General features: G+C 45.5%; 1 protein-coding gene and 1 long non-coding RNA gene across 3 annotated transcripts; one reads left to right on the forward strand and one right to left on the reverse strand.

The window, feature by feature from the left end:
- Positions 1-78,984: 78,984 nt before the first annotated feature.
- Positions 78,985-317,357, reverse strand: ENTPD2 (ectonucleoside triphosphate diphosphohydrolase 2). 2 transcript variants are annotated; one of them, XM_030207024.1, is made up of 10 exons: positions 317,131-317,357; positions 227,783-227,900; positions 196,711-196,861; positions 196,369-196,528; positions 142,947-143,174; positions 121,319-121,588; positions 116,916-117,035; positions 115,126-115,260; positions 82,543-82,790; positions 82,130-82,140 (listed from the first exon to the last, which is right to left on the reverse strand). In XM_030207024.1, exons 1-9 carry the CDS (start codon positions 317,245-317,247, stop codon positions 82,587-82,589), a joined length of 1,503 nt encoding a protein of 500 aa, XP_030062884.1. In that variant the 5' UTR covers positions 317,248-317,357; the 3' UTR covers positions 82,130-82,140; positions 82,543-82,586. The 2 variants fall into 2 exon arrangements, with proteins under 2 accessions (XP_030062883.1, XP_030062884.1); XM_030207023.1 differs by having other exon boundaries at positions 78,985-82,790; positions 317,131-317,356.
- A 139,194-nt stretch (positions 317,358-456,551) lies between these two features.
- Positions 456,552-480,325, forward strand: LOC115472430. Its single transcript, XR_003942521.1, has 3 exons — positions 456,552-456,562; positions 465,944-465,950; positions 480,207-480,325. It is a non-coding gene; the product is annotated as an uncharacterized LOC115472430 (long non-coding RNA).
- Positions 480,326-576,716: the final 96,391 nt, after the last annotated feature.

A 576,716-nucleotide genomic window follows, 5' to 3' on the forward strand; every position in this document is an offset into this window, starting at 1 on the left:
TCTTGCGTACCACTCTGGAATGGAGCGACCACTCGTGCGGTTGCATGACTCTGCTCAGTCTGTCGGCCAGACTGTTGTTTACACCTGCCAGGTATGTGGCTTGGAGAAGCATGCCGAACTGGCAAGCCTAACGCCACATCCCGACAGCTTCCTGACACAGGGGGCGAGATCCGGTGCCCCCCTGCTTGTTGATGTAATACATTGCAACCTGATTGTCTGTCCGAATTTGGATAATTTGACAGGACAGCCGATCTCTGAAAGCCTTCAGTGCGTTCCAGACCGCTCGGAGCTCCAGGAGGTTGATCTGAAGATCTTTTTCCTGGAGGGACCACAGTCCCTGGGTGTGAAGCCCATCGACATGAGCTCCCCACCCCAGGTGGGATGCATCCGTCGTTAGCACTTTCGTGGGCTGTGGAATTTGGAATGGGCGTCCCAGGGTCAAATTGGTCCGAATGGTCCACCAGTGCAGTGAAGTGCGGCAACTGATGGAGAGGTGGATGACATCTTCTAGATTCCCGGTGGCCTGGCACCACTGGGAAGCTAGGGTCCATTGAGCAGATCTCATGTGAAGACGAGCCATGGGAGTCACATGAACTGTAGAGGCCATATGACCTAGGAGTCTCAACATCTGCCAAGCTGTGACCTGCTGAGACGCTCTGGTCTGGGAAGCGAGGGACAGGAGGTTGTGGGCCCTCGCTTTGGGAAGAAAGGCCTGAGCCGTCTGAGAATTCAGCAGAGCTCCTATAAATTCCAGAGATTGGACCGGCTGGAGATGGGACTTTGGGTAATTTATCACAAACCCCAGCAGCTCCAGGAGGTGAATAGTGCACTGCATGGACCGGAGAGCTCCTGCCTCCGAGGTGTTCTTGACCAGCCAATCGTCGAGATATGGGAACACTTGCACTCCCAGCTTGCGTAGATACGCCGCGACCACCACGAGGCACTTTGTGAACACCCGTGGGGCAGAGGCGAGCCCAAAGGGCAGCACACAATACTGAAAGTGCCGCGTGCCCAGGCGGAATCTGAGATACTGTCTGTGAGCTGGCAGTATCGGGATGTGAGTGTATGCGTCCTTTAAATCCAGGGAACATAGCCAATCGTTTTTCTGAATCATTGGTAGAAGGGTGCCCAAGGAAAGCATCCTGAACTTCTCTTTGACCAGGTATTTGTTCAGGCCTCTCAGGTCTAGGATGGGGCGCATCCCCCCTGTTTTCTTTTCCACAAGGAAGTACCTGGAATAGAATCCCTGCCCTTTCTGCCCGGGTGGCACGGGCTCGACTGCATTGGCGCTGAGAAGGGCGGAGAGTTCCTCTGCAAGTACCTGCTTGTGCTGGGAGCTGAAGGATTGGGCTCCCGGAGGACAATTTGGTGGAGGGGAGGCCAAATGCAGGGCTTATCCGCACCGCACTATTTGGAGAACCCACTGGTCAGAGGTTATTAGAGGCCACCTTTGGTGAAAAAGTTTTAACCTCCCCCCGACTGGCAGATCGTCCGGCACGGACACTTTGATGGCGGCTATGTTCCCATGGATCCAGTCAAAAACCCGTCCCCGGTTTTTGCTGTGGAGGTGCCGGGGGCTGCTTAGGCGCACGCTGTTGACGGGAACGAGCGCGCTGGGACTGTCCCTGTGCCTGAGGAGGCCTTCGGGCCGGCTGGGTGTACCTACGCTTGTTGTAGGCGTAGGGCACAGCCTGCCTGGCCCGGGAAAAACGTCCACCTGCTGAGGTGGATGCTGAAGGCGCCCGGTGGGAGAGTTTGTCGAGGGCGGTTTCCTGCTGATGTAGTTGGTCCACCAACTGCTCGACCTTCTCACCAAAAATATTATCCCCCCGGCAAGGGACATCGGCCAGCCTCTGCTGGGTGCGGTTGTCCAGGTCAGAGGCACGCAGCCATGAGAGCCTGCGCATCACTATACCTTGGGCCGCAGCACGAGATGCCACATCACAGGTGTCATATATACCTCTGCTCAGTGTGCTGCTGCGGCTAGGAAAGCGAATAGAATGTTGGGTGTTATTAGGAAGGGTATGGAGTCCAGGTGTGCGGATGTTATAATGCCGTTGTATCGCTCCATGGTGCGACCGCACCTGGAGTATTGTGTTCAGTACTGGTCTCCGTATCTCAAAAAAGATATAGTAGAATTGGAAAAGGTACAGCGAAGGGCGACGAAAATGATAGTGGGGATGGGACGACTTTCCTATGAAGAGAGGCTGAGAAGGCTAGGGCTTTTTAGCTTGGAGAAGAGACGGCTGAGGGGAGATATGATAGAAGTGTATAAAATAATGAGTGGAATGGATCGGGTGGATGTGAAGCGACTGTTCACGCTATCCAAAAATACTAGGACTAGAGGGCATGAGTTGAAGCTACAGTGTGGTAAATTTAAAACGAATTGGAGAAAAATTTTCTTCACCCAACGTGTAATTAGACTCTGGAATTCGTTGCCAGAGAACGTGGTACGGGCGGTTAGCTTGACGGAGTTTAAAAAGGGGTTAGATAGCTTCCTAAAGGACAAGTCCATAGACCGCTATTAAATGGACTTGGAAAAATTCCGCATTTTTAGGTATAACTTGTCTGGAATGTTTTTACGTTTGGGGAGCGTGCCAGGTGCCCTTGACCTGGATTGGCCACTGTCGGTGACAGGATGCTGGGCTAGATGGACCTTTGGTCTTTCCCAGTATGGCACTACTTATGTACTTATGTACTTATGTACCCCTGGACAGGAACTTTCTGCACGCCTTCAGCTGCCTTACCACCTCCTGAAAAGGCCTGGACTGCTCCGGGGGGAGCTTGTTGACCAGGTCAGCCAGTTGCTTCACATTATTTCGCATGTGTATGCTCGTGTAGAGCTGGTATGACTGGATGCAGGTCACGAGCATTGAAGATTGGTAGGCCTTCCTCCCAAACGAGTCCAGAGTGTGAGACTCCCGCCCCGGGGGCGCCGAGGTGGTATCCCTCGAACTCCGTGCCCTCTTGAGAGCAGAGTCCACGACCGCCGAGTCATGAGGCAATTGAGGCCGCATTAACTCTGGGTCTGAGTGGATCCTGTATTGGGACTCCGCTTTCTTGGGGATGGTGGGATTAGATAAAGGTCTCAACCAGTTCCGAAGCAGTGTCTCTTTGAGGACATTGTGCAACGGTACCGTGGAGGACTCTCTAGGTGGTGATGGATAGTCGAGGACCTCGAGCATCTCAGCCCTCGGCTCATCCACAGAGACCACGGGGAAGGGAATGCAAATCGACATGTCCCTGACAAAGGAGGCAAAGGAGAGGCTCTCAGGTGGCGAGAGTTTTCTCTCTGGTGAAGGAGTGGGGTCGGAGGGAAGGCCCACAGACTCCTCTGAGGAGAAATATCTGGGGTCCTCCTCCTCCCCCCACGAGGCCTCTTCCTCGGTGTCGGACATGAGCTCCTGTAGCTCAGACCTCAACCGGGCCCGGCTCGACTTCGAGGCACCGAGTCCTCGGTGGTGTCGTCGAGCGGTGGACTCCCGCGCCGGCGGGGATGAAGCTCCCTCCATTGACGTCGACGGAGACTCCACCTGCGTGGCGGTCGAGACCGGCGCCGCAAGCGGTGTCGGCGTCGAAGGCCTCGGCACCAGGCTAGAGCATGACGGCGCCTCCATCAACGGCGCTGAGGGCGCAAGCACCCCCGGCGCCGGCACAGTCTGGCGCATCAGCCCTTCCAGGATCCCCGGAAGGATGGCTCGGAGGCACTCGTCCAGGCCCGCTGTCGGGAAAGGCGAGGGGGCCGGTAGAGGTGTCGGTGCCGGAAGCTGTTCGGGTCCAGGAGACGGCACTGAAGTGCTGGCGCCCTGACATAACGATACCTCTACCACAGAGGGGGACCGCTCCTGCCGGCGCTGCCGCTTCCTCGGCGTCGAATCGTCTCTGGAGCCGGGAGCCACATGCGCCGTGGGCGACCGATGACGGTGCTTTTTTGTCTTTTTCCGGTGCCCGTCATCGGCGCTCGGCGGTACTGAAGAGGAGGAGGTAGATCCCCCTCGGCCTCGAGGCATCGGGTCCGACAGGGTTCGGTCCCGAGGGCCCTGGTTAGAGGGAGTGACCGGGGCCGACGGGGCCGTCTCCGGAAGACCGGCGGGCCGACGGGACCTGTGCTCCTGGGGTCGGTGATTTCGTGGACATCGGTACCGAAGATCCGGCCGTCGATACCGATGCCGTCGAAGTCGACGTCGAGAGGCCGGCGCAAGTTCCAAAAAGACGGTCCCATAGAACTTGCCTCGCCACCTGTGTCCGTTTCCGTAAACCGAGACACAAGGTGCACGTCTTGGTATCGTGCTCCGGCCCGAGGCACTGGAGGCACCAAGCGTGAGTGTCGGTCCGCGAGATATGCCAGCCGCACCGACCACACTTCTTAAATCCACTCGGGACCTTCGAGGACATCGACGGAAAAATCGCGTCAGCGAAGTCAAAGTCGTCGATGGTGGCGGTAAAATTCACACCTCGAAAAATAAATCGACCGCGCGGCCACAAGGCCGCAACGAGACGCCCCCGCTAAAAAGACGAGGGAAAACAAAGTTCTTCTCGTTTTTTTTTTTTAAACAAAAATAAAACAGAGAAGCGACAAAGAAAACACAACGAAGAAAAATCTCGCGGCAAAAGCGCGATCCGGTTTCCGGGGCTGACAGAGAGAGAGACGAACGCGGCTCTCTCCAGTGCGGAAAAGAAAAGACTGAGCGGGAACGGTCGCGCACGGGCGGGAAGACGGCCGCGCATGTGCGGTGGGCGTACCCTGCGTGCGGACCGCCCGCAAAGTTTTGTTCCGGTTGGTGGGGGCTGCCGTGGACATCAACCCAGTCGTGAGAACAAGCAGCCTGCTTGTCCTCGGAGAAATGATATTTCAGTTTAGATAATACAGCAAACTGGTAGAAATCAATCACAATAATCCACAAACAATTATCATATGAGAGGGTAAAACCAGGCCGCAAAGAGTGTTTCCACAGTTATTACTTCTCTAACTACGAATGATTCTGTCAGTTTTATACCCTTTCTAATCACATGCTATTTCATCAAAGATACAGATGTCTCATATGTCTTGTGCAATTAGTAACTTTATATTAATATCTGCGCTTATTTACTGAAACATAATCATTTTTTTACAGTAATTTGGCCTATCATAATTACCATAAAGGTCATTCTCACTTGCGACATAAAATTTTCCAGTAACCTAATTCTGCTTTATTCCTTATCACCTGCTCAGCTACCCAAAAATTCCTTTAACATCAGCAAAGCCATAAACCAATTTTCAGTAAAACCATATTTCTGTTCCTTAGCATTCTGCACGCACTTCCTTAAAAGCTTCTGTTGCAAGCTTTTAGGAGAACAGCTGTCACGCTACTAACTAGCTTCTTAATAACTGTACTTTTGACCTTTTATTGAGGCCTAGCTCAACACACAACTTATGCAGGCTGCAGTTCAGTCTGCTCTATGGGTCATGTCCAGCATATCCCACATATTAACAGCTCCCCCCTTGAAGGCAGGCATATGCCGGGCCTTCACAGATGCTGGACATCTGAGACTCCAATGAGGAGCATAGTGTTTTCAGCCTGTAAGGAAAGGTGAGCTTTCAGTTGTAATGGCTAGTGTCCATCATAGGTCTTTATGTAGGTCTTTATGCAGGAAGCATAAAGGAAATATGATTTCAGTAGGATATTCAAAATATTTATCCTGCAGTGCTATGAGTCCCCCATTATGTATGGTTACAGGTAAACATGTGCAAGTGACAAGACGTAGGCAATGAATTACACTTTCAAGAATATTGTCATTAAGAGTATTAGTATCATCAATAGTAACAATATTAGTATCAACATCATCAATAGGATCAATATCATCATTCCTTTCATGTTCAAGATCAGCATACATTTCAGATTTCTCTGGAGCAACACGAATAATTCTTTCCTACATAACATATTGTCCCATGGGATCTTTTTTACTTATGGCTGTTTCAACAACACGTTCCACTAATCTTCTACTACAAGGTATGATACAGCAGCCACATAGAATAAAAACAGCAACGATCACAATTATTGCAGTTAAGGCAGAAAGTATAATATGTTTCCATTTTCCAAACATATTCTCAAACCATCCAGTCCAGGTTGTATCAATACCAGAGTTTCTCAGCTAATTCATTAGCTAGTGCAGTAAGTCCTTCTAAAGCCTTTGTAATACTTCCATCAGGGGTTGTATTGTTGGGAATAAATGTACAACAGTCTCCACTTCCAATCATTACGCAAACTCCACCTTCCTTTGCAAGTATCATATCAAGGGCCAATCGATTTTCCCAAGCCATCCGGCTGGTAGCATCCAATTGTTCTGCAATACCCTTGACAGCATCTCTTGTATAGTTGATAAATCTTTGTTGGTTATAATAAATGTAATTGATCCTGTCAACATTCTTACTTATGCAAACTGCTGGAAATAAGGCTTCAAAACCAGCAGCAATTTGGTTGTGGGCCTTGAATTCATCAGGGACCCCCCTTGGCACACCAATAGCATCAAGAAATACTTTAGTATCAAAAGAACCATGTGGAGAAGCTCTCTTAGATCTGGTTAAACCTTCGTCGGTATGCATAGCAGCAATGGTAAATGGTATTACCGAACAATAGCACATTGTCCTTCCCAATCACGGGGTAGAATAGAATATGATGTTCTATTTCCACAGTACCACCAAACATCAGCTCTAGCAGAAGTAAAATCAGAAAAGTTCATGGAGCCACTAGCAGTTAAGCTAGTATTACAGGAAGTAAAGTGTCCGGAAACATTAGTGCAAGAGACTTACAAGAAGCATTAGTAGTCTTTTCACCATGGAGTAAATATAATATACACATGGCACTAATGTAATCATTCCAGAAGTTCAATGGAAAAGGTACCACTACAGGTTGAGGGCGAGAAGCAGTACAAACATAGCAATTAGACATGTGTAAAGAATTAGTGGTATATTTTACCCAATCTAGCCATAAATTTGAGTCAGAATAGCCGGTTTCAATGGTAAATGTATCTCTAAGACTGGTAATGTTATGGACCTGAACAGATATTTTAATCTCTGGAATTTGTGGCAATAAAGGATTAACCAATTTAGGTAAGGTAGTCTTTTTAGGAGAGCGGACAAGGACACGGAAACGACCAACAGGATCTGAGTTGGTAGCTTCTATGCCTATTCCATAGGTACGATTTATAGAAAGTTCCACTCCTCTAAAAACAATCAAAAGAGGGTTACATCTTCCGTAGAGGTTTATTCCAGACAGGATGACTACTTGTAGGATAGTTTGGGCCTGTATACCACCATACATCAGACCATGAATGACATGGGCTATTGGAGTAAACAGCAGAATCTAAATGGGCATAAGTGCACAGGTAAACATGGTATTTAGAATATGATTTTTGCCAATATAAATCTCCACAGTCAGCAACTGTACAGACATCAAACTGGATTGTAACAGATCTATTACTTGGAATCAGTGGGAAAGTGGACTTGACTTGATAGTTGCCTTTAAGATAGAACTGATCCATGCCACAATTTGCAGAATACGGTCCAGACCTTTGCCATTCAAGCAGAATTGAAACACTGGGAACAAGCAGGTTGCTCCATTGGTCCACATGGTCTTTGGACGCACCCTGCTGGCCAATTATGTATATCACACCAGCAATTATTCTTGCTTCTTCATTCACTGCACTATCCCCTACACCTTAGTGCACCCACTCTGTATGATCAATTGTCTTCTAAACTGTGGGCTCCTCAGATGCTCTCCATTTGTCATGATGCTGTTAAAGCCTGTTACAAATTTTTCTTAAATACTCCCAAAAGAGGTTATACTGTCCCTGTGGGTCATTTACCTACTGTGACAGGCCCTGGAATTCACTGGTACTGTGACTTCACAGAAATGATCACACCCGTAAAAGGTACGGGGACCAGTTGCAAGCTGTTATCACCTCTCTGTCTGCTATTTCTAATGATCTGTCAGCCAGAAAGGGGGGTACAGAACCAGATCATGACAAACTCAAATCTTTGAAGATAGGAGATTTTGTATATAGAAAATATTATACACACAAAACCTGGAAGGATCCTATTTATATTGGTCCTGTCTTGTGAGTTGCTGTGTTGGGGGTGGAAAAGGGTGGGTCAGGTGCAGCACTAAACAGCAGTCTCTGACAAAACAAGGGTCCAGGCTCTGCTGTGCTGTCTCAGTCTGAGCCCTCTCTGGGCAGAGGACAGAGGTTAGCTGAGCTCCCACAAGTTATTTCAGAGCCAGATTCAGTTGGAGCAGTGAGGTCCTCTGACAAACACAAGGAGGATATTTCTCTGCTTGGGAGGGGGGGAGGGGACGGGACAGAGAGCTGACAGCTTTGGAGCCAGACTAAGATGAGCAGCAGAGATTAGATACTCAGCAGAGCTTGATTGCTTGCAAAGTGACGCCCTTGAAGGCGGACGCCCTCCTGCAGTGCTTACCCTGCTTACCGGGTTTGATCGGCCCTGTGTGCTTCTTTAATTCATGCTAATGAAATAGGCACTGGCACTTTTGTAACAGCAGAAGAAGACCTATTTCATGGGTATGTGAGATATAAGATTGAACAGGCAACACTTCTTTTGCCCAAACGCCATCTTGACGAGTTAGTCATATACTGGCTGATGTCCTTTCGGCTCCTTAGTGAACCATGGGAACCCCGATATTTCTTTAGGAAACGGGGAACACGGCCAATTGAACTTTTTGAACTCTTTCGATTGCCAGGAGGATCTCCTGTTGCTAACATAGGAGCCATACCTGTTACTCACATTTTTACATTATGAATATTTCCCCGGGTTCCCTTGACTCCTACGACATCCCTGATTTGGATTGGGACCCTGGTCCAGACAATAATGATATGTGGAACCCTTTTATCAGATACTATATTCTTTGTGAACCTTAATTGACAGCTGGAGTACCGGTCCAGGTACCCATACTTTAGAGGTATTCGAAGTTTATGGGATTGCCCAGATTAAACTCAAGGAAGGGGACATACCACTGTCCCATCCAAATAATGGGGAATTGGTTCATTTTTGGGGAATTTCCTATAATATATTGGACAGAGGATGGCATCCTTGGATTTTTATTAGAAAAAGAGGAAACAGATCTGTAGAAATGTTTCAACTTATTTACACACAAACTTGTTGGGGAGCTATTCCTTTACCTTATTAATGTTTTATTTCAGATCAAGGCCTCGCTCCTACAAGACACCTTTCCTATTTTCTTAGGCACTTACCCCCTGATATTCAGTGCTATTTACCTGGCCAGAACTGCTGATGACCAGTTAAATAGCATTTAACCGGCTATCCACCAGTATTTAGCAGGGGATAACCGGCTATCCACTGCTGAATATCCCCAGTTAATGGCTAGCAGATAGCTGGTTATATCACCTGACATAACCAACTATCAACCGATGTTTAAAGCTGGTTGAGTGGCTATATTTGGCCACATGAAAACGTGGGATATCTTCAGCTGTTTAAAGATAACCAGCTAAGTTTGAATATCGACGTAGCTGGTTATCTTTAAACCAGCCAAACATAAACCAGATATTCAGTGTTGGTCACCGGAAACAGCCTGGCATGAAATATCCAGGATCAGCACAGACCGTGGGAGTTAGGCAATTTAACTCCCGTGGTCTGAATATCTGCCCCTTACTTTTTACTTTTACTTGAGTAATTTTTTAATGTGATGTTCATTGTACTTTTTACTCAAAATATGCATTTATCTTTACTTTTACTAAAGTATTTTGACCTAATACTTTAAACAACACAGTTCAGTTGCAGCTTGCTTTCTCCTCAACCTGCTGATTAACCTGTGCTGTAATATTTATATAAAGATTGCCCCCTCAACATCCAGGGTTTCCTTCCATTGCTTCTACCCCCTCTTTCTGTGCTCCATTAATGTTACCTGGGGTGAAAATGGGGCAGGAATGATTCCTGGCCATTCATGCTGCACTGGTGCCGTACTCCAAAATGTAAAATAACATGCATTAAAAAAAATATCCCCCACTAAAAACATAATTTTAAAAAATGTTTAAAAAAAAAAACACAACAGGAATAAAATCTTGCCTACAGTCATTGGTTATAAGATATATACCGGTTTTCTACTGGACATTCAGTGCTGTTGATCATAAATTTCACAGCTATCACTCATGTCAATATTAGAACTAGCCAAGGATTGCAATGAGATCACATGTTATACTTAACTATATTCCTGGTACTTGCCGTTATTATACAACATATAAAAACCCCCAAAGGCAAGTAAGACTCTCTACATAGTCCTAATTTTGGTATAGAGTAAAACACTTCAGAAACTCGGTCACAGCTGATGTCTGGTTGATTAGCACAGCTGATCGGTTCGCTCAGAGTGTGCTAAATCTTAATGCACTCGCTGGCGAGTATCGTCATTAGTCTAAAAAACCTCTGATGACTATCTTAAATACAGTTATTATTCTAGGAAGTGCAATAGTACAATACTAGTGCTTAGCTGTGGTCTGTATCGAGACTATTGAGAACGCCCACGCCCAACAGCGAGCTCCTGTTTTGCTCAACGCTTCATAAGGAGCTGGACCTCACATCTTCTCACAGCAAACTGTAAAGATATAAATAGTTAATGAACGAGAGGAAAGTTCTTGGAACAATATTTCTTATGGTTCACGTTCCTACCTTCTAGTACCACCGGATTTTCCGTGTGAAACAATTATTTAAAAAATGGCGGTGGGAGAGGATCATGTGATACCGTGAGGAGCGTCGGACGTAAGTGCCTGGAGCTGCTCAGGGACCTGACCCTCTATCTTCTTTAATCGGTGCAATTACAGTGAATTTTGTGACTAAACCCACCTAGCCCAGTTGACTAATCGTCTATGGACAAATTTGTAAAGGTAACCGCCACGATGACTTCCAAATCCGCTAAAAAGGCTCGGAATGAGCCAAGCCACCTGAAGACAAGATGGCGGAGCAGCTACAGGCCCCGCAACTTTCTTGTACAGAGACAGTGATAGCGGACTTAACTGCATCCGTAGGCAACGCTCTAGACCCACGGCTGGTACAAATCTCAGAACAGATCTCGGGCATATCCCAGCTGACCGCAGACTTGGCCCGCCGCACTGGAGAAATAGAGGTCCACGTGTCAGAGCTGGAGGACGAAGCGAGAGAGGAGAAAGACAAGTTGATGTGACTGACGGCAACGGTGCAAGCTCAGCAATTGAAACATGATGACCTGGAGAACCGGTCTCGTAGGAGTAACCTGCGCTTTGTAGGGATCCCGGAGTCGGTCCCCGAAAAAAATCTACGAAGCGAGTTGGAGCGGTGGCTGGGGTCAGTGATGATGCTGGCGGGACAAGCTGAACTGTGAAGTTGGCACATGCACACCATCTGGGAGTGAAAAGAGCGGGTGAACAGAGGCCTCGTATCGTAATTGCGAAATTTCACAACTCTGCACAAAAGGATTTGCTCCTACAACATTATCGAGTACACAGGGAGGAACTCCGATATGAGGAAATGCCCGTGCGGGTGTTTCAAGATTATTTGGCAGAACTTTCAGCGAAGTGCCGGCTCTTCTCCCCGGTGTGCTCTCGCCTTGTGGAACAGAATTACAAATTCCAATTGAGATGCCTCGCGCTACTGAAGATTTTAGTTAATGGCCAGTGGCGTTCCCATGAGACCCCGGAGAGCGTGCTCAAATGGTTACAAGGAGAACTTGCGAGTTCTCCCTCTTCATCTTCCAAAAGTCCAGGCTGAAGAATCCCAGGGTGTATGGAAACATTGAAGCAATGGAGGAGGGCAACGCTAGATTTGCCTTGGACTACTCGCTCATGTGGAAGTCGGGTTTGTCTGTATAGCGGTTTTGTCATTAAGCAGTTAATGGAGTTCTGTTTTTGTTATGATATTTTGGGGGGAAACAGAGGGCAATGTACTTGCAGATTCAACATTTTAGGTGGTGTTGTGGTCATATGGCCTGGAGTGGCATAGGGTGGGAGGATTGTGAGAATCCCCGGTGCGAATAGTTTGAAATGTATGGAGTGAGGCAGGCATGTGGGGCGGATGGGGAGTTCTATGGTTGTATGATGCAGATGTTAGTGTAACACTGGACAAATGGATGAGTGGATTGTGGAGTGTGTGCTAGACTGCGTGCGAGATTGGCCTATGCGTCGGAGGGGACAACTTTGATTGGTTGGGGAGTTTTCAGAGAGGGAGGGCCCGGATAAGCATTGGTAAAGTGATCTCTTGGGTCGAGGAGGCTCATGCAGAGGGTTGGTGATATTCCTGTGGGAGGGAGAGGGTTGGGGAAAGGGGGGGGGGGGGGAGGGATAGGGAGGATAAGGGACATGGGATCCGTGGCCTTGGCGGGCTAAAATTGCTAGTGGGAACAGGGGGGAGGGATGGGGTTTGCTCTACACTGCGTGAAAGATCTACTCATGTGCTGGTATTTATGTCTGCGTTGCTGCCGCTGTTGGGGAGAGTCTGCCCCTGGGTGAGGGCTGGGCACCCAGGGACTGGTGAAGTATCTTGGATTAACATTTGGTGTATGTGGGAAATCAGGGATCATGGCTAAGCTTCAAGCGCCCAGATTCGTGTCGTGGAATGTGTCCAGCATTTCATCCCCTATTAAACGGACAAAACTTTTGTCTACCCTACAACATCACAAACTGGCTATAGCATGCCTTCAAGAAATTAAGTTGACGGAGATTGAACATCTAAAATTGAAACAAAGGTGGGTGGGGGATTGTCACTTTGCATCTTCTGGGGGTAAGAAAGGGGGAGTAGCAGTACTGATTCATAAAAACTTACAGTGCAAGTCTAGGGTGATAGTCACAGATCGGGAAGGCCGCTACATCCTCCTACATTTGAATGTAATGGACCAAGAAGTGTTTCTTCTAAACGTTTATGGGCCTAACATATATGACCATTCTTTTTCCCAACATTTGGTACGATTGGGGATACAACATGCCACAGCCCCGTGGATTGTCATGGGGGACTTTAACCAGGTTATGGATGGCAGTCAGGATCGATCTAACCCCAGTGCAGGACCTTCATTGGGTAGGGGGAAGGAGATATCACTTCTATGCAATGCTTTGAATTTGGTGGATTTGTGGAGATTGGGAAACCCCTCAGTACGAGATTATACTCACATGTCCAGAGCGCATGGTACTTGGTCCCGCCTTGACTATATTTTGCTATCATCCTCCTTGTACCCGCAACTATTACAAGCAGAGATTGGCCCTATGGAGGTCTCAGATCACACCTTAATTTGGGCGGACCTAGATTTAGGGATGGCCTGTCTCCACCAGCGAGTGTGGAGATTCCCTGCGTATCTTAAAGAGGATGAGAAGTTTCCAGATTATCTCCAACAGAGGTGGGAATTTTTTGAGGCCACAAACGGGGGGCATGAGCAGGAAGCACAATTATATTGGGAGACTTCAAAGGTGGTGTTACGGGGTGATATTATAGCTTTCATGTGTGCACGTTCCCAGAAGCTAGCACGGGGAATAATTCAGTTGGAAAAGCAATATCAAGTAGCAAAGCAGGCACACTTGGCAGCACCGTCTGCCAGGACTTGAGACGAGATGTGGGCCTCCTTGACAGCGTTGAATGCCATGATACATGAGCGGACCAAGAAACAATTTCTCAATCGAGTGTATTCATTCCATAAGTTTGGGAATAAATCAGGAAGGCTATTGGCGCGCCTTACTAAGTAGTGGGGAGGTAATAGATTCATTCCCTGTTTAAAGGCTCCGGATGGTACGCAGACGAAGAGCATGACGGAGGTGGTTCAGATCTTGCCAGAGCACTACACGAAACTATATGCTACACCTGAACCGCGTTCAGGACCTTCTGTGGGCGATTATCTAGCAGACTCAGGGTGGCTGCGACTGGATCCGGAAGTAGTAGTCAAGTTGAGCGCCCCGATACAGGCCAAGGAACTCCAGGCGGTAGTCAAATCACTCAAACGGGGCTCTGCTCCAGGACCAGACGACTTTGGGGCTGAATATTACCAACTTTTATTTCCCCAGGTTTGTGGCCCGCTACTGGCTTTTCTAGAAGACTCAATTGCGCAAGGGGAGTTTCCGAGGCATTCCAATGAAGCGCTGATTACACTAATTCCCAAGGAAGGTAGGCCCCCAGAACAGCCCGGCTCTTAAGGCCGATATCGCTAATAAATGTGGATTTGAAGATCTTGGCCAAAGTTCTAGCAGACCGTCTGGCCCCTTTTGTGTCAATTCTGGTCGGAGAAGGGCAAGTGGGATTTGTGCAGGGGCAACACTCGTGTCTCAATGTCCGTAAAATCTGCTTAGCAATTGCACAGAGCCACTTCACTGAGGAATGCATGTTGTTGGTGAGTTTAGACGCGGAGAAAGCATTTGATAAGGTGCGATGGGACTATCTATTCTCTGTGCTGAACTATGTGGGATTACAGGGTTGGTGTTTGCGGGCGATATGGGCCTTGTATACTCATCCGCTTGCTTCTTTGGTGGTCAATGGCCTGCGCTCTGCATCCTTCCCGGTGGATGGCGGTACTCGTCAGGGGTGTCCCTTATCGCCTATTTTATTTCTTTTGTACCTAGAACCACTGTTACGGACTATACAGCGAGATCCCGACATTTCAGGGGTGCAACTACAGAAGAGAGAGGTAAAGACGTTGGCATTCGCGGACGACGTACTAGTGACATTGACGAAACCTCAACACTCGTTGCCTCATTTACTCGGGGCTTTACTGGAATTCGGATACTACTCTGGGTTTTCCTTGAATGCACATAAGTCGGTAGCGTTACCCATTCAGGCACAGATTAAAGATTTGTGGAAGGGAGAATTCCCTCTTTCTTGGGCAGAAGGGCCATTGAAATACTTGGGAGTATGGATACCAGCTAGATGCTATATATGATCTTAATGTGACACCGTTGATACATCACACCAAAAAACTCTTGAGAATGTGGCGGTCGTATCCGTTATCTATTATGGGCCAAATAGCACTGTATAATATGGTGTTGGTGCCCAAGTGGATATATGCTTTTCAGATGGTACCGATATTACTTACTCGTAAAGATGAAGGGCTGTTGACGCAAGAGGTGACTCGTTATATTTGGGGCGATAAACGACCCAGGGTGGCCGCGGCAAAACTTTATTTACCCAAGACACAGGGAGGCCTACGGCTACTGAACCTTAAATTTTTGTCAGTGGCAAGTAATATGCACTATCTCTTGGATTGGTTCAGAACCACGAATCATTTTACTTGTACGGAGGTGGAAGTGAACTTAGTATCTCCTTACCATTTTAGTTTCTGGCTCCATGTGCCTGAGCGAGAGTTATGCACTCCTACAGATTTTGCACCAATTCTCACGCCATTGAGGAAGACTTGGCGTTGGTTATGCTGCCATTATGTCCTCTCTGCAGTAAGTTCCCCATTGTTGCCAATCCGAGGTAATACTCACTTCCCCCCTGGCACAACCTCCGCAACTTTTGCAAATTGGGCTTCCCATGGGATACAGTACTTACACCAGTTGTACTCAGAAGAAGGGGCGCTGAAGTCCTTTGGGGACTTAGCATCAGAATATGGGGTAACTAGAGGGGATTTCTTTGCCTTATATCAATTACGCCATTATTTATTTATTGCGTTTGTATCCCATATTTTCCCACCTATTTGCAGGCTCAATGTGGCTTACAGAGTTTTGTTATGTCATAGTCATTACAAGATGTCAGATTGGTAGTGTACAGAGTTTTGTTATGGCATATTCATTATAGGTAAGTCAGGGTTAAGTAAGTGAAAAGATAAGGAAGGTTTTAGGAAGGATAGTATAGAAGGTGGACTGTCAAAGCTGGTGGATTCATAGGTATTTTGTAGGTTACAGTATGGGTTCTCTTTGTATGCCTTGTTGAAGTTGCCTTGTTGTGGTCCCTTCCCCCCGCCTCCTTGAGTGTGGAGGTTTGGGAGCGGCTGTTGTCGGTCTTAGCACTGGATGCACAGTTGGCAGTCCCCCTGAAATATTTCCACATGGTACTTAGAGAACATCTTGGGGAAAACGATTATGGTAGATTGGCACAACAATGGAATAAGGAGTTGGCAGGGGCCCTTCAGCCTGACCATTTACATAGTAACATAGTAGATGACGGCAGAAAAAGACCTGCACGGTCCATCCAGTCTGCCCAACAAGACAACTCATGTGTGCTACTTTTTGTGTATACCCTACTTTGATTTGTACCTATGCTCTTCAGGGCACAGACCATATAAGTCTGCCCAGCACTATCCCCGCCTCCCAACCACCAGCCCCGCCTCCCAACCACCGGCTCTGGCACAGACCGTATAAGTCTGCCCAGCACTATCCCTGCCTCCCACCACCGGCTCTGGCACAGACCGTATAAGTCTGCCCAGCACTATCCCTGCCTCCCAACCTCCAGTCCCGCCTCCCACCACTGGCTCTGGCACAGACCGTATAAGTCTACCCCGCACTATCCTTTCCTTCAGCATCGCTTCCATTACTTTTCCAATAACTGAAGTGAGGCTTACCGGCCTGTAGTTTCCAGCTACTTCCCTATCACCACTTTTGTGAAGAGGGACCACCTCCGCCATTCTCCAATCCCTCGGAACCTCTCCCGTCTCCAAGGATTTATTAAATAAATCTTTAAGAGGACCTGCCAGAACCTCTCTGAGCTCCCTTAATATCCTGGGGTGGATCCCGTCCGGTCCCATGGCTTTGTCCACCTTTAGCTTTACAAGTTGTTCATACACACTCTCTTCTGTAAATGATGCTGTATCCACTCCATTTTCATTTGTACTTTTTCCAGTCCATCGCGGTCCTGCTCCAGGATTTTCTTCTGTGAAAACAGAACAAAAGTATCTATTTAGCAAATTTGCTTTTTCTTCATCACTATCTACATAGCGGTTCGCAGTATCTTTTAGTCTCACAATTCCCTTTTTAGTCATTCTCCTTTCACTAATATACCTGAAGAAATTTTTGTCACCCCTCCTTACATTTCTAGCCATTTGTTCTTCCGCTTGCGCTTTTGCCAGACGTATCTCTCTCTTGGCTTCTTTCAGTTTCCTCCGGTATTCCTTCCCGTGTTCCTGTTCTTGAGTTTTTGTGTATTTCTGGAACGCCAACTCTTTAGCCTTTATTTTCTCAGCCACTTGTTTGGAGAACCATATCGGTTTCCTTTTTCTCTTGCTTTTATTTACTTTCCTTACATAAAGGTTTGTGGCCCTATTTATAGCTTCTTTCAGCCTGGACCACTGTCCTTCCACTTCTTGTACTTCCTCCCAGCCCATCAGCTCCTTCCTCAGGTATTCCCCCATTTTAGTAAAGTCAGCACGCTTGAAATCCAGGACTTTGAGTTTTGAGTGGCTGCCCTCCACTACAGCAGTCATATCAAACCAAACCGTTTGATGGTCACTGCTGCCCAGGTGGGCACCCACTCGGACATTTGACACACTGTCCCCATTTGTGAGCACCAGATCCGGCGTCGCTTCCTCCCTCGTGGGAAGGCATGCATTCTGAATATTCCAAAAGTAACAGAAAGTGTGACGTTGAGGGAGACTTCCTATAAGTTTTTTACAAGGATGTTCATTTCCCCACACAGGGCATGGAGAGCAGCTATGAGGGGAGATGATAAATGCTTGAAGTGCGGCCATGCTCCAGCAGATCTAGGCCACATGTTTGGAGCAGTCCAAGAGTAGTAGAATTTTGGAGACAGCTTTGTGGTTTTGTGTCCAACCTCTGGGGAGTTATTTGGCATAGAAGACCGATGCTGTTGTTTGATAAATTTCATTTTTCACAGTCTCCTCCAAAGGGGTTGAAGGCCTTTCTAAGGAAAGCAGTCATAATAGGGAAGAAAACCATCCTTCATTCATGGATAACTCCTGACAACCCGGCTCTCTCCCAGTGGCGATCTAGGATGATTTTCCTCTGTTCAATGGAACGTAGAGAGGTGGGTGACCTAGCCTCACGCAGAGGTATGACTTTTGTCATATGTGGTCCCCCTTTTGGGACTCCCTGACAGCGGTGGCACGCAGTAGAATATTAAACTTTTAGCAGTGACTGGGTAGAGGAAGGGATGGTATCGGGGGGGGGCATGGGGGGGGCGTAATGATTTTGTTTCAGATGGGTTTTGCTTGCTTGATGTTGTATACTGTCTGGTCTTTTTGGCCTTACAAGTTTTCCAATTGAGAGAGGATGTTACTTTGTAGTGTCAATGTCTAACCATTTTTTATTAGCACACAGCAAGCATCGGACTCATTTCTAAATATGACTGTATAAATCAAGATGGCGGGCACTGTTAGATGAGGGGTTGAGGGGGGTGGGGATCTTGGGGGGGTTAATAGTAGAAAACATATGATGCAGATGGAATTGATTGTCTGAATGTCGTTTGTACTGTATTCATTCTTATCTTCATCAATAAAAATGATTTAAACATAAAAATGGCGGTGGGAATTTAACCAGACTTCCTGCTTACCATCCGCCATGCACTTCCTAGAATAATAACTGTATTTAAGATAGTCATCAGAGGTTTTTTAGACTAATGACGATACTCACCAGCATGTGCATTAAGATTTAACACACTCTGTGAACCGGTCAGCTGTGCTAATCAATCAGACATTAGCTGTGACCGAGTCTCTGAAGTCTTTTCCTCTATACCTAAATTAGGACTAAGTAGAGAGTCTTACTTGCCTTTGGGGTTTTTTAAATGAGATCACATGGAAATGTCATTCATTGTACTGCAATATGATTAAAAGGTGTGTGTGTGTGTGTGTGTGTGTGTGTGTGTGTGTGTGTGTACATGTTGTCAACTTGTGCCTGCATTCACTGAGACTCATTAAGGTATTTGCCTATGGATTGTTCAGTGCAATCCATAGGCTTAATTCCTATATAGAACATAAGCTGCATATAGGTGTATGTAACAGGGAGAAAGACTTTGAGGAGACAAACCATCTTTTTTCCCATTCCCTTCCTCTATAACACTTCCTCTGATAATAGCCAAGCCATGCTTTATAAGTTATCAGATTATCCATTTTTCTAGTAGCTTTTGCGTGTGTTAGATACAGCACAGCCCCACATTTGAACTTCTGTGCAGCACTGCTCTTTTAACATTGTAGCAATCAATACAACCATGTGGGGCATGCGCTAGGACGGCCCTAGTTAGATGCTCAGGTTTGTTCACAGACCTGTAACTTGGATGAGTTTAGTCAGCTAGACAGAGAATTTCTGCTACCCGGTGGGGCTTCAATCTCATTGCAACACTACCTGAAATCAATGGATATACTTAGAAGTTCTTGTACAGCTTCAACAGCCAGGCAAGTCTTAGAGTTGCATATATTTCAAACAATTTCCAGCTGATAATTGAATTTTTAGTTCATTATTTGGTGTGTTACTAGGCAGATCCTGCAATTTAAGAGCTTTACTTTTGAATCTTGGGCCAAATACTCCTCCCATACACTCAGGCATTAGAATAGTCTACCAGAAAGTTCTGAGTTCTACTAGCTTCCCCTAACTCTGGGGCTCTTTTACTAAAGGGTTGGTATGTGGCAACAAGCATGCCATGCACCAGACCAAAACTACTGCTGGGCTACCACGGGAGTCTGGTAGTTCCCATCTCAAGTGTGCACCATTTCCAGTGCTAAAAATATTTCAATTTTGTAGTTCCAGTGTTTACCCAGCAATAATTGGGCAGTGCCGAGTTAGCTCAGGAGCCCAACTGTCACCTCAATGGGTGGCAGTAAGTGCTCCCCCCCTAAAATGGCTGCGCTATAAGTGGTTCACTTACTGCACGGCCATTTCTTTTTGAGACAAAAAGATAGCCTTTTATCCACTACAGTAAAAGGGGGCCTCAGTGTGTATCAAAACATGTGCTATGCTAGTGCAGGAAACTTTTCCCACAGCTTAGTAGAAGGACCTCTCTAAGTCTTTTGGTGGAGCACCCGCTTAGATGAACTCTTACCATAGGCGGTCGGTGACCCAACTGTTTGGGAAGGCTAAAGGGGGTGGGGTTATGGTTGGGGCCAGGGGTGGAGCTTAAATCCATAATTGTCTGATAACACAAAGAAAAAATAAATAAATAAAAATAAAAGTCACAATACCTTTTATTAAATTTAGATATGTATATGTCAAAGAATAAAGTGGTTGCTCAAAGCATATTCTAAGCACAATCGCTCAACTGCAAAACACTATGCACAACTTTGTGCAAAAACATACTCAGAACCTTACTGTACCATAAATATTACACTGGGCAGAACCTAATACACCAATATACCACCCATACGGAAAATGCAGACCGTCAACAATATGAAACAAGGGATCATATCATCACAATTCTCATGAAGAGCCACAAAACACCCTAATTCATGTTTAAAGTGGGATAAAATGCCATAAATAAGTAAATAAATATAAACTTTTAATGTTGAGCACCTGATTCTCAAAATGGACATATTCCAAACACTATAATGAAAATAAAATGATCTTTTCTACCTTTGTTGTCTGGTGACTTTTTCTTATCATGCTGGTCCAGTATCCAATTCTGCTGCTATCTGTCCTCAGTGCAGGTCAGGAAGTCATTCTCTTTAAATATCTCCCTGGCAACCCAAAATGATGTGCTCAAAAAAAATCATTGATTGTGATTGATATAGTAACACCCTACACAGATGTAGAGGAGTATTACAATAGAGGGCCACTGTCAAACCAGGACAGTCATAGAGAGGAGCTTTAGCTTGATGAAAAGCTGCTTCCAGGGGAGGGGGGAGGGGTATAGCCCAGCCAACATATATCAAATAGTCATGGTAGTATGAGCATGCTCTATAATGTGGCAAAATGCGCAGACTACCCCTTCCTGAGGCAGAGGAAGTTCAAGAGCAGACAAAGGAGAATGTCAAACCACCTATACAGAAAGAGCTAGCCCATCTCTACCAGCTTGCCAGACAGCAAGCAACAAACTCATACAGAGGCATTTCCAATGAAGTTATGTGCATGTATTTCTCCCCAATGGTAAACTGACTACTCTTCCCCCCTTCCCTTTCCCCATCTCCTACAATTCTTCATATTTCTACCCTCTACCCTCTGCAAACCCTGGTTCAGTCAACTCAGCACCTACCTCAGTCTGTCTCCTCTCTCCAGAAAAATCCAATGCGCTGCGCCTACGTGCCACTGTCAATTTTTTCTGGCAGGAAGTGGGAGGGAACATCACCAGAGACACTCTCCTGCTTATAATCGAACGAGAAAAACGCCCAACTTCCAACCTAAATCAGGAGATGGACGTTTATCTCACAAAAACGAATAACGCGGTATAATCAAAAGCCAAACTTGGACGTTTTCAACTGCACTCCATTGCGGAAGCGTACAAAGTTGACGGGGGCGTGTCGGAGGCGTGGTGAAGGCGGGACTTGGGGCATGGTTATCACCCGAACAGAGATGGGCACCTTTCGCCGATAATGGAAAAAAGTATGCGTTTGTAGCTAGAATTTAGGGCACTTTTCCTGGACCCTGTTTTTTCACGAATAAGGCCCCAAAAAGTGCCCTAAATGACCAGATTACCACCGGAGGGAATCGGGGATGACCTCCCCTGACTCCCCCAGTAGTCACTAACCCCCTCCCACCACAAAAAATGATGTTTCACAACTTTTTATTTTCACCCTCAAATGTCATACCCACTGGCAGCAGTATGCAGGTCCCTGGAGCAGTTGTTAGGGGTGCAGTGGACTTCAGGCAGGTGTACCCAGGCCCATCCCCCCCCCACCTGTTACAATTGTGCTGCTTAATGCTTAGTCGTCCAACCCCCCCAAACCCACTGTACCCACATGTAGGTGCCCCCCTTCACCCCTTAGGGCTATAGTAATGGTGTAGATTGGTGGGTAGTGGGTTTTGAGGGGGATTTGGGGGGCTCAACACACAAGGGAAGGGTGCTATGCACCTGGGAGCTCTTTAACTTTTTTTTTTTTTTTTGTAAAAGTGCCCCCTAGGGTGCCCGGTTGGTGTCCTGGCATGTGAGGGGGACCAGTGCACTACGAATCCTGGCCCCTCTCACGAACAAATGCCTTGGATTTATTCGTTTTTGAGCTGGGCGCTTTCATTTTCCATTATCGCTGAAAAACAAAAACGCCCAGCTCACAAATTGTCGAATAAAACATGGACGTCTATTTTTTTCGAAAATACGGTTTGGTCCGCCCCTTCACGGACCCATTCTCGGAGATAAACGCCCATGGAGATAGACGTTTTCGTTCGATTATGCCCCTCTCTGTCTCTCTTCTTGTTCTTCCCTATGTGAGGCCCCTCCCGCGCATTCCCGCCTATGCGAAGGGACGGGAGCGAGCGCTCATAGGGAAGGCTCAGCTGACTTCTGCGTCCTGACTGGCTGCCTCAGGGCGAGGGTGAGGCAAAGAAGCACTGCAGCAGAGCCAGAGGCACAGGACCGTCTGCGGCGCGCTGGTATGAGAGCCCGAGCGCGGTAAGCCCCGGGCGGGCGGAACTCGACAACTGCTGGGCCTGGGCTGATGATGGGATGGGCCGGGCATGTGGTCGCGTCATCGGCGTCGGTCCAAATCAGATCCTGGCTGCGACTGCCTGGGCTGAGGCGGGCGGAACTGGGTCTGGTCGTGTGGTGTGGGCGTCGCCGTCGTGTGGGCGTCACGTGATGTCATCAGGATCCAATCATTCGGCTGCTCCCCAAGCCTCTGTTACCGGGCGCCTATCTGCAAATGGTTGAATTGAAATTCTGGAGATGTAGAAATGAAAGAATCAAGCTAAGAAAAAAGTAAGTTAATATTTAGAAGCTGCTTTCCTTCAGTTTCTATGCAGTTTCAGCTCAATCAAGACTCTTCATTTGCAGTTACCCCAGGTTTCCTCTCATTTTATACCCATTCTTCTCATTTAACCAAGTTTGGCAAGAACGAACATTTTTTACACATCAGGGCATACAAAAAAAGACTTCTTCCATTTTTCTGCACAAACTCCACTCCTTCCCCTGCACCTCAGCTGTCCAAAACCAGGAGATGATGTTCAGCTTGCTCCTGTCCCTGGTTGCTAGCAGTGGTAGCAGAAACTTAAGAAACATAAGTGTTGCCAATACTGGGACAGACTGAAGGTCCATCAAGCCCAGTATCCTGTTTCTAATGGTGGCAATCCAACAGTGGCCAATCACAAGTACCTGGTAAGATCCTAAAACAGTGAAAAAGATTTTGTGCTGCTTATTTTACAAGTAAGCAGTGAATTTTCCAAAGTCCATCTTAATAATGGCTTATAGGCTTTTCTTCTAGGAAATGATCCAAGCTTTTTTGTTTTAAGCCATGCTAAGCTAGCGGCTTTTACCACATTCTTTGGCAATCAATTCCAGAGTTTAATTACATATTGAGTGAAGAAATATTTTCTCCAGTTTGTTTTAAATTTACTACTTAGTAGCTTCATTGCATGCCCATAGTTCTAGTATTTTTGGAAAGAGTAAAAAAAAAAGATTCATGCCTACCTGTTCCACTCCACTCAGTATTTTATAGATCTCTATCTTATCTCCCCTCAGCCATTTCTTCTCCAAGCTAGAGCCCCAACTACTTTAGCCTTTCCTCATAGGGAAGTCATCCCATCCCTTTATCATTTTTGTTGCCCTTTTCTGTACCTTCTCTAATTCCACTATATCTTGTATGAGATGCAGTGACCAGAATTGCACACAGTATTTGAGGTGCAGTCGCACCATGGAGTGATGCAAAAGAATGATAACTTTCTCATTTTTTGTTTTCCATTCCATTCCTAATAATTGCTAACATTCTGTTTGCTTTCTTAGCTGCTGTTGCTGCACACTGAATAGAGGGTTTCAATGTGTCATCAAGACACCTAGATCCTTTTCCTGAGCAGTGATTCATAATGTGGAACCTTGCATCAAGTAGCATTTGCTCACATTAAACATCATCTGCCATTTGGATGTCCAGTATCCCAGTCTCGTAAGGTCCTCTTGCAATTTTTCAAAATCCTATTGTGATTTAACAACTTTGAATAACTGTGTCATCAACAAATGTAATTACCTCACTAGTTATTCCCATCTCTAGATCATTTATAAATATGTTAAAACGCAGCAGTCCTAGCACAGAGCCCTGGGAGCTGCACTATCTACCCTTCTTCATTGAGAATACTGACCATTTAACCCTACTCTCTCTTTTCTATCTTTTTTTTTATGTTTCAACTTTTTTATTGATGGAACAATCTGGCATATACAACCGAGTAACTTCAAAATCAATTATAAAATACAAGTGCTATGCATCTATACAAGGTGAATAATGTTTACCATCAAGATTTTGTTTCGTTTTCTCCCCCCCATCTCCCCCTTCCCTTTCCCCTCCCTCATGTCCAAAATGCGATTTAGACTAGGCAATGCTTATTTTTATTTAAAAAAAGAAAAAAGTCATCATGGTGTGTTTTCAATAGTTCTCAGTTCTCCTGACTCTTATTTTGGTCGTATCCTTTAGTTCGTCTCTGCATAGAACCACTGTTTGCAGGTAGGCATCCATTATCCCGGGAGGGAGCCCTTGTTCTTGTGGTCCCCTCACGGCTGAGCCATCAGTACTCTCGAGCATTGCCCAAATGCCCACCAGATCTTAATTATTAATAATACAGTACATTTGGAAACATGTATATTAATTATTCCCTTTTTATAATGATACAAGATCTCACCAATCCCTCCTCCCTCCCCCTTGCCAACCTTTGTTCGGGAGGAGATTTACTCTCTATGTAAATAACCGTAACTGTGTCACAACATGTTGATCAATAGACTTCTGCCCCTTGGGCTAAGCCCTTGTAAATAAAGTCCCCATATTTGCATGAGACATTTTTTCCGTTTTGGATTACCTTTTGCCTCTCTGGCTTCCCATGTGGCCATCTCATGTATTTGGTTCCGCCAGTGCCAATAGGCAGGTGGATCGGGAGATACCCATTTTTGCAATATAGTCTTACGTGCTATCAGGCAGACCTTACGGCACCAAAGCCTAGGCCCTTTCGCCAATGCCGCAAACGCTGGTTGCGTGTCCAGCACGTAATGTTCCCATGCCCCCCTTACCGGTGTCTGTGTCGTGGTAGTTAGAAAACATTGAATTCGTCTCCAAAACATACGGACTCCCGGGCAATCCCAAAAGGCATGAAATAACGTGGGGGCTTCTTGGTCACATTTGACACATTTCACATTCCTCCCGGTGGTTATGTGTCCCCATTGCTTTCCTGACATATATGCCCTCATTACCACTCTATATCCACTCTCCCTAAGCCTTTCGTCTATGGTGAGCATCGGAATGCGTCTCAGTGTGGCCCCTACATCCCACCTCCCTAATGACCCTCCCGATTCATGTTCCCATTTTTGTTTAATATAGTCCAAGTTTTTTATGGGAGCGTTTTTCTCCATTGCTCGGCTTATAGAAGATACTGTCATTCCTATTGCTTCCAGTGCCAGGAAGAAGGCTTGTATCTGACCTCCTATTTTTGATTGGAGTGTTGATTGGTTAAGGCTAGAAATATAATGTTTAGCTTGTACAAACGCAAAATAGTCCCCCCATGTATTCCCTATCTTATTTTTCAGGTCTTCGAATTTCATGATATCTCCATCCCTTCCTAGCAGATGTTCCACTTTTGTGATTCCCTGTGCCTCCCATCGAAGGAAGGCTGAGTTAGTTTGTCCGGGCTCAAAACTCGGGTTCCCTCTAAATGTTAAGAGTTCTGATGTTCCTGGTATTCCTCCCAGGGTCCTAACTAGCTCTTTCCATGCCTTACGCATGGATTGTAGCAAATGGCAACGTTTAAACTGGGCTGGAATTTGTCCCTGTTCTAAGTGTAATAATGTGATAACATCATATGGAGCGAAATATTCCTGTTCTATTTTCAATGGTGTGAAGACATTTGAGTGGCCTACCCAGTCTCCTATATGTCTGAGGAGACAAGCTTGGTTGTACAAGGCAAGGTCTGGCACTCCCAATCCTCCCCTATTCCATCTCCCTCTCATCACTGCGGCCTTTATTTGGGGTTTCTTTCTCGCCCAACAGAACCTGCTAAAGGCCCTGTTAATGTTCATTAATTCTTTGCGTGTCAGTTGAAGGGGGAGTGTCTGCAGGAGATACAACCACTTTGGGAATATTACCATACGTATTAAATTTATCCTGCCAACTAATGATAACGGGAGGCCCTCCCATCTATCTAGTCGATGTCTTGTCCCCTCTAACAGGGTGTGTACGTTTAAGTCATGCAGTGTTTCTAACTCCATGGTCAGTTGAATCCCCAAGTATTTAAAAGATCCTTCTGCCCAGCTTAAAGGGAACCCCTGACCCCATAGGGCCCTCACTTCCTCTGAGGAGGCCAAGGCTTCTGACTTAGTCAGATTCAGTTTTAGACCTGCATAGTCCCCATATTCTTCCAAGATCTCCATCAGAGCCGTGAACGATGACTTAGGTTTTGTAAGCATTACTAAGAGATCATCTGCAAAGGCTGCTATTTTGAATTCGGCCTGGCCTATGTGCATACCCTGTATCGTTTGACTAGCCTCGATGTCTCTGATCAATGGGTCAAGCGATAAGACAAATAGCAATGGGGATAATGGGCATCCTTGTCGGGTTCCTCTATATATCTGAAACTCCTCTGATTCCAATCCGTTGACCTGTATCTTAGCTTTTGGTCTATGATAGAGGGCCCGAATCCCTGACATAAAGCGACCATCAAACCCATATTTTTTTAATGTGGCGAACAGGAATGCCCAGTGTACTTTGTCGAACGCCTTTTCGGCGTCAAAACTTATTAGGAGGGATGGTGTATCTGTATGCTTCCTCCTTTCTAGAGCCCCTATGATTTTCCGCAAGTTCTTCGCTATTACCCTGCCCTCCACAAATCCCGTTTGGGCTTCATGAATTAGTTTCGGCAGGACCTGTTTCATGCGGTTGGCCAGGATTTTTGCTAGCAATTTTATTTCCACATTCAATAGGGAAATTGGGCGATATGACTCTACACATTGCGGATCCATACCGGGCTTGGGCAGCACCACTATGAGGCTTATTTTCAAAGCACTTAGCCTCCCAAAGTTCCATAGAAACCTATGGAACTTAGCCTCCCAAAGTGCTTTGAAAATATGCCTCAATATGTGCTAAAGATAGGCCTTCCGGGGGTTGTTCCTTGTCAACTATGCTATTGAAATATTTAGTTAATGTCGGAGCAATGTGTTCCCCTAGGATCTTATAAAATTCTATGCGGAGCCCATCAGGACCAGGCGCTTTAAGCAATTGTCCTTGTTTTATACCCAGCATTACTTCTGCCTCCGTGATTGGTTCATTCAATTTATCTTTATCCCTCTGGCTGAGGGCCGGCAGGTCCAAATTGTCTAAATAGAGAGACTCTGATAGCCCCCTGTCCTCCGGCATCATGTATAGATTATCATAAAATTTAGCAAACGCCTCACATATCTTTTCTGCTGTACGTTCCATTTTCCCTTGTTCCCCTCTCACTTGTAGGACCTGTCTTGTGCTCCCTCTCGGGTTGGCTAATCTTGCTAATAGACGCCCTGCTTTATTCCCAAATCTGTGTAAGTGAAATTTATAATATGCTTGAGACTTCGAAGCCCGCTGGTGCAACAATGTGTTTAATGTGACTTGGGTTTCCATAAGATTAGCTCGATGTGATTCTGTGTGTGTCCGGCCATAGGCCTGCCGAGCCTTGCATATCAATTTACTTAGTCTTATAATTTCCCTATTTCTCGCTGATCTAAGGTGGTGATGGTAACTAATTATTTCGCCTCGCAACACAGCTTTCGCTGCATCCCAAAATAAAATTGGGTTCTCTATGTGTTGCCGGTTCGTTGCTATATAATCTTCCCAACTCTCCTTTAACTTGGTCTTAAATTTCTCGTCACCAGTCAGTTCTAGCGGAAACTGCCAGGAGCCCCCTTTGTGTCTTCGTTCCTCCCATTCCCATTCCATACTCACCCACGCATGATCTGAGATCGTGTAAGGTCCTATATGCGTATCCTTTACCTTTCCTAGCATGTTTTCAGTGATTAATATATAATCTATTCTGGCTTGGGATGCATGGGCTCTCGCGTGGTGAGTATAATCTCTTTCAGTGGGATGTAACACCCTCCACACATCTATCAAGTGCAGCGTCTGTCCTAATCTTTTCAAGCCCTTATTAGACGCCGCCGAATCACTTCTTTTACCCTGGGTGCTATCAATCGAGGCATCCCATACCGTATTAAAGTCTCCCCCTACCAACATCTGTTCCCCTCGATATGAGAGTAAATGTTGTAGTATTTGGTTGTAAAAGTGCTTGTCAAATTGATTAGGGGCGTAGATGTTGCCTACTAACAGCTTTTGTCCCGATATCTCCACTTCCACGAGCACATAACGGCCTCTTGCGTCCGTCACCATGGGGCGTACCGCTGTGGTCAGCCCTTTACGAATTAATATCGCTACCCCTCCTTTTTTCCCTTGTGCTCCCGCTGAGACGCATTCCTCCACCCACCATGTCCTGAGTTTTGCATGTTCCTCCTGGCTAAGGTGTGTTTCTTGCAGCAAGGCAATATCTATATTATTTCTCTGTAACTGTTGCAAGATTTTTGTTCTCTTTATGGGTGAGTGTATACCCCCCACGTTCCAAGTAACGAGCCTAACCATAATCTATAGGGCCTACTATGCTCTGTAATGTAACTCTCTTTTCATGTTGTCCTGTCAGGAGGGCACCCCAGCCTATGCCCCCCCAATCCCACTCTCGACATTTGCCTTGTCTCTGTTTCAGTGTTCTTCCCCTCCCCCTAACGCATTGGTTGGCTTTGTTCCCTTTTATCCCTCCCACCCAAATCTCTACTCCTTCCCCTACCCATCCCCCCACCCCATTCTTCTGACCCCTCCCCCCTTGTTCCATGTTTCCCAATATAGGAACCGATCACATTTGTCGCCTCCCAACCTCCCTCCCCTTCATGATCTCATCCGTTATATACTCTGGACTTTTAAAGCCCATCCAATTCGTTTTCTAACCCCCTTAGCAATCGACCCTCGACAAACAATATAATCCCCTAATACAGATTCCTTATACTTCTCAGATTATGTCTCCCCTCATATGATAGTACATATTAAGATCATTTATACCATCAATCGGGCTTTGGTGTGGGCAGGCCCCGATCAATATAAATTTTTCAGGTTCCACCTCCAGTCATAGGTATTACACCTCCTATCTGTCTTAAATCTCTAGGTTTGTCCTTTATATTCTTGAGGTCTGTCCCTGTAATGTAAGTTATGCGGGTATGAACCCCTCCAGTTAGTCAGAATCCCTATGCCCTATACAACTTTAACAAACATTAACCTCAACTGTTCAAACGATCTGTTATCTAGTCAAACCTGTCAAAACTGTGGCTGATGTCCATGAGGTCTCTCTCTAGTTAACAAACGTTAACATCCGCTGTTGAGATGATCTGTTATCTAATCAAACCTTGCGAAACTGTGGCTGATGTCCAAAAGATCTTTCTCTAGTTAAGAGACAGCGTAGCACCCCGTCCTCTCCTCTGATTCATGCCGGGGTGTCTCTCCCAGTGCTTCCCATGTCTTCTGCCTCGATCTGGGCCACAAATTTCTTCGCCTCCTCCACTGCATCAAATACATGCGTTGATCCTTTATACACGATCTTCAACTGCGCTGGGTACATCAGGTTGAATCTAATCTTCTGATTAAACAATGCTGTACACACCGGGGAGAAGGCGCGGCGTCTCCCCGCCACCCCCGCCGAATAATCTTGAAAACATAGTATTCTTTTCTGTTCATATATCAGCACATTGTCTTTCCTGGAGGCTTGCAAAATATATTGTTTGTGTTGAAAATTCAAAACCCGCAAAATGAGTACTCTGGGTTTATTGGTGTTGTCTGTACGAGGTCCCAGACGGTGAGCCCTCTCTACTCTCAAGGGGCCCATGTGCGCAGGGAAGGCCACTCTTGCAGTAAGCCAGCGTTCCAGCTCCATAATTAAGTCCCTGCCACCCATGGCCTCTGGAAGTCCCACCAGACGCAGATTGTTGCGTCTAGAACGATTCTCCAGTTCTTCTACTTTTTGTTCTAGCGCTTCAACACGTCCTCTGGACGTTTTTTGTTCGGCCTCCACCTCCTGTAATTTATCCTCCACCACGCTCGTTCGAGTTTGACAGGCCACGCATTCTCTCGCCAAGTCCTCCATTCGCGAGTGCAGCTTCTCCAATTTGGAGTCGATGGGGGCTAATCTGCGTTCTAATAGCTCCTCCATAACGGCGGACATCTCCGCCGTTATCTCCGCCACCCACGCTGAAGAAACTGCTGTGCTGGATTTTTCCGGCGAGGACGCCATTTTGGGGTCTGGTTGTTTTTGCCGCAACTTCTCTTTTTGAGCAGTTTTCGCAGCCATCCCCGGCGTATGCTGTCCGATACTCACTCGCTGGAGTTTAATCTATGCTCCGATGTATTGTAGCACGCACTCTGGGTCCGTGATTGTCCAGCTCAACGGGGAAGGAGGATCGGGGTCGGAGAGCTCTTCAGGTACGTCTGCTCTCCGCCATGGTGTCACGTGATCCCGGTATCATACTTATCTGAAAGTGATACTGTTGAAGGGATGAGATTCTGTAAATAAAAAACAACAAAGCAGTGGAATCAAATGCATTTATTGGAACAATACCCGACGTGGCCACGTTTCGCCCTCAGGCTGCGTCAGGGGTACAAACTATCAAAAGTGTATGTAAATACAGTGGGGGAAATAAGTATTTGATCCCTTGCTGATTTTGTAAGTGTGCCCACTGACAAAGACATGAGCAGCCCATAATTGAAGGGTAGGTTATTGGTAACAGTGAGAGATAGCACATCACAAATTAAATCCGGAAAATCACATTGTGGAAAGTATATGAATTTATTTGCATTCTGCAGAGGGAAATAAGTATTTGATCCCTCTGGCAAACAAGACCTAATACTTGGTGGCAAAACCCTTGTTGGCAAGCACAGCGGTCAGACGTCTTCTGTAGTTGATGATGAGGTTTGCACACATGTCAGGAGGAATTTTGGTCCACTCCTCTTTGCAGATCATCTCTAAATCATTAAGAGTTCTGGGCTGTCGCTTGGCAACTCGCAGCTTCAGCTCCCTCCATAAGTTTTCAATGGGATTAAGGTCTGGTGACTGGCTAGGCCACTCCATGACCCTAATGTGCTTCTTCCTGAGCCACTCCTTTGTTGCCTTGGCTGTATGTTTTGGGTCATTGTCGTGCTGGAAGACCCAGCCACGACCCATTTTTAAGGCCCTGGCGGAGGGAAGGAGGTTGTCACTCAGAATTGTACGGTACATGGCCCCATCCATTCTCCCATTGATGCGGTGAAGTAGTCCTGTGCCCTTAGCAGAGAAACACCCCCAAAACATAACATTTCCACCTCCATGCTTGACAGTGGGGACGGTGTTCTTTGGGTCATAGGCAGCATTTCTCTTCCTCCAAACACGGCGAGTTGAGTTCATGCCAAAGAGCTCAATTTTTGTCTCATCTGACCACAGCACCTTCTCCCAATCACTCTCGGCATCATCCAGGTGTTCACTGGCAAACTTCAGACGGGCCGTCACATGTGCCTTCCGGAGCAGGGGGACCTTGCGGGCACTGCAGGATTGCAATCCGTTATGTCGTAATGTGTTACCAATGGTTTTCGTGGTGACAGTGGTCCCAGCTGCCTTGAGATCATTGACAAGTTCCCCCCTTGTAGTTGTAGGCTGATTTCTAACCTTCCTCATGATCAAGGATACCCCACGAGGTGAGATTTTGCGTGGAGCCCCAGATCTTTGTCGATTGACAGTCATTTTGTACTTCTTCCATTTTCTTACTATGGCACCAACAGTTGTCTCCTTCTCGCCCAGCGTCTTACTGATGGTTTTGTAGCCCATTCCAGCCTTGTGCAGATGTATGATCTTGTCCCTGACATCCTTAGACAGCTCCTTGCTCTTGGCCATTTTGTAGAGGTTAGAGTCTGACTGATTCACTGAGTCTGTGGACAGGTGTCTTTCATACAGGTGACCATTGCCGACAGCTGTCTGTCATGCAGGTAACGAGTTGATTTGGAGCATCTACCTGGTCTGTAGGGGCCAGATCTCTTACTGGTTGGTGGGGGATCAAATACTTATTTCCCTCTGCAGAATGCAAATAAATTCATATACTTTCCACAATGTGATTTTCCGGATTTAATTTGTGATGTGCTATCTCTCACTGTTACCAATAACCTACCCTTCAATTATGGGCTGCTCATGTCTTTGTCAGTGGGCACACTTACAAAATCAGCAAGGGATCAAATACTTATTTCCCCCACTGTATATCATACACACTAGTAGTTCCAAAAATCTAGTTCCATTTATCTGCTACTTCCAACTCTCTTTTCTATCTTTTAACTAATTTTTAATCCACAATAGAACATTACCTCCTATCCCATGACTTTCTAATTTCTTCAGGAGTCTTTCAAGAGGTACTTTGACAAATGCCTTTTGAAAATCCAGATACATAATATTGACTGGCTCACCTTTACCACATGTTTATTCACCCCTTTAAAGAAATGTAGTAGGTTGGTGAGGCAAGATTTCCCTTTACTAAATTCATGTTGGCTTTGCATCATTAATCCATGCTTATGTATATGCTCTGTAATTTTGTTCTTTATAATAGTGTACCATTTTGCCCAGCACTGACATCAGAATCACCAGTCTATAATTTCCTGGATCATCTCTGGATTCCTTTTTAAAAATTGGTGTCATATTGGCCAACCTCCAATCTTCCAGTACCATGCTTGATTTGAAAGATAAATTACGTATTACTAACAATAGTTCTGCAAGTTCATTTTTCAGTTCTATCAGTACTCTGGAATGTATACCATCCAATCCAGGTGATTTGTTACTCTTCAATTTGTCAAATTGCCCCAATACATCTTCCAGGTTTACAGAGATTTGTTTTAGTTCGCTGACTCATCAGTATCTATATCAATATCAGTAGAAGTCTTAAAAACACTATTTCCCCAAAATGGGTTCTGCATGGTGTACAATTAAAAGCATAAAAAAATAAAATACAATAAACAATCTAATGTACAGAAAATTCAACAGAATACATAAAGAAAACATTCAGAATGAAAAATTATGCTTCTTTAAACAGCCAAAGTTTGACTTTTTTTTGAAATGCCCAATAACTTCGCTCCAGTCTTTGATGAAGAGGAAAAGCATTCCAAAGAGACACATCACTGATAGAAAATAAAGGCCACACTGTAAAAAAAGACATTGTAAGGGAAGGAGGATGAAGAATCAATTTATCTTGTAACCAAGATGAATATCTATTTAAAAGGACAAAAATATGTTGACCAGTAATTCAGAAGTGGTACTATAAAGTGTTTGATAAAACAAGTAAGCCACTTTCAAGTTGATTTGTTTGTTAACTGAAAGCCAATGAAGTTTAGTAATATAACCTTATATACAGTACTACTAAATTTACTGAGTTGAAAATCAGCCTAGCAGCAATATCATTAGATAAGCTACATGAAGAAGGTATGGAAGGGCATAATCGAACGCGAACGTCTATCTCCATGGGCGTCTATGTCTGAAAACAGGTTTGTGAAGAGGTGGGACAGACCGTATTTTCGAAAAAATGGACGTTTTTCAGCTGGGCGTTTGTTTTTTTTAGCGATAATAGAAACTAAAAACGCCCAGCTCAAAAACATCCTAATCTGAGCCGTTTGGTCGTGGGAGGGGCCACGATTCGTAGTACACTCGCCCCCCTGACATGCCAGGACACCAACTGGGCACCCTAGAGGTCCGTGCGGTGGATTTCAGACAACGCTCCCACATGCATAGCTCCCTTACCACGGGTGCTGAGCACCCAACCCCCCTCCCCCAAAACCCACTACCCACAAATGTACAACACTACCATAGCTCTTAGGGGTGAAGGGGGCACCTACATGTGGGTACAGTGGATTTTGGAGACCTCCCATTTACCAGCACAAGTGTTACAGGTAGGGGGGATGGGCCTGGGTCCACCTGGCTGAAGTGCACTGCGGTACCCACTAAAAGTGCTCCAGGGACCTGCATACACGCAGGCCTCTAGGACTTGTTGCTGCTATATAACATTGGCACACCAGTTGACACCTGAAGGCTAATCTCTCCAAAAACGTCCTTTATTGGAATAAGCATGCTTACTCACAGTTAACTGCAGATCAGAGGTTGTGCCCCACTGGCAACGAGTCTCCCTGGTACTGAGATTAGCAGTAGGTCAGAGCTGGCAGAATGCTGTACAATGACCTCTTTCAGCCACATTCAAGGTAAGAACTAAGTTCTGTAACGTGGCTAACACGTGAAAGGGATCTAAAGCTGCCTTACAAAAATGGACACTACCTCATGGACTACTGGAAACAAAACAGGGCACACTGTGACCCAGTAAGCAGGGGGAAAAGCACCTTGGGAGTAGAGCCTACCAACTACCAACATCGTGAGCATTTGCCACAAGCTAGTGGAATCACGGAGCCCAATACCCTACACCCACCACAATGCATTGCTGATGTGACTCTGCAGTGCGCATAACAGAAAAGGTGTCACACCCACCCGAGAGCCACATCAGAACCAGGGAAAGGCTGTCACAGGATAGAACACATTCTGCTGTCATGGAGGTGGGTACGGCATTTGAGGCTGGCATAGAGGCTGGAAAATTTTTTTTTAAGTGGGGGTTTTTTGGTGGGAGGGGGTTAGTGACCACTGGGGGAGTCTGGAGAGGTCATCCCTGATTCCCTCCAGTGGTCATCTGGTCAGTTGGGGCACTTTTTTGGGAGTTGTTCGTGAAAAAAAAGGGTCCACAAAAAGTGACCAAAAATCGCGGTAAAAATGCCTTTTTTTTTTTCGATTATCAGCTAAAGTCGCCCATCTCTCCTCGGCCGATAACCACGCCCTAGTTCTGCCTTCATCATGCCTCCGACACGCCCCGTCAACTTTACCCGTTTCCGCAATAGATTGCAGTTGGAAACGCCCAAAATCGGCTTTCGATTATACCAATTTGTTTGCCCACGGGAGAAAGACGCCCATCTCCCGATTTGGGTTGCAATATAGGCGTTTTTCTCTTTCGATTAAAAACAGGATAGTCACTCCTGGGTTCCTAAACCAAAGTATCTTTGTTTTGTTGGAGTTTAATTTTAATGTTCAAAGACTAATCCTGAATCTTATTCATGCCCAATAACATAGTATCCACAAGATCTGAGGACTTAACAGGAACCGGTAACAACAATAGAATGTCATCAGCATAAGAGAGGAGCAATTCCCCTAGCCCTAGTTCAACTTTGCCCAATGAGGACCTGAAAAAATAAACTGCATCAGAGACAGGGGGAGACCTCTGAGGGACCCCACAGCCAGAAGCCAGGGGTTTGAAAGTAAATTATTTTGCCTTTCACTATATCTACGGTTACCAAGAAATTCCTGAAAACACTTGAGAATACTGCCTATAATGCCCATTTCTTCCAGTCGTTCTAGCAACAAAATATGGTTAACTGCATCAAAAGCAACAAAAATATCAATTAGAACAAAGCTTTTGTTCACTTGCACATAATTGTTCCTTTACAAATGAAGTTAAAACAATCAAAGGAGTTTCTGTACTATGGGCCAATCTAAACCCAAATTGTGTGGAGTGTAGGCAAGAAAACATATATAAATAGGTAGAAAATTAATGACCTACCCAGGATTGATTCTACCATTTTGGTAATCAGAGGAATGCTGACAACAGGGCGATAGCTAGAGGGAGAATATGGGTCAAGTCCCACTAAGGAGTGAGGATAATCTGTCCCATTTCATTAAATAGAGAACCAGACTGTAACAACTCATTAATCCCGGAAGTAAACCACTGCAAAACAGCCTAAAGTACTGAAGAAAATAATGAAACAGGGCAACTATCAAGTATGCACTGTGTGTGAGAATTTTTTCAATACTGCTACTAATCATTTCTATAGTGCTACTAGATGTATAAAGCATTGTACACATTATATGCAGGTACCTTCCTCTGTTCCAAGAGGGCTCACAATGGAGGGTTAAGTGACTTGCCCAAGGGCATGAGGAGCTACAGTGAGAATTGAACCCAGGTCACCAGGATCAAAGCCTGCTGCACTAACCATTAGGCTATTCCTCCTCCAATGTACCTCCATAGTAGGAATGGGTAGAAAGGTAGCCCAAATTTGATCCCCAAATACTGGTTCTTCCAAAGCCGCTATTACCCAACAAGGGCCAGACTTTACCTTTTCCAGAATCCTGCAAATCTGAGATACCTTGTCAGAAAAAAGTCAGCCAGATCTTGAGCTGACTGAGAACATTGAGAGATAGAGTGAAAAATTGGTGGAATAGTCAAACTGTTGACAAGAACAAAGTTTTTTGCTCACAGGTCCCAAACCTACTAATTTAATATAATAAGTCTTCCTGGCATCTATAACTTTGCTTTTGTAATACCTAAAAGCTGTTTTCCATAAAGTTTTGTCTTCAGAAGCCATACTTTTATGCCATCATCTCTCAAGACATCGGCAATTTTGTTTCAGAGCCCTAAGATCTTCAGAAAATGAAGGTGAATACCATTTCTGGCACTGGTATCTCTCACATCTTCCTTGCTGAAGACTGAAGCCAAAAATTAATTTTATTCTCCGCTATGGCCTTGTCTTCCCTGAATGCCCCATTACCTCTCAGTCATCTAGTGGTCCAACTGATTCTTTTACCATCTTCTTTCTTCTAATATTCCTAAAAAAAAGTTTTTCCATGTGTTTTTGCCTCCAGTGCATTCTTGTTTTCAAAGTCTCTCTTTGCCTTCCTTATCAGCACTTTTTTATTTGACTTGCAATTTCTTGTGCTGTTTCATATTATTTTCAGTTGGATCCTTCTTTCATTTTCTGAAGAATTTTCTTTTAACTTTAATAGATTCTTTCACTTCACTTTTGAACCATGCCGACTGTCGTTTGGCCTTCCTTCCTCCTTTTATAATACAAAGAATTCATTCAGTTTCTCTGCTATGACCTTGTCCTCCCTGAGAAGCATTATATGTTAACGAGGGCCTTGAATCGAATAGACTAAAAATTCTGCTTGACATAAAACACATCTTGGAATCCCTATGGATAGAAATTCCATGTATAAAGGGGAAAAGGCTAGTGATAGCAGTATACTACCGTCCACCTGGCCAGAATAAACAGACATGTGCAAACATTACCAAAAATTAGGAAGGCTAACAAACTGGGTAACATAATAATAATGGGTGATTTCAATTACCCTGATATTGACTGGGTAAATGTAACATCAGGGCATGCTAGGGAGGTAAAATTCCTTGATGAAATCAAGGACTGCTTTATGAAACAGCTGGTTCAGGAACCAACAAGAGGGAGAACTATTCTAGACCTAGTCCTTAGTGGAGTGCATGATCTGGTGCAGACGGCAATGGTCCTGGGGCCACTTGATAACTGTGATCATAACATGTTCAGATTTGATACAAGCTCTGAAGTATACACAGGAAATCCAATACATTAGCATTCAACATTCAAAGGGAGACTATGACAAAATGAGGAGAATGCTTCTGTCTGTACAGAAGATGATGTAAGAGATCTGCCTGCACCGGAAATGGTTTTCAAGTGTAATAATGCAGAGGAACTGAAAGAAATCTCGGTGAACCTGGAAGATGTGCTGAGCCAAATTGACAAATTAAAGAGTAGTAAATCACCTGGACCATATGGCATAAATCCAAGGGTACGCAAAGAACTCAAGCATAAAATTGCTGATCTGCTGTTAATAATATGTAACCTGTTGTTAAAATCATCTCTAGTACCTGAAGATTGGAAGGTGACCAATGTGACGTTGATTTTTAAAAAGGAAATTACAGACTGGTATGCCTGACGTCAGTGCCGGGCAAAATAGTGGAAACTATTATAAAGAATAAAATTAAAGAACACATAGACAAACATGGTTTAATGGGACAGAGTCAGCATGGGTTCAGCCAAGGGAAGTCAGGCTTCACCAATTTGCTTTGCTTCTTTGAAGGTGAGAATAAGCATGTGGATAAAGGTGAGCCGGTTGACGCAGATTTCCAGAAAGCTTTTGATAAAGTTCCTCATGAGAGACTCCTGAGAAAATTAAAGTCATGGGATAGGAGACAAGGTTCTGGTGTGGATTAGGAATTGTTTATTGTACAGAAAACAGAGGGTAGAGTTAAATGGTCATTTCTCTCAATGGAGGAGAGTGAACAGTGGAGTGCCGCAGGGATCATCAGTACTGGGACTGCTGCTATTTAACATATTTATAAATTATATGGAAATCAGAACGATGAGTGAGGTAAATAAATTTGCAGATGACCAGTCTATAGTTTCCCTGATCACCCCTAGAACCCTTTTTAAAAAGCGTCACATTGGCCACCATCCAATCCTCAGGTACTATGGATGATTTTAACTACAGATTACATGTTACTAACAACAGTAGTTCTCAACCCAGTCTGATTTTCAGGATATTCACAATGAGTATACATGAGAATGATTTTCATAGCAAGGGAGTAGTGTATGCAAAACCATCTCATGCATATTCGTTGTGGATATACTAAAAATCTGAATAGCTGGATGTACCTTGAGGACTGGTGTCACAATCACAGGAATGGTGAGCTCTTGGACCGTAGCCAGAGCTGTGGCAGACAAGACCTCTGGACTGGCACAAGGCTGGAACCAAAGCAAGATAGGACTAGGCTAGATTGAGCAAGGCAAAACTAGACAGGGCAGGACTAGGCGAGGCTAACTAGGACAAGGCACGAGGGACAAGGCAAGGCAGACAAGACAGGGACCGGATCCATACGAAGCAAGGAAGACAAGGCAGTGTGGCTAGAACTGGAACCCAGACAGGACAAAGCAAGACACGGAACTAGACTAAAACTGGGTCCAGACAGCCAAGACAAGGAAAGAACTAGATCTTGACACAACAAGGGACAGCACAAGACTAAGCACTGCTAGACAGGATCAGGACTGGACCCAGACAGGGCAAGGAAAGCAAGGCAAGGGGGCTAGGAACTCTGACAGGACAAGGCATGACTAGGCTAGAACTGGGCCCAGACAGGCATGACAAGGGCAAGGCAAGAATTGGATCCAGAAGAGACAAGGCAACAAGCAAGACAGAAAAGGCTAGAACAAGGTAAGGCACGAAGGAAGCCAGACAGGACTAAACAGAGCAGGTATAAGAGTCCAAGGCAAGGCAAAGTCCAGAGACAAGGCAGGGCTTGGAACTTGACAGGAACTCAGAAACAAGAAAGGGCTTGGAGCTTTCAAAACTGTCAAAAATTGAGGCCTCTGCCGACATGGCCAGGTTTTGATTGCTTCATCAAGATTTCTGACATTGGCCACTAAGTGGCACTGTCATACAGTGATTAGGATCCCTCCACACCTGGGATTGTGAATAGTATGTCCACAGCATCTCCAGAACCAGCTCAGGAGCAGCAGAAATGAAAAGGGTCTTCTGTATGGCACTGTGTGCAGCACTAGCACTAAGTCACCAGATTAGCCAACCAGGTGCTAATTTATTTATTAGGATTTATTTACCACCTTTTTGAAGGAATTCACTCAAGGCGGTGTTTGAAGTGTGTTGCTGCTTTACAGAGAACAGAGTGATTTAACAGAGTGATTTTTTTGGAGCTAGTTTAGAAAACAAATGGAGGTCAAAAGGAAGCCATGCAGGAATCCACTGTATAGTGTTGCCCCTTAGTGATAGGACAGTAACAGGATCCTGCAGGCTGGTTCAGTGGTGAGGATGCAGCACTTTGGACTAGCTGGAGAAGGATTCCCCTTAAGGCTCTGGCAAGCAGATGACCAAAAGCCCTGCGCTGTTCCAAACAGCGCTCTAAAATAGCGCTGGAACAGCGTGGGGCTTTACCGCACCGATGATCAGAGATAATTGCATGCAAATTTAAGCACGCAATTATCTCTGATCATGGGGTAGAAGTGCAGGAGAATTGTGCCTGAGCATGCACTCAGCACAATCCTCTCGCACTTGACAAGTCTGGGCTGTCAAAAGCCCAAACCTGTCAAACACAGGGGCTGGAGGTCCATGGGACCACCAGGCCCCAACTACCCCTGCCCCGAGCAATGGGGGCTGAAAGTCCAGCGGACTTCCGGTCCCCCCCCCCACAGGTTCAGGGAGGGCTGGAGATCCAGTGGGTATCCAGCCCCCCCTAACTCTCTCAACAAAAGGTCCCTGGTGGCCTAGTGGCGACCAACCAACCCCCTCCCCCCAGCGACAGGGGGGCTGGGCGTCCGCTGGACCTCTGGTGCCCCCCCAACGATCCCCCCCCAGGTTCAGGAAGGGCTGGAGATCCGGCGGGTCTCCAGCCTCCCCTAGTCCCCCAGCAAGGGGTCCACCAGTCCCCTCTACCCCCCTACCTTGTGTGTTGGAGGAGGGAGGGTAGCTTGCCTCCCTCCTCTTCCTGCGACACTGCAAAATGGCGGCACCCAGCCCTGTCCAGTGTGAGGGGGGGATTGTTGGGGGGACCAGAGGTCCAGCGGACCTCCAGCCCCCCTGTCGCTTGGGGGGGGGGTTGGTTGGTTGGTCGCTGCTAGGCCACCAGGGACCTTTTGCTGGGGAGTTAGGGGGGGCTGGAGACCCACTGGATCTCCAGCCCTCCCTGAACCTGGGGGGGATCATCAGGGGGGAACAGAGGTCCAGCAGACCTCCAGCCCCCCTGTCGCTGGGGGGGGGGGGGGGGTTGGTTGGTCGCCACTAGGCCACCAGGGACCTTTTGCTGGGGGAGTTGAAGACCCACTGGATCTCCAGCCCTCCCTGAACCTGGGGGGGAATCGTCGGGGGGGACCAGAGGTCTGCCGGACCTTCAGCCTCCTGTTGCTGGCAGGTTTGCTGTTGGGGGGGAATGCATGCTGGACAGGGCTCACCATTCCTCTCCAATGATCTGCAAACCCTAACGCCAGTTCAGAGCTGGCATAGGTTTTGCCGCGGCCAGCGAGCCATTCTTTGGCGCACTGGCCGCTGATCATTGGGGATGAATATGTTTAGCTCTGTTTAGCATGCATTTGCATGCTAATTGCATTCAGAGCCCTCGAGCGCGTTGTTTCACGTGCTCAAGGGCTCTGATCATGGGGCGTTAGCAAACACCAGCGCTAGTATGGTACTAACAGCCTCTAGCACCGGTGTTTGCTTCTGATCATCCCTCAGTGGGATAGGAAGACAGTTGCCTATATAACTACAATGAGAGATTGATAACCTCAGCACCAGATACTTCAAGCCATGCATCAATACAGTATGAACTGTGCCCTGATTTTACCAAGTCCTACATCAGCAAAAACGGCATTTCTTATGGATTGGTTGCTCAATAATATGCACCTCAAGTCAGGCTGAGCCACTTTGGAGCTTGGGCATGATATCAGGACCACAGAACCGATGTCCTTGGACTGTTTGGAGCCCGATACTGAGGAATTGCAAATTTGCTGACACAAAGTGAACATTACTACTACTACTACTACTACTATTTAGCATTTCTATAGCGCTACAAGGCGTACGCAGCGCTGCACAAACATAGAAGAAAGTCCCTGCTCAAAGACCTTACAATCTAATAGACAAAAAAAAAAGTAAGCAAATCAAATCAATTAATGTGTACAGGAAGGAGGAGAGGAGGGTAGGTGGAGGCGAGTGGTTACAAGTGGTTCCGAGTCAAAAGCAATGTTAAAGAGGTAGGCTTTCAGTCTAGATTTAAAGGTGGCCAAGGATGGGGCAAGACGTAGTGGCTCAGGAAGTTTATTCCAGGCGTAGGGTGCAGCGAGACAGAAGGCGCGAAGTCTGGAGTTGGCAGTAGTGGAGAAGGGAACAGAAAAGAAGGATTTATCCATGGAGCGGAGTGCACGGGAAGGGGTGTAGGGAAGGACGAGTGTGGAAAGATACTAGGGAGCAGCAGAGTGAGTACATTTATAGGTTAGTAGAAGAAGTTTGAACAGGATGTGAAAACGGATAGGGAGTCAGTGAAGCGACTTGAGGAGAGGGGTAGTATGAGTAAAGCGACCCTGGCGAAGACGAGACGGGCAGCAGAGTTTTGAACCGATTGGAGAGGGGAGAGGTGACTAAGTGGGAGGCCAGCAAGAAGCAGATTGCAGTAGTCTAAATGAGAGGTGACAAGGGTGTGGATGAGGGTTTTGGTAGAGTGCGCGGAAAGAAAGAGTAATTCCAGTAATTTTCCAGGCCAGAAGGTCCAGAAAATTGAGAGGAGCTTGCTTATCTTCAAGAGCTTTGCTTCCACCATAAGAACATACAAATAGCCATACTGGGTCACCCCAATGGTCCATCTAGCCCAGTATCTTGTTTCCAACAGTGGCCAATGCAGGCCACAAATACCTGGCAGAAACCAATTAAGAGTGGCCTAATGGTTAGTGCAGCGGGCTTTGATCCTGGAAACCTGGATTTGATTCCCACAGCAGCTCCTTGTGACCTTGGGCAAGTCACTTAACCCTCCATTGCCACAGGTACAAAAACTTAGATTGTGATCCTTCTAGGGACAAAGAAAGTACATGCATATAATGTGTACAGCACTACGTACATCTAGTTTCGCTATAAAGCGAATGCTACATACCTGTAGAAGGTATTCTCCGAGGACAGCAGGCTGATTGTTCTCACTGATGGGTGACGTCCACGGCAGCCCCTCCAATCGGAAACTTCACTAGCAAAGGCCTTTGCTAGTCCTCGCGCGCCCATGCGCACTGGGCATGCGCGGCCGTCTTCCCGCCCGAACCAGCTCATGTTCGCCAGTCTCATATGTAGCAAGACAAAGACAAGGGAAGACACAACTCCAAAGGGGAGGCGGGCGGATTTGTGAGAACAATCAGCCTGCTGTCCTCGGAGAATACCTTCTACAGGTATGTAGCATTCGCTTTCTCCGAGGACAAGCAGGCTGCTTGTTCTCACTGATGGGGTATCCCTAGCCCCCAGGCTCACTCAAAACAACAAACATGGTCAATTGGGCCTCGCAACGGCGAGGACATAACTGAGATTGACCTAACAACTTATCCAACTAACTGAGAGTGTAGCCTGGAACAGAATAAACATGGGCCTAGGGGGGTGGAGTTGGATTCTAAACCCCGAACAGATTCTGAAGCACTGACTGCCCGAACCGACTGTCGCGTCGGGTATCCTGCTGCAGGCAGTAATGAGATGTGAATGTGTGGACAGATGACCACGTTGCAGCTTTGCAAATCTCTTCAATAGTGGCTGACTTCAAGTGGGCTACCGACGCTGCCATGGCTCTAACATTATGAGCCGTGACATGACCCTCAAGAGCCAGCCCAGCCTGGGCATAAGTGAAGGAAATGCAATCTGCTAGCCAATTGGATATGGTGCGTTTCCCCACAGCCACTCCCCTCCTGTTGGGATCAAAAGAAACAAACAATTGGGCGGACTGTCTGTTGGGCTGTGTCCGCTCCAGATAGAAGGCCAATGCTCTCTTGCAGTCCAATGTGTGCAGCTGACGTTCAGCAGGGCAGGAATGAGGACGGGGAAAGAATGTTGGCAAGACAATTGACTGGTTCAGATGGAACTCCGACACAACCTTTGGCAAGAACTTAGGGTGAGTGCGGAGGACTACTCTGTTATGATGAAATTTGGTGTAAGGGGCCTGGGCTACCAGGGCCTGAAGCTCACTGACTCTACGAGCTGAAGTAACTGCCACCAAGAAAATGACCTTCCAGGTCAAGTACTTCAGATGGCAGGAGTTCAGTGGCTCAAAAGGAGGTTTCATCAGCTGGGTGAGAACGACATTGAGATCCCATGACACTGTAGGAGGTTTGACAGGGGGCTTTGACAAAAGCAAACCTCTCATGAAGCGAACAACTAAAGGCTGTCCTGAGATCGGCTTACCTTGCACACGGTAATGGTATGCACTGATTGCACTAAGGTGAACCCTTACAGAGTTGGTCTTGAGACCAGACTCAGACAAGTGCAGAAGGTATTCAAGCAGGGTCTGTGTAGGACAAGAGCGAGGATCTAGGGCCTTGCTGTCACACCAGACGGCAAACCTCCTCCATAGAAAGAAGTAACTCCTCTTAGTGGAATCTTTCCTGGAAGCAAGCAAGATGCGGGAGACACTCTCTGACAGACCCAAAGAGGCAAAGTCTACGCTCTCAACATCCAGGCCGTGAGAGCCAGAGACTGGAGGCTGCGATGCAGAAGCGCCCCTTCGTCCTGTGTGATGAGGGTCGGAAAACACTCCAATCTCCACGGTTCTTCGGAGGATAACTCCAGAAGAAGAGGGAACCAGATCTGACGCGGCCAAAAAGGAGCGATCAGAATTACGGTGCCTCGGTCTTGCTTGAGTTTCAACAAAGTCTTCCCGACCAGAGGTATGGGAGGATAAGCATACAGCAGACCTTCCCCCCAGTCCAGGAGGAAGGCATCCGATGCCAGTCTGCCGTGGGCCTGAAGCCTGGAACAGAACTGAGGGACTTTGTGGTTGGCTCGAGATGCAAAGAGATCTACCAAGGGGGTGCCCCACACCTGGAAGATCTGTCACACTACCCGGGAATTGAGCGACCACTCATGAGGTTGCATAATCCTTCTCAACCTGTTGGCCAGACTGTTGTTTACGCCTGCCAGATAAGTGGCTTGGAGCACCATGCCGTGACGGTGAGCCCAGAGCCACATGCTGACTGCTTCCTGACACAGGGGGCGAGATCCGGTGCCCCCCTGCTTGTTGATGTAATACATGGCAACCTGGTTGTCTGTCTGAATTTGGATAATTTGGTGGGACAGCCGATCTCTGAAAGCCTTCAGAGCGTTCCAGACCGCTCGTAACTCCAGGAGATTGATCTGCAGATCGCTTTCCTGGAGGGACCAGCTTCCCTGGGTGTGAAGCCCATCGACATGAGCTCCCCACCCCAGGAGAGACGCATCCGTAGTCAGCACTTTTTGTGGCTGAGGAATTTGGAAAGGACGTCCCAGAGTCAAATTGGACCAAATCGTCCACCAATACAGGGATTTGAGAAAACTCGTGGACAGGTGGATGACGTCTTCTAGATCCCCAGCAGCCTGAAACCACTGGGAAGCTAGGGTCCATTGAGCAGATTGCATGTGAAGGCGGGCCATGGGAGTCACATGAACTGTGGAGGCCATGTGGCCCAGCAATCTCAACATCTGCCGAGCTGTGATCTGCTGGGACGCTCGCACCCGCGAGACGAGGGACAACAAGTTGTTGGCTCTCGTCTCTGGGAGATAGGCACGAGCCGTCCGCGAATCCAGCAGAGCTCCTATGAATTCTAGTCTCTGCACTGGGAGAAGGTGGGACTTTGGATAATTTATCACAAACCCCAGTAGCTCCAGGAGGCGAATAGTCATCTGCATGGACTGTAGAGCTCCTGCCTCGGATGTGTTCTTCACCAGCCAATCGTCGAGATAAGGGAACACATGCACTCCCAGTCTGCGAAGCGCCGCTGCTACTACAGCCAGGCACTTCGTGAACACTCTGGGCGCAGAGGCGAGCCCAAAGGGTAGCACACAGTACTGGAAGTGACGTGTGCCCAGCTGAAATCGTAGATAGTGCCTGTGAGCTGGCAGTATCGGGATGTACGTGTAGGCGTCCTTCAAGTCCAGGGAGCATAGCCAATCGTTTTCCTGAATCATGGGGAGAAGGGTGCCCAGGGAAAGCATCCTGAACTTTTCCTTTACCAGATATTTGTTCAGGGCCCTTAGGTCTAGTATGGGACGCATCCCCCTGTTTTCTTTTCCACAAGGAAGTACCTGGAATAGAATCCCAGCCCTTCTTGCCCGGATGGCACGGGCTCGACCACATTGGCGCTGCGAAGGGCGGAGAGTTCCTCTGCAAGTACCTGCTTGTGCTGGAAGCTGTAAGACTGAGCTCCCGGTGGGAAATTTGGAGGCTTGGAGGCCAAATTGAGGGCGTATCCTTACCGGACTATTTGAAGAACCCACTGATCGGAGGTTATGAGAGGCCACCTTTGGTGAAAAACTTTCAACCTCCCCCCGACCAGCAGATCGCCCGGCACTGACACGTTGATGTCGGCTATGTTGGATTATTTGTAGTAAATAATTAGCAGATCTTAGTACACACAGCTTCAGCTTTAGAAATGTTAATTTCTTTCTTCATCTCTCTCTCATTCACCCCTGAATAATTCACTGCTGAGTCACTTTAAAGTTGAAGTAACAAAACATCTGTTTACTCACAGTTTGTAGTTAGATTATAATCAGACAGGCTTATATATACATATTACTATACATTTGTATTATCAGCTCCTTCCATGTGCTTAGATGGTAATGGATGCTCACACCACCATAGATCCTCTCAGGTTAGGAGAGATCATGAGCTCCATGTGCTCCATGTGCTGCATGTGCTGCATCTAACCCCCACAGGAAGTTGCATAGCTGTGTGACCTCTCTAAGTAATTCACATCAGAGGTCACAGAGTAATCACAGAGAAATAATAGGTGACAGGCAATGCATGTAAAAATACAATACATTCCAACAAACCCCTTCTCATGCATAACTGTCATGCAATTATTTATTCATACAAAGTCCAAGCTTTATACGCAGATTCACAAAATGTTCTCTGGGTAATGGTTTGGTCATGATGTCAGCTGTCATCTCACTGGTGTGACAATAGTGTAGACTGATGACCCCTTCTTTCGCCAACTCTCGCACGTTGTGGTATTTCGTTGCGATGTGCTTGGTGCGTGACTGAACCTTGTCATTCTGTGACATTCGGATGCAGCTCTGATTATCTTCCATTATCTGGATTGGTCTCTTTTCAGCTATTCCAAAATCCAGCAAAAGTTTTTCAATCCACATCAGTTCTCTGCACGCTTCCGATACGGCCACGTATTCAGCTTCTGTAGAAGACAGACTCACAATACTTTGTTTATGACTGGCCCATGAAATTTGTACATTTCCATACATAAACACATATCCACTTGTGGATTTATAATCAGAATGATCCCCTGCCCAATCTGAATCACAGTAACATATTAGTTTTGGATTACTATTGGCTGAAATCTTTAATTTACAATCAATGGTACCCTTTAAATACCTTACCATCCTTTTAACTGCAGTCCAATCTGATTTGGTAGGTGAGCTGACCCTTCTGCTCAAAATTCCTACTGCATTTGCTATATCAGCCCTGTATGTGGTAGCTAGATATAAAAGCTTACCTATGGCTGATCTATATTGGATGTTATCTGGTAAAGGTTCTCTTACTGTTTCATCCTTCAGAAAATCAGTGATCATGGGAGTGCTTACAACTTGGGCATCTTGCATACCTAAACTTTCAATAAGCTCATTTATTTTCTGCTTCTGGCTTAGAAGATAAGAACCATCATTTTGTTTCTCAATTTCTATACCAAGATAGTATGACACATTACCAAGTTCTTTTATCTCAACATTGAGGTTTAAACATTTTACAATGTCCTTGTACTCTTGCTCACTTTTGCTTGCAATGAGCAGATCATCAACAAAAGCTAAAATGTATGCATATTGTCCATTTGTGCACCTAGTGTACAAACATTTATCTGCTTCACCTTGCTTAAATCCTAAATTTGTCAATATTTCATGCAATTTTTCATTCCAACATTCTGCACTTTGCTTTAATCCATAAAGACCTTTGTTTAATTTACACACTAGCTGTCTTTGTTTTGTATTTATGAAACCTGTTGGTTGTTCCATGTACAAATCTTCAGTTATTTCTCCATGAAGAAACGCTGTTTTCACATCAATGTGGTTGACTTGCATGCCTTTTGAGACTGCAATGCTCAGAAGTGTTCTTATTGTCGTGTGTTTCACTACAGGTGCAAACACTTCATCAAAATCTTCTCCATATTTTTGAAGATATCCCTTTGCCACTAATCTGGCTTTATACCTTTCCACTTTTCCTTGTGCATTCCTTTTTAACTTGAATACCCATTTGCATCCTATAGCTTTCTTGCCAGGAGGTAATTTTGTAAGAATCCAAGTATTATTTTTATCCAATGCATCAATTTCTTCTTGTGCAGCTTTATGCCATTCAGCAGCTTCTTCTGCTGGCATTTTCTCAATCTCATCCCATGTTAAGGGCTCTTGAGCTTCTGCTGACTTTGTTAGGTAAGACAGTCTTGGGGGTGGAACACCTTTGTTTTCCCTGGATGAGCGTCTGACAACAGGTTGGTCTGACCTTTCCGCATCCTCTAAATCTGAGAGTCCTTCTCCAATTGATTCCCCTTCTCCAACTGTACTGTCTTCTTCAATGATCCTTTCTGTGTCTGCTTCCTCTGTCTGTTCCTCGTTAGATACAGGTGAGTTGCTTTCAGACATCTGCCTTGGTATGGCATTTATATACACTGGCATGTCTATTATGGTTCTAGTTTCATATTCTGGATGATAAGGCTCATCTGGGATAATCCAGCCTTTATCAACCCTTTTGTTTTCATCAAAATATGTAACATGTCTTATGCCAACAATGCCAGTTTTCAGATTCAAAATTCTATATCCTTTGTGTCCTGGAGCATAGCCAACTAAAATGCCCCTTTCTGTTGTGGAATCCAGCTTATGCCTTCTTTGCTTTGGTATATGAGCATATGCTGTACTTCCAAATGTTCTTATGTGTGACAGGTTTGGCTTCCTACCATGCCATGTCTCATGTGGTGTGCGCTCAGCGCCTTTAGTTGGCATTCTGTTTTGTAGGTACACTGCTGTGAGAATGGCTTCCCCCCATAGTCTTTTAGGGAGATTGCTATCTGACAGCATACATCTGGTCATTTCCACAAGTGACCTAAATTTTCTCTCTGCAACAGAATTTTGCTCTGGTGTATAAGCTACTGTTGTGATATGTTGAATGCCTTCTTGTTCTAGAAATGTGCGCATGCTTTGCGAAGTGAACTCACCACCATTGTCGGTCTGAAGAACCTTTGGTTTTCTTTCAAATTTATTGCTCACCATGGCTACGTATTTCTTCAGCATGTCTGTGACTTGACTTTTTTCTTTCAGCAAATAGGCCACACAATATCTAGAGAAATCATCCAAGAATATTAGCACAAATCTGTTATTTCCCAATGATGGGATATTAAACGGTCCACATAAGTCACTGTGTATTAAGTCCAGCACTTTATTACTCCTATTTCCTGTGTATGCAGGAAATGAGGGTCTCACTCCTTTTTTGAGTAACACAGTCTATGCATTTCTCCATTTTACCAGCATCTGCACTTATCTGAATGCCGGTGGCCAGTTGCTTACTGTAAAGATCCTGGATCACCTTAGAATCACGATGTCCCAGGCGGCGGTGCCAGATTTCCAGACTACATTTACCATCATTCTTCCTTACTTGCGCCATATGTGAGGCTTCACCTGAAATGCTCAGTTTATAAACATCATTATGCATAAAAGCTTCAGCATACACTTCATCATTTTTAGAGATTGTGCACTTACTGTTTTCAAAATGAATCACAAATCCCTTCTTATCTAATGTAGATACACTAAGCATATTGCAAACTGCTTGGGGAATATACAAGACATCACTTACAGGAATTTCTTTAACTTCATTAGACACTTTGCATTTTAAGAATCCAATACCTTTTGCTTGGATCTTAGCAGTCCCTGCGTTTGCAGTTTTAAGAATACCTTCCTCTGGACACATTTCCTGAAAGAAATCTTTACAATTGGTTAAATGGCATGTGCTCCCCGAATCCAAAATCCAAGTACTTTCATTTGAATTATTATTTACCATAGTCAAAGATTTTTCTGCCATTAGAAAGCCCTTGTGTTTATCTTTGTCCTTCATACATTTCCTGGTTTGAAAATTCTTTAGTTCCATTGGCTTAGGTGAGCTAGAGGGAGTGTTTTGTGTTTCCTTACACCATTTAGATACATGTCCCTCCTTTCCACATGAGTAGCAAATCAGCTTGCCCTTGGGTGGAGTTTTCCCATAGCTCCGCCTTCCTCTGTTCTTTGCCAAGAAATTTGTTTCATTTCTCTCTGACTTGCTTTGAGAACACATCTCCTCAGAATCATTTATTATGCATTCCTGCCTTAGTTTTGATGTTGCCTGTTCAAAAGATTGCCCTTCAATGGCCTCATTTACAGACCTAAAAACATCAAACTTCTTTGATAGTGAGGTAAAAGAAATGCTCTTTTCAATGCATCACACATGGGAATTCCAGAAAGTTCTAGCTTTTGAAATGAAGACATAAGATGCATAATGTGATCATTACATTTACTTTTATCCCTTAATTTGGTTTCATTCAATTCTGCCAACCAAATTGGTTGCTGCTTTGCATATGTAGTTGCATACATAGTTCTCAGTTTATATAAAATGTCCTTTGGTGTATCTTTTCCCTCCACTAATATGGCTTGTTTCTCTGAGAGAGCTTCCAAAAGCATGCACTTCACATAATAGTTTGCATTGTCCCATTCAGCCATATTTTCAGCTGTTCTGTCTTGGTCTAAGCATATATTTAATCCTTTTGCTCGAAGGAGACATATGAATCTTAGTTCCCACTGCTGATAATTAAACTCAGTTAATCTAGGCACCTTGAGAGAATAGAAAAATGGTGAATTTCTTCCCTCAGCCATTTTCTTAGCCTTCTGTCTGCTGTGTGGGGGGAGAGAGAGACAGACTGAATCTTTCCTTTAAAACTTAAGAGAAAAATGTGGCCTTTTTTTTCTGCCTGGTAATATTTCTCTTCTTTTTCAATTCCTGGACCCTGGGCCCATAACCCTTTTGTTGGATTATTTGTAGTAAATAATTAGCAGATCTTAGTACACACAGCTTCAGTTTTAGAAATGTTAATTTCTTTCTTCATCTCTCTCTCATTCACCCCTGAATAATTCACTGCTGAGTCACTTTAAAGTTGAAGTAACAAAACATCTGTTTACTCACAGTTTGTAGTTTGATTATAATCAGACAGGCTTATATATACATATTACTATATATTTGTATTATCAGCTCCTTCCATGTGCTTAGATGGTAATGGATGCTCACACCACCATAGATCCTCTCAGGTTAGGAGAGATCATGAGCTCCATGTGCTCCATGTGCTGCATGTGCTGCATCTAACCCCCACAGGAAGTTGCATAGCTGTGTGACCTCTCTAAGTAATTCACATCAGAGGTCACAGAGTAATCACAGAGAAATAATAGGTGACAGGCAATGCATGTAAAAATACAATACATTCCAACAGGCTATGCTCTGCTGGAGCCAGTCAAAAGCTTGTCCCTTGCTTTTGCTGGGGAGCCGAGAGACCTTGCTGAGGCGCACGCTGCTGACGAGAGCGAGCGCGCTGGGGCTTAGCCTGGGCCGCAGGCTGTCGAGAAGGAGGATTGTACCTACGCTTACCAGAAGAGTAGGGAACAGTCTTCCTTCCCCCATAAAAACGTCTACCTGTGGAGGTAGAAGCTGAAGGCTGCCGGCGGGAGAACTTGTCAAAAGCGGTATCCCGCTGGTGGAGCTGCTCTACCACCTGTTCGACCTTCTCTCCAAAAATATTGTCCGCACGGCAAGGCGAGTCCGCAATCCGCTGCTGGATCCTATTCTCCAGGTCGGAGGCACGCAGCCATGAGAGTCTGCGCATCACCACACCTTGAGCAGCGGCCCTGGACGCAACATCAAAGGTATCATATACCCCTCTGGCCAGGAATTTTCTGCACGCCTTCAGCTGCCTGACCACCTCCTGAAATGGCTTGGCTTACTCAGGAGGGAGCTTGTCCACCAAGCCCACCAACTGCCGCACATTGTTCCGCATGTGTATGCTGGTGTAGAGCTGGTAAGACTGAATTTTGGCCACGAGCATAGAGGAATGGTAGGCCTTCCTCCCAAAGGAGTCTAAGGTTCTAGAGTCCTTGCCCAGGGGCGCCGAAGCATGCTCCCTAGAACTCTTAGCCTTCTTTAGGGCCAAATCCACAACTCCAGAGTCGTGAGGCAACTGAGTGCGCATCAGCTCTGGGTCCCCATGGATCCGGTACTGGGACTCGATCTTCTTGGGAATGTGGGGATTACTTAGAGGCTTGGTCCAGTTCGCCAGCAATGTCTTTTTTAGGACATGATGCATGGGTACTGTGGACGCTTCCTTAGGTGGAGAAGGATAGTCCAGGAGCTCAAACATTTCAGCCCTGGGCTCGTCCTCCACAACCACCGGGAAGGGGATGGCCGTAGACATCTTCCGGACAAAGGCCACAAACGACAGACTCTCGGGAGGAGAAAGCTGCCTTTCAGGGGAGGGAGTAGGATCAGAAGGAAGGCCATCAGACTCCTCGTCAGAGAAATATCTGATGTCCTCCTCCTCCTCCCACGAGGCCTCACCATCGGTATCAGACACAAGTTCATGAACCTGTGTCTGAAGCCGTGCCCGGCTCGACTCCGTGGAAACACGGCCACGGTGTGAGCGTCGAGAGGTAGACTCCCTCGCCCGCACCGGCGAAGCTCCCTCCGCCGACTGGGAGCCTTCCTGGGAGGCGACCGCAGTCGGTACCGCAAGCGGCACCGATGTCGGAGACCTCACCCCGGGCAAGGGGCCAGCCGGCGCCTCACTCGACGGTACCGGTGGCGCAAGCACCCCCGGTACCGGAGGGGAAGGGCGCAACAGCTCTCCCAGGATCTCTGGGAGAACGGCCCGGAGACTCTCGTGCAGGGCAGCTGTGGAGAAAGACATGGAAGCCGATGCAGGTGTCGAAGTCAGAGTCTGTTCCGGGCATGGAGGCTGTTCCGAGCTGTCCAAGGCGGGGCGCATCGACACCTCCTGAACAGAGGGTGAGCGGTCCTCCCGGTGCCGATGCCTACTGGGTGCCGACTCCCTCGGCGACCCAGAGCTCTCGGTACCGACGCGGGAAGGAGACCGGTGTCGATGATTCTTTGACTTTTTCAAACGAAGCATGTCACCAGAGCTTCCCGGTACCGACAAGGAGGACGTAGAATCCAGCCGTCGCTTCCTCGGGGCCGAGGCCGAAGAAGGTCGGTCTCGGGGGGGCTGTACCGCAGGAGCCCTCAGGGTAGGGGGAGACCCACCCGAAGGCTCACCGCCACCAGCAGGGGAATGGACAGCCCTCACCTGCACTCCAGTCGAAGCACCACCGTCCGACGACATCAGCACTAGTGGAGGTCCCGGTACCACCGACGCTGACGTAGCCTTCCGATGTCTCGGCCCCGACGATGCAGAGGGTCGATGCCTTGATGCAATCGATACAGTCGCGGCCGAGGGCGGAGGTCTTGACGCTGTCGACGTCGATGCACTCGATACTCCCTGTGCCGATGCCGACGAACAGCCCGAGAACAACACGTTCCACTGGGCCAATCTCGCTACCTGAGTCCTTTTTTGTAAAAGGGCGCAAAGACTACAGGCCTGCGGGCGGTGCCCAGCCCCCAGACACTGAAGACACGACGCGTGCCTATCAGTGAGCGAGATTACCTGGGCGCACTGGGTGCACTTCTTGAAGCCGCTGGGAGACTTCGATGGCATGGGCTGAAAAATCACGCGGCAAAATCAAAACTCGTAATTGCGGTAAGGCACCAAAAAGGGAGGGAGAAAAAACTCGACCCGAGGCCTCAAAAGGGCCTACCCCGAAAACGAAAGAAAACTTAACGGGGCAAAAACTGGAAATACAGGAAGGGGAAAAAGACCGAAAGGCCCTTCTCCGAAATCCCTTTTTTTTTTTTTTTAGAAGCGAAAGTCAAAAGACGCGCGAGGGTCAACTTAAGGGGCGTAAACGGCGCAAACACGACTGTACCGAGCGCGGACAAAAGAAGACTGGCGAACACGAGCCGGTTCGGGCGGGAAGACGGCCGCGCATGCGCGGTGCGCAGGGGCGCGCGAGGACTAGCAAAGGCCTTTGCCAGTGAAGTTTCCGATTGGAGGGGCTGCCGTGGACGTCACCCATCAGTGAGAACAAGCAGCCTGCTTGTCCTCGGAGAATAGTATAGTAATAGTAGTTGCTACCAATCCCAGGGCAAGAAGTTGCTTTCCTCATGTCTATCTCAATAACGGACTATGGACTTTTCTTCCAGGAACTTGTCCAAACCTTTTTTTTGTAACAATAATTTTTATTCAATTTCTACAGTTTAGTACAAACACATCCGAGAAATTGGTACACATTAATAATCCATTCCCTCCGCCCCACTCCACCCCCTGCTGTGTGAAGAGGCATCCCTGTTGAAACCCTATGTCCACTCAGTTTAAAATCCTACTGCGGGCTAAAGTGTGGATCAAAATTGTTCCCAACATCTTTGAAATCTCTGTTCTTTAGTTGAAGATGTGTCTTTGATACTGAAGCGCTCCAGAGAGAGTAGGGTAAGCATTTGTGACCTCCAGTTCTGAAGTGTCGGAGGAGTAGCTTCCCTCCAATGGAGCAGAACAGACTTCTTTCCTAGTATCACTCCTCAACAGAGAAAATCCTGGAGTCCAGGGACTTTCGGCACAGACAAACCATAGTCTTTAAACATCACCAGTGGAAATAATTGAAAGGTCCGGCTCCACTGTGTCTGAATCTCCTGCCTTATTGCTTTCCAAAATTTGATCAGCAACATTTAGGATAAGCTGCTGTGTTCGCAAATGTTGCTCGCCAAGTTCGTTGAGGGGGGATGTAGAGAACAAATTTATATTGCAACTCCCACATGATTGCACTTGTCAACCAACAAAGAGGTTTTTTTTCCCTGTGATGAGTTCTCCAAGTTTCGCTGACCACTGGGCTGCCAAGCTGTCAAAGTCGAAATCCTCCTTGGAATACTTCAGATATCTTTGATGATAAGTCAGAGATACTCGATTTTGTGACTTAAGTTTTAAAGACTCATTCAAAGTGTCTTGCTCATCCCCACTTAGCTCCGTCCAAGGCAGACTGCTCACATAGTGATGCAATTGAAGGTATGCAAAGTAATCCAACTTTGGCAGCGAGTATCGATTACTTATATCTTCAAATGATTGCAGATGACTTTCGTTCGTAATTAATTGAAACAAATGTCGCACTCCCATAGTTCTCCAACACACAAAAATTGGGAATCAGTGCCTGGAGAAAAGTTAGGATTGCTATGGAGATATGGGAGAGATATGGGGTTACTGTAGCAGAAAAGTGATGCCTCCTATACAGCCATCTCCATGCCGCCCTCACTACATTCACAAATATGTTTCAATGTAAGTTAGCTGGGGCATGCCCTGGGACAGTGTACATTTACCAACTAAAGTGAGTGTTTGAATGCATATTGGTTTCCAAAAAGGCCACGGAAAAGTCCCCTGTGCCCCGGTACCAGTCATTTAAATGTCTCATAATGCAAGCCACATTCAGATACCTCATAATTAGTAAACCCAATCCTCTATGCAGCCTGGTCTTCTGCAACACCAATATAAGCAGCCTTTGCACATCTTACATAAGTATTGCCATACTGCCATCCTGTTTCTGACAGTGGCCAATCCAGGTCACAAATACCTGGCAAGATCCCGAAAAAGTTCAATACATTTAGTGCTGCTTACCCCTCAGTCATCTAGTGGTCCAACTGATTATTTTGCCGGCTTCCTGCTTTTAATATATCTAAAAAAAAATTTTCTATGTGCTTTTGCCTCCAACGCAATCTTTTTTTCAAAGTCCTTCCTTGCCAGAGGTAGTCCTCTAGGATTTGCGTTAGAGCATATTCCTCCTTCCCTCTCAAATACAATGGCAACATCTGTAACACATACAACCATTTTGGAGCCAGAACCATATTATACAAAGCAATGCATCCCATGAGTGATAATGGGTATGCTTGCCACAATTCCAATGTGTGTTTAGTAGTAGACAGCTATGGTTTGATATTAATAGCACATAGGGCTGTCAGATCATTCAGAATGAGCACCTCTAAATATTTAATATGACTTTCCACCCAACTAAAGGGGAACTCGCCCTGCCACGAGTGACACAGCTCTGGTGTAGAGGGAATGACTTGGGATTTGGTCATATTAAATTTGAAGCCAGAGACATGCCCATACTGTTCCAAATGGGTAAGGAGGTATGGAATTGACATCTGTGGTTGTGTGATTGTCAACCTTATGCTGTCTGCAAAGGCTAGCACTTTAAATTGCCTCCCTCGAATCTCCACCTCCCCAGGCACTCCGCCCTTTGAAGCCCACAGAGAAAGGGCTCCAAAGTTAAAATGAAGAGCAAAGGAGACAAAGGGCAGCCCTGTTGAGTTCCATGATGGATGGGGAAGGCCTCAATAACAGCCCCTTTTACTAGGAAAGCCACTCTTGGGTTAGTATACATCACTTCCACTGCTCTCAAGAATCACCAAGTGATTCCAACGTAGGACAAAATAGCAAATAAGAATGGCCAAGAAACCCTAAAAAAGGCTCACTGTGCATCTAAGCTGGTCATCAACATGGGTATATATTGCCACTGGCTATAAGAAAGTTATAAGCAATTTCCTAATGTTGAGCACTGACTGCCTGCCCCTCACAAAACCAACTTGATCTGTGTGTATGACCTCAGGGAGACAACGCCAGTCTGGAGACCAAAATCAGGGAGAGGATTTTTATGTCCACATTGATAAGTCAAATAGGACAGTAACTCCCTGGGTCATTTCCTGATCTGTCAGGTTTGGGTATAAGACTTATCAATTCTGTATTCTTGTATGGGGAGAAGTGCAAGGCCTCTACTACAGCTTCAAAATAACTAATTAATGGTCCCTCCAGCTGTGGTTGTAGTAGCTTGTAATACTCTCCTATGTAGCCATGTGGGTCAAGTGCCGACAACCTCTTTAGGGTTTTTATTGTTATCTGCACTTCTTTGGCTGAAGTAGGTTCATTGAGTGCTTCTCTAGCCTCTTGAGTGAACTTAGGCATGCCTAATTTCTTAAGATAATCACAAATGTGGTTAGTGTTTTCTATTGAAGTGGAATCCTTAGCATATATACCTCTAAAGTGAACCACAAACACCTCCGCTATCTCCTCCTTCTCAGAGACTACCTCCCCTGTTGGGGTCTGAATTGAGGGGATCTATCTCTGGCCTTCCCAAGCTTGCAATATCCTGGCAAGTAATCTACCAGCTCTGTTCCCAAATCTGTGGAATGTATGTGCTCGATGTTGCAGCCACTTATGCATGCACTCATGAATAAATGAATTCAGTGCAATTCTTGTGGCCTGCATAGCTTCAAATATTGAAGGCATTGGATGGGCAATGTATATTCAACAAGCTGCTTTTAGCATACATTCCAAGTCAATTATTTCTTGCACTAATCACTTTTTCCTAGCGCTCACAAATGCAATTATGGCACCTCTCATCACTGCCTTTCCCACGGGCCAAAAGAACTCTGGATCGGAAACATACAAGTGATTATTATTTTCATTGTCCATTGATCTCTTAAATAGGCTAGAAACTCAGGAAAAGAAAACAGGTATGAAGGAAATCTCCATCCCTGTTTTTGAAAAATGTGTTCCCTCTAGGTCTATCCAAATCAGCGTGTGATGTGACAAGGCAAGCCCCAGAGATTCCCCAGTGAAGCAGTTGAGCCCAGAACTACAGGTCCCAGAAGTCCTTGCAAGAATGAGAGACGAGAGTAGTCCTAAAAAGGTGGAATGGATTCCCAGCCCCAGCAGGGGGAGCAATGGCTCGAGGCAGGGTGAGCCTGTTACTCCCTTCCCCGCTAGAGGGAGAGGGAAGGATGAAGCTCAGTTTCCCTGGCTTCGCCATCAGTATATAATTCCCCCCAGCTGTGAGAAGGGCAGAGCAGATTTCCTGGAGGCTCTCAATCACCATGAGAGAGGGGAGACGAATGGAGAGGTTCCATGGAGTATGTGGAGGAAGGAAGTAGCCTGCCACTAGAGCTGCCCAAGGGAGAGGAGCCAGCTACCATGGAGTGGGAGAATTCAAAGGTTGCCCTGCCCAACACTTGAAGGCAGTGGAGGAGGCCACAGCGGGCGTGGTGCTGAGAGGTGGGAGAAACTGCCAACCTTGCTCCTTACAGGGCTCCCTCTGTGCTGTGAAAAGGCAGGTGATTTGTGGTATTCATTTGGTTTGATGTGCAAAGACTGTCCATGAACATTTGTTCTGAACTGTTGTGCTATATTAGAAGTGTGCTGAACTCTTACTAAACCCTTCTGAAGGAGGGGAAAGGGAAAGCTAATGCCCTAATAGAAGACCTGAGGTCTTGAGGAGCTGAGCATTTGCTGAGAGATTTTGAGACCTAGACTGTACCTTTTTCCTTTTGGGACTGTACCTTTTTCTTTTTAAGACTATATTAAGAGGGCTGTACCTTTTTATTGTGAAGAATATAATTTATGATTTTTGGTATGAAATTGCCTTGATAATAAAATACTTTGGCCCTGAGTCCCAGTATAAGCAGTATTCTGTCCTGGAACCCTGGGAGCCCTGCAGGCTTGCTGGCTCCACCCAAGAGGAGGAAGTGGACCCCCCCCCCCCCCCTTGGGGCCTATGACAGCTTTTGTTACTTGAGCAATCCACTACTCACCAATATATAGTCTAAGTGTGACAGGGTGTGATGGGCCTGCAAAGTGTGTGTGTAGTCTCTTTCATCTGGGTGAAAGAGCCTCCAAGGATCCAACAATCCCAATTTCCGACTAAATAAAGCCAGCTCCCCTGTTCCTCCCCCAATACTAGCAAAGTACCCTGAATATCTAAGAGTGTGTCCATTACCCCATTGAAATCTCCTGCAATTATCAATGGCATGTTTGCATATTTCTGACAGATTTGTAACAGTTGTTTATAAAAGGAGCGATTATGGGGAGCTGGCATGTAAAGGCTCACCAAAATCAATTCTCTACCTTGCAAATTAAGATGTACTCCCACATAATGACCATGGACATCTTGGAAAATTTGCTTTGCTGTGCATTTAACTGTCTTTCTCACTAAAATAGCTACACCCTCTTTGTGGCCCTCCAATGGAGAAAACAAAATACATCTCCCACCCACTGGCACTTTAATTTCTGATGCTCCTTGTAGGACAAGCTGGTCTCTTGGAGAGAAACCACATCTGCCTTATGTCTATTTAGGGCTCCTGGAATTTTTGCCCGCTTAATGGGTGATCCTATGCCACAGTCATTCCACGAAACAATGTGTATTGCCTGGTGTCATGTTACACCCTTTACATGATACAAGTGGTTGTTGAATTCCTTGCATTAAATTTTAACTGCCAGACCCTTGACTATTCTTCCAACATCCTTTCTCATGGTTTTTACTTCCTCCAGGGTATCCACTCTATTTGCTATCTTCGTGTCATCTGCAAAAGGGCAAGCTTTTCCTTCTAACCCTTCAGTAATGTCTCTCACAAATATATTACACAGAATTGGCCCCAGCACCTACCCTTGAGGCACTCCACTGCTCACCTTCCTTTCCTCCGAGTGAATTCCATTTACTTCTATCCTCTGTTGCCTGTCGGTCAACCAGTTTCCAATCCAGTTCACAACTTTGGGTCCTAAGTTCAGCCCCCTCAGTTTATTCATGAGTCTTCCGTGAGGGACCACATCTAAAAGTAGATTACATCTAGCGAATGTCCTTCATCCAGTTCTTTGGTCACCCAGTCAAAGAAGTCAATCAGATTTGTTTGGCAGGATTTTCCTTCAGTAAAGCCATGTTACCTTGGATCCTGTAACCCTTTGGCTTCCAGAAAGTTAACCATCTTTTCCTTCAGAAATGGCAGTGTTAATGTTGAGGACTGTTAGAAGATTTATCCAGCAGTGATCTATGTGTTGAGAACTGGTGTGGCTGAGCTGGAGAACTATACAGGTTTAGCTGCAGGAAAGGTATTGTTTGTAAGTATGGATGTATTACTTGTGTGCATGGATCAGAGCTCTGTAGAATGGTTGTGGAGTGAGAGATTGATGATTATTATTATTTTCTTGGTTTAAAAAAAAAGGATTAGAAGTCTGTGTCTTTGAAAAGAGAGTTTATTTTTGCAATGTTTGAAGATGTGGCATGTAGGGCTTGGAACCTTCACGTGCATGAGCCTGGTAGAACGTGTGATGTCACCAGGAAAAATTCAGTTGTAGGAGACACTTGGAAAACCTGAAGAGAGACAGAAGCAAGTGTGGCTACAGTCTGAGTTTTAGATAAAATTAAGAGGAAAAAAGGTCATAGGTCTCTAGTTTCAGGATTTTTAGTAGTTTGGGAAGCTGAGGGGCATTTTCGAAAGGGACGTCCAAGTTTTGATGAGGATGTCCTCGCAAAATGTTCTGATCCAGGGGCGGAGAAACCCATATTTTCGAAACAAGATGGATGTCCATCTTTTGTTTCAATAATACGGTCAGGGATGTCCAAATCCTTAGATTTGGTCGTCCCTAAACTTAGTCGTTTTTGATTTTTGGCGATAATCAAAACCAAGGATGTCCATGTCAGAAACGACCAAATGCAAGCCATTTGGTTGTGGGAGGAGCCATCATTTCTAGTGCACTGGTCCCCCTGACATGCCAGGACACCAACCGAGCACCCTAGGGGGCACTGCAGAGGACTTCATAAATTGCTCCCAGGTACATAGCTCCCTTACCTTGTGTGCTGAGCCCCCCAAAACCCACTACTCACAACTGTACACCTCTACCATAGCCCTTACGGGTGAAGGGGAGCACCTAGTTGTGGGTACAGTGGGTTTCTGGTGGGTTTTGGAGGGCTTACTGTTTCTTCCACAAACGTAACAGGTGGGGGGGTATGGGCCTGGGTCCGCCTGCCTGAAGTGCACTGCACCCACTAAAACTGCTCCAGGGACCTGCATACTGCTGTGATGGAGCTGAGTATGACATCTGAGGCTGGCAATCAATATTTTGAAAGATATATTTTTTGAGGGTGGGAGGGGGTTAGTGACCACTGGGGGAGTAAGGGGAGGTTATCCCCGATTCTGTCCGGTGGTCATCTGGTCATTTCGGGCACCTTTTTGTGCCTTGGTCGTAAGAAAAACATGACCAGGTAAAGTCGTCTAAGTGTTCGTCAGGGACATCTTTGTTTCTTTTGATTATGGGTCGAGGGCACCCAAGTGTTAGGCACGCCCAAGTCCCGCCTTCACTACGCCTCCGATACGCCCCCTTGAACTTTCGCCGTCCCTATGACGGAAAGCAGTTGGGGACATCTAAAATCGGCTTTCGATTATACCGATTTGGACAACCCTGTGAGGACGTCCATCTTCATTTATGTCGAAAGATGGGCGTCCTTCTCTTTCAAAAATGAGCCCATAAGGGTACTGTTTTAGTGAGAAAGGGGAAAGAAAACTTCTCTTTGCAGGGGATGAGAAAAACGTTGGAAACTAGAAAATTATTCCAGTTGATGTCAGAGCTCTGAAAAGAGTTTGAAGAACTGGGGATTTCAGAGAAACAATATTCTCCTGAAGGATATGACAGGTGATTATTAAAGAAAGTTTATTAATTTCATGATTCATTTTTAAAAGAAACTGGTGTTTAGAGAGGCTGGGTTTAAAGAAAAGAGAGCCTTTTAAAAACCTGATTCAGGGAAGAGTAACTTCAGGGCAAAACTGTTTTATTTTTAAATTAATTTCTGATTATTTTCCTGAGTTTCTTGGGAGAAAGGGAAAATCAGAGCTGAGAAACAGTTTAGAATGTTTAGTGCTGCACTGGAACTAAAGAGGCAGCTTGGAATTTGAGCAGTGCTGGAAGCTGCTTAGAGACTGACAAAATCTGAGACTTGCCATGTTGTAGAATCTATGATTTCTTAAGCAGAAAAAGGGTTTGTGTGCTGCACTGTTGTGATTAGCATTGCTGAGAGTGAACTGTTCTGTGCATTAAATGACTTTATGGGATTTTGGGACATTAGCGTAGGGACAAATTATTTTTTATTTTCTGAATTTGTCAGTATTCATGGCTTTTCTACCAAAGAAGATACTGATTCAGCTGCACACACAGGGAGTCAGGGTCTTCCTTCTTTGATTTTGTTGAGAAGGTTAGTAGGTCCTGAGGATACCCTAAAGAAGAGATTCCAAGGACAGGATCTGGAGACTGGACCAGCTGCTGAGAACCTAAGGTACCCACCGCAAGAAAGCGCTAGAGCCGGTGAAGTTTTAAAAAAATATATTTTTATTTTTTTTGGTGTGCACACTCAGTTTTCTTTTTAAATGCAAATGTCAATGTTGGTGGCATTTTAAATGGACATTGGGCCAGGGCAGAGCAATACTCATGTAAAAAACTGAAGTAGCACATTCCTGCCAGAAATAGAAAGGCTGCTTAAGATAATTTAATTTTGAAGACTCTCGTTGAAGTAAAGCTATTTATCAGAGTTCAAAGGGTCTGTAAAGAAAAGTTTTAGTAATACATACATGCAAACCTAGAAAAAAATTAAAAGAATAATTTAAAAAGTACTTACCTGATGTTTTGATCAGATGATCTGCAAGAGAAAGAACAATTGTTGACTTAAATAAATACTGCACTTTAGAAAACTCAGTTGGGTTTTAAATGTCTTTGAGTTTTAGGAATTTTAAGATGACTTTTAAAATGTAAAAATGCACTTTAATTAATGGTTTTAGCTCACTATTTTAAAGCTGTTTAGGATATTTATTTTTTTAAACATTTATGTGCAATAAAAACTTGACGTACCTGTAAAGCCTGTAGAAGCCTTTTATTGCCTGTTGCTTGCATGGAGGTCTCACTCACTCTGGTAAATCAACACTGGTTGATATTTTTAGCGGCAGTAGTGACAGGGGTGGAAGTGTTTCTTTTCAGGGGAACCATCTTACCCCTGGTGCTGTGACCAATAGCAAGTTTTGTTATTGTTTTGAAACTAAGCAGCGCTGAAACCTAGGGGGCGCTACACTCTCATGAAAGAGGTACAAGAACTAAGAGAGGAGGTGGCAAGACTAAGAAGCATCTGTGACAACCAGAAATTCATCCCAGAGACGCATGTTGAAACAGTGGGGATCTCCAGCAAAGGGACAGACGATCTTGTGCAGAAAGAGGACAGCTGTATACAGGTCACCAGATCCTGCAAATTCTACCCCCTAACTCCATCTTCTGTACAACTGAAGAAGCAGTTCACAGCTCTGGAGGCTGAAGAAATTAAAACATCTCAGGAACAGGAGGAAACAACAATCAAACATTCCAAAGCCGCTGGATCAGTGGCCAATAAGAAGCGAAAGGTAGTGGTGGTTGGTTATTCTCTCTTGTGGGGTACTGAGGCGCCCATCTGCAGACCACACAGAGGTGTGCTGTCTGCCCGATTCCAAGATTCAAAATGTAGCTTAAAGATTGCCTAGATTCCTTAAGCCTACTGACAACTATCCTATGCTGGCTCATCCATGTTGGCACAAATGATATCAAACATGAATTCATGGCTCTGGGCCATAAGGTGAAGCACCTACCTGTTCAGGTGGTGTTCTCATCGATCCTTCCTGTTGAAGGTAAAGGCCGACTGAGGGAAGCTCGCATCCTGGAGCTAAATGTGTGGCTGGTGCCAATGTGAGTGCTTTGGTTTCCTGGACCTCAGGATGATTTTCCACGAGCTACTGAGAGGTGATGGTGTTCATCTTTGAAGGAAGCGACAAAGTGTCTTCAATACCGGACTGGCTTTAAACTAAAGAGGGCTTTAAACTAAATTTGCTGGAGATGGGTGAGAAAAGCCCCATAGTCATTATTAACCCTTCTTGAGAAAAACCAATACAGAGCAAAGTCTTTTGGGAAAAAAAAAAGTCATAAACCTGAAATGTAGAGATGGAGTAACAAAAGCCATAAAGAAATCAGAGAATGAAACTGTAAATCCACAAGACTGTGCCTCTCAGTGCTCTCACACCTGAAAAATTAGCACTAGAGCTTCTAGAAGTTATAGGAGTGGAGAAGCCATTCCAGCAAGTCCGCTATGGGCTGTATTGCTCTTACATGTTTTCTGCTCTTTCCAGGGTGTCCACTCAGTTATAAATCTTGGTATCATCCTCAAAAAGGGAAATCTTACCTTCTAACCCTTCAGCAAAGTTGCTTACAAATATATTGAACAGAATCATTGTCAGCACCGATCCTTGAGGCACTCCACTACTCACCTTACTTTCTTCTGAGAGAATTCCATTAACCACCATCCTCTGGCATCTGTCTGTCAACCAATTCCTAATCCAGTTCAGCACTTTGGGTCCTAACTTCAGCCTGTCAAGTTTAATCATGAGTCTCCTATGAGGAATTGTGTCAAAGGCTTTGCTGAAATCTATGTAGCTCATGGCCTCGATCCAATTTTTTGGTCACCCAGTCAAAGAATTCAATCATATTCAGTTGGCACGATTTACCTTGGTAAAACCATGCTGTCTCGGATCTTGTAACCTATTGGCTTCCAGGAAATTCACTATCCTTTCCTTCAGCATCGCTTCCATTACTTTTCTAATAACCAAAGTGAGGCTAACCACATCCACTCTTCTCCAATCCCTTGGATCCTCTCCTGTCTCCGAGGATTAAACAAATCTTTAAGAGGACCCACCAGAACCTCTATGAGCTCCCTCAATATCTTGGGATGGATCCCATCCAGTCCCATGGCTTTGTCCACCTTCAAAATTTCAAGCTGTTCATAAGCACCCTCTTCCAATAACAGTGCTATATTCATTTCATGCTCGTATGCACCTTTGCCAGCCAATCATGGTCCTTCCCCGGATTTTCTTCCATGAATACAGAAGTATTTGTTAAGAACATTGCTTTTTCCTTTTCATTCTCCACATAGTAACATAGTAAATGATGGCAGAAAAAGACCTGCATGGTCCATCCAGTCTGCTACTTTTTGTGTATACCCTACTTTGATTTGTACCTGTCCTCTTCAGGCACAGACCGTATAAGTCTGCCCAGCACTATCCTCGCCTCCCACCACCGGCTGGCTCTGCCACCCAATCTCGGCTAAGCTCCTTAGGATCCATTCCTTCTGAATAGGATTCCTTTATGTTTATCCCACGCGTGTTTGAATTCTGTTACCGTTTTCATTTCCATGGTGGTTCACAGCATATTTCAGTCTCAAAATTCCATTTATAGCCTTCTTCCTTTCACTAATATACTTGAAAAAAATGCTTGTCTCCCCTCCTTACATTTCTAGCCATTTGTTCTTCCGCTTGCACTTTTGCCCTATGTGTATATCTCTTGTTTGTTTGTTTTTTTATTTAGTTTCATCTGGTATTCCTCTCTGTGTTCCTCTTCTTGAGTTTTTCTATATTTCATGAATGCCAACTCTTTTGCCTTTATTTTCTCAGCTACTTGCTTGGAGAACCATATCAGTTTCCTTTTTTTTGTTGTTTTTATTTACTCTCCTCACATAAAGGTCAGTAGCCTTATTTATAGCTCCTTTCAGCCTGGACCATTGTCTTTTCACTTCTCATATGTCATCCCAGCCCATCAGCTCTGTCTTCAGGTATACCATTTTACAAAAATCAGCATGTTTGAAATCCAGGACTTTTGTTTGTGGTCCTTGCATTCCTACTACATTTCAGTGGCAATCTCCTCTTCTGTTTAGTTTTGTGTTTATAATTTGTACCAAAGGTTTTAACCACTCCCCTAGCTCCTGAAAAGCTCTTTGTACCACAAGTGGGGTATTATTGGCCAGGTCATTTGTTCCCAGGTGGATAACAACATCAGTGTTAGACTCCTGCTGCATTCTTTTGTTACTAACAAGATCAATTACCTTAATTCAGTATGTTACGGGGTTACCCATAGGCAACTTCATCTTCTACAAAATATGGCAGAAAGGCTAAGAGCCTTTTCCTGGTTAAACCACACTGAGCAGGCTGAAGGGGATATGCAGTGGCACTGCCTGATTATCTCATCCGACTTTCCAGCTAGCGTTAGGGCAATTCATTGGTGGAGCCAGCCTTAACCAGTTAGTGGTGATATTTAATTCACTAGCCAGTTAAGCAAGAGGACAGGGGCGGCCCAAGGTAAGATGCTGCCGCCCCCTCCTCCTGGGCTGAGATACAACTGCCTGCCCCCCTCCCCAGGCCTAGATGCCACCACTCCTCCCATTCCTCCATTTTGTTCTGGAGTTTATCTTATTTTCTTCATGTGCCAAAAGCCACTAGCAGCAGGCACAATTCCCATGCGCTGCCCTACTGCTGGCACCGGCCTCTTCTCTACTGCAGCCGCCTCTAAGGAAACAGGAAGTTATATCAGATAAGATGTGGGTACCGGCGGCAGGGCATAGCATAGAAATTGTGCCTGCTGCCGCTGGCTTTTGGAGCCTGAAGAAAAGAAGGCAAATTCTGGAACAGGGTGGAGGAAGGAAGGGGGAGATGCCACTCCCCAAAAGAGTGCCGCCTGAGGCATAGCCTAATGGTCAGGCCGTCCCTAAAGAGGATAAACTTAATAAGGCTGGCCTAATTTTATCCACTGAGCTACCCAAGCACCAGTATGAATGTTGGCCAGTGCCCAGGTTCTGGTGCTGATAGTGGCTTAAAATTTGCTGACTGCTACTGGCTGGATATCAGCCAAATTAGTTTTAATTGAGAAGAGAGGGATCAGGGTTGGTGGTTTGATTTTTATTTTTTATTTATTTTTATTTATTACATTGGTAATTATTTTATTGTACTGACTTTGATGTTTACTTAATGAAAGGTGCTATAATAAATGTTGATAAATATTCTTAACAAAAATTTTATTTATTATTTTTATTTATTATTAGGATTTATTTACCGCCTTTTTGAGGGAGTTCACTCAAGGCGGTGATTACAAGAAAAATTGGAATGCAGAGTCAGTTCTGTTGTTGTTGGGTATTTTTTGGGTCTCTGTTAGTGTCTGCCTGTTTTGCTGTGAGAAGTTGCTAGACGCCGACCGAAACTGCCTTTTTCAATTTCAGCCAAAGTTGAAACTGCCACTGACACTGTCTGAAAGCTTTTGACTGAAATCTAAACTGCAGTTGAAATTCATCACCTGGTTTCAGCCAACGCTGAAAGCTAAACCTCAGGTTTGGTTATGAATGTGAACCAGTGAGGGCCGCTGGGCATAGTCAGAACTTGCAGTCTGTTTCCCTCTGCTAAACCCACAGTATCCAAGCCAGAATATTTTTTAAATAATGAAAGACCAACAATCTTTGACTGCGGAGATAGGGGATAAACTTACTGAACTGTTGGGTCTGGAGGCCCAACAAAGAGTACCGTTGAGATACTTTCACTCTTTTATAAGAGAATCTTTACCGAACTTTGACTTTTCCAAAATAATTGAACAATGGAATGCAGAACTGGGACTTAATCTACAGGAGGAGCACTTACACAGACAGTTGGTATCGGTGACTAAGTTTACAGAGAACGTAGCCTGGCAGGAATTGCAGCTAAAATTTTTGCTGAGGCTGTATATCTCACCGTATAGGGCCTGGAGAGCAACCATAGCAGACGTGGATTCCTGTCCAAAGTGTGGGGTTTCCGGAGCACACCTGGGGCACATGTTCTGGACGTGTCCCGGGGTGCAAAAATTTTGGAAGGACGTGGGACTACAAGTATCTAACTGTTGGTGCACAAGATGGAAGATAGCTCCAGGACAATTATTTGAGTCTTTTGCCAGTGCAGGGTGTATGCCAGCGAAAATGAAAGCCTTTTTAAAGCGCACTGTGCTGATGAGTAAGAGAACAATACTACAACTGTGGAGAAATGCAGAAAGCCCCTCCCTGGCACAGTGGCGTATAGTAATGATTCAAATGTACTCATTGGAGAAAAGGAAAATAAAAGACTTGGAGGCTCATTTTCAAAGCACTTAGCCTCCCAAAGTTCCATAGAAACCTATGGAACTTAGCCTCCCAAAGTGCTTTGAAAATATGCCTCAGAGCGTCTGACAAAGGGGACATTTTTTGTGCCACTTGGGCACCCTTTTGGGACACGCTTACCCCTACTGCTCGAAGCCGTATCCTGAACCTATGAGGGGGAGAGGGTAGGGGGGTGATAGGTTGGGTTGGGGGGGGGTGGGTGGGCACGTTCTATGGGAAGGGGGGAGGCATAGGAGGGGAAATAAGTTTAAACCTTGGCAGAATTGTTGTTTGGTTTAGTAATACCAAGGTTGGTAAACGCTGTAACTCTGTGCTAATTCTGTTTCAATAAAAATGAATAAAAAAATAAAAATAATGAAAGACCATATTTTACCCTCAAGCAAAATTGCCTCTACACACATGGACCACAGCTAATGAAAAAGTCACGGTTCTTTTACAGTGGCTGACTTTGCATCACACTTGGAGTGACAGCTGATATCATAACTCCATAGAGAGGCTAATTCCTGAGGAGCTGCTTATCCCAAATTTACAGACTTAAATTTCAGCTAACATTTTGTTTCAAAAGCATTTATTTGGAGCATTCTATTTACCATAAACAAATGTGCAAGATACCTGCATTATTTGTAATTGCAGTACAAAGAATGATGAGTAGCCTCCCCTGCCCCCCAGAACTACATTACAATTCCTGGTGGTCTAATGGTATAGTCAGGGCAGGAGCAATGCTAAAGTCACAGCAGCCATTTTGAGAGCAGAGCCAGAATGGGCAGGAGTAACTGGAGATCATTCCTGCTCCAACTACACCCCCTAGATCACCAGAAATTATAAAATAGGCCCAGGAGGGCCCATAGGAAGGGGGGAGGCACTTAGGGAGGGGTTGTCCAGAGGAGGATCAACTCCTGTTCAGGGAGAGAAAGCAAATGGAACAATGCACAAATTTTCATCTTCCACTGAAAACACAAGGTCATTTTCAGCTAAATATTAAAATAGGCTTCTGGAAGAAACTAAAACTGAGCAGAAAAAGGATTTTGTGCTGATTTTGACTCCTTAGCCAAAATTGAAATTCATTCAGCCTCTAGAAGGTGCCAGGGTTGGTAAGGTGGCTGGATTCTAAAAGGGACACCTTACCTCTCTTCCACTGTCTCTGCATCTCAACCACCAACCATAATGTTAACTAAGGCCCTACAAACACACACCAGCCATTTTATTTTTGACAAATAATTTGTTTAAGTTTGTAGTCAGGGTACAAACCTTTGAACATATTATAAATAGAACAAGTAAGCAAGGTGTATGCCAAAGACTTATATACAGCCTGGCCAACATCATGTTTTACTAAAGAGATTCAGTTGGAAGGGATTGAAGATCTGCCTGTCCCCTCATCTCAGCTGCTCATGGGGCTATTGTTTCACTTTGTCTTGGCCGAGCAGGAGCTGGGCCTTGCTGATCTTATCCTCCTGCTAAAAGTATCATTTTTGATTCTTCGTTAGTATTCAAGTTTCATATTTTCAATGCAGTCTACGCACTGCCTTCTATAAGCAGACTGACAGAAGCTACCAAAAAAGTGCATATTTAATAGATTACATAACCTAGTGGCATAACCAGGGCTAATGTTTTGGTGTGACCTGAGATTATTATGGCTGGGCACTAGGCAGTGCAGATGTTGACACCTCTTCTGGTTCTTTTTTTCATTTACCTATGCTGCTCCTGCTGACTGGACTTTCTTAACCCTCCTTCAACCCCTGCCTTCTCACAGGTCTCCTCCCACTAAGCCATCTCTTCCCCTTCAATCTGTTCAAAATTCTGCTGCACGACATATTCCACCAGTGCCACTCTGCTCATATTAGCCCTCTCCTCTAGTCACTTCATTGGCTCCCTATCGTTTTCACATAGAGTTTAAACTCCTCCTATTGACTTACGAGTGCATTCACTCTGCAGCACCTCTCCACTCTTATCTCTCCCTACACACATTCCTTCCCGGGAACTCTGTTCACTGGGTAAATCTCTCTTATCTGCACCCTTCTCCTCATCTGCTAACTCCAGACATCGTTGCTTTTTTTTTTTAAATTCTTTATTTATAATTTCAAATATATTCATTACAAGAGAATCTTGTTACAGAAAAGCAGACAAGAATTATCTTTAGGATTACATCATCCATAGGAAATAACAACCATATTTAAATGCCTTCTTTAGATCACAAATGGGAAAATTAAAAAAAATGAAGGGGGGGGGGGGCATGTTCAGGAATATTTGGGAAAAAGAAAGAATATAAGGTACAGACTTCACACGCATTTCTATCCTTCTACATTTATCCATTGGCTGTTTACCGTTTAAACTAATGTTTCCTAGAATCTATGAATACTCTTAACTGTTCTGTCTGCTCTTTGAGCAGGGACTGTCTTTCTTCTATGTTTGTGCAGCGCTGCGTATGCCTTGTAGCGCTATAGAAATGCTAAATAGTAGTAGTAGTAGTAATTTTAAACCTTCATATTTTAAGACACATTTGCACGGATAATTCAGGAAAAATGAGGCTCCCAGTTCCTGGGCCTCTTTTCTCATACTCAAAAACAATTTTCCAGTCTCCTGTGTCTGTTTAGTAACATCTTGAAAGATATGCACTTTTTCCATAAAACAATTCATTCATTTTACGAAAGTATCAGACATCGTTGCTTTTATCTTGCTGCACTATATGCCTGGAATAGACTGAGTCAGTACGTCAAGCTCCATCTCTGTCTATCTTCAAATCTAGGCTAAAAGCCCACCTTTTTTTTTTTTTTTTAATTATATTTTTATTAAAGATTTTGCCTTACATAGAATGCAAAAGTAAACACATAATCAAACAAAACCCCCCTTAAAAAAAAAAAAAAAATTCGTTATTAAAAGGCAATACCTGGAGACAAATTGCAGAGTTACACAAGTTCAAGTTCAAGGCGTGCTATGTGGCTCCTGACAAAAAAGGTCTAAACGAGCCCAGGTCTTCAAAACAGACCTAATATTTCGGCGTCTATGAGCCAAAATTGTTTCATATTTTCTGATCACGCATACATAACTCCACCATTCATTATAATTCAGGTACACATTATTTTTCCAATTGGAGACAATTAAATGTAAGGCAACAGCTAGCAGTATGTTATACAATTTCTTATCAGACTCCAAAAGAGGGATAGTAGGACAAGAAGCTCGTAAGATCACAACCTCATACGAGATCGCAGTGGTCTCAGGCAAATGAAAGATACGACACATTTTTGCCCAAATTAATTGCCAGTAAGCTCTGACATTTTTACAGTAGAAAACCATATGTGCCAGTGAGCCATCTCTTTCCTGACAAGACCAGCAGTTGAAGTTGATACTCTTAGTGATTCTGGCCACTCGAGCAGGAGTCCAATAAGCTTTATGAAAGATGAAATATGAGGATTGAGATATTGCTGCTGACTTCGTGGGACGTATGGAGTTAAGCCAGAAGGTAGACCAATCAAATTCAGACGCATCCAAACCAAACTCCGCTTCCCAAGATATCCTCAATGGAGCAACTGTATCAGCATGTAGATTCTGAAGTTTTTTATATAGCAAAGAAGCCTTCTTACGACCTGATGTAATGGTGTGACAAAAGGAGATAAACTCTGAAGGGTTCGAGCTAAGTAAATTGGAGACCTGAAAGGTTGCAAAACATGTAGAGATTTCCTTCCATGTGTCGGAATCTAGCAAAGAAACATTATACAATGCAGACATAGTAGCAGGCGATAACAGGGTACCAGCAATATACAGTTGCGACAGCTGCCATACACCCCTTTCTTGCCATTCCGCTGTTTGAGACTGCACCTTTTTGATGCTGCTTTTAACTCCTAACCCTTACTCGTTCAGTACCCACATTTTATCACTGTCACCTTTAGTAATTCCCTTATTTGTCCTGTTTGTCTGTCCTAATTAGATTGTAAGCTCTGTCAAGCAGGGGCTGTCTCTTCATGTCCAGGGTATAGTGCTGTGTACATCTAATAGTGCTATAGGAATAAGTAGTGGATCACCCCATTCAACAAATCTATGCTTGAAAGCATTCTTGAAATCAGTCACTGCATTCTTTCCCTACTTGTTCCTTTATTTTATGTACTATCTTAATATAATTACTCTTCTTATAACTTCTTTTTATCTAGGCCAATGCACTACTGTTTCAAAAAGATTTTTCCCATCTTGTCGATACCTCCTTAAGCTATGCCCTCCCATTTTAACAAATTAGTATCCTTAAAGTACAGGACTTCTACTTTTGTATACCCTCTCTGCACATTACAAATTAAATGTCAAAGTTATGAATCAGCATAGCAATTAGCAAGATTAAGTTTTGTTATTTCCATGAAAACCATGGCTGTTAATAAAATAAACAGAGGCAATTCCATAACAGGGTGCCAACATTTAGGCACCAGATTTGTGTAAGTGTTATTATAGTGTAAACCACATTAGTGTGCTTAAATGTAGGTGTGCTCATTTATGCTAGGTCTGTGACTGGCATTAATGTGCACACCTAAATGCCACATTTATGCACACAACTTAGTTTTGCTATAAGGAGCCTGTGTAAATGCCAGCCATGCCTATGACAAGCCTATATCTCATCCCTTTGAATGGCTCCCTTGCAGTTACATGCTAAACCATTGTAGAACATAATTACAGAATAGTGATTAGGCACTATACTGCCATTTATGTGTATAAGTGTATTACCTTCATGAGTGGCAGCATGTTATAAATTTAAACATGGAAATTGCACTTAAATTTAGGCAACCTTTACGCAGAATGAGAGAGTGTGAGTATATACAGAAATTTGAGGTAAAAAGCCCACAGCAGTACTAATAGCAGTGGGCTATCTTTTGAGGTTTCTCCTATTCCTGTTTGTGCCAAAACCACTGAGATACTGTATAGACCAGATAGGGACGTGGCAACGCAGACAGATAGCACTCGGGGCAGGCCTTTCTATAAACAACAAGTGTTGACAAAATGTGGGGCTATAACTTTTGTTAGCATTAGCTTACTGGCAGTCAGTTTCTTGGCACTGAACATAGGCTCTTCGTTCAGTGAACATTACACCCTTGGAACTGCTAAAGAAAAGGCCAGGAAACCTTTAATTTGCAGACGAATTGTCCTATATCCTGGCCCTGTAATGCAGGATGTACCGTTTCTATTCCTTTTGCTATTTTTAAAATACATTCCTGCTAGTCTCTTCCCCCCTCTTATTCATAGCCCCTGAAAGAAGCCTCAGGGGATAAGTTACTAAGCTGTGTGAAATATTGCATTTCACGGCAGCAAAATGTAGTAGTTAGTAACTTGTACAGTAAATTTCATTTTGAATTGCTGCAGTCAGGAACATTATATACAGTAGCGTAGCCAGACCTCAGTTATTGGGTGGGCCAGGGAGTGAACCGGCATTTCCTCTCTGTCTGCTACTCGCCCTCACCCGTCCCTACCCCATTAAAAATAAATACCTTGGCTGATGGGGATTCCCGGCCCTGCCAGCTAAAGAATCCCAAGCAGTCTCATCCTCACGGCTGTTATTAGCCCATTTGCAGCCGCTGACATAAGCACTGCTCCACTCCAGGCTCCAGCACATGCTCAGTACAACCAGCATGCCCCATGCATGAGGGTGCCAATTGAACTGAGCATGCATAGAGGAGTGGGGGTGTGCTGGTGTCGGCAGCTGAAAATGTGCTGCTGACTGCTCCAGGAATGAGACTAACAGGGAGGAAACTAGAGAGGACTCAGGTGACAGGGATCCCCACCAGCAACACTAATGATATGAGCTGCCACTGGGTGGGCCCAAAGCCCCTGCCCACCCATGGTTATGCCACTGGTTGTATATACTTGGACACTGCAATGCAAGGCCAGCAAGTAGGCTCCAAGTTGGGCCCACTATCTTTTTAAAAGGGACCAGTGCATGAAAAAGACGTTTTAGCCTCCTCCCCCCCCCCCCCCCGAGATCATTGGGAGTTTCCCTGGTGGCAAGCATGATCCCCAGTTGCTCCTGTCCTGTCCCTTTTGGTGCCTGGCATCATAATGGCACCAAAAATCAGCATATTGGTAGGCTCCCCTTTTCTTCCACTAGAGGCTTTCCAGCCCTTCGGGGGATATTATACTTTTCTCAGACCCCTCTCCCAAATGTCCTTCCTCCTCCCAGATGCTCTTCCATCCTTTTCAGCCCCATTGCTATTTTCCCTTCTTCTTAGTCCTGGCTGTAGACCAGGGGTTGTCAGCCCAGTCCTTGGGACACACCTTCCTTATTGAATATGCATGAGATAGATTGGAGGTAGTACGCACACAGATCTCTCTCATGCATATTCACTAGGGCAGTGGATCCCAAACCTGGTCCTGGAGGCACCCCAGCCACTCAGGTTTTCAGGATATCCACAATGAATATTCATGAGGCTTGCATGCAGTGAAGGCAGTGCATGCAATTCTCTCATGAATATTCATTGTGGGTATCCTGAAAACCTGATTGGCTAGGTGTGTCGAGAGCAAGGTTGAGAACCGCTGCTCTAGACCAATGTTTCCCAAGTCGAGTCCTGGAGTACCCCTTGCCAGTCAGGTTTTCAGGAGATTCACAACGAATATGCATAAGAGATCTGCATATAATGGAGGCAGCATATGCAAATCCAGTTCATGCATATTCATTGTGGATATCCTGTAAACCTGACTGGCAAAGGGTACTCCAGGACCAGACTTGGGAAAACACTGCTCTAGACCTTTAGAAAGACAGCCCAGACCTAGTCCCAATGTTCCTGGTTGCGCTGTCTCTTGCTCGCTCTCAGGCTTCCTAGATTAGCAGCAGAAAAATCATTTAATTTGACATCATCTCCTGCAGCCATGGGGCAGCAGCAGATATCCAACTAAATTCTTCTCTTACTTCCTGGTCAGGAAACAGAAGATTGGAGGCAGAAGACAGCACATCCCTTTGAGTTGGGTAAGGCTTTGGGTCATCTCAGGGTCTGAACCATTTTCAGGGTAGGCATTCGGGGCCTCCCCCCCCCCCAAATAGTTATGATCTAATGATGCTTGAGGAATGGGCTGGAACAGGAGAATGTAAGAACGACCATGCTGGGTCAGACCAACATGCATTAAGCCCTGCATCTCATCTCTGACAGTGCCCAATTTTGAGCTACAATTACCCCGCCGAGCCCAAAAACTAGATCTGTATTTCATAGCTGATTTCCAAGATTGAGCAATAGCTCTCCCATTCTATACAATTGCTAATTTTTATGGAATTTTTCCTCCAGCAGCTTTCCCAAATCTCTTTTGAACCTTGCTACGTTGGTTACCTTGTCTGTATCGTCCACCAACTACAACTTAATTAAGAACTGTGGGGGAAAAAAACAATTTGTTTTAAATTTGCTGGTAATTAATTTCATAGACTGTCCTTGTGTTGTGGTTAACAGGTTAAGGAACTGTTTTCTCAGTTCCACTTTCCTCTTCATGTTACAAGCTTCATCCTTTCTCATTCATTGTTTTCTCTAAGCTGAAAAGCCCTAAGCTGTTTAGGGTATCAAACTCATTTCATTGTTGGGCCACACTGAAAAAAAAAAACAATGGACTTTAAGCAGGCTGACAGGAGAGAAGGTTCAAATTTTTAATACATTTACACATTTAAATATATAAATTTGAGTTTCACTTCATTGAAACCTGTCTAACATTTGTCGTGTATCCGAGTTTTAATTGAGTTACTTCTTTTTGGTTGAAAGGGGTCTTAACAACTGGTTCTAGGAAGGTGGGGGGGAATGTTGGATGAGAGACAGCAGCAGTTGATTTATTCGGCAGGAGAGGCAGAGGGAGGGATCTGGGGGAATCCAGAAAGGAGAAGAGAATGTCAAGATGGAGGGGGGAAAGAGATCCTGGGGTGAGAGACAGTTAAAAAGGATGATCTTTTTATACCCTACACCATCTAATCCACTCACACAGTCCCCACTTTGCTACTTCCCACTTCTGATCCAACCACCCCCTCACAACCAATCCTCTTTTAGTCCCTCATAACTATATCCAGCCCCCAAGACACAGAACTGACAGTGGGGGAGGTGGTATAGCAAATCACTCCCCCTGTACTGTGCATGGTCAGAAGACAGGGCTGTATTGTGCCCCCCCCCCCCCAAAAAAAAACAAACCCAGCCATTTAGCAGTGTCTCAGCTTCCAATCCCCTACCTTATAGCTCACATTGATGCCAACAAGGAAAGGTCTGGCCCTTTTAAAAGGACTGCATTCTTCAGCAGCCTCCCTGGCTGCAGGCATGGATAACAATTTTTTTTTATTTCCTACCGGTGAAATCGTTTGCTGCCAAGAGTAGAGATGCCAAGTCATCCCGGTCCAAGAAGGGATATACTTTGGTCAATCCTGGTTTTGAAGTTACAGCTCAAGGCAGAGTGGGATTTATAGTTCCTGATGATTCTACCCATTTAAATTCATGTTGCAGGCCCCATAATGCATCATGATAGGGCCATCAGAACCCCAGAACTAGACTAACTAGGTAACTTGACAGTTCCAGAAGAGGGTGTTTGAGGTTGACAGAATACAGTCATCCTGGGTTAACCCGATGCTCCAGTATCCTACTTCTTCTAACAGTGGCCAATTGGCAGAATCCCAAAGTGGCAAGATTCCAGGCTACCACTCCCAGGATATGCCCGAGTGTGTTTGGGCAGGCCACCATTGAAGCAATAAGCGTTGTGATCCAATGATGTTAATCTCATGCATTTCAAGATTAACAGCCCCAGACTGCAAGTATAAAAAGTACTAACTTAACAGTAATCTGCTCAAGCATTTTCAGATGGCATTGTGTCCCTTGTAGGATGACTCTACTCAGCAACCTAGCCCCACCTCTTTTCTCCTAATTCCATAACAACCCACTACCAAAAACTGCTTCTGGTGAACCTTGGTAAGAGCCTTGGAAGGGTAGGTACAAGCAAACAGTCCCTAAATGCTTCACATGTAGCCTGGGGATGAGGGAGAAACTTTCTGCTTGGGTCAAAATATGGACTAGATCAGTGGTTCCCAAAGCCCCCCCCAGTCAGATTTTTAGGATATCCACAATGAATATTCATGAGAGATTTGCATGCACTCCTCTCATGCAAATCTCTCATGACTATTCATTGTGGATATTCTAAAAATCTGACTGGCTGGGGGGCCTCCAGGAGCAGGTTTGGGAACCACCGGACAAGATGATCATACAATCTACAAGTTTTCAACAGCCTTCATCTAGGTTTTTAGTTAAGAAATGCAGGGTCGTGCTTTAGGGCTGCACAACTCCATGTCTCTGGTATAAGGGTGAAATTTTGTGCATGAAAACAAGAACAAGGCTCACTGAATATCTGTCAGATGATCGTACAGTGACTAACAAGTAGATAAAGCAACAGCCAAAGATGGATGGTTGGGTAAACAGAAAAAGGAATGGTCAGCCAAAAAAAAGGGGTGTGTGTGGTGATACTACTTCTCTACAAGTCTTTGGTGAAACCTCATTTGGAGTATTTATGTGCTATTCTGGAGACTGCACATTCAGAAGGATATGAATCTTGTAGTCCATGCAGATGGCAGCTACAAAAATGGTCAATGGTCTTTATCGTAAAGCATATCGGGGCAGATCTAACAATCTTAAATATGTATACCATGGAGGAAAAACAAAGTAGGGGAGATTTGACAGTGATTTACATACTCCCAAGAAGTTTATACAGAGAAGGCAGGCCTCTTTCAATGGACTGAGGACTGGTGAAAGAGGATAGACCCAGATGTAGTCTAAATAAATATTTCTTTACATAAAGGATGATGGTTTTGTGAAGATGGTGGAGATGAAGGCAGCAAAGATGCCAAGTTACCCAGTTCCAGGCTGGAGCCTTTTTGCAAGTGCTGGTTTTGAACTAGCATCCCAAAGCAGTGTAGAATTTGTAGTGTCTGATCCTGCCCATTGAAATCAGTGCTGCAAGTCCCATAATTCATCAGGATGGGGTGGCCAGAAATCCAGGAGTGGTCCAAAATCTCCAACCTGGAACTGAGTAACTTGCATCTCTGAAACAGTATTTGAAAAATATTATAGAGCCTGAGCAGTTGGTTTGAATTGGCAGATAAAATAAAATGACATATGGCATGGTCTATGTTACAAGCAGCACATTATGTGTAGCAAAACCCAGATTATTATTACCAACTTGTTGATTTGAAGAGCAAGGCATATCTAATTTTTCCCAACTTTTCTCTCACATTTATCTATTCTTTTAAGCATAGCAGACTTGATTTAAATTGCTTTTGGTATCCTAAAATGGGAGAGGAAAACAATTTTTCCACAGCACAAATACTGATATCCTTGCTGTAATTGGCCAGCTGGCAGAAAAACACCACTAACATTTAAATTCTAGTTACCCATTTCAAAAGATCATTGTAAAGTGTCACGGATTTGATATATTGCCTTTCTCTGAACCTAGTGGGATCACCGTCAGTGTTTTTTTTTTTTTTCTTCCATACCTGGGGCAATAGAAGATTAGATTACTTGTCCGGGATCACAAGGAGCTACAGTGGGAATCAAATCCAATTCACCAGATTCTCAGCCCATTGCCCTAACAATTAAGCAGCTACTCCACTCCCTTTAAAGCAGTTAATTGTAAGAACCTGGGAGTGAAATCTGTTGTATCACTCTGTGGTTGAAACACATCTCTATGACCCAAAACAGCCCAACATGCTGGTGTATTTACAAGACCTTTGTAATGCTATAGGGGGAGATTATTTTTCCATTAGTTGATTGTGTGGTTTCTTTGCTCAAACTTTCATATGGATGTAAGAACCAGCCAAATTCAAGGCCGTGGTCCTGGGATCGGGCTAAGGGAATTCCCAAATAGGCCTCTCACCAGGCCCAAGAAAGGCTGGGTCTCCGAATGAGAAGCAGACAGAAACCTGGTTATTTTCTAAGGTCCTTCCTGGCTCAAGAGGGATTCTTGTCTGAACTCTGTCTACCTGGCTAGGGGACCTTGCCACTGCTGTGCAGATAGGTACTTGAACGTAACTTTACCTAAGACTTCTGACCATATTGGACACTGGGGTCAGCACCTAGCAACTGTGGTGTTGGGTTTGGTGAAGCAGTCATACTTAAAATTGATATCAAGAACTCATCTACTTTAAAAGGAATGACCAAAACAGACAGCATATACTGTATAACTATAGCCAGGTCTAAGTATAGCATTGCCTTGGTATGTTCTCAGATATAACCAAGGGTTGGGGGGGGGGGGGATTCCTAGCTTGAGCTGCAGGTAGACAGCAACATTTTCTGACGGTAGTCCAGCTTGTACAGTTCAGAGCTATTAACTACCTTCACCATGATTGGTGCAGACAGGGCCATATGGCTCTCAACTAACTACAGATGTACAATATATTACTAATCTAGCACTACTCTAGAACTTTATATGCACAGTGAAATAAATGAAACCATTCACACCTCAGTAATGATTATTTTATTAGCACAAAAGATATTTAAAAAAAAAAATGAGAGATCTTCCTCCCCCACTCCTTTTTTTAAATTATTCATATAAAATGGAAGAAAACAGCAAGAGTTAGTATTTAGCAGTGGAGGAGCAAACTAACACACTGAAAGGGAAATAGGAGGAGTAAAGACTTATTTTTATAACTGCACACATACCCTCAAAAATATTCCACATCACTAAAAGTGAACTCGGCCATCTACAGCAGCAAAGCCAGCCAAACCCTGTACAAAGAGGCTAGGCCTCACCCGATAAACTGGCTGAAATGTAAAGGTAGCTTCCAGGTAATTAGCTCGACACCGAGATACACAAGAGCTGTCATGTTTCAGTACATCCTTTTCAGTATATCATTATTAAGCCAAAAGGATGTACTGCATGAAAAGCTAGTTTTCAAATTATACTGGGCACAGGACATCTTTATCTACAGAGAGTGGAATACGGATCAGATGTTTTTTCCTTTCAGGTGCTAGTTTTCATTCTCCTGGGTGTTTGGGGACTTACGGGTGGCTTTGAAGCCATAGGGCTGGAAGCTCATTTTCAAAGGCAAACTGTTCAGGCATTTCCTTTGAAAATGCTGGCCAGCATACACACTGCAAGGGCTTGCTTTGTGTCTGTTCTAGTGGTGACACATGATACATAAAGTGATTGCCTTCAAATGTGGCAGTTGTTTATGAAACAAGATTTAACTGGCAAAGGCAGTATAGTTACTATATGGAATATATATACCTCAACTCATTATCTTTTATGTCTACTTTGCATGTGAATACATTTCATAGATTCCCATCCAATTAAGACCTAAATCACATTTCAAATAGGAAATCTGCACATTTACTTCTCTCCCAAATTAATATCAGATGTTTACTCCCATACTTTTACCTATGCTATTGTTGGGGGAAGGAGGCAATTAAAAAAAATTTTTTTTTTGTTTACACACAGGTGTAAACACACAGTTAACTGCATAAGTAGTTTTGAAAATTGGCCTCACTGTATGCTAAAAACAGCAAAAAATGCAGTGAAGTCCTTGTTTAACTTTCTCACATTGCATTTACCGGTTGTTTTAAGTCTATGCCATGAGAGCTAAAGACAGATGGACATGTGTGTAGCATAAAGCAAAGGGGCCTGTTTACCACACATTAGTAAAGTTCTGTACTTAAGTGTACAATAATTTGTGCAACGAATGCAAACTAAATGCAAAGCCTGTGTGCTGGCTTTGGGGGCACGTTCCTATATAGTTATTGTACAGAAATCTTCTTTACCATTAGTTACGTATTCGCAATTAGCACAGATGCATGTACCACCTCTTATTTCGAAGGTGGTAAGTGCACCTGCACTTGCTGCACTAGTGACCATTAGCATGCAATAGATGCACAGTCCATGTCCATTTCCCACCCCAAACCAGGCTCTGCAGTTAGCAAGCAAATTAGCACAATCTGTCATGCCAATATGGTAATAGTTACTGCACTCATGCACTAATTCACATACTAATTACCTAGCACACTTTAGTAAACAAGCTCCAAAGTCACTGAACTAATTTGATACTATAATGACCAAGTTTGATGGGAAAATTGCTTAATCTAGCCATATTATGAGTGGGTAGAAAGATCCCATATGTTCTCGAGGTAACTGGAATTTTACTACACTATCATACAGAGCTTGTCTGCCCAAACATTTCAGCCTGGTGTCATTTTGTAACAGTAAAATATGTGTTTAAAGCTTATCTGATGCAGTCAGCCATATTAGCCTGACAGCACCTGTGCCCTGGGTGAAACCCCTCATCTCATGAAGCTAAAGAAGATATGTATTCTTGCACAGCACCTCGCTCCTCATCCACTCCCCCCTAATCTCTCAATCCAGAGTTCCTCAATTTGACAGTGGAGTTAGATAACCTTATTAATCCAATCCCTTTACCTTGTGTCCATGGGTTACTTTCACCTATTAACTCTTCTTACCAGTGAGCTCTGACTACATAGAGAACTGTATCTCCTATGTACCCAGTGTAGGATGTCAGAAATTCATCTCCTGCCCAGGGCCAGAATTTTGATAGGTACATGCCTTAGGAAGCATGGGAAACACATGTTTAAAATGACTGGAGATGCTGAATTCAACAACAACAACAACAAAAAAACTCAGATTACCCGTCCCTGGGCACAGTGAAGGAATCCACTCCAACAAGCACTCCTTGCACCCACAGAGCTAGCACCTATCTTAGGGCTCCTACACCACACAAGACAATGCACGAGTTTGGGGCCCTTCCTTTGACATCAGATCAGCACAATCCTCTCTGTTCCATTGGGCACATGAAATGTAAATCCAGCTCTGCCATAAAGGCCAAAGTTACCTGTAGTGATGGTAAAACTAAGCGTCAAGAGTAAGAGACCTGCAGATTCCCTTAGCATCAGTGGATATCAGTAATTTCACAGTGATCTATTCAGTGCCAAGTCACTTCATGTTGAAGATCCAGTTGGTGAAGAAAGTGATGGAAAGTAGGTATAGGGCTAAGCAGACAGCAACCCACAAAATGTTCACCATCAAACAAATGCCCAGAATACTCAGCAACTCACACACCTTGTGTCAAAATATACAGTCAAACACAAAGGAGTATATATAAAAATTTAAGAGACACTAAATCATTTGACCTTCATTGTGCCAACCCATGTGCTTTGGGTTTATTTTTCACCCTCAGCTAAGGTGGCATCATTGTTTTAAATCTGTTAATTTCCTCACCATCTTCCTTCATAGGCTCCAATAGTGGTAAACTCTATCTGTTCTAATGGACCACACAGGTTATTTTTAATTTCCAATTTCTATCGAGAAGCACCATATTACTCTTCTTAGTAATGCAGGATAAAAGGAATTTTTTCCTCAAAGGAAATGTCATTGTCAGCTCCATTCATTATGCAAATGAAAGTGCTCCCTTTTATATAACTATGATCTTCACCTTACAGCGCAGTGTTTAGCCTTAAACTTTTTTTTTTTAATTCAGTTGAGGCATGAGGGCTCTTTCAATAGGTATCTATTTTCTAATAAATGCTGGGAGTCCCGACTCTAATCTATTACTGGTTATTGTAAACTCACCTCTTGCATATAAGCCAGAGTGAGCCATTCTCCTTTTCTCTCAAGTTCAAACATAGTCATTTTTTTCCTGGTAACCAATGAATATTACAAGATGCTTCATGATAAACGAAAATGCCACTGAATACAAATGAACTGACAAGAAGATGATAAAACAGTGGTCAGTAACAAATTCTTCCTAAATGACAGCCGGGAAAAATGCCATCTTCCTCCTTTTTTGACATGATAAAACTGCATAAAATATAATGCAGAAACATATCTTTTATACAGATTACATCCCCATATCTGATTTATAATTAGTGGTCACTTTCCCAAATTTGAAGCATGGAAGACTATTTGCTTCTCCTCAGCAATGCCAATTGGAGGGTAAATGGGAAGAAGCATGGACCTCACTGTACATTTTCTAAATGAACAGATTTGTTCCATAATTATTCATGTACCCACATCTCAGCAGAGGGTATAAGATGGTTGGCTCTTCCTTTCTGTTCTTAGATAGAGCTATGGTCCTTCCCATTACGAAACAGAAAGAACAGCAGCACCAGAGCGATTAGGATGATGGTCACAAAGAGAAGGATGAGAACAACCCAGGAGCCATATTCTGTTCCCTTGCGCAAGATTGGCTCTTCAACAGGTATCATGTTGGTGAGGTTCAGCATGTAACCAAGAGCCCAGCCAATTGAGGTGTCTCCAGCCTAGAAATTCAGGAAAAAAGGAAGGTATTATTAGAAACAGCAGCAGACATCTCCCATATTCAGAATAACCATCCCATGCTATAAGACTACTTTTCTGCTTCATTAAACAAACAAAATCCACCAATATAAAGTTTTCCAATGGCATACAAAAGTCCTAGCCCAGAGGTTGCTTATCAGTTATTTCTGATAAAATCAGTCATCTCTTCATGACCAAGCATGGTAGGGTTTTCATCTCAAGGGCACTGGACTACCTTCAGATCAAAAGACTAACACCTATTACTATTATAAGATACAAATGAGGTACAGAAACAAACTGTTTACTCTTGTCACATGCCAAAAATCATCATCAGTTAGGTAATGGTCTAAAGACAAGCATGCTTTTAAGGTGTTTTATTTGTAATATATTTATTTGCTGCATTTGTACCCCACATTTTCCCACCTATTTGTAGGCTCAATGTGGCTTACATTATATTGCAAAAGGTATAATTATGAACAGAGTAAGAGGTTTGTTCTAATTTAACATATTACTTTGTAAGAAAAAAGGTAGATAGGTTTGTAGAATGATTTACATAACACATAAAAAACAGTAAAATATAATGACCAATAATAATAATATGACTAATATAATCAATTCAGAGGGATCAGTAAGTGGTTAGTTTAGATATAGAATGAATCAAGCCATTAAGGAGGATTCTTATTGTAAGTCTCTTCGAACAAGTGCATTTTCAATAATTTCCTGAAGGCTGGTCAAGTCACGTGTTGTTTTTATAACATTCGGTAGTTTATTCCATGCTTTTGTGCAGAGGTATGTGAAGGTAGATGCGTGTAATGATTTGTATTTGAGTCCTCTACAATTAGGGTAGTTGAGGTTTAGGAAGGTACGTGATGAACTTTTGATGTTTCGTGCCGGTAAGTCAATATTCTATGATGTTCCTGTGGGGAGAGGGGGCAATGTCTCCATACAGTAACTAATCTCCCTCTTAATGATCTTTCCGTACTTGCATTGTGCCAAAGAGAGACTCCTTCTGGAGTTAAGATGTAACAAGAATAATAGACAACTCATCCAGGTGTTCTTAAAAATTCTTTTTTTTTAATGAAGTCTGCATCTCTCCCAAACCACCATGTAAGCCTTTCTGGGAAAGATGTGGGCTTGCATGTACATATAAATAAAAAAAAGAACATAACTGATCTTTTACAGTTGTACTCATTCTTAAAAGAATCAGCTCAGCATGGGGACCACTCATATTTGGAAAAACAAAATATGAAAGTGCAAAACCCCTAAGAAAGTACCTACACTGGCTCCCACTGAAAGAACGTACCACATTCAAGATATGCACGATTGTTCATAAAATCATTCATGGAGACGCCCCGACCTACATGCTAGACCTCGTGGACCTTCCACCCAGAAATGCTAAACGATCTTCCCGCACCTTTCTCAACCTACACTTCCCCAGCTGTAAAGGGATCAAATACAAACTAACACATGCGTCCAGCTTTTCCTACATGAGTACGAAGATGTGGAATGCACTACCAACTCACTTGAAAACGATCAACGAATTAAATAGCTTCCGCAAAGCTTTGAAAACCTCTCTAACAAAGCCTACCTCGAGAACCCATAATTACTTGAACACAACCCTTACACTCCTTTATTCAGAATGTCTCACTGTACAGCTGCATAACCAGATCCTGTTTTCTTTTACCCCTTTGCAACACCAATTGTATTTCTTCCCTGTTATGGCGATGCCATAACAGATCTTTGTAAGCCACATTGAGCCTGCAAATAGGTGGGAAGATGTGGGATACAAGTGCAATAAATAATAATAATCAAGCATAGATGCCACCAATTCAGCCCTGAAATACCAGCAACCAAAATCGAAATAGGCCTACCTGAAAAGATCTGAAAGGAATCAGTTTGGATGCATCCAGAACTGAAATGACAGTAAAGCCATAAACAAAACTGAAATTACTAGAATATTCTCATTGAATACCAAGATCCTGCATGGAAGTTGGACATGTAGCCACAAAAGGGAAGAGGGAGGTTGTCTCTGATCTTGTGTCTACAGGTAAAACATGTACAACACACAGGCTCTATATCTTCTTCAAAACTGATAGAAGAAAGGGAGAACATTGCTAGGAATTAAGAAAGGTATTGAAAATAAGACAAAGAATACTAAAATGCCTCTATCACTCCATGGTGCAACCTCACCTTGAGTACTGTGTGTAATTCTGGTCTCTGTATCTTGAAAAAGACATAGCGGAATTAGAAAAGGTTCAAAGAAGGGCGACCAAAATGATTACAGGGATGGAATTCCTTTCATATGAGAAAAGGCTTAAGAGGTTAGGGCTCTTCAATTTGAAAAAGAGATGGCTTGGGGGGACGCTGTAGAGGTCTACAAAATCCTGAGTTGTGTAGAATTGGTTAACATGAATCAACTGTTTATATTTTCAAAAAGTACTAAGACTGGGGACATTCAATGAAGTTGCATGGTAATATTTTTAAAACAAATAGGAAGAAATGTTTTTTTTCAATTAATGAATAGTTAAAGCTCTGGCACTCATTACCAGAAGATGTATTGACAGTGGTTAGTGTATCTGGGTTTCAAAAAGGTTTGGACAAGTTCCTGGAGGAAAGATCAAGTCTGTTACTGAGACAGAAGTGGGGAAAGAGTGCTGTTCCTGGGATTGGTAGCATGCTTGCTGCTATAGTGGATTCTGCGAGGTACTTGTGACCTGGATTGGGCACTGCTGGAAGCAGAATCCTGGGCTTGATGGACCATCAGTCTGCCCCAGGATGGCTATTCTTATGTTATGTGAGGGTCCCAGGTAACCTCTGCTCTCATGAGCTATAATAAAATTAATTTGAAAAGATAAAGTGTGGACATTCCTTGCAAATAGGACCAGAGAAGGGAGAAAAGGCGCCTATTAGGTGGAAGGGGGGAATATCTGTTCTCCCCAGTATTTCCTACGGCCAACAGGGATGGACTGTAGGGAATCACCAATTCAAACTGATTGTAAAGGGAGATCCAATTTTGGACCCAACGGGTGGTGGGACTAAGGATTTGGAGATTGTTCTCACCCTTGTTGAAGGTGAGAGACCCTTCTCGTGGAAAGGATCGTGGACTAACCCTTGTTTTGGATTGCTATAAAGGGATAGTGAACTAACCCTTGTTTTGGATTACTATAAAGTAATCACAGACTAACCAGTTTTGTAGGATGATCCTGTTTGGATGGTGTAGAAGAGGGAAAAAGAAAAGTCTTCACAATCACTCGGCCCATGTTTATACGTGTGGGTGGTGAATGACGAGACCACATGCAGTATTGGAAAGCCCAAGGACCCTTGCAAAGTGCAGACTCACCTGTACCACTTTTAAGAGTACCTTGGGGATACAGGTTGTAGATAGAAGGCAAGGGTTCTGAGATGGGCTGGTTGGGGCCGAGTATCCAAAAGGAGGGAGGCACACCTGAAGCTTAAAGAGCGGTACTTGGTGTTTTATCTCTTTTTCCCACTTGCAGAAGATAGTGTCGGAAGCCTTCATGAAGTGGGCTGTAGAGCAGATAAAGGTCCAGCAAGAACCAATGGACCTCCAGTTCTCCAGGACCTTGGAACAACAGGTACAACAGCAACAACCTTTACTGCAATTACTGGAAGTGCAGGCACTGGAACTAAGGAACCTTGCATCGAGCCTTCACAGATGAGACCCAATGGGACTCTGAGGAGACTTTCCAATGAAGTATTTGGGATCTCTTGTGTGGACTAGTCTAGAGGGTTGCCCCTTAGGACCAGAGGATGATTCAGAAGCTTTATTGGTCACCTTTGAATGGGTGGCCACAGCCACAAAGTGGCCTCCTGAAAAATGGGCTATTATTTTGACCCCTTACAACTGAGGAGACCTAAGCTGCTTATAAGAGCACTAGATGACACCCAAGCTTTGTACTATAAGGAAGTCAAAGCAGCTATTCAGGACAGGTTGGTAATCACAGCCAAGAATTACTGAAGGAGGATTAGAGCATGTATTTTTCAAAAAAGGGAACTGACCTCGATCTGTTGTACAACTGTTAGATTTAGCCTCCCAGTGGCTACAACTGGAGAAGAAAGCCCCATAGGATTTGGTCAAGACAGTAGTATTAGAGCAATTTCTAACTATTTTACCCTCCCCTACAAAATCTTGGGTTGTTAGACAAGGACCAGGATTGATAAAGGCGGCTACTTTACTTGTAGAAAGATATATGGAAGCAGAAGAAAGGTGAAACGAGAGAAAAGATGAACCCACTCTTAAGAAAACCCCAATGCCCCAGGGTAGGGAAGAGAACAGTTAAACCCTACTATGATAAAAATGCTAGGCAGCGAGAATTTCAGTCCCAAGATCAGGTACTAGTATTGTTACCCACCTCTGCTAACAAACTTTAGGCCAAATGGAAGGGACTGTGGGTCCAGTCAATTATAAAGTCAGCCATAAAGGCAAGAGAAGCCAAATCTCATGTAAATTTACTGAAGCCCTGAACAACATGTGAATGGTTAGTGGTGGAGACTCTGGAAGGAAAAGCTCCCTTATATGGTGTGAAGCCCTGCCCAGCGCATCCCAGGAAGCACTGGGCAGAGCTAGGTGCCATTTTTCAGGCGGTACTGATGGAAGAGAAGGGAGGCCACCTCCCTCCTCCAACTTAAGGTAGGGGAGTGGGTGGGATTCACCCACAGCCCACTGGGCCACCAGGGACATCTGAGGGATGTTTTGGGGGGGCTGGAGACCCAGTGGATCTCCAGCCCTCCCTGAACCTGTCGGGGGGGGGGGGGGGTCAGAGGGCCGCAGTTCCGCTGGACCTCTAGCCCCCTGTTGCTGGGGGGGGGGGGGGTTGGGTACAGTCAGCTCAGGGTTCTTGCCGAGGCTGCTGAACCTGTGTCAGGGGGGGACCGGAGGTCCGCCAAACCTCCAGCCCCCCCCCCATTTCACTTGGCTCAGGCAGGGGTAGTTGGGAGTCTGGTGGTCCCATTGACCTCCAGCCCCCTATGCTTGACAAGTCTAGGCTTTTCACAGCCCAGACCTGTCAAAAAAGTGCGGGAGGAATGCATCTCATCAGGGTAAAAGTGGCACAATCCAACAAAAAGAACACATTGGTATAAAAAAATTGGATTAAACACACATCCAGCCCAGTATGGTGAGTCACTTTTATTCAAATGAGGCTGACATGGCCATGTTTCTGCTTGTGCCTGCATCAGGGGCATAAACAATCTAAAAACATCAACAAAGATACAAATAAACCAACTATTAAAAAAAAACATACCATACTGCACCTGAACCAAATAAATTAATGTATACCTAATCATGTGAACATGAATAAAATGTCTTGTGACAACTGCATGCTTTAAATCATACATAAAGTGTATGAATAAGAATGTAAATGAAAATAATCCAGTACATCATCTGCCGTAAGTGCATAAGTCACACAATTATAAAATTTTTTGGACACTCTGTAACCTTATTTAATCTCCAAATAGTAAAACTGTATCTGACAAATGTATTCCAATAATTCAAAAATAAATAAATATCTATTAAAGATCTTATTTAAAACAATGCAATAAAGCAATACTGCAAATTATAACTGATTATATAAACTAGATTATTTTCATTTATATTTGGTTCAGGTGCAGTATGGTATGTTTTGTCATAGTTGGTTTTTTTGTATCTTTGTTATTGATGTTTTACTTTGATTGTTCTTAGACTACGGTTTTTGCTCCTGATGCAGGCACAAGCTGAAACTTGGCTGCGACAAGCTCATTTGAATGTAAGCGACTTGTTCACCAAACTGCACTGGACTGTGTGTTTCACCCAACTTTTTTATACCTCAAGGTAAAAGTGGTACAATCTTTCTCTGAGCCGTGAAGGAAAGAGAAACAAGATTTTTTTTTTATACACTGCCTGCAAACCACCAAAGCAGTGTACACTCACGTGCAGTAGCCAGTCAGCACATGAGAGAAACAGGACTGTGCAACAAGATGAGTTGAACCTATGTCCTAAAATGAGTGCAAATACTAATAATAATTAAAAAAAAAAAAAAACCTCAAGCAAAGCCTTAAATAAGGTTCTCCAGAACTGCTAAGAACAAATCCTACATCTCCACTATATTGCTTTGGGTCCCAGTTGAAATGTGTGCATACCCTGAAAGCTCTTCCTCAAAAAAAAAATGTTTTTTGTCTGCTCCTTTTAGGCTGCCAGAGTTGAAAAGAGTTTGTAAATGACAAAGGCAAAGGAAAAATGAGCAAACTTCCGCAGAAACAATAAGTCAAAGGAAAGCAGCAGAGGTGGTCCAGGAAAGAAGGAAACAACCAACAGTTCACAAACAGACTTTTATTGAAGAATGATTCTACTTGGTCAATTCCAAAACTTGGCCAAGTAGGGTCATTCTTCAATAAAAGTCTGTTTGTGAACCCTCAGTTATTTCCTTCTTTCTTGGACTGTGTTTGTATATGAAGCAAATTTTAAGGCTTTGTTCCATTATATGTAATAATGTAATTATCTGATTGTTTATAACATGAAAGAACACTTATTTGCAAAGGATAATGTGTACAGTGAAATTTATGGGTACATTAAGTGTTTATTGTTGAATTCAGCCTGGTCTCTGGTATAATTTGGAGCACTTGGGGATTTCTAGAGAGCTTGGAAAGCAGCTACATGTTTGGATACAAGTTCAACACATATTAGCCAGTATCAGTCCCAGAACTGTGATTCCAGGTACAGGTGAATTTACTACCACAAACCCAAACTTCTCATCCCTGAAGGTGCACTGGGGCCTGACTGTTGCAGGGAATAATTGGCAACAGGGCTGAAAAAGGGGGTCTGGGTATACATAGGATTCTTGAATCAATTCAGGGTTCACCTCTTTCCCCTATACTTTTCAATTTATGTGACTTTTTGTACCTCTTTAAAAGCTAAATAACTTATTTCTCTTATGCAGATGATATTACTTTATTGATCCCTTCAATTTCTGCCAATAAAACTCTGGGAATTTGAAATTAAAAAAGTCATGTTAAAGATTGTTTTCTTCAGAAACAATTGACTCTACTAGTTCAAGCCATAATACTTTCTATTTTAGACTATAACCTTTTATATATTGCTGTTCAGAAAATGTTTCTGCTGCTATCAGATTTTGCAAAGTACAGTGGCAAGACTGATTGGAGGCCATCATTTTGAAGCGGTAACTCCTCTTTAACAGAACTCCATTGGCTCTGTTCAAGAGCTCGTATTTTTAAAACATGTACTATTGTTTTTAGACAACATATGATTTAGCTCTTAGTTCCATGGCTTCTTTTTCTTATCTAATTGCTCACGTACTAGGGATTGCAATATTTTACATTTTCCTTCAGTCTGTAAGTATACGCTATGAACATTTTCATAGTGCCTCTTTTTCATATCAGGCTGTCAAATGCTGGAACTTGTTACCATTAATATTAATATGGAGAGGAATTTTAATGCTAATTTGATGAAGTCAAATGGAAGCTCTCTTAAAGCTACGCTAACCCATTGAGCTGACCTGTGATTAATATTCACGTATGGATGAAGGTTCACCTTGTTAAAGAACTATTTCTAACAAAAGCTACTCTATATTGCCAGCAAGGACTTTGTGCCTAGGCACAATATACATGGACTTGTTCCTGGATGGTATTTTGTTCTAGATGGCTATTGTGTGAGCAGGGTAGCATGTATAAGAAGTTAAGATGAACCATGTTTAATTAATGAGAAATTGGTGTGGAAGCTGAATGGTGCAGTGAAAGGTTTTGAGAGATTGAGTTCCTGAGATTGTTGGGTTAATGTAATGTAATGTATTGAAAATAAAGGTATTGTTAAAAACGTTATTAGGAGCATTCGAGTTTGATGACCATTAATATTAAGACACGAATCCTCATAACTGAGATTTAGAAAGATGTTGAAAACTTATTTGTTAGCAAATATTTGAAAACTGATAATTGTTTATTACTTAATTTTGTTTTTACCTTTTTTTAGCATATCAGAGATGCTTGTTCTCTTGTCTTAAATTTTGTGATCTGCACTAAATCCTTGCGGAATATAAGACCTTATATTGTATTGTGTTGTTTTGTATAGCACTGCTGTAGTGTCCCATGGCCAGGGCTACAGTGACAGTGTGTAGGTATATTGAAGAATATAAAAATGGGAGGGAAAGAAACCTAGAGACTCATGGTGTGGGGTCTCAGCCCTGGTTCCAACTGAGCTGGAAATACAAAGAAAACTGGAAGGAATTACCAGAAAAAAATGCTTTTTGTGACAGTTTTTAAAAACTTGCTCCATAAAGAACGAACAGCTCGTTTTCTAAAAGCCTTTCTTTTGCAACAAATGAGGTCATTTTAGAAGCATCTACACAAAGAAATAGCAGCTTTTATACATATAGATAGATTGGCTACAAGTGTACATCGAGACTTTACAAAGCCACCGTTTCCACAACACAGATTTCGTTTGGGTTTGGCTTGGGTGGGTCAAAAATGTATGTATGTACTTATTTGTGTAACATAGTAGATGACGGCAGAAAAAGACCTGCACGGTCCATCCAGTCTGCCCAACAAGATAACTCATATGTGCTACTTTTTGTGTATACCCTACTTTGATTTGTACCTTTCGAAATATCTGAAATGTCTGCATTGGCATTTCCATCTGCTGAGAGGTATGCAGAAGTGCTGGCTATCTTTTTATTTGGACCTGGAGTCTCCACCACTGACTGAAAGCACAATGTGCAAAACCTCTGTGGTGTCTAACACTATATCAAAATCTGAGGAATAGATTATTCCACTCCCCTTCTTATTTGGCTCCTCTTATAGACACAGGTTTCTAAAAATCCCCTACTTAATATGTTGGTGCCAGCATATATTGTAAAAGTGGCACATAAGTATGTTCTACCCCCACATTTGTGTGTGAATATGTTTGCTTACTTTGTATTGTTATTGCTAGTTTGACTTACATGCTACAATATCCTGCTAGTGCATATAATCTCTCTTCTCATAGATCAAATGTTCCATGGGCCCACTGTCTCCAGGCACTGGGAGATCTGCTATGCTCATTCTCTGACCCGTTTATCTGCAGCCCCCTAGCCTTATGGGTATTCTTTGCACCCCTCACTCCAGAGCAGAACTCTCCATCTTGAGTTAGGAGAAGGTTATCCACAGCCTCTCTTCCTCCCTTCTCCACCCCTGGAATACACATCCTCCTTTCACCATAGGTGTTCAATATCCTTCTCCCACTGCATTCAACATTTAACTCTTCAGAAGTTCAATCTCCATTTCATCAGTCTGACAGTCAATTAATTCAGCATGGAGTTACAAAGATTCATCCTACCAGGAGAGAACTCTTATTCCAACTACTTGCAGTGAGTCACTTGATTACTTATTTGTAATGAACAGTTGGAGATCAAGAAAAGCAAGTCTTCCTTTTGGATGCTGGAATGATTTAGCTAACTGTTTAGTAATGCATGAGATGTGTGTTGTGAAAATGGTATAAAAGTATCTAGCTCCTAGTGATGTCATTGTTTTTATCCTTGTGTACATGTCTAAAATTGCTGCTCTTGATAGACATCCCAGAAAATACATGTGTATTTATTAGCATTCATATAGAAGTTTTACAAAAGGCAACATGTCCAGCAGAGCCTTTTGTAAAACACAAGTGGAGAAAAAAAATCGTGCATGTCCCAACCAGGACATCTCAATAGCCTAATCAAAGTGGGCTTTCACTTCTTTAAAGCTTTCTTAAAATCTGAAAAAATTGATTCCTCGTGAAAGATGTAGGCTTAGGACACAAGATCAGCAATACAATGCAGAGATGATCTGTGGGCAGAACAGGCAGTTATGCGGGCATCAGCAACTTTCAGTGCTGGTTCCCGCATAGCTAACTAAACTGGGCTGCCTTTATCTGGTTAGCTATATGGGTGCCGGCACTGAATATCAGTTGGCACCCGCATAACTTCTGGGTCTGTGGCTGATCCTGATATGGCTTGGTATATAATATCTGAGGTAGATTCAGTCCAGTGGCTTTAAAACCACTAACCAACACAGGCTGAATATTAGAGGGAAGTCTCTTATTCACTTTAACCTTCTTGTTGAATAGTGACCTTTAAACAAGTCTAATGATCAAAAATTGAAGACTGGTAGAATTTAATTGTAGAAAATGAAGATACACAGAAGTTCAAAATTAGATTTAAATTCAACAGAGAATGGTATAGGAATGCTAGGCCTTACTAATTGAGCCTTAAAAATAGAGTATCTATAATTTCATTTATCATCATTTATAAACAGCTCTTATTCAGAGTGGGATAAGCATACACAATAAAACGAAAACATCACAATAACAAATCCAAACAAATACTATACATACTATATATTTATAATTGGTTTGAAGGCTGATAAACTTTCTCTGATAACCCGTTTTTTGATAGTATATCCAAACAAATAATATAGATGATGAATAATGAATGATCCTCGGGCATATACTCTTCTTGCTGCAACAAGTGCCAGTGTACATCCTTATGATGCTATACATATTCCCAATTCCTTGGAAAGAAAAATTTAGTAGAGTCTTTACAGAGGACTTCAGTGATTTAACTATCATTCATATTTATAAGCTGCCCATCCAAACATCAGCTTGCAAATCTTTATAAGCAATAGTTTTCTAGCTATTTGTAAACCTGTTAAAACTCTACTGAAATAAAACATTCTCCATTTAATTTCTGATTGCCAAGCTCTGAGATGTTTGATTTTGATTCTAACCATCACTAAAGAAAGAATATCTGAATAGATCTGAAAAAGGATCCATGTGTTCCAATATGCAATAGATTAATTTGCATACAATGGAGTTAGTGCATGCAAATTTATCTCATGCATATTCATTGTAGGTACCCTGAAATCCTAACTGGCTAGGTATGTCCCGAGGACTGGGTTGAGAACCTCTCATATAAAGCTATGATAATTAATTGCTAGAGGTTTTTCTTTTGGGAGGGGGGGAGGGAAGATGTGTAGAACTCTCCAACATTTTCAAAAAAAAAAAACTTCTAGTACCCTTCCCTAGACCTCCATAGCTCATTCTTTCCCACCCTAACATCCACAACCTCAGTTCCCCTACAGAATCCTGATCTGCTATTGCTCCCTCCAGATTTTCTCTCAAATGCTCCATTCCCCATTCCTTGTTTTCTGGGCCATACCGTTCTAAATGAATGGCTGTTATTCCCTCCTACCAGCAGATGGTGGTAGAGAAAAACGGATTTCTTCCAATTAGAGAACAACACAGGGACAAAGTTTGTCCCCGTCCCCATGGGTTCTGTCTCCATCTCCTCCCAATCCCCGTCCCATCCCTGTAGGTTCTGTCCCCGTCCCATAAGCTCTTTCCTCATCTGCAGAAGCCTCAAACATTTATGATTTTATATTAAATCTTTTTATTAAAGCACAGAAAGGAACAATATGCTGTGTAACTGTTGTGTATAAATTACAAACAGAACACAATAATAATAACAACAACTCCATCCCACCCTCTACCCTTCCAACCCCAACAATAGCTGACTTCTACTCCCCAAGGAATCCTAATCCACCCTGTTAAATTGTTCAGGGTTACAAAATACAACCCGCTCTGCATGCCCTAGAGGGGAGAAATATGCCCTATGAAGCACTGTTATGATTTTTTAAATCAGTGGATGAATAAGTCTTCAACAATCTCAGGATTCAGTCTACCTTTCCTGTCTTCCACAGTCCTTCCTGCAATAGATGTCTTCTTAGAAGATGTGCTGGTAGCAGGATGTACAGGATCCCCCATGCAAATTTTGCTAGTTGTGGCCAGCATGATTGCTTGTTTTTCCAAAAAATAAAAATATCCTTGTCTGCATCAAACATAAATAACAGTTCAGTTCAATTAACAGGCTTCAAAGAAGAAAATGACACGGAGACAGTTTGTTCCTGAACCCATGGGCTCTGTCCCCATCCCCACCCCGTCGATCTGTTCACACCCCCAGGGATCTGACCCTGTCCCCATCTCCGCTGTGTCTCTGTCCTCGTCCCCATGTCATTCTCTACTTCCAGTGAACTCACCAGTATAACCTGCTGGCGCTCAGTGTGAAACTCCAGTATTTTCTCTACCTCTAGCAGATGGTAGGTCATTAAAGCTTTGCTTTGGTGCTCCCAGTCCCTGGCCTAGCTCCTTGCTCAGCTGGCCATGGCTGCACAGCAAGGTGGAGCCTAATGACTGCTCTTAGGTTCCCCAGTTTCTAGACTGGACCTGACTGAGCCCACAGTGTGGCTCCACTGCCCCCAGTCACAATTCTTAGCATTTACTGGGACAGGTGTTGACAGCTCTATGGGGCCTTACCAGAGGGGTGTGGGTCCCCATCCCCTCCTTGCCCATACACCCCCTTTTTGAGTGTATTCCCCTGGGCTCCCTGGCAGTTTCAAATTCATGTTTAGCTTTGTTTCCTTAAGGAATAAAGCTAATTGAGTTAAAAAAAAAAAAAAGCACACACAAGTGAGCAATGGCCCCCAGTGGTCAGGCAGGCTTGCATGCGCCGGTCATGTGGCTGGGCATGCCTACCAGCAGACACTGCTCTGCCTGTATGAGCTGGCAGCTGAACACAGCTGCTGGCTCTGTCTGCCCCTCTTGTGATGGACTATTTCAGACTTCAGAAACAGATCCCTGAGGAAGTGGAAAGTGCTGAAGTATTGTAAAGTAGATGTGCTTGTCACAGCGATCACAAAAAAGACCGCCATACCTGTGCAAGGAGATTCAGCCCTCAGGGAGTTCCAAGAGAAGCAAATTTATTTATTTATTTATTATCTCATTTGTACCCCACAGTTTCCCAACAATGTCAGGAACAGCAGTTTAGGTTAGGGTTCACCTTTGAGGTGTCTAGCATAAAGCTGCCATCTGTGGGGGTTACGTGGCCAGAGCTATGCTGCATTGGTTGCTGTACCTGCTGATGTCTGCCGGTGTCCCCAGAGGTCTCAACTGGAGTCAGGCACAGCCTTCCTGGCATACATCCTTTACAATCTGGTGCATCTTTTCTTTAGTGGCCACCTCCGTGCTTAGTTCACCATTGGCTGTGATTGTGCCACTGGACCGCACACACTGCTTCCAAAAAGCTCCTCAGTCAGCTGTCCTTTTGGAGGTGGTTATTTGGAGAGAATCTAGAAATGTTAGTGAAGGATATGGGGGAGCCTCTCCAGCTTCCTGAGCTGAGGCAGAAAAAGTGACTGGCGGTCACTCATAAGAACATAAGTGTAGCCATACTGCGTCAGACCAATGGTCCATCTAGCCCACTATCCTGTTTACAAACAGTAACCAAGCCAGGTCACAAGTATCTGGCAGAAACCCATATCGTGCCAACACTCCATGCTACAAATCCCAGGATAAGCATTTGCTTCCCCATGTCTGTCTCAATAGCAGGCTACAGACTTTTCCTCCAGGAACTTGTCCAAATCTTTTTTAAACCCAGATATGCTAACCGCTATTGCCACATCCTCCAGCAGAGAGTTTCAGAGCATAACTATTCAGTGAGTATTTCCTCCTATTTGTTTTAAAAGTATTTCTATGTAATTTCCTTGAGTGTACTTTTGGAGTGATTAAAATAATCAATTTAATTCTACTCATTCTACACCACTCAGGATCTTGTAGTCCTCAATCACATCGCCCCTCATCCGCTTCTTTTCCAGGCTGAAGAGCCCTAAGCTCTTTAGCCTTGCCTTTTACGAGAAGAGTTCCATTCCCTTTGCCATTTTGGTCGCTCTTCTTCGAACCTCCAAGGAAGCAGGCCTTTTTCAGTGGTTTCGACGCTCAACAGCCCAGGCTTCCGCCGTGGGAAGACTCTTTAAGCCAGGTTTATGTTGTGGCCCCAAAGCATCTAGAGACTCAGGTTCCTCCAGCAGGGATGGAGCTGGCAAGCCTGCCCAATGAGGGCATATTAGGCACCTCAGTGGTTCCAGTAGGGGCAGATTGTTCCCCTTCTGCCATGACTGGGCTCACAGCACCTCCAATCAGTTGGTTCTGGAGATGTTGAGAAGGGTTCCTCCTTGGAGCTGGCCCACACTGACCCAAATACCTTCTTGGTGTCTCCCTGTGGCTCAGAACTAAAGCATCTTCTTGAGCTAGGAGCAGTGTAGCCCATCCTAGTGGTGGAGCAGTGCCTGGGGAATTATTCCATGTATTTTAAGATTCCAAAGAATGGAGGCTCTATTCGACTAATCCTGGATCTCAAAAGGGGAATGCTTGTCTCTGGGTGTAGCACTTTCACATGGATACACTTTGGTCTGTGATTGCTTCAGTTCATCTGGGCAAGTTCTTGATCTCCTTGGACCTCACAGAAGCCTATCTGACCATTCCCCTAGTGGATCACCACAACTGATACCTTCACTTGTGTGTGCTTGAGTGCCACTTTCAGTTTCGGGCCCTTACCTTTAGGTTGGCCACGGCTCTCTGAACCTTTTCCAAGGGGATGGTGATAATGAATCTGCAGTGCCATGGCATTTAGTCCATCCTTATCTAGATGATTGGTTGATTTGAGCCAACTCGAAGGTGGAGCACGAGTTGCTACCTCTCAGGTCATTACCCTCTTGGAGGGTCTATGTTGGGTGGTAAATTGTGTCAGGAGTCAGCTACTCTGTTCCCAAGTCTTGGAGAACCTGGGAGTCCACTTTGACTCGGCACAGGAGATGGTTTCCCTTTCGGAGGACTGAGTGGTCAAGCTTCAGGCCCAGAAGCACATACTAAGTTGTCAGCTTCCAGGGTTTGGGACTATCTGCAGCTCTCAAGCTTTGTGGCTGTGACTCAGGAGGTGGTTCCTTAGGCATTAGCACACATGAGGCCTCTGCAGTCCGGTCTCCCATCTTGATAGGCCCTGTTCTCTCAGGATTTGAGTGCTAGTTGCTACTACCTGCCAAAGGTGAGAGCTAGTCTGGATTGACGGGACAATCCTGTTCACTTCCTGTGGTTTTGCTGGACTCTACCTAGAGTGAGTAGATCATGGTCACCACTGATGCGAGTCTCCTCAGATGGTGAGCATACTGCCTAGTCTTTGCTAGAAGCTTCCTAAGTCCATCAACCACCTACAGACTTGGGCAGTGTGCCTGGCCTTGGTGGAGTTCCTTCCTCTGGTTTGGGGGAAGGCAGTTTGAGTAATGGTGGACACTGCCATGGCGGCAGCAAAAAGGTGGCATCAGGAGCCAGGCTGTGGCATTAGAAGCTGTGAGCTTCTACCATAGAGCAGAGACTCATCTGCAGGCTCTCTTGATGGTCCATATTGCAAGCAAGGACAATGTTCAGGTGGAATTTCTCAGCTGTTTCCTGTTGGAGCTGGGGGTCAATGGCCTTCCAGCTCACTCAGGAATGGTAGGGGTGTTTGACCTGATGGCTTAATGCTCCAATGCTAAGGCAGAGCATTTCGTCAGCTGCAGTTCATCCATGGCCGGTGGAGAAGCCCCTGTATGCCTTCCTTTTCAGTGAAGTGTTTTTGCAGCTTTATTCTGGTAGGTAACACTAGATGCAATGAAGGGCTTTTGTCAGTAGAAAGGCATTTTGTGGCCACATCAACTGGTTCCAAAACTCAAATGATATCAGCCAACAAGTCTTCATTGATATCAGCCAGCAAACAAAACAAATTTCTATTAAAACCTGGCTCAGCACTCAGTGTATAGAGAAAAAAAAAGTTTTGCCACTCACACTGTTCCATCGTGTTATTACAAATGTTGTTACCAGTTGATTGTTAATTTTTGGGGTTTTTTTTTTGCCAATGTCACTAGTTCTTTCAAGGTGTCAATAAGCTGGGCTATCTGAAAAGGCAAACCAGTGCCATACAAACCTGTTTGCCGCAGTCCATGTGACAAAACAAGATTTAGATTATGACATGAACGTCCAATTCACATATTTTCTCAAAAGGCAGCCTTCATATTACTGGCATTGTCTGTAGTGAACAATTGTCTTGATGTTGTACACAAAACTCGTCCAGAATCAACTTCACTGTCAGTTTTATATTTTCTGAGGTATGATTTTCATCCAGTAATTGGGTAGCCAAGATATACGATTCAGTTTGCCAGTTATCAATATACTGTACAGTCACAGTTATGTAGCTGTGGTTGCTTTGTGTGTCCAGAGGTCAGCTGTCACTCCGAACTGTGGCACTAAAGTTAGCTTATCGATGAGTGAGATCATCTCTTTCTCCACAACACCATCAAGATGACAAGAGACAGTTGATCCACAGGGCATGACTTGGTCCAGGTCAACGTTCCCATATTTAGCACCAATGGAGATGAGCTTTGATGCTAAATTCCTAAATCTGTTCCCTTCAGCAAAAGAAAAGGGCCTCACATCTGTCGCACACATGGTGACCATGTCTGCCACTTTAGATTTAGTGTTTGCAGGTACTCTGTAGGTATTACTAGATACAGAAAAGCCTGGTATTGCTGTAATCTTTGTTGCTGGCAGACGATTTGCACAATAGTCCTTGTGAGCCCATAAGCCATTTGTCCTATCACATGATCTCCAAGAGAGAATTGTCTTGCATCTTGAGCAAAGCACAAAAGGTACTTCTTTGTCAACTACCAATATCAATTTAAAGAAATTCAATACTTCACTCTCACCCTTATTTTTCATATATGAAACACGGTTATTGTTCGAATCAATACGTTTTTGAATGTCGGCTTTCTTTTCCATGCCATACGAAAATTACACAGGACTGAAGTACCGGCTCTGTAAACAATACAACACAGAAGAATTAAAATTTAAAAATGTATTGCCTGCTGTACTGAGCAAAATGGCAAAGACACTAAAAGATATGCTTTAGCTGCAGCTCTGATACCAATACAGCCAGGTGATCTGCTCCTCCAGCGCTGCTATGTGCTCGCTCCGCTCCTCAGCTGCTTCTTCCTCTCTGAGTCCTGCTGAATCAGCTGATGATGAATCTTGATAATCTCTCACTACCTTTTGAGCCAGTATATATATTCACTGGAAGCGGACCTGGCTGGAGCCTGCTGTGCTCACTCAGCAGCTTAATGACTCATTCCATTGCTACTCTGCTACTGAAGCACTTACAGAACGCAGCTACAGCCATCTGACTGGTGGACTCGCATGACTGACGTACTCCGCCTTACCAAGTGTGTTCTTCCTGGCGGGCACGCCCACGTGTGTGCATGCGATGCCGCTTCTTCTTTTTCATTCCGGTTAGGACTCTCAAAGTAGAACTTGAGGTGAAGGGTCATCGATTACATATGCACCATTGGCAGCGCTGGACAGAGACAGACCGCTAAAAGCTGCGGTATTAAAGGTATGCCTGTCCCTGCGGGAACACTGCAGGAACTTCATCCATTCCCACGGGAACTCCGCATGCTTACTTCTGTCCCCATGGAGCTCCCACCGGCCTGAGGGGGATTCTCACGGGATCCCTGCGAACCCAAGTCCCATGTAGGTCTTTAGACCAGACTCAAGACTACTATAATGACAAAGTTTAAGTTATGGGATAATGCAACTTTATTTAAATATGTCAGTGTTTCCAAGGTTTCCATAGATGTGTATGTGGTTTATGTTGATGCAGGACAGACTGTTTACTTAGAAATCAGTTATAAAATGCGCTCTATGGAATTATTTAGGAGCCAAGCACTACTCACACCTATATGCCTAGTGCCCCCCATTTAACTCTGGACCCCCCTCAAAAGAAATGTCAGGTCTAGTTACATCCCTGCGTCATAGTTCCCATATTTAAAAAAACATAAGGAAATTGGTGACACTCTATTATACAGATGAGACCATTAAGCAGAGGTTTATGGAATACTATCAAGACCTTAACAAACAAGATATTGTTCTACCTCCCTTCGCCACAGAACTTTATTTATCCTCGATTCGACTGCCTCAGCTGGCAGAGACTGATAGGCTGCAATTGGATGAGCCCATCTCTTTGGAGGAAACTGGATAATCCATAGGCTTAAAAATGGCAAGGCTTCATGTTTGGATGGCTTCTCAGGTCCATTTTAAAATAAGTTTGTTGGGGACTTGGGGCGCTTGTTATAATGGGTGGGGAATAGTTTATTGGAAGACTATACTTTACCCTCCCATGTGGGAGGCTGGGATTGCAGTGTTGAAACCTGGTAAGGATCCCTCAATCTGTGAGTCTCCATTTCATAAAACATGTTAAAACAAACTGACTCGCTCACTGTCTCTGAGAAACACGTACATTCACTATCTCTCTAAGAAGCACACACGTTCACTTTCTCTGACCCTCTCTCTGAGAAACACACACAAACTCTCTTTCTGTCTCTGAGAAACACACACATTAAATATATCTCTGATTGTCTATGAGAAAAATACACACACATTCACTCTCTTTGTATCTCTGAAGAGCACATACACACTGGGGAGTCTAAATAAAAGTGAACCAGAGACAGGATATAGACTATACAGTATGAGTGACATTACAGCTGTGGTAATTATTGATCAAATAGCTTAGAGTTACCATGGTGTCTATTAAAGTGTGCCCCACTATCTATCCACCACATAAACCTCTGGGCAGGGCACCGAGTTCCATTCCTAGCTCAGGTCTTTCATTCCCTAGGTTTATTTAAGAACTCAACCCAAAACAATACACATACGATACAGGATACACAGCACATACTACAGGATCGAGGTTGCTAGGTCTAGGAGTTAAGTGATGTCACACAAAGACATCTAGTTTCCTTGGGAATAATCCCCAAGAACTCTAGGTGTTCTTGTGTGGCATCACCCAACTCCTAGACCTAGCAACCTCGGTCCTGTAGTGTGTGCTCTATCCTGAATCATATGTGTATTGTATTGGGTTGGGTTGGATTGGATTCTTAAATAAACCTGGGAAATGAAAGACCTGAGTCAGCCAGGAATGGAACTAATGGATCTGTCTGTCTGCTTACTTACCAATTACAGCATGATGCCATCGAGTTTGTGTTCCATTCCTTTTTCCCTGGCTCATGAGGGGGGGGGGGGGGGAATAAGAAAGTGGCTCAAATTAGAGCAGCTCTGCAGCTTGGCCGAGAGCCAACCTGGGGTGACCCCAACTGGATTGCATTCTGTGTCGATGCTGTTCACAATAGCAGCAGCAGAAAGATGGCGGCCCAAGAGCCGAAACTCCAGAGGGCAGCTGCATGACCAGATTGCTCACAAGACTCATTCATACAACTGCACTTCTCTGGACTTGGCCACAGTTTCTTCACATGGCTGAGCTGCTACAGAAGTACAGCTGTGATTGGTCAGGGAGCCCTGTCTGGCACCTAAAAGGATGCTTCTGATTGGCCGGACGCTGCAGTTACTCCAGTGTCTGGTCAATCAGGAGTGCTTTTTAGGCATCAGACAGGGGAGGACTGGTTGGTTGCCGTGCAGTGAAGGTAAGAACATTCTCAATCTAACCTCCTTGATAAAGACAAAGCCGACCAAAGAAGCACGGTATGGCATGGCAGCGGGTTGTTTGTTCCGAGGGGGATTCAGTGAGACAGACTGAGAACAGATACATCATGATGCTGATATGCTGTCATGTCAGGGCTACACGGGGCCCCTGGGAGTGCGAGGCCTTGTGCAGCCCCCTGTCACCCCAGTCCTGCCCACTGTAATAAATGTAAACTGCTTTGGTTGTACCACAGAAAGGTAGTATAGCAAATCCATGACCCTTTACCCTTTTGATTAGAAATGTTTTTTCTTTTTTTCAAATTGAACAGTCTATTCCTTCTTCAGTGACTTAGCAACAGTCTCCTAGACAGCCACTGAAGTTTTTACCTCTAGTTGCACATTCTATTTTTTCACAATGACATATCCACAGCAAACTGGGCCTTAATACAATGTTACTAACTAACCGTGTTTGAGTCATCTCTGAACCTGAAGGAGCAAAGCCCTCTTTCCAATGAAGTACCACATCTGCCCAATAGCAGATAAAAATGCAAAAAAAAAAAAAAAAAACCATCAAGGAGAGGTTTAATTTGTTTGTACAGTGCACATTGGATAAGCACATGATCTAACTGCATGCCGTACTTCGGTTCCGTTTTTGGTGCCATCAATTTCTATGGGGACAAACTTCGGTTTAGCGCACCACTGATAAGTGCAAGATTCTCTTACATGCATGGTTTAAGACCGCTCCTCTGCAGGGAAGACTCCACATAAGCGCACGCACGGAATACGGAAGCTGATTGGCGCGTGACAACCAACGAGATTTCAAATTTACCACCCCTTTAGCTGCCACAGGCAGAATAATCGAAAGAATGTTGTTAGAGTGTACACTGGGGTCATCGTCGTCGCCGCGGCAGAACTGTAAGACTAACACTGGCTGAACGAATAGAAGTTCTTAAAAAATTAGAAAACAAACTAAGTCAAGCATCTATTGCTAAAGAATATGGTGCCAATCCCAGTCAAATTTCATGTGTCTTGAAGCAGAAAGACCAGCTTCTGGAAGACTGGCAAAACAATACAAATCCACAACGGAAACGAAAACGGGCGGGAAAAGCTGAGGAGGTAGAAGATGCTCTTTGGTGGTTTTCTTGAGTCAGGAGCAGACAGTTTCCTGTCAGTGGTCCACTGCTTATGGAGAAAGCTAACCAGCTAGCTGAAAGTCTCGGGCTAACTGAATTCAAAGCCACTGTTGGATGGTTGGAAAGATGGAAGGAGAGGAACAAAATAAAATTCAAGAAACAGCATGGTGAGAAACAAGACACTGATGACTTTGGTGCTGAAAATTGGGTTGTTTCAGTTCTTCCTACCATCTTGAACGAGTTTGCACCTCATGACATTTTCAATGCTGATGAAAATGGTCTCTACTGGTGAGCGATTCCTGATAGAACACTTGCATTCAAACATGCCGAAACTACTGGAGGTAAAACGTTGAAGGACCGACTGACGATCCTCCTTTGCTGCAATATGGATGGGAGTGAGAGGTTGGAACCCCTTGTCATTGGAAAGAGCAAACAGCCCCGTTGCTTCATGAAAGTTAAGCGACTTCCTGTGTCATACGAGGCTAACACAAATTCATGGATGACTGGGGAAATTTGGAAGCGGTGGCTAAAGAAGTTAGACACTAGAATGCAGGCACAAAAGCGTTAGATTTTGTTGCTTTGTGATAATTGTGCTGCACACAGGGATGATGTCGGGCTGTCTAATGTCAAGGTGGTCTTCCTGCCACCAAACACTACCTCTCTGATTCAACCTATGGATCAGAGCATAATAGCCAATTTCAAACAACATTATCGGCCTCTTGTGCTACGTCGTCTGATGAGCATTATGGATGACCAGACCGGCAAGGATAAATGTGCTGTTGAACTGGCTCGTAATCTATCACTGTTGCATTCCCTACATATGCAGAAAGAAGCCTGGAATCATGTTACACAGGCAACCATTGTGAACTGCTACAAGTGGGCAAGCTTTGTTAAGGATGTGGAGAGGGACGAAACAGATGCAGCAGTTGCAAATGCGTCAGATGAACCGGTTGACATCCCAGCCGGTGTTACTGAAGAGGAGTTTCATCGCTATGTAGCTGTTGATTACGATCTACAAACAGCTGAAGACTGCACTGATGTCGAGATATACGCCTACACGCAGGCAACAACGGCTGATGATGGAACAGATGATGAAATGAGCAGCGAGGCACATGCTGACGAAATTCAACAACCTCCTCCTGTCACTTTTGCAAGAGCGCTGGAGAGTCTCAACACCGTGCGGGCCTATCTGGAGGCCACTGGATGTCAGTGCTATGACAGTTTTTACCGTCTGCCAGATGCAGTCCATGGAACTCACAGACCCAATAGTGTACAGAGAACTATAACTGATTACTTCAAGTAAGCCTAATGTCAGTTAACGGAGACTGTATACTGTACGTATAATAATAAACAGTACTGTACATATGTTTATCAGATGTCAAGATTCTTTGGGTCACAACGGTTAAGTGCACGCTCCAGTTAACTGCATGCATTTCTTTGGTCCCAGACCCTTGCACTTAAGCGGATTGCACTGTACATTTTTGTATCTCAGCAGCAGCTGTTTCAACCATGCACTTGGATTTTATTTATTACTTGCCTTTTTCCAAATCTGAGCTCAAGGTGAATTATATATTCAGAGATAGCAAAGATACATACCTGTAGCAGGTATTCTCCGAGGACAGCAGGCTGATTGTTCTGACATGTGGGTCGACGTCCGCGTTGGCACAGGAATCGGCATTTTGCAAGCAAAATATTTAAAAAGTTTTGCCAGAGTCTTCTGGCGCACATGCAGCACGAGGACCAATTTTCTGCCCGTTGCGCGAACGCGTTCCTCAGTTAAATCAAAACCATAAAAAGAAACAAATCAACTCCCAAGGGGAGGTGGGCGGGTTTGTGAGAACAATCAGCCTGCTGTCCTCGGAGAATACCTGCTTCAGGTATGTATCTTCGCTTTCTCCGAGGACAAGCAGGCTGCTTGTTCTCACATATGGGGTATCCCTAGCAACCAGGCTCACTCAAAACAATGAACATTGGTCAATTGGGCCTCGCAACGGCGAAGACATAACAGAGATTGACCTGAAACCATAAGCAACTAATACAGTACAGCATGGAACAGAACAAAAATGGGTCTAGGGGGGTGGAGTTGAATTCTAAACCCCGAAAAGATTCTGCAGTACCGACTGCCCAAACCGACTGTCCTGTTGGGTATCCTACTGAAGGCAGTAGTGAGATGTGAATGTGTGGACTGATGACCACGTTGCAGCCTTGCAAATTTCCTCAATGGAGGCTGACTTTAAGTGAACCACTGATGCAGCCATGGCTCTAACATTGTGAGCCGTGACATGGCCCCCCCAGAGTCAGCCCAGCTTGGGCGTAAGTGAAGGAAATGCAATCTGCTAGCCAATTGGAGATTGTGCGTTTTTCAATGATGACTCCCCTCCTGTTGGGATCAAAAGAAAGAAACAACTGGGCGACAGTCTAAAGGGCTTTGTCCACTCCACATAAAAGGCCAATGCTGTCTTGCGGTCCAAGGTGTGCAAACTGCTTTCGCCAGGGCGGGTATGACTGGTTCTGATGGAACTCAGACACCACCTTTGGCAGGAACTTAGGGTGCGTGCGGAGGACTACTCTGTTGTGATGAAATTTGATATAAGGTGCATGTACTACTAAGGTGTAAAGCTCACTGACCCTACGAGCTGAAGTAACAGCCACCAAGAAAACAACCTTCCAGGTCAAGTACTTCAGATGGCAGGAATTAGTGGTTCAAAAGGAGTTTTCATCAGCTGAGTGAGAACAACGTTGAGATCCCATGACACTGGTGGAGGTTTGAAAGGCTTTGACAAATGCAAACCTCTCATGAAGCGAACAACTAAAGGCTGTCCAGAGATAGGCTTACCCTCTACATGCCGATGATAGGCACTAATCGCACTAATATGAACCCTTACTGAGTTGGTTTTGAGGCCAGACTCTGATAAGTGTAGAAGGTATTCAAGCAGGGTCTGTGTAGGACAAGAAAGAGGATCTAGGGCCTTGCTGTCACACCAGACGGCAAATCTCCTCCATTTGAAAGAATAACACTTCTTCATGGAATCTTTTCTGAAAGCAAGCAAGACTTGGGAGACACCCTCAGAAAGACCCAAGGAGGCGAATTCTAAGCTCTCAATATCCAGGCCATGAGAGCCAGAGACCGGAGGTTGGGATGTAGAAGCGACCCCTCGTTCTGAGTGATGAGGGTTGGAAAACAGTCCAATTTCCACGGTTCTTCGGAGGACAACTCCAGAAGAAGAGAGAACCAAATCTGATGCGGCCAGAAGGGTGCAATCAGGATCATGGTTCCGCAGTCTTGCTTGAGTTTCAGCAAAGTCTTCCTACTAGAGGTATGAAAGGATACGCATACAGAAGGCCTGTCCCCCAATGTAGGAGAAAGGCATATGACACTAGTCTGTCGTGGGCCTGAAGTCTGGAACAGAACTGAGGGACCTTGTGATTGATCTGAGTGGCAAAAAGATCCACCGAGGGGGTACCCCATGCTCAGAAGATCTTGCGGACTACGCCCATGTTCAGTGACCATTCGTGAGGTTGCATTATCCTGCTCAACCTGTCAGCCAGACTGTTATTTACGCCTGCCAGATAAGTAGCTTGGAGAAACATGCTATGACGGTGAGCCCAAAGCCACATCTGGACGGCTTCCTGACACAGAGGGCGAGATTCGGAGCCCCCCTGCTTGTTGGTGTAAAACATGGCAACCTGATTGTCTGTCTGAATTAAGATTACTTGGTTGGACAGCCGATCTCTGAAAGCCTTTATAACGTTCCAGATCACTCTTAATTCCAGAAGATTGATCTGCAGACCTCTTTCCTGAAGGGACCAGGCTCCCTGAGTGTGGAGCCCATCTACATGAGCTCCCCACCCCAGGAGAGATGAATCCGTCGTCAGCACTTTCCGTGGCTGAGGGAATGGTCGTCTCATGGTCAAATTAGATCGAATTGTCCACCACTGAAGAGAATTCTGAAAGCCGGTGGACAGTTGGATTACATCCTCTAGATCCCCCGCAGCTTGAAACCACTGGGAAGCTAGGGTCCATTGAGCTGATCTCATATGTAGACGTGCCATGGGCGTGACATGAACTGTGGAGGCCATGTGCCCCAGAAGTCTAAACATCTGCCGAGCCGTGACCTGCTGAGACGCTGGAACCATGGACACCAGGGACAGAAGGTTGTCCGCCCTTGCCTGGGGAATATAAGCTCGAGCTGTCTGAATGTTCAATAGAGCTCCAATGAATTCCAATTTTTGGACTGGGGTGAGATGGGACTTGGGATAATTTATGACGAACCCCAGTAGCCCTAGCACCCGAATAGTCATTCGCATGGACTCCAGAGCACCTGCCTTCGAGGTGCTCTTCACCAGCCAATCATCGAGATAAGGAAACATATGCACTTCCAGTCTGCATAGCGACGCTGCGACTACAGCTAGGTACTGGAATTGCTGTGTTCCCAGTCGAAATCAAAGATATTTCCTGTGAGCTGGAAGTATCAAGATGTGTGTGTAAGCATCCTTTAAGTCCAGAGAGCATAGCCAATCGTTTTCCTGAATCATGGGAAGAAGGGTGCCTAGGCAAACCATCCTGAACTTTTCTCGGACAAGAAATTTGTTCAGGGCACTTAGGTGTAGGATGGGACGCATTCCCCCTGTTTTCTTTTGCACAATGAAGTACCTGGAATAGAATCCCAGCCCTTCTTTCCCTGTAGAAGGGCAGAGAGTTCCTCCAAGTACCTGCTTGTGCTGGGAGCTGTAGGACTGAGCTCCCGGTGGGCAATTTGTAGGCTTGGAGTCCAGATTGAAGGGTGTATCCTAACTGGACAATTTGAAGAACTCACCAGTCGGAGATTATAAGAGGCCACCTTTAGTGAAAAAAACATTAACCTCCCCCCAGCAAGTCGTCCGGTACGGATACGTTTACTGAGGCTATGCTGAACTGGAGCCAGTCAAAAGCCCATCCCCTGCTTTTGCTGGGGAGCCGCAGTGGCCTTAGATGCACGCTGTTGACGAGAACGAGCGCGCTGGGACTGAGCAGGCTGCCGAGAAGCAGGAGTGTACCTACACCTAGCATAGGAATAAGGAGCACTCCTCTTCCCTCCAAAAAACCTCCTAGATGAGGAGGTAGTAGCAGAAGACGCACGTTGGGAGAGAGAATCCAAAGCATCATTGTGATTCTTGAGCTGGTCAACTAGATCCTCTACATTCTCACCAAAAAGGTTATGCCCCTGGCAAGGAACATCCGTCATCCACTGCTGGACCGAATGATCCAGATCAGAGACACGCAGCCATGAGAGTCTGTGCATCACTATACCTTGGGCAGAATCCTGGATGCTACATCAAAAATGTCGAACATACCCCTGGCCAGGAATTTTCGACACGCCTTCTGCTGCCTGACCACCTGGCGAAAAGGCTCGGCCTGCTCCGGAGGGAGTGCATCAACCAAGCTAGATAGTTGCCTCACCGTTCTGAAAGTGGATGCTCGTGAAGAGCTGGTATGTCTGGATTTTGGCAGCGAGCATAGCGGCCTGATACGCCTTCCTCCCAAAAGAGTCCAAGGTTCTAGATTCTCTGCCTTGGGGCGCCGAGGCATAGTCCCTAGTGCTCTTGGCTCTTTTGAGAGTGGAGTCCACCACCATGGAATTGTGAGGTAGCTGAGACCTCATCAATCCAGGTTCGCCGTGGATCCTATATTGGGATTGTTTTTTTCGGGATCACGAGATTAGACAGAGGGAATGACCAGTTTCTAAGGACTTCCTTCAGTACATTATGCAAAGGGAACCTTTGCATTCATTTATTGTTTGGATCTAGCGTTTTACCAGATACATTGAAAGCACTAAGAGAACAACATTGTTCCGTATTTCTGGGCAAGATAAGTGATCATTTTGGATTTTTTGATACATTTTGATATATTTTGATATGGCCATTAAGTTTTAAGGCTAAATTATATATGCACAGACATTGATATAGTAAAATTGAATAAAATTAAAAAAATTAATAATCGAGGGTTTTTAAGTCGATGATGACTTTTTCTATGGGCTACACAACGAATGTTTATGTGTAAACAACAGCCATAGCAGTTGAGACTTTTCCCTCATTGGCAAATTAACATCTGCTTTACAAATATTTACATTATGCAAAGGAGCCATTGCAGCCTCTCTAGGCGGAGAAGGATAATCCAGGATCTCAAGCATCTCAGCCCTGGGCTCATCCTCCATAGGGAAGGGAATAGCCGCAGCCATTTCCCGGACAAAGGAGGTAAAAGATAGGAGACTTTCTCCACCGGAGAGTCTTTCTAGTGGAGGGGAAGGTTCAGAGGGAATCCCATAGGACTTGTCAGAACAAAAGTACCTGGGATCCTCCTCTTTCTCCCACGAACGTTCATCTTCAGTATCAGACAAGACATCCCTCAGAGCAGTCCGAAACTGAGCTTCCCTTGATGCCAAGGAACGTCGTCGTCAAGAAGTCGACGCCCGCCTGGACTCCGGCGAAGCTTCATCCAACGATGTCGAAGGGGAGTTGACCTGGGTGGCAGCCGACACCGATCCCGCAGGCAGCACCGAGGTCGGGGACATCACCACAGGCGAAGGAAGGGCCACATGCCGCTGCAGCAGATAGTACGGACGGCGCCTGCACCCCCGACACCGAAGCAATCCTTCCAGAAGCTCTGGAAGCAGGGCCCTGATGTGCTTGTTGGGAGCCGCCGTCGAACAAGGCTGCAGGGTCGGTAAAGGAGCCTGTGGCAGAATCTGTTGAGGCTCGGGAGCAGGTATTGGGCTGCCAGAAGACCGACACATTGGCACCTCCTGAATAGAGGGGGAGCGATCCTCTCAGCGTCGACGCTTCTTGGGTGCTGATTCCCTCGATGCCCCGGAGCGCCTGGCACCGTGTGTCGAAGGAGAACGATGACGGTGCTTCTTTTTATTTTATTTACGTCAATTTATATACCGTATCTTATTGCAACTGCCTTTGCTAGATGCCTGTCATCGAGACTCCTCGGTACCGAGGAGGATGTGGAATCCTCACGCCTCCTCGGGGCTGGGTCCGATGAAGGTCGGTCCCAGGGGGCCTGCATAACAGGAGGCCTCGAGGCAGGTGGAGACCCACTCGATGCCTCACTGCTCCCAGCGCGAATAGGTCTTTCCGAAGCCACTGTCACGATCATGCACATGTTTCAGACTCTCAGTCATCTCGCCACCTGGTGGCCAGACCTGGTGGCTGCACTGGACTGTCTGTGTGCTGTTTCTCAGGTTCCAGAGGTCAGGCTGGTCCAGTCTGGATCTTCCAGCCTCCCAGATTGTCTTGGGAGTTTTGGAACTTAGCAGCACCCATACCTGGTGAACTCCCTTGTATGTGGCCTTTATTAGCCACCTGGAAGCTTCTGCCTTTGCATCGCCTAAGGTCCTGGTTTGTTGGTGCTTGTTGCACTTCTGCCTACTCTGGTTCCTTGTATTAGCTTCTTGTTTGTTTCTAGTTGGTCTGTGTGTAGTTTAGCTTAGGTTCATTGCTTGTTTCCTTGTCTTGTTTCTTGTTTGTATTTCTGTGTTTAGTTTCTGTTTGTCTGTGTTTCTTGTTCAGTGGCTGCCTGGCAGCTTTCAGTTCTGTCTCTTGTCTGTCAGTGTTTGTTCCGTTTCAGTGGCTGCTTGCAGCTTTCAGTTCCCGCCCTTTAGCTTGTCCATTTCCTGCCTTGTGTGGTATTGTCTGTCTGTGAGTCCTAGCCCAGTTTCCTGCCTTGCTGTCCATGTATATTCCTTTCCCCTCTGACCCTCAGTCCCTGTTCAGCCTAGTTGGTATCCAGTTCCAGCCCTGTCCAGTAAGTCCTGCCGGCCGCCTGCAGCCAGGGGCTCAACTCCTGGGGAAGGGCGGCTAGGTGCAGGTGAAGTCTAGCTGTTCCTGTCTGAGTTCTGTCTTGTCCCTGGTGTGGGGTGGTTTTGCCTGCCACTGCCGCTCCTCGGCAGTGGCCCAAAGGCTCAAAAACCTAGTGTCTGCCTTGAAAACCTAACAGCCATTACCTCTGCTCCAGCTGTCGATGCTTCCCTCGAAGTCGATGTTGACGCCGCCGACCACGGTACCGATGTCGAAGGACCGGACTGAGCCCCAAAAAGCTTTTCTCATTGGGCTTCTCGAGACACTGAGATGGTCCGGTTGCACCGAGTACAACGTTTGAAGCCGCTGGGTGTCTTCGATGACATGGAAGGAAAAACGGCTTCGGCGAAATCAAAAGACGTGATTGTGCCTTTTAAAAGAAAAAAGGGCATAAAAAGAAGGGAACCCAACCGCGCAGCGTTGAAAACAAAGGAAACTTTAAAAGGGCAAAAATAAAGAAACTACTGAAAGTTTTTTTTTTTTTTTTTTTACTGTAGAATTTGTAAAAAAAAGAAAAGAAAAAATAAGGTAAAAAGCCACGAAACGAACAAAGACTCTTTCCCGGGCCTGAGAGGAGAGCAGAAGAAACTCTACCACACCTCAATGCAGAGAAAAGAAAACTGAGGCATGCATTCGCGTGACAGGCTGGAAATCGGTGTGCGCTGCACGCGTGCCAGAAGACTCTGGCAAAACTTTTTTTTATATTTTGCTTGCAAAATGCCGATTCCTGGGCTGACGCGGATGTCAATCCACATGTGAGAACAAGCAGCCTGCTTGTCATCGGAGAAATTAGTTATTTTCCTGGCAAAATTGGCTTACAGTCTAGTTGTACTTCAGATAATAGAGGGTGACGTGATATGTCCAAGGTCACAAAGAGCAATAGAAGAAGAATTTGAACCCTGGCTTCCCAGATTCACGACCCACTTCTCTATTGAGCTACTTCACTTTCTACCAGCAACTCCTTGACCCTGGTTTTAAATGTTTATTAAAACTGCCTACCTGTCTACTGGTAAACCAAAAGAGCAACACTTGTGCTTCTACCTTTAGATTGGGTGGCAGAGCCGGTGGGGGGAGGCGGGGCTAGTGCTAGGCAGACTTCTATGGTCTGTGCCCTGAAAATGGCGGATACAAATCAAAGTCAGGTATACACATAAAGTAGCACATATGAGTTTATCTTGTTGGGCAGACTGGATGGACTGTACAGGTCTTTCTCTGCCGTCATCTACTATGTTACTATGTAGGTGTTCTCACAGTGGGGTTAGGTCATAGGAGGCAAAGCTATGTGTAGTTTTTCCTTTTATTTCGTTATTTTTATTTCATACTTGTTAACAGAACAAATTTTTGCTAGAAACATGCTTTTCTTTTGCACAAGATCCAAGAGGGGAAAATACCTTGGACTTTCTAACAATCTGAGTAGTTTTCAAAACTGTCCTTAAAAGGAAGAAAAAGTCTCCCCTCCCTTCACTTTGCAGACATTGCAATTGCCTTTGGTATAGGTAAACCAGCTCTATGTGGCAGGTCACTTGTACTGCCTCCCTTGAATGTTGTGTGAGAATAGAGTTAAAATCTTTCTATGAAATGCCTTCTGATTGACTATATGAAAGACTTGAGGTAGCTAAATGACTGTGAAGACCTTGATTACACCCAACTTCTTTGGAATTCTGTTGGAGCAGTAGATGTGGAGCAACCCTGTTGCAAATGATGCCCTCAGTGCTGAATCTATTTATAGGAACTCAAGAAAACTTTGTAGATAGGCTGGGCAAATTTCTATGGTCAACCTTTCCAAAGGCAAAGGGAGACTTAACTCCAGCCTGAGGAACAGACAATATACCAATGGATTTGGAAACTAAAAGCAACCAAGAGGGTTGCTAAGTACTCCAACCCTTTTTCTATGGTCAATTTTTCTAAAGGCAAAGGGAGAGTTATGCAAGACTGAACTCTAACCTGAGGAACAGACAGTATACCAATGAATTTGGAAACTAAAAGCAACCAAGAGGGTTGGTAAGTACTCCAACTAGTGGCTTAGCCAGACAACCAATTTTGGGTGGGCCTGAGCACAAAGTGGGTGGGCACAAAACTTTCTCTCTCCCCCCTCTCCCCCAGCACTTCCCAATTCAAAATATAAATACTTTAGCTGATGAGGATCCCCAATCTCTGTCAGCTGGGGACCTCCACCAGAGATGGCCAGAACTCCTCCCCATCAAGCCCAGCAGGCAGTAGCAACTCCTCGAGCCACTGATGCCAGCACCCCATATATGCTTAGTTGTCAGTGGCTCCAGGATGCTGCCCCCATCTGCCAAGCTCGGCAGAAGGCAGCTCCGGCCAGCCCCGGAAGAGATCCCCAGCTGGCAGAGCTTGGGGATCCCCACTAGCCACAGCAAGGGTCAGGGCTGCTGTTAACCATGCTGGTGACCAGGGCAGAAAATAAAGCACCTCCCCCAATTCCCTCTCCTCTCCAATCTCTTCATCTGCCGTTATAGTCACACTGACAGACCCTCACAAATTACAGAACAAGGCATCACAAATTAGAAATAAAAATATGTAGACAAAATTGAACTGGGAACCTCAGCATGCACTGCAACACTGGAGAAAAAAAACCCCAAAAGCTTATTTCCTTTTCTACTTAACACAATAAGAAAAAGACATCCACTATGCACATTTCCCAAAGCTAACATATTCCATTTAAAACATTCAAAATAAAATGATTTTTCTACCTTTATTGTCTGGACATTTTATTTTTCCATCATGTTGGTTCCAATTTCTCTTTCCTGTCTGTCTTCTGCTAATTGTTCACGCGGCTGTCCATTTGTCTTTTTTTCCTGTCATTTCATTTCCTCACTACACCTGCCTCTGAAATATTGATCTTTCCATTTTAGCTTTCCTTTCTTTCTTTTTTCTTTTCTGCCTCTGTACACTCAAATTTCATCCTCTTTCTAAATCTTTTCCTTATTTTTAGTTTTCAGATATCACATTTCCATTTCCTTTCACCCACTAGCTCTCCCATTCCCCATCTCTCTCCTTCCCAGCCTATCATTCTCCTTTCCATCTTCAATCTACACACCATTACCATATTTCTACCCCTGTAATCACTGTTCTCTCATTTATTTCCTTGCCATCTCCATTCCCTGGGCCTCTCCCCCATGCTTTCCACCATTCCCAGTGTCTCCCTCCCTCCACCCTTCCAGCCCAGCATCTGTTCCCTCTTTCTCCCATCCTCACCCTCTAGCCTATCTCCCTATCCCTTTTACCTCCCACCTCTTCCTCTCCTCCATTGTTCAGCATTTTCCCCTTTCTCTTTCCTACCATCCATGCAGCCTTTCCCTCCCTCTCCCCATCCCATCCCACTCATATCCAACAATTCTCCCTCTCTTTCCCCTTGCAGCATCTCTCCATCCCTCCCCCAACATCGAACAATTATTCCTCCACCTCACCTAGCACTACCCTCACTCCCTGATCCCAATAGTGCTCCTGTCTCTCCCTCCCCCCTCCTCCCAGCCACTTGCTGACATGCTGCACCTTTTTCCCCTCTCCTGCCCGCCCGCCAGCCGCCCGCTGCGGTTTTTGTTCTTGCGCACCTCCCACCCACCCGCCGGCGCACTGCCACGGTCCAGCTCTGCATTTCTGCAACGGAGCCACGTCCGTCAGCACGCTTCCTTCCGGCCTCACCTCCGATACTCTTTCTGAAGAGGCGGAGCCAGCGCAAGCACTCGTAGCGTGCAGATGGCCCCATCGCAGCGCGGCTCTAACACCGCTGACGGACGGGGATGACCGCGGAGGGAGCAAAACCTGCCAGCGGGTGGCTGGGAGGACGGAGGAGGGAAAGCTGAAGTTACGATTTGGGCGCCTATGAGGTGCACCGTTGCTGGGTGGGCCTGAGCCCAAAATGGGTGGGACCAGGCCCATCCAGGCCCACCCGTGGCTACGCCCCTGACTCCAACTCCTATCCATTCCCCTCCCCCTGCCCCATTACACCTTATTTCCCTTCATACTGACCTTTTTCTGGAATGCAATATTGGGGAAAGTGTTCTCATCAAACTTGTAGCCATTGATGATTATCAGATAGACAAAGGTAGAAGTTGTACAGTAATCAGGCAGAAACTTGTCCTGGCCCTGTGCTGCCTCCAACAGCTAGGTATACAAAAAGAAGAAGATGAAAATGTGGTTCAGTAAGTGTACTTTTGAATTTTTCAAGTACACAAAATCTCCTTAAAAGTATTCTTAGCATTCAAATATATAGTATAGCCAAAACATTCACATTTAGCCTTGGACTGTATTGTAAAGTTAAACCAACTCTTAATTCCACATTATTATTAAAGAGAGATGCATGTTAAGTAAATTCTTCAAATATAGGTAGACATAGATACATATATACACACACACAATGCTGCCAAAAATTAATTTTGAATGCTTTATAAACACTGGTTCAGTATAAAGGCAATGATTTGCTATTCTATAGAAAGAGCTATGTCACCTTAATCACAGGTTACTGGTATGCTCCTTACCAACACAGAGGAAGACTAATTCAAAAAGAACCTCCCAATTTATTTGCTCTTTTGTTGTGTCAATAACCTTTAAGGATAAGATGGTGATGTATAGAGAGTAAATAGCCAGTTACATTGATTTTGGATTTGTATTCCATGAGTAGTGATATGCCTAAATGAGTTTAGAGTATTTTTGTAGAGCTCATTAGAAGAAAGCTGTTTTAGCATAAACAAAAGAATGGATACAAGATAATCAAAGAATAATTTCAGGTCAGAAATTATAAAATGTATTTAGAATATTTAAATAATTAAATGGTACATATCTATTCCTCCTGCTCCAAAAATGCAGAATGAAAAACACATGAAGAGATCAACAAACAAAAACAGAACCAGAAAACAAAACAAAAAATTAATATTCTTAGGAAGCTGGATTCTTAGTAGTGTTTGATACTTCTTACTGGGCCAGTGTAAGATAACTGAAGTAAATAAAATCCGTTTTATAAGGTAACATACCAACAGGAATGTGAGACACAGCCAAGTATCGTACACTCAAATTGGCTAAGGTGGGGGGGGGGGGGGGTCTTTTACTAAAGATTAGTGCAAGTTATCTGCCACAGGACTCATCTTATTCCTATGGATCCTGATACAGATAACACGTGCTAATCTTTAGTAAAACCCTCTAGTGAAAAAAAAGAACAAAACTATGAGAGCTCAGCGAATGTGAAGCAATAGTGTGAGTTCTCTTTAGAGTGAGTAAGTGTGTTTATATTTATCACGTCCCCAGATCCTTCACATTTACATCTATACATTGATCACATTGCACAAGTACATTCATTTCTACTCTGGTGATTTCTCCAATTTGATGGCTTCACTGAACCAGTCTAAGATTTTATTTATTTATTTAGATTTTGCTCACACCTTTTTCAGTAGTAGCTCAAGGTGAGTTGCATTCAGGTACACTGGATATTTCTCTGTCCCAGGAGGGCTCACAATCTAAGTTTGTACCTGAGGCAATTGGGGGTTAAGTGACTTGCCCAAGATCACAAGGATCATCCAAATACACAGTATAAGAGCTTTAGAGATGATCAAAGAAGGTGAGACAGTAACTACATAGGCTTTAAATTATCATGGCAACCACAGTACTTGGTTTAAAGTTCTGAAAAGGTTCAACACAATGTCAGAAAGAATAAGTGGCCACTAGATTAAATCGAAATCTGCTATTAGATGGATTACCAGCTTCCCTAGTTGTTTATGCCCTAGACAATTTAAGAATGGGCGAGCATGATGATCTGGGAGCCTCACCTCATTCCAGTCCGAGTTACAGATAACAGTGGAAGCATTGCGTAAGTCCTCAGGCGTGGCCAAAGGCATTTTCATTGTGTTTCTAACAAAATCTGCAGTGTAGTAAAACGCAGAAAAGGCCTGATTGGGAGAAATAAGAAGTTTATTGTTACATTTGATATACCACCATTTCTAGACACAATCTAAAAGTAAAAACAGGAAAGGAATACCAAAGAAACAGCTTTTTACTTAACTGGTTAGTGGTCTGAATATCAGTGCTAACTGGTTAAGTATGGCTGTTCCTAATATCTACCCACAGACCATCCCGGCACAGTGCAAGGGTGGTTCATGTTGATATTCAGCAGCACTGTCCAGTTAAGTACTGCTGTACATCAGTGGTTAGGCGGTCACAAGCTATGGTCCAAGTGTTTGCACCTAACTACATATGGCAGAATTAACAAATATTTCTATCCTGTGTTCATAGCTGAAGGACCAGGGGCAGGACCGCAGAAGACAAACACAAATAAGAATGGAGGGATGGTAGTCCCGGAATGATTTTCAAAGGGCTGTGTTTACATAGACATCACATGAAAAATGCCAGTGCCAGCCAGGATGCCACGCCTGTGGGGCAGCACTTTACAAAACCAGAACACTGTACCAGTGATTTCATAGTAAGAATCCTGAAAGGTAACTATAAAACAATACAGGAACGTAAGACCTTTGAAGTCAGAATGATTAAATATTTTGACACCCACCAGACAGGACTTAACAAAGATCTGGGTTTTCTAGCCCATTATAAACCATAAAGTTGTACTGCTCTGTTTGTCTCCCTCCTGTCTCCATGCATCTCTCACCTATCCACCCCCATCCTGTTAGACTGTCACTGAAATGCTTTGATGTTCCCATGCATATCTCCCGGTCTCTCACCTATCCACCCCCATCCTGTTAAACTGTCACTGAAATGCTTTGATGTTTCACTTATATATACTGTCATCTACCAACACTTGCTTATTTCCGATCTGACGAAGAAGGGCAACCTTCGAAAGCTAATCAAGAAATGTATTAAGTTACGTCCAATAAAAAAGGTATCATCTTATTTTCTTTTCCATGTTTTGTTTTATTTCTATTGATTACATATAGACAACTAAAACTGAGTGCCCTAGGTATGGGTCCTAAAGTGAGTGACTGGGTTAGGAACTGGTTGAGTAGAAGGCAACAAGAGGGTAGTGGTAAATGGAGATCATTCTGAGGAAAAGAATGTTATCAATGCTGTGCCACAAGGTTCAGTTCTTGGGCCTGCTTTTTTAAACATTTTTGTAAGCAATATTACTGAAGGGCTGTCGGGTAAGGTTTGCCTCTTTGCGGATGATACCAAAATCAGCAATAGAGTACATAACCCTGATGGTGTGGATAGCATGAGGAAGGACTTAGCGAAGTTAGAGGAATGGTCTGAAATTTGGCAGGTAAGATTTCATGCTAAAAAATGCAGGGTCATGAATTTGGGCTGCAAAACCCAGAAGAAATGGTACAGTTTAAGAGGTGAAGAACTTTTGTGCATGAAAGAGGAGCAGGACTTGAGTGTGATCATATGTGATGGTCTTTAGATGGCCAAACACGTAGAAAAGGTGAAGGCAAAAATTAGAAGGATGCTTGCTTGCATAGGAGAGGAATGGCCAGTAGGAAAAATGAGGTTACAATGCTCTTGTATAAGACTCTGGTGAGACCTCATTTAGAATACTGTGTACAAAAAAAATATAAACCGGATGGCGTTGGTCCAGAGGGCGGCTACTAAAATGGTCAGTGGTCTTGGTCATAAAGCATATGGGGACAGACTTAAAGATCTCAATATGTATACTTTGGAAGTGAGGAGTAAATAAAAGAAGCAAATTGCCAAAAAGCTTTCTTAAAAAGTTGAATTTATTCACCACAAAATCATAAATGTATGAGCCCAACATGGCTGCGTTTCGCAATCCTATAGGGCTGCGTCAGGGGCTTGAATTCACCATGAATTGCTGCTGTTTTAAGTCCAGTAGGTGGAATTGTTTAGACTGCACCACATGGGTTAGCATAGCAAGCCCCTGATGCAGCCCTGTAGGAGGGCGAAACGCGGCCATGTTGGGCTTACAAATTTAAGATTTTGTGGTGGAATAAATTCAACTTTTTATGAAAGCTTTTTGATGATTTGCTTCTTTTTTTGCCTACTTGTTTCCTTGGACCTACTTTGGAAGTAAGGCAGGAGAGGGGAGATAGAATTAAGACATTTAAATACGTATGTGGCATAAATGCACAGGAGGCAAGTCTCTTTCAACTAAAAGGAAGCTCTGGAACGAGGAGGCATGGGATGAAAGTGAAAGGGACAGTTTCAGTAACCTGAGGAAATACTTCTTCACAGAAAAGGGTGAATTTGTGGAATGGCCTCTCGGTGGAAGTGGTGGACACGAAAACAGTATCTAAATTCAACAGAGCTTGGGACAGGTACATAAGATCTCTGAGAGTAGATGGCATGGATGGGCAGACTGGATAAGCCATACAGTCTATCTACTTACATTTTTCTATGTTTCTATGAGTATGTAACCGGTTGTGCTAGTATTATACAAAGAGGTTATCTACTTTCCTTTATAAAATATATGCCAATCAGAGACACTGTTATAGAATTATCCCCTTAAGGGATAATTTTATAATGGCTTACGTATATTCCTCTTATAAAATTCCCTACCATGTGGTAAAAGTAGGTGTGACGACAAGAATGCACATACTCTGCTCAAAATCCGCCCTGAACACACCTATGCTAGAGTTACATAACAGTGTGGCAAAATCGTAATTTACACAAGTACATTTACATTTATGTGCAGGCTCATTTTATTTATTATTTCTGCAGGATTTGTGCTGGTATTTTACAAAGAGACATAAGTGCCTGTCTTGCTTCCCAACATAGGTGAGCTGTTATAAAAACTTACCCTCATGGAGGGTTTGAAATACAGAAGGCCCCTATGTGTATTCTATTTTTTAAAGGCACATCAGGAGTAGTCTAATAGTTAAAGCAGTAGACCGACAACCAGGAATGCCAGGGTTTGATTCCCAATGATGCTCCCTGCGATCTGGGCAAGTTATTTAACCCTCCGTTTTCTCAGGTACAAACAGATTGTAAGTCTTCTAGGGACAGGGGAATACCTGAATATAACTCATCTTGAGCTATCTACTGCAAAAGCATGAGCTAAATACCCTTATAAAAAATAATAAAACAAATCTTGCAGAAATCATAACTTGACTGAATGCATGGACATTATGAAAGCTTGAGAGAAGGTGTAAATGTTAGTATGTACTTTATGTGTGATAAAACACGAGCATGGGGAAACCTGTTTTCCACTACTGCCTGAAAGAAGCAAAGGCAAAGAAAGGGGAGAAGTGGTTTATAATAAAGCTGGAGCCTGAGAACTGCAAAAAGCTTCCCACACCGTATATACACTTTGACCGGGGGGGGGGGGGGGGGGGGGCATTTACACTAAAAACTAACTAGAAAGAAGAACTGAGGAAAGAGCTTTAAGGACTATTTGTCAGCTCAAAGAATTGTCAAGGAGAACTATAACAAGAGTGGAATGGTTACTGTATCTAATAAACAAGTGGTTGATTAAAGTGGTTGTCCCGGTTATTTTGTTTCTCTAAGTTAAGTTGCAGTAAAACTGTCACAGTCTGAAGCAACCTGAACTGTGTGGACTGATTTATTGAATGTGAGAAGAGTGGATTTTGTACCAGCCAGCCTTCTGGCTCTGCTATCCCTGGCTCTACCCTCAACTAGTCCAGATAAAAATGTGTGTGTAGCCCATCTGATGCTCATTTCCAAACAAGAGGTTACACATATTTTTATTAAACACATGCACAAATTGTGACTCTGCCTAAACTCAACCCCTAAGCACTCCCAGTGCTTAATTTATAGACAAAAAGAAAGTGGAACTGTGGATCCAGAGGAGGGGCTAGCAGGAGCAGCAGCAGAAGTGCTGAATTAGGGAGTATATTGATTGACTTCTCTGTTCTGCCCCAGTCTCATTGCCTTCCCCCTCCAGGTTGCCTTGAAGGAAGGGGATGGAACAGAACATCCTGCTCATCTGGAGTTCGAAAAGTGGTGCACTCCAGGCTGTTCCCGCAGAAATTAAGCTCTGAGCATGCTTACTGTACAAGTACATGCTCATTTGTACCATACACATGTTCAGGCTTGACCTAATTTTACAAGACCCATGAATCAGTATTTTACATATGATTTTTTTTTTTAATTTTTATAAATGTACTTCTCTAGGGCAATAACAATGCACAGTACTAGGACCTATCACCTCCTCAGAGGATACCAAAATAATAAAACAGGAAAACAGGACTTTCAGTCAGAGGGTAGCGGGAGGAGCAGTCAAAATCCCATAACCAAAAATACTTACAATAAAGTTTCCTGACACACTGGGCTGAAAAACCTCATCAAACGAGCACTTGGTGAAGTTGCAATTGCCGAACTGGAAGAGACGCTCTACTTGTTCCCTGCACTCAGTACTGCTACTAGTTCCAGTCATGGTGATGATCTGAGAAGGGTTATATGATGATGGTTTCTCCATGGTTGTGCAAGGAGACTCAAAGACATCCTTCAGAGTTAATTTGTTTGAATATCCTCTTGGCCAGCATGGGTTTGATATCTGGGTTGAAGTGGCTTCTGCCTGTCAGTGAAAGAAGCAAACCCAAATTTGTATTTATTGATTTTCTCTTCCCTGGCTATCAGCATTTTCACCATTTATTTATTTGACATTTATAGCCCACATTATCCCAAGCAAGTTCAGGTTCAATGTGGCTCACATAAAACATTAAACTAATTGACATCAAATTCAGATTACATTAAATATACACTCAAAGCTTGTGACAGTACAATGCAGTTAATGAGAATAAAATAGAAGATTTAACAAGAAAGAAAAATCTTAACAATTATCCAGTGAATTATCTTCGGCACTGAGAAATAAACCTACCAAGTAAGTTTTTAACAGTTCACGAAACGTAAGATAGTCATTTATATGACAATCATTTGGGAAGATTATTCCATCTTTTAGTACATTGGTAGGAGAAACCAGCATTATGGATTTTTTTGTATCGTATCTTGTTACAATTTGAGAAGAAGAAAACTAGGAAGTCTCTAGAATATTTAGATGCATTACGTATTGGTAATTCAGTAAGGTTCCGTATATAAGAAGGAGATAGACCATATTTGATTTGATAAGCAAATACACATAGTTTGAACGTTATACGTGCATTTACTGGAACCAGTGTAACTTTAATAATAAAGGAGTTGCTCTGGAGAAACAGGGAACTCTGAGTATAAAGCAAGAAGTTGTGTTCTGGGAACTTTGTAATTTTCTCAGTAGTGAGAATTTTAATCCTGCATAAATGGCATTACAATAGTTAAATTTAGATAGCAGTGATTGAATTAAGGATCTAAAAACTCAGTTTGGATAGTTTGGTCTCAGTCTTTTTAGTTTCCATAGTGAATTGAAGATATTGGATACTATTTTATTTTATTTAAATTTCACATTTTCCCACCTATTTGTAGGCTCAATTTGGCTGGCAAAAAAGGTTAAAGGTTCAAAATGGTAACTGCTGATCAATTATTACTCCTACAATTTTCCTGGTGGTTTCTAAAGGGTAGATTATGTTATCAATGACAAATTTTTTGATTTGTACTGGTTGATGATTTGTTAGTATTAGAAATTTAATTTTTTTCTCTATTAAGTTTCAATTTGAAATTATTGGCCCAGATTTCCATAAAATCTAATCCAGATTTGATTTTTGTTGTAATTTCTGTGATATCCTTGACAAAAGAGATATAAATGGTAACATCATTGTCATACATGAAAGACTGAAATCCATTAGATTCAAGTATGTTACCTAATGGTGCCATCATTATATTGAAAAAAATGGGAGACAAAGGGGAACCCTGAGGAATGCCACAATCGGAAGACCAGGGGGGGGGGGGGGGGAGAGATTATGCCCAACTGTTTTACTTGGTAATATCTTGATATGAGGAAGCCCCTGAACCACTAGGGTACATTTCCACCAATTACAAAATGATTCAGTAGATTTAGCAACATTTCATGGTCAACAGTATCAAAAGCACTTAACATGTCAAACTGTAGAATGACAATTTCTTGCTCTTGCTCATTTCCATCCTGATGTTTGCTACTAAGGTGGTTGCTATATGATGGTCTAAAACCAGACTAAGATGAGTATAAAATAGAGGACTGTAGATAATTCCATGAGCTGAACAACCAGTCCTTCCATTACTTTCACCAATAGTGGTATTGATACCATCGGCCTACAGTTTGAGACTTCGCTCATTCTCATCTCGTCTTCTCATGAATGTGTCCCACATCCCTTCTCCTGTTGCCCTCTGTCCTTGTATGTGCATTCTGCCTCCTCTTCCTTTGTCTCTGCCTGTATGTGTCCTCTTCTCATTCACTCCCTTACTGTATTGGTTGGTTACTACCAAGCTTATTTTCAAAAGTGATCGCCGGCCATTTCCCGACATAAATCGGGAGATGGCCGGCAATTTCTTAAAAGCAGCGAAATCGGTATAATCGAAAACGGCATTCTTGACAGCATCGCCGCTTTCCCGTTGCTGCGCCGGCGAAAGTTCAAGGGGGCGTGTCGGTAGCTTAGCGAAGGCGGGACATGGGCGGGCGTGGCTACCAGATGGCCAGCTTTCGCCGATAATGGAACAAAAAAAAGCGGCGTTAAGCAGTATTTCGCCAGGTTTACTTGGTCCTTTTAGTTTCATGACCAAGCCTCAAACTCACCAGATGACCACCGGAAGGAATCGGGGATGACCTCCCCGTACTCCCCCAGTGGTCACTAATCCCCTCCCACACTAAAACAATAAAAATAAAAACCTTTTTTGCCAGCCTGTATGCCAGCCTCAAATGCCGTACCCACCTCCATGACAGCAGAATGTGTTCTATCCTCTGACAGCCTTTCCCTGGTTGTGATGTGGCTCTCGGGTGAGTGTGACACCTTTTCTGTAAGGTGCACTGCAGAGTCACATCAGCAATGCATTGTGGTGGGTGTAGGGTAGTGGCCTCTACTCCCATGGTGCTTTCCCCCCCTGCTAACTGGGTCAGAGTGTGCCCTGTTTTGTTTCCGGTAGTCCATGAGGTAGTGGCCATTTTTGTCAGCCAGTTTTAGATCCCTTTCATGTGTTACCCACGTTAGAGACCTTAGTTCTTACCTTGAATGTTGCTGAAAGAGGGCATTGTACACCATTCGGCCAGCTCTGACCTACTGCTAATCTCAGTCCCAGGGAGACTCTTTGCCAGTGGGGCACAACCTCTGATCTGCAGTTAACTGTGAGTAAACATGCTTATTCAAATAAAGGACTTTTTCAAAGAGATTAGTCTCCAGGTGTCAACTGGTGTGTCAAGGTTATACAGCAGCAACAAGTCCTAGAGGCTTGCGTGTATGCAGGTCCCTGGAGCACTTTTAGTGGGTACCGCAGTGCACTTCAGCCAGGCGGACCCATGCCCATCCCCCCCTACCTGTAACACTTGTGCTGGTAATGGGAGCCCTCCAAAACCCACTGTACCCACATGTAGTTGCCCCCTTCACCCCTAAGAGCTACGGTAGTGTTGTACATTTGTGGGTAGTGGGTTTGGGGGGTTGGTGGGCTCAGCACCCAAAGTAAGGGAGCTCTACATGTGGGAGCTTTTTCTGAAGTCCACTGCACTGACCCCTAGGGTGCTCAGTTGGTGTCCTGGCATGTCAGGGGGACCAGTGCACTACAAATGCTGGCTCCTCCCACGACCAAATGCCTTGGATGTTGCCGAGTTTGAGATGGCACCCTGGCGAACTCTGGCATTTGGCCGGGCTAAACCGTATTATCGAAAAAAAAGATGGCCGGCCATCTTTTTCGATAATACGGTTCCGGCCAGCTGTTGTGCCGCCGCCAAAATAGATCACCGGCCATCTATTTTGCCAGCGACATTCGATTATGCCCCTCTAGGTCAACTAGTATTTCTAGCAGAACAAGTATTTGCATGAAAAGACAAAATACAGTGTTTCCTGTGTTAGATCTCTCCTGACTCTGATTTCCCTACTTTTCTTTCTATTGGTTGGCTCCAATGCAGGCTTATTCTTAGGGGAATGCTCCACAAAAAAAATTAAAATTCTGTGCAGGGGGTGGAAAGTGAGGTCATTGGGCCGAATGGAAGCATAAGCCTGTGGATCCTCATCCTCAGTAGGAAATCTATGTCCAGGAGCTAATTTCTATTACTTTATTGGCTAAAACAGGGTATATTGTAGATCTACAACACTTCAGCTATAAATCTATATTGGCAAAAAAGGAAGCAGTGGACTTACATGAATTCGTGTATCAAGGACCGGCTCTACCTTGCCGAGAGCAAGAAAACATGCAGGAACCATTCTCCTCCAGTCTGAACAAAGTGACTGAAGAACCAGTTATGGACTTTACTAAATCTAACTTCAAGGAACTATGAGGCTAGTTCAAAGATGTAGCGGCTCTGGGTGCGGAGCTTCAGGCCGACATGATACAGTTGGAAAGCAGCTAGAAGAAACTTAACTCCAATTGGAGGAGCACATGGCCAGTGCAGCCAAGTTCGATCTCAAGGTCGCAGAGCTCACTAAAGAGCAAATGGACACAGGATAAACTGTGGAATAAAAGGAGTAAACTCTGTTTTAGAGGTATACCAGAAAGCCTGGAATATGCCAACTGCGTGGAGATAGTAACCTAGTAACATAGTAGATGACGGCAGAAAAAGACCTGCACGGTCCATCCAGTCTGCCCAACAAGATAAACTCACATGTGCTACTTTTTGTGTATACCTTACCTTGATTTGTACCTGTCCTTTTCAGGGCACAGACCGTATAAGTCTGCCCAGCACTATACCCGCCTCCCAACCACCAGCCCCGCCTCCCACCACCGGCTCTGGCACAGACCGTATAAGTCTGCCCATCACTATCCCCACCTCCAAACCACTAGTCCTGCCTCCCACCACCGGCTCTGGCACAGACCGTATAAGTCTGCCCAGCACCATCTCCGTCTCCCGCCTCCGGCTTTGCCACCCAATCTTGTCTAAGCTCTTTAGGATCCATTCCTTCTGAGCAGGATTCCTTTATGTTTATCCCACGCATGTTTGAATTCCGTTACCGTTTTCATTTCCACCACCTCCCGCGGGAGGGCATTCCAAACATCCACTACTCTTTCCGTGAAAAAATACTTCCTGACATTTTTCTTGAGTCTGCCCCCCTTCAATCTCATTTCATGTCCTCTCGTTCTACTGCCTTCGCATCTCCGGAAAAGGTTAGTTTGCAGATTAATACCTTTCAAATATTTGAACATCTGTATCATATGACCCGTTTCTCCTTTCCTCCAGAGTATACATGTTCAGGTCCGCAAGTCTCTCATCATACGTCTTGTAACGCAAATCCCATACCATTCTCGTAGCTTTTCTTTGCACCGCTTCAATTCTTTTTACATCCTTAACAAGATACGGCCTCCAGAACTGAACACAATACTCCAGGTGGGGCCTCACCAACGACTTATACAGGGGCATCAACACCCCCTTTCTTCTGCTGGTCACACCTCTCTCTCTATACAGCCTAACAACTTTCTAGCTAGGGCCACCGCCTTGTCACACTGTTTTGTCGCCTTCAAATCCTCAGATACTATCACCCCAAGATCCCTCTCCCCATCCGTACCTATCAGACTCTCCCTGCCTAACACATACGTCTCCCGTGGATTTCTACTCCCTAAGTGCATCACTTTGCATTTCTTCGCATTGAATTTTAATTGCCAAACCTTAGACCATTCTTCTAGCTTCCGTAGGTCCTTTTTCATGTTTTTCCACTCCCTCCGGGGTGTCCACTCTGTTACAGATCTTAGTATCATCCGCAAATAGGCAAACTTTACCTTCTAACTCTTCGGCAATGTCACTCACAAATATATTGAACAGAATCGGCCCCAGCACCGATCCTTGAGGCACTCCACTACTCACCTTTCGCTCCTCCGAGCGAATTCCACTCACCACCACCCTCTGGCGTCTGTCCGTCAACCAGTTCCTAATCCACTTCACCACTTCGGGTCCTATCTTCAGCCCATCCAGTTTATTTAAGAGCCTCCTGTGGGGAACCGTGTCAAAAGCTTTGCTGAAATCTAAGTAGATTACGTCCATAGCTCGTCCCTGATTCAATTCTCCTGTCACCCAATCAAAGAATTCAATGAGATTCGTTTGGCACGATTTCCCTTTGGTAAAACCATGTTGTCTTGGATCTTGCAACTTATTGGCTTCCATGAAATTCACTATCCTTTCCTTCAGCATTGCTTCCATTACTTTTCCAATAACCGAAGTGAGGCTTACCGGCCTGTAGTTTCCAGCTTCTTCCCTATCACCACTTTTGTGAAGAGGGACCACATCCGCCGTTCTCCAATCCCTCGGAACCTCTCCCGTCTGCAAGGATATATTAAACAAATCTTTAAGAGGAGCCGCCAGAACCTCTCTGAGCTCCCTCAATATCCTAGGGTGGATTCCATCCTGTCCCATGGCTTTGTCCACCTTTAGCTTTTCAAGTTGTTTATACACACTCTCTTCCGTGAATGGTGCTCTATCCACTTCAATCTCATTTGTACTTTTTCAAGTCCATCGCAGTTCTTCTCCAGGATTTTCTTCTGTGAAAACAGAACAGAAGTATCTATTTAGCAAATTTGCTTTTTCTTCATCATTATCCACATAGCGGTTCGCAGTATCTTTTAGTCTCACAATTCCCTTTTTAGTCATTCTCCTTTCACTAATATACCCGAAGAAAATTTTGCCACCCCTCCTTACATTTCTAGCCATTTGTTCTTCCGTTTGCGCTTTCGCCAGACGTATCTCTCTCTTGGCTTCTTTCAGTTTCATCCGGTATTCCTCCTCGTGTTCCTTTTCTTGAGTTTTTTTGTATTTCTGGAACGCCAACTCTTTAGTCTTTATTTTCTCAGCCACTTGCTTGGAGAACCATATCGGTTTCCTTTTTCTCTTGCTTTTATTTACTTTCCTTACATAAAGGTTCGTGGCCCTATTTATAGCTTCTTTCAGCCTGGACCACTGTCCTTCCACTTCTTGTATTTCCTCCCATCCGCTCCTTCCTCAGGTATTTCCCCATTTTACTAAAGTCAGCATGCTTGAAATCCAGGACTTTGAGTGGCCACCCTCCTCTTCAGCCGTCATATCAAACCAAACCGTTTGATGGTCACTGCTGCCCAGATGATTCAGAAACTTTCCTCTGCACTGTTGGAAAAAGCAGGGACAGTGGTGGCCCAGAAGATATCAAAATTGATCAAAAACATTGGGCACTTGGAAATATATGCCCCAATGCATATGGTGTGCTTCCACAGTTACTCAAAAAGTGTCTCAATTTATCAAGCAGCTAGAAAACAGAATAATTTCCTATGGGACTCATATCCCATTGACATATACCCAGACTTATTGCCCATAACATTGAGAAACAGAAAGGCTTTAAGAGATATCACAGGGAAACTAGGTGGTCATTTCCCTTTGGCCTGGTATTTGCCGCACATGGAAAAATGCACCGAATTACAACTAGAGAATCTGCAATAGCAATTATGAGATCACTTGGGTGGTGGTCCTGTAAGGAGAACCAACAACAATCATCATCTACTTGAGAATCACCTCCAAAATGGCAGAGAACACCAGCAGGAAGGGGTTGTCTGTGCAGCCAACCTTTCCAAGTTCCCAGAGGTCATAGTGGAAGTAAAGTGATATTTGGATCACTGATGCAATATTTTGATGCATTTTCTTAGTCTAATCTTAGCTATTGGACTGACTCTGGGTTGAAGCTATAATGCACAGGACATGTGAATTAGTACATTTTACCCTGTATATTTTATTATTATTTGTTTCATTAATGATGTCTTTTGTAAGCCTTGTTGAAGAGATGTGTCTTCAAAGATTTGCGAAAGCTGGTTAAGTTGTCCGTGGTTTTTAAGGCCATGGGTACTGCGTTCCATATCTGTGTTTTGATAAGCTGTGTTCTGCATCAGTGTTAAGTTTCCTTAGAAGTTATGTTCTGTCCAAGCTGTGGGAGAAGAGGGGAGGTCCTTCATCCAGTTTGTCTTTATCATTACACTTTGTGCGGGTGATGGTTGGGAGATTGCTGGTTGGGGACTGGGGGTGCAGGGGGGAGGGGGATTATGGAGCAGAGATTATGCACAATATATTGTTAAGACATGTTCCAGATTTTAAAGCGCTTATTTTAGAAATTTTGAAATGGCGGATTTTAAGATAATGATGCTCAATGCTCTCCATTTAAGGGTCAGTGCCTTATTACAGGAGTTAAGAGACTCAGCAAAGATTTGCTTAGTGCAGGAGAGACATTTGAAGAGATGAGCTGAGAGACTTACGCTATTTTGCTGACTGCATATTGGCCTCTCACCCAAACAAAAGAGTTAGGGGTGTAGGGATACTAATTACAAAGGAAGCTCAAGTCTAGGTGAAAGAAATTATAGTTGACCCTATGGGACGTCTTGTTGTTATTCATGCTGATAAACAAGGTTGCCCATATAATATTGTGTCAGTGTATGCATCTAATAAGAAGCAGAGGGAGGTTCATCTAGACTTGAAAAACCATTTACTACAATTGGGGGTAGGACAGTGGATTATTGGTAGAGATTTTAATATGAACCTTCACCATCCTTTAGGCAACACATCCCAAGCACAATATCATATGTCCTTTTTGAACAGGTTGAGTCTATTGGATATATGGAGGGACTTTAACCCTCAAATCCACCAATACACATTGTACTTAGTCCTCCACCCCCCCCCCCCCCCAAAAAAAGAGTCTTGTATAGACTATTTATTCTGTGATAAAACTATGTTACCCTGTCTCTCTCTCTCTCTCTCAGTAATTGAATCTATAGTGTGGTCTGATCACGCTCCAGTGTGGCTCAGTTGTAAATTAACTGTAAATTCATACATTACAGTTCTGGAGACTCAATGAAAGTATTCTGGAAGAAAAAGAAGTAATGGCAGACATTTCAATTGATACTAGAATACTTTTTTTTAATAATACCTCTTTGAGCATGCTATGAGATGGCTTGAAAACTTTCATTAGAGGTTACCTTATCAGTGGGACAACAGATTGCACATACAGCGTAATCAGCAGGACAGGCAGCTATGCCAAGAAATAGCACAATGTGAACAAGAAAATCCACTAAGCATTGCAGACTAAATTATCTGAACTGAGAGATCAGTTGAAAAGCCTGTGGGTTGGGAAAGTGTAACATGAATTAGATATAATTAATCAAAAATATTTTGAAAAAGGCAACAAAGCTATCAAACTGGTAGCATTGAGGGTCAAAGCCAAACAAGCTCAAACTCAGATAATATCTACTAGAACAGATGAGAGGGCTTTATGTTAGAGAGCCACATCAGCTGAGACACTGCATTCTTACTTTTTATAAACGAGTATACTCTTCAGAAGTACAAGCTACTTCTCAGGAGATTGAAGCATGCTTAAATCAGGTTCAGTTAAGGAAGTTTCGGGGGGGGGGGGGGGGGGGTACTAGATGCTCAATAACTTGATAATGAAATTGATGTTTATGAAGTTCAGAAAGCCCTCTCGACTCTAAAACCGGAAAGTCACCAGGATTAGAAGGACTAGCTGCACAATTTTATAAGTAATTCTCAAATTCCATTGCTCCAGTTCTGGCCCAAACATTAATTCCATTCTAAAAGGGAGTCCCCTTACCACCATCCATGCTAGAGGCAGATATAACAGTGCTTCCAAAGCCAGGAAAAGCGATATCCTTATTAAATCTAAATGTTAAGTTTTTAATATTACATTTATTTAGAACATTTGTATCCCACAAATTCTCACCAAGGCGGGCTCTATGTGGCTAACAACTTTTATGATTAAAAAACAAAAGAAAACATAGTAAGTCAGGGTGGGGAGCAAACAACAGGAGAGACAAACGAGGAATGGCAGGAAGTTAAATGACAGAGGCAAATGTTTTACCACATAGATAAACCTTAAGGGACTTTTTGAACAGAATGTGGTTGGTAGTCTCCTTAAGTGTAGATGGTAGAGCATTCCAGTAACGAGGATTCACAAAGCAGAAGGAGGAGGCGAAGAGTAATTTGTATCTCAGATTCCTGCAGTTAGGATAGTGGAGATTGAGATAGGTATGAGAAGGCTTTTCGGAATTTCTGGAAGGGAGGTCAATCAGGCTGAGCATATAAACTGGCGCTTCCCCTTATATAATCTTGTGGGTAAGAGCACAGATTTTGAATTCAATACGCTCTTTGATCGGGAGCCAATGGAGCTTCTCTCTAAGGGGTTTTGCTGATTCAAACCGAGATTTACCAAAAATTAATCTCACTGCTGTATTTTGCGCCGACTGAAGCTTCTTGAGGGTGTGTTCTTTGCAGCCGGTGTAAATCCCATTGCAGTAGTCGAAATGGCTCAAGACTAGAGAGTGGATTAGAGTCCGGAAAAGGTCACACGGTAGGAACTGCTTAATGCGTTTAAGTGACCTCATGGAAAGGAACATTCTCTTCACAACAGATGTAACTTGAAGGTCGAGTGACAGGTGGGAATCCAGGCCAACACCAAGCAGCTTCAAGCTATCTGCGATAGGGAGGGAGTAGTCCAGCGCAGTAATCGAGCCTGGGATAGATTCAGTAAACTGTGAGGAGAGAATGAGGCATTGGATTTTTTCCTTGTTAAGCTTGAACTTAAATGTGGTCGCCCAATTGACCATGATGGCAAAACTGCTCTGTATTATGTCTGAGATTTCTGTTAAGGATGATCTGAAGGGAATGTAAATAGTTATATCATCAGCATAGATGTAAGGGTTGAGGCCATGGTTGGATAGGGCCACAGCAAGCTGAGTCAACATAATGTTAAATAGGGTTGGTGATAGGGGGGAGCCTTGTGGAACGCCACAGTAAGATCTTCATGGTGGTGAAATAGAGGAATGGACTTTAACCTGATAGGAGTGAAAGGAGAGAAATCCTCTAAACCATTCTAAAACATTGCCTCCAACACCAAATTCAGCTAATAAAGTAAGGAGGTCATGATCAACCATGTCAAATGCGCTGGACATATCAAATTGTAGAAGATGTTTTTTCCAAATGATATTTCCTTCTTGAAGTTGGAGAGGAGCGTGACCAGCACCGTCTCGGTACTATGTTGTGCCCGGAACCCGGATTGGGAGGCATGGAGAAGAGAGAATTTATCCAAATAATCAGTGAGCTGGACATTGACCATGCTTTCCATAGTCTTGACTAGTAACGGGATTGTTGCAACAGGGCGGTAGTTAGATAGAATGCTAGGTTGGGTCTTCAAGTCCTTAGGATTGGTGTAAGGAGAATGCGACCATGTTCTTTGGGGAAAAGACCTTGCTGGAGCATGAAGTTCAGATAGGAAGCAAGGTCAGCAATAAAACACTCTGGCGCCGATTTTAGTAAGTAATTAGGGTAGCTATCCAATTTACAATGCGTTTTCGAAAATTTGCAGATGGCTTGAGAGACCGTCTCAGTTGTAATCGGTTCAAAGGTAGTCCAATAGCGATCAGCTGGGCACTGGCCCAGGGGCGTAGCCACGGGTGGGCCTGGATGGGCCCAGGCCCACCCACTTTCCCTCCAGGCCTGCCCAGGTGCCCGTTCACATCCTTCTTCACTCGCTGCTCCCAGGCTCTGCTTCGCTGCATCGCTCTGCATTCTTCTTCTCGCCTGTCGCGCGGTGCTGCCATTCATGCAGGCAGCTGCTCTCTCCCCTGCCGCGTCTATCCGGTCCTAACAGGAAGTGCATCAGAGGATCGGATGGACGCAGCGGGGGGGGGGGGGGGGGGGGAGCGCAGCTGCCTGTGTGAATGGCGGCGCTGCCTGCAGCGTGGCGGGCGAGAGGAAGAGTGCAGGGAGCGACGATCATGCGGCGAAGCGGAACCTGGGAAGAGGTGCACACAGCTACATTTGGGGCTCAGCCAAGGTACCGGGCAGGCAGCGGAGCAGAGGGAGAAATCTTTTATAGTGGGAGGAGAGGGAGAAATGCTGCCTGGAGGGAGAGGGGGATAGGGACAAGAGAGATGGGGTGGATGGAGAAGGAGAAATGTTGCATGGAGGGGGAGGGAGAACACAGGGAGAAATGTTGGACACAGGTGAAGAGGAGGGAGAGATGGTGCATGAGGGTGGAGGGAAGGAAGAGAGAGAGAGATAGACAAAGGGGTAGAGGGGGGCAAGAAAGGGAGAAATCTTGTATATGGGGGTGGAGGGGAGGGAGAGATGGTGCAGGGAGAAGAGAGGGAGAAATGTTGGGCATGACAGTGGATGGGAAGAAGAGAGAGATGCTGTATGGGAGGAGGAGAAAGAGATATTGGACCTGGGGCACAGGGGAGGGGGAGACAGAGATGGTGGACAGTGGGAGAGAGACAGAAATGTTGGACATGGTGGAGGAAGGAAGAGAATGCTGCATGGGAAGGAGGAGGAAGACAGATATTGGATCTGGGGTACAAGGGAGGGGGGAAAGAAGGATGTGGACAATGGGAGAGAGGGGGAGATGTAGGACATGGGGTTGGATGAGAGGCAGGGGAGATTCACAGGAGAGGCGAGAGAGGGAGATATTGGATCCAGGAGCAAATGAGAATGATGGAGAGATGCCAGACAATGGGAGTGAGGGAAGAGAGAGAGGGAGAAATGCTGGATCATGGAGGACAGGGAAGGAGAGAAGGGACAGGGAGCTAGAAGGGTGGATGGAGGAAGATGCTGGGAATGGTGGAACCATGTGGGAGATGCTGGAGGGGGGAGGAGGAAGAGGATGGCAAGGAAATGGATGAGAGGATAGTGATTACAGAAGATAGAAATATAGTAATGGGGAGTAGATTAAAGATGAAAGGGAATGGCTGGAGAAGGAGTGAGTTGGGTAATGGGAGAGCTAGTGGGAGAGAGAAGAAGATGACGATCTGATAGGCAGCTGTAAAGTAAAAAGAAGGAGAAAGGCGAGAGAGAGAGAGTAAAATTTGAGTTAACAGAGAGGCAGAAAAAAAAAAAAAAAAAAGAGGAAGAAGCTAAAAAGGAATGATCAGTATGTCGGAGGTAGATGTAGTGAGGGAATAGACAGTAGAGAGGAGAAAAGACAAATGCACAGCAGTCACTTGAAGGAGAATTAGTAGACGCCAGGAAATTAGAAGCAACATAATGGAAAAATAAAATGTCCAGACATCAAAGGTAGAAAAAAGCATTTTATTTTGAATGTTTAAATGGAATATGTTAGATTTGTGAAAAGTGCATAGCAAATGTCTTTGCATTGTGTTCAGTACAAAGGAAATGCATTTTTGTTTTTATTTCTTCAGGGTTGTAGTACATGTTAAGTTTAACTTCTTGGGGTTCTCAATTCAATTTTTGTGTTAATATTTTTATTTCTAACTTATGATCCCTTGTTCTGTTTTTGGTGAGGGTCTGTCAGTGTGATAGTAATGGCAGGTACAGAAATCGGAAGGGAGGCAGGGAAGAGAAGGGATTGGAGAGAGTGCCCTCCTTTATTTTCTGACCTGGGCCAGAGCATGTCTAAAACTGGCCCTTATCCTTGCTTTATAGCTGGTGGGGCTCCCCAAGCATCCCAGCTGAGGACCTCCTCCAAAGGCAGTCAGAACTCCCTTCTACCAAGCTCTGCAGTTGGCAACAGCATCTTTGAGTTAAACACAACTAAGGATGCAAGGGGTGCCAGCTTTGGTCGCTTAGGGATGTTGCTGCTGCCTGCCAAGCTTGGTAAAGAAGTTCTGGCCACTTTCAGAGGAAGTCTTCAGCTGACAGAGTTTGAGGATCCTCATTAGCTAAAGTATTTATATTTTGAGGTGAAGGTAGGGCGAGGCAGAGAAACTTTTGTGCCACCCACTTTGGGCTCAGGCCCACCCAAAATTGGTTTTCTGGCTACGCCACTGCACTGGCCATGTGGTGGCGCAAGGTCAATGAGGAAGTCATCCACACTGGAGGTGCACAGGGGGAGCGATTTGCATAGTAAAAGTATTTTGTCCCTAAAAAAGTTTAACAACCTATTACGTAAGGGGAATACCACTTTCAAACAGAGTACTAAACTTTACATTAAATACAACACTTGTACTCTGAGCTTATCACAAAAACAATCTTTGATTTATTAATACATGATCATGTAGCAATACATCCAATTTGGATTGCCAAAGCTCCCTCCCCAGTTGCACAACCGCTCCAACACGCACTCACATGTATCCAATTTATCCATTCAAATGCTTCATACCACTAATTAACAGATCTCCCTAAACGAAAGCACATATCAACTTGTTCCACAGCATAAAGCAATGTGCAGTCCATAAGTTTTGACAGTTCACCATAAAACTTGTCTTCACACAGGATTGCTTCAATGATGCAAAAAGAAAAAGTGAATATCACCGTATTCACCGCTTTCCAGGTTATCCAGATTTCAAAACCATACAAGTGGCATCCGTATAATGCAAGTTCAACTGGTTTTGATATCTCTCCAGCTTTCATCTGTGCTAGACTCTGTAGCTTAACTGTGGGAGATGCTCTGTAAACCCATCAATTGCCTGCTTTTAAGCATAAACTTGATTCACTCTTGTTCCTCAATGCGTGACTGCATTTCGGTGATCCTTCATCAGGAGGAACTTATTCTCGAAACATATAACATTAATCTGCTAAACTCTTACATGTTAAACCCACATTCAGATATAAAGAAATTATATTGTATTATGTTTTGTGGCTGCTTACCTTCGAGACTGCATTCTAAGCGGGCTGTCCCTGGCACAGCCCCTAAACGTCACCAATTACCTTACGTGCTTAAGAGGATTAAATACTTAGCCAGCTCCACCCATTATATGGAGACCTCCCCAAAATCCATTCCACTTCGAGATTAAGACCCCTAGGGGCCACAGTTCCCCAAATGTAAATAAATCATTGTTCCATATTAAATAGTAGGGTGCTGACATCCCCCCCCCCCCCCCTTTGCGTTGGGGCAACTTGGGCTAGCACTAATCATTTTAAATCCTCCAGTGTGTGTCCCTGTTCGGTCCAATGGGCTACCAATGGAGCTTCCCCTTTCCGGATTCTAAGGTTGCTAGTGTGTTCTGCAAGCCTTTGTTTAAGGTCTCTTAGTGTGTCCAATGTAGTATAATTGACATGGACAAAATATACAGTAGACAACACGTTCACTTTTACAAGAGGTATTATATTTCAAGCGAAATTTACATGTGGATCCAGGAATAATGATCCATTTTGTAGTAACCGAATATTTACAATAGATACAACTGCCACACGGCGCATGGCACCCATCGAACCCTTCAGGCTTTGGTCTTTTAAGTAACTCACCCAGATTGGAATTACGACGATATGCAATTTCGGGTGTTCTTCGAAAAAGGAATGCACAGACAGCACATGCCAATATTTGTGGATGAGGTGCCCTATCTTAGGTGCACTAAATGGAAAAGGTAGCACACACGCTAATGGTGTTCTAGATATTTTCTGCTTAGATGAAAACAGCCAGGCTCTATTCACATGTAGCGCTCTTCTATATGCCTGCTTTACAGTTTTTCTTGGATAGCCTCTTTGCAAAAACCGACACATCATATCCTTAGATTGTTTCTTAAACTCTTCAGTTGTTGAACACAATCGTCTCAGTCTCAGAAATTGTCCGACAAGAACCCCTTTACACAAAGCTTCATGATGGTAACTGGAGTAATGTAAAAGGGTATTCCTGTCGGTCAATTTTCTGAAAATCGTAGTTTCAAAGCAGGTATTGTTCATTTTAACAATCCGGATATCCAAAAAATCAATTTCTTTTTTTGCTACCCGAGACGTAAATTTGATGTGGGGGTCAGCATTGTTGAGGCTATTAATAAAATCATTCAGATCGTTCTCTGATCCTTCCCAGGAACAGTATGACATCATCAATATACCTCTTCCACAGCTTTACTTGATGGTACTGTGGAGAGGTATACATATGTTTCTGCTCAAATTTGGTCATGTATAAGCAGGCAAGGGAAGGCGCTACAGTGGCACCGATAGCTACTCCGCACTTTTGTTTATAAAATTTTTTTTGAGGCAGGAGACTGACCAAGATGGCGTCGGAAGCGGTTGCATCTTCCAAGCTCTGAGCGAGAAGTTTTCTTTTCCTGCAGCTTTTCTTGTAAAAATTACTTCTCAATGCCTAAAAGGAAGGGGAAAATCAGGGGAGGTATCTCCTCAGCCGCTGACACCCTCCTTTGAGACAGGCACAGATCATGGCGTTCGCAACCTCGATTACTAACAGGGACGCTCTGTTGGCCGGAGCAGAGAGGAGCCCCGGCCTGGAAAGTGACGTGTCACTTAGTCCGAGGAGTCCAACTAAGAGGGAGGCGGTCGCAGAAAGTCGCCCAGGAGAGCAGCGAGACAAACCGTCGGGAGTAGCGGCGGAGACTTGCGTGGAGGAGAATCTCCTTCGGTTAGCAACACTGCCCCAGCCGGGAGTTTTACCCCGGAAAGACAACCCTCTCATTGCCTCCAAGGAAGTAGGCGGAAAAAATCTTATCTCAGAGGGTAAAATCTTCGCGATGCAGGAGGTAGAGAAGCATGCGATTCCTGAGACAACCCTACTTGCCTTGGAAAAACCACCGAAGGTAACCTTAGGCTCTCTGTGGTCTGCTGTGGAGTCGCTGCATAAGGTATGTCTTTCCTTTGTTACTAAAACAAACGCTAATACTGAAAAGATAGACTCTCTTTAGACTCAAACTACTCTCCAGGAAGTTAATATCAAAAAATGTGAGACGTCCTTAACCCAAGTAAAGGAACTGGAGACAAAATTACTTTTAAACGCTGACATGGTACAACGTAAAATGGAGAACTTAGAAAATGGGGCAAGGGCCTTAAATCTGAGACTTTTGAATTTCCCATCTATTAAATATTCCCCAAGTAAAGAAATATTCCATAGATTTTTAAAAGAAATTCTCCATTATTCTGAAGATTCATTTCCTCCTTTACAAAAGATTTATTATCTGCCTAATCGAGAGAACACAGCTTCTGATTTGGTGCCTGTAAATGTTTCCTCTGAAAGTTTGGATGTTTCTGCTATTCTCGAGACTTCACAAGAAATAGTAGACTTTTGGGCTACTTTATTGGTTTCGTTTGTTTTTCTACAGGATAAGGAGGCAGTTTTAAGGCTTTTTTTTTTTTTTTAAAGCAAAAAGCCCCAGTTTCTTTTTTGGGAGAAAGGATTCAGATATTCTCGGATGTGTCACAGGACAGAAGAAAGAAATTTCTATCTATGAGACAAGAGACTATATCTTTGGGAATTAAGTTCCAATTAAGATTTTCATGTAAATGTGTTATACGGCTAGATAATATGTATCATTTCTTTGAACCATCTCAATTACTTACATTTATTGATGCAAGGCTCCCCAAATGAAAGCAGAGAATTTTGTCTAAAATGTTGGAATAATAGAATGTAATCATAACTTCCGTGGGCCATCTTTTTTTTGTTTATTATTGTGTTTTCCTTGTAAAAACCTTATCCTCTATTAAGGTATTATAAATCAGCCTCCTCCCAGATTGTGGACTATTGCAGGGCTAACTAACAATGGTTGGGGTATTATCCCCTTAAAGTAATGTTTTCTTGATAATAATGGCAGATTACTTGACAAAGTTCGCTTTGGAAATGTATTGAAAAATTGTATGAATAAAGAAATAAACTAGATAAATTTTATTTTGAAATTCAAAATAATTCTCAGTAATCACCCAGGATAATAATTGATGCATTACTGTACATTTGGCACCCACATTGACAGCCTCAGATAGGTATTCACACGCTACTTGTATAACCTCTTTATGAGGCAAATTAGTATACAAGGCGGTTACATCTAAGCCTACCATGTGAAAATTAGTGTGATCTTCTCAGTCAAAACCTTCTAGCAACTGTATAAATTGGGTAGAATCACGAACATACGACCTTGCATGATTGACAAATTTCTTCAATGTGTTATCTAAATATTTGGACAACGGTTCCAGCACTGAATCCCACGTAGATACTATCGGCCTCCAGGAGGGTCCACTGTGGATTTATGAACTTTAGGTACAAAGTATATATAAGGGGTTTCAGGATTAGGGTGACATAAGAAACATTCCTTCACTGTCATCACTCCATCCAACACTGCCCTATCCATGTATTGCAAAATCATATCTTTCAATTGCTCCATGGGATCTTCAATAATACTTTCATAATATTGAACTTGTTGAAGTTGGCGTAATCCCTCCGATATATATTTATGTGTGTCCATCACCACAGTGGACCCTCCTTTATCTGCCCTCAAGATAGTTAACTGCTTATTATTTGACAATTGGCGAATACAGTTACGTTGGCTATTAGACAGATTATTACCATGACAGTTCTTATGCATCTCTATACGGGATAAATCACGAAGCACTAATTTTTGAAATGCTGCTATGGAGGAGTCTATTGATCCCAGGGGAACCCATCTTGATCTATACCCTGTTCGATTCCAATTTACTTCTTCATCCCTACCAGTCTGAGAAGTACCAAAAAATAAGTGGAGCCTTAGATCTCGAAAAAAATCTAGAGAGACCTTGCCGTGTAGTAAACATGTCATATTTATTAGAAGGGACAAACAACAGTCCTTTATTCAAAATATCATTTTGCTCAGATGTCAATTGAATTGTGGATATATTGATCACATTACTATTTTCTTCGTCTTTTTTAATTTGCCTGTTAGTTTGACTGTGTCTATTTTGGCTTCGGCCGGCCCTTCCTGTGTTTGTTCGGTGATTCGTAAAAAAGAACTGGGTGGTATATTATCCCCCCCTCCTGCATTTTATTAAATGGCATTTCATTTTTCTTAGAATAAACCTTATCCTTTCTACCATTATCTTCTCCTGAAGAGTCACTGGACGACATCTTAAAGTTAACTTTTCTCCCACCCGGTCGCGTCCTCCTCCCGTGGCTACATTTATCCATCTAACTGTATACATAGCCTTTAGTGTAATCGTATTCGTCTCTTTTATACTTGGCAACCTTTAAAGCTTTTTGCTCCATGCGATATTGATCTATTTTCAGGTTATGTTCGTTATATTCTCTCTCAAATATTTGTTTATCCTGCATTAATTTAATGCTATCTAGTTTCTGCTGAAAATCATCCTGGCGTGTTTTAATTTCTTCTTGCAGTGCATCTATAGTGAGTAGCATGAGGTCCAAAGCATATTGTGTAATGACTGAGTTCCATTTAGCCACATATTGATCGTTACCCAGAAACCTGGGTTCTTTATTCATTCGGAATCCCCGCGGGACTCGGGCATGAATATATTCAATTAAAGCGGCAGAATGCAGCTGAGTTCTAATTAATGTTTTGTGTACTCTCATCACCTCATCCCATCCGCAGGCATGTGATTGCTGTGCATCTGAAAACAACCTAACACCCCCCAATAGTTTGGAGATGCGATCTTGAGACAGGTCCAACTAAGACTCCCAATAGGCAGCAGCCATTGCCCCTTAATTAGCAATAACAACCTATTACGTAAGGGGAATACCACTTTCAAACAGAGTACACTAAACTTTACATTAAATACACTTGTACTCTGAGTTTATCACAAAAACAATCTTTGATTTATTAATACATGATCATGTAGCAATACATCCAATTTGGATTGCCAAAGCTCCCTCCCCAGTTGCACAACCGCTCCAACACGCACTCACATGTATCCAATTTATCCATTCAAATGCTTCATACCACTAATTAACAGATCTCCCTAAACGAAAGCACATATCAACTTGTTCCACAGCATAAAGCAATGTGTAGTCCATAAGTTTTGACAGTTCACCATAAAACTTGTCTTCACACAGGATTGCTTCAATGATGCAAAAAGAAAAAGTGAATATCACCGTATTCACCGCTTTCCGGGTTATCCAGATTTCAAAACCATACAAGTGGCATCCGTATAATGTAAGTTCAACTGGTTCTGATATCTCTCCAGCATCTCCCACAGTTAAGCTACAGAGTCTAGCACGGATGAAAGCTGGGATAGAGGCTGGCAATCAATATTTTTAAAGATGTTTTTTGAGGGTGGGAGGGGGTTAGTGACCACTGGGGGAGTAAGGGGAGGTCATCCCCGATTCTCTCCAGTGGTCATTTCGGGCACCTTTTTGTGCCTTGGTTGTAAGAAAAACACGACCAGGTAAAGTCGTCCAAGTGTTTGTCAGGGACGTCCTTGTTTCTTTCGATTATGGGTCGAGGACATCCTAGTGTTAGGCACGCCCAAGTCCCGCCTTCGCTATACCTCCGATACGCCCCTTGAACTTTGGCCGTCCCTGCGATGGAAAGCAGTTGGGGACGTCCAAAATCGGCTTTCAATTATACCGATTTGGATGACCCTGTGAGAAGGACATCCATCTTCTGATTTATGTCAAAAGACGGGCATCCTTCTCTTTCAAAAATGAGCCCAAGAGTAAATCAAATGTTCTCTGGAGGGGGGGGGGGGGGGGGGGTGGTATGCTGATTTCTTTTTAGCAATTAAGAGATCTACATAAACTCCCAAGTACAGAATTTTATGTGAACCTCCAGATTTGCTACTTGTTGCAGTCCTGACCCATAGAGGATTAACTGAGTGCCAAGCCCTCTCCTTGGAAGGAGATTTTGGAACAAGGGGTAGGATTGGCAAATGCTTTACCATTGGTATAGGTGCTCTAAGAGGCTTATTCATTTTTCAACTAAATAATTCTCCTAAATGTTAGAGAGAATGCTAAGACATTGGTACTTCTAAGCACATATGGCGGCTCTGCCCAGTAATACAGCCATTTTGGGAAGGATGGCAGAGTATTTTGCCAACCATTCTAACAATACAAGTATCACTAGACTCAAAGATTTCCTTACTGAATTGTACTCATGATAGAACTGATACGACAAGGTTAAAATCTTATTACCATGTCTGGCTGTTCTTTGAAGGGAGATAGCTAGATGGTAGAACACTAACAGTACCACAGTTGTCAACCATTTGGCAAGCTTACTGCTTAAGCAAACTAAATCAGACACAGACACCAGGAGGCAATGGGAAAAAAAAAGACAGAAACCCTTTCTGCTTTCTGGACTGGTACAATCAAAATTCTACTGAAAATTCTTTTAGGAATTAATATTTTTATTGAAATTTTTGCCAGAGGAAAACTGAATACAACCACCAACACAAAACCACCAAAACAGCAACATCCCTAGATCACAGACAAAGGAAGAGATCGAAATAGACTTTAAATAACCCAATTGGGATAGTAATCTCTATTATGAGTCAGAACACAGCCCTGACTCTGTGCCTTTGATTGCCAATACTGAATGGTATTTTTTTGGCCTTGGCCTTGTAAACTGATGATTTGGGATCTTGAATATGAAGTATATGTTACTGTACATTTTAATTTTCTTTTGGTTAGGGGGATAGGGTTGGAGGATTTGATGTTGCTTTCCTTTGTTATATAAAAACTATTAAATTTATAAAAATTAAAATACATCTACACAAAATTTTGAAAATTCTGCATTTGTCATTTTTTGTGTAGATTTCCTATCATAAGGTCTGACTCCTCCCCAGGTATGAATTTCCCCATCCCCGAGCTTTCTCCCAACTTGAAGCCCTTCCCTTCCCTTCATAGATTCAGCCCCCAGCTTCATCTGCCCTTTTTCAGAGTGGACACCTCTTACAGCACATCACCTTCCCTGTTGTCCTGAGCCCAAACGCCCAGCTGTGCAGTTGAAAGAAACAGTCAGGCCCAAGACAGTAAAAGGAGGAGGATGTGCCCTGATGTGCAGTGGTGTGCCTCCTCTTTCTACTCAATTACTCAAGGGAGGCAGGGGAGAGACACCGAGCAGTTCAGTTGTCTGGTTATTGTTGCTGCTTCTGCTTTCTGATGGTCCTGCCAGTGCCTGCACAGAATTCTGCACAGGTGGAGAATTCTGGGCAAATTTTGTATTGCATGGTTGCACAGGATTCCTCCAGGTGTAAGGATTATGTACTATACCTGAATCACTTTTGAGAGCAGGCGTATAAGCATCTGGTCCCTGCCATAGCAAAGAAAGCTATGGGTGTACACCTTGTACGTCTGTCCATAAAGTCTCAGGACTAACTGGTCATCAGGATTCTCAATATTTTCTGTAGTTTCAAAGGTGATTTGGGTAGAAGCACCTCCCAAATCCATGGCTCCAATTGTTTGTTTCCTGGGTCGGATCCATCTCCCAATCCACCCATACTAGGATAAAACAAAAAGAACATGCAGAAGTCAACCACTGCTAAAACTGTCAATACAGCGAACAGAATCACATCACAAATGTCACATGACTGTCCTGGATTGTCTGCAAATTGTGATACCTTGACTGGGCTCATGGCTTAACAACCCTGGTGCAGGGGCATAAAGGTATTGCTGGGGGTGGTGGGGAATATTGTTAAAAGTCCCCCTGGTGTTACACTGTGAAAATACTAAATCTGGCCACACCACAGGTCATTAGTACCAACAGACTTTGTACAAATAAATGAATAATAAATTTCTCTGCAACAGAGACAAAGTGCTCAACTTAAGCCACACAAGGGGATTTCAAAATGAAATCCCTGTGCTCCAGTGTTGTACCTACCTTAGTGGCCACCCGGGACAGAGCACACTCCCCTCCTCCAAGGGGGTGCGCCAAGGAGGCAATCGGCAGCAGGATTCTCCACAGCCCCGCTCGGGGGTGGGGAGTCTTGTCTTCCCACCCACCTCGAGTTCACATACAGATGGAGGGTCCTGGGGTTTTTTTTTTGGCTCCAGAGTTTGACCCAAATGGTTAAACAAGCCCAGGAGGAAGGCTGGCTCCTTGAACAGCAGTGGGGTCCCAGATGTTCCCCTTTTGGGAGCAAAGTGCCACTGTGGGGGAGGGGGGAAGGAGGGATTGTGATGTCCGTCAGCTCCAGGGTGTCAGTGGAGGATCTGGAGGTCCTCTGACTCTGTCCCTCTCTCAGATTTTGATTTAGACGACGCACCCCCATGGGAAGAGGTGGAGGAGCAGTCCCGTGTGATCCAGTTCTTCTGTGAGGAGTTCTCATCTCATTGATGAGGTTACAGAGACTCTCAGGATGCTCAAATTTTCTGTTATGGACCCCTCTGGAAATCCTGCCTTGGAGGACCTTGCGGGGCCCCCTCAAACACTGTCCCATTCATAAGGCTGTTAACCACATGAAGCTGACAGCGTGCAAGTCCCCAAATGGGGCTCGGGCTCTCGATCACCAGTATTCCTTTACCCCTGAGAAGGAGGAGAAGTACTAGGCATACACGTTGGATGCTTTTGTTATGGCAGTCATTAAGGCGAGTGCTGTCCTTGATCAGGAAGCTTCACAATAAAGAAACGGAGCAACAGTTATGCCTAGCCTTTTCAATAGGAGCATCTAGTGTTCAAGCAGTGTGTGTCATGTGGGCTGGCTGCATCTGCTGCCAGAGTCTGCGGAGGTTACCCAGCTAGAGTCTGGCGCGGCCTTCTTGGCAGATGTCTTGTATGATCTAGACCACCTGACCTCTTGGTCAGCATGTCTGGCTGTGGTAGGCCATCGCTGGCTGTGGCTCTGCCACTGGGTGGCGGATGCCATCTTCAAGAAGCTTCATAGTCAGCTGCCTTTTCGAGGACACTTGCTATTTGAGGAGGACCTGGAGAAACTGATGAAGGACATGGGAAAGGCTAGTCCTCTTCATCTCCCCGAGTTGAGGTCTACGAGCTCTCAGTGATCCCCCGAATTCATGGGTCACCTCAGTGGGGTGGGCCTTTTCTGGCCAGCCCAGTGTGCTCCAATCCAGGCCCCCAGTTCAGGGAGGCCTTGTAGGTTGGGCTTCTTTGGAAAGACGGACATTCAGCCATCAAGGCGGAGCTCAGCGGTCCATCCTGCCCAATGAGAATATGGAGAGGCCCTTGGTGGTGCGAGTGGGCCCATATCACCTTGGACCAGTGAGTTCTGCAAATGGTCAAGAAGGTATACTTCCTGGAGCTCACCTGCCCTATTCTAGATGCCTTCCTCAAGTCACTAGGAGCAAATGCGACAGGCTGTCATCCTTACTCTCAAGCATGCTGGAGCTTGGCACTGAGAGTGCATTCTGGGTTGTTGTTCTACTTTGTGTTCTCCAAGAAGGGCAGTTCTTTCCATCCCATTCTGCACTTGAAGGGAGTAAATGCCTGCCTGCAGGTACAGCATTTTTACATGGAAACCCTCTGGTTCGTGATTGCCCTGATTCGGCTGGGTGAGTTCTTGATGGCCTTGGCCCTCATGGAGGCTTATCTGTGCATTCATCACGGGCATTATCTTTGCTTCTATGCTCTTGGGTGCCATTACCAGTTTTGGGCCTTGTCCTTTAGGCTGGCCACAGTCCCCTGCTCCTTTTTCAAGGTTATGGCGGTAGCTGCTGCTTGTCTGCACTGCCAGGGAATCAGGGTGCATCCTTATATGTACAACTGGCTGATTCAAGTGGACTCAGCAGCGGAGGCCAGCCTGGCCACTTCTCAAGTCATCTCTCAGTTGGAGATCCTAAGCTGGGTCATGAATTGGAGCAAGAGTCACCTGGTCCCCTCACAGGCCCTGGAGTACCTGGAAGTCCACTTTGACACTGCCAGGGGGAAGCTTCCGATCCCCATGCTAAGGGACTACTTGTAGCTCCTGAGCTCCACTGCAGCAATGCTGGTGGTGTCATGAGTGAGGGCTCACGTGGCCTCTGCAGTGCACTTGCGTCTCAGTGGGCTGCAGTCTCTCAGAACTTCCTCCATCCTCTGCCTCTTTCATCCAAGGCAAAAATCGGTGGGATGCCACTAGATCCCCCACAGTGGGTGCTTGTCACCACAAACGTGAGTCTCCTCAGCTGGGGTGCTCATTGCTTTGGCCATGTAGCTCAGGGAACCTGGATCCTTCAGGAGGCAGCTTGGTCCATCAACCATCTGGAAACCCAGGCAGTTTGCCTGGCCCTGATGGAATTCCTGCCACTTCTTCAGGGGAAGGTGGCCAGGGTGATGCTAGACAATGCCACTACGGTGGGTTATATCAACAAACAGGGGGGCACCAGGAGTCAGGCGGTAGCCTTGGAAGCAGTGTGCCTCTGTTGGTGGGTGGGTTGCAGACAAGGACAATGTGCAAGAGTACTTTCTCAGTCACTCTCTCATGAATCCAGGTGAATGGGAGCTGGGGCAACAGGTTTTTCAGCTCATTGTAGACCATTACCTCCCCCCACCCCTGTTCAATGGCCACTGGAGCCAATGCAAAAGCAGAGTATTTCTTCAGTCACTGGAGGGAGCTGACCTCTAGTTCAGCCATGGCCAATGGAGAAACCCCTCTAGTTCTTCCCTCCTTGGCCTCTGATAGGCCACCTGTTGTGCGTCATCCTCATCTGGTCTTGCTAGTAGCTCTGGATAGGCCTTGCTGGCCATGGCATGCAAACCTTATGCGCCTATTGGAGGGCAACCCTCTTCCACTGCCCAGAGGTTGAGGCCTTCTCAGGCAAGGCCTGGTAGAAACGGAATATCCAGAACCTTTCTGGCTTATGGTGTGGCCAGTGAGAGGAAGTGATCAGAAAAGTGTTTTTTTTTCCAGTAGTAGTTTCTATGTTGCTCTGATCTTGACATTCTCCATGGCACTGGCTTATGTCAGGGTGTGGAAGGTTCTTGAAACCTAATCTGCAGGATGGTGTCCATCCCCTTGAAGGGCTCAGGTCAACTGATATTATGGACTTCTTGCAGCAGGGTCTGGCTCCCTGACAGTCCAGGAGGCTACTCTTTCCAGGTTTCAGGATAAGTTGAAGGGCACCTCCCTGGCCTTGCATGAGGAGGTGTCCCATTTTCTGAGAAGTGTGCGTTTGTGCCCCCCAATATGTTCCTTCTTTCCCTCATGAGACCTTAATCTGGTTCTCAGAGTGCTTCCTGAGGCTCCATTTGAGCCTTTGTGCTCGGCCTCCATTATACACAGTCTTTTTTGGTCACCATCACCTCAGCTCGAAGTGTTTCCAAGCTGCAGGGTCTGTAATGTCAGGACCCATCTCTCTCCATTTTGGAGGAATCAGTCTCTCTTTACCTTAGGAAGAAAGGAAAGGGGAATGTGCAGTTTCTCCATTACATGTGAATCAGGAAGTTTGCTTGCTCTCCTTTGTGAAGGAGGGCTCTGTTCCTGAGGACTGGAAGGTCCACAAGCTCAAATATTGTGTTCCATTCTGTCACCACATCTCAAAAAAGATATAGTAGAATTAGAAAAGGTACAGAGAAGAGTGACAAAAATGATAAAGGGGATGGGAAGATTTCCCTATGAGAAAAGGCTGAAGCGGCTAGGGCTCTCCAGCTCAGAGAAAAGACGGCTAAGGGGAGATATGATAGAGGTCTATAAAATACTGAGTGGAGTGGAACAGGTAGACGTGACTTTTGTTTGTTTACTCTTTCCAAAAATACTAGGACTAGGGGGCACGAAAGTAGTAAATTTAAAACAAAGAGAAAATTTTTCTTCACTCAACATGTAATTAAACTCTGGAATTCGTTGCCAGAGAATGTAGTAAAAGCAGTTAGCTTAGCAGGGTTTAAAAAAAGGTTTGGATGGCTTCCTAAAGGAAAAGTCCATAGACCATTATTAAAATGGACTTGGGGAAAACCCACTGCTTACTTCTAGGATAAGCAGCATAAAATGTATTGTACTTTTTTGGGATCTTGCCAGGTACTTGTGACATGGATTGGCCACAGTTAGAAACAGGATGCTGGGCTTGATGGACCTTCGGTCTGTTCAAGTATGGCAATACTTGTGTACTTAAGTTGGACATCTGGAGGATGCTGCTATGGTACCTGAATGAGCTGAACGATTTTTGCCTCTCCAATCACCTCTTTGTTCTTTTCATGGCCCTAGGAGGAGCCAGGTAGCCTCTAAGGCCTCCATTTCGAGGTGGCTCAAGACAGCTATTGAGATCAGCTACATTTGCAAGAATAGCCCGGTGCCTCAGGGCCTGATGGCCCACATCACATGGGCTCAGGCCACTTTCAGGGCAGAGGCCTGGGCGGTGGCTCTTGAAAAGATTTGTAAAGTGGCGATATGATCATGCCACTCATTTGTCAAGCACTACAAATTGGTCACGTCAGCCAGGGTCCATTTGGACTTTGGCAAGGCTGTCATTTGTGGGGCCTTGTCTTCCTCCACATAGTAGATCTGCTTTGGTACACCCCAAGTGTGCAAAACAAAGCAGCAAGATGCTAAGGAAGGAGAAATTATGTCTTACCAGATTTTTTTTCTTTCCTGCAGTCAACTGCACTGTTGTGCAACCCACCCTAAAAAGACTTGGGACTGGGACTCTAGGTGTGATCTGCGCTTTCCCGATATGAGAAGAATCAAATCATACATTCCAATTTACAGCAATATGGGTTCCTGTGAAATTGCTATATCCTATAGTATGAAGGGTCGTGAGTGCCACTCTGTGGTGTTATGCTTGCTTGATCATCTTTGCAGCTACAATGGTTGAAGGGGAATGGGTGAGTTACAAAAAGGGACCTTCTGCTGCTTTTGCAAATGCATACTGGATCTTTCCAAGGAGGAAATATTTTTTGACTCAAAGAATATTTAAGCTCTGGAACTCATTGCCGGAGGATGTGGTAATTGTGGTTAATGTATCTGGGTCTAAAAAAGGGTTGGACAATTTTCTGGAGGAAAAATCTATAATCTGTTATTGAGAAGGACATGGGGGAAGCCACTGCTTGCCCTGGGACTGGTAGCATGGAATGGTGCTACAAATTGGGTTTCTGCCAAGTACTCGTGACCTGGATTGGCCACTGCTGGAAGCAAGATATTGGGCTAGATAGACCATTGGTCTAACCCACTATGATTGTTCTTATGTTAATATCAATGAGGTTACTGGTAAATCTCAGCTGTTTCTCTACCTCCATTCACTAGTAGAGGGGATAACACCCAACTGTGCAGAACACTGTAGCTAACTACAGGAAAGAAAGCCATCAGGCAAGACATAAGTTGTACAGAGATGTGGTGTGTATATGACTGAGGATCCTTTTTGACCTATGTCAACCAAAAATGATGGCAGAGTACTAAAATATTACCAGAAACTGCAGAGAGTCCAGTGTTATCAAGATCAATATGGCTATTACTAGAGCCCCAATACACAGAAGGATGCTTGGGTACATAGGGAGAGGAATAGCCAGCATACCTCCAAGGTATAAAGGCCAGGAGGAGGGCCTCTCAATGGAAAGGAAGCTCTTGAATGAGATGAAGGTGAAAGAGGGCAGACAAGAGTAATTTAAGGATTTTTTTTTAAATGTTTACAGTGGATGCACTTAACAGCCTTCCAGTGGAAGTGGAGACAAAGACAGTATCTGAATTTAAGAAAGCATGGGACAAGCACATAGTATGTCAGAGCGAGGAAGGGATTGTAGAGCTGAGCCCTTGGTATAGATGGGCAGGCTGCAGAGGCTATATGGGCCATTTCTTTCTGCAGTCATGTCTGGTGTTTCTGGGATGCCCTATAATAATAATGCTTCGTGACATTTCTGGATAACATTAAGGTCTCAGACATGCAAATCAAGAATACAAGTTTGTCTTTACCCCAATGTATATTCTCCTTTTCCATTTCAAAAAAGTGCCAGAAGGAAAAATAAAACAATGTTTTTCATCTCATTTCTAATAGTGAGGGTGGAGAAAGATAAGATTTTTTTTTTTTTTTTTTTAGGATTTAAGGAGATTTGATTATTAAGTTTGCTGATGGGATTAACTTGCTTCTCACTAGGATTTTCTTGTTGATTCATATTTTCTCTTTATGGGCCATTTTGGTTAGAATGATGGCATATAAATGCACTTAAATGATATACCTAGTTAATCAAAGAAAAGAAATACATACCCAGCTCTATATTATCTACATGGAGGTACAGGTATTTAGCTACATTAAAAGGGACTTCAAAAACCATAAATGCCTGGTACAAGAGGCCTGAGGAGGTTAAGTCTCCCCACAACTTTGTGGGCTGGTTCAGGGCCATAGGCATCAGAATACGGTAGGGGGTGGAACATATGGGTGGTATCATCAAAATTCCTCTGCAGCTCTAGCCATCAGACCCCTTTTCTTGGCTCCTTCCCTACCATCAGACCCTTTTCTCCTACCTGCCCAATTCTCCTGCATAATAGTAGAAGATGTGGGTTTTTTTTTTAAATTCCTGCTGCTTCATCTCTCCTGTACTGGCTCTGGCACAGGGTTGCCAGGTGGAAAATTTTTTTCCAGCCCGATGGAGCCCAAAAAACAGCCCAAAACCCGCCCAAACACAAACCCCGCCCCTGACACCCCCACCCCCGCGTCATCAACCCCGCCCCCGCCGTCATCAACCCCGCCCCCGCCGTCACCGGCCCCGCCTCCCACGTCACCGGCCCCGCCTCCCCGTCATCGCCCCCGCCTCCCACGTCATCGGCCCCGCCTCCACGTCATCGGCCCCACCTCCCCGTCATCGGCCCCGCCTCCCACGTCACTAACCCCGCCCAAAACGTCATTAACCCCACCCAAAAACGTCATTAACTCCGCCCCCCCGCGGCCGAAAAAACCGCCCTGAAGGCCAAAAACAGCCCAAAAAACCGCAACCCGCCGCGGGCAAAAATTTCCCGCGGCGGGTCGCGGAAAACCGCCCAATTGGGCGGTAAAACCGCCCACCTGGCAACACTGCTCTGGCACCACAAGAGTAGGAATCGAAGAGTATGTACTTCCTGTATGACACAGGAAGTACCCGCTCTCTGATTTCTGAGCATGGCTAACTAATTGATATTGAAAACTGAAGAATCCTAGACTCTTCATAGCTAACATTATCATTAGTACATGTATCTCTTGCTTGCTTCTCTTTCTTTTATTCCAAGGAATGACCAAGTTCTCTGTCTGATTAGGCTGGGGGGGGGGAGGGGTTTATCTAGTTGTAATATTGGGAAAGTATCTGCATTCTGTTTAGCACTGAAGAACTACTGTGTAATTGCTATAGTTTGAAATAGAAATAAACAAGTAAAAAAAAAATCAGCTGGTGGTGGATCTCATTTCCTTATTCATACAAATTGGTTTATTCCTATTATGCAAAATGTTTCTTAAGTCATAGGTGGGACCATGGCAAAAGAATTGTGAAATATGAGTCACATATTATGTACATTAGTTATTTCTGAACTTCAGAAAAAGCAGTATACATAAACCTGTCAATACTCTGCCGGGGCAGTCGGCGTTTTTTAAAATGTTGACCACTATAGGCTGAATTAGTCCTTGATATTCATTGCAGGTACCAGGTCTGAATATCCAGGCTCTGCCTGCACCCAGAATAATGTTATTTGAATATTTTTACTGCTAATTGTTTATTGCCTATGTCCAAGTTAAATTTGCTGTTCACCACCTTGGGTGAATTTCTTCAAAAAGACAGTAAATAAATCTTAAATGAATAAGATAACCAAATAATTCTATTCTGTTCTTATATCCTACCTTATTAGTTTGAAACAATTGTCCAGCTCGTTACACTAGATTAAACATGATTCATAAAACAATTAAACAACATATAATTACAAAATACCACCTCCACAGTGATAATACACAATGTCGTAACTAGAGTTGTACCAAATAGCAGATTTTACTATTCATCCAAATATGAATAATGAAAAATATTTGACCAAATGCAAATACAGATTATGAATAATGGGCATTGAGCTTTAACATAAATAAAAGAAGCAATGTGAAATCAGAGATCAAGTGTTTATTTAAGTAGGATGTAGCAAAGTAGAGCCCCGGACTATTTGAATTCAAATTTAAACCACTATTCGGCCAAATAGCAATAATATATTCAGGTACAGCACCAGTAATAACACTCAGCTGAATGCCGTCCCTTCTATAACTAGGGCATGGGCCAGCAGAATACTACATTTTTTTAATTGTTAAAAACATTTCATTGAATTTGTACATCAAATGCAAACAATTTATACCAAATTTCAAAGGGAAGTACTCCACCAAAAAATATGCACACAATTTGCACCTGCTATTTTTATTTTCATATTTATATTCCACCTATAACTAGGCGGATCACAATAAAATCACTCACAAAGGGAAAAAACATTAAAAACATCACATTCCATCACAAATACACTCTACAAACAAAAACCTATGCTGAAAAATAACATCTACTCACCTATTTAGTAAGTACCAAATTTTAGAAGCTTTACCTACATACTTTAGAAAAAAAAAAGTATACATGCAATTCCAAACCCTGACCCATCTCACTTCCCACATCCCATCCTAAGAATGCTTTTGCTCACTGCTGGTAAAAGTAAGAGGAAAATGGAATTCTGTACATACTATTACAAACTACAGGCAGTTTTATAAGCTCTTACACACAGACTACTATTTTATGCATGGATGTGGCTTTGAAATGTATCTGCAGTCAGGATAATATAGTTATTAGCATAGCCTGTCTAAATACAGATTAGCAGAACAATTCACACGACCTTTAGAGATATTGAAAGAAAGTTTGTGCATGCACTCGGAAAAAGCACCCCATTACTTGAAACACTATCATATTAGAAAGATGACTGCAGTTCAGCTAGATGCAGCGATCCAGATTTCAGAAACAGAAGGATGGAGGAAGAGTAAGAAAAGAAGATAGTACCAAAGGTTGAGACATGCAGATTCCCTCTTCCTCTTGCAAGTGTCTTGATCTGGCTTCAGTATATAACAGTATGATTGTTCTTTAGTGCGTTTGTGAGATTTTCTGTAAGTTATTGGCATTACTTTCCAAATTTTATTTTTATCTTACAAATCAAAGTGATGAACATTATGTGTTTAAAAAAAGCGATTCAGCAAATTTTAATAAATAAACATATAATGAAAATATAACAACTCCACATGAGTTATGTGGAACATGGTTCTTTCAGTTGTATACTGAATGCTGGTCACATTAAACACAAGATGTCAGGGTCACCGTGTCACAGAGGTTTTACCAAGTTATTTTCCTTTGAGTTTGGTGGCAGAAGGATATGATTAAGGCCTATAAGCTTTCTCAATGCAGTAAGAAGCAGCAAATGCATTCTGCTTATTGTCATAATTTGAATAATTCACTTAGCAACATTCAGTTCTGGGGTGGCTGTTATGCTTTGTCTGGCAGTGTTTTTGAGCCAAAGCAAATTTCAATACTGAAGACACATTTCTCCACAGGCTTCCCCCCACCCCCGTGATTCTAACCAATGTGTTTTAGCAGAGGCATAAACTAGGTGGAGTGCAAGGAAAGGGAAAATTAGGTTCTTACCTTGGTAATTTTCTTTCCTTTAGTCACAGCAGATGAATCCATTAACTGATGGGTTGTATCCGCCTACCAGCTGGTGGAGAGAGAGAACACTGAAGAACCACAGTGACCCTTGAACGGCTAGCCCCATCTGCCTTCAGTATTTGAAATTTCCAAAGCAGAGTGAATAAGAAAGGTAACATCACATAAACTTTCCTCACAGCGAACAAATGCCCCAGAACCAGAGCAATAACCACACAAAGGAGGGACGAACTCAACCTCCTGCAACAGAACAGCATGTAGAAACTTTAAGAACTGTTCATCAACTCCTCCTGATGAGATACAATATCTGCATGAAAGAACTTTAGAAAAACACAAAGCCAGACAGGGAGGGATCATGGATTCATCTGCTGTGACTAAAGGAAAGAAAATTACCAAGGTAAGAACCTAATTTTCCCTTCCTTGTCATCAACAGCAGATGAATCCATTAACTGATGGTATGTACAAAAGCACTCCCTACGTAGGGTGGGAACCGGCAACTCTGCAAGCCAGTACCTGCGCTCCAAAATGCGCGTCCTGCTTCGCTGCCACATCTAGCCTATAATGCTGTACAAATGAGAGCTGAGAAGCCCAAGTAGCTGCACGACACATCTTTTGAAGAGAAAGGACACCTGTTTCAGCCCACGAGGAAGAAATTGCTCTCGTGGAACGCGCTTTAAACGCTTCAGGGGAAGCCCGCCCTGAAAGCAGATACGCAGAAAAGATGACGTCTCTGAGCCAACGGGCTATAGCGGCACACACGTCAAGGACCTGTCTACAAGACAAAAAGATGATCAGAAGTCCTGAAGTCATTTGACATCTGTAGATACTGCAACAGAGCCCTGTGGACATCTAAAAGATGTAATTGCCCAAAGAAATCCGGAAAGTCCTCCCTAGAAAAGAAAGGTAGAAAAATGGGCTGGTTCAGGTGAAATGCTGAAACCACCTTAGGCAGGAAGGAAGGCACTGTACTTACAGTCACCCCGGACTCTGAGAACTGCAGAAAAGGATCCCGACAGGAAAGTGCCTGAAGCTCAGATAAGCGTCTAGCCGATGTAATGGCCACCAAAAAGACTGTCTTGAGAGTCACATCCTTCTCCGAAGCCTCGCTTGAGCGGCTCGAAAGGCGAACGCTGGAGAGCCTTCAAACCCAGCCCCAGGTTCCAGGCCGGACAAGGCAACCGCATGGGAGGGCGGAGCCGAAGCGCCCCTCTAAGAAATCGGGCAATGTCCGGATGAGCAGCAAGGGACAAGCCAGAGACCTTCCCACGGTAGCATGCCAACGCTGCCACTTACACCCGAAGGGAATTGTAAGCCAGACCTTTTTGTAAGCCATCCTGCAAAAAGTCCAGGACCAGCGAGACTGTAGCCCGCGCGGGAGTGACCTCTTTCGGAACGCACCACTCCTCAAACTTATGCAATATCCGAGCATAGGCTGTGAAAGTAGACGCTTGCAGGCCTGCAAGAGAGCGGAGATGACCTTGTTAGAGTAGCCCTTATCTCTCAATTGCGCCCTCTCAAGAGCCAGGCCGTAAGACCAAATCGGCAGGGATCCTCCATAGTCACCGGGCCTTGAACCAACAGGTTCGAAACCCGAGATAAAGGAAGTGGAGCCTCCACCAGCATCCAGCGGAGATCCGCATACCACGGACGCCTTGGCCAATTTGGAGCGATGAGAATCACCAATCCTCGGTGTAGTCGAATCCGCAGGAGGGCTCGCCCTATCAAAGGCCAAGGAGGGAACACATATAGGAGGCCCAAGGGCCAGGGTTGAGCCAGTGCATTCAACCCCGCCGAGTGAGGATCTCTCCGTCTGCTGAAAAAGCGAGGCACTTTGGCATTTGCACTTGACGCCATAAGATCCATTCTGGGAGTCTCCCATTTGGCACAATTCTGAAGAAACACTTCTGCCAGTTCCCATTCTGCCGGGTTGATTTGATGCCTACTGAGAAAATCGGCTTGCACGTTGCTCTGACCTCAGGGCCGTGCCAACACGGTAAGCGAGGTAAGCATGGCAGGGGGGCGCTTCCCTCTGGGGGGCGCCGCCGCACCATGCTCACCTCGCTCGCCCTCCCCCAACATCCCTTTTCTTTTTTTTTCCTTTTTAAATGTACCTCCGTAGCGGTTCCGGCAGCGCAGCGTCAGTGAAGGAGGCGGCGCTCCCGACGTCGTTAGCCTTCCCTTCGCTGTGTTCCGCCTTCTTCTGACATCAGGGGACAGAGGAGCATGGATGGGCATGGATTGGGAGGGCAGGGCTCAGGGAAAGAGGGGAATTGCTGGAAAGGGATGAATGGAGGGGGCAGGGGGCAGAGGAGCATGGATGGGCATGGATTGGGAGGGCAGGGCTCAGGGAGAGAGGGGAATTGCTGGAAAGGGATGAATGGAGGGGGCAGGGGACAGAGGAGCATGGATGGGCATGGATGGGAGGTCAGGGCTCAGGGAGAGAGGAGAAATTGCTGGACATAGAGGGGAGAGAAGAGAGATGAAGGAGATGAAATGAGGGAAAAGGAAAAGAGGAGAAAAATTGCACATGGATGAAGAAAATAGGCAGAAGCTGAGGACCAGAAATGAAGAAGGAGGAAAGGAAAGAAATAAATGGAAAGGAAGCCCTGGAAACGGAGTTAAGAGGACAGATAGCCGCAGAATCAGATACTGGGCCAGCATGATCAGAAAAAGAAAGTCACCAGACAACAAAGGTAGAAAAAAAATCATTTTATTTTCATTTTAGTGTTTGGAATATGTCCACTTTGAGAATTTACATCTGCTATCTTATTTTGCAATGTATAACAATTTGTTTCTAAGAATATTGCTGACAATTCCTGTCAGTGTGGCAAGTGGTGAGCGATCATTTTCACGGGGGGGGGGGGGGGGGGGGGGGGCGCGCCGATAGTCTGCAGGGGGGGCGCCAACTGATAGTCTGCAGGGGGGCGCCAGAGACCCTAGGCACAGCCCTGTCTGACCTGTAACGTGAGCTGCTGACAGAAGCTGCAGGTGGAGCTCGGCCCAGTGGCAAATTTGAGCGGCCTCCACGGCCAGGGCCCTGAACTGAGTGCCGCCCTGATGATTGATGTAGGCCACCGCTGTCGTGTTGTCTGACAGAACCCGGACAGCAAGCCCCTTCAGAGTCTTGTGGAAGGCCATCAGAGCCTGGAATATCGCTCTTAGTTCCAAGCGATTGATGGACCACCCCGCCTCCACGGGTGTCCACTGACCCTGAGAATAGCTTCCCTGGCAATGCGCTCCCCAGCCCAAAAGGCTGGCATCCATTATCACCAGGCACCAAGAAGGAAGCGCAAGCGGCATTCCTTGTTGCAGCATCCTGTTGGAGAGCCACCAATCCATACTGTGCCGTCACGTTAGTCTGCGTTGATATTCCTGGAAATCGGAAACCATTGATGGAGCAGGGCAATCTGCAGTGGCCTCATATGCACTCTTGCCCAGGGGACCACCTCTATGGTGGCCGTCATTGACCCCAGCAGCTGGACAAAGTCCCAAGCTCGAGGGCGAGGCATCTGCAGGAGCAGACGGAGCCGAGTCTGAAGCTTGCACCTCCTGTGGTCGGGGAGAAAGACCAACCCCAAGGCCGTATTGAACCAGACCCCCAAATACTCGAAAGACTGAGAGGGGGTCAGGTGACTTTTGGGTAAATTGACCACCCAGCCCAGAGTCTGCAGGACTGTAAGCACGCTGGCTCTGGCAAGACCACTTTTGTCTGCCGAATCCGCTCTGATGAGCCAGTCGTCGAGATAAGGGTGAACTCTGATACCCTCTCGCCTGAGAAAGGCAGCTACCACCACCACTACCTTGGAAAGGGTATGGGGAGCTGTGGCTAGGCCGAACGGCAAGGCCCGAAACTGAAAATGCTGGCCCAACACTGCAAACCGGAGAAACTGCTGGTGCGGGGGCCAAATAGGAATATGCAAGTAAGCTTCCTTGAGGTCCAGAGACGTAAGAAACTCTCCTGGCTGAACCGCCGCAATGACGGAGCGCAGGGTTTCCATGCGAAAGTGTCGCACACTTAGGGCTTCATTGCCTTTTCGTAAGTCGAGGATTGGACTGAAAGACCCGCCTTTCCAAGGGACCACAAAATAAATGGAGTAGCGACCGCAAGTACCGGGATCACCGCTCCGAGGTGCAGCAAGACTTGCAAGGTCTCCTCTACCGCTGCCCGTTTCACGGCAGTGCCGCATCGGGACTCCAAAAACACGTCTCTCACCGAGGCACCAAATTCCAATCGGTAACCTTCTCCGATCAGGTCCAGGACCCACTGATCCAAAGTAATCTTGGCCCACTCCTCAAGAAAGAGGGAAAGACGTCCTCCTACTGCAGGAATAGAGGAGTGGACCGGCGTCCCATCATTGTGGAGGAACGCCCCTGAACTCCTGGCCGCGACCCGGCCGCTGCACAGCGTTTGTCCGAGCGAAAGGAGTTCCTCTGCTGAAAATGGGCACGTTGAGAAAACCCAGCAGAGCGCCCCGGGCGATACCTGCGAGCTTCACGGAAGCGAGGTCTGGAAGAGGAGGGAAACACAGGACCCTTGGAAGACGGCCTCGGCTTATCCTCAGGTAACCGCTGGGGCTTAGAATCCCCTAGGTCTTTAACAATCTTCTCCAAATAACAGGAGGCCCCAAAAGGGTAACCTCACCAGCTTTTGCTTAGAGGCCATGTCCGCCGCCCAATGCCGCAGCTAAAGAAGGCAGCGGGCAGAAACCGCCACAGACATCTGCTTAGCCGAAGCTCTGACCAGATCATAAAGGGCGTCAGCCAAAAATGACAGGGCCGACTCCATCCGCGGGGCAACCTCAGAGAGGGATCCCGCACCTTCTGCGGGCTGATCCACCGCCTGTTGTAACCAGGAAAGACAGCTGCATAGGAACTGCAAATAGACGCCCTTAAGGCAAGGCCCGATATTTCAAAGGACTGCTTCAGAGCGGATTCTAGCCGCCGGTCCTGCATGTCTTTCAAAGCGACCCCTCTCTCTACAGGGAGAGTGGTCTTTTTAGTCACTGCCGTGACCAACGCATCCACTTTAGGCATCCCAAAAAGGGCCAAGTGAACCTCACTCAGAGGGTAAAGCTGACCCATAGCCCTGGCCACTTTCAAAGGCCCATCGGGGTCAGACCATTGAGCTGAAATAAGCTCCTGGATGGAGTCATGCACAGGAAAGGCCCGCATAGGCTTCTTAGTACTCGTCATCCTAAGATTAACAGAGGAGGCATCGCCCTTGGCAGGATCATCAATCGAGAGGGCCTGCAAGGCGTCAGTAAGGAGAGCTGGCAACTTGTCATGGTGGGAAATCCGAACCGCATTAGGATCATCCGAACCCAGTGGCAAACAGGCACCCTCCTCTGGATCCTCCGTCCATGAGGGTTGGCCAGATCCCTCAGACTCACCACAGCCTGACCACAGGGGCGAAAAAGGAGATGCGCCACTTTCAGATGGGGAATTTACCCGTCTATGTTTAGCGTGTTTCCAACGCTCGGGGGAAGAAATAACATCTGTAGCCATCCCCGGGGCATCAACACCCGGAGGGAAACCAAAATGCAACGCAGTGTCAGACACCTGCGACAGAGCTCTTTTCAGCATGAAGGCCTTATGCATCAGAAGCACAAACTCAGGGGAGAAAAAGTCACTCTGGCCCTCTGTCCCCGAATTAGGTGAAACGGAGGTTGGAGCTCCTCTGGCAGCCTCAAAATGAGGCGTCCCCCTGCACTCAGACTCCTCGGCCATCGTGGGGGTTGAGGCATGCGGTGCTTCCAAAATGGAACCCGCTGCCAGCTCCATCAAGCGGGAAGAATCATCGCTCACCATGCTCGTACTAGCTCGAGCGTCTAAGGAGCACGTACTGCAAAGCCCCGCTGCTGACCTGCGCTTACCACAGCGGGAGCAGCGCTTAACTCCTTCAGCAGCCATCGCCTGACTGGACGGAAATATAGCAATAAAATGGCGGCTTCGCGCCAAAACTTACCCCGTTCAGAATGCTGTCCACAGGAACCTCCCCAGAGGAGCTGGGCACCACTCTCACCTCAGAAGACCGAGTCAACGAGCTCTGGTCAAGCTGTACTGAACCAGAATCTCTGGAGAAAGCTTCAGAACAGCCAGACAGTAAAAGCGCACTTTTTTTTTTTTTTTTACCCTGTGAGGAAAGTTGGAGGCAAGCAGAAACAGAGGGACTCCGGGAGGAGGGGGGAATGGATAAGGCAGGGAAAGGGCGAACCTATATACCTTTAAAGTGGGCACCACCAGCCACAACACCCCTGCTCAACTGGCAAAGCACAGGAGCCACCCCAGGCAAAAATCCAGGAGCTGATCAAACTACGTCCACACCTGCTGGGAGATAGAGAAATACTGAAGGCAGATGGGGCTAGCCGTCCGTCCAAGGGTCACTGTGGTTCTTCAGTGTTCTCTATCTCCACCTGCTGGTAGGTGGATACAACCCATCAGTTAATGGATTCATCTGCTGTTGATGACAAGGAAGTGACTGCTCCCCCAAATGTATTTTGAATAAAATGGTGCCTAAGCAGATCAGCCCTTCAGTTTCACACTGACACCTATTTTACAAAAGGTCTGCTCCCCCCAACATCAAAACCTGACTACTCTTCTATGTTTTAGATCAGTTACAACTGGTGGAAGGCTATTCCCTGGAATCTGTTTAGCCTGCCTAGCATTCAGAACCTAAATCCACGCGTATTCTGTACCAAAGTAGGAAACTTAATTGGCTTAACAAGCCTATCAGTGTTACCAGCACTTAAGAAATAATGAGCACTAATAGGCAATAATTAGAATTTATTTATTAGGATTTATCAAGCACCTTTTTGAAGGAATTCACTCAAGGCGGTGTACAGCAAGAATAAGTCAAACATAAGCAATAGATAATTACAGCAGTAAAAATATTCAACAGTACCAGTATGAAATAGTATACTACATTACAATGTTAATGCAATACACAATAAAACATTTAATAGACAGCAAAGGGTGTACACTGTGCCTAAATTTGAATGCACGTAGGCAAAAAAAAAAAAAAGAGCGTGTTATGGGCAGGGAAATGGGTGTTTCAAAACTTACGTGCATTGTTATAGAATATGGTTCTCTATCCTGGGCTGTAACTCTCAATTGCTCATCCTTAGGTTTCAATTCATCTCTCTTTAACCATTCATGTGTCTGATTTTGATCAATGAATGATTCCTGGAGTTTTGTATTTCCTGCTATACTTATGCATTTGCCACTTGTTGTACCTTCCTTGCTGGTCTAATTCCCTGAAGAGTTTTTTTTCTCTTCCTTCCTTCCTTTTTGGATGATTCAGTGGCCATTTGCACGGCTCCCTCCTTTCTTCCTAAAGTGGGTTCTCCATTCCACATGAACCAGGTAGTGTTTTCCTTCCTTTGTGAACGAGGGTTCTTGAGCCTCGACCCGGATGCTGCACAAACTTGACATTCTCAGAGCGTTGCTGCACTTCTTGAAGGAGACAAATGAGTTTTGTCTCTCTGATCACTTCTTTCTTCTCTTCCATAGTTCTCTGAGGGGTCAGGTGGTATCCAAGGCTTCCATTGCAAGATGGATCAAGGCAGCTAGCGAGGCTACCTACATTTGTATGATTCAGTGAGTGCCTCCTAGGTGGAGGACACAGTTGACTTGGGCAGAGGCCCAGGCAGTCTCTCTAGATGATATTTGCAGGGCTCTAATGTCATCGCTCCATTCCTTTGTAAAGCTTTACAGGTTAGACATGCTGACTAGGGCCCACTTGGACTTCGGCAGTCATCCTTCAGGGATCTTTTTCTTTCCAGCCCAGTGAATCTGCTTGGGTATAATCCCACGTATTTAGGATGGTACAGATCCAGATGAAAAGAAAGAAGAAATTATGTATTACCTGATAATTTCCTTTCCTTTAGTGGGGCCATACCTTCCTGAGACCCTCCTTTGGAAGACTAAGGCCTGAGGCTCTTGGGGTGCTCTGCTCTCTCCCTTACAGTTTGAAAAAAAAAAAAAAACAAGGCAATAAAATGTGCATATGCAAGGTAGCGAGTGATTATACTTGCTTGATGATCATTGCAGCTGCAGTGATTGATGGAGTGTGGGTGTGTGTTACAAAGGGACCTTCTGCTGCTTTGGCAGATGGTTACTACAGTTTTCCACTGAGCACCTAGAAGAGATCAGCTTTCTCTACCTCCATTTGCAGGTAGGAGGGGATAACACCCACTTGTTAAGGACAGTATGGTCTGATTAAAAGAACGGAAATTATGAGCTAAGACAATTTCTCCTTAACTGAGCAGTTATAGTACTCTTAATCACCTTGCCCAAGTATGGCAAATTAGATAAAGGTAGAATTCTCAAGGTCAAGTAAGCGCTTCATCAACAAGGGCCTCAGAATTGCCTTTCATCTATATGAACAAATTTGACTAGCTGTGATTTTCATGGATTCACATGGAAAACAGTGTGCTCAAATTATACAGAAACTAAGCTGCAAAGTAAGTATACATAACTGGATACTTTTTCTGTGTGCTACCTATGGAAAAACACTGCATGCTAACAGATCAATTTTCAACCAATGTCGAGAACATCTAGGCAGCCAAATGTCTACTTTTATAGAAATCACACTTTTAGATGAACCTAGATGGCCATGGATATTCAAAAGATCCAAGTGCTAAACTAGGGTAGCATTTTCTGAAATGCTACCTGTTCCACGCGCAGGGCCCAAGAGACAGGCAGAGCTCCGGAGTCTCAATGCGTGGATGACGCGATGGTGCAGGGAGGAGGGTTTTAGATTTGTTAGGAACTGAGCAACATTCTGGGGAAGGGGAAGCCTATTCCAAAAGGATGGGCTCTACCTTAACCAGGGTGGGACTAGGCTGATGGCATTGGCATTTAAAAAGGAGATAGAGCAGCTTTTAAACTAGAAATGGGGGGAAGGCCGACAGTCGTTCAAAAGTGCATGGTTCGGGATAAGGTATCTTTCAAAGATATCACCAAAACAGGGAAGATAGGGTATCCTGATAGTGAGATTGCAAAAGAGACCGTAGTAGATCAGGTGTCCCTAAATAAAAATAAGTCCTGGATTTCAAGCGTGCTGACTTTAGTAAAATGGGGGAATACCTGAGGAAGGAGATGATGGGCTGGGAGGAAGTACAAGAAGTGGAAGGACAGTGGTCCAGGCTGAAAAAAAAGCTATAAATAGGGCCACGAACCTTTATGTAAGGAAAGCAAGAGAAAAAGGAAACCGATATGGTTCTCCAAGCAAGTGGTTGAGAAAATAAAGGCTAAAGAGTTGGCGTTCCAGAAATACAGAAAAACTCAAGAAAAGGAACACGGGGAGGAATACCAGATGAAACTGAAAGAAGCCAAGAGAGAGATACGTCTGGCGAAAGCGCAAGCAGAAGAACAAATGGCTAGAAATGTAAGGAGGGGTGACAAAAATTTCTTCAGGTATATTAGTGAAAGGAGAATAACTAAAAAGGGAATTGTGAGACTAAAAGATACTGCGAACCGCTATGTGGAAAATGATGAAGAAAAAGCAAATTTGCTAAATAGATACTTTTGTTCTGTTTTCACAGAAGAAAATCCTGGAGAAGGACCACGATGGACTGGAAAAACTACAAATGAGAATGAAGTGGATAGAGCACCGTTCACGGAAGAGAGTGTGTATGAACAACTTGAAAAGCTAAAGGTGGACAACGCCATGGGACCGGATGGGATCCACCCCAGGATATTGAGGGAGCTCAGAGAGGTTTTGGCAGGTCCTCTTAAAGATTTAATATATCCTTGCAGACAGGAGAGGTTCCGAGGGATTGGAGAACGGCGGATGTGGTCCCTCTTCACAAAAGTGGTGATAGGGAAGAAGCTGGAAACTACAGGCCGGTAAGCCTCACTTTGGTTATTGGAAAAGTAATGGAAGCGATGCTGAAGGAAAGGATAGTGAATTTCCTGGAAGCCAATAAGTTGCAAGATCCGAGACAACATGGTTTTACCAAAGGGAAATCGTGCCAAACGAATCTTATTGAGTTCTTTGATTGGGTCACAGGAGAATTGAATCAGGGACGAGCTATGGACGTAATCTACTTAGATTTCAGCAAAGCTTTTGACATGGTTCCCCACAGGAGGCTCTTAAATAAACTGGATGGGCTGAAGATAGGACCGAAGTGGTGAACTGGATTAGGAACTGGTTGACGGACAGATGCCAGAGGGTGGTGGTGAATGGAATTCACTCGGAAGGAGCGCCTCAGGGATCGGTGCTGGGGCCGATTCTGTTCAATATATTTGTGAGTGACTTTGCCGAAGAGTTAGAAGGTAAAGTTTGCCTATTTGCGGATGATACTTAGATCTGTAACAGAGTGGACACCGGGAGGGAGTGGAAAACGAAGAAGGATCTGAGGAAGCTAGAAGAATAGTCTAAGGTTTGGCAATTAAAATTCAATGCGAAGAAATGCAAAGTGATGCACTTAGGGAGTAGAAATCCACGGGAGACGTACGTGTTAGGCGGTGAGAGTCTGATAGGTACGGACGGGGAGAGGGACCTTGGGGTGATAGTATTTGAGGATTTGAAGGCGACAAAACAGTGTGACAAGGCGGTGGCCATAGCTAGAAGGTTGTTAGGCTGTATAGAGAGAGGTGTGACCAGCAGAAGAAAGGGGGTGTTGATGCCCCTGTATAAGTCGTTGGTGAGGCCCCACCTGGAGTATTGTGTTCAGTTTTGGAGGCCGTATCTTGCTAAGGATGTAAAAAGAATTGAAGCGGTGCAAAGAAAAGCTACGAGAATGGTATGGGATTTGCGTTACAAGACGTATGAGAGACTTGCTGAACTAAACATGTATACTCTGAAGGAAAGGAGAAACAGGGGTGATATGATACAGACATTCAAATATTTGAAAGGTATTAATCCGCAAATGAACCTTTTCCGGAGATGCGAAGGCAGTAGAATGAGAGGACATGAAATGAGATTGAAGGGGGGCAGACTCAAGAAAAATGTCAAGAAGTATTTTTTCACAGAGAGAGTAGTGGATGCTTGGAATGCCCTCCCGCAGGAGGTGGTGGAAATGAAAACGGTAACGGAATTCAAACATGCATGGGATAAGCATAAAGGAATTCTGTGCGGAAGGAATGAATCTTCAGGAGCTTAGTCGAGATCGGGTGGCGGGGCTGGTGGTTGGGAGGCAGGGATAGTGCTGGGCAGACTTATATGGTCTGTGCCAGAGCCGGTGGTGGGAGACGGGACTGGTGGTTGGGAGGCGGGGATAGTGCTGAGCAGACTTATACGGTCTGTGCCAGAGCCGGTGGTGGGAGGCAGGGATAGTGCTGGACAGACTTATACGGTCTGCGCCCTGAAGAGCACAGGTACAAATCAAAGTAGGGTATACACAAAAAGTAGCACATATGAGTTATCTTGTTGGGCAGACTGGATGGACCGTGCAGGTCTTTTTCTGCCATCATCTACTATGTTACTATGTTACTATGTAAGTCAAAAGATTGCAAATTAGTACTGTCAAGTACTAAGCATGAAGTAAATAGGAGCAACAAACACAGTTTGAAATGTCTATATGCGAATGCCAGGAGCCTAAGAAATAAGATGGGAGAGTTAGAATATATTGCAATAAATGAAAAATTAGATATAATATAATAGGCATCTCTGAGACCTGGTGGAAGGAGGCTAACCAGTGGGACACTGTCATACCCGGGTACAAATTATATCGTGATAGGGTGGATCGAATTGGTGGAGGGGTAGCATTGTATATTAACGAGAGCCTTCAATCAAATAGATTGAAAATTCTGCAGGAAACAAAACACTTCTTGGAATTACTGTGGATTGAAATTCCATGTGTTAAGGGGAAAAGGATAGTAATAGGAGTGTACTACCGTCCGCCTGGCCAGGATGAACAGACGGATGCAGAAATGTTGAAGGAAATTAGGGACACAAACAAACTGGGCAACACAATAATAACGGGTGATTTCAATTACCCCGATATTGACTGGGTAAATGTAACATCGGGACATGCTAGGGAGGTAAAATTCCTTGATGAAATCAAGGACAGCTTTATGGAGCAGCTGATACAGGAACCGACGAGAGAAGGAAAAATTCTAGACCTAGTCCTTAGTGGAGAGCATGATCTGGTGCGGGAGCTAATGGTGCTGGGGCTGTTTGATAACAGTGATCATAATATGATCGGATTTGATATTAGCTTTGAAGTAAGTATACATAGGAAATCAAATACGTTAGCGTTTAACTTTAAAAAAGGAGACTATGATAAAATGAGAAGAACGGTGAAAAGAAAACTTAGAGGAGTGACTGCGAGGGTCAAAAATTTACATCAGGCGTGGATGCTGTTCAAAAACACCATCCTAGAAGCCCAGGCCAAATATATTCCGCGTATTAAAAAAGGAGGACGGAAGACCAAATGACAGCCGGCGTGGTTAAATAGTGAAGTGAAGGAAGTATTAGAGCTAAAAGAAAATCCTTCAGAAAATGGAAGAAAGAACCGACTGAAAATAATAAGAAACGGCATAAGGAATGTCAAGTCAAATGCAAAGTGCTGATAAGGAAAGCTAAGAGGGACTTTGAAAAAAAGATTGTGTTGGAGGCAAACACACATAGTAAAAATATTTTTAGGTATATTAGAAGCAGGAAGCCGGCAAATGAATCGGTTGGACTGCTAGATGATCGAGGAGTAAATGGGGCGATCAGGGAAGACAAAGCAGAGAGATTAAATGAATTCTTTGCTTCGGTCTTCACCAAGGAAGATTTGGGTGGGATACTGGTGCCGCAAATGGTATTCGAAGCTGACGAGTTGGAGAAACTTAATGAATTCTCTGTAAACCTGGAGGATGTAATGGGGCAGTTCTCCAAACTGAAGAGTAGCAAATCTCTTGGACCAGATGGTATTCATCCCAGAGTACTGATAGAACTGAAAAATGAGCTTGCGGAGCTATTGTTAGAAATATGTAATTTATCCTTAAAATCGAGGGTGGTACCAGAAGATTGGAGGGTGGCCAATGTAACGCCGATTTTTAAAAAAGGTTCCAGAGGAGATCTGGGAAATTATAGACCGGTTAGTCTGACGTCGGTGCTGGGCAAAATGGTAGAGACTATTATTAAGAACAAAATTACAGAGCATATTCAAAAGCATGGATTAATGAGACAAAGTCAACATGGATATTTAGTGAAGGGAAATCTTGCCTCACCAATCTACTACATTTCTTTGAAGGGGTGAACAAACATGTGGATAAAGGGGAGCCGGTTGGTATTGTGTATCTGGATTTTTCAGAAGGCGTTTGACAAAGTACCTCATGAAAGACTCCAGAAGAAATTGGAGAGTCATGGGATAGGAGGTAGTGTTCTATTGTGGATTAAAAACTGGTTAAAAGATAAAAAACAGAGAGGAGGGTTAAATGGTCAGTATTCTCAATGGAGAAGGGTAGTGGGGTTCCCCAGGGCTCTGAGCTGGGACCGCTGCTTTTTAACATATTTATAAATGACCTAGAGATGGGAGTAACTAGTGAGGTAATTAAATTTGCTGATGATACAAAGTTATTCAAAGTCGTTAAATCGCGGGAGGATTGTGAAAAATTACAAGAGGACATTACGAGACTGGGAGACTGGGCGTCTAAATGGCAGATGACGTTTAATGTAAGCAAGTGCAAAGTGATGCATGTGGGAAAGAGGAACCCGAATTATAGCTACGTCATGCAGGGTTCCACGTTAGGAGTCATGGACCAAGAAAGGGATCTAGCTGTCGTCGTTGATGATACGTTGAAACCTCCTGCTCAGTGTGCTGCTGCGGCTAAGAAAGCAAATAGAATGTTAGGTGTTATTAGGAAAGGAATGGAAAACAAAAATGAAGATGTTATAATGCCGCTGTATCGCTCCATGGTGCGACTGCACCTCAAATATTGTGTTCAATTCTGGTCGCCGCATCTCAAAAAAGATATAGTGGAATTAGAAAAGGTGCAGAGAAGAGCGACGAAAATGATAAAGGGGATGGGACGACTTCCCTATGAGGAAAGGCTAACGCGGCTAGGGCTCTTCAGCTTGGAGAAAAGGCGGCTGAGGGGAGATATGATAGAGGTCTATAAAATAATGAGTGGAGTTGAACGGGTAGATGTGAAGCGGCTGTTCACACTTTCCAAAAATACTAGGACTAGGGGGTATGCGATGAAGCTACAATGTAGTAAATTTAAAACGAATCGGAGAAAATTTTTCTTCACTTATGTTTCAACATTTTTTATTAGAATATTTGCCATGTCATTATACTTTACAACATATCTTGAAGCATATACATCTCTGTCAACTATGTATAACATCAACTTCTGTCAACATCATTTTATATATCACCCTCCCCTCTTCCCTCCCTCCCTCCCCCTCTTTGTGATTGAGCATACTGATATGTAATTTATTGATCGTAGATTAAAGAATTATGTAATAAAGTGATATCATCTACTTATGTCTCATGTTTTAATGCTATTCCTAATTATTTTATTTATTTTATTTATTTAATTGCATTTATATCCCACATTTTCCCACCTATTTGCGGGCTCAGTGTGGCTTACAATACATTGTAAATAATAAATAATGGAAATACAGTTACGATTATGGTTACATTGTGAATAGTTAAGGAACACAGAGTTGTATCGGTCACCTTTGGGGCGTAGAAACTATAGGATATGACGTTGGGGAATTATTACGGTGATCGAATAATAGCAAGAGAGTGATGGGTAGACAGTTTTTATCTGTGGGTAGATTGTTGAGTGGGAGAGAGTACGGGGAAGTGGAGTACGTGAGGTAATGTCTTGAGGCATTATTATGATGTATATGGGATCTATGTGTTTTGATCCTTGCGGTATGTTTTTTCAAAGAGATAGGTCTTTAATCGTTTGCGGAAGTCTGTCAACTCATAGACCACTCTCAGGCTGCGTGGCAGTGCATTCCAGAGTTTCGTGCTCTTGTAGGTGAAGGTTGATGCATGTAGTGCTTTGTACTTTATGCCTTTGCACTTTGGGAAGTGGAGGTTGAGGAAGGTTCTGGATGATTTATTGGCGTTTCTGGGTGGCGTTTTAATTCCGTTCTGTGTCCTTTCTATCGCTCTAATGTCCAATGTTCCCATCAACATTATATATCCAACCTATCATTATATACTAACATCTCTCCCCCCTCCCTCCCTACTTAGCCTATTTGTATACTGAACCACTACAATTAACACAATTATTGTTACAAAGTGTTGAGAATTCAGCTTCTCCCTCTTTGAGTCATCCCATCCAAGTAACACCCCCAAATTTTAAGGAAATGTATTTTTCGTTTGTGTGTTCCTTTCGCTTCTCTGGCTTCCCAGGTCAGCAGCTGATGTATCTGATTGCGCCAGTGCCAGAAAGTTGGTGGATGTATTGAAGTTCAATGCTGCATTATACATTTTCTTGCCACCAAGCACACTTTACGACAAAACATTATTCTTTCTGCTTTTAATCTAGGATATGTATCTCGTATATCCAGTACTAACATCAGTGGATTCATTTCAATTCTACTGTTCACAGTAGTAGATAAAAATGCAGCTATTTGTCTCCAATACCGTTGTATTAATGGGCAGACCCAGATTGCATGATATAATGTATTATCTGTCCTATTACATTTCAAACAGGTAGCCGTCTGGATTCCCCCCGATCTATACAATTGCACCTGAGTGAAATAAGCTCTATGCAGCATTCGAAATGCGCATTCCCTAAGACCTGCCCCTCCTATTATCCTGGGAATATCTTTTATTTGTGTAATAATATTCCATGTTGTCAGTTCTCTTCACAGACCTACTTCCCACCGTTTCCGAAGCTGCTCTACCTCCCTCCCAGGCACCAACTCCCATAGTTTTAAATGTATATTTGATATGGATGGAGCATTCTCAGAAATTGCCTCATAAAACCTACTAACCCGGTCCCCTAATTTCTTATTGAGCTCTTCTCTGTTAAGAGTGCGTATATAATGATGTAATTGATAATGTGCAAAGTGGTCCTTCCAACTTGCCGTCCTTATGGTTTGTAGCTGTGTTACCTTTTTTATATGCCCATCGTCCCGTATTACATCCTGCAAATTAACTATGCCATTTTGTTCCCAAGTAACAAATGTTTGGTTCTCTATTCCTGGTAAGAACATCGGGTTACCCCTGATTGTCAATAGTTCTGTGACAGATGGGTCTCCCCCCAGTAATTTTCCTAAGAATCTCCACGCGCCTCTGATGGGCAGCAGCAGTACACTATGTCTAATTCTGTTGGGAAGCATATTGTTCTGAGTATGTAGTAACGTTATAGGATTATACGGAGCAAAGTAAGCTTCTTCATATTCAAGTGGAGTATGAGTTTCAGTGGAAAGTAGCCAATCTCTCACCTGCTTTAGCAAGCAAGCCATATTATAATACTTAATGTTGGGAATCCCCATTCCCCCGTTTCCATCCACCCAATAGGAATTGCTGCTGAAGTTTAGCTCGCTTTCCAGCCCAGCAGAAGCGCATCACTAGTTTATAAAAATATTTTATGTCTATTTGTTTAAGTTGCAGTGGCAATGTCTGAAGGGCATACAACCATCTCGGCAGGATCACCATCCTCGTTAGACATATCCTTCCCGCCAATGACACCGTTAGGTTACTCCAGGAGTCTAGTTGTTGCATTGTCTGTTCACGTAACCTGTTAATATTTAACCGATATAAGTCCCTTGTGTTTACGGAAGCAATATACCTAGATATTTAAAATGGTTGTTTGCCCATTTTAAGGGGAAGTCTGCTGGCCAAAGGCTGTGGGCTTCGCAATTTATAGCTAGGGCCTCTGATTTATCCAAATTTAATGTGAACCCCGAGTATTCACCAAACTCTCGAAAGATTTCCAGTAAATTATTCAAGGCATCTCTCGGGCTCGTTAAAATCACTAAGAGGTCATCAGCAAATGCTGCCACTTTAAATTTCTGTTGTTGTATATCCATTCCAGGCACTGCTGTACACTCGTATATGTCTCTAATTAGTGGGTCTAAATATAACGCAAAGAGTAATGGTGGTAACGGGCACCCTTGTCTCGTTCCCCTTCCAATATGAATTTCCTCCGAGAGGTTTCCATTGACCATTACCTGTGCACGAGGATCTTTATACAGTGCTCTCACCACCTGCATAAACTTTCCCTGTAATCCATATTCTTCCATCACTGAATACAAGAAGGGCCATTCCACTTTGTCAAACGCCTTTTCAGCGTTGAAACTAACTATTAAGGCTTGTTCTTTGGTATGTCCCAAGTGTTCCAGCGAAGTCAGAATTAGTCTAATATTCTTTGTTACCGATCTATCCTTCACAAACCCAACCTGAGCTTCATGTATAATCTTAGGCAAAACTCGGCCTAGTCTATTTGCTAAAATTTTTGCGAATATTTTAGCCTCGTGATTGATTAGTGATATGGGTCTATATGATGTTACCAATTGCACATTTCGGTGAGGTTTAGGAAACGCTATTATACGAGCTAGGTTCAAGTGTTCCGGCATTCTACCACTTTCTATCCACTCATTAAACACCTTAGCTAATGTAGGTATTATTGATTCCCCCATTACTTTATAGAATTCTGCTTTATACCCATCAGAGCCTGGTGCTTTACCTATTTTACTATGTCCTATAGCCCATGTAATCTCATCTTCGCTAATTTCCGCATTTAGTTGGCTGCGGTCTTGCTCTGTTAACTTCGGGGTCTTGATATTTTGCATATACATTTCCCCCGGGAGTTCGTCTTGCTCTGTGGACCTATATAATTGTTGGTAGTATGTTTGAAATGCCGTTCTGATCTGTTGGTTGGTATGTATCAGGCTCCCTGTCTCGTTTTTAAGAGCAGTAATGGTTCTGGATGCATATTTAGGGGCAATAACTCGTGCCAAGAATTTACCTCCTTTACTCCCATGCTTATATAGTTGATAGCGATAATAGACTTGGGATTTCACTTCCCTCTCATGAAGTAAAGAGTTGAGGGCGGTTTGTATTTCTAGTATCTCTTGTCTAAGTCGAGGGCAAGGATTCAAACCATATTGTCTATTTGCTCCCCTAAGTTGTTTCTCTAATCTTAATATTTCCCGATCTCTTGAACGTTTGTATTGAGTAGTATAGCTTATGATCGCGCCTCTTAAAACTACTTTTGCGGCTTCCCAATAGTTAGTAGTTTCTGTCACTGATCCCTCATTAAAATGTTTATATTCCGCCCATTTCTCGTGTAGGTGTTCTTTAAACTTCATATCTTTTACGAGATAAGTTGGGAACGTCCATCCCCTTAGCCTCTCTTCATCCTGACCTCCGCTCCAAGTCAAGTATGCCGCCGCATGATCTGAAATGACACATGGTCCTATGTCTGCATCTCTAATTGTTGTGAAGAGTGTGCGCGAAACTAGCAGATAATCTATCCTAGAAGAGGTTCCGTGTGCTCTCGACATGTGTATATTCCCTTGTCCCTGGATGTAACGTCCTCCAAACATCTATGAGATCTAGCGTTGTGCAAAAATCAGGCAGTCCCCTAGTATTTGTTCGTTGAGCGATTCCAGTGGGGTGGGAGCGATCTAATTGAGGGTCCCACGCCATATTGAAATCGCCCCCTAATATTATGGGCACCGGTTCCAATTGCGTAATTTTTGCTACTAGATTTTTGTAGAATTTAAGGTCTAAGACATTTGGTGCATATATACTGCCCAACAGAATTTTTTGTCTATTAATTGTAATAAGGGAGAAAATATATCGTCCCTTTGGGTCTGTTACAATCTTATGTATTTGAGTTGTGATTCCTTTTCTAATAAGAATAGCCACCCCTCTTCGGTGCCCTTCCGCTGCTGCAGAGGCCAAGCACTCCCCCACCCACCATGTATTCAATTTAGCATGTTTGATGTCTGTCAGGTGAGTTTCTTGCATAAATACTATATCAGCATGAATTCGTTGAAGATGTCTCAAAATTTTTGATCTTTTAATGGGTGAGAGAATGCCCCCGACATTCCAAGTTACAACCTTAATTTATGTGCCCGATGTAGCCCATCCATGTCCATATTTGTGTGCTCTTGGTGCCTGAGAGGAGCCAGCCCAGCCTCCAGCTCCCCTCTCCATTACCTAATATCCAGTTATAAAGTCTCTCTCCATTCATATAGCAATTGTAGTGTCAAATTAACTCTTTCTCTCTTTCCCTTTTCCACCCATATACCCTCCCTGAATACCCTTCTCCCCCCCTTTCTGTACCCTCTTTATTCCTTGCGGAATAAGGTCACTTCCAACACCTCTCCTCATTCAAATATAGATCCTATGTTCCAATATGTATTTTTCCCCGTGAAACCCTATCCTTAAAGTCTCTTCTCTATCTAATCTTATCACCTCCCCTTGGTCCCTATGATAATTTGTCCTGTACCTCCTTCGCTTCTCACGCAAACCAAGTGCTTCTATATACTCCCTCCCATGTTCCCCCCCCCCCACCCCACTCTACAAGAGTAAATTAGCCCTTTTTCTGCTCATTATACATACAAACACTTAAACCTTATAAAACAAACCAGAATTATAAACATCATCATAATCAATTCTGCACTTATGTGTAACATTACGTTTCTACTTTGAGATCTGTGGCCTCTGTACGTCCCACTGGCTCAACTGCTGCCAATTTAACGACCATTGGTCTTCTTCTTGTGTATCAATTCGCTCGGTTGGTCATTCAGGTTCCCGTCCAAAGTTCCAATTCCATAATCGGCAACAGTTGTAATCCAATAAACATCGCTTTACCGATCATATCTCTTATTGATTCTTTAAGTTCTCTGTCAGTATTGTATTGTGTTTGATCTCAGTCCCGTATCGTTTCTCAATATTATCTTTCTGTCTGCACTGTTCATGTCAGCAGTTTTGAGCTGTAATTTAAATCAGCTATCAATTCACAGTTTCTTCATCTAGGTCCAATACATTTACTCTGCACGCGCATGGTGAAGTTAGCGCTTCATTTCTCTCCCTCCAACTGTTGTATAAATTCGTTGGCTTCTTCCGCTGTGGCAAAAATCTTGGTATCCGATTCATGATTCACCCTCAGCTTGGCTGGATACAGCAGGGAAAATTGGATCTTTCGCTTCACCAAGTCCGAGCATATCGGGGAGAATTTCTTCCTTGGCGCTGCTACCGCAGCCGAATAGTCCTGAAAACAGAGGACTCTTCGATTGCCGCTGTGGAGTTCTTTGCCACTTCTCATCGCTTGTAAAATAGCATTTTTGTGAGCAAAATTTAGAACTTTACATATAACCACTCATGGCCTACTTTCTGCCGCTTGTCTAAGGCCCAGGCGATGTGCCCGCTCGATTCGGAGCGGTCCCCACGTGTCCTGTAACTGAAGTTCTTTGGCCAGCCAGATTTCTAAATATCCCGCCAGGTCTCGTTCACTTTCATCTTCGGCGAGCCCTATGATTCGGATGTTATTTCGCCTCGATCTGTTTTCGAGGTCTTCAATCTTATCGAAGTATTAATTATTTTTTTCAATCGATTTACTTCTGTTTCTATGTTATTCGTTCGGTCTTCTGTATCACTCACCCTTTGCTGATACTGCGCCATATTTACTTGGATCTGATGCACATTATCATGTAAGGACTCCAGCTTACTGTCCAGCGTGCTCAGTTTTTTTTCCAAGATAGCTTCCAGCGCCTGGGTGACCTCTCCTACAATTTCCACGGCCCATGCGGATCCCACCGCCGATGTTCCTGGGCTCGCCGGAGCCGCCATTTTGTCATCCGGTGGCCGGTTCTTTTCTGTCTCTTTCCTGGTCGTTTTAGCTGCCATATTCTCCAAAAAGCCTCTTTTCGTCAATCACTGTATGTTTGGCAGCTTTTGCTGTTAGTTTTGGGGGTTTATAGCTTGATTGAGGATGGTTATTTTACAAGATTCTTGAGGAGAAGGCAGGAGCAGCGCGATTAGCGTCCTCTCCTGCTCATCGTATCACGTGACCCCCCAAATTTTTCTTCACTTAACGTGTAATTAAACTCTAGAATTCGTTGCCAGAGAATGTGGTAAAGGAGGTTAGCTTAGCGGAGTTTAAAAAAAAAAGGTTTGGACAGCTTCCTAAAGGAAAGTCCATAGACCGTTATTAAATGGACTTGGGGAAAATCCACTATTTCTGGGATAAGCAGTATAAAATGTTTTGCACATGTTTGGGATCTTGCCGAGTATTTGTGACCTGGATTGGTCACTGTTGGAAACAGGATGCTGGGCTCGATGGACCTTTGGTCTTTCCAAGTATGGCAATACTTATATGTACTTATGTAGTTAGGCACCTAGATCAGCTCAGAAGAAATTATTTTTCCTGCTGAGCTCCTGTATTTAAGCAACTAAAAAGTGGGCAGGAAAAGCAGCCTTAGGGCTCAGAAGTGACTTCTACTTCTAACCTAGGCATCTACATGGAGAAGAAATAACAGACCCAAGTTTAGGCACCTTTGTTTTGCGGAATTTATATATTAAATCTTTGAATCGTAAGTACAGCTAAAATTTTATGCCCAGGTCAGACGTTCAGCCTTGTCTGAAAATGGATGGCTACAACTCAACTTGCACCTCTCCCCTCCACGAGCCTTGATGAACTACCTCCTTCCTTCCTTTGAATGGAAGAGGAGAGCCTGCAGAGACTCCTAGACTGCTGAGGATAGGGAGCGTTTTGAGACAGGCTCACATCATTGTACCTACTGATGACAGTGTTGAAGGCAATGAAGAGAAGGCTGGAATAGCAGTGGGCCTTCACCATTACTTCCTAACTCTTGGTAATTTTCTGTAACAATATCACTCTTCGTTGTGGTCACAACCACATACCAGATCTGCAAGAAGTCAAAGACTGAATTACCAACATACATTCTTCCATTTCTTTTTTGTGGTTTTCTAATTTTGGTGCCATGATTGATTTTGATTCTCTCCTCAGTGCTGTTACTGAACCACCATTTGAAAAGTCCCTTGGTTTGTGAATATGTACTAGAACCAGACCCCTTCTTCCATCATCTCCACATTAGTGGGTTCCCAGCTTACATTTATTGCATGCTGGAATCTCACAGTAAACTCAGACCTGGACAAAGGTCTAAAAAAATGTAGGCGGACTGCAGTCACCTTCCAGAAATTAAGGGAGACCTATTGTACATTTGCAATTTGCTCTTAAGCAACATAAGCCAAAATGAAGTACTAATTTGATTGATTAACCTCATTGCGATAACTGTAAGGAACACTATATTTCTCCCCTAATAGGCTTTTGTACCTGAAAATGTATGCAAAAATGTAATATGGAGATACAATCAGCTACCCCCTTCCTCCCAGCTAGTTGGTATCCAGGGTAGATACTCTACTTGCCCAGCTGTTGCAGTATCTGTCCTTTCAATATCCAGAGTATTCTATGCACACAAACAAGGGATTATTCCCTTTCCTAAAATCTCAAACACCTTCAAGGATGACAAAAGCACCTGGATTTTTTTTTTTTTTTTTTACAGTACAAGGAAATAAACACTGCTGAACAGTCCTCAAAAAAGCTCAATATAATGCAATTCAATACCAAAATATTAATTTCACAGGCATCGGGCCCCTCCCAGTCCAAATGAATCAGGCTCACGGACTACCTATAGAGAGAACGACAATAGATTACCTAAACAGCTCACCCTTTTCTAAAGTTTGCACAGAGAACAGAAAATAGAATTAAATACCTTCCCTTTAAGTAAAGAATACGGAATGTACTTCACATAAGCCAAACAAACAGAAACTTGCCTATAACTCCATGAAACATTATACCACAGCATGAATCACAAATATAAAAGCTGATGGCAAATAAAAACCATACAGCCTATCCAGCTTACCCATCCACAACTACTAAGCACTAAAATTTCTTCTTTTCTCTCAGAGATCCTGTAACCCATGTTAAAAAAATTACTGTCTGGGGGAGGGGGGAGGCGGGCCCCCCAAGTTGCCTTCAGGCTGTTGGTGGCTCATAATTTTCATTGGTGGCTAACTACAGGATCTGGTTCGGGTACACATCCGGGGCTTCAATTGTGGCAGATGTGATTAATTGTGCTGCCACAAGGTGGCAGAGCACATAGGAGAATAGCCGGAGGACGGCCTGGCTGCTGGAGCTCTGGCGCATGTGCGATTGCATAATCACAGCACCAGTAGGCCCAACATGAAGCTGGGGCCTCTATTTTTCATTGTGCCCAGCAAGTTCCTGCATAGAGTCAAGGGTAGCTCCCAACGACATTGGGAGTCTATCTGGATTAGATGTGTTAGTGGGACAGCCCAATGACGGTCCTAGGCCCCAAGATGCCTCCTGGGTTGTTTTTTTTTTTTTCCATTTAAATTTTAATTTTGCCCCTCCGAAGGGACACCACCTTGTAGTGCTGGAGGGGCTTCTGTGTTTCAATGACTCAGAGGGCTATGCTGAAGGGTTACCCATATCAGACAGGCCTCTGAGGAGAAACCAAAGAGTGTCCCAAACTGGGAGAGTGGTAAGATGGTGACCTAAAGTTCGTATGCCCAGTGGCCCTCTGAAGTTTTGTTTTCTTTATGTAAATTCCCTCTCTGCAATTGCACTTTCCTTAACTGAGAGGAAGGGAACAACCAGTGGTCAGCCGCTGATGACCGGCGTTTTGTTCCCTGAGCAGCAAGTGTGGGACTGCTGTGCGTCGAACTGCCCACAGATGAAAGGGTTGGCGAGTCCTTTGATTAGCGCCGGCGAAGGAGCGTCGATGCTCTTGGACCTGGAAAAACAACTCCATCGCTCCCGAATTATTCAACCACCATGTCCAAAGGAGTGGAGGAGTGAGTTAGAGGCATATGCTGAAATAGAGGACGTTTACAAAATCACCTTGGAGCTTTTGGCTTCCGTGGAGGTTACATTGAATGCCATCTGGAAGGCGCTTTGGGACCTGACGGCGGTAGTAAATAACTTTGTTTCAGATATAATCTTATTGGAGAGTTACATGGACAATTTGACTGAACCCTTTGAGAGTGAAAAATTGATATAATAAATGAAGTTCTACACAAGCTAGAAGTGATTATGATCCTGAAAATGATAATGGACCAGAAACTTTGAATGATAAGGTGGATGTTATTGTGGATGATTAATGTTGAGATTATTGTTTTCCCCCAGAGTTCCAGGTATGACTCCTAAAGTTTTCCTCAGAAATATTTCCTTAATTATTACTTTGAAAGGAGCGAAGCCTGTGAAAACTGGGATTGCTTTAATCAGTGGGATTTGAATTAGAGACTTAAGTATATGTATTGTTAAATAATTTCTGGTTTTTAAAAGAGAGAGAATGTAATCAGATGTATTATTTCTAACTAAAATCTGGACAATAAGTATGTTCTCAATGAAATGAATTGACTATCCACTGTATTTGGTCTTGAAGAAGCCAACCAGATGATCAATGTGGAATAATGAATTAGATGAGTAATATCTGGGGATAACCAGGTTAATACCATGTTTTCTTTTTTCTGTTTACTGTTCAATTGATCTCCTTGTCTTATCTCACTCTCCCTATTTTTCTTCACTTTGTATTCTAAGAAAGAGAAAGATTGTTTATAATCCATATATCTAGTTGGGATTGTTTTCTTCTTTGTATTAAGGTGCAATCATCTCTGTATTACTGTTTGCAAGTGACCCTTGTAAAATGAAAAATTATAAATGATTTAAATAAATTTTAATTTTGGGGAGCAGTTTTAGGTCCATGGGTGCCGGGTTCCCCGGAGATAAAAAAAACTTTTTTGGAAGTCAGGGTCTTCAGAGGTCTCAGGGTCCCTTTTATTAAAGGGTTGGCGCGTGGCAACAGGCTTGCCCCCATGCCAATCCAGAACTACTGCTGGGCTACTGCAGGAGCCTGGCGGTATTTCCCAAACCCGGTGCCTAGCCAGCAGTAATTGGGCAGCGGTTACTGTCAGGTTACCTTGGGAGCCCTTACTGTCACATGGTTCATCCCCAAAACGAACACACGGTAAGTGGTTCACTAAGACAGCTTTTTACCTGCTGCGGTAAAAGGGGCCTCAGTGCACATTAAAAACACGCAGGCCACCTTTTACTATAGCTTAGAAAAAGGACCCCTCAGAGAGGTGAGATATGGCGGTTTGGGTGCTGGATGGGTTTATTTTGAGGCTAAATGTGGCTATTTTGGTTGCAGAGAAATTGTGTTTCATAAAAATACACGTTTTGGAATTCCATCGATTGTGGCCATAAAATGGGTTTTTAATTATAATTTTTAATGTCTGCATGAGGGAGGTTTACTGTAATTTTGGGGTGAAAAGGTACCCATCCAGAAAAACATTTATTTTTAAAATTTAACATTAGGATGACTGATATGAGTCTGAATAGACTGTGTTATACATTTGGTGACGTTTCACTATAATCTGTTTCCCCATTTAATCTATGGAACATAATGATTCAAAATGGAGACTGGAGTCTGCAAAAACTGTTAGCATGCATGTAGAAGCTAATATTTCAAATCATAGTTTAGCTGGTTGCTGGTTTGAGGAGCAGGAGTAACTATCATTGATGATGTCAATAGTCAGTTGCCTTAGCAACTGTCCCATTGTCATGGTTATGCTCACTGCGGCAGAAGGCCAAAAGAGCAAGGACGGCTGAAAGTACTGTGAATGAGAGGCTATTAAAGCCAAAAATGCATCCTTTAAAAAATGGAAAGCAAATTGTGCATTATTAACCTTTTAGAATTCTTTGAAGGTGTGAAGAAGCATGTGGATAAAACTAAACCAGTTGACAGAGGGGTGTATTTTCAAAGCACTTACAAAGCTACATAAGTAGCCTATAGCTCTTTGTATGTCTAAGTGCTTTGAAAATGAGCCCCCTAGTGTACTTGGATTTTCAGCAAGTGTTCAATTAAGCCCTCAATTAAGAGAATCATGAGCTAGGTGGTGATGTCTTACTATGGATTGCCAACTGGCAGAGCCCGAGTAAGGCATAGGCAAACTAGGCAGGTGACTAGGGCCCACAAGTTTAGGGGGACGCCCTGACAGATGTTCTGAGAATTCATGAAGCTAGGATTGCCAACTGTCTAGATCTTTTTCAGGATTACAGATTTCTAAATTAACTCTCTCGAAGCTCAAAGGATGGCTGAAGTGTCTGGATATTTTTCAGTTTTAGCTGTCTATAGCTCTCCAATTCTCCCCCTTCCAATACCAAGAGTGTAGTAGGATCCAGCCAAGGGGAAAGTTTCTAACCACAGGAAATTTGTTTGGGGGGGTGGTGGAGAGAGATCTGTAAGGGCCTTGGAGACAGCGAATAGCACCACTCAGCGTCTTGGGGTGAGGGCAACTGTTGAGGAAGAATAGCAATTTAAGGAGAATTGTGGTTAAGTATGAGGGGTCTGCTGCTACAGATTATATAACAGCCTTTCATGATAGTGGTGGGCAGACCTGGTGAGGGGTGGCACTGATTGAGGGGCTGATGCACAGTGGCACCCTGAGGCGAAATGGTGAATTTTCCAGCATATGAATTATAAGAATATTTCATGAAGTGTATTTCTCTAGTTTGGCCAGCAGGTGGTATATGTTTTATCTTTAAAGCTGTTACAGAGAAAAGAATGTTCCTTCTTTAGTTTAACACAGAGAAGTAACCTGCAGTGATGTGACCAGCTACTTTTAAAAAAATGTTGTTTTGGGCTCTGATTGGCCTAGGAGCTCAAATTCAGTCTGGAAATACTGGATGAATTTTTCTCCAGTCTCAGTTTGGAAGTAGACAGAGAAAGCGAAAGCTACATACTTGTAGAGGGTATTCTCCGAGGACAGCAGGCTGATATAGAAATACTAGTAAAAAAGCCCCGTTTCTGATGCAAATGAAACGGGGGGCTAGCAAGGTTTTCTTCAGAGTGTGCATGTGGGAGTGTGTGTGTCCCTGCCTTCTGCCCTTTCTCCCTTCCCCTCTGCTCTCTGCCCCCCCCCCCCCCCAGTCCTTCAGTGTTAAGTTTCCTGCTGTGCTGTGTTTGTTTGTGTTACAGAGAGAGTGAAGGCGTCTGCCCTCTCTCCCCTCCCTCCTCCAGTCCTTCACTGTTACAAAGAGAGCGATTTTGTGCTGTGCTGTGTTTTCCTTCACTGTGTTACAGAGAGAGCGAGGGCGGGGCAGACACTCATGGGGAAACCGGATATCTCTCCCCCTTCACACTTCCGGCTGGAGGCTTCATTAGAACATTGGTGCTGCCTTTTATATATAGAGAAGTAGTAGTAGTAATAATATAACTGATCACATGGTCTCAGTAAAGTGGTCTTTCTCCGAGGGCAAGCAGGCTGCTTGTTCTCACTGACGGGTGACGTCAAACGGCAGCCCAGGAACGGAAAATCTTCCCTAGCAACAAAAGTTTGCTAGCCTCGCGCTCCTGTGCGCACCGCGCATGCGCGACTGTCTTCCCGCCCGAACGCGAGCGTGTTCGTCAGTCCAGTATAGAGCTAAGACAAGGGAAGACACAACTCCGAAGGGGAGGTGGGCGGGACTGTGAGAACAAATCAGCCTGCTGTCCTCGGAGAATGCCTTCTACAGGTATGTAGCTTTTGCTTTCTCCGAGGACAAGCAGGCTGCTTGTTCTCACTGATGGGGTATCCCTAGCCCTCAGGCTCACTCAAAACAATAAACATGGTCAATTGGGCCTCGCAACGGCGAGGACATAACTGAGATTGACCTAACATGTTAACAACTAACAGAGAGTGCAACCTGGAACAGAATAAAAATGGGCCTAGGGGGGAGGAGTTGGATTCTAAACTCCAAACAGGTTCTGTAACACTGACTGCCCAAACCGACTGTCGCATCGGGTATCCTGCTGAAGGCAGTAATGAGATGTGAATGTATGGACTGAAGACCACGTCGCAGCCTTGCAAATCTCTTCAATAGTGGCTGATTTCAAGTGGGCCACTGACGAAGCCATGGCTCTAACATTATGAGACGTGACATGACCATCAAGAGTCAGCCCAGACTGGGCGTAAGTGAAGGAAATGCAATCTGCTAGCCATTTAGATATGGTGCGTTTCCCTACAGCCACACCCCTCTTGTTGGGATCAAAAGAAACAAATTGGGCGGACTGTCTGTGGGGGCTTGTCCGCTCCAGATAGAAGGCCAATGCTCTTTTGCAGTCCAATGTGTGCAGTTGACGCTCAGCAGGGCGGGTATGAGGACGGGGAAAGAATGTTGGCAAGACAATTGACTGGTTCAGATGGATCTCCGACACCACCTTTGGCAAGAACTTAGGGTGAGTGCGAAGGACTACTCTGTTATGATGAAATTTGGTATAAGGAGCATGAGCTACTAAGGCTTGAAGCTCACTGACTCTGCGAGCTGAAGTAACAGCCACCAAGAAAATGACCTTCCAGGTCAAGTACTTCAGATGGCAGGAATGCAGAGGCTCGAAAGGAGGTTTCATCTGCTGGGTGAGAACGACGTTGAGATCCCATGACACAACAGGAGGTTTGATAGGGGGCTTTGACAAAGCAAACCTCTCATAAAGCGAACAACTAAAGGCTGTCCAGAAATCGGCTTACCCTCTAAACGGTAATGATAAGCACTGATAGCACTAAGATGAACCCTAACGGAGTTGGTCTTAAGAACAGACTCGGATAAGTGTAGAAGGTATTCAAGCAGGGTCTGTGTAGGACAAGAGCGAGGATCCAGGGCCTTGCTGTCACACCAGACGGTAAACCTCCTCCATAGAAAGAAGTAACTCTTTTTAGTGGAATCTTTCCTGGAAGCAAGCAAGACTCGGGAGACACCCTCCGAGAGGCCCAAGGAGGCAAAGTCTACGCTCTCAACATCCAAGCCGTGAGGGCCAGGGACTTGAGGTTGAGATGCAGAAGCGCCCCCTCGTTCTGAGTGATGAGGGTTGGAAAACACTACAATCTCCACGGTTCTCCAACTCCAGAAGAAGAGGGAAACAAATCTGACGGGGCCAGAAGGGAGCAATCAGAATCATGGTTCCGCGGTCTTGCTTGAGTTTCAGCAAAGTCTTCCCCACCAAAGGTATGGGAGAATACGCGTACAGGAGGCCCTCCTCCCAATGAAGGAGAAAGGCATCCGATGCTAGTCTGCCATGGGCCTGAAGCCTGGAACAGAACTGAGGGACCTTGTGATTGACCTGAGTGGCAAAAAGATCTATCAAGGGGATGCCCCATGCTTGAAAGATCTTGCGCACTACTCTCGAGTTGAGAGACCACTCGTGAGGTTGCATGATCCTGCTCAACCTGTCGGTCAGACTGTTTACGCCTGCCAGATACGTGGCTTGAAGAAACATGCCATTCCGGCGAGCCCAAAGCCACATATGACGGCCTCCTGACACAGTGGGCGAGAACCGGTGCCCCCCTGCTTGTTGATATAATACATGGCAACCTGATTGTCTGTCTGAATTTGAATAATTTGATTGCACAACCGATTCTTGAAAGCCTTTAGAGCGTTCCAGACCGCCCGTAACTCCAGGAGATTGATCTGAAAACCGTTTTCCCGGAGGGACCAACTCCCTTGGGTGTGAAGCCCATCGACATGAGCTCCCCAACCCAGGAGAGATGCATCCGTCGTCAGCACTTTTTGTGGCTGAGGAATTTGGAAGGGATGTCCCAGGGTCAAATTGGATCGAATTGTCCACCAATGCAGGGATTTGAGAAATTTTGTGGACAGTAGGATGACATCCTCTAGATCCCCAGCAGCCTGAAACCACTGGGAAGCTAGGGTCCATTGAGCTGATCTCATGTGGAGACGGGCCATGGGAGTCACATGAACTGTGGAGGCCATGTGGCCCAGCAATCGCAACATCTGCCGAGCTATGATCTGCTGAGATGCCCGTACCCAAGAGACGAGAGCCAAAAGATTGTTGGCCCTCGGCTTGGGAAGGTAGGCATGAGCCATCTGGGAGTCCAGCAGAGCTCCTATGAATTCTAGTCTTTGAACTGGAAGAAGGTGGGACTTTGGATAATTTATCACAAACCCCAGTAGCTCCAGGAGTCGAATAGTCATCTGCATGGACTGTAGAGCTCCTGTCTCTGAGGTGTTCTTCATCAGCCAATCGTCGAGATAAGGGAACACATGCACTCCCAGTCTGCGAAGAGACGCTGCTACTACAGCCAGGCATTTCGTGAACACTCTGGGCACAGAGGCTAGACCAAAGGGTAGCACAGAATACTGAAAATGCTGTGTTCCCAGATGGAATCGCAGATACTGCCTTGTGAGCTGGCAATATCTGGATGTGAGTGTAGGTATCCTTTAAGTCCAGAGAGCATAGCCAATCGTTTTCCTGAATCATGGGAAGAAGGGTGCCCAGGGAAAGCATCCTGAACTTTTCTCGGACCAGATATTTGTTCAGGGCCCTTAAGTCTAGGATGGGACACATCCCCCCTGTTTTCTTTTCCACAAGGAAGTACCCGGAATAGATTCCCAGCCCTCCTTGCCCCGGTGGCACGGGCTCGACCGCATTGGCGCTGAGAAGGGCGGAGAGTTCCTCTGCAAGTACCTGCTTGTGCTGGAAGCTGAAAGATTGAGCTCCGTGTGGGCAATTTGGAGGTTTTGAGTATCCCAGCCGGACTATTTGAAGAACCCACCGATTGGAGGTTACAAGAGGCCACCTTAGGTGAAAAAACTTTAACCTCCCTCCGACCGGCAGATCGTCTGGCACAGACACTTTTATCTCGGCTATGCTCTGCTGGAGCCAGTCAAAAGCCCGTCCCTTGCTTTTGCTGGGGAGCCGCAGGGGCCTGCATCGACTGCATTGAAAAAGACGGTACTGACGGTGCAAGCACCGAAGGTACCGGAAATGGGCGCAACAGCTCCCCCAGAATCTCTGGGAGAACGGCTCGGAGGCTCTCGTTGAGAGTGGCTGTTGAAAAAGGCAAAGGCGCCGGTACAGGAGAAGATGTAAGAACTTGTCTGGAGCGCGGAGGCGGTACCGGGCTGTCCAGAGATGAGTGCACTGACACCTCCTGAATAGAGGGCAAGCGGTCCCTCCGGCATCGGCGCTTCTCGGGTGTCGACTCTTTCGGCGCCCCGGAGCTCTCGGCACTGTGTCGGGACGGTAACCGATGCCGATGCTTCTTGGCCTTAGCTCGAAGCTTGCTACCGGTACCTCCCGGTGCCGAAGAGGAGGACATTGAATCCAAGCAGCTCCTCAGGGCCGGGTCCGAAGAAGGTCGGTCCCGGTGGGCCTGCGCAGCAGGAGTCCTCGAGGCAGGTGGAGACCCACTCGATGGCTCACTGCTACCAGCATGGGGTCTCTGGACAGCCATTACCTGTGCTCCGGAGAACGATGCACCCTCCAATGCCGACATCGATACCTGCGATGACCTCGGTACCACTGGCTCCGTCGACGCCGAAGGACCGGACCGGGCTCCGAACAAGACGTTCCACTGAGCCAAACGCACCGCCTGAGTCCGCTTCAACTGAAGACAGGCGTCAGGTCGATGACTCTCACCTAGGCACCGAAGACACGAAGCGTGTCTGTCAGTAAGGGAGATGGTCTGGCTGCACCGCGTGTACCTTTTGAAGCCGCTGGTAGGCTTCGAGGACATGGGCGGAAAAATCGCGTCGGCGAGGTCGAACGCAATGATGCCTAAAAAAAAGACACCAAAAAAGAGAAAGACCCGCACGGGCGGCCCAAAATGGCCGCGAAACAAAAAAGAAAGTAAACTTAAGGGGAAAAACATTGCGCCTGCATGAGTGGGAAAATGTGGGATATAAGTAACAAATAAATAAATAAATAAATAAAATAAAACTAAGGGTTTTTCTTGGTTTTTTTTTAACAAAATAAAGAAAAGAAAGAAGAGTCAGAGACTCAAAAAAGAAAATCGCCGAAAATGGGCGAAGAAACAAACAAATAGCGCAAGAGGAATCCTGGGCAGAGAAGCGGCAAAGCAGCGTTCACGAACCGTGGAAAAAAGAAGACTGACGAACACGCTCGCGTTCAGGCGGGAAGACGGCCGCGCATGCGCGGTGCGCACGGGAGCGGGAGGTTAGCAAACTTTTGTTGCTAGGGAAGATTTTCCGATCCTGGGCTGCTGTTGGACGTCACCCATCAGTGAGAACAAGCAGCCTGCTTGCCCTCGGAGAAAGACCACTTTACTGAGACCATGTGATCAGTTATATTATTACTACTACTACTACTTATTTCTATATCGCTACTAGATGTACAAAGCGCTATATACTTGAACATGAAGAGACAGTCCCTGCGCGACAGAGCTTACAATTTAATTAGGACAGACAAACAGGACAAATAAGGGATAAGGAAATTACTAAGGTGGGAATGATAAAACATAGGTACTGAACAAGTGAGTAAGGGTTAGGAGTTAAAAGCAGCATCAAAAAGGTGGGCTTTTAGCCTAGATTTGAAGACGGCCACAGATGGAGTTTGACGTACCAGCTCAGGAAGTCTATTCCAAACACAAGGTGCAGCAAGATAAAATGAATGGAATCTGAAGTTAGCTGTGGAGGAGAAGGGTGCAGATCAGAGAGATTTACCCAGTGATTGAAGTTCCCGGGGACGAGCGTAGAGAGAGATAAGAGTGGAGAGGTACTGAGGAGCTGCAGAGTGTAAGTCAATAAGAGGAGTTTGAACTGTATGCGGAAACGGATAGGGAGTAAATGAAGTGACTTGAGGAGAGAGTTAATATGAGCATAGCAACACTGGCAGAATATAAGTCATGCAGCAGAATTTTGAACATATTGAAGGGGAGAGAAATAGCTTAGTGGGATACCTGTGAGAAGCAAGTTGTAATAGTCTAAGTCAGAGGTGATAAGTGTGGATAAGGGTTCTGGTAGTGTGCTCGGAAAGGACGAATTCTGGTGATATTACAGAGAAAGAAACAACAGGTTTTGGCAGTCTATGGAATATGTGCAGAGAAGGAGAGAGAGAGGAGTCAAAGATGACCCCAAGGTTACAAGCTGATGAGACAGGGAGGATGAGAGTGTTATCCACAGAAATAGAGAATGGGGGAAGTGAGCCACTATATTTCCTGTACTTCCCAGGCACTATTCAGGTAGTGATAAAATGTTTAGATAGTTTTATAATTGATCCTTATTCAGTTACCTGTTATTTGTCTGCTATTTTCCATCTGTTTTTATAGTTCACTATTCAATATTTTTATAATAAACCTTTTTTAATTTATTGACTCTGCTTGTTTGGAATGACTAAGAATCCTGGTAGTTTGTGTGTTGAGTCTGTGAGTGCTTTCTAAGAACTGTGGGACAACTGGGAGTGTAGCCCAGTAACCTAGAAATCACCGGGGATAACTTGAGAGCGGAAGACTCGCCTAGAGGTGGTTGGGACCCAGTTGGTGGGAGGAGGGTGCTAGTGTAGAGTACATGCCCAGATGCAGTCAGATCTGAGCTGTGCTGGGGATAGACCCTCTAAGTGGCAGCAGGATTAGCCCCAGGCGAGTGGCTAGGTGTTTTGTGACACACTCCTTAAATACAGGTGCCACGGTAAAAACCACCGAGTTGCAAACAGCGACCAATGCACAAAGGGGATCACGTGCAAATGAGATGCACGGATGTTTGTGATTCCAAGCTGTCAAATGAATTTGAAAGCTTGCTGGCCACTGCCTCCCAACCCTCTCAGTGCCCACCATCCTGCTCCCCTGAATATTTTTAAAATGCTCCCTGGTGGTTCAGTGGACCCCAACTGACCCCCCCATCCCTCCCTGGCACCCACATGCAAAATTGCCCTGGTGGACCAGTGGACCTGACCCCCCCCCCCTCAAACCCCCTCTCTGACCAACAAACACGTACCTGGTGGTCTAGTGACCCGATCCCCTCCTCCCCCCATACCTGAACAAGTTGGAAGCAGGAGCAACACCTCCTCCCTCGGGCCAACCTGGAACAAAATGGCGGAGCCTAGCCCCTTCCAAGTGCATTCTAGGATGCACTGGGCAGGGACAAGGCACCACCATTTTGTTCTGGGTGAGCCCGAGGCAGGAGGTGTTGCTCCTGCCCTCCTGCCTCCATCTTGTTTAGGTACAAGGGGGGGGATCAGGTTACTAGACCACCAGGTACATGTTTGTTGGTCTGGGACGGGGTACAGGAGGGGAGTCAGGTTCAGTCTACTGGGCCACCAGGGTGATTTTGCATAAGGAGACTGGGGGGGGTGGGAATCAGTCAGGGTCCACTTGACCACCATGGATCATTTAAAAAAATATTCAGGGACTTGGCCACCAGAGTAAAAAAGATTCTTGGGGGAGGGGAGGTCCCGGGGGAGGGGTTTGCGTAGGGGTTGGGAGGGGAGTCGCCGGGACGGGAGAGGTAGGGAACACAAGCAGGCAGCCTTTGCAGCTGCCTGCTTGTGCTTCCCTCCTCTCCAACAGCTCCAAAGCAGCCGTAAAATTTGCTCTTTAGAGCTAGGAGCTCTGGAGCTGTGCATTGCTTGGAATACCCAATACAACATGATAGAGCCACGAAAAACCTTGTGTATTACTCCCTAAATTAACATTTGTTTTAGACTGGCTACAACCAATCTAAAGCAAACATTTCCAATACAGTAAGTTTAGTGCATCGGCCCTGAATGAGTGGAACAGAGGATAGCACTAGAGAGTGAGAGGGCAAGTATGTCTATGTGTATTTGAAGAAAAGTAGTATATGTATGTGTCTGAAGAATGTGACGTGTTTGTGAATGAAGAATGAGCGTGCACATGTGTGTGCGCGTAATATATTTCTGTGTCTCTGGTGGGCAGGAATGGAAGAGCCCACTGGTACAAATGAACTTGTGCATGAAGGGAAATTCGCAGCCCAGGAAATTTACCGAACTATTAAGTTAGCTGGCTAAATTCTTTTGAAAACTAATACTGCCTCTACTTGTCTATATCCTTTCACCATTTTACATCTTCCATTTGTGAAGGTTTTTTCACACGTAAAATGTTGTAAGTTTATAGCTCATACACTCTGTTCATAAATCTCACTCTTTGGGGTAGTCCACATTTGGCATCGCTGGCAATTGAGGATAAAAATTACTTGCTCAATGATTCTTAGTCCACTGCTCCAGAATCTCACAGCTGTCAAGGGGGCCTATCCACTCAGCAGGAGATTTTGGGTCCACCCCCAGCTTCGCTGCACCCCGCCCATTTCTCCACCCACACCACCACCCATTTTCTGCCCCAGCACAGCTGATTCACGGCCAGCAGTTACAGGAGTGGTCTCCTCGTCCAGTGGCAGCAAGAAACATCTTCATAAAATGTAATCTCCTGCTGCCCGTGGGGCATAGGATCAGCTGTAGCAGGAGATGATGCTTTATGAAAATGCTTCCTGCTGTCGCTGGACAGTAGGCCACTCAGCAAGATCCCAATTTCTCAGTGGGAAATAGACTCACGAAAGAAGGCAACTTGTCAGGTATGTTACCCATTTGTAGGAGGAAGACTTTCTGGTCAGTCTAGTTTTCAAACTTTTATGCCAATTCAGTGTACTAATTTGTAATCTCTGATTCAACCACAGAAATCAACACTTCAGGCCCCATAATGTACTATGATAGGATTTTCTGAAATCCAGGACTGGCCCAAAATCTCTCACCTGGAACTGGATAACTTGGCAGTTTCTTCTCTAACCATTAAGCTATTCCACTCGAAGCATGTGCTTGCCCAGTCCACATGCTTACTCACAAACTTACCGTTATCAACAGCTACAGTAGGCTCTGCACTTTTCCCTGCTATTTCTGGAGACTTGAATTTTAGGGGGAAGGACATGAATGAAGATCCTGGGGGGGAGAGGAGAGAATGAAGCAAACTGAGGGTCCATGGTAGGGGACCCACAAATATATGTTTGCTTAGGGCCCAATATAGTATTACTCTGGCCCCTGCCAACTGCTTAACGAGAGGAAGCAAAGAGTAGGATCAAATGGTCAGTTTTTCCAGTGTACAGAGGTAAATAGTGGAGATTCATACCTGTGTTGAGACCATTGTTTAACAAACTAATTAATCTGAAAAAGACATTAATCAGTAAATTGATCATATTTGCAGATGACAAGAAAATATTCAAAGTAATAGAAACACAGGCGGATTGTGAGGAACCGCAAAAGGACCTTGTCAGAGTGAAGCAGTGGCACAGCCACAGGTGAGCCTGGGACCACCCAATTTGGGCTTAGGCCCTCCCAAAATTCTGGCATCTTTGTTATAGCTGGTGGGGATTCCCAAGCTATGCCAGTTGGAAGAGGTACCTCTGGTGGCCAGAACAGGTCATTCCCCTACTTCCTGCAGCACTGTCCATGTGCTGCCGCACCATCCCCCCCCCCCCCCCATATGCTCGGTTTTCACTCATGTGTGAAAACTAAGCATGTGCAGGAGGGGAGAGGCAGATGCAGCAACAGCAATAGCATATAGACTTATGCTACCAGCTGCAGCAAGTAGAGGAATGACCTGTTCTGGCCGCCAGAGGACCTCTTCCAACTGGCAGGGCTTGGGGATCCCCACCAGCTCAGATACTTATTTTATTTGTTGCAAGTTACTGGTGTAGGAACAAGGGTAGGGGTGAAGGGGGTTGGAATTGTGTGCCCACCCACTTTGGGCTCAGGCCCACCTAAAATACCACATTTGGCTATGTCTATGCAGTGGAGTGTAGGTAATCAAGATGGAATTTAATGTGGACAAGCGCGTTTATACAATACTAGTTTCAGCGCTAGGAGTCACCATCTAGGAAAAGGATTTTAGAATCATTGTAAAGAAAACCTTGAAATCCAAACCTTAGTGTGCAGTGGCAGTTAAAAACACAACTAGATCATTAGGAATGAAATTGGAATAGAACAGAGAAAAAACAAATTATAATGTCTTTGTATTGATCCCTTCTGCGAATGCACTTTAAATATTGTATGCTGCTCTATTAGCCCCATCTCAGAAGTGATATAATAAAACTAGAAAAGGTATAGAAAAGGGCAGCAAAAAATTAAAAAGGTTATGGAATTTTTGACATGTATGTCCCACATTATCCCAAGCAAGCTCAGGTTCAATGTGGCTTACATTTGAAAATACAGTGAGAATAGTATTCAGAATCATCATGGAAGCAAGTAGTAGCTGGATTTGTCTGAATTTAACAAAGTTGAGATTAGCACATGTACCCAACTGGGCATTTAAAAGTCTGTCCTTTAATGATGGTGCATGTTCAGAAATAATAGCTGTAAGTATAGACAGTTATTCAAACATTATCACAGGCATTTATATACAACTAGTAAAAAAAAGGCCCGTTTCTGACACAAATGAAACGGGCGCTAGCAAGGTTTTCCTCGGAGTGTGTATGTTTGAGAGAGTGTGTGTGAGAGTGACTGTGTGAGAGAGAGTGAATGTGCGAGTGTGTGTGTGTGACAGAGAGAGAGTGAGACTGGTTGCGAGTGTGTGAGAATGAGAGTGTGTGCGACTGCGTATCTGAGACACAGTGAGTGTGAGAGAAAGTGTGTTTCACACAGATACAGTGTGTGTGAGAGTATGTGTGCGATACACAGACTCTCTGTTAGCAGCCACGCATGTCCAGTGACCCTCCTCTCTGCCCTGCCCCCCCCCTCCAGCCACCCATGTCCAGCGACCCTCCTCTCTGCCCTGCCCCCCTCCAACCACCCATGTCCAGCGACTCTCCTCTCTCCCCTGCCCCCCATGTCCAGCGACTCTCCTCTCTCCCCTGCCCCCCATGTCCAGCCACCCAGGTTATCCAGCGAATGCTTCGGGGCAGGCAGGAAAGATCCCCAGTCTTGCCTGCCTGCTGCCTGCGCTGACCCTCCCCCGTTGCCGGATCACTCTTCAAAATGGCCACCGAGACTTCTAGCTGTCTCAGCGGCCATTTTGAAGAGCGATTCGACAGTGGGGGAGGGCAGCACTGGCTGCGGGCAGGCAAGACTGGGGATCTTTCCTGCCTGCCCCGAAGAATTTGCTGGACAACCTAGGTGGCTGGAGGGGGGCAGGGGAGAGCGGCGACCTCGAGGGGAGGGCTGGAGGGGGGAGCAGTGGCTGCAGTGACCATTGGGGGGGTTGAGGGGGGAGCGATGGCGACCTTGGGGGGGCGTGGAGGGGTGAGCGGCAGCGGCGACCTTGGGGGAGGGGCATGGCGGTGAGGGCGGGGCCTCGTGCTGCTGTCGTGCGCTTGGTCAATGCTGCAGTGATGTCAGCCTGGGCTTCGGAGCCTAGCAGACCAACTCTAAAGAAAGCCACGGACACAGGCAGCCAGACGCATAGAACGTTGGAGGTGAGAATTATTAAATAGGAGGAAATGCAAAAGTAAACAAGTTAATTTTTATTTCCTCATTTCCATCTTCCAAAATTCCTGACAGCAGATGTACAGATCTGTAGGACCCAAAGCAGTCCAAAACAAGAAAAGTCAGAACACAGTTTATACCTAATTATTCAACCACCATTAGGATTCACCTTTGAGTTTAAAAAGCAATACCATGTGCATGAAAAGTCCGGATAAAAAATAGCGTTAGAAGTGAAAACACATAGTAACATTTTTTTTAGATACATCAAAAGCAGGAAGCCAGCTAAAGAATCGGTTGGGCTGCTGGATAGTAACATAGTAACATAGTAGATGACGGCAGAAAAAGACCTGCATGGTCCATCCAGTCTGCCCAAGATAAACTCATATGTGTATACCTTACCTTGAATTTGTACCTGTCTTTTTCAGGGCACAGACCGTATAAGTCTGCCCAGCAGTATTTCCCGCCTCCCAACCACCAGTCCCGCCTCCCATCACCGGCTCTGGTACAGACCGTATAAGTCTGCTCTGCCCTCCCCTATCCTAGCCTCCCAACCACCAACCCCTCTTCCCCCCACCTGCTCCGCCACCCAATTTCAGCTAAGCTTCTGAGTATCCATTCCTTCTGCACAGGATTCCTTTATGCATATCCCACGCATGTTTGAATTCCGTTACCGTTTTCATCTCCACCACCTCCCGCGGGAGGGCATTCCAAACGTCCACCACCCTCTCTGTGAAAAAATACTTCCTGACATCTTTCCTGAGTCTGCCCCCCCTTCAATCTCATTTCATGTCCTCTCGTTCTACCGCCTTCCCATGTCCGGATGACAGTGGTGTTAAAGGGGCGATCAGGGAAGACAAAGCCGTAGTGGAAAAATTAAATGAATTCTTTGCTTTGGTCTTCACCGAGGATTTGGGAGGGACACCGGTGCCGGAAAGGGTATTTGAAGCGAGCGAGTCAGAGAAACTAAACGAATTCTCTGTAAACTTGGAGGATGTAATGGGTCAGTTCTGCAAACTGAAGAGTAGTAAATCACCAGGACCGGATGGTATTCATCCAAGAGTATTAACAGAACTGAAAAATGAACTTGTAGAGCTACTGTTAGTAATATGCAATCTATCCCTAAAATCAGGTGAGGTACCGGAAGACTGGAGGATGGCCAATGTAACGCCGATTTTTACAAAAGGTTCCAGAAGAGATCCGGGAAATTATAGACCGGTGAGTCTGACGTTGGTGCCGGGCAAAATGGTAGAGGCTATTATTAAGTATAAAATTACAGAGCATATACAAAAACATTTATTTTTTTTTGTTACATTTGTACCCCGCGCTTTCCCACTCATGGCAGGCTCAACGCGGCTTACATATTGTATACAGGTACTTATTTGTACCTGGGGCAATGGAGGGTTATGTGACTTGCCCAGAGTCACAAGGAGCTGCCTGTGCCTGAAGTGGGAATCGAACTCAGTTCCTCAGCTCCCCAGGACAAAAGTCCACCACCCTAACCACTAGGCCACTCCTCCGAGACAAAGGGCTCATGAGACAAAGTCAGCACGGATTTAGTGAAGGGAGGTCTTGCCTTACCAATCTACTGCATTTTTTTGAGGGGGTGAACAAACACGTGGACAATGGGGAGCCAGTGGATATTGTGTATCTGGATTTTCAGAAGGCGTTCGACAAAGTACCTCATGAAAGACTCCAGAGGAAACTGGAGAGTCATGGGATCGGAGGTAAGGTATTATTGTGGATTAAGAGCTGGTTGTAAGATAGGAAGCAGAGGAGTAGGGTTGAATGGTCAGTATTCTCAATGGAGAGGGGTAGTTAGTGGGGTCCCTCAGGGGTCTGTGCTGGGACCGCTGCTTTTTAATATATTTATAAATGACCTAGAGATGGGAGTAACTAGTTAGGTAATTAAATTCGCAGATGACACAAAGTTAGTCAGGGTCGTCAAGTCGCAGAAGTGTGAAAGATTACAGGAGGACCTCGCGAGATTGGGCATCCAAATGGCAGATGAAGTTCAATGTTGACAAGTGCAAAGTGATGCATGTGGGAAAGAGGAACCCGAATTACAGCTATGTTATGCAAGGTTCCGCGTTAGGAGTTACAGATCTAGAAAGGGATTTGGGAGTCATTGTGGATAAAACTTCTGCTCAGTGTGCTGCGGCGGCTAAGAAGGCACACAGAATGTTGAGTATTATTAGGAAAGGGATGGAAAACAAACACGAGGATGTTATAATGCCGTTGTATCGCTCCATGGTGAGATCGCACCTCAAGTATTGTGTTCAGTTCTGGTCGCCGCACCTCAAAAAAAGATACAAAGGAATTGGAGAAGGTGCAGAGAAGGATGACGAAAATGGTAAAAGGGATGGGACGACTTCCCTATGAGGAAAGGCTAACGGTTAGGGCTCTTCAGCTTGGAGAAGAGGCGGCTGAGGGGTGATATGACAGAAGTCTACAAGATAATGAGTGGAATGGAGCGGACAGATGTGAAGGCTTTGTTTACACTTTCTAACAATAATAGAACCAGGGGACATAAGATGAAGCTAGAATGTGGTAGATTTAAAACACATAGGAGAAAGATTTTCTTTACTCGTCGCGTAGTTAGACTCTGGAACTCGTTGCCGGAGAATGTAGTGACAGCAGTTGGCCTTGCTGAGTTTAAAGGGCGTTTGGACAGATTCCTGAAGGAAAAGTCCTTTGAACATTATTAATTTAAATTTTTGTTTTGTTTTGGGTTTTTGCCAGGATCTTGAGGCCTGGATTGGCCACTGTTGGAGACAGGATGCTCAGCTTGATGGACCCTTGGTCTTTTCCCAGTATGGCGGTGCTTATGTACTTATGTAATCAAAGTTTAAAGCAAATATCCATAATACTTGGTAACAATAATGAAACAGTGACGGAATATTCACATAGGCAGGCAACAGATTTATTTTCCACTGAACATAATTAATTTTGTATGAACTTGGCGGCTAATAGTGTGCTGAACTGAACAATACTGGCCCATTTAGACTGACTCTGGACAGAACGTCTGCATGAAAGAAGCTCTTTCCTCATTACCTCTCTGTAAAACAGTAGTAATAAAAAGCAAGTGCATTTTTACAATATACCACTGCATTCCACAAAACAAAAGGAGCAAGTTCCCACATACCATCTTTTTCTCTTGATATATGCAATACGCACAGGAAAAAAAAGATGTTAAATGCTCCTAAGGTTTCAACCTAATTATGCTTAAATAAAAACCTTTGTACTTATAAATAGTAATTCTGATTGTTGAGCACCTGATTCTCATAACATGTCTGTTTTGGTGGCCCTTTACTAGGTGAAAATATCTCTGCATGAATACAGGGAATCCCTATAACCAGCCCCACCAAATGACACAATGATTACAATTTAGAATTACTATTCTAACCAATAAAACTGATACTTCCTCTGTGTACATCCATATTCTGCATGAGCCAGTATGTTTGAAAATATAAGTGAGATCAAATAAAAATGCTACAAATAATAAACAACAACAACGCGGAAGCAGAAGCTCATAGGTTTGCTTGCTTTGTTTTGAGTGCAGAGAAATGATGGCTGCGCAGGGCAGAGGTAAGGGGAGACTAACCTCCTTGGCTTCAGCATTTTGATAACTCCTTTATGAAGAAAAGCTGAAGAAATTCAGGCTCTTCAGCTTGCAGAGGACAAGACCAAGTTGGGGGATATGATATATGATAGAGATTTCAAAAATCAGCGGGATGGAATAAGAAAGTATAACTTCAAACTGTATGAAGACTAAGGCACACTCAATGAAACTCAAATAAATGGGAGAAAGTATTTTTCAAGCAACAGTCAATCAAGCTGTGAGATCTGTTGCCATCTGAAATAGTTGGACTTAAAAAAAAGGTTTGAACAAATGCCTTGAAGAGAAGGCCATATTCAATTTTTTTTTTTAAATTTCTGATCTGCCTACAACTAGGCGGAATATAGTAAAACATACATAAAAAAAATCAACGCACAGACAAAACTGTTTATACTTGGGCCACTTTGGGGATGTCAACCCCAAGCTTTAATAAACAAGTGTGTCTTCAGACTTTTGTTAAACTATTCCATACTCTTACATAGACTTAAGAATCCAGCTAAATAGAACTCAGAAGTGTACTGCTCATCTCTGGGAGGGAAGTACAAGAAGTTGATCTATTCTTTGTATCTGCCCTTTATTTTCTAATAACTCAGACGGGCCACTATTGAAGACTGGCTGCAGGCCTTGATGGACCTTTGGTCTAACCTAGCGTGGTATATATTATATTCCTATCAGACAGGAATGCAGTTATAAAACTATATGAAAGGATAATGGGCTATATAAAGACAGAAAGGGTCAAGAACATATAAACTGACTGACTGACAGACAAGACAATGGATATGGATTAGATTACTACTCGCTTTTCCAAATTCAAGCTGAAGACAAGTTACTTTCTGTGCCTGGAATGTATTTCCTTTTCCAAGAGGACTTACAATTTGAGTTCTGTACCCAGAGCCGGTGGTGGGAGGCAGGGATAGTGCTGGGCAGACTTATACGATCTGTGCCAGAGCCGGTGGTGGGAGGCAGGGCTGGTGGTTGGGAGGCGGGGATAGTGCTGGGCAGACTTATACGGTCTGTGCCAGAGCCGGTGGTTGGGAGGCGGGGATAGTGCTGGGCAGACTTATACAGTCTGTGCCCTGAAGACCACAGGTACAAATCAAATTAGGGTATACATAAAAAGTAGCACATATGAGTTATCTTGTTGGGCAGACTAGATGGACCGTGCAGGTCTTTTCCTGCCGTCATCTACTATGTTAGTAAAGTACAGTGAATGATACTGTCCAAGATCAGAAGCAGCATTTATCTTCCCTGATTCTCAGTCTACTACCCTAACCACTAGGCTACTCCACAAAACTGAATGAATGGACAGACATGTAGAAGTATAGATGATAGCAGAAAGTTGGATATAATGATAAAGAAAGCAGCATGGTCAGACAAAAGAAACCAACTGGGAGTTCTAAGCTCATACCTTAACAAAGTTCTCCAGGAGATAGTTGGCAGTGACCCAACCAAACAGCCCTTCCTCTTGACCAGAGAGAATGTTCGCTCCCCGAAAATCAAAAGGGTATGACTTCAAGGTGGAGCTCACAGATTCAAGGACAGCATTTGAGGAAGTAGCATTTTCCTCTCTATGAGGGATGAACAACAAAACCAAATTAAGCATTTGAATACAGAGTAATACTGTAAATATACATATAAACCCAGGGTTTAAACAAAGCTCTCAATTGTGTGTTAACATGGCATTGTTAATGCACATAACAGTTGCAGAGCATGTACTTTCTAATGCTTGAACAAAAAAGGTAAAGCTTACTTTAGCAGTCGCATGCCAGCAGTGGCACCCAGGTAGATAGGGGTGATGGAGTGTCTCTCCTCTGGAACATGCTTTTGGGCCTGGTTGAGACATTCTACAAGGCTCTTACCAGCTTCAGGAGGATTGTGTGCATATCCAGAAATTCCAGGACCTGTAAAAAGGAGGAGGGTTCTTTAGCATGCTGTTCCAGTCCTATCTAAACTCCTGGCATTGGTAACTGAATAAACTGCTATCAAGCTCTTTAAAACTATACTTGTTTAAGCATGCTTGTGTTTGTATGTCTGGAAAGGAATGCAGAAGTTGAAAAGATTACATATAATAGGAAGGATGAAAGGCAAAATGTACATTATCCAGAATAAGACTAGGTAATTGTGTAACCTTTACCAGAAATTACTTTTCAAATTTGTAAAGTTTAAAACCAGCCAAACCTTACAACGATATGATCACAAACTTGACAGAATGGCTTCCTTCACCCTAATGTATATCTTTAGTTCCTGCATATAAACTTTTGCTTTTCCATTTTCAGTTTCAAAAGAGGATCATTTTACAGAGGCAATATAGCCAGCTAATAATTACCACTTTACCTGTCGGCTAAGGGGTCCTTTTACTAAGGTGCGCTAACAGATTTAGCGTACGCGCTAAGGCACCCATAGGAATATAATGGTATTTTATCATTTAGCATATGGTAATCAGCACACCTTAGTAAAAGGACCCCTAAATGAATGCACGTGTATCAAAGACATAGCAAAGACATAGTATACGTAGGTCAGGGATGAAAACCACAAGTATATTTTTACTCTGATGTGCATTATTTTCAAGGACACACTCTTGCAGGCAAAGCAAGTGCACATCTTTGAGGTTACCTTTTCCAAAGGGAAAGTTCTTTCTGCAAAGCCCATGGGTAACAGCACCCAAGCACTTTGCATCAACATATAAATGAGCAGCCCAAAAATTATTTCATTACATTTTGTGTGTAATCATCAATGTGGTCTACCGTTAAGACAAATTATTTTACCACAAGTCATGGTATTTTAGTGTAGATTCTCACTGGATAAAATGAGACTTGTAGTAAAATAACCCATCTTAACAGTAGCCCAAATTGATAATTTACCCCACTTAGTGTTTCTAAAACTATGTATGCTCTGTTAGACATCTTTTCACGTTAGAGGCCCTTAGAGTATTGACACATGCTTTCATCATAAATAAACTTGACTACTGCAAAGCACTTCTACAAGGCATTTGCCTCTCTGACATTCGTCACCTACAAATCATGCAGAATATGGCAGTTAAAATTATTAGAAATGCAACCAAAAGCGAGCTTAACACCATACAACTGAAAAGTAAAAAGTCAAAAACAGGGGAAAAGACCTCAGAAAGTGGTGACCTTCCACTCTAAAATTGGAGTGACCGAATCCAGCCATCCAATTTAATATGTCTTGTTCCTTTGAGGAAATCCATTTTTTGGATGACCAAATTCACCAAACAGATGGGGCTTTTGTCACCAAGGTTTTTAAAAAACCCACGGACCGCAATACTTTACTATCATACAATAGTTGCCATCCACGTTCCCTGCGCAAGAACTTGTCTTTTTCTCAGTTCTTGCGCTTCCTTCGGATCTGCACCTCTCTTGAAGATTTCAAACTCCATTCTCACACTCTATTCCAGGATCTGCTTTCCAGAGGTTATCCCCACAAAGTTCTGAAAATGGCCTACTGCAGGGCCTGCTACATGAATCTAGATTTACGGTTTATACCTAAGCCAGTGGAATGCAAAGATCGTAAGATGGTGTGCGTGATGCAGCACACTGAGGGTGGTGAATTGTTGGAAAACATACTACACAGACACTGGGATGCTATGAGATCGCATGCAGTGTTTAGCACCCAAGAATTAATGATTGCATTTTCTCGGGGCAGGAACATCAAGGAAATCATTAGCCCGTCTGAATTACCCCTTGTGCTTCAAGCTGCATCAGATTCCACCAGGATAGGACATTTCAGATGTGGACATTGTAAGACTTGTGACATCACCATAGAGGGCAACATCTGGATCAATCCCGTGGACAAGAAAATCTACCACTCCACTCACTACACGGACTGCAGATCCTGTTGTGTGGTTTATGCACTGTGGTGCCCATATCCAAAATTATACATCAGTAAAACCCCTAGATCATTGAATATCCGCATCAACGAGCATAGACATAGTATTTTACATCAGAGGGTGGGGGCACCTCTGGTGTCCCACTGTCTACAATGCTCGCATTCTCTGGAGGACTTCTCTGTTAGAGTGATAGCTTGACACCCAGACCCCGTGGGGGCGACAACAACAGGAGATTGATACAGTTGGAGCAACATTGGATATTTCGGCTTAAGGCAACAGAACCGCATGGCCTCATTGCGGTTTGATTGGGCTGCGTTCTTCTGATGGAGCACAGCTATTCTGATACAGACAGGATTGTCCTTTTTTGTTCTCTTTTTCCTTTGCATTTTCCATTTTTTATATCTTTTAGTTTTTTATTTTTCACTTGTTTTTTTCATTTTTGATCTCAGTGGGCACCGGAATATTGGATCATGTTTATTATGCGATCCGGTGGCTGTCAGGCACAGCTCGTTTCCTGACAGGTTCCTTAGCACGCATGTGTGAGCATCCGCTGGCACGATGTGTTGGCTGTCATGAATAGCTGTTACCTGACAGGCTCTTTAGTGCGCATGCGTGGGTGTTCAGTATATAACTTGCGCCATTTTTTCCGAGCTTTTGCACTTGAGCATTATAAGATGTAGTACCTGTCTAGGTCAGCTCATGGTGTTTTTTGCTTTTCATTTTTCTCCTTTCTTTTGTTTGGTATGAGAAATAGTAGTAGTAGTAGTATGAGGGGCACCACTGGAAAGTTTTGTAGTGATACTTTATGCAGCTTTCTGTTTCCCTGCAGCACCACTGCTGAGTCCGAACCTGCATTGACAATATTGGTATCCTGTATCCTCTGAAGAAGCCCTTTGGTGAAACGGGTCTGTTTGGTTTGGATGCCTTCTGTGACTACCATATGCAGTCAAGCTCAGTTAGTTAAGTCCAGTCGAACTCTCACATTACTATATTAAGTACAGTCTGGCAGTGGGAAGCACTGGTTGTTTAGATATAATTTCCTTTTTTCTTTTATTCTTGCCATGATTTCTGGCATTTACACAATGCAATAAGAAAAATAAAAAAAAAAAATAAAAAAAAGAGATATAATAAGTTTTGCACAACCATTTTGGTTGGTTGCAGTTTTTTTAACTGATGATTATAAAGAAAAGAACCGTGACCAGGACGATTCAGTCACTCCAGTTTTGGAGTGGAAGGTCACCACTTTGAGGTCTTTTCCCCCGTTTTTGACTTTTTACTTTTCAATTGTCAAAGTTTACGCTCGCTTTTGGTTGCATTTCTGAGGTTGACTTCAAGCGAGCGTCCCCTTTTTTGTGTTTGTTACTTTAGTTAAAATTATTACCAATTCCCTCAAATCTGGATTTGCCCATGCTTTGGTTTTGGCCAAAAATGCCAGTGCATTTTCAACTGAAACCAAAACTCTCCTTCCCCCACTGACAAATACCACCCTCCCACCATCCAAAGCCCCTCCCTGGGCCTACCTTAGAAGCCCTAGTGATCTAGTGGCCTCATCAGGGCAGGAACAATCCCAGTTGCTTCTGTCCATGCCAGCTCCAAAGTCAAAATGGCTGCCGTGACTTCCCACAGCAGGTCACTGTAGCCATTTTGACTATGGGCAGAAAAAACTGAGGCTTGCTCTTGCCCATACCAGTTCTAAACTCAAAATAGCTGCTGCAAGATGGCTGCAGGCAGTCGCGCCACCCATCTTTACTGCAAAGCTGGAATGGGCAGGAGTGATTGGGAATCACTCCTGCACTGAGTTCACTAGACCACTAGGGCTTCTAAGATATGTCCAAGGGAGGGAGGAATTTATGGTCGGGAGGGTGGGTGGCTCTTTAACTGGGCCCGCTTTCTGCCAGAAACTGAGCAGCAAACTTCAGTCGCAGATTCAGTTTCAGTTGCCCCTTATATAACCGTATGTTGCATTTCTAAGTGGTACTTCATAGACGTGTTAATTATTTTTCTGCAGCTCACATGCTTTTTACAGTGCAGAGTGTCGATCTTCCAGGGCATAAAAGTGCCTCCAAACATCCAATTTTTAACTTGAACCACTAATCCCTGTATACTTAGCCATTCCTATGAAATCTTTTGATTTTGCTGGGGCACTGGTGGTTAGTGTGTCAGAAGATACTGGTGTATTAGTAACAGCTCGAACAATACTGTGATTAGTATTTGCATCTTCTTCTCCTCCGACACTAGGCTGCTAATCTCAACTAACACAATCTCAGAACTTTCCATTTCTACTTCTTGGATATCATCTGATTCAAAGATCTTGTTAAAACACAGAAAAGAGTATGTTGCAGTAGCTTTGGCTGCTGCTATTCTTGTACTCTTCTATTACTGCCAGGCTGAACCTTCTTCACGGAGTTGTCAGATGGCGAAAAGTCATGCCCAAAAGTAGCCCAAAGAGTTTTGATACCCAAAATAGCTATATAATAATACTGTCAAAATATCTTTGTTTTTCTTTTTCATATCAAGTAGACTTTAAAATAAATTTGTATAAGCAGAAGATGGCCGCACATTATGTAGCAACGCAGCAGACTGAGTTTTACCTTATTTTGTATTATGCCGAAACGGAGAGGGAAAGCCTCGGTCCGAGCTCCCCCAATGCCTACCTCTACTCCTGTTGGTCCTATGGACAGATTTGCTCGGCCTGCAGGACAAAGTGCACAGGTTAGGAGCGGTACCTTAGGAGACGCCAAGGCTAAGGAGGGCATTATGGCGTCTCCAGGACTCAAAGTCACCTTAAGCCCCAACGAAAGGACTCCACCCTCGCAACCTCAGCGGACGAGCTCTCCCTCCCTGGAATCGAGAGGCCCAGTACCGGAAGGTGAAAGGGAAATCTCTCTGAGTGAAGCTCCTATGGAACAGCAGGTGAGGGAGTCTGAGGATCAGAGTTTACCCCTCAGAAAGTAGCAGTCCGATTTTTTTTGAGGTGGGGGATGCCACAGAGACGGAACAGGTCCTGGAACCAACCTCCGGATTGCCCCCTGGAACTTTGGTAAAGCTGGCAGAGGTAACCCTAAATTCATTGTGGGACCTAATGGCTCAGGATGTCTCAAGCTTTTTTTAAGCAAACTAACCTTATGTTACAGAAATCAGTTGAGACTGAAAAAAAAAGTGGAGAAAAATGCCTCAGATTTAAAGACTCTTGAAAAACGTTGTGAAAAAATAGAACAGGAGGTCTCTAAAGTTGGAAATATTCAAGCTACTATTCCTAAAGATGTATCAAACCTTAGGAATAAGGGGGAGATATATGATAACTATATGCGTAGACATAATTTAAGATTTGTGAACTTTCCAATGGTGAATTTGATTAGTCCACTAGATATGCTCAAAAGATATATGAAAGAGATACTGGAAATACCGGAATCTAATTTTCCTCCACTTATTCAGTCCTACTATATTCCACAGAAAGAGAGAGTTGCACAAGAACAACAACCATCCTTTCTTGAAACATCAATTACAGAGCAGACAACGACAGCAACTTTGGTTGCAGTTGTAGCTCTGCTACCAGACAAGCAGTGGATATTTAGACTTCTTTTCCCCGACACAAAGCGAAATTATTTTTGGGACAAAGTATTATTGTTTCCCAATGTTGCAAGGGATACTCAAAGAAAGAGGAAGCAATTCCTTTTATTAAAACCAGCCATTTTACATCTAGGAGGAACATTTTATTTAAAGTTCCCATGCAAATGCATTGTGAATTATAATTTCCTTAAATATGTGTTCATGGACCCGAGCCAATTGTCAGCATTTGTGGCTTCAAAAAATGCTATTGGAGTTCAATGAGAAAGCTTTGAAATAGCTTTGCTATATGCTTCATTTCCTTGATGTTTTTTCTTTTTCTCCTACTTCAATCTTGGAATCTTATTAATGAGGACTTACGTGTTGTCACTTATTAATGATGATTACCTATCCACTATTTTTCTTTTTTCTTAGAAGATTGTGAAGTTATAACACTTTCCTATTCAAGTGTATTCTTGGAAATGTAATTTGAAATTATTAAATAAAAAAATTTGTATAAGCACTTAGCTTAAGTATCAAGTTCCCAGCAGGAATGTTGAGGGTATTACAAATGTTCTGAGACTTCAGTTACAAAATGCCTTTGCTGCTGCATTCCCATGGTCACACACTCCCTAATGCTCAAAATCCCTCCCTTCATACATTTCCACTCAAGATCCCCTACATCATATAGCCTCCCACCACACCCCCCATGTCACATACCGCCCACACACCCTCCCTACTCTTCTCCCCATATCGTTCCTCTACTCCATTCCCCATCACACATTTCCCTCCTCTTCATTATGCTCTTCTTTCTTCTCTCCCCTCTCTTCTCCTTCTTATGATCCACTCTCCTCATTTTCCCATCAACCCAGCTCCCCCTCCACTCTCCTCACTTCCCCATCGCACCCACCACTTCTACCACCACCACACGCTTTCTCTATCCTCACCTTACCTGCCTGGCCTTGTTGGTGGTATGCCCCGGCCCCCGTCACCATGCTGTCCCATATCAACGACACGCAAAGGCTTCTGTGAATCGCAGTGCAGTCACAGACTGGCTTGGCCCGTTTCCTTCATCCCCTTTTTGGAGAGCTTGCTGCCTGGCCGTAGGAAACTACAGCTCCAAGAAGGCCATTTGGCATCAGTCCGTAATTATCTTGCCTCCTAATCTACCCCATGTGTCTTACATTGAAAACAAAATTATTCTGTCTAGTTATGCCCAAGTGAAACAAAGCAAAACCGCTCACCCTGCTCATGAAACATAGGTACAGCAGCATTCTGACTCGATCGATCCTTGGAAATGATCCTAATTATCTCAATTGTGATTGGTTACTGCAGTAAGGTAAGATCTACGTAAGCACCCTAAAACCTTTCCTTTTCAATATGGATATGGATAGTATTGCCAACAAGAGCCTACAATTTAAATGTCCCAGCTCCATTTTGCCCTCAGTCCCACCCTTACTCGTTCTGGATTCGGTGGCGACTCTGTTCCAGACTCAGATGCCTAAACCCGAACCTTCCCTACTTTCTGTCTCTCTCTTAGTGCTGTGGGCCGGCTGTGCAGGGCTGCCTTGAGGCCAGAGAGCATGGAGACAGCAGCGGGAAAAGCAAGGCTCTCATGGATGGAAGGGGGAAGGGAGACAAGTGTGCCCAATGTGCACAACTCTCACAGCATCAGGCAGCACCTGCAACCATAGCCGCTAGCCAAGTACAACCCATGAGACCCCAGGAGGCAAAAATACTCACCAGGAGGCAAAAGCCCACTCAGGATCTGGCGGCAGTAGTGCACAGTAAGGACTGCTAGGAAGGCGGAAGAGTGGGCAAAGTCCGGCCCGAAACAAGAACTCACAGAATGTCCCCCAGAGCAGCGTGGAAAGCAGCAGCCTGGCCCTTTGCCCCCCAAACTGGAGACCAGACCAGAAGAGAACAGCGCAGCAGGGGGCCAAGCAATTAAAAAGTGGGCTGAACCCTGCCTCCCTTGCCCTCCTATTGGTCAAATTTGAGCAATAGAAGGACAAGGGGAAAAATGAACCAAACCCACAGGCCCAAGAGGTGAAAACTGCCCAAAAAGTCCCTACCCACAACTTTTGAAAAATCCCCGCAAGGGCCCAACTAAATGGTTTTCCCGTGGACATGGCAATTCTGCTTCTACTCTCTTCCAACTTCAGTAACTGCTAACATGCTTACTTCTGGTTAGGGGACTTGTGGTACTACTACTGCCACCTAGTACAGCCGTAGTTTTCCTTTCCTCCTCCTTTGCCCCATCTCACCAGCACTTTTCCCCCCTCTTAAAAAGGGAATGATTTATGTGTTTATGTTCAAGATAAACACATAAAGGGTAAGATAAAGGGTAAGAACAAGAGCAGTATCTGTATCTCTCTCCCTTTACACCCCCACTGACAGGGAGATGCACAAAGGCCCCTGGAAAGAACCACCCGCTATTTCCACCTCAGTAAAAATTCCCAAAGCAAGTCACATGTAAATGAGCTACTCAGAAAAGCAGCGAGCAGCTTGATAGTAGGGAAGCCAGTCAGTCAGCTGAGCATGCGCAGAACAGCCAATCGCCAAATGTGGATGTTCTGTGCATGCTCACAGCAGCGCTTGTATATGGCTTTCATACACGCATAGAAGCTTCGTGTATGAAAGCCGGTGTATCTTTTATTTTTTTCTCAAACTGCTGTGGGGTGTGCTTCCAGGGCTGGAGCAGTGGCTGACGGGCGGACTGTTGTGTTGAGGCTCCAGTGTCTTCCCTGCTGCCGGGAGAGAGAGCGTGAGGAAAAAGTGGCACCCGCCTCCAATCCAACACTTCATGCCACGGTCAGCGATCTCCCTGCTCCAGTGCGTCTAGCCTCTCCCCAGGTCCTTCTCCTCCTACAGGAGTGGCAGAGGACCCTGGAGCAGCTGTGGAGTACTTGAAACAATGAAGAACTGTCAAAAACAACAGCTCCAGACCTCCCGTTAAATTTTCCACAGTAAAGTAGAGGCTGATTCTGTGCATCGCTTTGAATACACATATGAATAATAGCTCATTTAAACAGATTAGCATAGGATTCCTGTTGTCTGCTCCCCTACACAGTAAAAAGTTTGCAGGAACCCATTGTGCATCTCCAGCTGAATATAACATGCTCACTAAACCAACTGGAACCAGTTAAAAAAAAACCCGTTGCTGGCCCGGTAAGCTTTGTGCATCGGGCCCTGAGTGGACTCTACTGTACTGTGTGACTGCCTTCTGGCTCTCCCTGCCCCACAGCTGTACTGGCCTGGCACTGCCACTAGCTGAACCAGAACTACTGAAAGAGATTAAGTCAGATCCAGAAGTCACACTGCAAATAAGTACTCTGCCTGCCTCTTGTGAAATAACTTTTTCAAACTCTGGATTTTTAAAAGAAAGTTCACTCTGCAGTACACCTGTGCTCTGATACTTGTATTCTGCTCTTGATTCCTCCAACAAATGTTTCTGCCTTTTGAAAGAGCTCTTATAAACTGTTGCAGTCCTCCCCCCCCCCCACAAAAAAAAAAAAAACCCTTCCTTTTACACTACACAAATATACAGATTCAGTTTGGAACCATAAACTAAACTATTCCTTCTCTTTAGAAGCAAACATCACTTCAGGCTTTGCAGAATGAATACATGTGGCCATTAATCTGCTGCCCTTTACACTGACAGGATTACTTCCCCCCGCCCCCCATCAAACAGCATGTACTATTTCCAGAAGACAACACAGGATGAATTTTTGGATTTCTCCTGGCCATTTTAGAAGTACTACCTCCACTTGCTTTTGTCTTGTTCACACCATAACAGGAATGAACCTCACCCACAAGCAAAGGTATGATCGCAGTCTCTCTACTTTACTGCTAGTGCTGCCCTTAATATAAGTGTGCCAAAGATAACTCAATTCTAGATTTCAGAGAGTATAATAGGTGTAGTCAACATATCAAAGTACACTTGGAAGTTCTTTTTAATGATGCCACAGATAGGCAATATAATCTTTCTGCCACATTTTCTTGGTCTCAAATTGCATTTTTTGATACATAAGGAAATTCTCTCTCTCTACACGTCACTCGTGTGTGTGTGTTTTGTGACAATTGGGAGTGTAACTTCTTCACTCTCTACAGTTTTTTTTAATGTATCAATCATTTTTATTAAACAAACCACTAAAAATAAATACAAAACAATGTGAACAAAGCATTCAAAATCAACAATGGAACTGTGAAAGAAAGACTAATTTTTCTTTTATTACCTCCCCTCCCACCCTAAGCACACTGGCACCATAAGAAAAATGGAAAACCCCAAAAATCACATATTTAGAAGCCGACTACAGGCCTGCACAGTCAATGTTTGCCAAAAGGGCTCCCAAATCAAACAGAACTTATTCCCACAGGCGTTGGTAAAATCCTGGTTTCTTAGACGCTTCACGTGCATCTTTTAAATTAGGTAGAATCTCCAACATTGCAGAGAGGGTTCCACCATGGCCAACCAATCATACAAGATCACTTTCAGCGCTATCAGGATAGCAATACAAAGAAGGCCCTGCCCCCAGAAGGAACTGCAGAATGAAGGGTGTAAGGGTGTACAGTGAACAGAGGAAGTACACATACAAAAGGCACCCAAATTCTGCTTCCAAAATCTGTTCACTGCCACACAAGTACAAAACATATGCCCTAGGGTTGCAGGAATAGTCTGGCATCTAGGGCAAGTCCCCTCGGGTACAAGACCAGCTCTCGCCACCCGATGAGGCGAAATGAAACTGGAGAGCAAAGTTGTACAAAGTTCACAGTGAGGCACTAATGCAACCTTTTTTGAACTGCAAAAATAAATATTTGTAATAATGAGGAAGAAATCTCCATCTGTAAATCTCCAATCCATGCTCTGGCTAATGCCGATTAATCTAAGTCTGCAATGGTTTCTGTAAAAATTGATGATGAAATGTAAGGGGCACACATTGTTGGGACCCAAAGTATCTGAGATGACTTCTTTTACACCTTCTGTCAAGTCTTCCCAGGGTAAAGAATGAACATAATGTCTTAACTGTAAATATGTAAAAAGGTTCCTACCAGCGAGGTGATACGTTTGTTGTAGTTCAGCAAATGGGTGCATTTTGCCCTCAGTCACCATCTTAAAAAGATACTTAACCCCTCTCCGTGCCCATGTACTATTTATTTATGTTACATTTGTACCCCACATTTTCCTACCTAGTTGCAGGCTCAATTTCGCTTACACAGTACCGTAAAGGCATACACAAGTCAGGTTGAGAACAAATACAAGGTTATGTTGTAGTTGACTAAGGTAGGTGCATATCAGGCACCATGAAGGTTGAAGGGCGGGAAGATTATAAATTGTCCAGTACGGTCATTGGTTGTGTTGCCGGGTGTTGGGATTTTACGTTGGGTCGGCGGGGTAAGTCTTTTTGAAGAGGTTGGTTTTTAATGGATTTCCTGAAATTTAGGTGGTCATGGATTGTTTTCACAGCTTTTGGAAGTTCGTTCCATAGTAGTGCACTTAGGTATGAGAAGCTATAAGCATGGGTTTTTTATATTTAAGTCCTTTGCAGTTTGGGTAGTGGAGGTTTAGGTATGTTCGTGATGATCTGGTTCTGTTCCTGGTTGGTAGATCTACTAGGTCTATCATGTATCCTGGGACTATGCCGTAGATAATTTTATGGACCATGGTGCAGATTTTGAAGATGATCCGTTCTTTGACTGGGAGCCAGTACAACTTTTCTCAGAGGGGTTTAGCATTATCGAATTGTGTTTTACAAAATATCAGCCTGGCTGCTGTGTTTTGGGTGGTCTGGAGTTTTTTTGTGAGTTGTTCTTTGCATCCCGCGTAGATTCCATTGCAGTAATCTGCATGGCTCAGGACCATTGATTGAAATAGGTTTCAAAAAATTTCCCGCGGGAAGAAAGGTTTTATGCGTTTCAGTTTCCACACTGAGTAGAACATTTTCTTTATTACTGAGTTCACTTGGCTCTCGAGAGTAAGGTTGCGGTCGATTGTGACGCTGAATATTTTTAGGCTTTCTGAGATAGGTAGGGTGTGTTCTGGGGTGTTTATGGTTGTTGGTTTATACTTCTTGCGTTGTACTAAAAACTGTGAAACCCTCACCTGGAGGAAAATCTGAAATGATTACAGACAGAAAGGAAGGGAGTAACATGGAGGGAAAACGCAGTTCAATTCCCACTGGTGCCTGATAGTCGGCAGTGGGTTGAGATCCTGGGGAGCAAGGTTCAATTCCCCCTGCAGCTTCGTGTGACCCTGGGCAAGTCACTTAACACTCCATTGCCCCAGGTACAATAAATAACTTAGATTGTGAGCCTATTAGGAACCGTGCAAAGTACCTGTAATAGAAACTGTAAACCACATAGTTGCCTTAGGGATCACTTGCAGTATTATCAAGTGCTTAAAATAAATAAAATATCGCTTACATACCCAGCGCCAAACTGCTGCTCTCTCTGCTTTCAAAACAGGCTGTTTCTTAAAGATTTTCTATTTAGTCAAACCGTACACTAGTTCATTTTTATTAGTTTTAATTTGCAGTGCTCAGTCGTTCTGTAGTGCCTTTTAAACCATAAAATATGGAATAAGACCTCAGCTGCCAAACATCACAGCACATATCCTTCCTTCCTTCCGCTCCTTGCTTTATAAGTATAACGAATCTTGTGCTGACCCAGTAAGATATGCTCTGTCTACTAACAGTCCATAGCAAAATCTTAGATGAAAAAATCTTCACTTGTCTTCACTGAGTAGATGTGTGGACTGAGTTTACTCCATGTCTCCCAGTGAACAGTGTTCTGTGTTTAAAATCTTCTTTTCTTCTCGCTATTCCCGACGTGGGGACCACGTTTCACTCTTGGCGCTTTTTCAAGGGAATTTATTTCCAATCTAATAAATAAGCTACAAGCATACTTCCATTAACACTTGAAATCGTTTTTGTTATATATGCTCTCAAATCATTGTTTAAAGCTTTGCTTAAAAAACTACTTCTCAGCTTACCGGGAGAGATCACTGTATTCGCTCCTCCCTGCTACTGTGAACCGGAAACTGTGTCTCTCTCTCTTATTTATACGTCACTGCTGTCAATTCAATACTCATTCAAAAATGCTTGATCTTAAACTCCACCCATCTTTAAAGGGTCAACCACTCTATTTCTTTATTTAGACCCCTGGGATGTACCGTATCCCAAGTGTAAATAAACCGCTGTTCTTGATGGATTAAAGCAGCCATAATATCTCCACCCCATCGTAATTGTACCTGAGTAAGCACCACAAATTTCAATTCTGACTCTAAATGGCCCGCTGTATGCCAATGTTTTACATTGCCAACTGGTTGTACATGTATGTCAACAGTGAAGAATGCAAAAGAATACCCTGAGGGCATACCAGATTGTCCTGAGGTCCAAGTGGCTGTAATTAGATCATTTCCCTGGGAGTTATAAGTACTGACGTGAACTCCCCAGCACAGGGTTGATGCATCCAAGGACAGAACTGATGGATATGGGCTCTATTTTACGGAAACTGACAGAGAGGTTGGAGGCAATGTCTCCAAAAAAGTCTTAGTTTTGCACAAATCATGACAGTAGTGAACCTCACTGCTAAGCCAGGATATGCAAACTATTATCTTGCTTCATGCCAAAGAAAACCTCCTTTCTTGAATTCAAAAGATATAGCATGTATAGACAACCTATTAAGGTGTGCTTGAAAATTCCTTTTAATCAAGCTTGTGGCACCTAAAACAATGGGAAGTATTTACAATCTTACACTGTGTTGCTTATATTCCCACATATACCCACATTCAAAGCAGTTCACATTCTGTATCTTTTTCCATATTTTCTTGGTCTCTGAATCCATTTCTTGATATTGAGAATCTTCTCTCTCTATACAAATTACAAAATCACTAGGTACTGACAACTCATCAATGCAGTTCTTATGTTTTTCTCCTTATTGTGCCTTCCTGTATAGAAGTTTTCTGCTATCACAACTTTGTAGCCACCTACGAGATGAGCAATCATTTCCAGCTCTGTCTAATAGAATCTACAGATGTGCTGTACCAGTTTTATGTTTGCTGTGAACCATCGTTTCCGTAATCCACTGTCTTAAACTGTATCTATCAATCACTCATCCTTAGGTTTAAGTTCACTTGTCCTTAACCATTTACATGTTTTCATTAACAAATGGTTTCTGGAATACCACTTTGTATTTGCCACTTGTTTTTCCTCATTTGCTGATTTAATTCTTTGAAAACTTTTTCCCTTTTGAAATTTTTGTTGCATCTTTCCCTATATGCACTGATGGATTCTCTTTCATTCATTCTACTTATTAGAACACTTATCCAAGATTAATGATGGAGATGGATTCTTGGATTTTTATTTTCATATTTCAACACCTTTTGTATATATGGATCTGATGATGCTTTTAAGAAAGCCTAGAGGCCTATGATAGTAGCTTGATAGATGTAATTCATTTCTACACGTTCCATTCTCCCTTTGCCTCAAGGAATGTATAGTCTTGGCATACACTGGTTCTGATAAATGACCTCATGGGCATGGAGGCAGGGCCGCCGAGAGGGGGGGGGGCAGGGGGGACAAAAGTCCCCGGGCCCGGGCCTCCAGGGGGGCCCGGCACCGAGTCCGTGGGTGCTCGCCCCTCCGTCCGACTCCTAGGTCCCTCCCTCCCTCCGTCCGACTCCCAGGGCCCGCCCTCCATCCCTCCCTCCGAATTGCAAAAGTGATCTTGTTCTTACTTCTTCGGCGGGGGTTACGGCGAGAGCAGCACGCAGATGCAGTGAAAAGCATGCAGGCTCCCGCTTCAGCCTTCCCTCGTTGTCTGTCTCTCAGCTCTGGTCCCGCCTTTGAGGGCGGGACCAGAGCTGAGAGAGAGACGAGGGAAGGCTGAAGCGGGAGCCTGCACGCTTTTCCCTGCGTTCTCTTCTGCATGCTGCTCTCGCCAACCTCCGACGAAGTAAGAACAAGATCGCTTTTGCAATTCGGAGGGAGGAAGGGAGGGGGGCCTTGGAATTCGGTCGGATGGACGGAAGGAGAGGAGGGCCTTGGATCTCGGAGGGAGGGAGGGAGGGAGTTTAGTAGCGCTATAGAAATGATAAGCAGTAGTAGAGGGGCCTTAGATCTCGGAGGGGGGGGCAGGCCTTGGATCTTGGAGAGGGGGAGAGAGATTGCTGGACAAGAGGGCAGGGGGGAGAGAGAAGAGATCGCTGGACAAGAGGGCAGGGGGACAGAGAAGAGATCGCTGGACAAGAGGGCATTGGGGAGAGAGAAGAGATCGCTGGACAAGAGGGCATTGGGGAGAGATCGCTGGACAAGAGGGCATTGGGGAGAGAGAAGAGATCGCTGGACAAGAGGGCACTGGGGAGAGAGAAGAGATCGCTGGACAAGAGGGCAGGGGGGAGATAGAAGAGATCGCTGGACAGGAGGGCAGGGCAGAGGGGAGAGGAGAACTGCTGATGGACAAGAGGGCAGGGGGAGAGAGAAGAGATTGCTGGACAAGAGGGCATTGGGGAGAGAGAAGAGATCGCTGGACAGGAGGGCAGAGGGGAGAGGAGAACTGCTGAACATGGATGGATGATTGGAGGGCAGGGAAGAGAAGAAATGTTGGACAAGGATGAAGGGAAGGAAAGACAAAGGAAGGAGATGCACACGGATGGAAGGAAAAGGAAGAGAGGAGAAATGCTGGATATGGATGGAGCGGAGGGAAGACAGGAAGTACATGCACATGGATGGAGGGGAGGGGAGTGAGGAGAAATGCTCAATTTAAGGGCTGGATCGGAACACTTTCAGGACAGATGCTGAAACAAGGATAGGGACAGGGCTCCAGATGGTAGACAGGACACATAAGGACACAGGAGGATGGTGAGAGAAAAAATATCAAATGGAAAGAAGACACTGCATAAAACAGAAGATGGGACCAAAGCGAATAGAAAAACTATGATCAGACAACAAAGGTAGAAAAAAGTATTTTATTCAGAATTTATTAATTGGAATATGTCAGCTTTTGGAAATGTGTATCTGTGATATTTTTCATGCAAGTTTCAATTTTTCTAGTATTGCTGCATGCTGAGTCTGACTTCTTGAGGTAACTTTCTAGTTCAGTATTTTGCCTTCATATTTTTTTATTTCTAGTTCCTTGTGTCATATCTGTTGCCATGTGTTTTTCATGTGTGATCAAGGTACAGTATTCTGCTAGTGTGTAGTATTTGCAGCCCTTTTTGTTTTTCATTAGGTTGTGTACTGGTGTTTTAGAGCCCGGTGTAATTATAGTGCTGCCTTTCCACGCATAAGGTTGTAGTACGTCCTGTCCTTGGAATTAGTGCTGTTATGGTTTGGTAAGGTTATGAGTGGGTTTTTGCACAAGTTTGTGTATAGTGTTTTGCAGTGGAGAGATTGTGTTTTGGCTTTACTGAGGTGGCACCAAAACATCAGAAAAGGTGTAGAGCCTAAATCATGACACACTACCTCTTGAAGGATCTACATATAGTGCAAGGGCCCGGCAGTGGGGGGGGGGGGGGGGGGGGGGGGGTCCAGGGGCGGTCTTGTCCCGGGCCCGGCCCACTCTCTCGGCGGCCCTGTATGGAGAAGCTTTCTTGTTCATACATCCAGTTTTTCAAGATCTTTAAAAGGTCACACTACAATTCCAAAGCTATATGAGAATGCAGGAATTTCCAGCTGATTAATCGGTTGTATCTGCATTAAATATTACAGTATTTTTCTTCAATATCAATTTTAGCCTCCTGTAAAGCGAATGCTACATACCTGTAGAAAGTATTCTCCGAGGACAGCAGGCTGATTGTTCTCACTGATGGGTGACGTCCACGGCAGCCCCTCCAATCGGAATCTTCACTAGCAAAAGCCTTTGCTAGCCCTCGCGCGCCGATGCGCATGCACGGCCGTCTTCCCGCCCGAAACCGGCTCATGCCGGCCAATCTCATATGTAGCAAGACAAAGAGAAGGGAAGACACAACTCCAAAGGGGAGGCGGGCGGGTTTGTGAGAACAATCAGCCTGCTGTTCTCGGAGAATACCTTCTACAGGTATGTAGCATTCGCTTTCTCCGAGGACAAGCAGGCTGCTTGTTCTCACTGATGGGGTATCCCTAGCCCCCAGGCTCACTCAAAACAACAACCATGGTCAATTGGGCCTCGCAACGGTGAGGACATAACTGAGATTGACCTAAAAAATTTACCAACTAACTGAGAGTGCAGCCTGGAACAGAACAAACATGGGCCTAGGGGGGTGGAGTTGGATTCTAAACCCCGAACAGATTCTGAAGCACTGACTGCCCGAACCGACTGTCGCGGCGGGTATCCTGCTGCAGGCAGTAATGAGATGTGAATGTGTGGACAGATGACCACGTCGCAGCTTTGCAAATCTCTTCAATAGTGGCTGACTTCAAGTGGGCTACCGACGCTGCCATGGCTCTAACATTATGAGCCGTGACATGACCCTCAAGAGCCAGCCCAGCCTGGGCGTAAGTGAAGGAAATGCAATCTGCTAGCCAATTGGATATGGTGCGTTTTCCCACAGCCACTCCCCTCCTGTTGGGATCAAAAGAAACAAACAATTGGGCGGACTGTCTGTAGGGCTGTGTCCGCTCCAGATAGAAGGCCAATGCTCTCTTGCAGTCCAATGTGTGCAACTGACGTTCAGCAGGGCAGGAATGAGGGCGGGGAAAGAATGTTGGCAAGACAATTGACTGGTTCAGATGGAACTCCGACACAACCTTTGGCAAGAACTTAGGGTGAGTGCGGAGGACTACTCTGTTATGATGAAATTTGGTGTAAGGGGCCTGGGCTACCAGGGCCTGAAGCTCACTGACTCTACGAGCTGAAGTAACTGCCACCAAGAAAATGACCTTCCAGGTCAAGTACTTCAGATGGCAGGAATTCAGTGGCTCAAAAGGAGGTTTCATCAGCTGGGTGAGAACGACATTGAGATCCCATGACACTGTAGGAGGCTTGACAGGGGGCTTTGACAAAAGCAACCTCTCATGAAGCGAACAACTAAAGGCTGTCCCGAGATTGGCTTACCTTCCACACGGTAATGGTATGCACTGATTGCACTAAGGTGAACCCTTACAGAGTTGGTCTTAAGACCAGACTCAGACAAGTGCAGAAGGTATTCAAGCAGGGTCTGTGTAGGACAAGAGCGAGGATCTAGGGCCTTGCTGTCACACCAGACGGCAAACCTCCTCCACAGAAAGAAGTAACTCCTCTTAGTGGAATCTTTCCTGGAAACAAGCAAGATGCGGGAGACACCCTCTGACAGACCTAAAGAGGCAAAGTCTACGCTCTCAACATCCAGGCCGTGAGAGCCAGGGACCGGATGTTGGGATGCAGAAGCGCCCCTTCGTCCTGCGTGATGAGAGTCGGAAAACACTCCAATCTCCACGGTTCTTCGGAGGACCACTCCAGAAGAAGAGGGAACCAGATCTGACGCGGCCAAAAAGGAGCAATCAGAATCATGGCGCCTCGGTCTTGCTTGAGTTTCAACAAAGTCTTCCCCACCAGAGGTATGGGAGGATAAGCATACAGCAGACCCTCCCCCCAGTCCAGGAGGAAGGCATCCGATGCCAGTCTGCTGTGGGCCTGAAGCCTGGAACAGAACTGAGGGACTTTGTGGTTGGCTCGAGATGCGAAGAGATCTACCAAGGGGGTGCCCCACACCTGGAAGATCTGTCGCACTACACGGGAATTGAGCGACCACTCGTGAGGTTGCATAATCCTGCTCAACCTGTCGGCCAGACTGTTGTTTACGCCTGCCAGATATGTGGCTTGGAGCACCATGCCGTGACGGCGAGCCCAGAGCCACATGCTGACGGCTTCCTGACACAAGGGGCGAGATCCGGTGCCCCCCTGCTTGTTGATGTAATACATGGCAACCTGGTTGTCTGTCTGAATTTGGATAATTTGGTGGGACAGCCGATCTCTGAAAGCCTTCAGAGCGTTCCAGATCGCTCGTAACTCCAGAAGATTGATCTGCAGATCGCGTTCCTGGAGGGACCAGCTTCCTTGGGTGTGAAGCCCATCGACATGAGCTCCCCACCCCAGGAGAGACGCATCCGTTGTCAGCACTTTTTGTGGCTGAGGAATTTGGAAAGGACGTCCCAGAGTCAAATTGGACCAAATCGTCCACCAATACAGGGATTTGAGAAAACTCGTGGACAGGTGGATCACGTCTTCTAGATCCCCAGCAGCCTGAAACCACTGGGAAGCTAGGGTCCATTGGGCAGATCTCATGTGAAGGCGGGCCATGGGAGTCACATGAACTGTGGAGGCCATGTGGCCTAGCAATCTCAACATCTGCCGAGCTGTAATCTGCTGTGATGCTCGCACCCATGAGACGAGGGACAACAAGTTGTTGGCTCTCGCCTCTGGGAGATAGGCGCGAGCCGTCCGAGAATCCAGCAGAGCTCCTATGAATTCGAGTTTCTGCACTGGGAGAAGATGGGACTTTGGATAATTTATCACAAACCCCAGTAGCTCCAGGAGGCGAATAGTCATCTGCATGGACTGCAGGGCTCCTGCCTCGGATGTGTTCTTCACCAGCCAATCGTCGAGATATGGGAACACGTGCATCCCCAGCCTGCGAAGTGCCGCTGCTACTACAGCCAAGCACTTTGTGAACACCCTGGGCGCAGAGGCGAGCCCAAAGGGTAGCACACAGTACTGGAAGTGACGTGTGCCCAGCTGAAATCGCAGATACTGTCTGTGAGCTGGCAGTATCGGGATGTGTGTGTAGGCATCCTTTAAGTCCAGAGAGCATAGCCAATCGTTTTCCTGAATCATGGGAAGAAGGGTGCCCAGGGAAAGCATCCTGAACTTTTCTTTGACCAGATATTTGTTCAGGGCCCTTAGGTCTAGGATGGGACGCATCCCCCCTGTTTTCTTTTCCACAAGGAAGTACCTGGAATAGAATCCCAGCCCTTCCTGCCTGGATGGCACGGGCTCGACCGCATTGGCGCTGAGAAGGGCGGAGAGTTCCTCTGCAAGTACCTGCTTGTGCTGGAAGCTGTAAGACTGAGCTCCCGGTGGACAATTTGGAGGTTTTGAGGCCAAATTGAGGGTGTATCCTATTTGAAGAACCCACTGGTCGGAGGTTATGAGAGGCCACCTTTGGTGAAAAGCTTTCAACCTCCCTCCGACTGGCAGGTCGCCCGGCACTGACACTTGGATGTCGGCTATGCTCTGCTGGAGCCAGTCAAAAGCTCGTGAAGAAACGAGTCGAAAACGACGCGTGAGGTCAACTTTCCGGGGCACGAACGGCGAAACACGACCGTACCGAGCGCGGACAAAAGAAGACTGGCCGGCACGAGCCGGTTTCGGGCGGGAAGACGGCCGCGCATGCGCGGTGCGCATCGGCGCGCGAGGGCTAGCAAAGGCTTTTGCTAGTGAAGATTCCGATTGGAGGGGCTGCCGTGGACGTCACCCATCAGTGAGAACAAGCAGCCTGCTTGTTCTCGGAGAATATATTTTATCTTTTATTTACATTTACACGTGTCTATTTTCATAGGTGTACAAATGAGTACCAGCATTTATTCATTAATTAGGTGACTCCTTATAGAACTACTCCTTAGTCTGCAAGTGGCAATAGGTTTGCAAAAGCCATTTACCCAGTTAAAGGGGGAAGTCTGAAAATTGCCCTCTCTCTATGCAACTGAAAGTACATGTCTTGATGATGCATCTACTTCCTTTTGCACAGAGAGGTGGTGCTCTCAGCAGTATGTCAAGGGAGGAGAACATGCGTAGATTGCATTTTCAAATCCATACACATTATTTTCCATGGAAAACACAGCTATTGCTGAAGGTCAGTGATTTATTCTATTTCATGTTATACTGGCATTAGCACACACTACCTGCCACAGGGCCCATAACCAAATACCAGCACCCAACTTCCCCTCTCCCCAATGCACCTATCCCCCTCCTCACAAAAGGCAAGACAACAAAATATGGTCAAAATTGGCCATAGCTTTATCGTAAACATAAAAAGTAGCCAACATGCCCAAACCAGATTACTATATAAACCACCCACCATATTAATAGCTAGTAAGCCAAAATTAACCAATCCACACCATATCCAAGGAAGTGGATTGAAACCTCCCCATTCGTAGTCCATATCATGCAACTAGATGTGGATTACAAAATATTAGGTTCAACACTCATCTGGCACCAGCAATACTTGACAAGGCGGCCCAACTTCCAGATACTATAATCAAACTTCATCTCAACATACAGATGTCAATGGTTTGGGTACCCACCAACTGTGACCATCACTCCGCCTCCAAGGAACAAACTTCCGATCACCACCAATAAGCAATCAAGAAAGAGGGAAGGAGGGACAACACAGTACAGGCTTCACTGCTAGGGATGCCTTCTGTGAGGAGAAAAAACACAGATCTTTGAATACCTCACAAACCTCCTCCCCCTTTCATCCTCCCTGCCCTGCAATCAATTTACACCATCAGAACCAATTTAAAAGACGACAGACCCATCAGCCAGACCACCTAACTACCCCGTAACATAGTTGATGATGGCAGAAAAAGACCGGCATGGTCCATCCAGTCTGCCCAACAAAGACAAACTCATATGTGCTACTTTTTGTGTATACCTTACCTTGATTTGTATCTGCCATTTTTAGATCACAGACCATAGAAGTCTTGCGCCCAGCACTAGCCCCGCCTCCCAACCACCAGCCCCGCCTCCCCCCACTGGCTCTGCCACCCAATCTCAGCTAAGCTTCTAAGGATCCATTCCTTCTGAACAGGATTCCTTTATGCTTATCCCACGCATTTTTGAATTCCATTACTGTTTTCATCTCCACCACCTCCAGCAGGAGGGCATTCCAAGTATCCACCACTCACTCCATGAAAAAATACTTCCTGACATTTTTCTTGAGTCTGCCCCCTTTCAATCTCATTTCACGTCCTCTAGTTCTACCGCCTTCCCATCTACGGAAAAGGTTCGTTTGCGGATAAATACCTTTCAAATATTTGAACGTCTGTATCATATCACCCCTGTTTCTCCTTTCCTCCAGGGTATTCGTGTTCAGGTCAGCAAGTCTCTCCTTATATGTCTTGTAACGCAAATCCTATACCATTCTCGTAGCTTTTCTTTGCACCGCTTCAATTCTCTTTACATCCTTAGCAAGATACGGCCTCCAAAACTGAACACAATACTCCAGGTGGGGCCTCACCAACGACTTATACAGGGGCATTAAAACCTCTTTTCTTCTGCTGGTCACACCTCTCTCTATACAGCCTAGCAACTTTCTAGCTACGGCCACCGCCTTGTCACACTGTTTCGTCACCTTCAGATCCTATCACCCCACGATCCCTCTCCCCGTCCTTACATATCAGACTCTCACCGCCTAACACATACGTCTCCCGTGGATTTCTACTCCCTATGTGCATCACTTTGCATTTTTCGCACTGAATTTTAATTGCCAAACCTTAGACCATTCTTCTAGCTTCCGCAGATCTTTTTTCATGTTTTCCACTCCCTCCGGGGTGTCCACTCTGTTGCAAATCTTGGTGTCATTCGCAAAAAGGCAAACTTTACCTTGTAACCCTTCGGCAATGTCACTTACAAATATACTGAATAGAATCTACCCCAGCACCGATCCCTGAGGCACTCCACTATTCACCTTTCCCTCCTCCGAGCGAACTCCATTTACCACCACCCTCTGGCATCTGCCCGTCAACCAGTTCCTAATCCAGTTCACCACTTCGGGTCCTATCTTCAGCCTGTCTAGTTTATTCAAGAGCCTCCTGTGGGGAACCGTGTCAAAAGCTTTGCTGAAATCTAAGTACGTCCATAGCAAGTCCTTGATTTAATTCTCCGGTCACCCAGTCAAAGAATTCAATGAGATTCGTTTGGCACGATTTCCCTTTGGTAAAACCATGTTGTCTCGGATCTTGCAACTTATTTGCTTCCAGGAAATTCACTATCCTTTCCTTCAGCATCGCTTCCATTACTTTTCCAATAATCGAAGTGAGGCTTACCGACCTGTAGTTTCCAGCTTCTTCCCTATCACCACTTTTGTGAAGAGGGACCACCTCCGCCGTTCTTCAATCCCATGGAACCTCTCCAGTCTCCAAGGATTTATTAAAACTTAAAACCTGTGGAATGTGTTTGCTGTAAAATCTCTCTCTAGGACTGTGTTAAGCCACTTTTCTACACAGCTGGTTGGGACAGGGGGAAGACATGGTTAAGCCAAGGGGAAGACAAGGTTAAGAAATGCACTAGAAATGTGCAAAACCACAGCTGTAGGGTAGGGAAAGCCAGGAATAAAGCCAGCACAATTCTTATCTGTTTGAGTTTCCTTCAGGCAGCAGACAAGCAAAGAGCTCCAGGCTGCCCAGCTCTCTCCACAGAAACAGAAACCACCACACCTAAGTGTTTAAAATGTCTGCTGAAAACCGGGTGGGGTGGGGGAGGGGAACAACTCAGCACACTTTTAGTAAAAGAAAGAGATTTCTAATACTTCCTGGCAGTTTTGAAATCTGAAAATCTAGTTTTCAAATTTACAGATATCAATAAACCAGTTAGAAACACAACAATCAGATCACAACAGTTAGATCACAATATTTGCAGAGCAGAACAGAACCATTCCTGCCTCTTAGATTGCAGCAGCTCAGCTCTTCCAGGACATTTCAGCAGGTAACCCCTAATGCAGCCCTTCAAGACAATCAGTTTAAGCTAATGCATCGGGTGTATATCACAAGGCAGAGGGGAGTGTTATGGGTCTCTGAGAGGACTCAAATTGTCAACAATGTCAGAGTGTTGCAGGTACTTTCTTACACTCATGTCAGTCGATGGTCTCAAATTAAGATATGTGAAATATTTTAAAGTAACTACAAAAAATCATAAATAATTCTTTAAAATATATGTTAAAAATGAAGTCTAATTAAATGAAAGTCTGTTCAGACGAGTGATGAGGAAAGGCGAGCCAGCGGTGCTGCCTTTGTGAAATGAATCACCACCGAGGTCTGCGACTTCTCCTACATGGTGTGAATGTGCAAGATGCTGGGTTATATGGTCTTGATTCTAACTTTCATTACCCCCCATCTATTGAAAACATTGTTGGTTTGCTGGCTTATTAATTGTAGATGAAATAAAGAGCATATACGTGAAGCTAAGTACTTTTTTAAAAATTTCTATTTATAATTTGTCTTCAGTTGTGCTTCATTTTTGTAATAATCTTTTGAGACCTCAGGTGGACTAGATTTTTGAGCAGTAACACAATTTTACACTAAGATTTGTGCCATTTATAAATATTTTTGGACTAATACTTTTGGCATCTTATTTCATTTTTTATACATTGACAGTATTCTTGCCATAAAAGTTCTGATGGTCCCTTTAATGCCATGGAGGAGTTTTCTGCCTGTTTTGATCAAGTAGCGCTGGCTCCCTGCCAGAGTAAGAATACAAAATTCCAATACTTACTTTTCAGGTTTACAACTCAGGCATTCCATGTTATCTGGTAGGACATTTCATTCCCTTTTCTACGTCAAGATCTTTATGATCTCCAGAGGGCAGATTTCTAAATACAACTTGCAAATACAAAATCTGCATTAAAATTTCTAGACTAATAGCCTTCATGAACTTGACATCTATGGGAAAATTAGGTTCTTACCGTGATAATTTTCTTTCCTTTAGTCATAGCAGATGCAGCCATTACAGATGGGTTGTGTCCATCAACCAGCAGAGGGAGATAGAGAGCACACTTTTTTCAGTGCCTCATACCAGCTTGCTCCACTGCCTCTCTTCAGTATTTGAAGCTTCCAAAGCAGTATGGCAAACCGCAATAGGAATAACATAAGCTTTCCTGACAGCAAACGATGGCCCTACCACAAAGGGCACTAACTCAGAATGGAGGGAATGAAACATCCTCCTGGAGGGCAAAAACTCATCCTCCACTGAGACATAACTGGAGGGAATAAATTCATCCTCCAAAACATGAAACTGGAGGGAATTAAGTCATCCTCCTTTAATTGAACAAGAATCCTGAAGACTGTTTTCCGACTTTCTCCCAAGGACGGAATCTCCAGGAATCACGAACAGAACCTGAAATAGATTTACAGCAGATAGCATCAGACATTGAGGGATCATGGCTGCATCTGCTATGACTAAAGGAAAGAAAATTATCACGGTAAGAACCTAATTTTCCCTTCCTTGTCATCAAGCAGATGCAGCCATTACAGATGGGATGTATCAAAGCAATCCCTAGATAGGGTGGGAACAAGCCACACCACGCGCCAGCACTTGCGCTCCAAAATGTGCGTCCTTCCTGGCAGCCACATCCAGTCTGTAATGTCGGGCAAAAGAGAGCTTAGAAGCCCATGTTGCTGCACTACAAATCTCTTGAAGAGAGAGTGCTCCAGTTTCAGCCCAAGAAGAGGAAATTCCTCTAGTGGAATGCGCCTTAAAGGCATCAGGCGGAGGCCGGCCGGCAAGCAAATAAGCTGAAAAGATAGATTCTTTAAGTCAGCGGGCAATAGTGGCTTTAGACGCTGGAGACCCTTTTCGAGGACCTGATAGCAAAACAAACAGATGAACAGAGGTCCTGAAAGAGTTAGTAACTCGCAGATACTGCAGCAGAGTCCTACGCACGTCCAACAGGTGCAATTGCCCAAAAGATTCTGGAAACTCCTCCTCGACAAAGGAGGGCAAGAAAATAGAGTGGTTTAGGTGAAACGCTGAAACCACCTTAGGCAAGAAGGAAGGCACGGTCTGGACCGTGACCCCGGACTCTGAAAACTGCAGAAAAGGGTCTCTACAGGACAGTGCCTGGAGCTCTGACACCCGTCTCGCCGAAGTAATGGCCACTAACAAGACGGCCTTCAGTGTCAAATCTTTCTTTGAAGCACGCCAAAGCGGTTCAAAGGGAGCACCCTGAAGGGCCTTCAGCACTAGCCTCAGGTTCCAAGCTGGACAAGGTGCATGCACGGGAGGACGGAGCCGAAGCACCCCTCTAAGAAACCGTGCCACATCCGGATGAGCAGCTAAAGACACGCCTTCAACCTTGCCACGCAGGAAGGCCAACGCTGCCACTTGCACCCGCAGGGAATTATAGGCCAAGCCTTTTTGTACACCATCCTGCAAAAAGTCCAGAATCAGCGAGACAGGAGCCCGCAGGGGTGTGATCTCTTTGGAAGCACACCAGACTTCAAACTGGCGCCAAATCCTGGCATAAGCCACAGATGTGGAACGCTTGCGGGCTTGCAGGAGAGTGGTAATTACTTTATTGGAATAGCCTTTGTCTCTCAATTGCGCCCTCTCAATCGCCAGGCCATAAGACCAAATCGGCCGGCGTCCTCCATGGTCACCGGACCCTGTGACAACAGGTTGGGAACCAGAGGTAACTGAAGGGGATCCTCTACGAGCATCTGTCGGAGGTCCGCATACCAAGGCCTCCTGGGCCAATCCGGGGCGACGAGAACCACTTCTCCTGGATGCAGCCGAATCCGCAGGAGCACTCGCCCTATCAAGGGCCACGGAGGGAACACATACAGTAGGCCCGGAGGCCAGGGTTGAGCCAAGGCATCTAACCCCGCCGCGCGAGGATCTCTCCGTCTGCTGAAGAAGCACGAGACTTTGGCATTGGAACTTGTCGCCATTAGATCCATCATGGGCTTGCCCCACTTGGCACATATCTGCAGGAACACTTAGTCTGCAAGTTCCCACTCCGCTGGATCGATCTGATGCCTGCTTAGATAATCGGCTTGCACGTTGCTCTGACCTGCAATGTGAGCTGCCGACAGAAACTGTAGATGCAGCTCGGCCCAGTGGCAAATTTGTTCGGCCTGCGCGGCTAGAGCTCTGCACTGAGTGCCGCCTTGTCGATTTATGTAGGCCACTGCTGTCGTGTTGTCCGACATCACTCTGACAGCCAATCCTTCCAGGGTCACTTGAAAGGCCAAAAGCGCCTGAAACACCGCTTTCAACTCTAGGCGGTTGATGGACTACTCCGACTCCTCAGGTGTCCATAGACCCTGGGCATGCTTCCCCTTGCAATGTGCGCCCCAGTCTTTCAAACTGGCATCTGTCACCACTAGGCACCAATCGGGGAGCGCCAGCGGCATTCCTCGCCGCAGCATGCTGTCTGAGAGCCACCACTCCAAGCTGAGTCGGGCTGCAGGGAGCCAAGAGAGTCTGCATTGATAATCCTGAGATACTGGAGACCATCTTTGGAGTAGAGCATACTGTAGAGGTCTCAGGTGCGCTCTCGCCCAGGGCACCAGTTCCATGGTGGCCGTCATCGATCCAAGCAGCTGGACAATGTCCAAAGCTCGCGGGCGGGGCATCCTTAGGAGCAGACGGACCTGATTCTGAAGCTTGCACCGCCTTTGCTCGGGTAGGTACACATACCACGAGGCTGTGTCGATCTTGGCCCCCAAATATTCTAGAGACTGCGAGGGGGTCAGGTGACTTTTGGCCAAATTGACGACCCAGCCCTGAAGTACTGAGACCACTCTGGCTGTTACATGCTGACTCTCTGCAGCAGAGTTTGCTCGAATGAGCCAGTCGTCCAGGTACGGGTGAACCCTAATACACTCTCGCCTTAGAAAGGCAGCTACTACCACCATAACCTTCCAAAAGGTGCGGGGAGCTGTGGCGAGGCCAAAAGGCAAGGCCCGGAACTGGAAATGCTTTCCCATCACCGCAAACCTCAGAAACTTCTGGTGCGGGGGCCAAATTGGAACGTGCAAGTAAGCTTCTTTCAGGTCCAGAGACGTGAGAAACTCTCCTGGCTGTACCGCCGCAATGACGGAGCGCAGGGTTTCCATGTGAAAATGCCGCACTCTCAGGGACTTGTTTAATTCTTTTAAGTCCAGAATAGGGCAAAAAGACCCTCCTTTTCGCGGCACCACAAAGTAGATGGAGTAGCGGTTGCAGCCGTGTTCGGCGGGAGGTACCGGGGACACGGCCCCTAACTGAATCAGACCTTATAAAGTCTCCTCTACCGCTGCCCGTTTGGCTGCAGAACCGCATCGGGACGCCACAAACACGTCTCTTACAGGGGCGTTGAATTCTATTCTTTAACCGTCTCTGATCAGGTCCAAGACCCACTGATCTGAGGAAATGTTGGCCCACTCCTCGGCAAAGAGGGAAAGACGTCCTCCGATGACAGGACTCGAGGAGAGGGCCGGCGCACCATCATTGAGAGGGTCGCCCCTGAACTCCAGGCCTTGAGCCAGTGGCTGTGGAACGTTTGTCCGAGCGAAAGGAGTTCCTCTGCTGAAAACGGGCACGAGAAGTGAACCCAGCAGAACGCCCTGGGCGGTACCTTCGAGCTTCACGGAAGCGAGGTCTGTAAGAGGAGTGCACCACCGCACCCTTAGAGGAAGGCCGAGGCCTATCTTCGGGCAAGCGCTGGGGTTTAGCCTCACCCAGGCCCTTCACAATTTTCTCCAACTCCTCACCAAACAGGAGAAGGCCTTGAAAGGGCAACTTCACCAACCTTTGCTTAGAGGCCATGTCCGCCGCCCAATGCCGTAGCCAAAGAAGACGGCGAGCCACCACTGCTACTGCCATGTGTTTAGCCGAAGCTCTGACAATATCATAAAGGGCATCAGCAAGAAAGGACAAGGCCGACTCCATCCGCGGAGCCACATCTGAAAAGGGCTCCGCTCCATTACCGGGCTGTTCCACTGCCTGTTGCAACCAAGCCAGGCAGGCTCTAGCAGCATAACAACTGCATGCAGATGCCCGAATAGTGAGACCTGCAATTTCAAATGACCGTTTAAGTGCTGATTCCAGTCTACGGTCTTGAATATCCTTCAGGGCAACACCTCCTTCAACAGGGAGGTAGTTCTCTTTGTCACAGCTGTGACTAGGGCATCCACTTTAGGCATAGCAAAGCGAGCCATATGCTCCTCACTCAGAGGGTATAATTGCCCCATAGCCCTGGAAACTTTCAAAGGTCCCTCGGGGTCAGCCCATTGAGCCGAAATAAGCTCTTGGATGGAGTCATGCAAAGGAAAGGCTCGAGCAGGCTTTTTGGTACTAGCCATCCTAGGATTCACAGAGGAGGCTGTGCCACTGGCAGGGTCCTCAATAGAGAGAGCCTGCAGGGCATCAGAAATAAGTGCTGGCAGCTCATCACGGTGGAAAATCCTCACCGCGGAGGGATCATCCAGATCCTGAGTCACTTCTGCACCGGACTCTGGCTCCTCAGACCATGAAGGCCTGCCAGAGTCCTCCGAATCCTCGCAGCCCAACCACGGGGGGGGAAAATGGAGGTGCAGCACTCTCTGAAGGGGAAAGAGCCCTTCTGCGCTTCATATTCTGCCAATGATCAGGGAATAACGCCTCAGAGGGCATACCCAGGCTAGAATCCACCGGGGGGTGGGGGGGCATTAGAAGAGGCCCGTGCCGGGCTTTGTGGGAGAGCTCTTTTAAGCATGTATGCTTTATGCATTAATAAGACAAAATCAGGGGAGAAAAACTCACCCGGGGCTAGTAGCTCCCAGATCAGCCTCACTCCGAGGCCTCCCCCTGGGCTCAGGACTCTCCGTCTCAGCGGAGGTCGCGCCATGTGGCAAATTCAAAATGGCGTCCGCTGCCAGCTCTGAGCGCGAAGAATCGTCGCTCGCCATGCTCGGGCCGGCTCTAACGTCTGTACAGCACGCTTTACAGAGCCCCGCTGCTGATCTGCGCTTGCCACACTTGGAACAGCACTTTACTGTCTCCGCAGCCATCGCCGAAAACGGCGGTAAAATTCAAAATGGCGGTTCGCGCCAAAATCGCCCCGATCGCGGGCCCACCCCAGAGGAGTCAGAAAATACTCTTACCTCACTGGACCGAGTATCACAGCTCCGGTCCCACAGAAAAAGGCAAGGAAAAACCTCTGTTCCAGGGTCTAAGCGCCAAAGCTTTTTTTTTTACTCTGTGAGGAAAGCAGAGATAAATAGAACTCCGGAAGCTCAGGTGAGTGGGAAAGGCAGGGAAAGGGCGAACCTATGTGCCTGCATCCACAGTTGGTGGGGAAGGACAGGGAAAGCTAAGCAATGTGTCCACATCCACGGAGGTATGGGTAAGGCAGGGAAAGGGCGAACTTATGTGCCTTTAAAGTGAAGCTGCTATAGCCTCCAACACCCCTGCTAACAACTGGCAAAAGCACAGGAGCAACCTCCAGGCAGATTTTAGATGGAGCTCGAAGAAGCTGCAGCCACTCTGCTAGGGGAGATAGAGAATACTGAAGAGAGGCAGTGGAGCAAGCTGGTATGAGGCACTGAAAAAAAGTGTGCTCTCTATCTCCCTCTGCTGGTTGATGGACACAACCCATCTGTAATGGCTGCATCTGCTTGATGACAAGGAATTTTGGACTTTATAACCTTTTAAAATACAGAATGAAAATTAGTTTCCAAAATGTAAAAAGTGATTAAGACATATATTTCATAAACAGAGTAGGATGAAGTTAAGCTTGGTTGCAACAGGTCTGCTGTTCTACCCAACCTTGTGTGTCCTCTTTTTTTCTGCTCTTGAAATTATTGGGGTTGATATTCAGTCATTTTCCTACCTTGTCCAGATAATTTCCCAGATACCAGCGTTGAATATTGGCAGCACCTGAATAACTTCCAACGGCCACTCTCTACCCGGATATTCAATGCTGCTATCTGGATACAGTCCGGCACTGAATATATAGGTATAAATTTAAACGCTGTGGTCAGTGTTTGTGACTATAGTATTTCAATAATCTGGGAAAAGTGACTTGCTTCCTGGATGTGTTTACGTCAGTTTTTTTTAAATTTTTAATTTAATTTCTGTTGGTGTTTTGATGTATATAGGTTTACTCATTGTTTATTTTTATTTCAAATATACATTGCTTAGATATACTATATTTATACAGCAGTATAATGTTATGTATTATTAAATAGAAATGTACCTTTTCGTTTTGTTTTATGCTATTTATGACAGTAGATTATCCGTGGGATTGGGTATACAAGTTGCTTTCAGCATATTTAAATGAGGCAGTGGAAGGGTTCACACCTGAACCATTCCAACCTAAACAAATTGATTCAGTTCTAGTTTTACCCCTCTGTATGATGTACAAGACTTAGTTCCTACTTTCTTTGGAAAACCATAATTAAAACTCTGCATAGAATGGAGCAAAACCAGCACTGAATCCGCCTGTTTGTGGTGATCTGCCTAAGGTGACAACAAGGCAGTGTGGCAATTCATATATGGACACTACTGCTATTTTTTTTTAACCATCACTACCACCACAGCAGAAGCATGCTCAATGCACTTCCTTCCCTCTTGGAGCTGGAGACATTTCCCATTGGGTCAATCTGCTGTTCAGAACAGAATTAAAATTATTAGAATAAAGCAATCAAGTCAAGGTTAAGGCACATCACAAAACATTCCTAACTTCCCAGTCTTTGATGAGTAAGTGACACATGGTTGGCAATGCAGGACCTACCATTCACATCACACATGGTGTGCTCACTGACGATCCCCGTGTCATTCTCTTTGTCTGCAGGCCACTTGTACACAAATAGGGCTGTATGCGAGGAGCCTGCATCCAGGACAATTCCATACTGCAAGCAAAGAGGACAGAAGATAAAAATGAGTGCCATAGTCTAGATCACTCAAGCTGCCCATTTCTTTTATTCTCTTGTGAGATTTACTTCAAGATTCCCTTTTCTTATCTTGCATGACTTTTTATGTTTTTATAGCCCGTTTGCTAAGAAGGAGAAAAGAGGTATACCATAAATCTTAAAGACCTAGGCTCCTTTAGCAAAAATCTTCTTTCCTGAAATCCACACCAAGGGTTGGCCTTTAGGCAAGACCAGGTAGTCACCTAGGATGTCAGCTTCTAGTGGGGCAGCAAAGAGCAGCTGCAGGCAAAGAACCTAACAGCAACGTATACTCAGATCCATCAACATGTACTTTTAAATATTAAATTTTATTTTGCTTTTAAAAGTATGTCTAGTTATGCATTTTATAGAATTTCTGTACAAAGATCACAACTTTAGAGTATCATTATCAAAATCTTAGACATTGGAGATGGAAATTGATGGGCTAGGGACCTGAAAAAAAAAATAGGGAAACGATAAAGTTGAAGGTTCACCTAGGGCAGTGGTCCTCAACCTAGTCAGATTTTCAGGATATATACAGTGAATATGCATATGAGAGGTCTGTATGCACTGCTTTCTTGGAATGCAAAGCAATCCCATACATTCATTGTAGATATCCTGAAAACCTGAATGGCTGGGTATGCCCCAAGGACTGAGTTGAGAAGCACTGTATTAGGGCACCCAATACTCTTGCATTGAACCTATCTACACCCACTACTGCTCATATTTGACTCACGTCTTACAGCCTATTTTAAATCAACAAAATCCTATGGGCTTAATGACTCAAATCCAGTTTGGCCTCTAGAAAGCAAAAAGAAGAGAAAACAGAAAACATTTCAGAACAAAATATATTCTAGAAACATTTTGAAAGTCCTTCATGGCCTGAAAATGATATATTTAAAGCAGCTGGACACTGTAAACTCTTGCATTTTACAGCAAGCAATGAAAGACTTCTGTTTTCTCTCTCTCTCTCTTTTTTTTTTAATTTATCATGAATTCTTTAGAAGCTTGCCTCTGGCAAGTTGTTTTGAGCATATTTAAAGAGGCAGTGTTATGGCTGTCATCTTCTCCTAGACCTTTGTTTTTGCCCCACTGTAAGTAGGGGAATCTTTAGAGAATGCAATGGGAAACACTAGAACGGATACACCCATTTGAATTATTGTGGCAAACTTAGGTATGGGTATGATTTTATTTAAACAAAACACTATTTTAACTCAAGCCAATACCCTGAGCATGCTCAATGCACTTCCTCTTCTCCATCCAATTCTAGATGTTGGTGACATCACAAAAAACATTATGTGCAGAGAGGGGTATAATGGAACTCATACTACTAAAATGCAGTGCTTCCCAGCCCTCTCTTGGAGGCACACTACGAGCCATGTTTATGAAATGTTAGTACATGCTAAAAATGTAAGCTTATGCAAACTGCCACCATGACCATGTTATTCCTATGAGTGTGGCGGAAGTTAGCATGCGCTCTTTTATAAACATAGCCCTTAACCAGCTGGATTTTCAGGATTACCACAACGAATATGCATGAGATAGAGAGTCATTGAATGCAAGTCTAATATTTGAAAATGTACCTTATTGTATATGCATTGTGGTATTCCTGAAAACCCACCTGTCTAGGTGTTCTGAGAGAAGAAGCGAAGATACTTACCTGTAGCAGGTATTCTCCGAGGACAGCAGGCTGATTGTGGGTCGATATCCGCGTCGGTCCAGGAATCGGCATTTTGCAAGCAAAATAAAAACAAAGTTTTGCCAAAGCGGACTGCTTTCCCGCCCGTCGCGTGAGCACGTCTAGCCAGTTAAATCAAAAAGCTTAAAAACAAATAAATAACTCCAAAGGGGAGGAGGGCGGGTTTGTGAGAACAATCAGCCTACTGTCCTCGGAGAATACCTGCTACAGGTAAGTATCTTCGCTTTCTCCGAGGACAAGAAGCTGCTTATTCTCACATGTGGGGTATCCCTAGCAACCAGGCTCACTCAAAACAATGAACATTGGTCAATTGGGTCTCACAACGGCAAGAACATAACATAGATTGACCTGAAACCATGAACAACTAACCGAGAGTGCAGCCTGGAACAGAACAAAAATGGGTTGGGGGTGGGTGGAAATGCAATCTGCTAGCCAATTGGAGCTTGTGTGTTTTCCAATGGCGACTCTCCTCCTGTTGAGATCAAAGGAAACAAACTGGGCGAACTTTCTGAAGGGCTTTGTCCGCTCCACGTAAAAGGCCAATGCAGTCCAAGCTATGCAAACTGCTTTCGTCAGGGCGGGTATGATGACGGGGAATGAACGTTGGCAAGACAATAGACTGATTCAGATGGAACTCCGACACCACCTTTGGCAGAAACTTAGGGTGCGTGCGGAGGACTACTCTGTTGTGATGAAACTTGATATAAGGTGCGTGTGCTACCAGGGCCTGAAGCTCACTGACTATGAGCTGAAGTAAGCCACCAAAAAAACGACCTTCCAGGTCAAGTACTTCAGAAGGCAGGAATTCAGTGGCTCAACAGGAGCTTTCATCAGCTGGGTGAGAATGACATTGAGATCCCACGACACTGGTGGAGGTTTAACCGGGGGCTTTGACAAAAGCAAACCTCTCATGAAGCAAACAACTAAAGGCTGTCCAGAGATATGCTTACCCTCTACACGCTGATGATAGACACTAATCGCACTAAGATGAACCCTTACTGAGTTGGTTTTGAGGCCAGACTCTATAGAAGGTTTGGTTTTGAGGCCAGACTCTAGTGTAGAAGGTATTCAAGCAGGGTCTGTGTAGGACAAGAAAGAGGATCTAGGGCCTTGCTGTCACACCAGACGGCAAATCTCCTCCATTTGAAAGAGTAACACCTCTTTGTGGAACCTTTTCTGAAAGCAAGACTCAGGAGACACCTTCTGAAAGACCCAAGGAGGTGAATTCTAAGCTCTCAACATCCAGGTCGTGAGAGCCAGAGACTGGAGGTTGGGATGTAAAAGCGACCCCTCGTTCTGGGTGATGAGGGTTGGAAAACAGTCCATCTCCACGGTTTCTCGGAGGACAACTCCAGAAGAAGATGGAACCAAATCTCTTGCGGCCAGAAGGGTGCAATCAGGATCATGGTTCTGCAGTCTTGCTTGAGCGTCAGCAAAGTCTTCCCCACCAGAGGTATGGAAGGATACGCATACAGAAGGCCTGTCCCCCAATGCAGGAGAAAGGCATCTGACACTAGTCTGACGTGGGCCTGAAGCCTGGAACAGAACTGAGGGACCTTGTGATTGATCTGAGTGGCAAAAATATCCACCGAGGGGGTGCCCCACGCTCAGAAGATCTTGCAGTCTACGCCCATGTTCAGTGACGACTCGTGAGGTTGCATAATTTTGCTCAACCTGTCGGCCAGACTGTTGTTTGCGCCTGCCTGATAAGTGGCTTAGAGAAACATGCCGTGACGGCGTGCCCAAAGCCACATCTGGACGGCTTCCTGACACAGAGGGCGAGATCCGGTGCCCCCCTGCTTATTGGTGTAATACATGGTAACCTGACTGTCTGAATCAAAATGATTTGGTTGGACAGTCGATCTCTGAAAGCCTTTAGAGCATTCCAGATCACTCGCAATTCCAGGAGGTTGAGCTGAAGACCTTTTTCCTGAAAGGACCAAGCTCCTTGAGTGTGAAGCCCATCTACATGAACCACCTACCCCAGGAGCGATGCATCCATTGTCAGCACTTTTTGTGGTAGAGGAATTTGGAATGGACTTCCCAAGGTCAAACTGGATTGAATCGTCCACCACTGAAGGGAATTCTGAAAGTCGGTGGAATTCAAGGGGAGTTACACTCAGGTACACTAGGTATTTTCCTGTCCCCTGAGGGCTTAACAATCTAAACTTGTAGCTGAGGCAATGGAGGGTTAAATGATTTGCCCAAATCACAAGGAGTAGCTGTGGATTTGAACCCTGGCTTCCCTGGTTCTTAGCCCACTGCTCTAACCATTAGACTATGCCTCCACTCTTATACTGAATTTACACCAGTTCTCATCTTCTTAAGTTAAGGATGTCTGGGTAAGTGTAAATTTCTTTTATTACTACAGCTCATCCTGTGATGCAAAAGGACAAGTACATATGTATTTTTGCTGGGGCCAGCAAATCATTCCCCACAATAAAAAACAAAGAATTATTTAAATTCATTTTTATTACTCACTCTGCCAGCCTTTAAAGAAAGGGTAGTTATGTATTTGCATATCTTACTAGACTCTATTTCCTGAAATCCAAGCATTAAAAAATAATTTTGTATGTTAGGCATGAACGGTATGATTTAGAGGCAGAGAAATGAGGTAAATTGGCAAAGTATCTAGGAGGTAGAAGGGGTGGTGGAGTTGAGGGGGGATTAAGTAGGTTTGAGGAACTAAAGAACAACTGGGTCTCAGTGACTAGGGGCTAGAAGTATGGGATGGGAAACTGTAGCATTAAGATGTGGTTTAATGTTCAAGAGCACTAGTTGGGGGAGGAGAAAATAGGGCTAATGTTGCAGTGTAAAAAACTGTCACGTTTTCCAAGCTGGAAACTGGGTTTGTGAGCCCTTGGGCCACTGCCGAGGAGCGGCAGTGGCAGGCAAAACCACCCTCAAACTAGGGGCAGGGCAGAACAGGACTGGAACCCCGGACTGGGGTTGCAGCAGAGGCAAACACGCTGGAACAGGCAGAGCAGGAACTCTAGTCTTCACCTGCACTTAGCCGCTTTTCCCCAGGAGTTGAACCCCTGGGTGCAGGCGGCCAGCAGGGCAGGGGCAGGGGCAGGATACCAACAGGCAACACACAACAGAGAAGGACTAAAAGCTTCCAGTGCAGCCACTAAACAAGAAACACAAACAGATAAGAAATATGATTGAAAGCTGCCAGACAGCCACTAAACAAGAAACACAGAGAACCCAGAACTAGACACAGAAACACAAGAATCAAGACTAAGACAGTACAAGCTAAGCTACACAAAGACTAAACTAGAATCAGGCAGGGAACTAGAACAAGAAACTAAACTAAGCAGAAGTGCCGCAAGCACCAACATACCAGTGCCTTAGGCGATGCAAAGGCAAAGCAGAAAGATTTCAGAATGGCTAATAAGCCCAGCAGCAGCTGAGGGTCAGCTGCCGCAATCACCAGGCAACTACGGGAGCAGTGCAGGTTCAAACAAAAAGAGCAAGTCTGGCAGTCTGGAAGATCCGGACGGGACTCAGCTAAAATCTGGAACGGGTGACAATAACCAGACAGTGCATTGCAGCCACCAGGTGGCGAGAAGAAGGAGAGCACAAAACATGGGCACAACTGTGACAAAAACATTGTTGTATGCTAAAATTTGAACACACGTTTTTTAAAAAATAATTTTGTGAGTTTGAGATTGTGAAGCTGCTTTGATCATCATGGCTGATGTTTAGTTTAGGTTCCAAGTTTACAAGTTTAGTAAAACTTAACATACTATTCAAAATAACTAGGTGGTTTACAATACTAAAACCAAAACAGATAAAATGTGAAAGGAACACCAGTTAATATAGGAAAGAAAAGCTAAAAAGCAAGTAAAGCTTCATAACACACTAGTCATAACATGAACTCCTATACAACAGATCCAGAGTTCTTGGTAGACAATCTCAGAGACAGCAAACTGGGGAAATAAGCCAAATCTCAGGGACCAAAGGCTGCCGAAAATTAAAAAAAAAAAAAAAAAAAAAAAAAAAGCTTTCAATTGCCCTTTAAAAACAGGTAAAGACTCTTCCTGCTTGATATTTATAGGCAACATATTCCAAAGCCTAGGTCCTGAGGCAGAAAATCTTTTCATGAGCACTCTCTAAAAGTAGGAACCATTAGGAAATTAAGGACAATGCATGACCTAGAGAGTCCAAGCAGGAACATAATTGACCAAAAGATTCAAAAGATATCGGTGGACTGCTGATAGGACCTTGTACATCAAGAAAAGCATTTTGAAAGTAATAAATTGGGAGTCAATGCTCCTCATGAAGGAGGTCATGTAACTGAATCTCTGAGAGCCAGTCAGAAGTTTAATAACTACATTTTGGACAATCTGCAAACACTGCAAATCTGAGTGATATATACCATTGTTTAGGATGTTGCAGCAGTCTAATCAATTAATTATAAGAGAGTGAATCAGAACTCACAAAGCTGATTCTATGAAAACGCCATGGACCGAATAGGGCATCCAAAGTTTGAAGAAGCATGACTGGACTACTTGAGAGAGCTGAGCTTGAAAGTTCAAATTCTGATCTAAAACAACTCCCAAGATTTTCACTACAAGTTGAAAAGAGGTACTATTCCCAGCAATTGTCAATGGTAACAGAAGCTGGGGCATTCTCAGCCTAGAGAACAAAACCCCCAGTGTCTTACTGGATTTAATTTGAGCCCGAGAACCCAGCCAGACTGCAAGAAAATCTATTTTAGATGAAAGAAAAGCAATAGCTTGAGGTGAAGTTGATCAAGGAGGACAGAAGGCCTGTATATTATCCGCATAAACAAAGTTTAAGACCAAAAAAACTGACCCAAATATAGGAGCGAGGACAAGAAGACATTAAATAGAATAGGAGCTAGTAATGACCCTTGAGGGATCCCTGAAGGTAGAGAATATGAAGCCGAAGGGATCCCTGCCAACAAACTGCATTTGAATGACCCATCATTAAACCAGGACTGTACCATCAAGGCCAGTATCTTTCAACCGCGAAGAAGCTGGTCATGGCCAATGGTGTCAAATGCCAAAGATCGATCCAAGGAAATAAGCACTACAGACTTATTTTGTGAGAACTGTTGTAAAAGAAAAGTAGTCAGTCCCAAAAGTGACATATCTGTACTCTATCCCTTTCTGAAACTCGTTTAATTAGGATGCAAAACATCTGTTGCAATCAAGAACTCCCCTATATGTCGAAAAACAACAAATTCTGTTAATTTCCCCAAAAAGAGTAAATTGGAAATTGGTGGATAGCTAACTACATCTGATTGTGAAAGCGTATGATCCTAAAAACTTAGAGCAAACCGCTGTTTGTTTCCATAAGGGAAAATTAGATTCTTACCTTGGTAATTTTCTTTCCTTTAGTCATAGCAGATGAATCCATTACGAGTGGGTTGTGTCCATCAACCAGCAGGGGGAGATAAAGAGCACTGAAAAACCATAGTGCCTCATGGCAAGCTAGTTCTATCTGCCTCTTCAGTATTTGAAGCTTCCAAAGCAGGGTTATACCGCAAAGCATATTAACATGAACTTTCCTCACAGCGGATGAACGCCCCAGAACAGGAGCAACAATTCAAAGGAGGGACGAACTCAACCTCCTGTAACAGAACAGAAATCATGAAGACTGTTTTCCAACTTCTCCCAATGAGGGAACATATCTACAGGAAAAACTGAACATAAAATTAACATAATGAACCACTGAGGAAGGGCTCATGGATTCATCTGCTAGGACTAAAGGAAAGAAAATTACCAAGGTAAGAACCTAATTTTCCCTCCCTTGTCATCAAGCAGATGAATCCAATATGAGCGGGATGTATCAAAGCAATCCCTAGATAGGGTTGGAGCAAGCCACACCACGTGCCAGCACTTGTGCTCCAAAATGCGCGTCTCTACTGGCAGCCACATCCAGCCTGTAATGTTGGGCAAGAGAGAGCTTAGAAGCCCATGTCGCTGCACTGCATATCTGTTGGAGAGAGAGTACTCCAGTTTCAGCCCAAGAAGAGGAAATCACTCTTGTGGAATGTGCCTTAAAGGGCTTGAGGCGAAGGCTGGCCAGACAGCAAATATGCTGAAAAATAGCTTCTTTGAGCCAACGGGCTATAGTGGCCAGGGCATCCAACCCCACCGAGCGAGGATCTCTCCGTCTGCTGTAAAAGCATGGTACTTTGGTATTTGCACTTGAGGTCATAAGATCCGCTAGGGGCATCCCCCATTTGGCACACATCTGCAGGAAAACTTCGTCTGCAAGTTCCCACTCCACTGGGTCGATTTGATTCCTCCTTAGATAATCGGCTTGCACGTTGCTCTGACCTGCAATGTGAGCTGCTGACAGAAACTGCAGATGTAGCTCGGCCCAGTGGCATATCTGAGTGGCCTCTGTGGCCAGTGCTTGACACTGAGTGCCGCCTTGTTGATTTATGTAGGCCACTGCTGTCGTGTTGTCCGACAGAACTCTGACAGCCAATCCTTCCAGGGTCAATGGAAAGGCCAGAAGCGCCTGAAATATCGCTTTCAACTCCAAGCGACTGATGGACCACGCCGACTCCTCGGGTGTCCAGAGACCCTGGGCATGCCTTCCCCGGCAATGTGCACCCCAGCCCTTCAGGCTGGCATCTGTTACCACCAGGCACCAATCGGGGAGTGCTAGCGGCATTCCTCGCTGTAGCATGCTGTCTGAGAGCCACCACTCTATACTGAGTCGGGCCACAGGGAGCCACGTGAATCTGCATTGATAATCCTGAGATATTGGAGACCATCTTGAACCAGGGAACACTGCAAAGGTCTCAGGTGCGCTCTCGCCCATGGCACCACTTCTAAGGTGGCCGTCATCGACCCCAACAGCTGGACAATGTCCCAAGCTCGCGGGCGAGGCATCCTCAGGAGCAGACGGACCTGGTTCTGAAGCTTGCACCGCCTTTGCTCGGGTAGGTATACATACCCGAGGCTGTGTTGAACCAGATCCCCAAATATTCTAGAGATTGAGAGGGGGTCAGGTGACTTTTGGCTAAATTGACGACCCAGCCCAGAGATTGCAGTACTGAGACCACTCTTGCTGTAACATGATGACTCTCTTCTGCAGAGTCCGCTCTGATGAGCCAGTCGTCTAGGTACGGGTGAACCCGGATACCCTGTCGCCTAAGAAAGGCAGCTACTACCACCATTACCTTTGAAAAGGTTCGGGGAGCTGTGGCGAGGCCAAAAGGCAAGGCCCGAAACCGGAAATGTTTTCCCATCACCGCAAAATGCAGAAACCTCTGGTGCGGGGGCCAAATTGGTATAGGCAAGTAAGCTTCTTTCAGGTCCAGAGACGTGAAAAACTCTCCTGGCTGTACCGCCGCTATGACGGAAAGCAGGGTTTCCATTTGAAAATGCCGCACTCTCAGAGACTTGTTGACTTCTTTTAAGTCTAGGATTGCGCGACGAACTGCCCACAGATGAAAGAGTTGGCGAGTCCTTTGATTAGCCCTGGCAAAGGAGCGTCGACGCTCTTGGACCTGGAAAAACAACTCCATTGCTCCCGAATTATTCAACCACCATGCCCAAAGGAGTGGAGGAGTGAGTTAGAGGTATATGCTGAAACAGAGGACGTTTACAGCAGAACCCAAATCGGCGGAACCACTCCTAAATACCTTTGAGAAATCAACTTGGAGTTTTTGGCTCCCATGGAGGTTACATTGAATACCATCTGGAAGGCGCTTCGGGACCTAACGGTGGCAGTAAATAATTTTGTTTCAGATATAATTTTATTAGAGAGTTACATGGACAATTCAACTGAACCATTTGAGAGTAAAAAAATTGATATAACAAATGATTCTACATGAGCAAGAAGTGGTTATGATTTTGAAAATGATAATAGACCAGAAATTTTGAATAATAAAATGAATATTATAGATGATTAATATCGAGATTATTGTTTTTACCAGAGTTCCGGGTATGACTCCTAAAGTTTTCCTCAAATTATTACTTTAAAAGGAGTGAAGTCTGTGAAAACTGGGATTACTTTAATCAGTGGGATTTGAATTAGAGACTTAAGTATATGTATTGTTAAATAACTTCTGGTTTTTAAAAGAGAAAGAATGTAATCAGATGTATTATTTCTAACTAATATTGGACAATAAGTATGTTTTCAATGAAATGATTTGACTATACACCGTATTGGCCTTGAAGAAGCCAACCAGATGATCAATGTGGAATAATGAATTAGACGAGTAATATCTGGGGATAATCAGGTTAATACCACAGGGTTTTTTTCTGTTTACTGTTTAATTGATCTCCTTATCTTGTTTCACTCTCCCTATTTAGTGGTCTAAGAAACAGAATAGAATTACCTGACAAATAATTCCTACATATTACTTTCTCTGTATTTCCAGCAAGTTGTTTTATCGCTTGTAAAAAATTTAAATGGTTATAAATAAAAAATTTAAAAAAAAAACCCAATGTTCTCCACCTCCTCACCAAATAGAAGGCCTCGAAAGGGCAACTTCACCAACCTTTGCTTAGAGGCCATGTCAGCCACCCAATGCCGTAGCCACAACTGGCGGCGAGCTGCCACCGCCACAGCCATCTGTTTAGCCGAAGCTCTGACCAGATCATAAAAGGCGTCAGCCAAGAAAGACAAGGCCAACTCCATCTGCGGTGCCACCTCCGCAAGGGGCTCCTCTCCATCTCCGGGCTGTTCCACTGCCTGTTGTAACCAAGCAAGGCAGGCTCGGGCAGCGCAACAGCTGCATGCAGACGCCCCTAAGGATAGGCCTGAATCTCAAAGGACCGCTTTATAGTTGATTCAAGGCGTCGGTCCTGCATGTCCTTCAGGACAACTCCTCCTTCAACCAGGAGGGTAGTTCTCTTTGTCACAGCTGTGACTAGGGTATCCACTTTAGGCACTGCTAGGTGCACCAAATTCTCCTCACTGAGAGGGTATAATTGCCCCATAGACCTGGCAACTTTCAAAGGCCCCCTCGGGGTCAGCCCATTTAGCTGAATTAAGCTCTTGGATGGAGTCATGCAAAGGAAAGGCTCGAGCAGGCTTCTTAGTACTTGTCATCCTCGGATTAGCAGAGGAGAGCTCAGCACTCATAGGATCTTCAATAGAGAGGCAGCTCATCGCGGTGGAAAATCCTCATCGCGGAAGGATCATCCAGATCCAGTGGCAATCCTGCACCTTTCCTCTGGCTCTCCAGACCACGAGGGCCTGCCAGACCCCTCAGACTCCTCACATCCCAACCGGGGGGGGGGGGGGGGGGGGGGGGAACGGGGGTGCGCCACTCTCTGAAGGGGAATCTACCCTTCTGCGCTTGTCCTGCGGCCATCTGTCAGGGGAAAACGCACCTGATGGTAATTCAAGGCCGGGCTCTACTGGAGGGGACACAGGCAGCCGGGCCGATTGAGACCCCTGTGGGAGAGCTCTTTTTAACATAAATGCTTTATGTAGCAGTAAAACAAATTCAGGGGAGAATGGCTCACCCTGGCCTCCCGGTTCCAGTCCAGGGGAAATGGCTCTTCTGAGCAGGGACCGTCCTTAGTTATTAATTTATACAGCGCTGCGTAACCCTAGTAGCGCTCTAGAAATGTTAAGTAGTAGTAGTATATTAGCCTCCATTCGAGGCTCCCCTCCAGGCTCACACCCCTCCTCCTCAGCGGGGGTCGCACCATGCTGTTCGAAAATGGCGCTCGCTGCCAGCTCCACAGAGCGGGAAGAAACCTCGCTCGCCATGCTCGGGCCGGCTCTGACGTCAGAAGAGCACGATTTACAGAGCCCTGCTGCTGATCTGCGCTTGCCACAACGGGAACAGTGCTTTACATCCTCCGCAGCCATCGCAGAAAACGGCGGGAAATTCAAAATTCGCGCACAAATCTCACCGAACGCGGGCCCACCCCGGAGGAGCTTCAAAATGCTCTTACCTCTCTGGATCGAGTCGACAGAGCTCCAATCCGCTGCACAAACTGAAGGAAAGCCTCTTTTCTTGGATCGCAGCGCTATAGCACGAAGCAACTTTTTTTTGTTGTTGTTGTTGACGCTGTGAGGAAAGTTGGAGGCAACAGCGCAAGAGGCAACTTTTTCCACTCTGGAGGATCAGTAGCGTGGGAAAGGCAGTGAAAGGGCGAACCTATGTGCCTGCATCCACAGCGTGGGCAAAGACAGGGAAAGGGCTTGCCTATGTGTCTACATCCACATCGGGGGCCGGGTAAGGCAGGGAAAGGACGTACCTATGTGCCTTTAAAGTGGGCACCATCAGCCACAACACCCCTGCTACAACTGGCAACAGCACAGGAGCCACCCCAGACAGATTTCTGAAGGAGCTTGAACAAGCTGCGTCCACCCTGCTAGGGAGATAGAGAATATTGAAGAGGCAGATGGAGCTAGCTTTCACTGAGGCACTATGGTTTTTCAGTGCTCTCTATCTCCCCCTGCTGGTTGATGGACACAACCCACTCGTAATGGATTCATCTGCTTGATGACAAGGAATTGAGGGACTTGTCCTAAATTCCAAACCCTTAACCACCACAGTATAGATAAAAGGAAGAAAGGTGAAAGCTTTTTAAGAAATACTGCAGGAATAGGATCATAAATTGCAGTAGCAATTTTTACAGCACTAAGAGACAGTCCTAGTGAAGCTTGAGATGGAAGAACAAAAATAGAGAATACCCTCCCTGGATTTTCCTGAGAGGAAACAAAATCCTGAGTATTCAACAAAGAATTTACTGACAAATGAAGCAAAGAAACTTTAGCACAAAAAAAAAATTTCCACCAGTAACAGATAATCGTGCACATTGGTCAGAGTACCTAAAAATCCTACACAATGCAGCAGAATGGGGAGCCTTCAGGATTTGACTGAAAAATATTCCTTCTTTGCCTGCTGTAGGGTCTGCTTATAAAGGCAAGCCAAAGATTTATAATCTCCCAGATTGGACAGTGAATGACCCTTCCACCAACAACATTCTAAATGTCTAAGTTTCTGTCTAAGTGGTACAGGAGGAGTATACCACAAAGGGCGGGTTAGACCAGAGTAGCATAAACAGCCGCTAGAGAAAATAGTTTGCTCCTCCAAAGAAGCTAATTGAAAATTAAAGAAATCCAGAGAATAGCTTAGAAATATTTTCTGAAGTTGAATTCAGTCAAAGTATGACATTTATTTATTTATATCCTTGCATGTTATCAATGACTCCCTCTCCTCTGTTCATCCACCAACCACTTATATTCATACAATCATTAAAGCATTCTTGTGATAGCTTAGGAACCTCAGCTGTGTGCATATTGCCAAGTCAACTTTATGGCAATAAACCTTGCACACAACTCTTCATCGGCTCACCATGATGCCACATTTGTATATATACTTTTCTTCTTTTATATAAATTATTTTAACTCTATGCTTGAATACTCATCTTATTTCAGAAAATTGGACCCAGGGGTTGTTGTTAACGTCCGACATGCATGTTTCGCCCTTCCCCAGGGCTGTCTCAAGGACTGACCCCTTTCGCCATCTTAGCACCAGCTCTACTTAAATAAGCAACTGACCCTGAAATAACCCTGAATAACCCTGAAATCAGTTGCTTATTTAAGTAGAGCTGGTGCTAAGATGGCAAAAGGGGTCAGTCCTTGAGACAGCCCTGGGGAAGGGCGAAACATGCATGTCGGACGTTAACAACAACCCCTGGGTCCAATTTTCTGAAATAAGATGAGTATTCAAGCATAAAGAATTTATATAAAAGAAGAAAAGTATATATAAAAATGTGGCATCATGGTGAGTCGATGAAGAGTTGTGTACAAGGTTTATTGCCATAAAGTTGAGTTGGCAATATGCACAGCTGAGGTTCCTAAGCTATCACAAGAATTCTTTAATGATTGTATGAATATAAGTGGTTGGTGGATGAACAGAGGAGAGGGAGTCATTGATAACATGTAAGGATATAATTTTTGGACTCCCAATAGTGGTTAAAGTAATAAGTAGCCGAAGAGACTTGTATTTATTTATTTATAGCATTTATATCCCACATTTTTCCACCCAAGGCAGGCCCAATGTGGCTTACAGAAATTTACAAAAGTCATACATCAATTCTACAACAGTCAACGGCACTGTAGTGAAAGAGCTGATTTTCGCTCTAACTGAGAGTTAGCCTATATACCCACTAGAGAAAATTTAAAAAGCCAATGATCAGTCTAAGAAGGCAACAGAGAAGAAAGACATCTCAGAAGAATGATACACAGAGTAAAAAACAAAAAACAAATCCAGAGACTGACCCTGAAAATAAATAGGCCCTGGAATAAGTTGTTCAAGGTCCAAGTCAGATGTTACATCTACAAAATCTGGAGACGAGAGAAGCAGAAGAATCTTCCCAGTGGATATTAAAATCTCCTAAAAATCAAAGGAGCTTAAGATGTTAAAGCATGTGAGCTTCAAAACCAAAAGAACAATAATGTCCCACAGATGATTTCAGGAGCAGGAGAGGAGTGGGAACAGAACCAGGCTCTTCAAAAAACAGACTGAGGATGTCCAATTTTGAAGTAAAGCTTACTGAGGGAAGACTCTGCAAGGTACCCTGTTTCGGCACTGGAAGTGCCTTCTTCAGGAGTCTGTATAAATGTAAGAGGAAACATAACAACTCAGCAAAAGAACAATTAATGAAAACACATATAAACAAATATTAGGTGAAGAAGGACAAATTAAAAATGCAATAAAATAACCACTGTATTTAATACAGAGAATACTGTGACACTTAAAATATGGTAGGAGATTTAAAATATATCTTTTAACACTTAAAGTACAGTTAGTAATTTAAAGATAACTGGAGAAACAACTGTAAATATGTAACAATATGGAAAAAATAACAAATGGAAGTGTACAAATATGTGCATCTGTATATATGAATAAAATTGCAGCAGTCTATGTGTATTTAAATAGCACGTATAGAAGGAGGAGGAGAACAGGATAAGAAATAGGAGCCAGCGTCAAAATGATCTCAAAAATGGTTGATGTCCATACTGACCTTGGTACTTTGTCTCAGAGATAATGGACAAAGCGTTCAGGATAGAGTCTCTTGTTGAGCAACATTCTGGTCTAAAAGAAATATTTGAAAATAAAAATTGCATGAATAAAAGAACGGTGACCGTAGCTTGAAAACTGATGTGATCCACAGTGGCGCATTGTATGTGAACCTTCCCCCAGACTCATTCGACCACCTCTTTTTTCCGCTCACAGTTGTTTTCCTTTCCCCATTCTTTATGCCTTGTTACCTCTTACAATCATCAGTGCCATTTTCTACTACACTATCTACAATGCATGCGCCACTTTTTGGTGCCTTTTTCTGGTTTTTTAAAACCCCTTCACATACATTACCTAGTTTTCCACATCAACCTAGTGGCGCCTAGAAGCCATATTTTTTACCTTACTTCAAAGGTCTTTTTCAAGGTACAGACGCTTTAGCTGTTACTTTTTTTTTACTCTTATTTACCATTTCCTCCTCCAGATATTTTTCTTTTCCAGTCCCACTGCATGCTGTCTCTCTTCTCATTTGATTCTCCACATATTATGGCATTTTCACACTATTCCACAGCATCTATAACTACCTTCTGTCTCATTCATACCACCCACTTACCCAACATACTCATCAGTTTTTTGACTCCAGCTCTTTTCTTTGTCAAGCCGTAACAGCTAGTACATTCTAGACCGATTTTGACTAGTGTTTCCACAATCTTTTTCTCTCTGAATAGTCATGACTTCACCATTGTTCCTTTCTGTCTTAGTTTCTCACAACGTTGGGCAGTGTTACTTTACAACCACGATTGAAGCCATCCCTTTTTATTTAATCACAGCCTTTAATTGCTGCTCACCTTTTCACTACATGCCCTGTCTTTGATCTCATTATTTAATTAGCCATGACTGCTTACTATTCACCACTCATGTTCCTACCCACTGCTTTTCCCACATGTATTCTTACCTACTGGAGAGCACTTATGATCCATGTATTTCTTTCTCCTGCACAGTCATTTTTGTATCCTTTCATTTTTTCTATGTACCCTTACCTATGGCTCCTTTTTTCCCATTCCTTACACTCGCACCAAACTTATCTCCTATATACAGTGGGGGAAATAAGTATTTGATCCCTTGCTGATTTTGTAAGTTTGCCCACTGACAAAGACATGAGCAGCCCATAATTGAAGGGTAGGTTATTGGTAACAGTGAGAGATAGCACATCACAAATTAAATCCGGAAAATCACATTGTGGAAAGTATATGAATTTATTTGCATTCTGCAGAGGGAAATAAGTATTTGATCCCTCTGGCAAACAAGACCTAATACTTGGTGGCAAAACCCTTGTTGGCAAGCACAGCGGTCAGACGTCTTCTGTAGTTGATGATGAGGTTTGCACACATGTCAGGAGGAATTTTGGTCCACTCCTCTTTGCAGATCATCTCTAAATCATTAAGAGTTCTGGGCTGTCGCTTGGCAACTCGCAGCTTCAGCTCCCTCCATAAGTTTTCAATGGGATTAAGGTCTGGTGACTGGCTAGGCCACTCCATGACCCTAATGTGCTTCTTCCTGAGCCACTCCTTTGTTGCCTTGGCTGTATGTTTTGGGTCATTGTCGTGCTGGAAGACCCAGCCACGACCCATTTTTAAGGCCCTGGCGGAGGGAAGGAGGTTGTCACTCAGAATTGTACGGTACATGGCCCCATCCATTCTCCCATTGATGCGGTGAAGTAGTCCTGTGCCCTTAGCAGAGAAACACCCCCAAAACATAACATTTCCACCTCCATGCTTGACAGTGGGGACGGTGTTCTTTGGGTCATAGGCAGCATTTCTCTTCCTCCAAACACGGCGAGTTGAGTTCATGCCAAAGAGCTCAATTTTTGTCTCATCTGACCACAGCACCTTCTCCCAATCACTCTCGGCATCATCCAGGTGTTCACTGGCAAACTTCAGACGGGCCGTCACATGTGCCTTCCGGAGCAGGGGGACCTTGCGGGCACTGCAGGATTGCAATCCGTTATGTCGTAATGTGTTACCAATGGTTTTCGTGGTGACAGTGGTCCCAGCTGCCTTGAGATCATTGACAAGTTCCCCCCTTGTAGTTGTAGGCTGATTTCTAACCTTCCTCATGATCAAGGATACCCCACGAGGTGAGATTTTGCGTGGAGCCCCAGATCTTTGTCGATTGACAGTCATTTTGTACTTCTTCCATTTTCTTACTATGGCACCAACAGTTGTCTCCTTCTCGCCCAGCGTCTTACTGATGGTTTTGTAGCCCATTCCAGCCTTGTGCAGGTGTATGATCTTGTCCCTGACATCCTTAGACAGCTCCTTGCTCTTGGCCATTTTGTAGAGGTTAGAGTCTGACTGATTCACTGAGTCTGTGGACAGGTGTCTTTCATACAGGTGACCATTGCCGACAGCTGTCTGTCATGCAGGTAACGAGTTGATTTGGAGCATCTACCTGGTCTGTAGGGGCCAGATCTCTTACTGGTTGGTGGGGGATCAAATACTTATTTCCCTCTGCAGAATGCAAATAAATTCATATACTTTCCACAATGTGATTTTCCGGATTTAATTTGTGATGTGCTATCTCTCACTGTTACCAATACCCTACCCTTCAATTATGGGCTGCTCATGTCTTTGTCAGTGGGCAAACTTACAAAATCAGCAAGGGATCAAATACTTATTTCCCCCACTGTATATACCTCACGATTTTGTCCACACATTCGCACTATTTTCTCTGACATCTGTCAAGATTTCATTTACCCACATAAATAGATGCACCTCCCTACTACTTACTTGTTCTGTTCAAACGCTCATGTTTCCAGTTCAGTCACTCTCTTGCTTTTCTTTCTTCTGCTGTGATCCATTCTTTTGTCTTTCCCATGTTTTGCTCTAGCAGATGAACCCTCCTTAATCTCTGCCACCAGTTAGATTGTTCCTTTTTCAGTCTCCTCCACATGACACTACCGTGTTTCCCCGAAAATAGGACATCCTCCGAAAGTAAGACCTAGTAGAGGTCTTGCTTAAATTTGAAAATATAAGGCATCCCCCGAAAAAAAGACCTAGCAGGGGAGGCCTTATTTTTCAGGGAAACATCGGGGTCACCCCCCCCACCCGAGATCGCCGGCTCCCCCCCTCGATCAGCGGCTCCCCCCGCCCTCAGTCACTCCCGGAACCAACCTCTTAACCGCTTCCTTTCACCTTCGCACTCGCCGCAAGCAGCAGGGCTGGCCACTCCTTCCTTCCGTGTCCCGCCCTCGTCTGACGTTACGTTACGTCAGGCGAGGGCGGGACACGGAAGGAAGGAGTGGCCTGCCCTGCTGCTTGCGGCGAGTGCGAAGATGAATGGTGAAAGGAAGCATTTAAGAGGTTAGTTACTTCCGGGAGCGACTGAGGGCAGGGGGAGCCACCGATCGAGGAGGGGAGCCGGCGATCTCGGGGGGGGGGGGGGGGGAGTGACCCCGATGTTTCCCCGAAAAATAAGGCCTCCCCTGAAAATAAGACCTAGCTGGTCTTGGGGAGCAAAATTTAATATAAGACAGTGTCTTATTTTCAGGGAAACACGGTATGTCCATCACCTTTCAAGCTATGGTCACCGTTCTCTCATTCATGCAATTTTTATTTTCAAATATTTCTTTTAGACCAGAATGTTGCTCAACAAGAGACTCTAACCTGAACGCTTTGTCCATTATCTCTGAGACAAAGTACCAAGGTCAGTATGGACATCAACCATTTTTGAGAACATTTTGACGCTGGCTCCTATTTCTTATCCTGTTCTCCTCCTCCTTCTATACGTGCTATTTAAATACACATAGACTGCTGCAATTTTATTCATATATACAGATGCACATATTTGTACACTTCCATTTGTTATTTTTTCCATATTGTTACATATTTACAGTTTCTCCAGTTATCTTTAAATTACTAACTGTACTTTAAGTGTTAAAAGATATATTTTAAATCTCCTACCATATTTTAAGTGTCACAGTATTCTCTGTATTAAATACAGTGGTTATTTTATTGTATTTTTAATTTGTCCTTCATCACCTAATATTTGTTTTTGTGTGTTTTCATTTATTGTTCTTTTGCTGAGTTGTTATGTTTCCTTACATTTAAATAGACTCCTGAAGAAGGCACTTCCAGTGCCGAAACAGGGTACCTTGCATAGTCTACCCTCAATAAACAACTTCAATATTGGATATCTTCGGTCTGTTTTTTGAAGAGCCTGGTTCTGTTCCCACTCCTCTCCTGCTCCAAAGCATGTGAACCTACCAGCATTAACAAAAATTGCAAAGAAGAAACAGTACATTAAGGAGAAAAACAGACCAGTAACAGAACAGGAAAAGGAAAACTGACTTGAAGAGAAAGAAATCAATTGAGACAATGACAGCTGTGAAATAGTAAACGTGGAGTGATATAGAACCTCTACTCTCCCATCCCGCTTGTCCTGTCTAGAACTAGAAATATAGGTATAACCGCAGGGGCAACCTGAGCAAAGTAGGCTATCTCTGAATCTTGCACTAGGTCTTGGTCAAATACAGAATATCCAAACTATGACATGTAATAAGATACCTCACTAAATCATGCTTTGCGCTTAAGTGATAAGACATTCAACAGACCAAAACGCAAACTACTGAAAGTTGCAAGAGAAGGAAAAGGAGCTACCTTAAAGCATGGCAGAGAGATAATAAATCTGAGCCGCAATGGCAAACTTTGATGACAGAGAGCAGACATATCTGGTCAATGTACTGGGATAACAAATCTCTCTGTCATAGCTGACAAGGCAGCACTAAAATCGGAAGAAAAAATATATATATCCTAAATAAAAAGAACCAAAAATTAACACAAATTGTTTTAACAATAGTAATAGCTGTAAACTCTGGCATTTTTTTAAAATCTATATGTTTATTGAGGAAGTTTTATTAAAGTACAAAACATTCACTAAAAAACAGAATTACACTTAAATCACATTTAGAAAGATCACGTGGTGCGATGCAGGAGTGAGGACTCGTGTGTGCTGAGCTCCTGCTAGTCCCCCGCATCTTTGCCAATTATCTGACCTCATCGGGGATCCGAAGGATTCAATCTTATTGGGCTCGCAGAGCTGATTTCGGTGCTGCGCTTTGGCTGGCAATAGTGACCGGAGAAAGCGGGATGGCGGCGAAACTTCAAAAAAAAGAAAAAAGCAAGGCCGCGGAACCTAAGATGGCGGCCGCACCGCAATCGCCGAGTTCCAGCGTCTGCTCGGCATGGACAGCCGAAATTACGGCGGAAGTAACGGCCGCAGTTGAGGCAGCCCTGGACAAAAAATTGCAAGCAATATATGACAGGGCGGACTCGGCGCACGAACGCCTAGATGGATTTCATCTGGACCTGGACCATGTCCAGCAAAGGATTAGTGATATCGAGGACCGCATGGTGTCTGAGGTGCAGCCGGTGGAAGCACTGCAAAAACGGATATTGGACCTGGAGAATAAAATCGACGATTTGGAGAACCGATCCAGGTGCAATAACCTGCGCCTGATCGGTTTGTCAGAGCAGATCCAAGAGTCGGAGTTGGGCAGTTTCCTAGAAACCTGGATTCCAACCACGCTGAAGTTGAATAATATGCCAGGCCCCCTGAGGATTGAGAGAGCACACAGACTGGGGCCAAGGAGGCAAGGAGCGGCGCGGCCTCGGGCGGTGATTTTGAAAATCCTCAACTATGGGCACAAACAGGCTATTCTACAAGCAGTACGAGCAGGAGGAGAACTTAAACATGACGGTCAGCGAATTCTCTGCTTTCAGGATTATTCCTCGAGGGTGGCAACAGCAAGAAAGGAGTTTGCACCAGTGTGTACACAACTTCATGAGAAGAAGATCAGGTTCGCTCTGGTATATCCTGCAAAGCTGAGAGTACACCATGGAGGTACAGTAAAGTTCTTTGAAAACGTGTCGACAGCTTCTGCTTTCCTCCAAAACCTGATACAGGGAGACACGGATTGAAAGGTACTGTGGAGAGACGGGGTTCAGGCAAATGTTGTTTGAGGCCTGAAACTGGAATAAATGTTTGAAAGAAGACTCTATATTTCAGAGACTCTAATAGTGCCAGCCATGGCTTTGATAAGTTAATAAACAGTCTGCTAAGATTAAAATGTAAACTGTAACTACAATAAGTGTTCAAAAGTATACTGATATGTGAAGGGGAGAGAGGAGTTGAAAGTTTAACGGGGGGTTCCCCTAAAAAGAGGGAAAGGAATCATTTTGATAGGGGCTAGTGCACCTATACGTGATGAGTTCCTTGGAGAACTCGAGGGAGTGGGTGAGGGTACAGATGAGGGGCGGGGGGCTAGGGTGGGGGGGAGGGGGGGGAATTCTGCCTGAGTGAGCGCGGCGCAAGTGACAGGAAGATCTGGGGACTTGTTGCTGGGGAAGACAAGTGTGGGGGAGGGTGGAGGCTGGGACACCTTCTCCCTTATATTGCAATTAACTGGATTATTGGCATGCTTTTACCAGAAAATGGTTAAGGTGGTTTCCTGGAACGTGGGGGGCGTGACCTCCCCGATCAAGCGAAGTAAGATTTTACAAACCTTAAACAGACAAAAAACTCACATAGCAATGCTACAGGAGACACACTTAACTGGACAGGAACACAAAAAACTATGCAAATGGTGGGTGGGAGATTATGTGGAGAGCCCAACGACCAACAGAAAAGCAGGAGTCATCATACTATTCCGCAGGGGGCTCCCTATTGTCAGGAAGAGGGTGGTTACAGACCCGAAAGGTAGATTTGTCATGGTGGAGGTCCAAGTGCATAATCAACCCCTGCTACTGGTGAATGTGTATGCGCCAAATCAATATGATAGACAGTTTTACCAAACCATAGTGAACCGGATACATTCCTTCGACCAGATGCCCATAATTATGGGGGGCGACTTTAATTCGGTGTTTGATCCGCTATTGGACAGTACGGGGACTTCTAGAGTAGGCCCAGTGAATATGAGAAAGGGAGTCCCAAAGCTATGTTCCTTGTTGGATATGGTAGATGCTTGGCGCTTGTTTCACCCGGGGGAGAGGGACTATACCCACCTATCGAGAGCCCATGATACGCTTTCACGCATTGACTATATCCTGGTCTCATCTTGTACAGTCACACAACTGGAACAGGTGGAGATAGGACCGACCCAGGTATCGGACCACGCGTTTGTGTGGATCTCCTTTTCTTGCGGGCAGGAGAGAGCACAGAGAGCCCGATGGCGATTCCCTAGGGAACTTTACTATGATGGGAAGTTCTCTTCTTATCTACAAGCTCAATGGCGTGAGTACACAGAGTTTAATAAAGACACTTATCAAAGGGACCCGGTATTATTTTGGGAAGCAGCCAAAGCTGTGCTGAGAGGCACCATTATCTCCTATTACTCCCACAAGAAAAAAGCTAGGGAGGCAGAGATTCTCAAGTTGGGAAAGATAGTCGGGAAGGCACGACAGAGGTTTGGAGTGAAGCCCTCGAGCATACATAAATCTCAGTTATTAGAAGCTCAGTCTGCTTTAAATCAATTAATACACGCGAAAACAAAAAAATCTAATCAATACTTCCGATACCAATTATACAAGCATGCTAATCGACAAGGGAAGCTGTTGGCCCGGTTAGTGCAACAGGTGGGAGGGTCACGTTTTGTTTCTCAGATAAGGGATGCAAAAGGAGGATTGCAGCATACGTCAGAGGGAGTGAATGAAGTCTTTAGGCAGTTTTATGAGACGCTGTACTCGGCGCCAGATGAGCAGGGACTTCAGGCGGAATGTTATATAGCAGGTCAATCACTTCCTAAAATTGCGGAGAGCCATCAAGATAGCCTCAAGGGGGATATAACAGAGGATGAGGTGAGCTGGGGTATTCGAGATAGCCCTTTGTTTAAGGTGCCTGGGGGGGATGGGCTGTCTGCTGAATTTTACAAAATTCTTGCAGAGGACATAGCACCATGCCTTACGGTGGTGTTTAATCGGTTCATACAGATAGGTGCACTACCAGAATCACTACGAAGGGCCCAAATAGTGGTTTTGTTAAAACCAGGCCGAGACCCCTTGAGTGCAGGATCGTATAGACCTATTTCTTTGTTGCCTTTTGAGACAAAGTTGTTTGCAAAAATTTTGGCAAACAGATTAGCAAAAATTTTGCCACAGGTGGTGGAAGAGTCACAGGTGGGCTTCGTCCGGGGTAGAACAGTAGTACGCAACATGAGGCAAGTTCTGGGGGCCTTAGAAACAATACATCACCAGGAGATTCCAGCTTTAATAATCAGCTTTGACGCCGAAAAGGCTTTTGACCATGTCAAATGGGATTTTCTGTTTGCCATCTTGCGGGCATATGGAATAGAGGGGTTCTTCAATGATGCAATAAAAACATTATACCATGGAGCGACAGCTGAGGTTTGGGTGAATGGAAGGGCCTCGGCCCCGTTTCAGATAGCCCGTGGAACTAGGCAGGGTTGTCCCCTCTCGCCACTTCTCTTCATATTGGTGTTGGATCCCCTTATTAGGGACATCAAGCGGACAGGGGAGGTGAGAGGAGTGCAGATAGGGGAAGAGTCTTTTAAGATTTCAGCCTTTGCGGACGATCTGCTAGTAGTTCTAGAGGATCCCCAGGTTTCGCTGCCCTCATTGATGGAACTTTTTGCGGAGTTTGGGGATTTCTCTGGATTTCGGCTTAATCTAGAGAAATCAGAGGTTATGACCCTTAATATGAGGGAAGACCAGTGGGTGAGATTAAAATGCCCCTTTAAAAGAGCGGGAACGGCCTTTAAATATTTAGGAATCCAACTCACCAAAGACCCTAGACAACTTGGGGAGGCAAATATTGCACACTTGCTAAATAGCACAAGGGAGACTCTTGGGAGATGGGAAGGGTTACCATTGTCTTTGATGGGACGCATCGCGTTGTTTAATATGGTGCTGTTCCCTAAATGGTTATATTTTCTGCAATCAATACCGATTTTCCTTAAGCAAAGGGATGTAAGTGCACTACATAGTATGCTTTCTAAGTTCTTCTGGGCTAAGAAAAGACCGCAGATTAAGTTTGAGTACCTTATAGGACAAGGGAGAGATGGGGGGTTTGGAGTCCCTGATATTAAACTTTATAATATAGCTTGTTTATTACGTCATTTAGGGGATTGGTACCAGCAGACAGAGACATACACTCCGGTGGCCATGGAAAAGGCGTTGTGTAGGCCAAGGCATACTTTCTATATGTTACATGCGAGGGGGAAAGAAGTGGAGGCACAAGCTAGAGCAAGTGTTTTGATAGGACCATTGAGGGCGTTGTGGAGGGACCTGGCTAAGATTTGGGCCTTTGATGGTGGGTGTAGTAGGCTTCTCCCCCTGCAAGGAAATGACGCCTTTCGTCCGGGCACTGAAAATCTTGGATTGAGGGAATGGGGTGAGAGGGGGATTGTATTTTTACATCAGGTACTGGAGCCTGCTGGAGCAATCAAATCCATGGAGGACCTTGGTCTAAATCCTACAGATTGGAGCTCCAGATTTGCTTACGAACAGGTACGACACTATGTAGCTTCTTTGCCTAAGAGGACGCTGGGTGTCGATGTGGCCACCAAGCTGGAAGATCTTTTGGAGGTACCGTCGGGGGACCCTGTATCCATCTCCCTGTTATATAAGCGATTGATAGCTACCCGCCCACAGAGAGATTTAGGAAAAGTGGCTGCTAGGTGGGCAGAAGACACACAGACAAAGGTCTCAACCCAGGATCTTCTGCGGGGGTTGAGAGGGGTGGGGAAATGGACTAGGAGTGTAGAACTTCGGGAATGTCAGTTTAGAGTAATCTACAGAGCATACACATCACAGTCCCGTTTATTCCGGATGGGGTATCTAGAATCGGCTCAGTGTAGGCGATGTGGGGCGAACCAAAGTGATTTTTACCATGCGTTTTGGCAATGTCCTGCAACTGAGGCTTTTTGGAGACGGATATTAAGGTTTTTGGAAGGTGTTGGAGGATCCCGGATCAGGCGTTTGCCAAAATGCATTTTGCTGGGATGCCAAAGTCCAGTGGAGGGGGGTACAGCTTACCAAAATGCACTTGTTCACAAGGCCTCTGTGGTTGGTATGAAATGTATCCTGGTGAATTGGACACTGGAGCGGGCCCCCTCTTTCTGGCAGTGGCGTAATCGTTTGCATGCCTTACTTTTGTTGGAGCTTCAGGATGCTCTGCTTAATTTCAAAACACAAAAACATTTTTATTTAACTTGGACAGGTTATATTAATGTGATGTCTCCCAGAGCACGAAGTTACATTCTTAATAAACTCAGCGCGTTAAAGGATCCTACTTCAGCAACTTGTGTCACTTAAGTAAGAACGAGGTTAATGACTCGGTGGGTTCATAGGTCGCTCAGGCAGAAGGGGATAGGGAGGGGGGAGGGGAGTTATTTTTAGTTCAATGCACTCGTATTAGGTCTTGGTAAGAGATCACCTTGGGGTGGTAGGAGGGAGGGCCATCAGAACACAGGCTCTCCAGCTTGGGCCCCAGGAAAGGGTGCTAACCATATCATTTGGGAACTGCAGGTCCATTGCTGATAATATAGAACATGATCTTCGTAGCACTGGAAGGAGTGTGGTTACTAATATGTTTCTGATAAGAGGTTAGTCCCTCATTGGTTGTTTCTCTTTTATTTTTATGGTGAAGTTGGGGGGGGGAGGGTTGAGGGGGGAGTTGGGAGACCTATTAATAATGTAAAAACTTGATGACAGATAATGTTGTATTGTTTATTTGTGTCAGCTGTTCAGAACTTGAAATGTCTCACAGGTCTTGTATATCCTGGTTGTCATCAATAAAAATGTTGAACCATAAATCACATTTAGAAAAATGTAACAGATACAAGAACTATAAACTTACAACATCGAACTCGCAAGTGTGGTAAGAACAAATCTCCCAGCAGCAAAACCTCAATCAAAGAGAAAGAAGGCAGAGCAAAATATGATATGATGCGTATATCTAGCCCAATGAGGAATCCCTGAAAATAACCACGACCCAACATACTAAGGTGAACTATGCGATCTAAGTCAATAGTGGTTTCCATTGCTCACTGAAGGCTTGGAGTCTGTTCTGAAATTTCACAGTCACCATCTCCAAATCCACAACGTACCAAACTTCTGTCCACCAGTGCTGTACAGTTGGTAACTCCACCTGTTTCCACTTGGCCACAATGACCAAGCTGGTAGTAGCTGGGAGGAAATGTCATTTTTGGACAAAATTTGGAGGCCTGCAGACATTGAGAGTCCCAACATCATCAGGAGTCCTTTCCAAGGGGAGAGTTTCCCCAGTTAACTTGAGGATCTCATTTCTGACAGTAGTCTAAAAAGTTTGTAATTTTGGACACAACCATCATACACTAACTCAGATTAGTTCCTTACCTCTTGTTTAACTATACAACAAACTTGCCTTGAGTTTAACTAACCATCAAATTATTCCAACTGACTCTGTACCACGCACCTTGTTCCCATCATACATCTGCTCTTGGTCCCTCAGCTATATGGTAAGCCATGTTGTAGAAAATCTTCAGCATTTCATCTATGTTAGAAGAAATGTTCTAATGCATGCTTATTAGGTGAATCATTAGTATTATGCTAACATTGTATTATATCTCTGGTATCTGAATTCAATTACTGTTAAATGTATATATTTTTGATATTGTTTCATGATAATTCTATTATTAGGTTTCAATTTACTATTTTCAAGTTTACCTCATTTATTTTATTTGTTTATTCTTGATTATTTTACTATTTTATGCTGTTAAAATTGTAAGTTTTATGTTAAACTGTACACGGGTAAATCTCTTCATAAAGGCGATTAATAAATCCCAATAAATAAAGATCAAAGTCCTCCTACTCCAGACATCCCCTCCAGCATGTGTCCTGGTTTTCCCCCATGTATTTGATACAATTTAAGAGGTGTAATATACAGCCCGTACAAAATTTTATACTGTGTGTCCAAGTATGATGAGCATCTACAGACTTTTGGGACTGTAGACCAGAGCTCTTCCCAAACACCCTCAGGCCAGCCTCCATCTTCCAATTCCCACAGTTGTCTATAGATAGGGAATCTCCTTTGTGTTCCTTTACCTGCAATAATCTTATACAAGGCTGCTACCAGCCCCCTTCATTTATAGCCCTGTTACAAAAACTCTTCTAAAGGTGTGAGACCTCTAAGGAAGTCCCGGCGGTGCACATGGAGATAGTGATCTACCTGAAGAAAAACTCCAGGGCGTCCTATCCTCACTCCCATGTATTTCTTCCCTATCAAAAAACTTTCCTTGTACTATAAAATCTCTTACCCACTTAACCCATTGACCTTCATCCACTAAAATCTCTGGGATTCTGTCTTCCCAGGTTGAAATTCAGTGTCACTCAAAATGTCTTTTATTGGGAAGGTAACAAGTAATTTGGCCATACGAGACCAAACCAGTAAGGTATGGTCTACTAGCTTATGCCCTCTCCAATTATAGGAAAGATGATCTTTCTTCTGAAATAAAAGTGAGTACATATGCTCCACCCCAATAGATCTCCCTTCCATCAGTATCCAATGCTGATCTTCATGCTCCATCAGCCAATAAAGCGAATGCTACATACCTGTAGAAGGTATTCTCCGAAGACAGCAGGCTGATTGTTCTCACTGATGGGTGACGTCCTCGGCAGCCCCTCCAATCGGAATCTTCCTAGCAAAGTCCTTTGCTAGCTCTCGCGCGCACCGCGCGGCCGTCTTCCCGCCCGAAACCGGCTCGAGCCGGCCAGTCCAGTATGTAGCAATACAGTTCAAGGGAAGACACAACTCCAAAGGGGAGGCGGGCGGGTTTGTGAGAACAATCAGCCTGCTGTCCTCGGAGAATACCTTCTACAGGTATGTAGCATTCGCTTTCTCCGAGGACAAGCAGGCTGCTTGTTCTCACTGATGGGGTATCCCTAGCCCCCAGGCTCACTCAAAACAACAACCATGGTCAATTGGGCCTCGCAACGGCGAGGACGTAACTGAGATGGACCTAAAAAAATTTACCAACTAACTGAGAGTGCAGCCTGGAACAGAACAAACAGGGCCCTCGGGGGGTGGAGTTGGATCCTAAAGCCCAAACAGGTTCTGAAGAACTGACTGCCCGAACCGACTGTCGCGTCGGGTATCCTGCTGCAGGCAGTAATGAGATGTGAATGTGTGGACAGATGACCACGTCGCAGCTTTGCAAATTTCTTCAATGGAGGCTGACTTCAAGTGGGCTACCAACGCAGCCATGGCTCTAACATTATGAGCCGTGACATGACCCTCAAGAGCCAGCCCCGCCTGGGCGTAAGTGAAGGAAATGCAATCTGCTAGCCAATTGGATATGGTGCGTTTCCCTACAGCCACTCCCCTCCTATTGGGATCAAAAGAAACAAACAATTGGGCGGACTGTCTGTGGGGCTGTGTCCGCTCCAGATAGAAGGCCAATGCTCTCTTGCAGTCCAATGTGTGCAGCTGACGTTCAGCAGGGCAGGAATGAGGACAGGGAAAGAATGTTGGCAAGACAATTGACTGGTTCAGATGGAACTCCGACACGACCTTTGGCAAGAACTTAGGGTGAGTGCGGAGGACTACTCTGTTATGATGAAATTTGGTGTAAGGGGCCTGGGCTACCAGGGCCTGAAGCTCACTGACTCTACGAGCTGAAGTAACTGCCACCAAGAAAATGACCTTCCAGGTCAAGTACCTCAGATGGCAGGAATTCAGTGGCTCAAAAGGAGGTTTCATCAGCTGGGTGAGAACGACATTGAGATCCCATGACACTGTAGGAGGCTTGACAGGGGGCTTTGACAAAAGCAAACCTCTCATGAAGCGAACAACTAAAGGCTGTCCCGAGATCGGCTTACCTTCCACATGGTAATGGTATGCACTGATTGCGCTAAGGTGAACTCTTACAGAGTTGGTCTTGAGACCAGACTCAGACAAGTGCAGAAGGTATTCAAGCAGGGTCTGTGTAGGACAAGAGCGAGGAGCTAGGGCCTTGCTGTCACACCAGACGGCAAACCTCCTCCACAGAAAGAAGTAACTCCTCTTGGTGGAATCTTTCCTGGAAGCAAGCAAGACGCGGGAGACACCCTCTGACAGACCCAAAGAGGCAAAGTCTACGCTCTCAACATCCAGGCCGTGAGAGCCAGGGACCGGAGGCTGGGATGCAGAAGAGCCCCTTCGTTCTGCGTGATGAGGGTCGGAAAACACTCCAATCTCCACGGTTCTTCGGAGGATAACTCCAGAAGAAGAGGGAACCAGATCTGACGCGGCCAAAAAGGAGCAATCAGAATCATGGTGCCTCGGTCTTGTTTGAGTTTCAACAAAGTCTTCCCCACCAGAGGAATGGGAGGATAAGCATACAGCAGGCCTTCCCCCCAATCCAGGAGGAAGGCATCCGATGCCAGTCTGCCGGGGGCCTGAAGCCTGGAACAGAACTGAGGGACTTTGTGGTTCACTCGAGATGCGAAGAGATCCACCAAGGGGGTGCCCCACGCTTGGAAGATCTGGCGCACCACACTGGAGTTGAGCGACCACTCGTGAGGTTGCATAATCCTGCTCAATCTGTCGGCCAGACTGTTGTTTACGCCTGCCAGATATGTGGCTTGGAGCACCATGCCGAGACGGCGAGCCCAGAGCCACATGCTGACGGCTTCCTGACACAGGGGGCGAGATCCGGTGCCCCCCTGCTTGTTGACATAGTACATGGCAACCTGGTTGTCTGTCTGAATTTGGATAATTTGATGGGACAGCCGATCTCTGAAAGCCTTCAGAGCGTTCCAGATCGCTCGCAACTCCAGGAGATTGATCTGTAGACCGCGTTCCTGGAGGGACCAGCTTCCTTGGGTGTGAAGCCCATCGACATGAGCTCCCCATCCCAGGAGAGACGCATCCGTTGTCAGCACTTTTTGTGGCTGAGGAATTTGGAAAGGACGTCCCAGAGTCAAATTGGACCAGATTGTCCACCAATACAGGGATTCGAGAAAACTCGTGGACAGGTGGATCACGTCTTCTAGACCCCCAGCAGCCTGAAACCACTGGGAGGCTAGGGTCCATTGAGCAGATCTCATGTGAAGACGGGCCATGGGAGTCACATGGACTGTGGAGGCCATGTGGCCCAGCAATCTCAACATCTGCCGAGCTGTGATCTGCTGGGACGCTCGCACCCGCGAGACGAGGGACAACAAGTTGTTGGCCCTCGTCTCTGGGAGATAGGCGCGAGCCGTCCGAGAATCCAGCAGAGCTCCTATGAATTCGAGTTTCTGTACTGGGAGAAGATGGGACTTTGGGTAATTTATCACAAACCCCAGTAGCTCCAGGAGGCGAATAGTCATCTGCATGGACTGCAGGGCTCCTGCCTCGGATGTGTTCTTCACCAGCCAATCGTCGAGATATGGGAACACATGCACCCCCAGCCTGCGAAGTGCCGCTGCTACTACAGCTAGGCACTTTGTGAACACCCTGGGCGCAGAGGCGAGCCCAAAGGGTAGCACACAGTACTGGAAGTGGCGTGTGCCCAACTGAAATCGCAGATACTGTCTGTGAGCTGGCAGTATCGGGATGTGTGTGTAGGCATCCTTTAAGTCCAGAGAGCATAGCCAATCGTTTTGCTGAATCATGGGGAGAAGGGTGCCCAGGGAAAGCATCCTGAACTTTTCTTTTACGAGATATTTGTTCAGGGCCCTTAGGTCTAGGATGGGACGCATCCCCCCTGTTTTCTTTTCCACAAGGAAGTACCTGGAATAGAATCCCAGCCCTTCTTGCCCGGATGGCACGGGCTCGACCGCATTGGCGCTGAGAAGGGCGGAGAGTTCCTCTGCAAGTACCTGCTTGTGCTGGAAGCTGTAAGACTGAGCTCCCGGTGGACAATTTGGAGGTTTGGAGGCCAAATTGAGGGTGTATCCTTGCCGGACTATTTGCAGAACCCACTGATCGGAGGTTATGAGAGGCCACCTTTGGTGAAAAGCTTTCAACCTCCCTCCGACTGGCAGGTCGCCCGACACTGACACTTGGATGTCGGCTATGCTCTGCTGGAGCCAGTCAAAAGCTCGCCCCTTGCTTTTGCTGGGGAGCCGCGGGGCCTTGCTGAGGCGCACGCTGCTGACGAGAGCGAGCGCGCTGGGGCTTAGCCTGGGCCGCAGGCTGTCGGGAAGGAGGATTGTACCTACGCTTACCAGAAGTATAGGGAACAGTCTTCCTTCCCCCGAAAAATCGTCTACCTGTAGAGGTAGAAGCTGAAGGCTGCCGGCGGGAGAACTTGTCGAATGCGGTGTCCCGCTGGTGGAGAGACTCTACCACCTGCTCGACTTTTTCTCCAAAAATGTTGTCCGCACGGCAAGGCGAGTCCGCAATCCGCTGCTGGAGTCTATTCTCCAGGTCGGCGGCACGCAGCCATGAAAGCCTGCGCATCACCACACCTTGAGCAGCGGCCCTGGACGCAACATCAAAAGTGTCATAAACTCCTCTGGCCAGGAATTTTCTGCACGCCTTCAGCTGCCTGACCACCTCCTGAAAAGGCTTGGCTTGCTCAGGGGGAAGAGCATCAACCAAGCCCGCCAACTGTCGCACATTATTCCGCATGTGTATGCTCGTGTAGAGCTGGTAAGACTGAATTTTGGCCACGAGCATAGAGGAATGGTAGGCCTTCCTCCCAAAGGAGTCTAAGGTTCTAGAGTCTTTGCCCGGGGGCGCCGAAGCATGCTCCCTAGAACTCTTAGCCTTCTTTAGGGCCAGATCCACAACTCCAGAGTCGTGAGGCAACTGGGTGCGCATCAGCTCTGGGTCCCCATGGATCCGGTACTGGGACTCGATCTTCTTGGGGATGTGGGGATTAGTTAAAGGCTTGGTCCAGTTCGCCAGCAATGTCTTTTTGAGGACATGGTGCAGGGGAACAGTGGACGCTTCCTTAGGTGGAGAAGGATAGTCCAGGAGCTCAAACATTTCAGCCCTGGGCTCGTCCTCCACAACCACCGGGAAGGGGATGGCCGTAGACATCTCCCGGACAAAGGAAGCAAAAGACAGACTCTCGGGAGGAGAAAGCTGTCTTTCAGGAGAGGGAGTGGGATCAGAAGGTAGACCCTCAGACTCCTCGTCAGAGAAATATCTGGGGTCTTCTTCTTCCTCCCACGAGGCCTCACCCTCGGTGTCAGACACAAGTTCACGGACCTGCGTCTGCAACCGTGCCCGGCTCGACTCCGTGGAGCCACGTCCACGATGGGGGCGTCGAGAGATAGACTCCCTCGCCCGCATCGGCGAAGCTCCCTCCGCCGACGTAGTCGGGGAGCCCTCCTGGGAGGTGGCCACAGTCGGCACCGCACGCGGTACCGACGTCGGGGACCTCACCCCGGGCGATGGGCCAGCCGGCGCCACGCTCGATGGTACCGGAGGCGCAAGCACCGCCGGTACCGGAGGGGTAGGGCGCAACAGCTCTCCCAGAATCTCTGGGAGAACGGCCCGGAGGCTCTCGTTCAGAGCGGCTGCAGAGAAAGGCATGGAGGTCGATGCAGGCGTCGACGTCAGAACCTGTTCCGGGCGTGGAGGCTGTTCCGGGCTGTCCAGAGTGGAGCGCATCGACACCTCCTGAACAGAGGGTGAGCGGTCCTCTCGGTGCCGATGCCTGCTGGGTGCCGACTCCCTCGGCGACCCAGAGCTCTCGGTGCCGACGCGGGGAGGGGACCGGTGTCGATGCTTCTTCGACTTCTTCCGAAGCATGTCACCGGAGCTCCCCGGCACCGACGAGGAGGACGTAGAATCCAGCCGTCGCTTCCTCGGGGCCGAGGCCGAAGGAGGTCGGTCTCGGGGGGGCTGTACCGCAGGAGCCCTCAGGGTAGGAGGAGACCCACCCGAGGGCTCACCGCCACCAGCAGGGGAATGGACAGCCCTCACCTGCACTCCACTCGATGCACCACCGTCCGACGACATCAGGAGACGAGGTCCCGGTACCACAGACGTCGATGCAGCTATCCGATGTCTCGGCGCCGATGCAGAGGGCCGATGCCTCGATGCACTCGATGCACTGGCAGCCAAGGAAGAAGGTCTGGACGCTGATGACGTCGATGCACACGATGACCCCGGTGCCGATGCCGACGAAGAGCCCGAGAACAAAACGTTCCACTGGGCCAATCTCGCTACTTGAGTCCGCCTTTGTAGGAGGGAACACAGACTACAGTTCTGGGGACGGTGCTCGGCCCCCAGACACTGAAGACACGAAGAGTGCCTATCAGTGAGCGAGATTACCCGGGCGCACTGGGTGCACTTTTTGAAGCCGCTGGAAGGCTTCGATGTCATGGGCGGAAAAATCACGCCGGCGAAGTCAAAATCCGAAATGACGAATTTGGAGCACCAAAACTTTAAGGGAGAAAAATCTCGACCGAGGCCGAAAAGAGGCCTACCCCGACAACGAAAGAAAACTTACCGGGGCAAAAACTGGAAATACGGGAAGGGGCAAACGAAACCCAAGGGGGTTTCCGGAGCACTTTCCGAACGAAAAGAAACTTTTCCGAAGAAAAAACACGTCGATTTAGATAACGGACGCGCGAGGTCGACTCTCCGGGGCTCGACACGACAAAAACACAGCCGTACCGAGTGCGGACGAAAGAAGACTGGCCGGCTCGAGTCGGTTTCGGGCGGGAAGACGGCCGCGCATGCGCGGTGCGCGCGAGAGCTAGCAAAGGACTTTGCTAGGAAGATTCCGATTGGAGGGGCTGCCGAGGACGTCACCCATCAGTGAGAACAAGTAGCCTGCTTGTCCTCGGAGAATAAAGATTCACCAAGACATTACATTTCAGCGACCTACTCCCAACAGTGAATCAATCACTCCAACAGGGTAGAATGTCATCTGCAATTAGGCTATAAATATAGCCTAATTCTATGAAAACATCACACAGAAGACTTAATAGGTAGGGTATAAAATAGGACACTGCATAACTTCCCAATGAAGGGTCAGAAGCTTGACTGCAGAAAACAATCATAAGAATGGAAGTAAGGTAAAACCTTGCACACTGTATTTTTCAGAAGACTGTGAGGAGCTAGTCAAACAAAATAGATAAAGCAACAGAAACAGATGGGATTCATCCAATAGTACAGAAGGTACTTAGGGAAATTCTAGCAGCTCTGCTGTCCAATTTTGAGTGGAGGAGTGGCCTAGTGGTTAGGGTGGTGGACTTTGGTCCTGGGGAACTGAGGAACTGAGTTCAATTCCCACTTCAATTCCCAGGCACAGGCAGCTCCTTGTGACTCTGGGCAAGTCACTTAACCCTCCATTGCCCCATATAAGCCGTATTGAGTCTGCCATGAGTGAGAGAGCGCGGGGTACAAATGTAACAAAAAAAAAAACCCTGGTCTACAATTTGGTAGCTAAGATTTAATGCTAAAAAAAAAAATTGTGGGGTCATGCATTTGGACAAAAACCCAAGGGAGCAGTACAGTATAGGGGTTGAAGTACTCTGTGCATGAAAGAAGAGTAAAACCTGGGGTGACCGTATCTGAAGATCTTAAGGTGGTCAAAAGGTAGGAAGGTGACAGCAAAAGCCACATGGATGCATAGGGAGAAGAATAGCCAGCAGGAAAAAGGTGATGATAATGCCTCTGTATAAATCTCTCATGAGACCTCATTTAGAATACCATGTACCATTCTGTCCTTGTCACTGCATTTATATCTTTCCAAAAAAGAAAACAAAAAACTGTTTTATCTGCTCTGCAAATATTGTGATCTGATTGCTGTGTTTCAAACTGGTTTATTGCTATCTGTTAATCTGAGAGCTAAATTTAATAACTGCCAGAAAGTATTAGATCTCTGAGAACAGGCTCTCTCCCCGGTCCCCCTCTGCAATTTGGGGGGGGGGGGGCGCAGAAGGGGACGGGGGAGAGAGCCTGTTAAACATTTACCAGCACACCACTGGTCTAAAGCTTCTGCTGAGAGAGCTGGGCAATTTAACCACGAGGTCTCTGCTTGTCTCCTGCCTGAAGGAAACTCACACAGATAAGACTTGTTCTGGCTTTTTATTTCTGGCTATCCCTACTCAGAGCTGTGGGTTTGGACATTTCTTGTGCATTTCTTAACCTTGACTTCCTCTTATCCCAACCAGCTGTATAGATAATAGGCTTAATACAGTTCTAGAGATAGGTTTTACAGCAAACACATTCCAAAGGTTTTAAATTTAAGCCCACCCACCCCAAGACTGACACTTCCTAATAACTTTCCTAAATACACTACTTATCACAAATTAACTCCACCCTAATTACAACTGTCTCTGAAAAGTAAACCCTTCATTATCACAGGAATCCCCAGTCTTCGGCTCAATATCACGGGCTTAATGCTCTAGATAAAAAGGACCTCTATTAACATATCCATTAGCTGCTATTTTCATTATATATCATATAGGATACCATTTTACCTTCTCTTCCTTAAAATTGTTCATCAAGTTTCTCTCACTGTTGGCAGTACCATATTGGCAGGATAATAAAAAATCATTATTAATCAACTATACCCATAGATCTACCCTCTTTCCTTTCCTGCCTAGCTATGATAGAGAATATGCTTTTCTAACTGCTTCTAGCCCTGTAACATTCTAATTTTGTGGAAAGGTTCTGCCAATCCTAGTTATATTCTAGTTGAATTTGAAAGTTAAATCAACTGGACATTCTTTGATCAGACTGTATCAGTTCTGGTCATACCTTGAGAAAACCTTTTTGATACAGCACTTGGCTGACTCACTGGGACTTATAATCCCACCCACCCCATGGTTTTCCAGTCATACATAGACAAGCCAAAACTCATTAACTTTACTCGTCACACACAGGGGTCATTCCATGCCAAGTGGGCTAAAATTAAAAAAAAGTTCCCACCATCATGTTCTCCAATTTTGTTCAAATTTTATCTGTTGTGCAAGTCAGGTGTTAAACGACGTTTCCCAAAATTTGAGGTCTCTAACTGCAATAGTTGCAGTTCTAGACCCCCTTTTCTGAAAGGTTGTCAGTCCATGAAAGCACAACATTTACCAAAACGCCATTTTGGGGGTCTAATAAAATCCAAACACATTTATAAGAATGGCTAAAAAAATTCAAATCCTGTACAGATTTTTATGCTAATTCCAATGAAATACATTTTAACATTATGGATGCAAAATCCAGTCAAACAAGTTGACTCAAAGTGTGCATCAAAATAGGTCGCGACTCATCAGAACATTTTTGGACCAATATTCAGACCGCCACAACTTCCGTGCAAACAAAGATACGGACTTGAAATTCTGAACAAGCATTATGCTTGTGCTGGACATAATACTGCCAGATTTACAACTAACCAGCGTCTACAACTGCCCTGCAGGATCTCTTCAAAGTTGGCACTGTCAGCGCAAATGGTAAAATGTACCAAAGTTCAAAGCCAATTATTAAAAAAAGAGTCCGCCTGAATCAGCTTGTGAACAGTATCATCTGAAAGAGAAAATTGTGCTCTACAACACTGATATGTTTTTGTTTTGCAATGCCACCATTAAGTAGCCATTTACTCGGGTCAAAGTATGTTATATTTTGTGTGCGCAATGTATTGCATTGGTCCATGATGGCTGAGCCATTACTGGTTATCACATTGAAATCAGCATCCCCATCCATCGCCATAGGGGCCACACCCGATAGCCATGCAGTAATAGCCATGGGTGGGTATCTTTACTGCAGGATCCCAAGCCTGCCTTCTACAGTTACTTCATCATTCTGAAAGCATCATTGATCTGCAAGAGAACGGTTTTAGGGAAACTATATTGCTGACCAGATGATGTCACTGATGGAGCTGGAATAACAGCAATGATAAGTTGTTCTGGGATCCAGCAAGTATCGCGTCTTACTGGCCAATAAAATGAAGTAGCGGGACCATGAGGATGCATAAAGCTTATGAAAGCATCTTTCTGTTCAACTGACGTTTCACAAACGTTTCCAATCCACCATAACAGTGAACAATAAACGATTGGACAATCAACGAATATTATATCAATACTTTTAAGCAACTATTAAGACTCCTCAATTTCCTAGAAATGAAGAAAAATTAGCGCATCAAGCATACTAAATATAACATACTTTGAACCGAGTAAATGGCTACTTAATGGTGGCATTGCAAAACAAAAACGTATCAGTGTTGTAGAGCACAATTTTCTCTTTCAGATGATACTGTTCACAAGCTGATTCAGGCGGACTCTTTTTTAATAATTGGCTTTGAACTTTGGTACATTTTACCATTTGCGCTAACAATGCCAACTTTGAAGAGATCCTGCAGGGCGGTTATAGATGTTGGTTAGTTGCAAATCTGGCAGTATTATGTCCAGCACAAGCATAATGCTTGTTCAAAATTTCAAGTCCGTATCTTTGTTTGCACGGAAGTTGTTGCGGTCTGAATATTGGTCCAAAAATGTTCCGATGAGTCGCGACCTATTTTGATGCACACTTTGAGTCAACTTGTTTGACTGGATTTTGCATCCATAATGTTAAAATGTATTTCATCGAAATTAGCATAAAAAACTGTACAGGATTTGAATTTTTTTAGCCATTCTTATAAATGTGTTTGGATTTTATTAGACCCCAAAAATGGCATTTTGGTAAATGTTGCGTGCTCATGGACTGACAACCTTTCGGAAAAGGGGGTCTAGAACTGCAACTAATGCAGTTAGAGACCTCAAATTTTGGGAAACTTCGTTTAACACCTGACTCGCGCAACAGATAAAATTTGAACAAAATTGGAGACATGATGGTGGGAAGGTTTAGCCCACTTGGCATGGAATGACCCACAGGCAATCTTGCAGACTGTTAACCCCATCATAGTACACCTGCTCATACCCATTTCAAACAGTCAGGATGACTTTTATTCTCTGTAATAATTGTGGTGCTTTAGTTTCAAGGCCAATCATCTGGAGACTTAAGGCTTGTCCTGTCTTCAGCTCGCTAGTTTAAAACAGGAGCTCAGTAAAGCAGGAATTGGATGCACTTAAAGCAGCTTCTAGGACTGCACAAAATCATACCAAATTCTCACCACTATCTCAAAGGATAAAACCACCTAAAAATAGATGGTTCACGGTAGGCTCAAGCAGACTTTGTTATGTGACAGAGAAGCACCTGCCCTTACAAGTGTTGCCCCTACAGAATTCTTTTGCTCCATTACAGCACTGTGATGTTCCTGAAAATAGAACTGAGGCGGAAGAAAAAGCAATGAAGGTGGAACACAAAGAGAAAAGACACCCCCAAATCACTAATGTTGAAACACGTATCCGGAAATGTAGATGGAAAGCGATGACCACAAATGCTTGCAATCTAAGCAATAAAGTTCACGACCTTCAAGCCCTGATGTTGAAGGCAGACTTAGACGTTGTTGCAATCATGGAGACGTGGCTCACTGATTCCCATGCAAACATACCAGGCTATAATCTATTTAGGAAGGATAGAGATGGTCGTAAAGGTGGAGGCGTAGCTCTGTGAGAAATGATATCGCAGCGACTGAAATGACAGGGGCCTGGGGAAATTAAGAAGCGATATGGATCACCTTAAAAAGAGATAGAACCTCTGTCCACGTGGGTGTTGTCTACAGACCTCCGATACAATTGAAGGAATTAGATAAAGATCTGATCACAGATATTCAAAAGTTGGGAAAGAAGAGAGAGGTGCTGCTGCTGGGAGATTTCAATCTGCCGGATGTAGATTGGAAGGTTCCATCTGCGGAATCAAAAAGAAGTAGAGAGATCGTGGATGCTTTCCAAAGTGCTCTGCTCAGACAAATGGTGAGGGAACGACGCTGGATCTGGAGCTCACAAATGGGGATGGTGTGTCAAATATCCGAGTGGGTGCCCACCTGGGTAGCAGTGACCAAACAGTTTGGTTTGATATGACAGCTGAAGTGGAGGGCGGCCACTCAAAACTCAAAGTCCTGGATTTCAAGCATGCTGACTTTAGTAAAATGGGAGAATACCTAAGGAAGGAGCTGATGGGCTGGGAGGACATACGAGAAGTGGAAGGGTAGTGGTCCAGGCTGAAAGAAACTATAAATAGGGCCACAAACCTTTATGTAAGGAGAGAAAAATAAAAGCAAGAGAAAAGGGAAACCGATATGGTTCTCCAAGCAAGTGGCTGAGAAAATAAAGGCTAAAGAGTTGGCGTTCCTGAAATACAGAAAAACTCAAGAGAAGGAACACGGAGAGGAATGCCGGATGAAACTGAAAGAAGCAAAGAGAGAGATATGTCTGGCGAAAGCACAAGCGAAAGAACAAATGGCTAGAAAGGTAAGGAGGGGTGACAAAAATTTCTTCAGGTATATTAGTGAAAGGAGAATGACTAAAAAGGGAATTGTGAGACTGAAAGATGCTGCGAACCGCTATGTAGATAATGATGAAGAAAAGGCAAATTTGCTAAATAGATACTTTTGTTCTGTTTTCACAGAAGAAAATCCTGGAGAAGGACCGCGATTGACTGGCAAAAGTACATATGAGAATGGAGTGGACAGAACACTGTTCACGGAAGAGAGTGTGTATGAACAACTAGGAAATCTAAAGGTGGACAAGGCCATGGGACTGGACGGGATCCACCCCAGGATATTGAGGGAGCTCAGAGAGGTTCTGTCGGGTCCTCTTAAAGATTTAATAAATCCTTGAAGACGGGAGAGGTTCCGTGGGTTTGGAGAACGGCAGAGGTGGTCCGTCTTCACAAAAGTGGTGATAGGGAAGAAGCTGGAAACTACAGGCCGGTAACCCTCATTTTGGTTATTGGAAAAGTAACGGAAGCGATGCTGAAGGAAAGGATAGTGAATTTCCTGGAAGCCAATAAGTTGCAAGGTCCGAGACATAGAATGCTACATACCTGTAGAAGGTATTCTCCGAGGACAGCAGGCTGATTGTTCTCACTGATGGGTGACTTCCACGGCAGCCCCTCCAATCGGAATCTTCACTAGCAAAAGACTTTGCTAGCCCTCGCGCGCCGATGCGCACCGCGCATGCGCGGCCGTCTTCCCGCCCAAAACCGGCTCGTGCCGGCCAGTCTCATATGTAGCAAGACAAAGAGAAGGGAAGACACAACTCCAAAAGGGGAGGCAGGCGGGTTTGTGAGAACAATCAGCCTGCTGTCCTCGGAGAATACCTTCTACAGGTATATAGCATTCGCTTTCTCCGAGGACAAGCAGGCTGCTTGTTCTCACTGATGGGGTATCCCTAGCCCCCAGGCTCACTCAAAACAACAAACATGGTCAATTGGACCTCGCAACGGTGAGGACATAACTGAGATTGACCTAACAATTTTTCCAACTAACTGAGAGTGTAGCCTGGAACAGAAAAAACATGGGCCTAGGGGGGTGGAGTTGGATTCTAAACCCCGAACAGATTCTGAAGCACTGACTGCCCGAACCGACTGTCGCGTCGGGTATCCTGCTGCAGGCAGTAATGAGATGTGAATGTGTGGACAGAAGACCACGTCGCAGCTTTGCAAATCTCTTCAATAGTGGCTGACTTCAAGTGGGCTACCGACGCTGCCATGGCTCTAACATTATGAGCCGTGACATGACCCTCAAGAGCCAGCCCAGCCTGGACGTAAGTGAAGGAAATGCAATCTGCTAGCCAATTGGATATGGTGCGTTTTCCCACAGCCACTCCCCTCCTGTTGGGATCAAAAGAAACAAACAATTGGGCGGACTGTCTGTTGGGCTGTGTCCGCTCCAGATAGAAGGCCAATGCTCTCTTGCAGTCCAACGTGTGCAGCTGACGTTCAGCAGGGCAGGAATGAGGACGGGGAAAAAATGTTGGCAAGACAATTGACTGGTTCAGATGGAACTCCGACACAACCTTTGGCAAGAACTTAGGGTGAGTGCGGAGGACTACTCTGTTATGATGAAATTTGGTGTAAGGGGCCTGGGCTACCAGGGCCTGAAGCTCACTGACTACGAGCTGAAGTAACTGCCACCAAGAAAATGACCTTCCAGGTCAAGTACTTCAGATGGCAGGAGTTCAAGTGCAGAAGGTATTCAAGCAGGGTCTGTGTAGGACAAGAGCGAGGATCTAGGGCCTTGCTGTCACACCAGACGGCAAACCTCCTCCATAGAAAGAAGTAACTCCTCTTAGTGGAATCTTTCCTGGACGCAAGCAAGATGCGGGAGACACCCTCTGACAGACCCAAAGAGGCAAAGTCTACGCTCTCAACATCCAGGCCGTGAGAGCCAGGGACCAGAGGTTGGGATGCAGAAGCGCCCCTTCGTCCTGTGTGATGAGGGTCGGAAAACACTCCAATCTCCACGGTTCTTCGGAGGATAACTCCAGAAGAAGAGGGAACCAGATCTGACGCGGCCAAAAGGGAGCAATCAGAATCATGGTGCCTCGGTCTTGCTTGAGTTTCAACAAAGTCTTCCCGACCAGATGTATGGGAGGATAAGCATACAGCAGACCTTCCCCCCAGTCCAGGAGGAAGGCATCCGATGCCAGTCTGCCGTGGGCCTGAAGCCTGGAACAGAACTGAGGGACCTTGTGGTTGGCTCGAGATGCGAAGAGATCTACCAAGGGGGTGCCCCACAGTTGGAAGATCTGGCGCACCACACGGGAGTTGAGCGACCACTCGTGAGGTTGCATGATCCTGCTCAACCTGTCGGCCAGACTGTTGTTTACACCTGCCAGGTATGTGGCTAGGAGCACCATGCCGTGATGGCGAGCCCAGAGCCACATGCTGACGGCTTCCTGACACAGGGGGCGAGATCCGGTGCCCCCCTGCTTGTTGATGTAATACATGGCAACCTGGTTGTCTGTCTGAATTTGGATAATTTGGTGGGACAGCCGATCTCTGAAAGCCTTCAGAGCGTTCCAGACCGCTCGTAACTCCAGGAGATTGATCTGCAGATCGCGTTCCTGGAGGGACCAGCTTCCTTGGGTGTGAAGCCCATCGACATGAGCTCCCCACCCCAGGAGAGACGCATCCGTAGTCAGCACTTTTTGTGGCTGAGGAATTTGGAAAGGACGTCCCAGAGTCAAATTGGACCAAATCGTCCACCAATACATGGATTTGAGAAAACTCCTGAACAGGTGGATGACGTCTTCTAGATCCCCAGCAGCCTGAAACCACTGGGAAGCTAGGGTCCATTGAGCAGATCTCATGTGAATGCGGGCCATGGGAGTCACATGAACTGTGGAGGCCATGTGGCCCAGCAATCTCAACATCTGCCGAGCTGTGATCTGCTGGGATGCTCGCACCCGCGAGACGAGGGACAACAAGTTGTTGGCTCTCGTCTCTGGGAGATAGGCACGAGCCGTCCGAGAGTCCAGCAGAGCTCCTATGAATTCGAGTCTCTGCACTGGGAGAAGATGGGACTTTGGATAATTTATCACAAACCCCAGTAGCTCCAGGAGGCGAATAGTCATCCGCATGGACTGTAGAGCTCCTGCCTCGGATGTGTTCTTCACCAGCCAATCGTCGAGATAGGGGAACACGTGTACTCCCAGCCTGCGAAGTGCCGCTGCTACCACAGCCAGGCACTTCGTGAACACTCTGGGTGCAGAGGCGAGCCCAAAGGGTAGCACACAGTACTGGAAGTGACGTGTGCCCAGCTGAAATCGCAGATACTGTCTGTGAGCTGGCAGTATCGGGATGTGCGTGTAGGCGTCCTTCAAGTCCAGAGAGCATAGCCAATCGTTTTGCTGAATCATGGGGAGAAGGGTGCCCAGGGAAAGCATCCTGAACTTTTCCTTGACCAGATATTTGTTCAGGGCCCTTAGGTCTAGGATGGGACGCATCCCCCCTGTTTTCTTTTCCACAAGGAAGTACCTGGAATAGAATCCCAGCCCTTCTTGCCCGGATGGCACGGGCTCGACCGCATTGGCGCTGAGAAGGGCGAAGAGTTCCTCTGCAAGTACCTGCTTGTGCTGGAAGCTGTAAGACTGAGCTCCCGGTGGACAATTTGGAGGTTTGGAGGCCAAATTGAGGGTGTATCCTTGCCGGACTATTTGAAGAACCCACTGATCGGAGGTTATGAGAGGCCACCTTTGGTGAAAAACTTTCAACCTCCCTCCGACCGGCAGATCGCCCGGCACTGACACTTGGATGTCGGCTATGCTCTGCTGGAGCCAGTCAAAAGCTCGTCCCTTGCTTTTGCTGGGGAGCCGAGGGGCCTTGCTGAGGCGCACGCTGCTGACGAGAGCGAGCGCGCTGGGGCTTAGCCTGGACCGCAGGCTGTCGAGAAGGAGGATTGTACCTACGCTTGCCAGAAGAGTAGGGAACAGTCTTCCTTCCCCCAAAAAAACGCCTACCTGTGGAGGTAGAAGCTGAAGGCTGCCGGCGGGAGAACTTGTCGAAAGCGGTGTCCCACTGGTGGAGCTGCTCTACCACCTGTTCGACTTTCTCTCCAAAAATGTTATCCGCACGGCAAGGCGAGTCCGCAATCCGCTGCTGGATCCTATTCTCCAGGTCGGAGGCACGCAGCCATGAGATTCTGCGCATCACCACACCTTGAGCAGCGACCCTGGACGCAACATCAAAGGTGTCATACACCCCTCTGGCCAGGAATTTTCTGCACACCTTCAGCTGCCTGACCACCTCCTGAAATGGCTTGGCTTGCTCAGGAGGGAGCTTATCCACCAAGCCCGCCAGCTGCCGCACATTATTCCGCATATGTATGCTCGTGTAGAGCTGGTAAGACTGGATTTTGGCCACGAGCATAGAAGAATGGTAGGCCTTCCTCCCAAAGGAGTCTAAGGTTCTAGAGTCCTTGCCCGGGGGCGCCGAAGCATGCTCCCTAGAACTCTTAGCCTTCTTTAGGGCCAAATCCACAACTCCAGAGTCGTGAGGCAACTGAGTGCGCATCAGCTCTGGGTCCCCATGGATCCGGTACTGGGACTCGATCTTCTTGGGAATGTGGGGATTACTTAATGGCTTGGTCCAGTTCGCCAGCAATGTCTTTTTTAGGACATGATGCATGGGTACTGTGGACGCTTCCTTAGGTGGAGAAGGATAGTCCAGGAGCTCAAACATTTCAGCCCTGGGCTCGTCCTCCACAACCACCGGGAAGGGGATGGCCGTAGACATCTCCCGGACAAAGGCCGCAAAAGACAGACTCTCGGGAGGAGAAAGCTGCCTTTCAGGGGAGGGAGTGGGATCAGAAGGAAGGCCCTCAGACTCCTCGTCAGAGAAATATCTGATGTCCTCCTCCTCTTCCCACGAGGCCTCACCATCGGTATCAGACACAAGTTCACGGACCTGTGTCTGAAGCCGAGCCCGGCTCGACTCCGTGGAACCACGGCCACGGTGTGAGCGTCGAGAGGTAGACTCCCGCGTCCACACCGGCGAAGCTCCCTCCGCCGACGTCGTCGGGGAGCCTTCCTGGGAGGCGACCGCAGTCGGTACTGCACGCGGCACCGATGTCGGAGACCTCACCACAGGCAAGGGGCCAGCCGGCGCCTCACTCGACGGTACCGGTACCGGAGGGGAAGGGCGCAACAGCTCTCCAAGAATCTCTGGGAGAACGGCCCGGAGACTCTCATGCAGAGCGGCTGTGGAGATAGACGTGGAAGCCGATGCAGGTGTCGATGTCAGAGTCTGTTCCGGGCGTGGAGGCTGTTCCGGGCTGTCCATAGTGGAGCGCATCGACACCTCTTGAACAGAGGGTGAGCAGTCCTCTCAGTGCCGATGCCTACTGGGTGCCGACTCCCTCGGCGACCCAGAGCTCTCGGTGCCGATATGGGAAGGGGACCGGTGTCGATGCTTCTTCGACTTTTTGGAACGAAGCATGTCACCGGAGCTTCCCGGCACCGACGAGGAGGACGTAGAATCCAGCCGTCGCTTCCTCGGGGCCGAGGCCGAAGGTCGGTCTCGGGGGGGGGGGGGGCTGTACCGCAGGAGCCCTCAGGGTAGGGGGAGACCCACCCGAAGGCTCACCGCCACCAGCAGGGGAATGGACAGCCCTCACCTGCACTCCAGTCGAAGCACCACCGTCCGACGACATCAGCAGAAGTGGAGGTCCCGGTACCACCGACGCCGACACAGCCTTCCGATGTCTCAGCCCCGATGCAGAGGGTCGATGCCTCGATGCACTCGATGCAGTCGCGGCCGAGGACGGAGGTCTGGACGCTATCGACGTCGATGCACTCGATACTCCCGGTGCCGATGCCGACGAAGAGCCCGAGAACAAAACGTTCCACTGGGCCAATCTCACTACCTGAGTCCGCTTTTGTAAAAGGGCGCACAGACTACAGGCCTGCGGGCGGTGCCCAGCCCCCAGACACTGAAGACACGACGTGTGCCTGTCAGTGAGCGAGATTACCCGGGCGCACTGGGTGCACTTCTTGAAGCCGCTGGGAGACTTCGATGACATGGGCGGAAAAATCACGCCGGCGAAATCAAAACTCGTAATTGCGGTAAGGCACCAAAAAGAGGGGGAGAAAAAATTCGACCCGAGGCCTCAAAAGGTCCTACCCCGAAGACGAAAAGAAACTTAACGGGGCAAAAACTGGAAATAGAGGAAAGGGAAAAAGACCGAAAAGGTCTTCTTCCGAAATCCTTTTTTTTTTTTTTTTGTATCGAAAAGTCAAAAGAGACGCGCGAGGTCAACTTAAGGGGCGCGAACGGCGTAACACGACCATACCGAGCGCGGACAAAAGAAGACTGGCTGGCACGAGCCGGTTTCGGGCGGGAAGACGGCCACGCATGCGCGGTGCGCATCGGCGCGCGAGGGCTAGCAAAGGCTTTTGCTAGTGAAGATTCCAATTGGAGGGGCTGCCGTGGACGTCACCTATCAGTGAGAACAAGCAGCCTGCTTGTCCTCGGAGAAAACATGGTTTTACCAAAGGTAAATCGTGTCAAATGAATCTCAATGAATTCTTTGTCTGGGTGATCGGAGAACTGAATCAAGGACGTGCTATAGTCGTAATCTATTTAGATTTCAGCAAAGCTTTTGACACGGTTCCCCACAGGAGGCTCTTGAATAAACTGGACAGGCTGAACATAGGACCTGACGTGGTGAACTGGATTAGGAACTGGTTGACAGACAGACGCCAGAGGGTGGTGGTTAATGGAATTCGCTCGGATGAGGGAAAGGTGAGTAGTGGAGTGTCTCAGGGATCGGTGCTGGGGTAGATTCTGTTCAATATATTTGTGAGTGACATTGCCGAAGGGTTAGAAGGTAAAGCTTGCCTTTTTGTGGACGATACTAAGATCTGTAACAGAGTGGACAGCCCGGAGGGAGTGGAAAACATGAAAAAGGATCTACAGAAGCTAGAAGAATGGTCTAAGGTTTGGCAACTAAAATTCAATGCGAAGAAATGCAAAGTGATGCACTTAGGGAGTAGAAATCCACGGGAGATGAATGTGTTAGGCGGTGAGAGTCTGATAGGTACGGACGGGGAGAAGGATGTTGGGGTGATAGTATCTGAGGATCTGAAGGCGACGAAACAGTGTGACAGGGCGGTGGCCGTAGCTAGAAGGTTGCTAGGCTGTATAGAGAGAGGTGTGACCAGCAGAAGAAAGGAAGTGTTGATGCCCCTGTATAAGTCGTTGGTGAGGCCCCACCTGGAGTATTGTGTTCAGTTTTGGAGGCCGTATCTTGCTAAGGATGTAAAAAGAATTGAAGAGGTGCAAAGAAAAGCTACGAGAATGGTATGGGATTTGCGTTACAAGACGTATGAGGAGAGACTTGCTGACCTGAACATGTATACCCTGGAGGAAAGGAGAAACAGGGGTGATATGATACAGACGTTCAAATATTTGAAAGGTATTAATCCACAAACGAACCTTTTCCAGAGATGGGAAGCCAGTAGAACTAGAGGACAGGAAATGAGATTTAAGGGGGGCAGACAAGAAAAATGTCAGGAAGTACTTTTTCACGAAGAGAGTGGTGGATGCTTGGAATGCTCTCTCGCGGGAGGTGGTGGAGATGGTAACAGAATTCAAAAACATAAAGGAATCCTGTTCAGAAGGAATGGATCCTCAGAAGTTTAGCAGAGATTGGGTGGCAGAGACGGTGGGGCTAGTGCTGGGCAGACATCTACGGTCTGTGCCTTGAAAATGGCACATACTAATCAAGGCCAGGTATACACAAAAAGTAGCACATATGAGTTATCTTGTTGTGCAGACTGAATGGACCGTGCAGGTCTTTCTCTGCCGTCATCTACTATGTTACTATTCTGGAGACAACCTTCAAAATAGAATGGAGCTGATCGGTGCTCTTCATCATAAACCACAGAGGCACAGATAAAGATCTCAATATGTATACTTTGGAAGAAACAGTATACAAGGTATGGAAAAGTAAATCACAAAAAATATATCAAAATACTACACTTTCCTTGCACTAGAATGATACAGAAAAATCAGTGTGTTATACTGGGATTATAAAATGGAGGAAAAAGAGCCTCACAGAGCTCCTGGACAATATAGCTGTCTATTAGAGCTAAAACGGATCTTAAATTGATCCTCTGTTCATCATTGGCTCTGAAAAAACCTCCAAATTAGTACTACCACAATAGTGACAAATATAATGGTTCCATTCAATTGTTGCCCCACAAAATATTGGAACTAAGTGTAAAATAAACACTTATCTATAACGCTAGAAGACTTCAAACACTCTTCTTAAGGCGCTCCAAGCCAACGTGGCCAGCGTTTCGTAAAAAACTGCTTCAGGGCCTAGATAGCGCTAGTTTTCTAAAAAAAGAGAAAGACATTCTAATTATTCATCACTATGGTAGTAAAACAGTATTCAACTAATTTTGACAAACTTGCCCACTCACATGAAAACCACTGTAGCGGTAGTCTCCTGCATTCGGCATTGCGATTACTACAAAATGGCTCCGATTTATACTCAGTGACGTCAGACGCTGTGCCGTGGAGCAGCCAATCATCAGATAGCAGTACTAGAAGCTTTAAAGGTGTACTGCCATTCGCAACAGTTTTAAAAGAAATGGCACCATTCAACTTTTGAATTGAGCCCTACAGGTTCTAGAGATTGCAAACGATAAATCCACCTCTGCTCAAATTGTAGCGGCAGACGGCGGAGATCTCCCCCTCTCGGAGATCTCTGAATGCATTGCAAAATAACACATTTAAAGTCTTTGAATTCATGTGCTTTTTGTTTACAATGTGTAACCAATGGTGAACCAATCTTTTCAGTATGTATCGCACTTCTATGTTCAATTAAACGTGTGATTAGTGTCCGAGATGTCTGTCCTACATAGATTTTATTGCAAGGACATCTTAAGGTGTATATTACATTCGCAGATGTACATGTTGACAACGATGTTAATTTATATATCTTATGATCAGCTGGATTAACAAAAATCCCGGTTTCATCCATAATGTCACAAAAATTACAGTTGCCACATTTGAAGTGCCCATGGGCATTAGAAGTCTGAAAAAAATCTTCGGTGGAAAGCACTGCTGGGCATAAGGACAGACATCTCGGACACTAATCACACGTTTAATTGAACATAGAAGTGCGATACATACTGAAAAGATTGGTTCACCATTGGTTACACATTGTAAACAAAAAGCACATGAATTCAAAGACTTTAAATGTGTTATTTTGCAATGCATTCAGAGATCTCCGAGAGGGGGAGATCTCCGCCGTCTGCTGCTACAATTTGAGCAGAGGTGGATTTATCGTTTGCAATCTCTAGAACCTGTAGGGCTCAATTCAAAAGTTGAATGGTGCCATTTCTTTTAAAACTGTTGCGAATGGCAGTACACCTTTAAAGCTTCTAGTACTGCTATCTGATGATTGGCTGCTCCACGGCACAGCGTCTGACGTCACTGAGTATAAATCGGAGCCATTTTGTAGTAATCGCAATGCCGAATGCAGGAGACTACCGCTACAGCGGTTTTCATGTGAGTGGGCAAGTTTGTCAAAATTAGTTGAATACTGTTTTACTACCATAGTGATGAATAATTAGAATGTCTTTCTCTTTTTTTAGAAAACTAGCGCTATCTAGGCCCTGAAGCAGTTTTTTACGAAACGCTGGCCACGTTGGCTTGGAGCGCCTTAAGAAGAGTGTTTGAAGTCTTCTAGCGTTATAGATAAGTGTTTATTTTACACTTAGTTCCAATATTTTGTGGGGCAACAATTGAATGGAACCATTATATTTGTCACTATTGTGGTAGTACTAATTTGGAGGTTTTTTCAGAGCCAATGATGAACAGAGGATCAATTTAAGATCCGTTTTAGCTCTAATAGACAGCTATATTGTCCAGGAGCTCTGTGAGGCTCTTTTTCCTCCATTTTATAATCCCAGTATAACACACTGATTTTTCTGTATCATTCTAGTGCAAGGAAAGTGTAGTATTTTGATATACTTTGGAAGAAAGACAGGAGAGGGATAATAGTTATAGTTTACTCACACTCACTATACAGCCTTGACCTGCAAGTTAGCAATCTAAAAAATACCAAGCTTATTGAAAAAAAGGAACTACAAATTTCAACAGAAAAGCGCAAACTTCTATTCACACAAAACATATAGACATTTACATAAGTACATAAGTATTGCCATACTGGGAAAGACCAAAGGTCCATCGAGCCCAGCATCCTGTTTCCAATACCTCCTTGGCATAAATGCACAGGAAGCAGGCAAAAAGAGGTCACAGACTTGAATGGGGACAGACTCAGGAATAATCTAAGAAAATATTTTCTTTATGGAAAGAGCGGTGGATTGATGCATGTGTAGATGAGGACCATATGAACAAAGCATGGGACATGCTCAGAATATCTCTAAGGGAGTGGAAAGGACTGTAGTTGATATGGATGGGCAGAGTAGGCCATTCAGTCTTTATCTCCTGTCATTTTCTATGTCACAATCAGCAATTCCAGAGTTAATTTGGAATCAAACACACTTAAACTTTTAACTTCATCTTGTAATACAAAAAAAAGACAAGGCCGGCTTAACAATTATGCAACACTAGACAGTTGCCCAGGGCAGAAGCGTTTGAGGGTTGGCAAAGAACAGCTAAATTAGGCCTCACAGCCACACAAATTGACTTCACTACACACACATTATATATATATATATATATATATATATATATATATATATACACACACACACACACAAAAAGTTGAGTATCTAAAAGGATGATGCATTTTTTGCAGGATTGTTGCGGGAGGGGTGGTGATGGGATCAAAATCTTGGGAGAAGGGGGCATAAGGCTGACGGATCAACTAGGGCACCCAGTATCCTTGCACCAGCTCCAAATTAAAACCCCATTTCCAAACAACCATCTAAGGTTCAATGGTTTAAGTAAAACACTACTCCAAAATGTTTCTCTTTGCTACATTTAAACAGCAGGCGACATTAAGCATTCAAGAATCCTATTAGTTGCTGCTCATGGTCAAAGAGATGGGCCACAGCCAAGCTGTAAGTCTGCTGCACCAGGCACGGTAATCCACTTACAGCGGCCACCATGCTTGGTACTGTAAGGCACAAAGGCCAGCAACAACTCACTCAGAGGGACAGTTCTTCATTGTGGACATTTTTGGCAGCCTTTCAAATGCATTCTTTTAGTGCAGTGCACATCTATTAAATATTAAGGTTTATTCTTTATTTTCCATCTGAAGCATCTTTCCCTTCCTTGTACAGGAGGGAGGTTTTATTTTAGCTCCATTAATTTTGAAAAAATGAATTTGAATATACCTTCCCATACAGATATCCTATGAAGATTTTTATTTTTGACCCATCATTAAGATATGTTCAATTATTTAATTACAAGACCAAGCAGATTCAAAATACTGGATAAGCCATGTCACGAAAATCTACTGCCACTACAGGGGATATTTTAGGACTTCCAGAGTACAGCAGTTTGAACCATTCCAATGTCTATTTTAAATCAGGACAAGGATTGATCACCAAGGTAGAGGAACTGGAGTACAGCCTTATTCACAATAAAAAAAAAAAAAGTATTTCTCTTCACTCTGACTCCCTTGGTTTTTGGAAGAGTCTTGTTGATCACACTACTCCCCTGTTGTTGATTTAAGTTAGGAACATTTAAGGCATGTTCTTCTACCTTAGGGCACTGTTTACTAAGCTGTGCTGTAGGCGCGCACACTTTTTAGTGCGTGCTAATGATAAACACACCCATAGGAATATAATGGGTGTCTGTCAGTGCGTGCTAAAAAGTGTGCACAACTACATTGCTGCTTAGTAAACAGAGCCCTTACTTCTCCTGTCCTGTTTGGATGTGAATAGTTAAGCTCACAGGTAGGAAAAGCTGTAATTGTTTCAAATACATACCAGCATAAAACAGGTTCCGGTACAGGCAGTACTGCAATGCAACTATAATGGGAAAGACTGCAGCAGCAGGAGCTGCTAACAGTGAGCAAGAGAAAGCATTTCAACACATACAGACCACAGGTGGCAAGTGGGAGTGCTATTAAACTATATCTGGCAAACTGAAGTGGAGAGACAGAGAAAACCTGTGTCACCTTTTATTTTTACAATCCTCTTATTTTTACAAAATATATAATTTTTCCCTAAACATAATGAATATTTTGAGAAGTCCCACTGCAAAGCAGCTGAAGCTTTTCCAGCCTATATTATGCATTCGGTTCCAGTGAAAAGAACTGAACAATGCACAGTAATAGTTTATTCAAATCAGAGTACATACACTACCCTTCTTAAAATCTTTTGTTAAATAACGGCCCTTCCTGGTATGAACCAGCTGTCACTCACAACTTAAACCAACCAAATGATACCCATCCCTCCAGTTCTATCCTATTAGTCATAGGAGCCAACTCTGTGGGTGCCAGTGGGTGCTGAGCATCCCTAATATTGAGAAACTCCTTCATTGTGCCAAAGGAAGGGAAATTTGTATTGTATTTCATATCCCCAACTATTTTGAAAGTATGGGGTACAAGGGAAGAGGAAACTGGTGCACCACACTGGAAACTGCGATTGTGAATAACTGTTGGTCTCTACAGTAACCTAAACTGAAATGCGCCTGTCTTACTGTAGCAATTTTATAATGTAAAATTGTCAATGTGCACTGGAAGAAAGGGATGCTAGGTGTGAACTGGAAAAAAAAAAGTTAACCTTGTATTCTCATCTACCCAAGAAGCTAGAGCACAAAAGAGGAAGACAGCAAAAACTATACATGAAGAAGTGATAGCGATCACACTCTGTGGTTGGAAACTAGCATATTCTTAGCAGTGTTTACAGGAGTAACTGGGCAAAACAGATCAATTGATGGCTTCTCTCTACCATCTTTACTAAACATGGTCAGAACCTCTCTAAGAGTGTTACATCTCCCAACACATTACAGCAGCAGGACAATTCAGCTGATTGAACTTAGCTGCTATGTGATATGCAGAATAAATTAACACTTGGTGGTACTAATATTGTTAACTCTATTTCCATATTAGAACCTTACCTCCGATTCAGCACCACCTTAAGTTACAATCAAGGACCAAGTCACATGGCACAAAACTCTCCCTCTGACTGGGGGAAAAAACTAAAACCAAACCTCTTTCCTTTTCTGGCTCTTAAAAAGAATGGTTTCTAATATAAAAATAACAGAATGCCAGTATTCAGATAGACCAAGCACAGCTCAGTGTTTTCAATATTACAATGGTCCAAACTTTGAAAGGTTGAAAAAAGAAAAAAAAATCTTCACTCCTATCTTCCCCACTGGCATATCGGAAGAATGTGGCAGTTCCTGAACAAAACCATTCTCATATCAAAGCTTGCTTTTGGTGCCCCCCTCTTCCCTGTTAGGTTTAACACTCACAGACTGCCTCAATAATGTGGTGTGGCAATGCAGATGGTCCCCCTTTTTGTCACTCCTTATGAAAGCCTTGGTGAAAATGACTGCATCAGAAAGTTTTGCAGAACATGGATTTGGAAAAAGCTGTATACTTGGATGGAAGGGAAATAGGAAGCATTCCAATCTACCACCTACTCAGAGCATCACTGCATGTTAGAATAAAGTCCCAGGTTTTAAATCTGGCAACACAGAAAAGCGAATATGGGAAAATTAGGTTCTTACCATGATAATTTTCTTTCCTTTAGTCATAGCAGATGAAGCCATTATGTATGGGTTGTGTCCATCAACCAGCAGGGGGCGATAGAGAGCACTCAACTTTTCTCAGTGCCTCATGTGGCCAGCTAGCTCCACTGCCTCTTCAGTATTTGAAGCTTCCAAAGCAGTATGGCAAACCACAATGGGAATAACATGAACTTTCCTCACAGCGAACGATGGATGGCCCCTTAACAAGGGCATGAACTCAAAAAAGGAGGGAATGAACTCATCCTCCTGGAGGGAATAAACTCGTCCTCCACTTTGTATAAACGGAGGGAATACTTGCTGTCAGGATTGCAGGAGGTCAAAATTATTGCTGGACATACTTAGATTAATATGAAATCAGTTTGATAATATTAAACCAGCTTCTCACCTCTGATAAACTCTCCCCCCTTTCCTGCAGGAACCATTGAGGATGAAATGGACCAAATGGTGCTCAGAGATGCCTGATACCCTTTGGTTTCTCAATTACTCTTTATTAACATACCTTTTGTTCCATCTGGGAGCAGGGCTTCAGAGCAACCAAAGCTAGACAGTGAGGCTCCACGACTAGTAACTTCAAACAGGACAACCTGTGAAAGTTGTCACCTTTCCTGACTTCAGAAAGTATCTGGAGTTCTGTAAAGGAAATAACTGGGAAAGAGAAGTTTTTGATCTCTCTCTGCTCCTGTTCCCTCTCAGTTCTTATTAGGTATAAAGCAGAGCTCACTAGGGCTCTCTCTTTCTCTGTCTTTCTCTGTGCAGCACAGCACAGAGCTCAGCTTGGGGTCTACTGCCCCCCCCCCCTCTCTCTGTCCCGGGCACTTCTCTGTGTCCAGGGCACTAGGTCTCCCTCTTTCTTTCTCCCTGCAGCAGAGGGCACGGGACTCTGCTGGACTGTCTTTGTTTCTTCTTCTTCTTTCTCTGCACACCTCCATCTTTAGCCACCAGAGCACCTGGCTCTGCTCCCCCCCTTCTCAGACAGCCCTAGTCCAAGATTTATTTTTCCTCTGAACAAACACCCTATCCTTTCTTTCTCCCTCCCTCTAAACACATACCCCAAGACAGCTTGTACCCTTTTTCCTGTACTAAGTGCTGTGAGCCAATACATATATACAAATATAATATTCTTTATATATCCAAATCTGTGTGGATTGCGTTTTCTTTGGGAACCCACTGCCTCTGTGAAGTGGACCCTGGGACCAACCCTAGACAACGATAGCTGACATCTTGGGGAGCTCGTCTCGGTTTCAAAAAGAGGATCTCCAGCTGGGTAAGACAGACATTGTTTTGCTTTCTGCATGTTTGCATATGTACTTCTAGGCTTGTTAAGGGGGATTGAAAGTTGAAGTAATTTAATGCTGTGTTTGGGGCTGCTCAGAAAAGACTGATAGATCTTCCAACTTTATTGGAAGGGGTACCAAGTGAAACAGTCTCACATTTTTAAACACTACATATCTGTCTTTGGTAATCACTTAATTTCCTGTCACTTTGAACTATTTCTCTACCAGCCAGTCTCTGTCTTGGTGAAAAGTCAGCTTTGCCTGACAGGGAACAGACAGTTGGCATATCTAATTTAACACCTGCCTTGCTTAATCTATATCTCTCCAGCCTCTCTACTCCATAAAGAGGGCCTTCACAAATCCAAGAGCTACACATAGCTAGTTCCATATATGTATATCTATTAAGAAACTAGCCAGGCCCCGGTACCAATTTAAGTATTTTTCAGCAGCCTCAACCATGGACGCTTTTGATCTTAAAGAACTAAAAGTTATGGTACAGACTTATTGTAACAAAAAGGGAGGCCCATTTGAAGGGGAATTCCCAGAAGATTCCTGGTATGATATTCAAAAACAAATGGTACACCATTCCCAAGAGTTCAAAAAGAAAACTAATAAACGGAAATGCCTTTTTATACAAGGCCTGTGTAGGGGACTAATTACTTTGAAACAGCAAAATGCAGACCTGACCACTCAGTGCACTCAGTTAAGCAGGGACCTTGAGGACGCACAAGTGTGCATCTCGATGCAACGGGCACAGGTTGTGCAAGCAACAAATTCCTTCTTACATGTAAATGAACAATTGGACGAGGCTAAAACAGAATTAAAACATTTAAAAAGTAAATGTGCCTCAAAGGACCAGATTAACTCTGTGCACTGGCAGACCCCAAGTATTTCTCCCTCAGCACCGCCAGCCAATGAAACACCCTACAAGCCAGGTTTTCAATTCATAGAACCACAAAATCACACAGAAGTGTGTGTAGTGGATTTGAGAAGTGGGGGCAAATCTAAGACTGAAAACACTGACTTAAGCACTCAAACATGCTTAGATGAGGAAGCCCCAGGCGTAAGCACTAACCTGAGAGACAGGGAGGATTCTGCAGACACAGAAACTGAGTCCAGTACAGACCCCAGAACACCAGTAAACCTGGTACTGTATGACTCATTAAAGGATAGTGACATTGAAAGGATAACACAGAAGGTCGGCCCTATGCCTTTTAATATGAATGAATGGTGCAAATGGGCCACTGATATTCTGATTCACTGGGGCCTAGGAAAATATGAGGAAAACATCTGACTTTGACAGACTTATGCACGTGGCTTTAGGACCCCACTATTTTAAAGTAGGATCTCTCACCCACCCATACCAGTTGTTGAAAAAGGGTCTTGAGCAATTATTTCGCTGTGCTCAAATGTAAGCATTTAGAACACTTGCACCCCTGCCAAATGACACACTAGAACAATTTGCGCACAGATTGTGGGTACTAGAAGCAGCATTTCGAGACCAGGAGGGTTGGCCCAAAATAGAAGATTATGGTCAGACACATCATAAAGAATTTTTGTTGGAAATCCTATCCCCCGAGATTACTAAACATCTCAGATTGTTTGCTGAGGAACCCAAAGAAACTCCTTTTGACACGCTAATGCTTAGGATTGCATCTGTGTGGAAAACTCAGCCATCCCAGGTAATTACTGTGTCAGAAGCAAAGAAATGGCAAGCAGAAGGGCCCTCCCACAGCAATAGGTCAGGAAACACAGGACAGGCCCCATGGAGAGGGCAGAGCAGAGGTAATTTCAGAAATTCCTCAGGCTACATCCCGTTTCATGAACTCAAAGCACAGAGGGACCAGTTGGCACAGCAACAAATTAAATGGGAGCAAGATAAATATACCATGCAGCTAGAATTAGAATAAAAAGTGAATTGATAGCTGCCCAGGATAAGCAAGAAAAAAAGGAATAGGGATGTCCTGATCTTCAGTGTCCAAATATCAAACAATCCGAAGTATTTTGTGCCCAGCCTGACTCTTTTCACTTACCTGAGCATGCACTTCCAGCACCTCAGGAGAGGGGAAAGGAGACAGATTCAGAATATAAATTAAAGTTTGTGGCACCCTTGATTTTGGACAAGTGTGGACGCCCCAATGTGAACAGCAGGATAGGGGGTCAGGATAAATTAGCTTTGATTGACACAGGGGCTGGAATCAGTTTTACAAGCAGGGTTTCTCCCACTTCAGACCAGGAAAATGTGCAAACATATAAAATCCAAGGGGTCAATGACACAGCTACCAACTGTGTGGCTATCCCAGTTAAATGGGGTATCCCAGTGCAGATGCAGAGGGAACATGATGATGAAATTTTGGAAACCAATGCAGCCACTATAGTAAGCACAGAAAAGGAAATAATTGGAATTGATGTCCTCAACCAGTTAAATTTGGTAGTGGATATGGCTAATCTTACCTTGTGGCAATGTATTGGATCTCCAAAAATGTCTACAGTTTTGGTGCACGAAGCAATTCCCATGCATTTGGCCACACAATGCACAAAAGCTGACCAGCAGTATGATCTGAGTGTAATTCCCACAGAGGTTATAGACATCCCTGTCTGGGCCCAAGACAAACTAGAATGTGGCAGAATGTCCACAGAAATCCTGTTAGAAGGGGAGGATCCTCCGCCACAAAAGCAATATCCAGTACCTCATCAGGCAATAGAACCCGTAGCTAAGATTATACAGGTACTGGAAGAGAGGGGCATAATTAGACCGATCTCTTCTACAAGCAACTCTCCAGCATGGCCAATAGTTAAACCAGGAGGCTCCTTTAGACTGACCATAGATTTCCGCGCCCTAAATCAAGTATCCAAATCTGTGGTACCGGTTGTAGCCTCATACCCGGAAATGATCTCTAAATTAAACCCCCAACTGTAAATTTTTTTCTGTCCTAGACATTTCAAATGGGTTTTGGAGCCTGCCCCTGGCCCCAGAATGCCAGTACAAAACAGCATTCCAGTGGCTAAATAAACAGTACGCATGGACGGTGTTACCCCAGGGTTATAATGATTCTCCATCCATTTTCCACAAATACATGCAGGAAGCCCTAGCTCAGGTGTCTTGTAGAGACAATATAATCCAATATGTTGATGACATTCTAATTCAATCTGAAACTGAATCTGACCACTGGGCCCATGTAAGAGAGATTTTAAAAGCTCTTTTGAAAGCAGGACTTAAGGTAAATCCGGCCAAAGCTCAGCTGTGTAAACCACAGGTTTCCTTTCTAGGAGTCACTATTGGCCAGGAAGGGAAATCCATAGATTCTCAGAGAATAGATCTCATACAGAAATTACCTTTGCCTACAGACCAGAAATCCCTCCAATCATTTCTAGGGCTTACAGGGTTCTGCCGTGATTTTATGCACAACTATGCTGAAGTGGCTGCTCCACTATACTCCCTGCTTAAATGTAAAGAATATGTTTGGGAGGCAGAACACACAGAGGCAGTGACTAAACTCAAGCAGACTTTGACTTCTGCTCCTGTCCTTGCTCCCCCAGATCACAAGCAGAATTTTTTCCTATACCCAGTGGTTGGTGAGAACAGTATAGGAGCTGCCCTAACACAGCGCTTAGGAGGGACAGACAGGCCAATTGCTTTCTTTTCCAGAGTTCTCACTTCTCCAGAACTTAAAATGGGAACCTGTGAAAAACATGTTCTAGCTGCATACATTATTGGGGCTCAAACTACTTACATATGTAGCCACCACACCCCCCTTAAATTCATTGTGGAGGGCAAGTTGGCTTGTAGTAGAATTAGGACAGAGAGAATAGTCCATTGGACCCTGATGTTGCAGGCACAGAATGTGAAATTTGAATTACTGAAAGAGCCTAAGGTGCAGGTTGCAGGGATCTTACTGGAGGGACAGCCTCATGACTGTCAGTCTTCACCCAGTACCCCCAATCATTTGATATTTAAAGAACTAGTACTGGATAGAATATCCTCTTTTCTTCCTACAGTATATATTGATGGCAGTAGCCAATGTGAGGGAGGAAGAAGATTAGCAGGTTTTGCAATTGTACAACTGGGCCCAGATAAAGTAATCCTGCAAAGGCAGTACTCCTGTGGGTCAGCCTCAGCACAATACTGTGAACTGGCTGCCTTTGTGGCCTGTTTGCAGCATTATCAAGACTCTCACCCTGAAATACAGATAATCTTAGATTCAGATTATGTATTCAGAAGTGCCATTGCATTGCTGCCATGGTGGTTAAGCCACAACTTTAAATCCACAGATGGGTCCATGGTAAAACATTCAACACTATGGGCTATGGCCCAAGAACTCAGTGAAAAATTTCATAAAGTTCATTTAGTAAAGGTGAAAGCACACAGAAAGAAAGGCCCTTTAGTGAAAGGAAACACTTTAGCGGATTCACTAGCAAAGGAAGCATGTCATGTAGGCCCTATATGGCCCTGGTATGAGATGGTAGCCACGGCCACACGGTCCACGGATTACGATCAGGTGATACCACCAGATTATTTCAGTACACTGCAGGAGAATGACGCAGAGCTTTCCAATCTGAAGCAGCTAGTGTAACAAATCCCAGATAACACTTACCAGCATACACCCTTTCTCAAACTCACTATACAGAAAGACATACTGTGTGTGAAGAAGGAGGAAGGATTGGTTATAGCTATCCCCAGAGCACAAGGGAAAGATTGGATGCATTGGGTTCATGGAGCAGGTCCCATGGGGCACCCTAAAACTGAAGAGATGTTGGCAACTCTAAATATGTTGGTCTGGTGGCCAGAAATGAAACTTGACATACAGGATCATGTGGCCTCCTGTGTGATTTGTGCTTCATTTGGGAGACAACCTAAAAAGAAAAGGGGACAGCTGATGAGAGCGCCACCACGGGGACCATTTGAGAGACTACAGATAGATCATGTGGGCCCTCTCCCTTTAACAGCTAGGAAAAACAGATTTTTACTCACAGTAGTGGACTCTTTTTCCCACTGGGTAGAAGCTTTTCCTGTATCAGATCAAACTGCTAGAACCACAGCTGAGGTCCTAACTATGCAATTTTTCACACATTGGGGAATTCCTAAAACTATTGAATCTGATAATGGTCCTGCTTTTGTTTCTCAGCTAGTCAAGGAATTGTTTGATTTTCTAGGCATAGAACAGCAATTGCACATTTCATACCATCCCCAAGCAGCGGGGCAGGTAGAACGTATGAATCAAACAATTAAAGCACATCTCAGCCCTATGCTGAATCTGACAGGGAAAAATTGGGACCAGGCCCTCCCTTTGGTCCTTATGCGTATCAGAGCCAATGTCTGTAAGTCCACAGGTTTTGCCCCATATGAAGCCTTAATAGGAAGGCCAATGCCTCAATGGGAAAACCTGTTACACCCTTTCCTCCCGGAGGATCAGACTGTAGTTCTTGCAAATGAGTGGATGAAATCCCTGCAAGAACACCTAAAAGAAACCCAGACCACTGTGCTGGCAAACACAGAAAAGTCTAGGGATTATCTGCAGGAGGTGCAAGCCAAAGATTCTGATTTACGACCACTCAAAGTGGGGAGTAAGGTCATGCTCCTAAACCCTAGAGCAAACCTCCCCTTTGGCACAGCAAAGTGGGATGGACCATACTTTTTTTTTTTTTTGTTACATTTGTACCCCGCGCTCTCTCACTCATGGCAGGCTCAATGCAGCTTACATGGGGCAATGGAAGGTTAAGTGACTTGCCCAGAGTCACAAGGAGCTGCCTGTGCCTGAAGTGGGAATCGAACTCAGTTCCTCAGTTCCCCAGGACCAAAGTCCACCACCCTTGGTTACAGATGCACGAGGCCCAAGCCTATATCAGATCCTTAGGCCAGACAACCAGCGATGTTGGAAACACATCACTCAGTTGAAACCTTATGGATAATTAGTGGTTACCAACTTGTTCTCAGATTCCACCTGAATACAGCACAGACGACTGATTCCTGAAAACAGCACAGACTCCTGAAAACAGCACAGACGCTGCCCTCCAAACAAAAGATGTTTGAAGAGTGGTAACTATAATAGCCACTCATAATGTATAGTATCTGTATAGTTGATACAAGCATTCAATAGTGATAATAATACTTAGTAAACATTAGTAAACATTATTTCTGTTGAGGTGTTATATAAGTAAGTTTATAAGTAAGTAAGTTAGTTAGTATACTTTAATAATCAATGTGCTTCTAGTATGGCACATTTTCTGTTTAGTGTGGTATGTGTTCTCCTTTACCCAAGTCTCATTACAGGAACTATCGTCTGAATATGCACAATTGGTTGGACCAATTCCACAGATGGGGTATATCGCTATCAAGAAATACCCCCACCATTCCCTGAAGGAAAAGACCTGGTTATCCTGAGTTTCTGCTCGGTGCAAGACAGACCAGTCTACTATTCCCTGAACATCACGCACGCGAAGTGGACTCCACCAATTTCCACTTCCCTAGATAGAACACAAGAATTGATTGCACCCCCAGATAAATACTTTCTAGGCCCTCCTGCTTTGATTCTATACAATATTTCCTGTCAGGATAAAGGGACTTGGCAGATCACTTATATGTGGATTCAAAGTAATCAACAGCACATTACTGAGACTTCTTTCTTTTTTGATGTACTTTGTTTACCTACCACTCCTCCCCCCACCTCCCCTACCACTCCAGTTCCTCCTATTCTGTACCTCTCAGATATTAATTTGTTCCAGGAGGGGAAACCATTTCAGGTTAAATACGATGCACCCCATGATGTTTTATATGATGTAGAATACCACTTTCTTACTTGGCATGTGTATCCTAAAGTATTTCTAGTCACTACCAAATATCCAAACTGCTCTCAATTTGTTGCCAACCACATACATATGCTTAATACATGGTTGGATATGCAGTCAGCCACACCCCCAGCCAATCCCTCTAGATACAAGTGGGAATTATTGGACACTATTTTAAGGGGCACAGGAACTGTACTGGGAGCCCTTAATACAATTGATATGGAGGTACTCCGGAATAAGATGGGATCCACAGCACAACATGCTTCTGAAGGGTTTACATCACAACATATTATTAATGAGGCTTCAGCTAAACTATCTAATGTAATTGTAGATACATTTGCTCTTATATCACCCATTATAGAACAGAAAATTGTGACTCTAGCACATGAAGAATACAAGTTGGGAAAGAATATTTCATGGGCTATGGCCTGTGATCAAATACAGATCGAGCTTATTACTATCTTAAAAAGGGCCGGTCTTAGCAAGTGCGGGGCCCTATGCAGACCAATTTGGTGGGGCCCCATCCTAGCCCCGCCCCCAGCCCAAGCTAAACTTGTACAGAAAAACTGATTGAAATAATAAGCATAATGCTATTATGACCCCCCCCCCCCCCCCACCAGAAATTATTCAGTTCAAGTCCACTACAATTAGTAGTTCCAATTCTCATATCCCCGGGGGGGTCAGAGGTGCGGACACACAATCTCTCCACTGCAAAACACTATACACAAACTTGTTCAAAAACACACTCATAACCTTACCAAATCATAACAGCACTAATTCCAAGGACAGGACGAGCTACAACCTTATGCATGGAAAGACAGCACTGTAATTACACCAGGCTCTAAAACACCAATACACTACCTCGTGAAAAAAACAAAACAAAAAGGGCTGCAAATGCTACATGCTAGCAGGATACTGCACCTTGATCACGCATGAAAAACACATGACACAACAGATATGAAGGCAAAATACACTGGAAAGTTGCCTCAAGAAGTCAGACTCAGCATGCAGCAATACTAGAAAAATTGAAACTTACATGCAAAATATCACAGATGCACATTTCCAAAAGCTGACATATTCCAATTAATACATTCTGAATAAAATACTTTTTTCTACCTTTGTTGTCTGATCATTTGTTTTTTTCTATTCGCTTTGGTCCCAGTGTCTTCTGTTTTATGCAGTGTCTTCTTTCCATTTGATATTTTTTCTCTCACCATGTCCACCATCCTCCTGTGTCCTTTTGTGTTCTGTCTACCATCTCCATGTGCATCTCCTTCCTTTGTCTTTCCTTCCCTCCATTCCTGCCCAACATTTCTCCTCTCTCCCCTGCCCTCCACGTCCAGCAATTTCTCCTCTCTCCCTGAGCCCTGCCCTCCCATCCATGCTCCTCTCCCCTGCCCCCTCCATTCATCATCCCTATCCAGCAATTCCCCTCTCTCCCTGAGCCCCCTCCCATCCATGCTCCTCTCCCCTGCCCCCTCCATTCCATTCATCATCCCTATCCAGCAATTCCCCTCTCTCCCTGAGCCCTCTCCCATCCATGCTCCTCTCCCCTGCCCCCTCCATTCCATTCATCATCCCTATCCAGCAATTCCCCTCTCTCCCTGAGCCCCCTCCCATCCATGGTCCTCTCCCCTGCCCCCTCAATTCCATTCATCATCCCTATCCAGCAATTCCACTCTCTCCCTGAGCCCCCTCCCATCCATGCTCCTCTCCCCTGCCCCCTCCATTCCATTCATCATCCCAATCCAGCAATTCCCCTCTCTCCCTGAGCCCCCTCCCATCCATGCTCCTCTCCCCTGCCCCCTCCATTCATCATCCCTATCCAGCCATTACCCTCTCTCCCTGAGGCCTGGCATCCATGTCCAGGTCCTCTCTCCCTTACCCTCCCGCTCCCACGTTCAACTGCCTGCCCGCCCTGGCGCCCTCTTTTTCACCCCCCAACCAAGGATGGCTCTTCGTTTTTTTTTTTTTTTTTTTAACTTTACCCGCCTCCATCGCCGGAATCCAAGTGTCACTAAAAGCGCTCCTCCTTTCCCGAGTCTCCCCGACGTCTCTAGCAGAACGCAGCAGAACTGGAGCTCTTCCTGATTCGTTCATTCTCAGTGTCCCGCCCTCGAGGGCGGGACACTGAGAATGAACAAATCAGGAAGAGCTCCAGTTCTGCTAGAGACGTCGGGAGGACTCGGGAGAGGAGGAGCGCTTTCAGTGACGCTCGGATTCCGGCGAGGCGGCGACGGAGGGTAAAGTTAAAAGGAAAATAAAGATCTTTGCGGCGGGAAGAGGTTGACTGAGGCGCGCCACGCGGGGCCCCCCAAGTGCGGGGCCCTAAGCGGCCGCCTCGGCTTAAGACCGGCCCTGATCTTAAAGGAAATTCTAATCACGTCTAAGTTAGGCCACTGGCCACCATCTCTTGTTCAGATGGCTAGCACCAAATTACCAGAATTTGCTATAGCTCACCTTGATTGGTGGACGGTTAGTGTTCCAATCTGTTCACAACAAGGATGCTCTATCTGTACTTTGGTCCCATGGTCAGGACAACATACAGTTATTTACCGGGTGGTTAATATTGGTGTGCAAATTAATAATGTGATAATGTATCCTCTGGACCATCTCACATGGGTGCAGCCCCTGGACAATGACTGGACATCATTCAGACCAATGGACCCTAGCCTGTGCCAGCGGACACCCTTTCATTTCCAGTGTGAACCTCATCAGTTTAAAGAGAGTGACAGCTCCTGCTGGAACAATTCATCCTCCTGTACTCTGACTGCTGAACTTTTGTATTCACCCACTGTCTCACATAGGGTGTACTACCTTGGAGCTGGACACTTTTGTTTTAATCTGTTCTTTCCTCAAAATATTTCTTTTTCTATTGCTCCCCAAGTACATAACATCTGCCTCCCTAAAAAACTTTGCTGTACAGTTCGAACTATTTACAGAACAATACTTGGTGCAGTCATACACCCCTACTTTACTAAACTCCATGCCTATATGGACCATTTGAAAACAACCTCCACAGAAGTGAATCATACCATCACTTATGAGAATGGGCAAATTAGACAAACTGCTCACAATTTGGTACAAGACTCCCATGTCTCAGTATGGGAACTATTCTTTGGATATTCACCTACTGCTGATCATGTCTTTAATGTCTTAATTCACCCTATCATTATTTTAACTAGTGTACAAGTATTGCTATGCATTGTTATGATTTTCATGTGTTGTAAACTTAGACATATGTATAACTCTGTGCAAAGTTTAACCTATAAAATACCCTCACCCCTATAAGGCAGCTATACACACACACACACACTACTTTCCTTCCCATCTGAAATTTTTAATTAATTTATTTATATCTTGCAATACATTCACAAGAATTTCTTGCAATAGAAACATGAGGGTAACACCAATAATACAAAGCAAATACATTTACTAGAAATTAATCCTCTCTTCTTAGACCACTAAAAGAAGGAGGGGAATTCTTAAAGTTGAGAAGAACACTAGAATAATATTTTAAATAAGCAAACAGGCCTGAACGCTAATCCACGGTTAAACTATATTTCTCAAAACTTTCCCTAGGGGTCACTTGACAATTTTCTTTAATTCAACAAAACTTTTCAGCTGGTCCGGATCATAAAATATATATTTGTTACCCTTATATTTTACCAAACATTTACACGGATACGATAATAGGAAACTAGCTCCCAGCAATTTAGTCTCTTCTCTCAATGCAAGAAACTTTTTACGTTTTTCTTGAGCAGCTCTTGTCACGTCCGGGTATATCCACACTCGCGCTCCAAGGAATTCTTTAAGAGCATTTTTAAAGTATAATTTCATAATTGAGTTAACATCCTGCTCAAAAACAAAAGATACTAGCAAAGTAGTGCGAGACTGAACATCACTCATAGACTGTTCCAAAAAAGCTGTCAAGACTTGTAATCCAGGAGGTTGTATAGGTTGATTTTCTGATTTTCTCTTCTGCTCCTCTTTTTGCGGAATTGGGAGATAATATATTTTGTTAATCGGAGGCATCAAATCAGAGGAGTAATTGAGAACTTCAGAAAGGTATTTTTTAAATAGTTCACGTGCACTCACCTCTGGGATTTTTGGAAAATTTATTATTCTCAAATTAAGACGCCTGTTAAAATTTTCAAGCTGGTCTAATTTATTATGTAGAATAATTTTATCCTTAATCAGGCTGTCTGTAGAATTTTTTAACGAGTCAATTTCTTGTTGAAAAACAGTTCTCTGAGAACTCACTTCCTGCCGTATCTTTTCTACAGAGTCATTCAGGAAATCAACTTTTGTTACCAAAGAAGTTGTATCCGAAGCAGCTTTCATAGTAATTGTAGTTAAATGCTGTAACATTGCCCAGATACTTCCCTGGGTTACCTCCGCTGGAGCAAAAAGCTCCCATTGTAAATCTTCTGCAGTCTTTCTGGGTGAGGCTCCATCCACTGAGGTTTCTTCGGCGCCATCTTCGGACGCCGCCAAAACCTCCACCTTCCCCCTGAGGTCTGCAGGACAGGGAGGAGGATTGAGATCCGGGGAGGAAAGTGTGGTGTCATGCTCCAGGGGAATCGTCGCTCCTCCGAACGTTCCCTCAGCAGAGCTCCCTTTCGCCCTCTCCCGTGGAGTACTCGTGGCGAAACCATCGAGGGTCGTCTGGACTGTTTGGGCAGCCGCAGTCACAGATGGTAGGCTTTTGACTACCCCCTTTCTTTTTGTATGCGGCATCTCTAATCGCGGAAACTTTCAAATAAAGGGTAAGTCCAGGGAGCCTCGGTGATCGCTACCGAGTTGCGTCCGCCATCTTGGAACGCCCCGATCCCCATCTGAATTTTTTTTAAACTACTTTCTTCCCAGCATTTACATTTTTAATCTGGCATGGTAATTTGGTTTTTTTTTTTTAACAGTCCCATCATCTACTTTGGAGCCACTCTAGTCTGGCAGGTTAATTTGAGCTTTGTATACCGGGTATCCTGGTACCTGTAGGCCTTAATCTCCCAAATGCCTGCATCCCTTATGCACTGTCCATTCTGCTCTAAAACGGGTAAGGTGGCATATTAAGGACTGCCCAACCTAAGACACGAGGTTTGGACTCATAATGGGATTTAAACATCTCACTACTGTGGAGATATGAATGAGCAGGAACAAATATAATTGGAGGTATGAGAACAGGAATAGTCTGTTACTACAGTGACAGATCGGGTACCCAGGTTTGCTTCCATCTTGCCTCCCTGGAAAAAAAAAGAAAGAAAGAAATAAAGAAAAGAGGTGTGGAGATGTCAGGATTGCAGGAGGTCAAAATTATTGCTGGACATACTTAGATTAATATGAAATCAGTTTGATAATATTAAACCAGCTTCTCACCTCTGATAAACTCTCCCCCCTTTCCTGCAGGAACCATTAAGGATGAAATGGACCAAATGGTGCTCAGAGAGGCCTGATAGCCCTTTGGTTTCTCAATTACTCTTTATTAACATACCTTTTGTTCCATCTGGGAGCAAGCCTTCAGAGCAACCAAAGCTAGACAGTGAGGCTCCACGACTAGTAACTTCAAACAGGACAACCTGTGAAAGTTGTCACCTTTCCTGACTTCAGAAAGTATCTGGAGTTCTGTAAAGGAAATAACTGGGAAAGAGAAGTTTTTGATCTCTCTCTGCTCCTGTTCCCTCTCAGTTCTTATTAGGTATAAAGCAGAGCTCACTAGGGCTCTCTCTCTCTCTCTCTCTCTGTCTTTCTCTGTGCAGCAGAGCACAGAGCTCAGCTTGGGGTCTACTGCCTCCCCCTCTCTCTGTCCCGGGCACTAGGTCTCCCTCTTTCTTTCTCCCTGCAGCACTTGCATCCTCCTGGAGGGAATAAACTCATCCTCCCAAAACATGAACTCGAGGGAATGAACTCATCCTCCTATAACTGTAACAAGAATCCTGAAGACTGTTTTCCGACTCCCCAAGGAAGGAATATAACTTCAGGAAACAAGAACAGCACCTAAAATCAGAATCACTGCAATACAGACAATCATACAGGGAGGGCTCATGGCTTCATCTGCTATGACTAAAGGAAAGAAAATTATCACGGTAAGAACCTAATTTTCCCTTCCTTGTCATCAAGCAGATGAAGCCATTACGTATGGGATGTAACAAAGCAATCCCTAAATAGGGTGGGAACAAGCCACACCACACGCTAGCACCTGTGCTCCAAAACGCGCATCCCTCCTGGCAGCCACATCCAGCCTGTAATGTCGGGCGAAAGAGAGCTTAGAAGCCCATGTTGCAGCACTACAAATCTCATGAAGAGATAGTGCTCCAGTTTCCGCCCAGGAAGAGGAAATCGCTCTTGTGGAATGTGCCTTAAAGGCTTCAGGCGGAGCCTGGCCAGACAGCAGATATGCTGAAAAGATAGCTTCTTTGAGCCAACGGGCAATAGTGGCTTTAGACGCTGAAGACCCTCTGCGAGGACCTGCAAACAGCACAAAAAGATGATCAGAGGTCCTGAAAGAATTTGTAATTTGCAGATACTGCAACAGAGTCCTGCGCACATCCAAAAGGTGCAACTGCCCAAATGAACCTGGAAACTCCTCCTTGACAAAGGAGGGGAAAAAAACAGGCTGGTTTAGGTGAAACGCTGAAACCACCTTAGGCATGAAGGAAGGCACGGTCCTAACCGTGACCCCTGACTCTGAGAATTGCAGAAAAGGGTCTCTACAGGACAGCGCCTGGAGCTCTGACACCCGTCTCGCCGAGGTGATGGCCACTAAAAAGACAGCCTTCAGTGTCAAACCTTTCTCTGAAGTACGCCGAAGCGGTTCAAAGGGAGCCCCCTGAAGGGCCTTCAATACTAACCCCAGGTTCCAAGCTGGACAAGGTGCCCGCACGGAAGGACGGAGCCGAAGCACCCCTCTAAGAAACCATGCCACATCTGGATGAGCAGCTAAGGACACGCCTTCAACCTTGCCATGCAGGGAGGCCAATGCTGCCACTTGCACCCGCAGGGAATTATATGCCAAGCCTTTGTGTACAACATCCTGCAAAAAGTCCAGAATCGGCGAGACAGGAGCCCGCAACGGAGAAAGCGCTCTTGAAACACACCAGACTTCAAACTGGCGCCAAATCCTGACATAAGCCACGGAAGTGGAGCGCTTAGGGGCCTGCAGGAGAGTGGAAATTACCTTATTTGAGTAGCCTTTCTCTCTCAATTGCGCCGTCTCAATCGTCATGCCATAAGACCAAAGCAGCAGGCGTCCTCCATGGCCACCGGACCCTGTGACAACAGGTGCGGAACCAAAGGTAACGGAAAGGGAGCCTCCAACAGCATGTTGGAGGTCCGCATACCAAGGTCTCCTGGGCCAATCCGGGGTGATGAGCACCACTTCTCCTGGATGCAGTCGAATCCGCAGGAGCACTCTCCCTATCAAGGGCCATGGAGGGAAGACATACAGCAAGCCCAGGGGCCAGGGTTGGGCCAAGGTATCCAACCCGGCAGCGTGAGGATCCCTCCGTCTGCTGAAGAAGCACGGGACTTTGGCATAGGAAACTGGTCGCCATAAGATCCATCACTGGCTTGCCCCATTTGGCACATATCTGCAGGAATACATCGTCTGCTAGTTCCCACTCCGCTGGATCGATCTGATGCCTGCTTAGATAGTTGGCTTGCACATTGCTCTGACCTGCAATGTGAGCTGCTGACAGGGAGTGTAGATGCAGCTCGGCCCAGTGGCAAATTTGTTTGGCCTGCGCGGCTAGAGGTCTGCACTGAGTGCCGCCTTGTCGATTTATGTAGGCCACTGCTGTCGTGTTGTCCGACATCACTCTGACAGCCAATCCTTCCAGGATCACTTGAAAGGCCAGAAGAGCCAGAAACACCGCTTTCAACTCGTCGGGCGTCCACAGACCCTGGGCATGCTACCCCTTGCAATGTGCGCCCCAGCCCTTCAGGCTGGCATCCGTCACCACTAGACACCAATTGGGGAGCGACAGCAACATGCTGTCCTAGAGCCACCACTCCATACTGAGGCGGGCTGCAAGGAGCCAAGAAAGTCTGCACTGATAATCCTGAGATACTGGAGACCATCGTTAAAGTAGAGAATACTGTAGAGGTCTCAGGTGCGCTCTCGCCCATGGCACCACTTCCAAGGTGGCCGTCATCGATCCCAACACCTGGACAATGTCCCAAGCTCGCGGGCGGGGCATCCTCAGGAGCAGACGGACCTGATTCTGAAGCTTGCACTGCCTTTGCTCGGGTAGGTACACATACCCCGAGGCTGTGTCAAACCTGGCCCCCAAATATTCGAGACTGCGAGGGGGTCTGGTGACTTTTGGCCAAATTGACGACCCAGCCCAGAGATTGAAGTACTGAGACCACTCTGGCTGTTACATGCTGACTCTCTGCAGCAGAGTTTGCTCGAATGAGCCAGTCGTCCAGGTACGGGTGAACCCTAATACACTGTCGCCTTAGAAAGGCAGCTACTACCACCATAACCTTCGAAAAGGTGCAGGGAGCTGTGGCGAGGCCAAAAGGCAAAGCCTGGAACTAGAAATGCTTTCCCATCACCGCAAACCTCAGAAACCTCTAGTGCGGGGGCCAAATTGGTATGTGCAAGTAAGCTTCTTTCAGGTCCAGAGACGTGAGAAACTCTCCTGGCTGTACCGCAGCAATGATGGAGCGCAGGGTTTCCATGTGGAAATGCCGCACTCTCAGGGACTTGTTTAATTCTTTTAAGTCCAGAATAGGGCGAAAAGACCCTCCTTTTCGCAGCACCACAAAGTAGATGGAGTAGCGGCTGTAGCCGTGTTCGGCGGGAGGTACCGGGGACACGGCCCCTATCTGAATCAGACCTTGCAAAGTCTCCTCTACCGCCGCCCGTTTGGCGGCAGAACCGCATCGGGACTCCACAAACACGTCTCTTACAGGGGCGTCGAATTCTATTCTGTAACCATCTCGATCAGGTCCAAGACCCACTGATCTGAGGAAATGTTGGCCCACTCCTCGGCAAAGAGGGAAAGACGTCCTCTGATGACAGGACTCGAGGAGAGGGCCGGTGCACCATCATTGAGAGGGTCGCCCCTGAACTCCAGTCCTTGAGTCAGTGGCTGTGGAACGTTTGTCCGAGCGAAAGGAGTTCCTCTGCTGAAAACGGGCACGAGAAGTGAACCCAGCAGAACGCCATGGGCGGTACCTTCGAGCTTCACGGAAGCGAGGTCTGTAAGAGGGGTGGACCGCCGCACCCTTAGAGGAAGGCTGAGGCCTATCTTTGGCCAAGTGCTGGGGTTTAGCCTCACCCAGGCCCTTCACAATTTTCTCCAACTCCTCACCAAACAGGAGAAGGCCTTGAAAGGGCAACTTCACCAACCTTTGCTTAGAGGCCATGTCCGCCGCCCAATGCCGTAGCCAAAGAAGAAGGCGAGCCGCCACTGCTACTGCCATGTGTTTAGCCGAAGCTCTGACAAGATCATAAAGGCCGACTCCATCCGCGGAGCCACATCTGAAAAGGGCTCCGCTCCATCACCGGGCTGTTCCACTGCCTGTTGCAACCAAGCCAGGCAGGCTCTAGCAGCATAACAACTGCATGCAGATGCCCGAATAGTGAGACCTGCAATTTCAAATGACCAATTAAGTGCTGATTCCAGTCTACGGTCTTGAATATCCTTCAGGGCAACACCTCCGTCAACAGGGAGGGTAATTCTCTTTGTCACAGCTGTGACTAGGGCATCCACTTTAGGCATAGCAAAGCGAGCCATATGCTCCTCACTCAGAGGGTATAATTGCCCCATAGCCCTGGAAACGTTCAACGGTCCCTCGGGGTCAGGCCATTGAGCTGAAATAAGCTCTTGGATGGAGTCATGCAAAGGAAAGGCTCGAGCAGGCTTTTTGGTACTAGCCATCCTAGGATTCACAGAGGAGGCTGTGCCACTGGCAGGGCCCTCAATAGAAAGAGCCTGCAGGGCATCAGAAATAAGTGCTGGCAGCTCATCACGGTGGAAAATCCTCACCGCGGAGGGATCGTCCAGATCCTGAGTCACTTCTGCACCAGACTCTGGCTCCTCATACCATGAAGGCCTGCCAGAGTCCTCCGAATCCTCGCAGCCCGACCACGGGGGGGAAAATGGAGGTTCAGCACTCTCTGAAGGGGAAAGAGCCCTTCTGCGCTTCATATTCTGCCAATGATCAGGGAATAACGCCTCAGAGGGCATACCCAGGCTAGAATCCACCGGGGGGGTGGGGGGCATTAAAAGAGGCCCCTGCAGGGCTTTGTGGGAGAGCTCTTTTAAGCATGTATGCTTTATGCATTAATAAGACAAAATCAGGGGAGAAAAACTCACCCTGGGCACCCGGATCTCTGCCGGGGCAAGTAGCTCTCATATCAGCCTCAATCCGAGGCCTCTCCCCGGGCTCAGGACTCTCCGTCTCAGCGGAGGTCGCGCCATGTGGTAAATTCAAAATGGCGTCCGCTGCCAGCTCAGAGCGCGAAGAATCATTGCTCGCCATGCTCGGGCCGGCTCTAACGTCTGTACAGCACGATTTACAGAGCCCCGCTGCTGATCTGCGCTTGTCACACTTGGAACAGCACTTTACTGTCTCCGCAACCATCGCCGAAAACGGCGGTAAAATTCAAAATGGCGGTTCGCGCCAAATTGCCCCGATCACGGGCCCACCCCGGAGGAGTCAGAAAACACTCTTACCTCACCGGACCGAGTATCACAGCTCCGGTCCCATAGAAGAATCAAAGGAAAACCTCTGTTCCATTTTTTTTTTTTTTTTTTTTTAACGCTGCGAGGAAAGCAGAGGTAAATAGAACTCCGGAGGCTCAGGTGAGTGGGAAAGGCAGGGAAAGGGCGAACCTATGTGCCTGCATCCACTGTTGGTGGGGAAGGACAGGGAAAGCTAAGCAATGTGTCCACATCCACGGAGGTATGGGTAAGGCAGGGAAAGGGCGAACTTATGTGCCTTTAAAGTGAAGCTGCTATAGCCTCCAACACCCCTGCTAACAACTGGCAAAAGCACAGGAGCAACCTCCAGGCAGATTTTAGATGGAGCTCGAAGAAGCTGCAGCCACTCTGCTAGGGGAGATAGAGAATACTGAAGAGAGGCAGTGGAGCAAGCTGGTATGAGGCACTGAAAAAAGTGTGCTCTCTATCTCCCTCTGCTGGTTGATGGACACAACCCATCTGTAATGGCTGCATCTGCTTGATGACAAGGAAATGTGAAATTTAGCAGGGAATAACTTGGCCTAATGGTTACAGCAATGGGGTGAGGATCAAGGGATGCCAGTTTGAATCCCACTTCTGCCACTTCTGACCATGAGCAAGTCACTTACTCTCTCATTCTACAACTTAGCACTTACATTTCTGTGCTGAGTGCACATATAAGTTATAAAATATATGCACATACACATCTGTTACAGTTACACACATAAGTGCTAGTTGGGTACTAAGTGGTATTCCTCACTTGGCAAGTAAAATGCAAGGGGGCACATAAAGTAAATGGCATATGTTACAATTACACACATAAGTGCCAGTTGGGTACTAAGTGTTATTCCTCGCTTGGCAAGTAAAATGCAAGGGGGCACATACAGTAAATGGCATATTACTACTACTACTTAACATTTCTAGAGCGTTACTAGGGTTACGCAGCGCTGTACAAATTAACGAATAAGGACGGTCCCTGCTCAGAAGAGCTTACAATTAAAGGACGAAATGTCAAGTTGGGGTATATGAGATTTCCTGAGAAGAGATGTAGTGATTAGGTGCCGAACGCGACATTGAAGAGGTGGGCTTTGAGCAATGATTTGAAGATGGGTAGGGAGGGGGCCCGGCGTATGGGCTCAGGCATATGGGTGTATCCAACATTTACACACATAGTTTACTGAGGGGCCGATGTTCAAAGGCTCGCAGTAGTCATAAAAACATAAGCACTGCCATACTAGGACAGACTGAAGGCCAATCAAGCCCAGCATCCTGTTTCCAACAGTGGCCAATCCAGGTTACAAGTATCTGGCAAGATCCTAAAACAGTACAATACATTTTATGCTCCTTATCCTAGAAATAAGCAGTGGATTTTCCCCAAATCCAGTTTAATAATGGCTCATGGGCTTTTCTTTTAGGAAGCTATCCAAACCTATTTTAAACCCCACTAAGTTAACTGCTTTTACCACATTTTCTGGCAATGAATTCCAGAGTTTAATTACATATTGAGTGAAGAAATATTTTCTCTGATTTATTTTAAAATTTACTACTTAGCGGCTTCATTGCATGCCTCCTAGTATTTTTGGAAAGCGTAAACAAGCGATTCACGTCTCCCCTTTCCACTCCATTCATTATTTTATAGACCTCTATCATATCTCCCCTCAGCCATCTTTTCTCCAAGCTGAAGAGCCACAGCCGCTTTAGCCATTCCTCATAGGGAAGTCATCCCATCCCAGTTCTCACTCTACCATAAACTTAGCGCAACAAAAATAGCCGTCGGATACTCAAACTAACGCGCAATTTACAGTGGCATTAAATTGCATAAGTAATCTGAGGCTTAGTGCTAAATACAAGTAACATAGTAGATGACGGCAGAAAAAAACCTGCATGGTCCATCCAGTCTGCCCAACAAGATAAACTCATATGTGCTACTTTTTGTGTACACCTTACCTTAATTTGTACCTGTCCTTTTCAGGGCACAGACCATGTAAGTCTGCCCAGCACTATCCCCGCCTCCCGCCACTGGCTGTGCCACCCAATCTCGGCTAAGCTCCTTAGGATCTATTCCTTCTGAACAGAATTCCTTTATGTTTATCCCACGCGTGCTTGAATTCTGTTACCATTTTCATTTCCACCACCTCCCACGGGAGGGCATTCCAAGCATCCACTACTCTCTCTGTGAAAAAATACTTCCTGACATTTTTCTTGAGTCTGCCCCCCTTCAATCTCATTTCATGTCCTCTCGTTCTACCTCCTTCGCATCTCCGGAAAAGGTTAGTTTGCGGATTAATACTTTTCAAATATTTGAACGTCTGTATGTCAACTTTCCTGTCAGTGCCTGAGTAGCGATTGGCTCAGGCACTGACAGGAAAGTTCCCAAAAGGCAAACAGGCAAGCGATCCGCAAGATCCAGAACTGCGAACAAAAACAGCAGACCAACATGGTGAAGTTTAACAAAATGTATTCAATGCAGACAAAACTAAAACCATAAATAACCTAAGCGCTTAGAAAATGTATTTATGCTTTTAATTTTTCTGCAGTGAATAAATTTTGTTAAAATTCACCATGTTGGTCTGCTCTATTTTTTCACAGACAGGAAAATTGGCATAAAAGGGATGTGTCGACAACACGCTCATTCTTCCTGTCTTGTCTGCTCGCAACCTTGGGGTCAACTTCGACTCTGCCCATATTCAACAGATTGCTAAAACCTGTCGTTTCTTCCTTTATAACATCGCCAGAATTCGCCCTTTCCTTTCTGAACACGCTATCAGAACCCTCATCCACACTCTCATCACCTCTCACTTAGACTACTGCAACTTGCTTCTCACAGGTCTTCTGCTCAGCCATATCTCTCCTCTTCAATCTGTTCAAAACTCTGCCGCACGACTAATATTTTGCCAAAGTCGTTATGCCCATATCAGCCCTCTCCTGAAATTGCTTCACTGGCTCCCTATCCGTTTCCATATACAATTCAAGCTCCTCTTATTGACCTATAAGTGCATTCACTCTGCAGCCCCTCACTACCTCTCCCCCCTCATCTCTTCCTACACTCCTTCCCAGGAACTCTGGTCACTAGGCAAATCTCTCCTAGTTGCACCCTTCTCCTCCATCGCTAACTCCAGACTCCGCTCCTTCTATCTCGCCGTACCTTATGCCTGGAATAGGCTTCCCGAGCCATTACGTCTAGCTCCATCCCTGGCTGCCTTCAAATCCGGGCTAAAGGCCTACCTGTTTGATGCCGTTTTTTTCTCCTGACTTGTCACTTTTATCTTATCCTTGTGTCCTGTCTGTCCTTCCCTTATCCTTATTGATCCTGTCTGTTTGTCCTGATTTAGATTGTAAGCTCTTTTGAGCAGGGACTGTCTTTCTTCATGTTCAATTGTAAAGCGCTGCGTACGACTGGTAGCACTATAGAAGTGATTTATAGTAGTAGTAGTGGTTGAGTTTGACTACACAAAGGGGTACGTATACCCTTAGATGGACACCCGCAAACTGTCTAGGCGATACCGTAGAATGAGGAAAGTGGGATTTGCAAATACCTCCAGTGATTCATCTGGTGAAAACACAAGGGACACCCTACAGTCTGATAATAAACGCTCAGAACAACTATCTGCCTCCTGCAGTACAGAAGAGCCTCATATTGGAGAGCCTTTTTTAGACATCCGCAGCAATCCATCACTTGCAGCCCAGAGTACCACTCTACCAAGGCCAACCAGAAACCAACATGTGGAGGAGTGGCCTAGCGCTTAGGGTGGTGGACTTTGGTCCTGTGGAACTGAGGAACTGAGTTCGATTCCCACTTCAGGCACAGGCAGCTCCTTGTGACTCTGGGCAAGTCACTTAACCCTCCATTGCCCCATGTAAGCCGCATTGAGCCTGCCATGAGTGGGAAAGCACGGGGTACAAATGTAACAAAAAAAAAACATCTGGCACAGAATTACAAAGAATAATATACAATCTATCGTCGAAACCACTAACCAATGTACAAACACAGGTGCTTGAGATGGGGTTGTCTTATGTGCCCACTACTTACTATGATGCCATTAGCATAAGATGCAGTTTGCACAAGTTTTTTAGAAAACTAAAACTTACAGCTTATTTTGATAAACAAACCGCTCTGGATATTACCAACACACAGACAGAAAGAAGAGAGCCAACCTAGATCATTTATGTTGGAACACAGCCTGCCCTCTACATGGTTACCACCAGGACCCCAGGATGCTTTGATTGAATCTTTTTCTCAATTAGTTTTGCATGATTTGTCTGCAATGGAGAAAAGAAAATACTACACAGTATTTAATTTAAACAAAGAACAACGTAATGCTTTGAATGGATTGAGTCAAGATGAGACACTAATTTTAAAAGCTGACAAGGGAGGGGGTGTAGTGGTTCAAAATATCAAATGTTACAGACTGGAAGCCCAAAGACAACTCAGTGATCAGTATTATTGCAGGTTGGACCAGGGCCCTACCAATATCCATCAGGAGGAGATTTACCAAATGCTAATTAAGGCCGCCAATAAAGGCATCATAACGATCAAGGAATTCAAATACCTATTCAACAAGTATCCATCTGTATCTCAAATTTACTTTGTTCCAAAAATTCATAAAACATTACATAATCCACCTGGACACCCCATTGTTGCAAGCAGGGACTCTTTAAATGAACCATTATCACAATATTTGGATTTTTATTTGCAGCCACTCATTGAACGTATACAGTTGTATGTTAGAGACTCTGCTCATTTGATTAACATGTTAAACACACTAGACATGTATGATGAATCTATAACATTGATCTCCATGGATGTGGTGTCGTTATACACAAGGATTCCGCATCTAGAAGCCATACAGCTAGTATCCAATCAGTTATTGCAGCAAGATCTCTCGATGGATAAAATTAATCTCCTAATTGAAATGGCAAGAACCGTTTTGAGGAAGAATTCCTTTCAATTTGAGGGGGATAATTACATTCATAGTAGATGGCAGAAAAAGACCTGCACAGTCCATCCAGTCTGCCCAACAAGATAAACTCATATGGGCTACTTTTTGTGTATACCCTACTTTGATTTGTACCTGTCCTCTTCAGGGCACAGACCGTATAAGTCTGCCCAGCACTATCCCCACCTCCCAACCACCAGCCCCGCCTCCCACCATCGGCTCTGCCACCCAATCTCAGCTAAGCTATGGGGGCGACAGTAGCACCCACCATAGCCTGCTTGTAAATGGCCAACTCTGAATGTATGTACATAACTGCAGATTCAATTCATATATAAAGGTGTGGAAGAGATTTATTGATGATGTCTTCCTTGTGTGGTCAGGAGATAGTGCCACACTACATGAATTTCTGGATTACATCAACAACTGTGATGCATATATATCTTTTGAATCCAAAGTGGGTGGCACTTCCATTGATTATTTGGACATCAACATATCATTTACGGACAGGAAATTTGATACAAAGTTATACAGAAAACCTATAGATATGAATACTACCCTACATTTTAACAGTTTCCATCCTAGACCTGTCAAAATGGGGATTCCAACAGGACAGTTTTTGAGGATTAGGAAACTGTGTGGCACTAAGGACAATTTTAACATCGAAGCACGTCATATGTATGACCAGTTTAGATCCAGAGGATACCCCCCGAAGATCATTAAGACAGCACAAAAGAGAGCATCTAACACGCACTAACAGTGGTTATTAACCTCGCGTAATAAACAAACCTCTTACAAGCATGAAAAGCTTGTGTATTACCGTATTCTAACAGAACCATGTATGTACAACAGATTATAAAAAAGTATTGGCCTATGTTATCCTTATTGCACTTCAATGATCTTCCGCTTTTTGCAAACACCAGGGCGAGTAACATTGGTGAAATACTGAGGTTCAGATCAACTAGTGGCAGCACCTCTAGGGAAGAGCCAACAGGGGGACAGAAACCCTGTTTCAGATGTGTCTACTGTAAATATGTGTGGTAAACGGTTCGTATCATGCACCTCAGGACGGGCAGACCGTTCTATTTGATGTCAAACTACTGATTGTGAGTCGGCTCAAGTAGTTTACTGCATCACATGCCCTTGCGGTAAATGGTATATTGGATACACCATAAGAAAAATTAAACAACACACAGCCGAGCACATTAGCAATCTAAGAATCCAGAAGAAAGAAGCTCCCTTAGTAGAACACTGGATGGCACTACATCATAACATTCTTGATTTAAAATACATAGTGCTAAAACAAATGAGTGTGACATTACTACCACTACTACTATAAATCACTTCTATAGCGCTACCAGTCGTACGCAGCGCTTTACAATTGAACATGAAGAAGACAGTCCCTGCTCAAAAGAGCTTATAATCTAAATCAGGACAAACAGGACCAAAAAGGAGAAGGGAAGGACAGACAGACAGAAGGACACAAGAAGTTACAAGTCAGGAGTCGAAAAGCAGCATCAAACAGGTAGGCCTTTTATTGGTGGCAATATTGCCAAAAAATTAAAACAAAAGGAACAGAGGCTTATATTCCAGTGGGATACGGGTTGCCCCATGAGGTTTAAACCAGGAAATTGAATGGTTACACGAATGCCAGCTGATAGAATACGTCATCTGGGATACATCATTTAAATACAGCGCATGCGCCGGCGTTGTCTTAACGGTTGACCGCGGGAGAAAATGGCGTCTCACCTTTCAGGTAACCCACAGAATTATTACATTGATTGCATATAGAGGCCTACCTCCACTTCCCTATTGCAGCTCATCCCAAGAGATATTTATGTTTCTATGTGCTGGAGTGGCACTTTCTGTTTTGGCCCTTGCCCTTTGGCAGGGCTAAAGCATCCCACACGTTTTCAAAGGTAATGAGGGTGGTGACTGCTTACCTCTGGCATCAGTGTATTTGACTTCATACCCACCAGGATGACTAGATGTTTCAGGCCGACTCAACTTCAGAGGCCAGATTGATTTCCTTTCAGGTCATTTCTCTCCTGAAGACCCTGGGCTGGGTAGTGAACAAGCCCAAGAGCCATCTGGCCCTGTTGTATGTCATCCTCATTTGATCTTGCTGGTAGCGTCAGATTGGCCTCGTGGACCTTAATTGCAGATCTCCGGCATCTGCTGTTGGAGGTTCGGCTTCTGCTACCCAGGGGTCGGCATCTGCTCCAGTGAGAGCCAGTAGAGGTTTAGTTTCACATCCTTTATTGTACCCAAAAGGTCTTTTTAAAGACCTGCACGTTCACTCACAAGCGACTCTATTCTGTGTGCTTTGTCTGCTAACTCCTCCTGACTCCTGAAGAAGGCACTTGCAGTGCCAAAACAGGGTACCTTGTAGAATCTTAATTTAATAAATTATACTTCACATTTTGAATGTCTCTGGTCTGTTGCTTGAAGAGCCTGGTTCCGTTCCCACTCCTCTTTTGCTCCTGAGATTATCCGTGGGACATTGTTGTTCTTTATCCACTCTGGTGGATTTCTTGCTCTCATATGTCAAGGTCTAGCATGTGTTTCAATCCTGATTCTGGGTATGGTCCCTATCTCCCTTGAGGGCTCAGGTTCCCGATGTTTTTTTGTTTTCTGTGGCAGGTCCTGGAACAGGGGCTGGCCTTGAGCTCCCTGAGGGTCAGGGTGGCTGTGTTGTCCAGTTTTTGGGATAAGGGGAAGAGCATTTCCTGGCTTTGCTTAGAGAGGTAGCTCAGTTTCTGCAACCCCCCTTTTTGGCTTTCCTTTCCTTCTTGGACCTCAGTCTGGTCCTCTGGGAACTATCTGAGGCTCTGTTTTAGCCCTTGTGCTTGGCTTCCAGCACTCATTGCCTCTACTTGGAGGGTTACTGAGTTGTAGCACCTGTTGTCGGGATCCCTATCTTTCCTTCTTGAAGGATTCTGTGTCCTTGTGCACGGTACCATTCTTTCTTCCGAAGGTGGTATCTCCGCTCCATGTGAATCAGGAGGTCTGCTTGTCCTCCATGCTGGCGTAGGGATCGTCACCAGATGGTTGGAGGTTTCACAAGCTGAGTGTCCAGAGGATGCTGCTCAAGTACCTCCAGGAGATGAACAAGTTTCATCTTTCGAACCACTTCTTTGTACTTATCCATTGCCCTTGGAATGGACAGGCGGCCTTGAAGGCCTCCATTGCTAGGTGGATTAAGATGGCTATTGAGTTTGCTTACTTCAGCAAGAATTGTCCAGTGCCTCAGGGGCTCAAAGCCCACTGTAGGGCATAGGCTGCTTCCTGGGTGTAGGCCCGGGCAGTATCCCCTGAGGAGATCTGCAGGACGGCAACTTGGTTGTCACTTCATTTTGTTGCTAAGCACTACAGATTTGACATGCTGGCCAATGCCCGCTCGTACTTTGGCAGAGCTGTCATTTGGAGGAGACTTTTCTTTTCCTGCACAGTAGATCTGCTTCAGTACATCCCATTGGTTCAGAACAGTGGAGCTGATGCTAAGAAAGGAGAAATTGTCTTACCTGGTAATTTTCTTTTCTTTAGTTGTTGACACTGTTCTGAAGTCCTGCCCTTGGAAGACCTGGGCCCAGGGTTCTGAATATGCTCTGTGCTTCCTTTCCAGTAAAAAAAAAAAAAAAAAAAAAAAAAAAGACAGAAATTCATTTTGTGGTTGGCAATCATACAGGTTCCTGTGATTATGGCTATATCCTGGTACATGCAGGGTAGCAAATGCCACTCTGTGGTGTTTTGCTCGCTTGGTTTGCTCTGTGATATAGGAATGGTGGAACCAGTTCCGCTGGCGGAGCATAGCCTGGACAGATATAATGGACTATAAGAGGCATTAAGTATGATATCATGATGATTGTAGTGTAGCATGGGAATGTTAGGTGGTTGGACTTAACAGTATATCCAATAACGTTGCAGATTGATATTGGACAACGAAAGTGATGTTCCGATCCATTTAAGTTCTCCTGATGACGCTATAAGTAGTGAAACACCATGTGTGTTGAGAACTAAGAATCGAGGACGAACTATTTGAGAATAAGGAAAGTAAGAAGAGAGAGCCGAACATCGTGGATTTGCAATTCGGATATTTTAATTCACTGCACGATCACGTCAATCCACCCATAGAACTCCGGTTACCCACTGTGAGGTACTTTATACGATTGCGAAGAACAAGTGGCACCAGCTCCAAGCTAAGTACTATTCGATAAAAGTTGTGTCGATTGTGTCTGTCACACCTTAACAACACACTTGATATAAATATAAGGAGAGAGGGAGGGCTGAAGTGCAATGATGTTGTAGTACCATATATTACTGATCAGTCGACTAGCCGGAGTGATATGCGTTTTACTGAGCACTTCATAGATTGCACTTAACACAGCACATATATAGTAGTTAGAGTGTTCCACAGGAAATTAAAAAATATATAAAAAGATAGAGTAAAAAGGGAAAAACAGTTTCTGGTAAATTTAAACATAAATAAAAACATGCCACAAAATGAATAGCCTGGCCCGCACCATGTCCCGCACCCCCGATATTAAAAAAAAATATTCCCAGGTGGTCTAATGGCCCTCAGGCCCCCCTCTCTCCCACCCACATAAAATCCCTAGTAGTGCAATGGACTTCTCCCTCCTCCCAAAGTCCCATTAAAAAAATTCTCCCCGATAGTCTAGTGTCCCCCCACAACACCAATCCCGTACCTAGAAGAAGACAGAAGCAATGCCCACTCACTCCTGCCTCTTGGTGCCGTCATCTGCAAAAAGGCAGCGCCCTGCCCCACACACTGCATCCTGGGATGCACTGGCAAGGTCTGTATCATATAAGGGAGAAGTTCCCTAGTATTATATGGTTAAACAGGCCCTGCCCAGTGCATCCCAGAATGCAAAATGGTAGTACCCAGTGGTGTGCTGGAGCCGGCTCGCAAGAGCCGTTTGTTAAATTTACTGGCATCTTGCAAGCCGGTTGTTGGCCCGTGCGAGCCGGCTCGCCTCCGCTCCCCCGCCCTGCTAATCCATCTTCCGTCTGCCCTCTGCTCCCCGATAGTAGCCCTGTTGGTTTCCTTTCTGCGCTGCCGCCCTGCCTTTAAAAATTTTATTTTCCCTCGAGGCGGCCAGCGTTGAAGCGAAGGCAGCAGGCTCAGCTTGGTTCCTGCCTTCGTTCCGTTCCTTCACATCATGGCTCCGCCCGTGCGCAAACAGGAAATACGTCAGGCAAGGGCGGAGCCATGATGTGAAGGAACGGAACGAAGGCAGGAACCGAGCTGAGCCTGCTGCCTTCGCTTCAATGCTGGCCGCCTCGAGGGAAAATAAATTTTTTTAAAGGCAGGGCGGCGGCAGCGCAGAAAGGAAACCAGCAGGGCTACTATCGGGGAGCAGAGGGCAGATGGAAGATGGACGACCAGGGGAGCAGAGAGAGCTGGAAGATGGCGGAGAGTAGGGCAGGGGGGAGACGAGGATTGCTGGACATGGGTGGGTGGGTGGATGGAGAGGAGGGCGGGGGAGAGGAGGGTTGCTGGACATGGGTGGATGGAGGGGAGAGGAGGGTTGCTGGACATGGGTGGATGGAGGGCAGGGGAGAGAGGAGGGTTGCTGGACATGGGTAGATGGAGGGCAGGGCAGGGGGGAGAGGAGGGTTGCTGGACATGGCTGGATGGAGGGGAGAGGAGGGTTGCTGGACATGGCTGCATGGAGGGGAGAGGAGGGTTGCTGGACATGGGTGGGTGGATGGAGGGCAGGGGACAGCAGGGCTGCTGGACATGGGTGGATGGAGGGCAGGGGAGAGCAGGGCTGCTGGACATGGGTGGGTGGAGGAGAGGGAAGGGAGAGAGAAGAAATGCTGGATATGGGTGAAGGGGAGGGAAGAGTGAGGAATGAGATGAGAAGAGGGAAAAGGAAGAGAGGAGAATAACTGCAAATGGACGGAGAAAATAGGCAGAAGCTGAGGACCAGAAATGAAGAAGAAAGGAGGAAAGAAATAAATGGAAAGGAAGCCCTGGAAACGGAGTTAAGAGGACAGATAGCAGCAGAATCGGATACTGGGCCAGCATGAGCAGAAAAACAGTCACCAGACAACAAAGGTAGAAAAAAACTCATTTTATTTTCATTATAGTGTTTGGAATATGTTCACCTTGAGAATCAGGTGCTCAACATTAACAGTTTATATTTATTTACTTATTTATGGCATTTTATCCCACATTAAACATGAATTAGATTGGAACCTGGGATCATTTAATAGTTTTTTCCTGGAGAGAGTAATGCATCCCCCCCCCCCCCCCCACGGCTATAGCCAGCTCTGCAATTTGGGGGGGGGGGGCGCAGAGGTGGACCGGGGAGAGAGCCTGTTGTTAAAAATTTACCAGCACACCACCGGTAGTACCCCATCCCACATGGTGCCGATGACAGCATCCAGAGGCAGGATCAAGTGGGCATCGCTACTGCCTCCTTCCGGGTATGGGGTAAGGGGGAGGGGGCACTAGACTACCAGGGAGGTTTTTTGTTTTAGGAGACTGGGAGGTGAGGACAAATAACACTACACTACCAGAAATTTGTGTGGGTGGGGCCATGAGACCACCCCAGAAACTTTTTAATGTAATATCTAAGAGAGGGAAACAGGCAGGCAAGAAGCAGTCCGGAGCAGGGTAGTTTGGTTGGAGGGAGAGGAGTGCCAATTGACACTGACTCCTCTCACCCAATCCTTCTATCTGTCCTAGACCTAGCAAAAACATTTTCTGCACTAAATGAGCAAGAGAATGCTTTTTTATTGGGGGTGGGGGGGAGAGGAAGGGGCATGGCTGCAGGGTGCATAATGACTGCACTAACATGCATTTAAATGCATTTTAATAAGGTCATGGTTTCGGTATGAGTTGTAACCCGCCCTGAAGCCATCTAAGCATTCGGTGCACAATAATGTACATGCAAACTCAGTGCTAACCACATTTTAACGCCAGTGATAGTTTTGAGCATCAGCCCTAGAAAACAAAGTTATGCACTAAAATGCCACATTTGGGTATGCACACTTACACCTATTGACATGGTGTGAGCCTACTTTTAAATGTGAGTGCATAGATGTTGATTTACACTAATATTCTATAATGGAATCTGGGTACCAGATTTGAAGTGCCCAGTTACAGGATTGCCCCCTTAATTTCTCATTGACTCAGGTTCAAATTTAGATTATGTTTATTCATTCATTCATGTATTTATATACCGCTTAGAACTAAGCTGTTTATAGTTTAATTTTACAGGTACTGGGACTGTCCTTAGTGGGCTCACAATCTAAGTAGTGCATTGTACTACTGTTGTACCTGGGGCAATGGAGGGCTAAGTGACTTGCCCAGGGTCACATGGAGCTGCAGAAGGAATTGAACCTGGTTCCCCAGGATCTCAATCCACTGCCGACCATCAGGCAACAGCGAGAATCAAACCCAGTTCCTCAGGTCCGCTACACTAAGCATTAGGCCACTCCTACACTGAGGCAGGGACATATACCTTAATTATACTTAACACCACTATACCGTATTGTGTATGTCTCGTAGCACTACAAAAATGATAAGTATTATTATTATTATTATTAGGTTACCCCTTCAGTTCTGTGGTGAATTCCTTCATTAGTCTCTCTTTAAGCTGATGCAGAAAACCTAAATCCTGAAGTCAGAACAGGATGAGGTGAGTGAGTTTGCACTGTTTAACAGAATTGTGTTTGCTGCATTAGTCCACATGAATATGGGAAAATTAGGTTCTTATCTTGGTAACTTTCTTTCCTTTAATCACAGCAGACAAATCCATGAATCCATGCTGGTAGGTGTATACAACCCATCAGTTAATGGATTCATCTGCTGCTGATGACAAGGAAGTACAAGATTCAACAACAAAAGGAAAAACAAAGTCCATTCAGTTCACAAAATTTTACCTCTAAATGCATATAAAATTATATGTTCTAACATGTTTGACTGCATTACTTGAACATCCATTAATTTCTGAAGCCAACTGAAAAAAGTACAAGAAAAAAATATATATTTTTGTTTAACAGTTTTCAGATACTTTCTTTAGGTATGACCTAACACAGGGAGCATAGCTTTAGAAAGCTCGACAGAAATGGATGGCTAATTCAGTAAGAAATCTCACCTACAACTTGGCTGTTGACCCTCATTTCTTTACTTTTATATATATAAACAGTTCTGATCTTGGTAAAGTCCTGTTACTCATGCAGCTATGAGCAACTGAACATGTCTCTCTTATTTAGGCAATATGGGTGGCTCTAAGACCACATTTAGGGCCCTGTTTACTAAGCCTATCTATAAGTGCACTAGCATTTTTAGCATGTGCTAATGCTAGAGACACCCATAGGAATATATGGGTGTCTCTAGCATTAGTGCGCGCTAACAACACTAGCGCACCTTAATACCTTCTATCAGCTATCAACAGTATATAAACAGCAGCGTCTATAACAAAACCATTGTTTATTTTGAATATGGTGCCTTGAGTTATGTGCACAAACCGGCACATGTAGCCAATTTGAGCAACTTAATTTAATAACGAGCTAGTCAGCGCCTATAATTGGAAGGTAACAAGCAATTATCAGCACTAATTGGCAATTAGAATTTACATGCACTACTCACTAAGCGTATTCTATGACAGTCCGCATAAATTCTACAATGCAGATCCCAAAAGGGGGTGTGGCTATGGGAGGATCATGGGCAGGTCGTGGGCATTCCAAAAATTTATTTTCAACACTTTTAACCTGCTTATAAACTAAGCGGTTTCTATAAAACATGATACTAATACACAAAAATAAATAAATAAAATACATCTTCATTAACATACATGACATGAAGTGCTGTCATCACAAATTCCCCAAACCTGCATTGCCTATCAGAATAAAAGCTTGAACAAAAAGCTGTGTTTTTAATAGTTTCTTAAATTGTTGAATACTATTGCTTATGCGCAACTGGCTAGGCAGGGCATTCCACATAATCGTTCCTGCAACTGAAAAAGCTGATGCTCGGTTAGCTGCATAATGTGCAAAAGATACTAAATGCAAATTCAAACATTTAGTAAAACCATATCTTCAATTCAGTCCAGATGAAAAAGTGATAACCTGGCCAAAATACCAAGGCATTTTATCATGAATCTCTTGATCAAGGAGGGTTAAAACTTTATACTGTATTCGATATTTCACAGGCAACCAGTGAAGTTGTTTCAACACTGGTGCTATATGTTCAAATTTACAGATGCCAGCAATCAATCTAGCAGCTGCATTCTCTACTATTTGTAATGCTTTAAGCCTATACTCTGGAACACCCAAATACAGTTACAGTAATCTACTTTTGACAAAACCATCGCCTGAATAACACTCCTAAAATCAACCAGACATAACATAGGTTTCAAACAAAACAACATCCAAAGTTGATGAAAAGCTGACTGAACCTATTCTTCAGGTACTCGGGGATATTTCCTTTAAGAGCATGGAAGATCAAAGTTTTAAATTTAGCCCTGTACTGTACTGGTAGCCAATACCTTACCTGCTATTCCCAACTTCCGTAATCTTGCCAATAATATGGCCCCCATCAACAGAGTCAAAAGCAGATAACACATCCAAAGAAATCGAGCAATAACATTGATTTCTATCCATACCTCTTCTCAAGGTATCAACTGTAGAGATTAATGTCTCCAAACTATGGGCCTTTCTAAATCCATACTGAAATTTGTTCAGACAATTATTCACTTCCACAAAGTCTTCAAGTTGTTGCAAAACTGCCTTCTCCATTACCTTCCCCCCAAAAGGGACAACACAAATAAGGCTATAACTACCTATACAATCAGAATCTAATTTCTCATTTTTTAGCAATGGGTTTATAGTAGCTTGCTTACAAACGACTGGAAGTTCAACCTCTTTTACCTATTCACAATACATGTCAAAGGTAAAGCGATTTTATCCGCCATTTGGCGAATGGCTCCAGTCGATCAAGGATCCAACATTGACCGTGTAGGTGTAACCATAGAAACCATTCTTATCACCTCCTGAACCCTAAAGCTCCTCAAACCTAACCCACTTAGATTCCACAACCTGCAAATTCTGATAATTCTCCTATTTACAAATCACCTACCCTCCTTTCTAGTGCAACCACCTTATCCATCAAAAAATCTGCATAAGCTATAGCATCAGGTCCACTCTTCATATCCATTGACCAAATACTTCATACAACTCCTGTGGTCTATTCAAAGCCTCCTGCACACGCTTCCTAAAATAATCATTCCTCATCCGCTCACACAAATCAAAGTATTCCAGTAATCATAACCCAATCTGCGCCTAAAGTTAGGCATGGGCATTTACACCAGCTTTTGACTGGCGTAACTGGCTACCCCTAAATTCTAGTCGTGCGAATGGATTTATGCATATTCTGTTTACAAAATACTTCTAAGCGTGTTTTCCTTTGGCACCAATTTTTTTAGGTAATATATATAAAATTAGGTCCTTAGGGGGTGCCAGACTGGACAACCACCAGGGACCCAAAATTATGCATCAATTTCTTTTGGGGGGAGGGAGGGGAAGGAGAATTTTATCAATTGGCTTTACTTGTTTTTAACACTTTAATAAATATCTAATCACCCTGTGCCACCCCTCGCCACCCAAGAACCAGAATTAATTTTCACAGCTATTTCATGAATAGGAATGTGAAATTGCAATTGAAAAGGTCCAACTTTAGATCATCAAAATTGAGCCTATAGGGGAGAGGCCACAAATTATAATACATTATGCTAGTTGTGGCTCAGATTATTATTCTGTTTGGTATTACAGAACACTGATAAGGTTTCATTAGTTCCTAACACCTCCCCCTATTTCCATTTCTAGGTGTTCTTTATGATAAGCATAAAACCATCTTGTGTATTCAACAACCTACCCATCTGTGTAATTTTTCTATTATATATATGTAGCAAGTTATGTGTGCAAGTTTATAAACACAGAGGGACACCAGGTGGTATGCTAAGCGCAGGAAGGCCTAGGTGCCAGAATTCTTCAAACACTGCCTGCCAGCCAGCGAAATGTGGCTGGCACAAATCCCCAGGCTTCATCAAACAGAGAGACCAGCCAATGAAGCTGAGGGAAATTCCTTGGCTGTGCTGGATGAGAAAGGGAGAAAAGGAACTGCTCATAGTGGGGGAGTGGGAATCCCAGGTCCTGCCAGCTAAAGAAACATGAGAAAGATCTAAAAAATGGAGTATGGAGTGAAAACATGAGAAGAGCCGATAAATATGAAAAAAGAAAGTGAGGGTGGAAGGGAGAAGTATAAAGGACTGTACTGAAACTGAAGTGAAAGTACAGCTGAAGAAAGCAGAACTGCAGGTGTACACTTGAGAGATTTGCCACCTACAGACTTAAAGAAAAATTACTTTGGCTGACAGGAGTGAAGGCGGAGGCAGGCAAATGAAAAGGTAAGATGTGAATGTATTTCATCCCTGGTGAGTAAGTGCTGCAAGTAATATACACCTTTAGAAATTACTACACCATAGAATACAACTTTCCAATCATGTCAGCACAACATCAAAAGGAATTGCTTGTTATATATACACACACAGATGGATACTCTTATATAACGTTTGTGTATGAGTAATAGATATAAATAAATATGTGCATGCTCGCACACATTAATCATCACAAAACATTTTTTGATGAGGAAATTTTATGCCAGTTTGTAGTTGTTTGAAAACACGTCTCTATACACTATAATTTTGATCTTGTATATGCTTTTATGTCGAGTAACAATTTGTGGGGGCTTCGGGTAAGCAATGTAGGGGAGAAGATGATTTAAAAAGCTAATAAATACATGCACTACAGAGACTACCCAGTGTCCGAGGTAAACGAAGTAAATAACCATCTGCAGACCTGCTCATAACAATGACACACCCCTCAGCTCTCTCCAGGGATTATCATGTTCTAGTTTCCCCTAGGATCCAGACTGTTCTCGTTTCCTCCCTATGTACAAGTTTCTCTGCAGGCTACACTTATCCTTTCAGGGCGGTTTACGTAACATCGTTGTCCTAACTGTATAACTTGCAATCAGCCGTTCTGCAGTTTTTCGCAAACAGGGCTTCAGTTATATTTTAACCGTTTCATGTGTCCACCTCCTGAAAAGTGATCTTCGTTATGGCAGTGAAGATAGCGACCCAGTTTGGAAAGCAAAATATGAGTACGTTCTTATTAAACAAAACCCAGCGCAAGCTATTAGCTGGGGGTGGAGGGCGGACGAAGGAGAACAGCTATTATTGAATAACTCATCTGGCACTTAAACCAAAATCATTACAACACTTCACTTTTCATTATGACTCGTTTCCTTTCCCATACCATATCAGTGTTGAAAGCTTTTTACGGAACCGGTAACAAAATAATAAAAAAAAAATATTGTACAGGAATTTGAGCCGAAACACTTTCACCCATGAGCACCAACAATTTCAAAATAATTAGGGGGTGCTAAACACAATACAAATTACCCCTCTCTGGACACTGAAGGAGCTGACTCCTACATTTGCACCCATTTTTAAAGGAAGAAATATCGCCCGCAGTCCGCACATGTCGTTTACCGGTTCAATGTGTGCAGCATTAAAAAAAAAAAAGTACCCAAAACACAACACTACAGCTCTGCTCATATTTACAAACTTCGCTTTCCAGTCTCAACTGGCCATCTGCAACACCTTCACGGGCAATCTACGAAAAGAGAAACCAGCCAAATATCCCACCGGCGTTCAGTTAGCTAGCGCCGCCCCGAGAATTGACTCGGCAGAGGGTGAATCCAACCTCAGCGGTACACACGAGAGAAGCCCATCTCTCGCCTTCCTTACCTTCAATGCCGGGGGCGCCTTGACGTCTTTGGTCGGGACGGAGAGCAGAATGATGCCTATAATCCCTGCCAAGCAGAGTAGGAGCGGTAACACCACCGCTAACACTTTTCGCACCATGCTGCTTTCCTTCGGGCCGGCAGCGAAGCTGTGGACAGCTGCTTGACGCCTCCGCAGCCCATGCACAGCACGAGGAAGGCGGTGCTCCGTGTGAAGCTCTCCGCCTCCCTGGCAGTCCTCCAACTGCCGAAAGGAGTCGGCAAGCGTCAAAGCAGAATCGCTGGAAGAGGCGCGTGAGAGATAAAAATGAGACGGAGAGCAGCCGAGACGCGCCCATATAGGCTCGGCCAGAAATTAAGGAGGGGACCCCCTCCCCCCCCCCCCAAAAAAAAATCCCCTCTCCTCCTTGCCCTCCTCCATCTCTCCCCACTCACCATTACTTTACACAACTTTAAATGATTTCTTCACCAGCTACAAAACAAGGGTTTACAAAACTGATCTGGATTCTGGGAACTCCAAGGGACAGGTACTGGAGAAATCAAAACAGAAATGCATTTCATTTTGTATTGTACACAATCAGTGGTATCTTCCTTGTGGCTGGTGGGGATCCCTGAAGCCTCATCAGTTGATGGCCAGAACTGCCAAACTCTGCAGCATATGACAGCAGTATTTCAGAGCTGCTGTTCCTCCTACTACATTCACATATGAAAACTGAACATGGGGGGGGGGGGGGGGGGGGGCAGTAGTGGCACCTCCCTCTGGGTGCCAGACTGGAGGAGGAGGTCAGCTCAGGTATTTATATTTTGCATTTGGGTGAGGAGAAAATTTGGTGCCTGCCTATTTGGGGCTCAAGCCCCATCCCCTCCCCTCCCCCATCAGCCCTCTGTCTATATTACTGAGTACAATACAAAAGCATCTTGTGATGTATCCCAAAGATAACAAAGTCCAATTAATAAATTCAAAATAAAACACTTTTTTCTATCTTTCTTGTCTGAACATTTTATTTTTTCAATATCTTGATCACAGTTTCTCCTTTCTGCTTTCTTATCTGTCTACTGCTAAATATCTGCTGTCCATTTTTCTTTTCTCCTCTCTTCTCTCTTGTTCCATTCCCTTGCTATGCCCACCTCTAACATTGATTTTTCCCTTTCAGCTTCTCCCCCCCCCTTTTTTTTCTTTTCTACCTCTGTCCATTCAAATTTCATCCTCTTTCTCATCCTTGTTTTTAATTTTCAGCTACCTATCAATTTTCTGTCTCCTCTCGGTCCCTAGCTCTCCCATTTTCCATCTCACTCCTTTCTCAGCCTCATATTTCCTTCCATCTACTCCCCATTACCACATTTCCACTTCTGTTCTAACTATTCTCAGTTGTCTTCTTGCCACCCCCCCCCCCCCCACACACTTTTGACCTCTCCCACACGGTTCCACCATTTCCAAAATCCTCTGTCCCTCTCTCCACTCTTGTAGCCCACCCCATTCTCATTGCCAAACATCTCCCTGTCCCTTTCTCCCCACCCCATAGCATCTTCCTGCCCCATCTCTCTTCCCTCCTGCACCCCAGGGGTCCATCTCTCCTCCTCTCTCTCCCCCCCCCCCCCCATGGTCCAACATTACTCCCTTTCTTTTCTGTTCTTCTTCTTCCCTCACCCCCTTGATGCAACATTTCTTTTCTCCCCTCCATCCCATTGTTCAGCATCTCTCCCTCTCTTCCACCCCAGACCCAGTATTTCTCCCTCTCTCTTCCCTCCCTTCTATCCATCCCCAAGACCAAATTCTCTCTCTCTCTTTCTTCCAGACTGTCCTCCCATCCAACATCTATCCCTCCCTCCCTACCACCCTCAGGTTCATCTTATTTCCCTTTCTCTTCCTAACTGCCCTTCCATCCAGCATCTCTCCCTCCCTCCCCACCATCCCGAGGTCCACCATTTCTCCCTTTCTCTTCCCTCCCTGTATCCTATTGTCCACCATCTCTCTCTCCATCTCCTCTGTTTCCAGGCCCATCATTGCTTCCCCTTTATCTTCCCCCACCGGTCCAGCATTTTCCCCTCTCTTAGAACCCCTTCCCTTGGTCTACTTTAACAACAGCTGTTCCAGGGGGCTCACTGTGGGCCAGCATGTCTTCTCCATCTCTCCACCCCCATCCATCATTTCCCTCACCTTCCCAGCCTACCTTTAAAATGCATTGTTCTTCGCAGGGGGTTGCTGGTATGGAATCGATTCTGATATCCTTCCCGCAAACTTCTCAGCATTTTCTCTCTGCCATGGTCTGCCTGGGCGCAACAGAAAGTTGTGTCAGAGAGGGGCGGACTGTGGCAGAGGGAAAGCGACATGGAGGCTGCGGGTAGCATATCAAAATCGTTGAAATGCTGGCAACCCCCTGTGAAGAACAATGCATTTTAAAAGTAGTCTGAGAAGGTGAAGGAGATGTCAGACGGGGATGGAGAGAAGGAGAAGACATGCTGGCACACAGGGGGCCCCCTGGAGCTGTGAGGCCCAGGGCACCTGCCCTATTTGCCCCTCCCCTCGCCAGCCCTTGGTTTGGGTCAGGAAAGAGTACCCAGAGTGAGAACCAGTGCTTTTCTCAGAATGAGCACCGAACTCCAGAGCACTTTCTAGAGTCAGACAGCCGTCTATCTTGTTTTCATAAGAATCTGCGATACAGGGAGACATAAGGTAAATTGCCCAACCCCACAAGGAGACAGCAGACTAGGGATGCTCGAGCTCATGCCATTTAACCCCTCTGAAATCGTAATCTAGTGTTGTAGCTCCCATATATATATATTTATGCCAAATGTGTGTTTTAGAACAAACCCCCCTTCCCCTTCCAATAGGTGGGAAAATGTGGGATACAAATGCAACAAATAAATAAATAAATAAATATTGTGTGTGTCCAGGGAGAGTAATTTGTGTTCAGTTTAGCACCCTCAATGATTCTGTAAAATTGACTCCTACGATAATCATTAGGCCATCCCTGTGGTAATACCAGACTGAGGGTTACCCTATTTTTTTGTATTTATTTTTATTTTATTGCATTTGTATCCCACATTTTCCCACCTATTTGCGGGCTCAGTGTGGCTTACAATACATTGTGAAGGATGGAAATACAGTGTGTTACAGTACGATTATGGGTTACATTGAGAGGAGTTATGGGAAGACAAAGTCAAGTCAAAAATCGTTAGGGCGTGGAAACCATGTGATGTTACATTGGGGAAAGATAAGGCAATAGAACAATTTCAAGAGAACATAGGGTATAACATTTTATCTGTGGGTGGAGTTTGAAGTGTGGTGGAAATACGGGGTAAGAGAAATTCAGAAGGGAGTGTATTGATGCATTTCTATTAGTATGTATGGACTTCATGTGTTTTGATCCTTGCAATAAATTTTCTCAAAGAGATGAGTCTTCAGTTGTTTGCGGAAGTCGGTTAATTTGTAGATCATTTTCAGGTTGCGTGGTAGTGTATTCCAGAACTGCATGCTCATATAGGAGAAGGTTGATGCATGCAATACTTTATATTTTACGCCTTTGCAATTAGGGAAGTGGAGATTGAGGAAAGTTCTGGATGATCTTTTAGCGTTTCTGGGTGGCAGGTCTATTAAGTCAGACATGTATGCAGGGGCTTCACCGTGGATGATTTTGTGGACCAAGGTGCATACCTTAAAGGTGATACGTTCCTTGAGTGGGAGCCAGTGTAGTTTCTCACGCAAGGGTTTTGCGCTTTCGTATTTTGGTTTTCCGAAAATGAATCTGGCTGCTGTATTCTGGGCTGTTTGAAGTTTCCTCAGTATTTGTTCTTTGCAGCCTGCGTATAGTGAGTTGCAGTAGTCCAGGTGGCTGAGTACGAGTGATTGCACTAGGCTGCGGAATACGGACCTTGGAAAGAATGATCTTATTCTTTTCAGTTTCCACATTGAGTAGAACATCTTTTTGGTTGTGTTATTCGCGTGAGTCTCCAGTGTTAGGTGGCGGTCAATATTGACTCCAAAGATTTTTAAAGTATTAGAGATTGGCAGATTTAGTTTAGGTGTGTTGATAGCGGTAAATTTATTTGTGTTGTATTGGGAGGTAAGTACGAGGCATTGAGTTTTTTCTGCGTTCAGTTTTAGTCGGAATGCATCTGCCCAGGTATTCATGATGTATAGACTTTGGTTGATTTCGTTGGAGATTTCATTAATGTCTTGTTTGAAAGGAATATATATCGTTACATCATCTGCATATATGTAAGGGTTAAGGTTGTGATTTGATAGAAATTTTGCCAAGGGGATCATCATTAGGTTGAAGATAGTTGGCGAGAGGGGGGATCCCCGCGGTACTCCACATTCAGGTGTCCATGCGGTAGACGTAGTTGAATTTGATGTGACTTGGTATGAGCGCAAGGTTAGGAACCCCTTGAACCAGTTTAGGACATTGTCTCCAATGCCAAAATATTCAAGTATGTGTAATAGGATTCCGTGGTCAACCATATCAAAGGCACTTGACATGTCAAATTGTAAGAGGAGTATATTGGTGCCGGTAGCAATCATTTGTTTGAATTTGGTCATTAGGGTAATTAGTACTGTTTCTGTGCTGTGATTTGACCGGAATCCTGATTGGGCATCATGCAGTATTGAGAACTTGTTGAGATAATTTGTGAGTTGTTTGGTTACCATTCCTTCGGTTATTTTGGTTATTAGTGGTATAGATGCTACTGGTCTGTAGTTAGTTATTTCGCTTGCATTTTTCTTTGTGTCTTTGGGAATTGGAGTGAGTAGAATTTTTCCTTTTTCCTTTGGGAAAAGTCCGTTTTGTAGCATGAAATTCACATGGTTCATTAGGTCTGTTATGAATTGTTGAGGAGCTGCTTTCATGAGGTTGTTTGGGCAGATATCTAGTTTGCAATGGGATTTGGCAAATCTTTTGAGTGTTTTAGAGATGAGGTCCTCTGACAGTGATTCAAATTCAGTCCAGATCCTGTCTGCTGGGTGTATTCCGTCTTCTGGGTCTAGACAGTTTAGGAGTGTGACGTATTCAATAGGGCTGGTGGGAATTTTATTTCGTAATTGTATAATTTTCTCCTTGAAGTGTTTTGCGAGGTTGTCGACCCCTGGTGTATCTTTGCTGTTGTTTGTAACTGGTGTGGTGTCTAGCAATTTATTTACAAGGTAGAAGAGTTTGTGTGTGTCATTGTAGTTTGGTCCAATCAATGTTTTGTAGTGTAGTCTTTTAGTCTGTTTTATGGTATATTTGTATTTCCTCCGAAGTGATTTCCAGGCATTCATTGACCTGCCAGGCAAATCTAGCTCAAGGGACTGTGGCACCTGAGGCAACTTTTTTACACTGGCACCCCCACCCAGTCTGCCGTCAAACTTGTCTTTACTCCTAGAGGTTGCTGGCAGTAGTAGCCATTCGCACACACTACTTATAGAGAGCCTCAGAGACTTTTCTTTGGGGCATGTAGCCCTGCTATAAACAGGAAATTTCATCAGAGAGGGTTGAGACAGCAGCAGAAGGCTCAGGGCCAGTTACAGATAGTGTCTGTGTGAACTGTTGCTGCTGGCAACCTCTAGGAGTAAAGTCAAGTTTGAAGGAGATGGGGGGGGGGGCAGGGGTGAGAGAGAAAGAGAGAGACTGGTACCCAATGGCAAGCAAGGGGGGAGGGTTGAAAAGGGGGAGGGAAGGGAGGGGGAAAGCTGCTGGATAGTGGGGGCCTAGAGGGAACAGTGATTTAGGCACCCTTTTATCATCGTTGCCCTGAGCCAGTCAGTGCCTCACTAGTCCATAGGTTAAGCAGACCCTGCTGCCAGGAGTCCCTTTTCCCCTCATTCTGTAGAAGATCCTCAGATTAGATACATTATGGGGCAATTTGGAACTGCCAAAATGCTTGCTTTTGAAATGCAGTAGCAGTACATGTGGAGTTTGCTCCTGCTTTCCTACAGGTAGAAAGTATATGAGGAGGTTTCAGAGTTTAATTTCCACATGAGTGGAGGAGTGGCCTAGTGGTTAGGGTGGTGGACTTTGGTCCTGGGGAACTGAGGAACTGAGTTCAATTCCCGGCACAGGCAGCTCCTTGTGACTCTGGGCAAGTCACTTAACCCTCCATTGCCCCATGTAAGCCGCATTGAGCCTGCCATGAGTGGGAAAGCGCGGGGTACAAATGTAACAAAAACAAACAAAACAAAACATGTATCTTCCCTTCACCTTAACCCTGTCCCTGCCCCTTTTCAATGTGATCAAAGGTAACAGACATGCTTTTGTCTACACTGAGTAGGCAGTTTCCAAGCAGGGCAGTCTGATGGCATTAATAATTGTTAACAAAGTTAGATGTCTTTGAAAATTGAACTCCAGCTGGATTCTTAGGAGCAATGTTGTGTTACTAATTTCTTAGCAAGAGGGACTTAGTTGGACACACTCACAGTTCATACTGATATTCTTGGGAGCGAACAGCTCTGACATAGGTCCAGTGTAGCTTTGAATTTCTAGGCCATAATATCTCACAAAAGGCCTCATTTACCAAACCACCCTAACGATTCCTGTGTGGCAATGCCGATGATGGTCTTTGTCGGCATTGCTGCACTGGGAATCTCAAGTGGTGTAGTAAAAGAGGCCCAAAGTGCCGCTTTCACTAAAACATACATAATCAGATAACTACAAACAGAAAAAAAAAGGTCAAGGTAAATTAAATACCACCCACTTATAAAACACTCATCAAATAAAAATACTAATACATGATTCTTCTATACTTTCATCACCAAAAAAGCTCTGGACAGTTCACAATTCTATGAACTAATAATATCAAAAGTACAATAAAAAGATAATACATATTTTTTATGTTTAAATCATCTTTATTAATGATCAGAATACACACCAACCGCAGCACCAATTGGCAACTGCTAAAACAAGCATCAACATAGCTAATACATATTTTTTAAATAACCAGGTTTTCAATTGCTTACAAAAACAAATATAGCGAGATTCTAATCTGATTTCTAATGGAAGAGAATTCCATAATTGAAGAGCAGCTGCGGAAAAAAAACCTTTTCATCAGGTTGATAATAAATTAATTGTTGAGCAAAAAGATAGATCAAATTTGTTTGCATGAAGCAATCTGCCTGGTCTAACCGTGGACTGTAAACCTATACATTTGGTCAGATAAATTGTATTATGCCTCTTAAAACAGAGAGAAAAATCAATGTTGAATAAACAAAGCTGAACTCAACTAAATGCAGAAAACCCAGCATAAAGTACCAATTATGAGCTCAATATTCAAAGGATTTATGCTCTTTAATGAGAGTTATACCCCTCTCTGGGTATTTCAATTGCCTTGCTCTCCCCTCCCATTTTCTCTTCTGCCTAGTTTTCTTTTCACCAGTCTATCCTTGGTACAATTGTGATAAAAATACACAAAACCACTCCACTGCCAGATACTGTGATGCATCCACAAAAACCTGCAAACATGCTACTCAAACTACATAGTAAACAGAATCCATAGGGACTCCCCCTGTATTCGTGCAGAGATGTTTTCACCTAGTAAAGGGCCACCAAAACAGACATCAGATGCAGATGTGATTCCATATGCCCCAATGAAAGGAGAGTTTAATTTTACTTCCATTTAATTTCAGTATATTCCATCTTTATAACACCAGGCTTCCCAATCCCAAAGGCAGATTACAGAAACAGTTAAGATGAACAGTTAAGATCAAGAAACATTCTCACTGAAATTTTGCCATCTGTATTGTATAGAACAGCATAGAAAAATGAGCACAAAATACAGATAATTATTACTGTTGTTTCTACCAGCTAGCCTATAATAATTTTTAAGTGTTTTAGTGATGTTCAATTTTTATTTCATGATATTTACATCTAGATATGGGAAGCTTTCAAATAAATTAAAAAGCTGTCAAATAAGTAAAAAAAAAAAAAATCTTTTGCCCTCCACATTCTAAGGCACTGCCTAATGCCTACTCAACTGGAACAGCTTTAGACTTTTTACAGATGGACCTTGCATTTATTTTTAATAATCTTTTGCTATTGCTTTAGCATTTCATTTGCTATTGTTTTGGGGTGAACTAAAGTCAGTATAATAGACTAGACAGGAAGGAATACCTCATCTCCTGTTTTCTTCAACTTCCTGTCTGTCCTGTCTGTGCTGTGTCAGTGCCGCAGAGGTGGAACCCGACCCGTCCAATTCCATGATCCATCCCCCCACCCAATAGCCCACACCACACACACACACTCAGTGAGGCTAAGCAAGCCAAAGAGCACACATAGCACTCGCAGCGGGAATAGTGGTCGGGGTCCCTTACTTTAACAAGAAGAGGCTTAAACAGCTCACATTGATGACATGAGTCAGGCAGAGCCTCAGCCTCACCTCACACTGACACACACAGCCAACAGGCCAAGCGCCGCCATGGAACAGCTGGGCTGCAACAGTGAATGCAGCCTGCACCACACACCGGGCTGGGTGGGCTGTGTGCTGATGAAGACCCTGGGCCTGTCACAGGAGACAGCCAGGAGACTGTGAGTGTGCGGACGGCTCACACAAGTGGCAGGCAAGTGACGCCGATGATCTGATCCGGCACATTCTGGCAGTGGCACTGGCACCGCATGGCGTGCTAGCTGGAAGATGGCGGGTGGCAGCGCAGTGCATGTGTATAGGCAGCGCCACAGGAAAGTGGCGCCACGGCGCATGCACATAGGTGCCTTTTTTTTACAAATCTATTTGGAGGAGTGACCACTCCCCCTGCACCTCCCCTAGCTACGCCACTGCTTCCAACCCTCCAGCAATATCTCTCAAAAATATATTAAACAGAATAGGCCCCAGCACTGACCCCTGAGGAACTCCACTGCTCACCTTTCTTTCCTCTTAGCGGATTCCATTTACCACCAGCCTCTGCCACCTGTCTGTCAACCAATTTCCTATCCAGTTCACCTCTTTTGGTCCTAAGTTCAGCCCTTTCACCTTATTCATGAGTCTTCTGTGAGGGACCGTATCAAAGGCTTTGCTGAAATCCAAGTAGATTACATCTAAAGCACGCCCTTCATGCAGTTCTTTGCTCGCCCAGTCAAAGAAGTCAATAAGATTAATTTGGCAGGATTTTCCTTTGTTAAAGCCATGTTGCCTCGGGTCCTGTAACCTGTTGGCTTCTAGAAAGTTAACTTTCTTTTTTTAAGCAGCGATTCCATTATTTTTCCTACCACCGATGTGAGACTTACCGGTCTGTAGTTTCCGACTTCTTCCCTGTCTCCACTTTTGTGAAGAGGGACCATATCTGCTCTTCTCCAATCCTACGGAACCTCCCCCATCTCCAAGGATTTATTAAACAAATCTTAGGTCCCGCCAGGACCTCTCTGAGCTCCCTCAGTATCTTGAGATGTATCCCATCTGGCCCCATAGCTTTGTCCATCTTCAGATTCTCCAGCTGTTTATAAACTCTTTCTTCCATAAATGGTGTAGTATCCACTCCTTTCCCAGATATTCCCTTGGCAGCCAACCATGGTCCTTCACCAGGATTTTCTTCTGTGAACACCGAAGAGAAATAATTGTTTAGCACGTTCGCTTTATCCTCCTCACTCTCCACATAGCCATTTTCATTAACTTTCAGTCTTGCAATTCCATTCCTATCTTTTCTCCTTTCTCCAATAAACCTGAAAAAGGTCTTGTCACCTCTCTTTACATCTATAGCCATTTTTTCTTCTGCTTGCACTTTCACTAGCCGTATGTCACGGTGGTGACTTTCATTGTCTGTGCCCACCTCGCCCTCTGGTGGCCTGAACCGGTGGCTGCTATGAACTGTCACCCATTCCAGACTTCAGTTCGGTCCGGATTTTCCGGGCTGCCAGACTTGCTTCTCTTGTTTGTGCCTGAACAGCACCCGTAGCTGTCTTGTGATTCCTGCAGCTTGAACTTCAGCAGCTGATGGGCTTTATTAATCACCTGGAAACTTCTGTGTTTGCCTTTGCATCGTCTAAGGTCCCTGATTTGTTGGTGCTTTGTTGCACTTCTGCCTAGTCTGGTTTCTTGTTTGAGTTTCTTGTCTGGTTCTAGTTAGTCTGTGTGTAGGTTAGCTTAGGTTTATTGCTTTTCCCTAGTCTTGTTTCTGGTCTGTATTCCCTGTCTAGTTTCTGTTTGTGTTCTTGCTTAGTGGCTGCTCTGCAGCTTTCAGTCCTGACTCTTGTCTGTCAGTGTTTTTCTGTGGCTGCTTGGCAGCTTTCAGTTCCTGTCCTCTAGCTTGTCCATTTCCTGCCTTGTGTAGTATTGTCTGTCTGTGAGTCCTAGCCCAGTTTCCTGCGTTGCTGCCCATATATTATATATATTCCTTTTCTCTCTGACCCTCAGTCCCTGTTCAGCCTAGTGGGTATCCAGTTCCTGCCCTGTCCGGTAAGTCCTGCCGGCCGCCTGCACCCAGGGGCTCAACTCCTGAGGAACGGCGGTCAAGTGCAGGTGAATTCTAGCTGTTTCTGTCAGAGTTCTGCCTTGTCTCTGGTGTGGGGTGGTTTTGCCTGCCACTGCTGCTCCACGGCAGTGGCCCAAGGGCTCACGAACCTAGTTTCTGCCTTGAAAACCTAACACTGTATTTCCCTCTTTGCTTCTTTGAGTTTAATCCGATAATCTTTTCTGTGATCCTCTTGTTGCGTTCTTTTGTATTTCTTGAACAAAGCCTCTTTTGCTCTTATTTTTTCAGTTACTTGTTTGGAGAACCGTATAGGCTTCCTGCTTCTCTTGTTTTTGTTTACTTTCCTTGCATAAAGATCAGTTGCTATATTTATAGCAGCCTTTAATTTTGACCACTGATTTTCCACTTCTCCTATGCCTTCCCACACCAACAGTTCCTTCTTCGGGTATTCCCCCATTTTATCAAAATCAGTACGTCTGAAATCCAGTACTTTGAGTTTTGTGCATGCACACTCCACCTTTGCCCTTATATCAAAACCATATCATGTGATGATCACTATTACAAAAGTGGGCACCCACCCGGATATTGGAAACACTTCTTCCATTTGAGAGCACTAGATCCAGCATCTACCCTTCCCTCGCGGGTTCCGTCACCATTTGTCTGAGCAAGGCACTTTGACAGGCGTCCACAATTTCCCTACTTCTTTACGATCCTGCAGACGGGACGTTCCAATCCACATCAGACAAGTTGAAATCTCCCAGCTGTAGCACCTCCGCTTTCATACCAACATTTTGAATATCTTCTATCAGATCCTTGTCTAGCTTCTCCATTTGTACCGGAGGTCTGTAGTTAACCCCCATCTTCTCTTTCCAGGACAATCCATAAAGCTTCTTCCTTTCCTCAGGTTCCCTGCATTTCAGCTGCTCTGATATTTAATTTAAGTTTATTCGCATTCATCCATTGTGTCACGCCCGTGAGTCCTTGTGCCCAGGAGGAGCACAGAGACGAGAACGCTCCTGTAATCTCTCCTGAAAGTGGATATCAATGCGGGTGCAGAGGGTGATAAGGGCATCCAAGGTAGTCGGAAGGTCCCGGCCAGCCAATTCGTCCTTGATCCGACCATTCAAACCTTGCCAGAAGATGGCTGTGAGAGCTTCTTGATTCCAACGAACCTCAGCGGCTAAGGTCCGAAAGTGAACAGCATAAGTTCCAACGGAACTAGTACCTTGTTGAATTCGCAGCAAATCCGCTGCGGCAGAGGAGGGCCGCCCAGGTGTTACAAGAAATGATTTACTTGGGGAAAGAGCTCTAGAGCACTCGCTACTGTTTATAATTTAAGAGCAGGTGCTGTATTTGTAAGTTTTAGGATATTAATTTCTCCACCAATCACCAAAGGTGATAATTGCAATAGATTAAATAAATTAAGTATATATAAAAGATACCATGTACTCAGAACACAAAGAGACCGTATTTTTAGCTTCAAAAAGGTTGATTTAATATACAATTGCACACAAGAGGTAGGTTTTAAAAGATCTTTACAGATAATCTGTGCTTAAGTAAGGTAAAGTAGCAGGTCTAGATCAAAAGTTATGTTACTTACAAGTCCTTGTTACATAGTATGAACAGCATGAAGTAAACACATGTTCAGGACAGGAGGGCTTCTGCAGTGAGTGGATCTGAGTTGCTTGCAGTTGAAGAGAATCTGAATCTTGGGGAAACAGCTTTTGCTTTTATATCTTGCAAGCTGCAGGAGGATATGATCACAGAGTCCCAGCACCTGCTTCCTGGTTTGCACTGGATAACTTGCAAGGCATTATGGTATCTTGGTCTCATGTCTTATGACATCACAAGACTTGCTGTCTGGATCTTGCTGACAAATGGTCTTTTGATGTGAAAAGGCTTCCTGCTCAGTCTCTGGAGCAGATACACATTACAAGTCCTTCCTTTCTGCACATGTCTGAAAGCTGATGGGAGAGGCAGGTATACCTTTGACAATCAAATGTCTTGTTTATGGTTTCCCCTCTGAAGTCTTTGTTATCAGTAGCTGGAGTTATGCCTTCTCCAGACTATCTGTCTGCTGGTGGAGATGTCTATGTGATTCTTCAAGTATCCACCTTAGTCATGCTTTTGTTCAGTCTTTTTAGGTGGGAGGGCAGAGAGAGTTTTATTTCTATTTGAAGCACAGTACCCTTTTGTCTCTTAAATGTCTTTTAAATGTTCCCCAAAGGGAGAGGGAAGAGGGCTTTTGGAATGAAAGCCAGTTCTGCTGCAGTGTCAAATATATATATTTTTAAAAGCTGCACATATATTGGTGTATATATATGTATCTGATCCAACACAACATCATGCCACACATTTAATTCTGATGATTGGCTTATACCATAACATTCCCTCTCTTGGTTGCGAGTGACAATAATTTATAATATATTGGAGCGAGGAACCATAAAAATTAAAGGCTAAAAAGAAACTCTAACTCTACCCTAATACAGTAGCATAATTCAAAAGAATAATAGCAAAGATACTGAACTGTTTACATGGGCATGTGTATTGGAAGAGGTGAATCTTTTAATAATGGACATTGAACAGACTGGACCGTGCAGGTATTCTCCTGCCGTCATCTACTATGTCACGTCACTATGAATCTTGGAATATGTCCTTAGCTGGAATATGACTGTTATAAGCAAAAAGACTCATCATTATTACTTTTGTTTACTCATGACTTACATTTAGGCTGCTAGGGTTAAGTTTTCTGTGGTCAGTTTCATTAGGCTTCTAGTCAGTCAGGTGGCAGAGAATGGCTTTGCTCTGGTTTAAAATAGGATTGCAAGTACACTTTATATGACTTCAGCCACAGAAGTGCCATTTTGCTCTATTTCCAGAAACCACCTCTTTTTGTGTCACCTGCTCGGGCATAGGTTGATGCCACATGATATCTTACCCAGAATGCTAGCCAAATCAATAGCATGAGAGTGCGCAATTGACCAATTTATACCATCGCAATGGGGTGGAACAATCTATTCAGTCACTATTCTCAGCATGTGACATTCCAAGGAAAAATACTCTGTGAATGTTTCCCTATATTCTCTATTTCAGAGGCTAACTGATGTATTAATAGCAATAACATCTAAGGGAATAGATGGTAGTTCAGGGGTGTGTATGGATAAATCATTGGAAACATATTGCAGCATTGGTCTGTAATTACTAAAATCACTTACTATGAACAGTACATCATTAGCAGTAATAGAAGGACAGATAGTTCTCATACAGAAACAAGAATGGTAATATGGAACTGCTATACTACTGTTTCATTAGAAATAAGAAATACATATGTATGCAATTATAATAATAATTTCCTAGGTTACTATTACACACAAAACAATTATTCCTATCAATCCTATGCAATAATATTTACTTAATCATTGACCAAATAAGCAAAAACAGAGTCATGGTATAGTGTCATGAAATACCTTTCAGAGAGAAACATTTTTTTTTCAGAGAGAAACGTTTTTTTTCAGAGAGAAACTATTTATGGGTAATGAGTGTGGTAAAAGGTTGCCATATTTATCTGCTTTAGCAGCGTTTAATGTAGCAAATTAATAGACCATACTCATGTGTTTAATGTTGTAAAGAATTTAGAAAAGATATGTTAATTGTGCTTTGCATACAGCCAATATTTCATTCCAGGGAGAGACATTGTGTGTGTACTGGCTGTAATCAGAAACATTCTCTATACTGACTGTATCTGGTAGATCATGTAAAGAGAAACCTTTGCTCATATTTTCAAATATACACATGTGAATATATAACCTTAGATAGCAATTAGTAGAACTTATTATATGTGAGCCATAGCTTGTATAATCTTTTCTGTAGCTTTTCTGCCAGTGAAAATGGTCTCCTTTTCTTTTTTTTAGACAATGTGAACTAATGGAGGGACTGTTAGTAGGGAGGGTCTATGAATGTCTGTGTATAGTTTCTTGGGTACCCCATAACATAAAACAAACATGTAACATGGAGACCACATGACAAACAAACAAAGAGCTCTATTAAGCCTTTAGGTCTCCGATCGTCCATTCCAGATCCAGGATTGAGCTTAACCTGCAAATAAAGCACAAAAGCAACGTACACGGCATTATCTTGGATTGCCAAAGCATTTTCATTCATTTAGAAATAAGCAACAATTAGCAAAATTAATAAAGCACAAAAAGCACCAAAAGCAGCACCTGCTGCATCCATTTGGATTACCACAGCAATTTCATTCATTTACAAATAAGCAACAATTCGCAAAATTATACATGTCACTATCTCGTAAGTAGAACAGGTATAGATCTATTTATTTAAAAATGTAGAAGAGGCATAGATCTATTTTAAAATATAGAACAGGTATCTGAGATAGCCATGTATATATTAATTACTAGCACCACAAAAAGAAAAACACTTTCACATTAATTTTAGCAGGTCACATGGCTGGTTCTGGTGGGGGATCCCTCTCTTGGTTCACAGTTCCGTCTCAGGGTCTTAGATCATGGCATACAAGCTGAATATAGCTAGGCTTTATTTTCTTAAGCTTTAGTTTCCTTTCTATAAAAATAAGCATATCTTGTTAATTCACATTAAAACACAATATTAAGTTTCAGCTCAGGTGGGAGTTACTTATTGGACAGAGGCAATTTTAAAACTTCTTACCCAGTATTTTAGTTTCAACTCCTATGGGAGTCACTCATCAGAAAAAAGACATTTCTAAATCCTTAAACAATATTATCAAAAACAAATTACAACAGAAGCTATCACAGAGAGACATTTTAAATCTGACTTATTGCAAAGAGACATTATTAATTCTTAAACATTCAAAAGAACAATAGAAGCTACATTTTTAAATCCTTAACAGTGTTACAAAAGGTTAATAGCAAAAACCTTTTCTATTTCAGTCACCGCAGAAGCCCACATGAGCGCTCGGGACACCTAGTGTTACTTGGAAAAACAATCAGGTGTACTTCTTTAGCTGAGATATGTGTACCCATTTTGTCTTTCCCTGTGGAAAGCTGATCTGATATACCACTGGGGATATACGGTTGGATACTGTATAAGGGCCATTCCAACCTGCAGAGAGGGCATGGTCCCGTTTTCCCTTAAAGAGCTTATGGTACATTACCTGAGAACCTACTTCAAAGAGGGGGCTGATAGCAGAATGTAGACTTTTAGATTGAGCTGCTTTCTCCAGGGCTTGAGTGACTTTGGCTTGCAGAGTGGTTTTATCCTCTACTAGTTGTTTGATATATTGTACAAAAGTAGGGTCTGTCTCATCATCATTTGGGTCCTGATTGATATAGTCACTAGAAATTAGGAGTGGCATAGTGTGTCCGAATAGTATCTGATAAGGGGTTACATGTGAATTCAGGCGAGATGTACTGCGTATGGATGCTAGTATCAAAGGCAATTTCTGAGCCCAATCTTTACCTGTCGAATTTACAACTTTTCTGAGGGCCTCTTTTATGGTCCTGTTCATTCTCTCTACCTGCCCAGAACTCTGTGGGTGATATGGAACATGAAGCTTGTGTTTTATATTTAGGGCTTGTAATAGGACTGTGACATTCTCACCCACAAATGCTGGTCCACGATCTGAGTCGATGATTTGAGGAGTGCCAAACCTGCAAATTACCTCAGAGAACAGTTTATTAGCAGCAGTCTGTGCAGTATGATTTTTACAAGGAAATGCTTTCACCCAGCCACTAAAAGCATCAACTATAACTAGGAGGTATTTGTATCCCTCTCTGGTCACTGGTAAATTGTCTATGAAATCAATTTGTAACCGGTGCCAGGGTCCTACCCTTCTCTGATGTAAAAGTGGTGTTGGTTTAGTCTGTCCTGCTTTAACTTGTGCACATTGTAGGCAGCCGCCTACCCAATCCTCCACTTCCTTTCTCATTCCTGGCCATGATGCCATGGCTTTAAGGCAACTGAGGGTTCCTTCTACTCCCTCATGCAGATATGAGTGGGCTAAACAAATCAGCTCTTGTCTAAATATTTGATCTGGTATATGCTCAGAAGTATCTTTACCAGATCTAGTGACAGCAGAAATCTGAGAAGCTAACACATCTACCTAATGGTTAAAAGAGGCTTCCAGGGAATGGTGGGGGTCCTGGTGTGCTTTAACATGACGTATCATTAATTTACCTGGATGACACTGTAACCAATTCCCAATCCGTTTCCACAATTGTCCTTGCTGCAAGGGCTTGCCATCAGCAGTGCAGAAACCATTGCGAGACCACTGACTCAGCCACCCTAAACAGGCTTGTACTACATAATCACTGTCGCTGTATATCATTAAAGGATGCGTTATGAGGCACTCATGAGATATATTAGTGTCTATATGTGGACATGTGTGAGTCAATACAGCCTGGACAGCTAATACTTCTGCGTTCTGAGCTGAGGAATGACTATCAGATTTACCTTTTAGGACTTCCTGGTCTATGCTGAGGGCTGCGTACTGAGTATATCGTATACCTTTGTCCCAAAAGGAGGACCCATTCGTAAACCAAATGTTTCTAGGTGGTACTAAAGTCTTAGCCTCCTCTACAGGGGGCGCTGAGGGACATTGCAGAGGAGATTGCTGATTCTCTTGATAAGGGCAAGAGTGATTAGACCCAGTTTCAATCAGTGCATGGGCTAAAAGGCTTGGACTTTTCTGGATTTCAAATTGAACCCTTTTGTTCATTAAAACTAGGGTCCATTGTGCTAGTCTTGTGTTTGAAATGTGTGAGCCAGTAAGGGCACCTGAAATGATATACTTGAGAGGAGTGTGACCTGAGCAAATAGAGATTTGGGCTTCTCCACAGAGATGCTGGAATGTCTGAACTGCCCAAACAGCAGCTAGACATTCTCTTTCACATTCAGTGTACCTGCTCTCCACATCAGTCAGTTTGCGTGATTCATATGCCACAGGGCAAAGTTTTCCTTGTTGATTACACTGGAGAAGGACCGCAGCTAAAGCAGTCTCAGTTGTGGCTAACTTGATGGTAAAGCTTTTAGCAGGGTCTGGATATATTAGTGCTGGAGCCTGTGCTGCAGCAGTTTTCAATCTAGACAGTGCTCTCTCATGCTCTTCAGTCCATTCCCAGTGACTTTTCTTTTTCAGGGAGCCTATACAGGGGGCTTGCAATATCAGAGTACTGATAAATATAGGAGCGGAAGAAGTTGAACCCCCCTAATAGGACTCGCAAGGAATGGACATCGTGGGGAGCTGGTGCTTCCAGCAAGGCACATACCTTACGGGTATCAGCTTGCCTCCCATCGTTTCCCACTATAGTCCCTAGATACTGAACTGACTGTTGGACCAATTGAGCTTTACCCAGATTCACCTTGAAACCTGTTTCCTGAATTAAAGCAAGGACCCTTTCTGTGCGACTCTGAACTTCCTCTCTGTCAGAACCCACAATCAAAATCTCATCCACATATGAATGAACATATTTCCTATCTTGGACCCCTAGCTTTTCTAGCATCTGTGTAACATGGAGGTGGCACAGAGTAGGGGAATTATGAAACCCTTGAGGAAGGCAGGTGAATGTGTATTGCTTGTCCTTAAATGTAAATGCGAATGTGTCTTGGCTTTCTGGATGAAGCTGAATAGCAAAGAAGCAGTTTGCTAAGTCTATTACAGAAAACCACTTACTCTCTGGGGTGATGGAGCTTAAGATATCTAGTGCAGAGGCAACAATAGGGGCTATAGTTTGGTACCTTTGGTTAATCCTTTCGGTAGTCCACTGTGAGGTGCCAGTTTATGCCATCAGCCTTTCTTTACAGGCCAAAGAGCTGAGTTGAAAGGAGATTGGGTTTCTCTAATTACTCCCTGTTTCATGAGATCTGATATAACACCCTGAAGTCAGTGGCGTACCGAGGGGGGGACGGTGGGGGCGGACCGCCCCGGGTGCAAAGCAATGGGGGGGTGTAACTGTGCTCCGCTGCTCTGTCCGGCGTCCGTCAATCAGTTTCGACTTCCTTCCCCTAACGCTGCACCGGCGCGTGCGTCTCCTCCCAGCGTCTCCGCCTCCGAGTCCTCTCTCTCACCCTCCCTCTCCAGTTTCGTAGGAGTCCGAGACAAGTCCCGCCCACCGGTCTTTTGATGTGAAAAGGTTTCCTGCTCAGTCTCTGGAGCAGATACACATTACAAGTCCTTCCTTTCTGCACATGTCTGAAAGCTGATGGGAGGGGCAGGTATACCTTTGACAATCAAATGTCTTGTGTATGGTTTCCCCTCTGAAGTCTTTGTTATCAATAGCTGGAGTTATGCCTTCTCCAGACTATCTGTCTGCTGGTGGAGATGTCTATGTGATTCTTCAAGTATCCACCTTAGTCATGCTTTTGTTCAGTCTTTTTAGGTGGGAGGGCAGAGAGAGTTTTATTTCTCTTTGAAGCACAGTACCCTTTTGTCTCTTAAATGTCTTTTAAATGTTCCCCAAAGGGAGAGGGAAGGGGCTTTTGGAATGAAAGCCAGTTCTGCTGCAGTGTCAAATATATATATTTTTAAAAGCTGCACATATATTGGTGTATATATATGTATCTGATCCAACACAACATCATGCTACACATTTAATTCTGATGATTGGCTTATACCATAACACAGGAACATCAAAAACCATTCTGAACCGGTGAAGGAACTCACCCAAATCTGAGAGAAGTGGATCGCGTTGCTCCCAGAGAGGGGAGGCCCAGGCCAGAGCCAGTCCAGAGAGCAGTGAGATAATATAGGTGATCTTAAGGCTTTCAGAGGGAAAAGACCCGGGCTGCATCTCGAAAAGCATCAAGCAATGGTTCAAAAATCCCCAACATGCAGAGGGGGTACCGTCAAACTGAGGAGGTTCTGGGAGATGCAGTCCCGGGGAGGACGGAGCAGGTCTCAGGGCTGGAGCGGCCAGTTTGACATTGGGCCTGGAGGATGGTCAACTGGGTACACATGTCTTGTAAAGATCCAGACCGCCTGTTCAGCTGCTGCTGAAGAACCTGTGCCAGGTCCACTAGTTTGGGTTTGTCTGGCGAACTCATGGCTTTGGCTTACTGTCATGCCCATGAGTCCTTGTGCCCAGGCGGAGCACAGAGACCAGAACTTGAACCCGCGCTCAGTTGGGCAGCTGGGCAACCCCGAGGCTTCTCCTGTGATGACCGCCGTTCCCCGAGGGTTGAGCCCCCAGGTGCAGGCAGCCAACAGGACTTCCAGATGCAGGCAGGGGTCAGACGGCCGCAGGCAGAGAGAAATCTGGGTTCAAGCAGACAGCAGAGGCCAGCAGCAGCTAGGGAGTGGTTCGGGTTCAGGCAGTGGTCAGGTCAGGCCACAGGCAGAGAGTATCCCGGGGTTCAGGCAGAGGTCAGGTCAGGCAGCAAGCAGAGAGTAATCCGGTGTTCAGGCAGAGGTCAGGTCAGGCAGCAAGCAGAGAGTAATCCGGTGTTCAGGCAGAGGTCAGGAACGAGAAGGAAACAGCTTGAGAAATGATACAGCACCAACTATCACCTACCGAAGCAGAAGCCGAAGCAAAGATGTGGAGTAAAGCTGCTCCTAAAATAGCCCCCACCATCAGGGAATCAGCTGGCAAGAGAAGTCTCCCATTGGCCAGTCTGTCGTGGAGAAGGAGGAGCCTGACTGCAGGGCTCCAATCCAGGAGAGTAGTAGGCAGGGCAAGAGTCTGGCGATCCCCGGGGAGGCAAGCCACGCTGCAAACCACCCCCCACCTGCCCGAGAGGAGCTCCCGGCGCCGCAGACCACCATCCCGGAGAGAGGAGGCCGAGCAGATCTGCCGGAGCGCCAGACCAGCCAAGATGGCCGGCGCTCTGCGTCGCTGGTGCCAGGATGGAGTTCCCGGAGCGCCGAGCCCACAAAGATGGCCGGTGCTCCGTGTCGTGGGAGTGCCCCTCACAAGGTGAGGGGCGTGACACATGTTACATCTTGAAATAACAATCATTAACTAAAAGGGCAAATCAGTAAAGGAAGAAAGCATAGGTAAAACTTCCTGCACATAGTCCAGATATGTATAATAAGAAAAAATTTAAAGAACTAAAAAGCACACCTACAGGCTTATTTTCGAAAGAGAAGACTCCATATTTCGACCCAATCGGGAGATGGGCGCCTTCTCCCGTGGGCGCCCAAATCGGTATAATCGAAAGTCGATTTTGGGCGTCTTCAACTGCAATCTGTCGTGGAAACGGCAAAGTTGATGGGGCGTGTCGGAGGCATGGTGAAGGCGGGACTGGAGTGTGTTTATCGGCCGAGGAGAGATGGGCACCCTCGGCCGATAATCGAAAAAAAGAAAGGCGTTTTTAGCGCGAATTTGGGTCACTTTTTCTGGATCTTTTTTTTCACGAACAAGTCCCAAAAAAGTGCCCCAAATGACCAGATGACCACCGGAGGGAATTGGAGATGACCACCCATGACTCCCCCAGTGGTCACTAACCCCCTCCCACAAAAAAAAAAACAACTTTAACAATTTTTTTTTCCAGCCTGTATGCCAGCCTCAAATGCCATACCCAGCTCCATCACAGCAGTATGCAGGTCCCTGGAGCAGTTGTTAGTGGGTACAGTGGACTTCAGGCAGGTGGACCCAGGCCCATCCCCCCGCTACCTGTTACACTTGTGGTGGTAAATGGGAGTGCTCCAAACCGCCCCCAAAACCCACTGTTCCCACATCTAGGTGCCCCCCTTCAGCCATAAGTGCTATGGTACTGATATAGAGTTGTGGGGAGTGGGTTTTGTGGGGGATTTGGGGGGGCTCAGCACCCATGGGAAGGGAGCTATGGATTGGGAGGTATTTTACTTTTTTTTAAATTGTTACAAGTGCCCCCTAGGGTGCCCGGTTGGTGTCCAGGCATGTGAGGGGGACCAGTGCACTACGAATGCTGGCTCCTCCCACGACCAAATGCCTTGGATTTGTTTATTTTTGAGCTGGGCACCTTCGGTTTCCATTATCGCTGAAAAACGAAATCGCCCAGCTCAATTCCGCACAAATCCGATGCATTTGCCCAGCACAAACCGTATTATCGAAAAAAAAGATGGACGCCCATTTTTTTTCGAAAATACGGTCTGTCCCGCCCCTTCACGTACCCGTTCTCGGAGATAGATGCCCATGGAGATGGGCGTTCACGTTCGATTATGCCCCTCCTAGAGAACTAAGAAAACACATTAAACAGTAGTATGGGCAAAAGTGGAGAACCCCGGGCTACTCTGCAATCTGCCTGCCATAACGGAGACAACTTTGAATACTGTCGAACTTAATATGAGTGTTTCTTCAAAAAAACACTGAAGTACAATCCCAGTTATTCCAGTAGACTCCAATTTCCTTATTAATGTGTTATCATCTACCACATTAAATGCAAAAGATAGATCCAATTGCATTAGTAATGAATTATTACCCTGGTTTAATATCATACGAAATTCAGAAGTGAGGGCAAGTAGACAGGTTTCTGTGCTAAAATATTTTCTACAGCTAGATTGTTGAGATTCTAAGAAATTGAATCCTTCCAAATAAAATCAACTCTTCCTACATATCTATCTCATTACACCTCTGATGTACCAGAAGCTTTTGCAACTAAAAACCCCTTCAGCTGCTTACAAAATTTTTGAATAATCAGTTTCACAAAGCAACTCAACAGGCAGTGAATTCTAAAACAGTGTTGTTTGACTGGAAGGACAGCTGCATGAACTTTGCACCTAAAACAAACTCAAAAATAAAAAATCCTCAACTTAAATTTGATATGTATTGAGACTTTCATAAAGCTTTTGACTCTGCTTCATGTAGGAGGTTTATAAAGAAATCATATAGCCTAAGGTTGGACTCCAAATAGTTATCTGGATTAGAAATTAACTAACTGGTAGAAAGCAGAAGGTAGTGGTGAACAGAAAGTTTATGATAAGAAAAGAGAGGTTATCAGTGGAGGGGCTCAGGATTGATCTTCAGAGTGGTTCTTTTCAATGTGACATTTTAGAGGAGTTAGTGTGAAAAGTTTGTCTTTCTGCAGATTATATTATGGATCTATGCTTCCAATTGAATAGATTAAAATGAGAAGGAATATAAAGGATCTGTCAAGTGCTTCTCAGCCAAAATTAATTGCAGAAGCTTTTAGATCCATTTGTATAGGATGCAATAAACAAAGGAACAGGACAAACAAAGGAATGAGATATTGATGTATACCAAACAAGAAAGATCTGAGGTTGACCATATTTGTTGATCTGAAGATTGTAAAATGTCATGATATGACAATGATTAGAGCCAGTGAAATGCTTGTGTCCATAAGAATTATAATGAATAGAAAAGAGAAGTGTAGGCTACCTTGGTAGCACTTCTGTGCACAGCCATGCACAGGAATCTGGAATGTATTCCCAGCTTGGGTTTTCTGCTACCTGAGTCAGCTGGGGCTGGGTAATGGTGTGGAAGCATTGTCTTGCACACTGGCAACCAATTGGTAGATTTAGGACCCATTATTTTATGGCTCTGGAAGAGTTCTGGTGTATAAACATTGATCAGAGCCACGGCAGTTGAATCCCGGCCTGAGAAGGGTCCATGTTGGCAAGCAGCCAAGCAGATGTGTTTAAATGATACGGTGGTTCCTCCTGAGGAAGAAAACGAAATGCGGTCCTGCATAGAGGAACCGGCGGTTGATTAAGGACCACAGCAAATTTTAGAATGATTAACTCATTCCTCCAACGTAGTGCCTGAAGAGTATTGAAAGCAGACTCATTTGTTCACTGAGGAAAGTATTAGAGACTTTGTATAAAAGTCCATAGACACTGTGAGAAACTGGAAACCGGAAGACCAATGAAAGCAGAGTTATAAGTAGAACATTTGCCTTTAATCCTGCTTAAATTGTTTAAATTTTGTGACATTTATTCGGGGAATGTGAAAAGTGAAATGTAATACGCAGTGCATTAATATCTTAAACAGCAAGTTGTATATATTATAAAAACTTGTAGAGTCATTAAGCAGACACTATAAAGGAGTGAATGAGTATGAAAGAGAGAAGAGAGAAGTGTGTATAATTAGATTTTAAAATACACATGAGCAGATTTGAAGCACATGTGTTTAATAAAGATTTTTTGTATTTAAATAGTCTGGAGCAATTTTTGTGATTTAAAAAACGAATGCTCCGGTAGTATTTTGGAGTCCCTACTTGTATAATATAGTATAAACATAAGGACCAGGACTAATGCAGTAAAGGGAAAGTGGGAGGGGATAGAAAGGATTACAATCCCTGGTTATTGAATAGACTTATGGTACCAGATACCAGTCATGTTTCTGACTGAGATAGAAGCAGAAATATGAGGAGGAAACTAGCAAATCAAAAATTACAACAACAACAAAAAAAAGAAGGAAATGACGCTGCCTCTGTGTGCATCATTTGTGAGGCTTCATTTGGAATATTGGAGTTTGTCCAATTCTAGAAGGCATACCCCCAGCACAGAACTAATACAATGACGCATTACCAACCCCACCCCACCCCACCCCCACATGTTTAACAAAGCTGCGCTAGCGGCTGCCAGTGTGGTAATGCCAACACATCCCATTCAAAGTGAATGGGCTATGTCGGCATTACCGTGCGGCCTTGTAAAAGGGTGGGGGCGGGGAAATGATGCATAGTACCTGTACCATAGAGGATAGAGTGTAAGGATATGGTAAAGACATTCAGGGGTCCTTTTACCAAACTACAGTAAAAAGGGCCCTGCGCTAGTGGTGGGGGTTGTTTTTGCCACATGCTACAGCCTTTTTTAGCGCAACGGGTAAAAAAGGCTAAAAATAGCCATGGCCATGCGGTAAGATTGCTCTTACCGCATGGCCATGCAAGGGGAAGCACTTACTGCCACCTACTGAGGTGACAGTATGGGCTCCCACGCTAACCCAGCAGTAACTGGGTAGCATGTGGCGCTGCCCGATTACAGCTGGGTTAGCGCCACACTAAAAATGACAGCCCTATTTTCTGCAGTGTAGAAAATAGCATGTGCTAGGGTTGGAACTAAGCTTCAGATTAGCGTGTGGTAAACTCACATTGGGTTTACCACCGCCTTCTAAAAAGGCCCCATAGATACCTTACAGGTATAACTAATGTGTAACAGAAGCTCTAAAATTGGGAATCAGCCCACAAAACTGATGCTACTTCTTCCCAGATGGGATCACTCTAGGAAGTTTAAGGCTCGAGATTTAAAGGTAGAGGATTTTACCAAAACCTTTGATATGATTGCATTGTTTATGCACTGTTGTACCTTGCCCAGAGTGTGTTAGCAATTAGGCAAGTAATAGATATGCCTTTGAGAGGCAGCTATGCGTTAAGATGTAGCAGGTTTGAGGGTAGGAGGGCATTACTGCTTGTTATTGGAATCTCCACCCTCTTCTGCCATTCCAATGTAGTTGGTGCTTGGTAGGTTGGGGGGCAGGGTTGGGAGATGTTCACTCTTAGCTTGTTCTCAGTGGAAAGTTTTGCTGCCCTTTTGCAATGTTTCCTATTTTAGCCACGAATCTAAATGGTTGCCAGCCCATATTCTAGAACAAGAAGACCAAAGGGAATAGAATCAGGAGTATGAATAGAAAGTATTCCTTCACAGAAAAGGTGGTGAATGCATGGAACAGCCTCCCAGTGAAGGCAGGAACAGTAACAGAGTTTATAAAGGCATTGGATAATCACAGAGGATCTCTGGGATCTATAGCCTTGCAACAGGATGTTAGCTAGGCAGACTGGATAGGTCATGTGTTCTCATTTGTTATGTTCTCTGTTTCTGTGAAAACCTGTTTGGAAAGTGTTGAATAACTTGAGCCCAGATTGCCTAACAGGCTTATTTTCGAAAGAGAAGGGCGCCCATCTTCCGACACAAATCGGGAGATGGGCGTCCTTCTCTCAGGGTCGCCCAAATTGTCATAATCGAAAGCCGATTTTGGGCGCCCTCAACTGCTTTCCATTGCGAGGACGACCAAAGTTCCCGGGGGCGTTGGAGGCGTAGCGAAGGTGGGACTGGGGCGTGCTTAACACATGGGCGTCCTCAGCCGATAATGGAAAAAAAGAAGGGTGTCCCTGACGAGCACTTGGCCGACTTTACTTGGTCCATTTTTTTTCACGACCAAGCCTCAAAAAGGTGCCCGAACTGACCAGATGACCACCGGAGGGAATCGGGGATGACCTCCCCTTACTCCTCCAGTGGTCACCAACCCCCTCCCACCCTAAAGAAAAACTTTAAAAACTTTTTTTGCCAGCCTCTATGCCAGCCTCAAATGTCATACCCAGCTCCATCACAGCACTATGCAGGTCCCTGGAGCAGTTTCAGTGGGTGCAATGCACTTCAGCCAGGTGGACCCAGGCCCATACCTCCTCCCCCCCCCATCTGTTACACTTGTGGTGGTAAATGGGTGCCTTTCAAAACCCACCCGAAACCCACTGTACCCACATGTAGGTGCCCCCCTTCACCCCTTAGGGCTATGGTAGTGTTGTACAGTTGTGGGGAGTGGGTTTTGGGTGGGGGGATTGGGGGGCTCAGCACCCAAGGTAAGGGAGCTATGCACCTGGGAACAATTTCTGAAATCCACTGCAGTGCCCCCTAGGGTGCCCGGTTGGTGTCCTGGCATGTGAGGGGGACCGGTGCACTACGAATGCTGGCTCCTCCCATGACCAATTGGCTTGGATTTGGTTGTTTCTGAGATGGCGTCCTCAGTTTCCATTATCGCCAAAAGCCGGAGACGACCATCTCTAAGGTCGACCTAAATGTTGAGATTTGGGGTCTCCGACCGTATTATCGAAACGAAAGATGGGCGCCCATCTTGTTTTGATAATACAGGTATCCCTGCCCCTTTGCCGGGACGTCTTTAGAGATGGGTACCCATAGAGATGGTCGCCCCGTTCGATTATGCCCCTCAGGTTTTATTATGGACTAGTAAAACAGGCCCATTTCTGACACAAATGAAACGGGCGCTAGCAAGGTTTTCCTCAGAGTGTGTATGTTTGAGAGAGTATGTGTGAGATTGACTGTGTGTGAGAGAGAGAGAGTGAATGTGTGAGTGTGTGTGTGAGACAGAGAGAAAGTGAGACTGCTGGGTGCGAGTGTGTCTCCTCTGTCCCCCCTCCAGCCACCCAGCGAGTCTCCTCTGTTTCCTGTCCTCCCTCCAGCCACCCAGCGATTCTCCTTTCTTCCCTGCCCCCCCTTCCAGCCACCCAGCGATTCTCCTGTGTCCCCTGCCCCCCTCCAGCCACCCAGCGATTCTCCTCTCTCCCCTGCCCCCCTCCAGTCACCCAGCGATTCTCCTGTGTAATATGCTTTCTATGAATAAGACTAGGTTTTATATATAGATAGCCTTTCTAAAATTATCCTTTAAAAATGTTCCTAAAGGGAAATGGGACTTGATATACTGCCTTTCTGAGGTTTTTGCAACTACATTCAAAGCAGTTTACATATATTCAAGTACTTATTTTGTACCAGGGGCAATGGAGGGTTAGGTGATGTGCCCAGAGTCACAAGGAGCTGCAGTGGGAATTGAACTCAGTTCTCCAGGATCAAGGTCCACTGAACTAACCATTAGGCTACTAGCAGTGGAGGAGATTTGATTTGCTCAAGGTAACAAGGAGCATCAGGAGAGAAACAAATATTTGAACTCTGTATTCCCCAATTCTCAGCTTGCTATTTTACCCACTATACTACTTCTTTAATTTATTTACTTCATTAATGGTTTTATTCAGAAGCTTATACTGTATCACAGTGATGATGTGTTGGAGCATGTTGCTGGATTAATTTTGTATTTGTTATTCTATTGTTCATATTTATGTTTTTTAATTTTTAAAATTCATATTAGCTATTTACAGTGCTTCTTTTGTAGGAAAAAAGGTACCGGTAGTCATTATGGCGGGGGGGGGGGGGGGGGGGGCACCATCTATGGCTCCGCCCCTATGGTAGCCACACCCATAGTAGCCACATCCCTTATACCAGCCATGGCGCATATAAGCAGTATCATTGAAAATACTATACCAGTATAGGCGAAAAAAATAACTTGTGATTTTTTTTTCATTATAAATAATTTCTATAAGCTGTTACAGCTCTAGTATACCCAGTACAAAATAAGACAGCAGATATAAATTCTCAAATTGGACATCTTCCAAACACTAAAATGAAAATAAAATGATTTTTTTCTATCTTTGTTGTCTGGTGACTTTGTTTTTCTGATCATGTTGGTTCTGTAATCCGTTGGGTTGGTCGTGAGCACTTGGGCCCTGGCCGAGGCCAGCAGGGCGCCGACCCAGGCCAAGGGGAGACCGACCCACCACCACACACCCCAGCTACACAATACCCCTAAGCTACCCCTCCCCACAGTCCCTCAGGAAGAAGGGAAATAGGCATACAGGCGGGCCTCGCGGCCGAACCGGAACCCACGCACACAGAGCCACTCGTGCGGGCCTCATGGCCGAACGGGAACCCAGACACACACAGGGAGGAGTGAAAGAACCCAGAGGGCCCCCCGGGCCCCAAGATGCCAGACACGCGCTGAACACCAGCAATAGGGCAGAGGGAGAAACAAAGGACCAGAGCGGACCATGCCTACCCAGGGGACTAGCGCAGGACAGGGGAACTAACACAGCAACCCCCCCCCCCCACCAGGGTAGGAAGCCCCAGGCAGAAGCCAGAGGAACCAGACACAAAAGGAAGGCAAAAGCCTTTGCCTCAAACCCACTGTAGACAGAGGCAAACAGAACACAAAGGGTTAAGCTTGTAGAGCCAGCAGAGAGAGAGTTCCATAAATCAACAAACAATCAGAGAGAACGCTTCCCTTCCCAAGAGGGAGCAGGGCCGATAGAACAAACACACTGGCAGAGGCAGGAACACCATACACACAGTACACAAAGGGTTAAACTCACTGAGCCAGCAGGCCGGGAGACTGGGAAGAGAAATCCTTAAAACAAACAAAAAAGGAGAACGCTCTCATTCAGCCCAGAGCCCCGGAGGCTGAGCAATGCCCAGCCCCCACTAAACAAACGAGCAGCTGACCCTGATTACAGAGCTACGCACACACACACAGCAGCAGCTAACCCAGAGGGAAGGAAAAGAATACGCTTAACACAACACAGATCCCTGTCAGAACCTAGAACATGTTCTGAGAGAAAACTATCAGGCTTTCCAGTTACCACCAAGCGTAAGTAACGCAAAAGCAGAGAAATTCTTCAGCTGCAGGCTAAAGTACTATCCCCTGACGTCAGCACAACCCCTGGCAGCCAATCAGAAGAGACGTCCACCCCTCCCCCTCAGCCAAACTGGCAGAATCATAACAGGTTCCAGTATCTGATTTTGCTGCTCTCTATCTGTTCCCTTAACTCCGTTTCCAATGCTTCCTTTCCATTTATTTATTTGCTTTCCTCCTTTCTTCTTCATTTCTTGCCCTACATCCATAGGTAAAAGCTGGGTCCTCCGCAGATTTGACTGGAGGAGGTATAGAGTGGTTCCAGCTTTTGCCTATTTTATTCATCCATGTGCAGTTTTTCTCCTCTTTTCCCTTTCCCTCATCTCATCAGTATGCATCTCCTTTCTCTTTCCATTCACATCATCCACATCCAGCACTTTTCCTCTCCCCCTCCATCCATGTCCAGCATTTCTCCTCTCTCCTCCCCTCCATCCATGTTCATCTCACGTCCTCTCTCTTCCCTCTCCTCCATCCATGTCCAGCATTTCAACTCTCTCCCCTTCCCTCCATCCATGTCCAGAATTTTTCCTCTCTCCTCTAAATCCATGTGCATCTCCTCCTCTGTCTTCCCTTCCCTCCATCCATGTCCAGCATTTCTCCTCTCCCCCTCCACTCCATCCATGTGCATCTACTTCCTCTGTCTTCCCTCCCCTCCATCCATGTCCAGTATTTCTCTTCTCTCCCTTCCCCTCCAACCGTGTGCATCTCCTTCCTCTGTCTTTCCTTCCCTCCAACATTTCTCCTCTCTTCCCTGCCCTCCACTCCATCCATGTCCAGAATTTCTCCTCTCTCCCCTTCCCTCCATCCATGTGCATCTCTTTCCTGTCTTCCCTCTCCTCCATCCATGTCCAGCATTTCTCCTGCCCTTCCCTCCATCCATCCATGTCCAGCAACTCTGCTCTCTCCCCTGTCCTCCCTTCCCATCCATGTCCAGTGATTCTCTGCTGCTCTCCCCTCCCATCTATGTCCAGCAATTCTCCTTTGCCCTTATCCTCCCCTCCCAACCATGTCCGATTCTCCTCTCTCCCCTGCCCTCCATGTCCAGCAATTTTCCTCTGCCCTCCCCTCCCATCCATGTTCAGCGATTCTCCTCTGCCCTCCTCTCTTTGTCCAGTAACTCACCCCAGTCTCCACCTGCCCACGTCGAGTACCAGTACCAACCCCAGCCCTACCTGCCCGCCCTTAGCTCCCTGACAGCCCTTCTTTCTGTTCCTGCTGCCCCGCGACGCATTTAAATCTTTTATTTTTTTTAACCTGAAGTTGAAGTGCCGGCGGCGGTGTTAGTGAAAGGACCAGGCTCGCTTCCTCCAGCCTTCCCTTCATTCCCTCTCAGTGTCCCGCCTTCCTCTGATGTTGTTTCCTGTTTCTGCGAGGGCGGGACACTGAGAGGGAACAAAGGGAAGGCTGGTGCAGGCGAGCCTGGCTCTTTCACTAACGCCGCCGGTGGTGCTGCAACATCAGGTAAAAAAAATAAAAGATTTAAACGCATCACGGGGTGGAAGGAACAGAAAGCAGGGCTATTGGGGAGCTAAGGGCGGGCAGGTGAGCTGGGTCTAGGAAAAATAGGTGCCGGTACGCCATACCGCCGCGTACCGGCACAAAAAAAGCACTGGCTATTTATATATTCTTTTGTATTTTAATGTATCCTGCTTTTGTATACCTACTACTACTACTAGTACTACTTAACATTTCTAGAGCGCTACAAGGGTTACGCAGCGCTGTACAGATTAAGAAAAGGACAGTCTCTGCTCCAAGGAGCTTACAATCTAATGAGCGAAATGTCAAGTAGGGGCAGGCCAGATTTCCTGAATAGAGGTATGGTGGTTAGGTGCCGAAGGTGACATTGAAGAGGTGGGCTTTTAGAAAGGCTTTGAAGATGGGCAGGGAGGGGGCCTGGCGTATGGGCTCAGGGAGTTTGTTCCAGGCATGGGGTGAGGCGAGGCAGAAAGGGCGGAGCCTGGAGTTGGCGGTGGTGGAGAAGGGTACCGACAGGAGGGTAGTGATCACGCTTCATAACTGATAATAGAAAAGAAGGGGGGAATTACAAGCTAGTAAGCTTTACCTCAATAGTTGAAAAAGTAATGGAGGCATTGTTGAAGGAAGGGATAGTGACTTTCTAGAATCCAATGGGTTGTAGGATCTGAGGCAACATTGTTTTACTAAAGGCAGATTGTGCCAAACAAATCTGATTGATTTCTGTGACTGAGTGACCATAGAACTAGATCAAGGACATGAGCTGGGTGTAGTCTACTTGGATTTCAGCAAAGCCTTTGATACATTTCCTCATAGAGGCTCATGAATAAACTATGCAGCCTGGGGATGGGTCCCAAGGTGGTGAACTGGATTAGAAACTGGCTGACTGACTGATGGATGACAGGATGGTGATAAATGGAATTTACTTGAAAGAAAGAAAGGTGAGTAATAGAGTGCCTCAGAGATTGGTGCTGGGATTGATTCTGTTTCATGTCTTTGTCAGCAATATTGCCAAAGCTTTAGAAGGAAAATTTTGCCATTTTGCTGATGACAGGAAGATTTGCAACACCCTGGAGGAAGTGAATACTATGAAAAGTGATCTACAAAAACTAGAAGCATGGGCTAGAGGTAGGCAGTTCAGCTTTAATGTGAAGAAATGCATTTTGGGTACAAAAATCCAAAGATGCTGTATGCGACAAGAGGAGAAATACTGACATGCAAGGACCAGGATAATGTCTGAGAATCTCAAGGTGGCAAAACAATGTGACAAGGCGGTGACCAAAGCCAGAAGGATGCTATGCTACATAGAAAGAAGCATAACCAGCAGAAGGGAGAAAGTGATAATGCTCCTGTACAAGTCATTGGTGAGGCCCCACTTGGAGTGCTGTGTTCAGTTTTGGAGGCTGCATCTCACTAAGGGTATAAAAAAGATCTGAAGCACTTCAGAGGAAAGCAACAAAAATAGTATGGGGTCTGTGCCAAAAGACATATGATAAGCCACGTGAAGACCTGAAAATGTAAGCTCTAGAGGAAAGAGGGACAATTGAGATACAATATGATGCAAATCTTTAAATACTTAAAAGGTATTAATGAGCAAACAATTTTATTTCAAAGATGAGGAAACTATGGAACTAGAGGTCATGAAATGAAGTGGCAAAGAGGTAAACTCAAGAGCAATATCAGAAAATACTTCTTTGTGGAAAGGGTAGCAGACATAAAATACCCAGAGGATTCCTATATAGCAGCAATAGGATAAGATCAAAGCAAAACAATTTATTTTCACATTTCAAGAAAAGCATAGTGAGATGTAACCTGCACAGAGCAGCAGGTACAACACTAGCCATCTTACTGGGCAAACTAGATGGTCTATACTAGTCTTGATCTGTCATCATTTGCTATGTTATTATGGAGCTAATTTTCAAAAGAGAAAAACGTCCAAAAAGTGTCATAAAGTACCGTTTGTACGGATTTCTTCTCCAAATGTCCAAATCAGTATTTTTGAAACCTGTTTTGCAGACGTCTGTCTATACATTTCATCTGCAGTGTGTCCAAATCACAAGGGGGGGGGGGGGGTGTTAGGGGCATTTCGAACAATGGAACAAAACCAAAATGTCTAGGGTAAAAAAGACTTGTTTTTCTAATGAGTAAGACACAAAAGGTGACCTTTTGTGTAGGATTATTTTATTCTAATTTCTCAACTTTCTGCCTACAGGTTTAGTACTTGACACATCTATTCTCTTCAATTTATTCCTGATTGCTTAATTTGTCCTGTGAATCTGTATTGTGGTATACTTCTCTGTCTTCTAACCCTCCTGCCCCCCCAAGAAAAGACAAACAACAATAAAAATAACAACAACAACAAAAACTCCTTCCTTTCCTGCCTAGCTCTGATAGTAGAGAGAATAGGTTCTTCTAACTGCTTCTTGTCCTACAATCTGCTAACTCTTGCTGTAGCATTCTAACTTTGTGGACAGGTTCTGCCAGTCCTAGGTAAAAAACAAACAAAAAAAAACCAGCCTCAATCTCTCAACTGGTTTTAAATTTGCATTTTACATTGATGGAACTGCTATAATTATTGGGAATATTTAGATTTATAAAAGGAAAATTATATTCTAGCTGAATTTGATTGTTGAATCAAGCTGAATTTTGTTTTATCAGACTGTATTCATTGCTGGCCACACCTAGAGAACTCTTTTTGATACAGCACTTGGCTGACTCACTGGGACTTATAGTCCAACCCTCCCCAGGGTTTCTAGTCATATAGACAAACCAAAAATCTTTAACTTTATTCCTCACTCTTTCATAGGCGATCTTGCAGACTGTTAACCCTAACACAGTACACCTGTTCATACCCATTCCAACCAATCAAGATAACTTTTATTCTCGGTAATAATTGTGGTGCTTTAGTTTCAAGGCAAACCATCTGGAGACTTAAGGCTTGTCCTATCTGTCTTCAGCTTGCTCATTTAAAGCAGGAGCTCAGCAAACTAAAATAGGAATTGGATGCACTTAAAGCAGCTTCTGTCACTGCACAGAATCATACCAACTTTTCACCACTCCCTCAAAGGATCAAACCACTTTAGAACAGATGGTTCACAATAGTCTCAGGCAGACTATGACATGTGGCACAGAAGCATCCACCCTCACATGTTGCCCCTACAAAATTCTTTTGCTCTATTACAGCACTTTGATGCCCCTGAAAATAGAACTAAGGTGGAACAAAAAACAATGAAGGTGCCCAAAGAGAAAAGATACCCCCAAAGGACTAATATTGAAACTCATACCAGGAAACTCTTGCTACTGGCGGATTCCATTATCAGAGGCATTAACTTTGAAACACAGTTCAAGGGACCATGCAAAGTGAAATGCCTTCCAGGTTCCTCAGCTATCAGGAGTACCAAAGAAATAATGACTATAATCAGAGAAAAAACTAATGAGTCAAACACTGATGTTATCCACCTGGGAACAAATTACCTGTCCAGTAATACCACACTTGCAGCGCAGAGAGCTTTTCAGGAGCTGGGGGAGGGGTTAAAACCTTTGGTAAAAACAATAGCTTTTTCTGAAGTACTACCTACCTTTGGAAAGGGAGAGAAAAGATTACGAAGTACTGAAAATTTCAATAGCTGGCTCAAAGCCTGGTGTCATCAAGAAGGTTTTAGTTACATAGGAGGATGGGGCAATACATGGAAAAACAAAAGACTATATTGTAACAATGGGCTGCATCTCACTGTGGCATGGAAAAAATCCTTGGGGAGAAATTTAGACAATATATTTCTAGGCATTTAAACTAGAATGTGGGGGTGGCATATGGAGGAAGGTCACTTCAAGTGGTCACTCCCAGCTAAAGACAAGAGGTGACAGTAGAAAAGATAGCAATGAAAACAACAGTCTTAGCAAGCACGTTCTTATCAACACAGCAGAAACTGAGACTAAACAAAAAACTAAACAGAAGACAAAAATGCCACTGAAATGTAGATAGAAAGCGATGACCACAAATTCTCGCAGTCAAAGCAACAAAGTTAATGATCTGCATGCCCTGATGTTAGAGGCAGACTTAGACATTGTTGCAATCATGGAGACATGGCTCAATGATTCCCATGAATGGGATGTAAACATACCAGGCTATAATCTATTTAGGAAGGATAGAGATGGTCGTAAAGGTGGAGGAGTAGCTCTATATGTGGAAAACAATATCGCAGCAACTGAAATGACAGGGGCCTGGATCACCTTTAAAAAGAGATGATTGAACCTCTGTCCACATGGATGTTGTCTACAGACCTCCAACACAATTGGAGGCACTAGATAAAGATCTGATTCCAGATATCCAAAAGTTGGGAAAGCAAAGAGAGGTGTTGTTGCTGGAAAAGTCCATAGACTGTTATTAAATGGACTTGGGGGAAATCCACTATTTCTGGGATAAGCAGTATAAAATGTTTTGTACATTTTTGGGATCTTGCCAGGTATTTGTGACCTGGATTGGCCACTGTTGGAAACAGGATGCTGGGCTCGATGGACCTTTGGTCTTTCCCAGTATGGCAATACTTATGTACTTATGAGATTTCAATCTGCTGGATGCAGATTGGAAAGTTCCATCTGCGGAATCAGAAAGAAGTAGAGAGATTGTGGATGCTTTTCAAAGTGCTCTGCTCAGACAAATGGTGACAGAACCCATGATGGAGGCAGCGACACAAATGGGGAAAGTCTGTCAAATGTCTGAGTGGGTGCCCACCTGGGCAGCAGTGACCATCAAACAGTCTGGTTTGATATAACAGCTGACTTTAGTAAAATGTGGGAAAAACCTGAGGAAGTTTATGGGCTTGGGAGCAGGGGCATAGTCAGGGAGGGCCTGGGTGGGCCCATGCCCAGCCACTTTCCCTCCAGGCCCGCCCAGCCAACGTCCTTTGATCTAGTGGTGTACCAAGGGCGGGGTGGTCTGCCCCGGGTGTCAGCAGGTGGGGGGGGGGGGTGCTCCGCTGGCACCGCAGTCCCCACCTGCCTACCATCTCCGTCGATGGACAGATGACCCTCTTCTCCTGGCACCCAGCTTTAAAAAACAAACAAACTGTGAAGCGCCTCGCGTCTGCTCTGCTGTAAAGGAAGCAAATCGCCTCGTCGCGTCAGCCCTTCCCTCACTGTGTTCCGCCCTCTGATGTAACTTCCTATTTCCATGAGGGCGGGACACAGTGAGGGAAGGGCTGATGAGGTGGTTTGCTTCCTTTACAGCAGAGCAGAGCAGATGTGAGGCACTTCACAGATTTTTTTTTAAGGCTGGGTGGCAGAAGAGGGTCGTCTGTCCATTGATGGAGCTGGTAGGCAGGTGGGGACTGAGTCGGGGAAGGGGGCTCAGATGGGAGAAGGGGACTGGCTCTGGTGTTCACTCAGATGGGAGAAGGGGACCGGGACTGGGTCTGGGGGAGGGCTCAGATGGGAGGACTTGGTCTGGGTCTGGGGCAGGGTTCAGATGGGAGAAGGGGAAGAGGTCTGGGTGGGGTGGGCTCAGATGGGAGAAGGGGACTGGGTCTGGGAGGGGGGGGGGGCTCAGATGGGAGAAGGGGCCTGGAGCTTGAACTGGGGACTGAGAAGGGGGCAGGAGGGAGAATGGGGCCATGCCTGGGGCAGGTGGGAGAATGGGTCTGGGGCTGAAAAAGGGGGCCCTAATGCAAGGCATGTGGATGAAGGGGATTGAAACTGGGGGCTGAAAAGGAGGGTAGGTGGGATAAGGGGGCTAGTACTGGAACTGGGGGCTGAAAAGGGGACAGGGAGAAGTGGCTGGGGGCTGAAGCTCGGGACTAGTGGGAGAAAAGGGCTGGGGCTGAAACTGGGGACTGGTGGGATAGTGGGGCTGAAACTGGGGGCTGAAAAGGAGGGGCAGGTGGGAGATGTGGGCTGGGGCTGGAACTAGGGGCAGGTGGGATAATGGGTCTGGAACTGGGGGCTGAAAAGAAGGGGCAGAGAGAGGGAGGGCAGACCCTGGATGGATGGGAGAGGGAGGGCAAATGGTGGATTGAAGGGGCAGAGAGAAAGGGCAGACAGTGGATGGAAGGGACGGCAGAGAGAGGGCAGACACTGGATGGCAGAGAGACAGAGAGCGAAGACAGATGCTGGATGGAAGGAAGACGGTGAAAAGAAGATGAGGAAAGCAGAAACCAGAGACAACAAACTGTAAATAAAATATATATTTTTATTTTTTTGCTTTAGGATAAAGTAGTATTGTAGATGTGTTAATAAATGTTTATAAATAGAACATGTAAATAAGATAATCTTTTTATTGGACTCATTTTAATACATTTTGACTAACTTTCAGAGAACAAAACCCCCTTCCTCAGGTCAGGATAGGAAACTGTAACAGCACTATACTGTATTGACCTGAGGAAGGAGGTTTTGGCCTACGAAAGCTAAATGTATTAGACCAATAAAATGGTATTGTTTTATTTTCTATATTTGTTTTATTTCTATTTGTCAATTTGTAAAGTGGTGATTGGTATTTGTTAGTTTTTTTTTCAAATTTACATCTGCTGTCTTTATATTTTGCCCAGTACTAGGGGACATTTTCTGTTTCTGTGGTGTTGCATTGTATGCAGAGGCTGGCATCTTGGGGGTTCAGTTTAATTTTTGTCTAAATAGAAAGTTTATGATTACTTATTCTATAGTGGATTAGGGTGTATCTGTGTTTGTGAAAAAGACATGGCTTTCAGTTGGCATTGACTGTGCAGATCGACGATCTGTACTATTCTGCTTGTTTCATTTTACAATAGGTGAATTGATGTTCCAGTGTTCACTGTAGTGTTTAAGATGCTTTCCTTTTCCTTGTGTGACTTGTAGAAATGACTGCTTATGGTATGCTAGAATTGCTCTATAGGTCCTGAGTGTTTTGTATTATCAGTATGCCTAGTACTGGATTTTGGAGGGGGGTATTAAAAAATTACCAGCCCCGGGTGTCAACTACCCTAGGTATGCCACTGCTTTGATTGCTGTCGCTGCCTTTTCTCCTGCGGCTCCGTGTATGGCCGTCCGGAAGGCAGCGTTCAGTGTTGCCTGCCTGCCCTGAAATTGTTCTCCCCAGGCTCCGCTCCACTGCCTCAGTCTCTGCATTCTTTTTTTCACTCATCGCGCAGCGCTGCCATTCACACAAGCAGCTCCGCTCTCCTCTGCCGCATCCATCTGGCCCTACGTAAATAGGAAGTGCATCAGACAGGGTCGGATGGATGTGGCAGAAGGGAGCGCAGTTGCTTGTGTCATAGCCGCCGAGATGGGGGAGCAGGGGGGACAAAATTCCCTGGGTCCGGGCCTCCACCCACCCGCCCTCCGTCATCGACCATCTGCAACCGGGCCGGGCCCCCTGCATTGAAATCACAGCGCCTCTCACCTCCGTGTGAAAGCGCTGCAGGGCAGCAGATCACCTCCCTTCGGGCCTCCTTCCCTCCCTGTGTCCTGCCCTCGTTTGACGTAACTTCCGCGAGAGCGGGACACAAGAAGGGAAGGAGGGCCATAGGGAGGCAATCTGCTGTCCTGCTGCCTGCAGCGTTTTCACACGGAGGTGAGAGGCACTGTGATTTCAATGCAGGGGGCCCGGCCCGGTGGCGGACAGAGGGGGGGAGTGGCGGCAACCTCGGGGGATGGAGGGGGGAGCAGCGGTGGGGGCGGGGCCCCGGGGCGGCCTTGCCTCGGGCCTGGCCCAGTCTCTTGGCGGCCTTGGCCTGTGTGAATGGAGTTGGGAGCTGGCAACAGAGAAGGACATACTAGCACAGGTAAGTGTGACTTGCCTGATGAATGGAGTTCACAAGGAAAGGTGCAGGGAGAGAGAAGATACATAATGAGGAGCTGCAGAGCAAACACATTTGTAAGTAAGAGAAGCTTGCACCTGTACAGGTCCCTGGTGAGGTCTCACTTGCTCCAGAGGGGAGTGACAAAAATGGTATGGGGTTTCTGCCAAAAAAACTATGAGAAGAGACTTGAAGCCCTGAATTATGCACCCTAGATCTGTGGTTTTCAATGCAGTCCTCAGGGACCACCTGGTGAGCCAAGGTTAAAAAAATGTTCTATATTCTGGGCTTCTGGATGGGGATTGGGAAGGCCAGGGGAGTGGGAGGGAAGGGTAGAACTAATGCCAGACTATGAGTGAAGGAGGGATGGGTAGAGCTGATGCCAAACTCTGGGGGGGGGGGGGGGGGGGGGAGTGGCACAGCTGATGACAATCTCTGTGGAGGGGGGGGGGGGGGAGAGAACAGAGCTGATGCCAAACTATGGGGGAGGGGGAAGGGCAGGTTTGATGCAGGGCTACAGTTCCAGGCTGGAGATTTTGGGACAGTCCTACACTTCTGACCACCCCATTGTTATGGGACTTGCAGCACTGATTTCCATGGGCAGAATCAGGCACTGCAAATCCAATGCTTTTTTTGCAGAAAAAAAGGTGCCACCACCTAATACTCCACCCCTATTATAGCCACACCCACATTTGCCACACCCCTTATACCAGCCATAGCGCATATAAGCAGACATCATTGAAAATATTATACTAGTATAGGAGAAAAAAATAACGTGATTTTTTTTTCATTATAAATAATTTCTGTAAGCTGTTACAGCTCCAGTATACCCAATGCAAAATAAGACAGCAGATGTAAATTCTCAAATTGGACATATTCCAGACACTAAAATAAAAATAAAATGATTTTTTTCTACCTTTGTTGTCTGGTGACTTTGTTTATCTGATCATGCTGGCTCAGTATCTGATTCTGCTGCTATCTGTCCTCTTAACTCCATTTCCAGGGCTTCCTTTCCATTTTTTTAACTTTCCTCCTTTCTTTTTAATTTCTTGCCCTACATCCGTAAGTAAAAGCTGGGTCCTCCGTAGACTTGACTGAGCAGTGGATCCAGCTTCTGCCTATTTTCTACATCCATGTTGTAAAGAGTATGTAGGACAGGCCCCAAAGGAACCCTGGGATAGGCCAGAATACCCCCGTTATAGGCAGGCATTCCCCAGGAAAAAACTAGAAATAAAGAACTACAACTCCCAGCATGCCCCAAGGGAGACCGGGGATAAGAGAAACTATGTGCATTCCCAGGAGTCTCCAGAGGAGGGCCGCAGGGGAAGGAATAAGGCTGATTCTCCAACCTGGTGGAAGAGGTGGTGGAACAGGTGGGTGGAGAAAGAAGAGCCACCAAAGAGCTTTAATGAAAGAAAGGGTGAGCAGCTGGGAGAAGGGCGGGGCGAGGAGAATATGGATTGGGCTCCTGAGGAGAGAGAAGGAGAGAGTGAGCCTTGCCCTATGGAGTTGACTGAACCGGAGAGCACCCTGGAAGAGCCGATGGACTTTTCGGCTCTGGCTCAGCGAAAGCCAAGGAAGTAGCGGGGCCAAGCTGGGTCAAGCGGGAGGAGGTCAGGTAGGAGTATGACTGACCAAGAGGGTGGGACCCTAGGCTTTGAGCCCGCGCAAAGCCATTACTGAACTGTGTTTTGGAAAGCTTGGCTAGAACTGAACGGTGTTTTTGAAAGCCTGGCTAAATTGAGCTGTGTTTTGGAAAGCTTGGCTAGAACTGAACTGTGTTTTTGAAAGCCTAGCTGGACTGAGCTATGTTTTTGAAGCTTGGCTAGAACTGAACTGTGTTTTTGAAAGCCTGGCTAAACTGAGCTGTGTTTTGGAAAGCTTGGCTAGAACTGAACTGTGTTTTTGAAAGCCTAGCTGGACTGAGCTATGTTTTTGAAGCTTGGCTAGAACTGAACTGTGTTTTTGAAAGCCTGGCTAAACTGAGCTGTGTTTTGCAAGCTTGGCTAGAACTGAACTGTGTTTTGAAAGCCTGGCTAAACTGAGCAGTGGGGTAAAGTTTGGCTAAAAGTGAACTGTGTTTGGGGAAAACCCCGCTACTCTGAACAGGGTATTTTTTTTCTTTTTTTTTTTTATTATTTGCTGCTACTCTTCCCCAGGAGGGAGGGAGAGGAAGCAGCTGTGGAAGCCTGGACTGGGCAATTAACCGGCTTGAAAAAGGTGAATGATAACCGTGCTTTGTTTTGTGTTTTGGGGCCACAACCGAGGGAAGGAGGGAAGCCCCTCCTAGGCCATAAAAAAAGTCATTGTTTCTGAGGGGAAAAGGAGCAGTACTGGAAGGTGTTCTTCAGGCTGTGGAGAGCTGCAACCGCTGAGAAAAGAGGATCCACTTTACAATTGGTGTCAGAAGTGGGATCGCGTCGCGGACCTGTCGCTCGAGGAGGCCAAGACCAGCAGGACAGAAAAGCCCGACGGAGGGGCCAACGCTGAGAAAGGCGCAGACCCGTCTGGGGTTCCGGTAAGCGGGGCCTAGATTGGGGGAAATAAAGGGATCCTAGTAAAAGGGGAAACATAAGTAGTGAAACCGCACTTGGAGGTGTCCTCTGTGTTTTTTTCCCACCAGGAGTCGCTGTTCCGGAGCAAAGATGGACCCCAAGGAGATCTTCGCTTGGATGACGATGCAGTTCCAGAAACAGCAAGAACTGACGGGGAAGATGGTGGAAGACTCCTTGACGGCGGCACGAGAGCAGCAACAACCGGTGCTGAATATGCTCCAGGATTTTTTTCAGCGAGGGATCGAGGCTCCCAGGGGTGGTGGAGCCGGAGCGACTGGACAGGGGCCAGGAGGAAGCGGTGCGGTAGGACCTTTATCCCTGAACTCACTTACTTGGGGAAAATTGTCTGAACAGGATAATGTAGATGATTTCCTGACCGCCTTCGAGAGGGTGGCAGTGGCCGCAGGGTGGCCACAAGAGCAGTGGGCCATGCGGTTAGTGCCTTCATTATCTGGGGAGGCTCTAGGAGCCTTTAGAGACTTGGCTCCTGGGGACGCTGCCAACTATGGGAGGTTGAGAGAGGCCATTAAAGACCGGTATGGACTGAGTACCCAGGCTTATAGGCGTAAGTTTCGGTCCACTAAATGGGAAAAGGGGGAAACCCCTAAAGCGCTGGCCACTAGACTGATGGACTTGGTAAAAAAATGGTTGGAACCTGATCGCCACACCACGGGAGAGATTCTTCAAGAATTAGTGGTGGAGCAGTTCCTGCAGGGCCTTCCCAAGGAGATTAGGGCAGGATTGGTCCAAAGGGGCTGTAAGACGGTGGAGGCCGTGACAGCCAGGTTGGAGTGTTATTTGGAAGCCCAACATTGGGGAGAACCCGACCTGGAGGGGGATAAGCCCCGAACTGTGGGAGGCTGGGGTTCCAAAAGTTCCTTCTTTAAGCTAGATCCCCAGGGAGGGAAACCCGATTACGGCTGGGGTGGTAAAAAGCCCGTAGTGCCCTCAGGCCCTGAAAGAAAGGCCCCCTCGTATGAAGGAAAACTCTGTTATAAGTGTGGGAAGACTGGGCACTTCCGGAGGGATTGCCCAGGTCGAGAGGGATGGACCTCGCAGGTTGCCCAAGGGTTTAGGCCTCGGTATACTGCTAAGGTGGAGGTTGAGGGTTTACCGATTGTAGCCATGTTAGACTCCGGGGCAGACCAGTCCATGATCTCCAAGAGGTTATGGGAACAAATAAGAAAGAGGAGGACAGGAGGTAAGGATACCTATGAGGGAGCAGTGGCTATTCAATGTATACATGGGGCCAGTACTCGTTATACCCTCCATAGGGTTCACGTGAAGGGGCCTACAGGGGAGATAGAGATAGCCGTTGCCGTTCTGCCCAGACTGCCACAGGAGATGATTTTGGGAAGGGACTGGCCCCCCTTTACCGAGTGTATTAGTGAAAAAAGAGTGTTGGTCACTACCCACTCTCAGGCTCGGCGAGACCCTGAGACTGAGGAAGAGGGAATAGGAGGTATTTTTCCTTTTCAAGGGGAGGTCTTAGGGGAGCCGGGAAAAGAGAGAAAGGGGAAAGCTTTGAAAAAAAAGGAGCAGAGGGGCAAACGGGAGGCCTTGGAGCAGGCAAGAAAAGAAAGTTATCTGCCAGTGGCCCCGAAAGAATTGAGCGAGCAGTTTCCCCAGTTTCATAGGGAGCAGGCCACGGACCCTACTTTAGAGTATGCCTGGGAACGGGCCCGACAGGGGGAGGGCCAGGAAGCCCCGGGGTTCATGATAGAGAGGGACATTCTATATCGCAGGGTACCCAATTGGGAAAACTCGGAAGCGGGGAGACAGCTAGTAGTCCCCCAAGCTTTCCGTCCCCTAGTAGTAAGGCTCGCGCATGATCACCCTTTGGGGGGGCATAAGGGCTCCCAAGCTACCCTGACTCAGATATTGGGCCGGTTTTATTGGCCAGGAGTTTATGGGGAGGTGGAGAGGTATTGCAAGTCCTGCCCCAACTGTCAGAAGGTGACAGACCGGCTACCGCCTAAGGCTCCGTTAAAACCCCTTGCTAGAGTGGAACAACCGGGGAGGAGAATAGCCATGGATATTATTGGCCCAGTAACAAAATCTCAGAGAGGCTTCCTCTACGTTTTAGTGGTTATGGATATGGCCACTAGGTACCCCTGGGCCATTCCTTTGAGAAGCATATCAGCGAAGGTCATTGCCAGGGAACTGATAATCTTTTGTGAGGTGGGATTCCCCCAAGAAGTTTTGACCGACAGGGGGTCCAACTTTATGTCAAGTACCTTAAGGCAAGTGTGGGAGGCTTTTGGGATACAACATATCCGTACAGCGGCCTACCATCCTCAGACTAATGGGATGGTGGAACGTTTTAATAGAACTTTAAAGGGTATGTTAAAGAAAGCGTTAGGCGAGGATAGGACAGGTTGGGACCAGCTGTTGCCCTTCGTGCTATATGCCTACAGGGAGAAGGTGCAAGACTCCTTAGGTGTTTCGCCTTATGAACTAATGTTTGGCCGGAGGCCCAGGGGAATTTTAGATATATTGCAGGAGCACTGGGTACCCCCGGACACCTCCGATCAGTCAGTGGTCGAATACCTACAGGATCTGAGGACCAGATTAGATAAGTTACAGGAATATTCCCAGGAAAGGCTTGAACAGAGCCAAAATCGGCAAAAGGAATATTATGATAAGGGTACTCGGGAGAGGGAGTTTGTAATAGGAGATAGGGTCCTTATCCTAATCTCGGAGAATCCTCATAAGTTTGCCTCTAGGTGGAAGGGTCCCTGGGTGGTGAGGAGGAGACTTGGGCCTCTTACATATGAGGTGGCGAACGAAAAGGGGCGGGTCCAAACCTTCCACGTTAACCTGATGAAACCCTGGGTAGCAAGGGTAGGCTTTCAGACCCGGGGAGATGAAAAGGAGGGAGAGGAGTTGGGACCGCAAATAAGAGATATTTTCAAGCCCGGTGAACCAGGGGTTAATCCCCGGTTGACACAAGTACAAAAGAAAGAGATAGGAAGGCTCTTGAAAGGGTTTGATGATGTGTTGACGGCCTGCCCTGGAAATACTCACCTAGTGGAGCATGACATCATAACGGAAAGGGGTAAAGTAGTTCGGCAAAAGCCATATAGGCTGTCCCCCATGAAAAGGAGGGAGGTGATAAAACAGGTACAGGAAATGTTAGACTTCGGGGTGATCGAAGAGTCAAATAGCCCCTGGTCAAGCCCAGTGGTGTTAGTACCAAAACCCGAAGGGGAGTGGAGATTCTGCATAGATTTCCGCCAGCTTAATAATATTTCTCAAGCAGATGCATATCCTATGCCCTATATTGAGGAGCTGGTGGACAGGCTAGGATCTGCACAATATCTCACCACCCTGGACTTGACAAAAGGGTACTGGCAGATTCCCCTTACGTCAGGGGCACAAGCTAAGACCGCCTTTAGTACGCCGATAGGCCTGTACCAGTTCAAAAGATTGCCCTTTGGCCTTAATTCAGCAGCTGCAAGCTGCAAGAGGTTGCTGGACAGGGTTCTCCGACCACATCAGGCATATGCCGCCGCATATATGGATGATGTGGTAATACATAGTGGAGACTGGAACACCCATTTAAACCAGGTAAAGGCAGTGCTGCAGGCTTTTAGGGATGCAGGTCTCACCCTGAACCCAAAAAAATGTTATTTTGCGCAGTACAGGGTGAAGTATTTAGGGTATAATGTGGGAAGGGGAGAGGTCTGGCCCTTATTGAATAAGGTTAAAAGCATCCAAGAATTTCCCAGACCAAACACCAAGAAACAATTGCGTAGATTCCTGGGGATGGTAGGGTATTACCGCAGGTTCATCCCTCATTTTTCCGTAATGGCCACTCCCTTGACTGACATGCTGAGAGGGAAGAATCCGGACCACTTGAGGTGGGGAGGGGAGGAGTTGAGGGCATTTGAACAGATGCAGAGGGCCCTGTGCCAGGAACCTGTGCTGAAAGCAGTTGATTTTGAAAAGCCCTTTGTCCTTCAAACAGATGCTTCGGGGAGGGGGTTAGGTGCAGTGCTGTCCAAAGAGCATGAAGGGGAGGAACACCCGGTGCTTTATTTAAGCCGGAAGCTCCTGCCTCATGAGGAACATTACTCCACCATAGAAAAGGAGTGTTTAGCCATACGATGGGCAGTGCAGGAGTGTAGTGTCTATTTAGAAGGGAGAAAATTTAAGTTGGTAACGGACCATGCTCCCCTAAAATGGTTGAATGTAATGAAGAATAATAATGGGAGACTAATGCGATGGTACTTAGCATTGCAGCCTTTCCAATATGCTGTGGAACATCGTCCCGGGCGATGTTTAGGGAATGTTGATGCCCTGTCCCGGGTGGAGGAGGAGGAGGAGAAGGAATGCGGGGGTGGAAATTTAAGGGGGGGGGTATGTAAAGAGTATGTAGGACAGGCCCCAAAGGAACCCTGGGATAGGCCAGAATACCCCCGTTATAGGCAGGCATTCCCCAGGAAAAAACTAGAAATAAAGAACTACAACTCCCAGCATGCCCCAAGGGAGACCGGGGATAAGAGAAACTATGTGCATTCCCAGGAGTCTCCAGAGGAGGGCCGCAGGGGAAGGAATAAGGCTGATTCTCCAACCTGGTGGAAGAGGTGGTGGAACAGGTGGGTGGAGAAAGAAGAGCCACCAAAGAGCTTTAATGAAAGAAAGGGTGAGCAGCTGGGAGAAGGGCGGGGCGAGGAGAATATGGATTGGGCTCCTGAGGAGAGAGAAGGAGAGAGTGAGCCTTGCCCTATGGAGTTGACTGAACCGGAGAGCACCCTGGAAGAGCCGATGGACTTTTCAGCTCTGGCTCAGCGAAAGCCAAGGAAGTAGTGGGGCCAAGCCGGGTCAAGCGGGAGGAGGTCAGGTAGGAGTATGACTGACCAAGAGGGTGGGACCCTAGGCTTTGAGCCCGCGCAAAGCCATTACTGAACTGTGTTTTGGAAAGCTTGGCTAGAACTGAACGGTGTTTTTGAAAGCCTGGCTAAATTGAGCTGTGTTTTGGAAAGCTTGGCTAGAACTGAACTGTGTTTTTGAAAGCCTGGCTAAATTGAGCTGTGTTTTGGAAAGCTTGGCTAGAATTGAACTGTGTTTTTGAAAGCCTGGCTAAACTGAGCTGTGTTTTGAAGCTTGGCTAGAATTGAACTGTGTTTTGAAAGCCTGGCTAAACTGAGCTGTGTTTTGCAAGCTTGGCTAGAACTGAACTGTGTTTTGAAAGCCTGGCTAAACTGAGCAGTGGGGTAAAGTTTGGCTAAAAGTGAACTGTGTTTGGGGAAAACCCCGCTATTCTGAACAGGGTATTTTTTTTCTTTTTTTTTTTTTATTATTTGCTGCTACTCTTCCCCAGGAGGGAGGGAGAGGAAGCAGCTGTGGAAGCCTGGACTGGGCAATTAACCGGCTTGAAAAAGGTGAATGATAACCGTGCTTTGTTTTGTGTTTTGGGGCCACAACCGAGGGAAGGAGGGAAGCCCCTCCTAGGCCATAAAAAAAGTCATTGTTTCTGAGGGGAAAAGGAGCAGTACTGGAAGGTGTTCTTCAGGCTGTGGAGAGCTGCAACCGCTGAGAAAAGAGGATCCACTTTACAATGTGCAATTTTTCTTCTCTCTTCCTTTCCCCTCATCTCATCTCCTTCCTCACTCTTTCCTCGCCTCCATCCATGTCCAGCATTTCTTCTCTCTCCCTTCCCTCTCCTCCATCCACCCATGTCTAGCAGCCCTCCTCTCCCCTGCCCTCCATCTACCCATGTCCAGCGACCCCCCGCCCCCCTGCCATCCACCCATGTCTAGCGATTCTCTCTTCCCCCCTGCCATCCACCAATGTCCAGCAACCCCCTGCCCTCCACCCATGTCCAGCAACCTCCCCTGTCCCCCCTGCCATCCACCAATGTCCAGCAACCCCCTGCCCTCCACCCATGTCCAGCAACCTCCCCTGTCCCCCCTGCCCTCCACCCATGTCCAGCAACCTCCCCTGTCCCCCCTGCCATCCACCCATGTCCAGCAATTCTCTCTTCCCCCTGCCATCCACCCATATCCAGCGACCCTCCTGTCTCCGCTGCCCTCCCCTGCCATCCACCCATGTCTAGCAACCCCCCCGTCCCCTCTTCCATCCACTCATGACCAGTGACCCCCATCCCCCCTGCCATCCACCCATGTCCAGCGATTCTCTGTTCCCCCTGCCCTCCCCTGCCATCCACCCATGTCCAGCAACCCCCCTGTCCCCCCCAGCCATCCACCTATGTCCAGCGACCCCCGTCCTCCTGCCATCCACCCATGTCCAGCGATTCTCTCTTCCCCCTGCCATCCACCCATGTCCAGCGACCCTCCTGTCCCCCCTGCCCTCCCCAGCCATCCGCCCATGTCCAGCAACCCCCCGTCCCCCTGCCATCCACCCATGTCCAGAGATTCTCTCTTCCCCTTGCCATCCACCCATGTCCAGTGACCCTCCTGTCCCCCCTGCCCTCCCTTGCCATCCACCCATGTCCAGCAACCCCTCCATCCCCCCTGCCATCCACCCATGTCCAGCGATCCCTCTGTCCCCCCTGCCATCCACCCATGTCCAGCGATTCTCTCTTCCCCCTGCCATCCACCCATGTCCAGTGACCCTCCTGTCCCCCCTGCCCTCCCCTGCCATCCACCCATGTCTAGCAACCCCCTGTCCCCCCTGCCCTCCACCCATGTCCAGCAACTCTCCTCGTTTCCCTGATCCCCCTCCCTCCAGCCATCCATACCCATCTGAGCCCCCCTCCCTGACCCAGTCCCCACCTGCCTACCAGCTCCATGCCAACAACCCTCTTCTCCTGCCACCTGGCACCGTGACCCAGCCTTTAAAAAAATCTACGAAGCGGCGGAGCGGTGCCTCGCGTCTGCCTGTAAAAGAAGAAAAATCACCTTGTCGGCCGGCCTTCCCTCACTGTGTTCCGCCCTTGCGGAAATAGGAAGTTACGTCAGAGGGCGGGGCACAGTGAGGGAAGGCCGGCCGACGAGGCGATTTTTCTTCTTTTATAGGCAGACGCGAGGCACCGCTCCGCCACTTTGTAGATTTTTTAAAGGCTGGGTCACGGTGCTGGGTGGCAGGAGAAGAGGGTCATCATCACGGAGCTGGTAGGCAGGTGGGGACAGAGTCGGGGAGGGAACCTACAAAAAAGGTGCTGGTACGCTGTACCGGCACTGTGCAAATCCCACACTGATTTGGGTTATAAAGTTTAAATCAGGACTGCACAAAATCTCAAGCCTGGAACTGGGTAATTTGCCATCTCTGTGATTTCTAATTTTTTGTGTATTATTCTGCAATTTGTAAGGGGTGATCTGTGTTCTTGGCATATCTGTAATTTCTGTCTTTTATTCTGCAGTTGGTAAGGGGTGGTTTGTGTTCTGCATGTGACTGATGTAAAAGATTCTGTGTGCATGTAGTTCGTGTGGGGATCTATATGAGTCTGACTTCTCTGGCTTTTTAAATGGGAATGTCAGTTTCAGAATTTACCTGTTTTATGAATACAGCTTAATCAGGCATTTGCATTTGTTACAAAGCAAAGTTTGAAGGCTATATGCTATTGACATGTTTGCCTTATAGCAGTCATATTTGGTCAAGTTTAAGATATGGGATAAAATCACTATATTTAAAAATGTTGGTGTTCCATGAACCAGGTATGTGGTTTATGTTAATGCAGGAGAGCTGTTGCACAAACTGTTTACTTAGAAATCCATCATCACGTGCACTCTAAGGCATTATTAAGGAGTATCCCAAGAAACACTACTCACACCTAGTGCCTACCCATATTAGCTCTGGGCCCACCCAAAATGTCAGGTCTAGCTACACCACTGGCTGGGAGGATATGCATTAAGTGGAAGGGTAGTGGTCTAGGCTGAAAGAAACTATAAACATAACCACAAACCTTTATGTAAGGAGAGTAAATAAAATCAAGAGAAAAAGGAAACCGATATGGTTCTCCAAGCAAGTGGCTGAGAAAATAAAGGCTAAAGAGTTGGCATTCATGAAATATAGAAAAACAAGAAGAGGAACACAGAGAGGAATACCGGATGAAACTGAAAGAAGCTAAGAGAGCAGTGCCCTAGCGAGGGCTAATGACACCCGGACCGGGTCGCCGCTGCGCACCCACCCCCGGGTGCAGCATGGCATGACCCCCCCCTCTGCGGCGCACCCCCCCCCGGAGCGCAACCCCCCCCCCCCGACCGCATTCTTACCTGCGGGAGGGCCAATCCGCCCCGAGTGCACGTCACTCAGAGCTGCGTTGGCCCCGCTGGTTCCCTGCTCTCTCTGCCCTGGAACAGGAATGTTCCGGGGCAGAGGGAGCAGGGAACCAGCGGGGCCGGCACCCCCCAAGCGTGTGCACCCGGGGCGGACCGCCCCTCCCGCCCCCTTCCTACGCCACTGTAAGAGAGATACGTCTGGCGTAACCACAAGCGGAAGAACAAATGGCTAGAAATGAAGGAGGGGCGACAAAAATTTCTTCAGGTATATTAGTGAAAGGAGGAAGACTAAAAATGGAATTGTGAGACTGAAAGATGCTAAGAACTGCTATGTGGAAAATGATGAAGAAAAAGGAAATGTGCTAAATACTTCTGTTTTCACGGAAGAAAATCCTGGCGAAGGGCCACGATTGACTGCGAAAGTACATATGAGAATGGAGTGGATATATCACCATTCACAGAAAAGAGTGTTTATGAACAACTTGAAAATGTAAAGGTGGACAAAGCCATGGGACCGTACGAGATCCATTCCAGGATATTGAGGGAGCTCAGAGAGGTTCTGGTGGGTCCTCTTATTTGTTTAATAAATCCTTGGAGATGGGGGAGGTTCCATAGGATTGGAGAAGAGTGGATGTGGTCCCTCTTCACAAAAGTGGTGACAGAGAAGAAGCTGAAAACTACAGGCCAGCAAGCCTCACTTCAGTTATTGGAAAAGTAATGGGAGTGATGCTGAAGGAAAGGATAGTAAATTTCCTGAATCCAATAAGTTGCAAGATCCGAGACAATCAAAGGTAAATTGTGCCAAACAATTCTCATTGAATTTTTTGAGTGGGTGACCAAAGAATTGAATCAAGGACATGCGATAGATGTAATCTACTAAGATTTCAGCAAAGCCTTTGACATGGTTACTCATAGGAGGCTCTTGAACTTGACAGGCTGAAGATAGGACCCAACGTGGTGAAGTGGATTACGAACTGGTAGATAGACAGACGCCAGAAGATGGTGGTTAATGGAATTCACTCGGAGGAGGGAAAGGTGAGTAGTAGAGTGCCTCAAGGATCAGTGCTGGAGCCGAGTCTGTTCAATATATTTGTGAGTGACATTGCCAAAGGGTTAGAAGGTAAAGTTTGCCTTTCTGCGGATGATACCAAGATTTGAAACAGCGTGGACACCCCGGAGGGAGTGGAAAACATGAAAAAGGATCTGCAGAAGGTAGAAGAATGGTCTAATGCTTGGCAATTAAAATTCAATGCAAAGAAGTGCAAAGTGATGCACTTAGGGAGTAGAAATCCAAGGGAGACGTATATGTTAGACTGTGAGAGTCTGATATGCACAGACAGGAAGATGGACCTTGAGGTGATAGTATCTGAGGATCTGAAGGTGACGAAACAGTGTGACAAGGCGGTGGCTGTAGACAGAAGGATGCTAGGCTTTATAGAGAGAGGTGTAACTAGCAGAAGAAAGGAGGTGTTGATGCACCTTGTGATAAAGTCACCTCCAGGATAGTTGGGTAAGGCAGTTTCAGTTGCAGGCTGAAAACCCTTGGGCAAGGAGGTCCCTAAAGTACTGGCAGTTACGGGCTGAGATTCCTTGGGTGAGAGGAAGTCCCAAAAGTATTGAATTCACTGTGAAGCTGATGAAGGGGAAAACCCTTGGGTAGAAGGAGTCCCTAAAATATTGAACTCTCCTGAAGGTAAAGAGGATAGAAGGTAGAAACTGCTGCTTGGTGACTGAACTGTAAGAGCTGTTTGTCTTGGGAATTGAATTACTGTTTATTGTGCACTGGATAAAGAGCCCAGACTGGAGCCTGTAAGCCTGTATTGAATCCTGGTATGTGCTATGCTGCTGTTGGAACTGTGTACTAGAAACCTGCATGGAATAAAAGTCCTTAAGATTGAAGTTACTGGTGGACATCTATTTCTTCATTGTACCGGGAGCCTGTGGCTGGAGGAGATTGTTCTATCCTTGGCTGCACAAGAGAGGCATCTGGTTACAACCTGTACAAGTCATCAGTGAGGCCCCATCTGGAGTACTGTGTTCAGTTTTGGAGGCCATATCTCACTAAGGATGTAAAAAGACTTGAAGCGGTTCAAAGAAAAGCTACAAAAATGGTATGGGATTTGCATTACAAGATGTATGAGGAGAGACTTGCTGACCTGAGCATTTATACCTTGAATGAAAGAAACAAGGGTGATATAATACAGACATTCAAATAGTTGAAAGGTATTAATCCGCAAACAATCCTTTTCTGGGGATGGGAAGGCAGCAGGACATGAATTGAAGTTGAAGGGGGCAGACTCAGGAAAAATGTCCGGAAATATTTTTTCACACAGCGTGGTGACTTACGAGATTCAAGATGGCCGCTGCTGGAGTCTGATGTACCTGTTGTTTCTCTGAGTCTTCCTAGCTTTGGGGATGCTGAAGAGAAGGGGCCGGCCTTCCTTCACTGCTCCTCAGCGGCAGAACCTTTCCTCTAACCCGGTTACAATTCAGACTTTTTTTCAGAGAACTATGGTGCCAGTGGCGTTGGGGAACAGCCCGTTGGTCCAATCTGGGGTGGATGGAGACCCTGCAACGTTCCCAGGGCTAGAGCTTTTGTTCAGCCCCGATGAAAGAGCTCCTCCCCCTCAACCCTCTGGAAGCAGTACTCCTCTGCTGGCGCCTCTATCCCGATGCCTAGAATCGGAATAGGAGAAGAGAGACGGGAGGTGATGACATCGACTGAGGGAACTCGGTCTGGAGGAGACTGGGGTAACCAGATGGAAGGAGTATTATCAGTTACTCCTGGAACAGTGAAGGAGATTCGAGATGTGAGTGAGGAACATGGCTCCTCTTCTACTAATATCGAGATAACAACGACTGTATTTTCTATATCTATAGATAAACCAACTGAAGGTACGCTGGATAGTCTATGGACATTAATAATAGATTTAGGAAAAGCAATATGTCCACAGATAAAAAAAATTGACTCAAGATTTATCTACCTTAGAGCAGAAGACAAAAGATATTGAACCTAGAGTGGAAACCTTAACGAATCAAAATAAGGAATATGAAAAAGAAGTTAAAAAGACACAATTATATCAAGAATGCATAACTAAGGACTTAATATTCCTTAGAAGAAAAACTGAATCCTTGGAAAATTCGATAAGAAATAATAATCTTAGTTTTTTGAATTTCCCCAAACAATTTGCGACTTCTCCAAGAGATATGTTAAGGAAGTACATTTATTTATTTGTTGCATTTGTATCCCACATTTTCCCACCTATTTGCAGGCTCAATGTGGCTCACATTGATCCGTCATGGCGATCGCCATTCCAGAGTGAAAGACACAAGTGGCATTACACAAAGAATATAAGTCATATGGTAGAATTAAGCAACAGGTATACCCAAATAGTCTTCATAAAAGATATACTGGGAGTAGCTGAAGAAGCTATTCCTTCGTTTTCTCAAATATACTAACTGACAACAAAAATAAAAGGTAATCAAAGTTCTCAAGAATTAGATGTTTCAGCAATTTTGGAAGCTTCTGATAGTGAAATGGTAACACTGTTGACTTTGATTGCAACTGTGGCATTAATTCCAGATAAAAACTGGCTAATGAGACTATTCTTTCAGAATAGAGAAAAAAGTTTTCTTGGACTGAAAATTCTTGTTTTTCCTGATGTTACTAAAGATACTCAGAAGCGAAGACAACAATTTCTTATGATGAAGCCATGGGTACTTCAATTGGGTCGACTTTTTTTTAAAGATATCCTTGTAAATGTGTTGTTAAATATCAGATGAATAAGTACGTTTTTATTTTGATCCTCCTCAACTCACTGCCTTCTTAACAGCTAAGGGAACTACTGGGAGAGGAGGATAATAGCTCTTTTGATAATTAACTGGTATCCATTGGAAATCAGAATCAGCAAATTCCTATATTGTTTCTTAGAAAATTTAAATATCCATATGTGTAACATTTTGAATCTCAATTGTGGACTTGAGCATACTCTGGTGAGATATTTTCTTTAAAAATAATGATGATTTTACATCTTTGATAATGGAAACCAGGTTACTTTTCTGTACAAGTGTTATACTTGATTGCAAAATAAAAATTTCTATTAAAAAAAAGAGAGAGAGAGAGTGGTGGATACTTGGAATGCCCTCCTGTGGGAGGTGGTGGAGATGAAAATGGTAACAGAATTAAAAAACGCGTGGGATAAATATAAAGGAATCCTGTTAAGAAGGAATGGATCCACAGAAGTTTAGCAAAGATTGGGTGGCAACATCGGTCATTGGGAAGCAAAGCTAGTGCTGTGCAGACTTCTATGGTCTATACCAGTGATGGCGAACCTTTTAGAGACCGAGTGCCCAAACAGCAACCCAAAATCGAATTATTTATCGCAAAGTGTCGGTACTCATTATGGGCGGGGTCACCACATTACTCCACCCCTATGATAGCCACACCCCTTACACCAGCCATGGCGCATATAAACAGACATCATTGAAAATATTATACTAGTATAGGAGAAAAAAATAACATGATTTTCTTCCATTATAAATCATTTCTATAAGCTGTTACAGCTCCAGTATACCCAGTGCAAAATAAGACAGCAGATGTAAATTCTCCAATTTGACATATTCCAAACACTAAAATGAAAATAAAATGATTTTTCCTACCTTTGTTGTCTGGTGATTTTGTTTTTCTATCCATATTGGTTCTAGTAGCTGATTCTGCTGCTCTCTATCTGTTCTCTTAACTCCATTTCCAGGGCTTCCTTTCCATTGATTTCTTTACTTTTCTCCTTTCTTCTTCATTTCTTGCCCTCCATCCATGTCCAGCAACCATCCTCTCCCCTCCAGCCACAAATGTCCAGCAACCCTCCTCTCCTCTCCAGCCACAAATGTCCAGCCACCCTCCTCTCCCCCCTGCCCTCCCTCCCAGCACCTGGCAACACCCACCATCAGGCCTCCCTCCCACCCAGCACCCAACACCAGGCCTCCCTCCTACCCAGCACCCACCATCAGGCTTCTCTCCCACCCAGCACCCACCATCAGGCCTCCCTCCCACCCAGCACCCACCATCAGGCTTCCCTCCCACCCAGCACCCAACACCAGGCCTCCTTCCCACCCAGCACCCACCATCAGGCTTCCCTCCCACCCAGCACCCACCATCAGGCCTTCCTCCCACCCAGCACCCAACACCAGGCCTCCCTCCCATCCTCCCTCCCAGCACCAGGAACCCCCCTCCTCCTAAAATTTAAAAAGCGTACCTCCTCGGCTCGGAGTCGGGGTTAAGGCGGCATGCATCCATAGCGGCAGCGAAGTGCGTGTGCTTCGCTCGACGCGCCTTCGGCCTTCCCTGTCTCTCAAGCTCTGCTCCCGCCTATGGGCGGGACCAGAGCTTGAGAGACAGGGAAGGCCGAAGGCGCGTCGAGCGAAGCTACGGACGCACGCCGCCTTAACCCCGACTCCGAGCCGAGGAGGTACGCTTTTTAAATTTTAGGAGGAGGGGGGTTCCTGGTGCTGGGAGGGAGGGAGGACGGGCGGGCGGCCTGTTGCTCGTTGGGTTGGAGGGAGGGCGGGAGGAAGGCCGAACTGGGAGGGAGAGTGGGCGGACCAGTGATGGCGATGGCGCGCGTGCCAAGGGAGAGGGCTCTGCGTGCCCTCTCTGGCACGCGTGCCATAGGTTCGCCATCACTGGTCTATACCCTAAAAATGACAAGGACAAATAAAGGTCAGGTATACATGTAAAGCAGCACATAAGAGTTTATCTTGTTGGGCAGGCTGGATGAGAACTACAGGTCTTTATGTGCCGTCATCTACTATGTTAAATGAGCAGATGGCCACTAGATGGATTCAGGGATAACCCCCTTTCACTCCCCCAGTGGTCACTGACCCCCCACCCCCAAGAAATGTGAATACAAATAGTACTCACCAGCCTCTATGACAGCCTCAGATGTTATAGCCAGGTCCATTAGAGCAGTATGCAGGTCCTCGGAGTAGTGTAGTGGTGGATGCAGTGCACTGAAGACAGGCGGACCCAGGCCCTTACCTCTCCCTACCTGTTACACTTGTGGTGGAAACTGTGAGCCCTCCAAAACTCACCAGAAACCTACTGTACCCACATATAGTTGCCCCCTTCACCTATAAGGGCTATTGTACTTGTGTACAGTTGGGGGTAGTGGGTTTTGGACAGCCCAGCAGACAAGATGAGGGAGCAACGGTGAGATGTGTACCTGGAAGCATTTATATGAAGTCCACAGCTGTGTCCCCTAGAGTGTCCCAATGTTCTCCTGGGATTTCTGGGGGGACAAGTCTGCTAAAAATACTGGCCCCTCCTACATCCCAATGGCTTGATTTTCTATGTTTTTCACTTGTGTATTTTTTTCCAAACATGACCTGAAAAGATAAATGAACAGAAGACAAAACCTTGTTACAAACAGTATTTTGAGGGGAAAGAAAGATAGATGTTTTGCTTTTCAAAAGTGGTTACATTTGCTATTCGGATTTGTGAAGTTTAGCACAAGAAGTCCAAAGTTCGACTTAGATGTCATATCAAAAATACCCCTCCATGCTCTCATACTGCCCCTCCCCCTTCAGTTAAGCTCTAGAACTTGATGCTGGATGATGTGGTAAAAACAGTTAATATAGCAGGGTTTTTAAAAAGTTTGAACAAATTCCTGGAGGAAAAGTCCATAAACCATTATTAAGGTTGACCTGGGATAAGCAGAATGGAAGCAATCTATTTTTGGGATCCTGTCAGGTTTTTGTGACCTGAATTGGCTGCTGTTGGAAACAGGATATTGGGCTTGATGGACCTTTAGTCTGGTCCAGTATGGCAATTCTTATGTTCTTATAGAACTAAAAGAGACGGACAAGTGAAAGGCCATCTGGGACAATTAGGCTTTGGCTCACAACAAAACTGATGTTCTTGAGGCCAGAGAAGGGAGGATGGCAGCCATTAATGTGGTAGTTCTTTGTAGCTAAATGGGGCACTGAGCGAGCTATGCTTGAGGGCATAACATGTAGGAAATACCCCTCCAGGTTTTGGCCCTACAAAAGATTCCTAGCACTGCCCAGGCATGTCGTGCATGGGGGTAGGGGAGGGCATTAGAAAACAGCGAGCAGTAAAAGGGGGAAATGAAACATATAATAGAATGACTAAAGCTAATAGAAAAATATTCATTATTCTTTGTTTGTTGCTATTCCACTATAACCGACAAGCAGAAATAAGCAGTGTACAGGCTAAATCAAAGATTGAGAAAGGAAATGCAAATAGTATAGATAGAAAAGCATTCAAACCAGAAAGAACAGATGAAGGGAAAGAGAGGGGGAAGGGGGAGAAAATGAGACAGGTCTAGATTACAGGAGCACACAGAAAGCTTGTATGAACAATTAAAGAGAAAGGGAGCATGACAAAGAAAGACTAGTGAGAGATATAAAGGGAGGTATGAGAATTGTAAGCTCCTTGAGCAGGGACTGTCCTTCTATATTTGAATTGTACAGCGCTGCGTAACCCTGGTAGCGCTTTAGAAATGTTAAATAGTAGTAGAATGACAATACAATGACGGAATGAACAAAAGAGGATGATGGAGAGCAAGATAAGAGGAAAAGAAATTAGGGAAGGAGCGAGAGAGCTGTCAAAAGAATTCTGACAAAGAAAATGAACAGATGAAATATTAGAATGAAAAGTGCAGCTAGTGTTTTTAGTAACTTTTCACATTGCATCCCTCCCCCTCTGCTTGCACATCTAGGACCAGGAAAACCTCTTCACATCTAGCACTATGGCACAGATGCCAGCATTTGAAAGTTCCCAAGACAGATTTTGGACAAAGAAAAGTGAGTTGTAATCTTGCACTGGAATGTGCTTGACTACACGGGCATTCAGGAAGGACAAAACAGTAACAGTATTACAGTTTCAGAGAACCCCCCCCCCCCCCCCCCCCCCCCCCAAAAAAAAAAGACACTCTCCTAAAGAAGGGAAACTGATGTGATGAGAGAAATACATTTGTGACATCTGTAACCCTGAGTCTGCCAGATCCAGGGAGAAGGGGAGAAGCTGTTGATTTACGTCCAAGAAATTACCACATAATTTAATATGTCCTACATATCTATTCATTAAACAATCCTGGGAAACAACAGCATTCAATGTTCTGGGTCTTATGTTTGGAAACTAACCATCACAATCTCACATAGAGAGGTACATAAAACTATTAAATGTCCTGAAGGTAAACAGTTGAGTGCCAGTGTTAGAACTAAACATGGCTTTGTTTGGAGAGGCTGTCTTCATCAGGAATTTTAATTAAACTGAAAGTTTATTTTGCCCACTGAACTGACAGTACTATAAACAAACTTAGACTCACATCCAAATATGCACATGTTCATATGCATGCACTGATGTGTTATATATACTCCCTCACAATTCACACACAGAAAAACAGTGCATGTTCATAAATACTATATATATTTGTTTCAAAAAAATACAAACTGATACACACCTATACAAAAGTTACTATATAGGGGCTCATTTTAGAAACAGAACAATGTAAAAAAAAGGCAGATTGCAGATTTAAGATATACGTATTTCTCCCAGAAAAAAACGTCTAAAGCACGTAATTAAAAACAAACAAACAACCAAACCACCATCCAGTTTGCTAGTCTCCAAAAAGAAGACGTTCCCAGAGGGGGTGTTTCATGGGCATGACATGGGCGGTTTAATGTGATGAACATTTTTTGTCAATAGCGGATAGCAGAAAGAAAAAATGTCCAGAATTAGACCTGCTTTAAAAGCGTCTAGATTAAGGCTAAACCTGTCTTTATAGTCATGTGTGATTTTTCTGAGTTGGAGCATGGAGAGGTGGAAGTGGTCATTTGTGAGAGATAGTGGAGAGTTGCTGAGTACTTTGTTACCTTTGTGTGTTTGCCCCAGTCTGAAGCTTTTGACCCTAACATTTCCTGTCTCACCTCCTTGCCCACACCTGTTAGACCACCCAGCCACATCCATCCCTTCCTCAGTATCTCACACCTTTCCTTCACCAAACCCTCACTGTCCTCAAAATCCCACACCTCCCATTATACCTATCTACCTGTTTGTCCTCTGTATCTCATTGTTCCTCTGTTTGTCCAGTCCCAGTTTGTCATTGTGCTCTGTTCTGCAGCTGTGTGTGATGTCTGTTTGCTGGTGGAGGAAGAGTGAGTGCTTAGTGTTGTAGCTCAGTGGCGTAGCTACAGGGGGCCACAGGGGTCTGGGCCCCCCAAATTGGCTCTGGGGCCCCCGGTTTGGCTGACGGGGGTCCACGACCCCAACCTCCGCCAGCTGAAGTGTTTTTCTGTCCCGCACAGGTCTCGTACTTGCCTCCTCTCCTGTTTCCAGTCGCATCATGCATGCTCTCCCAAGTCCTGCTGCCTTCCTCTCCCCTGCCTCTGACTTTTTCCTTTAGTCCTGCAGCTAAATCAAACACCTTTCACTGACATTGGAACTTCCCTCTGCCATGGCCCACGCTTATGGAAGAAGGAAGTGATGTCAGAAGGGGCAGGCTGCGGCACAGGGAAATTCCAGTGTCAGCAGTAGACAGCAAATTTTTTTTTTACTAATTATTTCTGTAGTGTGGACATACACAGCACTGTACACATTATATGCAGGTACTTCCTCTGTCCCTAAAGGGCTCACAATCTAAGTTTTTGTACCTGGGGCAATGGAGGATGAATTGACTTGCCCAAGGTCACAAGGAGCTGCAGTGGGAATTGAACCCAGGTTGCCAGGATCAAAGCCCACTGCACTAACCATTAGGCCAATCCTCCTTTGCGAAGGGGGGGAGGTTCGGGGAAGGGCGAACAGAAGGTGGAGGAGATGGGTGTTCCAGTTCCAGAAGAGAGAGAAGAATGTTATTCATTAGGCACATGGGAGGGAAGCACTGGACCCTCCCACAACCCTGGGCCCTCAGGCACTGCCCTGTTGCCTGTATGGTCAGTCCGCCCCTGTTGGACTGTTTGTTAGTGGTGGGAGAGTGAGTGTTCTGGGCAGTTGGTATGTGTCTCGTGACTGTGTGCTGGTGAGGGTGCTGGTGCTGTCTCACCAGGTACAGTAGGAGGAGTGGTGCTTCTGGGGTCAGTGGGTTGCACCTGTGGTGGTGGGACACCTGCATATCAATCATGGATGTGCTGAATGCTTTGGTGGCTCATGCCTTGCTGGAGGTGGATGAAAATTTGGAAGGGAGGCCCTGGAGGAGATATCCCTATCAGAGTCTTCAGGCCACGCACTAGCTTCCTGGACTTCACTGACCAGGAATTCCTTACTAGGTTTCATTTTGACAGGGCTGCCGTACTGCACCTCCATGACCATCTACAACCCCTCCTCCAGTCCCAGACACGCAGGAATAATCTTGTGCCAGTCCACCTGAAGGACACTGCCTCCCTCGCCTTTCTGGCCATTGGCACTTTCCAATCAGTGCAAGCAGTCAATGCAGGTCTCACCCAGCCCACCATCTCCAATTGTCTTGCCCAGTTCCTCCATGCCTTCCTCACCCACACCTCACACTATATTACCTTCCTCACTACTGCCCAGGCACTTCAGAACAACATGGCTCAGTTCTGCGCCATCGACCACTTCCCCTCAATCATAGGCTTCATCAACTGCACACTCATTGAACTCAGACCCCCCCCCCCCCCGCTTCCCCCCCCCCTCCTCGGGCAGAGTGCATATTGTTTGCCCCTTTGGAGCAAAGAGATTGTCATGGCATGCCATGATCTCCATGACAAGGAGCTCAATCTTGCCATTGTTGAAATTGCATTCCTGCTCTGGGGCTTGTTTTTGGATGCCATAGCAATCGTGAGATGTGGAGGTTTGAAAATCTCAAGATGTGCGTTTTTATAGGGCACTGTAGACGTTTCAGATGTGGCCATTTAGACGTTTGGGAGATGGACTTTCTTTTTTTTTTTTTAATAATAACCCACACATGAAAATGTTTTGGGAAGAATAATGATTAAATCTTGTGATTTAGACATCATTTTTGACCCTCAATGTTGCCTTAACATTCCTAAGAGAGAGGTGGCTTCTCATCTGCCTGGAATATTCCACATTTGGGAAACTAAATCATTTGCTCTCCATTCTGTCTCTGCAGCATCAGGCAGCTGAACCCTGGAAGGCATCAGCCAACTATAGTCCCCTTTTGCCAATGTCTCCAGTTAAGTAGAGACTTCTGATTCTACTCTTCCTCTTCTGGTAGGGACCTGGTCTGCCTTATGTATCTGCTAACAAAGGACTTCTTGCTTTTTGCAGGACCTAGCTGCTGGACAAGATAGAGCACTGGTCAGCATGAACACAAGGGACAGCAGTGGACTGTGATACAAACTGTTTTCATGCTATTTACCTGTTTTTATTATTTTAAAACTGAAGCTATGGGATCATGGGGATATGTGAAGGGATGAATGTTGTGGAGACACCCATTTGTGGCTGCCTGCCTGACTGGGGGGGGGGGGGTGGATGCCCTGGGAATGGGTCTGTGCTCCATGTTCTCCACAGGCCTGAGGTTCACTGGGTCCACATCTGGTGGCTTCTCTCCAGCCTTGCACTTCATGTCTTACTTCAGTTGGCTCCTATTGCTTAGTGACAGTTCTCCACATCTCCATTTGTATGATAAACTCTATTGAACTTTGCCCATGTGCTCATCCATTCCCAGGGTTGAGGGGTACCATTTTATTTATGTATTGTCATTCCCTAAAAGGTTTACTCACCCCCACAATCATCTGAATTCCAGCATCTTTTAACCTTCTCCATGTCCTGCCCCTCATGTTGAGTACTACTACTACTACTTATCATTTCTAAAGCGCTACTAGACCTACGCAGTGCTGTACACTTGAACATGAAGAGACAGTCCCTGCTCGACAGAGCTTACAATCTAATTAGGACAGACAAACAGGACAAACAAGAGATAAGGGAATATTAAAGTGAGGATGATAAAATAAGGGTTGTGAATAAGGGTTAAGAGTTAAAAGCTGCATCAAAAAGGTGGGCTTTTAGCTTAGATTTGAAGACTGCCAGAGATGGAGCTTGACGTACCGGCTCAGGAAGTCTATTCCCAGCATATGGTGCAGCAAGATAAAAGGAACGGAGTCTGGAGTTAGCAGTGGAGGAGAAGGGTGCAGATAAGAGAGATTTACCCAGTGAACGGAGTTCCCGGGGAGGAATGTAGGGAGAGATGAGAGTGGAGAGATACTGAGGAGCTGCAGAGTGAATGCACTTATAGGTCAATAAGAGGAGTTTGAACCGTATGTGGAAACGGATAGGAAGCCAGTGAAGTGACTTGAGGAGAGGGCTAATATGAGAGGGCGGGCATAAACCATGCTCTAGATGTGTGTATTGTAGATACATATGGCAAACTAATCAGGTAATCCATCCTATAACCGGACGTCCGTTTTACCTGCTTCAAGAAACAGATTGTAAGTCTACTCAAGTCATTTATGGGATAATTTGCCCGTGCCAAAAGTGGTACATTGGATATACCACTAGAAAAATAAAACTACGCATTGCGGAACATGTAAGTAATCTAAGGATTCAGAAACGGGAGGCCCCCCTAGTGGACCATTGGATTGAGAAACAACACATGATAATGGACTTAAAATACACTGTGTTAAAACAGATAACTACATGTTATGGAGGGAACATAGTTAGAGTTTTAAAACAAAAAGAACAACAGATTATATTCCAGTGGAACACGGTTACCCCTAGGGGTTTAAACTGGGAGATTGAGTGGTTACTAGAGTGACGTCAGAAATATGTCAGGACTTTGAAGGATGTAAACAGGGTGCAGGCGCCGGCGTCTCCATAACGGTTGCATCTTGATTGAGGTTGGCGTTCCACCTCAAAGGTAAGCCTATAAGGAATATAATGTGTATAGCTGATGGAGAAGAAGATATATAAGTTGTAAATCAATAATGAAATATAAAGAATAGAAATGAAAACAAAATGTGAGCAGAAATATAAAAGCGGTATTGCTCTTTTATCACTTTAAGGTATGGAGGAGGAAATGCATTAGTCTTGGAAGGCCTTCAGCTTGGTTCTCTTGAAAAAGCACTTGAGGCGAAACACACGCGGTGTCGAGAACTACAGCAGATGAAACAACGATTGCAACTAAGACTGTGAAAGACTGAAGCTTTTAAATCACGTTTTTGCACTATTATTGGAGGAAGCTGAGGTAGACTGCAGCACGGAATATCCACAGAAGCTCTGCACGCGCCAGAGATCTTCAGCCCCAAGCTAAGTTATTGTGCTTAAAAAGTTTGAGTGAATACTCTTAAATAGATACAGAACCAGCACTAATAGGGGCTAAAAATAATTATGAATATGAGCGTTGAATGGAGAGAGGGAGGGCAGTGCGATGATGCATAATAAATTACACATTGTGCAGCAGACCAGCCAAAGCACGATGGTATATCACTGAGCACTCATATATGCTAGACTAGTATATAGACATATAACCATCTAGTAAAATGTATGGATGATCACAGATATAGAGCACAGCATAGAGAAAACAAAAAAAATTTTCAAAATAATAACGGTTTCCATAGCATTGATATCTACATATAATTGAAACCAGAACAATTTTGTTACCCCAGATAAGGTTTATGTCTTTAAGAATAGGTGACTGTCAGGCTCATTTTCAAGAGATAGATGTCCAAAGAGTGACATGTCAGCATTTGGATGTTTATCTCACAGAAACGTCCAAATCAGTATTATCGAAATCTAAATACCAGAGTGCTATTTTTCCATACTTCATAGCAAGAGTGTACGTTCCTTAATTACCTGCCCCAATGCAACTGAAGCTTTTACTTCCTCAGTGCATGTAAATGGTTTCATCCCTGTGTGGATTCTCTGATGCCATGTGAGGCTTTCTTTCCAACCAAAGCTTTCACCACACTCAGGACATGTAAATGGTTTCATTCCTGTGTGTATTCTCTGGTGCATTGTGAGGTTTACCTTCTGACCAAAGCTTTTACCAGACTCTGTACATGCAAATGGTTTCTCTCCTGTGTGGACTTTCTGATGCACTTTGAAATTTACATTACAACCAAGGCTTTTACCACACTTAGAACATGTGAATGGTTTCACTTTATTGTGGATTTTCTTGTGTATTTTGTACGTTTTGCATTTGGATGTATTTGTTTGAAAATGGACCAAAAAATAAAACATCCAAATCACAAAACATTTTTCCAAACAACATTTTCAAAGGAAACTTTTTTTTTTGTAGAAAATGACCTTTCCTGTTCTGTTCTGTTACAAAAAATGTCCAAATTCAGACTTAGATGTCATATCCAAAAATGCCCCTTGTGCATTTGACTTGCCCAAAGTCACAAGAAGCAGGAGTGGGAATTGAACCCATGTTGCCAGGATTAAAGCCTGCTGCACTAACCATTAAGCCACTCCTCCTCTGTTTTGGATGTCTTTTGTTAAAAAATGGACCAAAAAAAAGGACGTCCAAATCACAGGATGTCCATGGTATTTTTGAACACAAAAGATAGAAGTCCATCTTTTTCGAAAATAACTTACTTTTCTGTTTGGAATTTGGACTTCTTTATAAAACGTCCAAATTTTGATTTAGACGTTTCTTTGGAAAATGCCCGTCCACGTGAGATAAGGATGTATGAGGAAGGAAGGGAGTTTAGTTTCTGTGTATAAGAGTTGAAAAAAGATGTATATGTGTGAGAGGAGGGGGGTTGGGAGAGAGATAGACTGGTAAATTTCATGAGACAGGAAGGAATGAGGCAATAATATCTTCTGGAAGGAGGGGTGAGTAGGGAGAAAAGAATGAGGGAGAGAGGAAAAGAGGATGAAGAAAATTAGAAAGATAATGAGAAAAAAGAAGAGTGAAAAAAGGGTTAAAGGGATGATAGAAGATGGGGAATAGTGCCAGAAGAGAAGAAGAGTGTTTGGAGATAGGAAGAAAGGCAGCAAGTGCAAAGGGGTGGGGGAAGAGTGTGGAATGAATTAGCATGAAGGGAGAAAACCCAAAAGGAGAAACAATGTCTTGAATGTGCATGTGTGAATGGGAAAGAACCTTAGCAGATGGAAGAAGCACCTAGAAAGAGCATAGTAGTAGTAGTAGTAGTAGTAGTAGTAAGAGTGTCTGGAGGAGGAGGGGTAGGGAGGCTGTGTGAAGAATCTAAAGGAGCTAGCTAGGAAGAAGAAACTAAGAAAGCAATGTAAAAAGACAGGGGACTGTGGAAGGGGTGAGAGAATGTGAAAATGGGATGGGGATGAATTGAAGGAGCGAGAACAGGAAGCTGGGTAAGGGCAAAAAAAGAAGAAAGGGTCTAGATGCTAGGAGGGGTTGTGACAAGGTTGGTTCTGGGGCTGGTGAGAGAATGAGTCAGAAGAAGGTAGATGAGGACTTTCAAAGGGTGAGTGCAGAGGATGGAAGTGGGAGACTAGGGAGTGGGTGAAAGACAGAGGGGGGTAATAGGAGGCCAGGAAGAGAGAAAAAGAGAGCAGGCAGTGGGATAGCTGGGATTCTGGGAAGGAGGTGAGAGTGAGCGATAGCTGGTAGGTAAGTGAAAGGTAAAAAGAGGGAGACTGGGAATTGGATGGCAAGAGAAAAGAGTGAGGTGTGAAATCTATAAGTGCAGAAGCAGAGAAAAAATTAAAGGGAAAAATCAATGTCAGATAAGATATATAGAAAGAAGAAAAGGAAAAACACAGGAGGAGAGAGAAGAAACAGAAAAGAGACCCCCGAGAAAGAACCTAGAAAGATCAACACAAGGAAAGTAGAAGAGAGAGACCTGGACCACCTGAGAAAAATAAAATGCCCACTCAGCAAAATAATTTAAAATTTTTAGGGATTGGATTGGAATATATCGCCTTTAGGAAATATTTGTCTTTCCTATTGTATTTTGCAAAGTACAGGAGGAAATGCATTTGCTTCCCTTTTTCTAGTAAAATCTGCTTTTTTTTGAGGGGGGGGGGTGCTTCTATTTCAATATGTATCTGCATGCTTCTGTTTTGAATTAGTAGTAGTTCTTCTTGTGTGTTAGGTGAGAACTTTCCATTTTCTCTATGTGTGATTAAGACGAAGCATTCACTAGTATGTAGTTTCCATGAACAGAGTGGTAGCAGTCTGGTTCGTTGTGTTTTCCCAACAGGTGATATATTTGTAACATAGTAAGTGATGGCAGATAAGGACCTTGAATGGTCCATCCAGTCTGCCTAACAGTCACATTCATTATCAATTCAAGATTTAAATCAACAATGAATGTGATATTATTTAATTGATCCTTGGTGTTTCTGGGACACAGACCATTGAAGTCCGCCTGGCTCTGTCCTTGTGTTCCAACTACTGAAGTTGCCATCAAATCCCACTCCAGCCTATCCAAATCTGTCTTGTCATTTGAGGGACAAAGACCGTAAAAGTCGGCCCGGCACCGTCCTCATGTTCCAAACCACTGGCGTTTCTGTCAAAGCTCTCTCCAGCCCACCCTAAACCAGATCTCCATAATGCAGGACTCAGACCTTACAAGCGAGCCCAGCACCAACCTTAGTTGATGCAGCCAGTTGCCATCTAAGCACCACTTGACATGCAAACATATGCAACCCTTAGTTTTGTTTTTTATATCATTTATTTTCTAATTAGCAATCCTCTATGTTAATCCCATGCCTTTTTGAATTCCACCACAGTTTTTCTTTCAACCACCTCCCTCGGGAGCTCATTCCAGGTATCCACCACCCTCTCCATGAAAAAGAAATTTCTGATATTACTGCTAAGTCTACCACCCCGCAACCTCAATTCATGTCCTCTAGTTTTACCACTTTCCCTTCTCTGGAAAATATTTGTTGCTACATTAATACCTTTCAAGTATTTAATCGTCTGTATCATATCTCCCCTGTTTCTCCTCTCCTCTAGGGTATGCATATTCATGTCTTCCAGTCTCTTCTCATATGTCTTTTGGCACAAGCCCCATTTCATTCTTGTCGCCTTCCTCTGGACCGCTTCAAGTCTTCTTACATCTTTAACAAGATACGGCCTCTAAAACTGAACACAATACTCCAGGTGGGGCCTCACCAACGACTTGTACAGGGGCATCAACACCTCCTTCCTTCTGCTGGTCTCACCTCTCTCTATACAGCCTAGCACAGATCCTTCAGGCACTCCACTACTCACCTTTTCTTCCTCTGAGTGATTTCCATTAACCACCATCATCTGGCGTCTGTCTGTCAACCAGTTCCTAATCCAGTTCACCACTTTTGGTTCTAACTTAAGCCTGTCAAGTTTATTCAAGAGCCTCCTATGAGGAACCGTGTCAAAGACTTTTCTGAAATCTAAGTAGATTGCATCTAGTGCACGTCCTTGATCCAATTCTCTGGTCACCCAGTCAAAGAATTCAATCAGATTCGATTGGCTCGATTTATCGTTGGTAAAACCATGTTGTCTCAGATCTTGTAACCTATTGGCTTCCAGGGAATTCACTATCCTTTACTTCAGCATCACTTCCATTACTTTTCCAGTAACCAAAGTGAGGCTTACCGGCCTGTAGTTTCCAGCTTCTTCTCTGTCACCACTTTTGTGAAGAGGGACCACATCTGCTCATCTCCAAACCCAAGGAACCTCCAAGGATGTATTAAACAAATCTTTAAGAAGACCCATTAGAACCTCTCTGAGCTCCCTCAGTATCCTGGAATGGATTCTGTCCGGTCCCATGGCTTTGCCCACTCAATTTTTCAAGTTGTTGATAAACACTTTCTTCCATGAACGGTGCTATATAGTAACATAGTAGATGATGGCAGATAAAGACCTGTACGGTCCATCCAGTCTGCCCATCAAGATAGACTCATATGTGGTACTTTATATGTATACCTGACCTTGATTTATCCTTGCCATTTTCGGGGCATAGACTGTAGAAGTCATCCCAGTACTTGCCTCGCCTCCCAACCACCGGTGCTGCCACCCAATCTCCACTAAGCTTCTGAGGATCCATTCCTTCTGAACAGGATTCTTTTATGTTTATCCCACGCATTTTTGAATTCCATTACCGTTTTCATCTCCCACGGGGAGGGCATTCCAAGTATCCACCACTCTCTCTGTGAAAAAATACTTCCTGACATTTTTCTTGAGTCTGCCCCCCTTCAACCTCATTTCATGTCCTCTAGTTCTACCGCCTTTCCATCTCCAGAAAAGATTTGTTTGAGGATTAATACCTTTCGAATATTTGAGCGTCTGTATCATATCACCCGTTTCTCCTTTCTTCCAGGGTATATGTCTTGTAACGCAAATCCCATACCATTTTTGTAGCTTTTCTGTGCACTGCCTCAATTCTTTTTACATCCTTAGCCAGATACGGCCTCCAAAACTGAACACAATAATCCAAGTGGGGCCTCACCAATGACTTGTACAGGGGCATTAAAACCTCCTTTCTTCTGCTGGTCACACCTCTCTCTCTAAACAGCCTAGCATCCTACTGGCTACGGCCAACACCTTGTCACACTGTTTCGTTGCCTTCAGATTCTTAGATGCTATCACCCCAAGATCCCTCTCCCTGCCTGTACATATCAGACTCTCACCGCCTAACACATACGTCTCCCATGGATTTTTACTCCCTAAGTCCATCACTTTGCATTTCTTTGCATTGAATTTTAATTGCCAAACATTAGACTATTCTTCTAGCTTCTGCAGATTCTTTTTCACGTTTTTCACTCCCTCCGGGGTGTCCACTCTGTTACAAATCTTGGTATCATCTGCAAAAAGGGCAAACATTTCCTTCTAACCCTTCAACAGTGTCACTCACAAATATATTGAACAGAATCGGCCCCAACACCGATCCCTGAGGCACTCCACTATTCACCTTTCCCTCATCCGAGCAAATTCCATTAACCACCACCCTCTTGCATCTGTCCGTCAACCAGTGCCTAATCCAATTCACCACGTTTGGTCCTATCACGAGGCATAATCAAACAGGGCGCCCAAGTTTTCCTGAGGGCGTCCTCGCAGGACATCCCCGCAAAGGGGCGGGGAAACCCATATTATCGAAACAAGATGGGTGTCCATCTTTCGTTTCGATAATACGGTCGGGGACGCCCAAATCTCAACATTTAGGTCAACCTTAGAGATGGTTGTCCTTAGAGATGGTCGTCCCCGGTTTTCGGTGATAATGGAAACCAAGGATGCCCATCTCAGAAACGACCAAATCCAAGCCCTTTGGTCGTGGGACGAGCCAGCATTCATAGTGCACTGGTCCCCCTCACATGCCAAGACACCAACCGGGCACTCTAGGGGGCACTGCAGTGGACTTCAGAAATTGCTCCCAGGTGCATAGCTCCCTTACCTTGTGTGCTGAGCCCCCCCCCCCCCGCAAACCCACTCCCCAAAAGTGTACAACACCACCATAGCCCTAAGGGGTGAAGGGGGCACCTATATGTGGGTATACTGGGTTTCTGCTGGGTTTTGGAGGGCTCACATTTACTACCACAAGTGTAACAGGTAGGGGGGGATGGGCCTGGATCCGCCTGCCTGAAGTGCACTACACACACTAAAACTGCTCCAGGGACCTGCATACTGCTGTCAGGGAGCTGGGTATGTTATTTGAGGCTGGCATAGAGGCTCGTAAATATATTTTAAAAGTTTTTTTATGGTGGGAGGGGGTTAGTGACCACTGGGGGAGTAAGGAGAGGTCATCCACGATTCCCTCCGATGGTCATCCGGTCATTCGGGCACCTTTTTGAGGCTTGGTTGCAAGAAAAAATGGACCAAGTAAAGTCGGCCAAGTGCTCCTCAGGGACGCCCTTCTTTTTTCCATTATCGGCCGAGGACGCCCATGTGTTAAGCACGCCCCAGTCGAAAGATGGGTGCCCTTCTTTTACGAAAATAAGCCTGATCTTCAGCCTGTCAAGTTTATTCAAGAGCCTCTTGTGAGGAACCGTGTCAAAGGCTTTGCTGAAATCTAAGTAGATTAAATCTATCGCATGTCCTTGATTCAATTCCCTGGTCACCCAGTCAAAGAATTCAATGAGATTCGTTTGACACAATTTACCTTTGGTAAAACCATGTTGTCTTAGTTCTTGCAACTTATTGAATTCCGGGAAATTCATTATCCTTTCCTTCAGCATCGCTTCCATTTACTTTACCGGCCTGTAGTTTCCAGCTTCTTCCCTATCACCACTTTGTGAAGAGGGACCACATCTGCTGTTCTCCAATCCCACGGAACCTCCCCCGTCTCCAAGGATTTATTAAACAAATCTTTAAGAGGACCCGCCAGAACCTGTCTGTGCTCCCTCAATATTCTGGGATGGATCCCATCCAGTCCCATGGCTTTGTCCACCTTTAGATTTTCAAGTTGTTCATAAACACTCTCTTCCGTGAACGGTGCTATATCCGCTTCATTCTCATATTTACTTTTGCCAGTCAATCGTGGTCCTTCTCCAGGATTTTTAGAACAGAAGTATTTGTTTAGCACATTTGCTTTTTCTTCATCATTATCCACATAGCGGTTCACATCTTTCCGTCTCACAATTCCATTTTTAGTCTTCCTCCTTTCACTAATATACCTGAAGAAAATTTTGTCGCCCCCTCCATACATTTCTAGCCATTTGTTCTTCTGCTTGCGCTTTCACCAGACGTATCTCTCTCTCTTGGCTTCTTTCAGTTTCATCCGGTATTCCTCTCCATGTTCTTCTTCTTGAGTTTTTCTGTATTTCATGAATGCCAACCCTTTAGCCTTTATTATCTCAGCTACTTGTTGGAGAACTATATCGGTTTCCTTTTTCTCTTGCTTTCATTTACTCTCCTTACATAAAGGTTTGTAGCCAAATTTATAGCTTCTTTCAGCCTGGACCACTGCCCTTCCACTTCTCGTATGTCCTCATAAGTACATAAGTATTGCCATACTGGGAAAGACCAAAGGTCCATCAAGCCCAGCATCCTGTTTCCAACAGTGGCCAATCCAGATCACAAATACCTGGCAAGATCCCAAAAAGTACAAAACATTTTATACTGCTTATCCCAGAAATAGTGGATATTCCCCAAGTCCATTTAATAATGGTCTATGGACTTTTCCTTTAGGAAGCAGTCCATGCCTTTTTAAAACTCCGCTAAGCTAACTGCCTTTACCACATTCTCTGGCAATGAATTCCAGAGTTTAATTACACGTCGAAAATTTTTCTCAGATTCGTTTTAAATTTACTACATTGTAGCTTCATCGCATGACCCCTAGTCCTAGTATTTTTGGAAAGCGTGAACAGACGCTTCACATCTACCCGTTCAACTCCACTCATTATTTTATAGACCTCTATCATATCTCCCCTCAGCTGCCTTTTCTCCAAGCTGAAGAGCCCTAGCTGCTTTAGCCTTTCCTCATAGGGAATTCATCCCATCCCCTTTATAATTTTTGTCGCCCTTCTCTGCACCTTTTCTAATTCCACTATATCTTTTTTGAGATATGGCGACCAGAATTGAACACAGTATTCAAGGTGCGGTCGCACCATGGAGCGACACAAAGGCATTATAACATCCTCATTTTTGTTTTCCATTCCTTTCCTAATAATACCTAACATTCTATTTGCTTTCTTAGCCACAGCAGCACACTGAGCAGAAGGTTTCAACGTATCATCAACGACGACACCTAGATCCCTTTCTTGGTCCGTGACTCCTAACGTGGAACCTTGCATGACGTAGCTATAATTCGGGTTCCTCTTTCCCACATGCATCACTTTGCACTTGCTCACATTAAACGTCATCTGCCATTTAGATGCCCAGTCTCACAGTCTCGTAAGGTCCTCTTGTAATTTTTCACAATCCTCCCGCGATTTAACGACTTTGAATAACTTTGTGTCATCAGCAAATTGAATTACCTCACTAGTTACTCCCATCTCTAGGTCATTTAGTTTCAATTTGTTTATTAGTTTTTAACATTTAACAAGAATACACTTGTTATTGAAATACAGCCATAGTACATTATTAAGAAAATTAATAGTATTTCTTAATGGAAATAACTCAAAGAAGTAATAAATACTTCACAAAGTAATCTTAATTCTTTACAAACATAATTTTGCTTCCTTAGACCTCATTAATTGGAGGAGGCAAAAAGAGTTAGAGAAGAATATAGCAATAATTCAACAAATATAACAAGTGGCGTAATATTCCCATTAATTTACATTATTACAGCTGTTTTGAATCAAGAAAAGATTTTAGTCTATCAGGTGAATAAAATGTATATTTAACCTGACCCAATCTAATAAGCCATTTACACTGATAGGCAAGGAAACTCATCCCTCCTATCTCAACAGTTCTTGATTTTAATGCCAAAAAGGCTTTCCTTCTCTGTTGTGTCGATTTCATAACATCAGGAAAAATCTGTACTTTAATACCACCAAAACAGGTTCTTAAATTCTTAAAATACTGTTTCATTATGTTATTTAAGTCCTGTTCAAATATTAAGGACACAATCAATGTAGACCTTTCTGTTGTCTCATCCAATATTTGCTCAAGTATAGCTGAGATGTTATCAAGATCTAAATTAGTATGTTGAGCTTCTTGATTTTTCCCAGTCTCTCCTTTAGGAGTAGAAATATAATATACTTTATTAACAGGTGGTATGGCTTCCAAAGACATTTTCAATACTTCATTCAAATATCTTTTAAATAAATCTAGCGGAGTAATCCCTAGGAGTTTGGGAAAGTTCAATAGACGTAAATTTAACCTTCTATTAAAGTTTTCAATTTGTTCCATTTGTCTCCGAAGTTCAACATTATCTTTCACCACATTTATTTTAAATTCTTGGAGAGAGTCTACATTCTTTTGAATATCAGCCACTTTTCCTGCTATTTCTTCTTTTATCAGGTCTACCTTTGAATTTAGCTCTTGAAATTTATTATTAAAGTTACTGACTTCACCTGAGGTTTGTTGTAAAGTCACATCCATCTTATTCAGCTTTGCCCATATCATTTCAAGATTTACCTCCTTTGTTCTCTCTGAGGTTCCTACCTCTGCTCTCGGCGTCTTCCGTAACACTTCCCGACCCTCACTGTGGGTCTCACCCAAAACACTTCCGGTAGGGCGCTGATCCACATCGGGATTCGTCATCGACGCTGGGCAAAGAGGTTTAGTAATCAATGGTGTGGAGAGAGATATTTCCTCTCCCAGAAGGGCCTCCGCTTCCCCAGAAAGCCCCGCTATGGGATCCATATCTCTAATTGCTTGGGAAACCAGCGTGAAAAAATGCTCAAGTCCTGTCTGGGTCGAGGAAGGAGTCGAGGTAGGTGGGGGAACTAACCGCATCAGCCCCTTCCTTTTAGTATGGGGCATTTTATCACCAAGAATTTTTTCTCCCAAGTCGGTTGTCAGAGAAGCTTTTCCACGCTACCTGTTACGCCGCCATCTTGGATCGCCCCTCTAAGTCTTTTATAAATATGTTAAAAAGCAGCGGCCCCAGCACAGACCCCTGGGGAACCCCACTAACTACCCTTCTCCATTGAGAATACTGACCATTTAACCCTACTCTCTGTTTTCTATCTTTTAACCAGTTTTTAATCCACAATAGAACACTACCTCCTATCCCATGACTCTCCAATTTCCTCTGGAGTCTTTCATGAGGTACTTCTGAAAATCCAGATACATGATATCAACCGGCTCACCTTTATCCACGTTTGTTCACCCCATCAGCTCCTTCCTCAGGTATTCCCCCATTTTACTAAAGTCATCATGCTTGAAATCCAGGACTTTGAGTTTTGAGTGGCTGCCCTCCACTTCAGCTATTATATCAAACCAAACTGTTTGATGGTCACTGCTGCCCAGGTGGGCACCCACTCGGACATTTGACACACTTTCCCGATTTGTGAGCACCAGATCCAGCGTCGCTCCCTCTTTCGTGGGTTCCATCACCATTTGTCTGAGGAGAGCACTTTGAAAAGTATCCATGATCTCTCTACTTCTGTCACGATTGTGCCTAGATTCCTGGCTCTCAGTCACCTCGCCCCCCCCCCCCCCCGGTGGTTAAACCTGGTGGCTGCTGTGAACTGATGGCTTACCGTTTCCCATGTTCCAGAAGATATGCTGGACCGGTCCGGATCTTCCAGCCTTCCAGATTGTTTTAGGAGTTTTTTGGAACTAAGCAGTACCGTACCTGGCGAACTCCCTTGTATGCTGCCTTTATTAACCACCTGGGAAGGTCTCTAGTTTGCCTTGCAACAGAGGTCCTCAGAGGAGTTTTCCTTTGGTGAGAGTTTGTTGCAGAGCTGCTGTACTTTCTCCTGATTGTGGCTTTGACCCTGCTTGTCTCCTGGTTTATTCTTCTGTCTGCTGCCCGCCCAGACCCGGCTTGTTTTCTGGTTTATTCCGCTGCTTGCTGCCTGCCTGGAACCCCAGTGTGCTTTCTGGAAGTTTCCTGCTGTTCGCCGCCGGCTGCTGTTTCCTGCAGTTCTGCCTTCCAGCCCTGTCCGGTAAGTCCTGTTGGCCGCCTGCACCCAGGGGCTCAACTCCTGAGGAACGGCGGTCAAGTGCAGGTGAAGTTTGGGCTGAATTCCTGTCTTGTTTGCTCCAGCTTGAGTTGCCTCGGCTGCAGTCTTCGCCTGGTAGTTCCTGTCCTGGGTTTGCTGGTACATCTGGCCTGCCTTGTCTGTGTTTGGGTGATTCTCCTGCCGCTGCCACCCCTCGGCAGTGGCCCAAGGGCTCACTAACCCTGAGATTCTGGGAGAGATGTGACAACTTCTTTCCAATTCTACAGATGAAACTTTCCAATCCACATCCAACAGATTGAAATGTCCCAGCAACAGCACCTCTCTTTCCTTTCCCAACTTATGGATATCTGTGACCAGATCTTTATCTAGTTCCTCCGATTGTGTCGGAGGTCTTTAGACAACACCCATGTGGACTGAGGTTCCATCTTTTTAAGGTGATCCATATCGCTTCTTCCTTTCCCTAGGCCCCTGTCATTTCTGTCACTGCGATATTGTTTCTCACATACAGAGCTACTCCTCTACCTTTACGACCATCTCTATCCATCCTAAATAGATTATAGCCTGGTATGTTTGCATCCCATTCATGGGAATCATTGAGCCATGTCTCCATGATTGCAACAACGTCTAAGTCTGCCTCTAACATCAGGGCTTGCAGGTCATGAACTTTGTTGCTTAGATTGCGAGCATTTGTGGTCATCGCTTTCCCAGTGGCATAGCTAGGTGGGACGCAGGGGGAGCGGTTGCTACCCCAAACAGATTTTTAGAAGAGTTGGCGCCTAAGCACCAAATACCTGCAGTGCTAATGGCTTTCTCTGCCTCCTCCCCCCTCCCGCACGAGTCTTGCACCTACTCCTGTCTCTTCCACCCGCCCGCTCTCTCCCATCCGCGTGGTCGCTCGTTTTTAAAGCCCTGAGGCGTTCTCCCTCTGACACCGGTGATTCACATGGCCAGCCTTCTGCCAGCGTCGGGGCCTCTCCCTCAGACGCGTCCCACCTCTGCGGAAGACAGGAAGTTACATTAGAGGAGGCGGGACGCGCCTGAGGAGAGGCTCCGATGCTGGCAGAAGGCTGGCCATGTGAATCGCCGGTGTCAGAGGGAGAACGCCTCAGGGCTTTAAAAACGAGCGACCATGTGGATGGGAGAGAGTGGGCGGAAGAGACAGGACTAGGTGCAAGAGTCACGCAGGAGGGCAATGAAAATCACCACGGAGAAACATGTAAGACTCGGGGGGGGGGGGGGGGGGGGGGAGCTGGAGAAGGGAGAAAGCTGCCCAAGAAGGTTTAATAGACAGGAGTGGAACTGAGCCTATCTAGTCCGTTGTAAGCAAGGAAGCCAGTTTTGATTAATCTGTGTCTACTCCCCCGCGCAGTTGTCATTGCCGTTCACGTGAAACAAAGCAAGCAAACTTATGAGCTACTGCATCCACCTTGTAATTTTGTATTGTTGGTTCATCTGCAACAAGGCTAAAGCAGTTTCAGTTGGATAGGCAGTGCCTTCAAAGCTGGAGGAGAAAATAAATAATCGAATATCACTAAACAGCTTCAAACATTATTATAGCCGGCAGAAACCGCAATTGATCTCATTTTTCTTCACTGTTCACTGATAGGGACACAGGGGCGCTACTAGAAAGGGGGGTAAGGAGATAGGGACACAGAGAGGGCGCTACTGGAATGGGGGGAGGAGGAGATAGGGACACAAAGAGGCACTACAGGAAGGGGGGAAATGGGAATATGGGGAGAATGGTGAAAAAGGGGTGAGATGGGGAGAATGAGGTAATGCTGGAAAAAGGGGGAAGATGGTGATACAAGGCAATGTTAGAAAAAGGGAGAGATGGAGACACCAGGAGGGCAGATATTAGAAAAGGGGGAGATGAGGAGACCAGGTAGGCTTCTGCTGAAAAAGGGGGGAGATGGGGACACAGAAAGGGCAGATGCTGAACTTGGGGGTAGGATAGGGACAAGGGACACAGAAAGGAGATACTAGACAGGACAAATAGTGATGCAGAGGAAAGAAGGATGGTGCACTTGGAGACAGAAGAAATGTCAGATGGGCAAAAGACACTGTAATGGCAGAAGAAACAGAAAAACAAAAAGGAGACAGTGGGACCAAAGCAAATGAGAAAATAAATTGTTCAAACAGTAGAAAAAGATATTTTATTTTGAATTTGATTTTAGGAATATGACAGTATTTAAAAATGCACATCTCCGATGTCTTCAAATTAGCAACCCTGCAGGGGTCCGAGTGCATTTTCTTAAGTAATTTTGAATGTACTGCAGCAGATATTTTGATGGGTAGAATCAGGGACTGCAAATCCCACATGAATTTGGGATGTCAGTTCACACTAGGACTGGTTGAAAAATCTCCCCTCTGGAGCTCGATCACTTGACAACTCTATGCACAGCTATTTCATAGTGGGGACCAGGGGTGTAGCCACAGGCGGGCCTGGATGGGCCCAGGCCCAGCCACTTTTGCTCCAGGCCCGCCCACCCTAACTAGCTCCAACCCAACAACATCCAAAACTCATTTTACTAACCTGACTGAAGTCGTGACTGCAAAAGAAGCAGAGTACAGCCAGCTCAGCCTTCCCCTTCTCTCTCAGCGTCCCGCCCTTGCGTAAACAGGAAATGAGGGCGGGACCACAGCTGAGAGAGAAGGGGAAGGCTGAGTCGGCTGTACTCTGCTTCTTTTGCAGTCACGACTTCAGTCAGGTTAGTAAAATGAGTTTTAAGCTATGGCTGGGTGGCAGGAAAGCAAGGAGGGCTGTTGAGGGAGAAGAGGTCGGGCAGGGGGGGTTGGAACTGGAACTCAGGGAGGCAGGTGGGGTTTGGGGCGTCACTGGACATGGAGGGGAGGGCAGAGGAGCATTGCTGGACATAGAGGGGAGGGCAGGGGAGAGAGGAGAAATCGCTGGACATGGAGGGGAGGGCAGAGGAGAATCGCTGGACATGGGATGGGAGGGAGGGGAGAGGAGAAATCGCTAGATATGGAGGGGAGGGTAGGGAAGAGAGGAGAATTGCTGGATATGGATGTGGGGAGAGGGCAGGGGAGAGAGGACAGTTGCTGGACATGAATGGATGGAGGGAAGGGCAGGGGAGAGAGGACAGTTGCTGGACATGGATGGGTGAGGGCAGGGGAGAGAGGAGAGTTGCTGGACATGGATGGAGGGGAGGGCAGTGGAGAGAGGAGAGTTGCTGGACATGGATGCAGGGGAGGGCAGGAGAAATGCTGGACATGGATGGAGGGGAGGGATGACAGGAGGAGATGCACATGGATGGAGGGCAGAGAGGAGAAATGCTGGACATGGATGGAGGGGAGGGAAGAGAGGAAGTGAGATGAACATGGATGGTGGGGCGGAGAGAGAGGAAAAATGGATGGAGGAGAGGGAAGAGAGAGAGAGAGGAAGGAGATGCATATGGATGGAGGGGAGTGACAGTGGTGTTCCTGGCCTGGATGGCACCCGGGGCGGAGCGCCGATGCGCCTCCCCCCTGCTAGATGACACCTCCCCCCCTCCGGCGAAATGACCCCCCCCCCGGGTGCACGCCGCTGGGGGGGGGGGGGGTGCCGCGGCGCGCGCCTGCTCCTCCGAGTTCGCTAAACTTCGTTCACTGCAGCTCTCTCTGCCCCGGAACAGGTAGTAACCTGTTCCGGGGCAGAGGGAGCTGCAGCAAACGAACGAAGTTTAGCGAACTCTGAGGAGCAGGTGCGCACCGCGGCACCCCCCAGCGGCGTGCACCCGGGGCGGACCGCCCCTACCGCCCCCCCCCCCCCCCTTGGTACACCACTGGGGAGTGAAGAAAGAGGAAGGAGATGCATACTGACGGAGATGAGGGAAAGGGAAGAGAGGAGAAAAACTACACATGGATGGAGAAAATAGATGCTGGATGGAAAGAGAGAAGAGAGGGGGCAGACGCTGGATGGAAAGGGGAGAGAGGTTGTAGACGCTGGATGGAAAGAGGGAAGAGAGGGGGCAGATGCTGGAAGGAAAGGGGAGAGAGAGGGGGTAGACGCTGGATGGGGGGGGTTAGACTGTTCACTGCCTAGGGGAAAAAAAAGAAGATGTATTTAGTCATTAAATATATCTCTTTTGCCCTGGCCTAGGCAATGAGGAGCCCATCCCCACCCAGTAAGTATGTGTTTTATGTTGATGCAGGGCAGCTGTTGAGTAGAATACTTAGAAATCCATCATAAAGTGCATTCCAAGGCATTATTTTGTAGTATCCCAAGAAACACTATATATATATATATATATATATATATATATATATATATTGTAATCTACTCACTTCAGGTCAGGGAAGGGCTTCTTGCAGTCCAGTTCTCACCTCCGGATCCACTTGAACCTCACACTGTAATCCAACTCAGTTTTAAAGTAAAACACAAATAGAGAAATAAAAAACTCCAACCCACTCGGTTATGAGCTCCTCCTGAGCAAGGTGCTGGCCTGCTTAGTTTCAACAGGACAAAAAAAGTTCAAACTAAAGTCTTTCAGTCTTTTCCAATAGCACTGGAAGAGATCTGCACAATGCAGCCCTAGCAGAGCACCACCCTCTTCACAGTTTGCACCCCTGTGACCACCCACTCTCTGCTGTTTAGTGCTGGAAAAAGGTTACCTTTTAGTTGTTTTCCTCCCAGTCCATATGTGTTGGACCCTCTGAGCAGGGCCATTCAAAAGGGGCCTCTCTCCCTTCTTCCACACAGTCCATGGTCTCTGCCCTCTCCCCCTCACTGCTCACCGTTCTCAGGGAATCCCACTCCTCCCCCCTTTCACAGATGGGAGGTATTCGGTATTGACTATGAACCCAAGGGAATTGGGTTTCATCTTTTATTAGCCCCCTACTGGTGAATGACTTCAATGGCATTTCTTTTCCTGAGCTGTTTCCCTTCCAGTTATTCTTAGGAATCCGCATCGGGATTTCCGGTATACCCTCTTCTTTAGGCCTCCTGGAGAACTCTGGGTAGGGTAGTTCCGGACCTGCCTGCCCTTGGCATTGATCGGTGTGCTTAGCCTTATCACTATATATATATACAGTGGTGGAAATAAGTATTTGATCCCTTGCTGATTTTGTAAGTTTGCCCACTGACAAAGACATGAGCAGCCCATAATTGAAGGGTAGGTTATTGGTAACAGTGAGAGATAGCACATCACAAATTAAATCCGGAAAATCACATTGTGGAAAGTATATGAATTTATTTGCATTCTGCAGAGGGAAATAAGTATTTGATCCCCCACCAACCAGTAAGAGATCTGGCCCCTACAGACCAGGTAGATGCTCCAAATCAACTCGTTACCTGCATGACAGACAGCTGTCGGCAATGGTCACCTGTATGAAAGACACCTGTCCACAGACTCAGTGAATCAGTCAGACTCTAACCTCTACAAAATGGCCAAGAGCAAGGAGCTGTCTAAGGATGTCAGGGACAAGATCATACACCTGCACAAGGCTGGAATGGGCTACAAAACCATCAGTAAGACGCTGGGCGAGAAGGAGACAACTGTTGGTGCCATAGTAAGAAAATGGAAGAAGTACAAAATGACTGTCAATCGACAAAGATCTGGGGCTCCACGCAAAATCTCACCTCGTGGGGTATCCTTGATCATGAGGAAGGTTAGAAATCAGCCTACAACTACAAGGGGGGAACTTGTCAATGATCTCAAGGCAGCTGGGACCACTGTCACCACGAAAACCATTGGTAACACATTACGACATAACGGATTGCAATCCTGCAGTGCCCGCAAGGTCCCCCTGCTCCGGAAGGCACATGTGACGGCCCGTCTGAAGTTTGCCAGTGAACACCTGGATGATGCCGAGAGTGATTGGGAGAAGGTGCTGTGGTCAGATGAGACAAAAATTGAGCTCTTTGGCATGAACTCAACTCGCCGTGTTTGGAGGAAGAGAAATGCTGCCTATGACCCAAAGAACACCGTCCCCACTGTCAAGCATGGAGGTGGAAATGTTATGTTTTGGGGGTGTTTCTCTGCTAAGGGCACAGGACTACTTCACCGCATCAATGGGAGAATGGATGGGGCCATGTACCGTACAATTCTGAGTGACAACCTCCTTCCCTCCGCCAGGGCCTTAAAAATGGGTCGTGGCTGGGTCTTCCAGCACGACAATGACCCAAAACATACAGCCAAGGCAACAAAGGAGTGGCTCAGGAAGAAGCACATTAGGGTCATGGAGTGGCCTAGCCAGTCACCAGACCTTAATCCCATTGAAAACTTATGGAGGGAGCTGAAGCTGCGAGTTGCCAAGCGACAGCCCAGAACTCTTAATGATTTAGAGATGATCTGCAAAGAGGAGTGGACCAAAATTCCTCCTGACATGTGTGCAAACCTCATCATCAACTACAGAAGACGTCTGACCGCTGTGCTTGCCAACAAGGGTTTTGCCACCAAGTATTAGGTCTTGTTTGCCAGAGGGATTAAATACTTATTTCCCTCTGCAGAATGCAAATAAATTCATATACTTTCCACAATGTGATTTTCCGGATTTAATTTGTGATGTGCTATCTCTCACTGTTACCAATAACCTACCCTTCAATTATGGGCTGCTCATGTCTTTGTCAGTGGGCAAACTTACAAAATCAGCAAGGGATCAAATACTTATTTCCACCACTGTATATATAGTGCCCACCCATATTACCTCTGGGCCCAGCCAAAATGTCAGGTCTGGCTACGCCACTGCTACGTCATAACGTTATGATGCGAGGGCGAGACAGTGAGACAGATGGTTACAGGCAGCATGAACCCCATGAACCGCATGGACCCTACGAACCCTTCAGTGCCACGGGAGTCAGCTTCAGAACATTGGAGCTGGAAATTATTATATAGGATAATAAACCATCTACAGAGCCAGAGCTCATTTCCATTCTACGTTCCTTAATTGTTCTGATGATGTGCTGGTGGCAGGAGTTCCAAGCAGGGAGCAGGCAACACATATTAAATTTGGATACACATGGGACCTTTATTGCCAGTAGGTAATAAGAGACAAGCTAAATTCCTTCTCTGTGCTCCATATGTATGTATAAACTTCGTTGATCACTAAAGCCGTTTCCTGGCTCTTGAATAAGTCTAAAAAAAAATCTGCCTCTAATTCTTCTTGTTTTGGACATTTTGTTGGTGGTTCATGGTTGCACCTCAGTTACAGCCTGATCTGTTGTTTATGGCACTGTTCCACCATTCTTTTAAACATTTTTGCAAGTGATATTGCTGAAGGGCTGTCTGGTAAGGTTTTCCTCTTGGTGGATGATACCAAAATCAGTAATAGGGTAGACACCCCTGATTGAGTGATAACATGAGCAAGGGCCTAACGAAGCTTGAAGAATGGTCCAGAAATTTGGAAGCTAAAGTTTAATGCTAAGAAAATGCAGGATCATGCACTTGGGCTGCAAAAACTCGAAGGAATGATACAGTTTAGGGGGGTGAAGAACTTTTGTGCACAAAAGAGGAGTGGTGCTAGGAGGTGATAGTATGTGATGACCTTAAGGTGGCCAAACAGGTAGAAAAGGCGATGGTGAAATAGGGAGTGCATAGCAAGAAAAATAGCAAGTAGGAAAAAGGAGGTGATGCCTCTAAAGAAGACTCTGGTGAGACCTCATTTAGAATATTGTGTACAATTCTGAAGACAGAACTATCAAAAAGATACAACAGCATGGAGTTTGTCCAGAGGGCAGCTACTAAAATGGTCTGTGGTCTTCGTCATAAAGTATATGGAGACAGATTTAAAAATCTCAATATGTACACTATGGAAGAAAGATGGGAGAGGAAAGATATGCTAGTTTTGTTTAAATACCTCCATGACATAAATGCACAGGAAGTGAGTCTCTTTCAATTGAAAGGAAACTTTGGAATGAGGGGGCACAGGATGAGGTTGAAAGGGACAGACTCAGAAGTAACCTGAGGAAATACTTCTTCATGGAAAGGGTGTTGAATTCGTAGAATGGCTTCCCAGTGGAGTTGGTGGAGAGGCAATTGTATCTGAATTCAAGAAAGCATGGAACAAATACATAGGATCTCTAAGGGAGAGGAAGGGCTTGTAGATTATATGTATGGGCAGACTGGATAGGCCATATGGTTTTTATCTGCCTTCATTTTTCTATGGTTCTCTGTTTCGACTCTTAGATCTAAATGACCCTTCAGCCTTGGATACAGCAACGATGCTGCCAAGTTTGACCCTGTAACTGTAAAATAGCAATCCAGATGATCTACAAGATGGTTCTTTAAGGATGCTATCATATAGCTGTCTGAGCTTGCAATTGTCAGATGCCATTTCAACTGATATTTTCTTGGGACTGCCAGATGTAGTGAAAGCTTATAATCTGTTGACAGTTCTTTTGTAGCCCTGTCAAATGGTTCCAATACCATAACAACTTCTGCCAGCAAGGAGTCATCAATTGTGCACAATTTGGTCAGGAACTGCTTGTTTGCACCTGGTTCAGTGGAAATTGCATGCAGCTCCCCCATATTCTCTGCCACAGACTTCATTTGTTTGCTTAATGACTGTAATCACCTCCTTGCACAATGTTATAAAATTGCTTACTTCACTGGGAAGATTATTTGGATCAACTTCAGTTTTTGAAGGCTAGAGTCCATGAGAAAGTACAAGACTGAAATTAGGACCTGTACAATCTATCCAGACATCATCTCAAAATGCTGCTTTCATATTATCTGCATTATCAGTCACATAAACAAGACCAGCTCAGTGGGGAGAGATCATACTCTGCCAAGACACTCAAAACAAAATTGATAAATATTCTCACATTTGTTCATCAATGATTTCCCTCATTGCCACAATTGCTGAACACACGCACCTGTTTTCATCAAACTGAGCTCCTCTTTTGATTTTGTTTTCTTTTAGCTGAGGTGTTGGTGTCAAATTTCTGAGTAGAGATGTGCATGGGGACACACTTGTCCCCATTGAATGACTTTTTTAAATCTCTATCCCCGCAGATTTCTGTAGATTTCTTTAGGTTTCCCTTTATCCCTGTCACCATACCCACCTCTAGTGGGAAAGGCTTCCCCAAGGTTATCTCCTGCTAACTGGGTGATCCCTGGATTTTTGGCAGCATATATTTAGATAGTGCTGCTGAAAATCTGGGGCGACCGCTGTGGCACAATCAGGTTACCCATGCACCGCTGATATTCACAAAAGCTGTACTAAGTTAATCAGGTAGCTATCTGGGTAACACCATTGAATGTTGGTGGTGTCTAAGTAATTCTTGGCAGGCTGACAGCTGCCCAGATATTCAGTGCCAGTACCTGTGTAAATGGGTTGAAAATTGCCCATCCTGTATAAGTGGAGTTCCACATCACATGTGAATTTACTCACCTTGTAGCGGAGGTGTTCAATGGGTAGAGTTAGGTTGGGGGGGAGGGGGAAAGAAAACAAGGGCACATCGTTTTGTATTTTTGAAAGTGGAGGAGGTCAGTGTGGCCTGCACAGCTGAGGAAGGAAAGGAGAAGGAGGAGCAGCAATGAATAAAGTGGGAGAAATCTGCAGAGAAAGGGGCAATGTCTAGAAAGCAGTATATACTAATATCCATAGTATGGGAAATAAGATTCTGGATCTAAAGGCTGTGATAGAAGAGGCTGATTTGGATTTAGTGGCGGTCATGGAGACAAGGTTCACAGAGAACCATGACTTGGATCTAGGTATACTGGGCTATAATCTGTTCAGGAAAGACAGGATAGAAAGAAAGAAAGGGAGGGAGGGAGGGAGGGAGGGGGAGTGGCATTGTATGGTAAAGATCATATTAAAAGAGAAACAAGAAAAGAGGAAAAAACAAAATCCTCATGGATGTGTGTAAATGTAGCATGATGTGATGAATTTTCAGAGTTATTAATTTTGCTGAAAACTGGTGTGCTGGAGCCGGCTCGCACCGGCTCGCAAGAGCCGGTTGTTAAATTTTCTTCCGACTTGTGAGCCGGTTGTTAAAAAGCACGAGCCGGCTCTCCTCCCTCCCTCCGGATCCAGTCCCTCACCGACCTGACTCTGAGGAGTCACCTTTGTCCTTTGAATTCTTTGGGGCAGGCAGTCTTGCCTGCCCGCTGCCAGCGCTGACTCTCCCCTGCTGCCGGTTCGCGCTTTAAAAATGGCCGCCGAGACTTCCAGAGGCGGCTTCGCGAGACTTCTGCTGAAGTCTTGGAGGCCGCCCTTGTAAGTCTCGGCGGCCATTTTGAAGAGCAATCCGGTGGCGGGGGAGAGTCAGCGCTGGCAGCGGGCAGGCAAGACTGCCTGCCTCGAAGAATTCGAAGGACAAGGTAGAGTGACTCAGAGTCAGGTCGGTGAGGGACCGGATCCGGAGGGAGGGAGGAGAATTCGCTGAACAACTCGGGAGGGGGTGGCAGGGGAGAGAAGGGAGTCGCTGGGCATGGGTGGATGGAGGGGAGAGAAGGGTCGCTGGGTATGGGTGCATGCAGGGCAGGGGAGAGGAGGGTCACTGCTGGACATGGCTGGATGGAGGGCAGGGGAAAGGAGGGTCACTGGGTATGGGTGCATGCAGGGCAGGGGAGAGGTGGGTCGCTGGGTATGGGTGCATGCAGGGCAGGGGGAGAGAAGGGTCGCTGGACATGGGTGGATGGAGGGCAGGGGAGAGGAGGTGAGAGAGAAGAAATGCTGGACATGGATGGAGGGGACGAAAGAGTGAGGAAGGAGATGAGATGAGGGAAAAGGAAGAGAGGAGAAAAACTGCACATGGATGAAGAAAATAGGCAGAAGCTGAGGACCAGAAATGAAGAAGAAAGGAGGAAAGGAAAGAAATAAATGGAAAGGAAGCCCTGAAACGGAGTTAAGAGGACAGATAGCAGCAGAATCGGATACTGGGCCAGCATGATCAGAAAAACAGTCACCAGACAACAAAAGTAGAAAAAAATTCATTTTATTTTCATTATAGTGTTTGGAATATGTTCACGTTGAGAATCAGGTGCTCAACATTAAAAGTTTATATTTATTTACTTATTTATGGCATTTTATCGCACATTAAACATGAATTAGATTGGAACCTGGGATCATTTAATTTTTTTTCCTGGAGTAATGCATTGCCACCCCCCCCCCCCCCCTCAGGCTCTCTCCCCGGCTATAGCCAGCTCTGCAATCTGGGGGGAGGGCGCAGAAGGGGACTGGGGAGAGAGCCTGTTGTTAAACATTTACCAGCATACCACTGTGTGTATGTATATATATATATATATATAGTGAGGGGTTTGAGAGGAGCCTGCGTCAGGGAGGACTAAGGTAGAGGCCAGAGAAAAGGATGCTCTTGAGGAAGAGCAAATTTCACTCACAGGTTCCTTATAGACAGAGAATTCGCCCCCTAGTGGCCGAAAGGCCGGTCAGACCACTAACTAAAGGTAGGAACTACCATCCCCAGAACCCACCTGTTCCAATACAGGACTCTCAGGAAACAGAGGGGGATGGGGATGATTGGGAAATGGTTTCTGATCAAGATGGGGAGCAGCTGAGGAAACCCTGGGGGGAGGAGGCTATGGAATGGGATAAAATGGAAGCAGATGAGGAGGTAAGGGAGGAGAGCATGGAAGTGTCGGCATTAGCACAGACTCCAGCTGGGAAGGTAAAAGGTTTCATCGCTACCGTGTTGCTTCAACTATTTAAGACTGGGGAAGTGAAGTTGGTGCAGTTTGGGAGCAAAGTTGCCAGGTGGGCTGGTTTCCCACCCAATTGGGCTGGTTTTTAAGCCAGGATGCGGGAAATTATCGAAGGCTGCGGGCTGCGGGAAATTGGGCTTCTTTTTCACTGCAGCTGTGCAGGGTTTGGGCTCTTTTCCAGGGCTTCTATTGGTCCAATTTGGTCCAATAGAAGCTTTTCCGGGGCGGGGTTCACATCGGGGGGGGGGGGGTTATGACATCAGAGGTGACGTTGGGGGCGGGGTAATGACGTCAGAGGTGACGTCAGGGGGCGGGGTCAGTGACATTGGAGACGGGGTCGATGACGTTGGAGGTGGGGTTTGACGTTGGGTGGGTTTTGGCCTGGTTTAAGGCTGATTTTGGGTGGGGAAAATTTTTCCCATCTGGCAACACTGGGAGGAATTTGTGGAGGAAGCTAGCTAGCAAACTACCTGAAGACAGAAGGTAGTGCCAAGAAAGGTTGAGCTGTGGTTAAATCTCCCTGGAGAGGGGACTTGAACTATGTTGATGAAGTGAAATGAATGTAGAAAGCTGAAGTTGTGAATTGTCAGGTGGTGATGCAGCTGGAACAAGAATAAGACTGTATTACTAAGCCTGTGAATAAAAGCCTTTTACCTATAAAAGTCTTGGAGCTGCTGCACTTTTGTTTGACCACTACCGTTAAGACAGCTTGAGTGGCTGCTACCAGGAAGGAGCTGGGGAAACTGGGTGAGTTGAGTAAGGACAGGACTGTTAGTCTGAATACCCTGGCCCACATCGAATCCGACAAGCTATACAGGGTCAACCCTGGCCTGCAGAAGGAAGGGGGACCAGATGGCTATATATATATATAAAAAATGTTTGGCAAAGACATTTTGAATGTAACTCAGAAAAACTTATCTGACCTCCCACCTCCTCCTTTAGCACATGAAAGCCTGAAACAATAGGACTATTAATGGTCAACCAGTAACAATAGAACTGGCTGAGTAGATTCTGAAAAGCTAATCATCACCATTCTCCAAAGAACAGAGTCTGCATATTGGCAGCAATCAAAAAGGCTGGTTTTAACAAAATACAGACCATCTGCCTGAAACTCACAGACAATGACTCACCTAACCTTGTAATCACAGAGACTGGAAAGCCCATCTACCCGAAACTCCCACACAATGACCCACCTAATCTTGTCAAGTATGGGTGTATACCACTGTAATTGGTTAGCCGGGAAACATGTAATCAGCTACCATGCTCCATTTCAAAAATCAGACAGAACCAGTTTCACTTATCCCTGAGTTTTCATTGGATCAGTACACCCCACCTGACTTCAGCCTTGTTAGTGAATACATATAATACTGATTAGTAACATAACACTTGCTAATCTTGTTAACTACCTCTCACTAATGAGTGATGCCCTTTAGCACTACTGTACCGCTATGAATTTACAGCCTGTCTCACTGACACAGTCTACTCAATAATTGCTGTGGATTCTTTTGGATTCGTATTAGATAAATGAAACCTTTATTAGAGGAGCTAAATTCTACAATGATTAAGGTATATACAATAATTAGCTATATACACACAATGATTAGCTAAACAATCATTACATCACTGGTCTCTACATCTAAGCAATGGAGTTCTTAGACCAGGAAAAGAAGCAATACATACAACATCACTGGTCCTTACATCATCCAGGCTCTTATCATCAGCTGGGGGGGCCCATTACAGTGAAAGCCAGGAGCTTTTTAGACTAGGAACAGATCCTCTGTGCAGTACGTATGTTACTCACAGATGAGCTCCCGATTTCACTGAAAGAAACTCCCCTTTTTATTAGGCTCAGAACTCATATTCAGAGCTAAAGAAAGTTACAGAATGCTTCTAAGGAAAATTACAGAATGCTTCTCTGTTTAGGTAAACAAGCCATACTGTGGGAATGTGGTCACATGCTTTCCCAAGTCCAGGTGGCCAAGCTGGGCCTGGAAAACAAGTGCCATCCTCCCCTTCACATACCAAATTAATTGGAGCTGTGTCTTATCTTCTACATTCCAACTTATTTTCACACAATCAAAGTTAAACAATTAGAATTACTTCTAATCAACAATACAGACCCCGAGTGCACTGGATGGTCCAGACAGAGATGAAAAACAATCTTTAAAATTCACTTCCATTACAACTACCTATTTTGGCAGAAGGTACATAAAATGATTCAGGCCAGACATACATAGTTATCAAAAGTCGGTCATGACGTAGCTTGAAGAGGTCAATGTCTGACCTCTCACATCTTCACACACTTTTGAGGAAAACAAATGCTGCCCAAAACCAGTTTGTACCTATATGATAGGGCTGTATTATGTGCCAGGCATTTCATATAAGAGACATCCCTGTTATTTACATAACTCCTATGTGACCATACCATTTCATTTGTACGCAGACCCCCTCCTGAATGCTTGACATGGCCTTCAGTGCGTATCACTGAATACTTGCTACCATATGCCCCCACATTCTTTCACTGACTTACAGTACAATTCATAATCGCAGAAAACATAGGCCTATGATTTCCTTCAAAAGCAAAGATGCAAATAGAAGAAAAAATAGACAATATGGTAAAATGGGGGGAGGGGGGAACAAGACTGTTTTTTTTTAGATATGTAAGTGATATTAGGAAGTGCAAAAGTGGCATTGTGAGACTCAAAGGTAAAGGGGAGGAATATGTAGAAGCTGATAAGGATAAGGGGGAATTACTTAAATATTTCTGTTCTGTGTTCACAGCTGAAGGGCCAGAAGCAAGACCGTGGAAGACAAACACAAATAGGAATGGAGGTGTGCTAGACCCTGAACGATTTTCAGAGGCCTGTGTTTGGGAGGAGCTAGCTAAAACAAAGGTGGACAAATGGATGGAGCCGGATGACATACATCTAAGGGTTCTGAAGGAACTTAGGGAAGTCCTGGCAGCTCTGCTGGCTAACCTTTTCAATGCTTCTCTAGAGTTGGGAGTAGTCCCGGGGGACTGGAGAAGGGAAGATGTGGTCCCTCTTCACAAAAGCGAAAGTAAGAGGTTGGGAACTGCAGGTTCGGTAAGTCTGACTTCTGTAGTAAGTAAATTAATGGAAACACTTTTAAAAAAGAGGACAGTAATGTTTTTGGAATCCAGTGGATTACAGGACTCAGGAAACATGGTTTCACTAGAGGTAGGTCTTGTCAGACAAATCTGATTAATTTCTTTGACTGGGTGACCAGAGAGGTGGATCAAGGGACATCGCTAGATGAGGTGTATTTAGATTTTAGCAAAGCCTGTGACACGGTTCCATATAAACAACTAATAAATAAACTGAGTGACCTCGGTGTGGGCCCTAAAGTGACTGGCTTAGGAACTGGTTAAGTGGAAGGCAAGAGAGGGTAGCAGTAAATGGAGCTCAATCTCACCAGTGGCGTTCCGACGCTGGCTGACACCCGGGGCGGATCGTCGATGCACCCCCCACGGGTGCAGCGTGACCCCCCCCCCGATGAAATGACACCTCTCCTGCCCCCCCCCGGCGAAATGACACCCCCCCCAGGTGCACGCTGCTGGGGGGGGAGGTACCGCGGCGCGCACCTGTTGCCCTGTCTCCGAGTTCGTAATTCGCAGGTGTTCACTGCTCCCTCTGAGTCTGCCCTGGAACAGGAAGTAACCTGTTCCGGGGCAGACTCAGAGGGAGCAGTGAACACATGCGAATTGCGAACTCAGAGACAGGGCAACAGGCGCGCGCGCGGCACCCTCCCAGCGGCGTGCACCCGGGGCGGACCGCCCCTACCACCCTCCCCTTGGTACGCCACTGAATCTCACTCTGATGTTACCACTGGTGTGCTGCAATGTCCGGATCTTGAGCTGCTTCTTTTTAACATTTTTGTAAGCAATTATTGCTGAAGGACTGTCTGGTAAGGTTTGCCTCTTTGCAGATAATACCAAAGTCTGTTATAGGTTAGACACCCCTAATGGTGTGGATAACATGAGGAAGGATCTATAGAAAAATGCAAGCTCATGCATTTGGCAGATGATACCAAAATCAATAATAGGATAGACACCCCCTGATTGCGTGGATAACATGAGGAAGGACCTAGCAAAGCTTGAAGAATGGTCCAGAATTTGGCAGCTAAAAAATACAGGATCATGTATTTGGGCTGCAAAAACCCAAGGGAACAGTACAGTTTAGTGAGTGAAGAACTTTTTTGCAAAAAAGAGGAGCAGTACTTGGGGGTCATCAAATGTGATGACCTTAAGGTGGTCAAACAGGTAGAAAAGTCATTGGTGAAAGCTAGAAGGATGATTGGGTGCATATGGAGAAGAATGGCCAGCAGGAAAAAAGAGGTGATGATGCCCCTGTATAAGAGTCTGGTGAGATCTCATTTAGAATGTTGTGTACAACAAAACATAAACAGGATGGAGTCAATCCAGAAGGCAGCTACTAAAATGGTCAGTGCAATGGTGTAGCTAGAACTGAATGGGCCCTGGACAGAAAAATTGATTTGGGCCCCCTTTAATGCCATTGCTCCCAAGGTAGTGGGGACCTGGGAGGAGGGAGGCACAGAGATGCAGGGCCGTGCCAAGGGGTCTGTGGCGCCCCCCTGCAGGAGATCAGTTGGCGCCCCCCCCCCCCGCAGACGAACAATTGGCGTGCGCCCCCTCCCCTCCCCTCCGTGAAAATGATCGCTGCTCTCCCGCTCCCAAGTCCCAACTGCCCACCCTCTTCTCCCCCCCAAGATCCCTTTTAAATTTACCTCTGTCCGGCAGCGAAGGCGCGCCACAGCGTCAGTGAAGGAGGCGGCGCTCCCGACGTCTCTACTAGTCTTCCCTTCGCTCAATGTCCCGCCTTCTTCTGACGTCATTTCCTTGAGTGAAGAGAAGACTAGTAGAGATGTTGGGAGCACCGCCTCCTTCACTGACGCTGTGGCGCGCCTTCGCTGCCGGACGGAGGTAAATTTAAAAGGGATCTTGGGGGGAGAAGAGGGCGGGCAGTTGGGACGCGGGAGGGCAAGGTAAGCATGGCGCGGCGGGGCGCCCCCCCAGAGGACGGCGCCCTCCTGCTGTGCTTACCTCGCTTACCGTGTTGGCACGGCCCTGCGGAGATGCACATTTCCTGAAGTTGACATATTACAATTAATACATTCAGAGAAAAATACTTTTTTTCTACCTTTGTTGTCTGAGCATTTCTTTAGTCCTGGTGTTCCTCTTCTGCTTTTCTCTGGGGTTTTTTTTTTTTTTAACTTTCTCCAATTTCTCCTGTCCTTTTGGTGTTTTCTTCTCTATGTCCAGAATTCATATTTTCTGTGCCCTTTTCTGTGCTGTCCAGCGTCCGCCCTCCTGTCCTTTTGATGTTTCTTCTCTGTCTCCAGTATTCATCTTTTCTGTGTCCCTTTCTGTGCTGTCCAGGTCACCCCTATTATTGGACGGCCCTGGGCATTTTGCCGGGTTCACTTAATGATAGCTATGCCTCTGGGTCAGTGGTTGTCATCATAAAGTGTATGGGGAAAGACTTAAAAATCTCAATATGTATACTTTGGAAGAAAGGCAGGAAAAGGGTGATATGATAGACACATTTAAATACCTATATGGCATTAATGCACAGGAGGCAAGTCTCTTTCAATTGAAAGAAAGCTCTGGAATATGGGGGCATAGAGTGAAGGTGAAAGGAGATAGAAGTAACCTGAGGAAATACTTCTTCACGGTTAGAGTAGTGAATTCATGGAATGGCCTCCTGGTGAAGAAGGTAGAGATGAAAACTGTATCTGAAGTCAATAAAGCTTGGGACAAGTACATAGGATCTCTAAGGGCGAATAAGGGATAGCAGATGGGCAGACTGGATAGGCCATATGGTCTTTATCTTCCTTCATTTTTCTCTGTTTTATTCTTCAATGAAAGGTAGTAGCAGAACATGTGGGTGTAAATATCTGTATATACTTTCTCTTTAGACAACTGGCAAAGTGAAAGTATGTCCTTACCTGATAGCAATGACTTCAGATAGTTTGAAAATTACCCTGAAAAGGTCTACCACTCCCTGAATACAGTGGTTTATAAGGAAACTCCCAGGAAATCATGAATAACCCTGGCCAGCAGGCAATGTAATTCAGTACTAAAGCTCAGATGGGAACAACAATTATGGATAAAGTTTTCTTTTATAATTAGAACAAAAGATGATTTTGCTCTGTACTATTTTGTTTAGATAGTATAGTTGCCCTACCTTGCTTTACAAATGCTTTGTACCTCAGGTACGTATACCAGATCTCACTTCTGTCCCTTCCTCCCTCCCTTTTTGTAATTGCTTGCTTTGGTTCCAGTTAGTTCACGTTGATTATATCTATTGTTTGGGGTGTTCAGCACATTAAGAACTACCTTCCAAGTGACCCCTGATGAGGAAAGTGGAAGGTTCTTATACTGCAGCCTATATCAACAAAAACCTCTCATAGCAGGTACCTTGTAGTCCACCACATACACACGTGGGATAGGACACACCCATATATGCTTGCAATTCTCTTCAGTTTAGTTTTGGACCTGGGATTTTTTAGTAGTTGATGCCAACTATGGAATGGAATGACAGTGAAAATGTGTTGGGAAATGTTTCTTGTAATATTAAGAAAGAAAATCAGTTGCAGGGTTGGAAGCAGTTTTTACATTTTGTACTATGTTTTTAGCTTTGCCACTTCGGACGTCCTATGGGCCTGGGAAGTGGTCTATAAGTTGATCTATAAAAGAATGTGCTTCACTTGGACCCCTCAAAGATGTGCAGAAATCTGTAAGGCTCAGATCATTTCTGACTTGTCTGCCAGGATTAGAGTCAGTACCATTAGCTGTGTATGGATGCTACTAACTGAAAAATTGTATACCATGGTTTGCTTTCAGTTTTGGCAAAATTGATAGCGCTATCTCCCTTGTCATTCCCCTTGCTCCTCTTTCTTTTCTAGTTGTGGTAGCATAGAGGGGCTTAATCGAACGGGGCCGACCATCTATATGGGCGGCCATCTCTAAGGCCAGCCCCGTAAAGCGGCAATATTTGGGCCGGCGTTAGAGATGGCCGGCATTAGAGATCGCCGCCATTGGTTTCCGCTGATAATGGAAACTAATGGCGGCCATCTCAAACCCGGCCAAATCCAAGCACTTTGGTCATGGGAGGAGCCAGCATTTATAGTGCACTGGTCCCCCTCACATGCCAGGACACAAACCGGGCAACCTAGGGGGCACTGCAGTGGACTTCACAAATTGCTCCCAGGTGCATAGCTCCCTTACCCCCAAAAAACCCAAACCCACTCCCCACAACTATACAACACTACCATAGCCCTTATGGGTGAAGGGGGGCACCTACATGTGGGTACAGTGGATTTGTGGTGGGTTTTGGAGAGCTCCCATGTACCACTACAAGTGTAACAGGCGGGGGGATGGGCCTGGGTCTGCCTGCCTGAAGTGCACTGCAGTATCCACTAAAAACTGCTCCAAGGACCTGCATAGTGCTGTGATGGAGCTGGGTATGACATTTGAGGCTGGCATAGAGGCTGGAACAAAAATGTTTATAATTTTTTTTTTTGGGTGGGAGGGGGATGGTGACCACTGGGGGAGTAAGGGGAGGTGATCCCCAATTCCCTCCGGTGGTCATCTAGTCAGTTGGGGCACTTTTTTGAGGTTTGGTCCTAAAAATAAATGGACCAAGTAAAGCTGGCCAAGTGCTCGTCAGAGCCGGTCTACTTTTTTCCATTATTGGCCGAAGCCAGCCATTTCTTAACCACGCCCGCGTCCCGCCTTTGGCACCCTGCTGACACGCCCCCTTGAACATTGGCTGGCCCTGCGATGGAAAGCAGTTGAAGCCAGCCAAAATCGGCTTTTGATTATACCGATTTGGCCAGGTTTAGGAGATGGCCGGCCATCTCCCGATTTTGTGTCGGAAGATGGCTGGCCTTCTCCTTCGAAAATAAGCAGGATAGTCTCCAGTGAGAACACAGAACTGCAAACCTGGACATCTCCATTATCCTGTCTATTGATCACTGTGACCTTCAGCATAAATAAGACATTAACATTTACATGCCAAATACATACATAAATGATTAGAATTCCCTGTATATATGTTTTTAACATTTGCACATAAACATGCAAATACCAAAAATCTGCTTCAGTGCTATTTTGCCAATTTGTGCATAACTTACGTGGAGGGGCATAATCGAACGTCACCGGCGATCTATTTTGGCGGTGGCGCTACAGTTGGCCGGAACCGTATTATCGAAAAAGATGGCCGGCCATCTTTTTTTCGATAATACAGTTTAGCCTGGCCAAATGTCACAGTTCGCCGGGGTTGAGATGGCCGGTTTTGTTTTTCAGCGATAATGGAAAAAAATGCCGGCGATCTCCAACCCGGCGACATCCAAGGCATTTGGTACTGGGAGGAGCCAGCACTTGTAGTGCACTGGTCCCCCTCACATGCCAGGACACCAACTGGGCACCCTAGGGGTCAGTGCAGTGGACTTCAGAAAATGCTCCCACATGCATAGCTCCCTTACTTTGGGTGCTGAGCCCCCCAACCCCCCCCCCCAAAACCCACTACCCACAAATGCACAACACTACCGTAGCTCTTAGGGGTGAAGGGGGCAACTACATGTGGGTACAGTGGGTTTTGGAGGGCTCCCATTACCAGCACAAGTGTTACAGGTAGGGGGGGATGGGCATGGGTGCACCTGCCGTAAGTGCACTGCGGTACCCACTAAAAGTGCTCCAGGGACCTGCATACACGCAGGCCTCTAGGACTTGTTGCTGCTGTAGAACCTTGGCACACCAGTTGACACCTGAAGACTAATCTCTTTGAAAAAGTCCTTTATTTGAATAAGCACGTTTACTCACAGTTAACTGCAGATCAGAGGTTGTGCCCCACTGGCAAAGAGTCTCCCTGGGACTGAGATTAGCAGTAGGTCAGAGCTGGCAGAATGGTGTACAATGCCCTCTTTCAGCAACATTCAAGGTAATAACTAAGGTCTCTAATGTGGGTAACACATGAAAGGTATCTGAAACTGGCTTACAAAAATGGCCACTACCTCATGGACTACCGGAAACAAAACAGGGCACACTGACCCAGTTAGCAGGGGGAAAAGCACCATGGGAGTACAGCCCACTACCCTACACCCACCACAATGCATTGCTGATGTGACTCTGCAGTGCATCTTACAGAAAAGGTGTCACACTCACCCGAGAGCCACATCACAACCAGGGAAAGGCTGTCAAAGGATAGAACACATTCTGCTGTCATGGAGGTGGGTATGGCATTTGAGGCTGGCATACAGGCTGGCAAAATATGTTTATAATTGTGTTTTTTAATGTGGGAGGGGATTGGTGACCACTGGGGGAGTACGGGGAGGTCATCCTCGATTCCTTCCGGTGGTCATCTGGTGAGTTGGGGAACTTTTTTGAGGCTTGGTCGTGAAACTAAAAGGACCAAGTCAGTGGCGTTCCTAGCCTTGACGACACCCGGGGCGGATCGCCGATGCGCCCCCCCCCTACGAAGTGACACCCCCCCCCGGCGAAATGACACCCCCCGGGTGCCGTGGCGCGCGCCTGTCGGCTGTGAGTTTGCTATGCTAAATTCTCTCATTCGCTGCAGCTCCCTCCCTCCCTCTCTGCCCCGGAACAGGAAGTAACCTGTTCCGGGGCAGAGGGAGGGAGCTGCAGCGAACAAGAGAATTTAGCGTAGCGAACTTGCAGTCGACAGGCACGTGCCGCGGCACCCCCCAGCGGCGTGCACCCGGGGCGGACCGCCCCCACCACCCCCCCTTGGTACGCCACTGGACCAAGTAAACCCGGTGAAATACTGCTTAACGCCGCTTTTTTTTGTTCCATTATCGACGAAAGCCGGTCATCTGGTAGCCATGCCCATGTCCCGCCTTCACTAAGCTACCGACACGCCCCCTTGAACTTTCACCGGCGAAGCGACGGGAAAGCAGCGATGCTGTCAAAAATGCTGCTTTCGATTATACCGATTTCGCCGCTTTTAAGAAATCACCGGCCATCTCCTGATTTATGTCAGGAAATGGCCGGCGATCACTTTCGAAAATAAGCTTGTTAGTGCACATGTGAGCTGGACTCACACTTAAATGTGTAAATTATCTATATATATAAAAGCCAACCCCAACATTCTGAAGCCTCCACGGAAGTTGAGGCGCCCGAGATATCCGGTGTGCCCTGGAGTGTCTGCACCGCCCTCGCGTCAAAACGTCATGACGCGTCAAAACGTCATGACGTCGAGGGCGGAGCTATTGACACTCGAGGGCCGAAACGGCCCACAGCAAACAAGGCAAGTAGCTTCGAGGGACGGAGGGAGGGGGCCCCTTGCTAGCGCCCGTTTCATTCCGCTCAGAAACGGGCATTTTTTCCTAGTATTATTCTATAAGTTGTACGCATATCTCTGGCATTTTGGTACAAGCATTTACACCAGCTCTATGGCTGATATTAGTGCTTGGCCCAGTTATGTTAACCCTATAACACCCACTTTCCTTTATAGAGTAGGCTCCTAAAACGCATCCTCTAGGCATCGAAATATAGGCACACTGTCATAGAATTGCACCCATTAGAGCACCTATTAGGAAAAGTCTATTCTATGTCTATGCATCAATACATCCACTTCTGAACTCTCATCCCCGTAATCTCACCTCACTTATACCTTTACTCACAGAAAAATGTATACCATATGTCTTCTTGTTATTATAAATTGCCCTTTTAGCTTCCCGTTGTCTCCTTCCAATGTTTCACGGTTCTTTTCCATTGTTATATTCCTTAACGATACTTTGATTTTGTCTCGCATAACTCTTCACAATGTAATCCATAACCAAGTTGTAACAAATTGTATTTCCTTCATTCATAATGTATTGTAAGCCACACTGAGCCCACAAAAAGGTGGGAAAATATGGGATACAAATGCAATAAAATAAATAAATAAAATAAAATAAATAAAAGAAAGTAATGTCCACTTTCCTTTGTAGAATACTAGTACAACCAAGTATATTTTAGTTTATAGAATAGTAATACACACATGATTGGTGCCAGCAATTTGAAGTTGCCTGTGTAAGTGCTAGACACTATTCTGTAAACAGTCCCCTCCCCCCCCCCCCCCCCCCCGAAATTCAGCGCTATTTAACTGGCCAGGAATGGCTGCTGGCCAGTTAAATAGCACTTAACCTGCTATCTGTGAATATTCAGCAGGAGATTGCCAGATATCTCCCACTGAATAATCCCAGTCAGCACAAAGGTGCGTAAGGGCCTACGTGCATGCAGCGCATGTCAAATCATCATTACTACCTGGCTAGCATGTGCACCTGGCGGTAATTCCGAGTTTGGTGTATGCCAAAAATCCACAGTAGAAAATAATTTTCTATTTTCTTCCATGGGGGCATTCCCAGCTGTAATTGGCAGTTGGGGTGCGCTGGACAGTTACCACGCAGGTAACATATGAGCCCTTACTGCTAAGTCAATGAGTGGTGTTAAGGGCTCAGGCAGTAAATAGATGCGTGCTGGTTTTAATTTTGCCGCACATCCATTTCCCACTCCCCCCCCCCCCCCAAAGAGCCTTTTTTCCAGATGCGGTGGAGATATGCTCCAGTGTGCATCCAAAACACATGCCCACACTACTGCAGGCCACTTTTTCCACGCCTTTGTAAAAGAGCCCCTTAGAGTCTTATTCTATAAAGTTTATGCTCCTAATTTAGGAGCATAATTTATGCTCCTAAATTTATGTTCTTAAATTACAAGCATAATGTATTTTGGAGCATAGAGTATGCTCCTAATTTTGGAGCGTAAATTTAGGAGCATAACCTTTATAGAATAAGGCCCTTAGTGGCTGGCCGGTTATATCGCATGATATAACCAGCTATCAACAAATATTCAGCACATCGCCAGCTAAGTTTGGTAGCCGAATTGGGCTACCCAAATAACAGGCCTATCTTTGGCTGCTATAAACCTAACCGGCCAGCGCTGAATATTGGCTTGGCTGGTTAAGATACACTGGCCAAAAATAAACCGGATATTTATTGTCAGTCACCAGAAACAGCCCAGCATTGAATTTCTGGCCTCACCGCCAACCGTGGGTGGTAGCTGGGCTGCCTCCCATGGTCTGAATATTGGTCCCACTGCGCCTAAATTAGTTAGCGTACAACTTTCAGGGGGTATACACATGGACAAAGCATGGGCATGTCATAGACATGTTGCCAAGCAATACACGCAACTTATAAAATACTATCAGTAGTGTGCTTTGCATGGCACACGTAGGCACGCCCACTTAGAAATTGACTTGTTGTAAGTAGGTGCACCTGAATGCAGCTTTTCACTAGTATTCCATAAGACGTAGGCACACCCTTAAACCATTATAGAAATGGCGCTAAGCATGCACCTTTGTGGTGCCTAAAATGAGGCACCAGTTTATAGAATTGCCAACTTTGTCTCTTCCTTTTGAAACACGGGGCATATGGCAAATGTTGTGCTGCTGTAATCTAACAGGTCTGGTTGATCAAAGCAGGATCAAATGATTAGACAAATACTGAGGCTAGGCGGAGAAAAAAAGCTAACAAAAGAATACTAAAAGGGATTTTAAAAGAAACAGGTAATCAATGTTCCTTAATAAAAAAAGGGAGTGACATGATTGAATTTACTAGCAGGGCAGTAGCATAGGCAGAAATTTTTAACAGGGAGTGCGCCTCTACCCCCCTCCCACGCGAACTCCTCACACCACTCTGGTACCTTCACCTCTCTCCGCTCCAGTCATCACCGGGACAACGACAGTGGCACTCATAGGCTGCCTGTAGCTTGCACTGGGTCTTGACTTTGTCTTCCCATAACTCCTCATAATGTAACCCATAATTGTACTGTAACACATTGTATTTCCATCATTCACAATGTATTGTAAGCCACACTGAGCCCGCAAATAGGTGGGAAAATGTGGGATACAAATGCAATAAAATAAATAAACCATCCCGCGTCAGAATGGGCGAGATGGTTCACAGAGAAAGTCCCAGTGCAGGCCACAGGCAGCCTATGAGTGCCTCTGCCACTGTCCAGGCAAAGACTGGAGGGAGATGATTTTAAGGCACGAGCGGGGTGGGTTGCACGCACCTGGAATAAATACACCACCGCAGCAGGGCGTGTGGGTGTTGCAGGGGTAGGTCCCTCAGTGGTCACCTCACTCTTTAAGCATGGTCCTGCATGTGAGTACCAGCACCTTTTTTTTCCCTAGAAAAAAAGAGCACTGATAAATATGTGTTTCTGTAGTCTGCCACCCTCCTCCTCAGGAAAGAACATTTTCACTCCAGTTTCTTTGATTTGGAAAGCTGAAGTAGACTTCCCAGGAGTTAATCTCAGGTACTGCAAGGCTCTTCTACTGGTTATATATCCTGCTATAAAGAAGGAAATTTCTGGATTATGCATGAAAACATTTCTACTTGATGAGCTGGCTCCTTAGTTCCAGAGCTTCAAATTAGCTAGTTCCGGAGGGGAATTTTAGGATTTCTGAAAACCTCATCCTGAATCATTATGAGACCCACAACACTGATTTCAATGAGTAGGATCAGGGATTACAAATACTACATTAATTTGGGATATAAGTTTAAAACCAGGAACTGCCAAAAGATCTTCTTCCTGGAATTGGGCAACTTGGTAGTTCTGTAGTTCCTTTCTTAGGATGGTTTCTGTAGGTAAAGAAAGCTTATGACATCTCAGTTTATGCATATATGTCCCCCCCCCCCCCAAATCAAAACCTTTTTTTATTTATTGTTCCATTCAAATCAGATTTTCAGGAAATGTGTAGGGGTGAGGGAAGGGTCATGAGGATTCAGACAAAGGTGTTTTTATTGGAAATGTTTATGGTTTAACATTCTCATTCCTCGTAGAGTTAATTTTATCTGCCAACCATTCTTTGCTCTGGATTGTTCTTCAATCAAAGAACAATCTTGTTCTCCAATGAGAGAGAGGAAGAGAAAAGGTAGAAAACAAAAAAGAAACAAAAATAGAAAGGGTAGTCACATGATGACCTGGAAAGGAGCTTTTCTTGAATGAATCCTGCTAATAGATGAAATTATTTAATTTGCTCCTCCCTCCTCCCCTCCAAAAAAGAACAGTACATAGGTGAGAAGTGTGGCTGAACTAAGACTACCTCTGTTGGTGGGGTTCAGTGGTCATGGAGCATGACGAATTAAGCCTGGAAATTAATGCCTGAGCAGTTGGTATGGATCATGTCGGAAGAGGTTGCTTGTCATTTGACACAGTATGTATGTGACCTCAGTCTTAGATGATAAAATGTATCAACTGCAGACTATAGTGTAGAACTTGAAAGAATCATTGATGAATCAAGCAACAAGAACTGTGGAGAATGAGCATTGAGTAACAGTGCAGGAAGTTGCACTGGAGAACTTAAGGGTACAAGTGGAAGACTTACAGTAATAAAATATGCTGTTAATGGAGACGATCAAGAATCAGGAAAACTGTAATAGGCGCAATAACATCCAAATAACACTGAACAACATGACCAGATGGATGCTGATCATGCAGATGCACAACAAATATGGGGAGTCCAACTTTTGTCCTGATTGCCAACTTTACATCCAAAATACAGTTCATAGGCCTGCTTCACCATTGGAGTCATGGTTCTTCTTTGCACTTCCAGACAGAGCTCACCACAAATGTAGCAGAAAGTGTCAATGTCATTAATACATTTCCATGACATTTTCAGTTTAATTAACCATCAGGTCATGAAATAACCAGCTAGTCATCAATGTCTCCTAGAAGCAATATGTAAAAATAAGGCTAAATTATATCATAATATTTTTAAACTGAACGACATTCATTTACTACTGATGTTGTGTTGATGCATTTGTGTCATAACAAATTTCCGGAAATTTATGGAAAATCAAATGTTATAGAAAAATTTCAATGTCATTTCTTTCATCAGCATACAAAAATATATAAAAAAAAAAAACCACCAATCTCATTATGGAAACAAAAATCATGTTGTACAGTGAGAGTTTGAATCAAAAGTTCATGGCTAACCATGTCATTTGCTGTCCCAGTGATATGGAGAGAACAGAAAGATCATGTTACAAACTTCTGTTTGACCAGTGTTTTGGACTTTTCTTCCAAAATAAAAAGTCAATTTTGTATCTTAATCTGCCATTGGCTTTGAGGTCAGTGCCACAGGACATGGTTCTATGTGGACGTTGAAGTTCACATTTCAGCCAAATCCTGCATGATAGAAATATTGCAGGTTTATATTCTGATTCAGAGGTGTAAATTCAATTAGGTTAACCCACATTTGTTGAAGAAACAAATATTTTCCTGAAATTTGTTCTCTAGTGTAATTGGTCTACCTGTGTGAAACCGATATTCCAGCTTGCTTGGACCTGCAAGTAGGTGCAGGTTGAATGATGGTAGAAAGGGAGCTTCAGCTGGGCTCATGGGAAGACCTTGGTTGGAGGCCTAGAGCTGTAATAGTGAGAGTCCTAAGCTATGAAGGCAACATGCGATTGTTAAAGGCATATAAGACTGCAGGGAATATCAGGGTCTAAGCTGTTGCTTTTAGAGGACTTTTCAGTGCAAGTGGTGGTGAAAGACAAGGAAATGACATCTTATTGCTCCCAGTTCTACAATAAAGGTATCCGATTTGCTTTTCAGTACCTGGCAAAAGTCTGGATCTATCATTGGGGGACAGTCTAAAGTAGAAGAGCTGAAGACACAGGGAGAAAGTCCCACAGACCCTGGTGAAGTGGATAGATGACTGAGAATGCTGGAGTGTGGTGGGTGAGCATCTCTGAAGTATGTACTTTTGCTATGTTATTGTTATGCAACTGTTATGCTTTGCGATTCTGGTGGGTTGCGAGTTGAAATATTAGTTCATTTCAAGTTGGCACTGTGACTTGTTGGAGGTGAACTGCACCATGCGTGGAAGCTGTAGGACAACCATGTTATGCCAGCCAAAAGTGAAATACTCCCAGGTAGCAGGTAATTATTGTTGTCTGAAGATAATTGGTGATACACTGCAAGCAATAGCCAGTTCCTTGTTGTGATGTTTATAGTGAGACAAGACTTGGGCTGTCGGAGGACTCTAGATCTTTTGTTTTCATGATGGCCTGATACTGGTGACTGGGACAAGTTTGGGCCACACAGTGAACTCTAACAGTGATAATTTGCTGCTGCATGGCAGGCTAATGACCTAGAGAAATACCACTCGGACATACAGCTAAACCTTGTATTTAATATCACCAGATAGACATCCAATTCTTCTGTAATGCAGTTAATAGAAAACAAGGAAAATAAGATGTTCTGGACTAACAGTTGCTGCCTTCTGCAAACCAAGAATCCATTCTTAATCAGCCCTCTCCAGTCAAGAGGGGGGCTGGGGAATCAGCTATATACTGGCTGGTAATGTTTTTAATATGTATGTAGTGGTGAAAAATCGATGGCTTCACAAGGACTTGGAAATGCTGAGCAGTCAAATCACAGCATAGGCAGCTTCTGCTCAGGAAGACATACTGCTTGTTTCAGACACGAGGAGATAGAGGAGCAGGCTCCTTACCCAGCATGCTTGGAGGCAGGACAAGACAATAGGGAAAGCCCACAAGGCACTGGGTGTGAGCACATTTGCTTAGAAAGGGCCAATGACAAAAACAATTATAGTGTAACAGAATCTTCGGCTAAGTAAATCAGGAGACAAGAGGCAAATGGTTCCGAAAACGAGGCAGCTTTATTGCTAGCAATGAACTGTACTGAGTTCAGTCTCAGGATACTGTGTCACGAGCGTCATCTGACACTCGTTCTTATACAGATTACTGGTCATGCGCATAAAACGCATCATACGTCACACATACACATGCGCAGTACAGGCACATGCGCAATACATTAGTAGTTCTGTAGTTCTCACAGAGAAAAGATACGTCAGTTTCATAGCTTTCATAGAAATTGTTACTTTGCAAGAAATGTAACTTATTGCAGTGTTCCAGCACATTTACACAATACAGCCTCTATGCATGGATCACGAGACTGCGCTGGCAGAGCCAGCTGCCTTCCTTACAACCCTAAATTGCTGACTACTACAACTTGTTATCTAGCTGCTGGTTAACAAATACATACTACTAGTAAAAGTCCAAACTGCACAGGTTTAGGTCTTAGTCTAGGCTCATTATATGTAAACTGAGGTTTTGGTACAAAGCAAGGGTACAAGTGTGAATGCAAAGTCCAAATAGAAAATCCTGTTAGTGCAAAAGTCCACAAAAGTCCACACAAAGTAAACAGTGTGTAATGCTGTTTATCTAATGCGTCTGCATCCTGTCTCAAACAGTTATCTATCTAGCTAGCAGGAGCTGACATTTAATGGTTAAGGCACAATACAAGAAGATGCAAATGTTCAGTAAACATTCGAGTATAAGGTATGCCACAAAGAAGGCAAAGTCCATAAGTTGTATGCAAAGAAGGCAAAGTCCATAGGTAGTATGCACAGAGTTTGAGGTTGTCCTGCCAGTCTAGTGATAGCTGCAGGCCGTGTACAGTATTCGCTTGTCAACTCCTACAATAGGAACCTGTAGTCCACAATACAGCAGTGCTCAATATTGTAAAGGGGTCCACTTCTTCCGCTCTGGGTTGTAGTCGGAAGTCCTGTTCCTCGCACAGGTTTCCGGTAAAGTACAATACTGCATTTAGTACTTATGGCAAAAAGTTTTATTTCAAGTTCAGTTCCACACACAGAATCCCAATGCAGTTCCCAAAATTCCAGGCCTGGTTCAAGAAAAACAGTGGCCCAATTCAGTTGGCTCACTTCCCCCCCCTCAAGGGCCGGGTGGGGGGGTTGCCCTCTTCTGTCCAAGAGGGGACCTTTTCCCCCTAAGAAGGGTACTTTAACAGTTCCACCTGCTTTTCTCTATAACAGCACAGTTCCAACAAACTCTCATAGAAAAATCTCCACAAAGGAAAACAATACTTCATTCACCTTTCCTCTTCTTAGCAGGGGTGATGCCCTGCAGTAAGCAGGGCTGGCAGTTCACCTCCCTCTTCACAGCACCTCCATGACTGCGACCTCCCACACCGCCCTTATGTGCTGGAAAGGGCTGCATTTGTATTCTCCCACTCCATGGTAGTGTGCTCTTCCAGGCAGGGAAGATCTAGTGGCAGGCTCTCTCCCTCCTCCACGTACTCCATGGATTCCTTCCTTGAATAAGACTGTGCTCTCCCCTGGTTGCTGGGAGCTTCCAGGAAATCTGACCCCTCCCTTCTCATAGCTGAGGGGAATTATATACTGCCTATGCAGCCAAGGGAACTGGGCTTCCTCCCTTCTTCTCCTTCTAGTGGGGAAGGGAGTAACTGGTTCTCCTTGCACTGAACCATTTCTCCCCCTGCTGCGGTTAGAAATCCCTTCCACCCTTTTAGGGCTACCCTTCTCTTTCTTCCTTGCAAGGGCTTCTGGGGATTATAGTTCGGGGATTAGCTGCTTCTCTTTGGGGCCACGGGTGCTAGCCTTATCACAATATATACAACAATATAAACTGTACCCATGCAAATGGGGGCAGAATACCAGATATTCAATGCCAGTGTCTTGGGGATAATGCTGCTGATGGCCAAAAAGATGCTGACTGCCACCAGCTGAATATCTTTCCCTTAAATTTGTGCAAAATACTGCAGCTAGTATGATTTTCAGACTGGAATAATATGATAAGGTTACTCCTCTATTGATAAAGCTTCATTGGTTGCCAGTCCAAGATTGAATTATATTCAAAGTGGCTTGTATGGCCAATCTTTGGAATATTTAACTAACTTAATAGGACTGTTGATACAGACATACCAAGTCACATGCATTTGACACACGCGTTGGGCCCCTGACTCCAGCTCACTTGCCAAAGCTCCCTCCTCTCACACATTGAGAGGAAATGACTTAAGTGCCTGCATCACTCTCCCTGTGTCCAGACCAGCACCTCTCTTACTCCCTCCATCCCGGTTCCAGTATCTCTCTCCTTTCCGTCCCTCCACTTCCCAGTTCCAACGCCTGTCCTTCTCCCTCCCCTTGCCACTGGTAACAGCATTGCTTCAATTGAATCAGCCTGCCTTGGGCCTTCCCTATGATGCATCCCACCCTCACTGATGCAACTTCCTGCTTCAGCAAGGGTATGTCATGTTTCAGGGAAGGCCCGAGGCAGGCTGATTCAATTGAAGCAGTGCTGATACCAGCGGCAAGGGGAAAAAGTGACAGGGACCATGGTAGAGAGTGGAAAGAGAAAGGGGACAGGCTGGAACCGGGAAGGGGGGAGGAGAAAGGGGAGAGATGTTGTAACCGGGAAGGGGAATAGAAAGGAAGGAAAGCAAATGGGACAGATGCTGGAACCGGGAAGGGGGAAGGAAAGGGAAAAGATGTTGGACCTGCGAGAAAGAGAAGTGCTGGACAGGGATAGAGAGATGAAGGAGGTGCTGCTCTATCGGACAGGAGGGAGGAACAGACAGGAAGAAGTGCTGGACCAAGGAGATAGAGGGATAGGGATAGGTGCTAGACCAGTGAGGGGGAGTAGAAGGAGACATACCAAATCACGTGCATCAGGCCCCCGACTCCAGCTCAAATGCCAAAGCCCCCTCCTTTCACACATTGAGAGGAGGTGACTTTGGTCAAGCAACAGTGATCCCCCAATCACTGCTTCCTGTGCCAGCTCTGTAGTTTAAAATGGCCGCAAACTCTCATGAGACTACCACGAGAAGCGCAGCTGCCATTTTAAACTGTGGAGCCGGCATGGGCAGCAGTGGATAGGGATTGCTGCTGCTCAACAGTACCCTGGACCACCAGGGCAAAGAGTGAGAGGTGCCTGCATGGGATGGGGAGCCAAGTGTGGGAGTTGCTGCATCAGGAGAGGAAAGAAAGGAGAGAGGTGCTGGACAGATAGGGAAGACAGATCCATTGAGGGGGTGAGGAAGAAAGTGTATGGAGAGGAAAAGAGGTGCTGGACTTTAGGTGGGGAGAAGGACAAAGAAAGAGAGGTGCAAGGACCTGTGGGGGGAGAGGGAAGGTGCTGATCCTGCAAAGGGGAGACAGAACAGAAATTAGGGAAAAGAACATTTGCTGGACCCCAGGGAGGGGGGCAAAGAGAGAAGAACAGATGCTGGATAGGAGGAAAGGAAACGAGAGAGAGATGCTGGCACATGGGGGGGAGGGGGAATAGGGGCACAGAAATGAGAGATGCTCAACATGGCGGGAAGACAGGGGTGATGTTGGGTCAGATAGATAGGAATGCAGAAAGAAAATAGATGGTGGGCAAGGAGACTCTGGCATGACTGTTAAGAAAAGAGAGAACAAAGAAGAAAGACTAGGACCAACAAAATAAGAAAAATAAAATGACCAGACAACAAAGGTGTGAAGAAACAGAGTGTTTTAAGCCTGTAAAATGTATTGGATATTTTCCTTTCTTATGTCCTGAATTGTATTTCTCCTATTTGGCCAGTAGGTGGTGTTTCTTTGCTGTAAAGCTGTTACAGAGGACTGACTTCTCTTTTTTTTAGTTAGGACTCAGATAATAGGAAGTGCCTTGCAGGGATGTAGCCAGCTTTTTTCAAATGTTGTTCTGGGCTATGATTGGCCTGGAGTTTGAAATTACTCAGCAGTTGCTGGCTGGTGCTTCAGTTTCAGCCCTGGAGAATAGAGAGTGAAAGCTCTTTGCTGAAGCCCTGTAAAACAGTTATATTTGAATAACTGGTGAGCAACTAAATTTCCTGATCTCTCAGGTACTTTTTAGAAAGTAAACAAATGTTTAGTTACTGTTATAATGAATCCTGTTATTGTTTGCTGATTGCACATTTTTTGTTAATTGTTCAGTTTTAAAAGACAATAATTAATTGTTTATTACCTCTGCCTGTCTGGACTGATAAAGAATCCTGGTATTTGTGTGTTGGGCCTGTGAGTGCTTTCTGAGAACTGTGGGACCACTGGGACTGTGGCCTCAGTAACCTAGAAATCACTGGGGATAATTTGAGAGCAGGAGACTCACCCAAAGGCAGTTGTGACCCAGTTGGTGGGAGGAGGGTGCTAACGTAGAGCACAAGTGGCAGGTGCAGGTGGACCTGAGCTGTGCTGGGGATAGACCCTCTAAGTGGCCACGGGGTAACCCCGGGCAGGTGGCTAGGCATTTTGTGACAAAAGGTAGAAAAATTAATTTTATTTTCTATTTATTTATTGGAATATGCCAGTTTTTGGAATGTGCATCCAGGGCCGTGCCAAGGGTCTGTGGCGCCCCCCCTGCAGGAGATCAGTTGGCGCCCCCCCCCGCAGACGAACAATTGGCGCGTGCCCCCTCCCCTCCGTGAAAATGATCGCTGCCCTCCCGCTCCCATGTCCCAACTGCCTGCCCTCTTCTCCCCCCCAAGATCCCTTTTAAATTTACCTCCGTCCGGCAGTGAAGGTGCGCCACAGCGTCAGTGAAGGAGGCGGCGCTCCCGACGTCTCTACTAGTCTTCCCTTCGCTCAATGTCCCGCCTTCTTCTGACGTCATTTCCTTGACATCAGAAGAAGGCGGAACTCTGAGCGAAGGGAAGGGAAGACTAGTAGAGACGTTGGGAGCGCCGCCTCCTTCACTGACGCTGTGGCACGCCTTCGCTGCTGGACGGAGATAAATTTAAAAGGGATCTTGGGGGGGGGGAGAAGAGGGCGGGCAGTTGGGACGCGGGAGGGCGAGGTAAGCATGGCGCGGTTACCTCGCTTACCATGTTGGCACGGCCCTGTGTGCATTTGCCAGAACTAGTTTTAGACATGGCTGGGGCCTGCAAGAAAAATTTCACTCATTTGGCCTTCAATCTCCAGCATTGTGGTGGTAAATCTCCAGCACTGAGATAGGCTGTCCTTGCCGTCTCTGTTGATATTGGACCATACTTTCCCCTCAGTTGATCGTTGTTTGTTCAGATTTCCTTCTGTCATGGGTAAGCAAAAATTAGAAAGCTCTGTTTCTTATCAGGTTGCATACATTTGGAACAGCTTGTCTGGAGTATTAAACAGCAATCCACTCACATTCTTTCTATCAACACCTTAAGACTTGTTAAATTCATAAATATCTACTTCAAGAATGCTAGCAAGTGTTTTACTTATGATTTTTCTTAGTATGTTCTATTTGTAACAGGGGCGTAGCTATGGGTGGGCCTGGATGGGCCCAGGCCCACCCAGTTTAGCCTCAGGCCCGCCCGCCCAGAAGCAGATCCTTATCTTGACCGTCTCCCACCCCTGCCGCAGCGCTTCATTTAATGTTGTCGGCGCTGCCGTTACAGTTTCCCACCCCCGCGGTGGCGCTTTACACTTTACCTAACAGCCAACGCTACAGATGCAGCGCTGACGTCCGAATCCGACGTCCTGCTCCGGGGCCTTCCACGTCCCGCCTCCGTAACAGGAAGTTACATCAGCGTGGAAGGCCCCGGAGCAGGACGTCGGATTCGGACGTCAGCGCTGCATCTGTAGCGTTGGCTGTTAGGTAAAGTGTAAAGCGCCGCCGCGGGGGTGGGAAACTGTAACGGCAGCGCCGACAACATTAAATGAAGCGCTGCGGCAGGGGTGGGAGAGGGGTGAGGAAGTCAGTGGGGTGCTGCGTGCTGGCCCAGAAGTAAGGGGAGGCAGGGAGGGGAGGGAACAGAAGGGTGCTGGACTTGCCAGGGGCAGAGGGTTGGAGGGAAGGGAGAGAGGTTTTGGGATTTGCAGAGGGGAGGTTGGAGGGAAGGGGAGAGGTTTTGGAATTTGCAGAGGGGAGTTTGGAGGGAAGGGAAGAGGTTTTGGATTTGCAGAGGGGAGTTTGGAGGGAAGGGAAGAGGTTTTGGATTTGCAGAGGGGAAGTTGGAAGGAAGGGGAGAGGTTTTGGAATTTGCAGAGGGGAGTTTGGAGGGAAGGGGAGAGGTTTTGGATATATAGGGGGGTGGAAGGAAGGGGAGAGGTGCTGGATATGCAGGGGGGTGGAGGGAAAGGGGAGAAGTGCTGGATATGCAGAGGGTTGAAGTGAAGGGGAGAGGTGCTGGACATGTATGGGGGCTGGATGAAAGGGAGAGAGATGCTGGACGTGTGGGGGTGGGAGCGGAAGGAGAGGTGCTGGATATGCAGATGATGATATGCAGAGGGAAGGGAGAGAGATGCAGGGAGAAAGAGCCAGATGCATAAGGGGAAGGAAAGAGAGGAAGAGAAGCTGGTTGGGGGGTGGGATCAGAGAGGAGAGGGACACATTGGTGTGGAGGAGGGAGAAAGGGGACATAGGGAAGTATACAGATGCAGAAGGGAGATGATGGGCATTAGGTGAGAGCATGGAGACAGGGACACAAATGTGAGATGCTGTATGGGGATAGCACATGGGCACAGAGGGGTAATGCCTGACCAAGGTGGGGGGGGGGGGGGGGGACGGGGATATGGAATAGAGATAAAATGCTGGACACTGGAGAGGGGGGTATATGGACATGGGGGGGGGGAGAGATACCAGACAAGGGAGAGAATAGGAACGCAGAAGAGATATGCTGGGCATGGGGTGCATAGGTGCACAGAGGAATGATGATGGATGAGGGGATATGAACACAGGGGAGATAATGAACAAGGAAATATAGGAAAACAGAGATGGGAGATGGATGATGGACATGAAGAAAGAAGAAATGTCAAATAGGAGACCCTGGCAAGTGAGTTAAGAGAAGACAGAGGGAAGCAGAAACCAGAGACTGGGACCAATATGATATGAGAAAAAATGACCAGACAACAAAAAGGTATAAAAAAATATTTTATTTTCAATGTTGTGAATATAATATGTTGGATTTGGAATGTACATCTTGCCAAAGTTGATGGTAAACATGGCTGGGGTCCAGGACAGAAATCTAGGAAAGGACCCCAAAGTCCATTACCAGGCTGCGCCTTCAGCTTCCAGCATGCAGGCTTTCTCTGGCCAAGGAACCAACCCCTAACACCATCCCTGGCATGTGCCATCTTTATATTTTGCACAGGAGCAAATGCCTTTCTTTCTTGTTTCTCTGGTGTTGTACTACATGCAAGGTCTAGTTTCTTGGGGTTTCCATTTAATTTATAATTCTAGAGTTTGTGGTCACTTATTCTGTATTTGGCATTTGTGTCTTGTGTGTGTGACTGAGGTATTCTGTTAGCATGAAGTTTCCATGTAGCATTCTGTAGTAATTTGGCTTGTTCAGCTTTCCTGATAAATGTATTTGTATTGTAGGGCCCTACTATAATATTTAAGGCACTTCTTTTTCATAGGTAGGATCTTTGTTTTTGGAAGTTAGTGTTGGCATGGTAGATTTGCTCAAGGTTCTGAGTGACTTTTGTTTTATAGATTTTTTTAAAGTTAATTTATAATATGTCTGTAATTGAGATTACACTAGAAAACAAAATTTCTTTATATGATGAGTTTTATGGAGAATTGTCCTTGCTGTGCTCTGTATCCATTGTTGGTGGAGGGCCAGGAGGTTCTCTGGATGCAGAATGTGTTTGGCTTCAATACCATATATGTGTTGGAGGACCATGGCTCAGTGGGGCTGAATAGTGCAGTCTATTGTACTTCCCTTAGCTCTAAATTGGCCTGCAGCCACTGAAGCCTGCACTGCAACCCTCATTGAAGTTATGGGGAGTGGGGTAGGGACAGAGCATGGGTGCATCAGGTTTGCTGTTTTTTTCTTTTTCAAAAAAGTTGGCAACTCTAGTGCCCACCCATCCAACCTGTTGGCCCACCCAAAAATTGCCTTCTGGCTACGCCACTGATTTGTAATGGTCCCAATATTAAAATTGGTTTCTTTGATGTAATCCGCCTTAGACCTATTATGTGAATGGGTGGACTAAACCCCCCTATTTCTGGAAAGGTTGAGCAGAGAAGTTAGGCGCTCTTCTGACATTTAAGCACCATTCTGTATGTTGAAATGACAGGGTGTATCAGCAGGCTGTCACATAAAGTTACACATATAGAAAGGGGGTGTAAAAGGGGCATGGCATGGCTGTACCCAGCATCGACCAAAGCATATGCTGGTTGATGACATACAACTGCCATGACCAAGTGTACACCAGCTATGACAACTAAGTGGCTGCAAACCTGTCTTTTGTGACCTGGAGCATTAGTCGGTGAGTGGTGCTATGTATATGCTCAGACCTTATACCTATCCTCACATTTCACAACCTTCTGCCCTCAGCAACCCCAGTGCACACCCTTGTAGCCCCAACCTCTCCTAACACTATTTCCCCCAAAATACCTGAGTTCTTCTCAGTTCCTATGTCCTCTCTCCAACTCCCCAACCCCCGTGTGTGGGAGTGTGTGTCTGTCTGTCACCAGATACTGGTACCTGTGGTGTGGGTATCTGCTCTACTGTATTTCTAAGTGTATCTGTGTTGCTCCTTTGACTTAGGAAACAGAGGTGAGAGGAGAGGGAGAGGGCATATGCAGAGGGTGTACAGGGTTAGAACACTGTTCATGCACCTTACTGAGGATCAATGTATGTGTGTACTGTAGGTTCAGGTTCAATAAGAAAACTATAGTACATCTCTGCAACCAGCTAGAGGAAGCTCTGAAGCCCACCACATAGAGGGGACAAGCCCTTGCAGTGCATGTGAAGGTCACTACAAACTAGCTTTCCTGACCACAGGAACCTTCAAGACCTACCTTGGAGCCACAGCTGGCATCTTTCAGCTTGCTGCATGACGATGCATTGCACAATTTTTACAGAGCTTTCTGCAAAGAGACACCCAGTATATTAAATTCCACATGTGACAGGCAGAGCAATACCAAACAAAGACAGTGTTTTCAGCTGTGGCAGTCTTCCCTTCTGTGCTGGGGCTATTGACTGCACCCATATAGCCCTGAGACTGCCTGCAGGGAGTGAGACTACCTACAGGTACAGGAAGTTTTACCATTCCATGAACATGTAGCCACAGATCTGATAACAGATGTCTGTTCATTCTACCATGGTTTCTGCCATGACTCATACATCCTGTCCCAATCTGGCATTGGCTTCCACGTGGCCAAATCACTAAGGGATGGCTGTCAGGTGAGCCTGACAGAACCACCCACACTCCTGCTGTCACTACCTTTTTCTTTCTTCCAATGGGGCAGGCTCTCAGGGTGCAATGACCTGCTTTCAAACAGTTACAGTATGCATTTATGTGAGGTGGCAACACACACACAACAATGATCTCACATTATCTGACATCCTATATTTTCCTCTCCATGCAGGTGACTGAGGCTGTTCCCTATAGACAAGGTTAATGACACCCCATTAACTACCCACAGGGGCCTGCAGAGAAGAGATATAATGAGGCACAGCAGAAAACAAGGGCAGTCACTGAATGGACCTTTGGAATCCTAAAGATTCAGGTGCCTGGGATTCATGGGGGAGGAAGGAACTCATGTACCCACCCTGTAAAGTATGTAACATGTTCACAGACTGCAGCATGTGCCACATCCTGGCTATCATTTGCTGCACGCCTAAACCAGAGGATGACATGCTGGAAGACAATAACAGGGAACAGGAGGGGGAAGCTGTGCAAGCTCAGGGTCTGATACCTCCACAGGCATACTAGTGAGCAGTAGCTGTAAGAAATGAACTAATACAGACACATTTTTTGTGAAAAAAATGAAACATTTATTTTTGCTATTGATGTGCATAAATGACCCCTCCACCCTTTCAGCCTCCCTGTCCCCCCTCAATCTTCCCTTCAAGGCCCTCCACCCCAACTCTGAACATAACAGCAACAGTAATAAAGGTGTTGTGTAACAGAAAACAGAAATGAAACCATGCTATAAGGAAAAGGGAATGGGACTTGATATTCTGCCTTTCTGTGGTTTTTGCAAGTACATTCAAAGTGGTTTACATTTTATATACAGTACCTGGGGTAATGGAGGGTTAAGTGACTTGCCCAGCATCACAAAGAGCTGCAGTAGGAATCAAACACAGCTCCCCAGGATCAAAGTCTGCTTCACTAACCACTAGGCTATTCCACCACTCTTTAAGGATACAGTGCATTACAATGTCCTGTATGGGACTGCCAGGGCATGAGTTGGTGCAAACCAGTTACCAGTACTGTGGTATCTGGACACACTTTAATGATATATTACAACATCACCACAATGGAGGGATACAAAAAGGGGCCAAATGACATTGTGAGGTTCCCACTAGTACCACAGGTGACCAGCCTGGAGACAGACCTACTGGCCACATATGACAATTCTTTCCCTTTCCGTGGGCATGCAGAAGTGTGTGTGTGTGGCTTCAGATGGGAGTTGTGATGCACTATCTGCGGGGGGGGGGGGGGGGGGTGGGGGGGGGGGGGGGGGGGGGGGGGGGCTCTGCTACAGGGAGAGGTGCCCACTTCTACCCACCCTCAATGGATCCTTGGCCTCCCAATGAAAATCTAGGAAGACCAGGCATTGGGGCACAGGTGAGGAGCTGCTGGAAGAGCTGCTTGATGGCAACCGGCATCACAGCAGCTAGGGGAGAGTAGAGGTATGAGTATAATTAAGGGTCCTGAACTAGATGGCTACAACCCACAGCCTAGCCACACCCTGGGCCTGCGTGGCTTCCAGACCCCTAATCACTGCAAAGGAATAAGTACCTGTATACAATATGTAAGCCGCATTGAGCCTGCCATGAGTGGGAAAAGCGCGGGGTACAAATGTAACAAAAAATAAAAATAAAAAATAAAATACTATAGCTGCATTTAATTTTTGAAAGGGCAACTATAATAAAATTAAGAAAATGGTTAAAAAGAAACTAAAAGGATTGGCTGCAAAGGTTATGACACTAAATCAGATGTGGACATTATTAAAAAACTAGAAAAAAGGCCCGTTTCTGAACACAGTGAAACGGGCGCTAGCAAGGTTTTCCTTGGAGTGTGTATGTTTGAGAGAGTGTGTGTGAGAGTAAGTGTGAGAGAGAGAGTGAATGTGCGAGCGTGTGTGTGTGACCGAGAGAGATTGAGACTGGTTGCGAGTGTGTGTGAGAATGAGAGTATGTGGCAGGGTCACCCTCCCCCTCCTCCCCTTCCTCCCGTCTAGTGCCACCCCCTGTCCTGCCGCCCTTGCCGCAACACCATGCCCCCCATGTCACCGCCGCCGCCGCTCACCCCTCCACCACCACCGAGGTCTCCACCGCTCCCCCCTCCACCCCCCCAAGGTGATCCAACAGCCTCCCCCCAAACTGTCCCTAGGTATCTCCCTCCCTCCGAGTGTCAGGGTCCCCCTCCCTCCCTCCCAGATCCCCGATTTTCAGGGTCTCCCTCCCACTTCCAGGATCCCCCCTCCCTCCCTCCCTCCCAGTTCCAGGATCCCCCCTCGCTCACAGTTCCAGGGTCGTCATGCCTCCCTCCCTCCCATCCACTGCCAGCCCCCCTCCTTCCGAATTTTAGAAGTCTCACTTACTTAGTCTGGGTGACGGAGGACAGTGGCAGCAGCAGCAGCATCGGTAAACGGCGTACAGGCTTGGCCCGTCTCTGTCTCTCAGCTCTGCTCCCGCCCTCATTTCCTGTTTCCGCTAGAGGGGGTGTGTGTGGTGTGCCGTGCTGGCGAAGTGGCAGGAAGTGGCGTGTGGCTTTGAGGGTGGTTATTGTTGCATGGCAGATTGTGTGTATGTTGATGTGAGGGGTGTGGAGTTTGGTTGTGTGTGTGGGTGTGAGTGAGAGATGTTGATTCTCCGTGGTAGATTTTGTGTATTTAGTTTGGGGGGGGGGGGAGTATGTGGGTGTGAGTGAGAGACAGAGATCTAGATTCACCATGGCAGAGTTTGTGTTAGATGTTATGGGAGTGGTTGGGGGGAGTGTGTGTGTGTCTGAGTGAGAGAGAGAGATGTTGATTTTCCTTGTTTGAGTTTGTGTATTAAGGGGGGTGTGAGGGGAGTGTGTTTGTGTGTGAGAGAGAGAGAGAGAGAGAGAGAGAGAGAGAGATGCTGTTTCTGCATGGTACAGTGCGTGTATGATGTTGGGGGGGGGGGGGGGAGGAATGTATGCCTGTGTCAGACAGAAAGATGCTGATTGTCCCTTGGAGAGTTTGTGTATGATGTGGGTGTTGGGGGGGGGGAGTGTGGCAGAGTTTGTCTATGATGTTGGATTCCGGAACGGGCTTGGCTTGGCTGGAACCGGATACTGAAATAGACTTGGCTTGGCTGGAGCAGGATACCGAAAGGGACTTGGCTTGGCTTGGCTAGAACAGGATACTGAAAGGGACTTGGCTTAGCAGGGAACTGGGACAGAACTAGCTCAAACACACACAGGAACAGAACTTGGCAGAAATGTGCTTACCAGCACCCACAGCTGGATAGCAGTGAAGTAATCAGGTATGATGCTGGCTTCTACAGACTCAGAATAAACAGACAAGAATCACACACACACAGGAAACAGAACAAGGAATACAGAAACAGAGCTTGGCTAAACACAGAGGTTGACTTAAACACAGAACTTAACTATAGCAAGAGTCAAAAGCAGGGCTAGACTAAAAGCAGGAACCAAGGGTAGAATCAAACAGATACAGACACCAAAGGCAGGGTGTGGCTCTACAGCCAGGCTTTCAGGAAACAAGATTCAAAAGCAAACACATTGAAACACAAGACTCAAAGAAACACAGAACAGACCTTCAGGAACAAAGCCAAGTAGGGAAATAATCTAAACAGGTAACACAAGATTGAGACCTCTTGCAAAGGCCCAACATGATAGTTCCCAGGTGCTTATAAAGGGCTTGCTGATGATGTCAAAATTAGGAAATGAAGCAGAAGCAGGGAGACCAAAGCGAGGCTTGGCTTACAGGAAGAACAACAACAGGGAAAAAGGCAGACTGGAGAGGTCACAGAGCTAGATACAGGGAAACAGTAGGTTTGAACATAAGGGCACGGTCACAACCGTGACAATTACATCTAGCGCACGTCCATCATCCAGTTCTTCGGTCACCCAGTCAAAGAAGTCAATAAGATTTGTTTGGCAGGATTTTCCTTTGTTAAAGCCATGATGCCTCAGGTCCTGTAACCCGCCGGCTTCTAGAAAGTTAACTATCCTTTCAGCAGTGACTTCATTATTTTTCCTACCACCAGTGGTGTGCTGGAGCCGGCTCGCGAGAGCCGGTTGTTATTTTTTCAGAATTTTGGGAGCCGGTTGTTAAAGTAGCTACTTTAACAACTGGCTCTCAAAATTTGGGCTCTGGTCCCCTCCTGGCAGTGTCGACGGCGTCCCCTGTGGCTTTGGGCATCTTCTTCTCACACGTCACACGCAGCACTTCTTCTCTTTCTCTCTCTCTGTTTCTCCTCCTCCCCCCCCCCCCACAACCTCTTTTCTTTTGCTTCACATGAACCCGCGCTTAATTTTCTTTTAAGTAGTGTTAACATGTCAGCAGGAATAGGCTGCTTCAGCCAATCCCAGGGGTCTTCCTTCAGCCCTCGGGGGCAGAACACGCTGAAGGAAGGCCCTTGAGATTGGCTGAAGCAGCCTGTTCCTGCTGACGTGTTAACACTGCTTAAAAAAATTAAACGCTGAAGACGGGCAAGAGCAAGAGGCAAGGAAGTGTGAGGGGAGAGAGCAGAGAGGTGCTGCTTGGGGGGAGGGGGGCAACAAGGGAGACAGCCAGTTAGGTACTGCATGTGGAAGGGGAGGGAGGGAGAATCTGCATCAAGAGGGGTAGGGTTGAGACTTGGGAGAGAGAGGTGCTGCTTGGGGGGAGGGCAATGAGGGAGACATATACTGCATCATGGAGGGGGGGGGGGGAACAAAACAGGCAACCAGCCAGGTACTGCATGGGGAGAGGTTGGAGGGAGGGAGGGAGGGAGAGAAGTGCTGCATTGGGTGAGGGTAAGGAAGGAGAGAGTTGCTGCATGAGGAGTCAAAGAAGGAGAGAGGTGCTGCATTGGAGGGAGCAATGAGGGAGACAGGTACTGCATGGGGGGGGGGACAAGGAGAGAGTGGAGTGCTGCATCAGGAGGGGTAGAGAGGGACAGAGTTGCTAAATAAGGGGTGGGTCAATGAGGGACAGAGGTGCTGCATCAAGATGGGTGCAAAGAAGCAGAGAAGTGCTGGATAGGGAGGTTAGGTACCAAAGAAAGAGATTCAGTGAGGTGAGGGGAATGAAGAAGAGAAGGGCCACAGAGAGGGAAAGAGGTGCTGGACTTTGGAGGTGGGGATTGGAAGGACAAGAAAGAGAGATAGGTGCCAGGACATGCGGGGAAAGAAGGAAGAGGGAGAAGTGCTGACCCTGCAAAGAGGAGACACAACAGAAATGAGGGAAGAGCGAAGAATACTTGCTGGACCCCTGGGGGGAGAGATAGGGGGAGATGCTAGCATGTGGCAGGGGGCATAGGGACACAGAAGAGATATGTTGGATAGGGTAAGAATAGGAACACAAAGATGGGAGATGCTCAACATGGTAGGAAGATAGGGGGTGATGCTGGGTCAGACAGATAGGGATGCATAGAGAAGACGGATGGTGGACATGAAGAGAGAGGAAGTGCCAAATGGACAAGTAGACTCTGGCAAAACAGTTAAGGAAGAAAGAGGAAAGCAGAAATCAGAGACTGGGACCAACCCAATAAGAACAATAAAATGACCAGACAATGAAGGTAGAAAATGACATTTATTTTCTATTTATTGTTTAGAGTATATCAGTTTTTGGAATGTGCGTCTGCCAGAACTGGTTTTAGACATGGCTGGGGGCCTGGGGCCCACAAGAAAAACCTTACTCATTGGTCTTCAATGAGTAGAATAGCAGTGGTAAATCTCCAGCATTGAGATGGGCCACCTTTGCTGGCAAGGATATCAAGTCCCGTCAGCCAAATTAAATGGAGTGCTGCTGCTTCCCGCTGCTTGTTTCTGGCTCTGAGCAGCATGCCAGGACTTCTCGCACAAGTATGCATGAGAATTCCCGGCATGCTGCTCAGAGCCAGAAATAAGCAGCAGGGAGTAGCGGTGGTCCTCTTATTTGGCTAGTGGGGCTCGGCCTCCCTGCTAGCAAAGGTATGTCTAGCATGCCCGCATGGGGAGGAAGGGGGAGAGAGAGAGAAAAAAATGCATTGCCCCCCTAGTCCACCCAGGGCCTCCCACAAATTGCAGGGCTGGCTATGCCCGGAGAGAGAGCCTGTTAAAATTTTTCCAGCACACCACTGCCTACCACACACGTGAGACATACAGGTCTGTAGTTTCCCACTTTTTCCCTGTCTCTACTTTTGTGTACAGGGACCACATCCGCTTGTCTCCAATCCCGCGGAACCTCTCCCATCTCTAAAGATCTATTAAATAAATCTTTAAGAGTTCCTGCCAGGACCTCCCTGAGCTCCCTCAGTATCCTGGAATGTATTCCATCTGGCCCCCATAGCTTTGTCCACCTTCAGATTCTCAAGCTGTTTATAAACTCTTTCTTCTGTAAACGGCACAGTATCCACTCCATTCCCAGACGTTCCCTCAGCAGCCAACCGCGGTCCTTCTCCAGGATTTTCCTCCGTGAACACCGAAGAGATATAATTGTTTAGCACGTTCGCTTTATCTTCATCACTCTCCACATAGCCATTCTCATTATCTTTCAGTCTCGCAATTCCATTCTTATCTCTTCTCCTTTCTCCAATATATCTGAAAAAGGTCTTGTCACCTCTCTTTACATCTTTAGCCATTTTTTCTTCTGCTCGTGCTTTCACTAGCCATATTTTCCTCTTTGCTTCTTTGAGTTTAATCTGATAATCTTTTCTGTGATCCTCTCGTTGTGTTCTTTTGTATTTCTTGAACAAAGCCTCTTTTGCTCTTATTTTTTCAGCTACTTGTTTGGAGAACCATATAGGCTTCCTGCTTCTCTTATTTTTGTTTACTTTCCTCACAAAAAGATCAGTCACCATATTTATAGCAGCCTTTAGCTTGGACCACTGTTTTTCCACTTCTCCTACGCATTCCCACGCTAACAGCTCCTTCTACAGGTATTCCCCCATTTTATCAAAATCAGTACTTCTGAAATCCAGTACTTTCAGTTTCCTGCGCTAACACTCTGCCTTCTTCCTTATATCAAACCATACGGTGTGATGATCACTATTACATAGGTAGGCACCCACCCGGATATTGGAAACACTACCACCATTAGTGAGCACTAGATCCAGCATCGACCCTTCCCTCGTGGGTTCTGTCAGCATTTGTCTGAGCAAGGCACTTTGATAGGCATCCACAATCTCCCTACTTCTTTCCGATTTTGCAGACGAGCCGTTCCAATCCACGTCAGACAAATTGAAATCTCCCAACAGTAGCACCTCCCCTTTCATACCAATCTTTTGAATATCTTCTATCAGAACCTTGCCTAACTTCTCCATTTGCGCAGGAGGTCTGTAGATTACCCCCATGTGGATACAGGTTCCGTCTTCTCTTTCCAGGACGATCCATAAAGCTTCTTCTTTTCCACAGGTTCCCCGCATTTCAGCCGCTCTGATATTGTCTCTCACAATGGAGCCTCTCCTCCACTTCTTTGGTCCTCTATCCTTCCTAAAAAGATTATAGCCCGGTACGGTCACATCCCATTCATGAGAATCGTTGAACCATGTCTCCATAATAGCAACAATATCAGGACTTGCAAGTCTTGAACCTTTTTACTTAGACTACGAGCATTTGTGCACATAGCTTTCGATGTGCTTAGGGAGTTTAGGTGGTTTACTATAATTACATGACCTTTCCCTCTGCCATCATGTTTATTCTGGGGGTGGCTTTCCGAAATCCCTTGTTTCCTTTTGTCACCCCCACCCTCTAGTTTAAATGTCTAGAAACATATTGTCAGAATTTCTCCCCAAGGATCCTTTTTCCCATCACAGAAAGATGTAGCCCGTCATTACAGTATAGCCTGTTATTTTTCCACGTATTACCCCATGCTCCTATGTTTCTAAAACCTTCTTCTTTACACCAAGACTCAAGCCACTTATTGAATTCCTTTGTTTTGCGTAGTCTTTTCTCTCCCCTCCCCCAGAAAAAGCCACAGTCCGAACCAAAGATTTCAGTCCCTCCCCAAGCTTCTGGAACACTCTCTGTGCTGTAAACTTGCTATTGTTGGCCAGGTCATTTGTCCCCAGGTGAATTACAACATCAGCATTTGAAGCCTTGCTCTCTTCTCAGATCACTTTCAGTATTTGGTCTGTACATCTTGTAGCTGAAGATTCTGGAAGACATTTCACTATGTTGGATCCCCTGAATTGTGTTCCTAAGTTACTACCTCTGATAATGGAGTCTCCGAGCAGTAATAATTTTCTGCTTGTCACCATTCTGTCATTATTTGGGGGATGTTTCTGGGCTTGTGCTACTTTCATTGCCTCTGGTTCTACCACAGTACTTCTTTTTTCACCATCATAATGATGCAACACTGCAAAAGAATTTGACAGGGGCAAAGTTTGGAAGGGCGAGTGTTTCTGTGTCACAGATCTTAGTCTACCAGAGCCTACTGTGACCCATCTGTTCCTCTGATGTTTCACTCTCTGAGACAGTGGTGGTGGTAAATTAGCTGGGAAATGAGTAATCCTGGATGCTTCTTTAATTGAAGTTAATTCCTTCTTCAGTTTGTTGATCTCTTCTTTCAAGGCTGATATTTGGAGACAGGTAGGACAAGCTCTAAGGTTCCAGATAGTTTGCCTTAGGATTAAAGCAGAACATATATTGCACTGAATGAAGGTCATAATGATGTGATTCACAAGTGTGAAAAGGTGAACTATGAAAAGGAATAACAAGAATTAGGATTGACCAATTAAGTGTAATGAAAATAATTGTCCCTTGATTGCCCTTTATAAAGGGAGTTTACCTAGGGGTGGGTGGATGGGACTAGGACACAGGTAACCTCAGTTACCAATCAAACCAAGTCTGAAAATGCCCAGCACAGCTCCCAGCTCACAAGGTAACCTTAGGTTCTACCACACAGCTCGAAACAAAATTGCCCCTCCTCCAGAGCTATGAGTCACCAGATGCTATGTAACCAAATTGATTGAATTAAGTCTTTGGCAGTGTAGATTCAACACACAATTCTAATGAAAACAGATACCAGATTCTATGTAACCAGATGAAGTCACAGGTTTAAAACACTTGGCACAGGTTAAAACACAGTTCCAATGAAAACACCTTTAAGACAATTCCAGCATAAAAAAGATGAAATCACTAGCACAGATGTTCAAAACACAGTTCTCTAAAATCCCTTTAAGACAATACCAGCATAAAAATATAAAATCACAGTGCAATATAGGCAATAGGATAGAGACAGATAAGGAACTTATAGAGGCCAGAACCTCTGCAAGTGAAAGCACAGGTTTTTTTTTGTGTGTGTTAATAGGATAGAATAAAAAGGGGGTGAAATAGAATAAAGGAGTCAATAGTTTATCAGGAAGATATTAAGTAAGATATTAAGAGATATTAAGGGAGATATTAAGAGCAGGACATAGGTACTATTGCATTGCAGTGCTGTTTTTCATTTGGATAGTTACTGTATTCAGGGCCGGTCTTAAGGCGAGGCGACCGAGGCGGCCGCATAGGGCCCCGCGCTCAGAGGGGCCCCGCACGCGCCTCAGGTCGCCCTGCCCGCCCGAGCTCCAGTCCGTCTGTCCTTCCGTCCTCCCTCCCTCCCTCCCAACGAATCCGATGCACGACAGCAGCGTGGTGGGGGCGGTCCGCCCCCCCCGATGTCAGCGGGTGGGGGGGGTGCTCCGAGTCGCTGCTCTCCTGTCTCCTGCCTTTAAAAACGCAATTTGGAAGCGCTGAAAGTGACAGGCAGCGCCTCGCGTCTGCCCGCCCTGCTACTAAAATCTGTTCGACGTCATTGGGCCTTCCCATATTGAGTCCCGCCCTCCTCTGAGGTAACTTCCAATTACCGCGAGGGCGGGCGGGACTCAATGTGGGGAAGGCCCGAACGACATCGAAGAGATTTTTAGTAGCAGGGCAGACGCGAGGCGCTGCCTGTCACTGTCTCTCCGACGCTTCCAAATTGTTTTTTTAAAGGCAGTGAGGGTGGTGGGCGGCAGAATGGAGCTCAGCTGGTAGGTGGGTCGGGGAGGGGGGGAGGGACTCAGATGGGAGGGGGGTGGGGGTTCTCAGATGGGAGAAGGGTGGGGGGGGTGGGGGTTCTCAGGTGGGGGAAGGGTAGGGTGGGGGTTCTCAAATGGGGAGGTGGAGAAGGGGTTCACGGATGGGAGAAGGGGTGGAGAGGGGGATAGTTGAAGGGGACTGGGGTTGGGGAGGGGATTCTCGGATGGGAGAAGAGGACAGGTGGGGAGGGGACTGGGGTTCTTGAATGGGATAAGGGGACTGAGGTGGGAGGGGTATTCACGGATGGGAGAAGGGGTGGGGAGGGGGATGGTTGAAGGGGACTGGGGTTGGGGAGGGGATTCTCGGATGGGAGAAGAGGACAGGTGGGGAGGGGACTGGGGTTCTTGAATGGGATAAGGGGACTGAGGTGGGAGGGGTATTCACGGATGGGAGAAGGGGTGGGGAGGGGGTTATTGGATGGTAGAAGGGGACTGGGGTTGGGGAGGGGGTCACGGATGGGAGAAGAGGACAGGTGGGGAGGGGACTGGGGTTCTTGAATGGGATAAGGGGACTGAGGTGGGAGGGGTATTCACTGATGGGAGAAGGGGGTGGGGAGGGGGTTATTGGATGGTAGAAGGGGACTGGGGTTGGGGAGGGGGTCACGGATGGGAGAAGAGGACAGGTGGGGAGGGGACTGGGGTTCTTGAATGGGATAAGGGGACTGAGATGGGAGGGGTATTCACTGATGGGAGAAGGGGTGGGGAGGGGGTTCTTGGATGGTTGAAGGGGACTGGGGTTGGGGAGGGGATTCTCGGATGGGAGAAGAGGACAGGTGGGGAGGGGACTGGGGTTCTTGAATGGGATAAGGGGACTGAGGTGGGAGGGGTATTCACGGATGGGAGAAGAGGGTGGGGAGGGGGTTATTGGATGGTTGAAGGGGACTGGGGTTGGGGAGGAGGTCACGGATGGGAGAAGGGGATGGGTGGGGAGGGGACTGGGGTTCTTGGATGGGATAAGGGGACTGAGGTGGGAGGGGTATTCATGGATGGGAGAAGGGGGTGGGGAGGGGGAGGGGGTTCTTGTATGGTTGAAGGGGACTGCGGTTGGGGAGGGGATCACGGATGGGAGAAGGGGTGGGAAGGGGGTTCTTGGATGGTTGAAGGGGACGGGTGGGGAGGGGACTGGGTTTCTTGGATGGGAAAAGGGGACTGTCACTGGGGTCTGAGAAGGAGCCATATGGGGCCTGGGCTGGTGGGAAAATGGGGCATGCGTGGGTCAGGTGGGAGAATGGTTCTGAAAAGGGGGCCCTAATACAAGGCATGTGGATGAAGGGGGCTGGAACTGGCGGCTGAAAAGGAGGGTAGGTGGGATAAGGGGGCTAGTACTGGGACTGGAGGCTGAAACTGGGGACTGGGGGCTGAAAAGGGGACAGGGAGAAGTGGCTGGGGGGCTGAAGCTCGGGACTGGTGGGATAGTGGGGCTGGAACTGGGGGCTGAAAAAAAGGGGTGGAGAGAGGGGCAGATCCTGGATGGGGGAGCGATAGGGAGGGCAAACCCTGGATGGATGACAGAGGGAGGGCAAATGGTGGATTGAAGGGGCAGAGAGAGAGGGCTGACAGTGGATGGAAGGGATAGAAAGGGCAGACAGTGAATGGATGGGGGGGAGAGAGAGGGCAGACAGAGGCAGATGGATTAATTTTAATACATTTTTAATACATTTTGTCTAACTTTCGGAGAACAAAACCCCCTTCCTCAGGTCAGGATAGGATACTGTAACAGTACTATACTATATACTTGACCTGAGGAAGGATGTTTTGGCCTCTGAAAGCTAAATCTATTAGTCCAATAAAATGGTATTATTTTATTTTCTATATTTGTTTTATTTCTATTTGTTAATTTGAAAAAGTGGTGATTGGTATTTGTTAGTTTTTTTTTTCAAATTTACATCTGCTGTCTTTATATTTTGCACAGTACTAGGGGACATTTTCTGTTTCTGTGGTGTTGCATTGTATGCAGAGTCTGGCATCTTGGGGGTTCAGTTTAATTTTTGTCTAAATAGAAAGTTTTAATATTACTACTTATTATATAGTGGATTAGGGTGTATCTGTGTTTATGAAAAAGACATGGCTTTCACTTGGCATTGACTGTGCAGGATCGACGACGATCTGTACTATTCTGTCTGGTTTCATTTTACAATAGGTGAATTGATGCTCTAGTGCTCACTGTAGTGTTTTAAGATGTTTTCCTTTTCTTTGTGTGATTTAATAGAAATAGCTGCTTATGGTATGGTAGAATTGCTCTATAGGTCCTGAGTGTTTTGTATTCTCGGCATACCTAGTACAGGATTTTGGAGGGGGATGTTAAAAAATGACTGGGAGGGAGGGAGGGGGTCCTTGGAGCTGGGAGGGAGGGAGGCCCTGGAGCTGGGGGCCTTGGAGCTCGGAGGGAGCGGTCTGGGAGCTTGGAGGGAGGGGTGGCCGGCCCTGGAGCTAGGGAGGGGGCGGGGCTAGGGTGGGGCCCCATCAAATTGGTCTGCATAGGGCCCCGCACTTGCTAAGACCGGCCCTGACTGTATTTTTAGGTTTATTTATCCTTCCCTAAATTTGTATGGACCAGCCACCCCCAAATAGTGGGAACAAATAAACCAAGGCTGCGTAGGTATGAGAAATGCAATTGTCTTTATTACTTACCAAGGATAGATAACAGAAAGTAATTTCTCATGGAAGTACAGAACTGCTATACACAAGTATTGGCTGTATCTGAGACTTCAACTCAGGCTTCCTGATACAGTCTCTTTTATTCAGGTACTCTCAGCAACATATGATAATATTGTGGTTACAGGTAATTGGCTATATGGTAATAGGTTGGTTACATATGATAGGCTATATGATAATAAGTTGGTTACATTTCTTGGAAACCTAGTCATCTTCCTGAGGAAGTACATGGTTCCTTCTTTCTCCTGAGATATCAAAACACACAAAGGTGGAAGAACGCCAGATCCAAAAAGACCAGTCCTGAAGCCACGGCGTTCTTCCACCTTTGTTTGTTTTGATATCTTTGGCTCGTTTGTGGAAGTATTGGACCCCTTTCTTTTTTGACTATCCTTTTCTCCTGAACATTGCTAAACCTTGGTGGTCAGCTATTTTGCACTTCCACCCCTTCCTCATATTGCTTGCACCAGTGTGTCCCAACAGATCATGAGTTCTTGAGTCACACTGGAGTTCAGCTCACTGTCACCCGGAATTGGGCCTTGTCAGTTTTCATGTCATATCAGAGCCAGAACCAAAGTGGTTTGTTAGGCCTGGATAATACCCATAATATACATCCCCTTGAAGGCCTTCTAAGGGAAGGGCTTCACAATTAGGGATTGTGCCCGGCAATAGGGCTGATCCTGCACCCAACCCCATGCTCACACCTCTAGTTGTAACAAGTTAGTGCAGCGGCCGAAGGCTGTCTTAGGTTGCAGGACCAAGGGAGTCCCTAAGCAGGGTGGGACTACGAGTCCTGTCTTACCCGTCATGGCCAAGCAACCTCATGAGCACTAAGGAGGTGTAAGGGAACACAAATGGTAAAACAAGGATATGAGTATGGGGGGGGGGGGGGAATATGATCGGGCCAAGCATATTTGGATTTAAACTCGCAGATATATTGGGCTAGGGTCTGAGAAAAAATAGTGGGACTATCAGTGAAGCATTGTGGCAATCACATCCACTGATAGGTGACATTGTCAAATTGGAAGGCAGTCAGGGGTCTGCTATTGGGCTGAAGCGGGATAGCAAAGAAAGCATTGGACAGGTCAATAGTGGAATGGTATTTTTGCAAGGTCACACTGTGCAACAGGATCGTAGGGTTTTCTACGTTGGGGAAAATCTGATTTACCACGGCATTCAGTTCTCGTAAATCCTGCACAATTCTCCACTGACCTTGTTCTTTTTCATTACAGGGAATAGAGGTGCATTGTATGGTGAATGACAGGTTTCAATTATACCTTGATCTAGCAGCTGTAGGATTTGTTCTTTAGCTCCCTGTATCACTTCAGGCTTAAGGAGATACTGCCCTATTTTAGGTCCATCGCAGGCCATAGAGTAAATCAATGTGATGTGGTTTGGTATGAACTTCCCCGTATGGCGCTTCAGGGGATGCCCAAAGGTAACGGGGCAACACATCTAGTTTTATGGAAACCTCTTGCTCAGTTAGAGCCATTACAGCAAAAATCAAAGAAGAGTTTTGGGTTGGTTCAGGAATATCGAAATGTATTTGAAACTTAAACTGGGTTAACAAGTCTCTCCTAGCAAGTTGATGGGGCACAAGGGGGAATAAAGCAGGGGAGGGTAATATCTTGACCTGCAAACTGAATATTCATGGCTTCTAATAGGGGTGTATCAGTTGGTACTCCATTAAAACCCATTGTGGTGATGTTTTCTTCAGATAGTTTTAATTGGCATTGTAGCGCCACAGGGGCGTTGGCTAGGACGGAGCGAGATGCTCCGGTAGCGACCAAAAAAGAGACAGGAACTCCCTGAATTTGCAGGGTGACCATGGGGTCGCTATATTCGGCCTGTGTGTGTACCACACCTAGTCATTGTGGAGAATTCTGACTGTCAGGGTCCCACGAGGGAAAGGACTGACGTCCGGGCTGGTCATAGCGGAACCTAGCATTGCGAGTATTATTTTGGGGGCGCAGGGAAGTCCTACACTCATCAGCAAAATGTCCATAGTTATTACACCGCCAACACTGGACACTGTGATACCTGGAAGGGCTAGGTTAGGTCTCTCTGATTTCCGGGGTAGCCAAAATCTCTCCGTCTCCCTCGGAAACTCCCTCTAGTGGGTTCTGTACTTCTACCTCTCATGTAGAGTACTCTGTCAGTGTCTAAGTGGGGATCATCATATTCACAACAGAACGGGTAGTTCTTACAGTCAACATCGCATGGCATGTTTGCGCATGGGACATATTGTTTAGGTTTGGCTTTTTTTGTAGCTTGGGGTTTCTTGTCTTCGAGCTCTTTAATTTGCAGGGACATTAAGTGGGTCTATAACTTCTGAATCTGATTGTTCTGATTTTGTGTGTTTTTGAGAAAGGTATGACAGTGGTGCAGAATATGCTCTTTCATTTCTGGCCACTGTTTCTGCAAAATACCAACGGTGTTATCAAGACCCTCTTTAACCTTAGCAGGTAGCGTTTCTTTGAAAAGGTGGTAAAATACAGAGAGACATTCTATATAGCCAGGATCTTGACATCTTCTCTAAGTCAAGCTTTTCTACTACAATCCGAAAGAGTTGTTTGACCCCTGAGGTAGGCCTTTATGCGGAAACACGGCCGTGTCGGGATGTTTTCTTTTATAATAAAGACTTCTATATTTTGATATCCTTTTCGGATCCACCACACTCTTTTGTTTTGTTGCTCATGTTTGTGTGAAGTTCGTTTCCTTCTTTTTCGATCTCCTAAGATAATCTTTAAGCCTTTTGAAAATCCAGATACACAATATCAACCGGCTCGCCTTTATCCACATGTTTGTTCACCCCTTCAAAGAAATGTAATAGATTGGTGAGGTAAGATTTCCCTTCATGAAATCCATGTTGGCTTTGTCTCATTAATCCATGCTTTTGAATATGCTCTGTAATTTTGTTCTTTATAATAGTCTCTACCATTTTGCCCGGCACCGACATCAGGCTCACCGGTCTATAATTTCCCGGATCCCCTCTGGAACCTTTTTTAAATATCAGCATTACATGAGCTACCCTCCAACCTTCCGGTACCACACTGAATTTTAAATATAAATTACATATTACTAACAATAGTTCCGCCAGTTCATTTTTCAATTCTATCAGTACTCTGCTCAAAACACAGAAATACATAAGTACATAAGTATTGCCATACTGGGAAAGACCAAAGGTCCATCAAGCCAGCATCCTGTTTCCAACAGTGGCCAATCCAGGTCACAAGTACCTGGGAGATATAATAGAGGTCTATAAAATAATGAGTGGAGTGGAATGAGTAGACATGAATTGCTTCTTTATTCTTTCCAAAAATACTAGGACTAGGGGGCACGCAATGAAGCTAGAAAGTAGTAAATTTAAAACGAATCAAAGAAAATATTTCTTCACTCAACTTGTAATTAAACTCTAGAATTCATTGCTAGAGAATGTAATAAAAGCAGTTAGCTTAGCGGGGTTTTAAAAAAAGTTTGGATAGCTTCCTAAAAGTAAAGTTCATAAGCCATTATTAAAATAGACTTGGGGAAAATCCACTGCTTATTTCTAGGATAAGCAGTATAAAATGTATTGTACTGTTTTGGGATCTTGCCAGGTATTTGTTACGTGAATTGGCCACTGCTGGAAACAGGATGCTGAGCTTGATGGATCATTGGTCTGTTCCAGTATGACAATACTTATGTACTTGGGTTCCCTTTAGCAATGTTCACTGATACAGATTTATTCTCAAAGAAAACTCAGTTGACTTCACATAAAGAAAATCTAAGTTCCCTCTTGGATTGTATATTTATAATAAAAAAAAAAAAAGATGTGCCCAAGGAAAGTACCTGTGACTGAAGCTGGAGAAATTCTTTTTGTTCTGCTTGCATCATAGGAGAAAAATTAAGAAATATATTTTTGAACAATGAAAAACATGTAGAGGAGGGTAACCTGCACAGAACAACCCTAAAGAGAGATCCTGTCCATCTTTCTGGGCAGACTGGATGGGCCATGCTGGTCTTTATCTACCATCATTTACTACATTGCTGTTCCAAAAGAAATATTTCTTGATCAAATATCTACCATTCAAGTCCACATATATAACAACCAAAATGGCCCTAATAGTTCTTTCCAATGACAGAAGACTCCAACATCTGTGTAAGCCTCGATTGTCTGTATCAAAACTTCCACCCCCCCCCCTCCTCCCTCTTCTCCCCTTCCCATCCAGTGGCATAGCCATGGGGGCTTTGGGGGCCTGGGCCCCACCACTTTGGGCTCAGGCTCCCTCCAAACCTGTGGCACCCTGTTAAATGGCTGGTGGGAATGCCAAAGCCCTGCCAGCCAAAGAAATTTGGGGTCCAAGCTGCTTACCTCTTTATCCTGCTGCTGTAATTGGAAGCCAGCAGCGTGCCTCCATCTGCCAACGCCAGGACTTCTCCTTATGCATGCTCAGTTCGCTCAAGAACTGAGCATGCTCAGGGAGCCCCAGAGTCGGCAGCTAGAGGCATGCCACCAGCTTCCAATTACAGCAGCAGCACAAGGAGGTGAGCGATTTGGACCTTGAATTTCTTTGGCTGGTGGGGCTTCGGCATCCCCACCAGCAAAAGTATTTTTAATGTGCGGGGGAGGGGGAAGAGGAGGGAATGTGCCCCCCCCCCCAGTTCACTCCTGGGTTCTCTCAAAATTGGAGGGCTGGTTATGCCCATCCCCCCTCCTTGCTAATAAGTTGGTAGAAGGGAGAATAGACCCCTGTTGTTCCCAAAGTGTGTGTGTGGGGGGGGGGGGGGGGGGAATATTCCTTCCTACAAGGCCTTGTGGAATGCGAAGGGTGTAGGTTGCTAGGTAGTCCCCAACTTTCACCCTGACCAGAAAGGGGGACATTGCAAGACCCCAAGGCTGCTGCATCTGAAGAGTTAGAGATGGTTTCTTGAAGAGGATTGTGGACTGATGGTTGGTGGATTCTGGAGGAAGATCATGGACTGCCGGTTGGTGGATTCCAGTGGAGGAGTGTGGACTCACCTTTGCTTTGGATTTTTACCTAGGAATCGTGGACTTACCTTGGTTATGGATTATTGCCTTTGTTTACATTTGCTTTGGACTATTACAAAAAGGATCACGGATAGGGTTACCATATGGCTCCAGAAAAAGGAGGACAGATTGAGCCAGTCTGGGTTTTACTTCCATTGCTTTCAATGGAAGCAAAACTCGGACTGGATCAATGTGTACTCCTTTTTCTGGAGCCATATGGTAACCCTAATCGCGGACTAACTACTTTGCTGGATGATCCTGGTGGGATGGAGCAAAACATGGAAGGAGAGAGAGATCTTCACATATATTCGGCCCACGCTTTCGGTTGGGTGGTGATGTGACACTAATCCTGCTCCCTCCCTGACTTTGCCGCTCCAAGCAGTTCCTCTACTATACAACAAGTTCCTTTTCATCTTGTTTCAGCTCTTTGTTTTTACATTTATTTTTATGAGCTTCCTGTTTTATGCTAACCAAAGAACTGAAGCTTTTATCTGCTTGATGAAAAACATGCCACCACATCCATTAACACAATCTTGTCTAAGGAAATTCACTCTCCCTGCTAAGAACAGCAAAACATCAGGCCACTCTGATGACCTGAAATTCAGTTTATTTCAAAGTGTATAATCAGTGAATAGCTCTTATGATTTTCCAATCATATGATGATTGTTTTAGCATGGAGGAGCAGCTTAGTGATTTGATCAGCTCAGCAGACTGAGAAACAGGGAAACCAGGTTTAAATACCTCTGTCACTCCTTGTGATCTTAACCCTCCACTGCTTCAGACTATAAGTTCTCCAGAGACAGGAAAATACCCAGCTGTACCTGAATGCAACTTGCCATGAATTAATGAAAAAAAGTGTGAGTTAAATCGAAATATATACAGCACCCTAAACCAGTGTACTTCATATCCAATTATGGCTAACATTTCTGCCTAGTTAAAGGAAAATAGACTTCTGTTGAATTTTTCCAAAACAGAAGTGATGATTGATAGATCTATGATACCAGATATTCCTGCTCAGATTGTTGTAGGTGGTGACAAAATTAATGAGTCTAGTAGGTATGTAGCCTAGGAGTACCTCTAGATGCCATCCTGACAATGCAGCCAAACAAGATTCTGTTTTTAAACTTACAACTCTTATGCTATTTAAAGCCTATGATACCAGCGGACAATTTTAGGAAAGTATTACACATTCTGGTTTTATCTAAGCTAGGTTATTGTAATTCTTTATACCTTGACTTACCAGTATCTACACTGTAAGCATTACGGGCAGTACAAATGTAGCTGCATGTATGATAACTAGGGCATCTCGGTTTAAACATGTTATACCTCATCTTATCCAATTATAAGTACATAAGTATTGACATACTGGGACAGACCAAAGGTCCATCAAGCCTAGCATCCTGTTTCCAACAGTGGCCAATCCAGGTCACAAATACCTGGCAAGATCCCAGAAAAGCTCAATACATTTTATGCTGTTTATCCCAGAAATAAGCAGTGGATTTTCTCAAGTCAATTTAATAATGGTCTATGGACTTTTCCTTTAGGAAGCCACCCAGACCCTTTTTAAATCCCGCTAAGCTAACTGCCTTTACCACATTCTCTGGCAATGAATTCCAGAGTTGAATTACACGTTGAGTGAAGAAATATTTTCTCCAATTCATATTAAATTTACTACTTTGTAGCTTCATCACATGCCCCCTAGTCCTAGTATTTTTGGAAAAAGTAAACAAACAATTCACGTCTATCCGTTCCACTTCACTAATTATTTTATAGACCTCTATCATATCTCCCCTCAGCCATCTCTTCTCTAAGTTGAAGAGCCTTAGACGCTTCAGCCTTTCCTCATAGGGAAGTTGTCCCATCCCCTTTATCATTTTTGTCGCCCTTTTCTGTACTTTTTCTACATAAGTATTGCCATACTGGGAAAGACCAAAGGTCCATCGAGCCCAGCATCCTGTTTCCAACAGTGGCCAATCCAGGTCACAAATACCTGGCAAGATCCCAAAAATGTACAAAACATTTTATTCTGCTTATCCCAGAAATAGTGGATTTTCCCCAAGTCCATTTAATAACGGTCTATGGACTTTTCATTTAGGAAGCCGTCCAAACCTTTTTTAAACTCTGCTAAGCTAACCGCCTTTACCACATTCTCTGGCAATGAATTCCAGAGTTTAATTACACGTTGAGTGAAGAAAATTTTCCTCCGATTCATTTTAAATTTACTACATTGTAGCTTCATCACATGACCCCTAGTCCTAGTATTTTTGGAAAGCGTGAACAGACGCTTCACATCTACCCGTTCAACACTCATTATTTTATAGACCTTTATCATATCTCCCCTCAGCCGCCTTTTCTCCAAGCTGAAGAGCCCTAGCCGCTTTAGCCTTTCCTCATATGGAAGTCGTCCCATCCCCTTTATCATTTTTGTCGCCCTTCTCTGCACCTTTTCTAATTCCACTATATCTTTTTTGAGATGTGGTGACCAGAATTGAACACAATATTCGAGGTGCGGTCGCACCATGGAGCGATACAAAGGCATTATAATATCCTCATTTTTGTTTCCCATTCCTTTCCTAATAATACCTAACATTCTATTTGCTTTCTTAGCCGCAGCAGAACACTGAGCAGAAGGTTTCAACGTATCATCAACGACGACACCTAGATCCCTTTCTTGGTCCGTGACTCCTAACATGGAACCTTGCATGACGTAGCTATAATTCGGGTTCCTCTTTCCCACATGCATCACTTTGCACTTACTCACACTAAACGTCATCTGCCATTTAGACGCCCAGTCGCCCAGTCTCGTAAGGTCCTCTTGTAATTTTTCACAATCCTCCCGCGATTTAACGACTTTGAATAACTTTGTGTCATCAGCAAATTTAATTACCTCACTAGTTACTCCCATCTCTAGGTCATTTATAAATATGTTAAAAAGCAGCGGTCCCAGCACAGAGCCCTGGGGAACCCCACTAACTACCCTTCTCCATTGAGAATACTGACCATTTAACCCTCCTCTCTTGTTTTCTATCTTTTAACCAGTTTTTAATCCACAATAGAACACTACCTCCTATCCCATGACTCTCCAATTTCCTCTGGAGTCTTTCATGAGGTACTTTGTCAAACGCCTTTTGAAAATCCAGATACACAATATCAACCGGCTCCCCTTTATCCACATGTTTTTTCACCCCTTCAAAGAAATGTAGTAGATTGGTGAGGCAAGATTTCCCTTCACTATGTGTTTTTGCCTCCAACACAATCTTTTTTTCGAAGTCCCTCTTAGCTTTCCTTATCAGCGCTTTGCATTTGACTTGACATTCCTTATGCTGTTTCTTATTATTTTCAGTTGGTTCCTTCTTCCATTTTCTGAAGGATTTTCTTTTAGCTCTAATAGCTTCCTTCACCTCACTATTTAACCACGCCGGCTGTCATTTGGTCTTCCACCCTCCTTTTTTAATATGCGGAATATATTTGGCCTGGGCTTCCAGGATGGTGTTTTTGAACGGCATCCACGCCTGATGTAAATTTTTGACCCACGCAGTCGCTCCTCTAAGTTTTCTTTTCACCGTTCTTCTCATTTTATCATAGTCTCCTATTTTAAAGTTAATTTCACAATATTGTTTTTGAGATGCGGCGACCAGAATTGAACAAAATATTCGAGGTGCGGTTGCACCATGGACCGATACAAAGGTATTATAATGTCCTCACTTTTGTTTTCCATTCCTTTCCCAAAAATACCTAACATTCTATTTATTTTCTTAGCCGCCGTAGCACACTGAGCAGAGCATTTCAACATACCATCAAGAACGATGCCAATATCCCTTTCTTGGTCGGTGACTCCTAACGTGGAACCATGTATTACGTAGCTATAGTTTGGGTTCCTCTTTGCTACATGCATCACTTTGCACTTGCTCACATTAAAAGTCATCTGCCATTTAGACGCCCAGTCTCCCAGTCTCATAAGGTCCTCTTGTAATTTTTCACAATCCTCTTGCGATTGAATAACTTTGTGTCGTCATCAAATTTAATTACCTCACTAGTTACTCCCATCTCTAAATCATTTATAAATATATTAAAAAGCAGCGGTCCCAGCACAGACCCCTGAGGAACCCCACTAACTACCCTTCTCCATTGAGAATACTGACCATTTAACCCTACTCTCCGTTTTCTATCCTTTGTCAAACACCTTTTGAAAATCCAGATACACAATATCTACCGGCTCGAGATCCACGTGTTTGTTCACCCCTTCAAAGAAATGTAATGGATTGATGAGGCAAGATTTCCCTTCACTAAATCCATGTTGGCTTTGTCTCATTAATCCATGCTTTTGAATATGCTCTGTAATTTTGTTCTTTATAATAGTCTCTACCATTTTGCCCGGCACCGATGTCAGGCTCACCGGTCTGTAATTTTCCAGATCCCCTCTGGAACCTTTTTTAAATATTGGAGTTACATAGGCTACCCTCCAATCCTCCGGTACCACACCCAATTTTAAAGTACATAAGTACATAAGTAATGCCACACTGGGAAAAGACCAAGGGTCCATCGAGCCTAGCATCCTGTCCACGACAGCGGCCAATCCAGGCCAAGGGCACCTGGCGAGCTTCCCAAACGTACAAACATTCTATACATGTTATTCCTGGAATTGTGGATTTTTCCCAAGTCCATTTAGTAGTGGTTTATGGACTTCTTCTTTAGGAAACCGTCTAACCCCTTTTTAAACTCTGCTAAGCTAACCGCCTTCAACACGTTCTCCGGCAACGAATTCCAGAGTTTAATTATGTGTTGGGTGAAGAAAGATTTTCTCCGATTTGTTTTAAATTTACTACATTGTAGTTTCATCGCATGCCCCCTAGTCCTAGTATTTTTGGAAAGCGTGAACAGATGCTTCACATCCACCTGTTCCACTCCACTCATTATTTTATATACCTCTATCATGTCTCCCCTCAGCCGTCTCTTCTCCAAGCTGAAAATCCCTAGCCTCCTTAGTTTTTCTTCATAGGGAAGTCGTCCCATCCCCGCTATCATTTTAGTCGCCCTTCGCTGCACCTTTTCCAATTCTACTATATCTTTCTTGAGATGCGGCGACCAGAATTGAACACAATACTCAAGGTGCGGTCGCACCATGGAGCGATACAACGACATTATAACATCCTCACACCTGTTTTCCATACCTTTCCTAATAATACCCACCATTCTATTCGCTTTCCTTGCCGCAGCAGCACACTGAGCAGAAGGTTTCAGTGTATTATCGACGACGACACCCAGATCCCTTTCTTGGTCTGTAACTCCTAACGTGGAACCTTGCATGACGTAGCTATAATTTGGGTTCCTTTTTCCCCACATGCATCACCTTGCACTTGCTCACATTAAACGTCATCTGCCATTTAGATGCCCAGTCTTCCAGTCTCGTAAGGTCCTTTTGTAATTTTTCACAATCCTGTCGCGAGTTAACAACTTTGAATAACTTTGTGTCATCAGCAAATTTAATTACCTCGCTAGTTACTTCCATCTCTAAATCATTTATAAATATATTAAAAAGCAGCGGTCCTAGCACAGACCCCTGAGGAACCCCACTAACTACCCTTCTCCATTGTGAATACTGCCCATTTAACTCCACTCACTGTTTCCTATCCTTCAACCAGTTTTTAATCCACAATAGGACATTTCCTCCTATCCCATGGCCCTCCAATTTCCTCTGAGGCATTTCATGAGGTACCTTGTCAAACGCCTTTTGAAAATCCAGATACACGATATCAACTGACTCCCCTTTGTCCACATGTTTGTTTACTCCTTCAAAGAATTGAAGTAAATTGGTCAGGCAAGATTTCCCCACACAAAAGCCGTGCTGACTTGGTCTCAGTAATCCATGTCCTTGGATGTGCTCTGTAATTTTGTTTTTGATAATAGCCTCTACCATTTTCCCTGGCACCGACGTCAGACTCACCGGTCTATAATTTCCCAGATCTCCCCTGGTACCTTTTTTAAAAATCGGAGTTACATTGGCCACCCTCCAATCTTCTGGTACCACGCTCGATTTTAAGGATAAATTGCATATCACTAACAGTAGCTCCGCAAGCTCATTTTTCAGTTCTATCAGTACTCTAGGATGAATACCATCCGGTCCAGGAGATTTGCTACTCTTCAGTTTGCTGAACTGCCCCATTATGTCCTCCAGGTTTACCGTGAGGTCAGTAAGTTTCTCCAACTCGTCCGCTTGAAATACCATTTCCGACACCGGTATCCCACCCAAATCTTCCTCAGTGAAGACCGAAGCAAAGAATTCATTCAATCTCTCCGCTACGTCTTTATCTTCCTTGATTGCCCCTTTTACCCCTCTGTCATCTAGCGGCCCAACCAATTCTTTTGCCAGCTTCCTGCTTTTAATATACCGAAAAAAAATTTTGCTATGTTTTTTTGCCTCTAATGCTATCTTTTTTTCCTAATCCCTCTTTGCCTTCTTTATCTGCACCTTGCATTTGACACTCCTTATGCTGCTTCTTGTTATTTTCAGACTATTCCTTCTTCCATTTTCTGAAGGCATTTCTTTTAACCCTAATAGCTTCCTTCACTTCGCTTTTCAACCACGCCGGCTGTCTTTTGGACTTCCGTCTTTCTTTTCTAATTCGTGGAATATGTTTGGCCTGAGCCTCCAGGATGGTATTTTTGAACAGCGTCCATGCCTGTTGTACAGTTTTTACCCTCTCAGTTGCCCCCCTAAGTTCTTTTTTAACCGTTCTTCTCATTTTATCATAGTCTCCTTTTTTAAAGTTAAACGCTAATGTATTTGACTTCCTGTGTATAGTTACTTCAAGGTTGATATCAAAACTAAGTACATAAGTAATGCCACACTGGGAAAAGACCAAGGGTCCATCGAGCCTAGCATCCTGTCCATGACAGCAGCCAATCCAGGCCAAGGGCACCTGGCAAGCTTTGTTGGAATGTAATTGTATTTTACATGCATTGCCTGTCACCTATTATTTCTCTGTGATTACTCTGTGACCTCTGATGTGAATTACTTAGAGAGGTCACACTGCTATGCAACTTCCTGTGGGGGTTTAGATGCAGCACATGCAGCACATGGAGCACATGGAGCTCATGATCTCTCCTAACCTGAGAGGATCTATGGTGGTGTGAGCATCCATTACCATCTAAGCACATGGAAGGAGCTGATAATACAAATGTATAGTAATATGTATATATAAGCCTGTCTGATTATAATCTAACTACAAACTGTGAGTAAACAGATGTTTTGTTACTTCAACTTTAAAGTGACTCAGCAGTGAATTATTCAGGGGTGAATGAGAGAGAGATGAAGAAAGAAATTAACATTTCTAAAGCTGAAGCTGTGTGTACTAAAATCTGCTAATTATTTACTACAAATAATCCAACAAAAGGGTTATGGGCCAGGAATTGAAAAAGAAGAGAAATATTACCAGGCAGAAAAAAAGGCCACATTTTTCTCTTAAGTTTTAAAGGAAAGATTCAGTCTCTCTCTCTCTCTCCCCCCACACAGCAGACAGAAGGCTAAGAAAATGGCTGAGGGAGGAAATTCACCATTGTTCTATTCTCTCAAGGTGCCTAAATTAACTGAGTTTAATTATCAGCAGTGGGAACTAAGATTCATATGTCTCCTTCGAGCAAAAAGATTAGATATATGCTTAGACCAAGACAGAACAGCTGAAAATATGGCTGAATGGGACAATGCAAACTATTATGTGAAGTGCATGCTTTTGGAAGCTCTCTCAGAGAAACAAGCCATATTAGTGGAGGGAAAAGATACACCAAAGGACATTTTATATAAACTGAGAACTATGTATGCAACTACATATGCAAAGCAGCAACCAATTTGGTTGGCAGAGTTAAATGAAACCAAATTAAGGGATAAAAGTAAATGTAATGATCACATTATGTATCTTATGTCTTCATTTCAAAAGTTAGAACTTTCTGGAATTCCCATGTGTGATGCATTGAAAAGAGCATTTCTTTTTACCTCACTATCAAAGAAGTTTGATGTTTTTAGGTCTGTAAATGAGGCCATTGAAGGGCAATCTTTTGAACAGACAACATCAAAACTAAGGCAGGAATGCATAATAAATGATTCTGAGGAGATGTGTTCTCAAAGCAAGTCAGAGAGAAATGAAACAAATTTCTTGGCAAAGAACAGAGGAAGGCGGAGCTATGGGAAAACTCCACCCAAGGGCAAGCTGATTTGCTACTCATGTGGAAAGGAGGGACATGTATCTAAATGGTGTAAGGAAACACAAAACACTCCCTCTAGCTCACCTAAGCCAATGGAACTAAAGAATTTTCAAACCAGGAAATGTATGAAGGACAAAGATAAACACAAGGGCTTTCTAATGGCAGAAAAATCTTTGACTATGGTAAATAATAATTCAAATGAAAGTACTTGGATTTTGGATTCAGGGAGCACATGCCATTTAACCAATTGTAAGGATTTCTTTCAGGAAATGTGTCCAGAGGAGGTATTCTTAAAACTGCAAACGCAGGGACTGCTAAGATCCAAGCAAAAGGTATTGGATTCTTAAAATGCAAAGTGTCTAATGAAGTTAAAGAAATTCCTGTAAGTGATGTCTTGTATATTCCCCAAGCAGTTTGCAATATGCTTAGTGTATCTACATTAGATAAGAAGGGATTTGTGATTCATTTTGAAAACAGTAAGTGCACAATCTCTAAAAATGATGAAGTGTATGCTGAAGCTTTTATGCATAATGATGTTTATAAGCTGAACATTTCAGGTGAAGCCTCACATCTGGCGCAAGTAAGGAAGAATGATGGTAAATGTAGTCTGGAAATCTGGCACCGCCGCCTGGGACATCGTGATTCTAAGGTGATCCAGGATCTTTACAGTAAGCAACTGGCCACCGGCATTCAGATAAGTGCAGATGCTGGTAAAATGGAGAAATGCATAGACTGTGTTACTCAAAAAGGTGTGAGACCCTCATTTCCTGCATACACAGGAAATAGGAGTAATAAAGTGCTGGACTTAATACACAGTGACTTATGTGGACCGTTTAATATCCCTCATTGGGAAATAACAGATTTGTGCTAATATTCTTGGATGATTTCTCTAGATATTGTGTGGCCTATTTGCTGAAAGAGAAAAGTCAAGTCACAGACATGCTGAAGAAATACGTAGCCATGGTGAGCAATAAATTTGAAAGAAAACCAAAGGTTCTTCAGACCGACAATGGTGGTGAGTTCACTTCACAAAGCATGCGCACATTTCTAGAACAAGAAGGCATTCAACATATCACAACAGTAGCTTATACACCAGAGCAAAATTCTGTTGCAGAGAGAAAATTTAGGTCAATTGTGGAAATGACCAGATGTATGCTGTCAGATAGCAATCTCCCTAAAAGACTATGGGGGGAAGCCATTCTCACAGCAGTGTACCTACAAAACAGAATGCCAACTAAAGGCGCTGAGCGCACACCACATGAGACATGGCATGGTAGGAAGCCAAACCTGTCACACATAAGAACATTTGGAAGTACAGCATATGCTCATGTACCAAAGCAAAGAAGGCATAAGCTGGATTCCACAACAGAAAGGGGCATTTTAGTTGGCTATACTCCAGGACACAAAGGATATAGAATTTTGAATCTGAAAACTGGCATTGTTGGCATAAGACATGTTACATATTTTGATGAAAACAAAAGGGTTGATAAAGGCTGGATTATCCCAGATGAGCCTTATCATCCAGAATATGAAACTAGAACCATAATAGACATGCCAGTGTATATAAATGCCATACCAAGGCAGATGTCTGAAAGCAACTCACCTGTATCTAACGAGGAACAGGCAGAGGAAGCAGACACAGAAAGGATCATTGAAGAAGACAGTACAGTTGGAGAAGGGGAATCAATTGGAGAAGGACTCTCAGATTTAGAGGATGCAGAAAGGTCAGACCAACCTGTTGTCAGACGCTCATCCAGGGAAAACAAAGGTGTTCCACCCCCAAGACTGTCTTACCTAACAAAGTCAGCAGAAGCTCAAGAGCCCTTAACATGGGATGAGATTGAGAAAATGCCAGCAGAAGAAGCTGCTGAATGGCATAAAGCTGCACAAGAAGAAATTGATGCATTGGATAAAAATAATACTTGGATTCTTACAAAATTACCTCCTGGCAAGAAAGCTATAGGATGCAAATGGGTATTCAAGTTAAAAAGGAATGCACAAGGAAAAGTGGAAAGGTATAAAGCCAGATTAGTCGCAAAGGGATATCTTCAAAAATATGGAGAAGATTTGATGAAGTGTTTGCACCTGTAGTGAAACACACGACAATCAGAACACTTCTGAGCATTGCAGTCTCAAAAGGCATGCAAGTCAACCACATTGATGTGAAAAACAGCGTTTCTTCACGGAGATATAACCTGAAGACTTGTACATGGAACAACCAACAGGTTTCATAAATACAAAACAAAGACAGCTAGTGTGTAAATTAAACAAAGGTCTTTATGGATTAAAGCAAAGTGCAAATGTTGGAATGAAAAATTGCATGAAATATTGACAAATTTAGGATTTAAGCAAGGTGAAGCAGATAAATGTTTGTACACTAGGTGCACAAATGGACAATATGCATACATTTAGCTTTTGTTGATGATCTGCTCATTGCAAGCAAAAGTGAGCAAGAGTACAAGGACATTGTAAAGTGTTTAAACCTCAATGTTGAGATAAAAGAACTTGGTAATGTGTCATACTATCTTGGTATAGAAATTGAGAAACAAAATGATGGTTCTTATCTTCTAAGCCAGAAGCAGAAAATAAATGAGCTTATTGAAAGTTTAGGTATGCAAGATGCCCAAGTTGTAAGCACTCCCATGATCACTGATTTTCTGAAGGATGAAACAGTAAGAGAACCTTTACCAGATAACATCCAATATAGATCAGCCATAGGTAAGCTTTTATATCTAGCTACCACATACAGGGCTGACATAGCAAATGCAGTAGGAATTTTGAGCAGAAGGGTCAGCTCACCTACCAAATCAGATTGGACTGCAGTTAAAAGGATGGTAAGGTATTTAAAGGGTACCATTGATTGTAAATTAAAGATTTCAGCCAATAGTAATCCAAAACTAATATGTTACTGTGATTCAGATTGGGCAGGGGATCATTCTGATTATAAATCCACAAGTGGATATGTGTTTATGTATGGAAATGTACAAATTTCATGGGCCAGTCATAAACAAAGTATTGTGAGTTTGTCTTCTACAGAAGCTGAATATGTGGCCGTATCGGAAGCGTGCAGAGAACTGATGTGGATTGAAAAACTTTTGCTGGATTTCGGAATAGCTGAAAAGAGACCAATCCAGTTAATGGAAGATAATCAGAGCTGCATCCGACTGTCACAGAATGACAAGGTTCAGTCACGCACCAAGCACATCGCAACGAAATACCACAACGTGCGAGAGTTGGCGAAAGAAGGGTCATCAGTCTACACTATTGTCACACCAGTGAGATGACAGCTGACATCATGACCAAACCGTTACCCAGAGAACATTTTGTGAATCTGCGTATAAAGCTTGGACTTTGTATGAATAAATAATTGCATGACAGTTATGCATGAGAAGGGGTTTGTTGGAATGTAATTGTATTTTACATGCATTGCCTGTCACCTATTATTTCTCTGTGATTACTCTGTGACCTCTGATGTGAATTACTTAGAGAGGTCACACTGCTATGCAACTTCCTGTGGGGGTTTAGATGCAGCACATGCAGCACATGGAGCACATGGAGCTCATGATCTCTCCTAACCTGAGAGGATCTATGGTGGTGTGAGCATCCATTACCATCTAAGCACATGGAAGGAGCTGATAATACAAATGTATAGTAATATGTATATATAAGCCTGTCTGATTATAATCTAACTACAAACTGTGAGTAAACAGATGTTTTGTTACTTCAACTTTAAAGTGACTCAGCAGTGAATTATTCAGGGGTGAATGAGAGAGAGATGAAGAAAGAAATTAACATTTCTAAAGCTGAAGCTGTGTGTACTAAAATCTGCTAATTATTTACTACAAATAATCCAACAAGCTTCCCAAACGTACAAACATTCTATACAAGTTATTCCCGGAATTGTGGATTTTTCCCAAGTCCATTTAGTAGTGGTTTATGGACTTGTTCTTTAGGAAACCGTCTAACCCCCTTTTAAACTCTGCCAAGCTAACCGCCTTCACCACGTTCTCCGACAACGAATTCCAGAGTTTAATTACGCGTTGGGTGAAGAAAACTTTTCTCCGATTTGTTTTAAATTTACTACACTGTAGTTTCATCGCATGCCTCCTAGTCCTAGTATTTTTGGAAAGCGTGAACAGACGCTTCACATCCACCTGTTCCACTCCACTCATTATTTTATATACCTCTATCATGTCTCCCCTCAGCCGTCTCTTCTCCAAGCTGAAAAGCCCCAGCCTCCTTAGTCTTTCTTCATAGGGAAGTCGTCCCATCCCCACTATCATTTTAGTCACCCTTCACTGCACCTTTTCCAATTCCACTATATCTTTCTTGAGATGCAGCGACCAGAATTGAACACAATACTCAAGGTGCAGTCACACCATGGAGCGATATAACGGCATTATAACATCCTCACACCATAACGTCCCTCACCAGAACATGCGCTCCACTAAGGACCAAGTCTAGAATTTTTCCTTCTCTCGTCGGCTCCTGCACCAGCTGCTCCATAAAGCTGTCCTTGATTTCATCAAGGAATTGTACCTCTCTAGCATAGGCGGTCGGTGGCCCAACTGTTTGGGGAGGCTAAAGGGGGTGGGGTTAGGGGTGGGGCCAGGGGTGGAGCCTAAATCCATAATTGTCTGATAACACAGAGAAAAAAAAATAAAACTAAAAGTCACAATTAATACCTTTTATTAAATTTAGATATTAGATATGTATCATATGTCAAAGAATAAAATGGTTGCTCAAAGCATATACTAACCACAATCGCTCAACTGCAAAACACTATGCACAACTTTGTGCAAAAACACACTCAGAACCTTACTGTACCATAAATATGACACTGGGCAGAACCTAATACACCATTAGGGGCTTATAGCCCATTTAGTTATGTTTAAACAAAAGAGATCTGCATTAAAAAATATATTTATTTTTATTTTGACTTATAAAACCATTTGTCCCTGAAACATGCCTAAAAACAGAATAGTTTATTTATTACATTTGTACCCCACTCTTTCCCACATACAGCAGGTCCAGTGCAGCTTACATAGTAAAACCTATGCAACACTTATGCCCTGCAGCACCCTAACCCTTCTGAAAAAAAGTCTGCACTGAAGAAGACAGGCAACAATGGGCCTTAGCATGGGACTGTGCTCAAACTTCCACACAGCATTTTATTGAGCAGTAACAAATTAGGAAAGGGGATGAGGCTGGATATCTGGGGTAAGGGGAGAGGTGGAATGCTTTGTGAGGGGACGGGGTAGTTAAGAAAATGGACAGGGAAGGAGAATGGAAATGATGAACAAGGAGAGTAAAGAGATGCTGGAAGCTGGGGGGGGTGCTGAACATAGTGGTGGGAGGTAATAGGAAAGATGATAGACACTGGGAGAAGGAAGGTGGATGTTGGGTACAGAAAGAAAGAGGGAGGGAGGAAGTGACGTCACCGGGCAGCATGGACACCTGAAAAGCTAGCTCCGGTGGCCTCGCGGCAAAAACGATCGCGTTCGCGATCCAAAGCTAAGCTGGAAAGCTAAAATTGACGGCAGCACTAAAGCGGGAACTCGTACCACGAAAGCGCATGAATTTTCGCCGAACTGTGGCTGATCTTTCAAGGTTTGCATTCGCCGGAGGCGCGACCCCGATAAAAAACAAAATGGCCGACGCACGGAAAAATAAAGAATTGACAGAGAAAGCAAAACCCCAGGAGCCAACGCTGGAACAGCGATCGGTAACAGAACTCACAGAAGAAGAGCAGCCCAGCCTGCAATTATGCCTGCAAAACATCAGCGCTGACCTCAAGGCACTGCGAGCTGAGGTAGCTAAGTTGGGCACAGACTTGCGCGACGAGATAAGAGAGCTGGGAGTGCGGCTAGAGGACACGGAGGCCCAAGTGGAAGCCCACAGCGAGGCCCTTGGCTCGATGGACCAACATATCACTGAACTCCGGAGCGAACAGCAAATATTACAAGATAAACTGGAAGATCTGGAGAATCGGGGACGCCGCAACAATTTGAGATTTCGAGGCCTACCGGACACACCTCTATACCAGGACAGTGAGCAAGTAGTACAAAAAAATAATACAAGAACTGTTCACACAGAACGGGGCCAATATGGAACCTGAGGCAGTGCAATTGGAGAGGGCACACCGGGCACTGGGACCGGTAAGAAATAATAGACCCAAAGATATCATTGCCTGCTTCAGTAGCTACAAACTAAAGGAACAAATACTGAAACTGATGCGACAAACTTCAGACTTTAAATGGGATTCCTACCATGTTGAAATATATCAGGACTTGGCAGCGGCGACGCTGAGAAGGAGAGGGGATTTGCGGCCATTCACGAGATATCTTAGAGAGCAGAAGATCCAGTACAGATGGCGGCACCCCTTCGCTTTGGTATTCTATAAAGATGGCAAACAACATCAGATTCAGTCTCTTTTGGAAGCCAGAGCAGTATGCCCGGAGTCCGCAGATGAGAGTGACAGGCGGGAGGCCAGTTCGGGAGCAAGACCAAACTCCCGCTCCCTCCCACCAAAATGGCAACGAGTGGGAAACGGCCGGAAAAGACTACAAAGACAACAATCGGCCTCAAAGATCACCTGACGAGGCACAAACTTTATATTCGGGAAAGTTATTACCTTTAAAATTGTTGCTGGATGTTGAAAATGTTGAGCAGAATTCCAGCTTTTGGACAAGAGGTAGTTATGATGTGTTTTTGTTGTGGGGCCCCAGGGCAGGGCCAGCTGTTCCTTCCTCTCTGAATAGGCACCCATAGAGATTCTGTTTGGGATGCCTAAAATGTATGAGGGAAAGTGGGGAGGGGGGGGGAATACAGGGGGGAGTAATGAGAAATAGAAGCAAACCATGTATGTCTCTAGCAGCAAATAGGACACAAGTTATGAATAAAGTAAAAGCGCTGAAGCAGGGAGGATGGATGTATAGTAAGAGGTAATGGGAGATATTAAATGCATGTCACTCAATGTCCGAGGGCTGAATATACCTAGGAAACGGCAGTTACTGTTCCGGGAATTGAGGCGGCTTGGGGTAGATATAGGGATGATACAAGAAACCCATTTAAAGCCCAGACATGAATATCTATGTGCTAATAAGAAATACCCTCTCATATATTTCGCCTCCAATATAGATAATACGAAAAGCAAAGGGGTCCTGATAGCATTCTGTAGTGGCAAGAATTGGGAGGTACAAAAGGTTATCAAGGATAAGAATGGGAGATATCTGTTAATTGTTTTAACAATGGGGGGGAAGACCTACACACTGGTGAACATATATTGCCCTAACACTAAGCAGGGAGACTTCCTCTCGGATCTAGATCAGATACTGCTACGGCATTTGGAGGGTTCTCTCCTGATAGGTGGTGATTTCAACCTCACTCTGCATCCACTACTAGATAATACGACACGTAATGCGAACTACGCTAAACAAGACAGGCGACACCTTCACGAGTTTATAACACGATGGCAACTTATTGATTTATGGCGAAGGGACAATCCATCCCAGCGAGCTTATACATATTTTTCCACAGTGCATCAGTCCTCTTCTAGAATAGACCTATGGATGGGGGATGCATCTCTGTTAGGGGTGGTGGGGGAACACACTATACTACCTCATACATGGTCGGACCACTCTCCGGTGCTATTAACAATCAAGGGGTTAGACCCTAATAAAACAAAACGGCAGTGGCGCTTGGACGATGCTTTATTGGCGGATCCATCTAATATTTCCCAGATAGAATCGGCCATCCAGGATTATATCCTATTCAATGATAATGATGAGGTCTCCCCAACTGTGCTATGGGAGGGCTTTAAAGCAGTAATAAGGGGCCATCTGATCGCACTGCGGGCGAGGAGATGGAAGGAGAGATGTGCTAGAGAAAGGGAATTACGCCAACAACTCCTACAGACGGAGACACTGTTGCAAGAAGGAATAGATCAAAATCCGTTGAAACTGAGGGGGCAGGCACACAAAATCCGAACTCAGATACATGAACTGGAACTAGCAGATCTGGCAGAAAAACTACAGAGGGTACGCCAACAACATTTTGAATTTGGTAACAAACCTAGCAGACTACTAGCCCATAAACTGGCCCAACATGCTAGCAGAACCTTGATAGGGGGCCTACGGGATGCAGGGGGAGTGGTGCACTCAGAACCCGAGTTTCTAGATGCAGCCTTTAGTGGATATTATAAGACCTTATATAGTGATACAACAAGCTGTGCAACTGAAGAGATTAGTAATTATCTGGAGGGCGTGGAGCTCCCGCGGCTCCCCGACATAGCAAATCAGGTACTGGGGGAACCCATAACGCAAGAAGAGATAGAACAGACGATTCATGGGCTCTCTGTGCATAAAGCTCCAGGGCCAGATGGCTTTACAAATACATTTTATAAAACTTTTCAAAAACAATTGGTCCCTCTGCTGCTCCGGGTGTTTAACTCTTTGGATAGGGCCACGGGCATCCCACCTACATGGAATCTGGCTACAATCACGGTTCTCCCTAAACAAGGCAAAGATCCCCAGCTGTGTAGCTCCTACAGGCCTATCTCTTTGTTGGGAGTAGATTATAAAATATTTTCCAAAATTATGGCCACTAGGCTCCAGAAATACCTCCCACAGCTTATACATGAAGACCAGGCGGGCTTTGTACGCGAGCGCCAGACCTTTGACAACATTAGGAGAGCGCTACAGGTTATTCAGGGGGCCCAAATACTTACATCTCCCCTTTGTATTTTGTCCTTAGATGCAGAAAAGGCCTTTGATCGGGTCGGCTGGTCATTTCTCTTCGCAGTGCTTGAGAAGTTTGGGGTGGGGGGACGGTACGTGGAATGGCTGTCTCTTATATATGAGAATCCGAGGGCAGCGGTGCGGATCAATGGGACATTAACTAACTCCTTTCCCCTGCAGAGGGGCACCAGACAGGGTTGTGCACTGTCGCCACTTCTGTTTGCCCTAGTAATGGAACCCCTGGCATCTAGGATTAGAGCACATGAGAGAATAAGGGGTCTTATAGGGGGGGGTATTGAGACGAAAATTCTATTATTTGCAGACGATGTCCTACTTCTGTTAAAGGACCCCCTGGTTGCATTCCCCGCTTTGGAGAAAGAAATACAGGCATATGGGGCGGTGTCCGGCTTTAAAATTAACTTTACCAAATCCGAAGCACTTGATATAAACCTACCTGACACAGTCCTGGAAACATTGAAGACACAATTCCCATATAGGTGGGCTAAAAAGTTTGTCAAATATCTTGGGGTCAGTTTACCACGCCGAATGGAGGAGGTATTTGAATATAACTTTCCAAGTAAGGTGCGAGAGCTCTTTAGGGACCTAGAGCGTTGGGAGGGATTGACACTATCCTGGGTGGGTAGAATTAACGCTGTCAAGATGATGATGCTCCCGAAGCTGCTGTACCTATTCACGGCCCTCCCAATCGAAATACCAGCGGCCTTTTTCAGAGGCTTACAGGGCAGGGTGTTCTCATTTATATGGAAGAAGAGACCACCTCGGGTAAAGCGAGAGATGATGTATCAATTTAGAGATCGGGGAGGCATGGGGGTTCCCCAATTCCAGATGTATCAGACTGCAGCCCACTTACGAATTTTAGCAATCTGGCTTCAGAATACAGGGAAACTCTGGACAGAGGTAGAACAAAGCTGGTTGGAGCCCTACCCACTTCGTGCAATACCATGGTTACCTAACTCCACACTCTGGGCATTAATTAAAAGAAGTCCCCTTCTCCTGCAGTGGCCACTAACAATTTGGTACAAGGTTAGGAAGCAGTTTTTTCCAGAGCGTAAATATTTCAAACATACATTTCTTAGATTCGCCCCCCAATTTGGGCCGGGTAGATCAGATAAAGTATATAAGGAATGGGAAGATTGGGGACTCTGTGAATTAGGACAAATGTGTGAGGAGGGTGCGGTCCCACCCTACTCGGAACTATGCCAAATACACGGCTCTCTCCTTCAATCCTTTTATTATTATCAAGTACAGCACTTTATCAAAAATAAAGCAAGGGAGGAGCTGGAGCTAGCCGAGACACAGCTAGAGATAGGGATGACAAAAGGGGGGAACAGGGGGGGCATCTCAAGAATATATAAGGCTTTGTTGGCCCGAGAAGATCCCGTAGAATATTACATACATAAATGGGAGGTGGCAATAGGGACAACATATGATCCCGCACTGTGGGGAAGGGCTCTCAAATCCTTGCTTAAGGTATCGATCTCTAGTGCTATGATAGAAAATGGGCATAAGATGTTGTACGGTTGGTACTATACCCCAAGCCGCCTGGCCAGGATGTTTGGGACAGGTTCCTCCCAATGCTGGCGGGACTGTGGAGAGGAAGGTGATATGTACCATATATGGTGGTCCTGTGTATATGCATCTAGATTCTGGATGAAAATAGTGGACTTTGTAAATTTAGTGACGACCGCACAATACCAGCTGAAAGCGGAACACTGTCTACTTCACTTTAAACCACCAGTGATTCCGTCACACGTCCACCAGTTTGCCACTCAGGTGTTTGTGGCGGGCAGGCTGGTGCTGGCGGCATCCTGGAAAAAACCTAGCCTACCGGACATTTCAGTGGTGCTGGAAAAACTGAACTACATCCACTTAATGTCTAAGCTGACAGCGATGAGTAAGGGCGCTTAGCCCAACATAGGAAGATATGGGACAACTACAACACTTGGTCCGCAACAGCCAGCGCAGTAACAGAAGACTTCAGGACTGTTAAAGGGACAGTGGGGGGGGGGGGGGGGAGGGGAGAGGGGAGGGGGAGATCTACAGGAGGTAGTTATGATAGGACCATTTACTGTAATATGCAACTGTTCTTCAAGATATCCTGTTATATGACAGAAAGTCTTAAATTTTGTTTTGTTATGGTTCTGAAAATTATATAAATAAAAACTAAAAAAAAAAAAAACAAGAAAGGAAAGAGGGAGAATGGACATGGGGGGGGGGGGGGGGGGTGGGATCCTGAACCTTGGGGTAGAAAAAGGGAATTGCTTGGTATGGGGGGGGGGGGGGAAGAGGACATCCTGGATATGGAAAAGAGAAGAAGTGGAGAGTGGCTAGTGCTAGACCGGGGGGGGGCACAGCTGGAGGTTCGGATCGGAGCCATACAAACATATTCAGGCCAGTTCTCTCCTCTCCCCCGTGGGGCCTCTAGCCGATCCAGCTCTGAATAAACCCGCTGAGAGACTGCCAGTACCTTCACGTGCTCCTTCCGCCACCATTTCTTCCCACTTCCACTGCCTCGGTCCAATTTTGAGCTAGGCGCCATTTTCCCCGCTGCTTACCGCTTCCGCGATTCAACCACAGTCAGCCTTGTTCTGCCAGCGTCTGGGCTTCTCCTCCTCAGGCGCGTCCTGGACGGAACTCCCGCCTACTCTAACGCAACTTCCTCAGAGGTGGGAGTGAGACGCGCCTGAAGAGAAAGCTGGCCCGACGCTAGCAGAAGACTGACTGTGATTGAATCGCCGGTGCCCAGGCAGAACTCTTCAGACTTCAGGGCAGTAAAAATGATGGTCACGGCGGCAGCAGAACAAACACAAGGAGGAGATGCAAGACAGGCGGCGATCATGGTTGGGCTGGGGAGGCTTAGCCTCCCCAAGCCTCTTATACGGGGCGCCTATACTCTCTAGTGTGCCTGATGTTACATTTACCCAGTCTATATTTGAATAATTAAAGTCACCCATTATTATCACATTGCCTATTTTGTTTGCGTCTCTGATTTCTTTTATCATTTCTGCGTCTACCTGCTCATCCTGGCAAGGCGGACGGTAGTACACTCCTATCACCGTCCTTTTCCCTTTTATACATGGAATTTCAACCCACAATGATTCAAAGGTATAATTTGTGTCCTGCTGAATTTGTAATCTATCTGAGTCAAGGCTCTCGTTAATATACAATGCTACCCCTCCACCAGTCCGGTCCACCCTATCACTACGATATACTTTGTACCCCGGTATAACAGTGTCCCACTGGTTATCCTCCTTCCACCAGGTCTCAGTAATGCCTATTATATCCCATTTTTCATTTAGTGCAATATATTCCAACTCTCCCATCTTATTTCTTAGACTCCTAGCATTTCCATATAGACATTTCAAAGTATGTTTGTTGTTCCTATTTGCATGATGCTTAGTACTTGACACTAATGATTTGCCATCTTTTGTCTGATCTTTGGTTGTATTTAAGGGCACCTGGCCTACCACAGGCTGTTGTGCAACCTCACTATCCAGAAACCCTATCTTCCCTGTTTATGAGATATCCTTGCAAGATACCTTATCCCGAACCATGCGCTTTTGAACGACTGTCAGCCTTCCCCCCATTTCTAGTTTAAAAGCTGCTCTATCTCCTTTTTAAATGCCGATGCCAGCAGCCTGGTCCCATCCTTTCGGAATAGGCTCCCTCTTCCCCAGAATGTTGCCCAGTTCCTAACAAATCTAAAACCCTCCTCCCTGCACCATCGTCTCATCCACGCATTGAGACTCCGGAGCTCTGCCTGTCTCTTTGGCCCTGCGCGTGGAACAGGTAGCATTTCAGAAAATGCTACCCTAGAGGATCTGGATTTGAGCTTTCTACCTAAGAGCCTAAATTTGGCTTCCAGAACCTCTCTCCCACATTTTCCTACGTCATTAGTACCCACATGTACCAAGACAGCTGACTCCTCCCCAGCTGTTGGGTTCTCGAGGCAGAACCGGAATACGTGAGCCCTTGGGCCTCTACCGAGGACGGCAGCGGCAGGCAAGACCACCCTGGAACTGGATACACAGAAGAGACTGGAACTCTGGACTGAAGTAGTACTGAGGCAGGCAACTAGAACAGGCAGAACAGGAACAACTTCACCTGCACTTGACCACCGTTCCTCCGGAGTTGAGCTCCGGAGTGCGGGTGGCTGGCAGGACTTGCAGGATAAGGCAGGAACTGAAGATCCAGAGGACCCACCTTGGGTCTGGGATACATGAGGAAGACTAGGCTAAATTCTAGACTCGGACTGAAAGCTGCATGCAGCCACTAAGCCAGAAACACAAGAAAGACCAAGTGGACAAGACGTACACAAAGGCTAGGCAGAGACAGGATTCAGGATATACACTCAAGATATACACACTAGCTAGGCAGAGACAGGATTCAGGATATACACTCAGGATATATACACTAGCTAGGCAGAGACAGGATTCAGGATATACACTCAGGATATACACACTAGCTAGGCAGAGACAGGATTCAGGATATACACTCAGGATATACACACTAGCTAGGCAGAAGCAGGACTCAGGAAATACAAGCAAGCTAGGCAGAAACAGGACTCAGGATATACAAGCAAGCTTGGCAGAAACAGGACTCTGGATATACAAGCAAGCTAGGCAGAGCAGACAGAAGTAACCAGGAACTAGCAGAGTCTTTGGGCAGGCAGCAGACAATAGAATAAACCAGGAGCAAACAGAGTCTTTGGGCAGGCAGCAGGCAGAGGAATAAACCAGGAGCTAACCGAGTCTTAGGGCAGGCAGCAGATAATAGAATAAACCAGGAGCAAACAGAGTCTTTGGGTAGGCAGCGGACAATAGAATAAACCAGGAGCAAACAGAGTCATTGGGCAGGCAGCAGACAATAGAATAAACCAGGAGCAAACAGAGTCTTTGGGCAGGCAGCAGGCAGAGGAATAAACCAGGGATAACAGAGTCAGGGCTGAAGCTTCAGCAGCTCCAAACACAGACTGAGAGAAAATGGCTGAAGCTTCAGACTCCAAACGCAGAGCAAGGTAAAGGAAGGACTAGCAGTCCACAGACACAAAACAAAAGGGCAAAAGCCCACACGGAAGGACTAGCAGTCCACAGACACAAAGCAGAAGGGCAGTGCCCACACAGAAGGACTGGCAGTCCACAGACACAAATAGCAGATGGGCAAGAGCCCCCAAGAAAGGCTAAGTAGCAGCGCAACAGTGCTATCACTAACCTCACGACCTTTAGGCATAACACTCTTACTTACTATGCAAAGGCCCTGAATGCAAGCACAGCACTTCCTTATGAAGGCTCTCACTGATGATGTCACCTACTGCAGGACAGGAGCAGGGAACACACTCACACCAAGGAGAGGCTTGGAACACATAGGAAGAACAGGCAGGAGCCATCTTGGAAACTGGCACTAAACAAGCGGGAGCCATCTTAGCTGCTGGCTCCTCAGAGAGGCATAGCCCACACAGGTGAGGTCTAGTGAAGCAATCAGCACACAGAGATGGAGACAAGACTAACACAGAAACAGACAGAAGCCAGCATAGATGCTGACCCCCAGAAATAAGGTAAGTCTGAGGGTGGTCATGACCAGAGAGGTGACACCAGCACTATCTAAAATCCTATCTAGGTGACGTTGTGAGGTCCGCCACCTTCGCACCAGGCAGGCAAGTCACCAGGCGATCCTCACGTCCACCAGCTACTCAGCTATCTATATGCCTAATGATTGAATCACCAACTACAACGGCTGTCCTAACCTTTCCCTCCTGGGCAGCACTTGGAGACATATCCTCGGTGCGAGAGGATAGTATATCCCCTGGTGGGCAGGTCCTGGCTACAGGAGTACTTCCTACTTCACCAGGGTCGGGTGATGCTCTCCTTCTAGGAGACCTCCCTCCTCCATGGTAGCACAAGGGCTACCAGACTGGAGGTGGGACTTCTCTACAACATCCCTGTAGGTCTCCTCTATGTACCTCTCTGTCTCCCTCAGCTCCACCAAGTCTGCTACTCTAGCCTCAAGAGAACGGACACGTTCTCAAAGAGCTAGGAGCTCTTTGCATCGGGCACACACATATGACATCTCACCAACTGGGAGATAATCATACATGCGACACTCAACGCAAAAGACTGGATAGCACCCCTCTCGCTGCTGGACTGCTGACTCCATCTTAGTGTTTTGAGTTTTTCAATAATTTAAAACTTGCTACAGTATAAAGGATATTAGCCTAATATAAAAGTGTCTTTTAGTTTATGTAGTATATTGTATAATTTATTTAGTGTTTCCTTCTTAGATAAATTACATATTACTAACTATTTATTTTATTTATTTATTTATTTATTTATTGCATTTATATCCCACATTTTCCCACCTATTTGTAGGCTCAATGTTAGTTCCACCAGTTCATTTTTCAATTCTGTCAGTACTCTGGGATGAATACTATCCAATCAAGGAGATTTGCTGTTCTTCAATTTGTCAAATTGCCCCATTACATCCTCTAGGTTTATAGAGGTTTCATTCAGTTTCTCCGACTCGCCAGCTTCGAATACCATTTCTGGCACTGGTATCTCTCTCAAATCTTCCTCAGTGAAGACCGAAGCAAAGAATTCATTTAATCTCTCTCCGCTATGGCTTTGTCTTCCCCAATCGCCCCTTTTACCCCTCGGTCATCTAGCGGTCCAACCGATTCTTTTGCCGGCTTCTTGCTTTTAATATACCCTAATAAATTCTTACTATGTGTTTTTGCCTCCAGCGCAATCTTTTTTTCGAAGTCCTTCTTTGCCTTCCTTATCAGTGCTTTGTATTTGACTTGACATTCCTTATGCTGTTTCTTATTATTTTCAGTTGGTTCCTTCTTCCATTTTCTGAAGGATTTTCTTTTAGCTCTAACCATGCCGGCTGTTGTTTGGTCTTCCTACCTCCTTTTTTAATACACGGAATATATTTGGCCTGGGCTTCCAAGATGGTATTTTTGAAAACCATCTATGCCTGATGTAAATTTTTGACCCTCGCAGACGCTCCTCTAAGTTTTTTTTCACCATTCTTCTCATTTTATCATAGTCTCCTTTTTGAAAGTTAAACGCTAATGTATTGGATTTCCTGTGTATACTTACTCCAAAGCTAATATCAAATCTGATCATATTATGATCATTGTTATCAAGCGGCCCCATCACCATTACCTCCTGCACCAGATCATGTGATCCACTAAGGACTAGGTCTAGAATTTTTCCTTCTCTTGTTGGCTTCTGTATTAGCTGCTCCATAAAGCAATCCTTGATTCTGTCAAGGAATTTTACTTCCCTAGCGTGCCCTGATGTTACATTTACCCAGTCAATATCAGGGATAATTGAAATCACCCATTATTATTCTGTTGCTCAATTTGTTAGTCTCCCTAATTTCCGATAACATTTCTATATGCGTCTGTTCATCCTGGCCAGGCGGATGGTAGTACACTCCTATCACTATCCTTTTCCCCTTTTACACATGGAATTGCAATCCACAGGGATTCCAAGATTTGTTTTTCCTGTAAAATTTTCAATCTATTTGATTCAAGGCCCTCCTTAACATACAATGCTACTCCTCCACCAATTCGATCCACCCTATCACTACGATATGTACCCCGGTATGACAGTGTCCCACTGGTTATCCTCCTTCCACCAGGTCTCAGAGATGCCTATTATATATAATTTTCATTTAGTGCTGTTGCAGGAATTGAGATAGGAATTTGTGATACTTCAGGAGTCAGACAGCACACACCAGTATGAGAGAGTAATCTTCTTTATTTGCCAGCAAACAAAGCAGGACATCAGTTCTAGCTCTCTTCTCTCTCTCTCAGCTCTCTGGGTCTTTCTCTCAGCTCTCTGTGTCTTTGTCTCAGCTGCTTCTCTTCTTATGCTGTCTTCTCCTTCTTCTGTCTGTTCCTTCTGTCCTTCTCTTCCTTCTGAGCTCCTTCTGACGTAAACTGCTTCTGCTCCTACTTAAATACTGTTCTATCCAGCCTAGCCTAGCCCCCCCCCCTTACTCTCCAATTGGTTAAGGAATAGATTGGTCACTTTGCCTCAACCAATCATTACTTTTGAAATATCAGTTACATAGGTTCCAGACATCCTAAACTGACCTGTGACCTGGGGCCCCTTAAGCCAGACATTTGGTCTCCAGAACTCTTATATTTTCCTTATGATTAATGTCTCATCTATAGCTTAAACTGGGTTCCCCTTAGAGACCAAGAGGCCCTAGTGAGATTGGTTATTCTCATATTCCTAGTCTGGTTCATACTAACTGCTAACTAAACTCTGGCATTCATTATAAGGGGTCAAAGGCTAATCTTACTTAATAGCATACGGCTATGGTCTGTTATTTCTTTCAGGAGGCCAGTCCTACACTTAGCTATAATTAATCAAGGAGAAGAGAGCTGACTAGCCCTGACCTCGTTCACCTATCAGCTTATACATTGAACCAGCCAGAACTATGGCTAAGTCAAACCACATGTTGATCTCTTCACTGCAGCCCTACTCAGAACGTCAGACAGAGAGTTGAACAAACATTCCACACAGAATTATTAATTTACACAGAATCAGTATTTCTTATAAGACATATTCTAAATATCAAAAACTTGTAAATACTAATCTATTGCCTCTCTCTCTCTAAATAGTATTTTCTTCTAAGCATTTTAAACTACAATATATCTGGCTCATGCCAGAGCTTACAAAGGCTACTCAGCATGCCTAATAATGTACAGATGTTGAGCCAGCTTTCATCATTCACCAGGGTGAAAGAAATTCCTGTCTCTGACCTTTCTAACCCAGCCCGGCAAACGCTAGAGTTCAATATAATCTGAACCATCTGGCATACCTTCACTTCACTTACAGAGTAAAGAGTTGAAATTTGAAATAAGAATTCAATTCAAATACCAAGCTTTTAATATCATTTCTTATGTATCAGAGTTAACACTTTCTTTGCCCACTGCCTCATTCCCCCCTTTGAGACTAAAATCAGCTTATGCAGAGATAAGTCTCATAACTCAAACTCTGGAGATTATAGTGATCCTAACTAGGAATAGACTTATGAACCACCATTACCCTACTTGTTAAGGTCCGACGGCATACTGCCGAAGCACATGAGGCCAGGAAACAAAACAACAACCCTGCTAAAACTAAGACTATTAGGGAAATGAACAAGGGGCGTATCCAGGAGGTCAATGACCACCACCAGGAGGTAAGGTCTAATCCTCCTCGGTAATCCTCCACATTAAGGCTGGCCAACTGTAGGACTTTATCCATGGCATGCCTAACCACATGCGTCCTATTTATGACAATAGTACAGCATTCTGAAGAATTTAGCACTGTGCAGAGGCCACCCTGAGCTGCAAAGAGATAGTCAAGGCCCATACGATTATACCGAGAAACTATACTTAATTCATTAATTTGATCCTGCAATGCATTGACTACCCGTTCAGCTCATGAACTAAAACATGGAGTAGGGATTGAAGTCTCCGGGTAGCCATACCTAGTTCAGTAATACCCGCTACCGGGCCTCCAATTGGAATCCAGGCGGGCAGAAAGGGCTACAAGTCTCTTTTTAGTCAGAGGATAAGTAGAATTGATATACTGGAGGGCTAATTCATCGCCTCATCCTCTGTGGCAACGGAGGAGGGTAAGGACAAAGCCTCTCGCTTAGAGCGGTGCGGGGATAGTGGCTTGAGAGGAATAACTTTAGGAAAATAATTCAAGGTTACCAATACACAAAATCATATGTGGAGGGAAGAATCATGTGGAGGACATTATCACAGAGCCAGTAATGACCAAGAGAGGGTGAGGGAAAGTTCCCAATAAATGTTGGCTCAGGCTGGACAGGGTACTTAGGTGTGCCCATAATGCGAGCCCCTATCCCAGGGGGAACGAAGACGAAATGGAGACTTGCACACCATAGGCGCCAATCCCCAATTGTGACAGGCTGCTCATTTGTTAGTAACTCTTCATACCCCGGGGACTTATGAAGTAGAAATAAGCTTGGACACTATAGTCTTCTCAGTGGTACGCTTAGGAGCCAGATAATCACCTGGGTCATAATCTGCAGGTATGGTAGCAGGGCACATAGGAGTACCTGGAGAAACTACCCACACAGATTCTCCTTTTTCGGGGAGAACATTAGTATAATTACAGGGAATGGGAAGAACAGTTGAGATGCTTCTTGTTAAACAAAACACTCCAGAAGCTGGATAGGGAGACGTAAAAACTGGCCTTAGAGAAGAATCAGAGGGGGAAGTAGCATTATAAAAGGACCACCAAGTATAATCCTGGCTCCAAGGGCCTGAACTCGAAAAGTAGGGAGGTATAAGAGCTGGGAGTTGCACAGGGACAGGTACAGCTGGGACATCTGTAGTATAAGGAGAAAATCGGAACACACAATACAAGGGGGAAGTAATCTTTGCCTGGCTAATTAGTTCCTGGACTGAGTGTAACCAAAGGTTGGAGCGAGTTGGGGTATTAGGAACAAGGAGGCAAGGAGTAGAAAACAACAAAAGCATCCAAACTACTAACATTTTCTTTCTTCCTAATCTAAACAAATACAGCAAACTAATTAAGCAATAATATTCAACAGTCTGTGCTAATCACAGATTACTCTCATATAGTGTTCTCAGTCTTTGAGTTCTTATACCAGTTGGGATAGACCCTCAACTGATAAGGATCAAGCTTTCAAATTCCAGGAAAGCCAGAATCAGGGCAAGAAAGAGTCTCAGTGTGAAGCCGAAGTTCAGCCGCTCCTGCAGTATGCAGTTGACCCTTCTTTTCAGCTAGTAGATTCTTTGGTTCGGGTCAAGCGCAACTTCAATGGCTCCGCTGGATCTCTTTCTGCTCTCCACTGTCTAGGCTCCGTCTGATCCGTGCTGGGCTCAGTCTGGTCAGCAGACTTAATTCGAGACCAATGGACCCATGGAGTAATCCCTGCGACCTTCACAGCTGCAGGGGTAGAAAGCAAAACAGTAAAAGGTCCTTTCCACCGGGGCCCCAAAGGCTGGAGCTTCCAGTCTTTCACCCAAACTCTATCCCCTGGCAGGAAGGAATGTACCTGAGCCTGGAAGGGGACAGGGTTTATTTCTCCTCACATAAGACTGAAGCTCAGAAATTATCTTTCCCAAGAGGGCTACCTGCTCCTGCACCTGGGCAGACCCTAGAATCCCTATGTCTCCCTTAATTCCCTGTAAAATGGCTGGGGGCTTCCCATACACAATTTCAAAGGGAGAGAGGGCTGTTCCTTTAGTTGGGGTACATCGGAGGCGGAAGAGGGCTAGTGGCAATGCCTGTGGCCATTTCAATTGGGTTTCCTGACAAATCTTTGCTAGGCTATTTTTCAAGGTTCTGTTTGCTCGCTCAACCTGCCCTGAACTCTGGGGACGGTAGGCACAATGCAATTTCCAGGTAATGCGCAATGCGCGGGACAGGGCCTGAAGTGTAGCTTCAACAAAGGCGGGACCATTATCTGAACCTATGGCAAGGGGCAATCCATACCTGGGGATGACATCCCTAAGGAGGGCTCGAGCTACTTCTGTGGCTTTCTCAGTAACTGTAGGATATGCTTCCACCCACCCAGAAAAGGTACAGACCATGACCAAGAGGTATCGGAGCCTACCGCTCCTGGGCATTTCTGTGAAGTCTATAAACTAGGGACTCAAAGGGTGTTAGTCCTCTAGACTGAACTCCTGGTGGAATACGGGGTCCCTGACGAGCATTATTCTGGGCACAGAGAGTACATCGGGCAGAGGCAGTGGCAACCAGACTATCCAATCCTTCCAGCACCACTACTCGATTGAGTAGACGGGCTAGTGCTGTTTTCCCTAAGTGTGATAGGTCATGAGCTTGAGACACTACAGGCCAAGCTAGGTGGCGTGGCACCAGAACTCTGGTATCAGGGAGATGTAACCAGCCATCAGGTCCTCCTTACTGCACTTCTTCTTGAGCCCATTCTCTTCCATTTGGGTATACATAGGTGTCCATTCTTGCAATCGAATTTGGAACAGGGGAGTCACAGTACTTGCTGGGGGTCCTCGAGCAGCTTCCTTGGCCACCCGATCAGCATGGCGGTTCCCTCGGGCCACTGGAGTATCTATTCTTTGGTGTCCCCTGCAGTGAATGACAGCTACCTTCTTGGGGGCCCAAACAGCCTCTAGCAGCTGAAGTATTTCAGGTCCATACTTAACAGGTTGGCCTGCAGCATTTATGAGTCCCTTTTCCTTATACAAAGCTCCATGAGCATGTAGGGTTGTGAAGGCATACTTAGAATCAGTATAAATGTTGGTTACCAGTCCTGCTGCTAGCTCCAGAGCTCGTATGAGGGCCACAAGTTCTGCTTTCTGGGCTGAAGTTCCTTGGGGCAGGGCTCTTGCTTCTATCACCTTGTCCTCTGTCACCACAGCATAGCCTGCCAGTCGCTTAGAGTTCTCCACATAACTGCTTCCATCTGTGAAATAAATTACATCTGGGTCCCTCCACGGAACATCTTTAAGATCTGGTCGACTGGAGTACACTTCATCCATAGTTTGGATACAGTCATGATCTGGAGGTCCCTCAGATGCTGGCAAAAGAGTAGCAGGATTGAATGTAGCCACTGTTTCCAGGTGTATCCGTGGATTCTCACACAAGCTGGCTTGGTACTTAACATGCGGTTATTTGTAAACAGTGGTTGCCCTTATACTCCATGAGGGTAAGAACTGCATGGGGGACTTTAACAACCAGTTCTTGCCCCAAGGTCAACTTATCAGCTTCCTGGACCAGTAAGGCTGTTGCTGCAATGGCCCTCATGCAGGCTGGCCATCCTTTAGCCACTCCATCCGCTGTTTAGACAGGTATGCAACAGGCCTCTGCCAGGATCCCTCATCTGGGTCAGCACACCCAGAGCAACCCCTGTCGCTCGTGGGACATACAGTGAGAAAGGTTTCTCCACATCAGGAAGGCCTAACGCAGGGGCTTGGAGTAGGGCTTCTTTATGGCAATGAAGGATTGTTGAGCAGTAGGTCCCCATTCAAATGGTTCCTTTTCACCCCCCTTTGTGGCTTGGTAAAGGGGTTTCGCCATCAATGCAAAATTTGGAATCCAAATTCTGCAGAATCCAGCTGCTCCCAGGAATTCCCTAACTTCTCTTCTGGACTTGGGTTGGGGAATTGCAGCTACCGCTTGCTTCCTACTAGCATCCAGTCTCCGACTTCCCTGGGAAATACAAAAGCCCAGATACTTCACTTCTGACTGACAAAGTTGGGCCTTGAGCGTGAGACCTTATAGCCTGCATCCAAGAGTAGCTCCAGCCAATTCTCTAGTAGCCTCAAAACACTCTTCCTGAGTCACTGCTGCAATCAGGAGGTCATCTACATACTGGAGTAAAACTCGCCTGGAAGGCTCAGATTTAAAAGTCTTAAGGTCTTGCCCTAGGGCTGTCCCAAAAATAGTGGGGGAGTTCTTGAACCCCTGTGGCAGGCGGGTCCATGTATACTGAAGCTTCCTTCCTGTTACTGGGTTTTCCCATTGAAAGGCAAAAGCAATGACTGGATGGGGCCACCCGAATACAAAAGAAGGCATCTTTTAGGTCTAGTGTTGTGAAATGGGTAGCTCCAGAAGGTATCAATCCTAACAGGACATATGGATTAGGCACTACAGGGTGTAATGAGATAGTGGATTTGTTGACCACTCGTAAGTCTTGGACTGGCCGGTAGTCCTCAGTCCCTGGCTTCTGAACTGGCAATAGTGGCGTATTCCATGGAGACTGGCAAGGACGAATAATTCCATGGGATAACAGACAATTCAAATGTGCTTGAATCCCTTCCAGAGCCTTTCTGGGAATTGGGTATTGGCGAAGATGGATTGGCCGGGCACTTGGAAGTAAATCTACATGTACAGGAGGAATTTCGGGCCAACCCTGGGGGATTATCTTCTGCCCATACCCCCTCTGACTTGAACAGCTGTCTGCCAGGGGTAGGTCAACTTGGCCCTGCGACTGATGCAGCCGCCATTCTTCTTCAAGAGGGCAGCAGAAACTCAATATACCTTAGGGCTGGATGTCGGGTGCCGAAAGGAGACTGAAGTTGGCCATCAGAGTCAAAGGAAATTTGGGCCCTAAGCTTGGACAGCAGGTCTCGACCTAACAAAGGATTGGACAGTCTGGCATATACAGGAATTCATGACGTGACTATGTGTGAGCCTAATTGGCATCTACGGGTGTCAGGAAGGGCCTCCGGTTCTGCAACCCCGTGGCTCCCACCACTCGGACAGTTTTTCCAGGACACAGGCGCTAATCGCTCCGTCACAACAGAATGTTCAGCCTCCTGTATCAATCATGAATGGAATTGAGCAGGCTCCCTATAGTTAACTTGACCTAGGTTCCTGGGAGCCCAGTTTGTAGGAACCCCGGTCTGTCCTATTCGTCCCATTCTGCCATCTCGGCTATCCCGATGATGTCAGATTCAGGAGGCTCATATCTTCCCTCTCGAACTCGGCCTCGGCTTCTTCGATCTCCTGGTCCCCTTCTCAGTCCCTGGCGCCTCTGGGGGCATTCATCTTTCCAGTGCCCTCTTTCCTTACAGTAGGCACACTGTTCCCTCTCCAATCTTGGTCTGGGATTCTCCCCCTTGGCCGGGATTGATTGAAGGAATCTCGGGGCCTGGCTGGTGGTCCAGGGGTCCCATTTTGGCTTCCCATTAGCTAGAGGTCAGACCTCGGTTAAGGGTGGAATTAGTAATGGCTGCCGCTAAAAGGTCGGCCTTCTTCTGCATCTTCCGGTCAGCCTCTCGGCGCACCTCCCTGATCTCTATTAATGAAAACCTTGGTTTGCGATCTCAATTAGCTGGGTGGTATTCATCCCTGCGAATCCCTCCTGACGCTGCAACTTCTTCCGGATATCTGGCATACTCTGGGCCACCAATGCGCTATTCACCAATTCTCTGGTTTTCTTGGGCTTCAGGGTCAAATGGGGTGTATGTTCTGTAGGCTTCCAATTAGTCGCTCTAGAAAGGCCCCAGGGGATTCAGTTGCCCCTTGGAGAATTTCAGAGACCCTTTGCTAGATTAATGGGCCTCTTTTATGCCTTTCCTCATACCTTCCGTAAGTCCCGGCAATAGCCAGACAACAGTTCATAGTGCTGCCCATCATTTGGATCCCAATCTGGAGCTGCGCGAGGATGGAAACCGAGCTCTAACACCATCCCTCTGGATCCTGTGTCCCCCCGGGGACACGCTCTCGCGTGATGGCCTCAGCATTTTGCAAAATCTTCCGCCTCTCCTCAGTTGTGAAGAGGGTCAGGAGACAGTTGTTGACAATCAGTCCAGGTTGGGTTATGGGTGGCCATAATGCTAGCCACTAGGTCCACCACTGCCTGAGGCTTTCCAGTATAAGAGGGGTAATGCGTCTTCCAATTCAGGAGATCGGTGGTTGTGAAGGGTACATACTGATAGGCCTGTGCCTGTATAACCTGACCCTGATTATTAGGATCCGGTCGAGTGGTAGTTACCTGACGGAGGGGCAGAACTCTCGAGGAGGTGGGAATGGAACCTGAGGTAGAGCTAGGAGCTACCCTCCTATCATGCTCAAAGGTGATTGCAGCAGGTCTAACCCATTCAGTGGAGGTGTGTTGAACCCCCTGAGGGATGGGGAGGGGTACTCAATAGACTGAGAGGTGGTCACAGGTGATTCAGTCCATTGAAAGGGATGCCGGGCCCCTAATGAGTGGGTAGGGGTATTAGAAGGAGAGGCTGGGCTGTCGGGAGTTGAGGAGTCAGGGAGTGGAACCCAAAACGGGTCTTCAGAGGTTAACAGGAGAGGATGTGGCACAGAAGAGTAGAGACTGGGTGAAAAGTCCAACCTAGGATGTGGCAGGTTTTGCACAGGAGGGGAAGAACTATCCGGAGAAGCCTGTGCTGGAGAAGCTTGGGCCTGGACGGCGGGATCTCTGGGGGTAGCACGGAACCCCAACAATGGGCCATAAGGTGGTGGCTCAAGGTCTGAGGGGTCATCAGAGAGTATGGGTTTCTCCGACAGGGTAGGGGCGGAAGCCACCGATTGGGTGGTAGGCCTTCCTAGGGCTCTTTCCCTCTTCTAATTTAGATTTTCTAATCTTTCTTTGAACACGGCCCCTAACATGAATTTTACTGGGGATCCCATATAAGTTTTCAACCACGAGGGAGGGTCAGTCACAAGGCTGTCCCAGGAATCTATATAAGGGAGTTGTTCAGAATATTCTGGTTCTCCTACAACTATGCTGTAGACCTTCCGGATTACTTCAATATCTAAGCTGCCACTAGGGGGCCACCCCACTCCCATAGATGGCCACTCAACTTCACACAAGGTTCTTAGAGTACTTGAGCTTAAAGTCTGTCCATAGTCATTAATTAAAAATCCTTTCTTGAAGTTCTTAAGCATACAATCTAGGGGGGTATCAATTTGTCTAGATGATGTCCCACCCATAATGCTTACCGTTACAACACACAAAAGGGAGGGAGTTTTTTGGATTTGCGGTAAGGGGTCCGCAGATCCGGAAACAAAGGGTAGAACAAACAAACAATCGGCTTCCTTCCGTTGCTGGTCAATTGAACTCGCGTTAATTGAAAACGCAGCTATAAGAAGTCCGCACTCAATAATCATTCACGCATCACCACATTCCATACAGAAAATCCACCCAACAATTTCAGATTTCTCAAATACAGATAAGCTCAAGCGTTTTCGCTTCTAGTCCCCGCGACTAGAAGGTACTAGGGGCCTTCGCTGAGAGTTGATCAGGCTCTCCTTCCTCAATTTGTTTTGAGGGGCTGATTTACAATTTTCTAGCTAGAATTACAATACAGAATACAGAAACATAACCCGGCGAATGTTCTCCAGTCAGTTGGGTGGCTGGGATTAATGCAGGATTCATCCCACCGCTGCCACCAAGAATTGTTGCAGGAATTGAGATAGGGAATTTGTGATACTTCAGGAGTCAGACAGCACACACCAGTATGAGAGAGTAATCTTCTTTATTTGCCAGCAAACAAAGCAGGACATCAGTTCTAGCTCTCTTCTCTCTCTCTCAGCTCTCTGGGTCTTTCTCTCAGCTCTCTGTGTCTTTGTCTCAGCTGCTTCTCTTCTTATGCTGTCTTCTCCTTCTTCTGTCTGTTCCTTCTGTCCTTCTCTCCTTCTGAGCTCCTTCTGACGTAAACTGCTTCTGCTCCTACTTAAATCTGTTCTATCCAGCATAAGCCTAGCCCCCCCTTACTCTCCAATTGGTTAAGGAATAGGATTGGTCACTTTGCCTCAACCAATCATTACTTTTGAAATATCAGTTACATAGGTTACAGACATCCTAAACTGACCTGTGACCTGGGGCCCCTTAAGCCAGACATTTGGTCTCCAGAACTCTTATATTTTCCTTATGATTAATGTCTCATCTATAGCTTAAACTGGGTTCCCTTAGAGACCAAGAGGCCCTAGTGAGATTGGTTATTCTCACTATTCCTAGTCTGGTTCATACTAACTGCTAACTAAACTCTGGCATTCATTAAAGGGGTCAAAGGCTAATCTTACTTAATAGCATACGGCTATGGTCTGTTATTTTCTTCAGGAGGCCAGTCCTACACTTAGCTATAATTAATCAAGGAGAAGAGAGCTGACTAGCCCTGCACCCTCGTTCACCTATCAGCTTATACATTGAACCAGCCAGAACTATGGCTAAGTCAAACCACATGTTGATCTCTTCACTGCAGCCCTACTCAGAACGTCAGACAGAGAGTTGAACAAACATTCCCACACAGAATTATTAATTTACACAGAATCAGTATTTCTTATAAGACATATTCTAAATATCAAAAACTTGTAAATACTAATCTATTGCCTCTCTCTCTCTAAATAGTATTTTCTTCTAAGCATTTTAAACTACAATATATCTGGCTCATGCCAGAGCTTACAAGGCTACTCAGCATGCCTAATAATGTACAGATGTTGAGCCAGCTTTCATCATTCACCAGGGTGAAAGAAATTCCTGTCTCCTGACCTTTCTAACCCAGCCGGCAAACGCTAGAGTTCAATTATAATCTGAACCATCTGGCATACCTTCACTTCACTTACAGAGTAAAGAGTTGAAATTTGAAATAAGAATTCAATTCAAATACCAAGCTTTTAATATCATTTCTTATGTATCAGAGTTAACACTTTCTTTGCCCACTGCCTCAGTGCAATCTATTCTAACTCTCCATCTTATTCTTAGGTTTCTGGCTTTCGCTATAGACATTCAAACTATGCTGCTTGTTCCTATTTACATTATGCTCAGTACTTGCAGTATAATTTGAAATCTTTTGTGTGATTTTATTTTTATTTAAGTACACCTGATCTACTATGGTCTCTTTTGCAACCCTCACAATCGGGATACCCTATCTTCCCTGTTTGGAGTATCTTTAAAAGATACCCTTATTACAAAGCATGCGCTTTTGAGTGACTGTTGGCCTTCCCCCAGTCTCTAGTTTAAAAGCTGCTTTATCTCCTTTTTAAATGCCCGATGCCAACAGCCTGGTCCCACCCTGGTTAAGGTGGAGCCCATCCTTTCGGAATAGGCTCCCACTTCCCCCAGAATGTTGCCCAGTTTCTAACAAATATAAACCCTCCTCCTGCACCATCGTCTCATCCACGCATTGAGACTCCGGAGCTCGGACTGTCCTCTGGGCCTTGCACGTGAACGAGTAGCACTTCAGAAAATGCTACCCTAGAGGTTCTGGATTTGAGCTTTCTACCTAAGAGCTTAAATTTGGCTTCCAGAACCTCTCTCCCACATTTTCCTATGCCATTGGTACATACATGTACCAAGACAGACGGCTCCTCCCCAGCACTATCTAAAAATCTAGATGAAGCGTGAGGTCCACCACCTTTGCACCAGGCAGGCAAGTCACCAGGCGATCCTCACGTCCACCAGCCACCCAGCTATCTACATGCCTAATAATTGAATCACCCACTACAACAGCTGAAATAACCCCTTCCCACCTGGGCAGTAGCACCTGCAGACACATCCTCGATGTGAGAGGATATTGCATTCCCTGGTGTGTTGGTCCTGTCTGCAGGATTACTTCCAGCCTCACCAGGGTGATGCTGTCCTTTTAGGAGGCCTTCCTCCTCCAAGGCAGCACAGGGGCTACCAGATTGGAGGTGGTACTTCTCTACAACATCCCTGTAGGCCTCCTCTGTGTACCTCTCTGTCTTCCTCAGCTCCTCCAAGTCTGCTACTCTAGCCTCAAGAGAACGGACTCGTTCTCTAAGAACTAGGAGCTCTTTGCATTGAGCACACACATATGACATCGCACTAAATGACAGATTCATACATGTGAACTCAATGCAAAAGACTGGATAGTACCCTCTCGCTGCTGGACTACTGTCTGCATCTTAATATTATAGAGTTGTTTAATTAAAACTTCTTAAGGCACTAGGGATATCAGATGAATATAATGATCTTTTGACTCTTGAAATTTGTAATTTATTTAGGGTTTGCTTCTTAGAAACTAATTAAATGTAATTCAGACTAATGAGAATTCCCCTTTTTGTTGTCTTAATTAGAATAATTGACTAAAAATGAAGAGTTGAGCTAGGGGTGGGCGGGTAGTTGAGGAGGCTGGATGGGAATGAGGGACTGAACTGGGCCCTTCTGTGCCTTCTAGAGAACAGGGGTGTAGCTATGGGTGGGCCTGGATGGGCCCAGGCCCGCCCAGTTTTTGAGTCAGGCCCATCCAGATTGAAGTCCCTCACCTCCGTCACCGTGTCTCCTCACCCTCTCCCACCCCCGCCTTAGCGCTTGTATTCAACGCTATCGGCGCTGCTCCTCCATCTCACACAGTCTCTGTCTCCCATTCCTGTGGCAGCGCTTACGATTTGCTACCGGCACTGCCTGACAGCTGACAGATGCGGTGGCAACGTCCTGCTCCGGGGCCTTCCCTCTGCTGCGCTGAATTCAACTTCCTGTTACGCAGGGCAGAATGCACGCGACAGAGGGAAGGTCCTGGAGCAGGTCATCGGCTCCGCGTTCTGCAGTTGTCAGGCAGTGCCCAGTAGCAAATTCGCAAGCGCTGTCACAGGAGTGGGAGACGGAGACTGTGACGGTGGAGGACTGGAGGCAGCGCAGATAGCGTTGAATACAAGCGCTGCGGTGGGGGTGGGAGAGGGTGAAGGAGACAATGGTCTGCTCACCCTGCAAGGGGAGGGGGCAGAAGGTAAGGGAGAGGTTCTGGATGTGTGTGGGGGGGGGGGTGAGGAAGACAAAGGGGGCGGGCTCTGCAAGGGGAGGGGGCTGAAGGGAAGGGAGAGGTTCTGGACTTATGTGTGGGGGTGAGGAAGACAAAGGTGAGTGGGCTGAAGGGAAGGGAGAGGTGCTGGACTTTTCTTTTGGGGGGGGGGGGTAAGGAAGATATGGAGGTGCTGGCCCTTGGAGGGGACGGGCCTGAAGGGAAGAGAAAGGTGCTAGACTTGTGAGGGGCAGGGGGTTGGAGAGAACGGGAGGGAGAGATGGTACTGGAGTTGCAGGGGGAGGTTTAAGGGAAGGGGAGAGGTGCTGGATTTGCAGGGGGGTTGGAGGGAAGGGGAGAGGAGCTGGATATGGGGGGTTGGAGGGAAAGGGGAGATGTGCTGGATATGCAGAGGGTTGAAATGAAGGAGAGAGGAGAGGTGCTGGACATGTAGAGGGGCTGGATAAAAGGGAGAGAGGTGCTGGACATGTGGGGGGGGGGGGGCTGGAGGAGAGGTGCTGGATATGCAGGGGATGGCTGAAGGGAAAGGAGAGATATGGACCTGCAAAGAGGGCTGGAGCAAAGAGAGAAAGGTGCTGGACCTATGGGAGGGGTTAGAGGGAAGGGAGAGAGATGCTGGACAAGGGGATAAAGGAAGAGGGAGTCAAATGCTGAACCCATAGTGGGAGAAAGAGCCAGATGCATAAGTGGAAGGAAAGAGAGAGGATGAGAAGCTGGTTGGGGTGGGATCAGAGAGGAGAGAGACACATTGGTGTGGAGGACGGAGAAAAGGGACATAGGGAGGTGTACAGATACAGAAGGGAGATGATAGGCATTAGGTGGGAGCATGGGGACAGGCACACAAATGTGAGATGCTGTATGGGGACGGCAATAGCATATGGGCACAGAGGGGCAATGCCTGACAAGGGGGTGGGGGGATATGGAATAGAGATATAATGCTGGACACTGGAGAAGGGGGTATATGGACACAGAGAGAGGGGGAGAGATACCAGACAAGGGGGAGAATAGGAACACAGAAGGGATATGCTGGGCATGGGGTGCATAGGTGCACAGATGCATGATGATGGATGAGGGGATATGAACACAGGGGAGATACTGGACAAGGAAATATAGGAAAACAGAGATGGATGATGGACATGGATAAAGAAGAAATGTCAAATAGACAGGAGACCCTGGTAAGTGAGTTCAGAGAAGACAGAGGGAAGCAGAAACCAGAGATGGAGACCAATATGATTTGAAAAATAAAATGACCAGACAACAAAAAGGTACAAAAAATTATTTTATTTTCAATGTTGTGAATATAATATGTTGAATTTGGAATGTACATCTTGCCAGAGTTGATTTTAAACATGGCTGGGGTCCAGGACAGATATCTAGGAAAGGACCCCAAAGTCCATTACCAAGCTGGGTCTTCAGCTTCCAGCAGGCGGGCTTTCTCTGGCCAGAGAACCAGGCACAATTGCCCTAGTTGCAACCCCTAACACATCCCTGGCATGTGCTGTCTTTATATTTTGCCCTGGAGGAAATGTGTTTCTTTCATGTTTCTCTGGTGTTGTACTACATGTAAGGTCTGGTTTCTTGGGATTTCTGTTTAATTTATATTTCTAGAGTTTGTGGTCACTTATTCTGTATTTGACATTTGTGTTCTCTGTGTGTGAGTGAAGTATTCTGTTAGCATGACGTTTCTATGTAGCATTCTGTAGTAAGTTGGCTTGTTCAGCTTTCCTGATAAATGTATTTGTATTTTAGGGCCCCACTATAATATTTAATGCACTTCCTTTTCATAGATAGGATCCTTGTTTTTGGAAGTTAGTGTTGGCATTGTAGATTTGCTGTGGGTTCTCAGTGACTTTTGTTTTATAGATTTTTTAAAAATTAATTTATAATATGTCTGTTATTGAGATTACACTAGAAACCAAAATTTCTTTGTATGATGAGTTTTATGGGGAAATGTCCTTGCTGTGCTCTGTATCCATTGTTGGTGGAGGGCCAGGAGGTCCTCTGGATGCAGAATGTGTTTGGCTTCAATACCATATGTGTGTTGGAGGACCATGGCTCAATGGGGCTGATGTGCAGTCTATTGTACTGCCCTTAGCTCTCAATTGGCCAAATCACAATGCAAACTAGACATCTGCCCTAATCTACTATAATAAAACGCACCCTGAACGTTCTGAGGACAAAGGTTCTGAACTCACAGCACAACGATAAAGGGTTCGTAAGTTCATGGTGGTGAAGCCATCCCACTATAACTCTGTGCCCCGCCCTCGCGTCAAATGACATGACGTCAAACGAACCCTTTAACGTTCTGCTGTGAGTTCAGAACCTTTGCAACAAGAACGTTCAGGGAGCGTTTAAAAATAGTACAAGTCAATGAAAGAAGCACAACCAAGCAGGGGAAGCGTGTTTCCCTACTCCTCCCCCAGGATGTGCAACAACCCCCCCCCCCCCCCCCCCCCCCCCCCCCACAAAGCCACCCACGACAAACTGCAAAAAAAAAAAAAAGCCCCTCTTACACATGATGCAGGTGCAACACCCACCCCTGCGCCACCCCACCCCCCCCCCCCCAAGCCACCCACGAAAATCCTGGGAAAAAAATAAGCCCCGCAACACAATTCACATGAAGCAACACCCACCCCCACCCCTACCCACCCACCGACGCGTAGCTTTGCCGCCGGGAACCCGAAACCCCGCAAGAACACGTCCTGTCTTCACACTCCGGCGTGATCTTCAGCATTACTAGCCTCTGCAGGCAGGGCTTCTGTGAGTCTGCAGGACGTCAGACGCACATTACCCCGCCCTGCACAGGCTACCAATGCTGAAGATCAAGCTGGACTCAGCACAGCACACAACAAAGGACTTCTGCTGGCGGGATTTTGGGTACCCCACCAGCAAAAATACGACATGTAGGGTGGGATGGCGGCGGGAGGGGGGGCAAACACGCGGCGGCAGTGGCGGGTGCATCATGCGGAGGAAGCGGAGACGGCACACAACAAACAACCCCTGAAAGCAGCCTCCGCTTCCTTCGATCTTCATCACACTACAATCCCGCCCCCCAAAATGAAATATAAAACACACACACACACTCACAACTGGCACCGCTCCATGAAACCCCAACCCCCACCCCCCACACACAATCAATCACTCATCTGGCAGCGGTTCCAGAACCCACCACCCAAAAAAACCACACAAACACTTACTCTCAATTGGCAGTTCCTCAACGCACCCCCCAGAACACACACACACACTCACTCTATCATCTGGCAGCACTTCCTGAAATCCCTGCCCCCCCCCACTCACTCACTCATCTGGCAAACCCCCCACCACCACACACACACTCACTCTCTCATCTGCCAGCGCTTCCTGAAAACCCTGCCCCCCTGCCCACACACACTCACTCACTCACTCATCTAGCAGCCGTTTCTGCCCCCCCACACACACACTCACTCACTCATCTGGCAGTGCTTCCTGAACCCCCCCCCCCCCCCCACACCCCTCTTCTTCAAAGCTGACACCCCAACACACACCCCAAACACACACACACTCTCTCTGGAGGAGAGAGTGGCCTAGTGGTTAGGGTGGTGGACTTTGGTCCTGGGGAACTGAGGAACTGAGTTCAATTCCCACTTCAGGCACAGGCAGCTCCTTGTGACTCTGGGCAAGTCACTTAACCCTCCATTGCCCCATGTAAGCCGCATTGAGCCTGCCATGAGTGGGAAAGCGCGGGGTACAAATGTAACAAAAATAAAAATCTGGTAGCGCTTCCTGAAACCCCATACACACACAAACACACACACACACACACTCACTCACTCACTATCTTATCTGGCAGCACTTCCTGAACCCCCTAATCCCCCCCCCCCCCCCCCCCACACACACTCAATCTCACACACCAATTGCTTGGGTGCAGTGGCGGGAATCTCAAACACCAGAAAGATAGAGGGTGGGGGGCCTGACACCAGAGAGAGAGAGGGAGGGTGGTATCTCTGTCACACACACACTCCCTCACACACTCTCTCTCTCTCACAGACAATGTCTTTCTGTCTCTCTCTCACACACTCTATGTCTCACAGTGTATCACATTCACTCTCTGTGTCACACAATCACTTGCACACTCACTTGGCTTCATACACTCAGTCTCACAGAGCATCTGAGTATCACACACACTCTCTCTCACGCACACACTGAATCTGTGTGAAACACACTCACAATCACACTGTGTGTCACATACGCACTTGCACACACTCTCATTCTCACACATATACTCACACCCACACTCTCTCTCTCACATACACACACTCGCACTTTCACTCTCTCTCTCACACACACTCACTCTCACATACACTCTCCCAAACATACACACTCCAAGGACAACCTTGCTAGCGCCTGTTTCATATGAGGTCAGAAACGGGCCTTTTTTTACTAGTAATCTAATAAGATCCGCACCCAATCATTTCAAAACAGACCTCACAAACCATGTAAATCACAGGCTTCAAAATGGGCTCTTCCCCACGGATAAGGGAAACATCCTACTCACTCCGCTACCAAAAGATGCTAAGAAAAGCACAATGGACCTAACCAACTACCGTCCAGTAGCATCGATTCCACTTACAACTAAACTCATGGAAGGCATAGTGATGAAACAACTTACTGAATACCTAAATAAACATTCAATTTTGCACGACTCTCAATCAGGATTTCGATCAAATCACAGCACCGAAACTATTCTAGTGTCCGCAATGAACTCATTTTAAACAACAATTGCAACTGGCAACACATACTACTCCTACAATTCGACATGTCCAGTGCCTTTGACATGGTTAATCATGAAATACTATTGCATATACTAGAATACTTCAGAATAGGAGGCACAGTTCTCAAATGGTTCAAAGGATTCCTGACCACTAGATCATACCAAGTAATAACGAACTCGGATAGATCACTCCCATGGACACCTGAATGTGGAGTTCCCCAAGGATCCCCCCTCTCGCCAACCTTATTCAACCTGATGATGATACCTTTGGCCAAACTGCTAGCCAATCAAGACCTCAACCCCTACATTTATGCAGATGACGTCAATCTACATCCCGTTCAAACATGATCTAAACGAAATCGCCAACGAGATCAATCAAAGCCTCCAAATAATGCACACCTGGGCAGATGCATTCCAACTAAAACTTAATGCAGAAAAAACACAATGTCTTGTACTCACCTCACAACATAACACAAAACACTTCTCTACCATAACCACACCATACTGTTCTCTCCCTGTCTCAAAAAACTTGAAATTCTTGGACGTCACCATTGATCGAAACCTCACTCTCGATGGCCACGTGAAAAAACACGATGAAAAGATGTTCTACTCCATGGTGGAAACTTAAAGAGTAAAACCTTTCTTCCCGAGATACATCTTCCGTACCCTGGTACAGTCAAATGGTAACTAAGTCATCTTGGACTACTGCAACGCATATACGTGGGCCTGCAAAGAACAGACTTTCAAAAAAACTACAAACTGCCCAGAATACTGCCGCCAGACTCGTATTTAGAAAAAACTACAGCTTGATAACTTCCCCACTAAATTGGTAAATATCATATGAGGAAAGTAGGAGAGATAGATGTCATTTTACTAAGGGGTCTTTTACTAAGGTGCACTAATGGATTTATAACATGTACTAAATGTTGTGCAGCCTACTGTACACCTATGGGCTGCATGGCACTTAATGCACACTAATTCATATGTTTAATGTGAGCTGCCTTGGTGTATGATAGAATACAAATAAATTGCAAGCTAGTATATGAATCTTACTTTTTCAAAGTTTGCTGTTCAAGTGATTACCTGAGCAATGGGAAAAGTGACGTACAAAAAGTCACAAAGGCAGGATTTGAATCCAGGTGGCCTGTCTCCTAGTCCATTATTCTAAACACTAGATGGCCACTTGTTAAGAGTAGCATATTGCTGATAACATCCGATAGTTTATTGTGTGAAAATAGTGCTGGCAGGACATGTCTTACAGTTTACATTAATAACAAGAATACGGAAGGAGATAGGATATTTGTGCTCCAGTTGTTACTCCTGAGAATCACAAACAATCTCAGAATCCACTGAATTTCATCCATCACATTCCTGAGAATAGGATGGATACTTTGGAACAGGATAGTATAGTTCAACAGTTTGTTGACTTCCTTTGGACCCCTACAAAGCAACAGGTGCCAAAAGGTGGGTAGTTAATAAACGTTATTTCTTTATATTCCAAAAGAATGGGACAACTTTGGTAGAATTGTGAATGATGGTATTTCTGTTCAATAGCCATTACTATGAAGGCATCCTATGTTTTGTTTTGCTAAACCCTAAGAGGGGAGGGGATGTGAAGAATGTAGCTTTGTCATACTATACAGTATAAAAGGGGTGGTAGAGTCATGGTAGGAGTGGAGTGGCTTAGTGATCAGAGCAGTTGGTTGCGAATCAGGGAAGTCAAGGATCACTCTTCTCCCATTAATGTTCACTGTGCGTCCTTCTCTCAGGGTCGCCCAAATCGGCATAATTGAAAGCCGATTTTGGGCGCCCTCAACAGCTTTCTGTCGCGGGGACGACCGTGGGGGAGTGTTGGCAGCATACCGAAGGCAGGACGGGGCGTGGTTAAGAGATGGGTGTCCTCGGCCAATAATGGAAAAAAAGAAGGGCGTCCCTGATGAGCATTTGGCTGACTTTACTTGGTCCCTTTTTTTTCACGAGCAAGCCTCGAAAAGGTGCCCGAACTGACCATATGACCACCAGAGGGAATCGGGGATGACCTCCCCTTACTCCCCCAGTGGTCACCAACCCCCCCCCACCCCCAAAAAAATTAAAAAACATTTTTTCCAGCCTCTATGGCAGCCTCAAATGCAGTGCTTTTTTTGTGCCGGTATGCAATGGTACGGCGTACCGGCACCTTTTTCTCCTCCTGTCCTCCCCTCCCATTATTTCCAGCGATTCTCCGCCTCTCCCCTGCCCTCCCATCGACATGCAGCGATTTTCCGTCCCTCCCCTGCCCTCACCTCTCCCATATCCAGCGATTCTTCATCCCCCAGCCATCCTCCTTCACTGCCTGCCAGCCAGCGTCGGACTCAGAGGCGAACGGTGCAGGCAGCGATTGGCTGGCAGCATCGTAGCTTCCCTCTGCAAGTCCCGCCTATGAGTAAACAGGAAGTTGTAGGGACAAAGAATCGCTGGATATGGGAGAGGTAAGGGCAGGGGAGAGACGGAGAATCGCTGCACGTCGATGGGAGGGCAGGGGAGAGGCGGAGAATTGCTGGAAATAATGGGAGGGAAGGGCAGGGAGAGAGAATTGCTGGACATGGGATGGGAGGGAAGGGCAGGGGAGAGAACTGCTGGACATGGGATGGGAGGGAAGGGCAGGGGAGAGAGAATTGCTGGACATGGGATGGGAGGGAAGGGCAAGGGAGAGAGAATTGCTGGACATGGGATGGGAGGGAGGGAAGGGCAGGGAAGAGAGAATTGCTGGACATGGGATGGGAGGGAAGGGCAGGGAGAGAGAATTGCTGGACATGGGATGGGAGGGAAGGGGAGGGAGAGAGAATGCTGGGCATGGGATGGGAGGGAAGGGCAGGGGAGAGAGAATTGCTGGACATGGGATGGGATGGGAGGGAAGGGCAGGGAGAGAGAATTGCTGGACATGGGATGGGAGGGAAGGGCAGGAGAGAGAATGCTGGACATGGGATGGGATGGGAGGGAAGGGCAGGGGAGAGAGATTGCTGGCCATGGGAGGGGAGGGAAGGGCAGGGGAGAGAGAATTGCTGGACATGGGATGGGAGGGAAGGGCAGGGGAGAGAGAATTGCTGGACATGGGATGGGAGGGAAGGGCAAGGGAGAGAGAATTGCTGGACATGGGATGGGAGGGAAGGGAAGGGCAGGGGAGAGGAATTGCTGGACATGGGATGGGAGGGAAGGGCAGGGGAGAAGAATTGTTGGACATTCATAGGGCAGGGATGAGAAAATTGCTGGACATGGAGGGAGAGAGGAGAATCGCTGGATGGGGAGGGAGGACAGGGAAGAGAGAATTGCTGGACATGAAGGGGAGAAAGGAGAATCGCTGGACAGGGAGGGGAGGACAGGGAAGAGAGATTGCTGGACCTGGATGAGAGGGGAGAGAGGAAAATGCTAGAAATGGATGGAGAGGAGAGCAGAGATAGAGGAGAATTGCTGGACATGGATGGATGGAGGAGTTGGCTAGGAGAGAGGAGAATGCTGACTTGGATGGAGGAGAGGAGAGAGATGAGAAATGCTGGACATGGATGGAGGGAAAGGGAAGAAGAAAAACTGCACATGGATGGAGAAAATAGGCAAAAGCTGGATCCATGTTATACCTCCTCAGTCAATTCCATGGAGGAGGACCCAGCTTTTACTTATGGATGCAGGGCAACAAAAGAAGAAGAAAGGAGGAAAGTAAAGAAATAAATGGAAAGCCCTGGAAATGGAGTTAAGAGAACAGATAGAGAGCAGCAGAATCAGAGACTGGGACCAATATGGATAGGAAAACAAAGTCACCAGACAACAAAGGTAGAAAAAAATCATTTTATTTTCATTTTAGTTTTTGGAATTTGTCTTATTTTGCACTGGGTATACTGGAGCTGTAGCAGCTTACAGAAATTATTTATAATGAAAAAAAATCACATTATTTTTTCTCCTATACTAGTATAATATTTTCAATGATGTCTGTTTTATGCGCCATGGCTGGGATAAGGGGTATGGCTAATGTGGGTGTGGCTATAATAAGGGCGGTGCCATATGTGGTGACCCTGCCCACAATGAGTACCGGCACCTTTTTTTACAAAAAAAGCACTGCTCAAATGTCATAACCAGCTCCATCACAGCAGTATGCAGAGTCCCTGGAGCAGTTTTTAGTGGGTGCAGTGCACTTCAGGCAGGCGGACCCAGGCCCATACCCCCCCCCCCACCTGTTACACTTGTGGTGGTAAATGGGAGCCCTCCAAAACCCACCATAAACCCACTGTGCCCACATGTAGGTGCCCCCTTCAACCCTTAGGGCTATGGTAGTGGTGTACAGTTGTGGGGAGTGGGTTTTGGGGGGGGTTGGGGGGCTCAGCACCAAAGGTAAGGGAGCTATGCAGCTGGGAGCAATTTGTGAAGTCCACTGCAGTGCCCCCTAGAGTGCCCGGTTGGTGTCGTGGCATGTGAGGAGGACAAATGCTGGCTTCTCCATGACCAAATGCCTTGGATTTGGTCATTTTTGAGATGGGCGTCCTCGGTTTCCATTATCGGCGAAAACCGAGGACGACCATCTCTAAGGTCGATCATCTCAACATTTAGGTCGACCATCTCTAAGTCGACCTAAATGTTGAGATTTTGGCGTCCCCGACCGTATTATCAAAACGAAAGACGGACGTCCATCTTGTTTCGATAATACAGGTTTCCCTGCCCCATCGCCGGGACATCTTTAGAGATGGACACCCTTAGAGATGGTTGTCCCCGTTTGATAATGCCCTCATTGTCTCCCAGATTCTAATATGATGCCTAAAGTTGTATGGGCAAATTTGGCAGTGCAGCCAAATTGTGTGCAACGTAATTTGTTAATGGTGCTGATAATTGGCCACTAACAAGGAATTATCAGTACTAATTGGCACTAAATAGAATTTACCCATGCTGCTTCTAAGCGTATTCTCTAAAGTGGTGCTCATAAATTCTAATGCACGGATCTCAAAAGCGGCATGGCCATGGTGGTTTGTGGGCATTCCTAAAAATTACATGCACTGTTATAGAATACGCCCAATCCGTGCCTAAGTTAGGGGTGGGCATTTACACCAGATTTTAGTTGGCATAAATGGTCCCACCTAAATTTTAGTCGCGGGAAAGGGCGCTACGCACATTCTATAAACTGCATCTAACTTTAGGTGAGGTTGATAGAATAGCACTAAGCACGTTTATTTGGCGCCAAGTTTTTGGCACCATATATTGTAAAGAGGAGGTGGAACGGTCTAGGGACAAGAAGAGAAAAGGAGAGAAAGAGACTACAAATCCCAACATGCACTAAAGGAACCCAGTGGTGGGAGAGGGTACGTGCATTCCGAGAGTCACCAGAGGAGGGCTGCAGGGAAAGGAGTAAGGCCGAGGCTCCAACCTGGTGGAGGAGGTGGTGGGACAAGTGGGCGGAGAAAGAAAAGATACAAAGATCCTTAATGAAGAAAAGGGGAGGCAGCTGAGGGAAGGGCGGGGTGAAGAGAATATGGACTGGGCTCCTGAAAAGGGGGAGAGGAGGCGGACCCATGCCCTATGGAACTGACTGAACCGGAGAACGCCCAGGAAGAGCCGATGGACTTTTCAGCGCTGGCTCAGCGAAAGCCCGGGAGATAACGGATGCCAAAGTGGGTCCAAGCGGGAGGAGGTCAGGTGAGAGTGTGACTGATCAAGAGGGTGGAGGCCCTTGGCTTTGTCCCGCGCAGAGCCAGAGCGAGAGAGTATAGAGGTACGGCCTGAAGGACTTGTTACGTGTTTGAAAAGCTAAAGAAGGACTGGGCTGCGGCTCATGGTTTTTTGTTTCACAAGAGCCACTTACCTGTGAAGAGAGAACAGCCATAAGTTTAATGTGGGGGGTTTTTTTTTTTACTACAACTCTCCAGGAGAGGGAGAGGGAAGCAGCCGAGAAACACGGGACTGATCATTGATTTGTTTTTTTGGCAAATTTTCCTCTTCTAAGAGCTAGAGGGGAAGTAGCTGCTGAAGCCTGGGCTGTGTATCGCCCGGCTTGAAGAGAGTAAAGTGTTGAGGGCTGGACTTGAATAAAAAGCCAGACCAAACGAGAGACTCTCTTCCTATCCCCTGAACAGTTTTTTTCTTTTTTTTTTTTTTTTTGAACTGTACCTGAATTTGTTTGTGATTTTTGGAGCCGACGGATGAGTTAAGAGGAGCGAGCTTACAATTGGTGTCAGAAGTGGATGTCAAGGTTGTTTCGTGACCTGTCGCTCGAGGAGGCCAGGACATACAGGAGGAGAAGCCCGACAGAGGGGCCAACGCTGAGAAAAGCGCAGACCCAGCTTGGGTTCCGGTAAGCGGGGCCCAAATAGGGAATAGAGGGTTCCTAGGATAAGGGAGAACTTAAGTGGTGAAATCGCACTTGGAGTTTTTTGTTTCTGCTTTCTGTTCCGCAGGAGTAGCTGTTCCCAAAGCCAGGATGGACCCCAAAGAGATCTTCGCCTGGATGACTATGCAGTTCCAAAACAGCAAGAACTGGCCGCGAAGATGGTGGAGAGTCCTTGACGGCCGCACGAGAGCAACAACAGCCGGTGTTGAATCTGCTCCAGGACTTTTTTCAGAGGGGATCAGTACCCCAAGGGATTTTGGACCCGGAGGGATCGAACAGGGCCCGGAGGAAGCGGTGCGGTAGGACCTTTATCCATGAACTCACTTACCTGGGGAAAGTTGTCTGAGCAAGATAATGTAGATGATTTCCTGACCGCATTTGAGAGGGTGGCGGTAGCCGCAGGATGGCCGCAAGAGCAGTGGGCCATGCGGATAGCGCCTTCCTTGTCCGGGGAGGCTCTGGCAGCCTTTAGAGACTTGGCACCGGGGGATGCGGCCCACTATGGGCGGTTGAGAGAGGCCATTAAGGACCGATATGGACTAAGTACCCAGGCTTACAGGCGAAAGTTCCGGGCCACTAAATGGGAAAAAGGGGAAACCCCTAAAGCCCTGGCCAATAACTGATGGACTTAGTAAAAAGATGGTTGGAACCAGATCACCACACCATTGCAGAAATTCTTCAAGAACTGGTAGTGGAACAATACCTGCAGGGCTTACCCGGGGAGATTAGGGCAGGCTGATCCAAAGGGGCTGTAAGACGGTGGAGGGCGTGGTAGCTGGGTTGGAGTGTTACCTGGAAGCCCAACATTGGGGCGGACCCGACCAGGGGGGAAGCCCCGATCTCAAGAAGGCTGGGGCCCCACAGTTCCTGGCCTTAAGAATGACCCCCAGAAAGGGAAGGCCGGTACAAGTTGGGTTGGAAAAGGCCAGTAGGGCTAGAAGGCCATAAAAAAAAGCCACCTCTTACGAGGGAACGGGGTGTTATGAGTGTGGGAAAATAGGGCACTTCAAGAAGGATTGCCCAGGGCGCGAGGGATGGATCTCCCAGGTGGCCCATGGGTTTAGGCCACGGTATACTGCCAAGATAGAGGTAGAGGGTTTACCCATTGAAGCCATGTTAGACTCTGGGGCCGACCAGTCCATGATATCTAGGAGCTTATGGGAGCAAATAAGGAAGAGGACAGGAGGTAAGGATACCTATGAAGGAGCAGTGGCCATTCAATGTATACATGGGGCCAGTACTCGTTATACCCTCCATAGAGTTAACTTAAAGGGGCCCACAGGAGAGGTAGAGATAGCCCTGGCTGTTCTGCCCAGGTTGCCCCAGGAGGTGATTTTGGGAAGAGACTGGCCTCCATTTGCAGACTGTATGGAAAAAAAAGAGTGTTAGTAACTACCCGTGCTCAGGCGCAACGGGACCCCGAGGCGGAGGAAGAGGGAATAGGAGGTATTTTTCCGTTTCAGGGAGAGGTCTTAGGGGAGCCTGGGAAGTGAGGAGGGATAGAGCTTCGAAGAAAAGGGAGCAGAGGGGTACGGGGGGCATTGGAGCAGGTGCAAAAAGAAAGCTACCTGCCGGCGGCCCCTAAAGAATTGAAGGAGCAGTTTCCCCAGTTTCATAGGGAGCAGGCGGCTGACCCTACTTTAGAATATGCCTGGGAGGGCACGACAAGGGGAGGGCATTGAGGCTCCGGGGTTCCTGGTGGAAGAGGACCTGTTATATCGTAGGGTGCCAAATTGGGAGAACTCTGAAGGAGGGAGGCAGCTAGTAGTTCCCCAGGCTTTTCGGGCTCTAGTGGTAAGACTGGCTCATGACCATCCGTTGGGGGGCATAAGGGCTCCCAGGCTACCCTGACTCAGATACTGGCGCGATTTTATTGGCCTGGAGTTTATGGGGAGGTGGAGAAGTATTGCAAGTCTTGCCCAAATTGCCAAAAGGTGGCCGACCGGCTCCCACCTAAGGCACCTCTAAGGCCCCTGCCCAGGGTGGAACAACCAGTGAGGAGAATAGCAATGGATGTTATTGGTCCGGTAACAAAATCGCAGAGAGGCTTCCTCTATGTTTTGGTCAGGACATGGCCACTAGGTATCCCTGGGCCATACCGTTAAGAGCATATCAGCGAAGGGCATTGCCAGGGAATTGATAAAAATCTTTTGTGAGGTAGGGTTCCCCCAAGAGGTTTTAAAGACAGGGGATCCAACTTCATGTCAGGCACCTTAAGACAAGTATGGGAGGCTTTTGGGATACAGCATATTCGGACAGCGGCCTACCATCCTCAAACGAATGGGATGGTGGAACGTTTTAATAGAACCTTAAAGGGGATGTTAAAAAAAGCGCTAGGCGAAGATAGGACAGGTTGGGACCAACTGTTACCCTTCGTGCTATATGCATATAGGGAGAAGGTGCAGGACTCATTAGGAGTTTCTCCTTACGAACTAATGTTTGGCCGGAGACCCAGGGGAATTTTAGATATATTGCAGGAACACTGGGTACCTCCGGAAATGCCCGTCAGTCCGTGGTAGAATATCTACAGGATCTAAGGGCCAGATTGGATAAGTTACAGGAATATTCCCAGGATAGGCTAGAACAGAGCCAACACTTACAAAAGGAATATTATGATAAAGGTACCCGAAAGAGGGAGTTTGTAGCAGGAGATAGGGTCCTTATCCTAATCTCTGAGGATCCTCATAAGTTTGCCTCTAGGTGGAAGGGTCCCTGGGTGGTGAAGAGGAGGCTAGGGCCCCTCACGTATGAAGTGGCGAACGAGAAGGGTCGGGTCCAAACCTTCCATGTGAACCGGATGAAACTCTGGGTAGCAAGAGTGGGGTGGCAGACCGGGGTAGAGGAAAAGGAAGGAGAGGAGTTGGGCCCGCAAATAAGGGAAATTTTCAAGCCCGGGGAGCCAGGGATTAATCCCCGGTTGACCCAGACACAAAAAAAGGAAATAAGAAGGCTCCTGAAGGGGTTTGATGATGTGCTAACGGCATGTCCGGGAAATACTCACCTCATGGAGCACGACATTATAACAGAAAGGGGTAAGGTGGTTAGGCAGAAACCATATAGGCTTTCCCCCTTGAAAAGAGAGAGGTTATAAAACAGGTGCAGGAAATGTTAGATTTCGGGGTAATTGAAGAGTCAAATAGCCCCTGGTCAAGTCCAGTGGTGTTAGTGCCAAAACCTGAAGGGGAGTGGCGATTCTGCATTGATTTCCGCCAGCTTAACACCATTTCTCAAACAGACGCATATCCTATGCCCTATGTTGAGGAGCTGGTGGACAGGCTAGGATCCGCTCAATATCTCACTACCCTGGACTTGACAAAGGGGTATTGGCAGATTCCTCTTACTCAAGGAGCTCAAGCTAAGACGGCTTTTAGCACTCCCATAGGCCTGTACCAGTTTAAAAGATTGCCCTTTGGCCTGAATTCGGCGGCGGCGAGCTGTCAGAGGCTGCTGGACAGGGTTCTCCGACCACATCAGACCTACGCGGCAGCGTATATGGATGATGTGGTAGTACATAGTGCAAGCTGGAATGACCATTTAAAGCAGGTGGAGGCGGTTCTGCAGGCTTTTAGGAAGGCAGGGCTTACCTTAAACCCAAAAAATGTTATTTTGCTCAGTACCGGGTGAAGTATTTGGGGTATAATGTGGGCCGGGGAGGGTGCGACCCTTATTAAACAAGGTCCAGGGCATCCAGGAGTTTCCCCGACCCAACACCAAGAAACAATTGCGTAGATTTCTAGGGATGGTGGGGTATTACCGCAGGTTCATCCCTCATTTTTCCGTCATAGCCGCCCCCCTAACTGACATGTTGCGAGGGAAGAATCCTGACCACTTGAGATGGGGAGGGGAGGAGTTGAGGGCCTTTGAACAGATGCAGAGGGCCTTGTGCCAGGAACCGGTATTGAAGGCAGTGGACTTCGAGAAACCCTTTGTCCTTCAAACCGATGCTTCGGGAAGGGGGTTAGGGGCCGTTATGTCCCAGGAGTATGATGGGGAGGAGCATCCGGTGCTTTATTTAAGCCGGAAGCTCCTTCCTCATGAGGATCATTACTCCACCATAGAAAAGGAGTGTTTGGCCATACGATGGGCAGTGCTGGAGTGTAGGGTCTATTTAGAAGGGAGAAAATTTAAGCTGGTAACAGACCATGCTCCATTGAAATGGCTGAATACGATGAAGAATAATAATGGGAGACTGATGCGATGGTACTTAGCTTTGCAGCCATTCCAATATTCCGTGGAGCACGCCCAGGGCGATGTTTAGGAAATGTTGATGCCCTGTCCCGGGTAGATGAGGAGAGAGAGAAGAGAGGAAGAAGGGGTGGGAGGAAGCTTAAGGGGGGGGGGGTATGTAAAGAGGAGGTGGAACGGTCTAGGGGACAAGAAGAGAAAAGGAGAGAAAGAGACTACAAATCCCCATGCACTAAAGGAACCCAGTGGTGGAGGGTACGTGCATTCCCGAGAGTCACCAGAGGAGGGCTGCAGGGAAAGGAGTAAGGCCGAGTCTCCAACCTGGTGGAGGAGGTGGTGGGACAAGTGGGCGGAGAAAAAAGATACAAAAGATCCTTAATGAAGAAAAGGGGAGGCAGCTGAGGGAAGGGCGGGGTGAAGAAATATGGACTGGGCTCCTGAAAAGGGGAGGAGGAGGCGGACCCATGCCCTATGGAACTGACTGAACCGGAGAACGCCCAGGAAGAGCCGATGGACTTTTCAGCGCTGGCTCAGCGAAAGCCCGGGAGATAACGGATGCCAAAGTGGGTCCAAGCGGGAGGAGGTCAGGTGAGAGTGTGACTGACCAAGAGGGTGGAGGCCCTTGGCTTTGTTCCCGCGCAGAGCCAGAGCGAGAGAGAGAGAGGTACGGCTGAAGGACTTGTTACGTGTTTGAAAAGCTAAAGAAGGACTGGGCTGCGGCTCATGGTTTTTTGTTTCACAAGAGCCACTTACCTGTGAAGAGAGAACAGGCCAAGTTTAATGTGGGGGGTGTTTTTTTTTACTACAACTCTCCAGGAGAGGGAGAGGGGAAGCAGCCGAGAAACACGGGACTGTATATTGATTTGTTTTTGTGGCAAATTTTCCTCTTCTAAGAGCTAGAGGGGAAGTAGCTGCTGAAGCCTGGGCTGTGTATCGCCCGGCTTGAAGAGAGTAAAAGTGTTGAGGGCTGGGACTTGAATAAAAAGCCAGACCAAACGAGAGACTCTCTTCTATCCCCTGAACAGTTTTCTTTGTGTTTTTTTTTAATTGAACTGTACCTGAATTTGTTTGTGATTTTTGGAGCCGCGACGGATGAGTTAAGGAGCGTGCTTACAATATATAATCACCACTATATGTATATGAGCCTCCTTACCTTGTTTCTCTCATTACCTACTATATTCCTCCCCATATTCTGCGTTCCTCCAAGGGCTGTAATCTAGAGCTCCTTTCCATCTGCAGGGCACGTTTCGAATCTACCAGATTCAGTGCCTTCTTTTTCATAGCCCTGATGTTATGTAATTTGATATCTTGTCACTATGCAGATGGACTCCTCCTAAAAGAAAGTTAGGATGTCCTTGAAAACTCATCTTTACACCCAAGGTTTGGTGGCCTTGTAGCAGCACTGCCTGAATGCCTGTTTGTGTTCTTGTCAGCTGATTCCATCTGTTATGTCTCATGTTCACTGTCCTATCAGTTTGATGGAGTTCCTTTCTGTGGTTTCTTGATGATTTGTTGGACATTGCTTTAATTTGCCTGGCATCAAAGGCAGTATATTAAGTGCTATTAAACATTACACATCAATTATTGATGACTTTCTCAGTTTCTGTTCTGGCACATACTTTATCTGAAACAAGCTGACATCCACGGAAAACGATCACAGGCAATAATAATCTGGCAAACCATCTGTGTATCTTGTTCCCAGTGTGAGCAACTTGTACTTGGTTTGCGGCTGACAGCACAAGAAGACTGTACATGCTCTGATATCCCATGGATGTGTGCACTGTGTTGGAGCATGAATATAATATGCAAAAGACTATACATGAATGCAGAAAGTATGTGAGGTGTAGTGAAAATCTATTTTAGGGCAACATTTGGGGGGGGGGGTGGTAAATTGAGACACCCAAGAAAATTAAGGAATTGTGGGATAGGAGGCAATCTCATTCTATGGATTAAGAATTGGTTATTGGACAGAAAACAGAGGGGTTAAATGGCCATTTTTTAGATTTTTCACTCATACAAAAAGTACAAATAGCAGGGGATACTCAGTGAAACTGCATGGAAATACTTTTAAAACAAATAGGAGGAATATGTTTTCATTCACAGAATAGTTAAGCTCTGGAACTCATTGTCAGATATGGTAATGGCAGTTAGCATATCTGGGTTTAAAAAATAGGTTTGGACAAGTTCCTGGAGGAAATGTCCATAGTCTGTTATTGAGATGGACATGGGGGAAGCCACTGTATATTTAGTTTCTTTACTTGATATACTGTGAAGGGAGCTAAGGGCATTTGATACCCTTGGGCAGGCTTTGTAATTGATCAGTACAAGTGATGCAACATGATTACTTATGGGTTTTATGCATGCATCATCACCAGTGGTAGATTTACCAACAGTCAGAGAAGAAATTGCCAATGGGCAGCTGTCATACTTGGCTCGTATGCAAGGATGGGTGGTTGTAGTGCCAGTGAAATGCCATTGTATTCTTTTGGTAGTAGCTCAAGGTGAGTTACAGTCAGATAGCTAGGTACTTTCCTGTCCCCAGAGGACTTACAATCTAATTTTATACCTGATATACATAACATAGTAACATAGTAGATGACGGCAGAAAAAGACCTGCATGGTCCATCCAGTCTGCCTAACAAGATATACTCTTATGTGCTACTTTTTGTTTATACCTTACCTTGATTTGTACCTGTCCTCTTCAGGGCACAGACCGTATAAGTCTGCCCAGCACTATCCCCGCCTCCCAACCACCAGTCCCGCCTCCCACCACCGGCTCTGGTACAGACCGTATAAGTCTGCCCAGCACTATCCCCGCCTCCCAACCACCAGGAAGGTTAACAGACAAGGTCACAAGGAATAACGGTAGGATTTGAAACCTGGTTTCTATTAGCTTGTTAAGCCAGTTAAGTTACGTGCATTGTTATAGAATACGCTTGGATTTCAGCGCGGATCTCTAGGCATGCTATATAGAATCCGGGGGATAGTCCATTAAAAAAAGGTAAAATTATGCCAAAATATCAAGCTTGAGCACTACATACTATTATGCAGTATGGGAACTATGTTCTCTTCTCTTCTCTTCCCTATCCATAACCCAGATTACCCCTGTCAAGCCTCTTAATATCTCTAAAGCCTTAATATCCTAGAGTATAATCTCAGCACACATCTGAAGCCTCTTATTTTCTGAAATTTCCTTTGAATAGATAGTTTACTTACAGTCAGATGTTCAGAGTTGCCCCAAGGCAAAAAGATTCTGTAATTCTGAGAGTTGTATCAGTGGTTGGAGATAGAATCTGAAGAAAGGCAGCTTTATTGCAGAGGTGAGAAAATCATTAAACGGATGCCAGTTGTTCAGAGCTGGGTGGCTGGAACGTGCAATATTTTATTAGAGAGATATAACAAGGTAAAAAACAAGTTCATTACAAGGAGTTTAGCAGGACAAGTGCTGTCTGAAGCAAGATGGAGAATGCCTTATGGAGAAGGAGAGGCCAAGAAGGGGCTCACACAGGCCCAGGGAGAGGAGGTAAAGGGACCAATAGGGACTGAGCCTGCCATCAGGTAGCAGGTGGTCCCAGAGGGCAGCTCTCAATTGTAGGGAAAGGTCATACCTGGCTGACCTCTCAGGACAGAGATAGTAAGAATGATCAGGATATGATAGCAGGTAGACAAAGGAACCAAGCTTGGCTGAGAAAGAGAAGAGTTCTTTGCAGCGGAAAAGACCAATAGTAACAGTCCTTATACAGACAGGCAGGGGTGATTGCATTATATGAGACTACATTACATACAATGCATTGCTCTTATCTTTGCAGTGAGTACTGCAGCAGTAAAAATCCTTAGAAGTGAGAATTACAGTAAAAGCATTAAACATTTTAGGGCCACACTATGAACTAGTGTAAGGCTGTCGGAAGACAGAATAACCCTCTTCCCATCCCCTTCAGGGGTCCAGTGTTGCCCCTTCCCTTCCTTAAAATTCCGTGCAGCATCTTCCCCCTCCCAACTGTCCAGCATGTCCTCATCTTTCCCTCTTTTCACTACATGGTCCAGAATATGCTTATGTCTCCCTCCCCAGAGTCCTTTCTTTCCAACATAGTCCAGCATCTCCTTCCCTCCCTCCCCCAAATATCTCCCTCTTTTTCTCTCCTTACCTTCCTCTTGGGCCAGCATCTCCCTCCTCTCTGTCTTATCTATCCCCTCTGCCCCAACCAGCACCAGTCAAGGTGCCCCTTTCTGGTGTTTGGGAAGGCTCAATAGGGCACTACTTTCAAGCTTTGAATTCTTGCTTGTGCCAGTCTTGGGCACTGACCAAGGGCTCATCTTAACACAGCAATGGTAGGGTGGACAGAAATGATCAAAAGCAGGGAGCTAGCCTCCTCTGTACACTGCTCTAAATGTCCTGCACCCTGACACATATACACATGGAGAAACCGAGGTAACTATGTCAAGCAGCCATGCTTGTGAGGCTATGCCATCAAGGGGATTCCCCCCTGGTAACCAGTCTGCCTCTTTCCCTGATCATGACTTTGCAGAGACAGTTGCCTGATCACATGCCTAAAGGCTACCAGGGGTATAAACCTGCTGCTATAATCACAGAATACCACAGAAAGATGAATGGTCTATAGTAGAAACATTACTGCACACAAAAAATATAGCTATAAAGATTGGATACATTTACTAAGAAAGACACCATCTCAACCAAGTGCACCTACCCCTGACAGTCATTACCATTACAGCACTGGAGCAACAACACACATCACATATTGCTGTCCTTAATATGGTGTTACACAATCTCCTGCTCTTTAAGCTCCGCTTTCCTTATCAGGTATGACTCAGGTTAATTTGCATGGCTGAATTAACTCAAAACAAACCCGTTTCAGTCCTTATGAACCAGATTTTACACATATTTTATCTCCTATGGAAAAAAGAGTAAAAAAAGAAAAATCCTTCCCTGATGGTGTAACTCAGTGGTTCAGTGTCCGGTCTGTGCATGGCCAGATAAAGGACCTAGGGTCCATGATTGCAGAGTCCTAGAAAGAGCCCTTAGTGCATGTCCACTGCTGAGGACTGTCACTACAACGACTGGGATAAGTGAGTTGGAAGGGAGTTTAAAATAATGGGGGAAAAGTCCTGGTAGCTGTGAATAAGGGCTCAAGACACCATAATCTCAGCAGAAAATGTTTTCCATTGAACTGGAGGAGAAAAGTAGTGAGCTGAAAAACAAAATCTCAGATAAATGTCAATTACACTGTATATCCAGGCCTGGTGCAAGTGTATTAGGCATCCTAGACAAATCCTAAGCTTTAACCCCTCCCACAGTTAACTGCCAAGTCCCTAGCGGCCTAGCCCCTCTCTCTCCAAGATGTTTGCAATAAGTTGCTAAGCTATGTCCCTAAGTGATTGCTCTGCTCCCAGCCCTAAGCTAGAGTAGGTATGAGCCTACTCTAATTTTTTGATCTGGTTATGGAATAGGTTGTAACATGGACAAAGGGGAATCTGGCACAGCTTAGCTCTCTTCCACTAGGTTTGTCCACCTCCCTGACACAAATAACATGGAACAGAAATAGCCAAGGAGCTTTATTATAGATCTCAAACAAACACAGCCTTCACTTTTGGAAGGTATATTCTCACTGCAGTTTCCATACAATAAACACAAAGACCTCAAGCATAACAGTCTATAAGTTCCCTGTTCTTCCTCTCAGCACTGTTAAAACACAAAGAAAATTCAGCTCTGACTTTCAGAGTTTAGGCATGTGGGCTGAACAGCTAGGCCTCACCTACTTCCCAGGGCTTAGGCCTTCCCCAGCTTCCTGGTCTAGTTTGTGTATAGTGTTTTGCACTGGAGAGATTGTGTGTTGGCCTTACTGAGATGGCACCAAAACATCAGAAAGGGTATAGAGCCTAATCATGCACACTACCTCTTGAAGGATCTACATATAGAGTTTATGCATTTCTAAGGTCTACACTGGCATGGTATGAGAAATGGGGGTTGGGAAATACTAATAGCGAGGAAGAGGGAGTGCTGGGTAAGGAGGAAAGAAGGAAGGAAGGGAGAAAGAGCTGGATTTTTTTGGGAATAACCATAATATATGTATATTTCATACATATTCATTATGGTTATTCCCAAAAAAGCCAGTTCTTTTCTTTCTCCCTTCCTTCATTCCTCCATATTAGCATATTATATATATATATATATATATATATATATATATATTATATATATATATGCAAATGAATATGCTAATATGTCCCGCACCATCCTTTGCCCCCCCCCCAAATGAAACAGTGAAACTACGCCCATGCCTCTTTGCCATGGGTTGGGTAGCCCGTTTACTCCTGCTGGCCATCTGCTGTGAGGGAGCTTCTTCCTCCAGTTCCTTCTCTCTCCTGGGTTCTTTTCCTTCTGTCACTTTAGCCCCTCCTTTCTATTTAGGAGTTCTCAAAACCCTCCCTTTGGGGCTCCTCCTTCCCTTGATTAGCAGCTAGGAGTCTATGGAAACTAAAAGCTTCTCCCTTTAGGTTGCTACCCTATTTTCTAAGGAACACTAAAACCCCTGTCAATCCTTGGGATTCCGCTCCAGGTTTTCCTTGCCTCCCAAGCCCTAAATCCCTCCTAAGGCTCCTTTATACAACCCAAGTGGAGAAGTGGAATGGGTGCCCTATGACTGCTCCTCTCAACACCACAGTTGCCTTCTACTATGAGATCTATTGATGATTTACTGTAAAAACGTATCTGTTTTTGGAAGATTGTTAGAATTTATGCTGAAGAATTGCTGTATTGAACTGCTTTCGGTCAATTTGAATTAATATTTGACTGTTTTTATCATTAAGTATTATTTTGTTTTGTTATGAATGTAATTTCTGTAACCCGTTCTGTCCGTTATCAGGACAGACTAAAAAAAATAGAGTTAATTAACAATCACGATTACCCGCATCACCCTTCCTAGAACAATGTTGCACAAAATAGACATTATCCCTCGAATTCTATAAAGGTCATCCAAATTTGAGCATGGATTTTTAACAAACCATTAACAATTCTCTGGTCCCAAAAAAAACTTTTTTTCTGTAACAAAACAAAACATACATTTTCTGGAAGATAATTCTTCCCTGAATCCAGATCTCATTTCAGAATTTCTGTATCAGCCTCAGTTTTCATGTGATAATGGTTTTTGTAAATGCTTGTGTCGGCGTATGTAGCTATTATATGTATCTGGCAAAATGACACGCTTCTGCTACAAGAGTTTAAAAAAAAACTGTGTCAGTTCACAAAGAAATCAAAGATATAAGCAACATAAGAGTAAAGAGAAGTGAAAAACATACCTAAAAAGATTTCCTGTGGTACTTTGCCTCGGCTGAAGTTCTCATATGTCTCCTTCAGGTTAACTGCATGAGCAATCGGAACTGAAGGAAATTCGTTCCCATTGTGAAGAAGTACTCCTTTCAGACTAACTTTGCTAGAATCTATGAACAAGCGCCACTCATTTACATTGAAATCATGGCCAAGAGTCTCCATAACAGATTCGATATCATTACAAAAGACCATGTCACCTTCCTTGGAGAAATATTCAGAAAAAATAGCATGTCGGTTACGAAAAACACTCACTTTCGTATCGCAAGAAAGAAGATTCCATCCTTTTAATCTCGAACCTAAAAGCTCAGCCTGTTGCTTCGACAAATTTAAATCATGAACAAGATTGTTGAGATCCCCTTGTGTCAAAAAGTGGGGCACATTTGATTTACAGAGGTCCTGAAATGATGGGTCGGTATGCATATCCCCTTCTTTGTCTTCTGCATGTTCGTCACTGTATTCATCTTCACTCACTATCAAATTCTCAGGAGGCACTGGTACTGGCAATTTTTCACCGTGACATACAAGTCTTACAGCAGATGGTAAGTTAGGATATTGCACAGTTTTCCTTGTTTTCGAGGTGATTCCTGTTATTTTTGTCAGACAGAAATAACAGTCTGTTGTGTGATCCGTTGGTTCCCTCCAAATCATGGGAACAGCAAAGGGCAGCTTGTCAGGAGTGTAACACACATCAAACAGCAAATGTGGGGAGCCCATTTGCGGTCCTGTTCACCAACCTTACACCCGAAATATAGTTCGTAGCACTTTTTTTACAAGAGGATTAAGTTTTCGTTTTTGCGATTTCAGAGTAAACTCTCCACAGATATAACAAAAAGAATTTGGGCTATTTGCACAGGTACTAGGCATTTCTTCTGAAATGACACAAAACACAAACCTTCACAAACGTAGAACTACAAGCAGTCACTTCCAACAGCAATTGTTGACTGAACTCTCGATGCTGAGATACAGGTGGCAACTGACGCAACAGAACGTGTTTGAACATGTTCGAGCATGACTCATGGGCAATGTTGCCAAACCTCCCTTATTTCCTGGTGGTGGCTTTCTAAACTAAGGGTTTTGTATTGTAATTCCTAGTATATTTCAATTGTTTTTCCAACAATTACAACTGCTGAATTAAATTAATCCACAGCAGCAGGGCCGCCGAGAAACTTGGCCTGGCCCGGGACAAGGCCGCCTCGCCCCCGCCGTAGCCCCGCCCCGAGGTCGCCGCTCCCCTCCCCCCTCCGAGGTCACCACTGCTGCTGCTGCTCCCCCGAGGGCGGGATACAGGGAGGGAAGGAGACCCGAAGGGAGGAGTTCCGCCAAACAGGGAGGTGAGAGGGAGAGTCGCACCGTGCAGTGATTTAAATACAAGGGGCCGGCCCGGTGGCAGACGGTCAGAGGGCAGGTGGGACTGGCACCGGGCCCACCTTGAAGGCCCAGGCCCTGGGGAGTTTGTCCCCCCGTCCCCCCCTCTCGGCGTCCCTGCACAGCAGGGTACCAAAATGCAGCGTTTTCAAGGATTTTTATAAAAAGGGTAGCGTGTCACAAGAAAACTGAGCCCGATAGGCAAAAACTGATTTCATTTTCGAATTCAGCACCCATGACTTAGCTAAGAACACCATTCACATTCTTTGTAACAAAAATGCCGTTTACCAGTGTTATCATCATTAATTGGCACTAATTTGAATTTGCATGCAGATCTGCCTACACACTATTCTGTAACACTGCACACCTAAATTGCCCTGCGTGCAACTCAAAAGGGGTGTAATCATATGAGGGGCATGGGCGGATCAGGGGTGTTACCAAAATTTGGGCACAGTGTTATAGAATACTGGCATTACGTGCCCAACTTGCTTACCAGGATATACACCAGGTTTCAGCAGGCATAGTACCAAGCACTATTCTATAAAGGGCAATCAGCCTGGAGTAACCTTTATAGCACAGATTCTTCCTGACACCTAACATTGGGCACCATTTACTAAATCTGGCCCCATATTTTTGTATATTTACATAAGGGAGCTTTTACTAAAATTTAGCGCTTGCTAACAGACATTAATGTGCACTGACCAGTGGCATAGCCAGACAGCCAGTTTTGGGTGGCCTGAGCCCAAAGTGGGTGGGCACAAACTTTTCTCTGCTCCACCCTACCTCCACCTCAAAATATAAATACTTTAGCTAATGAGGATCCTCAAGCTCAGTCAGCTGAAGACTTTCTCTGAAGGTGGCCAGAACTCTCTTTTACCAAGCTTGGCAGGCAGCAGCAATGACCCTAAGCCCAGGGCCGCCGAGAGGGGGGACAGGGGGGACAAAAGTCCCGGGCCTGGGCCTCCGGAGGGGGCCCGGCGCCCCGCAGTCAGGCCCGCCCGCCGTTGCTCCTGAACTAACTAACCCTTTCCTTTCACCACCTTCGCGGCAAGCAGCAGCAGAGCAGGCCACTCCTTCCTTCCGTGTCCCGCCCTCGCCTGATGTAACGTCCGCAAGGGCGGAGCACGGAAGGAAGGAGTGGTCTGCCCTGCTGCGCTTGCCACGAAGGTGGTGAAAGGAAAGGAAGGAGGCGTTTAAGGTTAGTTCAGGGCCCAGTAGCGGGTGGAGGGGGGCCCGGCGACCTCGGGTGGGGGGGCCCGGCAGCGACGATGACCTCGGGTGGGGTGGGTGGGGGGGGCCCAGGGGCAGCCTTGTCCCGGGCCCGACTCTGGCTCTTGGCGGCCTTGCCTAAGCCACTGATGCCAGCACCCCCACATGCTTAGCTGTTGATGGCTCAAGGATGCTGTTGCCAGAGCTTGGTAGAAGGGAGTTCTGGCTGCCTTTGGAGGAGGTCCTTAGCTGGGGATGCCTGGGAATCCTCACCAGCTATACAGCAAGGGTTAGGACTGGTGTTAGACCTGCTTGGGCCTAGGTCAGAAAATAAAGGAGGGCTCCCCTCCCCAGGGCCGCCGAGAGGGGGGACAGGGGGGACAAAAGCCCCCGGGCCCGGGCCTCCGGAGGGGGCCCGGTGACACTGCAGTCCAATCCGCCCCCTCCGTCGCTCCCAGCACTAACCTTAAATGCCTCCTTTCACCACGTTCGCAGCAAGCAGCAGCAGGGCAGGCCACTCCTTCCTTCCGTGTCCCGCCCTCGCCTGACGTAACGTCCGTGAGGGCGGGGCACGGAAGGAAGGAGAGGTCTGCCCTGCTGCTGCTTGCTGCAAACGTGCTGAAAGGAGGCGTTTAAGGTTAGTGCAGGGCCCAGCCCGGTAGCGGGTGGAGGGGGGCCGGCGACCTCGGGTGGGGGGCCCGGCGACGACGACGACCTCGGGTGGTGGGGGGCCTGGGGGTGGCCTTGTCCTGGGCCCGGCTCTGGATCTCGGTGGCCCTGCCCCTCCCCGATTCCCTCTCCTCTTTGCCTCCCCTCCAATTTCCCACCTGCCATTACTATCACACCAACAGACCCTCACCAAATACAGAACAAGGGATCACAAATTAGAAATAAAAACATTTAGACAAAAATTGAAAGGGAACCCCCAAGAAGTTAAACATAGCCAGTGGTGTGCTGGAGCTGGCTCGCACCGGCTCGCAAGAGCCGCTTGTTAAATTTTGACAGCTCTTGCGAGCCGGTTGTTGTTGGGGGCGAGCCGGCTCCATTGCGGGAGGTAAGCATGGCAGGAGGGTGCCATCACAGGCCATGCTTACCTCCCCTGCCACTCCGAAGCATGTCCAAAGATGTCTTTCGCTCCCACCCTCCCCTCCCGCTCCCCTCCGTCTTTTTTAAATTACCTCCGTCGAAGCGCGCGTCATTTAAAGCCCTGCTGCGTGCTGGTCGTCTCCAGGCTTCCCCTGCTTGATTCGGATGATGTTCGTGCCTTAGTCCCGCCTTCATTCTGACGCCATTTCCTTTTTTCACGAAGGCGGGACTAAGACATGAACATCATCCGAATCAAGCCTGCCTGCTTGCTGCCTTTACTGCCGCCGCCCACTGGTTCGCCGCTGCGACTTTGGTAAATAGAGAGTGGAAAGTGAGCCTATCTAATCCACTGTAAGTAAGGAAGACATTTGATTAATCTCTGTTTCCACTCTCCTGCGCAGCCGTCGCCATTCACTCAAAACACAGCAATCAAACGACTGCATCCACGTTGTCATTCTTTATTGTCGGTCCATCTGTAACAAGTCTAACATTGTTTTTGTTGGATAGGCCCTTATAAGGTGGAGGAGAAAAAACATAATTGAATATCACTAAAACAACTTCAAAAATTATTGTAGCTAGTAGAAACAGCAATTATAAATTCAGTAGTTTGTGCTCATTTTTCTTCATTGTGCTTCTACAGAATTCAGATGGCCAGATGTCAGTGAGAATATTCTGTTTCCTGATGGGTTTACCTTAACTGGTTGTAATCTGCCTTGGGAAGCCTGGTGTTTATAAAGATGATGGAATATATTAAAGTTAAATGGAAGTAGAATTAAACTCTCCTTTCATTGGGTCACATGGAATCACATCTTCATCTGTTTTGTAGAAGTTTACCCTGGACATGGATGGGAGGGGAGGGCAGGGAGGAGGAGAGTTGCTGGACATGGATTGATGGAGGGGAGGGCAGGAGAATGCTGGATATGGATGGAGGAGAGGGAAGACAGGAAGGAGATGCACATGGATGGAGGGGAGAGAGGAGAAATTCTGGACATGGATAGAATGGAGGGCAGGAAGAGAAATGTTGGAGGGAAGAAAGACAGAGGAAGGAAATACACATGGATGGAGGGGAAGGAGAGAGGAGAAATGCTGGACTTGGATGGAGGAGAGGGAAGACAGAGGAAGGAGATGCACATGGATGGTGGGACGGGGAGAGAGTTAAAATGCTGGACATGGATGGAGAGGAGGAAGAGAGAGGAAGTGAGATGAACATGGATGGAGGGGGAGGGGAGAGGAGAAATGCTGTACATGGATGAGGGGGAGGAAAGACAGAGGAGTAGATGCCATGGATTTAGAGGAGACTAGAAATTGTGGACAACAGATGGCAGGGAGAGAGTTGAAATGCTGGACATGGATGGAGGGGAGGGAAGACAGAGGAAGTGAGATGAACATGGATGGAGGAAAGGGAAGAGAGAGGAAGTGAGATGAACATGAATGGAGGGGAGGAGAGATGAGAAATGCTGGACATTGATGGATGAGAAGGAAGAGAGAGGAAGGACAGGAGATGCTATGAATGGAGGGGAGGGAAGAATATGAAGGAGATGCATACTGACGGAGATGAGAGAAAGGGAAAAGAGGAGAAAAACTGCACATGGATGGAGAAAATAGGCAAAACTGGATCCACTCTATATCTCCTCCAGTCATGTCTGCGGAGGACCCAACTTTTACCTATGGATGTAGAGCAAGAAATGAAGAAGAAAGGAGGAAAATAAAGAAATAAATGGAAAGGAATCCCTGGAAACGGAGTTAAGGGAACAGATAGAGAGCAGCAGAATCAGAGACTAGGACCGACATGATCAGAAAAACAAAGTCACCAGACAACAAAGGTAGAAAAAAATCATTTTATTTTCATTTTAGTGTTTGGAATATATCCAATTTGAGAATTTACATCTGCTGTCTTATTTTGCACGGGGTATACTGGAGCTGTAACAGCTTACAGAAATTTATAATGAAAAAAAAAATCAAGTTATTTTTTTTTCTCCTATACTAGTATAATACTTTCAATTATGTCTGTTTTGGGCTCATTTCGAAAGAGAAGGACGCCCATCTTTCGACACAAATCGGGAGATAGGCATCCTTCTCCCAGGGTCGCCCAAATTGGCATAATCAAAAGTTGATTGTGGGCACCTTCAACTGCTTTCCATCACGGGGATGACCAAAGTTCCCGGGGGCATGTTGGAAGCATACGAAGGCGGGAATGGGGCGTACTTAACACATGGGCGTCCTCGGCCGATAATGGAAAAAAGAAGGGCGTCCCTGATGAGGCACTTGGCCGACTTTACTGGTCTATTTTTTCTTGCGAACAAGCCTCAAAAAGGTGCCCGAACTGACCAGATGACCACCGGAGGGAATCGGGGATGACCTCCCCTTACTCTCCCCAGTGGTCACTAACCCCCTCCCACCCTAAAAAAAACTTTAAAAATATTTTTTGCCAGCCTCTATGCCAGCCTCAAATGTCATACCCAGGTCCCTGACAGCAGTATGCAGGTCCCTGGAGCAGTTTTAGTGGGTGCAGTGCATGTCAGGCAGGCGGACCCAGGCCCCCCCCCCCCACCTGTTACACTTGTGGTGGTAAATGTGAGCCCTTCAAAACCCACCATAAACCCACTGTACCCACATGTAGGTGCCCCCTTCACCCCTTAGGGCTATGGTAGTGTTGTATAGTTGTGGGGAGTGGGGTTGGGGGGCTCAGCACACAAGGTAAGGGAGCTATGCACCTGGGAGCAATTTCTGAAGTCCACTGCAGTGCACCCTAGAGTGCCCGGTTGGTGTCCTGGCATGTGAGGGGGACCAGTGCACTACGAATGCTGGCTCGTCCCACGACCAAAGGGCTTGGATTTGGTCGTTTCTCAGATGGGCGTCCTTGGTTTCCATTATCACCGAAAACCGGGGATGACCATCTCTAAGGACGACCATCTCTAAGGTTGACCTAAATGTTGAGATTTGGGCGCCCCAACCGTAGTATCGAAACGAAAGATGGACGCCCATCTTTTTCGATAATATGGGATTCCCCGCCCCTTCACCGGGACGCCCTCTGAGGAACGTCCTCAGGAAAACCTGGGCACCCGTTCGATTTTGCCCCTCCACATATGCGCCATGGCTGGTGTAAGGGGTGTTCTCATGTGGGTGTGGCTACCATAGGGGTGGAGCCGTATGTGGTGAACCCCGCCCATAATGATTACCTGCATCTTTTTTTTCTACAAAAAAAGCACTGATGCACACATACACAACACACACACACACACACACATACAAAGTTTAGAGGGAACACTGCTTGGGGAGTCAGGATCCTTGAGGATTCAGTAAAGGTACAGAAGGAATACAAAAGTTCAAAGGAAGGGAGGAGATTGTTGCAGGAATGAGTAGAAGAAAGAGTCAGACTTCCAATCATGCTTTTTGTATTTGTATGCTGTGAACCATATCCTAACCACTTAGCAATCATTGTTTGCTTTTAAGAAAATTTTAACAGTAAGATTTTTAATTTGGAACACCACTTTCCAGTCTGCAGTGTCTGTTTGGACTTTGATAGCAATGCCGTATTTTATTTGTTGGAATTTGATATACAGCCCTTTAATATAAAGTGGTTTACAATTGGGCCCTTGGGCCTTGAACTGGAGAATCCCTTCCCCTCACCCCACTGAGGAATTTTGGCCAGATTTTAACAGACAGTGGGACAGCTCTGGAACTGAATGAGCACGTAATCTAGGGTATTCGGAAGAGAGTCTATGCAAGGTCCATTTCCATTTGCAATACAGATATTCATTCAAACAGTACAGAAATCAAATGGAAGATAATATTTTTAACATTCAGGATCAATAGAAGAAAAACAATGGAATATGGCTTTGTTGATGTGGCTCACTGAGGCATTAAAGATCTGTGTGTCTTAAAGAATAAAGTCCCACAAAGGAGGGGCTTGTGTGTGCTTAAAGGACTGCACATGTATAATGGTGCTATAGGAATGATAAGCAGCAGTGGGAGTAGAAGCACAAGCCAAGTATTACGGTCAGTTCTAGATCCAGAGTCCTCTCCTGGGCCAGCTGGCTTGTACCCATGCTACACGTCTGTTCTGCATTAATGAGATGTCAGTGCAAGGCAGCTGCATGCCTCTCTCCCAGGAAATTCCTCAATGGCTCTGTGTCTTGGATGCTGGCCTATTCTCCTTGAGCTTAGTTGTATAATTTTAACTTCCCTTCCCATAGAAAGCATTCTGCAGGGGGCATGGAAAAGCTCACCTGTCAGTTGGTTATTTTGTTCCTGTAGCAAGCTCTTCACACACAGCCTCAGAGCAATGTTAAAAATGTGTTCTGTCATGATCTCCAGCAGCTTGCCTCCATTCTACTTCACCTACTGCAGTGGATCTGTGTGCCTACAAGTACCTATATTTTCTCCTTCAAGGGAACTATTGTGTAGCTGGTCCCAGATTAGTTGGAGCTGAGGTTAATCCTTAAGGCAGGTACATATATTTTTAGGTGTCTGTGGCTAAAGTGTCACAAGCTCCTCCATCACTCTCTTCCCAAACACACAGGACAAGTATAAAGGGTCCCTGGCAGCTGGCTGAGTATTCTCTATATAGTCTCTGGACAGGCAAACACAACCTGCACTGGAAACAAATCACTAGGGGGGGTGTCACGGTATCTACCCATGGGCATAGGTCGAGTTTCCTATCACTCCGCCACCCAGCCAATCACGCAGGCTGAGTCTCCAGTTATGCACACTGTCCTCCCGTAAATGTAGACCAAATATCCGAAGGACCTTCCCCAAATCTTGGGCTAAATTTCATCTGGGTCCTTGATCCCAAAGCAGTCCAAGTCAAACCTCCTCATCCATCAGCATAAATCCAAACAGAGGTTTGAGTATCAACACAAAAGAAAATACTCATAGTAATTGCACCATTAATTCAAACAAATAACCAAGACAAAAAAGTCTCATGTTATGGCTAGGCCTGGGCCTGGCTTAGGCTTGCCCACCTACCACCACTCACATAGCTCCACTTGTGGCTACAACCTCCTGCTGGCAGGAAGAACCCAACTTGAGTTGTTCAAAACAATTTCAAAAACAAGACACCTTGGTGTATGGGGGAAGGGGGATTAAAAAGGAAAATCCAACAGAGATAAACACCCTCACACATGTAAAACAAACAAGAGAGTCCCGTCAGGGCCACTGAGAGACATAGCCAGGCCCGGGGCAGAACCGGACAGAAGCAAGCCACCCCCTCCGCCACTCAAACCGCCGCTCCCTTATCTTTCAGTCTTTGCCTCCAAGGGGGGCCTGGGCTCGAGCTCGGCAAGCTGCTTCCTACATGCCTGCTCCCATGGTCTGTCCTTTTCTGTTCCTGTCTGCCAGGAGTCATGACCCGGATGATTGAATTAATGCAATATCACACTAATGCAATCACCCAGATCCTGGGTGGCATGCAGGAGCAGGGGATGACAGACCCAGAAGCAAGCAGCAGGAAGAAGCTTGCTGGCACTAGCACGGCATCGGGCCTGAGAAATGTTGCTCTCCCCTACTCTTGGCAGCCCTGAGTCCTATACCTTCTGTCAGCATGGGGGGGGGGGGGGGGGTGTCTAGCATCCTTCTCCTCAGCCTCCTCTCAGGGAGACTGCACTCTGCTCTCACTTCTCTCTTTTATAGGACAGTAGACTCCTCCCTTATGCACCCCCTCCCCCACCAGCTTGATTGGAGGCCTTGCTAATCCACAGATTCTATTGGAAGAGCAAGAGGACCTCCCTCAGACTGTCATATGATCTCCCTGTTCTAGCTGTTTCTCTGGAAATTGATGTTGTGGTTCTCACAGTTGGTGAACTGTAGTTTCCCATGCAAAATGGAAGCTGGTTCTTTGGTTTTGGTCTCCACTTTCTCCTTCCTCCCAGGCTGGATATTTCTTGTGGGATGGGACATAGACCCCGTCATAGGCGGCTGATAGGGGTTTGTATAAGAATACTTATTTATTGGGCCCTTCTCATGCTGATAAAAATATACAAAAGCAGAGCAATGAAAGCAAAATGGCATCTAGTCCATAAAAGTAAAGTGATGGCAAACTGTATCAAATGTACAATATGATTGTCTCTTCATAATGTGCGGTATCTTCGTAATGTACTTGTTGAAACACCTTTATGTTGATTGGGGAGTGTTTCTGATATGATGGTCCAAAACATTTTTTAATGAAAGTTGGTGAAGTTATTTTGGTGTAATTTTGATGTTCTGATCTGGCTGTTACCCAGATTATATTTAAGACCATTCTCTGATCTTATTTTATAAAGGCAACATAGGCACCTATCTACTATAATAAAACTCACCCTCAACGTTCTGAAGACAACGTTCTGAAGTCACTCAGTCACTCCCTGAAGGGTTCATGGATTCATGGTGGTGAAGCCAGAACACTGATCATGTCTTTCTGCCCCGCCCTCGCATGACGGACCAATCAGAAAAAACACCCTCAACATTCTGAAACACAAAGGACCATCACAACACCGTTCCCAGGCAACACTAGGCAACGTAAGACAGACCAATCAGAGGAAACTACGTGACAATAAGGGAGGAGCATTCCCCAGAATAATGGCTCATTATCTGTGCAGCACGGAGAGCACAGAACCACCGCTGGAACGAGAGAAGAATATTCCTGCTGTGGGTATGTGCAAAAATAGACCGGGGGTGGGGGGGGGGGGGGGGGGGGAATTTTTAAATGCCTAATGCCAGTACTGAAGAGTGCCAGAGGGTCTATAGCACAGACTATGTTTGGGATCGCTTGACATGGAGTCAGAGGAGCCGGAAAACAACGTGCCCGTCACCATCTGGGACGTGGGCGAACAGGACAAGCTGCGGCCCAGCTGGAAGGATTACCCGCGACCCAGCCAGCAGCAAACAGCGACCAAGGACAGCACAGCACATCCCCCAACCCCCAAGCAAAAAAACAAAACAAAACAAAAAAAGACACACATCAACAACCTGCACACACACCGCACCCTCAAACACTCACACAAAATAAACTCTGTGACACATACACACACACACACACACAAAAAAAAAAGCCACATGCTAGCGCCCGTTTCATTGGTTTCAGAAACGGGCCTTTTTTACTAGTGTATTATAAAATAAGCTCCCAGAGCTAGCCCAATAACATGCACATGCTAGTCTGAAGTTGGTGTGAAGGTGGACATGTGCTCTACACATATCTCTCTATATAAAATGCACCCTCAATGTTCTGAAGCCCTCTGATGTCACTTCTGAAGGGAAGGGATCGTGGTGGTGAAGCCCATCCAACTCACCATGTCTGTATGCCCCGCCCTCGCGTCAAAACGCGATGACGTCGACGGTGGGGCGGAGAAGGCACAACGCAGTAGACCGACTGAGATCCTTGCAGAGCCAGAGCTGGGGTGGGACAAGCCCTCAGAATGCGGGGCTGCAGCTTCTGCCCAAGTACGAGTACATGTTCCGGTACGTTTTGCCCCTCTCCCCGTGAAAGCGGCTTACAGAGCCAGTGCTGGGGTGGGAAAAGCCCTCACAATGCGGGGCTGCAGCTTCTGCCCAAGTACGAGTACATGCTCCGGTACGTTTTGCCCCTTTCCCCGTGAAAGCCTGAAGCACCCGATTACTACTTGCCACCTATGTGCGTTCCACTCTCCTCCTCTCCCCATCAAAGCATGAAGCATTCGGTTCCTGGGATTATTACGCTTGAAAAAACCCCAACAAAAAACACTACTATCCCTGTTTCCTCACGACAGCCCCCCCCAACCCACAAACTAACTAGAAGCCTCCACCTCTCAGAAAACCACACTGCAGCCCAACAGCCAACCCCTCCAACTTCTCTAGACAACCCCCTCCCTGAAACATTGGTAGATACACACACAATAAACTCCACACACACACACACACATAACATAGTAACATAGTAGATGACGGCAGAAAAAGACCTGCACGGTCCATCCAGTCTGCCCAACAAGACAACTCATGTGTGCTACTTTTTGTGTATACCCTACTTTGATTTGTACCTATGCTCTTCAGGGCACAGACCATATAAGTCTGCCCAGCCCTATCCCCGCCTCCCAACCACCAGCCCCGCCTCCCAACCACCGGCTCTGGCACAGACCGTATAAGTCTGCCCAGCACTACACACACACACACACACACACACACACACACACACACACACACACACACACACACACACACACACTCTCTCTCTCTCTTACTCAACCCCACACAACAACTTTGACACACACGCACACACACACACCCACACACACACACACACAATCTATCTCTGTCACACACATGACCTTTCAAACTCACACACACATAAACTCTTTGCCTTTTTAAAAAACATTTATAACCCTTAATATCAAACAGAAAAACAAAAGCAGAAAAAAAACACATGCTAGCGCCCGTTTCATTTGTTTCGGAAGCGGGCCTTTTTTACTAGTACTTACATACTTCATAAAATGTGTGCACCCCCACTGCAACTTTATATTATTACCTTCTTAAAGTGAAAAGATCCATAGCTACCTCATGAGGCTATGACAACAGGGTTCAGTTGTAGCTAAGGATGCCCTGAACTGGCCAGCAGATGTAGATCACTGCATGGCCTTTTGGCTGTTCTTGAGATTCTATAGGGGGTGGGGTTTAAAGCCCTGCTATCTGAGCCCATTAGGGACATAATGATGTAACAACCATTGCCCAAGCAGTAGAATTAAAAAAAAAATAGTGATGGAATTCATAAACATGTGGAATAATCACAGAGAATCCCTATATAGAAAAGGGGTAGAATCAAAGCAACACTCAAATTACCTTCATACTATAAACATGGCCCAGAGGGTAATCTGCATTAAGTGGTAGCCTTGATGGACAGACTGGATAGATCCTTATCATTTACCCTAATGTAAAATATAAAATAGCAAAATGCTTGCATAAGTATCAGCTCAGCTGATTTATCTGGCTGGTCACATGATTTTCTGTGACTTTGACAGTCACAGGATCACAGAGACAGCTGTCAGCATCTTTACGGAATAAGTGCCCACTTCCAGTGCAGTGTGGTTTTCCTGTGTGAACTGTGGGTCTGAATGCCATAGGCTGTTGTGCAAGAAACACTACTTTACTCCTTACTTGCTCTCTGCTTCTGGAAACCCCAATGTTATGCAGTTAAGAGCAGAAATATACTGCTAGAGCTCACAACCCGGCAATGTTTCACAGGTTCTAAAATATAAAATACATTGCAAGTTCCAGCTATTATTATATTGTGTAAGGTTCAGTCTTAATTTTAGGACCTGATTCCTCAAGATCTTTTCCCATAGAAACAGGGAGCACAGTTTCCAAAGATGTTTACATGGGCAGATAGTGTTTTCCCTGCATAAACTGGCAGGATTTGTTCTTAGCAGTTTTGGAGAACCTTATTTAAGGCTTTGCTTGAGTTTTTTTTTTTTTTAATTATTAGTATTTGCACTCATTTTAGGACATAGGTTCAACTCATCTTGTTGCACAGTCCTGTTTCTCTCATGTGCTGACTGGCTACTGCACGTGAGTGTACACTGCTTTGGTGGTTTGCAGGCAGTGTATTAAAAAAAAAATCTTGTTTCTCTTTCCTTCACGGTTCAGAGAAAGATTGTACCACTTTTACCTTGAGGTATAAAAAAGTTGGATGAAACACACATTCCAGTGCAGTATGGTGAACAAGTCACTTACATTCAAATAAGCTCGTCGCAGCCAAATTTCAGCTTGTGCCTGCATCAGGGGCAAAAACCATAGTCTAAGAACAATCAAAGTAAAACATCAATAACAAAGATACAAACAAACCAACTATGAAAAAACATACCATACTGCACCTGAACCAAATATAAATGAAAATAATCTAGTTTATATAATCAGTTATAATTTGCAGTATTGCTTTATTGCATTTTTTTAAATGATAAGATCTTTAATAGATATTTATTTTTTAATTATTGGAATACATTTGTCAGATACAGTTTTACTATTTGGAGATTGAATAAGGTTACAGAGTATGTCCAAAAAGTTTTATAATTGTGTGTCTTATAATTGAACTTATGGCAGATGATGTACTGGATTATTTTCATTTACATTCTTATTCATACACTTTATGTATGATTTAAAGCATGCAGTTGTCACAAGACATTTTTAATTCATGTTCACATAATTAGGTATACATTAATTTATTTGGTTCAGGTGCAGTATGGTATGTTTTTTTTAATGGTTGGTTTGTTTGTATCTTTGTTGATGTTTTTATTTTGATTTGTTTTTAGATTGTTTATGTCCCTGATGCAGGTGCAAGCAGAAACATGGCCATGTCAGCCTCATTTGAATAAAAGTGACTCACCATACTGGGCTGGATGTGTGTTTAATCCAATTTTTTTAATACTACTGTGTTCTTTTTGTTGGATTGTGCCACTTTTACCCTGAGTTGGTGAGCTGCAGTCCTCCCGCACTTTTTTGACAGGTCTGGGCTGTGAAAAGCCTAGACCTATCAAGCACAGGGGCTGGAGGTCCATGGGACCACCAGACTCCAACATAGGCGCCCGGTATAAGAGGCTTGGGGAGGCTAAGCCTCCCCTGCTGCAGCAGGATGGATCAGCTGTTTCTCCCGGGAGTCCCCTGGGGGGTTTAAATTGTTGATTTACCTCCATCCTAGCTGCAGTGAAAGCCCATCTCTAGCCTTGTGTAACCAGTTGTAGAAATTGGTTTATGGTTTAATTTGTTTACCTTACTGCTGGGAGAGCAGGGGGGATGGCTGGAGGTGTCCTGGGTTGCTAGGGAGATATTTAACGAGGATGACTTCCTGCATGAGCAGTTCATACCAAAGAGACTTGCACTGACACCTGAGATTTTAAAAGTGCTAAAAATAAGTTTTAAAAGTATTTGTATTAAATCTAATTACAGAATTTAGGTGCTAGGAGATAGGATTGGTATGCTATGTACTCAAATTTGTTTAAATCATATGCAAATTAGTCCATTTTTGGGAGGTTCTCATTTGCATATTTATGGGTAAAAATTGTTGGAAATGTTTACAGCCTTAATGTTAGTGCATGACTCTGATCAAAAATGTGAAGTTTGATCCAAAAATGAAGGGTTTATCTAGTGTTTTTGACTAAAACTTCCCATTAGAGTGTCTGTATGTTAATCTGCATTCAAATAGAGCTCTCTGATTGGATGAGCAGCTCCTGTTAGAAATCTGCCCGGGAGAAGAGAGCAACTGAAGATTTGGGCTGAGAGGACATGCAGCTTTGAGCTCCTTGTGTAAGGATTGATAGAAAGAACCAGGGCTTTTTTTGAGGGGGTACTTGGGGGTACTGAGTACCGGCACCTTTTCCACTGTCTGCTAAAATTGACCCATGGTTCTCATATTTTAATGAAAGAGCTCAGGTTCTACATACACATTCTGCCTTGTCATAGATTCTGTGTCTGGTTGCAGGGGGCCTGGCTATTGTGGGATGGGTCCCTTAATGATCATTCCATCCCTGAAGGGTGACCTGGCATTTGAGTACAGGCACCTTTTTTGCTAGACAAAATGCACTGGAAAGAACTGAAATTATAAAAGAGTGCCTGATTATGTGGTAAATGAGAAAATATGAGTGAAAAGAGATTGGTGGAAATTTACAAGTTTGAGGTTTCTCTATTGAGAAAAGGATCTGAATATTTCACTTGTAAGCCTTCCCTTCGCTCCCGTCAGTGTCCCGCCTTCTTCTGACATCATTTCCTCTTTCCGCGAGGGCGGGACACTGACGGAAATGAAGGGAAGGCTTACAAGGCTAGAGACAGGCTTTCACTGCGGCTGCTGCGACGCAGGCAGGGGAGCGAGAAGAATTGTTGAGGGTGGGTATGGATGGCTGGAGGGGGGCAGGGGAGCGAAGAGAATCGCTGGGTGGGTGTGGATGGCTGGAGGGGGCAGGGGAGAGGAGAGAATCGCTGGGTGGGTGTGGATGGCTGGAGGGGGGGCAGGGGAGAGGAGAGAATCGCTGGGTGGGTGTGGATGGCTGGAGGGTGGACAGGGGAGAGGAGAGAATCGCTGGGTGGGTGTGGATGGCTGGAGGGGGGCAGGGGAGAGGAGAGTTGCTGGACATGGATGGAGGAGAGGGAAGGGAGAGAGAAGAAATGCTGGACATGGATGGAGGGGAGGGAAGAGTGAGGAAGGAGATGAGATGAGGGAAAAGGAAAAGAGAAAAACTGCACATGGATGAAGAAAATAGGCAGAAGCTGGATCCACTGGACAGTCAAGTCTGCGGAGGACCCAGCTTTTACTTACGGATGTAGGACAAGAAATGAAGAAGAAAGGCGGAAAGTAAAGAAATAAATGGAAAGGAAGCCCTGGAAATGGAGTTAAGAGGACAGATAGCAGCAGAATCGGATACTGGGCCAGCATGATCAGAAAAACAAAATCACCAGACAACAAAGGTAGAAAAAAATCATTTTATTTTCATTATAGTGTCTGGAATATGTCCACTTTGAGAATCAGGTGCTCAACATTAAAAGTTTATATTTATTTACTTATTTATGGCATTTTATCCCACATTAAACATGAATTAAGGAGAATTGTGATGATATGATCCCTTGTTTCATATTGTTGACGGTCTGCATTTTCCGTATGGGTGGTATATTGGTGTATTAGGTTCTGCCCAGTGTAATATTTATGGTACAGTAAGGTTCTGAGTGTGTTTTTGCACAAAGTTGTGCATAGTGTTTTGCAGTTGAGCGATTGTGGTTAGTATATGCTTTGAGCAACCACTTTATTCTTTGACATGTGATACTGTGATATCCCCCTTCTCACTCAGGGTGACCTGGTTCTCAATATGCAGGTTATATGCAGATTAGTGTGCTACCCCTTCTCGCTCAGGGTGACCTGGTTCCCCACTAAGCAAATTAACCAGGTCTCACCAACTGCATATTTCTCAGGCAACTCTTTATTCCAGCCCCTGGGCACACTTCTTCTAGCTTAACACTTTATGCTTTCATAGATCTTCACACTGAGCCTCCCCACCCAGATACATGGGCTCAGTCCTAGCTTCAATACTTTGGGGACTTCTAACCCCAGGCTTTGCAGCCTGCTTCTCTCAGTACTTTGGACACACAGTCCTGGACACACAATCCCCTCTTTGAACACACAGTTCTGGACACACAGTCCTTTCTTCTTTGGACACACAGTCCTGGACACACAGTCCTTCCTTCTTTGGACACACAGTCAAACACTAATACTTTAGGGACTTCTTACCCCAGGATTTTCAGCCTGCTGATTTCCTTTGGACACACAGTCCACCACAAGTCCATAAGGTTAGCCAGTATCTTCCAGGGGGATCTCTCTTCTTCTGCTGCCAGCTCACTTTTCCTTTCACAACTCAGGTGGGGTATAAAGTGGTTAATTAGCTACACAGGACCCAGCCCATAACCTCCTACACCTGTGGACATCCCAGGGCTCTCCCCAGTCCTAGCGACCTCCACCTATCCTCCTATTAGCGCCCTCTAGTGGCCTACCCCGGATAGGACAGCCTCATACTTATCACAATACATATCTAATATCTAAATTTAATAAAGGTATTAATTGTGACTTTTTATTTATTTATTTTTTGTGTGTTATCAGACAATTATGGATTTAATCTCCACCCCTGGCCCCACCCCTAACCCCGCCCCCTTTAGCCTCCCCAAACAGTTGGGCCTATGGACTCCAAATACCCCTGCCTGAGCCAAGTGAAATGGGGGGGGGGCTGGAGGTTTGGCAGACCTCCGGTCCCCCCCGACACAGGTTCAGCAGCCTCGGAAGGAACCCCGAGCTGACTGTACCTGACCCCCCCCAGCAACAGGGGGCTGGAGGTCCAGCGGAACTGTGGCCCTCCGACCCCCCCCCCGACAGGTTCAGGGAGGACTGGAGATCCAGTGGGTCTCCAGCCCCCCTTAGCCCCCCCAACATCCCTCAGATGTCCCTGGTGGCCCAGTGGGCCATGGGTGAATCCCCCCCTACCTGGTGGTCTAGCGGCCCTTCCCCACCCCCCTACCTTAAGTTGGAGGAGGGAGGTGACCTCCCTTCTCTTCCATCAGTGCCATCAGTGCCGCCTGAAAAATGGCGCCTAGCCCTGCCCAGTGCTTCCTGGGATGCGCTGGGCGGGGCTTCACACCATATAAGGGAGTTTTTCCTTCCAGAGTCTCCACCACCAACCATTCACATGTTATTCATGGCTTCAGTAAATTTACATGAGATTTGGCTTCTCTTGCCTTTATGGCTGACTTTATAATTGACTGGACCCACAGTCCCTTCCATTTGGCCTAAAGTTTGTTAGCAGAGGTGGGTAACAATACTAGTACCTGATCTTGGGACTGAAACTCTCACTACCTAGCATTCTTATCATAGTAGGGTTCTCTTCCCTATTCTGGGGCATTGGGGTTTTCTTAAGAGTGGGTTCATCCTTTCTCTTGCTTCACCCTTCTTCTGCTTCCATATATCTTTCTACAAGTAAAGTAGCCATCTTTATCAATCCTGGTCCTTGTCTAACAACCCAAGATTTTGTAGGGGAGGGCAGGGGCGTAGCTACGGGTGGGCCTGGGTGGGCCCAGGCCCACCCAATTTCAGTCCAGGCCCGCCCAGCGCCAGCTCCCATTGCCGGCCACTGCTGCTTTTCCTGATGAGCAGCAGGGCCGGCGCTACAAAAAGAAGAAGCGCTCAGCTGACTGAGCTGAGCGCCAACGCGTCGCTAAGGAAGAGGAAAAAATGTTTTTAAAAAAATGCGGCACTGCAGGCAGCCTCGAAGCATTGGCTGCTGGCTCTGTGCAGGCTCCTCCCGTCTCTTACATCACTGCCCCTGCTTCGCTACAGGGGCAGTGACGTAAGAGACGGAAGGAGCCTGCAGAGCCAGCAGCCAATGCTTCGAGGCTGCCTGCAGTGCCGCGTTTTTTTTAAAACATTTTTTCTTGTTGGGGGTTAGCGACGCGTTGGCGCTCAGCTCAGTCAGCTGAGCGCTTCTTCTTTTTGTAGCGCCGGCCCTGCTGCTCATCAGGAAAAGCAGCAGTGGCCGGCAATGGGAGCTGGGGCTGGTGGGCCTGAATGGGAGAGGGAAAATGGATGGCAGGATGGGGAGAAAGAGGGAAAATGGAAGGATGGGGAGAGAGAGGGAAAACAGATGGAAGGATGGCAGAGAGAAGGAAAACAGATGGAAGGATGGGGAGAAAGAGGGAAAATGGATGGAAGGATGGGGAAAGAGGGAAAACAGATGGAATGATGGCAGAGAAAGAGGGAAAACAGATGGCAGGATGGGGAGAAAGAGGGAAAATGGAAGGATGGCGAGAGAGAGGGAAAATAGATGGGAGGATGGCAGAGAAAGAGGGGAAACGGAAGGATGGGGAGAGAAAGAGGGAAAACAGATGGCAGGATGGGGAGAGAAAGAGGGAAAACAGATGGGAGGATGGCAGAGAAAGAGGGAAAATGGAAGGATGTGGAGAGAGAGGGAAAACAGATGGGAGGATGGCAGAGAAAGAGGGAAAATGGAAGGATGTGGAGAGAAAGAGGGAAGACGCTGGATGGAAGGGTAGGGAGAAAGAGGACACTGGATGGAAGGATGCAGAAAGAAAGAGGGGAGACTATTGGAAGAATGGGGAGAGAGAGGGGAGACACTGGAAGGACGGGGAGAGAAAGAGGAGAGGCTGCAAGGAAAGGGGGAGTAGTGAAAGATTGGAGAATAAGAGGAAGGGGCATGGGGAGAACAAGGGTGAGAAAAAGATGAAAAGCCATAAGTAGATGAAGGAAATTAAAGAATGGATAGTAAGAATGAATTAAATCTGGACACAGAGAGAGGCAGAAAAATATTGAAGAAAGCAAAGAAAAAGGAGAGAAAAATGACAAATGGCCAGGAAACCCTGGCAGAAGAGTTAAGCGAAAACGAAGGAAAGCAGAATCTAGAGACTGGGAGCAACACAATGAGAAAAAGTAAATGGCCATACAACAAAGGTAAAGAAAATAATTTTATTTTTAATTTAGGATAAAGTAATATGGTGTTAATAAAGTTTCAGAGACCAATACTTCCTTCCTTAGGTCAGGAGAGGATACCGTAACAGCATTATACTGACCTGAGGCAGGAGGTTTTGGCCTCTGAAAGCTCACTGAAAAGGATTAGGCTATTCAATAAATTGTCTGAAATCTGATGCACTGAACAGCACTTTACCCTGTGTGACAAATGCATCTGAGTGTGACTACATTTTGCTGGGGGGGGGGGGGGGGGTAGAGAGAAAATTTTATGCCCACCCACTTTGGGTTCAGGCCCACCCAAAATTGGCAGTCTGGCTACGCCACTGGGGGAGGGTAAAATAGTTAGAAATTGCTCTAATACTACTGTCTTGACCAAATCCTGCGGGGCTTTCTTCTCCAGTTGTAGCCACTGGGAGGCTAAATCTAACAGTTGTACAACAGCTCGAGTCAGTTCCCTTTTTTGAAAAATACATGCTCTAAACTTCCTTCAATAATTCTTGGCTGTGATTACCAACCTGTCCTGTATAGCTGCTTTGACTTCCTTATAGTACAAAGCTTGGGTGTCATCTAATGCTCTATAAGCAGCTTGGGTCTCCCCAGTTAAGTAAGGGGTCAAAATAATAGCCCATTTTTCAGGAGGCCACTTTGCGGCTGTGGCCACCCATTCAAAGGTGACCAATAAAGCTTCTGAATCATCCTCTGGTCCTAAGAGGCAACCCTCTAGATTAGTCCACACAAGAGATCCCTAATACGTCATTGGAAAGTCTCACCTCAGAGTCCCATTGGGTCTCATCTGTGAAGGCTTGATGCAAGGTTCCTTAGTTCCAGTGCCTGCACTTCCAGTAATTGCAATAAAGGTTGCTGCTGTTGCACCTGTTGTTCCAAGGTCCTGGAGAACTGGAGGTCCATTAGTACTTGTTGGACCTTCATCTGCTCTACAACCCACTTCATGAAGGTTTCCGACACCATCTTCTGCAAGTGGGAAAAAGAGATAAACACCAAGTACCGCTCTTTAAGCTTCAGGTGTGTCTCCTTCCTTTTGGGTACCCGGCCCCACACAGCCTTTCTCAGAACCCTTGCCTTCTATCTACCACCTGTATCCCCAAGGTACTCTTAAAAGTGGTACAGGTGAGTCTGCACTTTGCAAGGGTCCTCGGGCTGTCCAATACTGCATGTGGTCTCGTCATTCACCACCCACACGTATAAACATGGGCCGAGTGATTGTGAAGACTTCTCTTTTTCCCTCTTCTACACCATCCAAGCAGGATCATCCAGCAAAACTGGTTAGTCTGTGATTACTTCATAGTAATCCAAAACAAGGGTTAGTTCACTATCCCTTTATAGCAATCCAAAACAAGGGTTAGTCCATGATCCTTTCCACGAGAAGGGTCTCTCACCTTCAACAAGGGTGAGAACAATCTCCAAATCCTTAGTCCCGCCCAGTGGCATAGCCAGACCTGACATTTAGGCTATATACAGTGGGGGAAATAAGTATTTGATCCCTTGCTGATTTTGTAAGTTTGCCCACTGACAAAGACATGAGCAGCCCATAATTGAAGGGTAGGTTATTGGTAACAGTGAGAGATAGCACATCACAAATTAAATCCGGAAAATCACATTGTGGAAAGTATATGAATTTATTTGCATTCTGCAGAGGGAAATAAGTATTTGATCCCCCACCAACCAGTAAGAGATCTGGCCCCTACAGACCAGGTAGATGCTCCAAATCAACTCGTTACCTGCATGACAGACAGCTGTCGGCAATGGTCACCTGTATGAAAGACACCTGTCCACAGACTCAGTGAATCAGTCAGACTCTAACCTCTACAAAATGGCCAAGAGCAAGGAGCTGTCTAAGGATGTCAGGGACAAGATCATACACCTGCACAAGGCTGGAATGGGCTACAAAACCATCAGTAAGACGCTGGGCGAGAAGGAGACAACTGTTGGTGCCATAGTAAGAAAATGGAAGAAGTACAAAATGACTGTCAATCGACAAAGATCTGGGGCTCCACGCAAAATCTCACCTCGTGGGGTATCCTTGATCATGAGGAAGGTTAGAAATCAGCCTACAACTACAAGGGGGGAACTTGTCAATGATCTCAAGGCAGCTGGGACCACTGTCACCACGAAAACCATTGGTAACACATTACGACATAACGGATTGCAATCCTGCAGTGCCCACAAGGTCCCCCTGCTCCGGAAGGCACATGTGACGGCCCGTCTGAAGTTTGCCAGTGAACACCTGGATGATGCCGAGAGTGATTGGGAGAAGGTGCTGTGGTCAGATGAGACAAAAATTGAGCTCTTTGGCATGAACTCAACTCGCCGTGTTTGGAGGAAGAGAAATGCTGCCTATGACCCAAAGAACACCGTCCCCACTGTCAAGCATGGAGGTGGAAATGTTATGTTTTGGGGGTGTTTCTCTGCTAAGGGCACAGGACTACTTCACCGCATCAATGGGAGAATGGATGGGGCCATGTACCGTACAATTCTGAGTGACAACCTCCTTCCCTCCGCCAGGGCCTTAAAAATGGGTCGTGGCTGGGTCTTCCAGCACGACAATGACCCAAAACATACAGCCAAGGCAACAAAGGAGTGGCTCAGGAAGAAGCACATTAGGGTCATGGAGTGACCTAGCCAGTCACCAGACCTTAATCCCATTGAAAACTTATGGAGGGAGCTGAAGCTGCGAGTTGCCAAGCGACAGCCCAGAACTCTTAATGATTTAGAGATGATCTGCAAAGAGGAGTGGACCAAAATTCTTCCTGACATGTGTGCAAACCTCATCATCAACTACAGAAGACGTCTGACCGCTGTGCTTGCCAACAAGGGTTTTGCCACCAAGTATTAGGTCTTGTTTGCCAGAGGGATCAAATACTTATTTCCCTCTGCAGAATGCAAATAAATTCATATACTTTCCAAAATGTGATTTTCCGGATTTAATTTGTGATGTGCTATCTCTCACTGTTACCAATAACCTACCCTTCAATTATGGGCTGCTCATGTCTTTGTCAGTGGGCAAACTTACAAAATCAGCAAGGGATCAAATACTTATTTCCCCCACTGTATTACAAAAACATAAAGACCTTCCCTACCCTACCCCATCCATCCCAGCAGCCTGGCATCAGCTTTTCCCTTCAATACTCTCTATCCATCCCCGTAGCTCAGCATCAGCCCTTCCCTTCTCTACCTCGCTCCCCCATCCATCCCAGTATCAATCCTTCCCTTCCCCACCATCCATCCCATAGTTAAGCATCAGCTTAAAATCCACCTCTTCACCACTGCTTTTGACCCCTAACCACTGCTCACCTGTCCTGTGTTTTTTCCTCGCCTCTTTATTCCCATACCCTTAATTGTTCTGTCTGTCTGCCTGTCTTATCTAGATTGTAAGCTCTTTGAGCAGGGACTGTCTTTTGTGTATGGTGTACAGCGCTGTGTATGCCTTGTAACGCTATAGAAATGATAAGTAGTAGTAGTAGTAGTCTGAAATGTGCACTCTTAATATAAACAAAAATGTATGCATTGTTGCATGATGATCATAGGCACCCGGTATAAGAGGCTTGGGGAGGCTAAGCCTCCCCAGCCACAAGTGCAGCCAGCCTTCACATAACAAAAAACTGCTGGCTGTCTACCCTGCCATCTTTGCAGCATTCTCCCGTCTTTCTCCTCCTCTAGTCCGCTCTTCTTTGCAGCGTCGCGGTTTCTCTTCTTCCCCGCCCCACCCCCTGCGACTCTCACTTCAGTTTTGCAGTGCTGCGGTTTCTCTTCTTCCCCGCTCCGCCCCCCGCAACTCTCACTTCAGGGCTGGCATACTGTAGCGATTACAGCAATCTGCTTCAGCGCCTCAGCCTCCCCTACCACAGCTCCGTCTCGTTTGATGCGACTTCCTGTTCCACAAAGGCAGAAATGCAAGGGATCACTGGGCTGTGGGTAGGGCCTGGAAATGGAAAGATGCTAGAACCGCGAGGGGGGAGGGGAGAGACACAAGACTTGGCTCTGCTGGACCTTGGGGGGAGGGGGATGGATTTGGAGAGATAGAAAGAAGTGCTGGAGGGGGAGAGGAATAATAAATGTCGACAAGCTGATCGGAGGGAGGGAGAGAGGAAGCATGACTCACAGGAGGAAGCCGGAACCGCTGGGGAAGGATTGAAGATTGGTAAGTGTTCTCAGCTGCAAATAAGAACTGTGCTGCAGATTTTATAAGTCAAAATAAAAAAGAAATATTTTGTTTCATGCAGATCTTGTTTGTTTAAACATAACTAAATGGGTTATAAGCCCCCTAATACAGTGCCAAAATTGAAATTTGAAAACTCATCTCTATCTGGTTGTTAATAAAAGGAGCTCATTGTGAACACTATCCACCCTAAAAGGATGTTTTGTGGCTGTACATGAGAATTGTGATATGATCCCTTGTTTCCTATTGTTAATGGTCTGTGTTTTCCATATGGGTGGTATATTGGTGTATTAGGGTCTGCCCAGTGTAGCATTTATGGTACAGTAAGGTTCTGAGTGTGTTTTTGCACAAGTTTGTGCATAGTGTTTTGCGGTTCAGGGATTGTTGACCTTATTGAGGTGACAAACATCAACATTTAAATTTAATTTTAGTTCGTCATAACATCAGACATGGTTTGGTTTTAGAATATTTTGGATGATCTGGTGTTGAATTGTTCCATAGATGTGTATGTGCATGTGGTTTAGTGTTGGTAACTGCTTGAAATAATTGAGTTTAAAATATGATATGTCATTTATGATATATAAATCCATTTTTACATGCACATAGAAGCATTACTTGTCAATAACCAGCAGCCCTTCCTTGGGACTCAGTCTCTTCTCCACCATGACAAATTTATATACTCTGCAAGAAAACTTTCACTTGCTAACCTTCAATCTCTCTAATTAGGGTGGTACTTGTAACTTTTCACATTTGGGATGGGACACCCTTTGCTCCCCTAGATATTTACCCTGAGCAGATCATTGACACCTATAATGCGAAGTCTAGTCGCCAGATGTTACTTCACTAATGTGACCATTTCATTTTGGGATTTTCCATGGATGGAAATAGCAGTGTTTAATAATTGATAACACTTTTGAATAGTGTACATTGGTTAGTATATGCTTAGTATATGGTTTGAGCAATCACTTTATTTTTTGACATATGATACATACAGTATCTAATACATTTAATAAAAGGTATTAATTGTGACTATTTTATTTTTACTTATTTTTTTCTGTGTGTTGTCAGACAATTATGGTTGTAAGCCCCACCCCCTTTAGCCTCCCCAAACAGTTGGGCCACTGACCGCCTATGATGATGATGTGCATACTTTCAGGTACAGTTGTATTTGAAACAGGCATTCCTGGGGCAGGAGGAGGTATCTTTATTTTTGTTACATTTGTACCCTGCGCTTTCCCACTCATGGCAGGCTCAATGCGGTAGGCAATGGAGGGTTAAGTGACTTGCCCAGAGTCACAAGGAGCTGCCTGTGCCAGGAATTGAACTCCGTTCCTCAGTTCCCCAGGACCAAAGTCCACCACCCTAACCACTAGGCCACTCCTCCACTCTATTTTGTTTGGAAGGGTGGAAATAATGTGTATAGACTGCATTTTCAATTCAGAGCTTGTCATCCTTAGTATACAAAGAATGAACATCAAATGGAGGTTCAGGAATCTGCACTGATTCTGAACCAGTGCATAGTGATAAATCTTAATGAAATGGGTCTTTTGCATAGCTAAATTTTAATCTACTTTACTTTGCCTTGAACTGCTATTAAAAAAAAAAAGGTGTGAGCTAAATCCAAATAAACTGTCTACTTCTCTCAAGTAAACATTTACCTTGTGTTTCCTTTCCCATTACTTACTATCAGGGCATGCTTCCATCTTTGACATAATGAACAAGTGATTCATATCTATGTTAGCCACCAGTAATAGATGGCATCATATCTGGCTTTTATACATCTAAACCAAACTCTAATGCTAGGAGCAATGTAATGATTGACTGTTTCATTTTTGGCTAGAGAAGGAGAGAGAAGTGGGTTCTATTCAGACTGACCTATCATGAAATTCTCAGTAAATGTTCTCATTTACAGCGGTTCTGTTTAGTTCAGTTTAATGTTTTGCTTTCCATGTTTATTTATTTAATTTATTTGGATTTTGCTCACACCTTTTTCAGTAGTAGCTCAAGGTGAGTTACATTAAGGTACACTGGATAGTTCTCTGTCCCTGGAGGGGCTCACAATCTAATTTTGTACTTAAGGCAGCTGAAGGTCAAGTGACTTGCCTAAAATCACAAGGAGCAGCAGTGGGATTTAAACTGGCCACCTCTGGGTGTCGATTGGTGTACTAACCACTAAGCTACTCCTCCATTCATGACAATTATATACTAAAAACATACTTGTACAATCATTTAAATACATCAACATTCAGATTACTTCAATTGCCATCACTGAACATTGTTATACTGTCTACAACTAGAAAATGAGGGGCCGATATTCAGCTGGCAGAAAGCAGCCTATATAAATGGTGTGTTTGGCACTAACCCTGGATATTCAATGCCAGGCCATTTCCGGTGATCGGCACTGAATATCAGGTTTCATTTTTGGCTGCTGGAACTTAACTGGTTAAACTGATATTCAGTGCTAACCAATTAAGTTAATAGCGGTTAAAGGTAGGACTGCTATTTATACAGTCCTATTTAACTGCTTAACCCAGCACTGAATATCAGTGATATAGCCAGTTAGCTGTTATGTGCTAACCACGAATATTCAGCAGAGATAACCGGCTATCTTCCACTGAATATTAGTGGTTAGCCAGCTAAATGCTATTTATCCTGACAGGTGCCGTTCCTAGCTGATTCAATAGTGTTGAATATCAGCATTTCACTTTGCTAGAGTGTCAAAAAAGGCGGAGGCATGTTTACCCTCTGTTTACCCTCATCTTTCATAGCTACCAAACTCCCTTCCTCAGATTTTCTTTATCTGGAAATGTTATTACTGAATATTACTGCTTTTCATACTTTTATGTTGATGGTTTGTTACCTTCCACCGTCTCCTTCACAGCCCTGGGAAGCTTAATTCCTAGTCCCAGCTTCCAGAGTTTAATTACATGTTGAGTGAAGAAAAATTTTCTCAGATTAGTTTTAAATTTACTACTTTGTAACTTCATCGCATGCCCCCTAGTCCTAGTATTTTTGGAAAGACTAAACAAACGATTCACGTCTACCTGTTCCACTCCACTCTATCTGGGTAACTCTCTCCTTTAATATATTCTTCATGTCCACCCAGCCTGTTCATCCAAGCCTTCCTTTGGGAATGCTCCCATCCCCCTTTCCCGGGCTGAATATTTGTACCCTTCTAATCCCTGAAATTCCTTGTGCTCTTCACCTATGGTGGCTGCCATCTGCTGGACCATGACACAGGGTCTCCACCGCTGGGCTTACTCTCTTTCTCTCTTCTAGAGGCCTTGCCCTTTTTTCTGTTAGCCCTATCTCCCTCTTGAAGTTTTGGGGCTACTCTCAGTTTGGGGTCCCCATCTCTCTGCATGGAGCTTCCAGGGCTTCCTACCCCTTGGGCTTTTGGTTGTTCCCATAGCAGCTGGCTTCTCTTGGCCTTCCTGCCTGTCAACACTCCTATCCTCTTGGGTTCCTAGCTTTTCTGCAGTGACCCTCTCCACCTGGACATGGATGACCCCCACACTTTGTGGGTGGTGGACCTTTACCCCACCACCTTTACTTTTAGTCCCTACTACTAACAGTTCCTCCTTAACAGGACAGTTACAAAAAGGGAGGCCCTTACATTCACAGCAACCATCCTCTCCTAGGTAGTCTTCCCCTGAGAATCTCAAACACCATTATGGCCTACTAACTCACAGTGCACACAAACGGGAACCTGCTCCTTTCTTTCTCCTCAGGTCTTTTCCCTCCTGGAATGCCCTTTATGCATCTGCTCAGTCTCCACTATCCTAATTGAAGGTCCCAACCCGAGTCCAAAACCTTGGCCCATGGATTCTGGTCCTTCTGACTGCTCCATGTCCATCCAATTGGCACTTGTTCCTTGGTTGGGGGCCCATGGGCCTCTGCATTGCCCCTCTTGTTGGCTTGGACAACCTTCGCCGCGTCATGGCTATGTCCTCTTCCACCCGACCTGGACCTGTGGAGATGGCCTACAACACAGAAGAAAGAAAATCCAAGTGTAGACTACTTTCACTGTTGCCCCACACCTGCCCCATACTTTCTAGGTATTCACACTCAATTTAGCCACAATAAATGCTTTTTCTTTAAATATTTCGCCGTCCACTGCTGCATTTCCCCAAGCTTCATCAGTCCTCCAATGGTCTCCCCCAGGTACCTCTTACCTCCAGAGGCCGCTGGAAAGCACTTTTAACTTGGTGTGTTGCTGGTCCTCGCCATCGGATCCTCTACTCAGCATTGGGCTTGTCATCAGACTTGACACTTCTTAGGCCTCACTGCACCTCTTGCTGTCCTTCTTTAAATGTTCCTATACTAACCACCATTTATGTCATGTCATCTGTAATATAAGCTTTGAAAGTTCCAGTTCAATACTTTGGTTGTTCTTTTCCCACTCTTGCACATGCTTCCATGAGGAGGTCACCACTGCAGTTGCCAGAATTATCTTCCAATGACATAGTTCATTCAAAAACACGAAGAAAAAGAAAAACAAAATTCTGCAAAACACTGCCTTATCTTCAGCAGCTATTTATTCATGCAGTATTCAGTTCCATTATTTCACCGCTAGGGTGCCCTTTCACCATCCACCTTATCTCACTTTCTTCATGCCACTTCCTCAGGAATCTTTTAACGGAGACACTGACAATCCAATATCTTTCTCATCGCTTTTGTTCAAAACCCAAACAATAAAACATAGGGTTCAACAAAAATACAGCCTTGGCTTTCTAGTTTTTACCAAGGCTATGCAACCATCCTCTCTCCAAGTGTTTGAAATCACGCTGGACCTGCCCATAGCTGCTGTTGACCCTTTAAATCTAAAACCTTCCAGCCCGGTTTTCTTTACAACAATAAAAATAGCAATATAATGTTCACAACCTTAACTTCATAGTTTTACATAGTAACATAGTAGATGACGGCAGAAGAAGACCTGCACGGTCCATCCAGTCTGCCCAACAAGATAACTCATATGTGCTACTTTTTGTGTATACCCTACTTTGATTTGAACCTGTGCTCTTCAGGCTCCATGCAGTTGGTCTCTTCCACCTTCACCTCTACTGAGCTTTCATCTGTTCACAGTTCGTGGTCTCAAGATACTGAGGAACTCTTTATAGAATTTTAAAACTGGCATTAAAACATAGTTGTTTCATCAAGTATTTTTGGACCTGGCTATCTGATAAGAATCCTTTGGATTTAATCCAGCCGAGCAAGATTGTTCTGCTTCCTGTTGTGTCCCCATTATATGTTTTAGTCTTTGAATGATACCACTCTTCCCTTGCAGTTGTTACCATAGAAGTTGTAGCTGTATATAATTGTTTTTACAGTGCTCTATTATTGTTCACATCTCCACTACTCTGGATATTGTAAACTATAATGATGTTCAAATTTTATCAAATGGTGGAATGCCAAATACAGCAAAACTACGCACCAGATATATACTCTATGAAAAATGACCAATCAAACATATAAATGGCAAGTGACCGACTCACCTGCAAATGCCCAGTACAGACTTCCCTCTCTGTCCCGCCCTCGCGTCATGACATCAGAGAGCAGAACAGAAAGGGAAACGGAGTCGGCCGCCGCCTGGAAACGAACATCACGTGAACCAACCTCCACCCTCCCCCCCATCGCTGTTCCCGCCCCCCTCCGTATCAGACCCCCTGCACTGACCTGACAGCGCCTCTCACCTCCGTGTGGAAGCGCTGCAGGCAGCAGCAGACTGTCTGCTGCTGCCTGTAGCGCTTTCACACGGAGGTGAGAGGTGCTGTCAGGTCAGTGCAGGGGGCCCGGCACGGAGGGGGGAGGGAGTGGCGGCGAGGATGGTAGCTGGACATGGGGGGAGGGCAGGGGGGAGAGGGCATGGTTGCTGGACATGGGGTGAGAGCAGGGCAGAGAGGAGGGTTGCTGGACATGGGGGGAGGGGGGAGGCCAAGGGAAAGAGGACGGTTGCTGGATATGAGGGGGGAGGATTGGTGGATGGGGTGAAGCCAGGGGAGAGAGGAGGGCTGCAATACTCGCCCATTTTTACAGGCTTAACGGCTAGTATATATAATAAAGGAAGGAAAAAGTCTCAAAGAGCTCAAAATCTAAGCAGATTCACAGAGCTGCAAAGATCTACATGAACCTTTACTCTTTCATCATCGGCAAAAAACCTTCCAATTGTTTAATATAGGTGCTTCAAAATCCCCACATACAGGTGTTCCAAAATGTGCTATTTCATCTTATTGCCCATTTTCATAAAAGTGTCCATAAACAATTTGCAGCACAAAACAAAAGTACTTATCTTTAAAGAGCCAGGTGATGTGCAGGGATAGAGCCCAGCCAGGTGATGATACTTGTAATCTGCCAACTCCCATCAACAGGTTCAAAGCGGATAACACAAAATACAGATTACAAATGAGAAATAATAAAAGAAAAAAAGCAGAAACAAAAATAAAAGAGATGAAACTTGACAAAAATATTTTTTAAACAAGTCTTCAGTTGTTTCTGAAATAATAATAAGAAAGTCCTTAACCCAACAGGCAAAGAACACCATGTCGAAACTGCCTGATAGGGAATTGAAGATGATAGAGACGTTTTATATTTAACTTTATCGAAAGATGGAAAATAGACTAAACAAGATTCCACAGCTTGTGGCAAAGATGGAAATAATGGAAAAGAAAACAAGGAATATAAATATTCTGGACAAATACCTTTAAACATTTTATAAACCCAGCATGATAATTTGAAAAACAAAAAATACATGCTTTAATGGGCAACCAATGGAGTTCCATCAAAGCAGGTGTAGCTTGGTCAGATCTTTTTTTTTTTCTCAAAATCATCTTAGCTGCATTATTTTGCATCAACTTTAATCTGGCAATCAGATTTGCCGAAAGAAGACAATATAGCTTACTACAATAGTCCAATTTAACAAGTATCACCTGGACCAAAATTTAAAATGATGTATTGAGGGACAGATTTGTCTGCAGACTAAGAACTGCAGCAATATGGAAAATGAATATAATTTCATAGAGGCAGGTCTCACATTTATTAAAGCTATGGGGTCAATTTTTATCTTGCCTGATGTGGCTGCAGGACCCATGAGCCTAGACGCTAATTTTGAAAGGAAACTCCTCCCCCTCCCCCACAGTTTCCCTTTAAAAGTTAGACCAATACCATACAGAAGGTGCTTATAACATGCATACATTTGCAAATTCTCTGAATTGGGTGCAAATGTACATATAGAATGCACGTGTAGACTTCACATATAATTTCCCTTCCCTGCCCAAGCACACACCTTTTTGGCATGGGTCAGAGTAATCATGCTGTTGACAGAATGGGTGCTTTCACCTGTAGCTGGGCTGGAAAGGGAGGTAATTTTCAGTAGCCCCACTTCTACAGGTAAAGTTTTGAAAATTGTCTCCTGTAGGAACAGCACTGGGAACAATGGAGCAAAACTCCAGTTCACTGTTCCTGCGAATTTGAATGGTGAATGTCCTGCTCCATTTTACCAGCCTGTAACTGCTCCAACTGACTCATGGCATGAATCACATAGGGCCAGCAAGAACCACATGATTACAAAATTCTGTGTAGTTTAAACTATGTAATTGCTAGAATAGTGCCAAATGGGCAAAAGGGAATTGGAGATCCTCCACTCAGGCTAATGAGAACTTCACACCAATAAGTCAAAAAGCCTTAAGGAAAGATTTCAGCTCTGTGCACAGACTTGTACAGGATGAAATTACTCCTCCCGGATGCAAAAGGAAATGCAGGATATTGTGTTCATAACAGTTTCATATGCAAAGTTTGCAGAATATTTGGATGGCTTTTCTCAATGTAGGATTTTATTTCTGTGTGTGTGGAAGGTCCAAAAATTAATATTATATAACAAGTTGTAAAGTGCATGCTAGAAGCATTGCATGTAGGCATATCCCTCTGAGAAAGTAGGTGAGGTGAGTTGTGTGTGAGTGAGTGTCAGATTACATGGGTAGTCACTAGGTAGGGAACTGTGTTGTGAGAAGGGTGTGTCTGTGTATATGAATGGATTTGATGCAAGTATTTGATACATACCGTATTTTTCGGACTATAAGACACACTTTTTTCCTCCCAAATTTGGGAGGAAAATGGGGGGTGCGTCTTATAGTCCGAAGGTAGCGATTTTCCTCCCTCCCGCCCTCCCCCCGAGTTCGGGATCGCCCTCCCCCCGGCCCTGTCACCACTTCTCCCTACTCACGTCACGCGATCTTCCCTGGTGGTCTAGTGACATCGGGGCAGGAAAGAGCCCCCTCTTTCCTGCCCAGCGCGCTGCTCTCCGTCCTCCTGTATGCAGCCTGACGGTCTCGGCGAGATTCAAAATGGCCGCCGAGACTTCAATTCTCGGCGGCCATTTTGAATCTCGCCGAGAACATCAGGCAGCATACAGGAGGACGGAGAGCAGCGCGCTGGGCAGGAAAGAGGGGGCTCTTTCCTGCCCCGACGTCACTAGACCACCAGGGAAGATCGTGTGATGTGAGTAGGGAGAAATGGTGACAGGGCCGGGGGGAGGGCGATCCCGAACTCGGACAAGACGCACCGGAGCACCTAGGTTTTAGAGGAGGGAAAAAGGAAAAAAATTTTTTCCTATTTCCCTCCTCTAAAACCTAGGTGCGTCTTATGGTCCAGTGCGTCTTATAGTCCGAAAAATACGGTAAGTGTAGGTATGTAGGAGGGCTCCATGGGTGGTTGCCAGTAGGTGGGTGGGTCTGTGGGGTGGTTTGGGGATGAGTGTGGTTGGTGTACACTTTTACACTTGCATTGTCCATCTCAGATGGTCTTTAGTTCCCCCTTATCCCTAATCTCTTCCTAACATCTTTCCCCCTCACTCCTCCACTCCCTTCTCCAACTATTCCATAGTCCTCTCATTCTCCTCTCTCTTCATATTTCACCCCCCTCCCCAAAGGTACCTCTTCCTCTTCTTTTGTTAAGTGGTGTCTAGGCACCCCACTTGCTGCGCTGTATGACCAACATCTTGGGCCCTATCCTTTCCCCAGGCGAAGCCCAGGTAGGCTCCTATCCCCCACCCCCAAACACACACCTGCTGCACATCTCAATGTCTCAGTGTCACTATTGATCAGAAGGTGACACTGGGACTTCCAAATGTAAACAGATGGGCAGACAGATGGACACGCTCTCATCCACATATTGGCGTAGCCACAGGTGGGCCTATGTGGGCCAGCAGTGGCACATGATGTAGCTGGCAGGGCTCCCCAAACCCCATGTCACAGTTTGAGGGAAGTGAACCCTTGGGCCATTGTGAGGTTGTCTCTACCTGTGTGACTCAAGTGCAGTAAAGGTCCTCACTGATGGCTGTTCCCATAGATATTGACAAAGTCTAGGACCCAGCAGTGACTCCAAGCTGGGATGATAAAGGCCAGGGTCAGCAGCGGACAGACAAGGACTAGAGCAGACTGAAGGTCTAGGCAGACAAGGTCAGGAACTAGGCAGAGGTTTAGGCAGCCAGCGAGCACAGGGCAGGATTAAACTTTTGATGGGCCCTAGGCCCACAAGTACACTGGGCCCCCGGCCCCTCCCCTCTGTGGTCTTGCCCCTCCCCTTCCCTACCCCTGGTTCCGCCCCCTTCCTGCCCATACCTCCATTTATATATTTACCTGGTTGCTTGCTTATTTACTTTATTTCTACTTCATTTCTTGTTTTTCCTCTTTATTTTAAAATTCAAAACATGAACAAACATAAAACCATACCAGTGCCAGTGTACAGTTTTGATTCTATGTAACAGTAAAGTAGCACCAAACATCTCTGAACAAATCCCCCCTTTCGTCCCTTCCCACGTTGACACCTCCTCCCACTGCTTGCTCAGGACCTAAATTCTAAATCCTTTCCATACATATACAAAAGTGTACTGAAACCTTGAATCATCATTCAGTTGGTGATTTCCTCTTAATTTCACACTTCACCATTACACAGAGGTAAGTTAAAAATACAATATCATACAATGATACACCAATACAATAACATTGTTAAACTCCCACCTCTATTTGTATATCAATGTGTTATTCTTTACAGCTTGGTTCACTTTTACTTTGGCAAATTGGTATTTGTGGCGGTATCGAATAAATAAAACAAAAACATCTATTCAACTGTAATTGCAAAACTGTTGGCCTAAAAATATTATTCATCTCACATAAAACTCCTGGAAAACTCTTTAATGATTAACTGAACCGGTCTTGGTTTCAGCCTTGCTTGTTTTTTTATGAGGAAAAGCCTCGAGAAGCCCCCAGCTCTACTTTAGCCTCGGGGGCTGGACTGCTTCATCATCGGCAAAAACCTCTTTTTAGAGCTGTAATAAAAAGAGGTTTTTGCCGATGATGAAGCAGTCCAGCCCCTGAGGCTAAAGTAGAGCTGGGGGCTTCTCGAGGCTTTTCCTCATAAAAAAAATGAGCAAGGCTGAAACCAAGACCGGTTCAGTTTATCATACTTGTATTATAGATTTTCCCATTCTTCTAGGTGTTAATGATTTATTATGATCACCTCTTACTGTGTTTATAGTTTAAACTCTTCAATGATGTCATTAAAATCCAAGGAGATTGTAAAGTTGTTCTCAATTGTCAGTAATGCAAACGCATTTAGTTTTTCTTTTTTCCTGTTGATCGAAGATAATTCTTCACACGTTTCAACAAAGAAAAGGACCTCTCTCCTAAACATTTGAAAGTGGTATAGCTCAATGCATTCAAGGGCATGTGTCCACATTAGGAAATGTGCTCCTCAGTCCTAGCTCTCTAAGCTTCTTGTACATTGAGGCTCATTTTCGACAGAGAAGGACGTCCAAAAAGCAACACAAAGGGCACATGGGCATCCTTTTTAAAGAAAGACGTCCAACGTCAATAATCGAAACAGAGCCAATGTTGTGCTTGTGAGCTTCTGTGCCCAGCGAAGCACAGATGCGACACATTCGGATCCAAGCTCCGCAAGGCGGCCGGACAATTCTGAACCTTCACCTGGAGCGACCCCTTCCCCCGGGGGTTGAGCCCCCAGGGCCCAGGGCCGACAGGACTTCCAAACACCAGCTGGAAGTAGTGGCACGCCCAGCGCCCGGTCAGAAGTAAGGCAGAGGTCGAGGCTACAGCAAACAAGCAATGGTCAGGATTCAGGCAAAGGTCAAGGCAGGCATCAAACAAAGAGAAGGTCAGGATTCAGGCAATGGTCAAATTCACTAAGACACCAGAAAACAGGAAACACCACGAACTTCACCGAAGTTGAAGCCGAAGCAAAATGATGACACTGTTCTGCTCTTAAGTAGGCATCCCATCACAGGATCTCTGCCCCAGCTGCTAGGCGAGGAATCTCATTGGGCACGCCCATGAGGAAGCTTCTCAGATTGAGCCACTCAAGATGGCTGCCTCTCAGATGAACCTCCCAAGATGGCTGCCCCTCAGGAACTGATACAGCTGAACCTCTCAAGATGGCCGCCGCCAGGAGTAACAAAGTAGGAGTGTAACAGTACCCCCTCCAGAAGACCCCCCCCCCCTCACCGGCTCGGTCTGGGTTTAGCAGGATATCGGATATGGAATTCTCTCACCAGCTCAGGAGCATGGACATTCTTAGCCGGTTCCCAAGAGTTGTCTTCTGGCCCGAAGTGCTTCCAGGAGAGTGGATATAAAAGTTGCTCCCCCGACATTTAGAGTCCAGAATTTCCTCCACTTCGTACTCAGGATCGGGCTCTGCTTCAGGAATTGCCTCCTTACTGAGGTCTGGATGCCATCTGGAGGTGAGGAAGGGTTTTAAGAGGGACACATGAAAAGCATTGTGTATTCTAAGAGTTCGGGGTAACCGGACTTGGTAGGTGATGGCCCCTACCTGGGACAAAACTGGGAAGGGTCCAATGAATCTGGGAGCAAATTTGAAGGATGGCAACCAAAGCCTTAGATGTTTAGTGGTCAGCCATACCTTCTGACCTGGCTGAAAAATAGGAGCCGCTCGTCTCCTCTGGTCAAAAGACCATTTCGCCCGAACTGCGGCTTGCTGAAGATGCTCCTGGACCTCTCTCCACGTGTCCTGGAACGTAGCGAGAGTTGGTTGAAGTTGCAGAACCACCTGAGTGACAGGAACGGGTGAAGGCAACCATGGATGACATCCAGACACAACAAAAAATGGAGAGGTCTGAGAGGCGGAATGAACACTATTATTATAGGTGAATTCAGCCCAGGGTAGTAGAGAAACCCAGTCATCTTGGCGATGATTGGTGTAGGCTCGCAGGAAAGTCTTGAGGGTCTGGTTCACCCTTTCAGCCATTCCATTAGTTTGTGGATGATACGCTGAAGAGAATAATGTCATGATACCAAAGGCCGTTCAAAGTGCCCTCCAAAACCGGGAGGTGAACTGGGAACCCCTGTCGCTAACAATCCGCTGGGGTAATCCATGCAGGCGAAAAATGTGGCAGATGAAACTGGTGGCAAGGGTGGAAGCCGTGGGTAGCGCCTTCATAGGTACAAAATGAGCCATCCGAGAGATGACCGTGTTTCCCTGGGACGTTGGTAGGTCTGTGATAAAATCCATCGATTTCTCTTGCCAAGGTTGCTGGGGCACAGGTAAGGGCTGCAGTTGCCCCCAAGGTCTTTCATGGGATGATTTACTCCGGGCACAAACGGGACAGGTGGAAACAAAATGACGAATGTCCTGTGCCATCCGTGGCCACCAGTAAGACCGAGAAATGAGATGGTAGGTCTTCTGAAAACCGAAGTGGCCAGTGAAAGTCGATGAACGCCCCCACTGGAGTACTTTTTTCCGGAGCTGAAGAGGTACTGCGGTCTTGTGTGAGGTGGAAACACCAAGGGCGGCTGGAATGCAAGCTGGATTTAGCATAGGATACGACTCCTCTGGGTCTCCAGGTGCCTCAAACACCCGGGAAAGAGCATCCTCCTGAACATTCTTCTCAGCCGGGCAAAACACCAAGCGGAAATCAAAACGTGCGAAGAATAGGGACCATCGAGCCTGGTGTGGATTCAGTCTCTTTGCGTCCTGTAGATACAACAAATTCTTGTGGTCCGTCATGAAGGTAACAGGATGTGCAGCCCCCTCTAATAGGTAATGCCACTCCTGGAGGGCCCACTTGAACGCGAGCAATTCCCGATCCCCGATGGTATAGTTCTTTTCAGTAGGGGAGAACGTATGGGGGAAAAAACCCCCAAGGATGCTTCTTGCCAGATTCCCCGGTCTGGGACAGCACCGCCCCGGCCCCCAGAGAAGACGCATCCACCTCCACCAGGAAGGGCTTAGCCGGATCAGGACTTCGGAGTACTGGAGCAACCAGAAAAGCCTCCTTCAATGTAGAGAAGACTGTCAAGGCCTCTTGATTACACTTCCTCACATCCGCTCCCTTCTTGGTAAGGGCAGTTAAGGGTGCGGTAAGCAGGAAATACTTCAGAATGAATTGCCGGTAGTAGTTTGCGAACCCCAGGAACCTCTGCAGAGCCCGGAGTCCCTGGGGTTCCGGCCAGTTATGGATGGCTTGGAGCTTAGCAGGATCCATCTGTAGCCCTTGGCCAGATATAATGTACCCAAGAAGGGAATCTCGGGCTGGTGGAAGGCACACTTCTCCAATTTTGCGAATAATCGATGCTCCCGAAGCTGATGGAGAACAGTGCGAACGTGTGAAGGGTGATCCTGACTGGAGGGAGAGAAGATCAGGAGGCCGTCCAGGTAGACAATTACCGTCTTATAGAGGAGGTCCTGAAAGATGAAGTTTACAAAATTTTGGAAGACCGCTGGGGCGTTACATAAGCCGAACGGCATCACTAAATACTCGGTGACCCTCATGCGTGTTAAAAGCGGTCTTTCATTCGTCTCCCTCCCAGATTCGTACCAGGTTATAAGCTCCTCTCAAATCCAGCTTAGTGAATATCCCCATTTTCTGTATGTTCTCTGGATTCAAATCTTACCTCTATTTTCACCAGGTTCATGGGTATCCACATCTGGTAGCTTTTCTCCCGCTTTGCACCTCATGTGTCTCCCCAGTAGGTTCCATCCTTCTTTACGTGGTGAACCCCAGTCTCCTTTTATGAAGTGCCCACCCATTCTCAAGGTTGCTGGGGGTGGGGAGGGGGGAAGCATATATGCACTGAATGTCTTTTCCACATTATTGAACACAGTCCTACAATCCTCCATAGTTATGGAACAACAACATTTCTAAATTCTATCCTGCAAACCATTTTCTAGGTGGCCACAGGTGCGTGCCTACCACAACCTTGAGCCCTTAAGTCATGGTGAGGGAGAGGAGTTCTCATTACAGTTCCTATTCTAAATTGCCTGCAGGTGGCTACAGCATGGTGCCTATATAATTTCCCTAGCCTGTGCCCTCCTGTACCCAATGTATTATATTGCAATTGTGCTGAAGTAAACATCCATCTAATGCTTTCACTGGGGTTTCCCCTTTTCTCCTCAACAGTATATACCATTGCTGACATATTCAATGTGAAAAGATGACCCAGCTGTTTGTAGCTCCTTCCTGACCCTCACCAATGTTGTTTGGTTGTGGGTAAGGTTGTCTGCTGAACAGAGAGCAAACAATAGTCTAGGGGTGGCTGGATACTGTTTCCTGGTAGTCCTGCCTGAGGTCCTACTTTTAGTGGATGTCATTGCCTCATATAAAAGTTATGTGCTAAACCCCCTCCCCCCCCAACAATACAAAGAACAAAAACAGGTCAGCAAACCGTCTTCACATATCAGAATGCAAACATGCTGGTCACCAATGAGTGTGGTCTGCCAACATGTCCTGTGTGTTCTGTGTCAGAGCAGCTTCCAAGGTTCCCTGTCATGTCATCTGACGCATCTCAGTCCCCATGGGTATAGGCCACGCCTCACCACACCTTTCCCCATCCCCCGCCTCAGGCCACCCAGCTACTGCACTATGCAAGCCATGTTGCATGTGCTGATCTCAACCACAATCCTTTTACATACACAGGGATACAGCAGCAGCAGGAGGAGGAGGCGGATGAGGAGGGGCAGCTGGAGGAGGAGGAGGCGGCCGAGGAGGGCCACGAGGAGGAGGAGGAGGAGGAGGGGGTCCTCATCATCGATGAGGACATTATGGAGGACCCCTCCCCACCTGCAGCTCCATCCCCTGAGCCATCCCCAGCCCCTGGGCCATCTCCAGCCCCTGGGCCATCTCCAGCCCCTGGGCCAGCTCCAGCCCTGCGCCTCCTGCAGCAGCTGGTAGATGGGCAGAACCAGGTGCTGCAGGAGCTGGTAGCCATAAGGCACGGTAATGAGCAGCTCCACGGCCCACTGAAGGTGCTGCTGGTGCTGCTCATTACCCTGCTATAGAGGGCTTTAGTAAGAGGGCGTGGCCGCCCTTGACAGACTTTGGGGGGGGGGGGGGATTTGTCGGGTTGGTGGGGGTTTGTAGGGGTGGGGTGGGGGGGAAATGTGTGGGCATTTGTACAAAAATATAGCTTCTTATATTTCATATAACAGGGTGTGTGTGTCTGTACCTTGTGCATTACAGCCTATCAAATGCTGGTGTTGATGTGAGAGGAGGCAGTAATATGCATTGAAATGTGATGCGTGTCTGTGATAATTGTGGCCATACAGAAGGCTACCTGTTCCTTCCAACCTACATGGCCGTATGTGCAGGGGGGGCGGGGAGCCTGTATGGCCATTACTATTGAACACAAATGGCCATCCAGCCACTCTCCCTCCCCCTTACCATACAGCCCCACAGCACAGTGGTGTAAATAATAGATTTGTTGTCTAGCACTTGTGATCTGCCAAGTAGAAACGTCCACATAACCCTAGGTAGCGCATACATGATGTTTGCTCTGTGATCACCACACACCCTTACCCACAACCATAGCACCTTGGTGGGGGCACACGAAGGAGCTACAAACAGCTGGCTCATCTTTTCACATTCCATGCATCAGCAATGGTATATAGTGCTGAGTAGAAAAGGGAAAACAATGGGAAAACCATTAGATGGATGCTTACTGCATCACAATTGCAATATAATACAAGAGTTACAGAAGGGCACAGGCTAGGGGATATAAATATGTGTTTAATTATTTGGATTTTGCTCACACTCTTTTCTGTAGTAGCTCATGATGTTACATTCATGTATTCTGGGTATTTCTCTGTCCCAGGATGACTCTAAGTTTGTACCTGAGGTAATGGAGGGTTAAGTGACTTGGCCAAGATCAGAAGGAGCAGCAGTGGGAATTGAGCTGGCAACCTTCGGATTATAAGGCTGGTGCTCTAACCACTAGGCCACTGCAGCCACCAGGCTGTAGCCACCTGCAAGTAATGTGGGTTGGGACTTGTAACCACAAATCCTCTCCCTCACCATGACTTCAGGGCTCAGTAGGCTGTACCTGTGTCCACTCTGAAACTAGTGTGCAGCCTACATGTTAGAAATGTTCTTGTTGCATAACTATGGAGGATTGTAGGACTGTGTTTGATAATGTGGTGAAGACAATCATTGCATATATTATTCCCACCTCCCCCTCCCAGCAAACTTGAGAATGGGTGGGCACTTCATAAATGGGGACTGGGGTTCAACACATAAAGAAGGATGAACCTACCGGGAAGCAATACAGCAGCTCCAAGAGCTGCCCCACAGCATAGCGGACCTACAGCAAAACCACACAGTACAGGGCTGATGGGCTCCAACCAGTGCACAGGAACCTGGTGACAATAGAGGTAAGAGTTGAATGCAGAGTACATACAGTGAATGGACAGTCGTTGATCATGAGCAGAAAGAGAAGAGGTGGCTGAGAAGTATGAGCTTACCATGAACTTGTGTTTCAAGAATGTGTAGTGCGGCTTCTATCTTCTGGACCATTAGCTCAATGTCTGCCTCAGTGAAATGACCCTTACCGATGGGTGCTTGATTTGGTGCCATTCTACCAATCTCTTCGCTACCACAGACTGCCTGCTACAACCAGGCAGACAGAATGGGAGACAGTAAGGGAGGCTCAAAGGATGTGGTAGACTGGAAACAGAAGCGTTGTTGGCTGAGGGCAACCACAAATAACAACCCCCCAAAATACACAGGTGTACCGAAGCATACATTGCCAAACACAAAGGTTAATATAAGTGAGGGTAAAACACTGTGAACTAATGTTAATCAAAACCGCAAAAGTCCCAGCACAGAAATTCGCGGTTTAAATGGCAATCAAGAACGGGAAGGCAGGTGGGAACGCCCATAGTTATCTACCCATAATCGAAATCACGCGCCCCAAATCACTACCTCAGCTGGAGACGTTTAGGAATTGTGTGTATAATTGAAATTAATGTGCACATATCCGGCACGCCTATACCATTCCAACATGGGCATTCCTGGCGACTATTTAGATGCCCACTCTGTATTTTCAAAACCCCATTGGCACAATGCCGCCACGCCAGCCCCTAACCCAGAAGGATAATTTCAGCGATGGAGAAGTGGAGCTACTGGTCCAGGAGATGAGCAACGACACGCCAATCTGTTTGCTCCCACAGGGCAGAGGCTGGCTGCAACGACAAAGCAGCGGGAATGGGAGGCGGTACGTGACCGGCTGAATGCAGTCTTCCATTGTGCAAGGGACGTGGAGGACTGCAAGCGCAAGTGGCGCAAGCTGAGGCGGGATGTGAGGAGGAAGGCTGGGGCCAATCCCGCAGCACATGACACCACCAACCTCACCCCCATGGAGCGCATGGTTCACGCCCTCCTACCCCAGGAGGGCATCCACGGGATCAGGTCCCTTGACACCTCGGCACAGCCTGAGGGCTCAGGTAGGTTGACCATTATGAAGATCTGTTGTGCTGCACTACACTGTGTTACACAAGTTGGGGGCAGGAGGAGGGAGGTGGGGAGTGGGGGGCAAGAGGAGGGAGGTGGGGGGAGGAGTTTCAGCAGTGTGTGTCTCTGGCTGTCTTCATATGTAGACTAATAGGCCACCTTTATGATGCTGTCCTGACCTCCTAACCCCTACTCACTTGCTCAGTACCCTTACTCACTTTCCCTACCTTAGTCATTCACTTCCCTCTTACTTGTCCAGTCTGTGCATCTTAATTACATTGTAAGCTCTATTTGATTAGTGGTAGTAGTCATGTGTGTCATAGGAGCAGACTCTGTGGGTGCTGTGAGTGTTTGAGCACCCCCAATATTAAGAACATATCATGTAGGTGTCCAGGGAGGAGTTATTTGCACTGGGCTTAGCACCCCCAATAATAGTTTACATTTGGCTCCTATGGGTGTGTGTAGGTTACTACTGTGGGACAACTTTGGGGCCCTTCCCTACTCCCTCCTATTTTCCTATTACCAAATTGTGCATATTTCCTTCTGTCACCTCTGTGCTCTAGTCAGTGTGGGCCACATGCATGAAACTTAAGGAGCCTGTAATCTGGGTCATAAAGAAGTTCTAGGCAGTCTAGCAAGTCAGTAGTAACACAAGACATGCTCAAATGTCCTTTACTTTAACAAACATACAACAAACAGCTTGTCCACAAAGTTGTGAGTGGTGTCTTTCTCTTGGCTGTCCATCCACCACCTCTACCCAGCTGCCTGTGGGGCTCTCTTTCATATCGGTGTCAAACCCATTCCTCCTCACCATCTCTTTGCTGGGTCATCAAGTGTGGGGCAATGTATATGAATGCTGAAAGACAAAAGTGGGTTATTTTCACCAACACACTTCCTCACCCTTGTGCTATACAGGTGATGACTCTGATGAGGCTGGCCCTAGTGGCCTTCAGTCCCAACAAAGGAGTACGCCAGCAGGACAGCCTCTACCTCCACCACCTGCAGCAGCAGAACCAGCAGTAGAGGCTCAACCTCCACCAGCAGCACCAGCAGAGCCTGTACCTCCAGCACCGGTAGACTTTGCTGATGAGGAGGATGCAGATAGGGGGGCAGCTCCTCGCCAGAGGCCATCCAGCCAGAGGAGGCAACTACTGCGGATGGCCACTGATTTGCTGCGGCACAATGTGCACTTGGAGGAGTACCGGCAGCAAAAATTACAGCTGCAGCTGGAAGCACTGGAGGCGCAGCGCCAAGCCCACCAGGACCTGCTCCAGGCTCAGAGGGAAGCCCACCAGAAGGTGCTCCAGGCCCAACATGCTATGCTCCAGCAACTCCAACGCCTGGAGCATAGCATCGAGGGCCTGCATCCTCAGGTCACAGCACCTACTCCAGCCGTGCTGCTGCAGCAAGACCTACCATCCACTTCCTCCAGTGGGCAGCAACCACCAGCTAAGAGGTGGGCGTTGAGATCATCCGCCTCCGCAGCCACTACTGCAGCACCCACCACACCAGCTCCCCTTCTGGGTCCTGTGCCCAGGCTACAGCCAACAAGGTGGCCGGACTTCCACAGGGCAGCTGAAGCAGTAGGCTGCTGTGTGGATACGGAGGAGGACAGTGGGAGCAGCCCATCAGAGGAGTCTGAACAGACTTCCCCTGCAGCACCAGCTGCAAAGGAACTCCGTGGGAGGGGTAAGAGGGGACAGGGGAGGGGACAGGGAAAGATCTGGGACATGCTGGAGGGTGAGGGTTGGTGGGAGGGGTGGTGGTGGTGGTGGGTGTTATGTTAATACTTATGTGATTAATAGAAATAAATGTGCACTTACTTTCAGAGAAAACTTGTTTCGATGAGTCTTTGTCTGGCTCTGACGCCAAGCTGGTAAGCAATGAGCTCTGCTCTGTGGGCTGGGGGTGGAGGGGGCTCCTCTTCCTGCTCATCTGGGGCCACCTCCTCTGGTGGCTGTGGCTCCTGTGGGAGGGCCTGTCCTCTGCGCTGGGCCAAATTGTGCAACATGCAGCAGGCCACGAAGATCGTGGCCACCTTTTGGGGGCCATAGAGGAGCTCCCCTCCAGACCGGTCCAGACAGCGGAAACGTTTTTTCAAAAAGCCAAAGGTCTGCTCAATGATCCCACGGGTGCTCCGATGTCTCCTGATGTATGTTTCTTCTGGCCCTGGTTGTGGGTGCACCACGGGGGTCATGAGCCACGTCCTCTGTGGGTAGCCTCGGTCACCTTTGGGGAAAAGCAGAATGAGATAGATGAGTGTTTATTGCTTGGAGCCGGTACATGGGGGGGGGGGGGGGGGGGGGGGGGGGGGTTAGGATAGTGGGTTGTGGAGTGAGCTGGAGGAAGACAGTGCGGAGGGTTGCCCAGTGGAGGAGGTATAGTTTGGGTACATCCATGTTGCACTTACCTAGTAGCCATCCACCAGTGAACTCCCCTCGCTCAAACCTCTGGAAGATGCCCGAGTGCTGCAGGATATACGCATCATGCGTGGAGCCAGGGTAGCGGGCACACACATCTATGATCTCCCCCTGGGCGTCACACACCACTTGTATGTTCATGGAGTGATATGCTTTGCGGTTTCTGTATGTGGCCTCTCGTGCCCGGGGGGGGGGGGGGGGTCTCAATGCAACATGTGTGCAATCAATCACACCTATGATTGAGGGGAAGTGAGCTACAGCATAGAAGGCAGCCATGTTGTGCAGGGCCTGGGGGGTGGTGGGGAAAGTGATGTAGTGAGAGGTGTGAGTTAGAAAAGCATCCAGGAACTGGGTGAGACAGTGTGAAATAGAAGCCTGGGTGAAACCTGTGTTAACAGCTAATACAGATTGTAAACTCTCAGTGGCCAGGACAGAGAGAGAGGCAATGACTTTGAGGTGCACAGGGATGGGGTTATTCCTACGGGTCCGGGGCTGAAGCAGGGGTTGCAGCTGCTCACAAAGCTGCTGAATGGTCGCCCTATCAAATCTGTACCTTGCGAGACACTGCTGGTCAGTGAGGTCTAGGAAGGTGGTGCGGGCCCTGAACACTCGGGGCCGTAAATACCTCCTGTGGTGTGTGGCCTCTTCCTCTAACATGCAAGCCGCCAGTAAATTTAGTGCATCCATTTCCCCACCAGAGCAAGTATTAGTAGTAGTACTGAAACAACAGCAGCACACAGAATCTCACTCCCACCACACCCTCTGACCACTCACCCACCAAACAGTACAGGGAACACAGAGACAAACGGAGGTCAGGGAATACAATATACACGTGGGAACAGTGAATGGAGAGGGATAGGGGGAGGGGGAGAGGCCGATACAGCAAGGAGTAGGAGTAGGGAAAGGTCAAAAGGTAAGACACAAAAGAGGCAGGTGAGGGTGAAAACATTCAGACTAGGGCACACAGACGAACGTAACAGGTACTCAACACACTCAGCTTTCTCTGCAACCAACAATTCAGCTCTCCCAACAACGATCTTGCCACTCTCCAACTCCACACAATCGCTAATGGGTCTAAAGACGACTTCCCCCCTTGCTCTGGTCGCTTTTATTTCGGGTCTAACCAATGACGCCCATGTTCCCGCCCAACCAAAACCATTTCGCTATCCGTTATACGTTGTACACGACCACCTCGTAACACCGCCCCTAACACGCCCGACACGCCCCTTGTTTGGGCGTCTGTAGCTGAGCGTACGAGCGATACGGATGCACTGAAAGTTTTGTTTCGATTATACCGATTTATTCGTTTTTGAGAGATAAACATCTACCTCCCGATTTGGGTCGCAATATAGGCGTTTTTCTCTTTCGATTATAAGCTAGATAGTAGCGCAGGCTCATATTGAAGAGGTGGAGGTGTCGGACCACAGCCCGGAAGTTGTCTGGGGGGAGGGTTCTCAGTTTCAGAGATGGAGAATGAATCCAGCTTCATATCAAAATGAGGCTTTTAAGGAATATTTCCTGCCATAAGTGGGAAAGCGCGGGGTACAAATGTAACAAAAAAAATATATTTAGGGAAGGCCTGGCAGGAATATTTAGAGGAGAATAGAGTGGAGGATGTTGGACCCCGAATTTACTGGGAAGCGGCGAAGGCAGTGATGCGGGGGGTAAGATTATTGCCTTCACGTCTGCGTTACATAAAGAGAGGGAGAAAGTAATTTCAGAAAAGGCAGCTAAAATGAGGGAAGCGCTTCTTGCTTTGCTATCGCACAACACAGAGCAACATAGATTAATGTATTTAGAATGTAAGAGGGGGTTACAAAATGTGTTAGATGAGAGGGCATTATATAATGTCTAGTTATACAGATACCGATTACAAATATGGGGTAACAAAACAGGGAAGCTTTTGGCCTCATTGGTAAAGACTAGGATGGCCAAGGGGTATATCGAGAGGATTAAAGACTCAGGGGGGAGACATTATGATACACAATCTGTTATCCAGAAGGAATTTTGTCGTTTTTATGAGTCTTTATATGATCATGGGCAGTCACTGGATCAAATACGAGATAATTTCTTTCAGAAGTTGAAGTTACCAAGTCTCACAGATGAACAATCTGGGATGCTTAGTGCACCATTAACAGGAGAAGAGGTTAAAAGGCCCATTAAAAGGCTCAAGCTGGCGAAGGCGCCCGGGCTGGATGGACTGGGCATGGAATTTTATAAAATCTTGCAGGATCAGCTCATGGTGCCTTTTATTCGTATGTGTAAGGAGATAAAAGAATCCCAGGTGATGGGATCGACGCTTAACCATGTATACATTTCTGTATTGCCAAAACCGGGAAAGGACCCTGAGCTGGTGGGATCCTATCGCCCCATCTCCCTTATCAATAAGGATTTGAAGATCTTGGCTGGGATTTTAGCGAAGCGTCTGGGGGAGTTCTTACTGCAGCTCATACATCCGGACCAAGTGGGTTTTCTACCAGGTAGGTATGCATCTGCTAACATCCTAAAAATTTGTAGAGCTTTGGGGGAGGGGCGGGGAAACAGGGAGATATGATCCTGGCCAATCTAGATGCAGAAAAAGCGTTTGACAAAATTCTGTGGAGATATATGTTTTGGATCCTAGAATGGTTTGGTATCACGGGAGCGTTTTTAGACTGGGTGAGAGTTCTCTACAGCAACCCTACAGCACAGTTGCTTATTAATTCTGGTCTTACAGAGTCGTTTGCATTGGGGCGCAGTACTTGTCAGGGGTGCCCTCTCTCACCTTTGCTCTTTGTGTTATCCTTAGAGCCCTTAGCAGCTAAGATTCGCCAGGAGGAAGGATTGGAAGGAGTGCAGGTAGGAGGTAGTGAACATCGCGTGAATTTATTTGCGGATGATATGCTATTGCTCCTCAATAACGCATCTGTTACGTTGCCACAGGTCATGGGTATTATTCGAGATTTTGGAGACTTTGCGGGGTTACGCATTAACTTTGGGAAATCTGAGGCTCTGCCTATTAGTAACCTTTGTAGTAGTATGGCCATGGCTGGTTTCCCATTACTGTGGGCGCGAACAGGGATCAAGTATTTGGGAGTATACTTGGGTGCTGATTATGAATGGATTTACAGGAAAAATGTAATTGAGAAACTCGAACAGGTTCGTTGTTTATTAGTACAGTGGAAAGATCTTCCAGTAAATATTTTGGGTAGGATGGCATTAGTAAAAATGGTAATCCTTCCGAAATTGCTGTACCCTCTGCAGATGGTACTGCTGTGGGTGCGACAAAGGAAGATACAGGTGTATCAGAGTATAATTAGCTCATTCATATGGAATTCCAAGCGCCCCTGTATTGCTTTTGCTAAATTGATCCAAGATAAAGCTAAGGGGGGGGGGGGGGTCCGACTGCCAGATCTGAGGACCTATAACATGACATCATTAATGAGGTGGGTACATGAACTGCACACGGCGGCGACTAGATATGCGTTGGCGGGATTCTGGCAGAGTTAGTGTGCCCCCCTTGATGTATTTTATGTTCTGCAAGGAAGTGGATGGAAGAGGGGAGTTAGAGTGGGGAGGAATAAATATTTATTGGCACTGAGTAAAGCATGAAGATGGTGGAGGAATATAGTAGGGGGTGCTGGAAAAAGTTATCCTTTTTTACCTTTTAAGAACAACCCAGATTTCCCACCTGGAATGGGTTAAGGTAATTTTACTAGTTGGGTACTAGGGGGATGTCGGTATTTAGGGCATATGACAGAGTTAGGGGAGGGATCAGGTATGCCTTCATTTGATCAGGTTAAGCGGGCATGGACTCTTACTAACTTTCAGTTTTTTCAATTTTTGCAAGTCCGAGATTACTATCATGCAGTGACACGTTCGGTGGGTACCCCAGTGGAGTTTATGAAACTTGATGCTTTGTTTTTAAACCTGCCTGCCTCTTCTAATGGCCTTTCACAGTGGGAGCGGATATTAGGGGATTTCAAGAAGGCGGCTTTCTTAGAAGGACTGGCTGAATATTGGAGTCAGGACATGGGTGAAGTTATTTCCCAAGATGTACTGAAGAGGGCATTTGAGATGACATATAGGGTTACAGAGAATGCAGCACTCCAGGCCATACAATATAAAATATTACATAGGGTATACATTACTAGGCAGAAAGGGAAAGAGATAGGATTATGGGAGGACGACCAGTGTATCAAGTGTCACACAGCTGTGGGTAGTCTCCTTCACTCGTTTTTGAGTGCCTGGGGTTGACACAATTGTGGAAGGGGGCTTTGGAAGTAATTGAGGACACGATAGGGAGGGCATTTGAATGGTTGTATAATGCTATTTTATTATGCGAAGATAGCCAATTGCAGGGCGAGGGGCTCACCGAATTGCAATGTAAATTTATATTAACAGCTACCCTGTTGGTTAAAAAATGTATTTTACAACAATTGGCGGAACCTGCCCCCCTATCCTTGACTAGTTGGCATGTGCTTATGAAGGAAATGGGGCAATGGATCAGCTGGCAATACTCACTCTCGACTGTTACTAAACATAAGAGCTACCGAGAATTATGGAAGAGATACTCTACTTTGGGATTACAGGAAGTTAATAGAACATTTGAAGGTGGAGACCTGGGGGAGGGGTAAGGGGACGGAAGGGGCTGGGGATGGGGGAAGGGAAGGGGGGGACATGAAAAAATGTTAGGAGTGGATGGAATATGGGACTTTTGTTGAGGCTTCCAATAATACTGCTTGGGTCCTTGTTCATATGATATATAACAGAGCGGGGCAATGGATGTATATTTATGTGTGTTGAAGAACTTTACTGTTGTTTCTTTTGGAATGACCGGGAATGTCCCCGTTTGTAATGTTTTTGTTACACTCTTGACATAATAAAGATATTTCAACAACAAAAAAAAAAGAGTCCACGCTCTAATGCAGACGGTCCTCGGGGGCAGATGGTGGTGGTGCATGAAGAGGCACAGTCTATGCCTCAGGCATAGCTGCACTAAACACATGCTTTCTGCCAGACTGAAATTTGGTTCTCTTCAGTTTCTCAATGAATAAACGTTGTAAAATTTGCATTGCCTTATATGGATGTCCAACATATATGGACGTTGTTACATGCACAGCTCCATATATGGATGTCCATCCCATATATGGATGGTCAGCACGTGGATGTCCACGGATGTTCTTGCCCATAGCACTTGGACGACCATCACGCATGGATATCCATCACATGCATGGACCATCTTCACATGGACGTCCTTCGGCAGTTCTGTAAGATGGACGCCTTTCGGCGGTTCTGTGATAAAGATGTTCTTTAGTTTGGACATCTCTGATTTGTACATTTTGCATTGCGATTTTCAAATGTCTAAGGTCGTCTATACTATCTTTCGATTATACCTACCTGGTTTTGGATGTCTTTATGAGGACGTCCAAATCAAGACTTGGACGTCCTTTCGAAAATGCCACTCATAGTCACTTCTGATGTATCAGCATTTCAAAACACTGAGCTGAATTGGCAAAACTCATCAGTAAAATGTCCTTCAAGTCCTGTTTGTAGTGTTCCTTTAAATTATCTGCAGCTGCACAAATTTCACAAATATTCAAAGAATTAAATGGTGTAAGAAATCCAAATTTCTTCTCCACTTCTTTGTAAGCTTTGTTTAGTCATAGAAGTTCCTGCATTAGACAGTCACAGATGACATAGAGGGGCATAATCGAACGCGAACGCCCATGTGTAAAAACGTCCATCTCCGGAGATGGCTCCGCAAAGAGGCGGAGCGAACCATAAAATCGAAACGAGATGGCCATCCATCTTCGGTTTCGATTATACGGTTCGGCCCGCTGAAATCCCATCATTTGTGTCGACTCTAGAGATAGACGACACAAATGGTGAGATCGCTGGACCTAGAGATGGCCGTCCGCGGTTTTCAGCGATAATCGAAACCGCTGCTGGCCATCTCAAAAACGGACCTAATCCAAGCCATTTGGTCGTGGGAGGGGCCAGCATTCGTATTGCACTGGTCCCCCTGAGATGCCTCTATGTCAGCCTCAAATATCATACCTAGCTCCATGACAGCAGTATGCAGGTCCCCGGAGCAATTTTAGTTTAGTTGGTGCTGCGCGGGACCCATGCAGAGAGCAAAAATCGGAAGAAAAAAAAAACATGCAAGTGCAGTCAGGGACGTCCAAATTAAAACAATAGTAATAGTGAGATTTGAACCAACCACCTTCTGATTACAAGACCTGTTCTCTAACCACTGCACCACTTATTCAGCTGCCTAGCCCTCCTTCCCTTTCCATTAAGTCCCTGCAAGTTTCTGTCAGCCAATCACAGCTCATTTAGCTGACACCAATGTCAGGTAAATGAGCTGTGATTGGCTGACAGAAACTTGGAGGGACTTAATGGAAAGGGAAGGAACATCTAACAGTGTTGCCAGGTGGGCGGTTTTACCGCCCAATTGGGCGGTTTTCCGCGACCCGCCGCGGGAAATTTTTGCCCGCGGCGGGTTGCGGTTTTTTGGGCTGTTTTTTGGGCTTCAGGGCGGTTTTTTGTGCGGCTTTTTCGGCCGCGGGGGGCGGGGTTAATGACGTTTTTGGGCGGGGTTAGTGACGTAGGAGGTGGGGCCGATGACGTAGGAGGCGGGGCCGATGACGTGGGAGGCGGGGCCGGTGACGGCGGGGGCGGGGTTGATGACGGCGGGGCGGGGTGATGACGCGGGGGTGGGAGTCAGGGTGTCAGGGGCGGGGTTTGAGTTTGGGCGGGTTTTGGGCGGTTTTTGTGCTGGATTGGGTGGGAAAAAAATTTCCCACCTGGCAACACTGACATCTAAGCAACTGAATTAGTGGTGCAGTGGTTAGAGCACAAGTCTTGTAGTCAGATGGTGGCTGGTTTGAATCTCTCTATTACTATTGTTTTAATTTGGACGTCCCTGACTGCACTTGCATGTTTTTTTTTTGACGTTCCTGACTACACTTGCATGTTTTTTTCCTTCCGATTTTTGCTCTCTGCATGGGTCCCGCACAGCACCAACTAAACTAAAATTGCTCCGGGGACCTGCATACTGCTGTCATGGAGCTAGGTATGGTATTTGAGGCTGACATTGAGGCTGGAAAAAATATTTAAACAGTTTGTTTTTTAGGGTGGGAGGGGGTTAGTGACCACTGGGGGAGACAGGGGAGATCATCCCCGATTCCCTCCGGTGGTCATCTGGTCAGTTTGGGCACTTTTTGGAAGCTTGGTCGTGAAAAAACAGGACCAACTTTGTGTGGACTAAATGCTCGTCGGGGACGTCTTGCTTCTTTCCATTATCAGGCGCGGAGGTCCATCTGTTAACCACGCCCCAGAATGCCCCTGTCCCGCCTTCGATACTGTTCGGCCACGCCCCCGAGAATTTCGCCCGTCCCCGTGATGGAAAGCAGTTGGGGCCGTCCAAATTCAGCTTTCGATTATACCTGTTTTTCAGACGGACGTCCATCTCCCGGAAGATGGGCGTCCGTCTCTTTCGAAAATAAGCTGGATTATGTGTTTCAATAACAAATGCTTCTTGTCCTGAGCGCTTCTCTTCTGGATTTCCAAACTCATCAAACATCCTTTTCTTTTTTCTACTCCTTTGGTTGTCCGCCCTGTAGCTTTCAGTTGTTGTTAGTTTTTTTTTTTTTTGCCTCTGTTTCATAGGTTTCAAAGTCTTTTCTCTCCTGCTCAATGAAATCAATTAGTGAGTTGTACATAGATCCAATTGTACCTTATGCAAAGCTTTACTTGTAGAGTTGATCCTTTTCAGGATGGCATCCCACAAGTCATAATTGCAGTTTCCAGACAGTCTATTATAGTTCTTAATTGATATGCTTCATATTGAGCTGCTTTGGGATGTCCACTATATATAGTTGCCAATGCATCCTGAATGGCTTTGTAGCCATATTTTAAAGCCCTTGTCGCATCAGCTCTAACTGACCGTCTAGTTGAAGACAAGCGTCAGACTTTGGTTGCAGTTTTGGAGACAGAATGTGAGAATCTCCCAGCGCTGAGTTGAAGAAGAGAAGAAATTGTAAAATTCTGCATAACGCTGAAGAATGAAACAGCTTCCAGACAACATTCTGCAGCACATAAGCCAACCAGATTTAGAGAATGTGCAGAACATGGCGCAAAGTCAGCCAGAGGATTTTCATCTTTAATCTGTGCTTGAAGTCCTGAATATTTACCAGCCATGTTGCTGGCATTATTGTAGCTCTGGCCACAACAGTCCCCCCAAATCAATGTCAAGTTCTTTCAGCACCGATATTAACATTTTTGCTATATGTTTAGCAGTATGACCATGAAGGGATAAGAATTTCAAAAATTGCTCAACAGGCTTGCCATTCTGCTGCAGGACATATTGAATTGTCAGAGTGAGCTGGTCGATATGAGCATTATCGGGGGTGGAATCCACTATAATAGAAAAGTACTTGCTACTTTTTATTTCACTGATGATAATGGCATTCAGAACTTTTTCAGAGATTAAATGTATGAATTCATCACAAGCAGTAGAGGACAAATAATTAGTGCTTCCTCTCCAGTATTGCCATATTTAGCTAGATGTTCTGACAGGAGTAGATCAAAGCAACTGATTAATTCTAAGCATCCCAAAAAATTACCATTATGCGGTGATGAGAGCAGTTCATCATTACCATGGAAAGGCAAACTTCTTGCAGCAAGCAACTGTACAGTGGCAACTATATGTTTCAAGACATTTCGCCAATATCTTTCTCTCTGCTTTTCATGAACTAAATTAGAATCTATTCGCACATTGACATCTTTAAGTGAACACATGAAGGGGCAAGATGGCCGCCGAGCTGAGCTGTTAGCAGGCAGCATTGGTACAGCTCTCTGAAAATTCTTGCTTACCGAGATGTTGAAGAGACGGGGCAGATCTGCCTCCAATGCCCCACAACGGCAGACTCCTTCTTCACAAGATATACGGACTTTACTTCAGACCGCTGTAATTCCATCAACAACTGTATTAAACGTGTCGGAAGGCAGCCCGCTGACTTTCTCCAGAGCGAATGGAGGCCTGGAAGCGTCTCCTGGGCTAGAGCTGACGCTTAGCCCTGACACAAGGGAACCGCCCCCTCAGCCAGCGAGCTGCAGCATACCAACAGAGGTGTCTCCGAACTTGCTTCCTAAGAGTGGTGCAAGCGAACAGAGACGGGAGGAGTTAGAACTACCTGCTGGTGAGCTGGAAACCTCGATGGGAACATCGACGCCATGTACAACTAAGGTGGGAGACACAGCTACTCTGAATCCGGGGACAACAATGGAAAAAGAGGTACCACACGTACAATTTTTCTTTGATATGAATAAACCAGCTGAAGTGACGCTAGACTCTCTCTGGACCCTAATAATGGGCCTAGGGAAATCCCTTTCGCCACAGATACAGAAATTGAATCAAGATATGATGATACAAGAACAAAATATAAAAACTTTGGATTTAAAAGTAGAAAAAATTAGAGCAATCAAATGTAAGAATGGATCTGGAAATGATAAAAAATGCAAACTCAACAGGAAATCATGATAAAAGATTTGGTTTCATTAAGAAGAAAAACTGAAATTCTTGAAAACTCAGTTAGAAGTAATAATCTTCGCTTCCTGAACTTTCCCAAGCAGCTTACTAAATCTCCTAGGGAAATGTTGAAAAAATATCTTATTGAGGTTTTTGGTGTAAAGGAAGAAATTATTCCTCCTTTCACCCAGATTTATTACTTGCTATTCCCAGACCAGAGTGACCAGAAAAAACAAGAACGAGAACAGGCTTTAAATGTATCTGAATTACTTGAATCATCAGACTCTGAACCTGTTACTTTAACAACATTAATAGCAACAGTGGCATTGACGCCAGATAAGTCTTGGTTAATGTCTATGTACTTTAAAAATAAAGATAAATTGTTTTTTGATCAAAAAATACAATTATTCCCAGATATCTCTACAGAAACGCAAAAGCGTCGGAAACAATTTCTTTTGATGAAACCTGGGGTCATTCAGCTGGGAGCTATATTTTACCTGAGATGTCCATGTAAATGCGTGGTGAGATACCAAGCGAATAAATATGTCTTTTTTGACCCTGCTCAGTTAACTGTGTTTCTAACATCTAGGCAAAATAGGGGAGCTTAAATTGTCATTCTCCCTTTAATTTAGGTAAATAATACTGTATAATGCTACCTGTAAAACCTTTTTTCAGCCCAAACTTTTAAAATTGTTGTACTGAATAAATATTCCATTTCCTATCATCTTGCACTATATATGTGGACTTGAGCGAGAAATTTCAAACTTTGTTTCTTTAAAAAAATGTATTTCAAAAAAAAATTGAAGGAAATGTATCGCTGTTCAATCAAACTTTGCTTGATTATAATTATAAAATTGTTATAAATAAATAAAAAGTGAACACCTGCTAAGCACAGCATTGTGATGATCAGCTGAATTCTCATGATCGCATAAACAAATGTAACTATTTTTCCAGTCCAGAACTGAAGGCAGTTTCTTTTTTAGAAATAAGCAATAGCAATAAAGTGACCTTGTAGAAGGCAGTGGTGTAACCAGACCTTGACGGAACGGGGAGCACATTTTGGCCCACCTCCCCGCTGCTGCTGCCATCCCCTCTGCCACCACTGCTGCTGCACGATGGTACCTGCACTATGGTACTTATAGTTTCACTATAACGAGCATGCATAATGCGACTGAGAAGAGCAGGGTAGGCAATGCGGTGAGACCAGTGCAGGATAAATGCTTCCGCTGGTGGGGGTTGGGGACCTCTGTCAGCCAAACCGGGGGCCCAGGCCCCCATGGCACCCCATAGCTATGCCACTGTCCTGTTCAGACAAGGCCATTGCTAGCTATTCTAGTGATCCAGCGCAATGGCCATTCGGCTGGATCACTAGAATAGCTAGCAATGGCCTTGTCTGAAAAGGACAGTGGCATTGCTAGGTGAGGCTACGGAGTCCTGGGCCCCCTCCAATTTGCTGTGGGCCCCTGGTTGGCTGGCAGGGGTCCCCAACCCCTGATAGCTGAAGACTTCATCCAGCACTGGTCTGCGGCAGCGCTGCCACATTGCCTGCCCTACTCTCCCCCTCACGTCGGGCATGCTCCTTTTAGTGAAATTGAGCATGCTCAGTTTCACTAAAAGGAGCATGCCGGATATGAAGGGAAGAGAGAGCAGGTCAGGCAATGTGGCAGCGCTGGAGACCAGTGCTAGATGAAGTCTTCAGCTGGCGGGGGTTGGGAACCCCTGCCAGCCAAGGTATTTGCAGTGGTGGTGCTTCAGCTGGCGGAGGTTGGGGACCCCCGCCAGCCAAGATGTACAGCGGCAGAGGGGGGGGGGAACAAGGTGGCGGAGGGGGGCCATGGCAGGGGGGGGGCGGTGACCAAAATGTGCCGCCCCACCTTGGGCTCTGGCCCCCTCCCATCTTGAGGTCTGGCTATGCCCCTGGAACAGGGTTGTTGTATGGTGGTAATTTTCCAAGTACTTCCTGTAGTTTTAGCTTGCTCTTGAACCATGGAAACCTGCTCCTCTGCCTCCTCTACGATGGAAACCTGCTCCTCTGCTGTTGAAAGTTGCTCACTTGTGGCCGATCCAGACTTTTCTGTTAACTGTAAATATGGCAACTGTGTCAGGAATCACTCCAATGCTCCCCGCTGTTGTTTATTCTGCTCTTCTTACTGCCTTTTTCTTTTGTGCTTCGCTGCTCCTGAGAGAGACATAGATGCTTCTTTTGTTTTTTCTTGCATGAATATTTAATCAGTACATTTGAAGAAGTTATTCCTTCATAGAGGACTTTTGTCTCCCATATCCAGTGAGAGTGAATTCTAGCTTTCCTACACATCATTCCAATACGTAGCACTCAGTCACAGACCTATTTCTGTTATTGAACTGTACCAAGATGCAGAAGAACGTAGGGTTTCAGACTGCCAGAACTGTCTGGCAAAACAAAGCAGACAAGAGAAGTGGGCCAATTGTTTAAAAGACATGAAGCACTATACAAAATTACAGCAGATTGAAGGTGGGCTGAAAGGTGGTAAGTAGAGAGTTGCACGGGGACAGAAATATGACCCATCCCCACCAGAATCAAACCCGCCCCCGCTCATCCCCGCCAGAATCTAACCCGTCCCCACCCGTCCCCGTGAGTAATCTCCTCTGTCCCCGCCCATCCCCATGAGTGATCTCCTCCATTCCCGCCCGTCCCCATAAAAAAAGGAAGTATAAAGTACTGAGTGGAGTGGACAGGGGGCACACAATGCAGAGTAATACATTTAAAACGAATCAGTGAAAATATTTCTTCACTCATTAATATACTGAATCTTAGAAAAAGGGCAATAAATACATAAAACAAACTGAAGCTTTATCCACACTAAAATAGAGAGAATTATTGGTCACCCAAACAGCACAATGCCCTCAACAAAAGAAACAAGTGGGTATGCTAATGCTTTAGCTGCAGTAAAACAGCTCACAAACAGCCAGTTCCCACCATGAGAGAAATAAACTGCCTATACACATATAAAAAATAAAAGTAGTCAGCTGAGCTCACCCCTGTGCAGTTTTCTTCTGTGGATACCGAGGTCTGGCAGTGCCTGGAAGACTCACTACATACAACTTGAGCAAAACTCCTGCACGTGTTGAACTTGAGTTGAGACAGAGAAAGACCCGGGTGAAAACATGCAAGTCCTCGTCAGGGACGTCCTTTTGTTTTTTTTTTTTTAGATTATGGATGAAGGACGTCTAAGTGTTAGGCGCTCAAGTCCCACCTGCGCTATGCCTCCAACACCCCCTTGAAATTTGGCCGTCCCTGCGATGGAGCAGATAAGGATGTCCAAAATGGACGTTTCTCGGAGCACATCCACGCCTTTGCTCTGTCCGACACCCCCCTTGAAATTTGGCCGTCTCTGGCGTGATGGAGCAGTTAAGGACGCCCAAAATTGGCGTTTCTCGGAGCACATCCATGCCTTTGCTCTGTCCAACACCCCCATTGCAATTTGGCCGTCTCTGGCGCGACGGGGCAGTTGAAGGCATCCTTCTTTTCCCACTGGAGGAGAGCTTGGTGTCTCCACCCACTTAAAGAAGAAGGGACGATTGGCGAACCAGCAGCATGATTGATGCGATAAGGGCACAGATCGGCAGAAAAGCAGCAGGCTCTCAAACAAAGGTATATGCGTGCGTCCCCACGGGAATCCCGCCAGAACATCCTCCATCCCCACTGGAATCCTGCATGTTTATTTCCATCCCTGCAGCACTCCAGCTGACCTGGAGGGGATTCCCGCAGACTCCGCAGGATTCCTGCAAACCCCGTTCCCGTGCAGACCTCTAGTGGGAAGTCCGAGAGCAGCCTCTTGAACCGCTATGGATTTACAGCCTGTCATAAGTACATAAGTAATGCCATACTGGGAAAAGACCAAGGGTCCATCGAGCCCAGCATCCTGTCCACGACAGCGGCCAATCCAGGCCAAGGGCACCTGGCAAGCTTCCCAAACGTACAAACATTCTATACATGTTATTCCCGGAATTGTGGATTTTTCCCAAGTCCATCTAGTAGCGGTTTATGGACTTGTCCTTTAGGAAACCGTCCAACCCCTTTTTAAACTCTGCTAAGCTGACCGCCTTCACCACTTTCTCCGGCAACGAATTCCAGAGTTTAATTACACGTTGGGTGAAGAAAAATTTTCTCCGATTTGTTTTACATTTACTACGCTGTAGTTTCATCGCATGCCCCCTAGTTCTAGTATTTTTGGAAAGCATGAACAGACGCTTCACATCCGCCTGTTCCATTCTACTCATTATTTTATATACCTCTATCATGTCTCCCCTCAGCCGTCTCTTCTCCAAGCTGAATAGCCCTAGCCTCCTTAATCTTTCTTCATAGGGAAGTCGTCCCATCCCCGCTATCATTTTAGTCGCCCTTCTCTGCACCTTTTCCAATTCTACTATATCTTTCTTGAGATGCGGCGACCAGAATTGAACACAATACTCAAGGTGCGGTCGCACCATGGAGCGATACAACGGCATTATAACATCCTCACACCTGTTTTCCATACCTTTCCTAATAATACCCAACATTCTATTCGCTTTCTAGCCGCAGCAACACACTGAGCAGAAGGTTTCAGTGTATTATCGACGACGACACCCAGATCCCTTTCTTGGTCCGTAACTCCTAACGTGGAACCTTGCATGACGTAGCTATAATTCAGGTTCTTTTTTCCCACATGCATCACCTTGCACTTGCTCACATTAAACGTCATCTGCCATTTAGCCTCCCAGTCTCCCAGTCTCGTAAGGTCCTCTTGTAATTTTTCACAATCCTGTCGCGAGTTAATCAACTTTGAATAACTTTGTGTCATCAGCAAATTTAATTACCTCGCTAGTTACTCCCATCTCTAAATCATTTATAAATATATTAAAAAGCAGCGGTCCTAGCACAGACCCCTGAGGAACCCCACTAACTACCCTTCTCCATTGTGAATACTGCCCATTTAACCCCACTCTCTGTTTCCTATCCTTCAACCAGTTTTTAATCCACAATAGGACATTTCCTCCTATCCCATGACCCTCCAATTTCCTCTGTAGCCTTTCATGAGGTACCTTGTCAAACGCCTTTTGGAAATCCAGATACACAATATCAACCGGTTCCCCTTTGTCCACATGTTTGTTTACTCCTTCAAAGAATTGAAGTAAATTGGTCAGGCAAGATTTCCCTACACAAAAGCCGTGCTGACTCGGTCTCAGTAATCCATGTCCTCAGATGTGCTCTGTAATTTTGTTTTTAATAATAGCCTCTACCATTTTCCCCGGCACTGACGTCAGACTCACTGGTCTATAATTTCCCGGATCTCCACAGACTGCTCAATAATTACCGTAGATTCTTTTAGATTCGTAATAAGTAAATGAAACCTTTATTAGGGAAGCTAAATTCTACAATGGTTGAAAAACAATCTTTAAAATTCACTTCCATTACAATCGGTCCTTGATTTTCAACTTTGTCTGAACGACAGTCCATACATAAGTCATTACTCTACATCAGGTAAAACAATAAAAAAAAAAGTAACAAGACAGACTATACAAATTGATAATATACTGAGCACTAATTTCAACAAACATACTAAAATTAACAGGAAGTATAATCCAAGGGCAAATAGTAATAATAATGCTGCCCCCTAATAACTAATCAAAATTCAGTATTACAAATAATACATACTGCTTAGTTACCTTAAACTACACAATTTGCCCAGAACAAAAGAGGTCCATGCACAAGGCAGTATTTGAAATTATTAATCAGATTGTGGAAGGAACCCACCGGTGAAATTCACCTCCACAAGTGTTCAGAGTTAGTCATCTTGAGCCTTATTCCGTTGTATAAGGGCAAATATATGTTACAACATGCAAGTAGTAAATTATGCTATATTAATTTCTACTTGTAAACTGAGTATAATAAAAAAAACTCTTATATTGCAAAATAATAAGCTGATTAATATCAGTTCTAATACATTTTGTGTTGTCTAAAGTTTCAGCATCAATAGCATTTATTATCTCTATACCTGTACCAAAAGCTCCTAACAATGTATCATACTAAATTCATTTTACTCTACAATTAAGGCAATTAAGAGTACTACAGTTTTTACACAGGTCTTCATAGGTGTAGTGTTCACACAAGAAGAATATAAACATTTGCTAATAACACATTGGTGGTGTAAATGTCAACAATGTCCGCATTTTTGGGTCAACAATGCTGTATTGACTGTCTCTGGTGCGGGTAGCTCGCATGGCCTGGTTGCAAGGGATTGGGCACCTTTCCCGAGGTTCTACCTTTTTCCCTTGCAGGCACTAATCTGGAGCGTTCTCTGCAGCTGCCTGTGGTTACTGCTGATGTGGGGACTACTTAAGGCCGGCAGTTCCCTGCACACCTTGCTTCGGCTTCTGTGCTTATAGAGGTTCGGTGCTCATCTTGTGCGCTCCATTGCTTTACCTGTCTACCGTTGCCTGACCCTTGGACTGAACCTGATACCCGTGGATTGCTGCCTGCTCTGACCCTTTGCTTGAACCTGATATCCATAGATTGCTGCCTGCCCTGACCCTTGGACTGGATCTGACACCCATTGCCTTGCTGTCTGCCGTGGTTCCTGAACTGTTCCAGCTCATCATCTGAGTTCGCCCGCCTAGCCACTGGCCTGGTTTGGGCGGCCCAACCCCATCCAGTTCCCAAAATCCTGGTGGCCACCTGCACCTGGGGCTCAACTCCTGGGGGAATGGTGGTTGCTTCCCAGGTGAAGCTTGGGGTTGTCCGGCTGCCTGACCGAGCGCGGCGCAACTATATCCACTGTGCTCAGTTGGAGCACAAGAGCTCACTGCTCGAGTCAACAGGATCATAACACATGTGTAATTATCTTGTTGTCAGATTTCACTCTGATTCTTCCACTGCCAAATCAGCTTGCCTTGTCTTTCGGTGGTAAGATGTAGTCATCCACCGGGGGTAATGGCAATACCCAAAGACACCATAAGAAGGAGGATTATACTGACTCTTACAAGGATCTATAAATGAAACATATTAACAGATTAATTACTCTCTAAGATAACATTTATTTGCTGGGACATAAGTCCATTTTTCCCGCCCAGATTAGAGGATCAGGACGGTATTGTCTGCCCCTTGGGAAATAATTTCAGCAGGCTGTGGGGGCCCATTTTCTTGGGTAACCCACACCTTTGCACCTGCTGACAAATTAGTGGATCCAAAGCCTCATGTGGTAAAGGTGGTGGGTGGATCCAACTTCACAATTCCAGATTGTAACAAGGATAAAATTAATAATTAAGCAATTCTATCATTAGCCTGAATTAACACATCATGTGGACTTTGGTTATTAAGTCCAAAACCTATATTTATTATTTGAATATCTTTAACCCTGCTCCAATATATATTATGGTCTGAAGCATATTATTATACCATTTAGTCTTCAAAAATGGGAACCATTATCAATTCTAAAGTTTTAATAGTGTTGCCTGCAAGGATGTGCAATTACATATCTAAAATAATTAGCTACTGCTGTGCACACATATTTACATCCTTGCAAATTGGGTAAAAGTTCTGTATAATTCATCTACCAAACTTGTTCAGGTAATTTCCCCCTTTGTAACAGATCGCCTTGTCTGATGTTGACAGACTGGACATTTAGCAATGACAGTTTTAATAACATCCATAGTTAAACTAATACCACGATTCGTTGCCCACCTGTAAGTGGCCTTTCTTCTCGGATGTTCACATTTTTGGTGCACCCATTTCACCAAACCTGAGCAATTTTCTGGCTCTTCCACAGTTATCAGCCACTGCACTGTAGAGACGTTCTAGAGTATCACACTTGCAATGAGCATCTACATAAAAAACAATAACATTAGTATTTTATACAATTCCCACAATTCTCTGCCCCACAAATCTTTGATATTAATTTTCCAGTTATTTTTGTACCAGGTAGGTAGCCACGTGGCTAATTTATTTGCCACAGATCATGAATATATATATATATATATATATATATATATATATATATATATATATATATATATATATGACATTGCCCTAAATTCTCAGTTTTCAAAGCCATATAGGCAGCATACAGCTCTGCATATTGACTACTTGCTCCTTCCCCACTGCATTCTAGTGAACGCTTTATTTTGGGATTATAAGCTACTGCTTTCCACACTCTCTTTCCTCCGACATATTTAGCAGAACCATCTGTAAACCAGGCATGCTGCTGTTTCTCATTGGTTAATTGATTTCCCCACTTAACTGGGCTCTCTACCCGTTCCAGAGGCTCTAGCCCAATTTATCCTGTTTCTGGAAGAGCTGACACTTTTTCATGTAGTAAGGGAATTCCTCCAATTCCTGATTTCGTTCTCTCCTAAATATACCATTTCCACTTAATTATGCTGACTTCCTGTGCATGCCCTATCCTATGGGTTTTTGGGGAACTATGAATCCATTGCATTATTGGTATTTCGGGTTTCAGGACAACTATATGTCCTGCTCAGTATCTATTAAAGCCCAATAACATACTAATAGCTGTTTTTCAAAAGGGGTATATTTAATTCCTGCCTCTGGTAACTTGCGACTCCAAAATCCTAAAGGCACCCGAGTCTTTTGTTTCTGCCAGAGGCTCCAATTTTCATTCACTGAGATACTTAGCTCTACCTGTCCTGGCTGCACTGGCCACAAATCTACGCAGTTTGTTTTGCCTGTTGTGCTGCTTCAAACGTTTTGTTGTTCCTTTTCTCCCCACTCAAAATTATATTTTTCCCTAGTCACTTTATATAATGGTGCTAAAATTTGCCCCAGGTGGGGTACATGTTGTCTCCAAAAGCCAAATAATCCAATAAAACGTTGTGCCTCCTTTTTATTACAAGGAGGAACAAATTCCAAAATTTTCTGTTTAGCTTTTGGCAAAATTTCTCTTAAACCATCATGCCACTGAATGCCTAGAAATTTCACTGTTTGGGATGGTCCTTGTATCTTATCGGGATTTATCTCCCATCCTTTGTTCTTTAAATGTATACTGCCTGCCCTGCCAACTGAAAGCAAATTGATCCCAGTATTTCTCATTAACTGGTATTGTGAAAAAGGCATTAGCCAAATCTATTACAGCATACCATCTGCCAAATGTGTCTGTATTTTCTATCTGGGACTGCAGTAGTTAAAGCGGGTGTAACTTTGTTTAGTTCCCGATAATCCATGGTCATACACCAGGAGCCGTCACTTTTTCGGACTGGCCAGACTGGATTATTCCAATTTGTGGTGGTTGTTTTAATAACCTCAGTGTTTTTGCCAAATCCCTTTATTTTTGGCAAAAGCTTTTATTAGCATAATTTTAATTCCCTGAGACACTTAATTCTACTTCTAATTACACTACCCACAAATCAAACAATCTGTAACTGCTCAAAAGCCTGTTAAAAATATTTTTTTTAAAAAAACAACCTATTGCTCTCTTTCTCTTCACTCAAGGTCATTTTCTCCTCCCTGATAAGCACTGCTTGCAATTAACACATTCCTATGTCTGACATTTTAACAGTTAAAATCATGCTGCGTCACACAAAAGCACGGCACGCTCAGATCATTTTTAACTGTGTAAATCACACAGCATTCCAACTGCATCACATTTACAACGGTAGTGATCATTTAGTAAAGTATTCTGGCAAGCATCTAACTATAAATCACACACTTTAAACATTCCAATTCTGTACTTTTCCTATGTTGCTTATCCCGTCTCTAACGGGCTTCCAGATAAGCACTGTTACGTGGAGGAGCATAATCGAATGGCGCCGGCCAAATAGCTGGCTGGCCATCTTCAGGGTCGGCGCCACAAGGGGGTGGAGCCAACCGTATTTTCGAAATACGGTTGGGGCCAGCTAAATTGATTGCTGGGTGTAGAGGAGATGGCTGGCTTAGTTTTCCAGCCATAATAGAAACTGGGCCCGGCCATCTCAAACCCAGCGAAATGCAAGGCATTTTTGGTCATGGGAGGAGCCAGCATTTGTAGTGCACTGGCCCCCCTCACATGCCAGGACACCAACTGGACACCCTAGGGAGCACTTCTAAAAATTAAAAAAAAACAAAAAACAATAGCTCCCAGCTACATAGCTCCCTTACCTTGTGTGCTGAGCCCCCCCAAAATCCTCCCCAAAACCCACTCCCCACAACTCTACACCATTACCATAGCCCTTATGGGTGAAGGGGGCACCTACATGTGGGTACAGTGGGTTTTGGGGGGAGTTTGGAGGGCTCCCATTTACCACCACAAGTGTAACAGGTAGGGGGGGATGGGTCTTGGTCCACCTGCCTGAAGTGCACTGCACCAACATAAAAACTGCTCCAGAGACTTGCAGACTGCTGTCAGGGAGCTGGGTATGACATTTCAGGCTGGCATAGAGACTGGCAAAAAAGGGGGTTTTTTTGGGTGGGAGGGGGTTGGTGACCACTGGGGTAGTAAGGGGAGGTGATCCCTGATTCCCTCTGGTGGTCATTTGGTCAGTCGGGGCTCCTTTGTGAAGCTTGGTCGTGAAAAAAAAGGGACTAAGTAAAGCCTGCGAAATGCTCGTCAGGCCTGGCTTTTTTTTTCCATTATCGGGAGAAGCCGGCCAACTCGTGAGCACACCCCGTCCCGCCCCATCCCACCTCCGTCCTGCCTTCACTACCTTACCGACACACCCCCTTGAAGTTTCGCCGGCTCCGCAACAGAAAGCAGTTGGCACCGGCCCAAAATCGGCTTTCAATTATACCGATTTGGCCGGGTTCAGGAGATCGCTGGCCACCTCCCGATTTGTGTCGGAAGATGGCCGGGAATCTCTTTCGAAAATGAGCTGGATAGTAACATAGTAAATGGCGGCAGATAAAGACCCATACGGTCCATCCAGTCTGCCCAACAAGATAAACTCATTTTTACATACCGTGTTTCCACGAAAATAGGACCTACCCCGAAAATAAGACCTACCAGGGTTTTCCTGCAAATTTAAAATATAAGACATCCCCCCAAAAGTAAGACCTACCAAACTTTTTTTTAAAGCAGGGCCGCCGAGAGCCACCCGAGGTCGCCCCCCCCCCCCACCCGAGGTCGCGCGCCCCCCCCCCTCCATCGCTCCCAGAACTAACCTGAAGCTCCTTTCACCTTTGCAAGTTCGGATTCGAAGCAGCAGCGCAGCAGGGCAGACCTCTCTTTCCGTGTCCCGCCCTCGCCTGACGTAACGTAACATCAGGCGAGGGCGGGACACGGAAGGAAGGAGAGGTCTGCCCTGCTGCGCTGCTGCTTCGAATCCGAATCCGAACTTACGAAGGTGAAAGGCGCTTCAGGTTAGTTCCGGGAGCGACGGAGGGTGGGGCCAGTGACCTCGGGTGAGGGGGGGCGACCGATGTTTCCCAGAAAATAAGACATCCCCCTGAAAATAAGACCTAGCACGTTTTGGGGAGGAAAAATAAATATGACAGTGTCTTATTTTCAGGGAAACACGGTAGTAATTCCCTCTCTCTTTCTGTTTTCAGCATTTTGCCTGCAGCAAGGCAATGATTCCTTTAAAGTGGAATCCTATTCCTCCCATTAGGACCACTCAGTGGCTATATAGTACCTCATTCCAGCTTTGGAATTCAACTCTCCCCTGCATTCTTCTTACAAAGGTGTCATTCTTTATACGAATCCCACACTTCTCGTCACCAGGATGAACTGCTATGGATTTACAGCCTGTCTCACTAACACAGACTGCTCAATAATTACCGTGGATTCTTTTAGATTCGTAATAAGTAAATGAAACCTTTATTAGGGAAGCCAAATTCTATAATGGTTAATATATATCTATATATACATAATGGTTAGCACATATACAATGATTAGCTGTATAAACAATTATTACATCACTGGTCTCTACATCTCTTAGACCAGGAAAAGAAGCAAACACAATGATTAACTCTATAAACAATCATTACATCACCGGCCTCTACATCTAAGCAATGCAAACAGTTCTTTAGACCAGGAAAGGAAGCAATAATATATATACATACAATCATCACTGGTCTCCATCATCCAGGCTCTTATCAACAGCTGGGGGGGCCCGGTTCACACAGCAAGAGCTAGGAGCTTTGGACCAGGAACAAACCTTCTGCGCAGTCCATACGTTACTCACAGATGAACCCCACCTTACTGTGACAAGCCCTCCCTTTTTATTAAGCTCTGAGCCCATGTCCAGAGCTAAGGAAAGTTACAGAAAGCTTCTATGGAAAATCACAGAATGCTTACCGTGGTCACATGGTTTCCCAAGTCCAGGTGGCCAAGTTGGGCCTGGGAAATAAGTGCTATCCTCCCCTTTGCATACCAAATTAGTTAGAGCTGTGCCTTATCTTCTGGATTCCAACTTGTTTACAAGGAAAGCTACTTTCGTTCAAAGACAAGATTTCAGAGTGTATTATCGGACAAAAGCAGGGTTGAAAAGTAATCCTTTAAGGTAACACTTAAACAATCATTTTTAAACAGAATTACTTCTAATCAACAATACAGACCTCGAGTGCACTGGTCGTTCAAGACAGGGTTCATAAACAATCTTTAACATTCACTTCCATTACACCTCTATAAATAGCAAATGAAATTCAAATGTTGAAAAGTGCAAAATGATGCACATAGGGAAAAATAATCCTAACTACATATATACAATGGCACCATCCAGGAAAAGGATCTTGGAAGCATTGTGGGCAATAAAGTGAAATCCTTAGTTCAATGTGAAGCAGTAGTCAACAACAACAACAACAAAACAGTGTGCGTTGTGGTCATCTCATCTCTAGAAACCTAGAGTGGAATTTGAAAAGGTATAAGGATAGCATATTGAAGAAAGGCTCAAGCACCTTTGGTCTAACACAGTGTAGCAGTTCTTAAGAGTTATATATATAAACATACTCTGCATCCACAAAAATCTAACCTCTGCCCAACAAGTGCAAATCAGAACTAGGACATCATATTCTGATTCTTATATCATCTGAACAATAGCAACATAAATTTCTCCACTATCAGGCACATTGTAAAATATAAAACCTGAAAAAAATCATAACATACATGTAGCAAACCCGCCATACAACAGTAGCACTAATTCCTACGATGCCAACAAAACCCCTGCCTATAATTAGGTAGCACTACAAATATTACATTGGACTCTAGAACCAGGACCGTGGATTCAGCACACCAAACCTTTCACCCTGAATCCAGCTCCTATTGATATTAGGCTTTAAATATAATCAAACATATAAATGGCAAGTGACCGACTCACCTGCAAATGCACAGTACAGACTTCCCTCTCTGTCCCGCCCTCGCGTCAAGACATTAAAACTGATCTTTTTATATATATTTTATATATATATATTTTTATATATCACTTACAATATACCTGGTAAAGACCGGTCATGTTAAATTAATACCTGTGTGTCATAATACCTGTGTGTATATATGTAGGCAGGAGGAGTGGCCTAGTGGTTAAGGTGGTGGACTTTGGTCCTGAGGAACTGAGTTCAATTCCCACTTCAGTCACAGGCAGCTCCTTGTGACTCTGGGCAAGTCACTTAACCCTCCACTGCCCCATGTAAGCCACATTGAGCCTGTCATGAGTGGGAAAGTGCAGGGTACAAATGTAACAAAAATAGAATATCCATGTTTTATCATGTTCACCAATTCTGTAGCATTACATTTAAACTTCACCATGCTTTATTCATGTTTTATCTATCAAAGACTCAAAATTTTGTGTTGCAATTATGCTATAAATATACAAAGTAAAATGAATATATTTACATTTCATATTTTTGTGTTATGGTTTAACCTCATATGTTCATAAGTTATCTGTTTTTGTTTGTATTTGCACTTTATTATACATAAGGTTTTTGTTTGTTTTTGTTTTTATATATTGTTTTTAATTCATAGACTCCTGATGTAGGCCATCTGGCCAAAACACGTCGTGTCGAGTCAGTTTGTTTTTCAATAAACCTTGCTTCATTTCACCACTCCAGTAGTCCTGTCTTTGGATAGCCTGGTTCTCACCCCCACTTCCCTCTCTGTCCACATATTACAAAGCCTGTTTTTATGTTGAAGCTGCAGTCAATATATTTTTACCAATTCCGACTCCACTCAAAATTGCTTCTGATTCCAAGGCCCTGCCTAGAACACCAACAAACCTACTACTGGTCAAATAGAACAAGTGGGACTGCCACAGAGTTCTACACATCAGCAATTCATGCAAAGTCGCATGCAGACCCTCACCAAAAGGAGAAAATAAATAAGACATAGAAATATGAAGATAAAAACTCAGCATATACTGGATCACTAGAGAAATAAAACAGAAATAAATTTCCTTTTGTACTGAACACAATACAAAGGCAGCCACAATTCACATTTCCCAAAGCTAACATATACCAGTTAATGAACTCAAAACTTGTTTCTACCTTATGTTGTCTAGTCATTTTGTTTTTCAATAATTTTGATTCCAGTTTCTCATGTCTGCTTTCCTGTCTGTCTTCAAAGGTCCTGAGAAGGACACTGGACTTCATTCCTCTACTTCATGGGTTCTCAAATCCAGGACCACAACCAAGCCTGGTTCCGATTTCCACAATACATATGTATGAGATCTAGCTGCATGTAATGGAAATAGTGAATGCAAATAGATCTCATACATAATCACTGTGGAAATCCTGAAAATCAGGCTGGGTTGGTTGTGGCCCTCAAGCATTGGATTTGAGGACCCTTGCTCTACTTTGTACTTGATCCCCAGCTCACTTGCTGATCCCCAGCTCACTTCCTATTTCCACCCTTCCACAATACCAGTTGCTTCACTTGTTTGCATTTGACTCTGAGACTGGGCAATTCCCCCCCCCCCCCCCCCCCCCGACCATTTTGCTTTTCCCAACTCAAGCGGTATAAGCCTGGGTTGGGGCTACATCTGACTGAAGGGGGTACTAAGCCACTTAGTATCCCCTCCAGTTGGATGTTGCCCCCACCCCATGCTTATACTCCTATCCAGGCTCCAAATTGCTCCAGCCAGCTCCCTCCCACCAGCTAAATTTCTTTTCCTTCCAAGATTCCCCACCCCCCACCAAGCCTGAGCTGGGAAAAGCAAAATGATTGGGTGGGTATCCCACAGCTCAAATTCCTTTTCTTTCCAAGATTCTCCACCCCCCACCCAGATAGACTTATACAGTCCAGGCTGCAGCTCACTTTTGCTTGCCCAAATTGCCCCTTTGTCTACATACCTGCAGGCTCTGGTTCCTACAGGCTCATGGCTTACTGCCGTGGGAGGCAACTGTTGTTATGTGCTTCCTGCTTTAGGCCTCGGTCACTCCCACATGGCTCACCATAGGCAGAGCACCAAGGCAAAAAGATACAGACAGTGCCTCCAGGCTCCTCAGCTCCTTTCACTCGCTTTTTCCACTCCAACTCACAAAACAGCTGATGGGACAGTTGATATCCAGCTCTGCACACAGGCTACAGCACAGCAGGGCCCCTCTGTTCTGCCAGCGCCGCTCAGCTCCGTAATAATCCCTAGCTCATTCCTCACTCCATTGCTCTGTGTCTCTTCACTGACTCTGAGTTCTCCTCTTCTTTGCCATGCCACCATGCAAGAAATGCTGGGCTTGCATGAGGCCGCATGTGAGAGAGATATCGGCGACTACAGGCTGCTATGAGTCTGACGTCAGTGATGACATCATTGATTCGGTGCACTGCAAGTCCCACTGAGCTCTTTGGGCCTGAGGAAGGGCCTACTTTGCCTATCTTAATCTGGTCCTCAGTGATGGGCAAGGGTCAAAAACCAGACAGTGGTCTAGGCAGGCAGCTAACGGGCAAGGTCAGGAACCAGGCAGAGGTCTAGGCAGGCAGCAAGCAGGCAAGGGCAGGAACAAACAGGCAGGAATGCTGGAACAAGGCAATACTGAAGTTTGTAGGACATCAGGAAACCTGTTGCTGAGGCACTAGTGAGTGAATGGGGAGCTTCCTTATATACCTAGGTAGGATGTGATGTCATCAGTCAGCACCCTCTTTCAGGACTATAAAAGGAAGTGCAGAGTTCCAAGAAATAGAAAAGATTCTTCAGCCATGGGAGACTGCTGGACCCTAGAGGACTTCTGGAACAGGTGAAGGGCCTGTCATCCCGCCAGCTGAAGATTCCTGGTACATCTCCCTCCCTCCCCCTCCTTGAAGGTATTCTGGGGTCTCTCAACTCCACTCTCAACCACTCCGTACCTTTTAAATCTTTCAGTTCTTCACTGGCAGCTAGGGTTACCATACGTCCGGTTTTACCTGGACATGTCCTCTTTTTAAGGGCACGGCTGGGCATCCAGGTGGGTTTTGCCAGCCTGATTGTTTGTCCATTTTGTGGATGAACAAGCAGGTGGGCCTCAGGGCATCCTATCCTCCCCTCCCCGCCTTTACCCTATTGTAGTGCCCGGATGGTCTAGTGACCTCTTTGGGGCAGGAAAGAGCCCCCTCTTTCCTGCCCAGCGTGGCTGCAGACTGTCTTGCTCCCAGCGCCACTTCAAAATGGCTACTGAGAGTTCAAGCTGCGGCCTTGCGATACATCCGCAGAAGTCTTGCAAGGTCACTGCTTGAACTCTAGGCAGCCATTTTGAATTGGTGCCGGGAGCAAGACAGGTCTACAGCCACCTGGGCAGAAAAGAAGGGGCTCTTTCCTGGCCCGAAGAGGCCACTAGACCACCAGGGCACTACAATAAGGTACAGGAGGGGAGGGGTAGTGAATGAATGGAGTCATGTGGGTGGAGGGAGGCTGGAAAATTGGGGAGGGGATATACATGGGGGGAGAGAGAAGGAATCTGCCTTTCTTTGGGGGGGGTCATAGTGACAGGGGGCAGGGCAGGGTGTGAAGGGGCAGTTGGGGTGTGATAGGGGTGGGGCATGTGTCCTCTTTTTCCTTAGGACAAATATGGTAACCCTACTGGCAGCTATCAGCAACTCAGACCCACAGCACATGCCAACCCCAAGCCTTCCCTCTGACCCAGTTCCACCTATGTGAAAAAGGAAGTTGCATCAGAGAGAAGGCTCAGGGCTGGGACAAGTAGTGTTGTGAGTCTCTGCCAGCAAAGAACTGACAGATTTAAAAGGTACAGAGGGGTTGGGGTGGAGTTGAGAGACAATAGATGCAAAGAGACAGTATGAGCTGTTCCCCTTGCTTCCGTAATCTAATACCACAATACTGGTGAACAGCCAAAAAAAACCCAAAGGGTAAAATTAATTAAAGTTCTTAATCTATGGGTATAACCCTCAGAGACCAAGGATTGACCAAGGTCTGACCTGCAAGACTCCAGTATCTGTATAAGATTGTAGTGTCTGCGGTCCTATCTCTTTCATAGGGCTATTGTATACCCATAGTGATTTACTAACATACAAAAAATCGTTTTTTTAGTATAGTCATTCTTTTTGTTGAATATTGCAATCTAGATAAACGACAGCAAAAACTTCAAAATAACACTTAGCTTTCACTGAAGTTGCACAATAACCCCTCTGTTGTTGCTAGCTGACAGTGTATATAAGTGAAAACATTCAAGCATTACTATGACAGTCTGACAGGGTGGGAGGAGGGGGGTGGGTAGGAAGTATGCATGGGGACATCAAAGCATATCATTGATATTCTAACTAGGAAATCAAGTACGCTAGCGTTTAACTATAGAAAAGGTGATTACGACAAAATGAGAAAAATGGTGAAAAAAAGACTGAAAGGAGCAGCTCGCAGAGTAAAAAACTTGCATCAGGCGTGGATGCTGTTTAAAAACACCATCCTGGAGGTTCAGGACAAATATATTCCACGTATTAGAAAAAAGGGAAAAAAGACTAAACGTCAGCCGGCGTGGCTAAACAGTAAGATAAAGGAAATCATTAGAGCCAAAAAACAATCCTTCAGAAAGTGGAGAAGAGAACCAACTGAAAGTAACAGGATAGATCATAAGGAATGCCAAGCCAAATGCAAAGCGGAGATAAGGAGGGCAAAAAAGAACTTTGAGAAGAAATTAGCGTTGGAAGCAAAAATACATAGTAAAAACTTTTTTAGATACATTAAAAGCAGGAAACCGGCCAAAGAGTCGGTTGGGCCGCTGGACGAAAATGGTGTTAAA

This window comes from Microcaecilia unicolor, chromosome 6 (assembly GCF_901765095.1).
Source record: "Microcaecilia unicolor chromosome 6, aMicUni1.1, whole genome shotgun sequence".
NCBI lineage: Eukaryota > Metazoa > Chordata > Amphibia > Gymnophiona > Siphonopidae > Microcaecilia > Microcaecilia unicolor.

Bases quoted from the DNA above. Each gene is read 5' to 3' on its own strand.
- ENTPD2 (XM_030207023.1), bottom strand. From the start codon at position 317,247: ATGGTGCGAAAAGTGTTAGCGGTGGTGTTACCGCTCCTACTCTGCTTG. The intron at 227,901-317,130 runs GTAAGGAAGGCG...CTTTGCTTGCAG, and splicing joins AGGCGCCCCCGGCATTGAAG to TATGGAATTGTCCTGGATGC. The intron at 121,589-142,946 runs GTATAGTACATA...TTTCACTGACAG, and splicing joins TGCTCTCAAAAGTGATTCAG to GCAGAAGCCACTTCAACCCA.